Consider the following 461883-nt stretch of genomic DNA (forward strand, 5'->3'; position numbering starts at 1 on the left):
ATAGGAATATCATTTATTTGGGGACAGAGACTGTATCTATGTGTTTGTATGGTGTAGCAGGCCCCTGAGCTTCATTGGGGCCTCTAGGAGAAAGTTGGTGAAAATTGAGAAAAAACCCTCTTTGCTATTGCCTATAGTGCTACTGGTATCTGTTCAGTTTGCAGAAGGGCTGCTGGTGTTTTAACCACTGTTCTCTCTTCCTGCTCAGAGCATCAGCACTTCACACACCAGTGCAGCTGGTGGCCTGTTTACCCTCAGGTTCCTGAGGCTAGCAATGGTGTAGCTGGACAAATGGTAGTCATAGTAGGTAGTGTTTGAGCAATTTCATTGCGGTTTTCTGCATTTCTTTATAATTGATCAATCATCAAGAAATGAAGAAAGCTATATTAGTGTTCCAAACCTAAACCTAATGGAGATAAGGTCACTGGGTTTTCTTCTCACTGAGTTTCAATTTGTAACAGCACTGTAGGTTTCTGCACTGGTTTGCAAATCATTGAGCTGTGGTCAAGTGAAAAATTCTCTAAATTGTATTATATATAGTAGGATCACAATTTAAAGGATGTTTATTAAGAGATCAGAGCTAGAAAGATGAACAGACATTTATAAAAGTAATTCCTGTCCAGACCACTACTCCTTATTCCTTGGAGCTGATGTAGTTTTCATACCAGGAAGAGCTACATCTGTGAGGGTCAAGCCGCAGGAAATGAGCCAGACAGCAGTTATTAGAGTCTGGCAACATCTAGCACAAGAGTGAGAAAATTATGTATGTATTAAAATAAAGAAAACTTCTTCATTAGTTCAAGCTGCAATGGAAACTTTTGCCTGTCAGACAAATCATTATAGTTGTTGAGGCAGACCCAGTGGGGTAAATTCCGTGAACTACTTTAAAGAAAGGGGGGGGGGGAAAAGGTGAGGGGTGAGGCGGGGGGGGGAAGAAATATGAAAAGTGCTGGCTTTTCTTTTAAAGGTCCCCTCTGTCCTAAAGTAACTTTGACTTGTCCGACACAGCAGAACAGGAAAGCAGTATGAAGTGAACAAGGAGCCACAAATTGGGTATTTTGATAGCATGAACAGCCGCTCCCACCTGTTAACTACTCTGATTAGGCTTCCAGGGAACACTGTGCTCCATCTGAACAGACTACACTTGTTGCTTTCCCATTGCTTAGACTCAGTGAAATGCATTGCAGAATCTGTTCCCATGCAACTGGCCCAACAGAGCAACAGAGCAGGATGCCAATGAAGTGAATAGTAAGCCTGCATGCTTCAACTGGAGAAGATACACTCACCAAGGTATTTAAAATAGCTAAATATCCCAACTACTTCTGAAACAAGGTATCTGTCATCAGACTGACAGGTGAACATTTCAAATAGTGGTGAATGACCTTATTTGGGCAAAGAACAGCCTCCAAAGCTGTAGTCATTTTGTAAATCAGTCCTTTTGGTACTTCATAATCAATTCAGATAAAATCTCCTAGGCACCTGCACCCCTTTGTACATTGCTGGACCCAGAATGTTGCTCCGGAGCTTGTTTTGTGTTGATCCAGAATGAACTGCCACTTCATGTGGCAATCCCAGATCAGCACTCAATTAAAGATGGCTTTAGCAGTATCTAGAAGAGTAGTGACTAAGCAAGGGCCAGGAAGTAGGGGCACAGATGCCGTATCTACATTACAAACAAGTTTAACAATGGTTATTAAACTAAACTCAATTGTTGCTCTACCACAGCACATTTCAGACTGACCTGATAACTGAGAGGCAAGATAGTCCTGCAGTTAGCATGTAAACCTAGACTGTGGGAGAGCTGGGTTCAACTCCTGCTCCACCACAGACTAATTGTCTGAACTCTGGCAAGTCAATCTCTCTGCACCTCAGTTCCCCCTCTGGAAAATGTGATAATAGCATTACCCTAACCTTATGACAAGGGTGTTGAGAGAATAAACACATCAGAGACTGTGAGAGGCTCAGATACTGTTATAATTAGCACCATAAGTACATAGAATAGATTGAAGAGGCTTAAGTGATGTCAGAACTGGCATCAAAATCTTACAGATTTAAAAGCTATGAGTTGGCTCACCCCCACAGGAGGGACTCTGGGGAGGAAATCTGTGAGTCTCTCTAGTATGTCAGCAAAATAATAGACAAAGAAGTCCCTCAAAATAAGCTATTAAGGAAACTAAGTTCTGGGAGAGATCATGGATTAGTAACTGGCTAAGAGACATATGGAGGAGTATGCATAATAAAACATCCCACTTTAACATGGAAAGAAGTTAACAGCAGGGTACCTTAAGGATGCCAATATCCTTGTTTAGCATTGAAACTGGAAGGAAAAATTAAAGCCAACAAAAGTAAATGCTAATTTAAAACACATGCTCTTAATTTAATCTGTGGAACTCATTGTTACAAGATATTACTAAAGCCAAGAGTAGGACTCAAAAAAGATATTTACATCCAAGATAAGAACGTTGATTGTTATACAAAGCTGGATATCAGTCCTCATGCTTTGGATCACAAACTTGCCATTAAATGTCTGGAAGAATCTTCCCCTAAAAAAGTTAGACAAGTCAGAAAACAGACAGTCAAAGTAGTAAAAAAACCAAACAAACAATAAGAAGCAAAACAAGATCTAAAACTTAAATAGAGAATAATAATTTAAAAGTGAGTATAGGGTCAAATCCTGTTTTCCTTATTCTATAATTGTCCATAACAGGGTTTCTTGCATCACCCTCTGAAGACACTGGTTACTCTCAGAAGACTGGAGTAGAAGTATCACTGATCTGACATGGGATGGCAATTCCTATATTCTGATATTTCTCCCAAGCCATTTGGGGATGGGGTGTGGGACAGAGTTTGCTCTATAGCAGAATGAGCCATAGCTTCCCCATCCCAAACCCAAATGATCTTTCAGGATCTGTCATAGCTACCAAGTCTTTTTCAGTGGCACAGATTGTAGAGTTGCTCTACTAGGGACTTCCTGGACCCTTCATAAAGGGGGATTTCCTAATGCAGAGAATTCAGTGGAAAAGATGTTACAGCTTCATGACACTTTACTTTTACTAGTTATCGCCATAGGGCTGGTAGGAGGATACATGTGCATCACATTAACTTTACTCATCCTTCCACGTACTTTCAGGAAGGGGATGATAGTATCTTGGAGACAGCAGACAATTCTCCTTCCCCATGGGAGATCTGAATGGAGACTGAGGGTGAACATCTTGGCCTAATACTAGCATATGGGATTTGAACCCATTACACCACTACCTCGATATAACATGACCCGACATAACACTAATTCGGATATAACGCAGTGAAGCAATGCTCCCGGGGAGTGGGGCTGCGCACTCCGGTGGATCAAAGCAAGTTCAATATAATGCGGTTTCACCTATAACGCGGTAAGATTTTTTGGCTTCTGAGGACAGCGTTATATTGAGGTGGAGGCGTACTTACAATGTTAGGCTCCATGCACACCAAATAGTGTTAGAATAGGACTAAGCTGCAACCTTAGATTTTTAAGGTTAGAAGGGGCCATTATGATTATCTAGTCTGACTTCCTGTGTTCCACAGGCCATAGAACCTCAGGAAGTAATTTTTGTATCAAGGCCAGAATTTCTGTTTAGCTGCTGTTAAAGTTAGGGTACTTTTGTTTTTATTTAGTTCTGGAGTTTAGATGGATGGGTGAGAGTGATGGAAACAGGTTGCTAAGGTCTAATGCTACGAGACCTTAAAATGTGCAAAGGGCTTATAATGCTCAAATGAGCATCCACTCTTGATGGACTAGATCCTTAACACCAACTATTTGGTGCCTGGTACAGCTAACATGACTAGAGAAGTGATTGTATGCCATTTTTGCAGCTTCCTGCTCCTCCAATCCCAAATAGCAATTTAGAGCCACCTCAGCACTGCTCTAAGTTGCACTAACTGCAATGGTTTCAAAAAGTAGCATTATGCCATCTGCGGCTGGGTCGTGAGCAAAAGCGTTCTGGCCATACCCATATCCCAGTAGCTGAGGGCAAATGGTATAGAGCCAGCATAGGCAGATCTATATCATTTGTGATATCCCAGCGCAAAAGGAATCTTTAGCTGGCCACTTAAAAAGACTTGAAATGTGATTTTCACTAGCACAGTGGCACAACACAGACTTAACAGGGTAGAGGAGCTGGCTCTAGTATCTGAAAAGAACCTTTTCAGGTTCTCCCAACACCGCTCTAGTGTTAAGGGTAAGTTTCCCTACCTCCCCTAAATTTTCTCTCTCCAGGGGCTCATTTGGCTACATAATCCTCATAATTAAATCTAGAACTAGATTAGTATAATTAATGCTAAATTTAAAATTATTCTGGCATCAATGAAACTGAACTACGATTTAAAACTAAGAAACTAGGGCATATTTTTAATGAAACATGAGCCATTTCAGTATTGCCATCATATTTTAAGGTAACACTTAATAAAAAGGCAAATTCAGATTGTTTAGAGTTAGAAGGTTTATATTAACATTGTTGAAGGGTTCTATGCAGTGAACTGTGACATATCGGCATTTCTGTGCTTCTACTTTTAGTTTCTATTCAATGTCAGCTAGGTTACCCGCAACTTTTAGATCTTTCTCAGGTTGCACCTATGAATTTGCCTTCTATGGTATAGAATATCTTGAGTAATGCTCTAAAAGCTGGAACGGCTGCTGAGTGAGAAAGAGGGCACATCCAGAGAATCTAAAGCAGAAGACAAGAAGGTTTCCACATTTTTTTGGCTGCTTGCCTGAAGCCATTTAGGAGATCAAATTTAGAATGCTAGTAGTCACCTAAAATAAACAGCCCTCTAATTTCTAAAATTAAAGTAGCCAGAACTAGTGTTTTTTCATTCTGCTTTATACCCAGCAATCACAGAGCAGTTTAGTTGATAAAATGCAATTATGCTTCATTTGGAAAAGCAAAGTACTGAACAGCAATTATAACTTGACGGAGAATGAAAGAAACCTACAACTGTTGAATGAAACTATTAAATGAAAAGAATGAAACCAACGATTCATCACCTAGGCCTGTGTTCATGGGAAATGTATGAGTTTTTCTGCTGCAGCGTAACTTCACCAGTGGAAACAATAGAGGAAGTTGCAGTGTAGATATACACCTCTACCCTGATAGAACCCTGTCCTCGGGAGTCAAAAAAAATCTTACCGCGTTATAGGTGAAACCGCGTTATAACAAACTTGCTTTGATCCATCGGAGTGCGCAGCCCTGTCCCCCGCAGCACTGCTTTACCGAGTTATATCCAAATTCGTTTTATATCGGGTCGCGTTATATCAGGTAGAGGTGTATACAGTTTAAAATCACATTGATAAACATACCTGTGCCCCATCTTACACTAGCATTTCCATTATTTCTATCCCTAGTGACCTGCACTAGTGCAGAAGAATGCCTAGGAATTTCTACAAAATAGATGCATCCTTAATGAATTAATTCTTGTAGCTTTTTAAAATATGAATATGTAGAAGACAGACACCATGAATTAAAAAGATAAAGGAGAGTCAAGTTGGGAATAATCATTTGGTGATAAGTCACCACAAACAACTAGAGCCTGTTTTCAAACCATTTGGGCAATCAATCAATCCTTCATTAGCTTATACCCATGAGCCAATTAAATCAATACAGACTTGTCAAATTTGCACCAATTTGTAAAAAGCTTCTGCAAAAACAGTGTCACTGAAAGCAAAATTATAGAAAAAAGTTGGACAAGTCAGAAAACAGAGTAGTAATCAAAAGTAATTAAAAATGAATAAGAGTTTGACAATAAGAAGCAAAACAAGATCTAAACTAAAATAGAGAATAATCAAACAAAAGATTATAAAGTCAAATCCTCTTCCCCCCCCAATTCACATGCGACTACAGCTCAAGTTAGTATTTCATAAAGGCCTTATCTTCATACATAAGTGATTCTTTTGTACTCCATATAAACATCAATATATTTTTGGGCTCATCAAATTCAGTGCCTAAGATGCAAAAATTAAAGAGGCTAATTATACTTTAATTCAAGAATGGTCCAAACACCGAAGTGCTGACTATTGGACAAAGACTGACAAGAGTTAGTTTTAACAACTAGATAACATCACCAGATTCTACATTTTCATTATCTCATAACTCTTCAAAGATATGTAGTACTAATAAGCAGTATCCCTATCCCTAACAAGCAGTATCCCTATCCCTGCAAGCTTTTCTTAAAGGGTTCTTGATACCTTGAGGCCATTCCATCCCTCTCATCTTCTAGAATCACAGTATTTTTATTCTGGCCTTCACATCTCACTGATGCAAATTGGCCTAGTCAGTGGATATTTTAAAAATACATAAAAGAAGTGCAAGATAAATCCCTCTTTACTATAGAATTTATAAGAAGGTAATTAAGGAGTCAATTTTACAAATTGTTAAGTGCACTGATTTTAGTGGAAGACATTCAGATAGGTATAAAGTATCTCCTGCACTAACAGGATTTGGCACCAAATAATGGACAGTTTTATATAGGAGTTTTTAGTATCTGATTGCTAAACTCCAGCACTCCAGGCTGTGTTGCATGTCTGCTGGTTAGGAACTCATGACAAGGGAGCCTTCTCTGAAACTCTTTTTCTTCTTTATTCATACCAAATTGCTGATGTCCTTTACCACAGCCCCACATGATTCTTTACTGAGTCTCAGGGCTAAGTCAGGACACACAGAAGAATCAGATGGGTTGGATATAAGAGCCCACTGCTTGGTTGAAAATACTCTTCTCTAAACAGCTTATTAATCAAAAGAAAAGTCGAATGTTCACCCAGGAAATAAGAATACTACTTATTTTTCAGTGTTACCAACCATTTCATTTTTAAAGACAAAATCTGACACTGTTATGGGGTAGTTATTCTTCTACAAACAAAATTTGAAATGCATTTCTTAAAAGTTGAAAACTCAGGAATGGTTTGCAGTTGACCAATAAGACAATTTTTTTTTTTACTGTAAGGGAGCAGGATCTAGTTATCAAAACGCAGGGCTTGGAATTAACAGAACTGGGCTATATTCTCTTTGTCCACTTAGTTATCTGGTGCATCTCAGGCAACCTATTTTACAGATGAGGAAACTCTGGCACAGAAGTTGTCACTTAGCCTTTCTGTGCCTCAGTGTCTCCATACACAGCACAGGAACAATTTATGTAATCCAGAGTGTTTAATCTTAATGGTTGCATTTTATAGCTCCTCCCTTCCAGAAAAAGGAGGTGGGAGGGGGAGGTGGATCATGGGAAACTTAGAAAGTGTTTTAGAAAAAATTAACTTTATTTGTAATCAAGATTTTCCTCAGTATTTCAAATACAGTTCTGGTAAACTGGGTCAAAAGCTTTAGGTTTGGATATATAATATAAGACACCCAACCATTTATCTATTTTTTTTCTCCTGAGGCAATGGGTTAAAAAAATAAACAAAACCAGAAGCAACAACAGATTGTTCAATTTTGTGTTTTACTATCTGCAGTAAAGAAAGCAAAACTTAGGAGTTTGGCTTAAACGGCAATTTTTTAATAGACAGCTTCCCTTTTAATTAGGACGGCTGAAGCAACGTTTTAGAGTCAGAATTCCATGACTAATTCTCTGTGATGTATGTCAGCTCAAATGATCTCCATTTCCTGAGTTCAGTCAAACATGCACAAACAGAAAGCTCTGATTGAAGACACAGAAATAGTGTTTTAAAACTATGCACCTAAACAGGCAAGAACTCTAAAACCCTCCTTATATGAGGCTTCTGTACCTCCAGAAGACAAGTTCTCCTTTTGAAAGAATTAGACTTTTCAAAATAAATTTAGAGCTCATGTAATTTAAGCAATTGACAGCTATAGATACTAATTGGTATTTTTTCCACTGAGCAGATACATGATGGGTAGTGTCAGTTCAAGTGATGTGCATTGCTCTGCAAATATGCTTTAACCCCAGAGGTGATCACCTCCAAGAGGATGTGTGTGGGGGGAAAAGGGTGGTCCAGCCACCATAGCCACTCATTTCATGAGGTCTCACCTGAGCTTGTCAACAAAAATGCTGAATAGTAAAACATGATGTTCTTATATTTATATTAGTCATTAATCTTTAGATATAAAGAGCAACATGTGTGTGTCTCTGGAATCACTCAGTATAACTAATAGTAATGAATTCAAACTCGATAGTATGAGGATTTAGTGAAATAGGTACTGTACTTTTTGTCAGAATAGTATCAGCAAGATACATTGTTACAAATGTGACAAGTGACTTTCACCTTTGAAAAAGGTGGACAGAGTTTCCCACCCCATCATACAGAGAACTGCAACCCAAAAACGGATTAGGATTTTAAGATGAAGCCTGTCCAGAAGGATATGAACATGAAACCCATCTATTATCAAAATCCAGAAAGTTCAACATTAAAGGCAGCTTCAGTGGGGAAGTAGCAGAGACCAGAAGAGAAATGAGGCTGATGATAATGGAAAATAAGATAAATTAGCAGGGACAATACAATCATAAAGCTCAACTACACAGGTTAAAATTATTTTAAACAAAATTTGATCAAGTACAAACTTTGATTTTAGTCAACATCCTCTAACTAGAAGGATTGCGGATGGCAGATTCTATTTTAACTGTCTTTTCACGTGCACATTCACTTTTTGCTTTGGTATTTTCCGTACACCTCTACTTCGATATAACACGAATTCGGATATAACGCAGTAAAGCAGTGCTCCAGGGGGGCGGGGCTGCGCACTCCGGTAGATCAAAGCAAGTTCGATATAACCTATATCGCAGTAAGATTTTTGGCTCCAGAGGACAGCGTTATATTGAGGTAGAGGTGTACTTAATTTATGCCTGAAGGTAAAATTATTTAGGAAAGTTAGAATAAAATAGTTGAGTTTTGGGGATGTGAGTGGAAGAATTCTAACCATCCCTTCTTTAGACAGGCCTACAAGAAAAATGGCTGAAGTTTGAATATTTTCATGGATAAAGAATATGCACTTTGCTAGATTTGATAGGGAGAAGTCACTTCTGGGTATGCTCCATGGACATGTTAAGATTTTGACTGGAGTGTAATAAAGCTTCGTTGCATTTGACATCGCTGCAAATTCTCCCTATCCAGCAAAAACAGTTTGTTGCTAGAAGGAGGGAGAGCATAAAGGTGTGTATGAAATATAAAATCTTCCATTAAGAATATTAAATCTGCATTGACATCGGGACAGCCAAAAAAAAATTGAAGTTTATCACAACCTTCATAATTTTGGCAGCATTCTTTCCATTCTGAACTTTCATTTTAAGACATTTTTGGATCATTTTCTATTGTGAAAATACATAGTAACCCACTAAAATCTAGCCCAAGCACCACTGGCTTCTTAGTTTGACCTTGCACAAAGCTGTCCCCAGTCAAACAAGAGCAACCACCAAGATGGGAACTCACTTTTCCTTCATTGCATTTAAGTAAGTGGAGCGGGAACTTGAAAGTGTAACTGGGAACACTGAAATGTGAACATAAAGAGTAGATTTCTCCTGTTTTTAACCTCTGCTCAAAAAACTAAATATAAAAGACTGAATCAATGGAAAACTGAGGCTATATACCTACAAACTACTGGAGCTGATCTACATGGGGAAATTGATCAGCTTAACTATTATTCCAGAGTAAAGTCAACATGATGGAGTTATACCAACATAGTTACAAAAATAAATAATACCTAGCTCTATACTGCTTTTTACCAGATCTCAAAGAGCTTTACAAAAAGGAGGTATTATTCCCATTTTAAGGGAAATTGAGGCACAGAGAGATTAAGTGACTTGTCCGAGGTCACTTAGCAGGCCAGTGGCACAGCCTGGAATTGAAACCAGATCTGAAGAATCCCAGTCTCTACCTACTAGATCACTCTTCTCCCCTATAGTGGAATAATCACTTTGTAATAGCTATGCCAATCAATTTCCCTATGTAACCAAGTTGTAAAAAGTCACCAAGTGTAGAAGTTAATGATCAAGATCTTCCAAAATAGGATCCTAACTTCAGGGTCCTAAAATCCTGAGTTAGCCTCCTGAATAAGAGCAATTGTCTGGTGCTGAAAATCATGGCCAAGATTCCAACAAGAATGTTGTTAATTTCACTACATTGTAGGTGATCCTTCAGGGATCTCTCCAGCACGCCTCTGGCTCCGGGGGTGACGACGATGTTGTGTTTAATATTCCCATTTTTCTTATCTGTCACAGTGTGCAGCTTAATATTTCACTGGGCTGTCAGTGTGAATCATAAAATATACAGGATTAGTAGCAGCCAATTAATACTGCAGTTGGAATGCTTTTGCATTTTCTAGATTTAGAATTTTAACTGTATAGACTTAATAGTATATTGATGCAGGTTTTGTTTCAGTTTGGTTATTTTGCTCATAAGACAATTACACTTGCAAATAGCCTATTTATCCTGTTGGTTCTGCTGCTGTGTCAGTTAAGGATCTGTCCATGCCAGAACTAACTTTTTCACAATATCTTTAACATACCCATTAGTATTAATGCAGTAAAATAGTATTTTGAGATATGTTCACAGCACTGTATGGACACTAATTAATTAGTCCCCACAATACCTCCAAAAGGTACATGGGTAAGTATCATCTCCTCCATTTTGGAGGTAGGGAAACATAGCAAAATGAAGTGACTTGCCAAAGTCTACACAGCAAAGCAGTGGCAGAGTCAGGACTGGCACTCAGTACTCGGATTTATCCCTCCAGAGCATGCTGCCTTCCCCTGGATCAATCACTGAGCATAAAAGTAGCTTGTGTGTGTGTAGATTTTTTGTTTGCTTGACAAACTGAACCCATGTAGGATGTACTAACAAAACTCCTACACACCTGGAAAAGTTTAATTTGGGTGTGGGGGGGGACACGATCCACAGTAATTTAAAGGGCCGAGGAACAAAGATTTATCATCACACGTATAAAGTTCAATCAGCTTAATTTACAGCAGCCTAGTTTGGGCCAGTCAAAATCCAAGGTGCTTGTGGCTTCTATAGATCCCTTTATGAGCAATGATAGCCACATTGGGAAAACTGAGTCCCAGGTGAAAGGAAATAATGCTGAAACTCCATTCTTAACCCACCCCAGTAGGGCAAGCCAGCAGTTTGAAGCTACTATACATACAATATGAGGGCTAGGTCACTTGCTATGTAACTGGGTATGCTCTGACCCAGACTAGCATTTGGTTTTTAACTCAGGGTTATTTTTAAATTCATATTTGTATTAGTGTCTGCATTTGGCAATCTGTGCAGTATTGATTCAGGGGCAATGCCTAAAGATATTTTAAAGCTGATTCTTCTAGAACAGAAAAGCAGAATCCATTACAGAGATTACAGCAGTTAGCAGCAGCTTTTCAGGGAGCCATGCCAAAGACAGAAGACTGCAGTCCATTGTTGGAAATGATCTCTTTAAAATGCAGTGTCAGAGGCAGAGCTGGCTAGAAAAGAAATTTTCCATCCTTTGGAAAAATTGAGATTTTGAAATGTGTTCATCCCACCTCAGGCCAAAATGAAATTGTCAGAAATTTGTGTTGCAATCAAAACATTTTGTTTGATTTCAAATATTTTGTTTAGATTTCAACCCTTTTTAATTTTTATATAAAATCATTTTTGGAATAAAACCATTTTGCAATGAAAAATTGAAAAACTTTGTTCTGAAAATGGCAATATGGGACACGTCAACATTTTCAAAAGCTTTTTCCAATTTTTTCCTAACCAAAACCTGTACAATTTTGCTAAAAAGTTTGGTTTCGTTTCGTTGAAACGTCACATTCTGACAGAAAACCATTTCAGCTAAAATTTTCCAGCCAGCTCTGATCAGAGGTTTACCATTATTAATCTGGCTAGCAGTAAAGTTAAGGAAAGCCACAGTACACTGAGCATGAACACTGCCTAGAACCAAGTCACTGCTGCAGGGCTAGGGAAAAGTGCTTGTAAAAAAAAAAAAAAAAAAACAAAATACATTGTCCGTGTCTTATTTTACTACATCATGGTATAAATCTGCTACAAGAAGCATTGCTGTAATGGGCTGCTTGTGTCACTGGTTTCCAAGCTTCGCTTTCAAGCAAACTGTTGCACATCCACATGGGACAGTCAGACAGTACGATTTTAAGGGATTGTCCTGGATTTCAGGGCAGCACTGTTGTTCCCACGTTTTAGCAAAACCTGACCTTGTCTGGGATAGCTGGTCAAACTAGGGGCTCATGAGCCCCGGTCCCAGTATATTGTTGCGCGAGCTTCACAAAGCTGTGTCTGCAGCAGCCATCTCGCAGCAGATCAGCATGGGAGCGTCACCTCTGTCTCCATCAGCAGCTGAGATATGCAACAATGCTGCTCCCATCCATAGGTCAAAAGGAAGGGGTCCTTAGGCCTTCTGTCCAAGCCCTGCCAGTCAGTGAGCTAAAATGGGGATGTTGGTGGGGATAAAGGAGACTGAGAGGGGGGTCAGGAAAAGAGAACAGCACAGAGAAGGAAGATGATTGCAGAGAAAGAGGAGTAAGCAGCACTCAGACTTGAAGCTGGGGAAATAAACAAGAAGGGAACATCGGTAGGGAAAGTTGTCCAGGCAGGAGAAAACGGTCAACAAAGACATTGCATGCCCAGATGACGCAGAAGAAATACCTCTGGGGAACAGCGTAGGTTGTTAGGGAAAAATAGGGGCACTGGCATTATGGCAGTACCTTCATTATCCTATGTTGATCCTGTTTTTATTTCAATCAACACCAATTATCAGTGTTTGCTGAAACGTAGCACAAGGTATAAAACGACAGTACAACTGGGCCCCCGTACTATTTGATTCAGTTAAACAATTAGAACAGCAGAAAGATTTCAGTGAAATTGCTGTGACATAATACAACTAGAAAGGTATTTCCCAAGTGTTAAACAATGTCCTTTTGGCACCGACAGAGGAGACTTCAGGGTGACAGAAAACAGAAGCGCTATACTTAAATCCTGTCTGTTATCATCTGCTTTTTGCTTGTAATTCAGCAGTGTCATATTTTCCTAGACAGTTGCGCAGCAAGTGTTTCAGTTGAAATCATTACCAAGAGTGCTTTTGTAGAGTCGAATATGTGAAAGCTCAGAGTTCCGTAAGATCCACTGATCTTAATGACACCAGTGTAAATCTGCAGTAGACGGACCCTGGATTTATTTATTAATATAATAGATCAGAATCTGGCCAGTGCTTTAGAGTTATCTACGGAGCCAAAAGTATTGGTTTTATTTATTGTAAAGGAAACAGTGGAGGAAGATTTCAGAGGGGCCCTGTTAGTCTGTATCAGCAAAAACAACGAGAAGTCCTTGTGGCACCTTACAGACTAACAAATTTCGTGGGCTAAAACCCACTTCATCAGTGTAGGAAGAGAATTTTTTTTTTTTTTAAATCTTGTTAAGGGGATCAAAGTGATCCCACTAGTAGTCAATAGCTTGTTATTAGGTGCTGGGGTTGCAAAATGCAGAATGCCATTTATTTAATCAAGCTCAGCCTGCAAAACAGTCTGCCTTCTTAACCACCACTTGACACATAGGAGCTATGCTGAAGCTTTTCACCAAGTACGGCCTTGTATGATGGTCCTTTTGATCTCATCGACACTGTTCATGTGACAACATTAACAGGAAGAGCATCATCACACACAATTTATATGCGGCAGAAGTAATTTCCTAGCAATGCTACTAAATGACAACAGTCCACATTGACTTTTGGGACATGCCTGTTAAAATCAAAATAACCACAGCAATCCCCATGTATAAACTGTCTGTTACTTCAGCTCTTACTGTACTTCATACTAATGGATTATGATTAAGGCTATGTTTATGTCACGGAGGTCATGGAATCTCTGATTTCCAGGGACCTTCGTGACATTCTCTGCTTCAGCCCCAGGGACTGCAACTCTGGAGCTGACAGCCAGTGGGGCCCTGGCAGGGTTCTAGCGACAGGAGCAACAGCAGTGACAAGCAAGGGGGGCCCCCTGCAAAGGAGCGAGCGGCTGGGGGTGTCCTGTTTTCTCTTTGGGAAATATGGTCACCCTGCAACTCCCAGCTGCCGTGGGTGGAGGTTTAACCTCACAGCTCCCAAACACCACAGTGGTGGGGGAAACCATGGAGCCGCAGCAGCAAAAGTCAGACAGGTCACGGCTTCCGTGAATTTTTGTTTGTTGTCCATGACCTGTCCATGGCTTTTACTAAAAATAACCATAAATTAAGGTTAAGATTTTTGTCATGATCCACTACTGGACGTATGCATAGGGCAAGGTTTAACAGTAATTATGGAATAAATTGCACCATCTCATCATATTCGTTTTACTTAGCAAAGTCAGTGTAAAGTTCTAATTGAAGAATAGAATTTGGTAGCTCCACACAACCTGCCATTCAGTCCAACAGCTCTATTAACCCAGGGATTACACTGATCTACGTAAACATGCTAATTATGGGTTACATTGTAACTCCTCCCCCAATCCACTTAGAAGGATTTGCCATGCAGAGGGGGACTTAGGTGCCTCTATGGCATCGTCCCCTACCCTCTTCCCAGACCCTGTAGAGATCTCTCCTCAAGCTGGGGTCTGCAGGGAAGGGAGTGGAGGAGCAAGAAGGGGCTGGAGTATCCATCATTCTGCATTCTCACAGCTGTATGGAATTTACTGAAGAAGGTAATACAGGCTCAGGCTTATGACCTTGTATATGGATTCCCCAACCCCCTTGGAGGCCTCAACGGCAGGGCAGTCACAGCCTGGTTGGGTTACTGACAACAGATCCAGTGCAGTCATGGTGTCAGAAATCCAGGAAGGGCCGGGGCACAGATTAGAAGGCTTTTGCTCAAAGAAGGAAAACTCTGCCACTCCAGACAGTATTTTTGTAAAATTAACTCTGGCTAAAAGTATCATAAATTATCCAAATTAATTGGTTTCAATTTCTGGACAAACCCACTAAACACTCAGATAAATTACTATCTTCTAAATTACCACTCTGTTCCCAGATTAGCATTTGTAACACTGTCACATGTCCCGTAGCCCACAATTTACACAAAGTGAAACCAACTTTCACCCCCTGCTTCCATTTCAAAATTGAAGGGAGGTAACAAAGCTGTGGCAGACAGACATGTTGCTGCAGTACCACACTGTACCTTTTTATGAGCCGTGCTACATTTCATGCAGAGATTCAACAGACTTTTTAAAAGTTAAGCCACCTACACCGCTGATTTCTTTTAAAGAATCTAGTGAGTTAATATAGGTGGGAAGAAAAAAAAAAAAAAAAAAAAACCACCCATCTGCTGTTATTTTTGGGCTGCAGCAAGTTTGCTTAGTATCTGACCTATTAAAATAAAAAAATCCATCGACCTAAAGGGAACTTGAGAATTATACAAGATACATTACACACAGTCTTAACACTCAGATGTAAACAAATCCCACTTAGTCTTGGAATGTCCACTCACTATTTGAGGCAAAAGGAATCTGGATTTTGTGTATTAGATGTTTTAACTTCAAAGTCTAAATTTAGACAAATGCTTTTTGAAAAGTTAGTTTTTAAAAGATTTAGCCTTTACCTGAATGAAGTCAGAGTAACTTCAAATAGTCAAGATTTATTCAAATTGAGTCAACAGGTCTGTTCAGTTTAAGGCTTACAGAAGTAGGGCTGAGACTCTTAGACCTGGTTTATGACTTTAATTCGGATTTAGCAATGTTAATCGAATTAACCCTGCACCCGTCCACACAACGAAGCCACTTATTTCGAAATAAAGGGCTCTGAAAATAGATTTCTGTACTCCACCCCGATGAGCGGAGTAGCGCCAAAATCGATTTTGTCATTTCGAATTAGGGTTAGTGTGGCCGCAATTCGATGGTATTGGCCTCCGGGAGCTATCCCACAGTGCACCATTGTGACCGCTCTGGACAGCAATCTGAACTCGAATGCACTGGCCAGATAGACAGGAAAAGCCCCGCGAACATTTGAATTTCATTTCCTGTTTGCCCAGCATGGAGAGCACAGGTGACCACAGATAGCTCATCAGCACAGGTAGCTATGCAGTCCGAGAATCGAAAAAAGAGTACCAGCATGGACCGTACGGGAGGTACTGGACCTGATCGCTATATGGGGAGAGGATTCAGTGCTAGCAGAATTTCGTTCGAAAAGACGAAATGGCAAAACTTTTGAAAAAAATCTCCAAGGGCATGATGGAGAGAGGCCACAATAGGGACTCAGATCAGTGCCGCATGAAAGTCAAGGAGCTCAGACAAGCCTATCAAAAAACAAAGGAGGCAAACGGTCGCTCCATGTCAGAGCCACGGACATGCCGCTTCTACGCCGAGCTGCATGCAGTTCTAGGGGGGGCCGCCACCACTACCCCACCTCTGACCGTCGATTCCGAGGCGGGGATAATCTCATCAGCTACACCTGAGGATTCTGCGGACAGGGAAGAGGAGGAGGAGGAGGAGGAGGTCGAGCTTGCAGAGCACCCAGCACTCCGTTCTCCCCAACAGCCAGGATCTTTTTCTCAGCCTGACTGAAGTACCCTCCCAACCCAGTATCCAAGACCACGACCCCATGGAAGGGACCTCAGGTGAGTTTACCTTTTAAAATATAAAACTTGTTTTAAAAGCAAGGGTTTTTAATGATTACTTTGCTCTGAGGACTTGGGATGCATTCGCAGCCAGTACAGCTACTGGAAAAGTCTGTTAACGTGTCTGGGGATGGAGCGGAAATCCTCCAGGGACATCTCCATGAAGCTCTCCTGGAGGTACTACAAAAGCCTTGCCACAAGGTTTCTGGGCAGTGCAGCCTTATTCTGTCCTCCATGGTAGGACACTTGACCGCGCCATGCTTGCAGCAAGTAATCTGGTATCATTGCATGACAAAGCCTGGCAGCGTATGGTCCTGGTGTTTGCTGGCATTCAAGCAACATCCGTTCTTTATCTTGCTGTGTAATCCTCAGGAGAGTGATATCGCTGATGGTAACCTGGTTGAAATATGGGAATTTAATTAAGGGGATAGAGGTGGCCGTTCCTAGTGGGCTGTTTGCCTGTGGCTGAAAAGAAATCCTTCCCTGCAGTTAGCCAAGCGCAGGGGGTGGGAATTGGCCCAGAGCTTTTCGCGTTTGGCTAGCAGGGATCTTCCCTGATACCAGCCACATGGTGGGGGGAGGGGTAAAGCGATCATTCAGAGAATTGGATGGCGGGGGTGGTTAGTTTGTTTTCTGCTGCTGAAGGTTAACAGGAAAACCGCAGCACTCAACGGGCTTTGCTTGGTATGTGGGAAAGGAGGGCGCAGAAGCCAAAAGACAATGGCTTACCATGGCCGCATGCAAGCCGAATTCTGTTGCCCGGACCTGCGTCCGTGATCTCTAGCAGCAAAGCCACAGGCACTCAATATTAAGAAGCAAAATGCGACCTTGCACAGAAATCACATGTGCTATGTAATGTGAATAGTGTTGGTCACCGTGAAAGATTATAAGCATTGTTCTGCAAAATGTGTCTTTTAAAAAAATTCTCCCCTTTTTTCCCTCCCTCCAGCAGCTGCAAATTCTTCAAGCCTCCCTCCTCCGTCCCGAAGGCTATCACAGATAAGGTGTCGGAAAAAGATGACGCGAGACGATATGTTCGCAGAAATCATGGAATCCACCCGCAGTGACAGAGCTCATCTGAATGAGTGGAAGGACACTGTTTCAAAGTATAGGAAAGAAGCCAGTGAACGTGAGGACAGGAGGGACCAACGTGAGGACATGAGGGACGCTCGAGATGAGAGGTGGCGGCAGGAAGATCAGAGGAGGCAGGATGCAACGCTGGGGCTGCTGCGTGAGCAAACAGACATGCTCCGGCGTCTGGTGGAGCTTCAGGAACGGCAGCAGGATAACAGAGTGCCGCTACAGCCCCTCTATAACCCCCTTCTCCCCTCACCATGTTCCATAGCCTCCTCACCCAGACATGTAAGAACATGTGGGGTGGGGGGAGCACTGGGGCCCGCGGTTTGACAGAATTCTGTGTCCGTGTCCTCATCACGCTTGTCGCTGCGCTGCCGCCGCTGCCTCCTCGCCTCGTTTTTCTAGTCCTGGCTCAGCATAAACTCCACGAGAACGCGCGAGGTGTTTACAATGTTCATGTTCATCAGGTGGGGGGGGGAGGGGAGGAGGTGCCGTACACCTTCCCATTCCACCCCAGTGGACAGCCCAAGCAAAAGGCTGTCATTTTTTTAACCTTTTTTTTTAGTGGCCTTTTCCTTCCCGTCGATCCTCCTCCCAAACCCCACCCAGGTTCCCTCCCTCTTTTTATAATCTATTAATAAAGAATAAATGATTTTTAAACGATAGTGACTTTATTTGGTTTGAAAGCAAGCTGGGGGAAGGGGGAGGGTGGGTTCCCTACAGAGAATGAGTCAATAAAGGGAGCAGGTTTTCATGAAGGAGAAACAAACAGATATTTCACACTGTAGCCTGGCCAGTCATGAAACTGGTTTTCAAAGCTTCTCTGATGCACAGCGCTTCCTAGTGTGCTCTTCTAATCACCCTGGTGACTGGCTGCGCATAATCAGCAGCCAGGCGATTTGCCTCAGCCTCCCACCCCGCCATAAAGGTCTCCCCCTTACTTTCACAGAGATTGTGGAGCACACAGCAAGCAGAAATAACAATGGGGAGATTTCTTTGGCTGAGGTCTGAGCGAGTCAATAGCGATCTCCAGCGACCTTTTAAACGGCCAAATGCACATTCTACCACCATTCTGCACTTGCTCAGCCTGTAGTTGAACAGCTCCTGACTCCTGTCCAGGCTGCCTGTGTATGGTTTCATGAGCCATGGCATTAAGGGGTAGGCTGGGTCCCCAAGAATAACTATAGGCATTTCAACATCCCCAACGGTTATTTTCTGGTCTGGAAAGTAAGTCCCTTGCTGCAGCCCTTTAAACAGAGTAGTGTTCCTGAAGACGCGAGCGTCATGAACCCTTCCCGGCCAGCCCACGTTGATGTTGGTGAAACTTCCCTTCTGATCCACAAGTGCTTGCAGCACCATTGAAAAGTACGCCTTGCGGTTTATGTACTGGGTACCCTGGTGCTCCGGTGCCAAGATAGGGATATGGGTTCCATCTATCGCCCCACCACAGTTAGGAAATCCCATTGCAGCAAAGCCATCCACTATGACCTGCACATTTCCCAGAGTCACTACCTTTCGTAGCAGCACTTGAGTGATTGCTTTGGCTACTTGCATCACAGCAGCCCCCACAGTAGATTTGCCCACTCCAAATTGATTCCCGACTGACCGGTAGCTGTCTGGCGTTGCAAGCTTCCACAGGGCTATCGCCACTCGCTTCTCAACTGTGAGGGCTGCTCTCATCTTGGTATTCTGGCATTTCAGGGCAGGGGACAGCAAGTCAAAGTTCCATGAAAGTGCCCTTACGCATGCGAAAGTTCCACAGCCACTGGGAATCATCCCACACCTGCAACACTATGCGGTCCCACCAGTCTGTGCTTGTTTCCCTTGCCCAGAATCGGCGTTTCACGGATAGAACCTGCCCCATTAACAACATGATCTCCAAAGCACTGGGGCCCGCGGTTTGACAGAATTCTGTGTCCGTGTCCATGTCCTCATCACGCTTGTCGCTGCGCTGCCGCCGCTGCCTCCTCACCTCGTTTTTCTAGTCCTGGCTCAGCATAAACTCCACGAGAACGCGCGAGGTGTTTACAATGTTCATGACTGCTGTCTTGAGCTGAGCGGGCTCCATGCTTGTCGTGGTATGGAGTCTGCAGTGTTCACCCAGGAAAAAAGGGCGAAACGGTTGTCTGCCGTCCATTGCTTTCATGCAGGGAGGGAGGGAGGGTTGAGGTTGTACCCAGAACCACCTGCGACAATGTTTTTTGTCCCATCAGGCACTGGGATCTCAACCCAGAATTCCAATGGGTGGGGGAGACTGCGGGAACTATGGGATAGCTATGAGATAGCTACCCACAGTGCAACGCTCCAGAAATCGACGCTAGCCCCGGTACATGGACGCACACCGCCGAATTAATGTGCTTAGTGTGGCCGCATACATTCGACTTTATACAATCTGTTTCCCAAATTCGAATTATATAAATTCGGATTAATCCCGTAGTGTAGACATACCCTTAAGAAAAACAACAACAGAGAATTGATGTGTCTATAGTATTGATTAGACAAGACAATATTAAAGAAACGTAAGAAAAATATTGAATCCAATTACTAGAAAAAAAAGCACCAAAAAAAAAAAAAAAATCTGTTCAGACTGTTTTTAGAGAAGTCACTAGTTTACTTGGGATATACATTTAACCTTTTTTTTAATTATAAAATTTTAAATTAAAGGGGCTTTTTTAAAAATGGAGCAAAATATGGAATTTCACAGAACACAATTGCATAAGCACACGTCAGTGGCTAGCATTAAAAATATTTTATGAAAAGGATAGTAAATATTTGATATATCTGGAGAATTTCCATTCAGCTTTTAGCCTAATGGGGCTTTATCTTAAAAATCCAAGACCCAAATGCTAAGCTACATATTACTTTTTTAAAATTCATTGAAATTTGTTTCAGTGCTCAGTAACTTCTACTGCAGGACAATTTTTGTTCAGGTGAGTAAACTTCACCTCAGCATCATATAGAGTGTTACATTCTCTGGGTTTATGCGTCTGCATCTGTCACTTAGCCTACTGTGAACAGCATTATTCAACACTTGCACAGTGGGCTAGCAAAAAAAAAAAAAAAAATCCAGATTTGGTAAATCTTGCACTAGATTTCAGCACCAGGCCGCACGGAAATTGCAGGATGGATCTTTTCAGTCAGGCCAACTGAGCCAGCTTCTTCAGTTTCCCCACATGTAGATTCCAAGTTGAGCTTTGGCGGGAATATTGTTAGCAAAGGCTGGTATGCTAGAATACATCTGATCTCTTCTAGTATCACTGTAGCAAGCCTTGAAAGGTTTAAACACCAAGCTCTGCTTCCTGGAATTGTGCATTTGGCAAATGAAATGACTTTTCTGCTTGATGTAGTCATGCAACTCTAAACACAACTTGCCAGGGGTTGGGTTGTTGTTGGTGTGGGGGTGTGAGTGTGTAAACACTTAATGGCTAAATTAAATATAAAGTTGCAAAATTCAAGTACCATCATGCACAATGTTGAGCTTTCACCTGCTCTGCTTTATTCATGGAGCATTTGCATTATTGCGGGTATGTCAGGCTACCTCTTTAATGTCACATGGGCAAAAGCTACAATATGCAAAAATCAATAATCAAAGAGATATAGCCCTTCATGTGTGGCATGTGGAGGATGACAGTAAGAAACCAAGCCTTCCACCTGGAGCGGGAACCAATACTGAGGATTTACCAGAAGACTGGAAGGACTGCTAATTACATCTACCTTTACTTACAGAAGGAAATGGGAATGCTACAAGGCCATCTTAATTTAAAAATGGCCCAACAATTTCAGAAGTGCTGTGTAAGTTACATGCACTCAACTCTGTGTGAAGATTGGTGCCTCACCCAGGCCAGGCAGAAGACACACAGGTTACCATTAAATGGCGCACACGTCAGGCTTTTTGGGAGGTAGTGTGCACATACACTGTTCCTGGAGATGCATTGCAATGCTAGGTCATTGCATGGGGGCAGAGGAAGAGGGGAAAGGAAATAGAGCAGGCTCCTACTCCACGCCCCAGTTTCAAAATTCTACTTAATTTAGGCCCTCTACCCAGGGACTATTTCAGATGTTGAGGAATAACAGATACTATATTTATCTTAAATCACTTCTCAAACTTTTGGCTATTTCAGGTTCTCTGTATTCATACACAGCACTATCGCAAATCCAAAGCAAAACACTGGTTCAAGTATCACTTCTTTCCCCTCAGTGGAGATTGACTATCTGCTGGGGGGGGGGGGGGGAAGAAGGGGAGAGAGAGAGAGAGAGAGAGAGAATCACATTTTGAGTGAAATCTATGAAAATAGTACCAGCCTTAGTTAGCATGCTTCTACCTGTGTATTCTGGTCTCATGTGCTTTCATGAGAAGTTTAGCAGACAGCAAGAATTACTCACCTATTCTTGGCATCACTCATAGCAAGTGAGTGCTCCCTTTACATTTCCAGAAAGGCAGGTAGAAACAGCCCTTAACATACTATTACAGACTGGAAAAGACATTTCATTTGAACATGTTTTTATGAACTGACAAGTTATTTTAAAAAACTTCCCTATAGTTAACTGCTGGAATGCTACAGGCCAAAAGCTTTATGCCACATTCTGGCTGGTGTGCAATAGGAACTGTGTAAGCAGACAGATGACCACTACACAAAGCACACAGCCAGCCTTAAATGTAGCACTAGAAAACACTGAAAAACTCCATGCACACAAGCCCGTGAAGAAGAAAAGGGGTAAGGAGAGGAGAAGAGGGTTTAACCTAGAAGCCAAGCAGCCTACCTCATCTCCCAAGATGGGGACATTAAATGAACAGATAAGCACAACTGCTTTGACATGCGGTTATACAATGTGCAGAAACACTTTCCTTTCTTCATAAGCAGCTATCCTCTTGCACTATTTTGGGGTAGCCAGAATTGGACCTTGCAAGAGTCTCCGTTCAGTGTTGCGACTTAGTTTGCATATTAAGATTCTATGGCTCATGGCCACAACAGTTTGTTGGGAAAGATTTCTTTGGAATATTAAGTATTTCATAAACTCAGCAAAAAATACACAAAGTGTCTCTGCTCAAAAATTAATGTAAGGTAAGAGGAAGCAGCTTTAATCTCTCACCCATACCCCACCCTCTTTGCTAATAGGCGATTCTAGCTTTGTAAAAGCCAATCCCATAAATTTGCACCTAATGTAGTTATCTGTGGATGAAACAAGTACTAGAATTCCAAACTAAATGGAGGTTGGGACACATTGAGAGAGTAATCTAAAATAGGTTGGAAAGATCTGCACTTAGCTATTTACCCATTAAAATATCTCTATTTAAAACAATGCTACTTTAAAGTTATTCTTTACTACACTTTTTGTCATTAAGAATTTGTTAATGGGAAGTGTTTGAGTCTATAAATGACTAACTGATTTCAGTTTGGAAAAAAACTGACTCTTGGCATCATATTTAAGTCTAGCTGAAGTTTTTAAAAACAATTTAAAAAAAACCCACATACTTTCCTTAAAAATAAATAAAAAACCCCTGCCACTCTCTTACAAAACAGTATTTGGTTAAGGGAAACAGTTAAATTAGAAACTGACCACACTAGTACAAATGACTAGTTCACTTTCACTGTCTGAATAAGTGAAATTCAGAGTAACAGCATAAACAAAAGTAAAACTAACTTTTTACATTTTCAGACGTGTGTGGCTACCTCACTATATCTATGGTGCTCATAATGTTTATGTACAATGGATTTCTTTTTTAAAAGGTTTTAAAATTTAGTCCCTTTAATACTGGCCATTGGAAACATCACATTGTTAAAGAATCAATGGGAGCCAAGAAAAACCATGAGCTTTTATTTGTCTCTTTCCACTAATATTTCTGGGTTAGCAAACTTAACTGTATTTTTTTATTTTTGGCAAGGGGACATGGATTAAGGTTTAAGTAAAAAAAAAACAAAATAGCATATGTTGTAATGACACTTCATTTAGTTCATTCTAGTACATACAAGCCACATTAACTGTATTAGGCAATTTTGAACTCTCCTCCCCATTACTAAAATGAGTATCACAGATATATGTTACTAGATACTGGAGCTATCGGGGTTTTTTTAAGTTACATAAAAGAAAGATCAGATCCAAGCTATTTTTAAAGTGATACTGAAAATCTCCCAAACTTCACTGTAATTCAGTTTGTTTTTAAATTGGCTTTCATTTTTAATATTTTAAACATTTCAAAAAAGAGCATTAGTAACTATCTGCAATGTTAAGTGTGGAAAAATCCTTTCCCTATCAATCAGCATGTATTCTCAATGGGCCACAGGCTACACTGGTTGAACAGAAAAGTCTGAATGCAAGATTAAGTTCATTAATGAACTGCAATAGGTTAATATCCACCTCAGTGCATTTAAGATGAATGCATCTAGGGCCTTGTCTACACTACGAGAGTAGTTCGATTTTACTTGCATCGAATTTTTGTAATCGATATTGCAAAGTCGAGCGTGTGTGTCCACACTAAGGACAGTAATTCGACTTTGTGCGTCCACACTAACGGTGATAGCGTCGACATTCGAAGCGGTGCACTGTGGTCAGCTATCCCACAGTTCCCGCAGTCCCCTCTGCCCATTGGAATTCTGGGTGTAGCCGGCAATGCCTTCTGGGTAACAAAATGAGTCGAGGGTGCTTTTGGGAAACTGTCGTCATCCGTCCATCACTCCCGCCCTCCCTCCCTGAAAGCGCCGGCGGGAAAACAGTTCGCGCGCTTTTCCAGTCATTGACAGCGCGGACGCCACTGTACTCCGAGCATGGAGCCCGCTGCGACCATCGCTGCAGTTGTGGCCGCTCTCAACGTCTCGCAGCTTATCATAAAGGTTTCCCTGAGGCAGATGCAGAAAAGTCAGGCAAGGAGGCTACGGCACCGCGGTGATGTCCTGAAGTCTGAGAGTAGCACAGACCTGTCAGAAAGCAGGCGACCCAGCGCCGAGGACATCACAGTGGCAATGGGTCATGTTGATGCCGTGGAACGGCGATTCTGGGCACGGGAGACAAGCACTGAGTGGTGGGACCGCATAGTGCTGCAGGTCTGGGATGAATCCCAGTGGCTGCGAAACTTTCGCATGCGGAAGGGAACTTTCCTGGAACTTTGTGAGTTGCTGTCCCCTGCCCTGAAGCGCAGTGACACCCGGTTGCGAGCTGCACTGAGTGTACAGAAGCGAGTGGCCATAGCCCTGTGGAAGCTTGCAACGCCAGACAGCTACCGGTCAGTCGCGAACCAGTTTGGGGTGGGCAAATCTACCGTGGGGGTTGTTGTGATGCAAGTAGCCAAGGCAATCGTTGATGTACTGCTGCCAAAGGTAGTGACCCTGGGAAACGTGGAGGCGATCATAGATGGTTTCGCAGCGATGGGATTCCCAAACTGCGGTGGGGCCATAGATGGAACTCACATCCCTATCCTGGCACCGGACCACCAGGCCACCCAGTACATTAACCGAAAGGGCTACTTTTCCATGGTGCTGCAAGCACTGGTGGACCACAGGGGACGTTTTACCAACATCTACGTGGGATGGCCGGGCAAGGTTCATGACGCTCGTGTTTTCAGGAACTCTGGTCTGTTTAGACGGCTGCAACAAGGTATTTACTTCCCGGACCACAAAATAACTGTTGGGGATGTGGAGATGCCTATAGTCATCCTCGGGGACCCAGCCTACCCGCTAATGCCCTGGCTCATGAAGCCCTATACTGGCGCCCTGGACACTGAAAAAGAACTCTTCAACTACCGGCTGAGCAAGTGCAGAATGGTGGTGGAGTGTGCTTTTGGCCGTCTCAAGGGGAGATGGAGAAGCTTACTGACTCGCTGTGATCTCAGCGAAACCAATATCCCCATTGTTATAGCAGCTTGCTGTGTGCTCCACAATCTCTGTGAGAGCAAGGGGGAGACCTTTCTGGCGGGGTGGGAGGTTGAGGAAAATAGCCTGGCTGGTGATTACTCACAGCCAGACAGCCGGGCGATTAGAAGAGACCAGCGGGAAGCGCTGTGCATCCGGGAGGCTTTGAAAGCAAAGTTCCTGAGTGAGCAGGGTAACCTGTGATTTTATAGTTTGTGTACTGAGAAGCTAAACCTGCCCCCGTTTCTTTACCCAGGTAATGTTGACTATCCTATCCAGTTACATACCCCCTTCACCCCCCCTCCAACACACGTGTCGAAATAAAAATAGTTCTACTTTGTTAAAGCACACCGTTTTCTTTAATACTGTTTTAGCGGGAATTTTTTAAAACTGGGACGCAGACTGTGGTGCGGGGCGGGTCTAGTGTTGTGATGCGAATGCAGCTTCTAAACTCAAGGATTGACAGGCTCCGCTGCGGTGGGATGCTTGTTTCAACGGAGCCTGTCACCCCTCCTGATCGGGACTGTGTGTATGGGAGGTCTATTTGACTTTGTGGCAGGGGGAGGACGGTTACAGATCCCATGCTGTGTGGCTCTGTGATCCTGTCTAAGGACCGGCGCTTAAGATCTGTAACTGCCCTCCCCCGCCACAAAGTCACAGAGCAACCCACCCCCCCCAACATTACATCAAAACAACCTCCCAGACTAACCGGGGCAACTAGTCACTGCATCACTGCACTGTGTATGTGCCCTGCTGCTGTGCCTGCCCCCGACTATGTACCCTGCCAAAGGAGACTGTCCTGTCCAATTTCCAACCCCCTTTCCCCTCCTCCTCCAAAAGAACATGATTGAAACAGTAGTTAACAGAAACGAATTTTTTATTATCAACTACACATGGCATTGGGAGGTGAAACTTGGACGTGGGCTTGTGTCAGGCGGGAAGGAAAGAACTTTTCAAATTTTGGGAAATGAGAGCCTTCTGCTACTAGAGCTCTCTGCAGGGGTGGAGTGAGAGTTAGCAGGGACTCTGCCGCCTCTCCTTCTTTGCACTTTGGGTGAGGTGGGTATGGGACTTGGTGGCGGGGGAGGGCGGTTAGAGATGGACTGCAGCGGGGCTCTGTCCTCCTGCCTCCGTTCCTGCAGAACATCCACAAGGCGCCGGAGCGTGTCCGTTTGCTCCCTCAGTAGTCCAAGCAGCGTTTGAGTCGCCTGCTGGTCTTCCTGCCGCCACCTCTCCTCCCGATCCATGTTGGCTTGGTGCATTCGGGTCAAGTTCTCCCGCCACTGGGTCTGCTGTGCTGCCTGGGCTTGGGAAGAGGCCATAAGCTCAGAGAACATGTCCTCCCGTGTCCTCTTCTTCCTACGCCTAATCCGCGCTAGCCTCTGGGAGTGTGATTCCAGGCTAGGTTGTGAGACAGTCGCAGACGGGGCTGTGGAAATGGGAAAAAGGGAGTGAATTCCTCTGAAAGATAAATGTAGTTGTGAACAAAGAACATAGTCTTTCTCTGTGAACAAGACCATGCACAGCACCTTTCACATGCGCACTCAGCACAAGGTCGAATTCTCGGCCTTCGCATTCTGTGCCTGGGGTCTTGAACAGCACATTTGAGAAGCGAGGCAGCACAACGGAATTTCTGTTGCAGGCAGACATGGTAAGCCGTACACTTGTGGCAGTTTAAAACTTTTATATTACCACTGGCCTCATTTCACATTTAAATCAATGTCAGTCCCTGCTGCCAGCAATCCGGCAAGCGGGAACTCTGCCCCTGTCCCACCCCCTCGCGGCTGTCCCCGGGAATGATCCCTTTCGGCTGCCCCTCTCCCGCCTCCACCGCGTGGCTGCAAACCAGCGGTGACAGTTCTGTAAAGGAACGGGAAAGCAGTCCCAACACTAACATTCCCCTACCTAATTAAAAGCAGGTCACCATGGCCGACATCACCCTGATGAGGATCTCCGAGAGCGACAAAGAGAGAATGCTCCGGGAAAGCCTCCAAAGACCAGGGCCGTATGCCGCCCTGCTGTGCAGAGCAATGATCCCCGAGTACCTGATAATCTCGTGGCGCGGCAACGTGTCGTACTTCGGAGGACCCAATAAGGCCGCTCTCCCCAAGAACCTCATGCAACGGCTTTCAAGTTACCTCCAGGAGAGCTTCATCGAGATGTCCCAGGAGGATTACTGCTCTATCCCCGCACATATAGACCGCATTTTACTGTAGCTGCAGTAGCAGGGAATACACAGTAGAGCGGCTTGTGCAGGACAATCACTGAAAACCGGACATTGCTAGATTTCTTTTCAAAACTTGCACTGCCCCTTACTAAACCGTTAAGCGCCTAGGGCACACTAATCATGAACAACCCATTCTTTTAATTGTTAATATTCCTGTTTTGTTAAAAATAAATGTTTAGATGTTTACAACACTTACTGGCTGATCCTTCACCAGATTCTGTGTCCGGGGTAATGGCTGGGGACGCTTCGTAGGGGATCTCTGTAAGGGTGATGAAGAGATCCTGGCTGTCGGGGAAATCAGCGTTGTGAGAGCTGCCAACTGCCTCGCCCTCCTCATCTCCTTCCTCATCTTCCCCGTCCCCTAACATGTCTGAGGAACCGGCCGTGGACAGTATCCCATCCTCAGAGTCCACGGTCACTGGTGGGGTAGTGGTGGCGGCAGCACCGAGGATGGAATGCAGTGCCTCGTAGAAACGGGATGTCTGGGGATGGGATCCGGAGCGTCCGTTTGCCTCTTTGGTCTTCTGGTAGCCTTGTCTCAGCTCCTTGATTTTCACGCGGCACTGCGTTGCATCCCGGCTGTATCCTCTCTCTGCCATGTCTTTAGAGATCTTCTCGTAGATCTTTGCATTCCTTCTTTTGGATCGCAGCTCGGAAAGCACGGACTCATCGCCCCACACAGCGATGAGATCCAAGACTTCACGATCAGTCCATGCTGGGGCTCTCTTTCTATTCCCAGACTGCACGGCCATCACTGCTGGAGAGCTCTGCATCGTTGCCAGTGCTGCTGTGCTCGCCACGATGTCCAGACAGGAAATGAGATTCAAACTGGCCAGACAGGAAAAGGAATTCAAATTCAAATTTTCCCGGGGCTTTTCCTGTGTGGCTGGTCAGAGCATCCGAGCTCGCACTGCTGTCCAGAGCGTCAACAGAGTGGTGCACTGTGGGATAGCTCCCGGAGCTATTAGCGTCGATTTCCATCCACACCTAGCCTAATTCGACATGGCCATGTCGAATTTAGCGCTACTCCCCTCGTCGGGGAGGAGTACAGAAGTCGAATTAAAGAGACCTCTATGTCGAACTAAATAGCATCGCAGTGTGGACGGGTGCAGGGTTAATTCGATTTAACGGCGCTAACTTCGACATAAACGCCTAGTGTAGACCAGGCCTAGGATGTACAGAATATGGGTAGAGATGACTGAAAGAAGCAGAGATTAATTTAGAAAACCTCACAATCTGAATTACTACTTGATTGCTTGTTTGTGTGCTTGAAATCAGTTTTCTTAATTGATTATCTCAGCCCTGCAGTAAACATCTTTGAAAAGCTTTAAAGTGTGCACAATAATGGCCACATAATTGTGTTGCACATTTTCCAAGTTTTAATTGACACAAAAGTGAGTCCATTGTACTTAAGACACTACACTGATTTCATTCTATTGCATGTCCTGCTCCAATTACATTTCTTAGAATACAGTATATAGTAAAAGTTTTGTAGCTTTAAAATTAACAAGTGTGTGAAATCTGTAAGTAAAATAAGCAGCAGCAATAATTTTTGGGATTTTATCAAGAGTAGCTAGTTTTAAGTAATAAATACATTCCAAGTTGTGGTATTCACTATTCTCCTAGTTCACTGCTTTACTTGTCAATTCCCTTGTTTTCGGTTAGATATCCTTAAGACTTTCCTGTCAGCCTCACACCAAAAGAGTCTCCTAACTCCAGTCCAGGTGCCCGTCACCCTTCACAGATAAGCAGTGCAATCTGACAAGGAAACTCATCCTGCTGTCATCTGCATGGCAACCTCAAGATTCTCCTGGGGAGCATGTCAGGATGTTTACAGACTTCATGAAACTCTAGGAGAACAGCTGTGCTCTTATCTTCTGTTACCTTGAAGAAAGTGAAAGAGGGAGAGAGGTTATTGCAAGTGGCACAGAAATGACCAATATTAGCTGTGAGAGGCTCATTCTCCTTTACTTCATCCAAATATAACCTGCAACTCTTGCGGTCTAAATTTGCATGGCAAACTGAAGACATAGCAGCTACAGTTTAATAAGAGCCTCACTGAATTAACAGATTTTAATTAAAGTTGGAAGTAAGCAACAATACCACTGAAATATTTTTTGAAGAATGGAGTTGTCATTTTAATGATGAAGAACAGAATGTGATAGCTGGCTAGCTTAGTATTTAAATCTCAAACAATTCACTTTTTGGTGTAGGGATATTTAAAGTTAACCAGAGTCCAGTATAGGAAAAGACCTACCAGGAATTTTTAAGATTCTTATAGTCCATTTTTTCCCCCCTTCTGACCTGTACTTCGCAAAAAAAAAAAAAAAAAAAAAAAAAAATTCTAAATAGGAAAAAAGGTTCTTCATGCAATCCAACCCCTTTAACTCTTTGTAAGCATGGGAGTAAGGAATTGCAGCTGTTTAAATTAGCTGATGCATGTTTAACATCTGAGTTTTCAGGTAGAAATGTACATTTCTGATTTGAAAAAAAAAAAAAAAGCAAAAAGCAAGAGATGTTTCCTTCCAGCCAATCATACACTGCTCAGAATGGAAATCATAATATATTTAAAAAAAAAAAAAAAAAAAAAAAAAAAAAAAAAAAAAACAGAAATGAGTACATTTCATTTCAACTTAAGGGTTAAAACAGAGAGACCCGAGAGGATTGTGAGATACTGCTGTCAAACCAGATTGGCACAGAGTATTCCTCCCACACCATTCTTGCAGGATACCAAAGAGAGTCATTAACACTCCCGATAGTCCAATCCATACCTCTAAGCAGAGGAAGTTATTCATATCCAACTATAGTAATCTAATAGTTGTGATATGTACCTATTTTATTGGCCTTTTAAAGTTAAACTGAGAGCCCCAGAAGCTCTTATTAACAGGTTACCTCAAAGACCATACTGGAACACTTGATTTGCATTTAAAGAGAAACTGTCAATATAATAAGATTCCAGGACTGTTTGTGTGTTTCGCTCTGAAGCCTAGAACGTCTGTGGAATCAGTGTGAAGTATCAAACAGCTACGAACATGGCTGAGAGTTCTTTTTGTTCAGAATATCACGAAGTTCAATCATCACTGGGATTCATAGTCTGTTACCAACCTATTTTTCAATTCTTAGCCATTTCTACTTTACAAATTACACATGTGACAGCAAGGCATGTATTTATGTCATGCCACGAATCCTAGATCATCATCATCACATTAGAGGTAACAACCAATCACCACCCTTACTCAGATAATTTGCACGTAGTAGTTTCATTGGCTGTATGAGGAAGACTGAACAGATGGATTATTTGGCCCAAGTACCACACTTATGCAACAGCATGCGCTTTCCGCTACTAATATGGAATGAAGTCACAACATTCAAAATGCTGCATTCCTCCCACTCTGACATGAACAGCATGTGCTAAGATTATTAGGCAGAAAGTAAGATTGTGGACCCTGTCATCTGGCCTGCAGTAGTCTTGGGCAGAAGGCTGCATCACTGGGAGGGTTTGTTTGTTTAAAGAAAGAGGCAACATTTAACAAAGTTAAGATTTTACTTAGAAGTCCTTGCAACTTATGCCTGCCATTCTGTTAATTAACTCTGCTGTGAAAAATGTACTGAAATTGTCTTGGCGTGATCAATGGCCTTAAACATTTGCATATCTATTTAACACACACCCTTCCGTTTATCTTGAAGACTGACTGGAGTAAAACTGGTTAAGAATAGGACTGAGCAGTGCAAGTCAGGACATCCTGTTGACAGAAGAGTGGCTGAAAACATTGAGGTCATCCACAAGTTTTTAAACATTTTCCCCTAGAGAAAACAGGTCATCACAAATGGACTTCAGAAGCAATTCAGTCAGGGCCTAGCACTAAAATCCATGATCAGTCCTAACTCACAAACTAATACTGTCAGCATACGGAGTCAGGATCTAGGATTTTAGGGCCTCACATTTACCTTTCTGATGAATAATAGAAAGATATAGAAATAATACTATGATTAAGGGTAAAAGACCTTTTTTATAAAACCCTCAGAGTTTAAGTCTAAAAATTGAATTATGAGAAGAAAAATCCACTATAATGATTTAAATAAGTCAATGCTAACATTATCACATTTCCCTGCACTGCTAAAAATGCACCAAAGCCTCCTTCCTGTCAGCATGAGAAACTAAGGGTAGGTCTACACTTACCGCCGGACTCGGAGGTAAGCAATCGATCTTCTGGGATCGATTTATCGCATCTTGTCTAGACGCAATAAATCGATCCTGGAAGTGCTTGCCGTCGACGCCGGTACTCCAGCTCGGCGAGAGGAGTACACGGCATCGACAGGGGAGCCTGCCTGCTGCATCTGGACTCGCGGTAAGTTCGAACTAAGGTACTTCGAATTCAGCTATGTTATTAATGTAGCTGAATTTGCGTACCTTAGTTCGAAATGGGGGGTTAGTGTGGATCAGGCCTAAAAGTGAAACTGACCTGCCTGTCCTTGTCCAAGGTGACTGAAAAACAAAAACACAAAAAACCCCACAGCCCTTAAACATGATAAAAAGCTAGAAATTCAGTATTTTAATAATTTACAATCTTATTAGTGACAGGAAATTTGTTTTTAAGTCACTTCCTTTGACATTCCTATGAAACTCTTATGCTAAAGCACCTTTATACTGAAGCAAAGTCTGTATTCAGAAATTTCTTGTAAACTTTCAAAACTCAGCTACTTCAAAGAAGAGCCTCAAAAAAAAAAAAAAAAAACACCCAAAACACAAACTGACTGAAAACAATTATTTTATCAAGCATATTGGGGCCTGGAAGTTATCTGCAATGTGTGATTTGCGCCTTTGAAACAAACAAACAAAAAATAGGTGGAATTTTGAAAGATACCTACATCATTTCAGCATTTACTGTTTGCCTTAAAGAAATAATTCTGCAAACTTGTTCAGATTGTACATTCCCAAGCTATGCTCATAAAGAAACTTAATATTTCTTCCCATACCACAAAATAACTAAGTACATAGCAACTGACCATTTCTGGTTTGAATTTTTGAAGCATTACTAACAAAAACCCACAAAAACCTAGATAGTTTTGTTGGAAGATTTAACCTTATGACAACAACCGTTTCCCCTCATCCCACCTTTTCTTTTCACTGAATATGTACATAACTCAGCCTGCCCTGTGTGTTCTTTAATGAAATTGCTTCAAGACCAAGATCAAAGACAATCTTCTCACAACAGAAATTTGATAGGACTGCACAACTGCAAGTTGGCTTTTACAACAGCTTTGATAAAAACACTGTGTCCCTAAAGGTGAATGCTTATAACTTCTCTTCACATTAACCTACAGTTCTGGTGCCACTACAAACCAGCACCTAATAACCTTGAATATAGGAGCTCATGGCTCAAATAGAAAGATGAAGCTTCTTAAAAGTAAGAGAGCACAAACAGCTATTTTAATAGACTACCAGATAGATTCAGCAGTTTTCAAGTGCAGTTCATTTGACTAGTGAAGGAATATTTATCAGATGAATGAAGAGAGGCTTACCTGGTTACTCTCAAGCTTCAGATGGCTAGTACCATAAAATACCTCAAAATAAAACGAAGTTTGAGATTCTGTAAATTGCTAAGTCCCCGATGATTTATTGATTCAAGTCAACAGCATGAGAGGCAGCATGGTCAGTGGCTAGGGCTACAGCTAGAGATGTTTGGAACAATCCAGGTGGCAGAGGAAGAGGAGCCCCACTGCTGGAACAATTGGTACAGTGGGGGTGCTGAGAGCCATTCAACCAAACTGTAAATGTAAACCCTGTATATGATGGGAACCACTTCAAGCCAGGAGTGTTGTAGCACCTCAGGTTCCAGCCCCTATGCCCACTTAATGCAGCTGGTGAATCCTGTTGCAGGCTTGTTGTATATGACTAGCCATTTTGTATCTGCTGCAACTATATAAGTCCCCTTGATAAAAATAAAACACACACCCATGATTTAAATGTGCCACTCTGTCTTCTGCTTAGTCTGGTCCTGCCTTGCGTCTGGGTGGTGGATGTTATACCACTGTGTTATTAAACCTGCTTAAGACATTTCTCCCCAGGGAAAAAGTCAAACACAGTAGTTGGGTCAGCATTATGTTCTCAGAAGTCATTTGGCATTTTAATATATTATATACTTTGATGCCTTAAGAAAAGACACCATTCCCCACACTAATTCTATTTCACAAAGAAATATCAGGTACCACATAGCTGGATGGAATCCAAAAGTTAAAACTAGCACTAATATTTAAAGGCCAAGATTTTTATTTTATTTATTTTTGAAGCAACAAGTTGGGCACTCAGAATCACTAAAGACAATTTCAGATGATCTGATTTTCAGGAAGTGATGAACTATCAGGCCCCTTTGATAGAGCAGGGAAACCTTAAAAAAAAAAATCACTAGTGTGGGTCACTCTTTTCCTCTTTTGATTCATCAAGTGTGCATTGGAAAATATCAATAGGTTATAAAGCAGAATAATAAAACAAACCAAGTAAAAGAGGAAAGATTTTTCAGACTTCAACCAAACACAAAGTAGCAATAAATTTGCGTTTCATGCCAATTTAGACATCGTGGATCATTATCTGAGAAAAGTTCAGTGTTGCCAACCTCAAGCACTGAAAAACTCATTCTTCAATCCTTAAAATAAAATAATTAGATTTGCTTAAAAATAGAGATTTTTTTTTTAAAAAAAAAAAGCTCATTGGATTCTTTATGTTCACTGGATTTTTAGCCTTTAGGGTACACACTGTTCACATTTTCAAGATTTTCTCCATAATCACGAGGGCTATTTTTTTTTTAAATAAATTGAAGCAGAGATCCTCCCCAGTCACTTGATTTTAGGAGCCGGAGCTTTGAGACGGACAACAAATATCACAAGAGTTGGAAACATTGAGTTACACTTTATGTAAAGGCTGTTCAATTTACACCTAAAATTTGTACTTCTCACAAGTCAATCCCTGCAGAGACAAACTTCAATCTGATAATCAGACCTGCATGGGCATGTCTCTGTAGGCATGAGCAGAGGGGCTGCTTGCATGGATCCAATCACAGGATCTGAGCCCAAGATAACAAGAGGTTCATGTGACTGTTCTTGAGGCATCCAGGACTGGAAATCATTGTGTTAGCCCCCTGCCTCTCATGATAGGTAGTCTTGCTCACAATGCTGGGTGTAAACTCCCTAATGCCACCAGCCTGTTACCTCAAGCACTCTCCTGTGGGCTATGCCAGCCTTGTCTTTGTCTTACAGGTTAACAATAGGTCCCTGAGCCCCTTTGAATCATTCCCCTGTGATGTCTAGGCGGTCATTGGTTACTCTCACTAATCCCAGCTCCTCTGTCCTTAAAAATAAAAAAGCAGTGTTCCCCAGTTTACTAATGTTATCTTAAATCACTGCTCCAGTAAAAATCACAGCACTCGTGAGCATATCTAATTTTTTTTAAATGTGTTTATGTAAGAAACAATGGAGAATTAACTAGAAACAAAATAGTGGAAAAAGACGGTTACTCACCGTTGTAACTGTTGTTCTTCGAGAGGTGTTGCTCATATCCATTCCATTAGGTGTGCGCGCGCCGCGTGCACGATCGTCTTACCGACGATCGTGCACGCGGCGCGCGCACACCTAATGGAATGGATATGAGCAAGCACTCGAAGAAGAACAAATGGTTACAATACAAAACAAAATCATAAAACACAAACCTGGGTCTACACTTAATAGTTACCTCTATCTAATAAAGTAGGTCTCTCCCACCCCAAAGTTCAGTCTGTTGAGGAGCTGGCTGGCTTCACAGGAACAAGGATCCAATTTTTCATAAATCCCCACTCCCAAAGATGTCTCCTCAGTGAAAGAATGCAGAGGATCTTTCTTCCCCCTCTCATATACTGAACTGTCTTTATTAACAGGCAGGGCAAACATAGGTTATTGTGTTCCTTTTTTTTTTTAACCTCCAAGTAGTTTCCACTGTTGCAGTTATCGGTGATGATTTTCAATTGGTAGTCTTGGAGCAAGGCTAGACATGATCTTTGCAGAGGACAACTCCCTCTGCCTGAATGGACCATCACCAAGACATTTTATAGTAGAACCTCAGTTACGAACCCCTCAGGAATGGAGGTTGTTCGTAACTCTGAACAGTGACTTAATATTGCTTTGAAACTTTACTATGCAGAAGGAAAATGCGGCTTTCCCTTAACTTTTTTAGTTTACATTTAACACAGTAATGTACTGTATTTGCTTTGGGGGGGAGGACGAGGGGGTCTCTGCTGCTGCCTGATTTGTACTTCCAGTTCCAAATGAGGTGTAGGGTTAATTGGTCAGTTCATAAGTCCATCAAGCATATTTTCAATACAAATACAGTAGAACCTCAGGAGTTAGGGACACCTCAGGAAAGGAGGTTGTCCATAACGCGGGAAGAGGCTGCAGCTGTCAGTGTCAGTGTGTGTGTGTAGAGGCTCTGGCTTCAGACCCTCAGGGCACCAGGCTGGGGGCTCAGGACTTCAGCCTTACGGGACCACCAGGGCTCAGTGCTTTAGACCTGAGGGGAGCAATGGGGCTTGGGGCTCCCCACAGCTCTGCTCCCAGCTTCAGCAGGGGGCAGGCATGCCAGGGCTTGGGGCTTTAGCTACGGGGGGAAGCACTGGGGCTGAAACTAGCACTTCCCTCATAGCTAAAGCCTGCCCCCCCTCCCCAGGGCTGAAGCTGTGAGCGAAGCCACAGAACTGAAGCCCTAAGCCCCAGCGCCCCTTGTGAGGCTGAAACTGAGAGAAGAGCCTCAGGGCTGAAGCCCCAGGTCTAAAGTCCTGAGCCCCCCACTACCCTGCAGCTGCAACCCCAACCCCCCATGGCTGAAGCCCTCAGTCCCGAGGTGGTAGTTTTTTTTTTCCCTCTCTCTCTCTATATCTATATATTTTGGTCTGCGCTGCTGCCTGATTGATGATTTCCGGTTCCATGGGGTGTCCGCAACTCCGGTGTTCCTATCTTTGAGGCCTTCTGTACATTATTTCTTAAATATTACCTGTATGTGCATCTCACATTGATTATGAATCTTGACAAGTTGAGAGCTTTCTGTAGCTACCTTACGTTACCCTTTATGGATAAATATTGTGTAAGGTATGTATTTAGTGTAGTGAGTTTGTCAGGTCTGAAGTGAGGTTTAAAAAGAACAGGGGATGCTTTGCTAAGAAATCTGTGTATCACAATACATTTCACTCAAGATATATCTGGGAAGTCATCCCCTTAGAGATCTGACAAAGAGTAAGTAAACTGTAAATATCACCTGTGAGCTAGGAATACACATTCTATATGGGTAAGTCAGCTCTCTCTCCTTTTTTGCAGGGGAAGGCGGAGAGGGAGAAGGAGGATGGGTGGAGTATGGTTTTAAGGTGAGAGATTACATATGGAGATACATGGTGAAGTACTGTAATTGAATCTTAATGCTTGATTACTAGCCCTGATGGTTTGCCAGGTACCCTAACCCTAAGCCACTACTGAGAGCAGTGGCAGAAGTACTGCTATCTGAGGCCTTGGCTACACTGGTGCTGTACAGCGCTGCAACTTGCTGCACTCAGGGGTGTGAAAACCCCACCCCACCCCCGAGCGCAGAGCTGTAAAGCTCCAGTGTGATCAGAGCCTGCAGCGCTGCACGCTCACTTGCAGCGCTGCAAGCTACTCCCCTCGGAGAGGTGGAGTACATACAGCGCTGAGAGCTCTCTTGCAGCGCTGGCGGCGCGACTACACTCGCAGCCGCGGCAGTGCTGTGAATTCCCAAGTGTAGCCAAGGTCTCTGATACATTAATGAGCAGACTGTAGGTGAGGCAGGCAAATGGGAGCCCCAAGTGCTAGAGAGTCTTCATTTAGGCAGGTTGGCATGAGGGAGAGAAACCACCACTTCCCTTTCCAAACCCACCACTGGTCTTGGCCACACTGATATATGGAAGGCTCAAACATAGTGCCCCAGAGGGGTAGTGATCAGGGCCAGTGGAGAAAGCAGAGGGAGCAGTTAGGAGTTGTTGAGGTGATCACAAGACCAGTTGCATAAATGTGATGAGAAGGAAGAAGAGAGTCCTGGGAACAGGGCATTTTCATAGGCCCCCTTGATTTATTCCCCCTCTGACCCCCTTTTTAAGGGGCTTTTCTCTTCACCCTGAGCCACCATCTGGCAACATTGCTTTGTCTACACTATAGGAAACTGTGTAAAATTTCCCACTTCTGCCCACACTGGTTTAACTCCAATGGCTTTAGAAACACTGGAAGCCCCAATATAGGCAGCCTGTTGCCAGCATTTCAAATGCTAATAAGGCCCATTTCAAGCATGATTGGAAGACCTGATGCCTGGGGAGGAGCGACAACACCCAGGCCAGTCTACACTAGAGCGTCCACTATGGCCAACAATGCGGGAGTATTAATTTTCACTCATGTCGATAGGACTTGTGCCTGTGGAGGCCCAGGCTCAACATTTCTCCAGAGAAAAAAGTTCTCTCTGCCCATAATGGAGCAGTTATGTGGCTAGAAGTGGGGGAGTAGTCCTTTTAGAGGGATTTACTGAGGTATAGAATTAGCACAGTTACTGCTGAATCTGCTTTTAGTCCTTTATCTAGATCATGGGGTATTTCCCCTCCCACTGAAACCTACAGAATTTCATATACCCGCTATTTAGCCTCCACTTTGTTGTTAGGGAAGGCAATTGTTATAGCACATCACCTAGAGCACAGATCAAAAGGATTAATCCCTCTGGCCCAGAAGGAAGATATTTTCTAGAGATATTCTTGATTTATTCCTAGTCAGGCTGGAGGCTGAGAGGCTTAATTGTTTTAAAATCAGTGCAAAACGGTCAAATGAGAATATTGTATCCCTAAGATTCATTCTGAAACCTCTGAACTGAAGTTTTAGGATTCTCCCTTTCCTGGAGAAGGGCAAGCTGAAGATGCTTCCTGGATTATTAGCATTAAAGGGGTGCTGAAGTGCATACTCATCACTGGGACCAGATAGAAAAGTTACTGAGTGGTTTCTTCTCTCTTGTGCTTGCTCCCAATATCTTCCTAATTGGGAACAGAATACCAAAGGGATCACCTGTTCGGTTGGAAGTTAAAGCAAGTTTTAAAAATTAAAGGCAATGTTAAGATTGCCTGCTCCTTTCCCCCAGTAGTTTACTTCAGAGGGATATTTTCCATCCATCATCCAGTTGATGAACAACTACTGGGTAAACTCACTTAGCCTTGCCAAATCCATTTACTCCAGATCTCCATCCTCCTCGTAAGGGAGGGGAAGGAGGCCCCAGCAGAAAGCTCAGAGACGTATTCAATTCTTGCTTCTTCCTATAACTCTGACTGGGGTGAAGTAAAACCACCCAACCATTTCCTGCAAGTCCCAGCTGAAATCAAAGAAAGAGCATCCTGCTCACCTAGAGACCAGAAGAGAGTGAGAAGTTTTCCCTCCACGCAGAGCTCAGATGTGAAGTTTCTCTCTCTCCCCTTCAGCAACAAGATTCCCTAGACTCAGCTTCTCAAACAAATAAAAAAGGGTGGGGGAAGGAAATATCCTTGTCAAAGGAAAACTTCGGAGGGGGGGGCGGGGAGAAACAGGTGTGTAGAAAGAGCAAATAATTCAAGAGTCATTGTTAGAAGTGGCCAGAGGAAGATCTAAACAGAGGATGGAAGCATCATGAGTTTATTGCATTGCCCCAGCAGGCTTACCAGCCATGAACACCAGGTTTTTGGAACAGTCCCCGAATCCCAGTGCAGCAATATGCAGCCTGCTTGGAAGGGCTGGTAGACATGCCTTCATAAGCATTAACTCATCATCTTGACTAGGTATTTATGAAATAAAATAGCTTCACAGGGTTTTTTATTCCGTGAAAAAGGTTCACTTTACAATAAAAAGCAAACAGGAATTGAGGCTTCTCAGACCCCCATGCTTGCACCCCAGCACATCATGTGGTTTTGGGCCTAGATGAAGGCACACTTCCCAGTAAATTGGCCAGGTATGTAGATGTAACAGGTTATCTTACTCACGAGTCAAACACCGCATCACTACACTTGATTCCCCTCAACTAGATAGTTTACATAGGAAACTGACTTAGTATTTAGCACAATCCAACATGCACTAAGGGAACTGTTAAACCACTTGAAAGTGTCCTTTCCTTCAGGATATTAATGAACTTCTTGAAAAGTTCAGTAAAAAGATACTGGTCCCCCATTCTGGAAAAATACATGAGTGACTAGCGACCGGACAATTACTAGACTAATTCAAGGCAGCTGACAGCATTTGTGCCAGAAAGGCTCAGGGCTACGCTGCCAGAGAATTTATTACCCATTTGCCCTAGTGACAATGACCCATTATGTTCACTTACATAGGCCACATATCATACCAGACGAAGAAACTGCATGGGGGACTTCAGTATCTTCCCATGTTTGTCATCTAATTCAGAACTTTCAGAGTTTTTCCTTACACAAGCCTACTTGTCACAGGGTAGCACTGGCCCTTTAAACAGGAAAGAAGCCAGTGCACCTGTGACTGCCAACTGAGCTCCAGCTGGCATATACAGCAGTACCTGGGCCCTGTGGGCGGGGCTGGGCAAGTTAGGCCTGAGAATCAGTTAGGAGAGGGGGAAAGAACACAGACAGGAGGCTCTCACTGCCTGTTCCCTGGGAACAGGGAGACCGGCAGAAGTCAGGAGGCCTAGATAGTGGAGAAAGACTCCAGAGCAAGAGGAAGGCCCAGGGAGGACCCCTATGGCCTGCACAAAGGGCAGGGTGCCAGGAAGAATGTAAGACCTTCATAAAGTGGATTTTGTTTACGTTCTTGCTTTGTTTGAGCTTTTGAACTCTAATAGGAGACTCCAGGAGGAAGCCGGAGAGCCCCCCCCCATCTGAAGGAAACAACCGAGGATGATGAATAGCCTAGAGTCATAGAAGATGGCAGAGCCAGAACCTTTAGTGTTATGGTATTGAACTTTATTGTGTTATTTGAGGGGGTCCATCTTAATAATTTAACCCACTGCATATCCCACTCCGTGTTGGAAAAGTATTCTTGAGAAATCCTGAGAAGGGTGGGGTGTCTGCAGGGTCCCAGGATGGGGCATGCTAAGATGCCAACCTACGACACTACTATTCAGAACAGACTAATGGCCTGACAAGCGCATCACAGAGGAGTTCAGCAGCAGTGTGAGAGTGATAGGATTCTTTGATGTTTCATTGCTGCCAGAGCAAAATTCCATACTACTGCTGGCTAAGCCCTCTAAAGACGTGGAAAGAATTTCCATTGGTTAAAGGGCTAATTATTTGTGTTTTATTTTATTTTGTGAAAGCATATATTCTCCAAAAATTGATAGCTGAAGCTCCACTCTGACTCACTCGGGAAAGAGTCTTACGACCTGATTGTGGGAATAATTTTTCAGTCACCAAGAATGTGAACAATAGAGATCTATGTAACAAGTTAATGTAACAATAGATTCAGTATGTTTTCTTAGGAAAAAACACACACACACACACACACACACTTAAAACGAAAAGGTGCAAAATGAAGGCACATGTTGAAGGTCGAACTATAAATGGCACATTCTAATCTACTTTCTATTGCTGGCTTCGTTTATTTATTTATTTATTTTACACAAACAAAAACAGGCACCAGATCAAGTCACTCTGGTTTTAGGGATTGATGCAGGCAGGCATTGTCCCTCAACGATATTAGTAATCCTGTCACAATGTCAGTAACGGGCACTTGTGTGGAAAAGACAAAGAAGGGGATTAGGAGACTTGCAAACAGCCATTGCCTAATGAAACACAAATCTTTAAATCATTCTGTTCCAATTCATGCCAAATTAAAAACTGACAATTAAAGAAATCTTGCATCAATGTTAAAAAAAAAAAACAGACTACTAACAATGTGCCACGCAAGTAAAAGTGTGGAAATTATCTATGCATTTCTATACTAAACTTCATCCCTTCACAATCAAGTCCCATGTGACAGCACCTGGAGTAGGCTTAACATTTCTGTTTTTACTACCACATATCCAAATCTCTTCTCTCCTTCCCCAACAGGTAGCAAGCAAAGTATCCACAGAGTTGGTTCTAGAATCTTCCAAAAAACAAAACACAAACAAAAAACCCACCAAAGTTATTTATATTGCTCACTTGTACAGCATTCAGTTTGAGGCGTGACTTGACAACAAGTGTTTTTAGTGCAATATTTAAGCAGACACCTGGAAAGTAAGAGGCATAAAAATGAGCATTTGACCCTTACTGGAGGACATCCACAGATAACAGGACTCCTTTTGGAATGGCCTCATCTCTCTTATTTTCCAAGGCCCTCAACACAAGTCCCATCTCAAAACATAGTTCTGCAGCAATTTCTGTACCTGGGATCCTATAATCCAGCTCACTTCACTTGCTGCAATGATTACACAAGTGAAAACAGAAACCCAATTAAATGATTTTTTTCTCTCCATCTTGCATATCTGGTGTCTGCACTTCGATTTTAATGTAAATGTTTAGAAGAAAGTCTGCAGAAATTTGACTTGTGCAATTTACAGCTGTCACAAAAACTTTGCCAACTGAGTTTATAAATTCCTTGAACTGCAGTCAAACTGATCACCAGAAGCCTCATTAAACAAAACTCTTGGTTATCTGGAGAATGGATACATTTGCCCTCACTCCCTGCTGCAACATTTGCAGGATCTGAGTGACAGAGTATCAGAACTCAACAGAAGAGTTGTAGAGCATTTTGGTCCTGCAGAACTGATCACATTCTTAAGCATCAAGCTCATCTGCTGACTCAGTTTACAAACTGCACTGGCCAACTATGCAGTTAATTCCTATTCCGCACTCATTGGCTTGCTCAGCAAGCCATGGTCTCTGACAGCTTCTCCAGCAGACCTGGTCAGCACCCTTATCCAGACCAAACTGGCTAAAGCTCCCAAGGTATAGGAGTTCTTGCACAGCTAGCTAGCCTGTAGTTGACAAACTTTGCTGGCAACGCTTTGCCAGCTCTTTTCTCTGTAGCTTTGCAAGTTCGCTAGCGCCAAATGGTGCCATAATCTGCTTAGTCTGGAGTTAAAACAGCTTGCTGCATGTCCTAGGAGCATCATTAAGCCTTTCAATTTTATAATCTCCTTCAGCAGCTGAACTTGTAAATTCTTGTAAGCAGATAGCTCCAGTTTGCTAACAGTGCCCCCCTGAGCACTTGGAGCATGCAGCCCACTTGAATATTCTACAGCAGGGGCTCAAAACTTTTCCACAGCATGAGCCACAAGTTAGGAGGGCAGGTGGTCCATAGACAGGACCATCTCAATTTTTGCTATCACAGAGCCAATGTCCTGTCCATCTGCGCTCTCTCTCTCTCAGCTGGAAACACGAGAGCCAACAAGCACTCTGCAACTAGCCAGCTCTGCAGACCACAGTCTGGAAACCCACAGCACATGGGCAGCCCTGCAATCTCAGACATTTGTAATGTATTTTGAGGCTCTCCCCGCCTCAAATTTAGCTACATACATATGCTGACTAAACTGTTCACATATGAAGTTTGAGGTTTCAGATCAGCTGTTGGAGTTGGTCAGAGAGGAAGCATAGCAAGGTTCAGCCCAGAAAAGGTAAATGTTTCAGAAAGTCATTTCACATGAAAACAGCAAGTATTTTTACCTTAACTACACAGTTATCCTCACCTCTAGTCACATAGCAGGGCTCTGTATGTCCCTGTCATAGGATGGCTGGCCCTAGTAAGTGAAGTAGATTCAGGGCCTCTGCCCCAGAACAGGTGCTACCAATTAAGAGGGTGGGGCAGCACCTGGAGGCTTTACAAGGTCAGGGAGAATCGGAAGGAGGAACTGACTAGGAAACTATGTTTGGGAGCAGGGAGAAAGCAGGAGAGCAGCAAGAGGGATTTGCTGTCTGCGCCGTCAAGCCAAAGAGCCAGGGCTGAAATTAGGATCAGCAGCAGAGGGAATTGCCTGCTAGCTGTAAGCGAGAGAGACGGAGCCAAGGGCCAGAGAAGGCCAAAGGCAGGATAGCTGCTAAGGCGCTTACCCCCTGATAGCTCCAGGGCCAGAGAGCTGGATCCAGAGGAAATGTGTGAGGCCCAGGGAGAGTGAGGGACGCTCCCAGCAGAGAGGCTGCAGGGCTTCCCTGGGGAAGACCAGGCTTGCACTCCAGTTGGAAGGGCTGGGGTGGCTGCCTTCCTACAAGGAAAAAAAAAGGAGTGCACTGGAGGGGGCATGAAGGAGCTGTATGTTGCATGTGCTGTTTGGACTATGCTAGGGGAATTCTGGACTATGGTATTGGGACTTGTTTTGTTATGATTTATGTGCACAAGACTTTGGCCATAAATGAACTACACAAGGCCTATATTTATCTTGGGAAGAGGCTTTGGACTATTTCTGGGGTATCTAAAGGAGGGAAACTAAAACAGGTGTGCTACAGAAGGGAGCTTCAGTCAAGGTGGCCCTAGGACTGTCCCTCTTCCAGCCCTTTTTCTTATTCTGCCAGGAATGCAGAGAATATGCACACAAAGCTGGAAAACCTCTTTTGAAAATGAAATTGTAACCCAGTTTTACATTATTAGAACTTACTACATGGAGTCTATGTAATGTGGTTCAATTTTGCTATACATAGATCCAGTCATCACAAAAAAGGTTCTATTAAGCGAATAGCAATAGAGTTAACTTACAAAATGCCACAGTAGGTTTTAAAAGTTTAGTAGCATCATGGCCATACAAAATATTACCAGTAGAAAGAGATATAGGCGAGAATAAGGTCAAGGTAAGAGCTGTATTTCTTGGTTTGAAATGCCAAAGGAACATCAGTACTATAAAGCCATTTAATGCAGACATTTAGAGGTACTGTATGTGAAAGTGTCTTTCTTGCCCCCCCCCCAAAAGCTCTAGGATACAAGCAAAAAAAAAAAGTGGTAAAGTGCGGCTCTGATCAATTTGGAGCAGGATTTTCCTAAAGTGTATCCACAATCAGTGAGCAAGGCCCTCACTGCTCTGAGCTCTTGCTGCGTACGAGGCCAGAGTTTAGGAGGGGCTCTAAAATCCCCTTCTATAGCTGGGGGTGGTTGCTGTGGCACAGACATGGAGTACGGCAGCCATAATGCTGCCTCCTGAGGATCCCCTTATACACCCTGGCACAGGTGAGGCAACAGCATATAGTGCTGCTGAGTTTCTGTGCATCACTGAAGGAGATAGAGCAGACTTCTAGGGTTGCTCTAACTTAGCCAGGCCCCCGGGGTTGTCTACAGTACACCAAGGACCTTTCCAGACCCCAGGACCATATGAGTGCCAAGGTAGCTGAGTTTTGATTTCCATACTGCACCTGTAAGAAGCACGAAGAACCTCACCCAATGCTTTTGGGCAGCCTTTTACCACAGAAATTTGCCTAATATGGGCTATATCGTGCACAGGTTTGGCAGTTAACATTTAAAAACAAACCTGGATATGCTAACAAACCCATTTATGGTATGAAAGCTGTAGAAAGCTCTTGGGGTACTTGGCATTAGGGAGGAGTATAGAAGAGAAGCCATTCTGCTCAGGGAGTTCCAGGTTTATGAAACTTCCAACCTAAACTCTCTATATTAATCATAAAAGCCAAGCAGAGAGCAAAGAGTGCAAGAAGAATATTTCCTTATGTTTAAGAAACAGTTCACAGCTATAGACCAGAGTTCAACACATACTGCCTCAGTCACTGCAACTAGAACACGCATCTATATTTGCCTCTCGATCAATCCCAATTCTAGTTTACACTGCTAAAGCTTGCAACATAGGATAACTCCCCTCCATAGGCCTCAGTAAATGTTTCTCATGAACGTGTGGTCAGCATGTCAGAACCGCTCAAACAGCATGCATTTTCCACAAAAACATTTTTGTGTAAAGCATACTTTTCACCAAAAAATTCAAGATTTGAAATTTTTTTGGACTAGCTCTAGCCCATCATGAATCAGTCAAGGCAGCAAAGAAAAAACACACACACAAAACCTCAGACAGTTTCAAAAGAACACTACTGAAATCAGACTAAAACCAATCTCATCCTCAAATCATAAGTGACTCATAGGTAGGTCAACCCAGATGAGATTTTGATACGAATGTTTGCTATTCCTCACTCTGAACTGTAGAGTTGACCCGAGCAGCCTCTGGCCTTCATGTTTCCAGATGACTATTGAATTGTAATTATCACACTCACTTGTTTAGCTGGCCACCCATTTCATAACCCATAGAGTTGATCTCTAAGGCAGCTTGTTCTAAAATTTTTGGCCTCTTCTGGGTATATGCTCCTACAATCCTACTGTAGGTGCACTGCTAGACTCGCCAAGTGTCCGGTGTTTGAATCCAAAGCTGAGTGTCTGTAGTCCTTGGCAACTAGCAGAGCTGTTTAGATAGAGAGAGTTGGACACCCCGCTATTAGGGGGCCACTGAGCAGAGTACGAGGCAGACTGCTGCTTCCTCCCCTCTCATGGGCTCTGCTACTCTGTTACCCACTGCTCTACAGTCAGGAGCTGTGCTCCCATGAGCACTGACCCCACCTCCTTTAAAAACAGGCATGAGCTATCAGTGGAGGGGAACTAGGAATAGGTAGGATTCCTCTTCTTCAGGGATAGCTACCCTGCAGCTGGGAGTGTGGCCCCCAGCGTGGGCAGACAGACCCTAGCTAGTATGCTAAAAGACAGCAGTGTAGCTGGGGACAGCACGGGTGGCAGTGCAAGCTAACCGCCTACGTACAACTAGGGGGTCTGCGCTAGTTTTTTTACTCAGGTGGCTAGCCTGAGCTACCACCTGTGCTACTCCCAGTTACACTAGTGTTAATATGCTAGCGCATGTCTGTTAATCCGAGCTGGGAAGCACACTCCCAGCTGAAATGCAGATATACTCTAGGAGAGAATGGGCAAATCCTAAAATTTAAAATCCCCCTGAATACACTGAGAATGCAGAGAGGAAGGAGGGGCATAGCATCTCCCCTCAAAGACAGTGGGAGGACAATGCACTTCCTCTTTGCAGCTTCCACTCTTGGGGAGAGGCAGTTAGGCTGAAGCCTTTTCCAGGCAAGAAGCGGAGGACAGAGAAAGGCAAGAAGGGATTTGAATAAGCATCAGAACGTTTGGATGTTATGTCAAATCCAAAAAAATTCAGGTTCTAATATTAAAGTGGTCACACTACCTAAAATTCATTGTAATTCACAGAGGATAACAGCAAGAAAGAAAGATAATGAGGAGACCCATGTACCACAAGATCTTAAAGAAATATTGCAACTTTTTACTGTGGTGATAAACATGTTGTTTACTGTTCAATGGATCGATATTCCATGAATTTGCTTGATGTGTAAAATCTGAGTTAATAAAGAGAAAGATGCTACATGCATTTGTAAAATTACCTAGATAGAAACATGTTTCATGTAACTTACATATAGGCTGCACCCCCCTCCCTCAATCACTGATCCATCTTCAGTGGTTTGGTTTCTGATGTTAAAGGAAGCCAGTCTTGCTGAAGACCCATTTCCCCATTAATATCTACTATAGGTGATTTCATAAGTGCCTTCCACACCAGTGATAAACTCCTACAAGAGGGCTGGGGGAGAATACAGAATGATTTTCATAAGCCAAGTCAATAAATATAACTTGGTTACATCCTTGGAACCCGATCTGGTTTTGCTCAAATAATCTGAAAGTGTCAGAACCAACAATTTCTGTAAGCTATGCCAAAAGTAATAGCAGTACAACTTCTGCCCCATTTGGGACTTCAGCAAGTGAATACAGGCTTGCCTTTGCTCAAGACAAATCCAGATCCATATTGTGTGTCTTTCACAGACTACAGTTAGAGGTAACCATCTTCCCCCACTTTTCTTCCCACCCTACCGCAAGGAGGTCTGCCTTTGAAAGCAATCCCGACAGAAGACTTGACTGCATTTTGGCTTCCACCCCCCATTAAGCATTCCATTTACACATGACCCTTGCTAAAATGCCCTACACAGGCCTTCAAGCAGGCCTACTGTAAATAGGGATTTAGATTTAAGGTTAAATATCATCCACTATTCTGACACTTCCATTATTTTCAGGACTTGTCTAACTAACTTACAGTCGCAACTACAAAGACCTTTAATCTTAAAAGCAAAATCAGCAAAGTTGGTCTGAGTTTTAATGCTTACCAAAACAAACATACCATTGAAATAAGAGTCTGTATATTACAAGCATTTAGTTACCGTGCAACAGACATTTATGAAGCCACCAGTTCTCAAACAGCAAGTTATGCTTATATATCAAAGACAGCTGCAAAGAGACATGGGAACATGTTTAGTGGGAGATTTTTTCCTAACTATCTGCTGAATCAAGAGTGTCTTATGAAATTGGATTTTACAGGTTACTACTCTGCCTTGACCTGTTGCCATATTTTTATTGGTGATTTAATGACAAGGTTTTAACTCTCCACCCACAAAGTACATTTTGCAGGGAAAGCAAAAAATAGTGCTAATTAACCTTGCCAACTGGAAGTTTTGTTTTGTAATAGTTGGTCAAATAATGTATTCAGATATGGTTAGCATTATTTGATCAGCTCTAGTTTTAAGTGAATCCACATGTATTCAGCTTATTTTGCATTTATAGACTATATTGTGGTCTCCAGTAACTGCCCCACGTGTTCTCCATCCCCTATAGGCCAGAAGCCACCCAAGGTATTTGAGAAGGTTAATAGAAGAACACTTCTGACAGGTGAGTGACTGTTTTACTTATTGATCTAGTTTGATCATACCAATTACTTTAATTGTAAACATAAATGTTATGTGCCAAGTATCAGAGGGGTACCCATGTGTTAGTAAGTATCCACAAAAACAACGAGGAGTCCAGTGGCACCTTAAAGACTAACAGATTTATTTGGGCATAAGCTTTCATGGGTAAAAAACCCCATCTGAAGAAGTGGGGTTTTTTACCCACAAAAGCTTATGCCTAAATAAATCTGTTAGTCTTTAAGGTGCCACCAGACTCCTCGTTATAAAGGTTATGTGGTTCTATTGGATTTTGTTGGACTTTGTTTGTAAACAGATCTCCCCTCACTCAACTATTAATGAGCCCATTTTTGCAATGGCACAAAGTATGTTATTACAAGTATGGCTACGTAATCTTGTTAATTACTGTATCAGAGACATAAAAAATACTGTCACCTCTGAACTTCCTAAAAAAAGGACACACTTTGATTTACAACACAAACAAGTTGTTCCTGGCATGACTGATTGCCACTGTGACCTATAGCAAGGAAAAGGAAAAAAGTAGTCAGTTACCAAAAACTTCAGTTCTGTCTCACGAAAATTCACAGAAAGCAATGAAACTCTGTCCCACTGAAGGGACAGAAAGCTAGTTTTAGACAAGGTATTCAAATAAGGTATCATCGACGAGTTAATCTTATGATATGCATTAATATGTAAAAGCAAGACAGTGGGGAAAAAAGGAGCCACAAACAAGAAAAATCCAGTGTAGGAGCAGTACAGTGTATTAGTAGACATGTTTGTCACACTGAAGATCCAAGTGATAATGACCTTTGATCTCCTGCCCCTTTCCCTCCTGACAAGTCATCAGACGTGATGGCTGCCTCCTGGTTGGTACAGAATTATGTTATGGCACAGCTAGCAGATAGTTATTGACAACTGTTAATATTTTCTCATGGAGACTGACAGATAATTTTAGCAGAGGACTGAAAAGGTGAGTCAGATAAGGCAATTGGGTAGAGAAACGGTAAAGAAAGTTTCCAAGAATGCCTTAAGGCCTTTCTAAGCTCAATTAGAGTTTTTACCTAGGAGAAGTGAGAATTTGGCACAATGGTACAAAGAAAAAGGGAGAATTCTGGGTCTCTCTCACATTCAGGTAAATAAGCTGGGCACATTTGATGGAGAATGAAAGAACGACCAGTGCTTCTCATTAGTGCAGTTTTTGGAGATTTAACTATCCAGAATAAGTTTGCAAAAGCAAACTGTCAGTGGAATTTCCCTTCATTTTCCTCTAGATCAAACCTGCCTGCCTCAGGATTATACCAACATTTACCATCTTAGTCCCAATAGCTGAAGTCAGCTGAAGTGTGTAGTCAAATATTGCTATAATCATGAGTAAGTGTCCTCATGCTAGAAACTTGGGAAAAAAAATATCATTGGCTTGTGTACGCATTTCTTAAACTAGGCAAATGAGGGAAATAAGGGACAAAGTGATGAATCAATACTGAGTTCTATGGGAGCCAGAACACAAAACTAGAGAGGAAAATTTCTTCTAACAGAATTGTTATTTCGGGGAGGGGGGTTAGTTTCTATCCTGGTTTAAACATCTTTCACTGAGGTCCCAATCTGTAAGTGTCATGGATGTGGTCATGTTTAGCATGATAGCCACCATCAGCAGGATGCAAGAGACAAATCTTGATCTTATTCAATATCACCAGGAGTTTTGCCATGGACTTCAATTGGAGCAGGGACAGGGCCTATAAAATGCAAATTGCAATTAAAATAATAAAGCTATTTGAATTTCTGCTACATTTTGTAATTTTAAACACTGAAGACTGATCACAGACATGCATATTACAACTTAGCAGTGAGAGAAAAAGTCTCTCTTCTTCAGTCACATAGGAGAACCAATATTATGCTTTCAGCTGTTCCCAAGAACGGATTACTATGTAGATGCCCTTCCACCTTCTCTTAGTAGTACCCAGGGTATTGTACTTTTAGGAAATTGCCAGAGAAAAAGGAACCAAGTGTTTTGTTCTTAGCTTTAGGACAAATAATGTGATTATTGTAGTTTAAAGTGAGACACAAAGAAGAGAATATCTTTTGCAGAAGGAAGCAAACCCAAGTGGACTGTCAGACTTCGAGAAGAATGAAGGGGGTAGAGAGAGGGCCATTGTGAGCATCTTTGATTATTAAAGCCAACTGCTTGTACTAATGTCTACGCATGAAGTGTTTTTTCAAGGGACAGCTCACCAAAGCAGCTAAGGGCCTAGGGGCCACTAGGTCTTCAGCCATAGCAGGATGAATTTTAGCATATATAAGTACAGTCAGTCAATAGCCATTACACCTTTGTTAGGTAGGCAAGTATTATTACACCCATCTGTACTTAGATGGCAAAACAAAGACAGTCAAGTCACTTACCTACAATGTCACTGTCAGAGTCAAAACAAGACTGCATGAGTCTGTTTCTCACATACCCACATTTAGAATCCCATGTTATTACATGTCTGTGCCCTCATCTGTCCAGATGGTACAGTAGCTGTTCACTAGCATAGCTGGTTGGGAGGTAGCATGTGGCCACCCTGAGCAACAATGCTCCATTCCCCACAGCAATAAATTGGCCCATAGTCCCCTACTATTATTAAGGGGCTGCTTCCTGAGTCTCACTGAAGTCCGTGAGAGCTGCAGGTTCACAGCCCTCTGAAAGGTCACTTAAACATGGGTTTCTAGACCTCTGAATAAGAAGTTTGAGTTGCCTAAAAGATTAGGGTTAAAGACAAAACAAAGTGAAATAAGAACAGACATGACAATAAGACAAATGCAAGCTGTACAAGAACGTTAGTTCAGGAAGCATCAGTCCAGTATGCACTCACCTGGTACTGGAGGCAAAGTTATGTTTCAAACTGTGTTAAGAGATCTCTTATTTCTGGGGTCAGATGCTCTACTGCCTTTGCAGCTTCTGTAATAGCTTTCCGATACATCCCTTTCTTCTTACGATTAAATCTCAGTTTGAAAGATTCAGAGAAAGGAGAGAGTTTTGAAACAGATAAGAATGAGGTTGTTGGAGAACCAAACCATGATACTTTAGCTTCTCGCCAGGAAGGTTCTCCATTTTCCTTCTGGCTAAGGTTTATGTCAAGAACACGTGCCGGCCACCATGGGAAACCATGAATTTTACCCCAAACAATATCCCCCACTGAAACAGTTCTTCCATCTTCAGTGACACATTTAGAGACACTCTGTGTATGTAGTCTAACTGTTAATGGTGGCACAATTTTACGCTCATCTTTTGAAGATGAAGAGACAGACGCATCATCACCAGGTAAAAAGTCACACATTTCTGGTGATGTTACTTCTGAACTAGAGGATTTGGATTCATCTAGACTGTCATTGCTACACACCGATAAACTAGAAGAATCTGCCTTCCTTTTACGATAATTCATAAGAAAAGCCAAGTTATCATGTCCATCTTTACCTTGGGGAAATCTTTTGAAGTCATCATCGTCACCTGAACTCCCTGAAGACATCTCTGCTAAACTTCTATCTGCAGATTCATCAGTGTAAAATACAGAAGGATTGGACTCCCTGCTACTCTGAAGGTCATTTATCTCATCAATAAGTTCTGCTTTATAAATGGAAACACTCTGACCATCATTTATTCGATGAGGTTTCAGTCTGATTTTGGGAGGTGGAACATCTGCACTGGAATGCACAGGCCTAGTTAATTTCAGTTTTGGAATGGAAGCAAGTTGGCTGCTTGCCGACTTATCCATAAAACATTTGGTTTCCTGATATCGTTCAGAGTCTCTGTTCTCCTCTTGGTCCTCCCCTCCATTCTGCAATATCCGCTGTGGACAAAACGGTTTAACCGAGCCATGAATCCGGGAGGGAATTTTCACAACTTCGCCTTTACCTTGTGGCGTGCTGTAGGATATTTTTATAACTGGAGTTCGATGCACTAATTCCCCAGAAAATTTGTCTTCCTCCCTCTTTTCTCTTTTATTCCTTTTCTCCACATAATCAGAATCACTGTGCTTTTTTTGCTCCTTGTCCTGAATACTTAGCTTCCTCCTTGTTTTAGCATTTTGCCTGGCTTTGTTCGCTTCCTCTGGGTTCAGAGTGTTTTTACATTTTTCACAGAGCACTTGCCTGGGCCTCAGTCTAATAGTACTCATGATGAGCCTTCCTGGGTCTCTATTTCGTGACAACCGTCTTTTTGTCCTCTTTATAGTCCTTGGTGGTGGCTGAGGAACCCATTGGTTATATGTGTGTCTTAACCATAAGGGAGGAGGAAAAGGAGCTCCCTCAAAATAGGGAGGGTAAGGAGGAACATTGCCTGGTGATGGAGGTGGCAAAAGAGGAGGAACCTGTTCATCATGGTTTCCTTTGGGAGGTTTTTCACTAGAAAACTGTGACTCAGTCTCACCCTTCACAGGCTGTCTGTCTTCAGGAACCCAGTTAGTGCAAGCATCAGCAGGAGGTTCCTCTTGCTTTGGCAATGAAGGTGGTGGAAGACAGAACAACCCAGACCTATAGCAGTGTGGAAAAAAAATACACAAATCAGAACTGTTTGAAAAAGGTTTCTTTGACAAAAATTAAACTTACAAAAAAATGCCATTTTCTGAAAGAATATTTGCCCAATGCACTAAGAAGTCAACATTTTCCCTTCATTTTGAAACAGCAGCGGATTTTATCCTGTTAAGTGCCATCTCAAAACATACAGAGCGTATAATCTACTTTTTGGGTGGAAAGTCCAACGTGACTTCTGCACTGAATTCTCAGCCTTACCATTGTATTAGTGACGTGTGTGCATGTTTTGTTTCTAGTCTAACACCAGTCACACAACCCAGAACAAGTACTTTACTCCTATGACAGCCACACTCAACAGGCTAGTAATACCATGGAAAAGATGATGTATAGAAGAGTAGAACACTGCAAGTCTTTGGGACACTATTAACGAATCTTTCAGTATGCTAGACTTTTGAGACTAAGTTTTCAGATTACTATGCAACAGTTGAGCCACATGCACGTGCAATCCAGGTCACTGAATGAGTAATTTCCCAGCCTGTACATTCAAGCATGGGGTTTTTATAGTAGCAAGCACGTTCACCCTGAGCCATTATTCATCTACTTCTCTGAAGAAAAAAGAAAAAAAACAAAAACAAAAAAAAAAGGAACTTGCAGGGGCGGCTCTAGCTTTTTTGCCACCCCAAGCACGGCAGGCAGGCTGCCTTCGGCGGCTTGCCTGCGGGAGGTCCGCCGGTCCTGCAGCTTCGGCGTACCCGCTGCCGAATTGCCGCTGAAGCTGCGAGACCTCCCGCAGGCAAGCTGCTGAAGGCTGCCTGACCGCCACCCTCGCAGGGACTGGCAGGGCGACCCCCGCAGCTTCCCGCCCTAGGCATGCACTTGGAGCGCTGGTGCCTGGAGCCGCCGCTGAGTACTTCCTATTTCTCCAAGCTAGCCAAATCAAGCAGAAAATGTCATTTATGCAATGCCAAATTTTATCATTGAATATTACACTATTGCACACACTGAGTATGTAACATTTTATTTCCATAGATTTCTTCTGAATAGTGACAGCCAATTGCGCCAACAGATATGTTGCTGGACCAGACATTGTATCTGTGCTAATCTCTGAAGTCTTAGCCAAGCAAGGCCCAGTGTCACATCTGTGGGGAATGGAAAGCCAAGACAATGAGTGGAAACACTGCTTCATCACACCACCAGCTCTTTGTAGATTTTCCCCTCCCTTTCCCTACCCACATGTTTGGGATATACTTTGCTGCAGTGGTTCATTTCTGTTCCTTGGCCTGGCCTTCAGGATTTTCTTGCTTGTTCAGGATCAGGGTTAACAATTACATGCCAAGGACTGTGCTTTGCACACTAAACTATCAGTTTATCATTCTGAAGGTTTACAGCTTCAGTATGAAAAATGCTGTCTAAAGAAGGAATTCACCTTTCTCTGCAGAACAGCAGCAAAGGATTAATGGGAGACAGATTTTCCATGAACACGAGTCTGACAAAATGACTCTTTGCAATATGAAATTCTACTTTGTGCTTAGGTTTTATTAAGCCAGGAGAGCATTATGTTCCACTGACCTATTAATGCCCAGGCTGTTCTTGACAGACTGAAGAATAAGTAAGTTGCAAGTTCTTTGTAAAATAGTCACTTCTTAAAAAAGGCCATCATGAGGTTCCATGTTTATTGTCTCAATGGTTCCATATATGAAACGACATGTATTCCTTTAACAAGGAATACAATAGTTTTTCTGTGGGCCTGAAAACTCAAGAGCCAAGCTGTGTTTTTTCTGGATCAAATTTCAGCAGCAAGACATCCCAAAAACAAATTTTTGTTTTTAATAACTCCAATTCAGCCCTTTTCTCCAATATTTTGACTCCAACAAGAAATATAGCATGAAACGTGTAGCCATATTTTTAAGCTCTAAAATGTACTTCACCAAGTACTTTGAGACAAGCCAGGCCTTGGCATAAATACTGGAACTTGGGGTGCTGCCACATCCCCTGGCTTAAAGTGGTTTCCATCATAGAGAGGGCTGACAGTTTGGTTCAATGGCTCTCAGCACCACTGGGACTTGGGGGAAGATTCCCTATTGCACTTTATATTAAAAGATCAGTTTTAGCAGCAATGACCTTCTTTAAAACAACTGTCCTTTACTAATAGAAAGCCCTTCCATTCTTAAGTGATTGGAAGCAGGCAACATTCTCCTTGTAATGGTGATCATCCTCTCTAACAAAGACCTAGATGAGCTATTTTTATCCTATGCAGGGCCGGCTCCAGGCACAAGCTTGGCAAGCAGGCACTTGGGACAGCCACTCCGGAGCGGGGCGGCAGGTCCAGCTATTCGGCGGCAATTCAGCGGACGGTCCCTCACTCCCACTGGGAGCGAAGGACCTCCCGCCAAATTGCCACCGCAGATCGCGATCATGATTGTGGCCTTGGGGGGGGTGGGAGGGGGGGGTGGGGTGGGAGGGAAGAGCTGCTTGGGGCGGCCAAAACCCTGGAGGCGGCCCTGATCCTACGAGTTGCTACAAGACATTTGTCATATCCCACAATTCTCTTTGAGGCTTTGGCATCCCCAGCTCAGAGAATAATTGAGAAGTACGGAAACTCCCTCAACCTCATGTCCAATCCCTTCCAGACAGCAGCACAAAGAACCCAAGGGGATAGGAGTATAGTTGGCTGCGAGGAGTTGGAATAGGCAAGCTGATTCAGTTTGACTGCACGTGCTGCTGATCACCCAGGAGCATCTCCTGCTTTGCCTCCAGTAGGTGCCTTCAGACCTGACTGGTAAGGTTGCGGTATTTCTTTCTCAGCACCATATCCCCAGGGTGGAACTTTTCGCTGGAAGGGTAAACCTCACACTCTCACTGCAGATCTTTTTAGGCTACTGCTGTTTCAGATGACAGTTGCACACCAAAGTAATGAAACACTTCTTCCTAGAGGAGCATTAGCAGAGGTCGCATACAATCAGATATTAAAGAAGAGAGATGGTGGCTTTCTTCCCAAGACTGGACTAGCCTTATAAACTCACTGACACTCCCCCACTTCCTAACACTAACCAGCATGCACATACTCCTCCAATTTATTATGGAAACTGTACACTGGTTTCAGTTTTGTTTTTGCAGACATTGTTAATTACAGGCCAAACCCTTCTTACCTGATTGGTGAGAGAAAACCCACCAGGGAAAAAAAAAGAAATTGCTTCCATAAGTCACGAAAGCAGGAATTGGCCCTTAATTTTGGCACCGACTCATCGCTATTCTTTGTTCTTTAAGAATTCAAATAATTTAGTAACTGGATGACTATAAAGTTTTAATTTGCCTTTTCTAGAAAGAACATTTCCTTTCCATTTACTTGCAGAGAGATTATGACATCTTGACCATTTTTATATTTAGATACCTTGTCTAGGTGACATTTACTTTCCAAATTAGAAGAAAATTAGCTTAGTCTACAGGAAAAAGAACTAAACTGCCTGCAAAATATAATTTAAAACTAAGCTATTTTGTTTTGAGAGCTTTACGAAAAAAGAAAAGTCAAACCTGAGAATTAAAAGTTTTAAAGTGACAGACTCTGCTAACATATTTGCTATAAAGCAACTATAAGTTGCACATCGAACCTGAGGTATTAGTGGAGCTTATAATGGAAACCAATATAGTGCTATTATTCACGCAGCTTTGGTCGGAACTGTGTGATACTTTATTTATTCAGTTAAGTGGAACGGTTCTGGCTTGACCAAATAAAACTATGCAATGGAGGAATTTTCCTCTATTCCACTCCATTAGAAGGTAAATTCTGTTTACCTTACTCTTACAAGTAGGCCCAAGGGTTTAAACAGAACTACCAGAGTCATTAAAGCAAGCAAGTTCAGGCCTTGTCGATTCTCTAAAGGCTTGATCCTACTAGCCTAACTCACATGAGCAATCCCACTGAAATCACCAGAGCGTATGAGTAAATTTACTATGATCCAGTCCTTTATAAGGTCAGTGACTTTGCTATGGCATGTTTTGCAAGAGTAATGAAGTTTTAGTAGACCATGGCCTAGCACTCAGGTATTAAACTTCTCCTGAGAAGTGGGACGACAACAGTTTCTGGGGAGAATCATCAGAATTGTGGATTACAATTAGTACATTTGGCACTGATTAGATGAGCCTCAGTACCCTAATCTGCATCCCAAAGTTGACAATCATAGTAAAGTAAAAAACATTTTAAAAAAAGAGTAATTAAGATCCATAAACAGTGCTAACGGTAAAGGTCAGCCAGCTATAGCAGATGGAGACTGATATATGGCCAGATTGCAATGCCGGAGAGTGTGAGTGCGCGTAATCAAATCAGGTCCCTGATTTGAGAAAGTTTAGTGAAGTCACTGAACTAGTATGAACGAATGGGGGTCTGCCTGGGCTTACCCTCTGTGCTTTACCCATTCCTTAAACCAATCAAGGGATAGCTCTGCAATAAGGGTTGAGCTGACAATTAGTTAACATTTATATTGTTGTAGTGCCCAGAAGGCTCAACCAGGCTGGGGCCTCACTGCGCTAGGCTCTATACAAAATTGTAGTAAAGTGATAGTCCCTAATGTCAGCTCTGTGCAATCCAGAAGTAGTCACATTGCTGCCATATGTCCAGCCCCCACGCAGCAGTTCAATCCTTTGACTGGCTGAGGTCCAGCCTTGCCCAGCCTCAAATAATGCTGGTGGTTTGGGAGAAACTACAAGCCTCTGACTGAGGGACTGCCCAGACTGTTAATTACTCAGATTTGCAATTCAGGGGCTATTTTAGATCCCTGGTTGCTCCAGCATTCTCAGGTAGCAGCTGCCATGGCCCAGACAGCTTTTGGGGGAAAGGGTTTGTATAGCCAGGTTCATAGTTGTCCCCGGCTGTGTCACATGGAGATTAGAGTATTGGCGATGCACTCTCTGCAAGGCTACACAAAGCCTTGGGAAACTTAAGGTGGGGTAGCACCACAGTGTACCTTGGCTTTCAGGTTTGTTTCCAGATGGGAGTTTAAATTGATCATTTTGGTTTTGGATCTGCCTACATAAAGCTGCCACCACAATCATAATTGCATTGAAATGAGCTAAGTACAGACTGGCAACATCTTTCTAGTCTACTGACTGAGCTTATTCCCATCCCAAAGATTTGTTTGAGGATTATAGCACAAAACAAAGCAAGTGGAAGTTGAACTCTATATCTTAAATAACTTCAGATTGGTGGTGAAGGCAATGGCAGTGAAATTGAGGCCCTCAAGAGAAGACATTTTTCTCTATTTACTCCTGGGGGAATTCTGCACTACTGAATATGTGCAGAATTCATGTGCCATGCATTTCCCTCCCCCGTTCCCTGCAGAAAATACATTCCCCTGGAAAGGTGCTGCAGTTATGCCTGTCTCCCACTAGGGGCCACTGTGGCACCAGAACAGAGAGCAGCCACTACTGGGCCAGCCCCAGCTGCTGACTGATTGAGAGAGGCTGGGGTCAACTAGGGAATGCATGGTGGAAGCTCCCTAACAATCCCTCCCTGCCCAAAAACCACCCTGTTCCATACTTCTCCCACCACCCACACTCAACAACCCTCCAAGTTCATCCCCAGGCTCCTCCCCACCAATAACTTCCTTCTCCCTCAGCTCCTCTGTTACTCCTGACTCCCCCAAGCCTTTGCACTGCTTCTGAGGGGGTGCGGGAAATATGTTTCTATATTGTAGTTTAAGTGAATTATTACTCAGAGTTCTGTATTTATAGGCCTAGTAAGGAATCTATTTGTCCAAAAAACATTTCCTGAATCTTTTTTTTGTCATCTGTATTGTTTCAGACAGTTGCTGGCAGGTATTTTGATATAAATTATCAACATGAAACTGGCATGATTAAATTGTGTTACTTTGACAAATAAAATATGCAGAATTATTAAAATATTTTGTGCAGAATTTTTATTTTTTTGGTGCAGAATTCCCTTAGTATTTATTGTGTCTCGTAGCTTTGGACAAGATACCATAGTACTGCAGACTACTGGGCAAGTAATACTCAGTACTGTAGTATATGGTCTGAATCCAAGAGAGACAACTGAGGGGACTATTTTATCCTGAGGAGCCATTTTTTGCTGCTTTTACCCACAAAGTCAGCCTACATTTGCTTTGTTCATGTTGGGGATTTTTAAATTAGTTTTGAGGAAAAAAAATTTCCTTTCAAATCTCCCTACCAGTTTACCTTTGGGATGAGAGGGCAAGTCCAAAGATTGTGTTGCCTTTGCCACCAACTCCCCAGTTTGTGAAGTTCTGACCATCTACCAGCCCCATCACTCATCCAAAGGAGCTAGGGAGGATGAGTTCATAGTGACTAGTCCTTACATTTGTCTAGATACTTATACGGCCCTCATCACCATACGCTACTCCCCTCTGTTCAATCACAAATGTAAAAAGGCCATGTGACCAATAGGCTAATGTGATTTAATAGAGGCACTCAATGAGTAGAACTTACATTATTTTATACCTTCTTATTTCTTTTGGAAAACTGCTACAAATGTAAGTTACTCTAGACAAGTGTAGCTGCAGAACGATTAAAAATAACCCCACACAGAAAATAAAGTAATTCTGATCAGCCTGCAACTGAACAAATTTCTGGACTGGCATTTCTGGACAAATTTCTGGACTCTTCAAATAAACTGCATAATTAAAACCTATCACCTACTACATGATATTAAGTACATTTCATGAAACATACTTCCATTACCACACTTCAGTTTTTAATAAAGTCTTACACAGAGTAACACAAACTTAGCTAAACCTAGTTTTTTCTCCTGACCTGCACAAATTACTTAACAACGTGCAGATATATAAAATGTCATTATTGATGCAGCATATTCAAATCTGCTCAGTAACAGACTCTGCATTTTCATTTTCTTGAGCTTAGGGGCATGTGAAAGTGTCTGGGTATTACAGGCACCAGCCTGGGTCTGGGTATTATAGGCACCAGTACTACAGGACATGAATTCAGTTTTTAGTCTTAGCCTTCTGGGACATGCACAGCCAAAATGGAACTATAATTTCCTCAATCCCCTCTCTCCCTGGAGACAGGCAACACCATCCTCTGTTTTGGAAATGTTTAAACCCACACATAATTAAGATTCAGCTCTATAATTTAGATTACATCAAAACTGGCCAGTCTTGCTAGCAAGAACATTGTAAATGCAGTCAACCAGGTTATAGTCCTTCATTAATGTAAATACTAAGCTAGGATGTGAACTTGGGTTTCACATTTATTAAACTCAAGATGACAAACCAAAATCCACACAGAAATCAGTGTTTTGAACTGATAAGAGTTCTAGTCAGTCCCAGTAAAGTCTGAGTGCATGTTGTTTAAAAAAGTGTCCCCATATGCAGGCAAGCGCAGGCATTTCTTGGAAGATTATTCTATACCTATACATGATTACCATTTTTTGTTTTGTTTTTATGCCCTCCTCTCAGTGCATGAGTTAAAGGATACAGGGGGTGTATGGTTAGAGGGTGGGGGAAGCAGCAGCAGCTCATGCTTCCTACATAAGCTTAGGTCCAGAAGCTGTGATCTTGAAATGGTATTTTCCTTTGAAGAGAAACATCTGTTCCTTCACTGTCAGAAAAATATGGATTGTATGTGCAAATTCCTGTGATGCTGATGGCCACAGGCAAGGCTTAGAAAAAAGGTGTCTGGGTAAATCCTACTAGCCAGGGTGAAAGATTCCTGTGCCACCAGACTTCCCAAAGCCACACACCACATACTGAAAGAAATAAACAGTTCTGTACTGTTTTTAGTTATAGCACTAACAGTCAGCTTTCTACGGGGCTTTTTTTTTTTTAAACATACTACACCTCCCTAGATTTTTCAGTTTTTAAAAACACCACCTTTCCCTTCCTTGTTTTACCCTACTCTCTTTATTCCTACAATAGATCATGAGGTCTCTTTTCTCCATGTTGTTTTCACTGCCCTTCACTTCTCCCTCCCAGAACTACATTTCTTTCATATTGCATCAATCTCCCTCTTTCCCCCTCAGCCCCACATATACCCCCAAAGGACTGTGTTTATTAGCCAAAGACATGAGATGCAGGCCTTTATTCATCAGACACACACACACACACCCTGCCCACCCCTCCAATGCTGGGAAAGGGAAGGGTGCTAGGCTTGCTAGCAGAGTTCCATCCTGGACCCAGCTGGGAGGCTTTAGTTTTAATCTCAGCCTCCAGAGAGTAGATTTCTGATACATGTGGAGTGCTAACCTACCATCCCCACCACAAAAAGAACCCCTCTAATTAGTAGAGGAGAGAAATGAATGCAACATTTCTTGGCTGATGCAAGGTGGGGTGAGATCTCTTCTGTTCTCCCTTTCCTCCAACTTTTGGCTGCGGCATCTACTCTATTCCCATCATCTCTCCACCCCACCCTCACCCCACTCCAAACTTTCTTCTGGAAGAATAGCTCCTGTTGCTCAACTAAACCTCCCAAACAGCAACATGGAACTGCCTGAATCTTGTCAGTTTCACTGCTGCCAGCAGGCTTCTGAGGCCTTGGCTACACTTGGCAATTCACAGCGCTGCGGCAGCTGTACAGCGCCAGTGGCAGCGCTGTACAGCGCCAGTTTAGCCAAGGCCTGAGTAGTAGCACAAAAAGTTTGACAGGACTCTGGCCAGCTTTCACTCTGCTGTTCTTTATTAAAGCTCTAAGCAGCAGCAGAAAAGACCCACCCCCTTGATAGGGCTGAATCATAGACTCTCAGAACTGGAAGGGACCTCAAGAGATCATCTAGTCCAGTCTCCTGCACTCAAGGCAGGACTACGTATTATCTAGACCATCCCTGACAGGTGTTTGTCCAACCTGCTCTTAAAAATCCCCAATGATGGATATTCCACAGCCTCCCTAGGCAATTTATTCTAGTGCTTAACCACCCTGACAGTTAGGAAGTTTTTCCTAATGTCCAACCTAAACCTCCCTTGCTGCAATTTAAGCCCATTGCTTCTTATCGTACCCTCAGAGGTTAAGAACAATAATTTTTCTCCCTCCTCCTTCTAACAACCTTTTATGTACTTGAAAACTGTCATGTCCTCTCTGTCCGCTCTTCTCCAGACTAAACAAACCCAATTTTTTTTTCAATCTTCCCTCATAGTCATGTTTTCTAGACCTTTAATCATTTTTGTTGCTCTTCTCTGAACTCTCTCCAGTTTGTCCATATCTTTCCCAAAATGTGGTACCCAGAACTGGACACAATACTCCAGTTGAGGCCTAATCAGCGCGGGAACCTAAGCATTAGAAATTTCATACCCAAAATAAAAGAGAAAAGTAAAAAGTTTAGGTTCTGCAGAACTCAGTGGCATTTACCCAAGGAAACTTCCAAGCAAGTTTATTTTTCAAGCTTTGGCCATAGAGACACAATACGTAAAGGGTTTCAGATGCAGTCTTGCTCTAGCCCCTTGTTCTCAACAGGACATTAAGTGGCTTTACAATCCTAGGAATTTTCTTGCTTTTTGTGGGACCAACAGTATTGCTTGAGTTTGAACTTTTCTTATGGAAGCAAAATCTAGTACTTCAATGTTACATTAGGCATCTGCTTTGTAAATAGATCCATCTTCCACTGCAACAGAATAAGTGCAGATTCTTCACTGGCATGTTCTAGCTCTACTTTCAGTAGCCAAATCAACAGATAAGCAAGATTAGTGTCCATTATTTTGTGCTATTGAAAGCTACCATGAGAATCTTGACCTTAAAGTTTTTGGGCAACTAGTGATTTCGGGTGCCTAAACTGAGACACTGTAAAGCAGCCTGATTTTCAGAAGTTACTGAGTGCCCAGCTTCTTTAAGCTGTCTAAATTGGCACTCAGAAATGAGATCCCACAAGTCGCCCTTGAAAATCTTGGCCAAAGTTTTCATGGCAGTAGGGCCCCAATCCTCCAGTCTGATCCACACAAGAGAATCCTTATATCTGTGTAAAAACAACAAGGAGTCTGGTGGCACCTTAAAGACTAACAGATTTATTTGGGCATAAGTGGAGGCCCAATGAAGTAATTGGGGCTCCACAAGGAGCTAGGAGTCTACCTGTATAGATTATTGCAAGGTCAGCACCTAAATAAGGGTATGAGATGGTTACTGGACACCTACTAACAAGAGAACTAGCCCCATTGGTACCTAGATACTCCAGTATATGGCACAATATTCATTCACCTATAGCTAGGTAGACTGACTGGAATATTAAGCAGGGGCCTGCAAGAAGGGAGACTCACCAACCAACAAGATCCGTGATCCAAACCCTGTTGAAAAGGTCTAACTGCCATGTACTGTAGCCAAGTACTGTACATGGCTCAGGGATTCCCTCTTCCATATCAGCCTCCAGCTAGAGTGATTAAAAGTTTCTCATTCCTACTAGATGCTGGAAGGGGAAAAAAAAAAAAAAAAAGAGCTATCTTCCACCCCTTAACACAACCTCACTTAAAGGAAAGGGTTAGGCTCCCAATTGTTTTACTGAATCTCCTTGCAAGATGGCTTAAGCATAGCCAATATTATTGAATCAACAGAACATCACAAGGGTCATCTCAAAGATCTTCAGCAGTATTTCTGTTTTTAAAAGAGACTAAAGATGGACATCAGAAGTACCTCTGTTTAGCTTTGTGATAGCAGGTAAACACCAAGATGGGACCAATCATCACAAAGAAATAGAAAGTTCTACAAGAAATGGGGGTCCATTTTTTGGGGTCCATGTTACCCTATTTCTAATTAACATCAGGAAAGAGAACCCAATTTTTTGCCTTAAATCCATTTTGGATTCCTTAGTCCTCTCCCTATCAGAAAGAGACTTTAATACATCCATTTTTGCTATGTGATTATATAGTTAAATATCATCAGGATGTGGGTATCTGATTTGTCAGATAATTGGAGGTTTTTTACCCTCTTTAAGAGAGGACTCCACAAGTTCAGATTATTTTTAAGGTAACTGATTTTGCCAGGAACTTGTGGACTGGTGATAGTGTGAACATACATTAACATTCCACTGACTTCCCCTCTGCCATTTCTAAGGTTAATTCTGAAAGTATCCTAAGGGCTCATCTACATTACACAGCCTTTGCTGATACAGCTATACTGGCATAGCCCCAGTGTACGCACAGCATATGCCATAGAATGGTTTTTCTGCAGGCATAGTAAAAACACCTCCCCGAATGACATTAACTACACCAACAGAAGCATTTACGCTGGGGGGTTTACAATCACAACTATGTTGGTTAGGGGGTGTGGGTTTTTTCCCCCCACCTCCCTGACAGACAGCTACGCCAACAAATTTTTTTAGCATACACCTAGCTTAAGTGCCTTAAAGGAGGCATATTAGAAATGGAGAAGTAGCTTATTGTTCCCACTGAAGAGGAAAACCACCACAAAAGGTTAAAGGGAGGGGGGAAAAAAAAATAAAAAAAAGGGCTAGGCACCAAAAGTAAAATTTTGAAGAGTGCCAAAACGACTTAGAAGCATAAGTCCCATTTTCAAAAGTGATTTAGGACCAAGGGTCATATTTTTAAAGACATTTAAGTGCCCAAAAATGCAAATAGGTTTCTAATGGGATTTTCAAAAATGTTTTAAATGGGTTAGGTGCGTAGCAGTCATTAAAAACAATAGAAGTTAGACACCTAATCCATTTTGGAATTTAAAAACTCCTACCTGCATGTCAAGGCACCAAAATACATTTGCAAATCTTGCCCCAAACATTATGGAAAATCTGAAGTGGTCTGGGGGAAGTGATAACTATTCAGCATTTTGTAAAAATGGAGAATAAAAAGTCTCATTTCACATGTCCCTTGTCCAGGGAGTCACTGGCAAATTTTGCCAGAGTGAAAATGACTACCCAATAAATGTATAATCAGTCTGCCCTAGCTCAGAATGTAAATACAAATGAACAAATAGAAATGAAATCCTGCCCATCTTTTTTTTTTTTTTTGTAGTTTTAAAGTTAATAGTACAACAAGCATTATTGTCTGGAAGAATATTTTATTATTAATTGTCTTACCATTCTTTAAGATCATTGTAATGAAATAAAGCATCCTGTGTGTGAACATCACCCCTACTCTCAATTAAATTAGCACACGAGTTTCAGGGGCAACTACTATCAATGTCAGAAGAGGTCTTGACCACTTCAAGGTGGGTACAATATATTCATGATGGCACTGTGGCAGAAGACATGGCCATGGTACCCTGCTGCTGCAGTAGAATCCACAACCAAAATTAAAGAAAAGAAGAACATCAGAAGGCCATCCAATAAATAAATAAATAAATAAATCAAAACAAAACACCAAAGAAACAAACCCCCAAAAACACCACCTTGAGGATTTAAGATGAGCAACAAAAACTGAAAAGCATTGGCATTTTAATAGGGCAAGCTTCTGAGGGAAGGCAGAAGAATGGTAACAAGATCACTGTAGAAATTCCAGAATGGAAAGCTTCAAATGTTGGAATTGAACCTACATTATTGGCTTCAGAGTCCTCAGTGACAGAGAGAAATCAATAAAGCTGCAGTCCTTCTCCAATGGCTGACTACATAACGTGAGGATTTCTAGGGAGATTTGATATTAGTAATGCTAGCAGGCTACTTGGACAATGAGAAGGAAAACACGTGAACACCCATTTAGCTGCATCTTAGTTTAAAATGTTTGAGTTGAGCGCTTTCACATACTGTAGACAATGAGGTAGATAGATAAAATTAACATGAAGCCATATGTTAACTCACATGACTTTAGTATTAATGTTTTCTGGCACATGTAATTAAGAGATAATACCGGTAGGATAATTGTCAAAGGATAATGGTTTTGCACTGCTGGGTGGGGAGGGGGAAAGCCTGTAGCAAAGTCTAGGAATGTATTAAGGAAAAAATTGAGGCCTTCAAAAAGCAGGACACATTTACAGTGCCCACTCAGAAAATAAAACACTAAAGGAAAGCCAAGACATGTTTGATTAATGCCTCCACTTTCTCTTCTCATGCCATTCATCTAGTAAAAGGATCCCATTATCTTGCAGTGATGTATTCCAGGGACTTTACACCAGAGGATTAAATAAAGACATAATATAGATAATTGGCTAAAACATAGCATATATGCCACATATGAAACTTTAAAAATAACAAACCTTTATATTTGTGTGTGATTAAATTGATTTCTAACTAGGTTAAAAACCCCTCCACTAACAATAAATAAGAATCAGCTAACCAGCAATCTAAATGGCTATTACACATTTCATTATGTCTAACAGATCATTTGTTACAGTTTTGTGATTACATGGCAAATGCTGAGCACATGTTAACTTGATGCACATAAAAAGTATTCCACCATTGTATGCTTATATACTAATCAAAGACTTGCTACCACACTAATAATTTTTAGTGAGCATATTGGCTCCAAATACATGGCAAATAAAGTGTTTTACTTAACTGATCCTTTTTGTATAGTGTTCTAGAAAACCCATGACTAATATGCCCATACCCTTTTTATTTTTGCATTATTAAAAGTAACTGGTCAGTTTCCTCAGAAGATAAAGCTGTTGAAGCATATGGTATTCCTGAACAAAGAAAGTAAGTCTATAATTATGGCAGTCTCTGACATCATAAGCGTATCATACCACTACCCAGCACACCCAGACTTACTGCACAGTTGTAACATCATTAAGAAGAACTTTGTCAAGTTCTAATAATTTTATTCAACCAAACCTTTTTCTTGACAAATGTGCAGTTTCTGCTCCAAAACAAAACGTTAACTCTAGCAGCCTCTGCGACAGTGATAGTACTTAAACAGATGTAGTCAATTCCCCTGCTTGATGGGGGCCACACTTTTTCTAGTAACCTATGCCCATAAAAAGAGTTACTTTAAAATACTTTCACAGTGGGTTTTTCTTCTTTTCAAAGCCTCTAAAATGGTCACTTGGAAGTATTTTCAGATTTATTTTGCAGTGTAACTGGATAACCACCCTCTGAAAATCTCCTTCCAAATTGGATTTTTGAAAAGAAAATGAAACCAAATCCAGAGCTTGCTTTTTTAGAAGAACGCCCCCCCTCTTTTCCCCTTTCCTCCCCTCCCCCACCTGCAATGTGCAATGCAACCTTAACTCTTTAATCTGATTATGGCCTAATCCCTCCTCCTCCCCAGCTGCTCTGATCTCTCTGTGCAGCAGCAGGCCATACTCTATAGAGAAAAACTTCACAGTTGCAATTATCACCCTTGGAAATATTTTGGGTAACAATCAAAGCATTGAGGGCTCCTACTTTTTAGTGCAGTCTAGGAGGATTCCAGTGAAGCGCCTCTCCCCGCAGCTCAAGGTGACCACCAACGTGTCGTTCACCATCTGCTCCACCAGCACGGGTAGCCAGGAGCCGACCTGCAGCTCCTTCGCCTCAGCCTCCTCCATGCTTGCAGGAGCTCGGCGTCCGCCTCAGTACAGCTGGAGCGCGGCGGCAGGCTCCCAGTCGGCCTCGCTTGGGCCCGCTGCCCGTTCTGCTCCGCTCTCTGCTCTCCCCTCCCCCGCCGCTGCCGCCGCCCGGATGGCTACACTGGCCGCTGCGATGACCTCATGGCTCCAGGCTCCCCCTCAATTGGGAGGATTAGTAGGTGCGCTGACGTCACAATGCTTCCCTCCCGGGAACGTTCCACGGCCGAATCCTGCAACAATTGGCTACAGTTCAGGGTGATTATTGGAGAAGAGCATGCCAGTAAGACACTACGGCGGCTACTGCCGCTCACGGCGGGGCCTGGTAGGGGGTCTCCTGTCTGCCCCCACAATTCAACATCAGTAACATAAGTGTCCAGGGGGTCTCCGCTCTGCCCTCACAGCACCATATTCAGCAGCATGTTAAAGGGTCAGTGCGTATCCCCTCTGCGCTACATTGGGCTGCAGGAGAATCAGATTCATAGCACGTTGAAAGCGGGGAGTCACCCTCTCTTCCCTAACCTGGGTTCCAGGAGGATGAATACTCCATATGCAATAATATGTTAATAGCCTAGATTAAGGATGTTCCACTTCTGCCCCAACCTTTCCTGTAGGGCATAATTATATCATCCTCACTAGGCTATTTAGATATGTTAAAGAATTTTCCTGGCCCAAGTTGTTCTTTAGGAAGATAATTTACACCATCATTTACTCCTAATCCATACGTGTTGACTGTCCCTATGTAAATGTGGGAGGGAAAGAAGCAGTCTTTGTTTTTTTAAAGCTCAATAAGATGTTCCCATACAGCTGCTCTAAAAAAAGATATCCTAGCTCAAATGTATTACAATGGTGTTTAAAGGCTGTCTGAATGGCATTCAAATGCTGACAAGTATGCAAATATAGCAAGTCACTTTTATCCATTTAAAGGGTTAACTGCAACCTTAAATTTGCTTTCCTAGGACACTGAGAACAGCTCACTTTTCTCAGCACCTGTCAATCAGTAAATTTTTATAACTCAAAAGCTTGCTCCTACAGAGTTGCAGCCTGCAGGAGTGTCAAATTGTAAGTGAATGAGTGAAATTTCAACAAATTATGTGTGAGATTTCAAATGCCTCACCGATACACAATGCAAAATGCTTCATCATGCGTAAAAGATATAGTAAAAACTGCTTTACAATTAATCCCAAATGAGGTGTCTGATTCCAAATGAGCAAAACTGCCTTTAGAAACCTGGATTTATTATTTTAGTTTAATTTCCAGTGATATAAATTCCATTTTCCAGAATGCCTTTTTCTAAATGATATATTGTGGTACTGGAAAAACTAAATCCGTTCTTATTCATTTAAATAAGAAAGAGGTACCTTTAGAAAAGGGGAATTTTTAGCAGACAGTAGAGCAAAAATCTGTTGCATTAGAAGGTGGCTACTATAAATCATGTGAAAAAAAACTCTTCTATATATAGCACTGAATTTGCAAGTAAATACGTTTTCTTTCCTGGGGGAGTCCTCACATCAACACTGACAGGCTCCTTTAAAATATATTTAAAGAGAAATGTATTTCATTATTGTTTCAAGTAGCAATTCAACAATGTTATTTTCAATAATCAAACAAAAGCTCAATGGGCAAGTGGTCAGGTTCCTTTTTAGGCCTGTCAAGGCAAAGCAACAAGGAAGTAAAAAACAGTTTCATCTGGAAGCACATTAAATTAAAAGTAAGAAGGTTAAAGCTACTTTTTTCCCCTTCATATTCAGTCAAAGGCTACCAGTTGTGGGTCCTGAGTGAATCTCATTGGTTGTAAATCTTACTCTAGACTTAACATATACCAAACTGTTCCAGAAGTGTTACTCTAGTGGGCCTATACACTGTGTAACTATGAAAACACAACTACTAACTGCTTCTTACTGAGCAATGCTGCATTCAGAAAGGGTCCAAGGTCAATCAGCCCTTCCTGTCCATCCGAGATCCCACCATCACATGACTTCTTTAAATATATGCCTACAACAATCTCTTTTCTTCAATAATCATTGTGGTTTATATAAAATTCAACAGTACAAGAAATAGTTCAGTTAAATAAAGCTGTGAAATAGAAACCAGTCTTTTACTCACATTCACAGGAAAGAATTTGTGATTACATATATATTCCAAGAGACCTTTGAAGGCCATGATTATTACCAATTACATCTTCATATTTAAAAAAAAAATAAGTTGCACTTCCTGTTTGCAAAGTAAACAATAGCTTTTCTTTTTAATGAGAAACTACAGGATGGATAGCAAGATGGTAGTGAAGATAATTAAAGTAATAAATGAGACACATTCTACAATATATTAGGTCAAAGAAAAAATGACAAGATGTAGGCTCTTTTTATTTGGACCCATCTATTCATTGCTGATATTTTAAAATCTGTGTTTTACTGATCAGTTTGACTAAAGTATTATAAAATCGTGATAGAAAAATATATTTTCCTACTATATTTAGTTTAACAGATTAAAACAAGTTATTTTTAAAACTCATTGAAAAATGTTATTGAAAAATAGTTTCCTCTCCAATTGTCTTTTTTTATAGTAACAAAGGTAATTAAAAACAACAACACTGTCCAGTTCAATCAAAACTAATTCTAAACCAGAATAACTGGATTATCTGCGGGATTCAAAAGGAACAGCTTCAGCTCACCTCAGCTAAATACTGCAGTTCTTTAATACCTTTAAAACCATTTTTGGTGTGAGCCACCAATGCATAGAACACATTCATAAAACTGTATTGTGGGCTCACTGAACTTACAGTGTTGTTGCTGTTGTTTACTCGATTACTTCAATCTCGATTAAGTTTGTTTGGTCAATGTTTGACCATGAGAAACAGGAGAGGGTTGCTTTGCTTATTCGTTTGAAGTTAGTCGCACTGGAGTCGCCTGTAATAAGGATCTAAACGGAAAGGAGCAGCCAAAAGCTATGGGGGTGGGGGAAGAACAAACACACACACAAAACCGAAGCAAAACAAAAATCCCAAACAGTATTAAAACTTAACAAATGACAATCGTTGCAAAGGCACTGAAAATAAGAGAAAAGTCCAGGGCTCACGTTACCTGGGCGATCGGTCTCCAGCCCTTTAACAATTACAGTGTTTGACAATTTAGAGAGGTTACTATGTGGCATTTACTTTCCAAAACGCACCCTCTAGCGGCCAAATGCTGCATTCGCTCCCCAGGACTGACCGCTCCGGCCGCTCCGGGCGGGGAAGCGCCTCCCCTGCTTTAGAGACGGTGACTGCTGAGTCTGACAAGCTTTAGTGGCGCGTCAGGATTGGCGCTGCAGCAGCCACCTTGACTAAACCACATTCCTCCGTTCTGCCTCCTCTAGAGCGCACGCCTAAAAGATGGCAGGCAGCCCCACTGGTCACAGCAAAGCAACAGCCCTCTCCCTGCGGAGGAGAAGGCTTGGCAGCTAAATTCTGCTGAAACAGAGGGGGAGATATTAGAAGGAGTCTAGGGAATTAGACTGTGGTTCGCTTTTGGCAGGCATCCTCCCAATGAAAAGCATTAAACTGCTGGTCTTGGAAGCATTTGAAACGATTTTGAAGTTGGTGGTGGTGGGAGGGAGTGCTTAACCCGTGCTAGAAAACCATCAAAACACGTTTTGAGCGGAGAGGTTACAGCTTTCCCACCGGTTAAAAATAAGGCTCCAATTTTCATATTATATTTCTGCCACAAGCAGGTACTGAAGATGTTTTTGAAAATTCTATTTATTGCAGTCCTCAGATCTGCGCAGAAGTAAGAGTGAAACAGTAGGCAAATGGATACAAAGAATATAAAACTATACAGTTTACTTGCTAGGTTAAAAATGGACCATAATAGCTGTTCAATAAATACATACTGCTTCATCAGATTTAGCCCCCAGTTTATGCATTGTAAAACTAAAACTTGAAGAAACGTTTCTATGATTTTTCTTTAAATTCCAATCTAAGCTGCCTTTTTAAACAAACGATTCTCCTGCACTGCAGCATTGTTCCACTGCAAGAAAATCAGAAAGTGAAACTAATACTTTATTTTCATTGCCCAAGCTGAGAAATGAAAAAATAGAGAGCAAAAATAGTGAAACAAATTAGACTTTTAAATGCCACCAGTTTAATATTCCAAGACTTTATTAGTAACATACAGCATGCACAGGTTATTTATTTAAATATTACTTTTAACATTATAGTTTTCTTTTAACCAAAGAATTCTTCAGTTATTCTGGCAAGAAGTTGATTAGACATGTAAACTCCTCTAGTATTGTTCCTTTTTTTTTTCAGTGTAGTTGATAAAAAGGTAACCAGAGTCTTGTTAAAAGTGTTGCCATTTGATACAGAAATAAAGAAGTTTAGGCTCCATTCCTATGCAAATCCTTATGCACATACTTAAATGTACACATAGGAAGAGTCCCTTGGGCTGAGTCATCTGGGTTATTTAGAGTTTTTTTTACTGTCACTTTTGTTTTCTACACAATAATTTCTCATTTGCATACATCTGATTTACATGCTTGTGTTTCACAGTAAATAGTATGAATGAGAAAGATGGCTTTGTGGTTAGGGCACAGGAGTGGGAGTCAGAAGACGTGGGTTCTTTAGCTCTGCCAGAGGCCTCCTCTATGACCTTGGTTAAAGCACTTTACATCTCAGTGTTTCAGCTTCCTCATCTGTAAAATGGGGAGAATACTTATCTATCTCATCTAATTTATTAACATTTGTAAAGTGCTCTGAGATCTTTGTATAGTCAGTGCCATAGGAATGAAAATTATTATTGTTCCTGTTTAATCATTCTGTTTTTATAATACACACAAAAAAGTCACTTTCCTGGAGCGGAGCAGAGCGGGGCCAGAGGCCAGGGCAGGCAGGCAGGGAGCCTGCCCTGGCCACGGTGCGCAGTGCTGCCACCCTGGAGCCACTCTAGGTAAGCAGCACCAGGCCAGAGCCCGCACCCCGCACCCCAACCCCCTGTCCGGAGCCCCCTGCCATATCCCACACCCTCCTGCACCCCAACTCCCTGCTGCACCTCTCACCCCTCCTGCACCCCAACTCCCTGCCCTGAGCCTCCTGCTGCACCCTGCACCCCGACCCCCTGCCGCACCCCTCACCCCTCCTGCACCCTACACCCCAATTCACTGCCCTGAGCCCCCTGCCATACCCTGCACACCTCCTGCACCTCAACTCCCTGCCCTGAGCCCCCATTACAGTCCGCACCCCTCCTGCTCCCCCTGGGGGCAGGGAGGGGGCAGAGTTGGGGTGAGGACTTCGGGGAAGGGGTTGGGATGGGGGCAGGGAAGGGGCGGGAAGAGGCGGGGCCTCATGGAAGGGGTGGAGTGGGGGTGGGGCTGGGGGCAGCAAGGGGTAAGTATCAGTGATGCGGCCCTCAGGCCAATGCACTAGTCCTCATGCGGCCCTCGTGGTCATTTGAATTTGAGACCCCTGATCTATGATATCAACCGCCCCTGCTTGAGTCTGTGAACCTGGCTTCTGAGCCTCGCTGCCATAGGATCTGTGCAGAAGTACCCGCAGAGTCTGAGTTTAAGCTGTTAAGAAGTACTTCACTGCAGTACTTTGCACTGATCGACAGGAGGCACTGTATGATCACTTGAATTGCTTCAGCAATGTTACATCTCAGTGGGGCAAGAGATATCCAGATGGTATTTCAGTGAGGGCTAGTAAGAAGGTAGCCCTCAAGTCTGTGTCAACTAATGGAAAGTAGGGGAATTTGGCCCTAAGACAAAGCCCAAAATGCATTGGAAAGACTACATATCAAAGTATGTGTGGGAGGAGAGGACCAGATATATGCAACCTGAAAAGGGTAGTCGGCAACTTCCTGTGTGATGTAGAGCCCTGCTCTGAAATGGCTCCCAATATAGGAATGCAGAGAAGGGCACTATGGGCAGACTGGGAAGTGGCAAGGTTATGGCTAATAAGTCTATGCTCAGTATGGATTCCAAAACTCCACAATGACAGGAGGAGAGAGGCAGTGGGCCACTTCTTTCAACCTTCTGTAGGCACTTCAGAATAAAGAATCTCGTTGGCAACAATGTCTGGAGAAAAATTTACTGATAAAGAACCTGGGTTCTATTCCCAGGTTTGCTACTAGCCCGCTAGGTGCTTGGATAAATCATTTCCCCTGTCTGTGCCACAGTTCCCCCTCTGTAAAATGTGGATAATGATACTGAGCTACCAAGTAAAGTGCTGTGAAAAGCATTATATAAGAGTTGGGTAGCATTGTTATTATTTCTAAGAGGAAAGATGGTGAAGTTTGCTCTGAGGGTATGTCTACATTGCAATTAGACACCCATGGCTAACCTGTGCCAGGTGATTCGGGCTTGTGGGGCTCGAGCTAAGGGGTTGTTTAACTGTGGGGTAGATGTTCCGGCTTGGGGTGCAGGCTCCGAGACCCTCCCACTGTGCAGGGTCCTAGAGCCCCAGGCTCCAGCCTGAACCCAAATGGCTACACCGCAGTTAAACAGCCCCTTAAACCCAACCCCTGTGAGCCTGAGTCAGTTGGCATGGCGCAGCTGCCGGTGTCTAATGGCAGTGTAGACATACCCTTAGAGTCATTTCTTCCTTTGCACTTTGACTGGACAAACACCACAGAACAAATAAGACTGGCAACATTATTGGCAAAATCTTATGACTTTAAAAGATATCAGTGTCCTCTAGGTGCACAGATGCAAATTACAGCATATTGGTATTATTGCAGTGTCTATATCTACATGGTCCCTAGCATTTGGCACTATAAAAGCACCTTAGCACATGCGTTTCATCTCTAGCTAATCCATTCCTGGGTTTGCTTTTCTCCAGACTGCAGCTTCTTGAGAGAAATACATAATGTACACTGATAATTCATCATCAGAACAAGCTGTCACTTTAATGATGTATTCATGTGATATATCATCATATATAGTGAAGCATACTGATGTAATCCAAAGCCAGTGCTAGGGAAGGAAAAATGGCGGAGCAGATTTAATAACCTGACCTAAATAGGAGTCAGTTATATTCAGCATCTGGAAAGTTACCTTTGCAGCATCCAACAGTGTAGAAATGTTGGCACATAATGAGAGTAGCTTCTTGTAATATTTCTGGCATTTCATCACCAAATATTCAAACCAGTGCAGATTAATTCTACAGTCCAAAGCAGAAGCAAACAGTTAACTGGACAATAGACTTGAGAATTAGAGGAATAAGTTTTATGTCCAAGTTCATCTTTAGCAGTGTTCCAACTTTAAGCTGTTTAAAATGGACAAACCTAGCAAAATGTTTGTCACGTTGGACATTAAAATGATTATAAAGTTATATATTAAAATTATTAGACAGATATTATTAATAATAATACTTAAGAAAGTATCTTCAAAGTATTCAGCATAAACTTATTCAACTGATCTAAAAAAGGTACTTTGCCAAATATAAGAAAAAGTAGATGCGGGCAAGTATATAGGCTCCTCGGTTGATAGATGTCTAAATAAATGTGGCCTGATGGGAGCTGCAGGTGTCCAGCATCCCTTAAAAATCAGGCTTTTTATTTAGATGCTTAAATATGGATTTTAGAAGCCCAACTTTAGGCACCCACATTTGAAATTTCTGGAATTGACTATGTTTACAAATCTATGTCAGGGAATTCTTGCTGTTGAGGCCTGATCCTGGGAGTTAGGCCACCAGGATTAAAAATGTTGGTCTATGAGTGATATTGAGTATATTTTATTTACTTGACTTTCACATACACCACTGTGCTGTATGTACATTTGGTTTGTGTATTTCAGTCTGCAGTTGCACAGATACACAGGAAAAGACTGCTGGGACCTTCTCCCAACCAGCTATTGAGATCCTAGAAACATTCAAAGGAAAGGTGGTTTATGCGATAATGAAATGGATTAAGCATCATAGTAATCACATTTGTGATCCAAAAAACACAATCAGAGGACAGCCATGAAAATATGCTTATTGTTTATGAGGACATTTCTCTTTCAGCTGTTAAATTAAATATGGACATGAATCACTCCATGTTGTTTCCAGTTCTGGAATCCTGTAGAGATAATTATCACCAAAGTAGTGTACGGCAGTTTAATCCTTGGCCCTTTAAATTCCAGGGATTCAAACAAAATGTCCAGGCTCAATGATGATAATTCCTCTGGATGCATCAAAACCAGCTGTTGCCAAAAGTTCAGATGTCACAGAGGGGAAATCATGCTTCCACAATGTGGGAACACCACATGTCTGTGTGCAAGAGCTCACTGCACAAGCTCTCCAGTTTGTTTTATTAAAGCCTTATTCTTTTCTCATTCACTAGTTTGTTATTTAATGAACCCCAAGACTGTTATATCTTCTACTTCATCTTTCACAGTGAAAGTAGATTAGTCAATTTCATCTTTGTTTCCATTTAGTTTCACTTTCTGCGCTCCTGCACTACACATTCTTCCAATGACTGATTGCAAACAAACCATGTGGGGAACATTTATATCCCAAACAAACCGTGTGATGTACGTTAAATAAGGCCTGGACTATAAACTGAATGTTGAAGAAATAAGAAATCTTAAATAACCAACTACAAAGTTACTGAATGAGGAGAGATCCTGTGTAAAAATAGCATGTGAACATGTAATTAAAGCCTGCATCATAATGCATATGTACAAGGGGACTGAATTAACCTTGCACAGAGAAGCTTAAATCTGGCATTTCCTAACTTTTGAATGTTTTACTTTGCAACCTTAACATTCTTTTAACAGTTTTTCCAGATGTAATTATATTTGTTAAGAGACAGAACAATACCTGAAACGTACACAGAAATTACAGTGGAAATACCACAGGTAAGATTAAATATGGTAAAAAAAGAAGAAGAAGAGAGGTTTAATGAATGGATCAGAGCTTGTTTTACCCACGGTCATAAAAGACCTTGAAAGTGAAAGTGTAGTGTACTCTGGTTCCTTAAGTACTTGTTTATCTGTGTGAGAGGTCAGGGATGCTGGAACAATTTGTATCGTGGGGATGCTGAGAGCCATTGAACCAAACTGTAAACCCTGTATATGATGCAAGCACTTCAAACCCGGGGGTGCGACAGCATCTCTAGTTCCAGCACTTACGTCAGAGGTGCTACTTCTGTTCTACCATATCCCCAGAAATGAGTATTTTTCAATTTGTAGGAATGAATGACAAGGCAAAAATGGTTATTAGTGCACCAAACTGCATCTCTGCTAACCATCATCACTGCCTGAACTGACCACTCTTTGCTGCCAGTACAATGACAGAACATTATTCATTTTTGTGCTAGCACATCTTTCCCACAATCCCCCTTGGAGATTTGGTACTCCTGAAAAGGGAATAAGAGAATATGAATTCACTTCAGCACTTCTGTTTAAGCAGAAAATGTCAGAGAAGATACAAATAGAACCCACACAGTAATAAATAATCTCATTTATATTTGTTCAAAATCAAATGAAAAACACTGCTGAGTCTCTACCTCCCATTAATCAGAGTTATTGATCCAGAAGAGAACTATGCAAGACAAACCTCTCTTTGATAACTTTTAAAGCCCTTTAAGCTGCAAATCACATACACGGCAAGAACGCCTAAAGTCCACCTACACCAGTCCACCTGCAAATGTAAGAAATAAATCATGTGATATTTTGCATGTGTGACCCTGGCTCAGTGCTTCGAAGAAGGGGGAGGAGAAACTACCAAACAGAAGACAAAGCTAGGTTCCCTTCTTAAATGTGCCCTAAAGAGAAGCTTTTTTCCCCCCAATCAGGGCCGGCTCCAGGCACCAGCTGAGCAAGCTGGTGCTTGGGGCGGCAGATTGTTGGAGGCGGCATTCTGCCCAATCCTAGGGCGGCACAGCCGCTTTCCCCCCCCCCTCCCGCTCTGGCCACCCTGTAGGGGGCGGCGGCGCGGAGAACCAGAGCGCCCTGCAGGGCAGTCCTCTTCCTTCCCTCCCCGCCGACCGGAGCGGAGCCCTCGCAGCAGGCGGCAGCGCAGCGGGAGGGGCGCGTGGCAGTGCCCCTGCTGTATCCCTGGCCACCCCCTTCTCTCTCTCTCCCGCCCGCTCCCTTCTCCACCCCACCCCCAGCCGGTCCCCCTGCACCTGCGTGCCAGCCGCACCGCAGATTTTTTTTGTTTTTTTGTTTTTTGTTTTTTTGCTTTGCTATTCTGGCCGCCCCGTTTTTGTTTGTTTGTTTTTTGGTTTTTTTTGCTTGGGGCGGCCAAAAAGCCAGAGCCGGCCCTGCCCCTAATCCAAATTTGTCAATCATTCTAACCCTGTACAATCTACTGGTAATCAATTCTATAGGGTATTATATATTGAAAGAATAATAGAAACATTTGTTTATCCTCACCACACCCTTGTGGTAGATAAGTACAGATATCTCCATTTACATTGAGAAGTGGCTGCAAAGTAACACATAGCAAGTTGGTAACAGAGCCAGAATTAGACTCAGGACTTCCTAACTCCCATGATGGCTTGCATATGCATGTTGCATATGAGCAAGAACTTTTCAAAAGGCAGTTCACCCCCACATTTGTCTTTAATCAAACTCTACACTTTCATAATTCTGTTATTTTCAATTCTATATTTACCTTAAATTTTTCTAAATCTTGAAGAGTACTCATTGAAGTAAGACTTGTCTGAACTATTGATCGCCCTTTACAAATATTGGGATACTTTTAATAAGCTCATACCAGTTTTATTCAGGATCACATTTGGACCTAATCTACACAGTTGGAAGTGTGCTAATAATAAAGTTTCTTTGAAGGCGGTGAGAATTTTGCTTCACTGAGGACTGCAGGACAGGGCTCCGACTGTTCACTTTTTAAAGATTAAGGTCGGTTTCACGTAGAGACTTGCCCAAATAAAGTAGTAAAAGTTTACCTTCACTGCTCAAGGTGCTGACCCTGATTCTTCTCTGTTAATTTAAACAGCAAAAAATAAAGTTGAAAAAAATTGCATTGACCTGGTACTTATTTAGTGTGGAAACCACTTTATGTGGTAACCCTAGTAGCTAGAGGCCAGTTTATAGATTTCAGACAATCAGCCTTGACTTTCCTGTTGATCTTCAGAACCTTGAAAATATATTGAAAGCAATGTGAAAACATAAAGAAGAATATTGACACTATCAAGGACAGAGAAATCCAGAGTGAGCTGCAGAAGGAAAACAACCTTCTGAAGTATCATTGAAAGCAGGATGTTCCACATTCACTGGAAGTCTACTTACAAGACTTGACATTTACATAATTCCTTGGACAACAAAAGTAAGAAACTATAAATTAAACAATGCTGATGTTATCTCACTGAAATTTGATGCAGAGGAAACATAAGGTTCAAGTATCAAGATATTTTATTCTTATGTCCCCTTTTCATAGAATCCAAGCTTTCAAACAAAAGACAAATTCTACTCTCAATTCCACTCATGTCCATTCAAAGCAACTCTATGAACCTGATTTACACTGAATCTACATCAATGCAGCTGACAGTAGATTGAGTGACATTTCTATTAAAAAGATGGACAAACAAGAGGCAAATTTGGCCCATAACGTTGGAGCAAATTAAGACTGTGCAGAGTGGAAAGAGGGCACAAGGAGTTTCCCCCGTTTGCACGTGTGTGTAGGGGCCAGACACAGTGTGGCAGGGGAGTGCTGGTATTGTGCTAGGCGGCAGCCAGTGTCACAACTGGTGCTAGCATCTTCAGAGAAGGCAGGGAAAGGCGGAATGATGGTGGAGCTGTGGCCTTTTCCCATCTTTGCACCCGCTAAAATAGTGACTGGGTGCAGAGGCAAGTGTATGCTGCACTGAGCAAAATAGCTTACAATGCAGATTTTACAACAACGCTAAACAAGCCATTTAAATAATCTGGCCAGACCCAAACTCTTTATACATCTTTACATACTAATGCAATTTATTTAGGCAACATTATTTAGAATTACAGTATGAACGATAAGTGTATTTAGAAGAACAAATTATTTTAATAATATTATTGAATTTAAAAATAACTAGTGCTCAGGTAAAAATAATTTTGTTGACTATATGATCACTTTATATTTAAGTGATTAATATACAAGTGCTTTGTATTTTCTCTTCAATGTTAGCATTTTTAATGGCTAAATGTACATTGCTACACATTTAGTATATATGGAAACAGTGAACAGAATGCTTAAACAACATTTTACAGTGTTAGCAGTCATACAAAAAAATGGGCCAAATTGTAATCTCATTTTCAACAGCGTCAATCCAGAGACATTCCATTGAAACCAATGGAGTTACTTTGGACTGTACACTTGTGTGAGAGCAGAACTTGACTCAGTAGGTATTGAATCATTATTAATCAGTATTTGATTCCAAAATATGAACATGTAAAACTGTATGTATCCAGGAGCAGATTAAGACATGATCAAACTGGGCCACATATTCTGAAGGACCAGCAATACCAGCCACTCCTGGATTCTGTTTGCTAGCCACCCTTTCCTCTCTGTCCTCTCCATCCTCTTCCTCAAAAAAAAATTTCCTCTACAGAACACTCCATAGGTTTGCACCTCACTTTCTGCACAGGAACCCCTCCTCCCCCCAACCGTGAATTCAACTCTTTCCCATCCAGCACAGCTTCCTGCCACCAGAGAGCTGTTTTATGACCCTCATTTTGTGCCCCAGTAGCAGGCCATATTTCAATCAAACTGTAATCAAGACATTTGGAGTTCAGGTAAGTTTTAAATTTACATCATCAAGCTGGAGAAAGGTGAAAAACCCCAGCGAGGCATGGAGTGCAGCAGAAAGACAAATGACTCCAGAAACAAGGAGAGGAGGCTGAGAGGGGAGACTACAAAGATCAGACAGGGAGGGAAGACTTGTATTTCAATATATAAAATGAAATAATAGACATAATGTTCAAAAATTATCCACTGTTTCCTTCTGAGGCTCTCGTGATATTAAAGGGTCATTAGCACCGTTTTAAATACTAAAGACTTTTAGATTTAGGAGACTCCTGGGCATTAGTACAATAAATAATGGGGATTTTGCTTTGAAAAGAAAGGCAAAAGGTCTTCAGACACCATTGCATTACTCCAGTTTTACATCTAGATAACTCCACATATTTCAAAGGAGTAACACTCCTATAAAATTGGTGTCACACTGTGGTGATTCAGGCTCAAGTGTTTTATTTTTACCTTTTCTCTTTCTCTCCTTTGGGAGGCCCCACTTTCTGGCTGCAGCCTGATATTGAAGGGATTAGATTTCAGAGCATGACAGCTCTGAAGGCATTTAGCAGCAGCCTGAGATAATCTGTTACCTGCTTCCCCTTCACCAGCAGGGTGATTCAGACCCTGACAAAGCAAGGCAGCTAATTAGAGGAATTTGCTGGGGTACTACAGATACAACTGCTGGGAGATTGGGGAAGGAATTGATTGATAATACATCCCTTCAAAAGGGCTGACTCTAGCCCTACGCCCTTCTTCCTCACCTCCCTACAGCTGGCTTGTATAGTTGTCCCATGTCATCCCTATCCCAATCACTATCCCACCTATCCCCTACTCTTGCTATGCTCTTGGCTTCCTGCGTAGCTGCTTCCTATTCCTGGCTCCAATGCTTTTAGATGCCTTTCCTCCAGTCCTTTCCTGTCTCCTTTCCACTCATTCAAATTGGGGGTAGGGGAATGTCACTAGCTATAGCAGAATATCCCCAACACTTCTCCTGCTTCCTTCAGTGGTTCCCTTGCCTTGCCAGCATCTGTATCTCCCTCCTGGACTAGAGGGCAGCAGGCAGCACATTCCCTCCAGCTGCAGCTGACTTTTGGAGCTGTCAGCTCCCACTGTCTGTAAACAGGATCCAAGCCCTACATCATAGTGCTGGAGACAGAAAGTGATGCCACCTAGGGGAAAGAAAGTTGAAAATAAAATACTTAAATATTTTATTCATTGAAGAAAAATACACAATTATATTTCTAGTGCCCAGGATCTTCCTGCATTTGAAAAGTATCCTTAGATAGCAGAGCTGCACTTTAACAATTACTAACGTTGTGGCTATGACACCAGAATCCCCTGATGCAACTGCAACCCTAAGATACAGTGCATGGTTGGGGATACATTATTCTTTACATTATTAATTTATATAGCACTGTAGGTGATCATGTTATTTTAAATTAATAAACATACAAATAAAAAATAGTTTCTTGCCCCAAATAATGTACATTGTAAAGGATACATTCTGCAATTCTTACCTAGGCAAAACTTCAACTGAAGCATATTTCAATAGGGGGTTTGTGTGAGTAAAATTGCAGAATGGGATCTTAAGAAGGTCAGAAAGAAACAGTAAAAGAAACACAATATAACATCAAAAACACTTTATAACCATGTAACTATAAATCTACTGAAATTATGTTAGTTGAATGGACAAGATAGAATGATTTATTATCATTCTAATTTAAAAACTTTGTTAAAACACAATCAACAAGAATAGGTAACAAAAGGAGCACTTTTAAAGCCTGCTGAAAAGCAGCTTTCCAATACAGATGTATACTGTAAGACAAATGTTCTTTTAAGAATTTCAGGCAATTAAAATTTCATGGTAGAAAAGATATTATGAGGCTGCATTCTCGGTGAATCGGGAACAGGCTCGCCTGTGAAGGCAGTAAACCGATACTCCTGCTGAAGTTCTTGTTTTACTTGTGCTAGCTCAGCCTGAAGCTTTTCAGCCTACGATAAAAAATAAAATAAAATCACCAGAAAAAGTTTTTTAAAAGTCTAATTTATTATCTGATTAATATTATATAATTAACCAAAGAAGGAACTGCAGAGATTTATTGGGCCAGGTTTTCAGCAGGGTGTCTAAACATCTTCTATTTGTGTGCATGCAAAACTGCCTACACACATCCATGCACCTACACTTCACAGGTAGAACACCTGTGTATACACTTAAAACATGGCTTGTGTGCCAATGTTAAGAGTTTGCAACCACAAAAGTCAAACAAGGATTTGCAGGAGCACACACAGGTTTTTGCATCTGCGAAGGGTGGGTGCAAGTATGTGCAAAGGCAATTTTGCATGCACACAAATAGAGGCTATGACTGAAAATCAGGCTTATGACGATATACATGATGCCTGTTAACAATAAATGTATTTCTAGGTATTCTAATCCTCACACTGATACATACATTTACTCCTTTACCAGTATAAGAAAAAGCAGGATTCATATTCCTACATATATATTAGGCCTGGTCTACACTAACCCCCCAAATCGAACTAAGGTACGCAACTTCAGCTACGTGAATAATGTAGCTGAAGTCGATGTACCTTAGTTCAAACTTACCGCGGTCCAGATGCGGCAGGCAGGCTCCCCCGTCGACTCTGTGTACTCCTCGCGGCGAGCAGGATTACCGGAGTCGACGGGGAGCACTTCTGGGTTCAATTTATCGCGTCCAGACAAGACGTGATAAATCGAACCCAGAAGTTCGATTGCCAGCTGCCAAACCAGCGCGTAAGTATAGACAAGCCTAGTCTTTAAATTGTAGTAAATCCTGAATTTTGGAGGAAATTCATGGTAGATATTATAAATCTTCATAAAGTTTTTCATTCTTTAAAGATAGTACTTCACTTTTCGATAACATTTTCTTCCCTTTTGCTGTTAAGCACATCTTGAATTTTGTAAAGTGTAATGAAATGGATGGTTTTAATATGCCAGTGTAATACATCTATGGGTTTCACAAATTCTTAGACTCTCATCTTGCAAAGAATTATGCACACACTTACTCTACAAAGCTTATAGTGAAGTACATGTGTAAATCTTTGCAGGATTGGGACCTTGGTACTTATTCCAAAATAGACTTTTAAAAAACCTTATAAAAACCTTTAAAAAATTAAACTAAATATTTCTAGAAACTTGGAAAATGAACTATTTGATTTAAATCAACATATAGCAATCCCTTATATAAATGAACAAACAGACAGTCTGGGTTCGCCTAGCCTGCAGTTGCAGAATCGGTCACTGGTTAAAGAATTGATTTGGAATTGCTGGATTTTACTGAATACAGAGAACAAATTTAAAAATACAATAGTCTAAATGAAAAATAGAGGCCTATTTTATCAAGATGCATCTCATTTTGATTTTGGCTAAAATGTGATATTACCTATTACTTTGTTTCATTGTTAGAGAGTAGTGGTAGGAAGAAAAAAAAATCAAAATATTTTTTCTGCCAAGTTGGTCTGTACAACATTTTAAAATGTATAGATTGAAATAAAATTTAATGATGTTGAAACAATGGAATTTCACAACTAAATTGACTTTAATGGGACTGCTGCATACTTATCATTTTTGACAATCAAGCTACTTATTTAGCAAAAAGAACAGGAGTACTTGTGGCACCTTAGAGACTAACAAATTTATTAGAGCATAAGCTTTCGTGCATCTGCATCCGAAGAAGTGGGCTGTAGTCCACGAATGCTTATGCTCTAATAAATTTGTTAGTCTCTAAGGTGCCACAAGTACTCCTGTTCTTTTTGCGGATACAGACTAACACGGCTGCTACTCTGGAACCTACTTATTTAGATGTCTAAATATGGACTTCTAAATCCATATTTTAACTGTAGGTTCCCATTTCTGAAAATTTTGGATTTCACCTTTATATCTACATTACAATCACAGAGCAGCTTGCACAGCACATGGTAGTTCTTACAATATCAAATTTCTACATCACTTGTAGTTGCATTCACCTTTTACCACCTATTATGTCTTCCTTGTTCAAGATTTTAGCTTCGGTCTTAATGAAACTGCAACTTTCTATACACAATCATTGAACTATTCAATAATAATCTTAATGTAAAGTGACCAAAGTCAAATGTGAAATTAGTATTTTTAATACAAAGTGTTTGGTGCCTGAGGCTTTGATAAAATTAATGAAAGATCAAATTAAACCAATGACTGAATTAAGTGGAGGGCACTGTATGTCAAAGGGAAGCTATGATACTTACCGTTTCAAGGTCTTGTTTTGCTCTCTGCATTTCCTCTTGGGGTGTCCCTTTTGACTTTTTTCTTCTTTCTTTCATCATTTGTGTATGTTGTTTGATGCGTTGTTCCAATTCCTTTTCCCTGGAGGCACTGAATAAACAGGATAAAAATAGTTTTCCAGTTCTTTTATATTCATTGAACCTTTCACTTCCAATCTAGTTTTAAACCTTTGCTGCGTATAAACATAATCAAGGGGAACAAAAACAAAAGTTCAGTTCTCTTTGCATTGGTTAATATGGAGTTGTGCGAATGCATTATATTATACTCTTCAATTACATAATCACATACTATTTTATTCCACAGGGCCACAGCTCATTCAGCACACAGGATGGATGGTGCTCTGAGGATGAATCAGGATTATGTAGGCTGTTGTCTGTAGAAGCCCTGTCTCCTTGTTGCAGAAGTTGGAAAGCGTGCAGTGAAAGGCAAGGGACTGCAGGAATAGAAAGGGTGGTTTCATAGTTCAAGCAGCTGAATGCCGCTCTAGAGAAATGAATTTGCCTCTGCCATAGAGTTCCTACGTAATGCTGGTCAAATCACTTAAACCAAAACTTTTTAAAGGTGGCCTATAACTTTGTGTTTGTCATTTTCTGGGTGCCCAGCTTGAGGCCTTGGGGTCTGATTGGCTAAGTGCTGACAGCTGCAACTGAAGTCATTAGGAGCTGTGCTTTGAACGTATAAAGTACTATGAAATGCTAAGTACTCTGAAAATTCAGGCTGTAGGTGCCTCAGATTGGACTCTCAAAATTAGTGGGTATTTTGATTTTAATCTCTCTGTGGCTCAGTTTTCTATCTGTAAAATGGAACTAATAATACCACCTCACCTCACAGTGGTGTTATGAAAACAAATTCATTACGGGTTTGTGAAGCACTGAAATACTATAGTGATGAGCACCGAATAGCAGCCCATGAGGAAATTAATAATTCTATCTTCAGAGCAGGGTTTGAATAGTGTGCAGTAAATAAGACCCAGTAGATTAGTGAGCACTGTCCATTCTGTGCACCAAAAGAGGGAGGGTAATGTGTGTGTGTGGGGGAAGTGTGTGATTATGTAGTTGAAGGCTGTCATGATGCATATGCATAAGAGGGACAATTAAGGTTGCAAAGGCAATCTTAATTCTGCCATTTCCTAATTTTTGAGGGCTTGACTTTGCAATGCAGTTTTTGGTACGTAACTATATATAATTAAAATTAGTTTGAAGAACTTTTAAATAAAGATAAAAGAACTGAAGGCTTTAGAACTCAGAGGACCTTAATGCTATAGGAGGTTAGTTTCATAGCAGACTTAAAAATGACACTGGTTTCATTGTTTTATTGTTTCTTTGTTTTATTATACAGGAGCATTAAAATATATGTGTACGTGGCTCAATCCTCTCCTGGAAGTTAATTATCATTTCATTAGATGCTGCTGCAAGAGAGGGCAGCATAAACTGCCTGAACACAAAGGCCTGAGTGCCCAAGGTAAAGTGGTGAATAATAGGAGAAATTGAATCTTCTTGGAGACTTCCAGTAGTGAGGGAGGGAACTGAGAAGAAACACCCATGTTCCCAAAACATATGTATGTGAAGACGGGCTGTGAAGAAAGTGCAGAAGTAGCTGGCCTGAAAGGCAGAAGTTCAGGGGAGCACTGCTAGGCAGGTCAGAGCAGCAAGCAAATGAAGTTTAATGAAGCATTGCAGGAGGAATGCTAAAGAAACATTGGAAGCTGCTACTGCACTCTGACCAGTCTGAGCAGTTGAGCAATGTACAGCATGCACAGACTGCATTCCAAATCCAAAGTATTGCCCACAACTGCCAAAGAAAGTTGTGACAGACTGAATGTGAGAGGAATATTACAACTCAGTCCCACAGAAGGAAAATACCAGTAATTATTTACAAAGACCTGTCAAAGTTTAGTACCAACAGCATACAATACAAGAATAGGATTTAAATATAATAATTATTGAGTAAACCTATTTGTTGTAGTTTTCCTTACTTTCTCCACTCCTTACACTTGATTGAATGAAAGATGGGCCAGGCTGTAAATGTAGTAACTATAACCATACTCATTACTCCAGGGTTCAGCAGTGTCCTTGTAATTAAGGCTGGTAACAATAGTTCTTGATTTAGGTAAATCTGTAAAGTAGTTTCCCCCTGGAATAGTATCTATCAGTAAGGATGGCAAACTGCACATTAGTCATAATATAGTTGAACATTTCAGGTCAGTTAATCCTCATATTTCACTGCATACCAGAAGCTTACATACTAACTGCTAAATGTACAAACCTGGAGTGTGCCAGCATGCTTTATTTAAAAAAAAATGGATACAAAAAAAATAAAAGTCAATAAAATAAAATCCCCTGAAGTTTTTCCAAAACTGGAACCTGATTTTTTTTTAGATTAAAAAATATGGCTTATTTTTGGGGTTTGTTCTCATTCTCACACTCTTCAATGGCTTGGGGCTGGACTAGAACTAGAAAGTTCTGTTACTCCCATAAGAAGGCTGTGTTTTTAAGAGATTTTCCAGTCTGATTTACAGACCAAAGTAATTCAGATAAGCATGCAAAATTTTGTCCCAGTTGAACCTTTTGAGATTTGGCTATCAATTAGTTGGGATTCTTTCAACCCTGATGACAGACAACAAGGACCACTTACATTCAATTCCTGCCCAGTTCTCTGGCCCACATTCATTGCCTTAACATGTACAAAGATAGGTGCATTAAGCTTGGTCTACACTAGGAACTTATGTCGATATAACCATGTTGCTCAGGGGTGTGGATTTTCCACGACATAGTTATACCAACCTAACCCTCAGTGTAGACAGTGCTATGTTGACAGGAGGCCTTCTCCAGTGATCCTCGCTATCGCATCTTGGGGAGGTGGAGTACCTATGGTGACTGGAGAAGCTCTCCCATTGGCATAGTAGTGTCTTCACTAAGTGCTATAGCAGCACAGCTGCGCCAGTGCAGTTGCGCTGCTGCAGCACTGTAAATGTACACAAGCCCTTAGTACAATATGATTATTATTATGACAACATGCTATTGCAGTTGCACTATACATGAAGGATTCTGAAATGGATGCAGTTCAGATGCAGATCCAGTCGAGAAGAGAGAATAACTGTTCTTTTCATGAACCATTTTTAGCCGTTAAGAACCAGTTTTTATTTTTTTACTAGGCGGGTTTATTTTGTTCTATAAAGGTGAGGGATGTTTCTGTTATGTGGAACAGCAAAGCAATCTATTTATATCTTCACACTAATAAAACAGAAGGATTTTTTAAGAACAAATTTTAAAGTTTCTGGTATTTGTTACTAACCTTGCAGCTTCAGCATCTCTTATAGAATTGACTTTCAACATTCTTCTCACATGTTCACTTTTTTCAGGAGTGCGTTTCTTTAGGTTTTCACATCCTTCTCTTGTGTTGTGATAATTGATGTTATCAGTAGCATATGGTGCACTTTTTGATATCTATAAAAAAGTGCAACATAATATGGGACTGACACATTTTATGGAACAGCATCATCAATTAAAAACTATTTCAGTACTGAGATTAAGCGTCTGTGGAAAGCTTTTTTTTTTTAAATCATGCCTAATGATCACCACTGCAAAATGGATAAGCTTTTTTTGTTGAGTGGTTGGTGATTATTTGAGATACCAGAAATGCAACAAAGTCTTTCCTACAAACAATATGCTTGATAGGAAGGGTTTCTATAAAAATTCTTAGGTTTGATTTAATATTGAGGAGACATTTTCCATATTTTCACTCCTCTTTTAATTTATTATGAAAATTATTCCATTACTACAAGAAGAGGATTATCTACAGTGTTCAGTGCACCAAGAATCAAGACTGTGAGAAGAAAGGTTTGATTTAAACAACATCTCTTATAGATTATTTTGTGTATGATAAGGAAATTAAATAATTGCAGGGGAAATTTTCAAAGGCACAAAAGGCAGTTAGATACCCAACTCCCATTGTAAAGCAATTTCATGATACACCCAAGTCTAGGGTGACCAGATGTCCCAATTTTACCGGGACAGTCCTGATATTTGGGGCTTTTTCTTATTTAGGCTCCTATTGCCCCCCACCCCCGTCCCGATTTTTCACACTTGCTATTTGGTCAGCCTACCCAAGTCCCGGGTGTGCACTGAAAATCTTCCTCTACCCGTGGAGTATACAGTATACATATATCCATAAAGGAAAGCTCTTTCAGTCTCTAAAAATATAGGAAAGTTACTTACCATGTACAGTAACTGTACTTCTTTGAGATGTATTGTCCACATGCAAATTCCACTGCTAGTGCGCAGGTGCCTTATGTGCTAGTGATCTGAGTTATTTTGGCCAGCAGCAGCTATAGGGTGTGCATACACTCTTTATCCTCTATGAGGACATTCAGTTCTTCTCACTGTAGCATCTCTTATAATAGGACTCCAAGGAAGAGGGGATGGAAGGGCAGGTTGCGGAACGTGCATATGGAGAACATATCTCAAAGAACTACAGTTACTGCACACAGTAAGGCCATATTTACACTAGCACTTATGTCGGCAAAACTTTTGTCGCTCAGGGGTGTGAAAAAAACACAATGACCAACACATGATGGCAGCCATTTTCATTGATCTGGCAGCCATTTCTGCTGTACCAGTACTGCTTGGAGGCTCATTCTGGCTATGAGCTGGCCCTAATTAACAAGTGACATGAAGTCCTCATAATTGTTGTGGGAAAAGTTGTTGACAAAGGAAAGCTGCCTTTTATGTATGCAAAAGTCATATCCAGCTAATATGGCCTGATAACTGGCTACACAGAATTGTACGTTTGCTGAGGAGTAGGCTTTCCAGCCAAATAAATCTGGTCTCTTTAGCTCTTTTTCCTGTGGTGTGGATCTGAATTGTTTTGCCTATTCATTTGCTACTGTGACTACAAAGGAGGATGGGATAGGATGCGTGTAAAAGAATTTTTCACCCATAGAAGGCACTTGATATTTCTTGTCTGGATGCCTGTGGGAGGTAGGTGGTGCCAAAGCAGGTGTCTGCCACAAAGTTCTGGTTGGATGTATAATGTCCTCGTTAACTGGGAGGGCCATCTTCCCTACTGCAGAGCCTTAAAATATGTCTACCAGTTTATATGTCTGTTCTTCCACTGCCTCAACAGGGATTTGGAGGATCTTGGCCAGCCTTTTAATGGGTCTTGGAAACCCTTATAGTTGTTCATTTGTGAGGCCAGTATCTCCTCCTCTACCTGTGGTTGTGCAGATACTGGAAAAGGGTGGTGGGGTATCTGAATGTGCGGTGCTCTGGAGGTGGCCGCCTTCTGGTGGCATGGTTGCTCTCTGGGGTTGAAGTTGCTCTGAGCTGACTAGGGTCCCCAGCAAGGCCACATGGGCTTTGGTGGGTAAGACCCTGGTGGCGAGGGGATAAGGAACCATGAGCCTGGATTCTGTGGGTCCCAAAATCTTTCCTGTGAAGTGTGTCTGGATCCTCTATAAGAGGGCAACAGTCTGGGTAAATATGTTGTGGGGTGGAATTTCTCATCCCCCAGTTCTGAAGATGAATCTGGGGAGAATGCATAGCTCGGATCCAGGGTGCAATTTCTCATCCCCCAGTTCTGAAGATGAATCTGAGGAGAATGCATAGCTCGGATCCATGATGGTGCTGTGGCCTTCAGAGTATTAGGGACTGATGGTGCCACACTACTAGATAGAGTCGGGGCTGACTGTAGTGCAGAAGTCAACAGCAGGGAAGATTGTGGTTTTTGGTGAATCTGCAGGTCCATTGATGCCAAGCATGGCAGTGTGGATGGCTGCATGAGAACCAGGTTTTGTCAAGGTGGTGTAGGAATCTCTGCAACAGTGACAGTGCATTGTCCTGACTGGCTTGGTTCCAGAAGAGTTGGTGCGGGGCCATTGAGGTAGACTGTGTTGGGGTTAGTGCCATTCTTTTTCCCAAGGTTCCATTTTCAAGTACCAGATGCTTTGGTGCTGTATGGTTGGAACAGGCTCAAGGCTGAGCTTCAGTGGGAACCATTCTGAACAGCGAAATCTCAATGTTCAGTGCTATAGGGAGGTTTTCCTATTAGAGGACACCTTGGTAGGTGACCTGCCCCTTGGACTTCTAGCTCCCTGTGATCTATCTGGGGATTATGCCATCACCGTAGTCACAATTTGAGTCAGAGCTCTTGAAGGCAAAGAGCCCACACTCTGATTCAAGAGGTCCCTGTACATGGGGGTCTAGTGAGCCCAGTTCAGAAGCAGATCTCATTGACTTCGTCATTAGAAAGACCTGAAGGTGGGCCGCTCTGTCCTTTCTAGCTCAGTAGCTGAAGGACTTGCAAATCACACATTTACTGGGAATGTGCGATTCTCCCAGACAACAGAGGCACTTTGAGTTTCTGTCTGTATCTGGGATGCTCCCTTACATGAGAAGCAATGTTTAAACCCAGACAAACCAGATGGTGCTTTACTGAATGGGTAAATTCTCACAACTAAAGGTTTCAAAAGACAACCAAACTACTAAAAACTACTAAAAAGACTAACTATACTATAAAACTAACTGTAAAACTATTAGCTAAAGCTATAAGGAGGGGATAGGCTCCATCTTTAACCCATGAGGCAGGAAGAGGAACTGAATGGTAGTTGGCATGCCTTGTCCTTCTATGCCCTTGCAGAGGAGCATGAAGACTGAAGAGCACATGTACACACTAAGGGTACTGCTGGTCAAAAAGCCTCCTACCACTAATGCACAAGGTGACTGTGCACCATCAGTGAAATGTGCATCTGGACAGTTACTCAAAGGAGAAAGTAAGATTATTTCTTCCTTAGATTTGACCTGTATTAAATATAAATATTAATTTTCCACTTAAAGTTAATCCAGGCTATAGATAAACCTCGTAAAGCAAATCGTGAACAGAACTTTTTTTTTTTAATCTTAATCTGTTCATAAAGAGAGAAGCAAATCCTGGCTCCACTTAAGTCAAGGACAAAACCCCCACTGACTTCAGTCAGACCAGAATTTCACCCCTTATTCTCTTAACATCACTGACAATATACAAACATTTTTCAAATATTGCTTCTTTTTGAAAAACCGTGTGTGAATTTAAGATTTATGAAGGTGGTATCTTGCCTCAATAGGAGACTGATGTACTCTTTGGATTCATAACAGGTACAAAACAAGCAGTTGTAGTACAAGCCGTCTCACACAACAGTCATATTCCTCAAATCATGATTTGAAGTGTTCGTATTTTACTAAGGAAGAATCCCTTCTCCTCTATTTTAGACAAATGATACTCAGGCAGAGGCTCAAGAGCTGCAAGTGGCTCTTGAATGTGTCTCCTGCAGTTCTTTGCAGTACATGATATTAAAACACTGTGAACTAGTTATTAACCAATCAGGATACTATGTTATTAATCAATTGTAGTTGATAAAATAATAATACCTGGTTAGTCATTTTGCTGTGAGAATAATATATATAGATATAAAGAGATAGATGTATATAAAAATAGTAAATGAAACTATGAATTCACACTACTGTGGCTCTTTTGGATAATGTTGATTGCTAATTGGACTCCTGAACCACTGAGGTCTGAGTATCACTGTTTTAGAGGTTCAGGGTGAAATTCTGGTCCCACTGAAGTCAATAGGAACTTTTGCCATTAACTTAAATGGGGCCAAACTCCTCTTGACTTCAGTGGGACCCAGATTGTTGAGAAACTGTTAAGAGCTTACATCTCCTATAACAGTTAATCCCAGATAGGTAGTAATGTTAGTACATGTTCCTCATGTAAAATCCTCTCCAGAGAAAAATACACGCTACTTCTGGAATATGCAAGTTGCCCAAAGAGAGTGTTTGTTGGCTGCACAGAAAGTGTAGAAGGCAAAAGTTCTGCCTACTCAAAAAAAGTAAGAAAAAAAAATTGTCTCAAGGTGTTGTAGAGAGCAGAGCTCATATAAATGAGCTTCCAGCCTCCCTTGCACTGCAGCTCTTTGTCTTTGGTTCAGCCTTCTGTCTGCTGGGGCCACACAGCTTGTGGGACCTTCTGCCGCCAAATGACTGGAGTAAAAACATGACATGGGAGGTGACAGGGAGAGTACTTGGTTACTGTTATGTGGAAATCGGGAGAGTTGCATGGGAAATGATGTCTCTCCCACTGGAGCTGGATATGCCTCTGAGCATTGACTTCCTTCCTGATGTCTATGGGAGCACGCCAGCCCCCGCTTTCCCTGCCTCAACTGACTGTATTACTCATTGAGCTAGGAAAGAATTTGCCCCTGCATTAGGGTACCAGAGAATGCACTGAGCATGGTCAGTGAGTCCTCCAAAGTTATTTGCATTATCCCGACTGGCATATAGGAAAAGGCTGGTTTGGGTGGTTGCATAATGTAAAAACTGGCATTACAAAATCTTCCAAGAGAGAAATAACCACTAGAGAGAGTACAGTGTCAGAGGCACACATGGGTCAGCATCTAGAAGCTATTTTGGACTAGTTAGAGAGCCTTTACTCATATCTATGAATATCTGTATGACACAATGACTTAGAGAATAACCTTCAAATATGACATTAGCTTATGCTTTTAAAAAAGTCCTTGCCCCTTATAAAGCAAACAGATAATATAAAATAAATCTCCATCAGCTTGTGAGTAATTGCCTTAAAGAACAAAAACAGTGACATTCGGAGTGAAGGTCTGAGATAAAACCAGATTTATTGCAAACATATCTGCCGATGAAGGCCTCTCAGATCATCCAGGTTGTTTCTTTATTTTCATAAAAACGTGTTGTGCAATAAACTTGGTCTGAGCACATTGCAACATAGGAATAGAAAATAGCTCCAATTTTAAAAGGTTCTTTTGCATTTTCCAAAGAAAGCAGTTTCTCTATTTTAATAATAGGCATTCTGACAAGGACTAAGTGCTTTAATAACAGAAAAATAAAGTGGGAAATGTTAAACAATCTTTTTGTTGTAAAACTGAAAGGCTGATAAACATTTTATACATATAGTATAAACACATCTGTTTTTGTATTATACATGTAGGTTTTGACTTGGCTAGATTACAAACATAAATTTAGAAAACTAGTAAGCCATCCTTTAATACTATATTTCCAGAAAAGGTTCACTGCAGCTACATAATGACTCTGCTCATCCATTTCGCTAAGCTTACTGTGGCTAAAATCATGGCACTGTACTTGAAATTTAATATAGCTTAAGCATAGATTTTTCTTTTTCTAAAATTAAGGGTTGGGTTCTGCATCTTGCACTTTTACATTTTTGTTGCATTTAGTTAAGCCATCGCATTTACAGATAAAAACCATTAGAAAGTCCAAACTTTAAAAACTGGAAGTACCAACTTTAACTCTGCCACTGTAACCCTACCCACACTATAACCTGGGCCAGGAGACCTTTGCTAATGGGCAGAGGAAAGTTAAGTCTGTCCAACAGAAGGCTACCTAGTGTCTGATGATATAGCTCATTCCTCCCCCTTCACTCCCCGCCACCCCACACTCTTTCAGTCTATATCGATGAAAGGACAGTCTCTGCTATATATCTGGTATCAGAGTAACAGCCGTGTTAGTCTGTATCCGCAAAAAGAAGAACAGGAGTACTTGTGGCGTATGTCCCTGTGACTCAACCCTTGTAATGAAGAGAGCACCCAAATCTGTGAGGAAACAGTAAACAGTTGATTGCTGATGGCCAAATACCTGCTGCTAAGGCAAGATACAGAACCCAGCCCAACTATGCAGATGAGCAGGAGGTGCATGTGATGCATCTCAACCGTCTTACGTTTTTTTCACATGAAATGGTAACTGACCTGAAGGATGAGAGAGGCAGAAGGAATCTGGTGGTTGCATTGCTAGTGGTGCAAAGATGCTGCCAAGCAAGGTCTCTGTGCTTACTGACTCCTGCTCCCCTCCCCTTTCCAAGGTAGAAGTAAACCTACATATATATTAGTATTCCAGTCATTAGATGTACAGTGGACTACAGCTGTGTGAATAACCAATTTCTTGGTTTGCTGGCAATTCTGAAAAAAAAGTTGCAACCAACATTTTTCAAAATTTTCAGCAAATCAAAAATTCAAATTTGTTTTTGGTTTGTATCAAACAAAATGTTTTAACAAAATCAAAACATTTGAATTTGACCACTTCTAAACTTCGGATCTTTTAGGTAAAATTATAGGAAATTTCAAAACCAAGTCACTTCAAAATGAAAAATCAAAATGGTTCATTTCAAATTTATCAAAATGTTTTGATTTTTTCTGTTTTGTTTTTTCCCCCTGACTGAAACAATTTGGTGAAACCAACTTGAATTGGGGAAATGTTGCTGAATTTGCATTTTTTCCTGAAAAAGATTCAGACTAAAAATTTCACTGAGCTCTAGAGCAGACAGACTAAAGTTGGATTTTTTAGAATGCATTAGGTGGTTTGGATTTTTTTAAACTCTTGGAAAGACTATGAATCACATAAGTAGTGAATTTTCAATATATTGAAATGAATTTTTTTGGACTTCCTAGCCCGTAGTGGTATGGGTGATGCAATTCTGGACTATATGGACTGTTTTATTATGGAGAAATTTCTTAAAACATTCTTACCATAATTAAAATAATTTAGAGCCATAGTATAGTCCAGCACGTTTTGAAACCAGGTTAGTAAAAAACAGTTCAGAATGCCTAGAGTATGGTGTATAGTTCCTAAGTTTTTAGTATATGTTATTGATGTTTTAAAAATCTATTACATTTCATTAATATTATTTTAAAGGGCTGAATATTTTGTATATTTTCAACTTTAATGCTAGCTTCAAGTTTTCTATTTGAGTATTCTTTTAATTTTTACTAAAGTTGAAAAAGTATTTGCTTATACTCATATTAGTCAAGAAGAGTGAAATAAATTTTTGCTTGTAACTTCAGTACAACTTGTATTTAGTTAGTGGTGCTCATAAGAATGCCATACGTGCATTCGAGAGAGAGAGAGTTCATAAGAGTTACAAGCACCTCTGACTGTACTAGTAGAATTTACAACTATCAGAAAGCTGCAAAAATGTAGGCTATGTCTACACTACAGCTTATGTTGGCATAATTTATGTCACTCGCCCACGGACATAAGCTTTCTCCCACCAGTTTAGAGCAGCTACATTAAAGAGTTTACAGCTGCACTGATGCAGTTGCACTGCTGCAAACTCTTTAGCATAGCCATGCCCTTAGTTCTCGGCAGCAGAATTGTACCTGAGACCTCAAAGAAGTTATAAATTTCACCAGCATAACCAGTAGAGCTTGTTACTGCCATGGTCCCATTTTCAGATTCACTAAAAGTTAAAAGCTGCATAAACCCAATCCAGGGGACTCGTGGAAATTACAAGTAGAGCTGGTCAAAAAGTTGTCATTTTTCATTGAAAAAAGTTGAATTGACAAATGACATTTCATCAAAATGAAAATGATTTGTGGAAATGTTCAGTTTTTATGAAGATTTCTCAGTTCCAGGATGGAATGTCTGATAAGGGTGAGACACACACATGTACACAGAGCCCTGCCCCACCCCAGGATAGCTAATAGCATGGCAGTCATGGCACTCAATTGGGATGTGAAAGGCCCAGGTTCAAATCCCTGCTCCAAATCATAAAGAGTAGGGATTGGTATCTGTCTCTCTCTCTCTCTGGAAAAAAATTTAAAATCTCGTTTTCATTCCACAACACAATTATAACAAATTTTGAAATCTTAAATCTTTTGTTAAATGAAATTTGTTTTCCAGCCACCCATACTTCCATGCTTTGCTGGCATTATGCTCATGAAGCTTATGACTTTCCAGCAAAGCTCAGAGTTTAAAAAAAAACCATAAACATATTTCACATGTTGAGAACTAGAGATGGTCAAGTTATTTGTTCTGATCAGTTTATTTGGTGATTTTGGCTTACTTTCTGTTCATCAATTGTCTGTTAACAGATTATTATGCATTTACTAATCATCTGACAATTTGTCAGTTTTTTGCTATTCGTGACTGACCCCCTTATGATTCTTACAAGACTTGGCCTGTGGTCCTTGCAAAAGCTCATACTTACGGATCCTGTAAACTTCCTTAGCAAGCAAACATCACTTAAGTTATATATTTAGGATGTAGGGCAAATACTTTACATTAACAACATTGTATGCTTTTTCTTATTGTTAAATTTTACAAAGTTTTCATTTTTTGGTTAATCCAAGTGTTTTCTTATGGGAAAAGGGATGAACCATCAACTAAATCAGTCTTTAGCTAGAATAATTTGAAAGTAAATAAATTCCCATGGTCACTTAAATTGGTCCTCATGCCATGTATAACAGCATTCACTGGTTCATTAGGGGAGAGAAAAAGTTTCATTAGAGAGTCTGCACTCTCTTGTGGTTCTCCCCAAAAGGCTTTAGTATGTTTGGTAAAAATCAGTTTCTACACAATGGCCAGCTTTCTGTTGAACAGATCCGTAAGGTATAATGGAAACATATTTCACAGACTTCCACAAACAAATATGTACATGCACAGGCTGATAAATAAACACATGAAACAATCTTAAAAGCTGATCAACATAGCAAGAAATGACTATGTGGTTATTTGAGGACTTCACTTGAATTTGGGCAGACTGCAATTATTAAACCTTTATTTGTTCATTACTTAGCAAGCAATAATCTCTGCAATATGCAAGAAATGTGAAACCTCTTTCCACCCTACCTGCAAAACCAGGATAGGATAGAATAAGGACATACAGTTCATATGTGACAAAGTAAAAGACAAACAGTTTAAAAATGAGTATGAAAGGGTTCTCCACCCAACCTTTTATATGCTTTGAATTTTGCTAGATATTGCTAATATAATCTATTTACTCTGTCACTCAGTAACAAGGGAGTTTAGCAACCTCATCACTATGGAATACATATATGATACTACAGTGCCCTCTTGTGCTTCATATATACATTCAACAATGCCTAAACAGAGGCTTTAAAATATACAGTATTAAATACAGTATTTACTTACAAATGACATAGAAAAATGTGGAATTCAAGAACTGTGCTCTCAGACTGAACACATTCTCTTTTTTGTATTCATAAAACTTGGAAACATGGGCAAGCAAAACAGGGGCCCTCCTTGGCAAGTAAAGATACTGTCCTATTATCACATCGTCAGATTTATTACTATCACACATGATCCGCCTAATTCTCAACTATTTTAACGAAAGCTACACATTCTAAAAAATACCTTAGTCAGGTTAACTAAAACAGAGACATTCCTACACAGAGAAAGCATGCTGCAACTACTCTCAGAGGGATAATATAAACAACATGGGTGAAATCCAGATATTCCTTATCATTTTTTAAATAGGAAAATACATATTGCTAAATAACAGGTGTGTATGCACTTTACAATTTGAGTCCCTATTACTCACAGCAGCAAGAAAAATTACTTCTGACGCATTCTGCTCATGCTGATGCTGCCACTTTGGAATTACTCTTGCTGCTGAAAACCCTAGAGCCTTGGCGTGAAATCCTGGCCCTGCTGAAGTCAGGGGGAGTTTATCCATAGACTTCAATGGAGCCAGGATTTGATCCTTGGTATTGATTATCCCGCCTGTAAATAAGTCTCCTGTGGCAAGCAGTTGTGTTTGCTGTGCTTCCCAACCTCCCCTATGGAATGGGAGTCATACTGTAAATCTACTGCTGCAATGTGAGCAGTTTTGGTGCTGGAGTTGTTGTTTTTTTAAATTGGCAAAATAATTTGGCCGTACCTACTTCCACAAGTATCAGATTTGTCACATAATTGTTTTCAACCAGTCACAGAGCCAGGAATTTTCACTTATTTGTAAAATTGCTTCAAGTTCCTTTATACATTTCAAGTGTTACTTTTACTTTCCATTTCCGAAACCAAAAGCTATTAATAAGGGTCTGAGATCTGTTCAGCCTCTCTGAGATGGTAATACTTTTCCTTACAAGTTAAACTGCAATCAGCAGAGAGTAGAGGCAGGGAATACTGCCCAATTCCAATGTTGTCCTTGTATTATTTTATTTGATGAAGAACATCATGCTATGTTATCAGTTTAATGATAGCAGACTTTCCTGGTATCACTGACACATTTGGCATCATAACTTGGCTTATTTTCAGAAGTATCAGTTTGCACAAGTGAATAATTTAAAGACATACAGAATAGGGGATAATGTTTCAAATAACCACCCCCCCAACATATATACTATACATTTAACAATTATTAATTGTTATTATTTTATTATTTATTTATTATTTTAGTGCCTTGAGGTTGGGGCCTTATTGTGTTAAGCACTGTACAAACACATAATAAAGGACAGTCTTTGCCCCCAAGAACTTATAATCTAAATAGACATGACCAAGGATGTAAGGTGAAACAGAGGCACAGAGAAATGAAGTGACTTGCTCATGATTACAAAGCAGGTTATTGGCAGAACTAAGAATTGAACCCTTGCGTGAAATCTTAGCACCACTGAAAAATAGTGGATTTTGCTCCAGGGGTCCTGACTCCCATCCTATGGTACCATCATTTTAGTAACTAACTGACTTACAAAGTACTGTTTTTTAAAGTAGGTTGTGCCCTCATTTGCTTCTGTACGACTTACAATGAAGGCCTAAATAGACATTGTTTGGGTTTTTTTAAACCTTCACATTATTTTAGAAATATCAGCAAAGCAAAGCCTGCTCTTTCAGGGGACGTCAGAGATGTGTATTGTGAGCCCTCATGTGTTATCGGAAGGAGTGAGAGTTTTTATTCTTTAATGAAGATATCCTTTTTACCAGATGTTTATTAGACATTGCTAGACAGTTGTCAATAAAACAAAAACATATTAAACAACCAGATTAAATTCCTTCCCTTTTAATTGTACCTCATTTTGAGAGTTGTCATTTGTTTTAATTCAAAGCTTATCTATGTTCCATACACGTTTGTTGTCCCCTGATTTTTGATGTTAACCATTTTTTTACATCAAAAATAAAGAATCATGAAACGGAGATTAAAGAAAGAGTTATGGACACTAACAGAATGAATCCCTCAGCATTTGAAGTTTTCTGAATGGATACTTTTTTTATGTTCCTTATTTTGTGTCATGGTCACAATGAGTTCCACAAGGGAGCATTTGAGAGGTCTGATTGTTCAGCTTTCAATATCCACTTCCTTGCAATGTCATACTTAAACGAGGCCAGAATTTCTATTATAAAGAAACAACAAGAATTTTGGTTTTTTTATTTGTGTCATTGGGAAACACTTTTCAGGCCTTCTTTCTACTTCAGAAAAAGCAAATATGGGCAAAAACCCAATTTTTCTTACACATCTGAGTCTTTTTTAAAAAGGTGCCACCTTTTAGAGTGCCAGAGTTTACAGACTCCTGTAGCAACCATAAGATCCAGCCCACATCAATTTCAGTTTGGCAGAGGCAATATCACAAATTGGAGGCGTTCAATAATTAAAAAAAAATATTTAAATATAAGTACTTCTGTTTTAACGTCTCCAATAGCCTGATATTGGAACTACTACAGATAGTGAATAACTGTTTGCAGGGTCTCGCAACTCCTACATTGCACATTGATCCACATCAATTCACACGGGATCCATGTTCAATATAGATATTTCATGTGGGGGCTGTAGGTCCACATAGCTTCTCAAAGTGATAGTATTTTAAGTATTCATTTTTCTATTTAACTGTATTATCATCATTAGAAGTCTAACCTAAATATACAGTTCACAGAGAAAAAGGGTAAAAGCGTCTTGTTAATGGATTATTTACCTGATCCAATACTGCCTTGCTATTCTCTATTACATACCATGTCTGCTCTTGTAGGTGAATACCTGAACAATACTTCTTTCTTCTCCTTCATCATCTTGGAACGCTGTCTCCATTCCCGAAGCACTTCTTTATCTCTGAAAAAATTTAATTTATATTTAACTTTTAAAACCACATTTTAAAAAGTGAATGTTATTACTTCTTTTTACCCAGTCAACCATTTTAATAACGTGCCAGATATGTGGCAAAAAAATGCATGTACTATGGACATCTTTGTGAAGCACTAACATTCAAATGGAAGATCAGCACTTCAAGGAACACCACTGCATTAAAATGCAGAGAGAAAAAATATAGCAGCAAAAGAATTCACACAAAAATTGAAATGGTTACAGGACTGATTCCTCAAAGGTTTGTTAGGCTACAGAGCTTTCATCTCTACATGGCTAATCTGGCTAGGTCAGATTACTTGAGTAGGGATGGAGGTGCCTGTATATGCAGAAGTAGACAGTTGGACCAGAAAAAGATCACTTAGGTCATTTAATCTGACCCTCCTCCCTCCAATATTTTGTAGGGATGCTCACTAAATAATTCTCACTAATATATTTTATTTTATTTGATCTTGACTATCTGCAGAGATGGTATTTCAGTTGCCTGTGTTGCTAATCCATTCAACTGCCCAACTTCTCTGTTAAGAACTTTTCCCTAGTATCTAACCCAGGGGTCGGCAATGTTCGGCACGCGGCTCGCCAGGGTAAGCACCCTGGTGGGTCGGGCCAATTTTATTTACCTGCTGACGCGGCAGGTTCGGCTGATCGCAGCCCCCACTGGCCGCGGTTCACCGTCCCGGGCCAATGGGGGCGGCGAGAAGCTGCGGCCAGCACATCGCTCGCCTGCGCCGCTTCTCGACGCCCTCATTGGCCCGGGACGGCGAACCACGGCCAGTGGGGGCCACGATCGGCCGAACCTGCCACGTCAGCAGGTAAATAAAACTGGCCCGGCCCGCCAGGGTGCTTACCCTGGCGAGCTGCGTGCCGAACATTGCCAACCCCTGATCTAACCTAAGCTTTTCCTTCCTAGCAGGGCCGGCTCTCAATCCCCAACTGGGCTGAAGTGCCGGGGGGAGGGCGGCGAGCCCGCCGCGGCTCCGCTCTCCCCAGCAGCCAGAGCGCCGGGAGCAGGGCGGAGAACCCGGCCGGGGCTCTCTGCTCTCCCCGGCGGCCAGAGCGCCGGGAGCAGGGCGGAGAGCCTCCGGCGGCCAGAGCGCCTGGAGGAGGGCGGAGAGCCCGGCCGGGGCTCTCCGCTCTCCCCGGCGGCCAGAGTGCCGGGAGCAGGGCGGCGAGCCCCTGGCGGCCAGAGCGCCGGGAGGAGGGCGGAGAGCCTGGCCAGAGCTCTCCGCTCTCCCCGGCGGCCAGAGTGCTGGGGGGAGGGCGGCGAGCCCGCCGCGGCTCTCCGCTCTCCCTGACCGGCCGGAGTGCTGGGGGGAGGGCGACGATCCCAGTCACGGCCCCGCTCTCGGGCCGGAGCGCCCCGCCACACCGCCCCCCTCCAGGCACCGCCCCAAGCACATGCTTGGTGGTAGGGTGACCAGACAGCAAGTGTGAAAAATCGGGACAGGGGTGGGGGGTAATAGGAGCCTATATAAGAAAAAGACCCAAAAATCGGGACTGTCCCTATAAAATCGGGACATCTGGTCACCCTACTTGGTGGGCTGGTGCCTGGAGCCGGCCCTGCTTCCTAGCCTAGTTACAGGTTATATCTCCTTGTCCTATGATTGCCTGATATCATAAATACAATAATCCTCTTCCTTCATTTACACTATCTCCTTGAAGGTATTTATCAACTGTGATAAAGTCTGCTGAGTGTATTCTTTTAAAAACTATATAGACATAGTTCCCCTTGTCTCTTCTCCTAAATTCTTCCTGTGCACAGATAGAGCAGCTTAAGGACTATTCTGATCTACATTGGCTGCTAATGGCTCCAAGAGACTGAAATTGCAGCTGGAGATTATCATGGTGTTGAGGTGTCCTAGCCATGCATATTTCCTCTAGTCTTTTCTTTGCTACACCAAATACCAGGATGTAGAGTCGTGTAAGAGCTACCTTGACAATTCAAACAGAGAATCCCCCTTGCACTGAGTTGATCTTCCTAGGATTAGATGTGCCGGTTTTATGCTTGTGCTGGTGGCATAATGCACACCAGCCACATCAGTCTGAACTGGGTTTCTTGGAATCTGAACCAAAGTTTTTACCTGAAAAGCTCAAAAGTGATCAAAGAGAGAAGAACTATAATGAAAAGCTGTGTGAATTAGTGGAGAAGTTTAGCAGGTGTTATGTTAGTTCCACAATTTTTGTTTGGATTTTTTTTTTAATTATCATCCATTCAGGTACTTAATTTGTTAATGCTTCACTGTGGGGGGAATTTATGGGCTTCAAGGATGACGACTGTAGTAACTCCCTAGTTTTACATAAGATTCATGTACATATACATGAATAACATCGTCACACAGCAAGTCATTTTTTACACCAGTGCACACCAATGCTATGCTAGTGGTATGCACTGGTGCATCTCCATCATTGTTGTTAGACCACTGCAAAAAACCCAGTATAGATAAGCCCCTGGTCCGCCATGGAGGTAAGTTAATTAAGGGAGAAACAAGAACTAGGGGATTAATATCTACAAAGGGAAAAACAAGTATTATGGTTAATTAATTATTAAACGAACTGAAGAGCTTATTTTACTAACATTGGCCCAAATCAGTATCTAGGCTAGGTCCCTCAGGAAGGGAAGGGTGCACAATGATTGCAGTAGCCCTCCACAACCTCAACATCGCTATGCAGGCAGGAAGGAAAGGTAGCAACAAGAGGATCCACACAGTGGCAGAACCTCTGCTCCCATCCTTACTCTGCCCAGTCCCCCTCTGTGGACTGATGTGAAGGCAACCCCAAAGAAGCTGGGCTCTGCAACATATGGAAGTATACCTTCTGCGCACTCCTCCAAATCCTGCTAACTGCAAGATGTGCAAGATCTTGTGCTGCCAGGCATACCTCTGCAGAGAGAGGATTGCATTTGTCCCACTATGCAAAAACATGAACTACATTTCAGACATATGTTGGAAAATTTAAGACAGTGTTATAAAGTAGACCTAACAATCTATATGCTTTTTTTTGGATAAGTTCCATGGCTAGTGTGTTGGCTTCTGAATATGATTCAAAATGCATGCATCTGGTAGGACAAAAGGCAGAATTTTAAACAATTTACAATTCTTAGAACAAAATTTGTTAAATATACATACTCTTTATAATGAAAAAATGTCAACATGTTTTATGACACAAATTATTGCCTCTAGCAGATTCAGTGGCGGATTAGCCACTGGACCAACGGGGCCCCCGGCAGGAGCACCAGGCGAACAGGGGAAGCTGTTGTCTGATTTTAGGAGGTTAATATTATTAATTTGGATAGTATGGGTTATAGGCTCGCCAATTATTCTGATCAGAAGATAATAAGGTGAAAGGTCCCAGACATATGTATGTTAACTTTGCTGTCTGGGTGAAAAGTCCCAAACATATATGTGCTAACTTTGCCTTAGCTAAGCTCAACATACAGGATGTGGCCTGTAGGTCCCTTGCATTACAGCTAACATATACTCTATTATAAACCTATAATCCTATTATAACCTATTATAATAAAACATAGGCAAGCAAGCAGGCTAGCCCTATAGGCTACAAAGCCCGCATGCTGACCTAGCTCTCCAGCAGAAGCACTGGGCGGGGGGGCAGGGTGGGGCAAGCCCCCGTGCCCCAACCCCATTTCCCTGGCAGGAGCATGGGGGAGAATGACAAGGGGGGGAGGGACTGCAGGCAGAAGGGGTGGCAAGGGGCTACCACAAATCCCTAATCCGCATCTGAGTACATTGCTGTTAGTAAAGATTAAAAAAGGTTATTTAAATACTTCTATAATATATTATATGACGTAAGGAATAGTGAAAGGGAACATTTTCTCCACTAGTTGGGAACAGAAACTCATGTTTCCCCAGTGAAGTCAATGAGAAATTCAATAGTTCACACTCCTGTCCCCTAGGAGCACTGTGCTTTGTGAAGGAAAGTACCCCTTACATTTCTATTCATAATCCAGATCATTTGTAATGATTTTCTTTCCTTACAAATGGTAAAATGGTGATTTGTGAAGGGAAAAAAGTTACAATTTGTTAAGAACAGCTGAACAACAACTTAAAAATACAGCATTGTCATTAAGCAACATAACCATAAAACTTACTTTCTGTGCTGTTCAATTAAAGCCTGGGTCTCTTTTAGTTCCTTTTGCACAGCCAATCTGAACTCTTCAGCTCGCTTTGCTTGAATCATCTTATCATATGATTGAAACTCAGAAAATGTATTTTTCTGTGAGAACTTCTTCCTTTTAAAATAGGCAGTTTGATACAGTTAATTCAATACTGCATTAAAGGGCAAGCAGGTGAAAAAATTAATTAATGATAGTGAGGGCTGGCCTTAAGGAAAATGGCACCCTGGGCAAACTTGTATTTTGGCCCCAGGCAGACACCCTCATTGCCCCCAGCACCTGTAGGCTCCTCTGTGTGCTTAATTTGTAATGAAAGAGATGCCAGGGCTCAGCACCAGGAGGCACTGGCACAAATTAAGTGATGGCTGGACGGCCAGACAGTGGTGGCTGCTGGCCGGGTACCCAGCTCTGAAGGCAGCACTGTGACCAGCAACAGTGCAAAAGTAAGGGTGGCATGGTCTGGTGTATTGTCACCCTTATGTCTGTGCTACTGCTGGCAGCAGCACTGCCTTCAGAGCTGGGTAGCTGGAGAGCGGCGGCTGCTGGCCCAGCAATACACCCCATGACCACTGAGCCCATGGAAAAGGGGGACCCAAGATCTGACTCGCTGGCTCTGCAGAGGTGAACACTGATGCCTGTGCCTCCCTGCCAGGCTGGCTCGCCACGCTTGCCGGCACTCACCCCTACTGACCATCGTGCCCCACTAACCACAGCGTCCTGGGCGGTCACCCAGGTCACATGCTCCTAAGGCCGGCCCTTAGGGATAACTAAATTCACAAGGCAGATTTATGTGTGGGTTTGATCCTTGGCCAATCAGAGAATAAGAAAACACAGAAATCAAACCAATTTGGCTTTCTTCCTTCTAAGCTTTTTTTATAGGCACAATAGATCATTGATATTCCAACAACATTTAGGCCCTGATTCAGCAAAGTGTCTAACTAAGCATATAAGTAGTCCAACTGGTTTCAATAGCTTGCTAAATCAAGGATTTAAGGCAGTGGCTCTCAACCTTTCTAGACTACTGTACCCCTTTCAGGAGTCTGATTTGTCTTGAATACCCCCAAGTTTCACCTCACTTAAAAATTACTTCCTTACAAAATCAGACATAAAAATACAAAAGTGTTATAGCACATTATTACTGAAAAATTGCTTACTTTCTTATTTTTACCACATAATTATAAATCAATTGGAATATAAATATTGTACTTACATTTCAGTGTATAGTATATAGAGCAGTATAAGTCACTGATATGAAATTTTAGTTTGTACTGACTTCACTAGTGCTTTTTATGTAGCCTGTTGTAAAACTAATCAAATATCTAAATAAGTTGATGTACCCTCTGGAAGACTTCTGTGTACCCCCAGGTGTATGTGTACCCCTGGTTGAAAACCACTGATTTAGGGTATGTCTACCCAGCAACTAGACACCCGTGGCTGGCCCATGCCAGGCGACTCAGGCTTGCGGGGCGCGGGCTGTGAAGCTGTTTCATTGCTGTGTAGACTTCCAGGCTCGGGCTGGAGCCTGGACTCTAGGACCCTGCAAGGTGGGACGGTCCCAAAGCCCGGACTCCAGCCCAAGCCTGGAAGTGTACACAACAATGAAACAGCCCCAACTGCTGAGTCGGCTGGCATGGGCCAGCCGCAGGTGTCTAGTTGCTATGTAGACATACTCATAATCAAAAATACAGTTACATGGGATCATATTATGGGGAAAAGAACAGAAACAGCCTGAATCGGCAAGCCCTCTCTTTGCTTTCAGTAGAGAAGGGATTTGTAGAGCAGAACCTGGAATATAAGAATATATATAATGAAGATGATAAATATGATGCAGAATGTGATGAGAAGAAACTGTTCAAGTAAAAGATTTCAGAGTAAAAGCAGTTTATAAACTTAAAGTATATTCATTTAAAGAGAAAATGATTACAGAGTGCCACCTTCAGGTTCTTTTCATAAAATGAAAAACTGTAAGCATACTGTACAGGAAATCTAGTGAACTACCTACATAAAGTAGTAGGTGATTCTCTGAGTGCTGGAACTTTCCTTTGTTCTTCCCATCCAAGTTAAGTGCACTTTTTGTTGGAATAGGTTTTCATTAGCTCTGAATTACAGAAACTCCTGTATATTTTTTACTTTTTCATGAATGATTCCTACTGTTTCCCTCCCCAACCTCATACCCAATAGTGCAATGGAGCAGTCCCTTGGATGCTCTTATACATGAGATTATGTTTCTTAACCAACAGAGTTATAGGAATGTTCAGCCAATCAAGTAATTTATAGCAAACAACAATAAAAAAGAAAGTATAATTTGATGAATGTTGACCCACTATATAATATTTTTTAAATTAGGCTGAGTGTATACATTGCATCTTCACATCCTATAGTTTGTTTTCCCTGGTGGGGAAAAAAGGGAAAACTTTCACCAAAAAATGCTGTGAAAATTTCTCTCCATTTTTCTTTGAAATGTGAAATTTCATTCAAAGACTAGATTAAAAATAACCTAGTTCTATGTTTGCTCAAAAACGGATGGTGGGGAATAAATGTAAAACTTTAGTCAAAAATGTTCCTGATTTTATTTTTAATTTCAAAATTTCAACAAAACTTTGAAATTCAAAAAATTTTCACTATTCCTAATTCTTAGACTTGAATGTATATTAGCGGTTCCATAACACTGTACATTGACAAAACACTACAGTGACTCAAGAGAAAATATATATTGGAGAAATTTGCTAATTCACACACTTAATAATGTGAACATAAAAAATACTTCCCCTTTTCAGCATAGAATCAATAGCAGGTCCTCTAGTGAGGGTTTATTACCTAAACTTCATTACTTTTACAAAAATCCCACCATATTTTACATTCACTAGCATACTATGTAGTTTCATAAACATCAGTTAGCAAAATACATGAAGTAATTACACTGTATCATGCAATAGCCTTATTTGCTAAAAGTGCAAAATTAAGTAATCTGAAATGGGTCTTCTAGTCACTAGTATGCATTAACAGATTTTACTTCTTTCAGCTAAGCATGTTCCAAAAGTATTTCCAAAAGTGTAATTATTAAAATATGAATTGATAAAGTTTTATATCTGCATGGGGATGGCAGTTTCAACCAGTTGTCTTTCCTTTCTAATGTTTACAAAGTTGATAGTGCTTGTTGTTTCCTAGTTTTAGAGAAAATTTAGAGTTATTTAGGGCCTTTTTGTTTTCTTTATTATTTATTTGTTCTAACCATAACTAATGCATCATCTGGGCACAGATGGAGGGTTTTTAATCATGCTGTATGTTAAAATGCTTTTAAATCTTTTCACTTAGAAGTTTGGCTATTCATCACCTGCCCAACACACATAGTCTGCCATACTGTACCTCATGATATGAAATTAAAATATATATAATACTTTCTTTCACCTGGAAAGAGTCGCTGATTTGTGGTAGAGCCTCTCTTTCTTTCTGCCGTTTTTTCTGAACTCAGCAAACTCCTGCATTGTGGCTTTAGGATTTAAATCCTGGTTAGCAAGAAATTCTTCCTTTTCATCTTTTACCATTTCCTCCCTCAGCTTCTGAAATCGTAGCATTTCTCCTTCATTAGGCCACTCATCTGACAAATCCAAACTGGATTTCATCAACTCAGTTAAATTTAACTTTTCAACAGGTGGCATTTCTATTGGAGTAAAAAGGAGATTACTCAATACTCATCTATCAGACCAATGAAGTTACTAGATTTTGTTTGGCAAATTTCTATTTTTTTCTTCAGGAATGTGACTATACATATGAAAGACTAGTTTGTTATTCACATACTCTGACTTTTCCCCTTCATTAGTAAACTACAACCATCATCTGAACAAGGAGCAGTAGACAATGCATTAAAATTTTCTATAATGGTAAAGTTAACACAGCATGACAAAAAGAAATGTGAGGTCTATGTTATTTTGAGATTGTCTCTTCACTCTGCCACTAAAGAGTTATATAGTTACTCTAAAATAATAAAAAATCTAAACTTTTCACCATGGTGCATTCTCTGTACTGTGTATGTAGTATATGTAGCTGCTCAACTGCTAGGTGAAGTCAACCTACAGGAACATGTTTATCAACAGCAGCACTGACTTCCCATTCACTTCTGGATACAATTCAAAATTAATCTTGGCCTATAAAGCTGTATCTGACTTGCTGTCTAAGGCCCAATGAACCAGGCACGGAAACATGTGTTTAACTTCAATGTGAGTGACTTCACCCTAGTCAGCAAAGCATTTAAGTGCATGGTTAACTTTAAGCACATGTTTAAATCCCATTGAAGGCAATGAAATTTAAATATATGCACAAGTGCTCTGCTTAATCAGAGCCTAAGACACCTCTTTCCTCATAGTTTGCTATAGTTGAGACCAGCTGGGACATCAGAGCTAATAACCATGAGGTTGGTGGATGGATGTTCTCAGACTATGCCACAGGATTTTGAAATTTGCCCCTGGAGCTGACTGGAACCGGTGCCAAAGTCTTCTGGCCATTAGGGTGCAGTGGTGGGCCCATCTTGCTTAACTTAAGCAATACATTTGTCATTTACTTAGTTTTTCGTGGTTAACCATGCAATATTTATATTTTCTTGATGTAGTTTTTTGGCTAGTGTAAATGTATACTACATAAACTATGCATGAATAATGAGTAAATGAATGTGTGAAGATGCTATGCATGATGACCAGCAAGTAAGATATTTGTACCAGAGAAATAAATATCAGAAGAAAGTAAAAATGCTAAGCGCTAAGATACCATAGCATGGAATAAATGCCTAGGTGCAGATCTGTTAGTTCAATTGGGAAAAACCTTTTAACATAGCCAACATGAACTTGAAATCTTTATGAAATACAACATCAAGGAAAAAAAAAAAAAACAAGTTATGCACAAAGTTTTATCTCTGAAGACCTGGGTTTCAAATCTATTTGGTATCCCAGTAAAAAAAAAACTGTCTCAAATTATTCTATTATGTGCATTTGTCTATACATACACAACTTGAATATTTTTTATATTTACATGTCAGGACTAAGATGCATTAAGATTTGGTTCGGCAGAAGCTGCAGAGTTGGAGGTTCCCCAAATCCCAGAGAAGTAAACAGCTATATTTCATCTCTCTCTTTTCCTCAAGTTTTAGAGGAAATGCATTCTCCCATAGCACATTCTGTTATATTCACTGCATGAAGTGTGTATATACCACCTCTTACATACTGCTCATCCAGCATGAACAGATGGGCCACGTGGGAGGGCGCAGAAAACTCTTGAATATTACAGAAGGTTCCCAAATGTGGCATGTCCACAAATTCTGAAAATCAAAGTCTATGGGGAGTATTTTTCCTTAATTATAAGAGTATCTAAACTAAAGTAGAATAGTATGATATTGCAGTAGCATGAGTTATGAAGCTGTTCCAATATACATTTTATAATTATTTTGTAGTTAAAATATGCTGTCTTTGAATGAAATAGAAAATAAATAGCATGCAAGGCTACCTTTTTATATAGTTATATAGTGGCAGAAAGAAACAAAATCCATAAGATTTTCAAAATCATGTATGTATCAAAGAAAGAAATTAGACAAGAAAAGAAAAACACTGTAGTGTTTTAAAAATATAATTTATTTGGCTTACATTTTAATGTATAACAAATATTTACAGGGATCTCAGGAAAAAATAGGCATTCTAGTCCATAATGCAACAGAAACAAAACACAATAATAAATGATTGTGGGAAATAATTGTGATAATTTCTAAACTAAACATTTACTTACATGTTACTAGATATATATCAAAATTATCTCATGGAGTGAATTTAGATAAAATCTGATATAATTCATTGATTTTATTCTATTTGTTATAGCTGATTATGCAAAAGTGATCATCAGAAACATTACAAGTTCTTCTGCATAGGGTAAAGCCAAGGATTCTCTCTCTATCTACAGTCTATGCACATTTTACAAACAAAAGATCAGTCCTTTATTTAATTCTTAATAGTGATATCAAAAATTAAATTTTAACAGATACTGAACAAGATTTACCAAATAGTTCTCTCTAAGGGATATATTATCAAGGATTTAGGAGTTTTATTCCTTCTACTTAACAGAAAAGATGATTCCATGGCTATTTTAAACTTCTTATTCAAGATAATGCAAATAATTCTCAAAGGCAAATGTACTTTTCAGAATAAATAATAAGAGTTCATTATTAGAAAAATTGTTCTATCCTCTTGAACAAAGATTGTTTTGCTTCTATTTTTCATGTTCAAATTTATTTATTTCTTATTATAAGATCTGCTGAAAACTGTAAAAAGCCCAATTCCATTTAAACAAAGGCTTTCTAATATATTTCAGAAATGGAAAGGACTTATTACCCAATTACTTCCAAAATCTATAACAGGCGTCATTTTGAATATCTTACATGGACATAAATTCTGGTTCAAAATTAAGGGTAAGTATTTGGTTTTTCTTTCCTGCACCCAAACTTTCTTCCCCCATTTCAGCTCTACAAAGGATCACGCTGTTGACGGAAATGCTAAGTACACACCCATCTACAAGATAGCCATAGGTCTCAGGTATATTAAGCACAAATGTAATCTATACAAACTATTTTTTTCAGTTTGATTTCAGAAATTTAAATATGAAATTATTTGATATGCTATATTTTTAAACTTTAATAGCAAGATACAATAATACATTTTGAGATTACACGTTCTGCGGACACCGCAATGTATGCATACAAATGTATGCAATTGTTAGTATGTTCCTATAAAACATAAAAAGTTATCTTCCTCTAACTAACATTCTACTAAACTCACTAATGAAGCTCATCTGTTTCCATGGACCAGTGAATGCTTTCCTAAGAGCAGGGTATCTCTTTGACTTTCTCTTGTACTCTTTAACAATGGCCTTTGCATCTTCTTGTAGCATAGAAGGCAATTCTGTGAAATATACAACTTTAAAGTATGTGCATGTCTACTATATTAAAGTCTAAACTAAGACTAGACTGGACAAAAGACTATAGTATATATTATAAGGAGCAATCTTGCATCCTAAATGTTCTTCTCTATTTGTAATCTAGAATACTGACATATGGTAAATAGTATGGGTAGTAGTATAGAAGACTGTGTTAATTTTCAAAAATGATCAGAACAGAGTAACAGTCTGAGGCAGGCATAAGGAGCACATTGTGCAGGCAGGTGCTGGGCTCACTTCTTCAAACAGACTTTTGAATTAATCTCATCCTTGACCTACCATAACTCTTTTATTCTAGTATAATCCTTTCTTGAGTAGATACTGAAAAATATGCCAGATTGTGGATTGGGTTTGTGATGTAGATAAATAGGATGAGGCTACCAAAACTCATTGACTCAAGGCCTAATCCAAGATTTGAGAACTCAGCCGTCCAGACAAGTCCGTTTAATTCACTAATCCACTATGCTACTTAGTCTCTCTAATAAGGTATTTGCATCTGTCTGCAGTCAGCACAAAAATAACTACCTGTTGCTAGTGAATTAGCTAGTTGTTACAGAATAGCATAATACTGATGATAATATCTAACCCAAATCTCTTCTTAGTCTTGATAAGATAAAAATATAAGTAAATGTATTTTGTGTATTTTACACTAAAATGTACACTAATGTGGAAAGAATTTAGTCAAAGGGTTCGAATAATAAAGTATGCACAGTATCATATAAAACAATATGGTCCCTTTACTTGAAAGAACACTAGTTTATTTTGGCCTTTTAATGTAATGAAATAATCTTCAGAAAAGTTTGCTTCAAATAGATCTACAATGTTTTTTGAAAAAAAAATAGTTTAAATTTTTGTTGATATAGGAATCTTTATACAAACACTGTATGGATTCTTGAATACACTTAGATTAGCTATTATTCTATAATCCAGTCACCAAGAGATTTCCTTTTTGACCATTGTCAGCAGGGTTAGGCAGAGGTATTGCATGCAGAAAGTGGTGCTGGCAATTCAGTAATGATACTTTCTTTCCTGGTCAGCGCTGAACTAGCTCCACAGCAAATTGATATAGAACACAGTGCTGCTAGAGATATAGTCTACTACCTGAGATGGAAAACATAGATCCTGAACACTTGTGGTCATTAAAACACACATGGTAATTCTTCACACTCTCTGCTCCCCTTGGTGTCTTTCAGATTTCTGTCCCTTTGTCTCCTTATTCTTGCTGACTTCATCTATTCCCAGAGTTTCAACCATCACCTCTATGTGAATGATTCCCAAATCTACCTCTCTATCCCTGATCCCTCTCCCTATGTCCATTCCACATCTCTTAATGCATCTCAGACATCTCTTTTTGGATGTTCAATCACCATTTTGAACTCAACATTTCTAAAATTCAACTTTTTATTGTTTCTACTGATAGGAACATCCAGTTACATTAATAGGATAAATGTTTATAAGCAATATAATTCCTTATGCTTTAGGACATATACTAATCACTAATTGCCTGGGGTTAAAGAAATTTCTCCTATGAGCAAGTTATTCCATAATTGTTTATTATGGGGTTTCTCAGACCATTCTCAGATGCACCTGGCCACTATCAGAGACAGGACAGTAAACCACTTGCTGGATTTGTTATGACAATTCCTATATTTCCTCTTCTCTGTCTCTTGGAAATTTCACTATCCTTCCCATCTCTGAGGGTCTCAACCTTAGTATAATCTCCTTCCTAACAGTCAGTTTCTCACCAAGGCCTATTACTACTTCTTTTTAAATATCATCACAATCTGGCTTTTCCTTTCTAAAAAATCTTGTATATGTTAGTCATATTTCATGTTGATTATTGCATGTGTCCAGCCTTTCCTGTTCTCATATCTCCTCCTCTATTATCAGAACTGCCTTTTTTGAAAACATATTCCACTCCTGTTGCTCCAGCCACATCACAGACATCCTTAAGTCCCTTCCCTAGATTTCTCTCTTACCACATAAAAGTCAAACTCCTTCAAGACCCTAAAATATGTTTTAAAAACATAATAATACATTTCTTTTTCTATTTATATATCAGGACTTGTCCAATTTTGCATTCAAGAGTTGATGGTACTACTGACACAAACCTATACAGGGAATGCATCACTTCATTCACATTGTTTTTCAAAAACAACTAATTACAATTTTAATAAATATTCATGAATAATTGTCCTACATACCTTGAGTATCTGGCTCTAAATTGACAAGTTTTCCATTGCCGACATTCCGGAGAAAGCACAGAATGGACCGCAGTCCCCTCTGTACAACATCTTTAGGTGGAAACTCCAGAGGGCAATGCCTTAGATTCAGTGCTGTCAATGAAGTTAAATTACCTGCAAAAATAGTTTAATCTGTAAACATTTTGGAAGAAAGAGCTATCTGCAGATTCAGGACTCAGATATGACTAAGCTGTAGAAATTTATTTCCCATCACAATTTGTTTTATTTATAGCTATTTCTATGGGACCTTAATACATCTATTGATATTGTATACTGTCTAAAAAAAAATATTGGGTCAATTCTGGTTGCAGAGGTAGAAAATGACTGACAATTTATTTTATATACTCATTTTATAGTACTATAAATTCTAAAATATCTAATATTACATATGTAGTTCTTAAAGGCAGACATCTCATTTCTAAGCTTTTTGATATTCACCAATGAACTTAGGCTATCTGAGGCTCAGGTACATCAAACTTTCTGCCTCTCACATGAAAAGAAATTAGGTGTCTCTAGAACACAGCCTTTTTATCAGGGACTACCATGCCACACAAGATCACTAAGTGAGGCAAAGATATATCAAAGATAAAAAACCTTCAAACATACTTGTACTGTTCCATCAGACTCACTTGCACAGATATAAACATGCAAAAAGACAGCGTCACTAATGATGTATAAAAATATTTTATTCCAAACCAAAATTATTTCTTTCCCTATCAAGGTAGTTCTATGCCCTCTCCCATATTTAGGAACACAGCTCTTATGCTCATCTTGCAACTAAGACAGATATATCAGATCATCCTCACATACTTATGTCCCTTGATGATTCCTGACAACAAATTTTTTTTTTTGACATAATATTTTGGCACCAACGGTTATATAAGATAAAAACATTTACTCTCTATTTTGCCTTTGTTGCTCCCTCCCTTTGCCATCTCTTCCCCTTTTCTATTCTACTGCTTAATATCTTGATGATTCTCATTTTCGTGTAATCAGTGAATAGACTTTGGGTTGTGGGCAGAGCACTACCACCTTTTCTTTTTATTCCTTGTCTCCCATTCATCTAATTTCATCCATCAAAATTTTTTTGGTACTTTGCTCTGCATTTCTTCTCTCCCAATCTTTGTCTCTCCACTTCTTTCCATTTACCACCCTATCACTCCTAAAATGCTTGGCACTATTCTTGCAAAGGAGATAGATGCCACATACAGCTTTACCTCCTGAGAGGGTCCAGTAAATGTATGCATCCTGCTTGCATGCCTAAGTCTTCTACCTTGCTTTTAAGCAACAGTGCAGGCAGCACATGACAGCCAGCCAGGGCCGGCTCCAGGCACCAGCCAACCAAGCACGTGTTTGGGGCAGCACCTGGTAAGGGGCGGCCAGTCTTGGGCTGGCGGGGGGCAACGCAGCGCGGTGCTCGGCCAGGGGGGTGGGTTCCGGCGGCGCAGCGCAGCGCTCGGCGGAGGGTGTTCGGCGGCGCAGCACTTGGCGGGGAGGGGTTTGGCAGCGCGGCGCTCAGTGGGGGGGTGTTTGGCGGTGCTCCGCCGGGGGGGGGGCTTCAGCAGTGCGGCGCTCCGCGGGGGGTGGAGGTGTTCGGCGGCGTGACGGGGGACGGGGGTGTTCGGCAGCGCGGCGCTCCACGGGGGTGTTCGGCGGGGGGGCGGGGGCTGTTCGGCGGCGCGGCGCTCGGCAGGGGTTTCGGCGGGGAGGGCGGGGGGGTTCAGCAGCGCGGCGCTCGGCGGGGGGTGTTCGGCAGCGCGGCGGGGGTGCGGGGGCTGTTTGGCGGCGCGCCGCGCGGGGGGGTTCAGCAGCGCAGCACTCGGCGGGGGGTGTTCGGTAGCGCGGCGGGGGCGGGGGCTGTTCGGTGGCACGGCGCTCGGCGGGGGGGTTTCGGCGGTGCGGCACTCGGGGGGGGGGTTCGGCGGGGCAGCGCTGGGGGGGTATTACGGTGGGGCAGCGCTTTTTTTTGCTGCTTGGCGAGGCAAAAAAGTTAGAGCCGGCCCTGCAACCAGCCATGGAAAGAACCACTGTGTTAGAGCTGCAATTAGCGGTGCATCATACATTGCCAGCTGTGCACTACCCTGCTTCCTGACAAGTGTCCTTAATGCTGTGCTTGAGCTGGGGACAGCTGCCAAATATGCAATGTAGGCTGCAGGGATATTTGACCTATATCTATCCCCACTCCACTACAAGGCCTGAATTAGTAAAAGCAAAATAAGTGATCAGAACAAATATTTCCCTATTAATTGGACCTGCAGAATGAAATCATATTCTAAGCCAGGTCATTAATAATAGTGGAATTTATATTTTTTATGGATTAAAAACAAACCTCAGAGTTAAAATCTAGGATGTAAATATTTTATAAAACAAAAAGTTTATTCAATTTCTAAAAGAAATTTTACTTATGACAACAAATATTTTGGCATGGCATGATTGATTTTAGGTTAATAGTTAAAATATTTGGAAGCACAATGTGAAAAATGAGATCTTGAGTCTAGTCACTGAGAACAGATTTTTCACACCGCCTTGAGAGAATGGCACTTTAAAAACTTCATTCACGGCTTGACTGAACATCAATTTATTTTGTCTTGATTTGTAAAGGCATAGTACTTAATATTCTGTGTGAGCTTATTTTATTCTTTACTCATTACTCTATTAAGTAGTACTTTAAAAATGTTTTCAGTCAAACCTTACTTACAGGAATGACAACCATATTATTTATAGCACAATTATTTGATTCCAAATTATTAGTAATTAAAAGTTGAAAGGAATATTGCAAAACAAACTTTGTAACATGATTAACAATTGTACTGACATCACTCCCCTAGAAATGCCAAATACAGCAATATTGACAATGGCTCACATACAGGAAAAAGAAAAATACAAAAAAAAAAGGATGAAAATAACAGGATAAAAAATGAGAAACTGGGCTAAGCACTGGGATTCTCCATGAGCATAGGGTGTGGTGAGGAATCCTTCCTTCCAGAACTCAGGATGGAGTAGACTATGGGATGCTTATGTCCCCACTGCTGTGGAAACAAGCAGTGATGACTCTTCCAACTCAAGGAGGACCCCTACAGAGCCAGGGCCTTTGGTGCACAGGATATACTCATGCTCTGTGTGGGCTCTCAATATTCTGTCCCTCCCCTGTGGAATAGACTTGTCTTGGTTCCACTGTTATTTTGGACCCACTGCATCCAGAGAAGGACCAAGATATATTATTTATTTTCAACTAAAAGAATCTCTTAGCCATTAGGTTATTTGTCAGATATCTAATCTTTTGATGATCTGTCATGGGCTTATGTCTGTCCTCTGTCAACTACCAAGGTCTCCTCTTAAAGTTTTAAACAAAATGAACCAAATTCAGTCCAGGTGTAAGTGGGTCCAACCCCACTGATATCAACAGAACTGAACCTACTTACATCAAGTCATATCTATTATTACAATATATACTGAGGTAACATCTTACAGCCTATATTATTTATTACAGATATAATGTCTTAGGTGTGCATGACACACAAAAATAAAGAGACATGGATACTGACCTTACAATTTAAAACTATGCCAAAAATAACACAATAACATGAAGATAAAACAGTGGACACAAGAGAAGGTGGAAAAACATACCTTGACATAGATTTACCTGCATTGCGTGAGAGGCAGAAGTTGTTTGCAAGTTTAATATCTCACTGGTTACCTTATTTTTTAAAATAAAATGTGAGGAAACAATGTAAGATTAGAATTGATAGGTCTCCTGAAAGGAGTAAAGTTCTTAGGTAAGATTTGAATGAAGAGAGAGAGAGTAATCAATTGGTACATGGAGGTTGTTCCAAGCACAATGGTTGTCATGAAGAAAGTTTTCTTCTTCCACCCTCTTCAAACCTAAGCAAGCAATTCAGCCGCTCTTCTTGGTGTTGAGAAGTACTTTACTTTGAGAGCAGGTCCACTGAACTCAACAGCACTACTTGCAGAATAAAATGCCACTCAAATTGAGAAAGATTAACAGTATTGGGCCCTAAGTGAATGTCAGGCTGGGGAACTGCAAAGGGGCTTTGAGGGGAAGTAGCTGGAAACAAGACTAAAGATACAAGTGTAGGGTGAAGTTATGCATGGCCATGAAGATGAGGTTCAGGAGTGAAATTAATAAGAAAAATGAGGAGTAGTCAGTAAAGGGATCTGAAAAGAGAAATGACTTGATCCAAGTGGTAGGCAAGAAAAAATCTTTTGGCAGCTGTGTTTTCTATGGAAGTGGAATTTAATCAGGAAGTGCTTTACATACTAATTACAATAGGGTCATAAAAGCAACAAGAGGGAAATGAGTGGGTGAATCCGCTCAACGCTGGAAATGTCTATACACTAATACAAGGATAATGGGGAATAAACAGGAAGAACTGGAAGTATTAGTACATATAACCCCTTTAGAGATGGTGCTCCTGAAAGACCACACTGAATTTCTAGGGGACTCCCCCATGACTACAGCAACAACAACTAGAGAGGTTCAGGACTTAATTTCACAGACTACCTACTGCCAAAGGCAGAGACAGAACTAGCTTGCAACACTACCAGAAGCAATCATAAACCAGAACTCAAGAGACAAAGAGTGTGGTTTTACTTTCAGTTTTCATTGTGTTTGGAGTGTAGCAGAGACAGAAGCATCACAGCCAGGGAGGACATTCCTACCCAAGTGAAAATTTTGAGCCCTTTGGGGATTTCTGGGACATTGGACAGTGTCATCTCTGCAAAGACCGGAAACCTAGGAGGCTGAAGAGAGAGCCACAGTCAGGCGACCCAAGAGCCAGCCTAATTGCACATTTGAATCCAGACCAAAGAGCTGCAGAGATGATCTTCCCAACATTGGTGTGGAGACTTTGTTAGAACACCCCTGTTTATGTACAGTTTTTGTATTGGTTTTGTCTTTTATTCTCTTAATCTGCTTTTCCATTCTTTCCTATCCTGAGTTCCCCATACTTAATAAAACCCAAGTTATTGTTTTATTACTCTGGGAATTGTAATAACTATTTTATTTTACTGTGCTCTGGCTGACACAGCTCTGTGTGAGATTGGGTGATGAATATTTTCCCAGTTCACAGGCTGTTCTCTGCAAAAGGAGGGGTTTCCTAGGGTGGAGGCCTGAGGCACCTTCATAGGTGAACCCAGGACCCATACCCTTGAGGAGGAAAAGGGAAAAGGCTGCAGCCATACCTCAAGACTGGGTTACATATATCAGTTAAATAATGACTTAATCGGCACCAGACATTTGGTCGGATAAGTCTCATGACTGGAATATTGGCATAGAAGGGTATAACTTGTTCAGGAAGGATAGACAGGGTAAAAAGGGAAGAGGTGTTGCATTATGCATCAATATATACATTTGTTCTGAGGTCCAGAAGGAGGTGAGAGACAGAACAGTTGAGAGTCTCTGGATAAAGATTAAAGGGGTGAAAAATAGGGGTGATGTCATAAGAGGTCTACTATAGACCACCAGGACCCGTAGTAATGGGAGATTAATTATCCAGACATTTCTTGGAAAAGTAACATGGCCAAACACAAAATTTCCAACAAGTTCTTGGAATGTACTGGGGACAACTTTTTGTTTCAGAAGACGGAGGAAGTAACCCAGGGGACAGCCATTTTAGACTTGATTCCGATCAACAGGGAGGAATTGGTAGTGAATATGAAGGTGGAAAGCAATTTGAATGAAAGTGATCATGAAATGATAGATTTCATGATTCTAAGGAAATGAAGGAGTAAGAGCAGCAGAAAGGACAATGGACTTAAAAAAAAGCAGACTTCAATAAACTCAAAGAACTAGGTTCCATGGGAAGAAAATCGAAGGGAAAAAGGAGCTCAAGAAAGCTGTCAGTTTCTCAAGGAGACAAATATCAAAGGCAAAACTGCAAATGAGCCCAATGTGAAGAAACGATAGGAAGAATAGTAAGAGGCCAATATGGCTGTATCAGGAGCTCTTTAATGACCTGAAAATCAAAAAGGAATCCTACAAAATTTGGAAACATGGACAAATTGCTAAAGAGGAGTACAAAAGAACCGCACAAGCATATAGGGACAAAATCAGAATGGTCACAAAATGAGTTACACCTAGCAAGGAACATAAAAGGCAATAAAAAGAAGTTCTTTAAATACATTAGGAATGGGAAAGATACAGGAAAGTGTAGATCTTTTACTTAGCAAGGAAAGCAAGCTAATAACTGATGACATCAAGAAGGCAGAGGTGTTTAATGCCTATTTTACTTCAGTCTTCACTAAAAAGGTTAATGGTGACCAAATACACAAAACAAATAATATTAAACTATAAGGGGAAAGAAATGCAAGCCAAAATAGGGAAAGAACAGGTTAAAGAATATTTAGATAAATTAGATATCTTGCAGTTAGCAGGGGTTGACAAAATTCATCCTAGGGAACTTAATGAACTAGTTGAAGTAATCTCAGAAGTGTTAGCAATTATCTTTGAGAATTCATGGAGGACAGGTGAGGTCACAGAGGACTGGAGAAGGGCAAACATAATGCCTATCTTTAAAAAGGGGAACAAAGAGGATCCAGAGAATTACAGACCAGTCCGCCTAACTTTGATATCTTGAAAGATACTGGAACAAATTATGAAGCAATCAATTTGTAAGAGGATAATAAGAACACAAGAATGGTCATACTGATCAAATCAATGGTCTAGCTAGCTCAATATCCTACTTGTGAGGAGATGAACAGAATAGGGTAATTATCAAGTGATCCATCCCGTCGTCCAGTCCCAGCTTCAGGCAGTCAGAGGTTAACGGACACCCAGAGCATGGGGGTGCCTCCCTGACCATCTTGACTAATAGCCATTGATGGACCTATCTTCCATAAACTTATCTAATTCTTTTTTTAACCCAGTTGTACTTTTAGCCTTCACAACACCCCCTGGCAATTAGTTCCACAGGTTAACTGTGTGTTGTGTGAAGAAGTACTTCTTTATGTTTGTTTTAAATCTGCTATCTATTCATTTCATTTGGTAATCCCTGGTTATTGTGTTAAGTGAAGGGGTAAATAACACTTTCTTATTCACTTTCTCCACACCATTCATGATTTTATAAACCTCCATCATATTCCCCCTTAATTATCTCTTTTCTAAGTTGAACAGTCCCAATCTTTTTAATCTCTCCTCATAGGAAGCTGTTCCACACCCCCTAATCATTTTTGTTGCCTTTCTTCGTGCCTTTTCCAATCCTAATATATCTTTTTAGAGATGGGGTAACCAGAACCACACGCAGTATTCAAGGTGTGAGCCTACCATTGATTTATACAGTGGAATTATGATATTTTCTGTCTTACTATCTATCCCTTTCCTAATGGTTCCCAACTTTCTGTTAGCTTTTTTGACTGCCACTGCACATTGAGCAGATGTTTGCAGAGAATTATCCATGATAACTCCAATAGGGTAATAAGGAATAACCAGCAAGGATTTGTCAAGAACACATCATGCCAAATCAATCTAATTTCCTTCTTTGACAGGGGTACTGGATAGCGGGGAAGCAGAAGATGTAAAATATCTTGATTTTAAAAAGATTTCTGACACAGCACCAGATGACATTCTCATAAGCAAACTAAGGAAATGTGGTCTAGAAGAAATTATAATAAGGACACAGTGCACAACTGGTGCACAACTTGTTGAAAGACTGTACTCAAAGAGTGGGTTATCAACAGTTTGCTGTCAAACTGGGAAGGTGTATGTAGTAGGATCTCATAAGGATCAGTCCTGGGTTTGGTACTGTTCAATATTTTCATTAGTGACATGGATAATGGAGTGAAGAGTACGCTTATTAAATCTGTAGATGACACCAAGCTGGGAGGGGCTGCAAGCACTTTGGAGGACAGGATTAGAATTCAAAACTACCTTGACAAACTGGAGAATTGGTCTGAAGTCAACAAGATGAAATTCAATAAAGGTCTCTCCCTCCACGCAATTGCTAGAAATAATGAAGTATCATAAGAACATAAGAATGGCCATACTGGGTCAGACGAATGGTCCATCTAGCCCAGTACCATGTCTTCCAACAGTGGCCAATTCCAGGTGCCCCAGGGAGAATGAACAGAACAGGTACTCATCAAGTGATCCATCCACTGTTGCTCATTCAGAGCTTCTGGCAAACAGAGGCTAGGGACACCAATCCTGGCTAATAGCCATTGATGGACCTATCCTCTATGAACTTACCTAGTTCTTTTTTGAACCCTGTTAGTGTCTTGACTTTCACAACATCCTCTGGCAAGGAGTTCCACAGGTTGATTGTGCCTTGTGTGAAGAAATACTTCCTTTTGTTTGTTTTAAACTTGCTGCTTATTAATGTAATGTGGTGACCCCCTAGTTCTTGTATTATGAGAAGGAGTAAATAATACTTCCTTTTTTCACTTTCTCCACACCAGTCATGATTTTATAGACCTATCATATCCCGCCTTAGTCATCTCTTTTCCAAGATGAAAAATCCCATTCTTATTAATCTCTCCACATATGGAAGCTGTTCCATACCCTTAATCATTTTTGTTGCCCTTTTCTGTACCTTTTCCAATTCCAATATATCTTTTTTGAGATGAGGCGACCACATCTGCATGCAGTATGCAAGATGTGGGCGTACCAGGGATTTATATAGAGGCAATATGATATTTTTTGTCTTATTATTTATCCATTTCCTAATGACTCCCAACATTCTGTTAGCTTTTTTGACACATTTTTAAAGTAAGAGAAAATGGCACATAACTGTCTCCTGCTGCTACGTAAATATCATCCAAAACTGAGTTGTTCACTGTATCCTTATTTACCTGCTGCATTCTAATGATTTTGAGAAGAGACATACTGTTTACATCAGCCTAAAGCTACAGTTACATAAGTATTCTATCTATTCTAGCTTGAAACAGACTGTATAAAATGACTAGTGATACCCATTTAGCAGCAGAAAAAAACAAAACAAAAAAAGATTTAATGCACCATCTCCGAATACAGTTTTCACCAGATGGTACCTGGTGTCTGTTGTCATCAATGCATAAGATAAACAACATTATCTAGGCAGAATCCATCCATATTCATATTTGTCAAGGAATATTTCCATAATAAAATATTTGTAGTTATCAAAAAGACACCATAACATTCAGTACTAGTAGGAAATTAGAATTTTATAACACACAGGTTTATCAAAAACTATATTTTTATACTAGAGTTGCCTGCCATCTAATAAATGCAAGTCTTTAATGTTGTAGTAGGGCTCTCTATGAGCTGAGGGGTGAAAACATTATTTACAATGAATACTACAAATCAGTATACTGTAATGTAAATTAAAATACAAATATTCAGTGGTATGTCATAAGTGTGAGATATTATTAACAAAAGTGTATAAAACATTTAGTGCACAAAAACTAAACACTGTGTTGTGCTGTTGGCTTTATGAAAAAATATATCCCAAACAGCTGAAATATCTGCATTTCTGTTTCTCTAACAAACAAGCATTCCCAAAGCCCTAAGCAACCATGCCCACTGCCTTCAATACTGCACTGATAAGTAATACTGAGATTTAAAGAATACAAAACATTTTATATATCTGTTTGCAGTGTTGTTGTAGCTGTTTTGGTCCCAGAATATGAGTGAGACAAGGTGGGTGAGATAGTAACTTTTATTGGACTTTCTTTGGCTGATGGAAAGGACAAGCTTTCAAGCTTCACAGAGCTCATTCTCAGGTCTGGGGAAGGTAACCAGAGTGTCCAAGCTAAATACAAGATGGGACAGATTGTTAAGCATGGTTAACACATTATAGGAGACCACTTAAAATGAAGTGGGCAATTAACACCTCTGCAGTCACAGGACAATGGAGAGTTAGTAGGCAGCAGGGTGTGTTACAAATTGTTGTAATGGGCCATGTGACAAAGTGGGACTCATCACCACGGCGCCTCCTGCTGGCTGTCCTGGGAATTAGCTCTCACCCCTTCCAGTCCACCTTCAGCTAGTGGTGTCACGCCTGCCCTCACTGCTGTCTCCACGCTTTGGACCCGCGTCACTCCCTAGACTGCAGTGTCCTCTTCTGGGTAGGGGCAAACTGCAGTCTGGATACTAGCCACTCTCTTCATTGGCAAGTGGGGTGCAGGGGGGGGACGCTCCCAGGCCTGCCCGCTACTCTGGGTCCTGACCCAGGGACCCTATAGCCGGCAGTCACCTACTGCCCTCCTCCAACCTGCTTCCTTTATTCCCTGGGCCACTTCCCCTGTAGCCCTAGCACCCTCTCAGCCCCTGTAGCAAGGCCCCAGCCTGACAGTGGCCTGCCAGCAGCTTACACGCACCTGACCAGCACTGCTCTATGGCACTTCTTCAGGCAGCCAGTCCTCCTCCCTTGCTTTCCAGGGAGAGTCTCCCTACTGTCTTCCTCCACTGCTCAGCAGCCCCTTTTTATATGGGCCAGCCTGGCCCTGATTGGATGTTCCAATAAAGCTTCTCCTGATTGGCTGGCACTATAAGCCTTTTCCTCATTGGCTGCCTCCAGCAGCCTCCCCAGGGTGGCTTTACCCCTTATCTACAAGTGGGCAGCCACCCCACCGCAGGCCATAAAACCAATGTCTCTGGTACTTGGTTTTTAGTGTCTTTTGAAGGGGTTGTGCTGGTTTCCTTTGAGGACAATGACTGAGAGCTCAGATATGGAGCGATCACTTTGTGAAAACTGTTTGCCCATGGGTGATAAGGTCTTTGATTACTATTCTGTGACAGTTCATTCCATAGCATACAAGATACACAAATAAGATAACTCAGGCAGACCCAGCATATCTGGCCATGATACTCTTACTGAAAGAATACACCTCTACCCCGATATAACGTGGCCCGATATAACACGAATTCGGATATAACACAGTAAAGCAGCACTCCAGGGGGGTGGGGCTGCGCGCTCCGGCAGATCAAAGCAAGTTCGATATAACGCGGTTTCACCTATAACGCGGTCAGATTTTTTGGCTCCCGAGGATAGCATTATATTGGGGTAGAGGTGTATTAGGACTCATACTCAAACCAGTCACCACCCAAAAGGCCAGTTTCCTCCAGGACACAACCAACTTCTTCCAGAAACTCTGCACCATTAACAACCTCCCTCAGAACACCATCAATATCACCTCCATATACACCATGACAGCATCGTTGCCTGCCTTCAACACCCCAAACACGTTGCCAAACTCATCCATTTCATCCTCATCCATAACAACTTTACATTTAATAGTAAACACTTTGTCCAAACCATGGTGCCGTCAGATGTTGGCTGTGTATGTGTTCCCTCTGTGTACTGCACTGGCTCTGGCCAGACAGCCCGGACAACAGGCTTCAATCAAATCGCCCAAAAGACCCAAGACTCAGTTTCAGTACTGAAGGCACACGGCCAGGTTTATTGTCAGCAAAGCACAGTTACTCGTATCCTGTAGACTTTACAGGACCAGTAACACATGTATGCCTGTTACAATGGACCAGCTCAATCAGTGGCAGGACTTTCCACTGCCCCCTAGGCTAGACAAAGACACTCTCTCTGAGACTTTATTTTATACACCAATACAAACAAATTACGTATTGCCCCTCTGACGTAGTTAGTTACTGCCCCCTGACATGGTTTGTTATCACACATTACCTTGTACATGTTGGCTCGATCAAAACATCTTTATCCATTACATTGGCATCCTGACCTTATCTTTAAGAGAGGTCAACGTGTTCCTGTTATCTTTGGGGAATGTGTGTGTACCATACTTGGTATCGGGGTGTTCTGGTACCACCCTTCTGGAATGTGTCTGCGTGAGTGTCCTGTACCTAGCACTTCTCAGGAATGTGTAGGTTTTTGCAATACCAGCCCTGTTCTTGCCAGATTTGGTGAGCCTGCACGCAGGCAGAGCCTGACTTCTGCTCACAATTTGAATTTTGCTAACTTTGCTTTATATTAGCAGGGCTTGACCACTACTTTAGTTCAGGCCTCAGGCCTCATACCGGGCCTCTGATCCAAGGCGTCATGTCTCAGGCTCTCTTTCTACTACACATGGGAACAGTCATTGGCACTAGGATGACTCCCCAATATGCCACTCTCTTTATGAGTCATCTCAAAGAAGAATTTCTGGAAGAACTTTCGTTCTCTGGACAAATGACCTAAACTCCCTCATAAATTTACACCATAATTTCAACCACCAGCCATCCATCAAACTCTAGAACTCCCACACCAGAATCAAATTCCTGGACACCACAATCAGTTTGAATCATGGGACCCTACAGATAACGAATGACAAGAATCATGGATCACCACCACCACGGATCACCACACTTATCTTCACAGATCCAATAATCACCCCAAACATACTAAGAAATCTGTTACCATCAGATACCACAGAACACATTCCAAGGAGATAGTCCAGAATACACATTTTAACACACTTAAAACTGTGTTCAGTAAACCAGGACACTCCACCAAAGATGTAGAACACATCATGGAATGGGCCACCCAATACCCCAGGAGAAGGTGCTTCAATACAGGGGTAGGGAAAAGCCCTCAAGGACCACACACAACTAGTTGTCCCCTACTACTTCACATGGGGTATCGTCAAACAACTACAAACCATTCTTTATGGGGACCACATCCTAAAAGAAATCTTTCCTGAACCCCACTTCTGGCCTTCAGAACAATCCCCTATCCTCACCAAGCTCATCATTAGAAGCAAGATCCCCACAGACCAGGATACACCAACTCAAAGTGGCACCAGGCTCTGCCAGAACAATAGATGCAAAACCTGAAGACATAGCTCCACAGCTACGATGAATACCCCCTGCAACATACCTTTCAAAAACCAGGGGTCCTACACATGCCTTTCAGAACATGTGTACCTCATCCAGTGCATCAAATGTCCCAATAACGACTATGTGGGTGAAACCACATAATCACTACTCTTTCAAATGAACTCACAGAGAAAAATGATAAAAGACAAAAATACCCTATCACTCTTGGGCAAACACCTTTCACAAAGCGATCACTCCATATCTGATCTCTCAGTTCTCATCCTCAACAGAAAACTGTACCACACTTTCAAAAGACAAGCCAGGAAACTTAAATTCAAAACTCTGCTAGACACTACAAACAATGGACTTAAGAGATACTGGTTTTATGGCCTATTACAACAATTTATAACACACCTTGCCGCCTACTAATCCTCCATTGCCCTACAACTGCAGAGGTGCTAATTGCTCACATCATTTTAAGTGGTCTTCTACAACAACCTGTCTCACCTTGTATTTAGCTTGGACACTCTGATTACCTTCCCCAAACCTGAGGAAGAGCTCTGTGAAGCTCGAAAGCATGTCCTTTCCACCACCCAAAGGTGGTCCAATAAAAGATACTACCTCACCCACCTTGTCTCTCTCATTTTATATATCTAACTATCTAAAAAAAAAATCAAAATTTGCTGAATGAACTACAATTACCAAAATGCCTTTACATATAGTTATGATTTACAGATTAGAAAATTACTTAAAATAATCATAATATAGAATGTAGAAGTGAAGCAACAATATTGTCATCAAAAAGAAAGTGTTGAAAATGTAATTGATGAAGTTCTATTTGGGTTAGTTTCGTACTGAGAAATCAAATCTATTTTTAAGCAGAAGTGATTAGAATGATTCATAAGAATTGATATCTTCTGTACCAGAAGAATGGAATCTACTTTTTTTATTTTGTTGGAGACCACTGTAACTTGATGATGCTTGTCTCTATATATACACAGGAGAAACAGAATTATAAAGGTTAGAGCTAGAAAAGACCTATTAGATCATCTAATCTACCCCCATGCCAAAGCAAAATTAAAAGAGAAAAAATGTTAAAAAGTGGGTTAACAAATGTGTTTCTCTAAAACTAGGAATATTCACTGACATGCAGTTTCACAGATCCCAAGGCCAGAAGGGACCATTGTGATCATCTTGACATCTGGTATAACACAGGCTATAGGACTTCCCCAAAATAATTCTTAGCGCATATCTTTTAGAAAAACATCCAATTTTGATTTAAAAATGGTCAGTGTGACATTACACTCCATATTCTTTATTGAAATATGCTTATGATATGGCTTTGACATAACTGAGATGTACTTTATGCAAGATGGCTCATGTAAGGTATCATTAGAAAGGTTGTGATTTGTGGAATGTGTTTATCCAATTTGTATGCATATATCATTTTTGTATCTAAGCTGGGAATATTGACCATGTCTCTGTATTTCAAATGTGCTACGTTGGATGAGGCCAAACAATGTTAGTGCCTTACTGAGGAAATGCACACAAGCATAAGGATTATCCAGGAACTGTGTGCAATAGAAACCTCTCAGAGATAGCTTGACACAATGGGAACTGTTTGACCCAGGTCAGATAGCTCTATATAGTGGGAACTGTTTGACCCAGGTCACAGCAAAAAAAGCTTTCCAGCAAGTGGGGGGAAGGTATTAGAGGGAGAATGACAACATGAGAGGGCCTCCCTCTCCCTATAACAACACACTTGAAAACACCTGAGGAACAAAGACTGAACTGTGGGAAGTGATGGTCCCAGACTGGAAGGCATTTTAGCCTGTGTAAGAAAACCTGAGAAAGCCAAGGCAACTTGTACCTTAAGAATCTGCCAGCCTGTTTATCACTCAGGGTGAGAACTTGCTAATTTGTATCCTACCTATCTAGTGTGTTAAGCGCAGTCTGTGGCTTTTGTTTATTTCCTAATTTATTTACTATTTACTGCTTTGTTCTGTTTGCTATCCCTTTAAACACGTTAAATCTACCTTTTGTAGTTAATAAACTTATTTTGTTTATTATTAAACCCAGTTTATGTAATTTCTAATGGGGGGGGGAAAGTCATGCATATCTCTCTTCACATTGAGGAAAAAGGCAGATTTTTTATGGGCTCGCGCTGTGCAGATTTTCTGTACAGCGCAAGACAGTATTATTTTGGGTTTATCTCCCAAAAGGGGTGTGCGCGTGAGTGCTGGAGGAGTCCTCTCACACAGAGCCACTGCAGTCTATGGCTGCAGCTGGGTATGGCCCTACCTGTGTGTGTGTGCTGCAAGAGAGCCTAATTCAGCAAAACAGGAAGTGGGAACCCAGGCTGGTGGAGCAGGAGAGGCTCAATGAAATCCCAGAACATCAGGTAGCATCCCAGAAGGGGGTCCAACCCATCACAGTCAGTGACAAAAAATCCACCACAATATTGTTCCAATGGTTAACTACTCTCTGTTAAAAATGTACACCTTATATGCAGGTACTGGGGTAGGGCAGAAAGGGTTGGAGGAAGTAGATAAGTGAGCCACTAATCATAGACTCATAGACTTTAGAAGATCATAATGGTCCCTTCTGACCTTAATCTGACCTCCTGCACAACACAGGCCACAGAATCTCACACACCCACTCCTATAACAAACCCCTGACCTATGTCTGAGCTATTGAAGTTCTCAATTTGTGGTTTAAAGACTTCAAGGTGCAGAGAATCCTCCAGCAAGTGACCCGTTCCCCACGCTGCAAAAGAAGGCGAACCCCCCCCCCCACACACACACACTGCACTGATCATTATTTCCAGAACTTCTTTCTTGGATACAGTAGTTATACAAATTGCATGTCATCTACAAAAGTGATGATTTGCTAATGTAGAAATAGCATTTAAACTAACATATTCAAGAGACAACATATCTTGAAATGACCTTTCAACATGGCTGCTAAGCAAGTACTAATGGAAGTGGAATACTTGAGGTGAGATATGGGCCTACTATTATCTGCATAGCCAAAATATTCCCACCAAAGAAATGCTATTGCATACAAATCACATTAGCTAGACAGTGGAAGCCAATACATTTGTCATGCATATGTAAGCAGAGTCAGAATGAGCTCTCCCCTGACATCTGGTGGTGGGCTGTGGAAAAGGACTTCAGGGGCTGATTTCGTTTGCATGGGCACGCCCACCCTGCCTAGCTGATGGGACTGCTTGCCCAAATGGTCACTTTGGCTGCTGTGGAATCCCCAGTCTCTTTGTTATTGGGGCAGGAGTAATAAAGTGTTGTTATACTGGTTATGTGACTCAAGGACAGTAGAACTGTACTTAGCATTTTATGACTGAGAGACTCACCCTCAACTAAGCAGCACTCACTAGGCAAGGGACCTGGGTTCCAAAGCTCAGTGAATTGAGAGGGGTTGGGGACAGGTATTTGTAGAGCCTTTTGAGGGCCCTAAACACCCCTTTGAACCCTTCTCTTCCCCTCTTCCTCCACTGTGTAATACCAGAACTAAGTTTGACTCAATTAGGAGTCTTGTTACATGCTACAGAGCTGAAATCACTAATACTTAGGACTAAGCATTAGAACTACTGTGGGCTAGTGGTTCTGATGCAAGAAGACTATCCAGGTGCACCAGCAGTGAGGCTCCTCTAACAACAGCTGAAATCACTGAGAGCTGTGTTAAGTAGGGGAGGCCTGAAGACATATTGGTGAGTGGCTAGCAGGACAGCTGGTGGAGAGGCATGGCTAGTGGAGAGGCTAGCAGAGTGGTGTGGCCAGCTGGTGGAGAGGCGAGGCTAGCAGAACCCCACAGAGAGGCATGGCAATCAGCAGTCGAGGAGCTGAGCAGCGGAGAGTGTAAAGTACCTCTATACCTCCCCCCGCTTCCACTCGGGCTGTGAGGTGAACTCTGCAGATGAACTTCTGAACTCTGGGGCTGCACTGACCAAGGACAGCAACTGTGGGTTGGGTGACTTTTGGATTGCTGGACTTAAGACCCTGAGGGGAAAAGGACACTGCCAAACTTACTTGGGGGTGGGTCTTTTGCTCATGGTTTGTGTTATGAATCCTGTTTGTGGTGTTTCCCCAACATAATGCCGCATTGTTTCCCTCCTTTATTAAAAGGCTTTTGCTACACTCAGACTCTGTGCTTGCGAGAGGGGAAGTATTGCCTCTTAGAGGCACCCAGGCATAGGTGGCGAGTTATATTCCCACGTGGTGCTTGGGCACCAGCAATATTCAGAGCCCAGGAGTCCAGCTCCACCAATATTTGGGGCCAGGTGTCCCCCCTGACCCCCTCTTGCTGCCCCCGCCCCCTGCTCGCCTTTCCGGGGCCCCAGAGCAGAGAGTCACTGTCTCTTCCGTACAGCTCTATGCTGCCTCCCTGCAGCAACTGCTGCAACAGGTAGGGTGACCAGACGTCCCAATTTTATTGGGACTATCCCGATATTTACTTGTTTGTCCCGCATCCCGACCGATGTTCCGAATTGTCCCGATATTTTGTGCTCCAGCGCACAGGCAGAGGGGGTTCACGCCCCACCTGCCCCAACTCCGCCCCCTCCTTCCCCCATTGGATCCCTCCCCAAATTCCCACCCTTGCCCCGCCCCAGCCCCGCCCCCTCACTGCCCCATTGAATCCCTCCCCAAATCCCCGCCCTGGCCCTGCCTCTTCCCCAAGCACGCCACATTCCTCCTCCTCACCCCTTCCTCCCAGGCTTGTGCTAATCAGCTATATGGCGGCGCAAGCACTGGAGGAGGGGGGAGAAGCAGGATGTGGCAGCCAGCTCAGGGGAGGTGGAGGCGGAGCAGAGGTGAGCTGGGGGGGGGGGTGGACGGGGCATGGAGCTGTCGGTGAGTGCTCAGCCACCACCAATTTTTCCTATGCTCCGGCTTTTCTTTCTTTTTTTTTTTTTCCCCCGCCGCCACCAGCTCTTGGTTTTTGTTTTGTTTTTTCTCTGCCGGCATCCCCCTCCACCCATTTCCCGATATTTCACATCTCTCATCTGGTCACCCTAGTCACAGGGTCCTAGTGCCCCCCAGCTCAACTGCCAGGGCAGACTGACTGAGACTGCCCTTCCACCTCAGACCCTTCCCTTTTCCGGCGGGATCCTCCAGCAGCACAGCCCCCCTCCCCCTGCAGTCACCGCTCCTGCCCCATACTGGGCAAGGAGGCAGCCCCATCCCTCACCCCCACTGAGGCTACAGTCAGGGGCAACAGCAGGGGAGGAGGCGCACGCAGCGCCCCCCGGCACCCGCCACGGGGGGAGGCGAGGGAGATTCCTGGACCTGAGAGGGGCCCTAGGAGCACATGCAGTGACAGTGGTGGGGGTGAGTGTGCTGCTGGGAGGGGTGGGAAAGGGGGGCTCCTCCCCCAGAGCTTGCTGCTGCCGGCAGAGAAAGGGCTGGAGGAGTCCCCATCTCTGGTGCCTGTCCTGGAGCACCTCAAACTCATCCCCAGCCCTGCCCCACCCCAGAGCCCACACCCCTGGCCAGAGCTTTCACCCCCCCACTGCACCTTCAACCCTCTACCCTAGCCCTAAGCCCCTCCAACACCCCAAACACCTTATCCCCAGCCCCAGTCAGAGCCCTTATCCCCCTGCACTCCAACCCTCTGCTCCAGCCCTGAGCTTCTCTAACACCCCAAACCCCCCAGCCCCAGACAGAGCCCTCACCCCCAACACCCCTACTCTCGCCCTGAGCCCCTCCCACACCCCACAGCCCTCACCTGTAGCCACACCCCACAGCCCTCACCCCTGCACCCCCTCCCATCCCCAAACTCCCTCCCAGAGCCTGCACCCTGCATCCCAATCCCATGCCCCAGCCTAGGGCCTGCACCCCAGACCTCCTCCCCCACCCAAACTCCCTCCCAGAGCCTTGGGCAGGTGGGGGGCGGAGTTTGGGGGGGGGTTCTGGGCACCACCAAAATTTCTACAAACCTGCCACCCCTGCACCCAGGGGGGTGGTATGTAATTGTCCTAGGTCAGTGGGTGGGGGCTTGAGCTGGTTTTGCATTGTGTTATTGAAAAGGACCCCCAGATACTGAATCCGGACCTTGTTGCTGCCAACTCTGGCGGGCAGAAGGGTTATACATATAATACATATTTTACATGGTTTACTGTTTTTGGTTTGTGTATGTTAAGTCACGCTAAATTACTGAATCCATATATACAGAAATATTTCATATGTGATAAATGTAGCCTTCAAAGAATACACTTGCTTAAATTTCAAACTCTCTCATTCTGTTCAGATTCTTCAGTCCAACTGTTCTTCTAAAAGCATTCCAGGTCACTTTCCCCCTTTTTTTGATGATGCAAGTTAGGTAGATATATAATTACTCAGTTTGTATAGGATCTTTGGACATGCAATTTTGTGGGTACAATTTTAGAGGTCACTTTTGAAAATGTATTTGTCATCATTAAATTTCTGTGCAACAAATATTCGCTATAAAACAAGAAGCTATCTTTGGTTATATTTAGCTACTTTGCTATACAGTATTAATCCTGACTAGAGCATTACATGGAAAAAGTCAAAGTCTGCTAGGATTTCTGGGGGAAAAAATTAAGTACTTACCAAGCTCCACTGGCAGCCTTTTTATAGGATTTCTTTCTAAAAGTAAAGTTTTCAGTTGCCTTTGTAATAAAACAAAAATAGTAACAATTGTAAAAGCAAAATTAAAGTGCATTGTTAAAACACAAAAACAGGTCACTTTTTTTTGTTCGTTAATTTTTCTTGCCTTTGTTTCCTACCATGCTAATGATATCTGAAGGAAATGGGATGCTTCCCCACAGCTACCATCAACGCTCAACTATGGCTTGTGTATCTCAGTGATTCAAGGTCTCATGGCCTGATGTCTGCTTTCAAATGTAAGCTATTGTTGCATACCATTTCAATATTTTATGTTTCCTGCTTTTTAAAAAAAAAACTGATTATTTTTGGTAGCGCCACCTACTATTAAGGTTGTCAGACACTTCCATTATAAGATGTGGTTTTCAATTGGATTATAACTTTGTCAAAATTTAAACATACATGTACAGGCAACCTTAATTCTGGCATTTCCTAACATCTGATCACTTGACTTTGTAACCTTAATAACATTCTTTTAACATAGATATTATATGCAAACAAAACTAACAGTTTCTTAGACTACATTTTTTCCAAATAGACAAGGCATTATCAGTACTCTATTTTCAATGGGTTTTCCCTTACAAAATTGACACCAAGTTTGATGAATGAAAATGATAGAACTAACTTATATTGTTAAGATACGACAAAACAAAAAGAAGTTTGGTGGTTTCAACACCACCTTTGTTTATCTCTTTTTAAAAGTTTTAATTTATCATATGCATTTTCACAGCCACTTAATTTTAAAGAAAAATAAATTAAATTAAAACTTTTACATATCATACCCTTTTACATATTATTTTGTTTAATCGGACTATTCAGTTCAGTGAAAGACAATCACGTACTGTACTCCTAATTGATCCATGATTCCCTATGATTATTCACTCAGGGCCTAATCCAAAACCCACTAAAGACAATGTAAAGACTCCTATTGGCATCAGTTTGCTTTGGATCAGGCCTCAGGATCAGAAATAGACTTCGTTAATATGTCTGAATCCATTAAAATGATTAGAACAGAACAGAATACAATTACATGGATATAGTTGTTTTCCATATTTCCCATCAAATATGGAAAACAATGAGCTCGTGATATGGCATCCAGAATCATTGGCAGTATTTGACCCAACCTCAGTTTAACCATGCAAGATGCTCCCACTTTTGAAAATAAAAATAATAAATTTCTTAAAACAACATCAAAAGGTCAATGTTACAACTTAATCCAGGAAACATAATGAAATCAATTAAACAAACAGAAAAATCAAAACTCTTACACCAGAAGACAATACGGTGTGTAATGAAATGCTAAACTGTATTATATTGTTCAGCCACTAATAACTGTATTATACCATTCAGCATTAAGTGGTGCTATGTGTAACATACCTCACCTGAGAATACAACAGCTATACCTTGCCTTGCATTAAAGTATCTTAAAGAGAACACATCTTCATATCTCTCTCTAGGATGGAAGGTCTGTTACCAGTCCATAGCTGGCACATGAAAGGGGGCACCCTGAATCCATCCATATGTAACATCTGTTTGATTCTGGTATGCACTTCCATGTTTGTTAGCTTAAACTAGAAGCCTAATTTTTTTATATGTGTAAATTCCTCAATGTTACCATCAAAAGTTGTTATATAACAGGTTAGAGACAAAATTCTCTTTGAAATTAAAAGGGCTGCCAAGTCTTAAGGATTTACTATAAGGCCTGGTTTTGTGACGCATGGTCACAAGGATAACTAGTATCCCTTTTGGTTTATACTTTGTTTAATTGATTTCTGAGGTTCTCTGCTCCTTGTGAGATGAAAAAAATTGAACTTCCCTCACAACATAAGGCCAGATTTTGTGAGTTGAGAAGATCCTGGACCCAATGGAAGGGCTGAATACATCTGTAAAGTGTTGATGAATTTATTAGGTTTTACACTGTGAAAACTAAAAACTAAATCTAAAATTGGTTTTGGTCACACAGATTTTTAGTGAAATGGTAGTAAATGAACTGCTTGGTGTTAATATTTATAAACTGAAATCATTATAATTTTTAATCCTCCCCTTTATTGTTCATACTACATGCAATATTATCTCCCTCTAAACCATTACCTTTCAGTGACTGATCTGCCTCACTGACATATGCAACATACAAAGTAATATGAGAAACTGTCATACTTGCTTTACATTTTACCAGTTTTTTTAAGTCATTCAGTATGATAATCTAAAAGCTACAGTATGCAGCTGTTTCATTGTATTTATTCTTTTTAAAGTGCTGTATTATTTCTTAAACTCAAACACTAGCTACTGCACATAGCCCTGAATAAATGGACTGTGAGCATGGGAAGCCCAAAGGGTTAGTGAAGGATAAAATCTTTCATCCTGCTCCTACAGTGGCCTTTCCTGCAGCTACTCTTCCCAAAGACAGAGTTTCACTTACTGAATCCACTCAGCATACCCTCTCCTCTCAATTGGGGCACACAGAGCAACAGCTGAGATTACAGTCTCATGTGACTTCACTATTCATGTCATCCAAATAACCTCCAATAAATAATCGTCCAACAAAAATAGTAAGTCAAAGCCTGATATTCTTGAAAAATGAGGGGGGAAAAAAGCAGCAAAAATTGTGAAAGCAAACTTTAAAGCCATCTTTGTAAATCACAGAGAAAACGTATTGGGAAATGGGAATCTTTGCAAGTTTCCAGTAAAATAACCTGTCCCTTAACCATGTGTCTCAGTGATTATTGTGACCTGCCAGGACTATCTGCTGAAGCCCCTACAGTGCTTGCCTCCATGTCATGGTACATCTGGCACACTACTGACACCCTAAGGGTTTGGTGTACTCTGGCACCGATTAGCAACAATAATTACAACAAATTCTACTATAATATGGGGTAAGGATTAAATGAAACTCTACTAATGCAGTGGAATGCACAGTAATATCTCTCAATGTTTTATGCTGGGAGTTTTCAAAAAGTTAGCACTAGTGAGTGGTATATTACTTATATGAAGATACATGCACATACAGAGAGTTTACTAATCTCAAGACTCAAACAGAGATGTGTACACTGATGCATGGCAAATTTACATGACAGAAAATACTATTAATCCTGTCTTCCTTTTAAAAAAGTTATAATTTTAAAAAGGTACAAAACTTGACAATTTTCAGATTCATCGACTCATTTTTCTGATAATAAATTGATGATATAATGCTATACAAATCACATACAATAAATTGTGTTAAAATACCATTAAGCATCTTGTTTAAATAAAAAAGCCATGAAACTGTATTTTCCCTTTGGAAAATTATCCAACATCTCACTATTTTCAGAAGTTGCCTCTTCCCCTATAACTACAGTGTGGAAGCTAGGATTCCTTTTTGATCATAATAAGCAAACTCTTATTTAGCTCAATATTTCTTTTAATACAGAGATGAATTTAGTTTTTTTGTTCATGCCAATTTCATTGGTTTAATATTGCCAAAACTGTGGTCTTTGGCCTTTTCCATCACTAATACCTCAGAAAGTGACAAGGTATCACACTAGTTATCTCATACATGGAACTACTACACTAGTCTTCTCACTGCACTCATGACTTCCTGCCACTGTAATCATCATTCATTTCAGTATCTAGCTGTCAGGTTTATTTTTGTGTCCCTGCTCCACAGTACTCTTATGTCTCACCATGATTTACTCAGTTTATTTGATTGCTAATCCATTTTCACATGACCCAAGTTAGGATTTGAAACTATGAGCTTGGTTTATCTCTCAATTTTCTACTCCTCACAGCAGCGTAAACCAAACTCAATGGAAGTCAATAGAATTAAAATGGTGTAAAATTGAAATGAAAGGGGAATCAGGCCATACGCCTTGGGAGGTAAAAGGGTTTGTGTACAAATCTACTGCACTAGTTAGTTGTACTTGCTCATTTAGTTGAGCGTTATTAAATATAATTCTTGCTTACTGTTCTTCAGTTCTGACGTCAATATAGAACTAACCTGCATAAAAGCCTGAGAATAAGAAAATTACATTAGAGACAAATAGAGGAAGAATAATTTTTTGTTATATTATCAATACAATAAATGCCTTACTTGTGACATCCAATTCCAGGGGGAAGAGTTTTAATTTTGTTATACCGGAGATCCAGCCAAACAAGATTTGGCAGCTGCTGAAATAAATCCTTAGGAATTATGGCTAAAGCATTTCCTTCCAGATGCAAATGCTAATGTAGGAAAAATAAATATGTTTTAAAACCAGAATTAAAGTAGAATGCCTGTTACCTTAGCACGAAGATCATTACTGTGAAAACCCGAGTAAACTGAACTATAAACTATTCTAAAAATTACATTTTCATAAAACCATGAAGGAGATGATTGGTACAATCAGTTATATAAATTACACAAATGAATCATTTATTTAATTAAGTACTAGTTTTTAGAAAGCAGAGGGGAAAGAATCATAGCTAAGAATCTGTAGATTTTCCACTAACTCTAATGAGGGCAGTACTGGGCCCTTAATTGGTGCCTACAAAATTTAAGTCAAGTGTGTAATTAACAGAGTTACTCACAGCAATTTACTCACTTTAAGGTTGGGTAATTTGTATATTTCCTCAGTAAGATGCTGAAGTTTTTTCCTACTCAAATCTAGAGAATTTGAAGGAGTAGACAGTGTATCTTCAACTGTCTTCCTAATATCTTTTGATGAACTGGAACCAGATAGGTGTCTCCTTTTCTGATCTTCATTCTCTAAGTAATCACCACCACCACAAGACTCTTCAGAAAAGCTTTCATCCATTTGTTAGCAAACCTAAAATACTGACCCCATAATGCAAACTGATCATCTGAAGGTAAGTAATAAGCTGAGAACAAATAATAATAATAAAGAACACACGTAAGACAGGTTTCTTTTTTTGTGATATTTATTTCCCACATCCTCACTAGTGCTATGTGATACTTTAGAAGATCAGAAAATAATGAAATTATTCTATATTTTTACATACATTTAAAGGTAACAAAGGGAAAAAAGCATTGGGTTCATGCCTCTCTCATATCTGCACTCCTTATATCCTTCTCCCATACCTTTCCTTATATTTTGAATGTGTTCACATTTCTCATGTGCCACATGATCTCCATCTCCTCCAATGCACCTTAGTAAGTATATAGTAGCTGTTTCCCAGTGCCCTCTGTCCCCTCCAACTTTCCCTCCTCCCTCTGCCAACACCCACTTCTCCCTTTCTTACTAGTTCTAACTACCACAAAGTCATAAGCATTATAGGGTGCTCAAAATCCCTAAATGCCTGAAGTGCACCTATTTCTCTCTTTTAGGTGGTGGAGGGTACTTCCTAGTCCATCTCAAATAGACCCAGAACTCAGTGGACTTCTCTGCTTAAATTACCTCATCTGTAAATTGGGAATAATAATGCTCACTCATCTTTGTACAGATATTCAAGGGCCGTGAATGAAAAAATATTATATAAGTGCAATGTGATGTTATATAAAATCGTTTCTAACATCCTATGTCTAACTGCAGGAACATCTTAAGTATTTCTCTTTAACTTCTTTAATAATCTGTGGATATACAAGGCCTGATCCAATCCTGTTCATTTTAAAAGGAGAAACATGATCCAGTGACTAGACTGCTAGCCTGAGACTTAGTAGACTAGGGTACAATTCTCTGGTCTGTCACAGAAGTCCTCTGTGACCTTGGGCAAGTCACTTTGGCAATTTTTCAAAGGTGTTCAGCCACCAAAAAAAGCAGATAGACACCTACTGGAATTTTCAAAAGTGCCTAGCGAGGTTAGGTCCCTCCTTTTGAAAATCCCCTTAGTGCCTATCTGCATCTTTAGGCACCTAAGCACCTTTGAAAATCTGTGCCTTAGTTCCTCAACTGTAAAATAGGGATAATAATACTTCCCTACCTCACAGGGTCTGTGTCAGGGGTGGGGATGATAATAATGCTTTAAATGACTGGGAAGTGCTTATATACTATAGTGATGGCAGCAAAATAAGTACCCAAGACAATGAGAGCTGGGTTGACCCTCTAGTAAAAGTCCAGCAAAGGGATACAACTTAACTCTGTGTATATACAGTTCTTTGTAGAGAACTGACATTATATGTTGGTAATAATAGAATTATTTTATGAGAACAACTTTAACAACATTTTTGTGATAAAATTGTTCCTGTATTTTTTTCCTGAAGCCACAGTTACATTATACACTGCAGTTTGGTTTAGGGTAATTTAAATAATTTTGTTTGCCTAAAACAGGTTTTAAATATTCATGCATAAATTCCTGGGATTTTTATAATTGTTAACAATTGATCATTTAGAACATTTGTTTACAACATTATGTAGCCTCAAAGTTGAGTGTTTTGATTTAAAGAAAAACAAACAAGCTTAAAAAAATCTGAAAGCTTTTCCTTGTGCCTCTCCTGTTCCTCAAATGTCTGTGGCAACATTACATCATCTCCCATTTCTTATTTTGTTTGCTTGTCTGTTATTTTGTTTATGCATTCTTATTGCCATTGCAAAGTTGCTTGTATGTAGTTGTAATGCAATACTAACTGACAATTACAACAATACAAACCAAAAACCAGATCCTGCAAAACACGTATGTGTTTAACTTTATTGATTTGAGTAGTCCCATTGAAAGGAAATTAGTTAAGCATGTACATGTTTTAAGGACTGAGGCCTACGTATCTGAACTGTTTAACTTTTTTCCAACTTCCACTTCTTAGAAAAAAAATATGAAAAAGGCAAGATAACAATTATAATGCCCCTTACCTAAAAATGCCACAAGCCTCACTCACAGATTCATCTGAAAGTTTCCATTTCTTGTAATGAAGGATTTTGCGATGAAATTTAATAGCTCATTTACTCCTTACTCCAAATACAGGCACAGAAACACAGATGAACGTATTCTCCTCCCACACTGGTAAAAAGCAGGACTAACTCCACTGGAGTCAGCAGAAGCACACAGCTGTAAAACTGGTGTAAAGTGAGACCAAACAAGAATCAGGACCAGAGAGTTATAAGCCATACTGGCCTTTAAAATCACAAAAATCCTGACACTGTGGCAGTTTAAGCTGACCAACACCAGGACAATATTACTTCTGAGGTTTTAATACTTCATTTGTTAAACTGTGACCCTGAACTCAGCCCCAGCCAGTAAGGAGTCTCCCCTTCAGTTCAGGGTCAGGATTTGCTCCATTAGGACTGGTTTGCTCCTTGGGTTCCCACCTTTTAAATTACCCGCTGCAGGGCAGACCCACTCGCATAGGGACACAAGTGTCACCCTATAAATAGCATCACCTTGGGAAGCAGAAGTCGCCAAACAAATTCCTCAGGGATGTTTCGTTGGCCTGACATTATTTTGGGGGACAGGCAGCACAGCGTCCCAGGAGACTCTGTTCGCCCTATAGAAGATCCGGGGACGGGGAGAGGCATGGGGGGGGGGGGGAGACAGGGGGGCACCTTACCGGCATGACTGCAACCGGGCTGCAAGCCACCAAACGGCCCTGCAGGCTCCCCATCGGAGGAGTGGGGCAGATTCCCCACCAGCAGGCTCCTCCCCCGCCAGCTCCCCTCACCCCGCAGAGCATCTACCTGTCCCCTTCTCCCCAGAGCGCCCCCTCCCCCGATTCCAGCCCGGGGAGCTCTTACCTGCCGCCGCCCCCGGCTGCGAGCGGTCCCGGCTCCCTCGCTCCTTCTTTGTGCCGGGACCCAAGTGCAACAAACAGGCCCGGGCGGCAGCCGCAGTCTCCATAGCAACAGCCAAGCGGCTACCACCGGCCTAGGGCCCCGGAGCTGGGCTCAGGCGCACAATGGGGACTCGCATCCCACCCCCCACAACCCTCCTCCCCATCCAAAGCCCGCACAGCCACCGCCAACCCTCCCCGCGTGCCCCACAAACCATCTCCCCTGCCCAAACCCCACAAATCCACCCCTCCCCCAGACCCCACACAGCCACCCCAACCCTCCCTGTGCCCCACAAATCCCCCCTCCACCCAGACCCCACCCTCCCTGCACCCTCACAAACCCCACACAGCCACCCCAGCCCTCCCTGTGCCCCACAAATCCCCCCTCCACCCAGACCCTACCCTCCCTGCACCCTCACAAACCCCACACAGCCACCCCAGCCCTCCCTGTGCCCCACAAATCCCCCCTCCACCCAGACCCCACCCTCCCTGCACCCTCACAAACCCCACACAGCCACCCCAGCCCTCCCTGTGCCCCACAAATCCCCCCTCCACCCAGACCCCACCCTCCCTGCACCCTCACAAACCCCACACAGCCACCCCAGCCCTCCCTGTGCCCCACAAATCCCACCTCCACCCAGACCCCACCCTCCCTGCACCCTCACAAACCCCACACAGCCACCCCAGCCCTCCCTGTACCCCACAAATCCCACCTCCACCCAGACCCCACCCTCCCTGCACCCTCACAAACCCCACACAGCCACCCCAGCCCTCCCTGTGCCCCACAAATCCCACCTCCACCCAGACCCCACCCTCCCTGCACTCTCACAAACCCCACACAGCCACCCCAGCCCTCCCTGTGCCCCACAAATCCCACCTCCACCCAGACCCCACCCTCCCTGCACCCTCACAAACCCCACATAGCCACCCCAGCCCTCCCTGTGCCCCACAAATCCCACCTCCACCCAGACCCCACCCTCCCTGCACCCTCACAAATCCCACATAGCCACCCCAGCCCTCCCTGTGCCCCACAAATCCCACCTCCACCCAGACCCCACCCTCCCTGCACCCTCACAAACCCCACACAGCCACCCCAGCCCTCCCTGTGCCCCACAAATCCCACCTCCACCCAGACCCCACCCTCCCTGCACCCTCACAAATCCCACACAGCCACCCCAGCCCTCCCTGTGCCCCACAAACCCTCTCCCCCCACCCAAACAGGGCCACCAGGGTGTGTGTGTGTGTGTGTGTGTGTGTGTGTGTGTGTGTGTGTGTGTGTGTGAAGTGGGGCAATTTGCCCCGGGCCCCACAGGGGCCCCCATGAGAATATAGTATTCTATAGTATTGCAACTTTTTTTTTATGGAAGGAGCCCCCAAAATTGCTTTGCCCCAGGACCCCTGAATCCTCTGGGTGGCCCTGTACCCAAACCCTGCACAGCCACCCCCAATCCTTTCTGCAGACTTTTAATTCTCCCTTCCCCACATACAGACCCTCCACAGCCACACCTCCAGTCTTTGCCCTACAGACCGTTCATTCTCCCCTCCCTGAGCCCTGCAAACCTCAGCCTTATAAGCACAGCCATACTGGATCAGCCCAATCGTCCATCTAGCCCAGCATCCTGTCTTCTGACAGCAGCCAGTGCCAGATGCTTCAGAGGGAATGAACAGAACAGGGCAATTAATGAGTGATCCAGTCCCAGTTTTTGGCAGTCAGAGGTTTAGGGACACCCAGAGCATAGGGTTGCATTCTTGACCATCATGACTAATAACAATTGTTGGCGCTATTCTCCATTAATTTAGCTAATTCTTTTTTGAACCTAGTTATACTTCTGGCCTTCACAACATCCCGTGGCAACGAGTTCCACAGGTTGACTGCACTGTGTGAAGAACTTCCTATTGTTTATTTTAAACATTCTTCCTCCCCCTCTACCTCCAGCTTCTCCTTCTCTAACCTCTCTTTCCCCTCCTTAATCCCCCTCAGCCTTCAAGGTGCAAGAGTCAGATCAGAAGACTCCCAATGAACCTTTTTAACTGGGATTTTTGGAGCATATAGTTAACAATTTCACCATGAAATAAGCCACTGTCACTGACGAAATTTATTTGTTTTTATCCTTCATGAACTTGCAAATAATAATTAAAAAAAAATCAATATTTGTATGCAATTAGTCATTACATGAAAAGTTTTACACAGTAGGCTATAGAATAATGATCTGTGTCCCAATCCTGCAAACATTTTACTCAGTACTTAGTTCTGTTGATTTAAGTGAATCTACTTGCATGATTAAGGGTAAGCATGTGCTTAAATGTTTTCAGTATTAAACCCATAGTGGTGGTAGAGTTTTCCAGATAGGCAAGTCAGGTCTTGCACATTTTTTATTAATTTGGAATGGCTTAATGTTAGTCATTGTTTTCTCTCTGGGGGAAAGTTATGGAGTTGTGTTAAACTCACAAAAATGAAGTGTAATTTCACCATGATATATTGTATATAAAACTACACACAATTTTTTCTAGTTCCCTGCTTTTATGCTACAATTGGGCCCTTGTTTAGATAGCAATATCCTATAGTTCCTCTATCAAACTGCAGTGAATAACTCCACTGGAGATTTAGTGAGGGATTGTGTCAATCTGAAATAAAAGATATACTTTAAAGAGGATTTGTAGGGATTGATAGAAATCTGTCATGGGGCCATAAATAGGCAAAAAAGCCCCAACATAACAAACCTAATTTAATTCCAGAAATGCAACCAGACATCTAAAAGCTCTGTAACCTGCCCGATAATTTCATATGTGCCATCTGTACAAAAAGTATGAAGAATTTTGAAAGCGGGACAATGAATTTGCAATATTATGCACGTGATTTTTTTTGCTGACAAATACTGTATCAAACTAGCTCAAGAAAAATAAAATATTTCTTCAGAAGATATTTCTTTCAAAAATATGTGTATCTTTTTACATTTTGTAATAGTACATAAGCCAAATTATTCGCAAAACTTTCTGATGCACAATCTTTGTAATCTAATCTATCTATCTATCTATCTATATATGTAATACACTCACTTGGGGTACAATACCTCATATCAGCATCAAGAATTTACACTTAAATAAATAAATTATGAAATCTATAATACACAGGCTTTGTTATTATAGAGCTTGAGTCAAAAAAGTGGTAACAGTACTATGCATAGTCTATCTTGTTTTCCTTCCCCTACAAGCCATTCTTTCATATGTTTATGATTTTACAACCCATTTTTGGCTGCTGCTCAGTTATTTTTTGCAGATTTTTGCCTTGTCTGGGATTTCATGGTCACCTACATCAAAGTCAAATGAAGAACAAATAATAAAATAAAAATATTCAGAAAACCATGGCATACATACCTTTAATTCCAAGACAATTAAACAACTTTATATGTGTGTTGCTCAGAATATTAAAAAAGTATGAAGAATTTTGAATTTAATTCCTCCCTCCCCCAAAATCCCTGAACACTAGGTTTGATTGTTGTGGAGAAGGGGGATGGCTGCATTTTTGGCAAATTGCAGCACTGTTACATTTTAAGTTGTCTCCAAAGATGACTCCAGGAATTAAGCAAGTTGAGCAACCACTTGCCCACTGGGAAGAGGATGGAGAAAAACTATATGGAAGGGATTTCTCCTCTGTGCTTAGACTATATGGAAGCTGGGGAGTGGATGGAGAAAAACTATATGGAAGGGATTTCTCCTCTGTGCTTAGACTCACAGAAGCAACACTCTGGAGTAGCAGAACTGTCTAACACCATGGTGCCATAAAGTATTTCACAAAGTAAAATGTAGCAATGTTTCCTAATACGTTTGCCATTCCCCATCCCCCAAATATTTTTTAAAATAATTAATAATAATGTCTGGTCTTATTATTTATCCAACATATGCATTGACTAGTCCTTATTGCAGACTAGCAAAAAGTTGTGAAGTTCAGTTGCTTTGAGTTACTTTTAAGAATTTATTTTCCAATGGAAAATTGTACATATTAAATTAAGAAATGGCTGAACGGTTTTGACTCAAATCTTCCAATAATATTCACTTTTGGGCTAAGTGTCCAGGATGGTCTAGATCTGAGGTTCTCAAACTTAATTGCACCATGACTCCCTTCTGACAACAAAAGTTACTACACGACCCCAGGAGGGAAGACTGAGCCTGCCTGAGCCCCACCATCCCAGGTGGAGGGGCGGGGGGCAAAGCCGAAGCCTGAGCCTCACTGCCCTGGGGCCAAAGCCAAAGGGCTTCAGCCCCAGGCAGGGAGCCTGTAACCTGAGCCCCACAACCTGGAGCTGATGCCCTTGGGCTTTGACTTTGGCCCTGGGCGGTGGGGCTTGGGCCCCGGGTGGTGGGGCTTGGGCTTTGGCCCTGAACCCCAGCAAATCTAAGCCAGCTCAAGTGAGCCCATTAAAATGGGCTCATGACCCACAGTTTGAGAACTGCTGGTCTAGAGTGTACTTAATTTTGCCTCGGTGCAAGGGGGTGGACTAAATGACCTCATGAAGTTCCTTCCAGCCCTCCATTTCTATGATTGTGTGTGTCTCAATATCTTCTACTGGCACCACTGTAAACAGAGACAGTGCAAAAGCTATAACTTTCCTTGCAGAATTTATATAAAACAAAAAGCAAATATGGTACTTTTGGGGATTGGGAAGAGAGAGAAAAGAATTTAAAGCTGTATGAAAGAAAAAAAATAGCGTAGAGAGACAAAAAAGAAAAACAAACAAATATTGGACGCTTCTGGAACATCTATGGAAAATTTATCTTTCTTAATATTCCAGGAATAATGAGATGGGATGGGTTTTTGTTTCACTAGTGCTTGTTGCAGTGAATTAGCAGTTTACCCATACCTAGTCAACTTACATTGACTTGGAAATCATTTGACTGCCATGGTAATGGAATGAAAAACTGACCTGAAAATATTAATGATCACGGATTTGGGGCCTGAATTAAAGCCCACTGAAGTCATAGTTGTAGAATGAATCTACCTGCATTTGTATCACATGCTCTTCACAATGGAATAGGATCACCATAAAGCTCACACATTTGTGTGAATTATAACACAGCATCTTTGTGGAAAGTGGACTGTGGATAATTTTATCTGATATTTACTTTGCAAAGGAAACTATTATAATCTTCATTTATGCCTTAGCGACGGAATTCTTCCCTCATATATACCGATGCAGTTGCTATTGGCTTCAGTGGAAGTGGCACATGAATATAATCAGGCAGATATTCCTCTGTTTTTAATAGTTTACTAGCTCATGCATAAATCTTATTTGCCCATCCTCACCATGAAGTTGGGAAAGCTATTATATTTAGCTGTAAAATCTAAAAAATATAAAAACTGCTTAAACTTGTACATCACATGTTCTGTGCTCTTTTTCCTGTTTTAGTCACAAGGACCTCTGCATTATAATAGCAGTTTTGTTTCAGAGGAGCTAGAATCACTGCTATTTTTTTCCTCAACTGAAGTCAAACTTCTCTGCCTGTAAGTTCACAATTGATTGCTGTGGAAATTATTGTGATGACTCAGAAAGAAAATTGTGACTTCAGATGCTGAATAAGCAGCAGGAGAAGATGAGATCTTAAAAGGGTCCTATTTTCTTATAGATATCTTTAGTAATAAAAAACAGGAAAGACAGAAAATGTATTGTGAACAGGAATAATTATTTCTAAAGTGAATGTTCTATAAAGTTTTCCACAAAGCATCATCAGTTCTTTATCCATTTGATTGCACTGAAGTTTCTGGGTATACACAGATAGAACACACTTGCTGTCCTTCTGAATGATCTGTACCAAGTAGATCCTATTTTTGGAAATTTAGTATGTTCTGATTTCAGTGGAATGTTAATGGACAGTAACACCTCAGCACTGATTACTAAAAGCAAGTTGAAAACAAAAATGGTTACTTAAGTAATATCCTTAATCTTCATTTTTTCCTCAGTGTTGCAGTTTTTATGTCTTCATTTCTCAAGAACTATTAATTTGGTGCCAGAAGTATGGCTGAGAGGATTAATAGCTATTTGTGATATGCTGGAGACATAGGTTTGGAAAGACTACAAAACTTTTGGTCTTGCGTCAGTGCTGAGAACATGCTAGAAGTCAAGCTTGATGTCTCTGAGGAGAGGATATGGCTTTCAACTTGACCCTGAACTCCTAACTGCACCTTATGAAGGGAAACCTCTTACCCTTGTACCACATGCGTGGGTATGGTGTGTGTGTAAAAATGATATGGAGTTTAAAAAATCCAGTGAAAGAGGAGGGGTGGGAGAAAACCCTGACTAAATAGGCCCAAATTCTCACTTTCATTGCCTTACAGGGATGAAAGTCTCTACAAAATCTCCTTATCTAGGGTAAGTAGGGTGAAGAACAAATGCCCAGCAGTTTGAAGACCTCTCTACTTCAAAAATGTAAACACAAAGTACTAATTAGGCTGATATTGCTAAGTGTAAGACACATCATAGGTCTGATTAGCAGTATTTTAAAATCCTTTTCACTTAATATATATTTTTAAGCAAGTTGCATGACTAAATTATAATTATAAACACTATTTATAAAACAAGAAGAGAAGGAAGGAGAATAAAGACATATGTAAGAGGAACTGCATACAGAGAAACAGTGAGGTCCCCAAACAGCTGTTTTAATTTAAATTTAATAAAATATTAAATATATTTCTATTAACATTGTTATAAAATAACCCCCCTTCCCCTGAAAATAGTTTTGGAGTCTAAACTACTTGACAGGACCCCTTTAATAAAAACAATATGCATTTCAAGAACATAAAATGAATCCGGAATGCTTTCTGAATTAACTGAACCACAACCTTTAATAATTCTAAAATATTATAGCAACATGATTTTCCATGCTGATTGTTCAAATCCATATTTTAATTACCCAGTTGGGTCTTTTCAGAGACATAAATCGTATATGAAGCATGAACATGATATCACAATATCATTTTTTACATAATGAGTATTTAGATGGTTATTACAGAAATGAGAGGAGGGAAGAAGGGAAAATAGAAGAAAAAGCAATACACATATCCCTTCCTAGTTGGGGGATTTCCAGCAAATCCATGTTTTAGGCTTTAGCAGCAAAGGCAGCCAAGTATGTCTAATATTTCCTTCCACAACTCTTCCGACATCCTGCTGGCCACCACTCTTTGCAGGTGACTGAGCTGCTTTTAAATTTTACCTTTGATGTAAATAATTTGTTGGCAACTTACCACCCCAGTGGAACCCTTACAGGGTATCAAAAAACTACAACCATTACTTGATGGAAACCCCATCCTGAAAGAAATCTTTCTTGAACCTCCTCTCTGGCCTTCAAAACAACCCTCCAATCTCATCATCAGAAGCTAGCTCCCCACTGACCAGAGCACACCAACTCAAAGTGGCACCAGATGCTGCCAGAACAAATGCAAAACCTGCAGACATATCTCCACTGCTCCAGTGATCAGCACCCTCCACAACACACCTTTCAAGATCCATGGGTCCTAAACATGTTTATCACAACATGCAATGTACTTCATCCAGTGCACTAAATGCCCCAATAGCAACTATGTGGGTGAAACTAGACAATCACTATGTTCTTGAATGAACTCACACAGGAAAATGATAAAAGACAAAAACATTCCATCACCTGTGGGTGAACACTTTTTACAAAACAATCAGACTACATCTGACCTATCAATCCTCATCCCCAAAAGAAACCTGCACACCTTCAAAAGATGAGCCTGGGAGTGTAAATTTATAACTTTGCTAGACACTAAAAATCATAGACTGAATAAAGACACTGGATTTATGGCTTATTACAACAATCAATAACACACTAACAATGCCCCGCTCCCAGCTGCCTTCTCCCCCCTATGACTGGAGGGGTAGTAATTGGCCACTTCACCTTGAATGGTTCCTTGAAATGTGAGTTAACTATTTACGCTAAACAGTCTCTTCCACCTTGTATTTAGTTCTGACACTCTGAGTATGTTTCCCAGACCTGAAGAAGAGCTCTGTGTAAGCTTGAAAGCTTGTGTCTCTCACCAACAGAAGTTGATCCAATAAAAGATATCGGCTCACCCACCTTATCTATCTGCCTACCTGTCTGTCTGCCTGTCTGTCTGTAGACTGTGAAATTCCTGAGCCAGGGAGCATGACATTTTGAATGTCTGGAAAGCACCAAGTACATTGCAAATGCTACCATAAAAACAATAATAATAATTTTCAGGTCTGCCGAGACAGATAGCAAATAGGGAAGATTCCACGTAAAAAAATTGCCCACCTGAAGATAAGAGATACTCCAGAGGGATAACCCAGTAGGGTTTGTCTTCTCCTACCTTGGAAAAAAAGTTCTCAAGCATGGAAAGTCCAATCAGGGGATTCCCTCCTGGAATCTAAATCCAAGCAATTGTGTTTTGGGAATGTGTAGAGAGAAGAGTATGCAGTTGCTTTGCAGGTGTCTGTGATGAAAACATCCCTGAAGCAGGCAGTGATGGCAGCCTTGTCTATAATCAAGTGAGCTTTGACATAGCATATGTAAAATGCAATCAGACATCCATTTAGACATGGTCTTAGTACAGCACAGCTCAAAGAACTGGTGTCAAAAAAGCAAGAAGTTAGGTGGATTTTTAAGGACTTAAATTTGCTTCCAATTAAACTCCAATGATATTTTGACATTGGACCTATGAAGATGGGCCTCCCGGATAAGGATGGGAAGAATGGATAAGCATGAGAAGAATAAGATAATATGCTCATTAGGATAGAACTGCCACACCACATTGAAGAGGAATTTCGGATGAATCTAGAAGACCCCCTTACCCTTGTAAAATCGAATGTAAATTGAACAAGTTACCAGGACTTGAAGCTCACTTACTATATGGGCTGAAGTCACAACCACCTGGAAAATGACCTATCAAGTAAGAAACATAATCTTATAGAAAATTAATGGCATAAAGGGAGATTTCATCAGCTTTGTCAAGACCATGTTATCATCACTTGACACAGGGCCATTTTTATGGGTGGGGGAGGGGGTGTATTGAAAGCCTCAAGCCCCAAAGGAACCAGAAAAAAAAAGTCTGAAGAGACAGTAATCCAGTTTATAATACCTCAAAATAACTGTCAAACATACCAGGATTGAGTTATTCTTTAAATTACACTCACAGGTGAAGGAGGTAATCAAGCAGATTTTGTAGGGCAAGAAAATGGTCTTGGAATTATAAATCCTTCTAAATGGTTCTGAGATGCTGGAATATAAACCACAAATTTGGAGACACCATGTCTACAGATGTCTACCTTCTCAGGAGCTAAGCTGTCAGAAGAAGGTTCCTGGCTTGGCCTGGAGTGAGGAATCTACATTCTGAGTAATGAGCTGAGGCCAGACTCCCAGTCCTGCAGAAGATCAGGCCCGATAACTGAGCATATATTCATACCTAGACTCACTGTCCTAGTCTCTGCTTCTAGCACGTGAATGCATGAGGGGTAAATCTGGAAGCCTCAACACAGAGCTGTCCACAGTCAAAGGCTTTGACAGAGGCAAGAGGGAGCTCCTGGCTCTAAGTGCCTCCTGCCTCAACTACTGACTTCAAGCACTGAATCCCAAGTGCATCAGTAAGTCAGTCCTTGGTGGAACAGGGGTGCAGGTCTGAGATCCCAGCACTCAGCTGTCTTGACTGAATCAAACTTTAGTTTTGAGGGGTTTCCTTCAAAACAGTGAGTTTGCCTTATACCAGACTTACAGGAGTCTCTCTGGAATACCTCAAAGAGGGGTTGGAATGCCCTACATTTTCTTCACTGCTGTAGAGAATGTCTGCAGAGATATCTGACATATCTGCACATTGTGGTTGGCTGAGACAGTTGACACAACAAACAAGGCAGGAGAGATCGGCATGAAGTAGACTCCTCTCATAGCTCTCTACTATATGTTCTGGCCTATGGTATTTATCCAACTATCTGAGAAACAATGGCAACCAAACTTCAAAGAGAATCTTCCCTTTCCCCACTCTCCCCACCAGCTTCGCTGTCCAGTTTTACAGGGCTTAGGTCACAGAGAAATTTTACTGAAAAATACATTTCAGGGGGGAGGGATAGCTCAGTGGTTTGAGCATTGGGCTGCTAAACTCAGGGTTGTGAGTTCAATCCTTGAGGGGGCTACTTAGGGATCTAGGGCAAAAATCAGTACTTGGTCCTGCTAGTGAAGGCAGGAGGCTGGACTCAATGACCTTCCAGTTCTAGGAGATAGGATATCTCTATTAATTTATTTAATTTTAAATTAACTCTTCATTTAGGACAAATAGGGCAAGATTGTTTTTCTCCAATTTCCAAAGCAAAGTTAGTTAAATTAAGCTAAAAAATAAAATACCTCAAACCAGCTTTATACAGATTTCCATATAAATGAATAAATGAACAAAATGAATGAGCAGGATTTAAGAATGAGTCTGACTAAAGACTGGTAACATATGTCCTCACTTTCCTAATGAGACATTTGGATAACAACCTATATAAATAGATAACTATAAGCAGAAAAAAAGTTGACAGACATGTAAACAAAAAACAAACAAGAGAACAAAAGGCTGGTGAAAAGAACAAGAAGTTAAAGGCGTGAGTTAATCTTGCACAGCACAGGAAACTATAGAACTGGTAAAATTAAACATGATGGTAGATTTGCCAGTATTGTATCCTGAAAAATAAAAGTCAAATGTGTAATTCACAACTGGTGTAGCTCCATCAATGGTAAAAATGGTGTAAGCAGTAGTGTAGAGAGGGCACAGACTTTTTTTTACCATTCAGTAGGATTCAATAACTGTGGTAAAAATACATGTACCCCATCTACACTACATTTTCCACTGTGCTACCACCAGTAGAACTGCACTGACACTGAAATATGCATTCAATTTTTTTACAACCTAGGCAAGACCTTAGATTTAAGGATGTGTGGCAGCTGTTGGCAAATGCTAATTTTTTATGCTGATTGTTGCAGATGACCATAACAGAAAGATATTATTAGTTAACTGTGCTGATGTAAAAATACTGGAAAACAGCTGGAGAAGAGCTAATACTATTAGCATCTTTTAAAATAGAGTTGGCACTATTTACAGACACACTAATGATAGGAACATGGAGTGGGAAATGCCCCCTTTTAAGTAATATTATCAAAGGAATTACATGTTCTTTTAAAAGATTCTTTGAAATAAATTTAGGCTTATCTCAGCAAACTATCCTATGGACAAAAAGCACATGAAAAGATAATATGCACATTTATTTCATAATTCCCTAAACATTTATTTCAAAATTCCCTAATCCATTCATATTCAGTATAGGTTTTTCTAATGGGAATCACAACATCAGAATGTGCTATCCTTATGGTGTTATCCCCAAATTAAGAGTGTTTTACAATATTTGTGTTCTTTGCAGTTTTATGATATTATTAGCATTTATGTTATGAAGTAGTTTTCATCAGCTAAGTGAAATAGATAATCCTGTGCTGCTTCAAGCATCATAAAATGGTCAAGAGTTTACTATCACACTAATATAATGTGAGCAATAAATAACTTTCAACTGAAGCTACAGGGTCTAATTGCTTAACTAACATGTTGATCATAGGAAACAAAGTATTTGCTTCAAACTCTCTTATACTAATCAATACTTCTGTTATAAAAAGAGATGGTACTATATAGAGATTTACAAGGTGCTTGAATATCAGGGCGTGTTGAGGATGTTCATCACCTTGAAGGATTTGCTCAGCAGTTTGCAGGACTAGGCCCTTTGTGAGTAATTAGACAAAATCTTCCCTAGTTTAAATCAGTGGAATTATACACAGGGATTAATATGGCCCAGTCTATGTTGCAGAATTTGGCTATAGGGATTACAGCATTTTGTTACATGTGGCATGGCTCTTAGAGAAGTGAAAGGCAAGTGACAAGTCATCTCTTTGACTGTACGGTGTCACCAGGATTTTTGACAAGACACAGCCTAGATGGTATGAAACAGATGGAAAGCTGGTGTGTGACACAGACTTCACTTTAGGATGGCTACGCCTGTAAACCACTAGGCAGACTCACCAGCTGGGGTAGTCAAAGTAAAGTCCACACTCTCAAGTTAATTTACACACTCCTTTCCTCAGGGCCAGTTTTATTAATAAACAGAAGATGCAAGAGTCTTAAAATATCATAAAACATTAAGTAACAGAGTGCACTGCTTGCAAGCTGGGAAGGAAAAGGACACACACTTCCAGCTAAGTAACTCTTTGTGCTTGTCCCCTAAGGTTATAAAACACCTTCCCACACAACCATTCCCCAGCCCTCATATTCCCAAGACTACACTAGGAGCCTTCTTTTACAGAGTCTCCTGCAGGCAGTCACATGTCATTTGATCAGGTGACCCCTCACTATCATATGCCCTGTCCAGAGACCATAACTTTCAGCCACGCTACTACTCCTCATTCAGTCACCAAGCATGCACAGCTCACCCATCTCTGAGCAGTATATTCAGAGTTGTCTTAAAAATGACCTGTAGAGTTGAGTCCCTCCTCCCAATTGGTTTTTAAACTCCTATATTTAAAAAACAAGGTATATTCCAGTTTCCTTGGAGACCAGACTACCAGAAGGCAGGTCACCTCAGAATTCTAAGCAGCTTTTAGGCATACTTCCATTCTGATTATAATAATCACTATAATACACATTTTCATATTATTATCCTTTGTTATATGACTGTTATTTATGGTAAGTTGAGGAGCAATTGAGCTGTTTCATTTACATTATTATACTAGTTGTAAATTTTAGTATTATGCATGGGTATCCAGCACATAGGAAAGTCACCTATCTGCAGTTTTTAGAAATAGAAACAAAGAATGAATATTGTTCCACTATAAAGATAACAAAGATCTATACCAGAAGTGGGCAAACTATGGCTCGCAGGCCACATCCAGCCCGCGGGACCATCCTGCCTGGCCCCTGAGCTCTCAGTCAGAGAGGCTAACCCCCGGCCCCTCGCCTGCTGTCCTCCCTCCCCCGCAGCCACGCTGCCGTGCGGGGAGCACTCTAGCCCACCACTTGTGCCAGGCTGCGTGGCTTACGCCTGCCCACCTCCCAGGCTTTCCAATAAGCCAGTCCTGCCACTCTGAGCGGCATGGTAAAGGGGCTGGGAGCAGAGGGGCTGGATAAGGGGTAGGGAGTCCTGGGGGGGGCAGTTAGGGGACAGGGAGCAGGGGGCGGTTGGATAGGGGGTGGGGTCCTGAGGGGCGGTCAGGGGACAGGGAACAGGGGGCTGTTGGAGGGGGCGGAGGTTCTGGGGGGGGCAGTCAGGGGACGGGGGGGTTGGATAGGCGTGGGAGTCCCAGGGGGCCTGTCAGGGGGCAGGGATGTGGATAGGGGTTAGGGCACTCAGGGGACAGGGAGCAGAGGGGAGGGGTTGGATAGGGGGCGGTACCAGGAGGGGGCGGTCAGGGGACAAGGAGCGGGGGGGGGGGGTTGGATGGGTCAGGGATTCTGAGGGGGGCAGTCAGGGGGCGGGAAGTGGGAGGGGGTGAATAGGGGGTGGGGGCTAGGCTGTTTGGGGAGGCACCGCCTTCCCTACCTGGCCCTCCATACCATTTTGCAACCCCGCTGTGGCCCTCGGGCCAAAAAGTTTGTCCACCCCTGATCTATAAGGTCATGGTTCATGGCACAGGTCTCACTGAAGTTAATTGACATATTTGCATATATGATCTGAGAGCAATATGTGGCCACAAAGCTGCAAAAACCAGAGATAAATTAGAACGCATTGCATTTTGCATCGAGTTTGCACAGGTGTAAATGACCAAGCTGTATACAGTGGAGAATCAAGCTAACTATCCTCTGTTTGACAAGTGAGAAAACTGAGGCAAAAGATTGAGAGCTGGATTGTCTTCTCACTTATACTAGGGTAAAAATCAGGAGCAACTCCACAGAAGTCAATAGAGCTACACTGGTGTAAAACCAGAGGTTAATAAGAATCAGCATCTAACAGTTGCTCAAGACCACAGAGGGAGTCACTATAATTTTATATGACACTATTGATCCCAAAGTGCTTTACATGTACATAGGCATCATTTCACCTGTTAGTGAAATATAGTCACCTGTTAGTGGTAGAACTCACCTGTAAGTGGAACTTGTGTCTAAAAGAAAACAGCAATACTACAGAACAGTTTAAAGTGTAGTGTCAACTGCTTTATTTAGGTGGTACTGTTACTGTAGCAAAACCTGACATTTTTCTACTCTGTCCCTCCCAATTGCTGTCTAAATCCAATATATCTCAATGGAGCTTTAAAAAAAAAAATCCCATCTCTACTCTCCAAGTAATGCTCTCAAATGGTTTAGGGCAGGAAGCACAGAATATTGTTTTGCGATTTGAAACTGCAGCAGGAATTTTGATAAGCAAAACATAATTATCAAGCTGGAATATGGCAAGGATAATGGGCCAAATTCTGCTCTCTGCTGCATTAATGTCAATTTGGAGTAACTCTTCTAAACTCAGTTCCTCCTACTCTTATCTCATGGCACATTTTTATCTTTAATAACACAGTCATCAGGACAATGGTCTGATTTGAAAGATGGCACTGCCATGGCACAGCACTACTTCTGGGGTAGAAGTACAAAGAGCGAAGAATGCCATGTTCCAAATACAAATTAAAGAAAAAACAAAAACAATCTCCCTCTCCCCTCCAACAACCATTCAGAGCATGGATAATCTTATTCCAGGTAAGAGATTGAATTGTTTTCCTGAAAGCACCAATAAAGCAATTAAAATAGTGGTTGGAACCCAACCCGGAACATCTTGTTCAAGTAAAACTCCCAGTAGAAAATCCATGGATGTTTTGGTTGAGTAAAGAGTGCAGGACTGAGGCCCTGATTTGTAACACTTATAGCAATGTCTATTTCACTCCACGGAAAGAAAAACCTCTATAATTTTGCTGGCAGATCTTACACATATGGGATCTGATCCTGCTCCATTTAAAGACAATAGCAAAACTCCCATTATCTTAAATAAGAGTCAGATCAGGCCCCCTGTGAGTTGAAATTCTGGCATGACAGGCTGATAGCCTTCTTTGAATCTCTCTGTGTTTATGAGCTGGAGTCATACATGCATATGTATAGCTGATTTCTTGAGAGCAGGAGTGAACCCATAATATAATTTTAATGAGGATTTATTGTTCCCCAGAATTCTGAATGGTACCGAACAAACGTACAAGCATTGCTTACTTCTTGCGTAGAAGGTTTGCTTTTCTTTGTAAGACTGAAAGCACTCATTAGTCTTGCAATGAAGTGTAAGATGAAAATGGTTGTTGAAAACGTGCTCCATGAAGGTGGCAGAAAGTCTTAAATCTTCCAGGAGAAAGAACTAACAAAGTTGTTGGGGAAAAAATGAGCCAGCTTTCGCAATATGATCACAGTTTCATTCTAAACATGTTTTTGAGAAGAATGTGAGGGTCACTGAGGTAGAAAAAGGGTTGGGAATCATGGAATCAATTCAAAGAACATTTGAAGTCCTGGTTGCCTAAAAAGCAGCGTAGAGAAAGAGAAAAATGGCAAGTAAATGAGACATGGATTGAACCCCAAAATGACATTTCCCCCCTGAGAATGTAATAGTAAGAGAGTGAAAGCAAGAACTGAGCGCTCAGATATATAATTTACTGTAAAACAAAACTAACCAAAATAGTTGTCTTGTACAAAGAGGGGAGTATCCTATTCTTTGAGAAGACATTCCTGTCAATTGGAAACCATTTGGTCAAAAGGCAAACAAATTTACAACCTACCATTTGCAGTATATTTACAACTTACAATTAAAGATGCCTATCAAATATTTTGTACAAAGCATGAATCACAATAACTAACAATTATATATAACGTCCATAACATAGCATGAAAGAAAATAATACAGAATGTTAAAGCAAAATAGATATTATAAAGCTGCATCCTAGAATCAGTGTAAACACACTTGGAGGTAATAAATATGGTTTTACAGCTAAGGTGGTGTCGTCTTCTCTGATACTTTGGATACATGTTATTGGTTGACAGAAAGCAAGGATTTCCTAGGAATTTCCTTAATTAGCATGAACATTTATTTTCATATAACAAAAACAGACAAAAACAAATACCCTTTAAACACATGAGCTATCATATTCTACAAGCATCATGTGTATGGAAATATATGTATCTCCTAAAATTCAGTAAAGGTGCAGGCAATTTTGTAATAACTTAAAATTAGAATAATTCTTTGAATAACAATGTTTGCATCAATATTGAGGTCTATCCCCTACAAAACAAAAACAACAACCCCCTGGAATCCACAGAACAAAAAGCAGCGGGACTCGGGCAGGCTCAGGCTTCGGTCCCCCCTTCTGGGGTCGTGTAGTAATTTTTGTTGTCAGAAGGGGGTTGTGGTGCAACGAAGTTTGGGAACCCCTGAATCTTGTGGACCTTGGAACAATGAATAACAATAAAAACAATAAACCCTGTAGGCATTTCAAAAGTGGGTGGTATCCAGGAATAATCTGAGATAAACTCTTACTGTGTATTCCTTACATGGCAACTGTGCTCCCTCTCATGCAACTCCAAAACCTGCAGAACATGCAGGTGAGAGAGGAGTACTCCCAAGCTACTACTCTCAGTTCTCTATCTCACAATGGTTTGTGCAGGATACCCAGTAGAACCAATCAATACAGCACTTGCATTTGGTTGGCTGTGAATTATGTGCATGGAGAATGGCCTCTTACTCTAGCATAGCGTTTCTCAAACTGGGGTCTGCAAGGGTACTCCGGGGGTCCTCGGGCTGCACTGATCAACTCCTCCCGCTCCCTCCCAGTGCTTCCTGCACACCAGGGAACAGCTGTTCAGCAACATGCAGGAGGCGCTGGGATGGAGGGGAAGGAGTGGGGACGGGGGGGCACTTGGGGGAGGGGGCAGAAAGAGGTGGGGAAGAGGAGGGGCAGAGGTGGAGCAGAGGCAGGAAGAGGTTGGGTGGTGGCCAGGCCTTGGGGGAAGGGGTGGAGTGGGGGCGGGGCCTTGGGCTGAGCAGAGGGCTTGGGGGTCTACAGCAAAATTTTAAATCAAAAGGGGAGTCCTTGGGTTACTAAAGTTTGAGAACCACGGCTCTGGCAGAAAGACTCTCCCATAGTGTTCTCATACTAGTTTAAGCAACAGCATGCTGCTTATCACATATGCCTGGAATGCACAAACCCCATTTTTCTCTTCAATATGTATCTACATACGTGTACAGTGGCGTAACTCCCCTCTTTACACAACCAAAGTGAATTGGGGATTTTACCACTAAGTAGCAGCCTATTCTATTCAGGTTCTTGTACTGCACCATGATATCTGAGTGACAGTGCTTCAAACCTATACCTCTAACTTCAGCCTGCATTTTTTTCTCTTTGTTCAAACTTACCATATAATACCTTCAGACCCAATTCAATAAATATGTCCTTACAAAAGAAATCTGTAAGAGGCTGTGGAAGCCACATAAAACAAAACATTGATTTTCTGAGATATACAAAGGTTTAAATCAAGCCCCTAGTTTATCACAAAATTTGAAGAAAAAAATCAATGTCTCTGTCTTTGCCTTAATAGGGTGGAAAAAATCAGTTGTGACTAATATAAGATATTCTACTTTTGAGCTTTCATAAATAACTGTACATTGGCAACAAACTTATTAATAACGTAGTCCAATTGCCTTTCATATTTGTTGTAATGTTTATGTATGAGTTTAAAAATAATGAAATAGTGCCATATCTGCTAATAATGAAGTTGGTCCTGGCACAACTGATAATACTAGAGCAGGACCAAGCCCTTCATCCTATAGTCATATTCAAGAAATAGTCCACTGAAACCAGTAGTATTTTGGGTGCATAAGAAATGCTTGATCAGGTCCAGAGAGAGCTTTGTGTGAGTAAGAAGTGCAAAAAAGACTCAGTCCTCCTCCCATTGAAATCAAAGGCAGAACTTACATTGATGTTAATGCGGGAGCTGGCCTAAACAAAGTAAATGAGAATATACATCTAAAGTACACTATGGCATGGGAGACATTCACTATAAACCTGATCCTGTACTTCTGACCCATGAAGCAAAACTCTCCTGGACGTCAGTAGATGATGGGTCTGTATAAGTAGAAAGAATTAGACTCTGCGGTCCCAATCCAGCATGAGTAGTCCCACTGACTTCAGTGGAGCTACTCACATGTTTAAAATTAAAGGTGTTTAAAAGCTGTGCTGGATTAGGGCTTAGATGAACATTACTCAATGCAGGAAAGAACAAATGGATATGATTGTTCAAAGAGTTATCTGAGTTCAGAACATGCACATCAAATCACAAGTATAGGGTAAAGAAAGAAAGAAATAGACAAAGAGGAAATCTGAGTGTTCCTAAAGGTCCAGAAAATATTAATTTTTGTTTTCAGTCATCTAACAATATCTTTATATTCCGAAAATCAATGATGACATTTAAACTTGTCTACCATACATGACGAGTATAATTTCCCCCATAATATTGTGAACAAATTTTTGCTATGCAGAGTTCAACCTAAATGTACAGTTAAACAAGAGACTAGAAAACCACTGTGAATTAATTAGCAATGCAAATTAAGAACAATGCAGCCTTTAAAAATTGTATCTACATATTATACTGGGGGAATTATTGCAATGTGAGCACTACATTAAGTATTTAAATTGCTTGAAATACACAATTATCTGATAGTAATGTACCACTAAAATTAGCCTGTTAAATAGTGATTAAACATTGTTCTTCCTATTAAAGGACCTTTTGCTGCATTTCTGAGCAGACTGTAGCTTCTGACAGTAAAGTAGTATGATACTATGTTGCAGGGAAGAAAAGTCCATACTGAATTTGTGTGTATTTTTCACTTCTTTTCTCATAAAAAGAGAGTGGAGTCATTGACGGGTGTGAAAGCTAGATAAGCAAATTACCAAAATACCCAATGACTTTATTCCACCAGTTATTACTGTAAAAAGCAACAGAGGGTCCTGTGGCACCTTTAAGACTAACAGAAGTATTGGGAGCATAAGCTTTCGATGCATCTGAAGAAGTGAGGTTCTTACCCACGAAAGCTTATGCTCCCAATACTTCTGTTAGTCTTAAAGGTGCCACAGGACCTTCTGTTGCTTTTTACAGATTCAGACTCACACGGCTATCCCTCTGATACTTGACAGTTATTACTGGTAAGTCTGAAGGTGTGTGTGTGTGTGCTCATGTTTGTATTACCATTACTCGTTTTTCCTTGTTAACACACATGCTGGAGAAAAATGTTGCTTCTTAGCTGTTATTCGCACCCCCATGGAACACGTGACTAGTAAAACAGCTGTATCGATCACAATCGATCATTAATTCAAAACAAGTCAGATACATCTTTTACCATTCAAATCGCAAGGGGGAGGGTGGGAAATGTGCTCAGCTCCCATTAAATTCTCCCTACATCCAAGCCACCCACAGAAGTCAGCATCTCGATGAGCTCAAAAGGTTAAAGGTAATTCCTCGTTCGCACAGCTTGGGCGCCACCTAGCCGTAATTAGGGCCCTGCACATTCACATAGGGCACCGGCCCCACACGCTCCGGCTGCCCATGGGCTGGGGCTGCGTTGCCCTTGCTGAGCGGTAGGAGGAGAGGGGTTCGCTTGATTCTGTTGCCGCTGTTCGCATCCCCTGGCTCCAGCGGGCTCCTTCGGCTGCAGTAGCGCCGATAGGGCAGGACCCAGCGGGGAGCAGAGGCGGCAGTTCCCCTCGGCGCCTGGGCGTGTGCAGCCAGCGGCTGGTTCTTTGGCCAGGGCCATGCGTGCCGGACAGACAAAAGCCTGGGCGAGCGAGGCGTGAGGAAAGGCGCCCAGAGGAGGAGAGGGAGGCGCGTACGCACAGATCCATCTTGAAGGGGTTTTGCCTGCTGCTGCCGCTGCCGCCGCCGCCGCGCCAGGCTCGCCGAGATCACCGGGCGCCAGGGGATGCCAGCTCGCCTCCTCTTCCAATGTTTCACTGGGGCAAGTGGAAGAAAAGGATGGGAGCGACCACTTCTTCTTCCAAGAGACCCGTGTTCGATGAGAAGGAGGATGGTGAGTACTGTGCGGTCCCGCACCCGGCTGCCCCCGCCAGCCCTTTCCCGGGCGATCAGAACCTAGCGAGGTGCACACCCAGAGCCCCCCGGCTCGGCCCGCACCCAGGGGCCGAGGGTGATTGCAAGTCACAGCGGGAGTTGAGAAAGGCAACTTTTATTTCACAGGGATCGGCTTTGCTTTGGGAGTGAAGAGAGCTAGGACGGATCCTTTCTGACGGGAAATTCTTTAGTCAATTGCAGGCACCTATCTGGGGGAGAGACAGGCTCCAGGAACTTGGAGAAAGAGTTGTGAGGTGTGTGTGTGTGTGTGTGTGTGTGTGTCAATGAAACAATTTTAAATTCTATTGAGGTGGTGTTTGTGTAAAGCAAACTTATGCTTATGGTTTGACAGTAAGTGCACAATGGACAACAGGGAAGGCAAACACACTAAAATAAGGTCTACCGTTGAAAGTGTCACAACCCCCCACTTTATTTCTCTGGGCTGAGAGACGCTCAAAAGATGTATGCAGCTGATATGGCAGAATCCCTAGCGTGCACACACGTGGTGGGTCATCTGTTGAATTTCCAGTTGCCTGACTGGTGCTGGAGAGAGCAGTTCTGCTTTAGCGATAATTGGATTTGTCATTTATAATGTGTAAACCTATAATTTATACAATATCTTGCAGCAGACCCATGAATACGGGGAGAAAGTTAACCTGTGTGGATCATAGACTGCTCCCCAACCCGAATTCTCACCTTTGCCGCTGTCTGAGCCTTCTGTCCATAGATTGTGAAAGTCTCATATTGGTGCTGTGCTTTTTCCTCTTGCATCGTTAGCACGCAGAACATGTTTACCTGTCTGAGGAGAGGGGAGGTGGTACAGTGATTTTAAGATTTAAATGGAAAAATCAAAAGTTAAAAGGAAGTGTGCATGTAATAGACAACACACTAAAGAGATGTTGGAACTATATTTGTTGCCTTTCAGGTTGATGAAGCATATGCAGGGTTTCTAAGACAGCATTTTGACTCAGTTTTAGTGTCATGAACTTGGATGTTAGAATATTAGGAAATATTTTCTTGGAGTTATTGGCCATGTGAGAGAAGGGCTTTCACAAAACCATCAACATGAATGTTTCCTTTGTTAAACCAATGCCTCCAGTACATACATATGCACTATATGTGGCAGAATGGGGTGTGCTTTGTTCGCCTCATCTGAGTAGTTTTCTTATCTAGATAGCACCCCCCACCCCCTATCTTACAGTGATTTGCTTTGGGGGCAGGCTCTAACTGAAAAGCTATTTTGGCAGTATTGAATCACAGAGTGTAATGTGGTCTTCCTTCACCCCCATCACAAGAGGAGCTCTCCTAGTGGGAGATTCACAGTCAGGAAGGTCTTGCACAGAGATTGCTGGAACTCTGGTTGGGTAGAATGAGGGGGCCAGCACTACCTTGTCATTTCAATCTAGGACCAAAGTGTGAACAAGTTTGACTTCCAATTTACAGGATCTAGGAGTACTGTGTAATTTCAGTCTTGTCATCTCAGCTTTCACAGATAAAAGGATGGATTAAGTACTCAAAGCTGACACATCTGATAAACACATATTCTGTTAAGTAGCTGGGCAATGTGATTTTCACCATTGCTATTTGCATGCAGTGTGATAAGCAAGAATGAGCATAATTAGAACCCAATCCGGCATGGTCATTCAAATATGGAAATCCTATTGATTTCAATTGGAGTGACTGACACAGAGGGTTTGCAGGCCCTCTGTAAAGATAGGGTAGTTGTTAAGAAAGAATGCCTAATTTAAAAGAACAGAGAAGAAAAACAGAAGTTAATGATGAGGCTTCTTTGCTATAACTAAAAATATGAAGCTTCAGCTTCTGGTGACACATGACATTCTGTGACTACCATGAATAAGAGCAAAGCTCAGAAGATTGGACAATGGTGAGTATAAGTTAGAGTGCAATATCATAAAATTACATTCACTTCTGTTAAGATGATCGTACATTACTTCTTTACCTTGAGGGACAATAAGTTGGAATGTTAAGTCATCTTGAAGTACTGTGTGCTTGTCTTCATCACTAATATCTGTTTAAAATTGTTCCAGATCTTAATACTGTTGATCTCAAAGAATTTTTAGCGGCCAAATTCTTCACCCATTTTACACCTCATGGAGTTCCAATGAAGTTTAATAGGTTTAAGGCAGCACAAAGGTCCTGATTCAGAAAGGTACTTAAGTGCATGACTAACTTTGAGCACATGAGCGCTCATGCTCATACATGTTTAAGTATCTTGATGAATCAGGACCAGAATATGACCCTAATTTTCTTTTACTCCCTGAATAACTATTTTCAAGCACACCAGCAAGGGTTGTTTTCCTTGTATGTGACAATGTTTTACATCTTTATAAACTCGTTAATAACTGCTAAAGTTGTCAGGGTGAAATAGTGGCTCATTGAAGTCAATGGCAAAACTCCTTCTGATGTCAGCAGGGCTAGAATTTCACACTAAATACATTAGGTTCAGATTATTAATTATTATTATTATATATTGCCTTTATTTACGTGAGTTGTTACAAGGAGGAGGGAGAAAAAAATATTGTTCTTAACCTCTGAGGATAGGACAAGAAGCAATGGGCTTACATTGCAGCAAAGGAGGTTTAGGTTAGGCATTAGGAGAAGCTTCCTAACTGTCAGGGTGGTTAAGCACTGGAATAAATTGCCTAGGGTGGTTGTGGAATCTCCATCATTGGGGATTTTTAAGAGCAGGTTAGACAAACACCTGTCAGGGATGGTGTAGATAATACTTGGTCCTGCCATGAGTGCATGGGACTGGACTGGATGACCTCTCAAGGTCCCTTCCAGTCCTATGATTCTATGAATTTCTATTGATGTCACCTGTGTAAGTGAGGTCAAAATTGAGGCTCTACTTTTGGACTAAAACAGTGGTTTTTAATCTTTTTTCAATTTGCATACCGCTTGCAAATTTCAAATGGAGGTGCAGACCCCTTTGGAAATCTTAGACAGTCTGCAGAGCCCCAGGGGTCCATGGTTCACAGGTTGAAAACCACTGCTCTGTAAGATATACTAAGTATGAGAAAATTATATTAAAAAAGTAGCTAGTGGTTATTGGCTAACAAGCCTTTACTAGCCATTCAAAGTAATTAGCATTGAAGAATTATTAACACTGGCATCTCTTTCATATTATTAAGGAGTACAGAATGTAACTATTAGAATGCTACAGATACAACATAAGGGCAGGGGACTGGACTTGATGATCTCTCAAGGACCCTTCCAGCCCTAGAATCTACGAATCTATGAACATTACAACTAGTTACTAAGCAGTGTTGTGATGTGACTGGAATGTAAAGTAAGAGTGGTGTTGGGACTGATATTGCAAAATCCAGTAAAACCTAGTACATTCAACTGATTAGCTGTGTATGGGCCTGCCTATGTGGCTGCTGTGTCCATGGAACTCCCATGAACTCTATTAGAATTTTTTGATTTAGGTAGCTGCAGGATTGGAACCTAGAAACACACTGTGCCCCATTTTGAATGTTCAGAGGTAACAAAAGCAATGAGTAAGACAATTGTAAAATGCTTTAGAAAGTCAGCCTCACAATATGGTTTAGAAGGCATTTTTTCTGAACAGACTCTATACCTTTAAAGAGAAAAGTAATCTTTCCAAGTGAGGAAACATTGCCAAAGAATGATTATAAATAAAAAGGGTACTTACAAGCAGTGTTTTTATAATAGAATAGATGTATAAACATTTAAAGGGTTTTTTTTTTTTTTTTTTTTTTTTTAAGTATTGCCTGTTTTTTCCATCATTGCTTGTTAGTATATTCAGAGCAATTACAGTGTTGATCTGGTGCACTCATATTTACTGGCACAGCATGGTTGCTATGGAGATCTCTTAAGACATTCCGATTACTTCCTGAAATAAAGAGCCAATTAATATTTCAATTTGATGTGAGATGTCGTCAGTAATTCTCCATATATTATCACAATTGTCAGGGTTTTTTTTTTTAAAAAGGGCAAAAAGTAGACTGGTATATGTTTCTAATGACAAAATTATATATATGACAAGCATAATGAATTAAAGACATAATTGTCTAAAAATCAAAGATGAAAGCTTACTATAAATACAAAAACATCGTATGTATTCTGCCAGTTAATACAAAGTTCAAATTTTTCCTCCAATGAAACCTGAATATTAGATTTTAAGGCCAGAAGGGACCATTGTGATCATCTAGTCTGACCGCCTGCATAACACTGGTCATAGGACTTACTTGAATTAATTATTGCTTCAGGTCCAATAGCTGTGATTGAACCAGAGCATCTCTTTTAGAAAAGAGATATTCTTAATTTTAAAAAGTATCCACTGATGGAGAATCCAGCACAACACTTAATAATTTGTTCCAGTGCTTAATCACACTCCCTGTTAAAAAAATAGTATGCAGTATTGAAAGTCTGGCTAGCTTCAGATTCCAGTCACTAGATCTTGTGATTCTTTTGTCTGCTAGACTGAAGAACCCTTGACTGTCAGATTTGTTTCCCACATAGGTACTTATAGACTGATCAATTATTCTTTAACTTTCTTTTTGATACACTAAATAGATTGAAGCTCCTTGAGTTTTTCACTAGAAAGCATATTTTCCAATCCTTTAATTATTCTTGTGGTTCTTCTCAAAACTCTCTCCAATTTTTCCAACATTTCCCCTTAATTGTTGATACCAGAACTAGATGCTGTATTCCAGTAGCAGTCACACCAGTGACAAATACAGAGGTCATATAAGCTCCCTACTCCTACTTGAGATTTTCCTGTTCATACATCCAAAGATTGCATTAGCCCTTTTAGCCACAGCATCACATGGGGAGCTCATATTTGGCTAATTATCCACTACGACCACAAAAATCTTTTTCCAGGATACTGTCCCCCAAATAGGAAAATCAGCTAATATTACTTAATAAATTTGTGTGTAGCCCAAGAAAAAACATGTTGTTGAATTTAATCCAAACTGATATAGAAGTGATAAGGCAACTGCTTTTGATAAATCCACATCTTAGTCTTGCCCTTGATTACAACACGCATGTATCCCTGTTCATGTTTACTGGTCTAACCTTTGAAATGCTTCACAGCATTTCAATGTTATGCTCCAGCTATCTGTAAAGTTGGTCTTGAAAAGAAAGAAGTGTTCCTCATGCTTTGTGATTATTTACAAAAGCCAACAGACAGAACACATCCATGGAGCAGTTTTCCCCACTGCTCTGCAATTGTTAGATTTAAGAGCTATTATTTGTATAGAAAACTGGTTTGGCATCTACGATGTTTTCTAAAAATGTAGCAGCTTTAGCTACTTGTTACAGCTTTCCATCTGGAGATGCTTTTCAATGATAATTTTCTGACAAGAAACAAGGTCTTTCCCAAATTGAACTGCACCATATATAGTATATTTTAGATTAATCAGAGGTTATTAATTGGCATAGTCCTATCTGACACGAACTCAACATTGTCAGGATTTCTAACTAATCTGATGCAAACGCTCCTTCCCCCTCGAAATTGTTTTAAAAAATGAGGTGTGGGAGACATTATCCAGAGTACAATCTGGACTGATGAACAGCTGTGTCCCCTCAATTCTCTAATCTGGGATGCCTTTTACATTACTTTGCCATGAGAACAACCACTCCTGGCCTGCTTACACACAGCCTCCTCCCACTTATACTTTATAAATGCTATAACCAGCCACTCATGAATTGTACAGCAGGGCAACACAAACAAACTCCCAGTCCCAGACTTCCTCCATAAATGTTGCATCCTGTACAGTCCAGAACCCTCCTTACAATACAGGCTCATATCAAGTCCATCATTTCATTAATAGAAACTCATATGCACACATCCTGTTATCCCAAATGAAGTTTCCCAAATGCTTCATCCAAGCACACTGGTTTAGATAAAACAATGAAAAAAGTTTATTAACTACAGAAAGGTAGTTTTTAAGTCATTACAAATAATGAGGCATAAAAGTCAGAATTGGTTACAAAGAAATAAAAGGTAAAACACAACTAATACCTAATTTAACAAGCTAAGTGAATTCAAAGCAAAGGTTTTTCTCACCACAAGTTCCAACAGTCTTACTGGCTGAATCTTTTAGTCAGGGTTCCTCCCCAGTCCAGTGCTGCTTCCTTTGTTCTTCAAGTGTTGTTGATTCTGTGGGTAGAGAGAAAGGGAGAGATGGTTTGGGACATCTGCTCTCCCCCCTTATAGTCATTTCTCTTGCCCAAGAATCTCCAGGTGAGGCTCAGGAGACAAAGTCTGTGTGGATAGGAACCTCAAGCTGCTTTTTTGTCAAAATGTAGATTTTTTTTTTTTTTGTCCAACACCATCTCTCCTGCCAAAGAGTGGTCACTTAATCAGGTGGTGGTCCATTTGATCTCATTGACACTAGACTGAGGCATTAGTTAGCCTTTTGTCTCTGGGGAACAGGCTTGTGATTGCCCACCAGACAGGGGTGCTGAGAGCCATTGAAACAAACTGTAAACCCTGTATATAATGGAAACCACTTCAGGCCCGGGGTTGCAGCAACATCCCCCGCTTCCCAAGTTCTGGAGGCATAAGTGCTGGAACATGCCTCAGTAATATCACACAGTGGAATCTTATAACTTTACATACAATGTTGCCACATATATTTTACCAAGACAATAATGATTAGCAAATCATGGGTTTTCAAATGACACCTCATAAGGCATACTTTGTACAAGTTTTACCACAATCCTATAAAAGGGGTGAGCATAGGGGTACAGGCTGTCACAATATGAGTCTTCCATCCTTTACAGTGAATCCAATTGTTTTTGAAGTAAAGAAAATTACAAGAAAATACATGGGACTCCACATTCCCTAGCATGCACAAACAGGAAAAAATATAACACTTAAGTGTTTAAAAAAAAATTGCGGGTTGCAAAATGAAGCACACAAAGGTTGGGAAATGTCAGGATTAAGGTTGTCTGTACAACCTTCATTCAGTCTCCCTGTGCTCATGCATTATGATACAGTCTTAAAATTACATGATCACGTTTTTCTACAGGACCTCTGGCTTCAACCTTAACCTCTCTGTGCTTCTGATTCCTATCTGTACCTATCAGAAGTTTTCAAAGGCTTATAACTTGACCAAATTTGGGAAGTTTTTCCATAGGAAAAACAATATGCACATCTTGACATCGGGACCACTCGCTGCTCGCCCACCAAGTTTGGAGTCCTTACTCCAAAACATGGAGGAGCTAGCGCTTTTCAATGAAACAGTTGTAAGAATTTTTAATATGGACAAAACATCATAATTTCCCCTAATGATGTTCTTAGAAATGCTGAACCAATTGCATAAATTAATTTTTATATATGGCTGAGACTGACACGAAAATTTTAGCTTGAATGTTTAAAGTTTGGCAAAGTTATAAGCAACTAAAGACAGGTTTTTCTAAGTAGTAGTGTTGGGCAACCTTAACTATAGGAGGTGCTGCCTGCAGTACCTATAACAGAATGAGATATAAAAATTAACAGTATTTATTGTGTTTAACAGGGCACACTCCACCTCCATTCTCAGATGCTGTAGGAACTCTCAGACTCACTGTGTAGAGTAGCAACTGTGTGTGATTTAGTTACATTCCCATTCTCGGTATAGTCCCATTCAGCAACATTGTTACCATGTTTCTCTACCTTCAGCCCCTTCCCACAAGGCCAGGGAAGAACAGAGATATCCTTTCCTTGAGTTTCTTGTTCGCACTGAGCTCAGTCGGCTTTACTTGCTCCCTTCCTATGTTCTTTATACCCCTCAGTTGATGGCCTAATTGGCTCACCCAGTCTCCCACCCTAATTAGCCAGTTAGCTTACACATCCCTGTCCGCTTTCTCCAGGGGTGCTGACTGAAGCCTGAGTGCTAGCTCCCTACACTGTCACAGTGTTTTAATATGAAATTATCTAAAAATGAACTGAAGAAGAACCGTAAAGTGAATTTCCAGTTTGGCTTCTCTAACAGCATCAAAATGGCTAGCTGAAAGAAAGTCAGGGACATATCAATACATTTGGTGTAATCGATTTAGCTGTCCATTCCTTTGTTTAAATTGAAATTATTAGGTATGAAGGCTTTTGTCTTTTGGGTACCACATCTGAGGAATACAAACTGAAATTAGAAATTGTAACTCTGGTCTAAGGGCTTTTAAAGCTAACATCTAATTTTTGCTGTTACACTTAGGAATTTCCTTGCTCTTGGGTCTGATCCCAGATCCACTGAAATCCCTAGGACCTTTATAGTTGAATGGGGGGCAAGATCAGGTTTGTCTCCAGCTCATCTTATTAATACCAAAATTAACCTGTCTAATAAAGAGCCCAGTCATGCACTCCACAGGCACAACTCTTATTGTCTACTCAGAAAAGCTTTCACTGTAGTCAATACTACAGGAATAATCCTCAAATTAGGTTATATATAATATAGGGCTTTTTTACCCTCAAAGGACAATCAGTATTTTAATTCCTTAAGCCAGGAAGTTCTGGTAGAATCCACCTTACTGGAATAATTAAAAAAAAATGACCAAGGATTGTCTATTAGGATAAGAAGCTAGAAATGTCAGGCCGGTGAGCATATCCCATAAATTTGATTTCCTGCCTTTGTAGTTGGAGGAAGAAGTGGCAGGCAGCAGTGCTTCTAGGCCTGTTTCATCTCCTTAGAGGCTAGCTCACCTTCTGAACATTATAGATCTTTGCTGTCTACCACAATTGTACAGATTTTTTTTTAATAAATATATGGGGACGGGGATACTGAGAATGAGCCTTTTCTCCTTATAACAGAAATAGCTAAACCATTTTTAAATATTGAAAAATATAGGTTTGGATTTTGAAAGAAGACCAAGGGAGTTAGATTCCCAAATCTCACTGAATTGCAATGGAAGTTGGGTGCCTGGCTCCTTTGAAAATCTCAGCCTTAGTCCCTTTACTTAGATTTAACTTCTTAATGCAACATTTAAATATGGTTTTCTCCTCTCCTGAGGAAGGCAGCCATTTGAAACTTCTGGCAGTCAAACCTTTATACCACACCATGTATCCTCTCTCCTGTATCCATCATATCTATATAGAAATATAAAATTGCAATAAAAATCTAATTTGTGAAAAGTCTAGCTGCATGGATGACTGCTATCAGTGCTCTGGTTGAGAAATATCATTATTCTACAATAATTATTCCTATGTAAAGGGAAGCAGCATTAAGCATCTTGATGGCGTTTTCCTGACTCTTTGTCTAGTAAAAGTTAAAACACTTGGGAGTCTACAGGACCCTAAAGGTGCTTAAAGTCTGTAAAGTAGTGTTTGAAAAAAATGGCATTTACTTTTCTCACTGGCAGTCACAGCTGAAATTTACAATAGTTTTAACAGCCATGCTGCCAGCTGCTACAGTGCTGCTCCAATCCCCATGGAAACAGACCTGAAATTGCAAAACATGGGGTAAGGTGCTTAAAATAATCTCCATTTTAACTTTGAACAAGGTACTGATGATCTATAGGTTTGTATACGCATCAGCATATTCTTATTATATCTTTGTAGTAATCTTGGGAGAAAAACTCAAGTGGTTTGAGAAGTCATCAGGGGGTGTATGTAGATTTAATATTTGCAAGTGTTTTACCTTTATCTCCACTCTTCTTTCTTACACACCTCCATATGCTCTAACTCCTCCTCTGGATCTGATCCTGTCTGCTCCAGCCAGGTGTTGAGAAACTGAAGCCACTGGAGGTGAAGCTTTAAATCCTTGTGGAGCTTGTGGATCCACAATGAAATCAGGCTTTGTTCCTGGACTCCTTCAACAGCTGTGTCCCGAGAGCAGCTACATCATGCTGTGTTGCCAACTGACAGTTTTATCATGAGTATTGTGATATTTGGTGTTTTTCATAAAGCCCCAGCTCTTGGACTCAATTGATCATGGCATTTTAAAGTAAGTTTCTGGTCCTCACAGTTGTGGAGAAAAGCTGGAAAATGTAATCCAAGTGCATCCTAATTGCTCAGGAACCAGAAGGCAAAGAAACTTAGCACCTTGCAGGATCAGGTCCTTAGATAGTAAGCCTTTTGGAGATAGACCTTGCCTTTTTACATTGTGTGAAAAGCACTGTTTGCTTACAGCTCTAACTACTACCACCAACGCTGATGTGGCTGAAGGATATTTTAGGAATTTTTAATGAAAGTGTCATATAAAGGGCCAGATTTTCAGCCTGCAGATTCTATTTCAGTATGTGCAAAATAGCATGTGCTCAAATTTCCGCCCACACTTTGCACTACACCTGTATGTGTAAATCCTTACATGTTAGCATTTGCACTGAGTCCAGTTGGTGTTGTGGGTGCAGTGCTACCACTCGCACATGCACATATAGATGTTAGATTATGTAAAGATTGTGTGTGTTAGAATTTTGGACAGATGTTTTAGCTTGCAAAGTGCAGGCTCAGCTTTCTGTTTGCCGGTTTTGCATGCTCAGAAATAAGTGGAGGGCAGTTATCAGGTAGATGCCTAGATGCAATATCATTCTTTGCTTCTGCTTACTAATGAAACACAAAAGTGACAGCAAAAGAGGAGAAACACTTCAGAGGTGTTTTTCAAAACTATGGTTTGATTTCAGGACAGTTTTGAACAATATTTGGTGGAGGACTATGGGACTAGGTGGAGAGATTGTGACAGATGTAATTCATCATGCGGTTTTTAGTGTGTTTAATGTATTTGATTTATCAACATGAAATATAAAGCATAACATACATAATTTTTAAAAATTTGTACTTCAAAACTTCAATAATTGTGAAATATGCTTGCTACATGACTACAGCCAAGACTAGAGTAGACAATGGGGTTTTTGCAATGTTCATTTTACATACATATTTAATAGATATATTCATTTAAAAAAAATCAGTGTTAAAGGAGCTGGTTGAGATCAACAAAATCCAGTTAAGGATGACCTAGCACAAAAATGATTTTACTTTACTTACCTAGCCTTGACATGACATTTTAAATTGTTAAGCTGCCTCAGCTATAACATCTAGCTTGCTGTTTATATGACAGGCAGGAGATAAGTCTGATTCACTAGATGACAGAGTACAGGGAAAAATCCAAAAGGATGTTTACCACATTTTTACCAATAAGATTGTAGTATGCAGATGAACTAAAGTGAATTGTCTGATAATTGACTGAGTTACCCCGTATGTTCTAATCTTACCCATGGAACCAGAGCCGAGCTGTTCATAACTGACTTGCAATCAGAATCAAGTTTGAAGCAACGAAGGATATATCTACATTTAAACTGTTGCAGCTGTAGTGCTTCAGTGTTGACACTACTTACACGGACAGCAGGGGTTCTCCCTGCGGCGTAGGTAATCCACCTCACCGAGAGGTAGTAGCTATGATGATGGAAGAATTCTTCCATCAACTTAGTGCTGTCTACACTGGGGGATATGTCGGCATAACTACATCTCTCAGGGGCGTAGATTTTTCACACCCCTGAAACATGTAGCTATGCCTGATGTAAGTTCCCAGTGTATACCAGCCCTAAATATATTTACTTCAGTTTTTTCCAGACTTTGTCACTTCTATATTGCTCAAAAATATATTTTGGAAAAATTCAGGAATAAGGTGGAGAAAGGAACATTTTGGAGAAGGTTTCCATGAAAACGAGATCTTTTTCTTTTTAAAACATTGTGATATTTGGAGCACAGCTAAGGAAAACTGAGAATAAAAGCAATTCACACAATCAGAAGGGTCTGAAAACACCACAAAGCACTTTAAAATGTATGTTAATAGTGCTAGTTCTACACCTCTTATTCTGCAATATAGCTGCTCTTGGGGAACAGCTGTTAAAGGGGTCTAGGAACAAAGCCTCATTTCTCTGTGGACCCTTGGGCTTCACAAGGATTTAAAGCCATAACTCTTATATTCTCTGTAAGACTCTGACCCCTACCCTGTTGGGAACATGAATCAAGAACTCTGCAACAGGAACGTGATAGAGTTTCTTAACTATTTTTTCCCCTTATGTAGGAGACCGTATAGGGACATGAATATTATTAGGATTGCCTGAGGCCAGTAGAAGCACCCAAATCATAGCCACTGTACACCATTCTCCCATTCTTTTCTCCATGCTTCCTTCTATGCATCCCCCTGTGCCTAGAATTCTCTCCTGACATGGTCTGCCATCTCTCCATCCTCACCTCTTTGCTCTTTCAAACCTCACCTCCTTCAAATTTCTACTTAAAATGTGCTTCTTCTAGTAGGCACATTCATCCTAGCCCTCCTTCTGTCCCCATCCTCGCCTGTATGAAGTCATCATGATGAGAAAGACAGAGAAGGGAAGGAAAAATGAAGGTGGACCTACAAGTCCCATACGGAGTATCTCCACTCAGTTACTTGCTTTTATTGTCTTCCACCTCCATATCTCACCTAGATGGGTTGTAATGTCACTTGGGCAGGGGGAATGTCTCCTTATTTGTTTGGAAAACTCCTAGCCCATATTGGTAAGTAAATTAATAAGTTATTATTACACTTGTAATGCAACCTTTCAGCTCATCACTGCCATGCAGTAGTTCTCTCTTTTTCCCCATCATTTAAGTTGTTAAGTTTTGTTAAGAGCCAGATGCTTTTATTTTTTAAAGTGTAATCAGAGTGAAATATTAAAGCAATGCACCCGTCACAAAGAAAGGTTAGGGCATATGTAATGAGTAATTATTTTTTCTTTTACAGGCAGGGAATTCTGATACAGTTTAATACAATGACTAATTGGGCAACTACAGAAACAGAACCAGCTCAGATATGCGAGAAGCCAGGCTATTTTATTGGCTTTTCATTTTAGAAATATCTGCCTACATTCTTTGCTGACTTACACTTTGCTCAACCCCAGTATATTCAGTGAACCTGGCTTTTAGTATATTTTGTAGAGTACGATTCACATATCGACACTGGGAAAAAAAAATCTGAATTTTACTTACACACACACACACGCGCACACACACACACAAAATCCACAGGAATCAGTTAATGCTTTCACTGTATCAGTTACCCAGATTGATTAATTTGCTGCATATGTGTTCCTCCCATTGAATAAACCAAGAAGGATCTGATACTCCACTCATTTACAGCAGTGTAATTCCACTGGTCTCCATAACAGGGGGGAAATGACGACAATAACACTGCAAGCTGAACTCCTACCAACTTTAAAAGCACTGTTTCCACTGCTGGGAAACTTTTGCCCTATAACAATACCTATGGGTATACTGTCTACCTCCTTCTCTCAGCCTACTGATGCCCACTTTCATTTACCCTTCCAGCCAGTCTCTGCCAAATAAGGAACAGACATGATGCAAGTAAAAAGTGAAGAAAACATGAATTGCCTTTCAAATGTGGTTGTAATGCAAAGGAAACATTTTGGGATGTTGTACTTTCTTGTTGTGAAAGTATATATAATGTACATTCATTAACAAGGCTTGGTCTACACTACCCCCCTAATTCGAACTAAGGTACGCAACTTCAGCTACGTGAATAACGTAGCTGAAGTTCGAAGTACCTTATTTCGAATTAGTTCAAACTTACCTTGGTCCACACTCGGCAGGCAGGCTCCCCCGTCGACTCCGCGGTACTCCTCTCGGCGAGCTGGAGTACCGCAGTCGACGGCGAGCACTTCCGGGTTCGACTTATCGCGTCCAGACTAGACGCGATAAGTCGAACCCAGAAGTTCGATTTCCAGCCGTCGAACTTGCCGGTAAGTGTAGCCAAGGCCCAAGAAAAAATATGCACTCTCAATATGCACTTAAAAGGGACACTTTAAATGTTAACTGGCACAAAAATGTTCACCCCGCTCCCCGCAAAATAAGCACTTCAGCAACATGAGTTTTATTTGAGTGGCTAGACACCAATAAACCCAGCCTTAAGATCTGCTGCCAATGTGGAGTCCCTGTGTGACCATCATGTTATTCTGCTGCTCTGTCTGTCAGTTCTACTGTTGTGATGCATGTGGAGAGCAGGAATCACATTTTCAATCTTCTCCCATCCCACCAACATGGATGTAGCAGAGAGTCAGGGGCATATATTCCGAGTTTTATCCTAGTAATCGTACCGTGATTGGGTTGCCCATCAGTTGTAGCCCTCATTTTGGAGGGTTTGGCATTGATTCAGCATCAGAGGTTTTTTTAACAACCTAATTTTTTTAAGGGAGAGGATCAATCTATCTGTTTTGTCAGTGTTGTTCATGTCCTTTTCAAGGTAAGCCTAAGGTAAAATGTGAAATATTTAGAAATATATTTAAAAACAAAAGTGAGTTAGGAGCCTAAGTCTCATTGAAAGTCAGTGACACTTAGGCTTCATGTCCCTTAGTCACTTTTGAAATTGGGGCATAAGCGACTTATGAGCCGATGTGCTTTTGAACATGTTAGTCCTAGTCCCAAAATTTGTATGCACATTTAACTCCCAGCTAAGTCCCAGTGGGCATTTTGCATGCAGGGATGGGCCCTAATGTAATGTAGCAAATGAAGTATCAGTACTTCTGAAAGTTATATTCTGCTAACTTGCAAGAGGTTGCATTTTCCCTCCCTTTAGGATGATCAGCTGGCTTTTGAAGGAGCCGCATGAAGCTTTTATTAGGTAGCAATATAGTTTCTCTTGGTTGGGAAAATCTTTTTACATAATTTAGTTGACAGGTTTATTACCTGGAAACCTGCCAAATGGTTTATTTTGTAGATGTTTGGATCAAATTGAAAATCCCCCACTAGTACTGTAGATTCACAGAAATATCATCTAGGGCAGATGGGACCAAGTTCATCCCTGTGCAATTCCATTGACTTCAATGGTGCTACACAAAGTCTAGATTTAACCCCTCATTTGCAGACTGTAATAAGCAATGGCCAATTGAATAAAAGAAAAACAGGTGCAGAAGGATGATCATCTTCGGCTCTGCCTCATCATTACTGAGTTCAAGTGAACTGTATCAAAATCATTATTACATTTCCAATTGCAAAATTAAATTGTCAGAGGCAAGAAGTTATTGAAGGTGTACCAGAGCAGCAACAGCAGGCTTTGAAGAAAAAAAAAAGTAGTTTATAATTATAAAATTATAAGCATCATGTATAGAAATGTGCTCTTTTATGGGTCTGATTCTGAAATTCCTTACTCACATAGGTCGTTCCACTGATCTCAGTTGGGACTACTCCCTTGACTGAAGATTACTCACCAGAACAAGGCTTTATAGATTTGAGTCTTATTCTTTTCCTGGTGTCTCCATACAGTGTGAGAGCTCCATATCTTGTGGATCTGATGGCACTTACACTGAGTTAACATTTGTATAACTCCACTGAAATCAATGGAGTTACTCTTGATTTACTCCAGCTTGAGAGCAGAATCAGACTTTATGTGCAGAGATCAAATAGCATTGATATTCTATTATTGTAATTCACTATTTGGTAAGTTCTTATACAAGATTACGTACACATCAAGAGTCCTTTTCAAAGATTTGTGTGTCATTAAATCTGGTGATACAATGACCTCTTGATTTTCAATTTCTTTACTTCCCCTTAGCCATCCAGCATCAGGCCTTGCTGTGGCCTCAGTTTCCCTTTCTTTCCTACAGAATCAGACTTCATATTGTGTGTATTTTCTGAACAGTCTCCCCTTTTAGAAGTCTGCAGTATTGACAAAGGCCCAGATCCACCCAGGTATTTAGGCTCCATTGATTTCAGTGGAAATTAGGAGCCTAAATACCTGAGTGGATCTGGGCCAAAGTTCAAAACACAAATCATCTACTCAGGCTGCATTAGTCCTTTCAGTTTATAATAGGTTTCTCTAGCCTTCCAGTCTAGGGTTTCTCCCCAAGCAGGCTCTTTCTCCCTACAGGTCAGGAATCTCACCAGAGGCTTATCCCTTAATATACTCCTACTTCTTGCAGGTGTCTCTTTCTCCTTCCTGGGACCTCTATCACTTTCTCAGCTACCCTTTTCCGCGCAGACTCCCTTCCTAAACTCTCTCAGACTAGGTTTAGGTTGCCCATATACTCCCTATGAAGCCTAGCTTCTAGTCACATACTCCCATCATGTGATCCCTGATTTCATTCTCTTCAGCTGGGGAGGTGAGCTAAACCCAGGGCCGCCCGGGCAGGGGCGGGGCAATTTGCCCCGGACCCCGCAGGGGCCCCCATGAGAATATAGTATTCTATAGTATTGCAACTTTTTTTTATGGAAGGGGTCCCAGGCCCCCTGAATCCTCTGGGCGGCCCTGGCTAAACCTGGCCCAGCTGAGGCTGAGCCCCAACACGCTTAAAGGGACAGCTCACCCTGTGACAGAGTCAAAGAATGATTCCTTTTGACCTCAGCTTAGCAGGAATTGCCAGCTCTGTTGAACTATGTTGAATGAAATATTGTGGGTTTTGATTAGAAAACTATGGACTGGTGCCCAGTAAGGCTGCCATAAAATCCACAATCCTATTTATTAAGGTCAAAGATGAATTCACTAAGCTTCCATGTGCTGTAAATTACTTGTTAAAAGATTTGTTTAAAAAGAGGAGGGGAAAAAATAAGCCTGCTGCTCTAATCAGCAGAGCTGCATCTCCAGGTCCAGATAGTTACTAATCTTTAGAAATATTTATCAGTTTGGTTTACAATCTATTTTTCTGACCATGACTTTCTTGAATGGCTGTGGGTTGGGAGTACAGGTGCCTTTTCTTATTTCAAAGCAGAACAACAACCCTGGCTGTACTGGAATGGCAATTCCATAAATATTGCAGAGGGGTAAGAAGTGGGGATTGTGAGGAGAGGTCATAGGCATTAAAATAACATAGGTAAAATACTAAAGTTAAAACTTCATATTCTTTCCTGGCTGACTACTCTTTTCTGGAACTTATCCAGAGAGCCTTTTATAACATCTGTTGCCTGCTACCCTCTGAACTGCTTAGAAGAGGCAAAGGCCAATAGGTGGGACTAATAATTTAAAGGTTTCAGAGTAGCAGCCGTGTTAGTCTGTATCCGCAAAAAGAAGAACAGGAGTACTTGTGGCACCTTAGAGACTAACAAATTTATTAGAGCATAAGCTTTCGTGGACTACAGCCCACTTCTTCGGATGCATATCTTATGTCCACGAAAGCTTATGCTCTAATAAATTTGTTAGTCTCTAAGGTGCCACAAGTACTCCTGTTCTTCTTTTTAATAATTTAAAGTCTTTGAGTGGTAGCTTTTAAAACTGATGTCTAGACAAACATTGGAGGACTCTCTCCAGTTCCCTCGATATAATACCTCAACACCATTCACATAGGCTTGGTATGATGGTGAAGTTAGCTGTAGGCAGAGGTAATGGTGTGGAATGCCAAGAATTCCCACAACTGTGAAGCAGCCCAAAAAGGTAATTTCTGGTGGGCTAGGCTTGTGTTTAACTGTGCAGCTTGATGTATTTTTCAGTCTAATTTAAAGACCATCAGAAAAAATATTTAAGTGAAAACAACACAGGTATGTAAAGATAAGGCATAATCCAGAAAAATCAAACTATATTACTTATCAAGGAAAGGACAATGTGTCTTGATTTGCCTTAACTTAAAAGTGAAAGGGAAGGTATGTTCTCTTAAGCTCCCAGTAGTATTCATATACTTATGAGGGTATCAAATGGTGTGTGCTAAGCCCTTCCCCTCTGATAGAGGGAGAAAGAGAGATGCTCAAGTTCAGGATACAGGAAGGTCCCTATCTCTGCTAGTGATCCAAGAAAGTGAACCCCTCTCCTGGAGTCAGGCAGCTTAGGTGCCTAAATCATTTCTTGTGAGAATGAGTGAACACCTGATTGAAATAGTGGGACTAGATCCTGGGTCGCCTATCTTGCAGATGTGTTTCCTAACCACTAGGCTACAGAGTCAGTCACTCTCACTCACTTTCTGGCCCTAAGTATTTATCCACAGTGGAACAGCTTCAACAGGAGAGACAGAGGGAGCCGCACATCAGAATATTCCATAGATTAGTGGTTAGAGCACTCAGAGGTGGGAGACCCTCTGTTCAAATCCTCTCTCCCTGCCCTCTGGCAGATAGGCGAGAATTAAACCAGCCTCTCACACGTCCCAGCTGAGTGGTCTCACCACTGTGCTAAAAGTTTGTATAAGGTGGGTGGCGGCACCACTCCCTCCTCCTAGATTTTGAATGGGAGCCAATCCAGTAAATGGCCACTGAGCACATCTACTGGATCAGGCCCTAGATGCAATATAGGTGGGCAAATGCTTCCTGGTTTGTGGATAGCTCTGAGGCTTAGATGGGAGATAGGCATTTAGATTCCCAGAAGTGGCAGAAACTTAGGTGCCAAGTGAGGTGAAGAGCCTACAGGGTTCAGCAGGAGTTTTGTGGATCACAGTGGAGCCTACAACTGGAATTTAGGCTCTGAGATGTGCAGTTTAGGTGCCAAGTACCTTTGTGAATGGAGGCCTATACCCCTTGGAGTCAGCTGATGGGCTTATGAAATGGCTACAGCTCTCTGAGAAAAGAATATTTTTAAAATGAACAGTTCTACTCCTTTTCAGCATTATCTTTTATCAATTAAAAATAATAGGGAGTTCTTTTGAGTGATTTGTATAATGCAGAAATATTTTACATGCAGATGGTTTGGTAATTGAAAATCATTCTGGCATAGCGCAAACATGTTTTAAACTCTGATTAGTGGTATCTCTCTTTTTTTCTTCCAGGAAAAAAATCAGTCATTTTGGTTGACTTAAAATATACACATTGTAGGCTATAATCTATCTCAGTCAGACCAACATAAATATGGGGAAATACCAGTCTGGATTTACATTGATATAACAGAGCCAAATCTGGCCTTTTGAGCATAAGAGTAGAATTAACTAAAGTTATCAATTTGTAAACATGACTAGGACCTAGGCATGAGAATAGACACTATTCTTTTTCTAGGGCCATGCTTTGGTTATTCTATGCTTGTCTAACTTCAGTTTAGGTACATACATATACATTTTCCAGTGCCTATGGTGCTTACTGTATGATTCATTTAAAAGACAATCTACTTCAATACTTTTGTAAAGGATTTCACTGAAAATATATGTTTTTTAAATGTATTGCAAAATATCTTATATTCAAATATATTTTTCACATTTTTGGGTATGCTATTTCTCTCTCTCTCAGTTAATACTATCTAATGATTTTCAGAATTCTGGAGAGTCCATTTGACTGCACATATGGTTTATTAATTGACCAACAATGTATCCAGATACCTCTATTAAGCAATTGTACTCCCACAATGATCCAAATTGTGCTTTTTGGATGCACATGCAAGGCTCTCAGGCAATACTGTTGCTGATTTCATTGGCAACCTTCTGGATATCTCTGGGATCAGAACTTGGCCCACTCACTAATTATCCTTTTCTTCCAAACACTTATATAACCCTTACAAAAAGTATTTCTAACTCTGCATATTAGCTACTCTCTACCTTGAAATTCTTCTCAGTCCAATCCGGCATCAGCATTGGTTTCCTAGCCCTTTGCTCTTTAAATCTGACCTTTAATCAAATGCCTTTAGCGCATCTATCCTCTGTTATCTGTCATGTCATTTGCTGCGTGTGCTTGTCAAACTGTGTGTGCAAATCTCAGTATTTCTATTTTTAATTACTAGATCTAGGTGCAAATAAAGTAGCTAGATATGTAATCACTGATACTCTGAATTCATCTTTGGGGACAAAAAAGGCAAATGCATTCTTTTGTGGGCACTAAATGTATGCAGATACTGGGAGGCTGAAGTTTATCCATTTATCCTTTAAAAAAAATCCAATGTAAGTTGTGTACAATGCACACAGAATGTACACTTAAAAATAGTGTTCAGCTGTTTAAAAACACCCCCCCCTCACTCCCAAGACTAAGAAAGTTGTGAGTTTTCACATCTGCCTTTCCCTAAGGTAGAGAAGGATTGAGCTACTAGTAAATATTACATGACAGACTTAGTGCTCCTTTTCTAAGGAGGTTAAAAGGTTCATTTCTGGAACTTCAAGCCATTTCAACATTGAAGTAATTCTCTTATCTTTTAGAAGTGAGGTAAAGATACTTTCCCACTGTGAACAATTAGATAGGAAATGTTCTCATGATACTAATTTTCTCAGATGAATGATTCCAAGGTGCTATTTGTTTGAAACAGAGTTTGTATCGTTAGGACCTTTAAAATAAGTGTTCCATACAATGTGCCTGGTGCTGGAGTCATTACTCAGTGCCTAGTGCAAGGATGTGTAAACTGTTTCTGTAAATCTGTGAAAGGAAGCCCGGCAGGAGAAGTCTGGGAAGAGCTCTAAGCAGAAGATCTACTTTAAGGTAGAGAGAGAAGTTTTATGGATAATACTGGTTTCCTTATTTTAACCCCTTTCTTCTTGAGAATTAGAAGAAACTGACTGATTCATTACCAGGATCAGAAATTACCTTCTTTTGAATCTAAATAAGAGGAAGATAAGATACAAATGTTGAACCCTCCACACTATTTTCAGTTTGATATGTCCATTGAATAGACTGAGTGGAAGCAAAACTTAACCAAGTATCAGAGGGGTAGCCGTGTTAGTCTGAATCTGTAAAAAGCAACAGAGGGTCCTGTGGGACCTTTGAGACTAACAGAAGTACTGGGAGCATAAGCTTTCGTGGGTAAGAACCTCACTTCTTCAGATGCAAGCAAAACTTAACCAGACTCTGAACTGCAATGAAGCTTAAAAGATAGAGAGCACTGAAGTATGTACAGGTCAGTTCATTAATTTATGCAATGGAGAGTGAAGTTGAAAGTGTTTTATAACTCACTTACCCTCATTGGAGGAGTTAAGAATAACTGTGCCATCAGTCTTATGAAGTTTGATAAGCATTCCATTCCACTCCAAAAAGGAATGTACTATATGAACAGGGAGCTTTTACCAAAGGGCACAAAATCCATTGGCAATAAAGAAGCATTTATAAGAGTCATTTATAAGATTTATAAGAGCATTTATAAGGAAAGCATTGTGACTTTATCAGTAAGAAGATCATCATCATCATTTGGGATTTTAACCAGGAACTTTCTGAAAAATTATGGAGCTACTCTGGAACAGCAACAGCAGTATGAACTAGTGAAATTGCAAGCCATCCAGCAAGGAAGCATAATTAAAGTAATAGCAAAGAAAAATTCCCCATGGGAAATGGGCAGCCCCATAAAAATGCTGCTTTAGTGCATTTAGGCTCTGATCCTCCATCATAGAAGTCAATAGGAAAGTTGCCAGTGATTTCAGTGGGAGTAGGAGCAGGCCCTAAATTCTCTGGGGAAAATTGTGGCAGGTGTGGGATGGGAAAAGGACAGAAGAAGTCTGCTCAGCCAGTGGAATCATGTGCTGCAAATGTAAGGAAAAAGGACATCGGGTAACCATCTAGACTGACCTGCATCCATTGTGATGGGCCTCATAAATGCACAGAGGAAGTTGGGATGGTGTTCAGCTAAAGTGGATTGCTGACGAGGAGAACCAGTGTGGATACCGTTACAGGCTGATCCTGCTGCTTCCCAGAGTGAAGGAAGAGCTGGAAAGGATGAAAAAAGGGTGCAGTAGTATGTTACTGAACTAATATGCAGGAGGGGGTTGCCCCTACGATATCTAAAGACTGAAGCAGTAAAGAGGGTAAATACAGGATTAGATTCACTGGTTTACTCAGGCTGTTTTGTGCCACTCTAGTGACTAGCCATTTAAATCAGGTGTATGGTTGTTTTGTTTCACTGTAGCAGAACAAAGCAGCCAGAGCATAGTGGTGAATCTGGCCCATAGGTTAACTGAGCAACAATATTCTGCTCACTAAATTCAGTTAGTGGATTCTGGCAATTGCTGCTTCATCCTGACAACTTATATAATGTCATTCAGCTGATATTGGTTTTGTCACTTCCTTTAATCATATCACAAACACCCCAGACATCTTCTGAAGGAAAAGGAGAGAGATTTTGCAAGGCCTAGAGGGACAATTGAGTTTAAGGGTAGTCTAAGAAAGAACATAAGGTTAAAACAAATCCTGAAGGCAGCAGAGACTGCTTGCCTAAAATTAAATAGAGAAAATATATGCTACAATCCTTGAGGCACTTCATTGATAAAGAGGGGTGAGGGCACACCCAGAAAAGTCAGAAATAGAGTTGAAATGTCACTTTAAATATTTCAGGACTGATGGGCTTCCTTGATAAAATTTGTTAGGACAAATTCCTACCTGATCTGTTCTCCAAAGGCCACTCTACAAGCTGTTGAGAACAGAAGGTCTATAGATCTGGAATAAAATACAGAGCATGCTTTTAAAGTTCTAAATAATCACATCCCCAGTTCTGGCATTCTAGAGTTTCCAAATTTGCCACCATTTGAGCAGATGCCTGCAGTGACTGTCTCAGTGGAACGAAATGTAAATGTTTGGAATGCCACAACATATTGTTTCAGATGGCTTTCAGACGCCAAACCCAGGTATTCCCAAACAGAAAACATGTTTGGTGAGTATATGGGCATATGAAAGCTTCAGAAGATAGTTGCAGCGTCTTGATAATTTTAAGCTTGTGACTGAGTACAAACCAGCTCATATCATTTTATAAATGGCAGAGCCCTAGAAAAGACGAAAAGTGATTTCTTTTTGTGATTTGATCTCATGGTCACATAAAACCTAGGTGCCACGGCAATAGGTTGAACAATTGCAGATAGATTATTTGTTTGTTTAGTGCAGACAATGTGGTCAGAGGCATACAGTTTACATTCTAAGAGACAGACATGATATGGACCTCACTAGGAAATACACTGCATCTTTCCCATGTATGGATTTCTTTTAAAATATAAACTCCTTGTGGCATCACTGATTAGAAATGATTTTTTTAAGAAGGTCTCGAATGAGGAGAGAGTAATGCCTGCCAAATTGGAATGGAGAGGGCATTCTGTACACTGGGGCAGTGGGGGTGGCGGGAGGCTGGATACTTTTGAGGCTCTGAGATTTAGTTGCTTAACTTCCCTTTGTGCCTTTGAAAATCTCTTGCAGCAAGACTTGCTTTTGTCTGTTTAGTTTACAGTCAACTCAGTGAAACATTTTGTGATCCTATGTATTATGCTGTGTTTTCCAACATATTTTAGAATACTACTAATAAAACAGATACAGATCAGTAATACGTGTTTTTAGTAATCTCATGAGCACAAAGACAGACATTTAAACAAAGCCAGTTTAAAAAAAAAAGAGGGATGCTATGCAAAAATAAAATGTACTGTGTGCCTATATATAGACAGAGAGGAAAGAGAGAGAGATGGGGAGAAAAGAACAAATACAAGCTAGTTTGTATTTATCTTCTCAAGTATGGGGAGGGGGTAACTTGAGCATCTTAGCTTCTAGCAAAGAAAGATAAATATCAAGGTTCTTTTTTCCCCTCCCCCACTGTTTTAGGTGACAGTTATGGAAAATTAAAAGTGCTTCGAATGTGTGTGGGAACAGGCAGTTCTGAACACTGTTTAAGCAATAAGATATGAGTGTGAATTCTGATGTGTTCTAGTGTGTTGCTCAGCGGATAGGTGCACACGTGGAATGGTATCTTTTAACTCAACATTTTGTTGCTTTGAGTGTGCATGTATAATCTTTAGGGGTAGTTGTTTGGCCCTGCTGTTTAATTGAATTAAATAATTTATTTAGAGCTCATGAAAAGTGTCAGATTGACAGCCCTGGAGGCCAAAGTTTTTTTTGTTTATTATTCACACAAGGGGTGTATGTAACACCATGATAAAGGGTTAATTTGCTTTCAAGAGAAATATAAAATATGGGCTGTTGGCTGAGGAGCTTCCAGTTCAAGCTACTCTATATGAAAAAGAATTATTTCAGTATAACTAGGGTTACCATTCGTCCGGATTCCCCGGACATGTCCGGCTTTTTCGGGTTAAAAATAGCGTCCGGGGGGAATTTGTCAATGTCCAGACTTCCCCTCCTCCCCCGCCCCCATGCAGAGCGTGCGCGCGGCTTACAAAGCAGCCGGTGCTCCAACAGCCAGAGCCAGAGCCCTGCTTGCACTTCCCCCTCCTCCCTCCTGAAACTTGACACCCCCCCTCCTCTCCCTCCCTCCCCCGCCCTGCACTCACAGATCGCTGTCCCTTCGCCTGGAGCTCCGAGCCTGCTGCCCTCCCCCGCTGTCGAGCACGGGGCTCTGCAGCACAGTAAGGGGGCTGGGGGTCAGAGAAGCGGCAGGGAGGTTCTGGGGGAGGGGGTAATCAAGAGACAGGGAGCAGGGGGGAGGGTTGGATGGGTCAGGGAGTTTGGGGTGGGGGCTGTCTGGGGGTTGGGGGTGTAAGGTTTTGGGTAGTCAGGGTACAGGTGGGGGGGGTCTCAGGAGGGTTCAGTTAGGGGACAAGGAGCGGGGGGGGTGTTTGGGAGTTCTGGGGGGGCTGTCTGGGGGTTGGGGGTGTAAGGTTTTGGGCAGTCAGGGTACAGGTGGGGGGGTCTCAGGAGGGGGCAGTTAGGGGACAAGAAACAGGGATGCTTAGGTAGGGGGTGGGGTTCTGGAGGGCAGTTAGGAGCACGGGTCCCAGGAGGGGGCAGTCAGGGGACAAGGAGCGGGGGGGGGGGTCAGGAGTTCGGGGCGGGCTTTCTGGGGAGGGTGGATAAGGTTTTGGGCAGTCAGGGTACAGGTAGGAGGTAGGGTCCTGGGGGACAGTTGGGGGGGGTCTTAGGAGGGGGCAGTTAGGGGACAAGGAACAGGGAGTCTTAGATAGGGGGTGGGGTTCTGGAGGGCAGTTAGGAGCAGGGGTCCCAGGAGGGGGCAGTCAGGGGACAGGGAGCAGAGGGGTTTAGATGGGTCAGGAGTTCTGGGGGGGGGCTGTCAGGGGACAAGAGGCAGGGAGGCTTAGGGAGGGGGTGGAGTCCTGGGGGGCAGTCAGGGGACAAGGAGTGGGGGGGAGGGTTGGGGGTTCTGAGGGGGCAGGAAGTGGGAGGGAGTGGAAGGGGCAGGGGCGGGGCTAGGACAGGACAGGGGCGGGGCTATGACAGGGGCGGGGCTAGGGTGGGGCTCCTCCCGTCCTCTTTTTTGATTGTTGAAATATGGTAACCCTAGTATAACAGGTTACCTTATAGCCTGGTCAGTGCCCCTGCAAGGTTTTCTTTTCCTTATGGACCAGCTAGCACAAGGGCAAAATGGGGTCATATTATACTAGCAATTATACTCTAGTTACAGGACACATCACAGAAGTCCACCGAGTAATTCTGAAATAAGTAGACTGTAACACATTGGGATAAGAGTAAAGAAATCAAAGGGCCAAATTGTGCCTCACCCTACTCATTTGCACAAGAGAGGAGAGCACATATGAGGCCTTCCTCATCCCTGCATAGTCTGTGAAAGCAGAAGCCACAATCGCAGCCCCTATGCTCAGGGTTGGGCCTTACAGGCACAATGTTTATTTTTTTAAGATATGAGGTCAGATTAATTCCTGGTGTAACTCCACTGACCAGAGATGTATGTAATTTATTAAATCTTACCAGGTCACTGAACTGATCCTGAAGGAATTTACTGAAGCTAGAGAATGAATGCTATTAACTGTTAATATTATTAAATTGCAAGCCTATGGTGTGTGTGCAGGAGGAAGGAGGGGTTAAAACTTTAGTAAAACTTTGAACTCAACTGGGATTTTCAGGGCTAAGTTTTAAAAGCATTGCTCCTAAACAAGGTTTAAAAAACTGGGCATGTTTAGACTGGACAAGAGATGATTGAGGGAGGACCTGACAGCAGTCTTCAGATATGTTAAGGGCTGTTATAGAGAAAACAATCAGCAGTTGTTCTCCATGTCCACTGAAGGTAGGACAAGTAGTAATGGGCTTACTCTGCAGAAAGAGAGATTTTGGTTACAAATCTGGAAACATTTCCAAACGATAGGGATCATCTATACTGGAATGGCTTCCCAAGGGAAGTTGTGGAATCCCAGTCACTGGAAGTTTTAAGAACAGGTTAGACAAATACCTGTCAGGTTAGAGAAACAAGTGAGTGAGGTAATATCTTTTATTGGACCAACTTCTGTTGGTGAGAGAGAAGCTTTTAAGACACTCACACACAGCTCTTTTTCTGACATGGTGTAGATATACTTGGTCTTGCCTCAGCAGGGTGGGTGGACTAACTGACCTCTTGAGGTCCCTTCCAGCCCTATATTTCTATGATTGTATTTTGACCCTACTTTACCTGTAATCTTGGCTCATGATGCATCTCCTGTTTGAGGGGGCAACTATGATTTTCAAGAGTTTGCCAGAAAAGGCCATTGTGTAAATGTCACACACCTGCAGAAAGACAAAGGAATTATGCATAAACTGAAAAAAGAGGTTCTAGGTGTAGTACTTGGAACAGTAAAACTGTAAAAAAGAATTTACATTGATAATGCGATAATGCACTATTATGGTATTTAAGAATTTAGCACCCAAGACATCTCACATCTGCAGGACTTTGTTGATAGTGTATTAACAGGATATTCAATATAAAGCCATTTGGAAAATATGAATGTAGACCTCTTTTCAAGATTGTTTGGAGAACTCCAAGTTTTAGTGTCATGCAGTACAGTGAGGATCCAATCAAATGCCAGGTGAAGTCACAAGCAACCCCCTCATGTAATCCAATTAATAAATTTATCAAGCTCCTGAGTAAGCAGTTCTCAATAAGGATTACAAAGAAGGAGACAATAGTAGAATTTGGTTAAGATTGAGGGTAACTGCAGTTTTCAATGAAGTAATAGATAGGAAAGTTATCAAGACACGTATTGATTACATGCTAATTAGTCATCTGGAGTACTTTGAGGGTCTGACAGGACACACAGTTCCCAAAGACTTATAAGTGTCTTTTAAATAGTCAGTGCAAAGAACTCTGGACATGTACATTTTCTTTCCTTCTCTTTACAAATAGCTTTTTACTATTAGTACTCTTTCTGTACTGCTTCAAGTACAGCATGAACACGTTCAAAGCATTGTATGACAAACACATTACAAAAGTTTCACACTCCCCATCAGCACATATTGCAAACACCCACAAACTAATACTATGACAACTGAACAACACTGAAATCTGTCCAAGTGTATTCATGGGGATACATTGGGTGTATATTAATGTTCAACCTTTTGGCTGAGGTAGGCATAGTTGTCTCTTGAAAACAATCATCAGCCAATAATGGCAACCATCCAATAAAGAGCCATTTAAATGTTTATTCCAGACATGACATTACTTTTCTGAATCATCTCCTTGCATTTGTACTGTGCAGTGTAACATTATATTAGTTGTGACAATGGAATTTAACAAATTCTCGTTATGACAGCAGGCTAAATTACCGTGTAAAGAGAACATAATGTAATTAGTTAGAAACTATATACTGTACATTGTTGTATTGTATTTGTTCTTTAGTCTATAAGGAAATGGGCAGAAAGCAGTAAGTAGTAAAGATACAAATTAGATACCTTAGACTTTTATTATTTATACAGTGTCAAAATGTTCATGGCGCTTTATAGAAAATAAGTCTGTGTCCTGGTTCCAAAGAGCTTATAATTTAAAGGTTTGATGCTGCAGGTTTTAAATCACATGAATAATCCTTACTCATTCAGATAGTTCCAAAACAATCATTTCACATTTAAAGACCAATGTTAACTGATAACTTTCAGCAAATCTATCAAAGTCAATCACTGCTCCAGCACAAGCGATCAGGAGACATCCCAAACTTAAAACTAAATGGAGAGCTCTTGATACAGTGTATGTCATCTGTATACTTAGCAGTCATTGCATTCCTCATTAGCCACTGAGGTGTTAATTAAGATGGAATACATGGGACAAAGTTGTTAATATAACCCAGTCACTGTCCAACATTAAACATTTTTAAACAAGGTTTGGGATCTGGTATACAGAATGCTCAGGCTGCTTAGTACCCAGGCAAACACACGATTAAAAATCCTTTTAAACTTATATTAAAGATACAGAAAAGGGAAAAGAAAGTTAGATTTGAAATGTAAACTTAGTAAGGCTTTCATTTTAACATCACCCCTTTTTCCCTTTTCCTTTAGTGGGATAAAAATTTTTGAAGGAAAAAACCTCTTGACAGTCTCTTAAATTGTGATAACTGTCCTTTTTGGGAAATAGAGAAGTTAACAGAGATGGGCTGGACCTGTTTTGTTGTTGTTATTGTTAAAGTTGATCCTGTTTCCTTTAAGAAATATCAAGACAAACCCACACAAAAGGGAAGAGAAAAGAACAGCAAAGATAGAAAAAGCAGCTTGAATCTCTGGTATTGACAGTCACGTGCAATCTCACTAGTGGAAAAACACAGGCATAGCACAGGGTCTTGTCAGACACTTCAAAACGTGGCAAACTTGTACTAGAATCAGGTTGTTTAGGGCACTGCTTTTAGTTGCCTCTTTCTGGTCACAGGCTTACATCAGAGTTGCAGACTATACAGTCTTGGCTGGCTAAGCCAGACTCTTATTAGACAGAAGGAAAAAGGGAGAGGAATGGGAAAGAGGAAATTGGGTGAGGAAGGAATCTCAGAATCATAGGATTAGAAAGGACCACAAGGGTCATCTAGTCTAACCCCAGACAAGATGAAGGATTTGTTGTGTCTAAACCATCCAAGACAGGTGGCTAATCACCTCCTTTTGAAAACCACCAGTGAAGAAGCTTCCACAGCCTCGTTAGACAGTCTGTTCCATTGTCCTACTGTTGCTAAAGTTACAAAGTTTTTCCTGAGATTTAATCTAAATCTTCTATGCTGTAGTTTGAACCCATTGACTCTTGTCCTCCCTTCTGTGGCAAAAAGAAAAACTTTTCTCCATCGTTTTTGTGGCAGGCTTTCAAGTATCTGAAGACCACTATCATATCCCCCCGTAATCTCCTCTTTTACAAACTAAACATACCCAGTTCCTTCAGCCTTTGCTCATATGGCTTGCACTACATCCCCTTGATCATCTTTGTTGCTCACCTCTGGATCCTTTCCAGTTTCTCTACATCATCTCTATACCTTGGTGACTAAAATTGGACACAATACTCCAGCTGAGCCTAATCAATGCCAAGTAGAGCAGTACTATCACCTCCCTTGATTTGCATGATTTACCGCTATTAATGCAACCTAAAATGGCATTTGCTTTTTTTTGCAATAGCATCGCATTGCTGACTCATGTTGAGGCTGTGATCCACCACAACTCCCAGATCCTTCTCAGCAGTGCAGCTGCCAAGCCAGTTTTCTTCCATTCTGTATTTGTGCATTTGTTTTTTCTTCCCTAATTGTAGCACCTTATGTTTGTCTTTGTTGAATTTCATATTGTTGTCGATAGCCCAGTTCTCCAATTTATCAAGATCCCTCTGAATTTTAGCTCTATCCTCCAATGTATTGGCAGCCTCCTGTAGCTTTGTGTCATCTGCAAACTTGATCAGTATTTTCTCTATACCTACATCCAGGTCATTAATAAAATGTTAAACAATACTGGCTCCAGAACAGATCTCCATAGAACTCCACTTGAGACCTCCCTCCAATCTGACATCATTCCATTAATAGTTATTCTTTGTTTGCAGTTATTTAACCAGTTATGTATCCACTTAAAGGTAGTTCTGTCGACCCTGCATTTCTCCAGCTTACTTATCAGAATGTCATGTGGAACTGTGTCAAAAGCTTTGCTGAAGTCCAGGTATATGTCCACCATGTTCCCCCTATCCACCAAATCCAGAAAAGGAAACATGGGAGAGAGGGGAAATAGTCTCACATTCCAGGTTATATTCAGGCTTTAGCTGGAGCCAGGTGGTGATATCATCTGGGTCCCTCTCTCCAGCACAGTCTAGTCAGGATCTCTCTCAGGATTAGGACAAAGATGATTCAGGGTCCCAGATGGTGGGGGTGGCACCCATGATGGTGAAGCTTGCTCCACTAGCCAGTCTCTTTCTCCAAAGTCTCTTTTGAGAGTGATGGGTAGAATAGCCCATCCCAAAGGGGAGTGATGGGTAGAATAGCCCATCCCCTCATTATTTTGTCCATCAGTTAGCCCTAATTTCCAACATCAGTTTTGGTTCATTGATTTTCAGTCTCACACTATTCTTGTTTATCAGGTAGGTCTTAACACAGTTCTTAGAATCATAGAATCATAGATTATCAGGGTTGGAAGGGACCTCAGGAGGTCATCTAGTCCAACCCCCTGCTCAAAGCAGGACCAATTCCCAACTAAATCATCCCAGCCAGGGCTTTGTCAAGCCGGGCCTTAAAAACCTCTAAGGAAGGAGATTCCACCACCTCCCTAGGTAATGCATTCCAGTGCATCACCACCCTCCTAGTGAAATAGTATTTCCTAATATCCAACTGCAACTTGAGACCATTGCTCCTTGTTCTGTCATCTGCCACCACTGAGAATAGCTGAGCTCCATCCTCTTTGGAACCCCCCCTCAGGTAATTGAAAGCAGCTATCAAATCCCCCCTCATTCTTCTCTTCTGGAGACTAAACAATCCCAGTTCCCTCAGCCTCTCTTCATAAGTCATGTGCTCCAGACCCCTAATCATTTTGAATTATAATAGCAGGCCTTTTCTATTCAGTCTGTCTCCCTTTCGACCTTTCCCTCCCTCCCCCCTCCCACCGTCAACATTTGTTTTTATAGGTTGTGACATTTATAAACTTTCATTCACTTTTTACGGTTGGACTCATAATTAGGGTAAATTTGTAGGCCCAATTATCACAACACCACTTCAGGATTAATTTTACCTGCTTGCTCTGAAAACGTCAGTAGCACAGTAATTAAACTTCCTGGAGTTTTTGTCCTTGACCTGTTTTCCTTTACTTTCATACATCACTGCATTTTTAACTGACGATAAACCCTGCCAGAAAAGTCAACATGAGTTTGTGCTGTTACTACTAGCTTAGCGGAAGCCTTTGCAGTTACAAAAGAAAAGAAAAAGTGGTAGTGAAATAATTACACTTATACAAGGATATTAAATTCATACTATCGTGAACACTGGAGATACACTGTATATTGAATTATTTTGATAGCAGTGATGTGATCAAAATCAACTTGGCATCCTCATCGTTAGTCCGATAAATGGTGTGCTTAGCTTACCTTGCCAGCACAAATACAGCCAATCCTCTTTATTTCCAAGTTTCCTTTTATTGGTTGTGGTATGCTGTCATACCACAGCTTTGCTTTATTCTCATTAGGCCTGATCATACAGTGCAACTTGCATATATCCTATCTTGGGATTGCCTCATCTTTTCCAAAAGTAGTGGGCCTGATTCTCATTTGCACTACTCTGCTACTGCAAAGAGGCCTTTAAAAAGCAGTGTAAATGGGTGTTAGTGTAAATGAGGCACAGTATGTGTAAACCAAAATAAAAGCACAAGTACTTGCTATACAGCTATTTACTAATGCTATCCAAGCCCTTAATTATGTAAATTAAGCCTGACAACACTCCTGTGATGTAGGTATAGGGAGCATTACTCTTCCCATTTTGCACATAAGAAAATGGAGGCACAGAAAAGTTAAGTGACTAGGACAAAAATTCACACAGAGGCTAATTCAAAGCCCATTGAAATGATTGGGCATCTTTCCACTGACTTTTAATGGCTTTTGGTTTGTATGCCTAGTAAGTCAATGGAAGAGCCAGGAATCCTGAGCCAACATACAGAGCACAGTTTTTCCTAAATTATAATGCCTAATACATAGTCTATATCATGGTTGCCAACTTTCACACAATAAATAAGCACCCCAACTTTCACTATAAGCCAAAAATGAAGCTAATCCCATTTCAAAACAAGGCCAAAACAAGCCAATCCCTAAGAACCTCAACACTCTATGTGACTAGATCCCTCCGGCGTGCAGTCCAGGACTGTGGTGGGCCCGCTGTGCACCTCTGACTCTCTCCACCCCTCGCCCCGGCTTGTCCCCCCTTGCCCCTCTTTGCTGGGAGCCGATCAAAAAGAGAAGCTACAAGCCAAACAAGCAACAAGCCAAAAACTAGCCAACAAGCAACTGTAAGCCAATTAAGCCAAAAACAAGTCCAATTTCTGCATTTTCCCCCCCCACAGGTTTGGCATGTCTGGTCTATATGTAGGTATTTTTAAAAGTGCCTAATCACCATAGCATTTATGGGAAAATGGGTTGGTACAGTAAGTATTTTCAATGGCAGCCATATAATATATGAGTGTGTGGCTTAATGGTGGGTATTAGGCCCCCAAATGTGTATGTGAAATGTACTCTTCATGTGCAGATTTCCCCTCCTGAGTGGAAGGGTGTGTATGATGGCCATTCTCTGTGGCACTCCATTAGGGTTACCATACGTCCGGATTTTCCTAGACATGACCGGCTTTTTGGTCCTCAAATCCCCGTCCAGGAGGAAATTCCAAAAAGCCGGACATGTCCGGGAAAATAGGGAGGGGTCGTGGGGCTTGGGTCTGGGCTGGAGCTGCTGGGGCCAGCCATGCTTAGCCGCCGGCCGGCGCCACTCGGCCAGGGCCGGGGCTGGGCCGGAGCTGCTCGACCGGAACCGGGGCCCGAGCCGCTGGGACCGGGGCTGGGGTGCTCGGCTGGCGCCATTCACCCGGGGCCGGGCCGGACCCGCTCGTCTGGAACCGGGGCCTGAGCCGAGCCGGGCCGGAGCCACTGGGACCGGGGCTGGGGGTGCTTGGCCGGGGCCCCGGGGCCCGAGCCGAGCTGGAGTCGCTAGGGCCGGAGCCGCTCGGCCCCGTGGAGTGTCCTCCTTTTAAAATATTAAAATATGGTAACCCTACACTCCATGGGCAATGATTGGGGGAGTGTACAGGATCTGGGCAGGAGTAGCCAGAGTGAGGGGTGGTGCTGATGCACATTGTCTCCCTTCTAGCCCCATAGCATTTAACTGGAAGATAATACAGCATAGGGCAGTACTGTTATCTTTTCTGTGGAGCCTGTTCTGCATTGAGAATATCCCTTCAAGGACATAAGAACATAAGAATGGCCATACTGGGTCAGACTAAAGGTCCATCTAGCCCAGTATTCTGTCTTCCGACAGTGGCCAATGCCAGGTGCCCCAGAGGGAATGAATAGAACGGGTAATAAAGTGATTCATCCCATTGTCCATTCCCAGCTACTTGCAAACAGAGGCTAAGGACACCATCCCTGTCCATTCTGGCTAATAGCCATTGATGGACCTATTCTCCATGAACTTATCTAGTTCTTTTTTGAATCCTGTTATAGTCTTGGCCTTCACAACATCCTCTGGCAAGGAGTTCCACAGGTTGACTGTGTGTTGTGTGAAAAAATACTTCCTTTTGTTTGTTTTGAAATCAATGGGCAGCAGATTTATTTGGTGACACCTAGTTCTTATGTTATGAGAAGGAGTAAATAACACTTCCTTATTTACTTTCTCCACACCAGTCATGATTTTATAAACCTCTATCATATCCCCCCAGTCATCTTTGTTCCAAGCTGAAAAGTCCCAGTTTTATTAATCTTTCCTCATATGGCAGCCATTTCATACCCTTAATCATTTCTGTTGCCCTTTTCTGAACCTTTTTCAATTCCAATACATCATTTTGGAATGGGGCGACCACATCTGCACGCAGTATTCAAGATGTGGGTGTACCATGGATTTATATAGAGGCAATAAGATATTTTCTGTCTTATTATCTATCCCTTTCTTAATGATTCCCAACATTCTGTTTGCTTTTTTGACTGCCTCTGCACATTGAGTGGATGTTTTCAGAGAACTATCCACTATGACTCCAAGATCTCTTTTTTTGAGTGGTAACAGCAAATTTAGACCCCATCATTTTATATGTATACTTGGGATGATGTTTTCCAATGTGCATTCCTTTGCATTTATCAACATTGAATTTCATCTGCCATTTTGTTGCCCCATCACCCAGTGTTGAGAGATCCTTTTGTAACTCTTCACGGTCTGCTCTAGACTTAACTATCTTCAGTAGTTTTGTATCATCTGCAAATTTTGCCACCTCGCTGTTTACCCCCTTTTCCAGATCATTTTATGAATATGTTGAATAGGACTGGGCCAAGTACAGACCACTGGGGGACATCCTATTTACCTCTCTACATTCTGAAAACTGACCATTTATTCCTACCCTTTGTTTCCTATCTTTTAACCAGTTACCAGTCCATAAGAGGACCTTCCCTTTTATCACATGACAGCTTACCTTGCTTAAGAGCCTTTGGTGAGGGACCTTGTGAAAAGCTTTCTGAAAATCTAAGTACCCTATATCCACTGGATCCCCATTGTCCACATGCTTGTTGACCCCCTCAAAGAATTCTAGTAGACTGGTGAGGCATGATTTCCCTTTACAAAAACCATGTTAACTCTTCCCCAACAAATTATGTTTGTCTATATGCTTGACAATTTTGTTCTTTACTATAGTTTCAACCAGTTTGCCCGGTAATGAAATCAGGCTTACCAGCCTGTAATTGCCAGGATCACCTCTGGAGCACTTTTAAAAAATTGGCGTCACATTAGCTATCCTCCAGTCATTTGGTACAGAAGCTGATTTAAATGATAGGTTACAGACTACAGTTAGTAATTGTGCAATTTCACATTTGAGTTCCTTCAGAACTCTTGGGTGAATACTTAATTACTATTTTAGTTTATCAATTTGTTCCAAAACCTCTTCCAAAGGAGAGGGTCCCCTGGAGCCTGGCTAACAGAGAGCAGAGCTAATAAGGTCATAGGCCCTTCATAGATGGCCCTGGCCTCCCACAGACTAGGATATGCAGGGTAGGCCCCATGTTGTCTTCCATAGGGTTAAGGCAGCCTCCCGCCCCAACAGAACAATAGGGAAGGAACACCACAAAAGGCTGATCAGAGAAAGATCCTCCTTGCTCCTCTGTTGAGTTTTAATGCTGGTGAGGACAACCTGGCTCATTGATTTTTACATAGGCATAGAAAATTGATGAAAATTCCATGATGGCATTGAGACTTGTGCACATTAATTATTTGTAGGGTGTTAATATATTAGAAGGCAATTAATTAAAAAATGGATCCTTCAGCAATACTTTAAAGACAACGATAGAATTTTTTTTAGCTTTCATCAGTTCTAGTGTAGTATTTGCTGTAAGGGGCTAAAAACCAGGGTTTTGCTTTCTCTATTCACATTGTTCAATTAATCTTGACTTCATACTGAATGTCACAGCAAGAGTATTGTGTACAAGTGTTAGCTATGGATTGTGTCAAAACAAGTACATTTATTAGGCAAATTTAGGGATTTATTAGTGAACATTTTCAACATATTGATTTTTCCATCAAAACCCTCTGCATAAAAATACTGCTCTTGTGACATTACACTAAAGCAACAAGTTTATTTTTGATCAAGATCAATTGCTTCTGTTTCTCAGAAAGTGCTGAGTAAGATCAACAGTCAACCGAGATATTACTAGCCCCTGTTATAGGTATAAAAATGGTTGTTGAGCATTTGTGAGTGACTTAGTGAACTGACTGCATGGAAAAACTTACCTGTTAAGATTGTCTCTTTTCTCCCCCATAAAGGGCTTTGGACTTTATAAAGAAAGAAATCCAATGACTGAAGATTTCTCTCATTCTCTTTATTAAGGTTGTGTATGCAGATTTTATTTGTGTGAGAGTGTGAATTAATGCTGGTGGAAAAAGAGCAGATTAACAGCTCTGGAGACTGAAGTTCTCAGGCACTGGTTGTGTGAGCATTATTTCTTTTAGTAAATGCACGCCCCAGCTTGATTGCTAGGTGAGGCCCATGTCTTAAAGCTCTAATCAGCTGAAAATATCAAGGTCCTTCTGGCATGTGCAAGTTTGAGAAGTCAGGGAATACCATCTAGGAATTGGGCTGACCTCCAATAGTAATGAGGAATGCCTCTACCTCTACTTCAAGAAGCTATAAAGCTCCCCAGGGAGGAAAACTCATGTGAATGTGAGCTGATTTCCACACACCATAATTATCTATGAAATACTGATGGATCCATTACCTATCCATTTCCCTTCACTGAGGGAGTGTAGCTGTACAGGCAGTGGAAATTACTACAGAGGCTGCACAAATCCCTTAGCTCTTGCAGGCTAGAGAGGGAACAGATGGACCCTGTCAGACATCTCTCTATTTTCAAAATCCCTTTGAAGGGGAGAGTCCCAATCCCCCAACAATCAGAGCACAGGGCATTCTGTGGGATTCCTTATCCCTGGTAGGTGCAGAGAGATTGTGGAGTAAAGCTGCTGTTCCAGTCATTGGTGATGGTGGGAGCCCCTACTCATGGTGTTGTGGAGGCCCCAGTTGAAGGGGGGCAACTTGAGTCAAGGGAGGAGGCTTCCACTTTTTTTTTCTATAAATTGCTATATTTGAGAATGGGGAGGAATTCTTAATCTAATGGGCTCATAGCCCAGGTTGAGTACAAAAAACGTTTGAGAAGCCTACTCTTTTTGCCCCCCATTTCTGCTCGAGTATGGGTGTGCTTTTACATGTTCTCTCTGATTGTTATTTAATATAAGGATGAAGATTTCTAAACAAAAGGAAATACCAAGTTAAGGCTACAACTTTGCTGTTAACCCATTGCCATTGCAGTTGTAATTCACTCAGTTTTTCATCCCCCTGCCCCCAAGCAAATAGTGATCAGATAAGCTTGTTTCCACTAGGATTGTTTGCCCCCTTATTTAAAGTTGAGCTATTTGTCAGAGCCTCCATTGAATCTATAGTGGGATTTTAAACTCTAGTGAGACAGGTCCTATTTTCATCCTCATGCTTCAAGGTTTATGCCGACCTTTAACTGTTGGGAGTTTAGAGGAAATTTCCCCTCAAAGCAGTTTATTCCACACCCTATTGCAGAGTTTCCTGCCTCTAACTCTTGAAAAACCTGGTATGGGCCACTGTCCGTGACAGGACACTGGACTAGACAGGCTTTGGTCTGATCCAGTCTTGCAATTCCTATGTTCCTAAATCCAAAAAGTACCTAACATTAATAGGGAATTTCTTAAAAGTAAATCTCTACGTAAATTGGTGAACTTACTTCTGGTGCCTGCTTGTGGGTGGCTGGATGTGGTGTGGCAGCTCTCTGCCCACTGTGGTCTGCTGCAGATGGTTGCTCCACCACTGCGGTGGTCTGCATCTTCTTGTGACTTGACCCTCCATCCAAGAAACTTCAAAAGTCTCTCCCCTTCCAGGGTAGTCCATAAACAAAAAGCAAGGGAAGCTAACACAAATAAACTGAGTTGGTAAGCAAGAGCAAGGAATGCCTCCCTCCCATATCTATGGGTACATTTACACAGCCTGCGGCAACAAGTTTTAGAGCCTATGCCAACACATGTGTGCTTGCACAAGGACTCTGAAAACAGCCATGTAGACACTGTGGCTCAGGTTTTGAAGTCCAAGTCCTTCCCTAAGCTTCAGAGCCCTAACCTGACCACCTACACTGCTATTTGTAGTGCCCCAGTGCAAGCCTGGGTCTTTTGATGTGGTCTCTGAGACTCGCTGTTGCAGGCTGATAGATATACCCTATAAGACCTGATCTTGCTCCCTTTGAAGTCAATGGGAATTTTGCCATTGATGTCAAGGGGAGTTGGATTGGGCCATTGCTCTTATCCAAGATCGTATCTGTACTATTCAAAGGACCTCCTTCAAGTGCATAGTAATCACTGAGTCCTTGTTTTGTCTTTCCTGTTCCAGGATTAGCCACATTAAGGGAAAGTTGAGTGCATAACCATTAATATTTACACTCTCAAATCTGGCTTACATCAGCTTACTCGTTTCTTTGAAGGAAAGTGAGTTGGTCATATTAATGGTCAGAATTAAATAAATTAGATCAAGTGACACCATCACTTACAATCCTATAATTTTATTGACAGAGGGCAGAGTATGGTGCAATATAGATGCCAGAGATGCCTCAGAGATTTAAAAAAACCCCACCTTATTACTACTGTTGATTTCGCACTCCATACTTTCTGATAAAGCCTTCATGGTTTACTTTAGTTGAAATGTTTTCTCTTTAACCTAAACTGTTTTGTTTCATTCCACTAAGAAAGAATTAGTGTGGCTGAACTGATCAAGATAGTCATGCAGATGTCTGATTATTATGATTTGTCTTCCTTTCAAAACCTTTGAAAGCAATGGACACTGCACAGACTCCAGTTTGTGTAACATCCATTAAATTGTACATGTCAAAAAAATTGTAAGTTGGTTGAATAGCAGCATTCCCCAGGGGCATTAAAATATTGAGCCACCTCTGTCAGAACAGCACATTCATTTATGCAAGCTACAACTATTTTAAGAGTTCATGTCTGTTTTCACATGAATTAAAGGATCAAGAAATCACTGTGCTTAAAATAGCATGTTAGAGCCACCTATTAGCAATGCAAATTGCACCAATGGCACCTGAATTAAATAAAAAAATGAATTAGTGTTTGTTTTCCAGATATCATATTTGTGTTGATATGGTTGTCACACAAAAAAGCTGTGTTAACTCAGTTGCATAAAAATTGACTACAAGTTAATTAACAGGATAAACACATACACACCCCTCCACACTAGTTATATCAAAGAGAAGGTAGGTAAATCAAGGATTCGTTAGTTTTTTAGAGAGTTGTCCACCCTTTGAAATAGAATGTAAGAGAGTGGGCCCTCCTAAGCACCCCCTTTTGACCCAATATGTCACTTCAAGTGAGCCCCACCTTTCCGTCCCCCAATTGTGTGCCAACGAATCCACTTGCACAAATCAAGGCAATGAGAAACCAAACCAAGCTACTCATAAGAAGAGGGTCTCCTTTAATGAAGCCCCAAGAAATGATCAAATGTAATAAATCAAAGGCCCTTGCCTCAGGACCCAGGTTCTGATTTGCCAAACTAGAAGTCCCAAATAAAGTCTCTGTGCCTGGTACACCTAGCCTTCTGCAGCTGGAGAGAGAGCATCTCCTTCTACAGACTGTTCAACTTTTAGCCTTTTCCCCACTGCTCAACTTCCTCTTTCTGTTTAACTAGGTCAGCAGGGCAGAGCAGGGAGTCTCCTTAATTGTACCCAGGCTGATCTGTTTGTGAGCCCCAAGCTAACCCTTAAAAGGGGAGTACACTCCTTCACAAAAAGCTTATTTGATTTTAGTTCAGTGTGTGTCTTGCTTTTACAATATCTTTTGAGGGATAATATTGTATCATGAGCATATAGAATATATCTTGCTATATTTATGTACAATGGCCAGTACCATGAGTTCCTCATCTCTGGGCATAGCCATAATATAAATCATAACAACAACAACAAATTCCTTTTCGGTTTTTATCCCCCCGCCCCCATCATGGTAGTAGCTCCAGAAGATTAGCATGTTAAGATAATCTTTATTTTTGGGGGTCTAGAAACTATGCCTAACCCTCTGAAGTCAATAGTAGTTTTGCAGTTGACTTCAGTGGGTGCAGAACAGAGCTCCTTCTGTTAAACATACAGCCATTTTACAAACACAATGTAAGTAACCTTCTAGATAACTCAAAATTGTCCTGTATGATCTACAGACATATGAATCTACCTCGCTGTCAGTGTTTGGCAGCACTGTGGTAATTGTTATTACTGCAACCCAGTTTGTTCATGAGATATTTGTTCCAATTTTCTTCAGGGTTCTGTATGTTGCAACTTGCCACTGCAGAGATGGTTGGTTTTTATTAGAGAGAGTTCCTGAAATATTGCAGTTATTTTATTCACCACTTTACTGAATTTATAGTGAATACCTAAAGAAATGGGAATCAAACAAATCAAATTTAGTTTTTAAATTCAGAAAAAAAAACTTCCTTCATTGCATTCCTTTTGGCTCAAAGAAAATGTCTCAAAAGGTTGCTCACAGTCAGAAAAGTAACCATATAAAATGGCATCTCTATTCTGTGTATCATTTTTATACTATACACTGTTTGATTAATTTAATATAAACCCAAAACATTTTGCACTCTTAGCTCTGCAGATTCAACAGAGCAATGGCAGAGAAAGGTGGATTCTAATCTTACTTGTACATGATTGACAACATTTTTATCTAAATGCTGATATTTATTATTACTTGCAACAGTGAAAGTGGCAGAAAGAACCCAGGCTGATTTTCACATCCCAGGATTTGCCATGATGGCAAGTATTAAAAACATCTTTTGACTTACAGACTGAGCCAGCTGGATCTGAAGTTACTGAAAGCATAAATTTGGAACTTGAGGCAGCCTTTTCAACAGTTATTTTCTCACTAGTTTCACACTTAAAACCCTTAGCTAACTTATAATTAAGGATACTGAACTTGTTTGGAAAAACATAATAAAGATCCTAATTCATAGGCTAAATCTCATACTAAACACAAACTATATTCAGTAGACCAATTTATTAATGTAAATATTTTAGCAAGAGAAATTGTGCTCCAACCCCAAGCAGGAGTCCTTTCTTTTTTTATGCTCAATAGCTCTGGCAATCTCTATAGGATCAACTGTTCTCACTAAACCTCAAGTGTTCCAGCCGTTCACACAGGACTGTTAGACCCCAGCAGAAAGAATGTTGGATGCAAGAACCTCAGGCTGACTAGATTGCCACGAATGTAACTTTGTTGTTATTAATTTGCATTGTGGTATCCTAACTGATATCAAGGCCCCATTGTGTTAGGTGCTGTACAAACATATACCAAGAGGCAATCCCTACCCCAAAACACTTAGAGTGGGATCTACAAAAGGATTTAGATGTTGCAGTCCTGAGTATCGTGACACCTAACTTGGAAAAATCACTCACTGGAACAACATTGCGCTCCACAAATCTGTTGTGCACCTAAACTCCCTATACAACACATGGGGTGACTTAGCATGATGGGTTTTATGGATTGCATTTTAGGGAGAGAGCTGCCTAAGCTAGCCAATGGGAGATAAGAAGAGAGGGGTGGTGTGCTAAGCCCTGCCCCTTTCTTGGGATAGATGCCTCAGTCTGAGCTGCTGGGAGGTGCCTAGCTCTGCTTAGTGATCCACAAATGGGAACCTGTCTTCTGGAGTCAGGTGGCTTCAGTGCCTAAGGCATTTCTTGTGGGAATGAGTTAGGCACCTGCTTTGTGCCACATAAAACAGTTGCTGGCAGGGATAACCTTATAGCTTTTAGTCAAGTGCTTACAGCACTCACCTTGGATGTGGGAGATGCAGGTTCAATTCCCCCCTCTCTGCCAGAGAGGGGGAAAGAATTTAAATAGGGGGTCTTCAACCTCGCAAAGTACTCTAACCACTGAGCTATGGGATATTCTGATATGCATCTCCCTCAGTCTTTCTTGTTGAAGCTGTTTCACGGTGGATAAATAATGAAAGAGTGATTGGAGCAGGGGTACTGGGTGCTGGGTCTCCTCTTGTGGAAAGGAGTATTGCCTAATGCTCCTAAGTAGTAAGGCCAGGAGCCGTGAAGCAGAGGGAAGGAGTAAAGAGGGGACTCTCTGGGTCTTAGAAGATCATGCAAAATATTGTTCAAAATGCTTTTTTTATAAATGTAGAGCTGCTGAAAGTTATTTTTAAACCAACTTCAGCTGTGCTATTATTCTCCACCCTGCTATTACTGTTGTGGTTGCCTACTTTCCTGCCCTCCCCCATGCCAGAGCATCTTGGAAGACTTCCCTTTCTGTTATGCAACATGAACTGCCAGTCATGTTGCACTATGTTATGCACTACCACCTTTCAATCATGATGTCCCACTAGTTGTCAATTAGCTGTGATGTTTCACTATCTGTGTGCTGTTCTGCCCACAGGAAGGGGGTGGTAGGAGTATTTTTACTTCACAGTTCCCATATGATGAATGTATTAGGCTACAGGTGGTCATGTGACAGACTTTAACACTGCTCAATGTTACTAGGCAGTCAGAGCCAAGCAATTGCTGGTTTCTAACTAGAAGTGCATGCCTTTGAGCTCAGCTGTTGGAGTGCTCACCTAGGGACTCAAGTTGTTGTCTCACTAGCTGTTAATTGATGCATTAATTGGTATCCATGCTTGTTTATTTAGAAAGATATGTCTGGCAATGGCTCTTCTTCATACAAAGTATATGCTACAGAAGAAATGCAAAGCTGAAGAGCTTTGTTGATGAAGTTGTGGAGTCAAGAGAGGCAGATATTGGTAGACTCTCACTTCACTCATCAGTTCCATCTGTAAAAGATATCTATAGAAATGTGATGTACACACAAAAATCTTCCAACCACACAGCAAATTCAGCCAAGGGGTGCAGTGTTCCTCTAACTAGTGAGATACACTTAGAGTTTAGAGCCACAACATGGCAGACACCATCAACTGAAAGCCAAATTAGACCATACATTTTCAGGAAATACACTTTTCAATTAGTTGAAAGATCTGCCAAAAAATAGATGACATCACATTGCTCATGTTCATTCAGGTCTAAATCCTCAAAGGCATTTACACACAAACTGCTTTTTGGGATAAATTCTGCTTTCAGTTATATTAGTATAAATGCACAGTGACTCCACTGACTTCAAGCTCCCTGCCTTTCCTCATTTTGACCTCATTGGAGTTAGCTGCAGGTTTGTCAATACACCAATATAAATATGTTTAGACCTGCATGTATTGTTTATAACCACATTAGTGAAACTTGTGCAAGTCACAAGACTAAGGGTAAAATTCTGCCCTTGGATGATCCCATGTAATACTTTAATCTGTGAGAGTGTATACATGTATCGGAGTTCAAAGTTTTGCCCTTTAAATTTAATACAGAATATATGTATTTAATAAGTATTAAAAAAAACAGTGGTTTTGGCTATTTTTGTTCTCTACCTCGTTTGGGTGCTCAGCAAATCTTCACATCTGGACGGCACAGACTTCTATTTTAAAGCTAACAAATGATATGTTGGCCTTATTAGATATTCCACCCTCGTCTGCAGCAGTGAAGATATTTATAGAAGCACATCTTCATGGGCTGAGAAGATGAATGAAAGAACAGTCTGATTTTTCTCAAATAACAATAGAGCACAGATAAAAAAATAGCACATGGTTGATTTCTTTAGTGGTCCATTTATTTTTAACATGTATATCAGCAGTGCCCTTTTGCCATTGCCAACTTCTGACATTTTATACAGCAATAGGGGATGAGTTTTTAAAGTAAACACTTATGATCCTAAAATAGACTATAACTGGATGGATTGTCTAATCTATATATCAAATCTTACAATTTACGTTTATAAAGTGCAATACAATGTTAATGTCTTCTGATCACAGAATATTTCCAGATCATGTAGCTAGGTACATTTTTTTAAACAGTGTCAGAATCATCTAGAAATGGTTGCTCTAATTGCCAGTTCAAGCACCAAGTTAAGGTCACAGGACAATCATCTACTTTCCTAGAGTTGTTGAGCTTCCCTGGGAGAAGATTTGGGAAATTTAGGCCATTCCTCTGATAAGTTCCAAGTAAGCAGATCCCTGCATTTCTGTAGAGCCCTACTGAAGTCAGTGAAGTTCCATGCAAGAATGGGAAATGACCTGTGCCTCCAGTTTGGATCACCAGGGTCTTAATTATCACCAGCCCTGATCTGGATAATTAACCTCCCAGAGCTGTATACTGGCTACAGATTATTTTACCCATAGGGTTCAAACCATAGTACAGCACTTTAAAGAAAGATCAGTGGAAAATCAATGGAAGTGAGAAGTCTAAATACCTCTGTGAATCTGAGCCCCAGTGTTAACAGATGAAGGGCTAGCTATTTTAAAAATAAGGGATATTTTCCCCCTTTTAAATATGATCAATCACAATATCATCATTGTAAGACTAGTTACCTTATTTCTTCACAATACCGCAGCACTAATTTTCTAAATTAAATATTCAGTTAACAAGACAGATTATAAGAACATAAGAACGGCCATACTGGGTCAGACTGAAGGTCCATCTAGCCCAGTATCCTGTCTTCTGACAAGGGCCAATGCCAGGGGCCCCAGAGGGAATGGACAGAACAGGTAATCATCAGTGATCCCTGTCGCTCATTCCTAGCTTCTGGCAAACAGAGGCTAGGGACACCATCCCTGCCCATCCTGGCTAATAGCCATTGATGGACCTTAAGAAATTAGTATCCCTCTATTTTTGTTCTGTACCTGTTTGCAAGAATAAGAACAAAGCTACTTCCAGATCTCTAACAATTACAGTCAGTACATTGTCTCTCTTGTCACTGGATTTAATGTAACCAATTCAGATTATTCTCAGAAAAGAGTTCTTCACTATTAACGTTGCTAATTCGCCTCTCTCTTAATTAGCATGGAAGTTCCCCTGGGTATCCTTAGATAATCAGATACTGTGTCAGTGCCCTTCCAAAAAGTAAACAGCACTGACTTTAACAATGGTTTCTTCTACTCTGAGAGCTTAATGTAAATCACTTATTTTTTTTAGAATTAATAAAAATATGGAGTTCTAAGTCTTGTGCTCCACTTTGCTGACCTGTTTCAAAGGTTGTGGTTAGCAGTAATCCCTAAACATGAAGGGAGGGTAGACTCCAAATCACTTTTCTTTTTTCACATTGCAAGGTGCTCCAAGGGAAATGTAAGACAGCAGTGAGGTTTGCTGGTGTGTAGAATCTAAACTCTATGTACAAAGCAGGTGTACAAAATAAAATGTCAAAACTATACCTGCTCCATTCATTTCCCTGACCTCTCATGCCAGACTGCAATCTTCTCATTCTTTAAAGTGGCTGCTGATAGCCCTCTCAACCATGAAAAAATGTAAAAATATTTATTATAGCATCTCTAGAGATACAGGCAGCCAAACCCACCCAGACACACTACTCAAAATTTGTCATTGTGTATTCCTTTCCTTAATAATCAATCCAATATATCTTTCCCCTTGCTAGGGTGTAATAGTCCAGGTAAACACCAAATATTTCTGGTATTCAAACTATCTTCACTCCCTCTCTGTCTGATCTTTCCTCTACCAGGCTATCAAAGCTCTCTTTTCTTCTTTTACACCCAGCAACTAGGCCTGATGAGCTACAGAGCCCAGAAGCATGTTCTTCACACTCTTTAATCCTTCTATGGCCCTCCACAATTGAGAAGGAAACTGAAGGTTGAACTGGGGCCACCCAGGTCTCTCACAGGCGCTTGTTGGGTATCTGATAGGTCACAGACATATAAGCAGAAATGTTCCTATGAGATTGTTTTTGATTTTCAAAGTTTTGCATGGTACTTCAACACTTCAAGAGTTTTGTTTCCTAAAATGCAATATGCACCATGTTTAAGCTTATACAAAAGTAAACCTATAAGCAGCAACTTTATGTAGGCTCAAAACTCCAGCTAAACATGGCTAAAACAGAGCTCCAAAACTTCCCCACTTCAAGCCCTTCCTGCGGCTACTTTTCTCAATCTCCATGGATAAAACCACCATTCTGTGTGTCACCGTGACAGTCTGTACCCTTGTATTCACCCCTTGCACACTAATGTAGTAATCTTTGTACAAAGTATGCCTTGTGAGGTATCATTTGAAAACTCCTAATTTGCTGGTCCTGATAAAATGTGCATGGCAACTCTGCATATAAAGTTATAGGATTCCATGGTATGGTATTCTAAGACATGTTCCAAGTCTGGGGAGTGGCCCAACCAGTTCCTCAGAGATAAAGGGCAAGCTGACACCTCAGTCAGGTGTAAACAAGGCCAAATGGGCTATCACCTGCTAAGTGGCTATTTATTGGCAGGAAAAGGTACATGGGTGAAAAATTGACATTTTAGCAAAGAAACAGCATAGAGTTCCTCTCCCGGGAGACTGCCAGGAGCTCTGCTCCCAGCTGGAGAAGCTTTTCAAAGGAGGGAGAGGACTACAAAAAGAAAGCGGAGAGACCCCAAAGGATCCCTCCCTTTCTTTCTGCCCATGGCATTCATGACACCTGAAGAATAAAGGAAGCACTGTTGAACTGGGGGTAGATCCTAACTGAAAGAAGTTCAGCCAGTAGAACTGCTGAAACATGTGGTGAGAGGAACTTTGCTTTGAACTTACCCTAGTTTATTAAGTTAGGCATTAGTTGTGTTTTACCTTTATTTTTCTTGTAACCAATTCTGACTTTTATGCCTCATTAATTGTATTCACTTGAAATCTTTCTTTGTAGTTAATAAACGTGTTTTATTTGATCTAATCCAATGTGCTTGAATTGGAGTATTTGGGAAACTCCATTTGGGATAACAGGATTTGTGCATATAATTTCTATTAAAATGACAGACTTTTATGAGCAGGAGAAGATTGGGTAGTACAAGTCACACATTTCTGGGGGGAAAATCTGGCATGGGAATATGCTGGTGTTACCATGCAGTGTGATTCAAGAGGGGCTGGCTTGCACCACTCATATAATATAGCTGGGAGTGAGTTACATGCTGGAGACTGTGTGTGAGCAGACTAGAAGTGGTGGCTCCAGCAGCAAAGCAGTGTAAAGGACGTTCCAGGTGAGATAGCTGATGTGACACAACTGTTCATCAGTCTAGATTGTACTCTGGGTATGTCACAGTCACTGTAAGCCGTAACCTGGGCATCAACTTGGACCTCTATGTCCTCATATCTAGGTTATATCTAAATCTTGCTGATTTTTCTGAATATCATCTCTGAGATCCTGCTTTTCTTATCCACACAACTAAAACTCTCATCTAGACTCTAATCCTCTCGTGTATCAATTACTGCAACATTTTTCTGTATGGTCTTAACAAATGCAGTTGGGCCTCACTCATATCCATTCAGAATGCTGCTGTAAAGAGCATTCCCCTAGAATGTTGCTTTGATCATGTCACCCATCACTGGCTCCCCCATCTCTGTTGCATCAAATATAAGCTGCTAGTATTCACTTTCAAGGCCTTCACAGCCAATTCTCACCCTACCTATTGTCTCTCATTCTCTATCTGGCTGTCAATGCTCACGTCAGATTGGCCCATTATACAATCTCTACAGTCCACTTGTTAAATTTTCAAACAAGCACCTTTGTGTTGTCTCTCATGCTTCTGCTCACATTGGGAGGCATTCACCATAAACATCCACCAGGCTACCTCATGATCCACATTCAAATCCTTTCACAAAACTCTTCTTTGCCATGAGGCTACAAAAAAAAACTTGACAACATTTAGATTACTGATGTGCAGAGACCACAGCCTATCATGCTGACCAATATTGTCTTACTGTTTCCTTGTTCTCCCCCATCTATCTATAGCCATCTGTTGTCTATTTTCTTACACTGTAAGCTCCTTGAGGCTGGGATTGTCTTTTTCTTCTGTTGTACAGTGCCTAGCACAATACGGTCCTCATCTGTGATTAGGTGCTGTAGTAATACACATAATAAAATAATAGTAATGCTATCCAGCCCCCTATAATAAGGGTAGTCAATTATTTTGTATCAAGGTCCACATTTCTTGGTCAAGGTATAGTCAAGGTCCAGACTCCAGAAAATAATTAAAATAACAATGATGATGATAATAAAGTAAATAACAATATTTCAGGGTCCATTCAAAAGCAGTCCACATTTGGCCCTTGGTCTGCCTATTGACTACCCCTGCCCTTTAACATGTATCTGACCAATGTAAATCTCTTCTTCCTACAAATGCCTCTCAGAAAGATAATGCTAGACTGAAACAGCACAAGCAGAAGGATACACCCATTGGAAGGTGAATTAAACTAGATCATTTCCCCTGGCTATCTGAACACATCACAAATTTGCATTACAGATTCTGGCATCCATGTCCAGTCACATTCTTAAACGGTATTTTGATCTGCAATATTTCCTGACATTGTTTAATATGGTAAGGCCAGTGTCAGTTGTGTACTTATACAACAGCGTACGTGTATTCCACAGAGCATCTCTTTAACAATTCTGTATTCATCTGCTCTGCCTTGCTTCCGTTCTCTTTTTCTATAGTGACATGTAGCTCCCTTTGATGCAGCAGGGTTATTTGATCCCCCTGGAAGACATCATGCTATTGGTATTTTCAGTGAAATATCTTCATGTGATATTTCAGATGAGGGACACTGCGGAAAAGAGGAGGAGAAAGGTGAGGATTTGGGAATAGGGAAATGGAAGGAAACTATGGACATGATTCTGATCTTATCCCAATGTATATGAGGAGTCTACATATCTGGCTCCTATCAGCATAATATCAGAGTGCCTTCCAGTTAGTCACAAAGTTCTCTTCCCACTAGCTGTGTGGGTTAGGGAAGCATTACCACCATCACCATTTCACACACTGAGAACTGAGTCAGAGAGATTAAGGCCCAACCCCTCAAAGGATTATGCAGAAAAATTGGGAAGGGAAAAGGGAGGGGGGGAACTAGGAGAGAAGGGTGGTGAGCGAGATGGGATTCCCCTCCTTCTGTGGTCTGTGGACTGGCTTTCCATTCATTTCTGACATCAGATCTCATTTAATTTACCTTCATCCTCCCCTATTCTCTTCTGTTTCATCATTCTTTCTTCCCATTCCTGTAAAAGAGCTGCAGGCAGGAAGGCAAGTGCATGTTGCTTTGGATCCAGTCCCGCTGTTGCTATTTAAGTTGGCATGTAGAGGAAAGCTCTCTAAGTAATGCAATCAGGTCAAGTGCATCTTTTCTTTGATGTACACATCCTCTGCCAACTTGTATAGTGTACTGCATGAGTTTGCTCTTGAAGCTCTCTCCTGCATGGCAGAGATGTGCTGCGAGATCCAAAGCATTAACCTAGGAAAACTGCTGCTTGGCTCAAATATACCAGTCTACGAGTCTGCAACTTTAATTCTGGAGTCTTAAGGGATATTCATTTTTGTGATTAAATATGTGAGGACATTGTCCAAAATGTATATAGCTTTTAACAGGAACAGCTACCTAAGCTTTTGAAGCAACTTCTGTGAAAACATGTTTGTTCGTGCATTATCAGCACTTCTCTGGAAACAGTATTTGTTAGTTAACCAGTTAGATCCAGAACAAAATATTGGTTTATATGGGTTCCACAAAAATGACTATTTTCAATTTTAAGGTAAACCAAAAGAGTCCAGTATTTTAAGTTCTTCTCTGTAATACTGTTGGATGTGCAATCATACAAAGGGTGCATCTTGAATGTTTTCTGGTATGCTCATTTTGCCTTGGGTCTCTGTGTGGCAGCTGGAGAGATGAAGTTAGACCTGCTGAGAGTCCTGGTTTATACTACAACATGGTTGGGAGGCAAAGCGTTCTCTTTCAAGCAAGTTCTGGCTCGCTCTTCCATAACTATTTGACAGCATATATCTGACACACCTTTAGGGTGAGACTGTTGTTCTGTGACAGAGTCCGGACACCCCAAAGGGAGAGTAGGGGGTTTGAACCCCAACAAATAAGCAACTGAATCAACTGGTTGTATAGAATGTTGTTGTGTATAAATATGTCTGGTAAAGTCTTTTCTGAAAGCTTGTAATGTTCTGAACTTGATGGTCATTAGGAGATATATAGCGTCCTACCAAATTCACAGCCATGAAAAACGCGTCATGGGCCGTGAAATCTGGACTTTTGTGTCCTTTTACCCTATACTATACAGATTTCACAAGGGAGACCAGTGTTTCTCAAATTGGGGATTCTGACCCAAAAGGGAGTTGCAGGGGGGCGCAAGGTTATTTTAGGGGGGTCATGGTATTGCCACCCTCACTTCTGTGCTGCCTTCAGAGGTGAGTGGCTGTAGAGAGATGGATGTTGGCTGGGCACCCTGCCAGCAGCAGTGCAGAAGTAAGAGTGGCAATACCATACCGTGCCTCCCTTACTTCTGTGCTGCTGCTGGCATGGCTCTGCCTTCAGAGTTGGGCTCCCAGCCAGAAGCCACCACTCTGCAGCTGCCCAGTTCTGAAGGCAGCACCACCACCAGCAGCGACCCCCCCACATAACTTCTTTTGGGTCAGGACCCCTACAGTTACAACACTCAGAAATTTCAGATTTAAATAGCTGGAATCATTAAATTTACGATTTTTAAAATCCTAAGACCATGAAATTGACCAAAATGGACTGAATTTGGTAGGGCACTAAACATATATATACAGGTTATGAATGTATGAATGTGTATATGTGTAGAACATTATAACTGTATTTATCACCTCACAACTGGGGGGTGAAGTAATCAGGTAGGGAGGGGCACCTTTACATGAAACTAAATGCACCTAGCATTGCACAATCTAGTGAAAGACAATGGTGGACCATTAAAATGAATGGAAAAAAATGGAAACTCAAAAGAGAACCCCACTCTTGGAAAAATAAGGAAGGAAGGAGTCGTCCGTTTCCCCCCCACACCCCCTGTTCTGTGTAACCATGACTTACCAGAGTCTGAGAGAAAGTGTGTGTGTGTGTGGGGGGGAGGAACACCAAACCCTATTTAAAAGGGAAGAGGGTTTGAAGTGAAGGCTATCCCAAAACTGAGGACAGTGTTTAAGCAGGGTGCTGTCCATGAAACACTGGATCCCCTCTCGGGCAGAGGGCATGCTGGGAAACTGTTCAGAGACCATAGATAACTTGTATTAGAAAAGAGAATTTAGCTAGTATAGAAGTGTAAACCCTGAGATTGTATCTTTAGTTTTATTTGCTGTGTAACATCTATGCATTTGCTTTCCCTTACTATTTCATCTTTGAATCTGATTTTTTTAAATAAAATGTTTTGTTTGTTTTTACCCCACGCAGGTCTTTGGTGTGCAAATTGTGTGGAATGTATATGCCAAAATGAACTGTCAATTGGGGTAGCTTTCACTCCTTCGCAGTGATGAACCAGAGGGGAAAAAGCCCAAGTATCTGGTAGTTAAGAACTCAGAGAGACAGATTTGTGGGGACTTGTGATCAAAAGGGCTAGTGAGGTCACCCTGCAAGCAGTAACTAGGGAGGTGGAACCCAGGGTTGAGACCTTTATGCTTATAGGCTGGCTACTTTTGTCAGAGCTCTGAGCCATAGCAGCATATCATTAAGGCACCCAGAGTTACAAGGAAGGCAGTGACAGAATCCCTCACTGGTTTGGGTGATCCCCAAAACATCAGTTTCCTTTTCAGTTTGTCTTTATTATTGGATTGTTTATTGTGCTCTTGCTCTTGGATTTAGTTGGGCTGGTTCTTCTAGCTGTGATAAATTATGCTGTTGTTCATTTCAGTCAAGATCCTAGATACCTTAGTCACATATTTCTAAAAATTCAACAAGCCTGATTATCAGTTATTCTATTTCCCTTGATGCAGGAATAGAGTACAGGTGGGGGTGGAGCAAAGGTAGCTTTAAGCAACATTTGTATTGCCTGTATTCTGGGGCAGCAGGAGATCTGCCCAGCCCCCAGTGCAAGTTATAGTGTCAAGGCTGCTGTAATTTATGCTCTAATGCCCATGGGAAGCAGGAAATAGCGGTGTTTCCTCACTGCCCCCAATGCAACTGGAAAGGAGCAGGGCTTACTCCTCTACCTCTAGCTGTGCACTGACTGGGGATGCCCCCTGCTCATGGAGCATTCTCAGGTGGCCATTTCTGACCCCTTTAAAAAACCCCTTTACACTGGCAGAGTGGCCCTACAGGTTTTAGTTTAACTGAAAATTAGGCCAAATATAATATTTTGATTCTCTTTTCCCCACTCTTCTTTCAGCCGCTCTTCTTCTTTCTCCTCATCTCTTCCATCCCTGTTGCTGTCCATAGTCTAATTCATCGTTCCAACATTAGTAATAGGGCTGAATCTGCAAGTGTTCCCTTGGGCAACCCTTTTACCAAGTTTGAATAGGAGTTTTGTATGAATATGGCAAATTCTCTGAAAGCACCACTTAGTCTGTGCTGCTTCTCCTGTTGGCTGCTGTTGATGTGTCACCTCTCTTGCTGAGCTGAATGAAGGCATATAAAAGCCTTGGCCTGGACCTGGCAGCTGGTATCAAGCAGAGTGCCCCAGGGGTTTGTTCTGGGGCCGGTTTTGTTCAATATCTTCATTAATGATCTGGCTGATGGGATGGATTGCACCCTCAGCAAGTTTGCGGATGACACTAAGCTGGGGGCGGAAGGGAAGGGGGGAGGGAGAGAGGTAGATATGCTGGAGGGTAGGGATATGGTCCAGAGTGACCGAGACAAATTGGACGATTGGTCTAAAAGAAATCTGATGGGGTTCAACAAGGACAAGTGCAGAGTCCTGCACTGAGGATGGAAGAATCCCATGCACTGCTACAGGCTGGGGACCGACTGGCTAAGCGGCAGTTCTGCAGATAAGGACTTGAGGATTACAGTGGACAAGAAGCTGGATATGAGTCAACAGTGTGCCCTTGTTGCCAAGAAGGCTAACGGCATATTGGGTTGCATTAGTAGGAGTTTTGCCAGCAGATTGAGGGAAGTGATTATTCCCCTCTATTCTGCACTGGAGAGGCCACATCTGGAGTATTGCGTCCGGTTTTGGGCTCCCCACTACAGAAAGGATGTGGACAAATTGGAGAGACTCCAGTGGAGGGCAACGAAAATGATTAGGGGGCTGGGGCACATGACTTATGAGGAGAGGCTGAGGGAACTGGGCTTATTTAGTTTGCAGAAAAAAAGAGTGAGGGGGGATTTGATAGCAGCCTTCAACTACCTGAAGGGCAGTTCCAACGAGGATGGATTAGGCCAAGGGTCGGCAATCTCTGGCATGCGGCTTGCCAGGGTAAGCGCCATTGCGGGCCGGGCCAGTTTGTTTACCTGCTGCATCGGTAGGTTTGGCCGATTGCGGCTCCCACTGGCTGCGGTTCGTGGTCCGAAGTCAATCGGGGCAGCAGGAAGCCGCAACCAGCACATCCCTCGCCTGCTCCACTTCCTGCAGCCCCCATTGGCCTGGAACAGTGAACCGTGGCCAGTGGGAGCCGCGATCGGCCGAACCTGACGACTCGGCAGGTAAACAAACTGGCCCGGCCCGTACCCTGGTGAGCCACGTGTCAGAGGTTGCCGACCCCTGGTTTAGGCTGTTCTCAGTGGTGGCAGATGACAGAACAAGGAGCAATGGTCTCAAGTTGCAATGAGGGAGGTGTAGGTTGGATATTAGGAAACACTATTTCACTAGAAGGGTGGTGAAGCACTGGAATGGGTTACCTAGGGAGGTGGTAGAATTTCCTTCCTTACAGGTTTTTAAGGCCTGGCTTGACAAAGCCCTGGCTGGGATGATTTAGTTGGGGTTGGTTCTACTTTGAGCAGGGGGTTGGACTAGATGATCTCCTGAGGTCCCTTCCAAACCTAATATTCTATGATTCTATAATATGTGTGTCAATTAGGAAGAGCAACTTTAACAGTAGGGGCATGAGAGTTGGACTAATACTACGTAGCAAGTTTTAATAAGAAAATGCATCTGTGTTTCACCTGTGGGTCAAAGCCAGAGTTCAGGTTGGAGTCAGACCTACATCTGAACTTCCCTAACATTCAGAGGGGGTTTAGTCCCAGTGTTCCATCATGGGTCAGTCTGTAAATAAAACAGAGTCTACTATGGTCAGAGGTTGGTAAGAGGTCTTTAAGAAATGATTCTGTCTGCTGAGGTTAATTGATACTAATTAGCCAGTGGCTGGATAAAAGGATTCCACAACTAAGAAAGTTCTCCCAGGCACTTCAATAAAGGTGCTTTTTTATTTCCACTAAAATTCTTCAGCTGTAACCACAGGCACACCATTTTGAGTTTCTGTTCAGTCTCACATGAGTTCTCACATTTATGGAGCTCCTTGCCAAAAAATGTCCTGGGACAATATAACACAATGGACTCCGGTTCAGCTGAAGCGGCATCAGGTTTTAGTTCGGTGGCTCCCCCCTTGCCAGTAATGGAATCTGTCCATGCCCCTCCCCCCATTACTGCACAGCCAAGGCTTCTTCAGCAGCGGTTCTTGTGCTGAAGGTGGAACTGGGGATGGGAAAGGAACTGGTGCTAGGGTTACCATATTTGAACATTGAAAAAAGAGGACACTCCATGGGGCCCCGGCCCCGCCCCAACTCCGCCCCTTCCCCTCCCCCGGTCCCACCCCTTTCCCCACCCCCGGCCCCGCCCAACTCCGCCCCTTCCCTGCCCCCATTCCAACCCCTTCCCCAAAGTCTCCGCCCCCTCCCCTGAGCACCCCACATTCCCCCTCCTCCCTCCCAGCCACACGAAACAGCTGCACCAATTCTAAAGTCAGGCACTCCACTAGTATAGACTCCCATGACTTTAATGAAGCTGCTCAGTGGAGGATCTGCCCCGGCGCTCAGTTTTTGGGAGCGGTCAGGACACGCAGCTCACACTGTTCTGTTTCCCAGCTCCCCAGATGCCTTGGAGCACCCAGTTCTCCTCCCTGCCCGGTAAAATCCCGGACATTTTGAGCTATTTAATTCTTTAATTCTAAAACGTAATTCTTTATATGTAGTGAACTTTGTATTTTCGTTTTGGCATTGTGTTTGCTCCTAGGATCAGGGGCAGCCAGGGTCTCCACGTGCTGGGCCCGCCACAAGCCAAGCTCAGAGGCTCCCATTGGCTGGGAAAAGTTCCAATGGGAGCTGTCGGAGCCAGCCCCTGCAAGCCCTGCCCCCGCAGCTCTGATTGGGCAGGTATTTCGCAGTGATCCACCACACTGCTGTGTCTCATCACAAATGGGGAGCTGAGTGCCATACTGCACACCCCAGCCCCAGGAGCTCTGATCCACTTGCAGGCAAGGCAGCCCGATGCCCATCGCAGCCAGAGCTCTGATCCCTCTGCACTCCTGCCTTTTTCACACTGCCCTCCCCTCCTCCCCCACCAGTCAGTGCTTTTTGGCGACTCCCCGGAGCAGCTCCCCCAGCGCTGCCCCCCACCTGTGCAATCAGCGGCGCATGGTACTCCCAGCTTTGCTGGCATCCCTGGCTTACCTTAGAGCAGGCTCTGGCGACTGCTGCTGCTCCCTGACTCTTCGGCTCTGTTTAAGAGCCAAGCTGCCCTAGTGCTACCGGCTTCAGGCACTTCTCCTACCTGGGCTCCAGCTGAGCTGCTCCTGCCAGCTCAGACTGTAAGAGCCCAGCTGCTGGCTTCTGGCAGCCCTCCCCTACCTCAGGACCCAGAGCTGGCTGGACACGTCCCTTCCCCAGCTCCAGCCGAGCTGCTCGGCTCCGCCCCCTCAGACTTACAGAGCAGAGCTGCAGGAGCCAGCGTTACCGGCTTCAGGCAGCCTCCCCCCTGCCTCCGGACCCTGCACCATGGGAGCAGCTCAGCTGGAGCCGGGTAGGAGAAGTGCCTGGCTGGGGGCTCGGGGTCCGGAGGCGGGGGGGGTGCTGCCTGAAGCCAGTAGCGCTTGCTCGGGCAGCTTGGCTCTGTAAATCTGAGAGAGGAGAAGTGGAGCAGAGCCACAGGGGGAGAGGAAGTGCCGGCCATTTTCCCGGACATGTGTGGCTTTTCAGCAATTCCCCCCGGACGGGGGTTTGATTGCTGAAAAGCCGGACATGTCCGGGAAAAAGAGGACGTATGGTAACCCTAACTGGTGCTAGAGACTGAGCTGGCCTGGGGGCAGAGAGGGACTGGGTGGCATTCTCCCCCCTTTCATGAGGGCTGGTCCAGACTCCTCCACGTGCCTCCTGAATGTTCCTCTGCACTCCCAAGGGGGGGGGGGAGCACGCCCCACAGTTTGGGGACCACTGCATTAGTCCTAAAACAGTACCTAGCAGTTAAGGAGCTAAGTAACCATTGCATTGGGTAGGTACTGACTGGCACAGGTTGAGTTCATATATAGCCAGTGTGGGCGGTCTCTGGTAAGCAATAGCCAATTGGGGGTAAGCTGTACTAATTTAATTACAATTAATGCATAGGCTGCTTGAGCTCCTTACAAACAGAATAAATTACAAAGCCTGCATGAGTTTCTTACAGAAAACTTCTTTAAAAACCAGTTAAGGTTGCTCGAGTGCAAATACCACCATCAAAGCCAGAAAATCACTGAATCAGCCATCACCCAACCCTTGCAATCCACAACTCTAACTTTGCCTTCTCCACAACACTTCAGTCACATCTACCAACCAAATAACAACAGATCCCTTCCTTCTCTGTTGCAAATTTCCAGCAGTGAGTGAACAAACTCAATCAGTGTGTGTGTATATATATATATATATATATATATATATATATGTTTGACAATTGTTTTAATTATTTATGAAATAACTTTCTAATGTGCTGGAGAATGTTTTGTAGTATATTTTGCGTAAACAAGGATGTTTAGTAATGTGGGAGATTGATAGTAAAGGGGCACTGTCCAATTGAAATATAGGCATTACAAAGTAAGTTAAAAGTAGTTTCAGGTATTCAAAAGCCCCCCTGCTAATTTGTGATTTTGCAATAAATTTTTCCTATTAAAACAACAACAACAAGAAGTTTGTTTCTCCCTGAATTCAGATACCAGGGGAAATTTAGTGTCTGATTTATCATACAGGGACAAAAATGAAACTCACTATTCACAAAGTGTTGGGAAATGCACAAAGTAAACCAAAAACAAACAAACAAACAATGCTCTTTCAATTATAGTAACTTCAGATGTTCAAGAAGAAATACAATATTTATGTTGAATTTAAAGCTCAGAATGAGCTGTCTTAAAATAGTGGGGTTTGCCACATATCACTATCTTCCAAAACAGAGGCTTGGTTTTTGGCTGTCAGTCAGTCCCTGGCTTTATAAGTACCTACTCTCAAGATTTAATTGGTGGGAAAAAGAGTAAATCTGCTGTTCTAACATGAAAACAATGATGGTGTTCTCTTGTAATGTTATACTGGTGATGACATTGCATTTAATAATTAGTGTGTAATTAGTATATTTTTACTATGTAAATAGCCTTTAAATATATAATTAAAATCAAGAGAATTTATACAGATATTTTGATATTTTTTCCTATTCATTGGATTTGGATTTTGAAAAGGGCTCCGTGCTAGCCTAAATTTGCTCCCATTGAGTTGTGCAATTGATATCAATGGGAGCAAAGTTAAGCCAACGCTAAGGGCTTTTGAAAATCCCACTCTAAAAGACTTTAGGAACCACACATTCATTTAATGGAGGGGCTGATGTGGCCAGCTGGGTACACATTGAGTAGCCTTGGTTCAGACACAGGTGTGTAGTACTTTTATTTTCATTCTGACAGTGAGGAACCTTTTCATTAGCCTCCTGAATGCACACTCATGAGAAATCACAGGCCTAGAGTTTGTTATAGGATCTTATTCCTAACTCTATATTTGAGGTGCATTCAGTCAATTTGCATTTTTCCTGATTTAATAGCATGTTGGGCTTATTTTCATTTTTGGTAGTATTTTTCTTGCCATTTAAAATATGCTTTCCGCAATTTTCTATTGACCGTTATCAGTATTAAAAAAGGGAAATAAGTAGAACTATTGTATTAGAATAATGATGAAGAGATGCAAATGAAATGAAAGGAAGAAAATCCAGAGATAAAGCTGTCTACCTATCCCTCTCACACTGTTGTGACAGGATATTTGCACCCCATATGGTATAGCTGGCATCCTGCATATATACACGGTATGAGGAGTAGCATGTGTTTGTTTCTCTGAGCATCTTTGTACTTCATCCCTAATGTTGTTTATATATAGTTTTTAGTATTCAGTTAAGCAGCAAAGAAGAAGATGATCAGGGCTAATTTCTCTGGTTTAGAAGCAAATTAATGTTTTGAAACTTGCTTTGTATTGCCAAAATGTTTTGGCTTCCACCACATTTTGATCATGCCTCTGTTGAGACTTCAATCTGTAATCTAGATTTTTATTCTTTTCTGTGCCCTCTCAAAATCAGGGCCTCATATTTACTATACCTCTACCTGCTATGTTTACTCAAATAGGACCTAATTCAGTGCCCAATGAAGTCAATGGAAAGACTACCAATGATTCCAATCGGCATTGGCTCAGACCTTTTGAGAAATACCTTATCCTTCAATTGGCTTTAGAATTCAATGTGGCTGTTCATGCAGTAACATACTACTCACTAGGAACAAGGACAACAGATTCAATATCACTTGTATTAATGACTTCACTTTCTTTATTCAATGGTTGTAAAACAGAGTAGTGGCATTTTTTTTTAAACGGGATAACGAGACCGATTTGGAATTTTTATTTACTACAATTAGCACTTACTTATCTTAGTAGTTTCATTGACTACAATAGTGCTACTCACAAAACTACTAACGTGAATTGTTTGCATGATCGTGATTTGGATTTCTGTATGTAACCCCCAAGGAGATTACCTAGATTCCTGGGGCTCTGTCTGCTGGAAGCTCAGGGAGAGGCACATTGTCCCTGGTAGGGAGGGGGAGCCAAGGCAGACTCAGAGTCTCCCCGACAACCAATAGGGCGTGAGATGCCCTTGCCAGGGAGCTCAGGAAAGGGGAGAAGCCATTTTTGAGTCAGTCTGGAGCCAGCCAGGGCAAGAGCAGGACTGGCTGTGTGGGGAGCTGGTGAGTCCCAGGCTTGCATGCAGGGTTCCCCCTGAGAACTGGCCTCTAGGGACCTGAAAGCAAGATCCCTCAGCTGGGCTTTTCCTTCTCCACTGATGACTCCCAGTTTGTAGAGTTTTGCTGGGAAACTTCCCCAGCCAGGCTAAGTTAGCCCTCCAGCTCCCTAGGTGAGACCAGTCACCATGTGGTCAGCTCTGCTCTGGCTGCTAGTCCAGAGCTGCTGCCTGCTGTGAGTGTGTCTGGACGCTGGGCTAGGAGACTACAGTTTGGATTTTAGTGTAGTTGTGTAATCTGCACTTTGAGCCCTGCACCGCTTTGTGGTGAGGGGAAATCCTGGGACCAGATGCAGCCTGACTCTTGCCTGAAGAGGATCCCTGCCAGTAGAGATCAGCCCCTCTGCAGTGACTGAGGAGTCCAGAGTCATCTCTGAACCTGAGGATCATTCATGGAGTTTGTGAGTGCAGCATCTTTTAGTTAGTCAGGAAACTTGTTTTGGGGACCCCCCACTCCCTGAACGGTGTGTCCTCGAGCCAGGGAGTTAGGGTTTGGGGATTTTATAACCTGCTACAGGGACTTACCACCTCCTCCCACTTGTGAGTCTTTTGGTCTGTACTGAACCCAGTCAGCCACACTGCTAAACCACTGCAAAGAAGTTTTCGTGGTCATCCGTCATCAAGGCCCCCAAAAAAGTACACGTACCAATGGGACACTAATCTTACATTTGCTACATCTGGTCCCGTGACTGGGGAAAGTCATGGGTATTATCAGCATGGGCACCGATCCTAAGAATAGTGTTTTACCCTGTTATGTTATATTTGTCTCCTGTTTAATATAATTATTGTGTTGAATACATTGTATATATTTGTGTTTATTTCTTAGGAGTCTCTGTCTATCTGGCAAGTAAGTGGGGGTTAATAATGTGGTTAGAATTTTCCTCCCAAGCTGCCCTGGTGACCCTGCGGAAGGAGCAAGGGAGGTGGAGGCACCACCAAATAAATTCATAGGGAAAAATAAAGAAGATATACCCTGCTGAGTGGGTGGCGGGATCCAGAAGAACCCAGACCTGTCCACCAAAATCTGTAAGCAGATTGGCATTAAAGAAGGTAACTGGGTTGAGAGGGGGCGCTTCTTGTATAGTGCAACAATCCTGAAGTCTGTCTTTACCAGGCTTTAGCAAGAGCATGCAGGACATCTTGTTACATATTCCCCTTCTACCTTTTTCTGGATTTTGAACTCTTATAATCGATTTAAAAAAAAACACCCCACTCATAGTAGTAGCAAGGGACAGCTGTAGTGATATTTCCATTCCAAATAATCAATATGGTATTTGTGGTAGAAAGATTTATTTAGCTCTATCTATCATCCATTGTTAAACCGTTCACTTCATAGAAAAGAAGATGTTAGCTTGTGCTCTGTGATGTACCTTCAGCACAGACATGTAGATGTCCATTGGAACTTGGCATCTTATGGATAATTTTCTAACTCATGTGTAGAAAAGTCTATGGCAGATTGCACAAGATGAGCAAGTCTTGTTGAATTATTTTATTTCAGTACAGACCCTTTATTAAGATGATCACACTTTTTATAGCAGGTTGTACAAGGCAAAGTTGGAATAAAATGCTGCATCAGGAAATACTCAAAAGTATTAAAAATAAATAAAGATCTTAAGGTCCTGAAAAAGAGCAGCTTCTATCACCAGTCATTTGTGGAACAAAGTTCGGATCTAAGCATGGAATCCTGTACTTCTAAATACACCTCTACCACGATATAACACGACCTGATATAACATGGGTTCGCATACAACGCGGTAAAGCTCTGACACACTGCTCTGAGCAGCATGTTAAGGGTGCCAGGCCGGGGCTGAGGGGTTGGATAAGGGGCGGAGAGTCTCAGGGGCGGTCAGGGGCTCCCCCTCAGGGTCTAGGAGGCAGGAGCTGGGGGGGGGGAAATTTTGGGGGCCCTGCAGTCCCGTGGGGGCCGGGAGCAGCCCGCTCCTCTTCCCTCGCCCCGGCACCAGCCATGTCGCTCGAGGGAGGGGGTTTGGGGGAAGGGATCCTCCCTCCCCCCCGCACTCACCAGCAGCGGCGGAAGCGGAGCAGCGCGGTCCCAGCCTGCTCCACTCTGCCAGCTCCCAGCTGCAGCGCTCCGCTTCCCGCTGCAGGTGAGTGCGGGACCTTTCCCCAACACCCCCAGCGACATGGCTGGGGCCGGGGCAAGGAAAGCGGAGAGGGCTGGGGCCGCATCGCTCTGCTTCCTGCTGCCGGTGAGTGTGGGGGGCGTCCTTTCCCCAACCTCCCCGCACCCACCAGCGGCGGGAAGTGGAGCACCACGGCTGGGAGGTGGCAGAATGGAGTGGGCTGGGACCACATTGCTCCGCTTCCTGCCGCTGCCAGTGAGCGCCTGTCAGGGGGCAGGGAGTGTGGATAGGGGTCGGAGCATTCAGGGGACAGGGAGCAGGGGGTTTGGGTAGGGGGTGGGGTCTTGGGGGTGATTAGGGACAGGGGTCTCTGGAGGGGGTGGTCAGGGAACAAGGAATGGGGGGCCAAAGCAAGTTTGATACAATGCGGTCTCACCTATAATGTGGTGAGATTTTTTGTCTCCCGAGAACCGCGGTATATCGGGGTAGAGGTGTATTGAAATCTAATGGATGACAGACTGTGTGATTCCTAATGGAGGTAACCAAGGTTCTTTAAAAACACACAGTTCCAAGTGTCCTGTACAATTTAAAATAAAAACTGGGCTGCATAGCAACATTAATTCACTAACTGGACACTGATGAGCACAGCAAGTCATCACCATTGAGCACAGTGGAAGAGGTAATTTCTCTCTCCAAAACTGATTCCCTCCCCCCAATCCTCCTCACTTGGCAGTCATTGAACCTAATTCATAGTTGGAATAACTGGATGAAAATTCCATGACAGACAGTCAATTCTATGGAGACATAAATAGTGGTAGAAATTACACACCTGTTGTAAATTGGTAAGGAAACAAGTGTACAGGAAGTGGCTGTATATGGTAAAGTAGTGAAACTTTCACCATGCAGTGGCCCTGCCAAATTTAATACATTCCAAGGGAGCTAAGACAGAGTGGGGGCAGCAAGAAAACTAACAGGAGAAAGTGAGATAAAGCAAGCCCTCCATTGTATATTACACTTTCCTTTTGGCTGATTTTCCTTATGCATTCTCCCCTGGGGATATATGTTACTCTTTTTGCATACTCATAATATGCCAAATCAGTTCAAGTAAGTAACTCTGCATCACTTTGTACACAAACTTGCATCTGTTTCTAATCAGCTAATACGCAATGTTTAACTTCTACCACATTTACTTCTCAGCATAATTCAGTACATTGAAGCAGACCTCCGCATGAAGAGTCCCAGAAAATAATTACCAAAAACTCAATTAACAAGTGCTGGGAGAAAAATGTTAGGCCAATTTTTGTTCTGTTAATGGGGTTGCACCAGTGTATGTCCTGGAGGGTAGAATATGGCTCAGTAATGCTGTTTTACGAAAGGTCACAGTTGTTAAGGCACTTCTATAGCAATGAAATCTGTTTTAGTATTGTAGTTAGTAAGCAATAGTATGCTTCATTTCCACAGGGCTGATGTTAGTATTCATGACAATCTCTTCTATTTCCTGATAAAGCATCTAGCCTCTCTGGGACAATAACAACTTTAGACACCTCTTTTCTCTATCATATCCCAAGCTTACCAGGTATATTGAAATCTTATACATATCACAATCTTTGGAATCTACATTTGGGTTTACCCAAATGTCCTCTAATACTTACTAATGGCTAGATTCTTGGAGCCCTTCGTGGACTGAGTAAGGGTTGCTCAGACATACAACAACTTTGCCCATAATAGAGAAAGCAGGGATTTCTTGCTTGATGCTCCTCCCTGCCAACAAGTGGGTGGGAAGGGTATGGACTGGCAGGCGCCCTGGCTCCATCTCCCACCAGCCCACTCTCTAGCTGGAATAACTGTCCGGGTCTAGAGGAGGAAAAGAAGTAAATTTCTGTTTGAAAAAGGGGTGAAGTGACTCACCCTCTTTCTCTCCCACCCCCAGCAAAATGGGTGGAGGAAATGAATTGCAGAGTTGCAAGAATGGATTGTAAAGTTACAATACAGCCAAGAGTCTGAGGCATTGTCAGGATAAAAAAAACCTAATGCTTATTCCTTCTAGTGTTGTTTCTTCAGCTTATCTTGCTGCCCTTTAAATTGTATTGCAATTGCTGTCACTTGTGCAGGAGTGAGGATGATGAATAGTGGTTGTTGGCCTGTGACTTGATTAGGATATGTCTACACTTGCAGAGTTTTTGTGCTGTCAGTTTCAACAGTGATAGGGAACCAGTGAAAGTAAAACACTGGTTTGTGTACTCACTTCCTCCGGCATTAGAGAGTATTTACATTTGCAGCACTTCCATCGCGGATGAGAGCAGCGCACTGAGGGCAGCTATCCCACAGTGCAGCTCTCTCCATTTTGACGATAGGTCTTGTGGGAAGAGGGGGGAGGTGATCACGGGGCATTCTGGGTCTCTGCACAGCCTCCTCTCCCCAAACACTGATAAGCTCCAGTAGTTCAGCATTGCTCCAAGCAGGGGCTCTGCGGAGCAGGCATTGTCACCTGGCCAGATGATACCTGAGCACTTGCCAAGAAAACAGGAAGGGGAGTTTCAAAGTTTCTGGGGCTTTACAGGGGGAGGGGTGGATGTCTGTTTATTTGGCAGCAGAGCTGCTGGCCAGAGTGGTCACCTAGGCACTGCGGGATATCCTGCGGAGGCTAAAAGTTCTGTAAACAGGAAGAACATGTCTTCACTTGCACATCACTGCAAAAGCATCACCGATAAGAGCTGTATGCTTCTCGCAGAGGTGATTTTCTTTTTGCGGTGAAACTTCTGAGTTTCACTGCAAAAAGTCATTGGCAAGTGCAGACGTTCCCATGTTTTTTGCGCAAAAAAGGGACTTTTTCCGTTTTAAATGGCAAGTGTAGACTTGCTCTAGATATGACACAAAAAAAAGCCTTCTTCAGAGGCAAAGAAGAAATTTGTTTCCAGATGGAGGATTTCAGGCTTATAGTACCGGGAGAGCAAAGTCAAAGTAATCATGCAGAGGTTGGGAGTAGAAAGATAGGAGCTAAAGAGCCCAATCCTCCTGTTAAAATCAATAGGAGTTTTACAATGGCCTTCAGCAGGACTGGGTCCAAAGTGAAGGAAAATTGCAGAGGAGTTTGAGATATTTAGGTGAAATATGTGATCTTCGAAGTAAGTGGGCAAACTGATAGACTGTTGGTGCCCAAGATTATAGAGCACATCAGAAAGTGAGAGTTAAGATAAATTGGATGGGCACTGATGTCTAACCTGATGAGACTACAAGAGATGAGACCAACAGTGATTTCTTTGAACAAAGATTCCCCTGTGGAAAGCACATGCATGTGTTAAAATCTATTTAATTGTGTGTGTGTGTGTGTGTGTGTGTGTGTGTTTGAAGAGTTATCCTTTGTCATAGGCCAAGAAAACAAGTTTTTGCTAGTATTAAACTCTTACATTCAATAGAGTCTCATTTGCATTGGTTTCATTGGCTAGGGATTGGAATATTTTCTCTAGAGAGTACAATTGCCTGAACTATTAAGAAGGAAATGGCCGACTGGACTGGGAGGCAGCAAACCTGGTGCCTTTTCCCGGTTTTGCTACTGACCTGCTATGTAACTTAGGCAAGCCATTTCGCCTCCATATGCCTTTGTTTGTACTCCACCATTCATTTGTCTTGCCTATTTAGATCCTAAAACTTTTAGGGCCGGGACTGTCTCTTATGTGCTTGTACAACATCTAGCATATTATGGGCCCCAATCTCTTTTTGAGCCTTTAGCTACTCTAATATAAAATAGTAATAATAATTCACGATTTGGTATGCAACCTTCCTTAAAACAGTCAATATATGAACAAATGTTTGCGGGACAGTTATCATATCACACATGCATTTTCAGTTAATGTGAAAACCTATGAATATTTTAAAGCATCTAAGCTGAAAGTAAACACATAGCACTTCACAATCTGCAAATCTCCCATTGCTGGGTTGTGTGTTAAAAGAAAGTAGGATGATTTATGAGAAGAAAATTACTTTAAGGCCGAGATGCTCCAAGTTATTTAGGCACCTAATTCCCATTGAAAGCAATGGGAGTTAGGCACCTAAATAATTCTGAGGATCTGGATCTTTGACTTTCTAAGCCAGAGGTGGGCAAACTACAACCTGCGGGTCACATCCGGCCCACGGGACCTTTCTGCCCGGCCCCTGAGCTCCTGTCCCAGGAGGCTAGCCCCCGGCCCCTCCTCTGCTGTCCCCCCTCCCCTGCAGCCCTCCACTGGCACAATGCTCTGGGCAGCAGGGCTGCAAGCTCCTGGGGTAGCGCAGCTGCAGAGCCCGGCCTGACCCAGTGCTCTGTGCTGCGCGGTGCGTGGCTGGCTCCAGCTGGGCGGTGCGGCTGCCTGTCCTGGTGCAGCTGTGCTGCCAGCCACCGGTGCTCCAGGCAGAGCGGTAAGGGGGCAGGGACCGGGGGGTTGGATAGAGGGCAGGGGAGTTCGGGGGGTGGTCAGGGGCCGGGGTATGGATAGGGCTGGGGGCAGTCAGAGGGCGGGGAACAAGGGGGTTGGATGGGGGCAGAGGTCCCCGGGGGGCAGTCAGGAAGGAGAGGCGGGGTTGGATGGGGTGGCGGGGGGCAGATAGGGGCATGGGTCCGGGGGTGTTCAGGAACAGACAGCGGGGTTTGTGGATTGGGGCAGGGGTCCCGGGGAGGGGGGGGGGGTTGTCAGGGGGCAAGAAGCAGGGGTGGTCGGATAGGGGGCAGGGCTCCAGCCATGCCTGGCTGTCTGGGGAGGCACAGCCTCCCCTAACCGGCCCTCCATACAATTTATGAACTCTGATGTGGCCCTCAGGCCAAAACGTTTGCCCACCCCTGTTCTAAGCCAATAGTGGAGGATTTTGTTAGCACTTTGAGGACTCAGTCCCACAGGGTGCTGAGCAGTCTGACCCCACAACAGTAGAGCACTTAAGCACATGCTTACGTGTAAACACATGAGGATTCCCACTTCAAGTCATGGCGACTACTCAGCTGCTTAAAGTTCAGCACATGCTTAAAGAGTTTTGTTGGAGTGGGGCCAGAGTGCTCAACATTGTACAGCTGAGCCTTGGGAGCCCAGACATAGCTGAAGGAATACAAATACTTATTGTTGGACATAACTCCAGCTATCGAGAGGAATCCCACTGAAGTCAGTGGGGCTACTTATAGTGTGTATGCGGTGTCCTGGAGTGTTTGCAGAAGGGAGTCCAGAGGTACTATTAGGTTGATTGTGGGACATGCTACCATCTTTATTAATGATTTCACGGATTAGTTTATTTTTCTTATTTATCACCTAGGGATCCAATTGTAATATATTGTTAGGATGCTCATTTTCACAGTTAGTGACACTGATGTGTCTAAAGCCTGGAGCTGGAAGCTATTGTGGAGGGTGTTGGAGAATACCCTAAAAGCTATCACTCATAGTTACTATAGCAACACAACCCACTGCACTCGCCGTGATGGAATGAGCTGGGAAAAGGGAAATGCTGTCTATGACAAGGTCCTTACTGTTTCAGAGATGATGGCTGATAAATTCACTTTATCCAATATCAGAGGGATTTGTGCCCATTATTTTATCCCCAAGACCTAGAGGAGTAAAAGTGACTCTTGTTGCATGTAGCAGTTGTGCAGTTCTGATCTGCTTTCCAAATGGGTTCCCTTGCTCTCAGCCATATATCCTTACGTTTGTGTGTTTAACCCTTTTTTCCCTCTATAAAACACAGATGGGGAGATCAGCAGGGGGCCAGAATAACATGGGTGCCTGCAGCCTGAGGGGATAGCAGAATAATCTGCCTCTGTCAAAAAACCTATTAAACTCCCCCCCCATCCCCAAACAAAAAAAGTCAGCACAGGGTATTTCACTTGTAAGGAGAGAGCTTGGGTACAGGTTATGCTGAACAAGTGGAACTTAATTAAACCCTATGCACTGCTCTGTCTATGTGGCTGAGTTGCTTCCAGCCTAACTCCCCGTGTTCCAAGTTCCCATGGTGTCCAGTCAATAACAGTCACTCCAGGATCCATGGGCCTTCTGACTCCATGCGCTACTCGCGAAATATGGAGGATGGATTCTCCAGGGGGAAAAAAATATATATTAAAAAAATAATCATGTTTCTGGCTCACAATATGGAGAGACCTCTCAGACTCCAAGGGAGAAATGCCAGGGCTGAAAAAGACCACCTGGGAATAGGATGACCAGACAGCAAATGTGAAAAATCGGGACAGGAGTGTGTGTGTGTGGGGTAATAGGAGCGTATAAGAAAAAGACCCCAAAATAGGGACTGTCCCTATAAAATTGGGACATCTGGTCACCCTACCTGGCTACCAAAGTGGATATCTTGGAGTTATTTCTGTAGTCAAGACCATGAGAGATGATCAAGCTTCTAGTAGTAAAGAAAGAAGTTCCTGACTTGGAAGAGGGAATCACTGTGCTAGAGACTGGCCTAAGAGAAGCAAGTGAGAGAGACAGCTGCAGAGTCCCAAGGCACTGATGGAGAACAGATAGCAGTGCAGTTTATATCAGATGACATAGAACGCAGTGAGAAGAAACATCAGAATTAACGGAATGCCTGAAAACGCTGCAGGAGGAGGCTCAATCCAGTATGTAAAAAATTCAGTTGTGGACTTGTTACACCTGAGCTCGCTGGCAGAGGTAAAAGTGGAGAAAGTGCTGTTCGCCCTGCTAGGGCCTTGACAGAGAGCCAGAGATCTAATTTTGAAATTTTATGATCAGCAGAAAAATTTAATTATGAATAAAGCCAGAGAACATTCAGCGCTCATACTCAAAGGCCAGAAGCAGTAATATTTCCATGACCTCTCTGCCCTAACTTAGGAAAAAATAGGGCTGGGAGAAATTACAGCCACACTCAGGAGGGAGGATTCCGCTATAGAAGCAGATTCCCATTCCAACTCTCATTCAGCTTCTAAAATAAGTATTGTACAGTAAGAGACTTTAAACAAGGAAAAAATACACTCCTGTCGCTTGGGATAGAATGCCCAAATCAGAGATGCAAGAGGATATTCCAGAGGTAATAACGAAGGATAAGCAGCTGGAAAACTACTGGCAGATAGAGAAACCCAGAAAAAGGAAGATAAGACAAGACAAATGCCTCTAGAGACCACACTGATAATAGCAGAGGTGAAGCTGAACAAAGTGGAGGTGTAACCTAAAGATTAATCGGAAGGGATTTCTGGGGAGTCACCAAGAATGAACAGTAATTATGTTAGTGTTATAAAGAAAATAGTATGACCTGTGCTTTAAGTGGGGTGATAGCTGTATTCTGTATCTTAAGAAATAGTGACTATTCTGTATCTTAAGAAATAGTGACAATAAAAGAAGTAAGGGGAGGGAGTGGGTTGTGGAGGTGGGGGAGGGGAAAGGCTGTATCAGATTGGAGAAAATACAGAGAGGTTGAGAGGAGCTTGTATGGGTTTTGTGTAAATCCTCCCCATGTAACTCAAATGATCAGATGGTAATCTATCCCTATGGGTGAGGGTAAAGGTCCAATAAGTGGAGAACGTACCTTCTTTGGGTTGCAAGATATGTAATTCAATTGCTCTTGAGAGGCAAGGGGAAGTACTTGGGTTTAGGGTTAAACAAAGCATAGTCATTTGGGGACTGATTTATATGCTATGTTAGTTTAAATGCAAAAATAAAACACCAAGAGGAAAGCAGGACTGGGGAGGGAACTGGTGAGAATTAAAACCAGAAGTAGCTATGGAAGTTTACAAACAGAAAATTAAGTCATATTCAAGTACACAGTTGTGCATACAACATAATTAGAAACAAGAGACATTGACCATACAAGGGTTCATGCCATCAAACAGCCAAAGAATCACAATAATTTCAAGTTTTTCAATAAGCTAAGTAGCTATTCTCTATGCCTCTTCCTTTTCAAGTAACATCTTTGAATGTCAAAAGGCTAAATAAATGCCATTTAAAAAGGGGGAAAAACACCTTTAAACCCACTCTGATTTTTCTTCAAGAAACTGATTTTCAGGAGGGGCAAATTGTAGACTTGATGGGTAATTGGTTTCAGATGACTTTTTCAGACACAGTAAAGAAAAGAGGAGAGGGCACACATAAATTTGCTAAACACATAACTTTTCAGGTTAATGATCAGCTTAAGGATAAGGAGCCATGTTTTATCTTATTGAAGGGCAAAAATGCGGAGTTATTAACAGTGGACTTGGTGTATACCCTCAACCAAAAGCAAAAGAAAAAAAACCACAATTACATTAGTAAGGACTTCTTTAAAATACTGCAACACTTTTGGAAAGTGGAACTTATATTTGGGTGAGACTTCCAGTTGCACTCTTATTCCTTACTGGTACAAACTGGATTAAAAATAAGGTGGCTAGGGAAGCAGGTGAAGCATTATTTTTTCTGTGCCAACAATTCAGGCTCAGATTGCTGGAGAGAATTGCACCCAGGAGAACAGACTTACACATTTTATTTACACCATCATCAGTTACATACTAGAAAAGATTGAATGTTAATCTCTAAATCCTTAATGAAGCAGACAAAGATCTGCAGAAATTGACACCATTACATGCACTTTTGGAAGTAATATTGACAGTTGGGATGTGTCCTAAAAAACTCTTTTGGAAAATGAACTGCATACTTCTTTCTCTAAGACAGAGACCGGACTGCAGCAATTCAAGAGGACATCATTTTTTAAAAGATTGAACAAACACAATATAAAAAGAGAGTTTCTCTGGGAGGCAGATAATGCAATATTTAGAGGGGCCAATTGATAAATAGAGCATCTCAACTGAAAAAAGACAAAGCTCAAGAATAAAATAAAACTGGAAAGGGGAGAAAAAGGTTAAGACACTTATAAAAACAGGTTAAAAAAGTATAACAATTCCCTAATATTAGGGGGAAGTTGAATAAGTTGATAACAAATGCCACCGAAAAAGCCCTTAGGTTTACAATGTAGACCTTATATGAAAACAGGAAATAAATGTGATAAATGTTTAGCTCAAAAGCTTAAAGGGATTCAAGAGCAATATATTATTCCACCAAATAGAAACAAGCTGCAAAAACTAGTTATGCACCCCTATGGAGGCGTGCTACTTTTGGTACATATTATTAAAAGTTCTATACCTCAGATGCTCCAAGCACTAAAATTATTCTAAAATATCTGGAAGAAGCAGGCTTGCCAAAGATAAAAATGGATAAAGAATTTTTTAGATAAAGAAATCTTAGAAGTAATAGCAAGTATGAAAAGTGGTAAAACTCCAGCTAAAAATTCTAGTTGAATTTTACAAGATATTAAAGGGAAGTTATTGCAAACTTGTTCTGTTAGGGGAGGAACTTCCACAACCTATGAAAGAAGCTACTGTGGTTGTTCTCCCTAAAGCTGGGAAAAGACTTTACCTTATGCAGCTCTTGTAGGCCAGTATCACTGTAAAATCATAAAACATTTTTTAGGACAGGTACTAGCCAGCTGATTGCAGTCCCTACTCTCAGTTTATATAAATCCATATGAAACTGGTTTAGTTAAGAATCAATAGATGTTAGACAATATTTGGAAAGTACTTGGAATCATCCATAATGCCAGATCCAGAAAAGATCAATTTTTAAAAAAGAACAGGAGTACTTGTGGCACCTTAGAGACTAACAAATTTATTAGAGCATAAGCTTTCGTGGACTACAGCCCACTTCTTCGGATGCATACCTGTAGTCCACGAAAGCTTATGCTCTAATAAATTTGTTAGTCTCTAAGGTGCCACAAGTACTCCTGTTCTTTTTGCGGATACAGACTAACACGGCTGCTACTCTGAAACCTGTCAATTTTTTAAAGTCACCTGATGTGGAAAAAGCTTTTATAGAGTGGCACTTTCTGTTCCATGTCCTGTCCCATATGGACCTTGGCCCCCGGTTTCTTAAATGGGTAACTACTCTTTACACCAACACAAAAGCAGCTGTGTGAGTTAATGGGGTTAAGTCTCCCCTGTCTGAATTACATAGAAGGACTAGACAGGGATGTTCACTGTCTCCTTTATTTTTTACACTGGCCATGAGACTTTTGCACTGAGAATATGGAACAATGACTCTATCTCAGAATAAAACTTGCAGGAACACATCAAAATAGCTTTACATGCAGATGATATAATATTTTAATCTAAACTCAATATTTCCCAAAAGTTAGTTTCTAAAGAAATGCATGACTTTGGGACAGTGTCTGGATTTAAAGTACACCTCTACCTCGATATAACGCTGTCCTTGGGAGCCAAAAAATCTTACCGCATTATAGGTGAAACCGCATTATATCGCACTTGTTTTGATCCACCGGAGTGCGCAGCCCCGCCCCTCCAGAGCACTGCTTTACCGCGTTATATCCGAATTCATGTTATATCGGGTCACGTTATATCGGGGTATAGGTGTACGTTATGCTAAGTTATGAGACCTGTGAATTCTAATCTCAAACAACCTAGAAGAGTTTTGTAATTTAAATATCAAACAAACAGATCTGTTTTTCCTCTGGTTCTTCCTCCCCATCCCTTCAGTTGTTTAGTTTGTGCTTTGGCCAGATCTTTGCATCTCGTCAGTGTCACCATTACCACGCATATCTAGGCATAGACAAGTTTCCCCTTTACTGTGAGTGTTTTTCCATGTAGCTATGTGGAAGACATGTGTAAAAAGTGGAAAATTTGATTGTAAAAAAAACCAAAACAGTAATTGGCAAAGGGACTCTTTAGCAAGCATAGGACCTGAAAATGACTTTTAATCTAGTTTTTAAAAATTGACTAGATTTCAAATTGATTGCACCCTTTTAATATCAGAGTGCTTCAGATTACTGAAACTTCCTTGGTTACACAAAATATAACAGAACGTTCCCTAATACATTAGGAAGTATTATTAATTAAAACTGTACAATTATTTTGCCAATTGTAGAACATTATGATATTGGTGATGCATTATCCTTTATTATATCTTTATTAAATTGTTCACTTGTGACTGCAAACTCAGTAATTTATAATGGATGAAACACACCTTCCCACCCGGAGCAAGGCTATATCTACACTGCAGAATTAATCCACAAGGTCAGCATCTGGGTTAGCCTAGCTTGAGTGCAAGAATCCATACTGCCAAGCCCTACCTGAGTGACTGTGTCCTCAATGGTTCTGCACTCACCTGTGTGTCTGGGGGCATATCCCATGGTTCCTTGTGCTAAAATGCTCTAGAATTCTTTCCCAGTCAATTTTGTCAATTGTAGGAGAACTTGTCTCTCTTTTGTAAAGAATTGTGGGAAGGGCATTGGAGGACTATCAGCACTTGAGTGATTTAACCTGGGTCCTCACTGCAGTGTGGGCACGTTCCATTGCAAGTTAAAACAGAGACTGTTCTAACCCACATCCCCAGTTGAGCCAGCTAACCTGGGCTTAAGCACCTCCAAACCCAGGTCAGAGGTTCCTTTGTGAATGGGAGGGCTGCTAAGACTAAAACTCAGATAAGAGCCTGGGTTAACTGTGCAGTGTCGATATATCCTACCTGGGTTTTGTTCAAGAAATTAAGTGGAGTTTGGGTGAAAAGAAATTGACCACACCCAGTCAGGGATAGATGTACAGGTTAATATTAATAGATTTTAAGGCCAGAAGAGGCCACTATGATTATCTTGTCTGACCTTCTGCATATGTAACACAGGCCAAAGAACCTCACCCAATAATTTCTGCATGAAACCCACAACTTCTGTTTGAACTATACCATATCTTTTAGGAAGACAGCCAGTCTTGATTGAAAGGTTTCAAGTGATGGAGAATCTACCACCTACATAGGTAAATTGTTCCAATGGTTAGTTATCCTCACTATTAAAAATGTTCACCTTATTTCTTGTCTGAATTTGTCTAGCTTCAGCTTCCAAGCATTGAACCATGTTATGCTTTTCCCCACTAGATTAAAGTGCCATCTGCTATCAGAAATCTCTTCTCCATGTAAGTAATTGTAGACCTTGTATTGTGGCGTCTCTCCCACCAAACTCTAAATGTTGGGTTTCCTGACCTTTTGTAGACACACTCAGTGCCTAATTCCATATTTACACCCAAGAGTTCAGTTTGAAGCTCCCTGTACAGCCACTCTGCTGAAGTCCCCAACCCCCATGCATAAATTGTGTGATGCAGGCGACTAACCCATCCTTCTGCCAATGTCATTAACATGAATTAAAGAGTTTTTAGTATATATCAGGGTTGCTTTTTAAAAAGAAACATCAAGAAACTCTGTAAAAGGTGTGATCTGGGTGTGGGTCAAGTCATGACCTCTGGTCCTAAAAGACTGGACTTAAAAACAAACATTTGTAGTATGGTTTCTCTCTTGCTTGCTTTGTTTTTTTTTTTTAAGAAAGCTGTGCACATTGAAATGGTAATCACAGGCTTTCAATGCATTGTAAATGAAAATGAGATGAAAGCTCACTTCCTTAAATAGAAGATTTAAGCAGAAATTATGCAATTCTGGTACACATCTTTTATGCAAGAGTCAAGGTACATATTGTATGTGTGATTTTTTTTTTAAAGAGAAATTCTTGACTTGTACCAATTTAGATAATTTACCCTTGTCATCAATCTCTCTTGAAAATTGTAGGGATGTTGTCTGTGTCCATGTTTCCCACTTATCAATTAGTCCATCAACAGATGCTTTAGAGTAGGTGTGGGAAAAATGGGCATAAACTTGAAGACAATATTTTTCCATGGTGAATTGTAATTAAAGGCTTTAAGCCCAAGAGGCCTGATCTTCCATTGCCCTGCACCTTGTGTAGTAATTTATACAAATGCAAAATGAGTGCAAAGAACAGAAAGAAGAATGGTCTAGTTGATAGTGCACTAGACTGGGACTAACCCAACTCCCATCCATATACAAAAATCTCTAGGTTAAGTGGTGCTTTAAATTCAAGCTAGCTGGGATATTAGGGGGATATCAACATAAGAATGGCCATACTGGGTTAGACCAAAGGTCCATCTAGCCAGTATCCTGTCTTCCAACAGTGGCCAATGCCAGGTGCCCCAGAGGGAATGAACAGAACAGGTAATCATCAAGCGATCCATCCCCTGTTGCCCAGTCTCAGCTTCTGGCAAACAGAGGCTAGGGACACCATCACTGCACATCCTGGCTAATAGCCATTGATAGACCTATCCTCCATGAATGTATCTAGTTCTTCTTTGAACCCTGTTGAAGTCTTGGCCTTCACAACATCCTCTGGCAAAGAATTCCACAGGTTGACTGTGCATTGTGTGAAGAAATACTTCCTTATGTTCTGATGTATTTCCTTTTGTTTGTATTAAACTTGCTGCCTATTAATTTCATTTGGTGACCCCTAGTTCTTGTGTTCTGAGAAGGAGTAAATAACACTTCCTTATTACTTTCTCCACACCAGTCATGATTTTATAGACCTCTATCATATCCCCCCTTAATCGTCTCTTTTCCAAGCTGAAAAGTCCCAATCTTATTAATCTCTCCTACATACGGAAGCTGTTCCATACCCTTAATCATTTTGTTGCCCTTTTCTGAAACTTTTCCAATTCCAATATATCTTTTTTGAGATGGGGCGGTCACATCAGCATGCAGTATTCAAGATGTGGTCATACCGTGGATTTATATACAGGCAATGATATTTTTTGTCTTATCATCTATCCCTTTCTTAATGATTCCCAACATTATGTTTGCTTTTTTGACTGCCACTGCACATTGAGTGAATGTTTTCAGAGAACTATCCATAATGGCTCCAAGATCTCTTTTTTGTGTGGTAACAGCTAATTTAGACCCCATCATTGTATCTGTATAGTTGGGATTATGTTTTCCAATGTGCATTACTTTGCATTTATCAACGTTGAATTTCTTCTGCCATTTTGTTGCCCAGTCACCCAGTTTTGTGAGATCCTTTTGTAGCTCTTCACGTCTGAGTAGTTTTATATCGTCTGCAAATGTTGCCACTTCACTGTTTACCCCTTTTCCCAGATAATTTGTAAATATGTTGAATAGTACAGACCCCTGGAGGACACCACTATTTACCTCTCTCCATTCTGAGAACTGACCATTTATTCTTACCCATTGTTTCCTATATTTTAACCAGTTACAAGTCTATGAGAAGACCTCCCCTCTTATCCCATGACAGTTTACTTTGCTTCAGAGCCTTTGGTGAGGGATGTTGTCAAAGGCTTTCTGAAAATCTAAGTACACTATATCCACTGGATCTCCCTTGTCCACATGTTTGTTAACCCCCTCAAGGAATTCTAGTAGATTGGTGAGGCATGATTTCCCTTTACAAAAATCATGTTGACTCTTCCCCCCAAAATTATGTTCATCTATGTGTCTGACAAAATAGATTGCAGTTCAAGTGATACTTACTCTTGAGCTAGTAATGCAGTGGGGATGTAACTACAAGTTACAGTCTAAGTTAGCACAAGTCAGCTGTGAAAGCAAACACTTTGTGTTGCTTATCCTATCATTTTGTTTAGCTTAAGTGTTTCATCATGTGGCCTCTCTGACTTGGCTAAATTAGCTCAATGGAGTAACTCAAGCTCATTGTTGCATTGAAGACAAACCCATAGATTTCCTTCGTGACTGTGGACATGTCACTTCATCTACTCTTTGACTCAATTCCCACCTTAAAATATATTACTTACACATACTCTTCCCCACCTCACACAGATATTGTACATCACTCAGATAATAAATGGAGTGGAGTGTGGGATGCTACTTTTCTGATTTGGTAGCATTTTCCCATTTTGTGGCTACAGTAAATGACTATACCACGTGCAGAGCAACAGAGAATCAGTCCTACAAGTCAAATCCTGGTCCTTATAAAAGTCTATAGCAAAACTCCCATTGAGTTAAATGAAATCAGGAGAAGTTGGCATCAAGTGTCCTTCACCACCACTGGTACAAAGTAATGCTCAATACAGTCCCTGTTCCAATTCACAGATTTTCCAAAAGGAGAAAATTCAGAACTAGAAAGCGATGTTACATGCATTTATATAGGATATTAAAAGACTCCCCACAATAATGAGGCTCATGAAATTAACGCCTTTTAAAGTAATACAAACCAAAAAAAAAGGACCAGCCTCTTCTTTCTGAAGAAAAAGTACTATTTAAAAATAAACTTTAAAGAAAGTTGTCAGATCAACAGCCTTGCACATTGAAAACTAGCAATGCTAATCCACAAGTTACATGCCACAATTCTCCACGCTGTCCAAGGTTCCTTCTCACAGACTTGCAGGGACCACCTTCAGAGCTATAAGGGAGGACAGTCTCCATTTCATTTGATCAGACTTCTCTGCTGAGGAAGTCAATAAGAGAGCCAGTTTTGATAATGGTTGTTATGGTGTGTGTATCATTCCAATGGGAACCACCAACTTCTTTCACATAGTCCACTGAACAGACTTCTAGCAGGGAGTGGTTTATGCAAACATGGAGCATAGTTTTAAAGGCTCTCTTTAGTGTTTGGATGTTACCAGATAACAGCCAGTAGCTGACTGAGCAAGCAGCCACAAATGTAACAAACTGGCTACTAGAGAAAGTTAATCAAGAAGAGGATATTTATTACTAAAGATTTTATAGCTCAGCATAAGATGCTTATAAATCAATACAGTGCTGGCCTGGGAGGCAAGGAGATTAGGATGGTATTACAAAAACATTACTCAATGAAGAAGTATGGAGATCTACAAAATATTAACACTAGTCTCAATGGAAAACCTGCATCTCATGTTCAGGTGTCCAACATCTCTAAGGGACACCCAGAAAGTATCTACTTCAATTTTAGAAAAAATTGAAGTAGATACTTTCAAGTAACATTTTTTTCAAAAAGTTACATGGTAGTAATCACTGATAATTTTGTTAAGTTATTCTTTGCAATTATTGGAGCATTAAAGCCTTGAGCCACCAAGGAGCAGGCACATCAGCCAGGTAAATATTTGTATTGGGAGCTCTTTCTAAAGCAGTGGTTTTCAACCTTTTTTCATTTGCGGACCCCTAAAATATTTTGAATGGAGGTGGCACCCCATTGACTTAGTTGGGCAGAATCAAATCAGTAAAAGGAGATAATTTTCAGCACAGCTGTGATGAAAATTTCGATGGGCAACTCTGTAGCAGGAGAGGTGTGATTACCACATGAGTTCAGTCCCCCAAACTGCAAGATGGCTGAAGTGCATCTTGTACTTTAGGAAAGGAAGTTTTTATGTATAAACATTGGTATGCTGTAGTCAAAATAAATTATGGCAGGGTTCTTTTGATCAAACTAAGCTATTTCTCAAGCAAATGCCAATCTTTAGGACATTTTCACAAGTTATGACATACAGGGACATTGTGCCTTCAATCCTCCAAAGACATGATTAGCTCTTGAACATCATAGCCTTTATAACTGTTTTAGGGTATTGCTGTGCAGTTTTTCTTGAATGAATGAGGCTGATTGTTTATAACTGAATAGCACTTCAAGCCATGTTGTTTTCTTTCATAAAGAAGTTCACTAACCACTCCTTCAGCTAAACAACTTTTGTGATCCACGGGGAAATTTCTCTGCAGCATTGAAGACCCGTATTAGCAGTCTTGTCAACACTTGCCTAAATATGCTACACATTTCTCAGGATTAACACTCAACTAGTTCTACAGAGTGTAGGTTCCACCATGGCTTATTTCAACATCCATATTTCTGTTTTAAACAAAGCAATACTTCTTAAGAAAGACAAGCCTTCTTGGAAATATGTTGTACCCAGATGGAAAGCTGGCTTTTGCCTATTACTTTTAACAAGTGCAAGTCAACATTTTTAAGCATAAATTATTTCTTCATGTCTCTTTGGGCAAGTAGTAGTGTAAATGCATTAAGATTTGGCTTCTGTGGCAATGTACACATAGCTGCAAATAGAATTAGTGAAGTTGGGATTAATAGTTAATAAGCAGCCAGATGACGTCTGACTGATCTACTTAGACCTGTTTGGAACGGCCTATTAGAACTTAATGTCCCAGAAAGTTTTAAAATGGTTAGCATTAAACAGTCTTACTTTTAGTTGATTTGCCACTAATAAAACCAATTTAAATGTAGCCTGGAGTTGAGAGAAAACTGGCCAGACTATGCCTGTGTTTCAAAGTAAAACTACTTTGGTAGATATTTTACACCCTTTCTAAAGAAAGAATCTTCACGATTTCATAATTGTGACTGGCAGTGTAATGAAACATGTGTGTGGTAACAATGAAATAGTAAAAGTAACCCACAAAATGTAATAATTACACTGTAAATTAGAGTATACACCTAGACAGAATTACAATGCACTTGCAAAATCAATTTAGTGGCAACATATTTGAAATATACATTTAAAGATTGTAGAGCTGGTTAAAATTTCTCATCAAAACTGAAAACTAGCTTGTTGACTGTAACAAAATTTTCACAGAATATTATTTTGTTAGAAATTTTCAATTTTCTTGATTAAAAAGGGAACAGAAAATAGTTTTCAAAAGCGGGAGTATTTAAGAACTATCTCCCCTGCCCCTTTGCTCCCTTCTTCCCTGTTTACCCTGAGACAAAATAATTTCAAGTTTTTGTTTAACTGAAAATCTGCATGAGTCCATGAAAAACTAGCATCTTTTGACCAGCTGTAGTCCCAGTTCTGTTCCCAGTAAAGCCAGTGACACTGACTCCAATGAGAGTAATATTGGGCCCATTATGTTCTAATCTTTATACCTTTAGATGGATATTCTATGTTAATGAGACATGAATGGGAACATATAGTCCTATGGGTTCACCTTAAGCCCAGATAAAAGGAAAGACTTTGATAATTGAAACTAATTGTTGGGGTTTGTGCCATCCCCCACTAATGAACCTCAAGTTGGAAAATAAGTACAATGGCATAAACTAAGTAGAGAGGTAAATGACTCCCCATGCTCCTTTTCTTTTTGGTTTCTTTTGTGAAACAGAATGTCAGTTAGTGTGAGAATTACTGGGATGGGGTCAGATCCTCGGTTGATGTCAGTTGGCATAGTTCCATTGAAGTCAATCAAGGTACATCACATGATACCAGCTGAGGATTTAGACCCTATTCTCTGAGAACTGGACAGAGATCATCATCTAATTTCACACAGGAATGGACAGAGATTATTCACTAAATTCACATATGCCATAAATGAACAAGATAGAGATTTTTGATCACTGTGAGGGATGTGATCAAATTCAAGAAGCAGATTTGTTTAGCACCCAAATATAGCCTCTGGGGCAAATCAGTTACTATGATCCTGAGCTCCAAAATGTATGAATTTCAGATGGTAGTTTGATTGTCACCTGTTCCAATACCCAGTCCACTGCTCAGGCTGCACTATGTTCTGACTGGCCAGTCTTTGATTTAATATCCGGGTAAACTAGAACTTGTGATGTAGCTGTGATATGAAATGTGTAATATGAAAAGCGTAATTAATCTGTAATGGTTTTGCTATCATGGCTGTTCTGTATTTGATTATTGAGCTTTTCAAACAATGTTATTTTCTCCATAATTAAAATATGCATGAGGAAGGGTAGACTCACCCCTGGTTTACCTCCTCCTAGTATAGCAGCTCTCTCCTCTCAAGCACCCCCTGCTCAGAGTCACTCCGGACTTGTGGTGGTTCCCCTCTTCCCATGACTTAGCCAGATCATGTTTCGTCCCACCCCTTCAGTGTTAACAGACAGTCCAACAATAAGTGTCCAACAAATATTTTCAAGACCTGGTGTCAGGACTCCAGGCCCAATGATCATCATATCCATCTCTCCTGGCTCTGAGTTGTCCTTATTGCCTTATGTCAGGGGGTTTTACTTTACCTTACCAGTGGTGGATAGAGGAACCCAGGTCCACCCATCACACTGGGTTCTAGTCCAGAGACCCTAGGATTATCACCTAATCCTGCTCCATCAGACATCTTGTTTCTGCCTCCCTGGATTCTTTCCTATCATTTGCCTTTCTTCACACCTTTCCCCAGCCACTTCCCTGGGCTCTTTGTAATGAGTAACTAGTTCTAGGGCTTCTCGCCAGAGGTCCAGTTCCTATCCCTGTGGCAGGGATTTACAGGATTTACTCGAATCCTATATCTTCCCTTGTCAGGCTTCCTCCTTGCCCTGCAGGACCTCCTGTTCCTCACAAGTGTCTCCACTTTCTTGCTCCCCAGAGAGTCTCTGTGGACTCCCCACCCCCCCTCTCTCTGCAGCCCTTCAAACTTCTGTCCCAAACACCCCGTAGGCTATACTGTCACTTCCTCTTGGCCTTTTCTGCCTCCTGCTTCCTCCTGGCTTTGACGTACCCACCTTCATTCCCAGGCTTCATCCTGTCTCAGCCCTCTGGCTCTAGCTTCTGGACTCCCAGGTTTATCTCTGCTTTTAGCCCAAGAGATGAAACTCCCAGCTACCCCTCTCCTGCAATCCCTCCCAGGCCTCTTTCCCAAGAGCCTGTGCTCCCTCCTTTATGAAGATCCAGCTCCTCTCCAGCTAGATTTGACTATCTCATATGCCTAACACCTCTCCATGTGCCCCACAGTGCACATCCCACCACAGTGCAATTCCAGCTTTATTTTCAAATAATGTGATTTAGTTGCTGCTCTTTTAGAACCATAATGAACTGTGATAAATATCTATTTAAAATGTGTATAGGCTTGCATTGTGTAATGGTGTGCAAGGGTGGAGGGAGTATGAGAATCTGTTCTCCTCCCTGACGTATGCAATCAAAGGCTAGTCAAAAGAACAGTGTTTGACCTCCCAGGGACTTCTCCAGCCCGGCGCCCGTAAGGAAACTCACCTTCCAAAAGGAAGCCTTCCCAGAGGAAACCCCATTCACACCTGCCAATGGAATTGACCATGTGAGCAGGGCTGGCAGAGTGCATGCTGTAGTTAATGCCACAGCTGATCCTTATCTGCCTATGTTTTGGATTATCTGTTGCACTGTTTATGGACTCTGGCAGATTATAAAATTATGAAAAGATTTAAAGCTTCTAATTTACTTCCCACAGTTTATGCTGTTTGCCTACATTCTGCACTTTCCTCAGCTTGGACAGTACTCTGTACCATAGGGATATTGCAGAGGGCTCCCTCACTGCACCCAGCTGTCTCTCCTGCTTCACTTTCCCCATTCCCAATGGATGATGAACCTTCCCTGGTACATGGACAGTGATCACCACAGACCAGGATGAGCAAGTAAGGGGTTGCTCCTTGAACAATCTCTGTGAATCCACACCAATAGCAATGTGGCCTTCAATGTTGGAAATTTCATTGTGTGTATTACCAGTAATGTGTTCCATAGGAGGAAGTCTGTCTCCCCCCCAGTGAATAAGGTTTAACCCCAGTTCCAGGTCATCAGTTTGATTTCTCAGGGGTTTTTAATAGTCTCAATTAAAATAAGTGTGCTTTGTCTTCTTACTTAAACATATGTAAAGCAGGGATAATTCCATTTAAGGCAGTGGAGTAACACTGATGTAAGAAGCCCAGGTTTTCTTGCTGTTATGGTGGTGTAAATCTGGAAGAACCCCACCAGCATCTGTTAAGTTCCCCTGGTATAGCAGAGAATAATTTGGCCCAGAGAGATGAGAATCAGATTCACTGTGTCTGCTGATAGCTGTCTGCACATATTTAACATTTTCCTCTGAACATTTTATGCAGTCTTGAACCAAACACTTCATGTTCACTTGTTTCAGCCACTGTGGCCGGAACACATCCAACTTCTTGTAGCTACATGAGGAATTCTTATAGATTAAAAAAAATACATGACTGGTATGACCTGATACCATCAGTGGATAGTCATTTGATGTAAGACACGACAGGGTATGTCTATACTTCAGCTGTGGTTCCCACAGAGGGCAGACAGACTCATGCTAGTGCACTAACAGTAGCAGTGTGGATGTTGTGGCATAGACAGTGGTTCACCTGAGCTTGGACCTAGAGGCTGCAGTGGGCTTGAGCTGCTGCCAATGCCACAATGTCCACACTAGTATTTTTAGTGTGCTAGCTTGAGCAGAGCTAGCACAAGTCCATCTATCTATGCTGGGAATCACACCTCCCAGCTGCAGTCAAGTCCCTTTAAGTCAGCCTGGCCTGTGACAGTCACAGTCCATGTACCACGGGAGTGCTCATCATACCCTTAGGTCAACAAGCTTGGCTGTGAGTTAGTGGGATCATGGAAGCCAATGATTTTAAGTGTTTAGCAGATCCTGGTTTACCTTTAGGTTTCATAGAATTCTTTTAACTTTCTAATAACTGATAGGTTACTAGATTTTAAAAATTACAACCAAAGACACCAAATTATAAACATAAAATAATGGAAAGAGTAACAAACTGCCGCCTTTCAGAAGCATTTTCTATTCATGTCCAGATTGCTGTTGCTCCTGTCTAATTTGCGTGGTAGGATCAGGTGCTAAGACAAGAAAAAAATCAAGTGACTTCAAATCTGTTTGAGGCTTTTGTCAGGTCAGCCTATTTGATGTAGATCTATTCCAGCCAGTACATGAAAGAAGCTTCTCTTAGGTTGTCTTGAACCATAAAACAAGGCGATGCAAAGTCATTGAAATCAAATGAAGTAAAAATCTTAAATGAATCCACATATTTCATAGAATCTCTATGGATAGTAATTCCATGCTCTAATAAGAATAGAACAGTAGGGATCTATTATCAACCACCTGACCAGGACAGTGATAGTGATGATGAAATGCTAAGGGAGATTAGAGAGGCTATCAAAATAAAGAACTCAATAATAGTGGGGGATTTCAATGATTCCCATATTGACTGGGTACATGTCACTTCAGGACGAGATGCAGAGACAAAATTTCTTGATACTTAAACAACAAGGAGTCCGGTGGCACCTTAAAGACTAACAGATTTATTTGGGCATAAGCTTTCATGGGTGTAAAAAAAACCCACTTCTTCAGATGCATCAAGAAGTGAGGGGTTTTTACCCACAAAAGCTTATGGCCAAATATATCTGTTAGTCTTTAAGGTGCCACTGGACTCCTTCTTGTTTTTGTGGATACAGACTAACACGGCTACCCCCTGATACTCGATATTTTAAATGACTGCTTCTTGGAGCAGCTGGTATAGGAACCCACAAGGGGAGGGACAATTCTCGATTTAGTCCTGAGTGGAGCACAGGATCTGGTCCAAGAGGTAACTATAACAGGACCGCTTGGAAATAGTGACCATAATATAACAACATTTAACATTCCTGTAGTGGGAAGAACACCGCAATAGCCCAATATTGTGGCATTTAATTTCAGAAAGGGGAACTATGCAAAAATGAGGAGGTAAGTTAAACAGAAATTAAAAGGTACAGTGACTAGAGTGAAATCCCTGCAAGCTGCATGGACACTTTTCAAAGACAATTTACAAGTGGCCTATACCAACAGTAAATCACTATCCTACTCTGCTCTGGCACAGCTACTTTGGCCAGGGAGTGGTGAGATGGAACCAAGGCTCTACCCCTTCCCTACCCATACTCGCCCATTCCCTGCCCACCTGAACCTGGGAGGGAGTAAGCAGCTGATTAACTTTATTTACTCTTACACTGCCAGACCTAAGGTGTGGGCAGCCCATGTAAGATGTATAGTCCAAGTCACAATCAAGCTCCAAACCTTTTAAGGCTTAGCCCTCCTATTTAAGGTAGGTCAAATTTTGGATATAAGAAGTGTCAGATGGGAGAATAGTTTGGAAGTGATCCACCCTACTGCAGTTCAAAGGACCAAATCCTGCTTACTTTTCAAGAGTAACATGAACTGAATTTGGCCTGGACTTATTTAGGGATATGTTCATGGGGGATTTACAAGGTTATAAATTAAATGCTTAACTGAACCTTAGGTATTTAATAGCTATTTATTGCATATTTTGCTTAATATTGTAAATTTTCTTATTTTATGACGAGACAAAAATACTTAGACACAGGCCTGAACCAAAACTCTATCCCTGAATTCCCAGGAACTTTGGGAAAATTTGGGTTCGTGATACAAACGTTGGGGTTTTTTTTTTTTTTTTTTTAAACAGAAGAGCATCAGCAGCAAAAGACAAATTTCCGCTCACCCAAACAGAACACACACAACCAAATCAAACTACCACAGTTTTTTTGAAAAAGGAAACAAATGTCTTTCTTGATATGGGAGGGTTTGAAAGTTCTATGCTGAGAATTTCCCCCTCATGTCATGTAGGTGGTTTGACTTGAGAAAATGGTTTGGGGAGAACATAACCTGTAAGAAAATGAGGTTGTGCCATCAGTACTTAGATACCACAGTGAGAGGCACTAAGTAAGGTAGATAAGACAACTATATTGTCAGTAGGGACTTTAATGTTATTTGTAAGATAACATTTAAATTTCTTGCATTGTGGTGACAATATCCTGTGTTGAATAGTCATGCATTCAAGCAGAGAATAAAAGTCTAATTATTTCCTATTGCTTGATTGGGAACAGTATTTGAATCCATATTCAACATTCAAGTGATTAGTAACACAAGTCACGTGACAGATTTATTCCACGACTGGACAACTTTAACTGTTAAATTGAGTGGACGGCCTAAAGGACTTATCAGGCTTTGAATTTTTCAAGGAGAGGCAGCAGGTTAGGGAGAGGCAGAAGATAAGTAGGATTAGGGAATTTTAGAAATGTCTAAGCCTTTTCTTTCTGGGTCAGAGGCATCATTCCTATGAAAATTAGGCTTCTGTAAGATTCATAGATTTTTAAACCTAGAGGGACCATTATGGCCATCTGTGACCTCTTGCATAACATAGGCCATAACATTTCACCAGGTGTTTCCTGCATAAAACCCATAATGTCTGTTTGAGCTGTAGCATATCCTTAAGAAAAACATCCCATCTTAATGACTTAAAACTATGGAGAATCCTCTGCATCTCTCTGTAAGTTGTTTCAATGGTTAATTATTCTCATAGTGAAAAAAGTGCACCTTATTTCTTCTCTGGGTTTATCTAGCTTCAGCTTCTTCATCTTGTTACACTTCCATCTGCTATATTAAGGAGTTCGTTATGTCAAATCTACTCTCCACATAGATACTTATCAGTCACCTCTTAAACAGCTCTTGGATAAATTAACTAGATTGACCTTCTTTAGTCTCTCTCCTCAGTATAATGGAGTTCTTCTAAGAGAATTGTAGAAGTGAATTACCATAATTATGTCATCTTTTTTTCCTTCTAATTTCTGTGACTGAGTTATCACCACTGAAGCTGGTAACTAAAGTTATGGTTCCAATAACCAGCTCTCCTATATTTAATTCATTATTTGTTTGTATATCTCTGTTCATTTAGGGAGGTTTGTATTTTTGCAATGGTCCCAACATATTGCTGTTATAAAGACTGTCAAACAATGGCTCACCATTCATGCCAGAATAGGAGATGTAACCCCCCTCAGCGGGAGAAAGCAATAAATTACTACTTTCCATTTATTAAAGTTGTTGGAAAGTATTCAAAATGTCAATTAAAAAAACCAAGGGGGATGGGGGAGTTTTTGTTGATGAAAAATGAATGGAAATCTGCAAAAATTTCTATGGAAATTGGTTATTTTTCCATCCAGTCCTATTATTCATCTGGTCACATGTCTGCCGCAGAGTAATAGGCACAAGAAACATAAAAGAAGGCAAAATCATGCCCTCAGAGGGCTTACACTCTTAAAAAATAAACAGAGAGCCCAAGAGAAATTGAGAGGGGGCAGTAGGGAAAAGGGGGTAGCAAACAAGTAAGAGGACCATGTGATAACTGTCTACATCCTGATAACACAAAGCTCAATAAACCTATAACCTTGCCATTGTCAGCTGCTGAAGTCAATGGGAGTTTTACCATCAACTTCAATGGGGCCAGGACTTCACTAGATCTTTGAGATGTATTTCAGGGCAATGTTTAGGACATTCCACAAGGAATGATTTCTTCATCTGTGAAAACTGATGCCATTTAAGTAAATTATCTGTTGGTTTATCCATTTCTCAGTTTCTGTGTGCTATATTTTCTTCTACAGAAGAAAATATAAAGTTTCTGAACCCAGGGCTTGGAGTGGGATTGGTCATAACAGGAAGCAGAGAGTTTATCAAATGTATCTTTTGTAATTAATTGAGCCATAATAAAATTCAGATATTATATTTTTGCTCATATAGTTGAGTAAAGTCAGTTACTAGCCATTTAAACACAGCCCAGCACTGCCTATTTTCCTTTCTTATTTTCAGTTTCCTCTATGAATCTTTTTAAAATTTACACTTTTTAATGTGTAGCTGCTATATGAAAACATCCTAATTTTAAAACAGTTACTTTAAATCCAATACACCCACAAACCAGATTATCTGGAAAATAAAATGCAGTAATGAATAAATGGAAAATCCAACAGACTCCAGATGGCATGATTTTCTCTTGGATATGCTTGTTACATTGATTGTTTTTTCTTAATATAACTGCATTTTGGCTTGTTGTTTCATCTTATAATTCAGGCTTCTAGATATCTTGGTTATCTATATCTCTAAGGTTGAGATGTAAGGGAGAGAACAGTTCTGACTGGGAGCAAAATGCAGTATTTGTACATATCCCTATTCAAATACCAAGTGTGTTTGGTAATCTTGTCCCTCTTGCTAAGGTAATGGAGGGTCAGCAGCAGCAGCTCTGAGATAGTGGTGTTGAACACTGCAGTCCTATCGGAGGATTCCAGATATGGCCCAAATGTACCCCTTATTAGAATTCCCACATAGCCCCAAGCACCCCCTTGTGGTTGGACACAGTAATTATGGTTTTCATTTCTCCTCTCAGGCTCCTTAAACCTGCAGCACAAGTTCTCTTAGGTCCGATATTACCCCCGAGCTGGGGCTGGCACATTATCCCACATAGTATAAATAGGCCCTGGAAGCCCCAAATGCAGTCTATTTACACACACAGTCTATAAAAGTCCCAAACACAGCATCAATACACCTCATACCCCCAGCTCCAGCAATTTCTGTACACATGGTCTCTCCTTCCATCCCTACCTGTTCTTTTAGCAAAACAGCTGTCCCTGCCTCTCTACCTAGGATCTTTCTCAGGCTTCTTTCTGGATGCTAAGCCTCTTCCTGGGAAAGGTCAGCAAGTTAGTCCCTCCCCTGATTTCCTAGTCCTCAACAGCACTTTGGCTCTACCTCCTCTGTTGGTCTTCAGCTTTCTGAATAGAAGGCCTTCTAAACACCTTCTCCTCAACTACATCTCTCTTCCTCTAATTTATTAGTTCCAGATGGTGCTCCACCTCTGCATCAGGTCAACCTGAGACACACTTGTGCTGGCACAGGGGCACTGTTCCCAAATAACTTAAAGGGGCCAGTCAGCCTGTGACATCCAATGCTTAATTTGTGCCAGGGCTTGCTAGGGCTGATCCCCAGTACTTCTAGGCTTGGCAGTTCATATCCTTGGCACCTCTGGACTTGCTGCATCAGTTATGAATGTAAGAAAAATTGCTTGAGCCCCAGCACCTCTCATTACAAATTAAGTACTCTTGACACCCCATTGCCCTAATTGAAGTGTGTGTGTGTGTGTGTGTGTGTTTGTGTTTCTACCTGGGCAGCATCCTGGTTTAGAGAGCTGGTACCATGAGAGACAGGGTTCTTGCAAACATAGTCATTGCCTTATTCATAACTCATTGGTGTCCAGGTAGTTTAAATTGTTCCTTGCAGTGTGCAACTTTTATACTGCACTCATTGAGGCTGAATATCTTGTTCCTGTGTGCAGTCCTAGTCCCTTGTTTTGTTAGATTCTTGTTGAGTTCCTTACACCCCTCCCTAGTCTGGACTAACCTAAATTATTTTGTTTGACCAGCAAATGTTGCCTCTGTTTTTCTCCCCAAATTCCAGAGCATATGGTGCAGAGTGGTATATACGAGTCATTGGACGCTTTATTCCTTATTGAATATGCTTATTTTCACTTCCTCAATCCATGAAGACTTGTTTTGCTACTCTTGTGTTGGCAATAATTCCTGTGAGTGTTTGATCTCGCTTTCACGATAGGAGGTCGTTATTTCATGGACAGTAGGGATTATTTAATTTGCTTCTGCTTTCCCTGATAATGAGATTCACTTTCCTGATTCTTGTTAAGATTGGGGAACACAGTTAAGTGTATTTGTTGAAAATCCATTAAACAAGGAAGTAGAGAAGATGTAAGGGACGATCATGAATTGGAAAAAAGCATTGAAAATTATTATATGTTAACGTCAAAGAAACTTCTAGGATAAAACCAAACAGAAACAAATGTACCAAATGTATAAAGTCTGCTCTAAACTACAGATGAATGGCAGCACATCTAAAGTAAAGGTCTAAAATGAACATACAGGGTCTCATTTTCATTTACATTGTACCCTGCCATCCCCTGCTTTATGCTACAGCTGAGCAAATAATTGTTTATTCAGTTTGATGGCTGCTGAACTGAAGGGAAAAAAAAAACAACCTGAATTTTTGGGTTTCTTTTGCCAAAACAAAAATAAAAATGTTGGATTGAAAAAAAAAAACCCACACCCAAAACAAAATGAAAAAACCCAAAACAAAGTTTGTGTAGTGTTTTTGTTTTTCATCCCTTTTTTTAAAAAAAAAGTAGATGTTTTGAAATGATCAGCTGAAACTATTCATCAAATTTGACCCAAATTCTCAAGTTTTGGTGCCCTGAAAATACATTTTTTGGCAAATTTACTGTTTGCTGAAAAAGTTCACCCAGCTCTGTTTTTTAACATCAGAGCAGTGTAAAGGGGCATTGGTGTACATAAGAATCGGGACCATATCCATTTTCAGAGGACTATTTATGTGTTTGTAGCTATACAACAACTCATATCCAAACCCAACATATAGTAGTCAGTGTGTGAAAGATTAATATAAATGCACAGGGTTAATGATGACTTCAAAATCCAAAACAATGTTATTGTTATATTGCAGAGTGCAGACAGGGAAATAAATAATTAAAATGTAGCCACATGGTAGCATTTAATGAATCACAATTTGAAGTTGCTTTCTAGTGTTCTCTAATTATTGTAGGTTTAAAACAAAACAAAAAACAAACAACCCTGCCACACATTGGCATACGCATAATAAAAAACAACCTATTCTGAAGGATTTATAGTCAGAGAATCTGTAAGCACTATTGGAGAGAAATGCTTTTCAGAGGTACAATATATGTTGGTACCTTTCTCCATGCTAAATCTTTGAAGAAAAACATACAGTGGCTAGGGAAACTGTCAGAATGAATCCCTTATGTTTAGAACCATCATTGTATATAAGAAATAATTACAAAGTTCTCCTAGTGCCAAGAATGTCCATGATCCTGTAATGCATCTCCTACTCTTCCCTAAAAAGGCCCAGTACTGTACAACAGACCTGGTTATAAATATTTTCACAACAGAAAGCAGAGTTCAATTTGGTGGGTCACATTATTTAGGAGTACACAGATGACCATTGGCATTCATGCACATTTTTGCAACCCTAGAAGGTTTGTCCATTAACCAATAGGCTGAAAATTATTCATTTAAACTTTTTGGTGGATACTTGTGAATGCATTTGTAGAAATCAGGAATGGGTCTTATACAATTCATTAGCCATGAAAACAGCTAAATTTGTAATGAAAAGTTTGACCAGCTGTCTTTTCCAATAATGGTGGAGAGGACAATGTTACTGCAGTTTGAGGGCCATTACTGTAGAATACTATAGTTATTTATTACAAGCTTCAATGCTATTTTTGCTTCTGCCTTTGTTCTTTCAATAAATGAAAAGGACCCCAGAGGAAGGGTCATTGACACGTGCATGTGGTGGATCAGGGGAAAGATGCTGGCTCTTCACTTGAATTGAACACATCTGAGCAGTAGGAGCTCTAGCGAGCTGAGTTTGTTGCTGGTTTCCTAGCAAGACTTAAGTACCAGTTTCTCTTGTAGTTGGGAACAAGGAAAGAGGTGAAAAGGATGAAAATAAACTGAAATAAGGTTAAAGTAAATAAAGAGAGGAATGATAAATGACAGGAGAGAGAACAATTCAGTATCAGGCTCTGGTTGGACCTGTTCTGTAGTACCGACTCATCCTCCTTTCCTATATTTTTCTTTCCTTTTATGATGTGCTTCCCCCTTGATCCTCACCTTGTATGCGCTCCTCCGCATTTTTTCTTCCCATTGTGAGTACTACACATGACATGAGCCTCACATATCCTAACCAAGTGCCTATTGTCATCCTACTTCACAACCCCCTCTCCCGAAAGTAGGCTTGTCCATGTGCCGCAAAGGTCAACAGATACATGTTCATTATCATAGTTGTAATGTTGTGACCTCCCCATTAGATGGTGCTGCTGGGATAGTCAAATCCAGCTTTGAAAAGGACAACTGGGACTTGTGTTTATTAATTACAGGCTGTGCTAATAGGGAATTCTTTTCTATTAAGTATTATCAAAAGATTTTTTCATAAGTTATAAAATGCTGAAGGACTTAATTTTCCTGTTGGCAAAAAGTGCTGGAAGTCAGGGAAGGCAGCAATGGCCCTCAGACACTGCTGGTTCAACAGCAGGAGTGAGACTCAATTGCCTCTGCACAGCCACAAAGAAAAATATAACAGTTTAAATCTGTGTGATGTGGAGCCCAAAGATTTTACACAGTTTACTTTAAATAGTGCCTGTTCCACTTCCATTGGCGCCTGTGCCAAAACTCCCATTGACTTCACTGGGAGCAGAACAGGAGCTTAGGGTGTACTCATCCTCCAGGTTCTAAAAGAAATAATGGGAGCACAGAGGTGTCTTGCCTCACTAGTCATACCTCTCACTCCCTTCTGTCTAATCTCCTTCAAGGAATTAAAAGGAACCCTCCAGTCCCGAGCAGACCAGCAGTTTGGCATGAAGCGGGGACATCTCAGCCCTGCCACCCTCCTGCATTTCAGCATTGAGCGGCTGTCAGCTCTGTGCCTGAGTATCTCTGCCCAAAACCTCTCCTGCTTTTGGGCACCATCTGCCTCTAGTTACTTTTGGACTTGGGGCAGGGCCCAGCAGAAGGAGTGGGTGTCCTTTTGTGCTGTGCATACAGCATTGGCTGTGGGGAGAGTTTCCAGGCTGCCCCTAGCATAGCAGAGGTAGAACAGGATTCAGTTTTCCCATGAGTCCTGATCCACCCCTTCCGCCAGAAGCCAAAGGCTTTCCCAGTCTAGTGCCTCACAGTGGCCTCCCAAAGTCTCAGAAAATCAATTAGTCCTTATGGCATATACACGTCAAGATTAAACCATTTCTGTAAGGCTTAGAACCTTATGTTCATATTATTTATTAAATTTTATTGAATAAGCCCTCTGCAGCATAGCCGTGTGCTTAAGAAGCTATTTAATAGGGCTTGGTTTATTTGCATGAACCTAGTCAATTTCACTATCTTTATTGTTCACTCCCATTTTTTTTTAAAAAAGCCTTCTGTTCTGTAGTGCCCATGCATAAATCCTGTAAAAAACAATTTGTTAATTTTCTTTTTTTAATACATAGTTTTGTGTAAAATGTAATTGTTATATGTCCTGACCTCAGGTCAGCTCATTTATTTCCATAATGTATTTTGCACATAACATTGTTGATTCTTTTTAGGACTATAGCATTATTCACTGGAAATTATAGTTTTTTTGTTTACTTTGATCACTTTGTGGTTTAAGGAACTCCCTTAAATACCATGTCACTTGCTACATTCCTGAAGCAATTCTTTTGTAAAATGTTATGTCCTGTGCTGCATAACCTTTCGTGTGTCAACTTTCATTAAGCTTCCAGGCACTAAACTTGGAAGATAGCACTTTAATGCAGGCTTAATTGACAGGGTCTGGTATGACTCTTTGCCAAGCTCCTCAAAACAAGAGGGGCATGAATTCTGGTAATTTTAAAATGTTATCTAGTTGAAAGAAAAAAATGCTCTCAAAGTTTGGGTTTGGTGTACTGACTCTCTTGTTCCAGTTTCAATTCGTGTGTCTTACAGTTCAGATTGTAATAAAGTTATAGTAGTGAGCAAAATGAATAAAAATATTTAAGGAGTTGAGCTGATAAAATCCATATGATGGCAATTGTAAACTTTTATCTGAGGAGATTGTTGTCTAATTATATCCTTTCTTTAAAACAATGTATAATAAAGAAAGATATACACCTCTACCCCGATATAATGCAACCCCATATAATACGAATTCAGATATAACATGGTAGTAACCTGCTACTGGGATGGGCCAATGGAAGATTACTAAGGCTATGTCTGCACTTAAAATGCTACAGTGACACTTCAGTGTAGACACTCACTACAGTGATGGGAGGGGTTCTCCCCTTGCTGTAGTTAATCCACCTTCCCGAGAGGTGGTTGCTAGGTCAACGGAAGAATTAAGTTATGTTGGGATAGCTGTCTCTCTCAGGTGTGTGGATTTTTTCACACCCCTGAGAGACGGTAGCTATGCTGATGTAAATTTTCAGTATAGACCAGCCATTAGTCCCAGTCCCCACCCCTGGGAGCAAGGAAAGAAACGATTCTGTACCTGGAGTGCACCTGGGGCATTGCAGCAACAAATTACCTTTTACCTAAGACTACTTATAAAAGCACAATGTGTCTCTAGGGGAGTTAGAAACAAATGAATTTAGTTCTCTGTCTGCCTGAGGCATGACCGCAAGCAGGAGAGAGTGTTCATAAATTGGGCTTTAGTTTCTTTAAACATTTCCTTGGTTGACTTCAATTCCTAAATCTAGACTACAATTCGGCCCATTTTTAATTTTTAAAGGATTGAAAAATCCTGTTAAGATGGAGGTTAACTCAGCTGCGTTAACATGCAGTTCTTTTCACCCATTCAAGACAGGGCCATAGACAGAGACAGTTGTTTCCAGCATGTAATTTTAAATTGACCTTTTATTTCATTCAGTCTTTTGCATAATCCATTTCAATACATGCAGGTAAGGTTTTGAGTGTGTTCCCAATTTGATCTGATCGGCTTCACATCTGAGTCCTTTGTGAGACCGTTAGAAAGGGTCCATGGTAATTAGAGCATTTAATGTCTACTTTGTCTTTTGAGATGATGATAAAACTGTTTTTTTCCTTATAAACATTAGGCTGAGTTATTGCAGATGCACAGAAATGAGCTGTCTGTACAGAAACTGAACCACACAATATGACTTCCAGAACATTGTGTTTTCAGTTTAGACAAGACTGAAAAAAAGTTGAGATCAGCACTATGGGAGCCCTAATTCGCTCCATCAACATATGTACACTGAAGTCATTAGAAGTGTATTGTTAGCTTTAACTAAGCAAGAAGTAACATCAAGTGCTATCTGACTACACATAATAAAGTTTAGAGGAAGAAGAGTTAATCCCTCTGATTATAAGAATGTGCCATTTCAATATGAATTCTGTATTTCCCTTTCTCCAAAAGGTAAGCCAGAGGAGGAATTAATGTAAGCTCTTGGCTATTGAGCTAAACAATTGGTTTGGAATTTAATGCTAGACTCTGGTAGTAAGTGATACTATTTTGCATCCTTGTGGTATTTTGTACTAAGATGATAATGATCATTGTTGACCTGCTGCAAAAAAACAAGTCGGTGATCATCTGCATACATTTGTGCAACTTCCACTTCAGTGATCAGCATCACCTGTGTTTGGTATGAAGCACAAGTCAGCAAGACACACAGTCACATTTTAAGCTCGAGGGGCCTAATTCATCACTGCCTTTACACCAGTTTTCTACCAATGTAACTCCATTTAAAAATCAGTCAGTCAATGGAGTTACACACCCAAGTAAGGTCTTGTCTATGTGAACATTCAGGGCATATCTACACTTAATGGGGAGCGACACTGTGGCGATCAATGCACCAGGGGTCAATTTAGTGGGTGTAGTGAAGACCAACTAAATCGACCGCAGATCACTCTTCTGTCGACTCTGGTACTCCACCTGAACGAGAAGCGTAAGGTAAGTTGATAGGAGAGTGCCTCCCATTGACCCAGCGCGGTGTAGACGCCGCAGTAAGTCGACCTAAGCTACATCGATTCCAGAATGTAGCTGGAGTTGCGTAACTTAGGTCGACTTACCCCTGTAGTCTAGACGAGGACTTAGTTTGTGGCAAGCTGGGGTGTAAATCTAGCCTGCTGCTCACTGACTGTCCATGTGGGCCCTGCTGCCATGCTCTAAAAGTTTGCTAGTGTCCTTTTTAATCTACTCCTCTTTCAAAGCGGGGTCAATTAAAGTGCACTAGGGAACTTGTAGAGCCGAGCAGCAGGGTCCATGCAGACAGTTAGTGTGCAGCAGGCTAGCCGGCAGCAGATTTACACTCCAGCTTGCCACAAACTAAGATTGGAGTGAACCAGTTGTGAGTCCAATCCAAGATGTTTTGTGGAACTAAAATTGGAAGTTTGTGTGTGTGTGTGTGTGTGTGTGTGTTAAAACAAAAACAAAAAAACCTCAATGAGCGTGGTAATCCCTTAAAGGCTTTGTAGTCATCAACATTGTACATCTCAAATGTTTTTAAAAGTTGTCCTAAAGAAATGCTTCTTGGCTCTTTGACACTTATTGATTTTAGCAGTTAATACTAATAGCCATTCATCTGCTAACTCTTTTTGTGTGCAAAAGCATTAAGAAAATGCAAATTACCTTATGCTTACTGTGCTGAAATGTTGAGCAAACCAGAACCCAAGCTACACATGCATTATCTTCCATGCTTTCAGGTGAAAACCTTCTATGGATATAGCCACACAGTAAAGAAAAACCCACGGCTTGCCCATGCCAGCTGACTCGGGCTTGCAGGGCTTCGGCTGCAGGGTTGCTTCATTGCTGGGCTCAGGTTGGAGCCCAAGCTCTGGGACCCTCCCACTTTGCAGTGTCCTAGAGCCGGGACTTCAGCCCAAGCCCAGCAATGAAACAGGCCCATTGCTCTAGCCCTGCGACTCCGAGTCAGCTGGCCCAGGCCAACCGCAGGTGTTTAGTTGTTGTGCAGACACACCCTAAAAGGGTGAAATCCTGATGTGATGGGAGTCAATGTCAAAACTCCTGTTGACTTCAGCCGGGCCAGGATTTCACCATCACCTTCAAAGTTTACAAATGCCCTTTTAAAATAGGGTTGGTCAATGAAGTTGGGCCTTCTTAGATTTTGGAAATAATTTATGAAGCATTCCTGATTTATTGGAATGTGTCTGCTATTCACCAAATATTCTGGATGAATTTCATGCAATGTGTTATTCATGCACTGCTGACTACACCTCTACCCTGCTATAACGCTGTCCTCGGGAGCCAAAAAATCTTACCACCTTATAGGTGAAACTGTGTTATATTGAACTTGCTTTGATCTGCCGGAGTGCGCAGCCTCGCCCCCGCAGAGCACTGCTTTACCACGTTATATCCGAATTCGTGTTATATCGGGTCGCGTTATATCGGGGTAGAGGTGTACATCTATTTAAGGTTCTATGCAGCATGTGATTTGTTCACATAGTAGTTCTACTCCTTGACTGGATGGCTGAAAATTTTAACAGGAGAATAACACACAGTGACCAACACATAATAAATGCTGCACTTTTGGGACATGCACATTCTTTTTCATGCATATTGGCAATTTTCAAAAAATGCAAGTCCTGTGTAGCATTGGAGCCAATTGATTTCATTGGGACTGCTTGTTCAACTACGAGTTTGCAACGGTGGCCTCCAGTACTGAAATGTCGATAGTAATAATTGAATGCGTAATTGCTAATTCTAAAATTATTGGATCAAGTCTATATTTACTCTTAAACGACTTTTATCCTTGCTTGCCTTCTGTTGCTATTATTTTTCATTGGTAAAAACTTGTCACAGTTTCAGGGATGACTGCACCTGTTTCCTCCTCCTTCCCTTCCCTCCATGGTCCATAATAGGAGTGCCCAGTCAGGGCTTGGGCTTCTAGCCATCATTTGTCTCTCAGCAGGGATGCTTGTCTCACTTCCTTCCATTCCCCAGCAAGCCAGTCTGCCTAAAGGCCTGCGCCTGTGCATTGCTTTCTCTCCAAGGGCTATATGACCACTGTGTGCCAGCACTCATACGTTCCCTCACAGCTTTTTCTCAGCTGAATACATTTATTTTCAGGGTAAAAGCATCAGAGAGAAAAGAAATAAACAATACAAATTCCTACATGCTTATTAAACACACCAGAAATCTCCTGTCTTTTACATGGGGAGTCTGACAGGCCAATGTCTCTTCCAACCCTTCAGCAAATATGGGAATCCTCCTAGGGGTAAAGGTCCTGTCCTTTTGCTGAATCAAAAGGAAGACCCCTTGAGTCTGTTTAAACTCAAACTGGAAAACCCAGTTTGAACCAATATACACAAGCCACCTCTCTGGAGTTGTTTACAGTCTTAGCGACTTACTTGCCTTAATCACCCCATACTGTTTTAAGTTTTATTTTATGTATTTATTTATTTAACTAACCACCCTTGGCTGGCCTGTGTCAACTGGCTTGGGCTGCGAGGCTATAAAACTGCAGGGTAGATTTCTGGGTTCGGGACCGGCTCTACCATTTTTGCTGCCCCAAGCAAAAAAAAAAAAAAAAAAAAAGCCGCTTGGCCTACTGCCCAAACTGCTGAAGCAAAAACAAAAAAAAGCTGCCCGGACTGTGCCGCCCCAAGAATGGACGTAATGCCGCCCCTTAGCATGTGCTACCCCAGGCACATCCTTCCTCCGCTGGTGCCTGGAGCCGGCCCTGTCTGGGTTCCGCGGGGGGGGGAGGGTCCTAGAGTCTGAGCTCCAGCCCAAGTCTGGATGTCTACAGTGCAGTTTTACAGCCCTGCAGCCCAAGCCCGTCAGCAGCCAGCCCCAGGTGTAACTGCAGCATAGACATACAGTAAGAGAGTGATTCCTATACTCTGGACCACACCGCCATCCCTAACTGGTGCATCATTCACCACATCTGTCAGATTAGTTTTTTCTCCGTTAATTACATGGAATGCTTTTTGAGCATGATTTTGAACTTTCCCATTGATTTCAGTGACAGCTGGTTAGGGCTCTTTGTTTTGTGTTGAAAGCACTTTTATTTCATTGGCTATAGTTTCCTCTGAATTGTATTCAGTTCCTGGAGGAATATGCCAATAGGATCTCCATATAACAGAGCATTTACAAATGCTACCTACAACTATACAAAGCATTAAAATAACAAAAGGACTACCTAGCTCTACTCTGGGCCCAGTCCTGCTCAGTTGAAATCCAAAGGAAAATTTTACATTAACTTCAATAGGAGCTGGCACAGGGCCATTATTACTAATGATTGCTGAAGGATAGCCTTTAAAATGTAAAGCTATATATGATTTATAGAAGTACAAAAAGAGCAGCACAAATGAGACTAGCAAATCTTAATTTTTTAGACTAATATAATGAAAAGATTTTATGTTACAAACTTATAAGCAAATAAAAAGGCTTCTTGATTGCATCTTTGCTTGCCAGATTCCAACTCAGAGTGAATTTTTGGGGCTGAGTTAGAAACTTCAGAAAACCAGGGTCATGATATAGATGCTGTTAACGTAGGTAGCTTTGCTAACAGGTCCCACTCTAATATAAGACGGGAGCAGGTCTATTAATTTTGTTGCTGGTACAGCTTATTAAAATGTATCAAACCAAAGGCAAAGTGTGAGGACATGGATTTGGCGCATTGGAACTCTATGAAGAATGCAGGAGGTTTTATTTTAGTCCCTCATCTCATGAAACAGAGTATAAAAATAATATCTATAGTGGAAAAAAAGCCACTGATAATTCATATAGGGGGTAAGGATGACCTATTTTTGTAGGAGCAAAGATTTTCAGTTGCCAACTCAATAAGTGAAAGTATGCTCTCTGAACAATGAATAATTTAGTAACTTAAAAGTGATTAACATATCCAACGAGCCCCAGTGTGTGAAGTGCTGTGGGTCTTCTGTCTGAAATGCACCCCAGTGCAGAAAATGAAGCACACAACCTATGCATCATTGCAGTTCTATCTTAAGCCCTCAAGGTAGAGTTTAATAGAACTTAAGTGTTAGAACTTAGGCATAGTGATGAGTGTATGTAACTCTATCGAACACTCTATGTTGTCTCCTTGTGTTCATTTCTTGGGTGCAGCAGGAAATAGGTGAAGTACAGAGCTAACTAACGAAGATAAACAGAATTTACTTCTTAAAAAACTACTTGATCTCTTATGCAGAATATTTCAAGTTAAAGGCCGTTATACAGGGATTTACTACAGCATAACAATGCAAAATGCAGTCCCGGTTATATTAAAAAATACTGAAAATTAATGAATGCTTTGGAAATTGTACTGCAAGAAAACAAAATATAACAACACTGTATTGGGGACACTCACTTTATTATTTATAAGGAGAGGCCAGTTCTGGTACCAGTGCAGTTGGCTCCAAGCAGGCTTTCCTCAGAATTTCTGACCTACTTCTGCAATGAATATAATTTTCCAAAGGTATTTTTAGTCATTTTCCACATTTACCTGCTTCGGGAATACATTTAGCAGCTGCTAGTTTGATGAATCAGAAAACTAAGAGCACAGTTTGCCCATAGTCTATACTGAATGTGAGGATCTGCCGGGATATTGTGAGGCTTAATTCATTAATATATGTAATGGACTTTGCAGTCCTCAAATGGAGGATGTACTGCAAATGCCAATTATGTGAAAACAGCAAAAAACATAACCAGCCCTGCCAACCCCAAATTAAGAGCACAAATACCCTTGTCTAGCTGAGTCAATGGAAAAGGTGACTAATCCAATATTAAAATATAGCAAGTATGCTTGGATAAGAATGCATGCAATGACTGTTTTACCAAACATAACTTCTTACAAATAATAAATAATAATTCCAGACTGAAAAATATTACTGTAGCAGGGACAAACACCCCATTCCGCAGTCCCTGCCCAAATCAAAGACAAGAGACAACAGATGGGGGAATACAAGAAAACAATAAAACAATATTGGTCAGCACAATAGGCTATGGTCTCAGCTAGTTTTTTTACAGGCTTCATGGCAGAGGAGAGATTTCAGGAGGGTTTTGAAGGTGGGTAATGAGGTAGCTTTGTGGATGGTCCTGGGAAACTTCTCCCAAGCATAAGAAGCAGCACAGGAGAAAGAACAAAGGTGCTTGTTTAAATTTAATCAGTGGGTGATGGAAGCTGGCATCATGGGCCAGTCAAAGGCAGGAGTCAACCTTTCAATACTGACTGAAGACTCTGGGTAGGTCTTTTTAAATGGGTGTGGTACATTCCCACATTGATATTGTGACGTTCAAATGGAGCTCACACCCACTGTTTCTGGGAAATCCAGCCTGAGGAGCCAAAAAGGCAGCAGACATCCTAGTCTGAGCCATGAGAGCTGCCTGCTTCCCTGAACCACTTCCTACAGCTCCCGTTAGGCCCAGAGACTTTGAGGCCTGTGTCTGGCAGTACAGATGAACTAAACCAACTCTGCTGAATGTACCGTCTGTCCAGCCCAATAAATGCAAGAGTTTAGATAACTTACCCTCCATGGCATCATCCCAATCCTTCTTAAAGGTTTGAGGCACTCCGCAAACACACTGCAGAGAGCCACATAAGCCTGAACAACCCAACACAAACATCCCCTTCCTAATATGTTTTCCTAGTCTTCCAGCTCTCTTCTTCAAGGCTCCTTCCAAAGCCCTGGAATGAAGAGATTGTCAGCAGCACTCTCTCCTTCCCAAGCAATCTGGGTCCCCTAAACAGGCTAGGGCGGGGAGTCTCTTGGCTTTGTGGTTTCCTAGACTAGGAGAAGCATTGAAAGCTGCTTACTGCTTCCCTCTGAGCAGCTCCAAAAATTGGAAGTTAAAGCCTACTGAGGAAAATAGAAAGAAGCATCAACTCTGGAAAGTCAAGTATGAAAAAGTAAAATTAGGGAGGTCAAAAAAGAATTTGAAGAGCCAACTAGCCAAAAACTCAAAAACTAACAGCAAACATTTTTTAAGTACCTCAGAAGCAGGAAGCCTGCCAAACAATCAGTGGAGCCACTAGACGATGGAGATGCTAAAGGACAAGGTCAATGTGGACAAGCTAAATGAATTCTTTGCATCAGTCTTCACTGCAGAGGATGTGAGGGAGATTCACACACCTGAGCCATTCTTTTAGGTGACAGATCTGAGGATCTGTCCCAGATTGAGGTGTCATTAGAGGAGGCTTTGGAGCAAATTGATAAATTAAACAGTAATAAGTCACCAGGACCAGATGGTATTCACCCAAGTGTTCTGAAGGAACTCAAATATGAAATTGCAGAACTAATAAGTGTGGTATGTAACCGATCATTTAAATCAGCTTCTGTACCAGTTGACTGGAGGACAGCTATGTGACAGGTTCTCCCGAAGGTGCCACTTGGAACTGGGGTACCACTGAGTCCCCCTGACCTACCAGCCTGGCTTCCCTTTATACTGTACTTCTATGCAGCCTGTCAAACCCTTCTCCAGGCTTCAGACTGCACTTAACCAGCACACATACAGGTATGGACACACCCAGCTGCAGCTATACACACAGATGCTGAGATCAGCTCTGGATGAGAAGGCTCAACTAAGGCACCTCCCGGATGCCAAGGCACGCACCCCCTTCGGGAGTGTAAACCCAAAATTATACCTTCTTGCACTGCACAGGGAACTGTACAGTGTAAGCTCATTAAATTCACCCCCTCCCTCAATGTGGAGGAAGATATGCAACAGCTTTGTGCCCCAGGTTATAATTCACACACACACACACACACACACACACACACTGGTTTTAGACAAAACAAAACAAATTTATTAAATATAAAAGCTAGATTTTAAGTGATTATAAGTGATAGCAAACAGATCAAAGCAGACTACCTTAGTAAATAAACAAAACCACAAACTGAGCTTAACATACTAAATAGATAGGATATGAATTAGCAAATTCTCATCCTGCGTGATAAATAGGCTGGCAGATTCTTAAGACACAAGCTGCCTTGGCTTTCTCAGGTTTTCATACACAAGCTAAAAATCCCTCTAGACTGGGATCATCACTTCCCACAATTCAGTCCTTGCCCCTTAGGTGTTTCCAGGTGTGTTGTTGTAGGGACCATGAGAAATCATCATGATATCATTATCCCCCTTTTATATCTTCTTCCCAGCTGCTGGAAAGTTCTTTTGCTGTGACCTGCGTCAAACAGTTCCCATTATGTAGTGCTATCCCTGAGAGAGTTCAATTGTACCCAGTTTCTGGGGTAATCCTTGTGCTTATATAATATAATATAATTGTAATGGAGATATACCTATCTCATAGAGCTGGAAGGGACCTTGAAAGGTCATTGAGTCCAGCCCCCTGCCTTCACTAGTAGGACCAAGTACTGATTTTGCCCCAGATCCCTAAATGGCCCCCTCAAGGATTGAACTCACAATTCTGGCAGGCCAATTAGCAGGCCAATGCTCAAACCACTGAGCTATTCCTCCCCTCCTCAATAAGCCATTAACATTGTTTGACCTTTTTACTGTTGAACCTGAAAGGCTGCTTGTGGGTGTTTTCAACCTCACAACATGTTTCAGTAACACATACATAGATGAACTTCATAACTTCACATACCAATAGCACATATAATCCAATGAGATATTACTTTATAGCAGATCAAAACTTTTAGAATGATACCTCACAAGGCATACACATATCCTAATTACATGACAGTGGTGAAAATTGAGGTGCCAGGGTGTCACAAGCTAATGTGACATCAATTTTTATAAAAGGCTTCAGACGCTATCTTGGCAATTACAGGCCGGTAAGCCTAACTTCAGTACCAGGCAAATTGGTTGAAACTGTAGCAAAAAACCAAAATTAACAGACACATAAATGAACACAATATATTGGGGAAGAGTCAATATGGCTTTTCTAAAGGGAAATCATGCCTCACCAATCTATTAAAATTTTTGTGGGGGTCAACAAACACATGGACAAGGGTGATTTAGTGGATATTGCATACCTGGACTTTCAGAAAGCCTGTGACAAGGTCTCTCATCAAAGGCTCTTAAGCAAAGTAAGCAGCCATGGGCTAAGAGGGAAGGTCCTCATCGTGGATCAGTAACGGGTTAAAAGATAGGAAACTGCAAACAGTGTTGCTCACCCCTCACATTCAAAAATCATAAGTCAGGCCCCCCAAAATCAGGGGACTCGATTAAAAATATCAAAGGATTAAAATATACATTTTGGGTTCTTTCTGTTTGCCTCTGGTTTTTGAGCCTTCAGAGTTCAGTTGAGTTACATTTTCAAGCTTTCCTCCTCAATCATTAGAGCTAAAAATTATTTTTTAAATTAAAGGTGAAATCTCATGTAATCACCTGGCTCCAGGAGCTAAGGCTTTAAATAAAAGACCAGATATTGCAAGACATGATAAAATTGTGAGAGTTGCCTACACTGCAAACACGCCCGTTACATGGCAGGTTCTGAAGGCATGACCTTTGTGTGGCTCCTTTCCTTGGGAATTAACCCTTTCTCTGCATGTCCACCCCATCACAGATGGGAAATGGCAGGGATTGTTTCTCTCAGGGATTTGTATCATGGTGTTTGCCAAGTTCCTCTGCATCATTGCAAAATTGATTTGCTTTGGGAAGTTGTCAGCAGCTATCATTTCATGTGGTTTCAGGCTATTTGCATTCCTGCTTGCTCAGAACACCTGGGGCCATCCCCATTAATTGTTTCAATATTATAATTTGCCTCCTCCTCCTCTTCTATAATCCTCATTTGTGTATATGATGTCACTTGGGCTGTCTTATCCTACTTGTTCTTTTTGAAAGAGATGGGAAGCCTGAGGAAGTAGTTCAGGAAAAGCACAAATTGAAGAATGTACATGTTTACACATGAAAGCAAAAGTAGGAGTGGGAAATTAAAGCAAAGGAGAAAGTCTGATAGATTAAAATCAGAAGGACTTTTCACCCAGAAGGAGCCTCTTTTCTCCCCTTCCCCCACCCCAACCCCGCGGCTATTACTGCTGTGGGCCTGATTCTACATGGGCCTTATCTATCCCCTGTAACTGACCAGTTATGCACCACATCCAGTATACAAGCAGGCCGCCATATATTGGGTGGTCTGCAGGCCTACTGGGTAAGCAGGGTCCTAGATGGAGGCTGCAGTCCATTTTCCCTGGTTCAGTTTTCCCTTCTTTGCTATGCTCACCACTGCAGCAGAGAAAACACCACTTCTGAACGTTTGCACAAGCAGCACATCACAGAACACAGCTCAGTCACCTGGCTTTTTAATGGCTATTGTACACTCCTTTTTGACAGGGGTTTTTCTCTGACGGAGCCATTATACTTCCCAGTCCATCACCTATAAGTTTGCATATATGGGTGTTTTTCTTATGTGTATTGCAATTTTTGCCAAGACAGTTGTTAGGAAGTGTTAGCAGCATTATTACTTATTGAGCCCACTTCACTGCCTAGCATCCTGAATAGTTTAATAGGCTAATGTGTCCATTCTGTAGCGCATGGGAGTGATCACATGGTGCAAAGAAGTAGTCAACATTATGGGCACGTTTATACTCCAGCTGGGACCATGCTTCCCAGCTTGGGTAGACAGATGTGTGATAAATAAATAAAAACACTAAATAAAGCAGTGTAGGTGGGGGTAGCACAGGTGGCAGCTTGGGTTAGCTACCCACGTATGTACCCAGGGGGTTGGATGAGTTTGCACTCAGGTGGCTAGCTTGAGCTGCCACCCATGCTACCCCCCCCCCCCCCCGGGTATACTGCTATTTTTAGCACTGAGGCTCAAGCAGAGCTAGTGCATGTCTGTTTATCAGCGCTGGAAAGCATGCTCCCAGCTACAATGCAGTTATACCCTTAATGTAATATATTCCCCAGAAACTAATTCAAATGTATTTCAGTTACAGAAAATAAAATTGGATTTAAATATAAAAGAGAACTTTTCATAAAAGCTTTGATGGCATTTTAATTGCATTTTTGAACATCCTTGCTGCGCTCAAGTTATTTCCTGTTTCACTTTAATCAATATACATTTTAGACTGGGTACAGATATGGGCTCCAATCATGCAAACAATTATGCATAATGAGCATATTTATCCATATGAGTCAGGGGGTAAAATCCTGGCCTCGTTGAATTCAACAGAGCCAAGATTTCACCTCTGACCTCTGGATTTTGCCCATTGTGCAACTCCTATTGGAGTCATTCTTAGGATTTGGCTCAGTAAAACTAAAAGACTGGCAGAAGTGAAGTGCAATTCTGCTGTGTGGGATGTGCAAATGCCCAGAATCTCTCAAGATTATATGTAAAGAATACTGCCTTTGAGATTTTGGATTTAAGATTAAGCTGAGATGGCAGATGTATTAATGTGATAAACAAAATTAAGAGAACTAGGACAGATTAAAACAGCAAGAACTGGAAAATGTAGGGCCACTGAACAGCAAGTACCTAGTATTGTTGGATAGTTAAAACTGAACCACAGCAACAAGCTGCAGGAAAAAATTTTGAGTGGGTGGCCTCTGCATCCTTCTCGACAAGTAGTAAGGCTAAACAATTATCTGGGGAGTTTGAAGAACATGCAATATTGCTGCCTTGCTGTTTGTAACCTAACAGTCTTCTGGGGGAAGAGGTGGATTAGACAAGCAATCTGCATACTGCTTTGACAAAGGTCAGACCTTTGTAGTATAATTCAGAATAGGAGATTACAAATTCTGGAGTAACCCATACTTATGATAATGATTGCAATTACAACAGAAATGGTCTGTGGAACCTTGCCCTGGACGTAACTTTAAGGCTATAATTCCCCCCCTTAATGCAACGGGAGATTTTTTAAAATAAATATATATTATTAATTTTGCTTACAAAGAAACAGATTTCCTAGAACGACGATGAAATATTTACAGCCCATAGCACAAAAAGAGTAGGAATAATAATCCTTAAAAATGATCATTAATTGGCCAGCCTTTCTTACCTGGCTTACTCAAGGAGCTCCACTGAGCTAAATTTGGTAGTGAAGTAAACAGTGGTATAAGTAACATGCTAAGGCAACATTCTTCTCTCATTTACATGGGGATAAACACAGTGTAAATCTACTGATGTTAGTGGAATTACGTCAGATTTATATTGATGTGAGTGAGAGCAGAATTGTGTGTGAATTGCTCAGAAAATGAGTATAAATAGGATAAGTAATGAGTTGTGATTATTGCTATTGATGGGCTAAGAATTGCACTTACAGCAATAGTTTGTAACCTTGCCTTAGCTCTCACCAACTTGTTCACTCATCCCTTTGTTATGTTTTGTCTACTATGAATACAGACGGTCATTTACAATATGATTGTATAGCACCTAGCAAAATAGGGTTTGCATCTGTTTGAGGCCTGTAGGCACTACCATAATATAAATGTGAAATAATAACAGCAACTTGCAACTGGGTAATTGGTGGGCCTGATTCTGCTTTCACACCACTTTTACACCCACAGAACTCCATGAATGTCAATGCATTTCTTTCTGATTTACACACAGTTGAGTCCTAAAACATTTAGCTTCACAGCACTCTGTGAGGTAAGTAGGTAGATATTATTACTCCCTCATTGACAGATAAGGAAACTAAGGTACAGAAGTTAAAGGCTTCTTTTAAAAAAATGGCCTCTAATTTTGGATACTTCCATTCTGGGAGTACATCTTCATAAACCTAGGGCCTGATTTTCAGAGGTGCTGAGCACCCACAATTCCCATTAGCTTCAAATGGATATGTGAGTGTTACACCGGTACACCCATCACCTGAGAATTCCCCAATAAAGTTTAAGCTGTTTTTCTGCTGTTTCTGTGGTTCCTTAGTGCCAACAGGCCAGCACAAAGAGGCTTCAACTGGGACCAGGTTTTGGTGCAAGAAATGTGTGTGAGAGCCCGTATATTCATACATGTTTTTTTAGTTCAAGTTGTTAACCTGTTAATCCCATATAAAGAAAATGTAAATTAATCTATTTTTATTGATTGGTCTCTTGCCTCTCTAATAAGCATGACCTAGAATCTGTATTTCAGGGAAAGAGTTGGCCAGATTGACATATCTCCAATGCTTTGTCAAATAGATATATGTCCTGTACTCTGTACCAAAGTACTTGGGGAAGGATTTTCATAAGTGACTAATGGCTTTGAGTGCCTCATGTTTTGGGTACCCAACATGAGACACATCAAGTGTTCACCATTCTTAAAATCAAACACTATTAAGGTGTCCCTGGTTCAGCAACCAAAGATGGAAGCACTCAAAATCACTAAAAAGAGACAAAGAGTCCTGTGGCACTTTATAGACTAACAGAAGTATTGGAGCACAAGCTTTTGTGGGTGAATAGTATTTTGTATTCACCCACGAAAGCTTATGCTCCAATACTGTTAGTCTATAAGGTGCCACAGGACTCTTTGTCACTTTTTACAGATCCAGACTAACACAGCTACCCGTCTGATACTCAAAATCACTAGGCAATTTTGAAAACCTTGGCTTTGTACTCTGCTATTAATTGATTAATGAATTTGTTTATTTAGTGATGCCAAATAGAGTAAATGATACCACAGACAACAGAGTCAAAACTATGGGATAAAACTGAAGGTTTGTTGTATGGCTTGTATATCCGATTCGGATGACTTTTAGAAAGTTGGTTGAGGAAAGTTTTCTTTGAAGAGATGGTAGTAACATGAAAATTTTTGGCCATGACTGCCCAGCATGCTATTTAGCTGATCCCTATCTTAAAGTATGTTTACTGGCACCTAGCAGTTCAGTTAGGACTCAGTCCTGTAAACTTACACTCAGATGAGTAGTAGTTAAATGGGGCTAGAATGTGGCTTGTAGCCACAGCCCTGAATAGGGGTGGGACGGTCCCATATTGTCCTAAGGGTAGTTCTACGACGGGATTACGCACCAGCAGCCAAAAAAAAGTGGGAGGAAAAGCCTCTGGCCCCATCCACTCTCTGCCTGTTCAGAGGAAGTGATATGTTACATAAAATATATGCAGACAGCATCAACCTATATTTATGCCACCTGCTCCCGTTCAGTAACCACCTGGGAAGAAGTTTCCTTCCTCTCCCATAACAAATCCCCCCATATTCAGCAGTCGCCTGTGAAATGCACTCCTGGTCAGATGGGGTCACACTGACAATGACTGCTCCTTCCTTTTGTTCTTAGCAGGCAAGGGAATTGAAGGAAAGTTGTAGTTTCCTTCTTTCCCTGTATTTCTGCAAAATGGCCAGCACCAAAGTGGCCCGTGAATAGTTCCATTGAAATCCATGTAATAAAGGATTTCAGGGCTGGGCTTGTATGGCTTGATCCACAGCTCATTAAAGTCAGTGGAAGGGCTCCTATTTGGATCAAGGCCTTAAAGTAGCTTAGCACTGGGCCTCAGGCTCTGGATTCAGGATGAGCTGCTTCTCGCACAGCCACTGTGAAAACCTGTGGCCAGGAGTGCATTTTCATAGGGACTGCTTAATTTGAGGTGGTAGGAGGTTATTATAAGAGAGCAAGGAAATTTCTTCCAAACTGGTTACTGAAGGGTAGCAGGTGGCATAAATATAGGCTTATGTTGTATGCATATATTTTAATATATATCCCTTGAGCAGAGCCTTCAAAATATGCAATCTTTATGCACTATATTATAACTATCCTAAGAACATGAACTAGATAGATTTCTGCAGAATCCTGGAGAGAGACAAGTCTGTTTCTTTATATGATCAGGTCAAATAACATTTTAAAAAATATTTGAAAATCCAAAATATCAAAAATATTTATGGGGTCAGGCTGGTAAGATATTTTCCTATCATATCTGAATAACGATGTTCCACAGATGGCTAGCATCTCCTGGCTCAGGGAAGATGAAATGGGCCATACTTAGGCAAAGCATATGAGATGATTTACATCTCTCATGAACAAAGTTGCTCAAAGGAGAATAATGAGTGGGGCAGGAGGAAGTGAGAGTGGTGGGAAACTGCAGAAGAAGCCTGCTAATCTCCACTGCATTCCTTTGGGGATGATTTGGGACAGGGGATATGAAAGTAGGGGAGACCACCATGAGAGAAACTTGGAGCAGAAGCCCTCTCTCCAGTTTTACACTACTGTAACTCCTTCGTCTTTGATGAAATTACTGTGATTTACAGCAATGTTGAAAGAAAATCATGCTGCTTCTTTCCCTGAAACAGAAAAAATATGAAAAATAGGTTCAATTTCAAACTATTTTTCAATGCACTATATAAAAATGTGCCAGTCTCAAATTCATCTGCCATCTGTCAGCCTCCTTCATTTATTCCGTTCATTTTTCTTGTATTCCATACACAAGGACAAAGTCAGAAAGGTATAACCATGCCAACATGTTTCTGAAAATATAAAAGCCACATAGATATTGTTTACCTTCAAAAAATGCTTTTAGATGCACAGGTACGATATCAGGCAAGAATATACTTTAGCTAAAGAGCAGAGTTAGTTAGTGGCTACTTTAAAAATCAATAGTGAATTCTGCCTACTGAAGAAAGCATAATTGACTACTGAAGTCTGTTTTCCTAGAATCTAAATCAATTTGGCAATGCTGTTTCCTGAGGTGTCTGTTTTTCTTTCTGCAGTATGTTGTGATGCCAGTGGCCAGGAACTTGGTAATGAATAACCACAGTGACACAACATACTGGACAAGCCACATGATCAAGTACTTCATATTTGTAGAATTTCATGCCTGCCCTCCACAAAAGGGATCAGAACCTCTGTACTGGTGGGCTTATCTGGACTCTAGACTAATCTGTTATGCAGACAGCCAATCAAAGGAGAGAATCTGGAATCCCAAAAGTGGAGCTGCTCTGAGTTTGGTATTCCTCCCCCAACCTGGAGTAGCCTGTGTGTTGCTTCTGCATCCCCTGTGCAGGTGACAGTGGCTGGCGGATGTCTTATCTCTCAATGACCCCCTGTGGAGCTGGACACTTATCCAATCTATCTGTGAGTCTATATGGCTCCAATCACGGTAATAGCTGACCATCTTCACATCAGCACACTACATATGTGCACTCCCTGCTTGGTCTCCTTAAATCATGACCTGTTGTGCAGAGGAGCTGCACTGGTTCCATTGCAAAGAGGACCCTACATACCTGAGGAGGAAGAAGAGGCAGGACTCGACCCTGAGGGGGAAATCCTGCTCCCAATGAAGTCAATGGGAATCTTGCCATTAGTTTCAGTGAAGCCATGATTTCACCCTGACTGAGCTGGCTATTGTTAGTTTCCTCTGGACCAGTTCCATGTTATTTAAAAGCAGTTTTTAAGATCTAGTTTATTTTTAGTTGAAATGTTTTACATGTCATAACATCTCAGATTCCAGTGCGGTATCATATTCTAAGGGATGTTGTTGATCTGTCAATTGCATAACTTAGTATTGCATTTAATATCTTTTTCATATTCATTTTTAAATATACTCCCACATACAATGCCTAATGGAAGCACAAGTGCAATAGATACTTTCCAGAGTGATACAGCTTAGTGCCTTGATTTTACATTTTCAAAATACTTAAACAATTAAGCAACACTATGGACTAATTATTTGCCAAGTTTTGTTTTAAAATGTCTCTGTTTTTGTATTTTGCAGGCAGAAAAATGTACAGACAAACTTCTGGTTTTATTCTTTCAAACTCTTACACACACTGACACCCACCCACCAGAAAAACTGGTTCTGCCTCAAAGAGTTTATAATCTGTGCTGTATATTTAATGAAAGCTTTAAAAAAGTCACCCTTGTGGTATATGTAACTGAGTAGTGTGTTCTTGAATCAATACCCGCCCCCCCACATTTTAGTTATGAAACTTTTATTGTTCCCCATGCTTTTTGCTGGTAGCACCACAGTACATCATAGACTAGCCATTCCAGAGTTACTAGCCATCTTCTCTTAAAACTTTGAGCATTGGAACAGGTTTATTGCAGCACTACGTTTCTGCCAATAATCTAGGAATTTTTTCACTGGTTAAATCATACTCCTGATTACTACAGGTTTCAAATATCTGTTAGAAAGCTATCAAGTCCATTATTCCCTGCAAAGTGTTAAACAGACCTTACCAACTGCAATGACAAGACATAAAATACTTACATAAAAAATTTGAATTGTGCTTAGCTGTCAAAGATGAACTGAGGCTGATGCAACTGGTTCCTAGACTCTAGGCATATCCTTTTGATTTGATTTGCTCCACTTAGCGAATGGATTTGTTCCAAGTAATATGTTAAAAATAGAGCTGTCTTAAATTCCCCCTGCACCTCCCTGCAAATTTTTGTTGAAAAAAAGTTAATTTTTTGTCTAAGTTTTCTACAGAAATTTTCATTTCTCACTACAAACTGAATGATTTTGGCCAAAATAGTTTGTGTTTTGGCTGAAAACTGTTGAGTTTGGGCCAAAATATTTAAATGAAAAGACAAAATTTTCCATGGAAAGCAGACACTTTTTGCAAAAAATGTTTAGTCAAAATCCCAAGTTTCCATATTAAAAAATAGCTTAGATGGAAAATATTTGACCAGCTCCAATTAAAAAGTCAAGAGCTAGATTCGAACTGGTATTATGCAGCTGGTTTTGCAGCCTAATCTGAAAAACCTACAAATGGAAGCATTATAAGAAAACACCTTGTTAACTGTTGATGTACAAATGCTGGCCAGAAATTGGAATCTAGTCCAAAAATATTTGAAGTAAAAATGGCAGGTTGGCATATGTGAAGTTACTATACTCTGTATTGTATGTGATATGTGATGAATGGCTTATTGAACAGTTACTACAATTTGCTGAGTGTTGCTCTTTCATTGTAAGTGATTTAGGGTGAAATCCTTACTGTATTTAAGTCAATGAGAATTTTGCCATTGTTTTCAACGTAGTCAGGATTTCAACCTTATTATGCATAGTTGAATATATCTACAATTTTTACTTTTCCATTCACATTATTTTCAATGAATTCTGTAACAGTTGTAGCACAGCACTAACCACGATGCATCCTGCATATTTTATCAGGCACCTATAGTCATCTATTTATCACTTGTAACATATGTTGCAAAAACATTAGGAAACATGTAGTAGATGTTTATTGCTAATTTTATACTACCTCGACGATGTGCCATAAATACATTAATCAATCTCTGGGAAGTCATTTGTAGTGACTTAAAATAAAGTTTTCTAAGCAAGGAAAATATTGCCTTTTTTTTTTTTAAATGGCTGGCCATCAAGAAAGTTCAACTTCAGTTTAAAGGCCTGATGAAAGGTCACATAACTCTGTTACTTCAATGAAACTCATTTTCTGTAACAAAATACCATGCGATGGGGAATGGATAGCTTTCAGCACTGTATCGGAATATCAAACCCTTTACCTTTAAGTTACCAATTCAAAATTGACTCAGATTGATAAGTAAGCAAGAAAGTACACCCCAAAAGTGCATTTGGATGGCTGACAGTTGCCGATAAGAAAGGAGTTGGGGATGTTGGTTGCTAGACAACAAACATCTACATTCCCAAACCACCTTCACAATCTCTTATAGACAGACAGATAGGTAGTCTGAGCAGTATCTCCAAGAAGTGAAACTTGCACTGTCTCTGCTTGTGCTGTGTGTATTTACATGGATACGCTGATTACGTCACTCTCCGAGGCAGTCTGGCATTTTTCACAAGGATTAAAGTTCACTTAAAGTACTTCTCAGCTTGCTGATTTCTTCATAAATTCATTTTGTAAATAGTGTACCCTGTTGATGATGCTAAGGTGCTTGCATCAAATGAACAGCATTGTGAAACAGTCTCAGAAATATGGAAATAGTCTCCAGTGATCTAATGAGGTTTTGGATCAGGCCTCAGGAAGGGGGATATGATGGTGGAATAAGCCAAATACATTTTTATTGCCAGTATAATTGCTAGCAGAGTGCTGTTGAATTGGTGAAAGCCGTTGGGTCTAAGTTTGATCTCACTCACACCTGTTTTGTTCTTGTGTAACCTCATTGATTTTAACTGCTTTATTCCTGATTTACACCAATGTAAATACGATCAGAGCCAGGAGTGCTGACTTCTGTATAAAATCATAGAAATGTAAGGCTGGAAGAGACCTTGAAAGGTCATCTAGTCCATCCCCTGCACTGTGGCAAGATGAAGTATACCTAGACCATCCCTGACAGGCATTTGTCTAACCAGGTCTTAAAACCTCCAATGATGGGGATTCCACAACCCCCCTTTGGAAGCCTCTTCCAGTGCTTAACTATCATTTTAGTAAGAATGTTTTTTCCTAATATCTAACTTAAATCTCTCTTGCTGCAGATTAAGCCCATTATTACTTATCCTACCTTCAGTGGACATAAAGATCAGTTGATCACTGTCCTCTTTATAACAGCCCTTACCATGCTCGAAGACTTCTGAAGGAGACTTCTTTTTTCAAGACTAAACATGCCTAGCTTTTTTAACCTTTCCTCATAGGCCAAGTTTTCTAAACCATTGATCACTTTTGTTCATCTTCTCTGGTCTCTCTCTCCAATTTATCTACATCTTTCCTAAAGTGTGGCATCCAGAACTGGACACAGTGCTCCAGCTGAGACTTCACCAGTACCAAACAGAGCAGAACAATTACCTCCTATGCCTTACACATAATGCCTGTGAATACCTCCCAGAATGATATTTGTCTTTTTTCACTGCATCACATTCTTGGTTTTCATTCTATTTGTGATCCATAGTAACCCCCAGATCCTTTTCAGCAGTACTGCCTAGACAGTTATTTCCCATTTTGTATTTGTGCATTTGTTTTTTCATTCCTAAATGTAGCACTTTTCATTTGTCTTCATTGAATTTCACTTGTTGATTTCAGACCAATTCTCCAGTTTGTCACAATAATTTTGAATTCCAATCCTAACCTCCAACATGCTTGCGACCGCTCCCAGCTTGGTGTCATCTGCCAATTTTATAATGATACTCTCCATCCCATTATCTAAGTCATTAATGAAAAATTGAATAGTACCAGACCCAGGACAGACTCTTGTGGGATCCCACTAGATGAGTCCTCCCAGTTTGACAGTGAACCACTGATAACTACTCTTTGAATACAATCTTTCAATCAGTTGTGCACCCATCCTATAGTAGTTTCATCTATGCCACATTTCGAAGTTTGATTATGAGAATGTCATGTGGGATATGCTCAGTCTGAAGGCAGCGTATAAAGGGTAGCACTGCAGCCCAACTCAATGGGGAGAGGCTGCTGATGGGAAACGATGCAGGCTGCAAGCTCCCTGCAGGGACTTGCTACAAGCCCCGACTACGGGATTATGGCCCAGAAAAGGGATGGCACCGGTGGGAGCCCGGCCATTTGAGGACCCCAGAACCCCAGGGAAACCAGGGAGTTTCAACAAGGGGAAAGTGTAAGAAGCAGCCCAAGGGACTTGAACTCTTCGTCGGTCAGTGAACCGGGGAACCAGCCAGCATGCTTCGGGAGGATCCCCACTGACTCAGTAGTGAGCACCCCACCACCGCCAGGACCCTAGGATGGGGCTCGGAGGAGCAGGGAGGGCCCGAGTCCCTTTACCACTCACTGACTCCGGCTATTGGGCCATGCTACCCTGATGGGAAGGGCCGTTTATTGTCTCTAGTCACTAGGCAATACTACCCTATGTTACAGTAAGGGTCATCAACGTAGGATCTAACCGGCTGCAGAATCGCCTCTGTCCTTTTAACCCTACATGACTCGACACCCCACAACAGGGCATACCTACCCAGCGACAACTTGGTGGAGAATGCTGGCATTGACTGGGACTTACTGAGAGGTCCAGACAAGGGGAATTAGAAAGGGGAATCCCTGCAACAACCCAACATGGATACCGAAAAGCTCCTTAAGTGGATGTTGGAAAGTCAGCAGCAGCACGCGGTGCAGGAGGAGCAACAACAGCAGGCTCAACTGATGTAGCAGCTTGCCAATCAACAGCAGCTGCAGATGATCCAGCAACAGGAGCAACAACAGCAGCTGCTCCAAGAGTTGGCGGCCCAGCACCAGACCCAGCAGGAATGCCTGGTCCAGCAGGTGGTGATGCGCTACAGCCGGCAGGACCTACAACATCTCACCCTGGTCCTACAGGCTCTGAAGGAAGCAGGACTCACAGCAAACCCCGCCAAGTGTCACCTTGGGCAGAAAGAAGTGCCCCACTTGGGATACATGGTGGGGGCAGGCCAACTCCGTCCCCGGTGGACAAGGTACAGACCCTGAGGGACTATTCTGCCCTTACAACGAAAAGGAAGGTAAGACAATTCCTGGGCTTGGCCCAGTACTACAGGTGGTTTATGCCAGACTTTGCCATGATAGCCACCCCCCTCTCTGACCTCACAAAGAATTCCTGACCATGGAACGTCCGGTGGTTGGAGGATTGTGAAAAGGCCTTCTGGACCTTGAAAGAGCGACTTACCCAGGAACTCATCCTGTTCCATCCAGATTTCTCAAAACCCTTTATTTTACAAACGGACGCCTCAGAAGTGAGGCATGGGGCGGTGCTATCACAGAAATGAGATGGGGAGGAACACCTGGTACTGTACCTAAGCCAGAAGATATTTCCCTGAGAAGTCAAGTACTCCACCATCGAGAAGAAAGCCCTAGCGGTAAAATGGGCGATAGCGACTCTATGATATTACTTACTGGGGAGCCCCTTTCATTTTATTACAGACCATGCACCCCTACGATGGATCAACACCATGAAGGATTCAAACGCATGGATTATAAGATGGTACCTATGAGTTCAGCATGTTATACCGCCCAGGTAGGGCCCATGCTAATGCAGACTTTTACTCCTGGGTGGGAGGAGAGGACAAAGGGGACGGACCACCTCTGGGTCCTGTCTTGAGGAGTAGGGTGTGTGATGGGGTGTACTTACCCTGCCCCAGCCCCGAAAGGGTTAACTCTGCTTTGCAGGCTGAGGAAGCCTGCCCCTCCGACCCTGCTGGATATGCTCCTACCCTGTGACAGACTGTTTTAAAAGCCTTACTAAAATCAAGACATATCAAGTTTGCAGCTTCCCCCATCCACCAGGCTAGTAACCCTCTCAAAGTAGGAAATTAGGTTAGTTTGGCATGATTTGTTCTTGATAAAGCCATACTAGCTATAACTTGTAACCCTGTTGTCCTCTGTTTGCTTACAAATTGATTGTTTAAAAATTTGGTCCAGGTATTGAAGTTAGGTTAGCTGGTCTATGATTCCCTGATTACTCTTTGTTCCCCTTTTGAAAGATAGGTACTATGCTTGCTCTTCTCCAGCCCTCTGGGACCTCATCTACCTTTCATGATTTCTCAAAGGTGATCGCTAGGAGTTCCGAGATTGCGTCATCTAGTTCTGTAAGTACTGTAGGGTGAATATTCTTGGACCTGTTCTTTCTTTATTCCGGCTTGAGTTCCTTCCTCCTTTTTGTAAACATTAATTGTGTTGAGTATCTGGTCACAATTAACTTTTTAAAGAAAAGAGTGAAGCAAAATAGGCATTAAACATATCACCCTCCTTTGTGACATCTGTTATTAGCTCTCCTTCCTCAGTAAGGAGAGGGCCTACACTTTCGTTTGTCTTTCTCTTGCTCCTACCATATTAAAAAGCCACCTCTTATTGCCTTATATGCCCCTCGCTGGGGGTAACTCATTCCATGCCTTAGCCTTTCTGATTTTGTCCCTACAGACTTACACTGTTCTTTTGTATTCGTCCTTAGCAATGTTTCCACTTTTTGTAGGATTCTTTTTTGATTTTCAGATCATTAAAGAGCTTCTGCTGTAGCCATATTGGCCTCTTCCCATTTTCCCTATCTTTCCTTTGCATGGGGATAATTTGCTGTATTGCCACTTTGAGACCATTGTCCTTATTGTTTATTTGAGTCCAGTCCATTGTCCTTATTCCGCTGTTCTCACTCCTTCCTTTCTGTAGAATCATGATATCTATCATTTCATGATCACGTTCACCAAAATTGCCTTCTACCTTCGGATTCACAACCAATTCCCCTGTGTTAGTCAGAATCAAGTCTAAATTAGCTGTTCCTCTGGTTACTTCCTCCACTTCTGAAACAAGAAGTTGTCCCCAATCCATTCCAAGAACCTACTGGATATTGTGTTTCACCATATTACTCTTCCACCAGATGTCTGGATAGTTAAAGTCCCCCATCACTACCAGGTCATGTTTTTGTTTTTGTTCTAGAAATGTCTCATTCACTTCTTCTGCCTGAATAGGTGGTCTAAAGTAGATCCTACCATGACATCACCCCCGTTTTTCTTCACCCAGAGACTTTCAGCTGGTCTGCCTTTCCTCTTCTTCTGGATCTTAGAACAAATGTATATACTCCTGGTGTACAATGCAACCTCTCCTCCCTTTTTCCTCCTGCCTGTCCATTTTGAACAAGCATGTTTACACTATTATGTATGCTATATATACGATGGGAAGGCCTCAGCTGGTTAAACCAACATAGCTCCATTGAAATCAACAGGGATTCATCAATGTACATCAAATGAGGCCCATATGAAAGTTATAAAAGCCCTGTTTAAAACAGCTATTATTCTTCAGTGAATAGACCTTCATGCACGGTTGCCGATGGTCTCTAATTTTCTCTGTGTGCTTACACTGCCACTTAGGTAACCTATTTGAGTGCTCACTGCTATCTGCATGCTTTCTCTGTACTCCTTAGGGCCACTGTGATCCTTTTCAAGTGCTCCATCCTACAATTCCTGACCTCCCGGCTCCTGCTGACCAGTCTGATTCATTCTCCGTTTTGCCTCTGATGGTTTTGATCTTTTCTCCATGCACTTCTTGACAGTTTCCTTTCTCACACTGTGCTCAGCGTGACAGTTCCCATCTTCTCTGCACTTTCCAAACTGATCAAATCCTTTTTCCCCCAACTCCCTCATTGCTCTTTCTTAGGTTGCTAGCAACTCTAGGTGCTCTAATCTGTTTTTCACATAATCTACAGTGTGGTTTGTCCGCCCCTCACTATCCCTATGTCTGACAAACAGGTGTTTTGCCCCACTGCCTGGCAGGGTTGAACTTAAAAGATGACACAGCTTCTTTTTTTGTTTTTGTTTTGTTTTGTTTTTTAAGTAAAAACAAAATGACAGGCTAAGATTAAAAATGAAAAGTGAAGAAGAAAAGACTCTTTTGTCTATGCTATTTACTGCTTGAGGTGGACATAGTAAGAAGCTTCACAATGTTCTAAAGCTCTTTTCTGCAAATATTTGCCATTGAAAATAGCAAGTGTACCAGTTATTGCAAATTAGCATTAAGAGTATTGTGACAGACTGACAATATCCTGAACAAACCATATGGAATTAAGATTAACTTTATTGAATTAAATTAACCTCTATTGAATTAGGGTTAATACCTTTGGGGTAACATTGTATTAAAAAGGCAATTGTGTGTGCATTATTGTGGCACTGTATGTGCCTTCTCTAGTAGGGAGAGGGGATGCTAATGATCTTCCTCTCTAATCAACCCTTTGAGGCCACACCCTAGAGAAGTGTGCATATTAAAAGTATGTATTTACATAATGGCATAGAGAGTACACTTATAAAGTTTGTGGATGCTACTAACCTGGGAGAGTTGCAAGTGCTTTGGAGGATAGGGTTAAAATTCAAAATGATTTGGACAAACTGGAGTACTCCTCTGAAATAAATACGATGAAATTCAATAAGGACAAATGCAAAGTACTCCACTTTGGAAAGAACAATCAGTTGCACACATACAAAATGGGAAATGACTGCTTAGGAAGTACTGCAAAAAGGGATCTGGGGCGTATAGTGGATTACGAGCTTAAATATGAGTCAACACTGTAACACTGTTGCAAAAAAAGCGAACAGCATTCTGGGGTGTATTAGCAGGAGTGTTGTAAGCAAGACCGGAGTACTACTTCTTCCATTCTACTTCGTGCTGATAAGGCCTCAGCTGGAGTATTGTGTCCAGTTCTGGGCTCCACATTTCAGGAAGGATGTGGACAAATTGTAGAAAGTCCAGAGGAGAGCAACAAAAATGATTAAAGGTCTAGAAAACGTGACCTATGAGGAAAGATTGAAAAAACTGGGTTTGTTTAGTGTGGGGAAGATAAGATTGCAGGGTGGGGGCATGATAACAGTTTTCAAGAGGTTGTTACAAGGAGGAGGGAGAAAAATTGTTCTCCTTAATCTTTGAGGGTAGGACACGAAGCAATAGACTTAAATTGCAGCAAGGGCGGTTTAGGTTGGACATTAGGAAAAACTTCCTAACTGTCAGGGTGATTAAGCATTGAAACAAATTGCCTGGGGAGGTTGGAGGTTTTTAAGAATAGGTTAGAGAAACACCTGTCATGAATGGTCTAGTTATTACCTAATCCTGCCTTGAGTGCAGGGGATTGGACTAGATGACCTATTGAGGTCCCTTCCAGTCCTACACTTCCGTGATTCTATGATTCTGTGACATACTAGTTCAGACTGGATTCTCCGGGGACCAAGAGACAATTAAAGGGTTTTTGAATAAATAGCCTTGTTTTAAAGTGGCTTGTGGCCATCTTCCTGATTCAGCAAATAGGCAGGAGCCTTGGTCCATGGCAGGCCCCAATCCTTTGAGAAAGGTTGGAAGGACTGGGCTTACTTAGGTCTCATCAGACTGTGTGCTTGTTCTTAACTAAAGCTGTGAAGAACTTGCAACCACAAGGAATCCCCCTTGGGGTTTGAAAGACTGCTCCTGCCAGAATCCATGTTAGGGTTGGGATTAACTCAGGTAAGCTTGTTAGCAGGCATGTCAGGCTCTTTTCTTTTTTTAAAATGTGTTTTCTCTGTAATGCCTTTTATCTTAGGAATAAAGTAGGCTTGCGTAGGAAGTGCTGTGTAATAACATAGCTGTAGCAATTATACCTGCTAACCAATTCTGAAGCACACGTTCTTGGCCAGCCTCTCTGTGCTGGGGATAAAACCATATGGGCAGGGAACAGTGCAGACTGGAAATACCCCAGGCAGAAGAGAAAGAGACACGAGTTTCCCATAGATGCTGGAACTAGGGGTGCTGCTGCACCCCGTGGCTTGAAGTGGTTTCCATCATATACAGGGTCTATAGTTTGATTCAATGGCTCTCGGCACCCCTACTATACTAATTGTTCCAGCACCCCTGGAGTCTCCTCCAGAAAGGCAATGGCTGAGGAGCTGGAAGCCTGAGAGTGCCTGCCCTTGCTGGACCACTAATGGGAAATACAGAGGCAGATGCCCTGAACTGTAATAGGTATATCTACACTCCCAGCTGGGTAGACAGACTCATGTTAGTTCTGCTTAAGCTATCGTGCTAAAAATAGCAGTGGGGACACTGTGGTATGGGCAGCAGCTCAGACTAACTGCCCAAACACACATCCAGCTGACTCCCTGAGTCTGAGCTTCCGCCACCACCCATGGCACAACATCCACAGTGCTATTTTCATCATGCTAGCTTGAGCGGAGCTAGATCTCATCTGTCTAGCCAGGCTGGGAGCAGGGCCGCCCAGAGGATTCAGGGGGCCTGGGGCAAAGTGGGGGAGCTGTGGCGCTTGTACTGACCCGGCGGCGGTCCGGGTCTTTGGCGGCATTTTGGCGGCGGAGGGCCCTTTAGTCGCTCCACATCTTTGGCAGCACTGAAGGGTCCCCTGTCGCCGAAATGCCGCCGAAGACCCGGACCGCTGCCAGGCCAGGGCTCGCGGAGCCCCTGCGGGGCCCGGGGCAAATTGCCCCATTTGCCCCCCTGGGCGGCCCTAGCTGGGAGGCATGTTCTCAGCTGCTATGTAGACAGACCCTTAGATCCTAAGGGCTTGATCCTGGCTTAAATAGTGCAGGATCAGACATTGGAGGCACTGTTGTGCCTAAAGATGCAGCAACAATGGTACCTCTACCCATTGAAAATGTAGCCTTCCTCCTATATAACATGGTTATAGGGTTGGCAAGGAACAGCTGCAGAATATCATTCATTCAGGGTGATGAGCTGCCAAGCTGGGCTTTGTGAACTCAAGGAAAGAGGGGTGGGAATGTAAATTTTGTTGCCTCTTTTTCCTATAAAAGTTTTCTTGTGCCGCTGGGGTAAAAAAATCAAGAGTTGTAATTATGATGGCACAATTGCAGAATTAAATGGTTTAAGTAACCTTCCTGTTCCTTTTGTTTCATTCTGGGGTAAAGAGCATGAGGACATAAAGAAATAATAACTAGTGCCTTGTAAAGAAAAGTGGTGATTAAAATGTAAAAGAAGCCAGGTGGTTGAGCTAACAATGAGTGTGAGAGAAGAGCAGCAAAATGGCAAAACTCAGACCCAATGGGCCTGATTCTCAGTGTCACATAGTGTAATTTCATTGACTTCAGAGGTGTAATTGCTGATTTACTCCAATGTAAGGAAGAGGAGGATCTGGCTCATTGACTTCTGCAGAGTGACTGCACCAGTGTAACTCAGCAGAATCATGTCCAGAGGTTATTTCCAGTCTTAATTTCTGTATCTTAAACTGTTGCAGAGACTGGGCCTCTTACAAATGGAATTATTTCAACATAAAACTGGCATGTGTCTGCTTAGGCACTGAAACAAAGTTTAAATAATTCAGCATGAAAGATTTGCTCGAGGCTTTTGCTGCACCCAGTTGGCATCATCTGCCCTTCAATGGACAGAGGCCCCTAAACAGATGTCAGACTGACTCAGGAAAGTCTGCTTAAATATAGTAGAAGAGTTTTTAGAAGATAATGTAAAACACCCATCATCCTGGAAGGGAATACACAGATAATATTGCCATGCATGTAATTTAATACTTAGCACTCCATTCATTTATATAAAGGATGCAAGATTAATTCCCTTGGGTTTGATAAGGATTAAAATAACTACTCCTTCTAGTAACGATTCTTTTAGTTGTTGTTCTTTTAAGTTTGCACTTCCCACCTGTAGGGGAAAGGTGAGGAAAAGGTTTGAAGAATGAAAAACCTTCAGCCTTTCTTCAATTTCGAATCCACAATATTAATGATCGCCAATAGTACACAGGCTGTGATGTGCCCAGCTGGCATCCCCCAGAATGATGTGCTTGGTGCTTGACTAGGGTGACCAGATAGCAACTGTGAAAAAATGGGACGGGGGGAGGAGGTAATAGGTGCCTATATAAGAAAACGTCCCAAAAAACAGGACTGTCCCTATAAAAATGGGACATCTGGTCACCCTATGCCTGACTATGCCATAGAGTACTTACTTAGGGCTAGATTGAGCCTTTTGGGTCAGCTAAGAGTAAGGGGCCAGCCAAGAGAGCCCTCAGAAAAGCATAGCTCCTTCCTGCTCCACTTTTGCCCTACCGGTAGGGGGCATTTCCTTTACTGACTGGCACGTGAGGATTGGTGGACAGCCACAGTTCTGCTCATCTCCCACCCACTTGCTCTCAATGGGGAGTATAGGGTGTATACTCCCTGCTTCCTCCCCATGCCCAGAGTCACAATCAGCAGAGGCAAGGATAGAGGGGATTACTCTCCTGCAAGGCCACATTAGAGCAGGTCACAAACAAGCCCTTAGTTTACAAGCAATACAATATTTTTATAGTCCTTGACTTTTAAGAGTCACATTCAGCAATATTAACACAGCATAACAATTTTGCAACACAAAACTCTGGCAAAATACTTAAAGTTCTTTTCTTTACACCAGGCTTCTAATGTTAGCAGGACATAGGAAGATTCTGGCAGGCACCATTTCTCTCTCCTCCTCCTCCCTGCCCCAGTTACATGCTATAAAGCAAGGTATTCTTGAACACGTCATCAGCTGACAGCGTTTGCTCTATTAGTGAAAACTATACATGAGTGCATTTTGGGCCAGATCCTCAACTGGTATAAATCAACATAACTCCATTAACTTCAGTGGAGCTAGGCTGATTTACACCAGATGAGGATCTGGCCTCTACATCCATTTAAGAAATTTTACATTATGAAAATTGTTTTATTCTAGCTGGAAAACTACTAGCAGAGTTACAGCTGCAGAGGCATATTACAAAATGTGTCAAATGTTTAGTTGAAGCTGGGATTTACTTTGTGCATTTAACAGGCAAATACACTCACACACTCTCCCTTAACTTTAACTGATTCAACAGCAGGAGTTGAAAAAATATTATTTCACAAACAAATCTGTGCCAAACCTTCAGCTTCATTCCCCATCCTCCTCTTTGTGTGCATGTTACTTTCTAATCCCATTGTTCCATGAAGACTTGGTCAGCTCTGCACAGCTGGAGCACTTGTCTCACAAGCCCTACTTCTTGGCTGCAGGTTGAATCATGGTGCTCCTACTCCACATCTGTATCCATTGTCATCTTGATTTTGTGTGATTGGATATAATGGAATGGTTGTGTAGACATGGTCATGCACATGTGGATACAGTGCTGCAGTAAGTAACTTAGGTTCCTTTTCTGGCTTTTCTTCCATCTACCTTTCCATGGCCCTCTCTTAGATCTGGTTAATTTGGTCTCTCAAAGTGTTTTGCTTCAGTATCCAGTTCCTCTCAAACATTGGTTCTTACTCTCTGTACCACAACATAATCTCTGCCATGCATGAGGGACTGCCCAATGTCTCGGTTCTTCTGAAACATGCATCTGCACCAGTCATAGAGCATTAGGTTTGTCTCAAATGCAAAGAAACTTTCAAGGAGGTGTAAGAGTGCCATGCTTTCCTCTCTGCATCCCTTCTTCCCGCTTCCAAAGTGGTGCTGTTACAGATTGGGTCGCTTACACTTTTAACTTGGTGTACTTGCCGAGTATGATTAGACAGTCCCCCAACCTGAAGCAAATACTCACCAGCAACCACACACCACACAACAAAAACACCAACCCAGGAACCAAACCCTGCAACAAACCCCGATGCCAACTCTGTCCACATATCTATTCAAGGGACACCATCATAGGACCTAACCACGTCAGCCACACCATCAGGGGCTCGTTCACCTGCACATCTACCAATGTGATATATCATGTGCCAGCAATGCCCCTCTGCCATGTACATTGGCCAAACCGGACAGTCTCTACGCAAAAGAATAAATGGACACAAATCTGACATCAGGAATAATAACATTCAAAAACCAGTAGGAGAACACTTCAACCTCCCTGGACACTCAAGCAGACCTGAGTGTGGCAATTCTTCAACAAAAAAACTTCAAAATCAGACTCCAACGTGAAACTGCAGAACTGGAATTAATTTGCAAACTGGACACCATCCTATTAGGCTTGAATAAAGACTGGGAGTAGTTGGGTCATTACAAAACCTAAACCTAATTTCCCCAACACTAATTTCCCCCTACTGTTACTCACAGCTTCTTGTCAACTGTCTGAAATGGGCCACTCTCATTACCACTTCAGAAGTTATTTTTCCTCCCTTGGTATCCTGCTGTCAATTGAATTGTCTCATTAGACTGGCCTCACACTTGGTAAGGCAAATCTCATCTTTTCATGTATTTATACCAGCTCCTGTATTTTCCATTCCATGCATCTGATGAAGTGAGTTCTAAGCCCACGAAAGCTTATGCCCAAATAAATTTGTTAGTCTCTAAGGTGGCACAAGGACTCCTCGTTGTTTTTGCTGATACAGACTAACATGGCTACCACTCTGAAACCTTTCCCCTTACAGTTTCAATTTGATTCCCCTGCCCTTTAAAGTTGGAGGTGTTCTTAAGAACAAGTGGACTCATATCCAGAACAGATTCTGTTTTACTCTGAATAGCAGACTGTAAACACTCTTTTCCAGAGACCCCCTCTTTAGAGAGATTGCAGCCAACTGTCCTATCTCTTGCTGATGGGGCTCTGCTCCTTGTCAGCAGAGATTGAAGTGTTCTTCCTTTGGTGGATCAGTCATAAAGTGAGGATGTGAGTCAGCAGATGGGACATGTGGGCTGGGTTCCTGGAAGTTCAGAGTGGGTGCCTTTTACCTCTTCCAAATAACCACTGCAGAATTCAAGGTCACTCCTCACATTGTGTTAAGCTATTTCTATCTTCATGTTTGCTGACCATAGGTAGGAGGGACTGAGGGATGACCTATTTTACCTTTAACTTCTCCCCATCCTATCAGAAGTATTTCTTAGAGGTGTTTTATTGCCACGTGTGCCAGGAAAGAATATCTGAACAGCTGAGGAAAGAAACCCATGCAGATCAAAGGTACCTGTGTCTGCCAACAAGCCAGGTTGCATTGTAGCAGGTGTTTAGGAAAGCCATTAAGACCACTCCGGGTGGCAGAAAGCATGTAGCAGATAAGTGCTGCCCATCGGCAGTTGGTATGCAGGGAGGCCCATATAGAACAATGACACCAGCAGGGGACTGAAGGCATTACCACAGTCAATGCAAAGAAGCTCTCAGCACACCCTCCCTGAAAAGCATAAACCATCATCAAATGAAAAGGCATTAGTTGAATGGTTATCAGCTGGTGTACCTCACTGATTTCAGGGGAGCTACATTGATTTATACTAGCTGAGGATCTCTGCATGCCCTGAATCCCTTGTATAGTGGCTCCATACTAGTTGCACTGCTGAAGAACACTCCTTGGCCACAAAGGCAGGTCAGGATTTGCTCCTTAGTGCTAATAATTCCAGTTCCCAGCCACCCCTATTTCCTCAGATAAACAGTAAGAGCCTGATTCCAAGTTACTCTATTCCTTGTAGCTGGAGTTGAGGGGTGGGGGTGCTAAGGTGGCTTTATACCATCTTTGTGCTCCCCAAATTCTGGGCCCAGGAGGGGCCTACCAAACCCCAGTGTAAGTTAGACCCTCAGGACTGCTTTAACTTTTGCTGTGCTTTTTTGTGGCTCCTGTAGGCCCTAGGAAGCAGAGAACAGCCATAGGGCAGAGCACTCAGGCCACATCACGTGCTAGGATACACAGGCAGGAATTATTTATTTATATTACCGTAGCATCTTGAAGCACTAGTCATGGACCAGGACCCCATTGTGCTAGGTGCTGTACAAACACAAAACAAAGAGACAACCCTTGCCCTAAGGGATGATGTAGAGCCAAAACACCAGCTGTGCCTGAGATAGGAAGGGCCCACACAGCAGTATTAATGGGACCATTTCTGCCTGTTTGTGCTGTCTGAGCACAGTAAAGGATCCTTAGTGTAAATAAAAATCAGGCCCTATTTTTCTTCTTTTAAAATAAATCCTGACAGTGAAAGGATGATATTCAGTTTAGCACTGAGGGTTAGGTGCTCACCTGGTATAAATCAGTACAACTCCATTGAAGTAAGTGGGGGCCATGTCACACCAGTTGAGGATATGGCCTGAGTCTCCCAGTGTCCCTATTCCATCCCACGTTGTCTTGGTTTAATCTTATAAATTACATTTTATAGAAAACTGTATAAAACATTAAGCCTCATAAAACTTACTACTTGACAGAAGTAAAGCTCTAAGCATAGTACCTAGCCGTAGCTATAGAATACATTTTACTTAACTGTAACACAGAGTGTGGGATACTCAAAGCTCCAATCTTAATCCTTACCTATCACATGCAATAAAACCTCAGACCTGGTAAGGCTTAACACAGAATGAAAGAGAAAACTAAAGCTCAAGCCTTAATACCCAACTGCAGAAAAGTGGGCATAGTTTAATGCTACTTTTACGTTTATAAAACATTTACAGATGGTTGATGGGGATCAGATTCTCAGCTGGTGTTAATAAGTGTCACAGTGCACCAATTGACACCAACTGAAAATCTGGATCAAATATCAGTTTCTGCTCTCATTACTTGGCATTTGTGCCCATGTAACTGGTACTGGTATCAGTGGTGTTAGTTCAGCTCTCCTACTTTCAGCCTTCTCCCAGGAACCAACCACAGCTTCCCTCAGGGACCTTCCATAGTGCCATGGTTTCTGGAAGCTCCCACTTGCCTCTTTTCCTGAGTGACCCGGGCAGGTCCCACCTACCCTCTTTTCCTGCTCTCTCTGTCTCACCAGATCTTCTCTCCCACTAAGGCCAGATGCCCTCTTTTAAACTCAGGGTACGTCTATACCCAGCCGCTAGTTCGGCGGCTGGCAATCGAACTTCTGGGTTCGACTTATTGCGTCTTGTCTGGACGCGATAAGTCGAACCCGGAAGTGCTCGCCGTCGACTGCGGTACTCCAGCTCGGCGAGAGGAGTACCGCGGAGTCGACGGGGGAGCCTGCCTGCCGTGTGTGGACCGAGGTAAGTTCGAACTAAGGTACTTCGAACTTCAGCTACGTTATTCACGTAGCTGAAGTTGCGTACCTTAGTTCGATTTGGGGGTTTAGTGTAGACCAAGCCCCAGAGTGAGCTGATGAGTTACAGCTACACTGGCCCGGCTCCCTCTAAAAGGGCCAGTGCCACCCTGTGAGAGTCCCCTTGCTCTCTTTCTTCTCACTTATGCCTCTAAGCTGTTGTTTCATGCCTTCCTTCTCGCTCATCTCCTACCCTCTTGTTCTCTTTTCCTGTATAGTCTCCCTTCCTTGGCCCAGTGTTCTCTTGAGCCTCAAATTTCTCCCTGTGGTCAGTTGTCTCCCCACATATTTCTTTATTAACAAGAAAAGGGTCATCACTAGCTACTATTTTGTACAAGGCCTCTTATCTCCTCTGCTCCCATGTCTTGCATAATGCCATGGTAAGCAAATGCCATGGTCTTTTTCCTGTGGCCCTATGCAGCATGTAGTTTGAAGGAGGTGTTGTTGTGCCTAAGATCTGCTGTGGCTTTTGTTTAAGTACAGAACCTAACTCTCAGTGTGACACACAGTCACAATTAAGGAGCATTTTATAAAGTACAAACCACATTCTGACAGTATTGCATTTTAACAATGAAATTCTAACATAAAACATTATTATTTGCTTTACTGTAATAATTATTATTAGGAATAGTAACCTCCATGTGTAGATTGAGAATAGTGTATTTAAAATAAAGCAAAATACATGCATTCAGCTGCATTCTACAGAATAAACACTCTAGATACAAGCCATAGAACTATAACCAAATAATACTAACAAGCCATCACATCTTCATCAGAGTATCATGCCAGTTTGGAGAAAAAAATGTCTCCAAAACCCTTCTTTGTACTGATCATACTGCGGAACAGATTCTTCCAAGTAATATCATAGAAAGCCCCCAAATGCCATAGTTTTAAACCAATAACCTCTTCTAGAAAGGGGTTCTTTAAGGAAAAGGAATAAAGTGTCACATACTAAAAGTTCTAAGTGCTAATAGTTCCAGTTCCAAAAGCAACCCATGCTTGGGCCAAAAGCTCAGCTATATTCCTGAACTCATTGGAAATCAGGCTAGGTCACCATGAAGTTGCCTTCTGCAAACTTCAACCTAGGTTGTAGACCTAGACTGATGAAATTCACACTGGTAGACAGGACTAATTTCTAACCCACTATTTTTATACATTTGCAGGTGTCCTTTAAATTAATACTACTAACTATATAATCTGGACACCAAAGTTACATGTGTTGAGCTCTATTCACTATTTGTTGGCATCTAAGTTGTTAACTATCATTAGAACTGATTTATTTCCTTTCCTGGGGAAGTGCTAACATGTCTCTGCTGTGAACACTACATGACCATTGCATGGTGTGAAATCACCCACCTTCTTTGGGAAGGAGGGAACCTTTTCTTTTTTCCTTGCCTGTGATCTGGGGGAGTTTGGGACTCCAAACTGAGGATCTGTTCAACTCTGTGGTTTATCACTTGTGTGGAGAAGATGGCTAATCATTCAGGAAACTGACCAGTGGAGTGATCTATTCATCTACTGTAGTAAAAGTAGGAAAATTCTCCTAGCAAAGTATAAAGACAAGTCAGTCTAATGGCTATTCAGCAAGTGGTACTGACATAAAATGTATCATTTCCTGAAAAAGATTTGCAGAGAAGCTGACCCAACATTCTTCTAAACAAAATTTAGCGCAGCATCTAAGAGCATTCAAAATCCAAAATATCCTGAATGCTGATCTTTGACCTTTATTCCGTCATTTCATTACAGCTCCCCTCAAGTGGCATTGGTGAGTACTTTGCATTCTGGCTACCCCACAGAACTGGTCATGAATAAATCCTAGGTGCTTGGTCGCTGCTAGGCTATTATCACATCCTTACATCATCACAGTTAGCCTGACAAAAGGTGTAAGACTGACTCTGACCAAAACCCTCCCACTTTCAGCTTCTTGTGTGATATGTTCTTTTTTGTGATTGTTGTGAAAGTTGCATGGCATATATAAATTGCATTGTGTAATTTTGACTTCTCGTTTAATGCTTTCAAAAACTGCACCTATTGGGAGCTCAACTGAGTTGCTAATGAATAGCTAATTTGCCTCTTTGGGATGCTAACACAAATAAGCTTAATTTTTCTCACATAAATAGCACTTGCAAAATTTGTAAAACAGAATTTGTGTGGAAAAGGTATTTGTTCTTTTCATCCAATTTAGTAGCGCTCCAACTTTCATTCACTGAAAAAACAGATGATTTTAATAGCAATGCACTACTTGGGAATGGTCATGGGCCAATGCAAACATTATCTAGTACCAATAACTTACTCCTTTTAAGATGACTTCACAGCTGTATTGTTAATAGTATGTGTGATTCCTTAGTGCTTAAAGTGGTTCATATTATATCTTTAATTTCTTTTATTATCTGCCAGCATTCCCTGAATTCCTGGGCAGCTAATACTCATTCACATTGCCAGTCAGTCGGACTACAGTGTACTTCCATTAGTCTCACCTATCTCTTTTTCTTTGTGGATGCAAATGGGCAAAACAGAACAGCATTAGATAGTGTGGACTAAAACCCAATGTGCATTTCTAATACATTTTTTTTTTCGGTAGAAATAAAAGGAAAGTGAAATGAAAAAAGCAAGGGGATTCTTACACAATGTGGAGCCACCCTGTTACACAAAAATGAAGGCCGTATATTAGACAGTTTCCAGCCTATAAGAAGGGGAGAGGAGAACAAAAGTCTGATAATTAGAGAGTGTAGTAGGAAGAGAGCCTGAGATACAAGCTCTTGTGTATTAGAGGCCTGGTATGAGGCAGGACCTGCTTGCAGAATTTGGCAAGAAAAGGGCTGATAATGCAGAAATACACATTTTTAAGAAGTGCTAAGCACAAAGTACTTACGCAAACACATTCTGATATTAAGTGGTACCAGAACATTCTGATATTAAGGATGGTACAAAAACTTTCCCCCAGGGTAACAGGAACACACTGACCCCTCCTAAAAGATAAGGGCAGGATGACAGTACGTAATAGAGATGTTTTGATTGAACTAACATGTCAAGGAGATGGGTAATAACTAGCCACGTCAGGGGGCAGTAATTAACTATGTCAGAGGCAGTACTAACTTGTTTGTATCAGGGTATAAAAATGTATCTCAAAGGGAGTATCTTTGTCCAGCTGAGGATGGAATGGAAAGTTCCACCATTTACTGAGCTGCGTCCATTGTTATGGGCATACATCCTCATAGAGTTGTCAGGTGCTATTACCGTGCTTTGTCAACAATAAACCTGGCCTGGTACCTTCATACGTTAACAGATCTTGTGGTAATTGGGCGGTTCGCTCAAGGTCTGCTGTGCCGACTGTCTGTGCAAAGCACACACACGCAGCCGAACATGTAACCACAGGGTGTATGTTGTTATTTTCAGAGTGGCCTCTCCAGATGGTGCTCCATTGCTGGCCCTCTTCTTCTCCACCTCTGTTGGATGCTTCCAAAACCCTTCTCCTTTCAGGTCACCTCCAATCTCCCCTCTCTCTCCACAACTTAAGGTGTTTTCTAGCTCTTCTGTTCTAGGCATGCTCACTCTTCATTCCTGCCAGGCTTTTACTTGATCCTTTTGTCTTCCCAGGCTCCTCCCTTTGAAATCCTTATACTCTGCTCACTAACATACTTTCCTGATCCTTTTGTAGCCCCTCCCTCAGTCTTTCACTAGTTTTTTAGTGGGCCCACTACTTTCTTTTGTAACATTTCTGCAGATCTCGAATGTCTCTCTCTCTCTCCTTCCACAGAAGTCCACATTTTCCTCCAGTCTCTCCACATGCATCCCTTGCCAATTCTCCATTTCTCCTAACATCCCTGCTCACACCATCCTCATTCCTCTCAGTCTTATCTCAACCTTTCAGCATCCATTGTGGCTGCCATTGTCTCTTTCCATTATCTCTGAGTTATTTTGTAAGTTCTTCCATTAGCCATCCACCATCTGGGTTCATTCTTGGTCTTCTCTCTGTGTTCTTCCACTGGCATGGGTCAAAACTTTGGAGAAACAGCCCCCCTTTTGAGATCCAGATAGAAGCAGGTAATTGCTCCTAAGTTGTAGCTGTAAATTTTCTATCAATGAATAGAAACTGTTAACATTTTTGGCAGCACCTATGCATTTATTGTGGCCATATAGTAATGTTTCTGTATCAATAATTACAATGTTGGGTTTGTTATACCAATGATTTTTTTACTATGTTAGCAAACAGTAATAATATAATATAATCCTAGGTTGAAAAGAATTATTAATTTACCTTTTTTTACCAGATACAGAACTCTCTGTAAAAAAGAAACTTTGATGGTGTCACGCTGGTCAGTCATATTTTCTATTATAAAATAATAATACCTTAATTTTTTATTGAGTGCTTTTCAGCCAGAAGAATTATCTAACTCTTTACAAACTTTCTGTATACAGGAATCAATTTGCATCCTAGTATAATGCAGAGCATTGGTGGAGTGGAACTAAGCAGCTGTTTAACATTATAGTAGAATATGTCAAAAATATTGTATCTAATTGCAACTGTTGGACGAATATACTGTAAGTACTGCCGGCTAAGTGCAATTATCCAAATAGGAATTTAGCCATAATACAGTTTTGAAGAGGCACTGTCAGGTCAAATTTGGTTCAGCACTTAGATTTTGTAAAGATAAGTTTTTACAAAAACTAATAGATTGTTCCCATTTCTTTAATAGAGCAGGAATGAGTCATTTTGTAAACAATGATGAACCTCACCCTATGTTATTTACAGCCCAATCATTGCAGCTTTGTGCTGGCAAAGTAGACAGAACATGATATTGACTACGGTATAGGCGGTCCCCCAAAATTAATCCAACTAGCTTGTTTTCATTGTTCAAACTGAGAGACATGCTTACAGTTAATAATACAAACAGTGAAATGTATATATGATCTTTCAAATTTTGCCATTTTTAATTTTCAGTAGTGTTATCTGTAACGTAGATTGGAAACTGATAGATTTTTTTTCAATATGGTTTTTAATTTGACTGTGTGAAAATTGGGATGAGATATTTAGGCCTAGTCTTCACTTACCGGCTGGTCCGGAGGCACGCCATCGATGTTCTGGGATCGGTTTATCGCGTCTGGTTAAGACGCGATAAATCGATCCCGGATCGATCCCGGAAGTGCTCACAGTCGGCGCCGGTACTCCAGCTCGCCGAGAGGAGTACGCGGCGTCGACGGGGGGAGACTTCCGGCCGCGTCTGGACCGCGGTAAGTCCGGACTAAGGTACTTCGAATTCAGCTACGTTATTAACGTAGCTGAATTTGCGTACCTTAGTCCGAAGTCCGGACTAAGTGGGGACCAGCCCTTAGAGACAAATTTCCAAATGACTCTCATCCTGGCTTCCATTTGTGTGCACGCAGCTTTATTCATGAAAACATTTGCACACATGTATTTGAGCACTGGCAGCTGTTGGCACAAAGTAAGATTTTTTTTACAGTGAGATATATTTTAATTATTTTATTTGTGAGTGGAGAAAAATGTATACTTAGCAGCGTTTCTTATCTTTCTAGATAGCATAATTGGTTTGAGAAAGTACCAAACATTATGTTAGATCATTTAAAGTGCATTTTTAAGTGCTTTGTGCATATAATGACTCATTACCTACAAAGCATACATTGAGATATACCAAAATATTGACAAAAATTAATCCATATTTAAGATCTGAGTTTTCTTAGAATCATAGAATCATAGAATATCAGGATTGGAAGGGACATCAGGAGGTCATCTAGTCCAACCCCCTGCTCAAAGAAGGACCAATCCCCAACTAAATCTTTTTCCTCATTTCCTTTCACTCTTCCCAGAGCCTTCCAGATGATGTTCACTGGATATTGCATCACGAAAGATTCATCACATTCTAATTATGTATGGGTGCGAGCTGCCAAGTTCAAATCTGATCCTAGCGTGAATGTTTCCAAAATTCTAGGGCCTTTGGAAATGGTAGCAAGGCTCAGCCCAGTGTCATAGATTGTAACTGATCCATTGGGCAAGTGCATGGATGGGTTATGGTAAATGCACCAAGCTACTCTTTCCCTCTTTGTGCATCCTACTCAAAGACCAATCATGACTGCAGTCACTGAACTCAGGGAGGAGCAGAGAAGCCATAGCTCTGTCCCCTTCCTTCACAGGGGAAGCAGGCTGCACTATTCTAACGTATGCAGCACACTCATTTTACCAGAACACCAGACTGCTTAGGAAGGGATTCTACGTCTCTGAGGCACAATCCTTTAAGTAAACTCGTCCCTATCCTCAAAAAGAAGAACAGGAGTACTTGTGGCACCTTAGAGACTAACAAATTTATTAGAGCATAAGCTTTACATGCATCCGAAGAAGTGGGCTGTAGTCCACGAAAGCTTATGCTCTAATAAATTTGTTAGTCTCTAAGGTGCCACAAGTACTCCTGTTCTTCTTTTTGCGGATACAGACTAACACGGCTGCTACTCTGAAACTCGTCCCTATCCTGTGATGCAAGCAGTGGACAGCTGTCCTAGGTTGACCCAGACATAAAAACTACCTGTAGTGTCCAGACCCAGATATGGGCTGGAACTTTTCCCAAGAGTCCGGGCTTTGTAGTCAGGGCTGAAGCTCATCTCTATCTAGACACTTGAGGCCCAATCCTGTTCCCGATGAAGCCTTCAGATCAGACCCTTGTATTTTTATATGTCCATTAGTAGGACCATGGTGGCAATGCTTTATTTTTACCTTGCCACATTTTCAGCTGTTGTATTGTATAACTGCGGAATAAAACAGAGAAATAAAAATTATGGAGAAACACAGTTCTGAAATATCTGGCGTAGGGACTAAAAAGAGCGCACATTGTAACTTGACGCATAATAATCCTGCATACAAATTATGTGCAAAAAAACAAAGAAGAAAGAAATGGTATAAAATGAATTTTAGCTGCTGGCAAAGTGGAGCTGTAAATCCACTGTACTTGACAATATATTGTAGTACATTTTATAAAACAATGAAATCTTAGTTAATAGAGAGCTCACTGCAGCATCTACTCTTACATCTTTGTGGGGGTGGGGGGAGAACATCAATTTTTCAGGTGGATTGTGAAGTGAGAGTTTTAATGAAGTTCTACAGCAGCATAAAAACTGCCGTTCTGCTTTTCATGCATTCCTTGAAATTTAAAGCAAACAATCTGAACCAAACAAATCAAAATCATGGCATGTTATCCTCAGTTATGAATCATACTTAGTTATTTGATGCCAGGAAGACTCCCAGGGGAGGATATTTGTCTCTCCTGACAAAAGGGACTGCTTTCTGCCCAGCAATCCCCCACCCACCATCCGCTCACTAAAAGGGACATACTGAAAATGAGCTTTCAGAAAGTCAGTAGGAATAATTAACTTAGTTGTTTCATAAGAATCTGACAAAGGACCCCTTGGAGCATTTCAACCAAACAAGATGGCAATTTTATTAACAATTGAATGTCATTAGATTATTTTGCTACATTCCATTTTATTTATAATTTATAAAAGTTTTCAGGTTCCCCCTCCTCCCCCTTTAGGTTCCTTCAGTGAAACCTCAAGCCAAACCATTATTGTACTTACAGATTGTGATTGTCAAAACTATGCCACACTGAAGTCAACGTAGTGGGTGAATATGGTCCTGTGAATAGGCAACAGCTGTCATCTTCCTGCTTGTTGGGAGTATGTGTCATGGAATTCTTCACTAGCATTTATATATGACTCAGGCTAGTACAAATCATCCAAAAATAATAAGATATTCGAGTGGTTAGGGAAAGACAGCTTTCTCTTGTCACTTGCAAAAAAGTGAAATCTCCAGAGCATATATAATTGTACTAGGCAAGTTTAGGATTTCTATTTCAGAGATAATCACATATTCTGTAGAACTGTGTTGTCATTTTTAGAAATACTGTGCATTGTGCACAAAAAAAGTGCATTAAAAAAAAAGTTGCAACTTGCTTTTACCTTATTAGAACCTCAGCTGCCTAGCTCGTTCTAAAAGAAGTTGGTGGAACTGAAGAAAAATAAGCAGCCACTCATATAACTTCAGTTGTACCTGAAGTAAATGGATACTGCATATTTAATTTATTAAATGCAACATTTCTTTACAGATTAGCTCAAGGGCATATGTAGTTGATGTGCATATTTGAAGTTATATCTTGACTATGGACTAAAATGTGCTTTTAGCTCATTTGTAGTCATGGAGACCAAAAAAAAAAAAAAGACTTTTTATGTAACAATGCCGTTTCAGACATATGAATTTTGGTCTTTGTAATAAATAACCATAATATTGCTTTAGGAATAAAACTTCCTAGGAATTCCCCAGATCATGAAACCATGTCCTGTAGTTTAATTGCCAAGAAAACAAATTTACTGTGCTTAAAATGTGCTCACTTTAATCTAATCTTGTGTATGTATTTCTCATAGACAGAGGTTCATATAATAGTTTTGTCTGTATGTGAAAAATGTAGATCGGTTGTCAAAAACATGTCAGAAATATATGCTAGCTCTTAGAGCTGTAGTCTAGCTGTGTGTTGCAACTCGAATATTTATTAAATGTTACTATTTAATACTAAATCAAATCATTGGGTCCTTACTCAGGGCCAGACTGTTCCCTCTAAGTCTAATGGGAAGGGAGCAGGAAAGGAGGTAACTCAGCAATATTCTCCTCTTGTGGCTCCAAATTCCCTCCTGCAAAAGTTAGGGTTTGTCACACTGCAGAAGGAGCAAGGTTCTAGACTTCATATTCTGCTGCTCTCATGGATCCACAAGGCCATCTTCATAGTGGCTCTGGGCATGTCCATTGGTACTGAGCCTTCCCCAGCTCCCTGGAAGCATGGCCAGAGCTTCCGCTAGCTGAGAAACCCTGGATCCTTGCTTACAAAAGGGGTTCACAGCATGAAGGGAAGGGAGGGATAGCTCAGTGGTTTGAGTGTTGGCCTACTAAACCCAGGGTTGTGAGTTCAATCCTTGAGGGGCCCACTTAGGGATCTGGGGCAAAATCAGTACTATATCCTGCTAGTGAAGGCAGGGGGCTGGACTTGACTCAATGTCCCTTCCAGTTCTGGGAGATAGGATATCTCTATTTATTTATTATTTAATTTAAGAACTTAGTGAACATTCCCATAGAATCCCAGCAGGTTGCCAGGAAGGATGATACTCCATGGACTTTCAGAGAGCCTGCTGCAGGCTCCCACAAAGAGGAGATGCTGCTATAGGGGAGACTGATTCCCTCTCTCTCTCAGTACTTCCCTGAGGCCAGGGCTAATCAGCGTCTGGCCCAGAATATGTATCCATTTTCATTTGTCAAAATCCTACTGAAGTCAATGGGTATTTTTCTGAGAAAGAACTGAGTGAGGACCTCAGGATTGGGCCCTGTAACAATATTTTGTATTTTGGTCCTAATCCAAGAATCTTTTGCAGCCACTGGGCTTTGGATCAGGACCCCAGAAAGGAAAGATGTTTATTTGGTTTAAAGAACTGGCCAGGGACTCAAGAGATCTGGGTTCAATTCCTGGCTCTTCCGTAGTCTTCCTGAGTGACCTTGGGCTCTCAGTTCCCCGTTGGTAAAATGAGGATAGTAATACCTCTCCATCTCCCAGGCATGTAGTGATGATACATTTATTAATATCCAGTGATCAGTGATGACATATCTGCCGAATGGGTATCCCCATGGGACACAATCTTTAACATCTTTGTAGATAGTGTTGGGTATATGAAATGCTGTCATGCAGGCTGGTTCCATTATAATGGCCCTGAAATATTGAATCTCCTTGATGTCAAGTGATAAGAGAATGCTGCACTCTTAGCTGACCTGCACTCTGGGTCAAAAAAGGCCAGATATAGGGCAGCTTGCAGAACGCTCTAACGCAGACTCCAGCAAATGCAAAATATGTGGTTTGACTGTAGAGCAGAGGAACTACAGGCGCTTGCTGATAATCATGACTTGAAAGGTTTCTATGAGGTGGTCAAAGCCGTGTATGGGTCTAATCAATCTGCCTTAGTACCACTAACAAATGCTGATGATGAATCTCTCATCACAGATCGTATTGCCATCCACCAATGGTGGTGTGAACATTTTAGCGAACTACTTAATCATTCATCTACTGTTAGGAGTCGCTGGATAATGTCCATAAACTGCCTACATCTACTGCACTTGCCTATCCACCGACACAAGCTGAGGTGTTGATGGCTGTTCAAGTAATGAAAAATAATAAATCCCCTGGTTCCAATGCCATTCCAGCTGAGGTTTTCAAACATGGAGGAAATTGTCTCAATTGACAAGCTCTCTGAATTTTTTTACATGAAGTTATACTGTCACAACTGAAAGATATCAACATTGTCACTATTTATTAGTGTAAAGGCTCAAAGAGTGACTATGGTAACTACCATGGTACCTTTTTGCTCTCCATGGCTGGCAAGATTCTTGCACAGATCCTCTTGAACTGATTTGTGACCCAAATAATCGACAATGTTCTATCTGAGTCATAGTGTGGCTTTCATGCTCAGCAACCATGATTTTCATCATTCAACAATTACAGGAAAATTCATGACATGCTTTTCATCATTCGACAATTACAGGAAAAATGTTGTGAATAGCACCTTGTTTCTCAATCTAACTAAGGCATTTGATATGGTCAGCTGCACTTCCCTCTGGAAATTGCTGAGTAAATTTGGATGTCCAGACAAATTTATTAAAATCATTCAGCAATTCCATGAAGGCATGGCTGGAAGAGCTAGTGCAAACATAGCTATTTCCAATCATGAATGGGGTGAAGCAGGGATGTGTCCTTGCTGCTAGCTATTTTGGTCTTTTCTTTGCTGCATTGCTAGAGGAAGCCCTTTGTGATGCTTCACATGGTGTCTTTATACACTTCTGCACTGGTAGGCTTTTCAGTCTTTCCCATTTACATGCAAACACCAAGATGATAGGAACATTGATCCAGGAACTACTCTATGCCGATGATTGTGCCTTGATGGCGCACTCTGTATCTTGCAAACTGCTTTGCTGCGGCACCTCATAACTTGGGCCCCACTATCAGCTGAATGAAAACTGAGGTTATATACCAGCCAGCTCCTAAACAACCTTACCAAGACCTGTCAATAAGACTGGAAGGTACCATGCTCTACGCTGTCAGTTTACTTATTTCAACAGTATGTTGAACAATGAAGCAACAATTGACCATGAATTAAGAAAGCCAGTGCCACATGTAGTCGCTTCTATCACTTAATCTGGAAGCAACATGGAATCTGTATCCAGACAAAAAACAAAGTCTATGATGTCTTCACGACATTGCTCTACTGGTGTACAACATGGACCTGTTTTCAATGACACATTAAAAAGCTTGAGAGGTTCTATTTGCAACACCTACAACGATTGCTGGACATCAAATGGCAGGTCCAGGTTTCCAACACTGAAGTTCTGGTGAAAGCTGGTTTGGTCAGCATCGAGGCTCATTTGGTCTGTACCCAGTTGAGATGGACTAGCCATGTAATTCGAATGCCTGAGACCCATCTATAAAAATAAGTCTTATATTCTGAATTAAGCTTTAGCCATCGTAAGCATGGACGTCAGATGAAATACTTCAAATACACCCCGAAAGAAAATCTGTGCAAGATGAACATTTCCTATTCAACCTTTGAGCAACTGTCGATTGATCATATTGTGTGGCAGCACGCCATAAGGGTGGGTATCCACAACTTTGAGAAAAATCACGTGGAGCAGCAGGAAGCACAGCACAGAAACAATGTGCAAGGCAATCAACACAACTAGGCAAATGGCTCCGTGGCCAGTGGAGTAATGTTGTTCTTCCCGAATTGGTCTATGGAGTCATGCAAAGACCCATTTGTACAAAACTATGATTGACAACATTGCCCTTGAAATTGAGGTGACCATCATCATCATCATCATCATCAGAGATAATATGTCTGTTAATGTCATTGAAGTATTCAAAATCTATGGTACTGGGAGATATATCATTACTTAAGTAGACAGAAGGACTACATAGCACCTTTCATTTGAGATTAATTTTTGGAGAGATTAGATCACAGCAGTAATTTAATAATCATAATTTTATAGTTGCTATGGCTGCTGACATAGCAACATTGCACTTAATTAAAGTATTAGATTAACACTCTCACCACTCCCCATTACTTTTCGTTATGTCTCTGGAATCACTAGCAGCTAAAGTATGGATGGATACAGAAATCCAGAGAATAGAAATCAGTGGCCCATCCTTAATGTGTTGGCTTCTTGATAGAGCAAGTAATAGCCAAACTGGCTGCAGCACTTGCATGCACAGTAATAAACTCTTCATGTACAAGAACAGCAGCCATCTATAACTATGGATTACAAAAGCATTGTGATATTTTTAGCAGTGGGACTTGTTTGTATTGTGTCCTTGAGCCCTCCCTCCATACAACCTTTAATACATGAATGCATTCATTCACTGTCCCCTTTTTGTAATAGGTTAAGTTTTTGTGTTTTGTGGGTATTTTTTTTTACTTGTGTTACACCAGTTTAATATTGGTATGTGACTTAACAAACTGTTATTTATATATTACTATTCATGTCTATAAGTGCCTATCCTCATACTCTATGGACATTATCCTGAAATCAATTGAGTTTTAGTTGTTTTTTAAAATCTCTATATACATTTACAATTTTTTAAAAATTAGGCACACTGCTAACTATACTAGAGAGCATTTTCAGTGCAATTTGTGGGTGAAAGTCAAACAACATCAGCTGAGAAAGAAGACTTGGTAAAGGACTGTTCAGAGGCCAGTCAGAGTCTCTATGGTCCAACACATTCTGTGATACCAACACAGAATACCATACCATACCATACTGTTGCCTGCCCAGAACTGGGCCCCAAGATGGCAAACAGGGGTTCGTTGCCCGGTGTGCTTGGCACCAATAAAGACACCGAGGGGAGAAAGCAAGCCAAGTTTATTTCAGAGCTCTGAAATGGCACTAGGAGACCAGCATGTCTCAAATCAAGTGCAGCACATACAAATAAAATTTTCCCTTTTATATTCCAAGCTGTTTCTGTGCAAGCCTTTGTCTGTTACTCCCTTACCCCTCCCTTCCAGACAACAGTTACAGCAGGTACACAGTGTGCATGTTAGAAACTTTCCCTTTGCCTGCTTATCTCTTGGCCTTGCAGGGCCTGTTCACAGCAGTCTGAGCAAAACAGCAGCTGTATGCTAGAGAAAAGCTGACCCTTACATTTCTGCTTCAACATGTAAGCAGTTAGCACAGAAGTATGTGAGAGTTCACAAGATGGAGTTTTGTGGTTCAGGTAGGCCCAGAGCAGAAGAGCTTCATCGGCACTTTTGGCCTTCCACTCTCCCGAGTTACCTGGTAGCTATGCCTAGTGACACCAACAATACCATACTCCACATGTAGTGTCACTGAAATCAACTCCTCATGGAGTGAGGCATTGCTCACTATCAGAGTATCAGAGTTGGGTTCTAGCTGGATCCTTTTATTTTTGTAGATAGAGGGTATGAGACATCCAGGGACCATGATTAAAAGGAACTTCAGGAGTCAGAAACTAGAAGATTCTGGCCATAAGCAGGCTAAGGGGGACTGAGTCCCTATAAAGCAATTAATGTTAAAGCTGATACAAAGGGCCCACCCCACTGTTTTTTTTTAAACAAAAATCTTCTCTGGAACATACTGATCTTTTGGCAACAACTTGTCCAACTGGCAAAATGTACTTTTTTTTATCAATTACTCATCTCTTTTCCTTTTTTTTTCAAGAAGTTGGTAGGAAAATATGTGGAAATGAGAAACTAAAACTCTTTTGTTTTTACTTTGTAGTGAATTTTGACCACTTCCAGATACTCCGAGCAATCGGGAAGGGAAGCTTTGGCAAGGTAAGTTAGAAGTTGAATTTATTCATGAGCTCAATACGGTGCATTGTAACTAAAAACAAATTATTCACAAACTATTTATTGTAGCAAGAATAATAATCCTGAAAGCAATTTTTTCTTGTATGATGGGTGGTAAGAAGAGGTGGGCAAATTTTTAGTCAAGAAAATATTTCACTGACATTGGCACATCTGTAAACTTGCAGCATTTTTGAGATGCTAAGTTTCAAATTTCACACAATTCATTTTTAACTACTAGAATAACTGAAAATGTCATGGCAAAACTATGTATTGTATTTTTTGTTTCCAAGCTGGGTTTGTTGGTTGTGATTAGTCATTATAATCTAGGTATACTTGGTCCTGCCTCAGTACAGGAGGCTGGAGTAGATAACTTCTCAAGGTACCTTCCAGCCCTACATTTCTATGATAAGTTCCATGGTACGAGATCTGGTTTCTTAATTGGGTGAGCTGACATCATGTGATCAGGAGGGTTCTCAGAAGCCATTTGGTCTCCATTTCTCTGAGCAACTAGTTCTAGTTAAGGGGGCTGTTTGTTTGTTTTTTTGAGAAATAATAAATATGTGTGGGGTATGTTTAAAAATCAGAACGGCACTAATATTTGATCCTTGCTTTGTTTCCTAATTTATATATCTTTGTCATCAAAATAGATGAAAAAGATATATAAATTAATTATAAAATAATATTGTGTGTGTGTTCATTCTTTCCTGAACAATTATTACAATTCTGGTGTTGCCTGAATTACATGCGTTTCGGCCACTGTGCTTCTGTCTTTGATATTTATGTTCTGCGCAGTTTATTTTTCACCACATCTATGAAGTACACCATATGTGTGTCCTTGCATTAAGGGCATCCACCCTCTAACTTTGAGCTGACAGGAGCTTGTTGCAGTGCTTCTGTTTCATATTTCTTCTGCTGCTTACATCACATTTAGTTTACCGTATTCTAAGGGCAACTGCCCTCTGAAATCTCTGATCAACTGAAGCATTTGCGAACAATTAGGAGAAAAAGTAGCAGTAATAGCAGTGGTTTTAACACGTTGGAAAAATTGCCAAATATGGCTACCACAGCACCACTACATGACAGTTTGCAAGTGTGAAGCTTTGTGCCAAAGGTGAATTTCACAAACTGGTGTCTTATGAGTGAGGGCAGGGAAATGGGTCCTTGAAGTTTTGCAAAATATGAAATGTTAAAGTTGTTGCAAAGCACATAACAGATGAGCAAAGAATGCTGCAACACAGTTTTCACCAACTTCACCTGCTCCTAGTAATAACCTAGGAAACAATCAGAGTACTGGCAAGGAAGCTGTTATTTTTTTCTTTTTGTTTTTATCAAATACTGAGGGCCAGATTCTGACTGTCTCATTTTGGTTAGCACCTTACTCCGTGAATATCTCCATTGAACTCACTGGGACTATTTGGAATAGAATTAAGTTTTATTCAGTTTGAATAAAGGGATCAGAATATGGCCCTTTAAGATGAAACCTGCTCGGCAATCAATGTTGTTCTCCCATTATTTGTACCCACCTATTACCATGGTATCTGAGCTCTGTAATATAGGGCAAGTACTATATGTGGATAACCAGAACTATAATGCTCAATGTGTACCAAGCGCTATCCTCCTTGCTAAGCTTCAGTAATGTGGTTGGGTGTTAGGGAACTCTACAGAAGCAAAGCTGGGAGGGATTCTCTCCCCGAAGCCCCGTGGGTCTCATTTGCCAATCTGACCATGTTTTCATACAGTTTTTTAAAACTGTACTTTAAAATAGTTAAAATCTACAGAGTGACAAGACAGAGGAAGCAATTGGGAATGAAAAAGAACAGCCCTTGCCTTGATGAGACATGACATAACTTGCAAAAAATTACAGAAGTTATATCGACCCAACAAAACAAAACAGCCACTATTTTAATGTCTCCCAACAAAAATATTATCTTGTATTTCCTCTGTGGATACACAGCAACAGGCCATTGACCAACACTGAGAGCTATCAAATCCATCATTCTGGCACACTAAGGACTGGATCCATTCACATGGACTCCGGCTGGATTCATTGTGAGTCTACATGGGATGGGGGCTCGTAATGATGTAGCATCATAGTGAATTATTATGTAAGTCAGAGAGGAGGTTGTTCTAAAATGAAAACAGCCATGTTTTCAATCGTAGGTTAAAAAATAATTAATGTATCAAGCAGAAAAGAATAAACGTGAAGAGGTAAAATGTCATGTTTCTAAGATGGTGTTACAAACATTGGAGAATGAATAAAAAACTGTAGAGGGAAGAACCTCGGATGGTGTAAGTTGTCATAACTCCTTTGAAGTAAATGGACCTATGTCAATTTACACCAGTTGAGGATCTGTCCCTAGATTTGTACAAATATTAAGGGAAAGTCCTCTGAAATTTTCAGTGGTTAGGCAGCTGAAGTGCTGTGACTGCTGCTTATGACATTGATCATACTTGACTTACTGTTACCTTGTGTTTCCTGCAGTCTGCCTGTTGCATCCGCCTGTTGTATCCACCTGTTGTCTCTTGTCTTATTTTGTAAACTCTTCAGGGAAGGGACCATCTTTTTGTTACAGTGTTTAGCACAGCAGGGCTGGGACCTTTAGGTGATTTTTCAATACAAATAAAGAACTAAATAAATTAACCAAGGTTTTATGTAAAGTATGTCTTGCTCTCACATACAGTGGGAAAATTAGTGTCCAGAAGGTTAAGAGTGCCTATTAATGTTACAACCAAGGCATTTTAATCTTGTTAATTAGCTTCCATTTCTCAATCTTGAAAAAATATACTTTATTATGGTTGTTTAAGCTTTTGGGTGATTATAGCTGAAATTTAATTATGGTCTTTGAGAATATATGAAGTTACTTTGTGTTAAGTAAAATAGATTTAATATTTTAAAAATCTCCCCTGTCAGACTTAACCTGATACACTTTATATATCCTTAAATAATTAAGAAAATTACATTAAGTGAAAAAAGCCTGTTATTAGCCATATAAAATTGTGCCAGAGAAGTTTAAGCATAAATGTTTTATTGTTGTATCTATAACCCTCCTTCACTATTTAATTACTATAGACATAGCGACAATAGAATTTCCATCAAGGCAAAATGACTGAGATAAAGAGATTTATTTTTTTAGTGAGACAGGAGAGGCCTACAATTTACTTTGGCCATAAAGGTCTGAATTTCTTGAACAACATCCTGTAATTTTAAGATGTGTTTAGGGTGCATTGCTAAATAGATAGATTTTATATTTAGATTTCACTTAGTACGTGATAGTAACAAGTGCAAAATTAAGCAATGTAGCCCCTCAATTTGTTACCAAAGATCAGAGATATGAAGGTGCTGAAATACTTATACCTGCTTGATCATAAAAGGTATTATAAATGTCCTCTGATGACTCTGTCATGTTATCTTGCGTAGAGAACTAGGCAGAACAAAATGTCTGCCTTGCAGCCTATAAGATGCACAGTGATTTAGATCTGTAGGCTCTGGCAGTATCTTCAGTTCTGCCCCTAAAGAGCACATCAAGTAATGTTGCTAACAGATATTTTTCCTTTTAGAGCAATTTACTGATTCTGGAGGCTGTGACCAGCTTAACATCAGTGCCTGCTGCCGTGGTAAATGATGCATTGTGTCCTTAGCTTTCAAATTTAGTTTGCTTTTGTGAAAGCAGTATATATAGCCCACAATGGGCAATGGAAGTATTCCCCGATGGAAAAGCACCAAAGAGCTGATGTAATTGGCCCTACTCTGCCCCCTCTAGTAGGTCCCAGCATAGCAGTTTTGCCAGGGCTAGGTACAGTAAGACTGCAATTCATGCTGGCCTTAATGTCCACAGAATGTGACATAGAAACATCCTGATCACATTCACCCCTTTTCTGTAGCCACCCTCTGCTTTACTTAGACTGTAAGCTCTTCTGGGCAGAGGCTGGTTTTCTTTGTTCTGTGTTTGTTCAGCGCTTAGCACAGTGAGGTCCTGGTCCATGACTGGGGCTCCTAGCTGCTATGGTAATACAATATAATAATAATTATAATTATAACAACAAGCTGGTAACAGGGAGGAAGTATGGCACACAAACACCTATTATTACTGTATACCATTGCAGGTTCATTTCTGTACTGGGATGACTCTCCTGGAGCCAGGTTTACCGCCACATGACATTAGCAGTTTGCTGCAAGCAGCCATGCTACACCCAATAATCTGGCCCAATGTTGTTTACCAGATAGTGTTACTAAAACTATCTTTAAGAACTACACAGGCAGGAATTTTCACAGCTAGGTGACTCTGGATTTTCACTTTCAGGTCATGACACAAATTTTAGACATGGTTTGAATCTCAGATGTGAGGCCATGCTTCACTGTGTGGTTGCATTCCTTAGGGAATTTTTCAGTGATGTGTGTCCTTGTATCTGAAATGAGAATGGAGCTGTTTCTCTCCATTCAGTGCTTTTTTCATGGGCAATGTGTTCTGGGCAGGGAGCACCCAGACTTTGCCAGTAAAGGGTTGCATTGAAAACTTGCCTAGAGCATGAGGGCTGCACCGTTAGTAATTTGCATTAAATGGAGCAGATCATTTTTGAAGGTGTGACCCATGCAGATTATGAGTTCCAACATACAACATGACCCTCAGAGGCTAGAGGCCAAATTCTGATCTCAGCTATCCCAGTGGAAATCTGGATCACTCCTCCCACTATAGTGTAGTTAACTCCATAATTATACTGGTGTAACTGAGATCGAAGTCTGGCCCTACAAGTACCAACACACAGTGGTCTATCTTGATCTAAGCATCTCTGCACTTGTATCAAGAGAGAGCACCATGTTGAATGGTGGCTGTGAGGTGCTTTGTAGAACTCTAGAGGTCTCACTTACCCAATAGGACCATGCTTTGGCTAGACCAGCTCTGAGCAGCTAATAGAATGAACGCATTTGTTTATTGAGTTGGTTGTAAATATACTGGGTACTGTAGAAAATCAAGGAGCCAGGCTGCAGTTCAGAGGCTCCAAAAGGCTATTATTCAGTTCAGAAAACTGAAGAAAAGGTTTGGGATCTTGTAGCAATGAGACAAAAATGAGTGGGTAAAATACAATTAGACATCAGTTCTCTGAGCAGCAGTGAAAAGAAGATGTACTAAATAATATATGTTGGAAATGCAGCTATAATACTCTTCACCAAGAAACCAGGCGAAGCAGGAAGGAAGAGCGTTGTCTATTTCGAAAACATAATTAGGTCACAGCTGATGGGTTTTTTAAAGTGTTTTTGATAAGCATGCATCTAGTCCTGGACATTAATTAGTGGATTTAAAATTAAAAACATGATTGCTCTGCTAATCCAAAAATAATCCAAAAGATGAAAGTAAAAGCTCCAAATATCTTGGAATGTTAGGATCCCAACATATAATCTATTTGTGAGTCATGGAATGGGCTTTGGCTTAATTGTATGACTTCTGTTTCCAGTAGGACTGTGTAACCTTTCAATTCAACATCCCAAAATGTGGGATAGTGAAACAAAATCTGCAGGGACAGGCAGCAGTATATGCCAGCATTGGTTCCCACCAGCAAAGTGTGGGCCAGTCTGTTATTAGTAAAAGTTGATTTTTACTGACTAGAGAAGTTAAAGGAACTAATGAAAAATGTTAAGAAGTACTGTGTATTCAAGGTACTTATTAATGCAGTCAAGGCAGAAAATAGGGGAGGGAAAAACACTCAAGCTACAAAATTACATAACAATCATTTTAAAGTGGAGGGGAGGGTCAGTATCACAGAGAGAAAAGAAATTGGGGAGGGAGGTCAATCTGTTATTTCAAGGTCAGTTTCCTATCCTGTGATTTGCAATCAACTTATATGAGAACTAACATGAATTCTTAACCCAAGTGATACATACATACAGGAGCAGCATGGGGAAAAAGGCAAAAGATTTAGTTATTGTTGGTGGGAGGAAGAAAAGGGCTTAATTTAAAATAATTAAAGAGTTTACGGGTGACGCGGAGTGGAAAAAGACTTGGGGATACTGGGAAGCATGAATCTTCCATCTGTTTTGGGATGGGAAGCCATCAGTGCAACATTAACCTTTGTTACTGTGTGTTTCCTTATTACACACATGATTCGTCATGCACCAGGCTTGCATGACCACATACTCGCTACACTCTTTCATGTACATTGTAACTGCCCTAGTGGGGGGAAAGAATCATGTCTAGCTCTTAGGCACAGTTCACATGAGGAGACCTCATCCTCTGTTCTGAATCTAGCCCCCTCCAAAGAAACAGAGTTTGATTCTGACATGCAGTGACACTAAACATTGTAAAAGTAATTAATCATACTTAAAATGTAATAAAATAAAATAAAAATGTTATCCCCAGACGATACCACTTTAACTTTTGTGGAGCGACTCATAGGAGCTTCCTTTTTTAGCTTTCCTTGTTGAAAGAAAAAATAAGTCAAACCTAGAGTAGCATATCAGTCACCAGAGTTTTATATGTATTTTTAACAACATGCGGTGTTGATTCATATGTCATCTTTCGTAATAATTATTTCAATATGCTGAATTGCCCAAGGTACAGAGCAAAGCTATTTTACATGAAAATATCTTTCAGTACTAATATGTATTTATGTACCTTGCAGAACTACCCACCCCCTAGATCTGATATTTAAAAAGTGATCTCATTATACTTATTTTTTTTAACTATGTCTGTATTTTATGCAATCCACGTGCTAATATGTGAACTGTGCTTCAGTTCATGAGACATCATGTGAGGCAGTATTGTCTAGTGATAGGACCTTGAGCTGGGCATCTGATGACCAGTGCTCTGTTTCCAGTTCTGTTACTAACCTGTGCAACTTTGGGCAAGTTACTTCACCCCTCAGTGCCTCTGCTTCTCCTCTCAGCCTTTGTCTCTTTCTCTGGAGACTGTGAGCTCTTCAGTGCAAGGGCTGTTTGTACTGGGCGAAGCACATGGGGGCCCAAAAATGTCCCTTCTTTTGAAGAGTGGAGGACCTGATATACCTGGGTCAAATGTGTTCATTCTTGTGACCTTTGTGATATTTGCTGAGGATGAGTTTTGTTGTACTGTGGTACTATGAGTTGATCCGTGATCATGCATAAGGTCATATTTACTGAAATAGGCATATTTAAATTTACAATGTGTCTTGTCATAGATTTTTAAATAACAAAAATAGCCTAAATTACATTCTTTTAAAATATGCATAATACTTTTTACGTAGCAGATGTATACCAAATCGATTTCTTTCTCACAGACTCTCCTCTGAGCAGATTGGCGTTCAGACACCACCTTCAGAGTAAGTAAATACACTGGTACCAATGAAAGGATTGTTAGAATTGAATATGAGACAGTGAGCCCTTGCAGGAATGGGAAACTACTAATATCCGTATTACATGTAAATACACCACTCCATGCCATAACCCCTAGCATAACCATTAGTGGAGTCCAACTAAAGCAAATTGACAATTTTACCTGTCTCGGCAACAACATCTCCAATGATGGCTCTCTTGACAAAGAGATCACGAACGGGATACAGAAAGCTTTTCAGTCACAGAAAGCTACACAGAAAAGTCCTGAAATCCCACAACATAACCCTCTCAACAAAAACAAAACTTTACAATGCTTTTATGCTCACATCTCTCAGTGAGACCTGGACACCATACAAATGGCGTATCAAACAGCTAGAGGCCTTCCATATGCGGACTTTGTGCATCATTATTGGGATCTGCTGGCAAAACAAAATTACCAACCTGGAGGTTCTCCAAAAGTCAAATGCCACAAGCATTGAGGCCATGCTGCTGGGTTGGACACATCATTAGGATGTCTGAACATCGACTCCCCAGAAAAACTTTATACAGAGAATTGGCACAAGGACACCGGAATTAAAGATGCCCCAGAAAGCGCTACAAGGACAGCATCAAGAGTAGCACACACTTTGGTACAATAAAACTGGATGATCTTGAGAAGGCTGCATCAAATAGATTAGCCTGGCAACATACAACACTCAGAACTTTCCAAGCCTTTGAAGAGGACAGAAATAATCGACCGTTAGCCGCAAAGGAAAAGTGTCATCCCACTGCTATAGCTACCAAGACGCTCACCAATGACTTTGTCTGCCCAATCTGCTCATGACCAGGCGCATCATGCTTTGGACTCAGGGTCACTCCAGAATCCACAAAAAGAGATAGTATGGAAATGTCATCGTCGTACTGATGGACTACGCGAGAAATAGAATTGTGTATGGTGCAACATGGGCTGTTATGGCAGCCACTGCCCCTGCATTCATACTTTCTGTAGATTTGGTTTTGGGGGAGAAGTTGCAGATCCATGAGCCATGTCATTCCCTGGCTTGCCTGTGATCCAGTACCAATTATCCATCCATACTGCTTTGAAGAGAGGCATAACAGAGCACTGCTGTGCAGTGCCAAAAGGTTCAGAGCCTCTCCGCATAGCCTCTCCAAAACTGGAAATCAAGCTACTCCCCAGATGATGTCCACCTGGGAAGTGGTGAGTTTCCTAAGATTTGTAGAGATATTTAGGTGCCTTGAGATGCAGATGGCACCTGGTGGGATTTTCCGAAGCACCTAGGCACCCAAGTCTCATTGGGAGCTAGGCATCTGGGTGCTTTTGAAAAGCCCATTAGGTGCCTCTCTGCATCATATGGCACCTGAATACTTTTAAAAATCTGGCTCTGTTTTATATTCCCTAATACCAGACCAGTGGGGAAAACATTACTGAAGATTAATTTATTCTTTCCTCTGCATTCCCTTTATGCAAGCTCCCTTAGCCAGTCAGAACCAGCCTATGCCTCTTCCTTTATTTTAAATGGAAAAAGAGTGGCCGAGGCTCTGGGAAATTTATCTTTTTTTACTTTGAATTTACTGCTATGGAAGAAAGGAAAATGTATCAGGAGTTCCTCAACACACATTGAAGTCTCGCCCTGTCGGCTGCTGGAAGCATGAGGCTAAATCACATGGAATGAGGAACAGTATTGAAATGAAATATTTACAGAGAGAACAAACATATCTTTATAATAGAGGACCATTCATGGACAGTCTTCACATGGATGTGGGAACATTTCTTTCTTTCGTTCCCCTTTTTTTTAAATCCAGATGGTTATTTCTATAATTTTTAGCCTACATTATGATACAATGGAAATTGTCACAGTAAAAAGATTTTTATAATGGACAGGGTCCCTTGAGAGGGAGTTTGAAAAAAAAAATCCTGCTTTTTAATGCACTAAGTTTAGCAGTTGGAGAAGTGTTATCTATAGGGAAACTGAGAGGAGTTATCCAGGATGACAAATACAAATAGAAGCAATTATGTGAGAGTTGTGACAGAGAAGATAGTTACATTGCTATAAATACAGGCATGAAATTAAATTCATTAATATCTGGAGAGCAGCTTGCCCATTTCACTTAGTTTAAGTGCTGTCTTTGGGAAAAGGCATTTTGGGACATTTTATAACCCACACACCTCTGTGAGTTAGAGCAACCATATTTACAATTGTAGAATACCATGTACTTGAAAACTTCCCTCACCTGTAGGCTGTTGAAACTATCTGATCCCCTTTGTCATTCTAAGAAATCAAGCGCATACGTTTCATTTTGAGATGCAGATCAAAATTTGCACCTCGGTCCCCTTCCTAGTCTTTCTAAGAGCACCTCCTCAGGAATTAGGTCTCTTTCCCTCATCTGCCGCAAGGTGGAATCTTGCAATTCTTTCACTCTTAGACTGGTATCCAAGTCCACTACCCTGTGTCAACCAACCATTATCACCTTGCACTCCCAGGTGCTTTCAGGCCCCTGCGTTTCCTCCCCTTGGGAATCTGTGACCAGTGACAGTGAACAACAGGTATTTTTATTTAGCAATTAGAACAAAGCATGAGAGAAAAAAGAATTTTAAAACAACAAACAGCATACATGAATAACCCTATACTTTGCCACAAGCTAAGTTATATAGGCTTCTCGCTTAAGTTACAGGAACAGTACAGAACCAACTTACATTCTTCTAATAAATCCAGATGCTCCTCTATGTTAGTCTGTGTTCTCCCCTCTTGGTGGAAAAGAGGGTTTTAAAAAGTCCTTGCCTTCCCTTGTGGGTGTTAGGGTCCAATTACCTTATTGCTCACTAGTTTCTTTATTTCAGGCACCGGGTGTGAAGTATCACTTTATGTCACACCCCTGAGCGGCACAGTTATACCGACCTAACCCCCGGTATAGACAGTGCTAGGTTGACAGGAGGGCTTCTCCCATCGACATTACTACCGCCTCTGGGGGAGGTGGAGTACATATGCCGACGGGAGACGCCCTCCTGGCTGCCTAGGTAGCATCTTCACTAAGCACTACAGAGGCACAGCTGTGCCGCTGCAGTGCCATAAGTGTAGACAGGCCCCGAGACTGGATTTTTCCCAATCAGTTGGAGCATCCAACAGGGCCTATCCTGGAGAATACCTCCAAGATGGCTGCTCCACTGGTCCGGTAGTTAGACCCATTCGGTCTCAGTGGGTTGTAATCACTGGCCTTATGGTTGTGCCTCCCCTGTAGGGTGCTGAAACTGTCTGATCCTCTTTGTCATTCTAAGAAGTCAAGCATATAAATTGCATTTTGAGATGCAGATCAAAATATTTAATTAATACAGACACTTATGGTCACACAGACATTTATGGTCATATATCACAAAAATATTTTCTATACTTTTTATAAAGTAATTTCTGACTAAGTTCACTGAAATGCTTAATAAATAGAAACAATACTGACTACAAACAGGTCAGGGACTTAATGCAGAGATGGTATTAATATTCCCTACAGATTTGTGGGCCTGCTTTTGCCTCATTTACAATGGTATAAAGCAGGCGTGTCTTTCATAAAATGATCCAGAATTTGCCTTGCTATCACTCATGCTGGACTTTTATAGTTCAAAACACCAAGAGCCTCATTCTGCCATCCTTACTTGAGTATAAACACTAGTGGCTTCACTGGACATTATGCCTGTTTAAGGATTGCAGGATTCTAATTTAGCCATCTGTACATTAGCCTTCTTGGATCATTTCAGAGCAAGCTGGGAGTTTTAAAATTAATTCACAATAATTTTGAATGTATCATTTCCTTGAGTAAATTTTTTCACCTGCCCTAAACTGTTCCAATTACAATCAAAGGTCACACTAAAATGTCAGTATTTGCCAACAGATTCCACACAGTTACTGCAATTATTTCCTGTAGAATATGGTATCTCCAACACTGCTGTGTGATCTAATGCCCACTTGTTAATGGCAACCACTCTAATAGTACTTTGCATTTATGCAGCACCTTTCGTCCAAAATGTCACCGGGTTTCACTAATATTAATAAGCCTCACAATACCATTGAGAGGGTGTCATTACAGTAACTATTTCACAAACAGGAAAACTGAAGCACCAAGAGGGTAGGTGTCTTGTCCAGTACCTCTCGGAGTTAGTGGCAGAGCTGGGAAGTGGCTGATTCACAGACTCCTATTCTAATCAGTAGAGGAAACTACCTTATTTATGATGAGCTACAGATATTGGAACAAATTCTAGTCTTAGTACCGTCACCCAGCCTTATAGATTGTAGTGGGATTCCACATATGTGCCTGTGCATAATTTGGCCTACAGTGCATATATTTATATACTGAATGTTTGTTAGACAGACTTTTCTAACTCCTTCACAAAGCCTGATAAGAATAGGCGCTGATGTCACTTCGGAAAATTCTCCTTCTCAGAATGAAAGTTTAGTGATATTTTAAAACTGCAGTTATTAAAAAGCCTATTTTACGGTTAAAACCAAGACTGGATAAAAGAAATCCCAATGTTTTCAAAAAGAGATGGGCATTTATGAAGCGGCCGCCATGCCGCCAAGTACCATTCAATACTTGGATATGATGGTGAGGCTCTGATATTATGGGTATACGCACTATAGAAAAAATTTAGCTAGGTAGGTATATAGCTAGATTAGATATTGTGGAACAGACAGAAATACATATTTTGTCTATTAAATAAAATTGTGGCCTCTACTCAACAGGAAAGATACAATTGCATCTCCTATACATGCATGGTGAACAGTTCATATTTCCCTCTGATTCACTACATGTATTTTTTAATATATGGATTTACTACATGTACTTTTTTTCAGTTGCATTATTATTATTACTACTACTACTGCAATAATAGTAATATTGTGGTAGCATCCAGAGGTCCAAATTCTGCTAAGAACTGTGCAAATGAGACAGTCACTTCCCTGGAAAGGTCACAGACTAGGTTTATCATCATCTACACAAGAGGTAAAGTGGAAATGGGAGCCAAGGTAACAATAAAAATGGATGTATTTGCATAAAATATTACTCTGAGTGGTCACAGTAGTCACAGGTGGCTGTCAGCCAAACCAACCAGTGCAGGAAAAGGAAATGATCTTAGCTAAGGATGAGATGGTTAAAAATAGATGTGAACTTTTCCCCAGTATGTTGACAACCAAAATAAACAAACAGAAACCATCTTATTAAGCAATGCAAACAGAAAGAGAAAGGAACTCTGCTATTTTTTTCTACTCACATTTGTACTGATGAAGCTAAGTTCAGATATCTAGAGTTTATTGAAGGTTCATAGAACACAGTTATCCAAGTTTATAATTAATTGTTGGCATATTCGGAATTGCTTTTACTCCAAATATATTTCCCCCCATGGGTGAATAGCTTCTTGTAGAATGGCATTCCATTTTTATCCCCCCTGCCATCCTCTCACCTCTCCTCTCCTACCCCAAAAAACATCACATTTAAAATTAGTCCTAAACAAAAGAAGAAAACACATTTTGATGTCAAAGAGTGACTTAGATGAGAATAAATGTAAAGTTATTTTAAAGGAATTGTACTTGTAGCACATATACAATGTAGGCCTTTGTGACTTTTACAAAGTGGATTAAAGGTTCACCATACACAGATGCAGGCCATATGAATTATTAAAACAATGAAATAATAAAGGTTAAACTACTTCTGCAAAGCAAATAATGTTAAAGGTGAGCCTTCCTGAGGAGGAACACTCAGAAGCCATCTTCCATTGAGCTGGCATGAAATCTACTGCAGCTACACTGAGGTTAGGCTCTCTTCAGTAGTTTCATACAATATGTGAAAGTGGAAAATATGAGTTCAGAAGTTTCTGAATGCAGCAGAACCTATGTGGGGGCAAGCTGAAAGGAGCCCATTCAAGTGTCTGCATTCCTTCCATGTCCATGAGCTATATTAAGCGGAGACTTTCTCTATCCTTGCAGTGAGTTTGAGGGACTGGTCAATCACTGAATATGTATCCACTGGAGAGACCCCCCCCCCCCCCAGTCCCAAGTGGGTGAGGGCACAGCAACAGTGGAGACTACTAGCATCCCAAGGCTGAAATACTGGTCATGGAATGGTGCCACTGTAGGTTCTTCAACCCAGGGGACAGAATCCCAGAGGCTCAACCCCCCACTGTGCCAAATTCTTTTACTAGGGTTTGACATAGAGACCAAAATTAGGACCTAAATGCAGAGTTTCACCCAGCCATAGTTACTGGTGTTATTACTTTTCTGCTTTTGCTTCACTAGAAGCTGTTAAAGGACAAAGCCCCAAAGTATGGAGCTCTCCTGTAAGTATGGGACAGATGAATACCAAAAGAGAAGAGAATCGAAAAGAATTTCAGGCGAAACAAAGGAGTGTGGAGCTTGTCTAGCACTGACTTGCTATTGAGCGCTGTAGTTTTGAGAGGAGCTGGAGTAAAATTATAGAGCAGAAAATGCTGTTAAATTATTCACAGTGAAAAAGCGAAGAGAAGCTTCAACTAAAGAGGATCCAACTGCTCAGCAGGCAGCGGAACTGTTCCTACAAGAAAATGGTGTTTCAAAGTGTCTGAGATCTCAGGTGGTCTTTAAAGGTCAGTGATTTACAGCAAGAGCTAATCATCTTCTCATTATCCAGTGCCAAATTTACATTTCTATTGGAATGGGCCTGATTCTCCCGTCCTCGCTCACTTTGGGCTGGATAGTGGACGTCATGTCCTCAGTAGGTGTGGTGCAGATTCTCACTACGCACTGGAGACTGCGCAGCAGGCAGGCCCTCTCCGGGGGTACACAGTCTGCTGCATCTTATTCACATGGTTGAACTCTTACTCACATGAATAGTTCCCTAGAGTCCGCCTGTGAGAAAGGGCTCACCAATGTACTGGCTAGTTCAGAATCATATTAAGGAACAGACATGCCAGAGTTTGGCTTTTGAGTAGTCTCGTTTCATGTTCTTTATAGGCCAGGTTCTGGCACCCTTACTCATGTCATATCTTACTCCTCAAATAGGGTCTCATCCAAAGCCCAGTAAAGTCCATGCAAGTCTTTCCGTTGACTTCAGTGGGCTATGGATCAGGCTGACATTCCTATTGATTTCAGTGAAGCTACGCCTGGAGTAAGTCTGCCCTGGTATTTCTGTTGCTCTCTCTACTTATCACACATATGCTCCTTTGTTTACCTGCCTCCCTCCTCTACCACTTATTGATAATAGAAAATGGAAACAAAAGACAAAAGCTGAGCATGGATGTAGCATGTGTGGAAAGCACACACTGTAGCTCAATTTTCTCACTAGCTTGATTTGTGTAGCTAAAAAATCCATTTAAATTCTGAAAAACAACAGAATAATAGGCATAAACGATTACAAGATTTGGGTGTGTCAAGCTCTGTTATTTATTACAAAATAATCAATATGATATTTTCATTCAGTTGATTCCCCCATAATTAAGAAGTGTGCCCTTTTCACAATATTATTGGCAGAGCTGGTAGGGGAAGCTCTTCTTTACTCCTCTGCTGAAACTCTGTCATTTTCCTTTGTCAAGTTGCCATTCACCATCAAAGCTCTCCAACACTGGAATAGATATGGTGTTTTGTAGCTAGAAGAAAACCAGTCAGTATTAGTTATTAAAATACAGACATTATGAATCCAGAAGTCAGTCCAGCACACTGATCCATAATGCCCTGCACTTGCATTGTAATATAGTCCAATGTATATTACAATAGACAACTCTTTTCTTAAAAACTATTTCTTTAACCCTTGGGCAGAACAGTGACTGTGAGTGATTTTATAGCTCTGTCCCTAATGCTGTCCTCTCTTATCTCAGCAGCCAGTCATTTGCACTGATCAAGGAGCAAAGCAGCAACATCAATGTGGTTTTTAAAACAGACTATGCCTCCTGTTGGAACAGGATGGCAGCCTTAGGGACTATGAGTCAGGATTTCCTGATAGGATGCACTAATTCAAAATGTCATAGTATTAACAATGGTATCTCGGGATGTGCTGGCTTCAGTATCCTAATACTATTTATATATCATATGTTGGTGGCATTATAAACTGTCACTAGTATGTGTAACATTATTAACTGACAGAAAAATGAAGAACAAGTATATATATTTGGATGATCCCGTGTCTTATTTCTCCATTCTTTTCTCGTCACCATCCTGTTTCTTATTGTTCATGTCAGGGAAGAAAGGTTTGGCTGCTGGCTAACTTTACAACCAATGCTCATGTTTGCCATTCGGTAATAAAACCAGCTGCTTCCTCTGGGAGCCATTTCAAAACAAGCTTTCTTTTTCTGGCAGCCTTAGAACAGCTATGAAACATGAACTACTGCATGGAATATAAAATTGTTTTCATTTTTAAATGGCTAAAGAAAGAGAAAAGAATCTCTTTAGCCCTAGAGACATTTTGAAAACAAGTAATATATGAAATTTAAATTGTTTTTTGGGGGAAGGGATGACTCATGGGGTTGGTAATGGGATAAGGAGCCTTTCACCTTTAGACCACTGGGTCAGGGGTCTCATTGCAAATCCTAGGAGACAGGTGTAAACTGTCATATGGTTGACTTATTCAAAAGCCTCGTAGGCAGTCTCAGCAGAAAGCAGAATGAACATAGAAACTGAATTATTTTCCTGCTCCTACAAGTGCTTCCTCCAGTATCTTGAGGGTTGAAGCACATTAGGGGCTTAATCTGAGAAAGCCTGCATTGCTGCTGATTGTCTGAGCTTGTTCCATCTGCACTACCACTTTTCTCATGGTTGGCTTAGCATTGGTGCAGCTAGCTTAGACTGGGCACACGTGCTTTTATTACCATGTTATCTAACTCTGGTCTGAGCCTTTCCCCTAGAATCCATTTCAAAACAAGACTTCAGCAGGATAAGTCAACAAAGTGGTAAAACTCCTGTGCCCTCTGAATACTCATGCTTCCACCGTTGCTACCACGTGTGGAGTAGCATTAGTACAATACCAGCAGTGACAGAAGCACTGAAAATTCTCAGTGGAGATGCAGCCTTGGGGCTGTCAATGTATCACATATCACCTCCCTGGCCCTAACACTAAAACTCACTTTACTAACAAGTTGTTCCTCTCCTGTCCCGTGAAATAGCTGTTCAGTCACTGGAGGGCTAGAGAAGTGTTATAGCAACACATCAAAATATTCCCACTAGGAGAGGACTGTAAAAGGTTGTACATTATTAAAAAATGGCTTTGGGAAATAGTTTTACAATTTTGACACTGATGTTTAAAAAAATCCTTCATATTCCAAAGGGTTTAGAAGCAGCAGATATGGTGCTACCAGTCCCTCTCTTTAGGAACCCAAGGCTTTATCCTGCTCCCTCTTGAAGTCAATAAGAAAGTCAATAAGAAAGAAGGCTTCAGTGGTGCATGATCAATGTTTCTTTAGGAACTAAATATTGATCATTCTACACTGAAGTGTGCATTAGTAAGTGGAAGATTAAAGTAGACTTCAATGGAATTTGGAACCAAAGAAAAGCTTACTGGAAATTTAGAGTACACCTCTACCCTGATATAATGTGACCCGATATAACACGAATTCTGATATAACATGGTAAAGCAGTGCTCCGGGGGGTCGTGGGGGGCTGCGCACTCCGGCGGATCAAAGCAAGTTCGATATAACGCGTTTTCACCTATAACGTGGTAAGATTTTTTGGCTCCCGAGGACAGCATAATATCGGGGTAGAGGTGTATATTCAAGGGGCCTCCTGCTTGAGGAGTGTACTAAAACTCCAGAGAGATGTGTTGTCCATGCATACCACTGCTTAAATCCTAAAAAATGGGTAAGCACTGACAACAAAATGTCTTTGGGAACGCCACAAGTACCAGCCTATGAGTATGTTGGATTCCTTCGGCCACCGTCTTGAGTGATCAATGCAGAACATTCCCTGCTGAAGAAATAGTGACATAGTTCCTGGCACCATGAAGCAGTTTGGAGAACAGTTTGGGTAATCAGAGAGCTGGCCTACCCTGAAACGTCTGTTGTACAGCACTTGAACTTTCGGGAATCAGACTTTTCTTTGTCAAATAATGTTTGTTCCCCCCAAAACTAAGTTTCTGTAGGTCTATAGTTTCCCTTTAACAACAAATTCAGTTTGTCTCTAACATAATCTAACTGCAGAACATATAATTAATAGTTTTGTAAGTTGGATGTAAATTAGGAAGATGAGTTTGACATTTTACCTGTTAGACCTTTGGTGTTACAGAGAATTAATGGCTGGCATATAAATTCCTAATATTTACACCTTGTGCCTGTGCAGAGCAAGAACATAGAAATTTCTATGGCAACAGGGTTATATAATCTCAAACAACTGAACTGGTTAAACAGCCTTGCTGTGACTCTCTGGCTAAATACACTACTTAGCTTATATAAATAAAGCATAAAAATAGGCCCCATACACCAATGGAGACAGGAGAGGCAGCACAGTTTAGTGGGTAGAGAACGGGACTGTGAGTCTGGACTGTTTCTTACACACATGTAACCCTGCTGCCTACATGGGCGTTGCATGCCAGGAGCTTTGGCCATTAGTTGTTTAAAATATGTTTTGTTGTACAACATTCAGCATCTGGCGTAACTTAAGAACAGGATATTTTAAATTATTTTACTATTGTCAATCATATTTTTATTTAAAATTATTAATACTTAAAGAATCTGTTAAAGAACCTGGAAGATTTTTTCCTCTATATTTGACCTATCCTGCAAAAATTCTCTAAAACAATTTTTAGCTAGCAATTCTGGAAAGGCTAAAAGGGAAGACTTCAGAATACTGTTTCTTTTGACCTTTGCCCATGGATTCAGGAAGGCCCAAGTAGCCCCTCTCAATGCCACAAACCCTGAAATTGAAGGCATCCTGTACCTGGTAGTTTCATACAGTGAAATCTATAAAAAGGTCACATCAAGTTTGCATAAGTGGGTAGGATGTCTAGACAGTCACAGTCAGCAATGCCTCTTCCGCAGTGGTTAGTGTTTGTAACAAGAAAGTAAAATAATTTAACATGATCAGAAAGTAAACAAGAGAAAGTCTCCAATGCGGGATCCAACTCAGTCCTCTGATGTGATGGGTCCTGGATGTGAAGCCAGACTTTCCTAAAGCATTCTCTGTTCCCTCCCACAAAGCCACTATTATAGCCTGCTCCCCCACCTCTGCACCCGTGTAAAGGGGTAATGACTGAGTAGGTATTACCCCCTTGTGCACTGGGAGTCAGTAGTGCCCTGCACCCTGTCACAGCACCTTATAAAGCAAAGAATACTCTTTAATACATATAGATGGTTTTCATAAATAAATGTATCCATAGTTGTTATATGTACTACTGCGCCACATTTCAGATAATTAATTGGGCTTTGAATGCAGTGTGAAAACTTAGGATTTGAATAAGCATTTGTGATATTTTTAGGTGTATAACTTATACTAGCGAGTCCATTAAGAAATACATATCTGGAAATAATTTCCATCATATTCTCTGATTGTTTTCCTCACCCTACCCACATTACCTCTATCTTATCTGGATTGACCCTCACTAGCTCTCATCCATGCTCTGATCCAAGACAGCCATTGGGAACCCATCAACTGTACTGTCTGGGTCTGAAAGTGGTGTATGCTGGAGTCAGTGCTGCTCAAACTGCCTACTTATTTCCCTAACAGCCTTGTACATACTGAAGAAGAGAGATGACAAAATAGACCCCGGTGATACTCCACATGAGAGAATCTACTGCAGGGCCTATGAGCAATTGCCTTTTACCGGTTTCTTAGAGAGAAAGAACGGAGCCACTAATGCAGACTTAACCAATTAACACTATCTCCCAAATGGTAGCTGGATTTGCTGTGTGTGCGCGTGCATTCTGGAGAGAACTGCAGCTGGGACTTGAATCAGGACCCCCTTGGCCTGGGGCAGAAGCTGCATTAGCAGGTGAATCAGCCGGCTGCTTTTGTCTATCTATGCAGTAAGAGATTTGCTAAGCTTGTCTCATCTAGAATTCTTTTTGCATATATTACAAAATATACATCAAAGCAAACTGGCTACCAGACTGTCTGATTTTTCCTGGCCTCAGACAGTAACTTTTTCAATATTAAGTTCTCGCAACATCTTTCTTACATGCAGTCTGCAGTGGGCACTTTTATTACCTCCATTCCAGCCCTTTGATGGGGGCCTGTTGTGGATTTAGCAATGTGTTATCTGTTGGATGGCAGATAGCTTTGAAGCAAACATAAATGTTTGGGATCAAAAGGGCTGAGCAAGAATCTGAGACAGTGAAAGGAAGAACTAAAGATTCAGAGGGAGACAACTCTTGGATGAACTGTAAAAGTCAATTTGGAAAGTTTCACACGAAAATCAGTGAGAATAGGGCAGGATATAACCAAGCTGAGTGGCAGGACTACTAGGGTTACCATTCGTCCGGATTCCCCCGGACATGTCCAGCTTTTTAAGCTAAAAATAGCGTCCGGGGGGAATTTGTAAATGTCTGGACTTCCCCCCCATGCAGAGCACGCGGGGCTAACAGTGCTGCCGGCCGGACGGTGTCACTTACATGGGGCTCCGACACTCAGCCAGAGAGGGCTCCTCCTCCTCCCCCCCCGCAGCAGAAATCCCTCCCTCCCTCCCTGCATCCCAGATCGGCTCCGGCAGTCTGGAGCTCCTCCCCCGCTGCTGCCCAGCGGCTCAGGCCATTCCTGAGCAAGTTCACCTAGACATTAGGTGAAGAAAGGCCAACAACAAGGGGGCCAGGGGGTCGGAGAAGGGGCAGGGAGATTTTGGAGGGGGCAGTCAAGAGACGGGGGGGGGTCGGGAGTTCGGGGGGGGGCTTTCTGGGGGTGTGGATAAGGTTTTGGGCAGTCAGGGTACAGGTAGGGGGTAGGGTCCTGGGGGGCATTTGGGGGGGGTCTTAGGAGGGGGCAGTTAGGGGACAAGGAACAGGGAGGCTTAGGTAGGGGGTGGGGTTCTGGAGGGCAGTTAGGAGCAGGGGTCCCAGGAGGGGGCAGTCAGGGGACAAGGGGGGGTTGGGAGTTCGGGGGGGGCTGTCAGGGGGTGGGGAGTGGTTGGATGGGGCGTGGGAGTCCCAGGGGGCTGTCTGGGGGTGGGGGTGTGGATAAGGGTTGGGGCAGTCAGGGTACAGGTAGGGGATAGAGTCCTAGGGGGCCAGTTAGGATGGGGGGGAGGGTCTCAGGAGGGGGCAGTCAGGGGACAAGAGGCAGGGAGGCTTAGGTAGGGGGTGGAGTCCTGGGGGGCAGTTAGGGGCAGGGGTCCCAAGAGGGGGCAGTCAGGGGACAAGGAGCAGGGGGAGGGTTAGGGGTTCTGAGGGGGGGGGAGTGGGAGGGGCAGGGGCGGGGCTAGGGCAGGATGGGGTGGGGCTAGGGCAGGACAGGGGCGGGGCTCCTCCCGTCCTCTTTTTTGCTTGCTGGATTATGGTAACCCTAAGGACTACAAAGAAAGCAGGTCTAAAGGCATCACTGAATTTAATAAGATACTTTCCAGCTGTGAGGAGCAGAGAGCAGGGCATTTTGTCCCTGTAACAACTTTTCATTGAGAACCACAATTATTGTTGTTTTGATTTCCTCCTGCATTTCTTTTACTCTTTGACAATTAAGAAGACTAGCATAAAGTGAATCCTCCAACTCCAGCCCTTTTCTCCTACCTCAGTCACAGCATGTAACATTAGAACAGCTGCTGTTGTTGCCAGTGCTCTGATCCTGTATGTACTAGGAATTTGTTCTTTGTTCAGCAAAGAACAAAATGTATTAATTGCAAGATGCTCCTTTGCATTTTCAGGACAGGCGATTGAAAGCAGTGAGCTCCACAGAAGGCACAGAAATGTAATGTGGTACACCGGCTAAGAGGGTCCCTTTCTAATCACTCCCAGTGCAAGAAAAACCCATCAGTCAACAATAACAGAGGGAAAAAATCCTTAGCCAGAAAATTCCTAAATTGTTGCATTAATAGGAATGTCCAGTTCAACTATATCATCGATAAAAGGTTAAATGTATATTTATTGGAATCAAAATACTCAAAAACCAGTGGGAGAACACTTTAACCTGTCTGGTCATTCAGTGACAGACCTGCGGGTGGCTATATTACAACAGAAAAACTTCAAAAACAGACTCCAACGAGAAACTGCTGAGCTAGAATTGATATGCAAACTAGACACAATCAACTCCGGTTTGAATAAAGACTGGGAATGGCTGAGCCATTACAAACATTGAATCTATCTCCCCTTGTAAGTATTCTCACACTTGTTATCTAACTGTCTGTACTGAGCTAGCTTGATTATCACTTCAAAAGTTTGTTTTCTCTTAATTAATTGGCCTCTCAGAGGTGGTAAGACAACTCCCACCTGTTTATGCTCTCTGTCTGTGTGTATATATATCTCCTCAATATATGTTCCATTCTATATGCATCCGAAGAAGTGGGCTGTAGTCCACGAAAGCTTATGCTCTAATAAATTTGTTAGTCTCTAAGGTGCCACAAGTCCTCCTGTTCTTCTTATTATTCCTTATGTGATAGTTTTAACACCTGTGCTAACTGAAGGCCTGCACATGGATGTAGACTTGTGCTCACAATGCTTACTCATGCAAGCAGCTCCACTGAGGTTAGTTGGATCAAGACTCTGAGTAAGGATTATGGGTGGGATTTTTGAAGCTACATAGGGGATTCAGTGCCCCATAACAAGAATCAGGTCTCCAAATCCTGTAGGTGATTGTGGAAATCTGAGCCTGTGAGTTTGCAGGATTGTGCCTTTTGCATATGTTCTTAAAGTCTGCAACAGGATGCTCCAGTTACAAATTGCAATATGTGACATTGTCATCTGTTTGAGATTTTAAGTATCTTTAACAGCATAGCAAGGATACTCTAGGCTCTAGTCAACCCTCAAAACAACTCTAGCCTGGATTTCCCTGGGTAAATATAGGGTTCACCCTTCCTACTACTATAGATAGCACCACAGTTTCAAAATAATCAAATGGCATCTGCAGCATCCATTAAGACAACATTCTTCCTCTCTCATGATTTCTTTTCATAGAGTCTGGTCTCAGCCTTCAAAGAAGACCAGGATGCATGGCTTCCTGTCACTGGATTCTATTTTCATTTATGCCAGAGTTAATCCAGAGTAGCTCTGTTGGTTTCATCAGAGTTTCTTCAGATTTGTTATGGAATAAGCAGATCAGAATCTGGCCCCACATGCAGAAGCAACTCATACTGAGTAGATAGTGGAATTTCCAGTACATTGATGATAAAAATACATTGACTCAGAAAAAATAAAAGAATACATTCAAATCAACATATAGGAGATGCTGTTCATAAAGCAGCTGTTGTTCTGATAATATTATTTATGTAATTCTGCCATAGTCAGGGAGACTTTCAGTTTGTTCTGTGTACTAGAAATGTCAGCTACAGTATGTGAGTTAGACTTGCCTAAGAGGAAGAAGCTACTCACAATTGAGGCTTCTCAGAAAACATCTCTTCCACTGAAAAACACATCATGTGCATTTGTTCCCCATTTTCCTTGCTCTTTTTCTCCTTTGAACTTGCCCCCTTTCCTGTTTTCTAGCAATTTTGTAGATGAATGACCCATTGTGTGTCAAGTGAGCCACGTTTATGTATTTTGAACTTTCACAAAAAGAGAATATTATTAACATGGGGTAAACCTTAAAAAGATGGTTCAGAGGGATCATTCAAAGGTTTGGACTTTTAACCAACTCCTTCACCTAGAAATAGTTCTTGAAATATCTTATAAGAATAGGTTATTTTATGAAATATCTAGCACTCCTTGGTGCTTGACCAGGAATATACTGAGGATAACTTTTTGTGGGGTATTTTTTGTATTTCTGCTTCAAGGCTTACAAGAAATTAGCAATATAGGAAATGTAGCTGTTATATAACTTCAAAACATTACATTAAACGAATATTAAGGATGTAAAGCCAAACATCCAAAAGTTAGGAAATGTCAGAATTAAGATTATGTGTGCAACCTTAATTCCTCCCCCTTGTGCTTATGCATTATGATATAGTTCTTAATTATATTATCACATACTATTTTTTTCACTGGTCCTCTGCCTCATTCAGCAAGTGAGTAGTTGTTCAACACTTAGTTTTACGTTGCTTGTGTGGCCCCATGCCTTTTTAAATGTACACCATCCAAACTGCACTGAATAGACAATTATTAATTTACTCATGGACGTTTCTTTGGTACTGTCATCAGAGTACCTGAGTTCTTCAAAAGCATTAATGGATTTATCGCCACAACACTCCTGTGAGATTGGGTGGTATTATTATTCCCATTTCAACCAGGAAACTGAGGCACAGTGAGATGAAGGCCAAAAGTGTCAAAAGTGTCTACTAATTTTGGGTGCCCAACTTGAAAATACTATGGGCTGATTGTTTTCAGAGTGCTTAGCATTTTTATAGTACTTTCTGTGTTCAAAGCACTGCTCCAAACAATTTCAGTTGCAGTTGTTACTGTTTTAGTTAGTCTTCACAAAGATTCAGCCTGAGGCAGACATCCAGCATAGAGAATTTCAACCCAAATGGTTAGAGTTTGGCAAAGTTATAAGACTGAAAACAGGATCTGATAATAGGAAGTATTGGGCAAACTTAACTGTAGGCAGTGTTACAATATCAGCTTATTTCAACCTCCAAAATAATATTTGGGCTTGTTTATTTAATTTATTTTAATTTTATCCTAGCTGGTACACCCATAGCACCAGGCAGCCTTTTCTACGAAAATCACTGAAAATCCTCTGGAAAAGGTTTTCTTTGAAAAGAACCTTAACGAGGTCAATACGATTTTCACTCATAACTGCAATATCCTTATTATCTGAGCGCTGGGGATCTCCTCAGTATATACTACCAGTATTGTAGGGTGGCTTTGTAATATAGACTAGTGTCTTCTAAAGTTTTATGCAGAAACCATTCAATCCACTTTCCCTCTTGATCTAAACCAGAACTTGAACATGTGGACCCTAATTTAGCCCAGGCACGAGGAAATGCATCACGGTTGGAGTTAGTTGAGTTATGCCTGCTTACACTGTCTATTTTTATATTAATATGGCTCTCATCATTGTAATAGCTGAGTTTGGACAATGGTCTCTACAGATGAAAAGCAAATGCAATAACTCACTGTAGGGCTGCCATAAACCCTCAATGACTACTTTCTGCTGTGGTGTTTCACTGTTAAAATTTTGCTCCTTTCCTGCTTCTATAAAAAGGAAATGTAAGTGATGCTCAGTGAAGCAGCCCCAACTTAAAAGGGCAAAGCGATAGCATACATCAAAGAAAATGAAATTAATTTCTGAGCCTGGCATTTCTGTGGAAAATTCTAGCCACCGGGGGTAGGCACAGAACCTATCACTGCTTGGAATAGGCTGGTCCTCTACCCCCAAACAGCTAGAGGGGACGGAGAGGATAAATGCACAAGTATATTACTGGACAGGGTCCAGGAAACTTCAATGAGATCCCCTTTGCAAAGTTTTCAGTGAAATCTTCAGTGAAGGTTCAACATTTGTAGGTCTGGTTCTCTGCATCAACTTTTGGATTCTTCCCCTGTGCTATTTGGCAGCACGACCCTTTGGAGCCAGGCTACCAGGGCTTCCCCAACTGGCAGCTGCCATAGCATCACATGAAAGGGGCGATTCCTTAGCAGAAGGGAGGTGGCTCAGTGGAGTGCTATCATCTCTACCTCTACTACCTTAACCTGGGAAAATTTGTGCAGCTGTTAGTTATTGATATGCCCTTCACCCTTCCTCTGTACCGATCCCTGAGCTGAGGACGTCCAGGGGAAGTGAGTAATGCTGCCACAGAGGTGGCTGACTTCCATCCAGAACCAGGGCCCTAAATAGCCCTAAATATGTCTTCTCTTCTATAAATACCTTCTTCCTTCTCAACCAGTGATTTGTAACTCATTCTGCTCCTCTGCCAGATGAACATGTTAGCCACTGTGGCATTTCAGGATATTGAGGGACTAGAATTCGTTTAAGAAATGGTGTTGATTTTATGAAACTAGGATGGCTAGTCCCCTCTCATTCAGTTGCCATTTCACTGCAGAGATAGCAGCAGCATGAACGGCACACCCTGAACTATAGGGTTATTTCTTAACCATATAATTTGCCATATTCCCTTGAACTGGTACATTTATTTTAAAAATAGCTGCATGTGTAGTGCTGGCATAAGGTGACCTCTTGTAGCAGGTCTGTGCATTTCCAGGCAGTCTTTATTTGTACCTCTGCTTCCCTGAGAAACAACTGAGGACAACTAACGTCAAACTCAGTACCTATTTTTACTCTTTGATTCATGTTGTTTTATTTGGTTCACATATGTATCTATGTCTCTGTCTAGCTAGCGTTTTTTAGCATGTTGCCCTTTACCATGGTTTATGAGCACAGCCCTAGCAAAGGTTTTGGGATCCTGGAGGCTTGTAAGGTAAATGTTGTTAAATGCATTTGATAACACATATGATAGCCTTTTATGCAGAGTCTGTGTACACGTGAAAGTCGGCTTTCAGAGGCTGTTATCTGCTCCTGAGTGCTGCTGAGCTGCGCATGCTGCAGTATGACTCATCAACCTGTTGACATTTGGGGCACATGCACTGTGGTCAAAAGTTGAATTTATTTTTCAAAACTTAACATATTTTGGCTAACTACAAAACCCCTGGTACATTTAGAGCAATATGTTCCCCACTAAGGGTATGACAAAAATCTGCAGAATTCCACAATGTAAATTATGATGCCATTGATTCATGAGAAAAACATATTTGTGGTAACCAACTGTAGGCCTGGTTAGAAACATATTTTGCTACGCAAAGGTGGCATTTTGCCAGTAGCAAATGAATGCTGCTTTGGCATAACTTACAGAAACTTGACATTTATTTTACTGCGTCTGGATAATAAATTAATTTAGCAAAGGTCAGTGTGGTTCTCGACTATCTATACAGAGACTCACCGCATAACACAATGGATTCTCAGCAGCATCTACTGCAATGGACATGCTAGTCAGGTCACTTTGTTTTAACACATGACGAACATAGGTTCTGAGGCAATAAAGAATTCACAAAGGGACAATCTGATGATTTGGAACAAATCAGAACATATATTGCAAAACATTCAATACAAAACACTGCCCTTTAACAGAGTAAAACCACAAATACTCCAGCAAAAATTGCATACGTGCCTGTCCACATAAAAAGTAGGCTTCCTTGTTCTCTCATTTAGTTCTCTAGCAAAGATTGCCTTTGTTGAAGGAGAGAGAAGTGATGAATTCTTGGTCTTTGACTGTATTCAGTCCTATGGTTGATGTGCCTGGCCTTTCTTTATCTCTATTATTCACCTTGTATAAGATTATAAGATGATGTTGTCTCTCTCTGCTCAATGCTCCTTTCAGCCATTGAGTCTTTTACATGGATTTCTCTTTACCTTCTCACACAGGTGAGGTAGAGAACAGGAAGAGAGATAGGTCATAGGTTCTCAACCTGGGAGTTTTGAACAGGTCCAGAGGGGTTGTGGCCAACTACTCTTTTTTTATGGCTAGATGGGATTGGCGTTTCCAAACATTTTTCTCTTATACTATGGAGTCATGGGGTGGAAAAGTCTGAGAAACACTGAGATAAGTAAAGAAAAGTGGGCAAGTTCTACCATCTGTCATGTATATGCAACTCCCACTGAGTTCATTGAGAATCTGTGCAAATATTGGCCCAAATGCTGTAAAAGATATACAGATAGCAAGGTCTGAGGGATAAGACTAGTGTTTAAGGTGCCTGAGTCCTGCTTTGAGGCTACGAGGCGCAAGCTATAGATCAGGGGTCGGCAACGTTCGGCACGCGGATCGCCAGGGTAAGCACCCTAGCGGGCCAGGCCAGTTTATTTACCTGCTGACGCGGCAGGTTCGGCCGATCGCGGCCCCCACTGGCTGCGGTTCACCGTCCCGGGCCAATGGGGGTGGCGGGAAGCGGCCCGGGCCGAGGGATGTGCTGGCCGCGGCTTCCCACCGCCCCCATTGGCCCGGGACGGCAAACAGCGGCCAGTGGGGGCCGCGATCGGCCGAACCTGCTGCGTCAGCAGGTAAATAAACTGGCCCGGCCCGCCAGGGTGCTTACCCTGGCAAGCCGCGTGCCGAACGTTGCCGACCCCCGCTATAGACTCAAAGGTATAGGTTACAGCTGTTTCTCGAAAAACTGAAGCCTTCCTGGATTTTATCCTCAGGCTTCTTCCTCCTCAAGCTTTCCTACTTTACTGCTGGGAATTAAGGCTACTTACTGAACGTCTGTTTGAATTTATCTGTTTAATTGACTTAAGGTTTTTTTTCCATATGAAGCAGTGTCCCTGATGGTAGATAGTGGTGCTTATCAAAAATAAAACATCTATCCTAAGTTGCATTTTTTATTAAACCAGACTTCTCTTTCTTTTTCCCCAAGGTAGTGTCACATTGTCGTATCAGGTCTGCAATTAAATTAGAGACCTTATGCCCCAAGTCTTCTAAACGTCAAATAAGTTACATGTTATGCGTCAGCGGTTCACTGAAGCAGTACTTTAGGAGGACAAAAGATCAAAGAGTCTGTGTCATTTTAGCAGTGTAAACCAGAGCTTCTCAGTTTAAAATATGCATCAAGTAACTGGATAATATTATACACTTTGAGGATAGTCTTGGGCAGGGGGGTCTTTCTACTCCAGCCAAACTCTGGGAAAGTACCTGCTGTCAGGCAGATTTCCATGATTGATTCGTATCTGATGGGCTGGTACATGTTTTCTGAGAAGTCAGTGTTTCTAGCAGTGTTGAAGAAACTACTTTCTAAGAGTTCTGAATCCAACATTTGAGTCTGTATCACACTGCCTTTTTAGAAAATAAGGAAACCCTAGTTTTTTTAATATCTGCCTGTACTACATTTTAAATAATGGAGTAATAAAAGAAAAACATTCATTTTAACTGAAACTAATGCTCACCCTTTCCTACAGAAAGGTTCTACTGTGCAAGTTAAAAATATAATAATGATGGCCCTGGTACAGTAAGGATTTAGAGGTTAAGCACTTAAAAGCAGAAAGACTGCCAGAAGTACCAGCACACACAATCCTCCTATAATCATTTTCACTGAACAATTTCAGTTTCACTTGGAGTCACCTACAAACAAAGAACAAAAGACATGGAAAATTAAATGAAGAGTTTTATGCCTGCAGTACTTCTTGGAGTACATACAGTGTGATGCAGTCTTAATCAAACACTGAAGCATATTTATAGTGTAACTGTAATGGGTCATTGATTCCAATAGCTTTGCACCAGTGTGAGAGACGAATTTGTCCTTGTAGATCAAATTCTGTCCTCAGACACACTAACATAAGATCTAATCCAACACCCATTTAAGTCAATGGGAGTTTTCCCATTGGCTTCAGTAGGCATTAGAAGTGGCCCATACTGCCAAATACAGATCATAGAATATTAGTACCATTTAAAATCAGTGAATTGGGATGTATTTTTATTCCAAAATGTAATGTTATTCATTTATATCAACTAAAAACAATGCTTTCTGCAAAATAGGAGCTCTTAAAATCATATTGGTAAATAAAAGCAGTCTTCAAAGCCATATTCAACAAGAGGATTTGAACAGCTTTAAAAATGCTTTTAAAATGTCAGATATTATAGTCATAATGAGAAGGGAGAACAAATAATTTGTACACACTAAAGTAGTCAGCAGGTGGTAGCTTAATTTTATTTTATTTTAGTTGGTGAACTCCTAACATTCTGTAAGTATTTCATCTACCCTTGGTTTCTCAGAAAAGTAGAATGTTATGTAAACCAAACTCCAGGTGAATCTGTTGATAAGATGCAGCCATGTTTCTAGTGTGGCTTGCCAGTCCAATGAAAATGGCAAAGATATTAAATGTTTAGATGGTGTTGGGGGAGCATATTAAGAATTAAAAATACAAATAATGTTGAATTTTAACATTGTAAAATTTAGTTATTTTTATTTCTACTCTAACATTGAATTTTATTCTCTGAAACGGAATACAAAATACAGTTCCTTTTAATTTGAAACTTAGACAAATATTAACATATCTTTCTGCCATATTGACATTTTTTATTTTGATTGTCCCTTGACAATAGAAATTGGCTGATTTTTTTCCCTGAAGGCAGCAAACCTACCTCTTCTGGAAACATCATAAGACTGTAAATCTCTTGAGTTATGAAAAGTTTCTTATATTTAGTAAGGCAGAAATAAATAGATCTGAATTATATTGTATTTCCCCTCTAATAATACTAACTGGATATTAAATCCATTAAGAATCTTTTAGTTAGTGTTGTCATTCCCCCAAACTCCCTCACACTACCTTGGTAGAAGTGAAATTACTGTTTACCTTTGATCCCTAAAAACAGCCTTAAGGAGAAAGTAAGAATTGTAAGATTCATTTAAACAAAAAGGTAATACAGAATAGAAATTAAAAAAGGCGGGATATACATCTGCTCAGAATGAGCAAATGAAAATAAAACATCACATTAAAGCTTAGAAAAGCAAACTAACTACCCATTCTTAATAGATATAACATTTTTATTCAGCTGGTGAAGTATTTCCCCATTTTCCTGTTTAAATGTAGCACAACAGCTGCTTTGAGTCAAGAGACTACAGAAATGTACTAAAGGTGAAATCCTGGCCCATGGAAATCAGTGACAAATCTCCCATTGATTTCAGCGAAGCCAGAATTTCACCTGGGGTGGTGATGTGGATGTGTGCGTGTACACAGGCATATGTATCTGTCTATACACCCACCATTCTGTGCTGATAGAGATGATATAGATAGATAGTACCTATCACCATACTAGAAACACAGTATGAGCACTGTATAACATTAAACAAAAAGTAGTCAGAGTGGCTCAGTTAGCAATCCATTCAGTTGGTCATTCCATATCACATTAAAGAGGTTTACCATTCTAACCCCCTAGAATTTATGCCTTCCCGGAGGAGTGCTCCAACTGGGCTATCTGGGTTCCAAGAACCATTTAGACTAGATTTTTTTCAGCAGGCATAAGAATCAGATTAGTTTTAAAATGTTTCTCAGACCTGTTTTAATGCCAGGGTTAAACAGATTAGTTTTCCTACTAATCTGACACAGTGCACTAATGGTCTTTTGAAATCTTCCAGAATCTACTCCCCTTTATGATCTGTGCCAGGAACTGTAGGACAGAAACCCAGAAATCATTGCAGTTGAAATAGTTTAGAACCGTGCTGGAGGGGAAGCGAGACAAAAGTGTAAGTGTTTTTAAACTGCATCAGCGTGCCTAGTGTGCTTAACCACTGAACCTTTTGTGCTTAAACTGGTTCTCTCCAACTAATTCCATTACAAATGGTTCAATTCTCTAGTGTTGACACAGCCTACGGCCTGATTCTGAGAATAATTTTAGTTCTCTATATATCACTGTATCGGTATAATTTGCCATAAACTAACATATACTTCTTATCCATTAGGAGGATGTTAAACAGGAGCTACTAAAGTTAGCTCTTTTAAAACTCTTGGACATATGTTATATGGGTCTGCTTATTTAGAAATGTCTAACTGAGGAGCCCACTGGGTCATGAATGCAGATTTTCAGTAAGTCTTGAAACAATGGGGAAGTTCCAAAAGACTGGAAAAAAGCTAATGTTGTGCCCGTGTATAAAAAAGGGTAAACAGGATGACCTGGATAATTATAGGCCTGTCAGTCTGCCATCAATTCCAGGCAAGATAATGGAGTGGCTGATACAGAACTCAGTTAATAAAGAATTAAAGAAGGATAATATAATTAATGCCAATCAACATGGGTTTATGGAAAATAGATCTTGTCAGATTAACTTGGTATCTTTTTTTGATGAGATTACAAGTTTGGTTGATAAAGGTGATAGCGTTGATGTAATATACTTAAGACATCTGTAAGGCATTTGACTTGGTACTACATGACATTTTCATTTAAAAATCTAGAATATAAATTTAATGTGGTTCTACTGAATGGATTAAAACTGGCTATGTAACAGGTCTCAAAATGTAACTGTAAACACGGAATCATCATTGAGAGAGTGTGCTTCTAGCGGGGTCCTGCAGATCTCTATTGTTAGCCCTATGCTATTTAACATTTTTTATCAATGACCTGGAAGAAAACACCAAATCATCACTGATAAAATTTGCAGATGACGTACAAATTGAAGGAGTGGTAAATTACGAAGAGAGCAGGTCACTGACTCAGAGAGATCTGGATCACTTGGTAAGCTAGGTCCAAGCAAATATTCATTTTAATACAGCTAAATGTAAATGTATACATCTAGGAACAAAGAATGTGGGCCATACTTACAGGATAGGGGAAGCAGTGACTTTATCCTGGGAAGCAGTGACTCCAAAAAAGATTGGTAGAGGGGGTGGATAATCAGCTGAACATGAGCTGCCAGGATGAAACTGTAGCCAAAAGGGCTAATGTGATCCTTGGATGCATGAACAGAAGAATCTTGAGGAGGAGTAGAGAGGTTATTTTACTTCTGTATTTTGGCACTGGTGCCACCGCTGTTGGAATACTAGGTCCAGTTTTGGTGTCCACAATTCAAGAATGATGTTGATAAATTGGACAGGGTTCAAAGAAAAGCCACAAGAATTATTAAAGGCTTAGAAAACATGTTTTATAGTGATAAAGCTCCTTGAGTCTATCTATGTAGCTCAACAAAGAGAAGAAAAAGTGGTGACGTTATTACTGTCTATACATACCTACATGGGGAACAAATATATGACAATGGGCTCTTCAATCTGGCCTTGGAATATATGAATCTAAATGCCCATTTATTGGTGAGGCAGTTCTTTCTCAGTTGATGATTACTTCTTTTCTCTGGGAGAAAATCTGCTAATGAATAAAAAGGAATGTTCTTCCCCATCAATAATCTCATTCAATACTGCTCTCCCCCCCGGCCTAATTCTGTAGCATTGTTTTGCCGTATAAACAGAAACGGGAAAGCTGGGCAGTGTAGTATAAATGCAGAGCACAAATATCGCCTCTAACCATGAATAGGTTTGGTCACATTCCTTAGATCAAGTCACCTCACTTTTTGACGATTTCCTTGGATGGTTAGTGAAAGGGACATCTGTATTTGGGAAGTCAGGTATAAACCTCAAGGATCAATATAACTTCATTTTGTTTGCTCCTTCTGAGTCCTTGAACAGTGAGCGTGAAAATCCCTTCATTTTTCTTCTCTGATTTAATTTCTCCATTCCTCATCCTCAAGGCCTTTCATCACAGCTACTATCCTTTCAGCTGGACTGGGCTGAATGGTACTCCGCTAAAGGACTACTTCAGCAGCTGGGCTAATGTTAATAAATGCCATTAATAAAGAAATTTGGGGATTGGTTTTGCCATCCCTGTTCATTCTGAGGGGAACTTACTCATGCAAGTAGACCCATTAAAGGAGTCAATGTATTAGAAAGTTAGGTAGCATAACAGTACTATCAGGCCTGAAGCTTGCTGAATAGTACTTAATTTTAAATTATTGCTATAGCTGTAGCGAATAAATGAGATTGCAAAGTCAATGGGAGTGTTTGTATGAGTAAGTCCTACTCAGCATAAACAAAGGGGACAGTATTGGTTCCTATAGTAATACCTCTTGGTTTATCACAAGAAGTACAGTACTCAAGCTTGTTCTTCTAGCAAGTATTCAAATGAATGAAGATCATACTTAATAGAAGCAACAGAGTCCTGTGGCACCTTATAGCCTAATAGACGTATTGGAGCATGAGCTTTTGTGGGTGAATTCCCTCTTTGTCAGATGAATGAAAGCTTATGCTCCAATACGTCTGTTAGTCTATAAGGTGCCACAGGACTCTTTGTCACTTTTTACAGATCCAGACTAACACAGCTACCCCTCTGATACTTAATAGAAAAATCTCTCCTTTCAAAATGCCTAATACGATAAATTTAATTTTAATTCACCTGCTTAGTGTTTTACATCACATGCACTCATTAGAAGTTAAACCTTCATCAAATTCCATCATTCAGTGACAGCAGTCAACTTAGTTATTGATATACTCCATCCCAGGACCCTGAAGACCACCCAAGGAGAGTTATTTGCTAAAAAAATTGGTCATTGTCATATAGATGGCTGTTACTCACAGGGCTAGATTCTGCAACCCTTACTCACACTGAGTAGTCTCATGGAAGTATATAGGTTGCTCAAGTTAGTGCTATTCAACGTGCGTAAGAGTTGCAGAGTCTATCCCACAGCACTAAACTGCTTAGTCGTTATGGGCACTCAGGAAAGTTAATTAATGAAAGCATAAAGCTGGATTGCTGCATAATGGGATGGCACCAGTGGGGAGTGCTCCTTTCCATTTCCTGAGTATTCAAGATATTTTTTTAAGCATTGAAAAGCTAATTTACACATTCTCCTTTACTGCTGCAGTAATAAAGTATAATTAAATACTATTTGGCAGATTTGGTGTGGCAGTCATTTTATGCAACTTTCTGCATTAACTTCGCACAAAAATGAATTTGTGCTGGAAGGAATACATCCGTCCTTCATCTATTCCTGAGTGTGGATACACCAATGTTCAGAACGACCCATGTGCAGAAACAGCCTGCACAATTTATGAAAACATTAGGGATTGTTAGCAGGAGCATCCTAGTGGATTGAGAAAAGGGCCAGAACCAAGTAGGAGGAGCTTCAGAAAAGGAGGGGAATGGAAAGGTTAAAAGGGTTTCCTAGGAGCACCAGAGGCTGATGAGAATCAGAAGATGAGCTAGGACTAACCAGAGGGATAACAGTGAAGATAAGGCGATCAGTATGAGCAAAGGACTGAACAGGTCTGGAGATTGAATTACCTTCTTCTCTATAAATGAGGTCCCTTCAGGTCAAGAATGAGGCACATTTGTAGGATGCTATAGGGACACTTGTATGGCCACTACTATGCTGTGCCTTTCTGCGAATAAAAATACTTCAGTTTGCATCTTTCATGGGAACTAACTTCACTATAATAAACAATGACAAAAATATATTCTTGGGTACCAGGTTCAGGAGATATTACATAGATTATGAACTCAGATTTCTCCATGGAGTCATTATGTGTGTATGTACTGGAGTTGGGTAGAACATCACCTAGGTCAGGGGTCGGCAACCTCTGGCACATGGCTTGCCAGGGTAAGCACCCTAGCGGGCCAGGCCAGTTTGTTTACTTGCCGCGTCCGCAGGTTCCGCCGATTGCGGCTCCCACAGGCCGCAGTTCGCCGCTCCAGGCCAATGGGGGCTGCTGGAAGCGGCGCGGGCTGAGGGATGTGCTGGCTGCAGCTTCCCGCTGCCCCCATTGGCCCGGAGCGGCAAATCGTGGCCAGTGGGAGCCGCGATCGGCCAAACCTGCGGACGCGGCAGGTAAACAAACCGGCCTGGCCCGCCAGGATGCTTACCCTGGCGAGCCACATGCCAGAGGTTGCTGACCCCTGACTTAGGGTATTGTCCCAATGCTGACCCCAGAGAATTTTATTTTCTATTTTCTATAATCATGGTAAACAATTATTAAAAATTATAATTCTACTACAGCTAGTAAGATGATATTATGTATGTTAAATGATCCCTAACCAAAGAACCCAGTTCACTCCCCATCCCCAGTGTGTGACTTTCTTATTGGTTTTACACTGGGATACTTTCTCAATCTGTTCTTCTGTGTTGGTATTTTCCATTCTCAGTGATGCAAATATTGGCATAGGATAAAGCTGAGAAATTACTTCTATGTTTGGTCCAACTCTATAAGGTCTGGATATACAGTAAATTTTCCACCAGGGAAGGAGAAGCTGGGAATTATAATGCAGTAATTGTAAAGAGAAAATTTGAGCAGACAGCACTGTAGTCTGGCCAGAATCCCTCTTGATTTGGAACAAGAAGGTGTCTGTAGAATTCCCAAATGCAGTAGCATTACTGGATGTGCACAGAAAATTCAGCGACTGACTAGAGGACTCCAGTAATAATTGTTTACACTTGTTCTAATTTCTGACCATCAGTTGGCAGACACAATAGTTGGTGATAAAGTTTGGATTGTCCTCATGGTCTGCAGACAGCAGCTCTTGCTGGTGAGCCAAAAAGGGAGCTGCTTCTAAGCTTGTCTGAACTTGAAGCCACTCTGCATAATTTACTGGCATTATATGTGCAACCTTCTGTAGCATGATAGTTGTTCTGGGTACTCTGCACTACCCGGAGGACCTGATGCTGGAAAGCACAGACTGTTACTGACACAGGGAGACTGACTGATTACAACAAGCCTCTGGGATGGAGTTCATGTCCCAGATTCCTTTGCAGGATCAGGGTATATAGTATGTAGGTTGGTATAACATAGTAAGCTTCTGTTGCTGAAGGATATTGCATTTGGTGTAGATTGCATTTCATTCCTGCTAAGGTTTACATTAAAAAGCCAAGGTTCCCCAGCCTTATTTTCCCTTCTTGTTGAATAGTTTATCTATTACTTTTATTTCAGTCTAAAAATGCAACCTTCACAATGTCTTCAGGGCCCATTACAGCTGCAATGCAAAAACCAGGGCTCTAGACTAAGAGCTCTCAAGGCCATTGCCTGGCAACATCCTTTCAAGATGAGATAGTGTAGCGAGTCTTATTGCCTTGGGATCATGGAAAACTTCAACATTAATTCATGTTCAAAGAAAAAGAACCCCTTCATTCTTCATTGAAAATAATTAGATTTCTCTCTGTTCCACAGGTTTTATTGTACATGTAACTAGGAAATGGCTTGGCTAATCTCTTTCATAAGCATATACAATAGTGCAGAAGCTAATTATCAGTATAATGAAAGATTACCCTGAATATAAGACTTTCCAAAACCTTCTGGAACACTGTGTACTGATGCTATGAAAAACAGCAATGAGATAATGTAGTTACGGATAGCTTCCTGTGTGCACCTGAGAAAAACTCACTAATAATTTTTGTACTATGTATGTTGGGGGGCAGATCCTGGTGTAAATCAGCATATCTCCACTGAATCAGAGCTGGTAGGCTGGGAGATAAAAGAGCAGAGTTTTGGCTGCACCTGTGTTTGCTGGCCAGTTCAACAGAACTGGAGCAGGGGGTGTGTCATAATTTGACACTTGTATAGACCAGCATCAAATTACTACCCTGTGGGAGCCAGGAAGAAGGGGAGGAACTAACTCTGACTCACGGTGCATTTTGGGGCTACTTCAGGCTTATTTATTTACTTCTATTTAAATAATAATAAAAGAGGTGCCTATCCAAGTCTCTGGGTGCTCTAACTCATAATTAATAGTTACAAAACTCCTGCAGCATTAAAGTAATGATTCCAGCCTGCCAGCTACAAAAAAAACCCTGCTTTCCACTTGATCTTTGTGGGAAATACACCCTCAACCCCCTCCAAAATCCCTATCGAACAGATGCAGCATGTCCTGAGGGTCACCAAATTTAGGCAATTTCAGATGAAAGATGGTTGCTCAAGGTTGTGTCTAAAGGGACAGTCTAGCCCTAAACTTATATAAAGACTGCCTTAATGATGATATGTCTCCAGGAATCCTGATTGCTTCCAATTTTTATGAAATGAAAAAATTAAATATGGAAGGCAGGTGAAGAGGGGAGGGTGTGAGAGAAAATATTAGGAAAATCCAAGGAAGGACTTTCTTTTGTATTCAGCTTTCACAGATGTAGATGCAGACACAGCCTTCATTTCCTCTCGGTGTATTTGGCTATAAACGTCTTTCATGCGCTGAAGAAGTCAGTATATTTGTTGGAGCCATTTGTTGCCTGGCAAGTGAAATCATCACCTAAAACCAGGTATGGACTATAGCAACCTCTGCTTAATATCTGATTAAACATTCATAGCTCACTATAACAAAACTTCTTGTGATATTATACGTTATGTTGAGCAATGAATGTTTAATCAGTAACTAGAGAGTATTACTCTAAATCATATAGAGGAATATGATTTAGAGTCAGATTCTCTGGTTTCTTCCCCTCAAGCATCCTTGCTGGAAAATTGAAATCAATTTTGTTATAGGTGCCAAGGAGAAGAATTGGACTCCCAACTCACTGCATGCAGATGATGTTAGAGGTTTTTTGAGCTGACTTTAGCTTGCAGGTTAGGTCATGTCTTAGGTGGTATTTTATTAAACAGCAGGAAATTAGTAAGATTCGTTTTGGAAAAAAATATGTATCAAGTTAGTTTTTATAGGATTGGAAACTGAACACACACATTCATTGTGTATGCTTTGCATTCAATAATGTAAAAACATAGGGCTATTGCTGTTCAACACAATGAAGTCCAGGCTTGAATGACAGTTTTATTCTAGGTCAGAAGAGATTTTTATGGCTGGTAAAAACCATTGGAAAAAAATTGAATTCTAATGGAATACTGACAACATTAACAATACACATCACTGACTTGCTATAATAAAAGTTCTACAGCTGCTGTTATGATTTCACTGCAACAGATGCCAACAGTGAGTGGTTAACAAGACTAATGATTTCATCATTCTGATGAACCACTCCTTCAATTTTGTGTGAAAGCATAACTTTCAGCAAAGTTATAGCTTTAATATTTGTTGCAAGAAAAATAGAAGTCATAAGACTTCTTGAGAAATACTTCAGAAGAAACATGGTGAAATGTTTGAAATAAATTGTGTATTGAACTTTTGTATTACAGTGATTTTTGGAAGATGATTTGTTATGCTGCTAACCTGAATATTTCCCCAGCTGGAACTGATAGTAGACTTTTAAAGGCTACGCTCTTCCCATTTATCCCAGTTTTACACATTCGTAACTTCCATGACTCCAGTGGAGTTAGTCCTGATTTTCACATGTGTAATTAAGTGGAACATCAGGTTCTTGACATTCTATTGGTGTAATTGGCTGAGACTAATCTATAATGTAGGTCTAAGTGATGCGGCACTGGAATCCAGATAAGGTTTTCAAAGCTCTGGTAACCTGCTCACAACACTAGTGTAGAGGAGATTGCTGACATAAGAACAAACAGTTAGGGATGTGTGTTAGGAAGTATGAAAAGATACTGCACCTTTAAGAGTGAGAGGCATTCGGAGGAATTGAGACCTTTAAACATCACAGGAAGCTGGAACATTTAGGAAGTCAGCTGGAAAACTGCTTGTGATGTTAGAATACTCTGGGGCAGGTCTGCAGACCCATTTTGTCTACTTAGTGCCACTTCAGTAGTGCGAAACAGTTGCAAAAGCCCAGCAGATCTGCATAGCCTGGTGGAGGATAATTACCAGATGGTGCAGAGCTGCTGTACTTGGATCTACATAGCTTCCATCTAGGGCCCTGGATGGAGGTATTCCCAGGGAAAAGGAGGTGTATCCAAAGCAATAGTGATCACTGACTCTCAGACTGGTAGCTTGGGGCTGTGGGCCTCTGAACCTAATTTAGAGCTGTTCTGAGAATGTTTTACGCTACACCAAGGACTGGGAAAGATCCCTGACTGGATCTCTCTCCAAGACCGAGGTGCAGCAAAAGCCAATGAAAGCTAACTTTACATTCCCCTCTGCCGCCTCAGCTGTATCAAGAGTAGATCTTGTCCCCAGCAAGACATCCAGCTCTGTGTCTGTGGGCATCTCATCTTGAAATACACCTATGTCCAGTATTAGGGTTACCATACGTCCAGATTTTCCCGGACATGTCCGGCTTTTGGGGGCTCAAATCCCCGTCCGGGGGGAAATCCCCAAAAGCCGGGCATGTCCGGGAAAATCGGGAGGGCTCGGTGGTGCTCGGCCGGGGCCGGCGGTGCGGGGCTGGGGGCATGGTGCTGGGCCGGGAACCAGGGGCGCAGTGCCGGGCCGGGCGCGGGGCCGGACGGGGAGCTGGGGGCGCGGGGCCGGGGAGCCGGTCAGCCGGGCCCGCGGGGAGCCGGTCAGTCGGGGAGCCGAGCCCGCGGGGAGCCGGGCCGGCGGGGAGCCGGTCAGCCGGGCCGGCGGGGAGCCGGTCAGCCGGGCCGGTGGGGAGCCGGGCCGGCGGGGCGGGGAGCCGAGGGGTGCGCCGGGCCGCCGGGGGCCGGCAGTGCTGGGCGGGCCGGGGGTGATCGGCCAGGGCTGGCACCCCAGGGCCCGAGCCGACCCAGGCTGGAAACGCCGGGGGGCCAGCCTGGGCCGCGCCTCCTCCCCCCACACCCACCTTACCTGCTTCAGGCTTCCCGCGAATCAAATATTCGCGGGAAGCAGGGGAGGGGGCGGAGACTTTGGGGAGGGGGCGGGGCGGGGGGCGGGGCCGGGGCCGTGGAGTGTCCTCCATTTGGAGGCACAAAATATGGTAACCCTATCCAGTATAAGAAAAATCTTTGGGTATGGAATTTTGAGGGTATAGAACATTACTAAATGATCAGCCCCATAGTAAATGTATGATCCTTTAAATGTCCTGCAAGCAAAGAATGGGCAGGCTGAAAGCTTGTTTGGGAAGCAACCCTATCCTAGTCCCTAGTGCAGTGGTGGGCAACATGCGGCCCATCAGGGTAAGCCGCTGGTGGGCTGCGAGACAGTGTTTACATTGACTGTCTGCAGGAACAGCCGCCCGCAGCTCTCAGCGGCCGCGGTTCACCGTTCTCGGCCAGTGGAAGCTGTGGGAAATGGGATGGGCCGCAGGGACATGCTGGCCGCCGCTTCCCGCAGCTCCCATTGGCTGGGAACAGCAAACTGCAGACACTGGGAGCTGCGGGCAGCCGTGCCTGCAGACAGTCAATGTAAACGCTATCTTGCGGACCGCCAGCGACTCACCCTGATGGGCTGCGTGTGGCCCGTGGCCCGCAGGTTGCCCACCACTGCCCTAGGAGTTATCTGCCAATCACAGAACCACCACATAACATGCCATTGCCTATTTCAGACTTGAATTGCAAACCTCTGAAACTAGCTCTATTTTCTAATTACACTCTGGCTTTTGAGACCACCTATAAGCTCCCTCCTACTACATTCCTTTGACGGGCAAAGTGGATAAATAGCAGCAGCTTAAGAATTAACTACAGAACTACAGTGAATTGTATCACTACAATATTTACATCCTTTGAAAACATTTAATCATGTGCAAGTAGTGAATGATTTCCAGTGAATACATACACACATAGATTAATAAACATTAACAATCTGACTTCAACCCACAGAAGCCTGGAAATTGCAGCTACCAGGGCAGTTTTGTCCTTGAGTCACCCTTTTGCACGGCTCATATACCCTAGTACTCTGTAAAGAGGTCTCACAGGAGAGGGTCATCTTACATACCATATGAGCTACAACATAAGGCACACTTAGTTAAGAGAAGAGTGGCAACCTCAGCTTTTAATTTCCTTGCTGCTTTGGTCTGAAGGCCATTAATGCTATTTTAAAACTGGCCTCACACTTCATTCTCTCTTTTTTTAAAAATAGGGAATATACAAAGATGCAGGCCTGTAGAATTACACCGAATGCTGCACCAACTGCTGTAATGTTATCACTATGCCTAATGTGAAACAGATTCACTATTGCAGTGTGAATTCCATCTCTGAGGATAATCACGCTCTGGGAGGGGAAATGGGATACCGCTGCCACTTTCCCTCTAAAGGGCTGGGGACAACTCATTTATGGCCAAGGTCCCACAGACAGAGGCTGTGGAGGAGCTACATTGATTCATTTAATCCCCTGGTCCTCTGCACATAATGACAGTCAGTTGTCTCTTTCCTGACCAGCATCTCTCCATTTGGAGCAGTGCGGGCTGCCTACCCTATCCCAAAGCCCAACTGAGATTGCAACCACTTTGCTTCATTGCAGACTCTCCCCTCAATAGCTTTTCTGCCAATGAGAGCCTGTACCAGAGTCTATGCCAGTTTGTGCCACACTAGGTTCCATGCTGAAATCTAGCTCTGTGCCTGCCTCATACTCCTCTATTGTGATTCTGCAAAGTCCAATTCGGTGGCTTATGGTCCAGTGTGTTCCAAAAGTACTCTGCAAATTAAAAATAACATGGACTGAAACAAAGTTCTTATCACATCCGCCAGTCACGGAAGTTTTTTTTACTACCATGTCTTGCTCCACCACATTGCACAATATAAGGTATTGTTATGCAGATTGCCATTGAAATCAATGCTGCAGATGTCCCATCCATTTCAATGGATCTTTGTGTACTAAAGATAATACTTGGCAAAAACACTGCCAGTGACACTATTGTCAAAACTACTCACAGAACAAAGCTCTGACTAGATAAGATGCACAAGCACAGTAAGTAGGATCTTTTGTTATTGCTCTGATGTATGTTTCTATACAGCCTCGCACACTATTACAGTACCGTGCCCTTTCTGAATGTGCAGGGGAAAGATATTGGGTACATTTTGCACAATAACTCTCAATCCTGCTTCCCAATGAGTTTTGCCTTTGACTGCAGTGGAAACTGGGTCAGACCTGTACTGTTGAAACCCCTCCCCCTCCACTCTTCATGCTCAGGTGGCCTGGGTGGGGAGGGGACATATTTATTGTTCACTGACTCTGGGACCAGTGGGCACTGATCAGGTTCCAAGATGCAAGTTAGCGTAACAACAAAGCTGCTACAAATTATGCCAGCTGCCAACAGATCTTTTTCTTGGACATGCTCACTGTACTGGTGGATGGGAGGGGTTATTGTGTAGAGCTGCTATGCTTAGGGTTACCATATTCAAACATTTAAAAAAGAGGACACTCCACGGGGCCCCAGTCCCGCCCCCGGCCCTGCCCCAACTCTGCCCCTTCCCCGCCCCAACCCCACCCCTTCTCCGCCCCCATTCCAACCCCTTCCCCAAAGTCCCTGCCCCAACTCTGCCCCCTCCTCTGAGCACCCCGCATTCCCCCTCGTCCCTCCCGCTCTGATCTTGGTTGGGGGTTGCTAAGTGCTTCCCTGCTCCCCACTCGCCCCGCAGCCTCTATGCCCCGCCTGCCCGCCCTGCTCCGCCTCACCCTGCAGCCTCTGCGCCCCCCGCCCCTGTAGCCTCTGTGCCCCCTGCTCCCCACTCACCCTGCAGCCTCTGCGCCCCCTGCCTGCCCTGCCCCTGCAGCCTCTGTGCCCCCTGCTCCCCACTCGCCCTGCAGCCTCTGCGCCCCCTGCCTGCCCTGCTCCTTCTCGCCCTGCAGCCTCTGCACCCCCCCGCCCCTGCAACCTCTGTGCCCCCTGCTCCCCACTCGCCCTGCAGCCTCTGCGCCCCCGCCCCTGCAGCCTCTGCACCCCCTGCCCTGCCACTGCACCCCCCTGCCCCTGCAGCCTCTATGCCCTTGCCTGCCCTGCTCCTCCTCGCCCTGAAGCCTCTGCACCCCTCTGCCCCTGCAGCCTTTATGCCCCTGCCTGCCCTGCTCCTCCTCACCCTACTGCCTCTGCACCCCCTGCCCCTGCAGCCTCTGCGCCCCCTGCCCCTGCAGCCTCTACACCCCCCCGCCGCCTGCCCTGCTTCCCCCGCTCACCAGGCAGAGGGAGAGCTACAGGCTCCACCTGGACTCAAACACTGCCGCGCTGCTCTGTGGGGGAGGAGGGAGTGGGGGAGGGGGAAGGACTCTGGCTGCTAGAGGCCCTAGTGGCTGCGAGCGACTTTCAGTCAGGCCAGGCGTCCAATCAGCCACGCCGTACTCTGCCTGAGGGGAAGGGGAAAATCCCGGAAATTTCTACTTGATTAGAAATCTCCCCCCGGACGGCCATTTAAAGCTGAAAAACCCGGACATGTCCGGGGAAACCTGGACGGATGGTAACCCTAGCTATGCTGGCTCTATACCCCTCAGGAAGCCTCATGGCTGGTTAAGCTGCCTTTACAGCTGCTTTGTGATGTCAGTACAAAGTAATCATAGTGAAGCTGAGAATCTGGCCCAAAGAATTCATTTTCCTCCAATCCAACCACAATTTATTCCTAAATATCCTTGCACCAAATTTAACCTTCCCATTCCTTTCTGCGCATGGAATACACAGGAGTGTATGTCACTGTATAAGCCACAGCATGGCTGATGGGAGAGAGTGGAGTCCAGAGGGCCTCCACACCACCAAGAGTCCCCAGCGGTGCAGGCACACAAAATGTTTCCAGGGACTGATGAGGTTCCATGCTAGAAAGCAGCTCCTGCAGCCACACTTGGGCAGTGCAATGTGTGTATCATGTGCTGCTCTACCTTGCACCAGTTCCAGCCATCACCCTGTCCCCTTTGGATCATCTTGCACTTTGAGGTGACACTAACCCTGCCCTCTCTTGCACTCATAGGCAGGATTGTGGCTACCTACTGCTCAGGTGGGCAGTGGAGCAGTGTAACCCTTCTGCCAGGTGGTTAATGGCAGCAACAAGTGTCACATTCAATATATCTAGGTTCCCTCTTGACAATAACTAGATTGGCTCAAGCCCCCACCCAGAAACCTGGGAACACTAAACACACCTTCCCTGGGTTCCTTCTCACGCAGAACTTCTCCACTCACAAGCACTCCAAGACTGTGAACAAACAAGGGAATCCTTCTTAGGGGAAAGGGAACACACTCAAACTTGGAAAAACCCACCATCAGAATATATACACCAATAAGGAGTAAAATACCCCCCCTCCAGTAACTTTGGCAGTAGTCCATCTTACTACCTTCCCATATGCCAGTGAGAATGTCCCACAGGCAATAATCCTTTGGCCATACCTCAGATCACCCATCCACCAAACCCAACCCATGGTTGGGATCAATGAGTAACAGTCGTTCAAGTGTCTCTTTGCTGGTCTCGCTCCAGTCCCAAGCAAGCTGCTTGCCTGCTCCTGTCTGGAGGTGCCGCCACCTAACCCAGCTTAGTGATTCAGCTTGAATAAATGCTGGGTAGGCAGGGCCTCAGCAGAGTCCACTCAGCTCTACTGCCGTTTTTTGCATCATCTCTCGACGCAAAGGCCTCCGTTTGTCGAGCTGAGGTACTTTCTTGACCTCCAGCACCACAGTATCTGAGCGCCTCACAGTCTTTAATGTATTTATTTTTACAGTGCCATGGTAAGGTAAGGAAGAGCCATTATACCTATTTTACAGCAGGGGAACTGAGGCAAAGAGAGGCTAAGTGATTTGTTCAAGGTCACATAGAAAGTCTGTAACAGAGCAGAGAACTGAACCCAAGTCTCTGGCTAATGTCCTAATCATTTGGACTATCCTGCATTGTCTCTTGCCACAGTCTATGTTGTCTCTCATAGCAAAGGCCGCATGGGAGGGGAACCAAGAGCACTTGGGACCCTGGAGCAGAGTCCTAGCTGATTGGAAATGTGCTCTGACACAGGTAAGAGCTTTTTCCTCTCTTTGAGCCTCTCTGGGAGCCTACTACCTCCAAAAATCCAAATTAGGGTGTACTTATACTGACCTCCCAAGAGTCACTAGAGGAATTGTTGGCAGCATTGTTCTCAGTTCATCAATAGAGGGAGTAGAAAGTTCATTCACCTCTGGAGCTTCTGGCCTTAGGGCATACAGCAGCATCTCCTTGAGTTCCCTCCCCAGTCTCCCCACCCCTTTTCACATGTGCACAGGGCCAGTCATAATGTGGCCTGTATATTGTTAAGGAATTGTTATACAAATTTACAATTCCATGCACAATTCTCAGTCTTGCAATGAAATGGGAGTGCAGCTCATCAGCAACAGTATCTGAGCTTCATCTCCTGGCAGGAAAACATTCTTCCAGATTAGCTCAAGTACATAAAAGTGAAATGAAAGAGTTGTCATATCTTGCAATAGATTTCTTATGTTTAGATTGTTTTGAAAGTGATCTTATATTTCATTAGCCCATGCTTTATGCATCTAGTGAGTCTAACATGTTTCTAAGCGTGTTGAAAGTGTAAGCCATTAAAACCAGAAAAGTATGCTATTTCACAACCAGCACTTCATTCAGCCCAATTATATCTTCACTGGAATCTGCTTTGATTTACAGGACTTTAGAGCTTCTATGCAGTCACACATTATCACCACCATTTCTCCCTTTGAATTTGCCTGGTACTGAAGTTAGGTTTACAGACCTGTAATTGCCATTATCACCTCTTGAGTCGTTTTTACTAAAGTCGGCTTTACATTAGCTATCCTCCAGTCATCTGGTTCTGAGGGTTATTTAAGCAATAGGGTACATACCACAGTAGTAGTTCTGCAATTTCATATTTGAGTTCCTTCAGAATTCTTGGATGAATACCATCTGGTCCAGGTGGCTTATTACTGTTTAATTTATCAATTTGTTCCAAAACCTCCTCCTTTGACACCTCAATCTAGGTCAGTTCCTCAGATCTGTCACCAAAAAAATGGCTCAGGTGGGGAATCTCCCTCACCTCCTGTGCAATGAAGATGGATTCCAAAAATGTATTTAGCATCTCCACAATGGACTTGTCTTCCTTGAGTGCTCCTTTAGCATCGCAATCATCTAGTGGCTCCCACTGATTGTTTGGCAGGCATCCAGCTTCTGATGTAGTTAAAACATTTTTTGCTGTTAGTTTGTCACTCCTTTGCTAGTCACTCTTTTTTGGCCTGCCTATTTATCTGTTTCTACTTGACTTGCCAGAGTTTATGCTCCTGTCTAGTTTCCTCAGTAGGAGTTGACTTCCAGTTTTTAAAGGGTGTTTTTTTCTCTCTAACCACTTCTTTTACTCTGATGTTTAACCATGGGGGGGGGGGGGTTGGTCCTCTTTCTGTTTTTTTATTTGGGTTATACATTTCCTTTGAATATTGATTATGGAGATTTTAAAATGTTTCCATGCAGCCTGCAGGCATTTCACTTTTGTGAATGTTCATTTTAATTTCCATTTAACCACCTTCCTCATTTTTGTATAATTCCCTTTTTTGAACTTAAATGCTACTGTGGTAGGTTTCTTTAGTATTCCTCCCCTGCTGCCAAGGTTATTACATTATCGTCACTGTTACCAAGCAGTTCAGCTAAATGCACCTGCTGGACCAGATCCTGTGCACCACTTAGGACTAAACCTAGAATTGTCTCTCTGCTTGTGGGCTTCAGACTAGCTGCTCCAAGAAGCAATTATTATTATTATTGGTGCCTAGAAATTTTCTCTCTGCATCCCATCTTGAGAAGACATGTATCCAATCAATATGGGGGTAGTTGAAATTCCCTATTATTATGCGGTTTTCTGTTTTTGTAGCCTCTCTAACCTCTCTGAGCATTTCACAGTCACCGTCATCATCCTGCTCCGATGGTTGGTAGTACATTCCTACTGTTATACTCTTATTATTCAAGCATGGAATTTCTATCCATAGAAATTTTATGGATAGACTTCCTAGCAACTCACATCTCCCAGAGCCCTGGCCTTCTGGAATGTCAGTCACCTCTGCCACCTCTCTTCTTGCTTCTTTGTGGGCCACAACAGCCCTCTGCTCCAGCCCAGTTCCTAGAGTCCACCATCAACTGACTTTACTGCCATCTGCTTCACTGAAAGTGTTTTTAGCAATACCCTTTGTTTTTCCCTGCCTTCCTGCCCCACTCAGGCACCTGATCGTCATACCCTCCCTTCTCCCTCCTCTGCTCTGCTCCTGTCACCATGCCGCCATTCTTTACTATTTCTTTGTCCTTTCTCTCCATTCCATTTCCTCCCCTCTTTCGTCACCTCTAAAAAATAAATCTCAGGGTACATCTACACTACAGGGGGGAGTCGATTTAAGATACGCAAATTCAGCTACGTGAATAGCGTAGCTGAATTCGACGTATCGCAGCCGACTTACCCCGTTGTGAGGATGGCGGCAAAATCGACTTCTGCGGCTTTCTGTCGGCGGCACTTACTACCACCTCCGCTGGTGGAGTAAGAGCGCCGATTCGGGGATCGATTGTCGCCTCCCGATGGGACGCGATAAATCGATCCCTGAGAGGTCGATTTCTACCCGCCGATTCAGGCGGGTAGTATAGACCTAGCCTAAGTAGCTATAAACAGTCGTAAGAAAGAGAAGAGAAAACTCAACGTCATTTTAGTACCCAAATTGATGTGCACATAGCTGAGTATCCTCCTTTGTGCAGTTCTTCAATACAATTGTTACCTTTAGGGTTTTTAATTTGGGATGATCTACAATAGGAGAATCTCACTTTTTTCAAACCTGACACAAGTCCTCCTCAGAAAACCTATAACTCTTTGCATTGGTTCTCGTGTCCTTTCATAGGAGGTGTTGGTTTCCATCACCTTTTAGAAAAAGACACCTTGGGGATAAGCACAATGATTAATGGGAGCTCAGAGTGACTGAGCAAATCCCATCAGTGGAGGACTGGAGACATGAATTTGGAGCAAGCTATCAACCCATCCAGACAATTACTGCTGACCCCTGTGGGGGATGACCCACAGATTGAGCAAGGCTGACCTAGACAATTAAGTTTCCTGGTTCCAGAAGAAGCACATTATTTATAGACTGAATATCATGTCCTTCACCACACTAGTCCATTGGGAACTGTTAGCTGGCAGTAATTGATAAGCATTCTAACTATAGCATAAACAAGGGAATGCAATGCTGTTTCAAGTGGAAACATTTACAACCTTGGCAGAATTGACATCTCTTACATGTCAGCTGGAGTAGGAGTTAACTTTATTCAAAATGTTGCAGGAAACAACTTCAGCCATTCATACAGCTTCCCTGTGAGGTACTAAAATAATAGCCAGTTCTATGGAAAAACATGCATGAATTTTTAACAGAGCTGCTTCCGATTTCTGACCATAACAGTTCAATCTTGGTGTAATTGTTGAAAGTTTGATATTTTTAATTAGTTCTTTGGAAAGATAAACTGCCTCGTATGTATCTTCATTATCTTGGCTTTGCTTAATAAAGGTTCTGATCAGCTATTTTTTCCATAATATTTATTGAGCAGTAGAACAGTTTAAGGTTATCTTTTTAATTACAAACTTAACACAGCCATTTATCACCAAGAAAGTAGTGGCTATCAATTACAACTAATGCAATCATAAAACAAAGTGGATATAGATTGCTTTAAAATAACAGTGTAGCTGATACTGCATATAATAACATCAACTGTTGCGTTAAGATAGGTAATGGCCAATTTGTTTCAATACTAATCACTTTGATTTTACCTTAGACTTGGTAATAAGAACCCATTCATTACATTTCTAATAACAGCTAGTGATTGCTTTTAATTTATGGTTTTGACATAATTGGCAAAATTATCCTCTGGGCTTTTGGTGCAACCCTGCAGAAGCCAGAGGGGTGTCCCCAGTGTTACTGAGGGGACACTTGAACCTATGGTTTTTGAAAATTGTAGTACAAGTGCAGTAAAGTAAGTAAAAGGTTTGGGCTCCATTGTGGACTTGCTACAAGCCCCATTTATGGTACAGCCAGTGCTTAATTTATGCCAGGGCTTCCCAGGGCAGAGCCCTGGCACCTCTAGGCTTGGCAGTTCATAGGCCTGGTACCTCTGGACTTGCTGCATCAATTATGAACATAAAAAATTGTTTGAGCCCTGGCACCTCTTTCATTACTTAATTAATTGCAGTATGTTGTTGCTCTGACCAAGGAGCAGCCCAGGACGGAGATTTTGACATAGATCATCCCAGTCTGCCTCCCAGTTCCCCACACCCTGTTTGGGAGTAGGGATATTGTATACCAGCCTATCTCTGCAGCGGTGTACTTCTCCTGGCATGCTGAAATAGCTGTGCTGGCTGGTGCATGAAGGAGATGGAGTCAAGGCTCCTTCTACTATTACCAGCATGCACAGTGGAGGCAGGGGAATGTAGCTGCCCCACAGAAGCTGCTATCCCACCTAAACAGCTACCCGTGGTATGGGTAGCCACTGCAGGAGGGACCACAATCTGGCTATTTGTTTTTAGCTGCTAAAATCAAATGAGTGAAGGTTTCTATCTGTGAGGTACAAAAACCTGGGACATCCGGGATAATCCTGAGCCCATAAAACTGGACAGTTGGCTGTGTGTACTGAGCACCCTTACAGATTTTCCAGGACAACTACCTCAAAAAAGGGCCATCTTGGGAAAACCTGAACAGGTGGCAACTCAACATAGTTAATTTCCTGAGCTTGCAGGAGCAGGCCTAGGTGGATTCCATGCTTTGATCTTCTCCTTTATCCGTATGTTAACATCATGACCTTTTCCACTTTCTCTCAAAGACAGAGACAACAGTTTACTTACTGGTCATCATCTTTTGATAATGTTCATACATAATATTCAGTGAGTCATTTGAAGTATAGAAGGTGTGGATGCTTGTATTAGCTATACTATTGCATTGAAAATAAAATTATGTGTAAATATAATTATTATCAGAAACTTTTTGGATGGAATGTTTTGGTTTGTCTGGCTAAAATGCTCCCTATTTTACTGATATCTTTGTCAATATTGGTCTATGTACTTATTTATTTAGCCCCCCTCTTCCTGATGATGCCAATGTAAGCACAGTGTAAATCTGAAACAGTACTGTATACGATGTTTGATGAGACAAAATCGCCCCTAAACAGTCCCCAGAAATGCATGGGTTTTTTCAAGTGACAGTTTTCTTGTTATCAAATGGAGCCAGCGTCCAGCAAATGATATCTAAGGACTGTTGTTCATTAGCCTTTGGTTCTGCCAGAAATTGCCTGAACAAGCGTTCTTAACTGGACTCCTGGCTTCCTGTTGGTCAGTGTCTCCTCCTGGCCTTTCTAGACATCTGGAGGACTAAGTCTTGTTGGTGGCCTGAGCAGTGGTTGTCAGGGTGCTAACACCTCCAACAGGGGGCAGAGAAGGTCAGATCCGCTCACAATCTCACATTATATTAGATTGTGGCAAAGTAATAATCTTCTTGAAGGACTGGTTTCTTAACAATGAAATGAAAATAGAACACCAATTGAAATTTATTAAATATTTTTGGATGTTTTTCTACATTTTCAAATATATTGATTTCAATTACAATACACAATACAAAGTGTACAGTGCTCACTTTATATTATTTTTATTACAAATATCTGCACTGTAAAAATGATAAACAAAAGAAATAGTATTTTTCAATTCACCTCATACGAGTACTGTAGTGCAATCTCTTGATCATGAAAGTGCAACTTATAAATGTAGTTTTTTTGTTACATAACTGCACTCAAAAACAAAACAATGTAAAACTTTAGAGTCTACAGGACCACTCAGTCCTACTTCTTGTTCAGCCAATCGCTAAGAGAAATAAGTTTGTTTACATTTATGGAAGATAATGCTGCCCACTTCTTAATTACAATGTCACCTGAAAGTGAGAACAGGCATTCACATGGCACTGTTGTAGCTGGCATTACAAGATATTTCTGTGCCAGATTTGCTAAGATTCAAATGCCTCTTCTTGCTTTGGTCATTGTTCCAGAGGACATGCTTCCATGCTGACGACGCTTGTTAAAAAAATATTGCATTAATTAAATTTGTGACTGAACTCCTTGGGGGAGAATTGTATGTCTCCTGCTCTGTTTTACCCGCATTCGCTCACATATTTCATGTTATAGCAGTCTCGGCTGATGACTCAGCACTCGTTGTTCGTTTTAAGAACACTTTCACTGCAAATTTGACAAAACGCAAAGAAGGTACCAATGTGAAATTTCTAAAGATAGCTATAGCACTTGACCCAAGTTTTAAGAACCTGAAGTGCCTTCCAAAATCTGAGAGGAACGAGGTGTGAACCATGCTTTTAGAAATCTTAAAAGAGCAACACTCCAATGCAGAAACTACAGAACCCAAACCACCAAAAAAGAAAATCAACCTTCTGCTGGTGGCATCTGACTCAGATGATGAAAATGAACATGTGTCGGTCCGCACTGCTTTGGATCACTGTCGAGCAGAACCCATCATCAGCATGGACATGTCTTCTGGAATGGTGGTTGACGCATCGAGGAACATATGAATCTTTAGCACATCTCGCATGTAAATATCTTGTGACGCCGGCTACAGCAGTGCCATGCAAACATCTGTTCTCACTTTCAGATGACATTGTAAAGAAGCAGGCAGCATTATCTTCTGCAAATGTAAAAAAAACTTGTTTGTCTGAGCGATTGGCTGAACAAGAAGTAGGGCTGATTGGACCTGAAGGCTCTAAAGTTTTCCACTGTTTTATTTTTGAATGCAGGGGTTTTTTTGTACCTAATTCTACATTTGTAAGTTCAATTTTCATGATAAAGAAATTGCATTACAGTACTTGTATGAGGTGAATTGAAAAATACTATTTCTTTTGTCTTTTACAGTGCAAATATTTGTAATAAAAATAAATATAAAGTGAGCACTGTACACTTTTTATTCTGTGTTGTAATTGAAATCAGTATATTTGAAAATGTAGAAAACATCCAAAAATATTTAAATAAATGGCATTCTATTATTGTTTAACAGTGCAATTAATCAGAATTACATTTTTTAATCGCTTGACAGCCCTACTATGAATCTATGAAACACCTTGGGCTAGGTCCTCTGCTGGTGTAAATTCACATAGCAGCGACAGTCAAAAAAGCTAACAGAATGTTGGGAATCATTAAGAAAGGTATAGATAATAAAACAGAAAATATCATATTGCCTTTATATAAATCCATGGTATGCCCACATCTTGAATACTGCTTGTAGACGTGGTCGCCCCATCTCAAAAAAGATATAGGAGCCTGATGCCCCTATTTTCCCCTATATGCCCAGACTCCCTGGCTAGACTACTTCTCCCATGATGCACCTGTAGTTATATGACTTCCATGATATACTACTGAGCCGGGGACGACATCCTAGTTGCATCATGAAAGATACAGTCCAGCTAAGGGAGCCTGGCCAATAGGAGAGAATGGAGAAAAACAACAGCTCCCATGATGCATTGCACCACAATGGAGAAATGCAGTTTAATGTTGAAATGATTCATAATTAAATGTTTTGGGTTAGTTAAACAAACGGAAGTATTCTGATTCAGATCAAGCAGACCCAAAACCTAATATATTGTTTCAAATTTTCCACTGGAAAAATAAAAAGCTTTCCCAGTGGAAAATAGGAATTTTCTTTGAAAAATTGAAGGTTACCCATTGAAGTTTTTGATTGAAAAACTGCATTTGCCATTGAAAAACCATTTTGACAGAAAAATCCTGGCCAGCTCTAATAGTGAGAGGATAAGTATTTTCCCATCATTTGTTCCGCATTTGTGAACCCTTGGTGTTGTATCTTTCATTATTATGCTGTCTTATTATACATTTCCATTCCAACTTTCATAATCTTAATTACCTCAATCAAGTCCTTTCCAACTCTTCTCCTTTGCAGGCTGCATAATCCTGATTTAATTCCAGTCAATCAGATAGAAATGTGTGTGACAAGAATGCATTCGGAGAAATGGAACAATTTGCTGCTTGGTTTAGTTTAACAGCTGAACTGTTAAAGATGGACCAAGTGGGAAGAACTAGTCAAAAATCTGATTGGTTTTATAACAGCATGTGTAATGCATAATTTATAGTAACCTATATCAAATCTGCTACTCATTTATGCAACACCTTGTAATTTCAGCTTTTACTATTGCTCGTCATAGGCCCTGATTCAGAAAAGCATCCCTGTTCAGGACAGCCCTTAAGTATGTCCTTAAATCCCAATGGGATTGAAAGTAAACACATGTTGAAGTTAACCATAGACATAAGTATTATGCTGAGTAGAAATGGATTTAAGCACATGCTTAAGTGCTTTCTTGAATCAGGGCCATATTACTCACTAAATATTCTCCCTTCCCAGACTTTCAACTGTATCTTTCTAAAGGTTTCATGAACAAAACCAGACACAGTTCTCCAAGGAAGCATGCACTGGTTTGCTAGAATACATTCTAAAAACCTCTATATTATTTTCTATCTTTAAGCACTGGGGGCTTGATCCTACATTTATTTAAGTCAATGGAAAAGTGCACATTGACTTTAATGATGCAGGATCAGTGCCCTGGCACATCTCTTTTATTGAGATTTCCAAGGATGACTCACTCCTCCAGTATGCACTCTTTTTCTGGGTTGATCTCAAGTCCAGAGCCCATCAATACATGAGAAGTTTGGGGCTAGATTTTTCAAGTCAATAATGAGGCTTATTGTTATGAAGGGGAGACCACAACTCACCCGGGAGAGTCAGCAAAGAATTTAACCTTAACACAGAGAAATAGAAGAAAATTAATTAAATACTATTCTATTGTATAGAGGTCCAATATCTGAGCATCTTCCAGTAGTGCATTAAGCAATGTGAGTAACATCTGTCTCATCTGGTTTGTTCTTTCTCTCCTCCTTTCCTCGGGGGGAGAATTGTGTGGTGTTCTGTTTTGGTGGTTTTTTTTTAAAATGTACATACTACTGTGCATTTATATTAGAGCAGGTGAGGTTGAAGTGTGCTTTGCCTTGCACTTAGTACAGAAGGTGATGAGGTTTTTGACAGTCTTTAGTTTCTGGGGAGTTCATTTCATACTCTCAGACCTGCCTCCAAGAAAGCTCTGTCCTTGCACAGATAAGCTTTACCCTTATTGTAGAAAGTTCCATTGTCCCTGAAGAGTAGAGATGTTGACCATGATATGACTATCTGAAATTGACTCTCTGAAATCATATGAAAATTATTCTTAAATATAGAGAAAATAGGAAAATAAGCTTAATGAAATTCAGGAATAGTAGAATTTGAAAGCATATTTTCCTAATCATCCACGTTAACTTGAGTCAGACTTTTTATGCAATTGAGCAGTTAAAAGTAGGATGATTATTTAGGCCTTATTCTGAGAAATGGTTGAAACATTTTTCCTGAAATTTTTCAAAAAATTCAGTTTGAGACAGACATGTGGTATGGAAATTTCAGCCCAAATGGTTAAAGTATGGCATCATTATAAGCAACTTGAAAATAGAATCTGTGACAGAGTCCTGTGCTAGCAGGTGAGCCAGCCCTGCATCACTTAGGGTATGTCTACAGAGCAACTAGATACCTACGGCTGGCCCGTGCCAGCCGACTTGGCTCATGCGGCTCAGGCTGATCATTGCTATGTTGACTTCTGGGCTCGGGCTGGAGCCTGGGATCTAGGACCCTCTCACCTTGCAGGGTCCTAGAGCCTGGCAGTCTACACAGCAATGAAACAGCCCCAGGGCCCAAGAACCCCTTGAGCCCAAGTTGGCTGGCACAGGCCAGCTGTGGGTATCTGATTGCTATGTAGACACACCCTTAGGTAACAGATCCCCTGGAGAAAGATTATTGGTGAATATGTGGCTAATGAACTGATCAATCCAGGAGCTGATGAACCAATAAGCCATCAGCTGAGGGCTATAAAAGAAGGCACAGGAAGGAAGTGAAGGAGAGGACTGAGTTAGCTGAGCCCAGTATGCTTTGAGATCCTCATCACAGGGTGGGGTGGAGCATGCCCTATTACACATTCTTATCATGGAAAGTGTTGGGCAACCATAGCTATGTGAGCCATTACCTGTGCTGTCTGTAATAATGTAAAGAAAACCTCACCAGGTGTACATTTTAAAGATGGAAAGATATTCTATAAAGATATTTGACTATAACAGGGTTCAAAAAAGAACTAGACAAGTTCATGGAGGATAGGTCCATCATTGGCTATTAGCCAGGATGGGCAGGGATGGTGTCCCTAGTCTCCGTTTGCCAGAAACTGGGAATGGGTGGATGGATGGATCACTTGATGATTATCTGTTCTGTTCATTCCCTCTGGGGCACCTGGCATTGACCACTGTCAGAAGACAGGATACTGGGCTAGATGGACCTTTGATCTGACCAAGTATGGCTGTTCTTATGTTCTAGAATGAACCTGATTGGTATGGTGATAAATGAGTATCAAACCTGGTGCTTCCTTATATCTTGAGAACACAAGGCAACTTCTTGAAGTTCATTTACTCTACTGTTGAATAAATCTTAAGGTAGCATAGACCCAAACTATTGATGATAATTACACTTAGGTAAACAGACTATAGTAGAGTCAGCATTTATTCACCACTGCTCAGCTAATAGTCAGGATTCAATAACTTGATAGAAAAATAATTTCCCAAAATATATCAAGGTCAGTATTAATCAGGAGAGAATACTTTGTGATATTGACCCAAACCAGAATTCAGTATAGGGAAAATCTAGCCCCTATCTTTGTGGAGAGGGGTTGGGCTCCCCAGGTAATATGGTTTCACTGTTCAAACTGGTGGACCTGAGATATAGGGATGCTGTGCAGTTGGAGGGAGTGGGGCCTGTATAGGCTTGGGCAGGAGAAGAGAAAGTGCAGAAGAATCCACTGCTGTGTGAATCCTCCTTTTCTTCCCACCACTGGCCATTTTGAGAAGAGGATTGTTCTTTCCTATTTCCCATGCCTGATCCAACTTCTAGACTCAGGTGCTGAGCTCTGTATTTTGGCCTATCTAGAAGGTTCCATATGTTCCATTAGAAAAAATAAGCAACTATGACATTTCAGGCTGAATTCTGGGGCACTCAAAAGCAATAGTATAGACTGTGCTGTAGAGAACAGAGTACATTCTGTTCCATTGTAGTGGTTTATTTGCACATGTTATCTGTTGGATAATCTATTAATTCAAAAAACAACTGATATCAAAGGTGACTTTGGCATCACATTAAATGGACAGAAGGTCAAGGGACAAATCAGTTTTATCCTGGTAAAGGCAAAAACTGAGAGTAACCTCACTGGGCTTGATTCAACCTTGATAGATGAAAATTGCTGCCCCCTGGGCAGCTGTGCCTCCTGGGGGATTCACCCTCATGGAAGGACAGAAATGTTAGCACTGATGCTCCCTCCTGGGGTTCTAGGTGGAGAGAACAGTTTTAAAGTATCATTAGGTACCATCTAAGATCTGTCAGTGGAATCAGTGCATTATCAAGCATCCTAGCCATTGCCTTATATAGCCAGCATCCCCCACATTCAATGCAGCTCCAGTCCTGCAGTAGAATGGCAATGTGACCTCGATGCTGCTGTGGCATCCCCCCTGGTCTGGGTAGGTTTTACACATCTAGAGGTCCACAGTCTGGAGTCTGCCAGTAGAAATCCAAGAGTGAATCAGTTTCCTTGACCTAAGTGTCAAGGATTTACACCACTGTAAGCTAGAACCGAATTTGGCTCTGGTTCATCATCATGTAGCTTTGAGATGTTTGATGTCAGAGGTGAACAGTTGCTAATGCTAGCTATTGACCTCTGCTTTAAGAGCAAAATAAGTGAAATCCAAGTTTGAATATTGAATGTTGCTGGTGGATCTCAGCCGCAGTCAATAAAACTGTGATAAATGAAGGAGTAGGGGGAGCAGCTCTCTTTTATAGACACCCAGCCAGCATCTATAAAGTCCCTCTTAGAAACTGTTCCCTAATTGCTCTACCTGTAAAGGGTTAAAAAGATTCTCTGCTATGCATAGGTAAAAGGAAGTGAGTGGGCACCTGGCCAAAAGAGCCAATGGGAAGGCTAGAACTTTTTACAATTGAAACAAGACCCCCATTTTGTCTGTCTGTGGTTGTTCTCCCAGAGAGAAGGGAGAGAAGAGTTATGCTGTGAGAAGCTTGGGCCAGGTATGGAAAAAAATCAGTATCATACCTAGAAACTACTTATTTAAAACCCCACATATTTAAGTAGATCAGGAAATGGCTAGGAAGATGCAATTAGGTTTAATTCTTTTATTTCTTTATGGCCTGTGAATTCCTTTGTGCTAACCCCAGGTGCTTTTTGTTTTGCTTGTAACCTTTAAGCTGGATCTCAAGAAAGCTATTCTTGATGCTTAATCCTTGTATTTTTTCTTTTTAAATCTAGCAACTGCCTAAGTTCCCAGATGTATTTTCTCTTTTTTATTAATAAAATTTACCTTTTTAAAGAACAGAATTGGATTTTTGGGTCTTGAGAGGTTTGTGCATATGTTTAATTAGCTGGTGGCAACAGCTGGTTTCTTTTTTTTCTTTCTCAGCTCTTCCCTGGAGTGGGGTGGGAGGGTGTGTGAAAGGCTTGAGGGTACCTCTCAGGAAGGAATTCCCACATGCGCCTTCCTGTGTTCTCAAAGGGGTTTTGCACTTGGGTGGTGGCAGCATCTACCCATCCAAGGTCAGAGAAAAGCTGTAACCTTGGGAGTTTAATACAAGCCTGGAGTGGCCAGTGTTAATTTTTAGAACCCTTGCAGGCCCCCACCTTCTGCACTCAAGTGCCAGAGTGGGGGATCAGCCTTGACAAAAACTTGTGTATAAGGACTGCAGCGCATTTATGTAGCCTTTCAAAAGTAGAAGCCATTAAGAAATTTAAAAAAAAAAATCCACTCAGATTTCAGAAACAAAAGGAAGATCCCTTGAGCAGAATGATATTTCTGCATTGAATGTGACAATAATATCCAAGAGAAGTACAGGATCACGAGTGCCTTAATTTGGAATGACATCTGAATTTGCAGAAGAAAAAAAGAAGTCTTTATACAGCAGAGATAAGCAATTAATCTCAAATATTTGATCTGCCTCATGGACATTGTCTGGAATATAAAATACTTGGTTTTGTTTCAGCCCATCGACAAATTGTGCTGTCCAGTATAATTAGTTTGAGATAACTCAGGACATGTTATTAAATGATTAGATGACCTTTAATCTAAATGGGAATTTTAGCACATTTCAGTCATTCAAAACCATCAAGGAAAAAGAATTATTACATTTCTAGAGGAAAAAAGTCAAAGTCTACTTTATATAAGGAGGTGGCTGGTAAACTGGACCAAAAAAAAAAAATGCAGGTATCTGCATAAGCACTGAGGAAAAGAAAAGATACAAAACACTGAGTTAATAAAAGAAAAACAAACAAAACCAAACCTCCAAAAATCTCCACAAAAAGAGCACACCAAAGAGGCAAGGGCAGGACAATCAAATAACTCATCATGCATTTTGGGGCACCTGATGGCCCTTTGCCCCTAATCCCAAGAAGCCTTCATGAGAGGGAAGGCTGGATCTGCATCTGGATTCCAATATTCCATTTCCATCCTCACTCATGCCAGGATTTTGGCAGGAGTTGGAAAACATTCTTGTACCCATTACAGTAGCGGTTTGAGTAACCTGTGCACAAAAAAGGCAAGTTTCACCAACAGACAGTTTGCAGGACTAGGTTTATGTACATCACTAGAGGTTGAATCAGTCAAAGATCCATGTTTATCAAACATAGTCCATTCATCTGCTCCTAATATTAGTTTTCTTTTTATTTTGAATTTCAGGTGTCACAGACTTTGTCAAGGTGCCCCTGCTGGACACTCACCAGGCAGATGCATTTGGGCCCTACATACTGGACCTGTGTGCTTTTGCAGCTTTCCTGAGTCTAAGCAGAGGCCATGCATTGCTTCTGGCTATGAGTTTCTAGGCCCCCTCAGGATGTAGATTCTTTTTCTGCCTCCCTTTCTGAGAGCTGGGACTCCATGGCCCAGCTGTATAGGGCCTGAAACTAGCACCAGCTCCCTAGACTTCCCAGTTGCTTAAGCACACACACCCCAGGCTCCAACCTTGTGGGCACTCTGTTTTATAGTTTACCTCTTCAGGGACACATGACAGTTGAAACAAAAAGACACAGACTTTGCACAAGGTTTCTAGCCCAATCACCCTTCACTTTAGATATCACAAGAGATAAATACCTGTATGCTGTCCCCTGCCTTAGTTTTCTCATCTCTCTTGAGCATTCTTTGCAATCTAGACAGAATCCTCAATGGTATCTATGCTCATGGCAACTCATGACTTCTTCTCCAAAACATGGAGTCTGATTTCACTCCTGCTTCTGGTCTCTTCTTCCTTTCGAAGGCAACTGGTAAGAGAACCTTCCTTTTATAACTTCCAGTCCTCTTTGTCAGGTGACTCCTTAAGTCAGGCTCAGTGCCTCCCCACCATCCAGTGATCAGTTGCCTGATTACCAACCCACCTGCAAGGACTTGTTCTTTTGGATGGTAGCCAAATCATTGACCTAGGGTGCCTCCATTCTAATAAACAATCACCAAGGTTTAATGACCTTCTGTTGTTAGCCCTAGGTCAAGGAATTTCAAACCAAGGTGGAGGTAAAAAGACAGCAGAGAAGGCAGAACAGCCTTACAATCAAAATGGAATTTGTAGTTTGATATAGATACATATAGAGAGTTCATAATCTCAAACAGAATTAGTACACCATGCTATGATCTGGTGTTTGAAATTCTGTATGTTGTCCATGAATCAGTCATCAGCTGGCAAAAATAAATAATAATGAGCTCATTTCACTAACAATGGACTCATAATTATGCCAGCTGTTCAGTCTGTAAAGGCTTTTCTTTTTCTTCCACAATAGAAAAGGTAAAGCTGTCCTTCTTGTTTGTCTTTTTGATTTCCAGATATTAAAAGAAAACTAAGTGAACTTGATTTGCATTTCAGGATGGCAAAACCTCTGCTTGATTTCTAGGATCTCTTTGGCAAGTCTCTGTATACGGGGGCAATATGGAGCTTCACTACTGCAGCAGGAACTACATAAAGTGTTGGGGTTCACTGGCATGTAGGGGGAGTGGATTTTTAGGAAAGTGGAGCATGTACTCTCACCCTGGTCACCCGGCAATGCTTTTTGGGGATGAGAAGAGCCATAATCCTGCCTCCTCCCTGCATACTCTGGGGTGTCTAGTGCCCCAAGGGGATGCCAGTAGGCAGCCTCCCCCTTATAGCTATTATCTCATTGTTTCCTTGTTCTCTCCTGTCTGTCTGCCTGCCTATCTCCATCTGCAGTTTCCTGTTGTTTGCTTAGATGGTAAACTCTTTAGGGAAGAGGTCATCTTTTGGGTTCTGTGTTTCTACAATGCCTAGCACAATGGGGTCCTGTTCCTTGACTAGCGCTGCTAAGTACTATGGTAATAAAAGCTACAAGAGAAAATGAAAGCCTTCCACTGTGCTTTCTGTCTGGGGTTCTAAGAGTTCCCTTATTCATGCACTAATTTTGAATTATTTTTGGAGATTACTATACAGGAGTCAAACAGGACTAAATTGTTCCTCTGAGGCAGAGCCCTGCAATAGGTAGTGTAAAAATAGGCACATTGCGGTGGGACTGCCAGGAGAAATTCTGGCTGATTCAGCATCTGTTCCTTCTCTTGGTGTCCAGGGAGTGCATGCTGGAGTGGCAGCTCACCTTAAATGGGTGCAATGTCCGTTCCTCTCCATTCTCAGCCACCTCTTTTGGCGAGTGGAGTGAGGATCATGGCCTTTGGCCCCCCACTCATCAGGAAAGTCTATTGTGGCTGAGGGCCCTAGTATGGGGAGAGGGATAGCTCAGTGGTTTGAGCATTGGCCTGCTAAACCCAGGGTTGTAAGTTCAATCATTGAGGGGGCCATTTAGGGATCTGGGGCAAAAATCTGTCTGGGGATTGGTCCTGCTTTGTTGAGCAGGAGGTTGGACCAGATGCCTCCTAAGATCCCTTCCACCTCTGATATTCTATGATGATCTGTGCTCCCTAGGCATAGTGCAGGGACACATGGTAGGGGAGACTCCTTGAGCTCTCTCTTCCCTTGTGCTCCCTCTTAGGGACAAAAACACAATCTGGACCATGGCATTGACTTAACATTTTCCTCATAATTCTGGAGTCTCCACCATAAAGCCTTTCCCTGCAAGTTCAATAGCTTCATCTGCAATTTAAAGTATATCCAGATTGCTGTTCCAGCTACATCAGTTCATGTACCCATTTCCTTGACATTTGGACACTTTGCTGATTATCTCAGAAGCTTTAAATGGATGTATTTGCCATCTGCACTACAGAGAGTGGAAACTTCTGACAGTGGAAACCAGGGGGACAGCGTCACAGCAAATAGTCAGCAAAATTAGCCCTGTTCTGTTGTGTAAAACATCAAAGGTGGCAAAGAGAAGCAATGCAATGTCTTTCTTGGACTAGAGAAATAAAATCATATTAATGGCTAAAATCTCTTGGGCATAAAATAAATATCATACATTAGATATTGCTCTTTGACTGCTTCCGCAGATAAAGGCAAACCCAATACACAGTGGTTAGGGGCTGTTTAGTGAGCAGGCCCATTGGTGTCAGTGGTGACTCACTAGAGTATGGTCTGAGGATTTTGGACAAAAAAGATTCAAACACTTTGCAAACATTAGCTAATTAATTATAACACTAGTCTCCAAGCTAAGTGTTATCCCTATTTTATAGACAGGGAAACTGAGTAAAAGAGTTTGCACGACTTGCCCAGGACTACACAGAGTTCTGATGTTCTCATTTCACAGTCTGCTGCTCAGAATTACTTGTCTATCAACTTTCCTAGAAGATTGGTATTAGACATACTAGAATATAATTTTCTATTGGACCCAAAATAAACCAGCAAAAACGAACAAACCATATAACTTACTAGCCAATTTAGTTAAAAATCACACCAAACATCTGTGAAAAGTTTTACACAATGTAAATACTCAGCTATTACAAAATATGTTTGCAACCAATGTTAGTTCTGTTTTCTCAAAATCATAGCATCTCCTGGTTCTCAGGAGCATAGATGCCAATGGTACCGTATGCTCACCAAGTTTTATTTTCCTTCCATATGATCCCTTATTTCTTTTAAGAAGTTTCCTTCTCAAGTCGGTATTTTAAATTTAGTATTTAAGAGCTACATGGCAAATAATTACTGCATTCTAGTCCTACTATGATAAGATGCATAAAGGACTCTGGAAACATTTTGACAAACTTTAGTAGCAGCTGTTTAAAGAAACAATTACATTTCTTTGTGGCTCTACCAAGTGTTGTTTGGCTTTTCATTCAGAAGGCAGAGGTGAGTTTCATGACTTTAGAACTACTATCCACAAGTTTAGGTTTCCATGTATTCTGACCTTCTCAAATTTAAAAGTAACTTGCCTGAAGAAATAGAATCATTTGCAAAGAGAAGTCAGCCCACTTTTGTAAACACTACATGGCTCACTGATCCCTGTTTCTGCCCATATATCAGTAAACTTAAATATGTTTTGGAATAGAGACCTATACTGCCCCAGATTCAGCTGAAAATGGAGTGTCCGCTGTGGATGGGAATACAAGACATTGCCATTATCCAGGGTCTCAAAGTGAGATAGATTTGGGAGATGTGAATTCATATATTCTTTCCTAAATAGTAAATGTAATTTCATTTCTAAACCCTTTATGCTTTTAATGCAATAAAAGAGAAGGCAGCTGTATACAAACCATTTGGTAGCAGCTGAATGTTCGGGTTATTTGGGACTCTGTTAAATCTTTTATACGAAATGTCTTAAGCAAACTACTACCAGCTGATCCCTGTCTTCTGCATCCCGAATCTGGCAGAACTGCATACAGTTTTTCTAATGACCATATTTAACTGCTGAAAATTTTCTTCTATGCAATAAGGGACTACATTTTGGAGAAATTAGGACAATACCCCCCTTCTTTCTGCAGTCTACCATGCTATGCAGTATAATAGAACCAAGATAGTCTTGAATAATGGATCTCAGATTAATTTAAAGATAAGGTAACTTTTATACTTTAACTTTTTACCAAGTAAATACTGTGCATTCTGGTACTATAGATAGGACTCTGGCAAGCAGAGAAATAGAAAAAAAAAGATAAATGTGTGTGTGTGTATATATATATATTCTACATGTCTGTGTGATCAGAGAAATCTTGCAACAAATTCATGTGGGGACATAGATGGCAATCCTAGGAGCGTCCAGTGATTAAATTAGTTGTTGGCATAAATTAGAGCAGTGTCAAGGCCTCCCTATTAGCCATAAAAGCAATTATAATAATAAAAACAGTACATACAGTGCTGGAGAAAACTTTGTCCTCTTGCTTCTTAGGGGCCCAATCCAACACCCCCACCCCACCCCCAAAAAAGTCAATGGAAAGACTCCTATTGACTTTAATGCCAGTTGGATTAGGTCCCACAAGATCAGACCCCAAAGTAGTAGCCATACTCCAGGCAAAGCATGAAACAAGGATTAAATCAACACTTCTAGGTGTCAGAATTCAAGTGTCCCCCTCTTTTTGCACACACATCCCCCAACCACGTGCTGAAATTCTTGGCTAACTGAAGATAATTCCCATGTACTCTCATTAACATTTTCAAGAAGCCTGAGAACAAAGATTTCTAGAGAGCTTGAATAAATTGGAATGATTTTGTATTTTCTTGGTGCAATTACATTTCATAAAACTTATTTATTATGATTACAGGGTACAAGTAGCTTTCATCCTTTTCTCACTCATTACACTGTTTCTGGTTTCCCGCATGTAAACAAGAAGCAAAGGAAATTAATATACTACAAAGTACATGGTAGGCTATTACAAATCAAAACCATTAATGTAAAGTTGTCCATGACACTTGGAATACATTTCCTGCTCTTTAAAAATGCACACTGAGAAATCCATGGTCTTCAAACCTTAATATGAGATGAACTGAAATCAAAGAGTTTTTTGGGTTTTAGGGTGGGTGTTCAATTTTCATGGCTAACCCCCAGCTGAACTACATAATATAACACAACATTGCCATTTTTAGGGATGCTTTAGACCAGTGGCTCTTAACCTGGGGTGCACGCACCCTCTGGGGGTGCAAGATGCCCTTTTGCGAGACATGCCAGATTTTTTAGAAGGTAAATCATCGAAAACACAAATTAAGCACAGGCGTATTAAGTACAACTACTTTGTTTCATCAAACCTATATATTTATTAACATTATACTTTTTTTTTAACAATTGCTGTAATATACAAACAAAAATATATCTAGGTTTAAAGAACTGACCTACTTCAACGATTTTTGATAAGGGGTGCGAGAACATATTTTGATTTTTGATAAGGGGTGCGAGAACATATTTTGATTTTTGATAAGGGGTGCGAGAACATATTTTGAGAACCAGAGGGGTGTAGGCTGCAGTAAAAGGTTTAGAACCTGGCTTTAGCGCAATGACCATTTCTGGTTAGAGTGGTATAGGCAGTGAGGAAATGGTAAGACTAGAGTTGTTTTCTTATAGTCTGTAAAATATATTTTTGCAAGGTTTGTGTATTAGGTTGTTTTAGACAGAATCAAATGTTACTTGTGCCTACAAATTTTTAATTATTTTTTTATCCACTAAGTATTATCTTTAAAATGTTCTATGGTAGTTTGAGCTGGCTGTTTTTCCATTCTAGAAGATATTATGGGTGATGGTACAGTTCACTAGGTCCTGTAGCCTAGAAATCACAGGTGGCTTTAACAGGGGTTCACAGGTTCAGTTGCACACACAGAAATCATGAAACCATGGGTGTAAAAACAGGCAAACATACATGTCTCCTCGCCAGGTGCAGATGGAAAGCCCCTGGGGTGGGTGATGGAAAGTGAGTTTGCCCGGCTCTCATCCTGCAGTGGCAGCTCCTGTCCCACAGTACTGGACCTGACTCCCCATTGCAGGCATTGAGACCTGATTCATGGAGTTGCAGCCCCACTCAGGTTTGGCCAGGCTGCCTCTCTGTCAGTGCCCCCTTCTGCAATTTAGTACAGTGCATCCATTGAATCAGGAGGCTACATCTGCCTCTGCTAGAAACCCATTCTTATAGGATTAATTCAAATTGGAAATAACAATGCAAATAATCACCTTCTGGAATAGATTACTAAGGCTTGTGGTAAATTCTCCATTGTGTGTTACATAGGAGGTCAGATTAGATTATCATAATGGCCCCTTCTGGATTTAGTCTGAAATTAGAGGGGCTGTTGAAAACTCATGAGTTTGGATAGGCCGGAGAGAGGTTTGTGATAACCACTTACAAAGAATTTTGCAAAAGAGTTTATTTTCTCTCCCCAAAAGGGTATATAATCAATAAAGATCAAGGATCAGATTCTCTATTGAGAATCTCACTCCAGTTCGTGATTTTCATGGATAGGATATCAAGGCACAGCTGAGCTGTGGAGTGCATCCAGTACAGGGACTCAGAGGTGGTATCTCTGCTGTTTGCAGATGATATTGTCTTTCTTGCTTCTTCAGATTGTGATCTCCGATGTGCATTCAAATGTTTCTCTGCTGGCTGGGATGAGAATCAGCACCTCCAAATCAGAGGTCATGGTCCTCTCCTGGAAGGAAGTGGACTGCTCTCTCCGGGTGAGGGGGGAGCAGCTGCCTTTAGTGGAAGAGTTCAAATATCTAGGGGTCTTGTTCACGAGTGATGGTAAGCAGGAGCGTGAGATTGACTGTTAGATTGGTGCGGCAGGCATGCGGCGATGTACCAATCCATGGTGGTGAAGCGGGAGCTGAGTTCTCGGACAAAGCTCACAATTTACAGGTCGATCTACATCCCCATCCTCACCTATGGTCATGAACTTTGGCAATGACCGAAAGGATAAGATCACGGGTACAAGCGGCAGAAATGAGGTTTCTCCGCAAGGTGGCTGGGCTTACTCTCCAAGACAGGGTGAGGGGCTCGGCTATTCGGGAGAGCCTCAGCGTAGAGCTGCTACTCCTGCAGATTGAGAGGAGCCAGCTGAGGTTGTTTGGGTACCTGATAAGGATGCCTCCTGGGAGGTTTCCTTTGGAACTCTACCAGGCACTTCCCACTGGGAGGAGGCCCCAAGGCTGACCCAGAACATGCTGGAGGGATTATATCTTCTGTCCGGCCTGGGAACGCTGAGGAATCCCCCAGGAGGAGCTGAAACCTGTTAAGGAGGTCTGGTCCTCCCTATTCTCCATGCTGTCGCCACGACCCTCATCAGGAAGAGCAGCATAAAGGAAAAAGAATAAGTTTATTTTCTCCCCCCAAAAGGGTATATAATCAATAAGGATCAGATTCTCTATTGAGATCTATCCCTTTTGTATCACTCAGGCAGCACAAAGGTGTCAGCAACTGGCTACAAATGGCCAGCAGAAAATTCCCCTTGCATAGAAAAATTCCCTGTCTGGGTCTCTGCCCTTCTTCTCATCGGTTGCAGCTTAGGGGATGTACCAGGAAAGAGAGTGGCATACCAGGCAAGGAAGGGGACATGTCAGAGGGGCTCTGCTGTACCAACTCTTCACGGACATGGGATCCATTAAGGATCTCATATTAATGGCATATGTTAGAATAGCCCAGCAGCTCCTCTAAGCATCACTGAGACTGACCAGGGTTGGCATATACCAGCCACCAGGAACAGAGAGCCATAACTAGCTGCCTCAGTATCCCCCTCTTCTGTGCTGAATGGTGCTCAGGCACAGGATAGGACCTGGCGTGATGTGTATGTCAACTACAATGGAGTTAATGTGAATAGCAGAGAGGAGGGTTTATTGCGCAAGTAGAGTGCTTTTTATATTCTCAACATTTTTGTTTTCAAGATGAATTATTGTTTTTGCATCACACACTCAAACAGCATGCACTAAACTGTTTTGTATCAGAATCACAAGAGTAGCAAACATCTGGATCCATGAGGCCAACCCTATTCATTTCCACTAGAGCAGAGGTTCTCAATATTTTTCTTTATGAGCCCTCCCCCCTCCCCCGCCCACACACACACATGCTATAAAAACTCCATGGCCCACCTGTGCCACAACATCTGGTCTTCTGCATATAAAAGCCAGGGCTGGTGGTAGGGATAGCAAGCAGGGCAATTGCCCAGGGCCCAAGCCCACAGGGGGCACCGAGAAGCTAAGTTTCTCAGGCTTCTGCTTCAGCCCCAGATGGCAGGGCTCAGGGCTCTGTGCTTCAGCCCCATGCTGTGGGGCTTCGGCTTTCTGCCCTGGGCCCCAGTGAGTCTAATGCTAGTCCTGTTTGGCGGCCCCCCTGAAAACTGCTTGCGGCCCCGGACCCCTGGTTGAGAATCACTGCATTAGAGTTCATAGTACCCTAATGCAGTATGAAGCACAAGGTTTGTGTTGTTGCAGACATCTTAAAACCCTTACAAGATTACTTCCCATTTTTCTCCCCATCCACCACCTCTATACTAATAAACAAGTCATTTGCCCATCATTTTTCAAAGGCTGAAATCTTGATGCATGAGTTCTAACTCCCACTCTTAGTTAGCTGCCTGCTGGCAGGTTTTCTGACTCTGTTTCAAGGAATTGTGATTTCCAGGAGCAACAATAAGCTATTAGTGTGTGCTTGCTTGCTTATAATTGTTTTTTAAATCCTTAATCTTTTATCGACAAGTATATTTCAGTTTAAAAAGTGCTATATGGAGATGTAAGATAGAAGGGAGTTCCAGAAGTAGCATAAAAATGAGCCATGTTAGAGGATATCATTACAAAATTCCCCCCCAGTTTTAATACCAACCCATCTTGTGAAAACAGAGAAGGAAAAAGAATAGCACCAAAGAAAATAAGATGATAAAGAAAAGAAAGATGGATGATAAAGCAGACAAAGAGGAAACCAAAGAAACATTATCAGAATTTACCAGCCTGCATCGATAATCATTATGATATTTAGTGAATCAGTGCTGTGATGCAATTATTAAGCCCTATAACTATTCAATGATACATGTAATATAGAATAAATGTTGACATTATCTAAAATATAGTGCCTAATTCACCGTTGTGTTATTCCAGATTAACATCAGAGTTGCTATAGTTTAATCAGTATTCATTCTCAATAATGGACATGATGCCAACAAGTGCTGGCACCAAGAGGTTAATGTGTCACCTTTTTCCTCTCTTCAGTTCTGATCTTAATGGCCTTACTGCAGTGTAAAGATGGAATAACACAGCGGTGAGTGAGGCCTATAATCTCTTTCATATCTTTTGCCAACATGACCTCTATTTCTAAAGAGATGGAAAAGAGGAACAGCTATCAGTAACTGAGTGTCAGTTGCAGCTGTTAGCTACTCGATTTTCCACTTCAGTTTCCTTTAATAACAGCAGATATCATATTGCGGAAAATAAGATTAGAGTTAATAGAGAGATTTCATCATGCAGCCATATGTGTCCAGGTTTAGGAAATATTTGTTACCATTATGCATATAACCAGTAACTGTGGTAGTAGCAAGTGAAAGAAATAATCAGAGAAAATAATGTGATGATAACCTTGAACATCTACCAGCTGCTATAGGAAGCAGATGGGATCTTGGTTTAACATCTCTTTTCATAGTAAACCTTTCAACAGCTAGGTATGTGTATAAATATTTAAATCCATAACATTCTTGTTCAATAAGAATCATATTGGTAACTGCAAGATTATACCCATAATTTCAATTTGTATCTTTAAATCAGATGTTTTTACCAAGCTAATAGTAACTACCCATTATGCTGTCTCTTTCTAGCTGTAATATATCCATGATAATTTTATATTATCTGCCATTAGTACTTGCAAATTGTTATTAATGGAAGTATTCTGGAAGTTTGGAATAGTTTAATGGGTTAGTTTGTTTTTTTCCCCTCCATGTATAAAACTCATCTTGTTTGATTTTGATATCATATAAGTATTGTCTAACAATATTACTTCACCCACCCTCCAATATCCTGGGACCAACATGGCTACAACAACACTGCATACAACAATGGAAGATATTGATTCTTTCTAATGAGTCATGAGAAGTCACTTTGAGGTGAGTCTTAGTCTGCTGTTCCAGATGAGGAGCTATGTGAATGAGCTGCCAAATTATTTTTTTAGAAAATGTGTGCACTGCATTGTAATCATAAGTATGTCTGATAATTAAAAGAGAACAGACATAATTATACCATGTGTAGAATTTTCATTAGCTTGTTTAAAAATAGTTACCTTGATCATTAGAGTTTCATTAGTACACAGAAGAATCACAGAAAGACATTCCAAAGGAAAAATTAGCCAGTATCCACAATCAAGCTGACTGATTTTGCAATATTCCATAGTGCTTGAGAGTGATGGTGGGGAAATAACAGATTAACTTTTTGATACCAACAATTGCCTCCATCATGTCTGCTGCTGAATAAACATATCAAGGACAAGACATTTTGACTCTTGATGTCCAAGGCAGTGATGGATTTAATTGGTTAATTGGAAACTGACATTTTCACTGATGGAATCCAGAGGTTATGCACTATTGTAGTCTGATGTGTGAAAGGTGATATATGTGTGAAGCTTTCTGAGGTAAAATCACTCCCAAATTCTGCTTCAGAAATCTTCTGATCCTAGTGCGTTCAAGTCACTGAGGATACTCCATGTAGAGTGCTGAAAAATAAGGCCGTTTGCAGCTTACAAACACATTTTGGGTCTCATTTAACTTGATATTTCTGTTTGTGTATCTTTGGGTATGTCTACACTGCGAAGTTGTCGACAAAACTTTTGTCTTTCATGGGTACTTTAAAAAGCGCCCCCACGAAAGACAAAAGTTTTGCCGAAGCAAGTGGCAGCGCTCTCCTGCCGACAAAGTTAATGCCGCTCGCGGGGCTGGAAGTATTTTGTCGGCAAACGAGCTGACAAAGTACCGACCAAGAGCGTTTACACATGCTGACTTTTAGCGACAAGGCTGTATCGACACAGTCTTGTCACTAAAAGCTGTGTGGTGTAGACAATCCCTCATCAGTGTCTTTCTGTACTTTCCTTTAGATCAGTGTTTGAAAGTAAAAAAAATCGACTTCTTTTGTAACTTTTGTTATATTTGTAAGAGGCTTTTTGTTTTTAAAAAAGTTTCAACTAAATCCAACACCTTAGAACTCTAAAGAGAGATATTATTGCAGCCAATTGCTATTATACATCATTTACTGTTTATTCACATCCAGTCTGATGCAAGGCCTAATAAAGTCAATTGAAAGACTCCCATTGATTTCAATGGGCTCTGGGGATCAGACACTATTCTTTGTGATATTTAATACTTGAATGCATTAGCACACATTGTAAATTATCAGTGGTAGACAGGGAAAACACAAAAAAACTACCCTGAACCATAAGAATGTTTGACAACAAAGATGTAGTTCCATTCTGAAAGTAGCCTGAGAATTACAACTGTGATCCAAGTAAATTAAAAATTATACCTGGAACTTATTTTATACCTTTAAAATGTGGTAGTGTGAATTGAGTGTACAAAATATTTAGTCAAACAAGAGTGGCAAACAACTCATTTAGACTGAATTTCTGTCTAATGGAGGAACTCACTTCTGAAGGGAGGGATTGATATAAATAATATGGGGTTTCAGTATATATGTAGTATTTTAACAGTTAAGCCTTTGTTTTTCATTACATCATAAATATAATGCAAATAAATTGTTTAATCACTTTCTCTGATATGAACTAAATGATTATGCCTTTTCAGAATATAAGGAACAGAATGCTCATAATAAACTATGTGACAGATTGGTTTTAGTCTGTCAACAATTCACATTTGATACAGAGTAGAGCTAATGTCAAGAGGAAAATCTAAGAATTCTATAAGCCACGTCTATTTAAAGTCAAAGACAGTGCAGACAATGAGCTGTCTATAAATTGACATCTTCAGACAAGGAGGTTAATCATACTCAAAAAATATCTTCTAACAACAGACAGTCAGCCAAAGAGTGGGGTGAGGGAGTTGCAAATGTGGCCAGAAAGTCCATAGTTGTGTGGCTCTACCTTCAACAGCATATTTAAGGTAAAAAGTGACCCAGGAAAACCGATCCTGAAACTGTTTAGGCACAGAACTGAATACAACCCTCTGTGAATTTGGAGACAGGAAACACCACTTTGGCTCTATGTCTACACTACAAAGTTTGGTCAATATATGTTATGTTGGCTTACAGCTGCCAGCTTCTATATGTCATTCAGGCATGTGCACAGTTGGTTGCTTGCGTCGGTGCTGCATGTTCTGATCACAAGTAGTTGCATCGATAGAAAATGTAATACACCATGGATAGATATTCCCTCTGGTACAAAGCCTTGTGGGACATTTTAGCAGTGCTTTGTGGGATACCAGCAATTCCCTCAGGGATTTTTGGGGAATTAGGGGTCAAGTTCCCACAATCCCACATTCTCCATCCCATAATGCTTATTCCATGCTATAATTTCATGCCATTTTAAACATTTCCACTGCTTTTCAGTCTCTGACATCTCTCTGGCAGAAGTATGGCTCCTGTACAGCTCAGCTCAATTCTTATGACTATTGCTAAGACACGACACACAATTCTCCTGTATCTGTGAAATTTCAGTGACTACTACAACCAGCAGTGCAATGAGGATGATGAATGGATGAAAGAATAAAAATGCCAGGTTGCTGCTGGCATTCATACAACCATTCCACTTGTTAAATTAGCATTTCAGGGCCCAAGAAATGAGCACTGAGTAGTGGGATCGCATTGTAATGCAGATAGAAGATGATGAGCAGTTGCTGTAGAACTTTTGGATGCGAAAGGCCACATTCCTGGATCTGTGTGCTGAGCTCTCTGGCACAAAGATGCCAGAGTAAGGGCAGCACTGACACTGCTAAAGGGAGTGGCAGTGATGCTCTGGATTGCTGTTGGTCAGTTGGGAATCAGTTCGGAGTTGGAAAATCCACAGTGGGGGCCATTGTGGTCTGAGCGTGCAAAGTCATTAAGCATATCCTTCTGCACGGGACTGTGACTCTCAGCAATGTGCAGGGAATAGTAGATGGATTTGAAGCAATGGGGTTCCCGAACTGTGGTAGGGCAATAGACGGGATGCATAGCCCTATTCTGGCACCAATTCCACCTTGCAAGTGAGCACATAAACTGAAAGGGGAACTTTTCCAGGGTTCTGCAACCACTAGTGGATCACTGGGGATGCTTCACTGATCATAACAGTGTGGGCTGGGCAGGAAAGGTGTATGATGCTTGCATCTTTAAGAACACAGGACTTTTCCAAAAGCTGCAAGTAGGGATATTCTTCCTTGACTGGCACATTCACTTTGGCAACGTTGACATGCCAGTAGTAAATCTGGAGGACCCAGCCGATCTCTTGCTCCTGTGGCCCAAGAAGCTATACACTGGCTACCTTGACAGAACCAAGAAAAGATCTACGGGCTGAGCAGGTTCCGGGTGCCTGCTGAATGTGCATTTGGTAGACTCAAAGCGTGATGGTGATATTTAATAACTACACTGGATCTCAGGAAGGCACATTCCTATCGTTATTGCTACGTGTTGTCTATTAGGTAATATTTGTGAAACAAAATGGAAAAGGACACTGGATGAGTTGAGGGCTGAGGTGGGCCTGCTGTTTGCTGAATTTTAACAGCCAGACACAAAGGCTATTAGAAGAGCCAGCAGTGGAGCTATAAAGTTGATGGAGTCCTTAAAAAAATCATTTGAAGTCAGCTATCGTCGTGTTATACAGTGCTTTTGGGAACTTGTGTGCCTGTTATGGATTCGTAATGTGGCAAATCTGCTTGGTGCAAACTGGTAAATATACTCTGCATTTCAAAAAAAATAAAACTTTATTGTGTGCAAATAATGGGAAACAAAGCTAAAGTGCAAATAAACAAGTTAAAAACATTTTAGCAGCACTGTAAGAGTGCGATGCATCCTTATAAAAACTGAGTAAAACATGCATGTTTACATATTCAAAAACGTATTACAATGTTTCATTCATGGTAAAAACAAGTAGGGGACTGTGCTTTCTGGTTTATCCTGTAGTTATCACAAATCAGAATAAGTGTAGTCATGGTTCTATTTGTTTGCCCCTGCCATGGAGTGGTAGGGGTAAGGGTTCATGTTCTGCTGCCACCTGGTATGCTGTGGGGTACAGGGATCAGTGATCATAGAGTTTTCCATGGAATGGCAAGGCAGCTGTGTATTCGGTCTTCGGGCATTTAGCTCAATAATGTTCTGCAACATCTGTGTTTGTTGCCTGAGCAAACCCACTTCCTGCCTTACTTCTCAGTCCTTTGCCTCTCCTCCAACAACCAGTCTTTCCATTCCTGGTACTTCACCCTGATTTTAGCCATTTGGCCCCTCCAATCTCCATGTTCACAGTCAGCAGCTGTGGAGCACTGGAGGATAGCACAAAACATGTCCTCCCTGGTCTGCTTCCTTCTTCTCCGATCTGGGTCAGGCATTCAGTGGACATGGAGGGGGCACCTCTGAAGGCCCCCATGCTAGAGGCTGCTGATTAAAACATACAGATACAGCATTATATTTACAGTCAAAAGGGAAAGGGAAGTCTCACAACTCCGTTACATTATTCCCATAAAAACCTTTAATAAAAAATGCTATTGTCACTTTAGCTTTGAAGCACCTTGTTACAGCATCACTCTTCAGCTTAAGCCATGGTTAGTACAGAGTATATGGGGCATGGAAACCGTTGCATAGGAGGTTTAGATGCTGGCTGCTCCTTGGTATGAGTATAGGGAAAGCGGAGTAAATATTGCTAATATTTTCACATGCAGTGGTGATTTTGATTAACATCTCACTCCTGAGGATGACAAAGGTCCAGAGAACACTGCTGCTACTGGCATCCCAAAGCCCCTTGGTCCATATGTTGCTAGCCTGCTTATTGTAATGGTGCCAGCAGAACGCATCACAGAGTGGCATGGGCCTGTCTCTTATCGCCTGGGAAAACACAAGGTTGCCATCCCTAGAAATGTTTGGGAGAGGGTTGCAGAGCATTTTCCATGAAAGTTTTGAGATTGTTCAAAAAGATAATAGAGACGTCCTCTTCAGATAAGCCAAGTACTCCCCATGGGGAGAATTTTGGGCACCCTGTCTAGCCCAACAAGCCAAAGAATGGAAAAGCGAACACCAGCTGTACCTCTTCATTCTACCTCTATCCAGAGGAGGGCAGTGATCTGTTGTGGATTGTGTAAGTCGGACTGCTACACTATATTTTTTTGAATTAATTTTCTAACATGTCATAGTTGATTGAAGTGTCAACTAAGTATGCATTCTAAAGCATTAACTTTAATTGTATTTCCAGTGCTGGTTTTAAAAGTAAAGCGAAGAAGCAAAAGTTGATGAATTTGTTCTCTAACTGGGCAGATGGGTTAGGTGCTATTTTTAAACAGGGAAGAAGGGCAGAGGGAGGCAGTAAGGAGAGGTTTTTGGCATCGAAAAGGGAAACAAACTGCTTGTAAGGAATAATTCATCTGTGCATGTACCTGGGCTCCCGTCCCCTTCATCTCCAGGCTATGTGTGCTTGCCTGGTGGGACTGGCTCAACTACAATGGAGTTTTGAAGAGCTCCTGGCTCGCTGCAGGCTTTGAATCACCCTCCACTTCCCCCATCCCCTCTTCATCCTCTTCCCTGCAGGAGTTATCATGCCTGGGTCTAATGCAGCATCCAAAGTCACATTCTGGGTGCTGGTGGGGTTCCCACCAAGTCTGACATACGGTTTGCAGTAGAAGTGGCAGGCCTTCTGGGTAGCCCCAAATTTGTTGTTGTTCTCCCTCACTTTCTGATAGGCTTGCCAAAGTTCCTTGGCTTTCACCCAGCATTGATTCTCATCCCTGTCATGCTCAAAGTTTAGCATCCCCGATGCAATCTATGTGTAGATATCTATATTCCTTCAGCTGCTCCTTAGTTAGGCTTGCACAGCCTCTTTTTCCCATAGGCCAAGGAGATCCTGGACTTCTGCTCTATTCCAGGCAGGAGCATGTCGAAGTACAGCGCTCTGTCAGTGCAGAGCTGGCATGGTCAGATGCTCGCAAAGGTGGGCTAGAAGGTTTGATCACCAAGGTGGCCAACCAGGAAAAGGCATTTCAAAAACATGTTGAGGTTTTTAAAGAGGACGGGGTGGGGCAGGCTTCCAGGATCGATGACCCCTGGGCAGTAGAGTTCAAAATTGTGACCGGAGTGACCACTGTCATGGGAGATGGTGCATTGTGGGATAACTGCTAGAGGACAGTTAGGGCTGACACAGGTGATGCAGTGTCTACATTAGCACTATGCTGATAAAAATAGTCAACTTTGGCTGTGCATCATTTGGCAGGGGTCCTGGGGGGGGGGCTGTAATTGTGCTTAAGTTGATGGGAGACATATTTAGGTTTGGATAATACAAACCAAAGTTGAAACAAGTCGACTTAGGTCAACCCATCTTTGTAGTGTAGACCAGGCCGGGGGAAGGAGATGTTTGGTGTGATTATAAGCCAGTCATATCAAAGGAGCCAGAAATGCATAAGAGGACTGTGAAAGAGACCTAATACTATAAGCTACATGGGACTGATAGGCTTGGTGGCCAAATGGATCACAAGGGAGAAAAGGAAAAAAATGCTCCCTAGAAAAATAAGTTACTTTACTGTAACTAAGCATAAATATGTACCTGCCTAGCTTAACTCTTTCCAAGTATGAGACTAGATCTGTTATACAGTCTATTTCTTTTGTCTTAATCTCGTTTTTAATTTATTCTTAAAGAACTTTCTTTTTAAATAGACCATTTGAATCTTTGTCAGTTGTCTGCAATTTCATGAAGCCCATCCCTGAGCGGTGAAAAAAACTAAGCAACAGCAGCGAAGGAAGGGTGGCTGGAGTGGAGCACTCTAGGGCCCTGATCCCTGGTGGAAGCTTTTAGGAGCTATGGCATAAAATAACAAATACTGCTATGAATAAAAGGGCATACCTGACCCATTAGGTGTGCCACCCACAGGGCTGCAGTCACATGGGTGCACAGGGAGTGCCTAGTGATTATAGATGGGAATGGAGTTTAAAGGATGTCAACAAAATTCAGATCTAGATTTTGATAACTTCAGAGTTCAGAGATGTTTGGATGTGGGATTCTGATTTGGCCTATTATAAAGATAAAGGGTCAGTTCTAAAATTCTGATTCAGATCCAGTTCAGAATTCAAACATCTTCTACAGTCCACAAGTATTTGAACTGATAACTTTGTACAGGCCCATGTCTAAAGAGCACCGAATTAAAATGGGCCTGATTTTGCCAAGTGTTCCTTTCACCCCCTCCCCATTAGTTTAATTGGCACTGTACTGAATACCACACATATTTGAGCCCCAAGATACCAAATGAACAGCTACAGTCAGATAAAACATCAAGTAAAGGTATATCACTGTCATCTACTATTTTTTTTTTTTGTTCTAGGTGTGTATTGTACAAAAGAGAGATACGGAGAAGATGTATGCCATGAAGTACATGAACAAACAACAATGCATCGAAAGAGATGAGGTTCGAAACGTGTTTAGAGAATTAGAGATCCTGCAGGAAATTGAGCATGTATTCTTGGTGAATCTCTGGTGAATATCTTCTTTTCTGATGTACACTTCTGGTGACTGCATGCATTCACAAACACCTTGCAGTAACACTCATAGTCATTCAGTTTGCTCTTGACAAGGGGCAATGAAAGAAATCTATTGAGTTGTTTCCATGTCATCAATGGATTTCTTGCTTATGTGAAAACTCAGGGAACCTGTCTTGACACTAAGATGTCTACATTTTAAGGCACATTTTGAAATGCATTTGATAAATTATCTTACATGATTTCTTTGGAATATTTTGTTTTTTTTAATAGGTAAACAAGTTCTCTTTCAAATCTGAAAATCAAATAACTGTTCCGCTAATATTTTTCAAGTTAAATTTAAAATAATTTTGCAATTCAACATGTTAAAGGGAAGTTTGGCAAAGGAACCTTGATGCAGTCAAACAACTTAGTCACGGTAATTTATGTATGGAGATACTGATCACTGTGATTCTGTCCACGTTCTTTACTGTTTCATCGTGAATTGTGTGCTATAATTCGTGCATCAGGCACAAACTTGAACTTAAAGAATTAAAAGAAACTGGTAGCTCTCCATGATGTAGATTATGTTTACCATCTTAATAATAAATAACAATAAATAATAATAATAATACCAGCAACATTTGTACATGGTACAAATGTGCTAAAAGTGTATGGGGATTTACACATGGTTCCTGTCTCTCAGGAATCTTTCATTCTAAAGGACTTGATCTTGCAAACACTTGCTACTGGACTAGGTAAATGGAGTGCTCTGGGTCATAAGCATTAGAAGTAAGATTTTGCTAGGTAGGGCCTATTAGAGGGGCCCCAGGTCATCAAGGCACTTTAAATATGCACTTTAAGTTAGGCACATGTTTAAGTACCTTGCTAAATGGAAGCCAGGATGACAAAGAGAGGCCTAAGAGGAGGGTGGCCAGACTACATAAAATATGGTCGTAGGGATGCTCCAGTGGCACCGTACATCTCACGCTATACAGTGAGCATCCAAAGATACATTTCAAAAGCTTTTTATGGGTCAAAACAATTTTTAGACTTTAGTTGTGATATAAGGAAATAATTGCAATAATTTCATTGGTATTTGTTGCAGTGAACCAGTCATTGCATAGTCTTTACCAGTGGACACATGATCAAGTTTGAACTGCAATTAATAATGAGCAATTTCAAATGTAATCACTTTAGCTAGTGTTCTCCTTTTGAGACAATTTGAAGAGACTACTTAAATATATCAGCCATATGGCAATTATTGAAAGCCTTGTTGTAAACAAAATGCTTTATAATAAATTAAACTGGTCAATTAAAAGTGCATTCCTTTATAATTCAGATTTATTTTCGCTATTAACTTGTGCACAACCCAAATCTATTTGCTGAAGATAGAAAATGATCCAATAAGCCCCAAAGAATCATAAGTTCGTTTTTGATGAGCGTGCAATAGTTCAGACCTTTATCTGAAGTTTATCAAAAATTTTGATGTTCCTTCTACCACCATCTTCACGACCCTCTAATGGGTCCTACTCCAAGTTATCCCTGCTGCAATTGCCCATCGCAAATGTTCTTTTGCAGGGATCAGCAAATCTCAGTAAGTCTATCATCTTCCTTGGAAGCTGGATTCAAATTGTGCATGCTCAGAGATGCTGTGCCCAGAGAGCATTTTATGCATGAGTGCTCATAAGATTCATTGGCAGCCAGGTCCAACAAACAGGTTTTCAGAACTACTGAGTTCCATGATGGAATCTTCAAAGAAAGCATTAGGAAAGAGGTAATATTGGAAGATACAGGAATGAATCCATGACCCATATTTATAGACAGTGGGGAAGGTCAAATCTCTATAGCTTGGTGGAAGGATGCTGGGGACAGGTAAGAAGATTACAAGAAGGGAGCGTGATGTGGCCATACTGGGACAGAGGATGAAAGTGAGAAAGAGAGGGAGAGAGATGGGCCATCCTTATCCAACCTGAAAATTGGCATTGGGCTGCTTAAAATTTTGAGTTGCTTTTATATTTTTCAAATGGCTTCACGCATCCTTTGTTACAGTTTATAATATATTATTTCAAAAGATAAAGTAGCTTTTTGTAAAACCCCAATTCCTCATTTGGAATCTGGAGAATATAATGGAATCAGGTAGCCAATATTTCCAATCCAGCAGTTTTTCAAATTACCTAAAGACTCATGCAATCACATCTTCTCTACTGTTACGAAAAGTGTGTTGTAATGATAAAATAAAGAATTTGTTCATAAAAGAACTGGTAAATAAAGTGATATTTTAAAATAAAAAATGCAGTGAAGTGTATTGATAGTGCCATAGTTTTCTCTAATAGAGTCCAAATTTGCTGTTGGATTCCAAAGTTTATATCACAAATGAAATGTGTTGGTTAGTCTAAAATTAATCCCTGTTGCATATTGTTTGACCTCACAAAGACACATCAGGAATTACTGGCACTTTTTCTCAGGAAGGATCCACAAATCTGATAGCAGGACAGGCTGAATTTGCATTGATAGAGTTGGCAGGGATGTTTGCTTCAAGGAGTCAGTCTCTATTGCCAGTGCTAATCCTCCAGCCATGTTAATGTGCAGTGAAATTTCCTGAAGACTGAAAAAACCCCAATAGCACTAAAATAAAATGATGAAATAAAGTCAATGCATGATGCCTTAGGATTAGATTCAATAAGTCACTTCAGTATAGTCAAGACAATCGCCTGAGTTTGTCAAACCATTTTAACAATTGCTCTACTGAGGTCGTTAAGAAAGTGTTTTCTTTTAGCACTATCAGATAATAGAATTGTACATTCATTTCTAGCACACATTCAGTATAAGAACAGAAATTTATGATGCACAATCCCACATGTAATTCACTAAGTAGTACTGTTGCCACAAACGACTACTGGAAATTCTTTTGAGGTATGTCCAGAGTGCAGTGGGGTTTCTTACAAAAGCCAATTGTTTCAGATTTTAAAAAGACCTTTCTATTTTGTAACTGATATAAGGCTCCTGCTCTGACATTCTATGAGTTAAATTAGCCCTTGTGTTCTCTTACTTCATTTTCAAAAAAGAGAAAAAATCAGTTTATGAAAAATACAGAAAATCTGCATTTAGAATGAGTCTGAAGTTAAAATGAAATGGGTCTTTAGTAGAGTCCCAAACTTTACCTGTTAATGAGGTGAGTGATTCATAAAAGATAATAGGGAACTATGTAGCTCTGGGTGAATGGTTAGCAGGGACTGACAATGTTTCTCACAGTGAAAATCATTAGTGCAAAGTGTTGAAACTCGAGGCCAAATTTTCATAGCTTAGCCTCCCCGTAGCTGCAATTCAGGCCATTTTCCTGATAGTGCCACAAATCAGGTAACTGGGTCTCTAATGGTCTGATTTTTCAGAGCTAAGCACTCAACTCCACTGGAAAACAATGGGAACTGTGGACCTCAGCCTTAGGCTAAAACTGAACTAAATTGCACTCTCAAAGAAGTGAGAGTGCCAAATTTCACCTGTAATTATTTCTGCTGACAAAACTGTGGTTACAAAAACTGTAGGCCTGGTTAAGGTCAGGCTGAATCTGAAGCCCTAGAAATCTCAGATAACTATTTTCAACTAAATAATTTAGGGCCTAATCCTCTGAGTTGCTTAGCCCCTCCCATAAAGTGCTAAATGCACTCAAAGGGCCCTTTATTCCCACTGAACACCACACGGGATGGGACCTTTAATTTTGTTTGGCTGATACCATATATAATGAGGGTTTTTTTTAAACAATACATAAGCAATAAACTTTTGTAACGTATGATCCCGTTGACACGCAGGCTGCCATGATGCATGCTGTGTGCAATTCCACTGACCTCAAAGGATTTGCACATGGCGTTAGAGAAGAATTTGGCTCACTGAGTAAATGGTGCAGATCCTGTACTGGCTTTCTGGGTGTTCATTGGAGCAGGGACTGGAACCCAGGTGTCACCTCAACCCAGGTGAGTCACCTAACCTAACCACCAGGTTCTCACTCTCCCTTCCTAAGGCTCAGCTGGGAGGTGAGAAATCCAAGTTCAAATTCCTGCTCCAATGACTATTTAAGTATTTTATACAAAGAGGAACAGCTTCAATAGGCGAGACTGAGCCCCACCTAGAATATCCCATATCTTAGTGGTTAAGGCGCTCATCTAAAATGTGGGAAACTGAAGTTCAACTCCCTACTCTGAATCAGACAGAATGGGGACTTGACCCTGGGTCTCCCCCTCCCAGCTCAGTGCTCTAGCCACAGGGCCATTGGGTAAACAAGAGGGTCCTCCTTTGGTTTTATGAATCTATCCAAAAACCTTTTTGGGGAGCCAAAAGTATTTAGCAAATTGGTGTCAAATCTGTGAACAGTTTTAGTTAGCCTGAAACTGCATTTTTCAGCAGCTAAACTATTTATCCAAAAATTCTCGCCCAGCTCAACTAAGAATTATAGGTATGCCCCCCACAATGGGGCCTTTGAGAGAGTGCAGCATAGCACCCCACACATTGACCTCATGCTACTGCTGAAGCAAGGACAGTCTCCCCTGGCCCATCATAGGTCCTTCACACTAGATGTCAGAGAAGTGGATAGAGGCTCAGTCAGGGGGCTAGAATCAGCACCAACATTTTAATTGTAATGGAGATTGGCTAACAGTAGCTCTGGGTAGCATATTCTTTGTTGGTGACTCATTAGAGCTGATAGCAGGGAGGTTTATCAGATAATTACATTTGGTTTGCTGCTCATTATTCCAGCACAGTATTGATTATATCAGGAAGAATAAGTGTGTTAAGAATATAGGAGTTAAACGACAGTGCCCTGGATATAAAAATGGACTGTGCAAGTAGGGTAAAATTAATGAGCATTGCTGCCCCTCCACAGAAATTTTGCATGGGATAGCCTGTGTAAGTTACAAAATGAGAAAGGCAGCAAGCAAATTAATTCATCCAGACAGAACATAGCAGTAACGAGTTAAAAAATACGAGACAGTATATTGAATCATGCATGCACAATTAAAATGATGTAAATATTGAAGCCAGGATATTCCTGTAACTTTACTTGGGCAAATGGGGAGCATATGGTTGTTATCATTTAACATGTAGAGTATAATTAGGATAAAAAAAAAGCTCCTTCATTTTGTAGCACCTGCGAAATTTGCAAGGTGCCATGCTGTTTACTCACCTGTGTTTGTTTTCTGTAGGTACTCTTTTCAGGATGAAGAAGACATGTTTATGGTAGTGGATTTACTCCTAGGTGGTGATCTACGGTATCATCTACAGCAAAATGTTCAATTCACAGAGGAAACAGTGAAGCTTTATATTTGTGAGATGGCACTAGCTCTAGACTATTTACGAAGTCAGCATATTATTCACAGGTAACAGCAAAATCTGTTAGTCTCAGCTGTTGAAAACTGGTGCAGCTAAATAAACCAACAAGGATAAATGAGACGATCAGGCTCATTAGAGAATAAGGGGCCAGATCATCAGCTGGTGCCAACTGGCATAGGTCCATTGCAGTCTATGTTTGAATTTAAGGTGCAGTTGTCCCCATTGTGTTGTACGCTAATGAGTATCCCAACGTCATTAACAGTTGGTATTCAGTAAACAGCTCCTATTTTAACTGCACTTGGCCATATGACCCCTTGGTTAAACTTCTGCCCTCATTTATACTGGAGCTGGTCTTTTGCCATCTGTGGACTTACTCTAAATTTACCCCAGCGTAAATTTGGCCCAGTATTTAATTCAAAGTTATAAAGTTCTTCATAATAAATACCAAATCTTGCAGTATTAATTTCAATGGGGGTTTTTCAAGGGCAAGATCTGGGAGTTTTGTTCCCTTTTTTTTTTTTTTTTGGAATGGTTGCGCAGGAAAAACATTTATCTATTACATATATAAGAGATGGCAGATGCATGAATAATTTCTCTCAGACTAGGGTACTTTGTTTCTTTGTTTTATATTTTCTACCCTAATTATTGGGTCACAAGAAATAGTTTTGCTTTTCTTTTGAGTTGCTTTTTCCATTTGCATAACTTCTTACATACATCTTCATTTCTTTTCCCAGAGATGTAAAACCAGACAACATTCTCCTAGATGAGCAAGGTAAGAAAAAAACAAAACCTGTCTGTCTATGCAGCTCCTTCTAGCCTAGGTCCTGATTCTCCACTACCATGCATCTTGTGTGCATATTTACCCCTGGGCAAGGTGGGAGCAAGACACTACTGCTCTGGTTTGGAAATATTTTATATTAATTTTGCACACAGGTTATGCAAGGCAAGGGAGAATGAAGTCTCAAGTACGTTCGTCATAAACCAAAGCTTATTTTTACTAGCTCTTATATTTTTAGGACAAATAATATTTCTGGTTGAGATTTTAAAAAGTGTTATTTTGTCTTCAAAGATATTAATATGATAGCTTCCAATCAAATTAACTATTAGAAAATAACTTTGTTTCCTACCAATCTGCTAGTTGATAAACAATGTTGGGGACCTGTTTCCACAAATACCTTAGGCCAAGGTATCATAATCATTTGTCATCTTTAGTACTTGGAGTCAAGAAAAGAGGTATTTATATATTTACTTTGAGCTTTAAAAATACAATTGTAGTCACCTACCTTGTGCTTTGGGAACTTGGGCTATACATTAAAAATCACAACATGAACATAAAGGACTGCCCATAAACATCTTCTCCTCAGCTTATACTCTCTTCAGCAACCTTACAGAAGGGGAAGGGCGTGGTGGGGGGAATGGGTTTTACAACTTGCCTGGAAGATTAACAAATCTGGGCTCTGATGGAACAAAGTGGAAAACTAGATCAGGACTCTTCACTGAGGACGTACTACTAGCAGCTCTCTGTTTTAAATGGAAGGCGTTCCAGCTTGCGCACCTCTGCTAATCTTAGCTGTTGCAGTATATCATTGGGAAAGACAGGCAATCTCTCAGGCAACCAAGTTCTAATCCTTTCCAGTTTTTATAGGTTCAAACCAACAGCTTGAATTCAACCTGAAAGCTTACTGGAAGCTGGTGCAGATCGCAGAGCACTGAAAAACTATTGCGCATAAGATAGAAGAATGAGAGGAGAGGAGAAAACAGGAGGAGAAAGGGGGCTATTCTGCCTTGATTCAGATACGAAACATCCAAAGATGTCAACTGGGGAGCCACATGCAGATATAGGGCAGAAAATAGCCTTACAGAAGAGAGAGAGTGGTTTGCTTTGGACTAGATTTCTAGCTTGGCTTGAAAGTAACTATCCCTCAGGCAAGTTTTGGAATAATTGGTTGACCTGCTGCAACTCACATTGGATTTCTTTCTTGTTTGCCTTGACAGAGTAGATGAATTGGCCACAGATTTTATATGCTTCACCTAATGTAGTTTTATTGTTATGTGTCTGTTACACAAGTAATCTATGAACAGTCACCTTAACAGTATGAAAAACAAAATTGGCATGTAGCCAGCTTCTTTTAAAGAGCAGACTTGGCTATATTGGAAGCATGATCAGAGTTAAAGAATTAAGGAATACTGGAGTTAACTACAACCCAGATTCTCCTCCTTCAGTGCTATACTTAACTGTAGTGATGTCTCTTTTCTTGCTGTTTTGAAATCAAGGACCTAAGAGAGAGTGCTGCATCTTCCTTCATTCAAAATATGTTTTTGCTCTGGAGAAGACACTTGAATGCAAACAGACCAGTGAGCTTTTGATGATTTATAAGCAACTTCTTGACAGTTTGTCCACATATCCCTCTGTCTTCATCTCTTTTCAGATCAGGCAGCATTGGTCTCATATGCATAATTCATATAGCTATCAGGCAGCTTCTCACAAGAAGGAAGAAATGGCAGGGATATGGTACTGCCAGCTTACTCTGACCACAAGCTGTTTGGAAGACTTGCTATACATACTCATGGATAAACCAGTTTATACTTAAGCCAGGCTGGTTTATACATGGGTTCATGCAGTAAAGAAAGAAAAAAAAGAGAGCCAGATCTGCCTGAGAAAGCTGTTTTTCTCCAACCAGAAGATGAGAGATTTATTACCCATTGCTTGAGAGCCACAAGTCCAAACTGGGATGCACATCCCCTATAATGGGGGAAAGACAAAATTGTCACAGCAGCTGGGGAACAACCAGGTTCCTAAGTGCACGTTAGCATCTTTGGACTTGTGGCTATTACACAGTGAGCATATTATAAAACTTGTGGAGATCATAAAACACACATGCTGCAAGTTCTTTATTTGCAGTAAGAGCTGCTAGCTGGGGGGGGGGGGGGGGGGGGTTAGTGTCTCTTCTACCACCTGGGCAATGCAGGGGCAGCAGGTTTGTATCATTTTTGGTGGTGCCCAGAATAGGTCCTAGTCCCACCCCCCACCTGCCTTGTAAGCCGATATATATTTTTTAAAATAATGTAAAAGTGGACTGGAAACAGTAAGCAATTAACAGTTTCCCTATATTGCACAATGTGATTGTGGGGGGGGGGGGATGAGGGCTCTGGCTGGGGGTGCGGGCTCTGGGGTGGGGATGAGGGGTTTGGGATGTGGGAGGATGAGGGCTCTGGGGTGTGGGAGGGGCTCAAGGCTAGGTCAGAAGGTTGAGGTGTGGGGATGAGGGCTGTGGGGTGGGGCCAAAGATGAGGGGTTCATGGTGCAGGAGGGGGCTCAGGGTGGGGCAGAGGATTGAGGTGTGGGGGGGTGAGGGCTCTGGCTGTGGGTTGTACGGTAGGGCCGGGGATGAGGGGTTTGAGGTATGGGAGGGGCTCGGGGCTAGGACAGAGGGTTGGGGTGTGGGGGATGGGGGCTCTAGCTGGGGATGCGGGGTCTGGGGTGGGGCTTGGGAGGAGGGTTCAGAATGTGGGAGGGGGCTCAGGGCTGGGGCAGAGGGTTGGGGTGCGGAGGAGTGAGGGCTCTGGCTGGGGGAGTGGGCTCCGGGATGGGGCTGGGGGTGAGGGGTTTGGGATGTGGGAGGGGCTCAGGGCTCCAGCAGGGGGTGAGGGCTCTGGGGTGTGGCTGGGGATGAGGGTTTTGGTGTGTGGGAGGGGGCTCAGGGCTGGGGCACGGGATGAGGGGGGGTTCGGAGTGTCGGAAGGGGCTCTGGGCTGGAGCAGAGGGTTGGGGTGCAGAGGGGTGAGGGCTCTGGCTGGGGGGTACAGGCTCTGGGGTGTGGCTGGGGATGAGGAGTTTGGGGTGTAGGAGGGGCTCAGGGCTAGGACAGAGAGTTGAGGTGTGGGGGTGAGGGCTGCAGGATGGGGCCATGAATGAGGGGTTCATGGTGCAGTAGTGGGCTCAAGGCTGGGGCAGAGGGTTGGGGTGTGGGGGGATGAGGGCTCTGGCTGGGGCTGGGTATGAGGTCTCAGGGCTAGGGCAAAGGGTTGTGGTGCGCAGGGGTGGGCTGCGGGGTGGGGCCAGGGAAGAGAGGCTCATGGTGCAGTAGGGGGCTCAGGGTGGGGCAGAGGGTTGGGGTGCCTCATGGGGTTGCCTGCCTCACGTTCACTTGTACACATAACTCAAACTGGAGCTTGGGTTGCTCCACACCTCAGGACACCTGAGGAATTAAGTGAAAACACAAACCAGTGCTTTATTTTCACCAGTTCCCTATCAATGGTGAAACTTAAAGTGCAAAAACTCTGCAAGTGTAGACATAGCCTAAGGTACTTACATGGTACCCATCACTGTAGTATCTGAGGGTCTCGCAATCTTTAATGTATTTATCCTCACCACACCCTTGTGAGAAAGCGAAGTACTCATCTTCATTTTACTAATGAGGAATTGAGGCATAAAGAGACTAAGGGATGGATTTTTAATGGTATTTAGGCACCTAAAGATGCAGAAATCAATGGCAACTAGGTGCCTAGGCACTTCTGAAAATCCCACTAGGTGCCTATTGGAGGCCACTTCTTCAGAGTCACATGGGAAATCTGTGGCAGAACAGGGAGTTGAACGTGGATCTCCTAATGTCCAAGCTCTCACCCTAACTACTGGACCACTCTTCCTCAAAACAACTACAGAGTGAAAAATGTTGTCTAAATATTTGAAAAACTGAATTTGTTTGACCACTGTTTCTCTTGTCCTCTTGCTTTCCAACCAGGAATGCAGTTCCTTTCTTTTAATTTTGACTTTACATTTTGGAAAAATGACTGGGTTGCAGAAAATGATGAAAAATTGGCAAACAAATATTCACCAAATTTTCCAATTTATTTTGTGAAAGTTTCTGGTTCAGAATCCTACAGTGGTAAGGAAATAGGCTTTTAGATCCAAAGAGTCTTTTCCCTCACAATCATCTTTGATTCTTGGTCTGTCAAACCAACACTCCACACAAGCATAAAAGACATTTTAGAAAGGGGTAATTCATTGCAGACATAAAGGACACCAGGTTTTATGAATGCAAGTGTAATTGTAATGGCTGCCTTATGTGGAGTTAATTTATATACTGTAGAAATCAAAAAGGCATCTTCTTGTCCTTTGAAAAGCCACTAAGTTACAGTTGATAACTATGCGTCTATTGCTGTGTGGGCAGAAAGCAGTCTATCCATTTGCCCATATGTAACTCATTTTAGCTCTGATCAGATGCTTGTATGAGCTGGAATAAATTGGTCATTTTTATTGACTACAAAACAGCACCTCAAGTTTGGCATTGAATAAGGCAGAAAAATAACGATTTTTTTCCATCTGAAAAGACTGGGATCTTAAGAATACCTCCATGATCTATTATGACCATTTAATGAGAGCCAGGTGCCACATTGCCTGCTCCTTTAGTAAACAAGCATCAAATGTTTTCTGAATAATTTAATGTGTGTCTAGGTTACACAATGTTCCATTTATGACTATTTTATTAATACCTCTTTAAAAATGTGTCTTTATTTCTAAGGTCATGCACACCTAACAGATTTTAATATTGCAACAATAATCAGAGATGGTGAAAAAGCAACTGCGTTAGCTGGAACCAAACCATATATGGGTAAGAAATACTATTTGTTAATTGTCTCTACAATTTACTTTGAAAGGATACTTACAGCATACCATTTTATAATTTGTGTCTAACACAATGTAATTGAACTAATTTAACACATTAATGCAAGCAACTTAGTCATTCTGAAAAGTTAATTAATCAAGCAGTCTATCCCTCAAGATGTGTGAATTATTCCCCCCAAAACACCTCATAACCCTATTGTGTTTGCTCTCATCAGCCTCCCAATGTCATCATCAGTTCCTGTTGTTCCTGCACTAACTTAGGACCTGTTCCTGGAAGGTGCAGTTCCCATTGACTTGGGTGGGAACTGAGGGCACTCAGCACCTTGCATGGCTAAGCTCTTAGACAGTAAGCTGTTTGGGACAGGAACTCAGTTTTTTGTTTGTCTTGTAGGAGCCCATCTAGGGTGACCAAATGTCCCGATTTTATAGGGACAGTCCCGATTTTGGGGGCTTTTTCTTATATAGGCACCTGTTACCTGCCCCCCCCCCCCAATCCCAATTTTTTACGCTTGCTATCTGGTCACCCTAATCCCATCGATAGCACTAAATAAAAGTAATTATGGCATCCATAAACTGACGCTTAATCCAAATCTGCAGCGGGATGTAAACATACTACAGCCAGAGTAAATACATTGTTTTCTTTTCTGTTTTTATTTAGCTCCAGAGATTTTTCACTCTTTTCTGAATGGTGGGACAGGCTACTCCTTTGAAGTTGATTGGTGGTCTTTAGGAGTGATGGCTTACGAACTTCTTCGTGGATGGGTCTGGTGTCCTTTACTGTCTTATATGATGGTGTTTTCAGATATTTTTCTTAATAATCTTCAAAGGGAAGAATTGTATTTTTTTCATATTTCCATTTATTTTCCTCAGAGACCCTATGACATCCACTCCAGTAACCCGGTAGAGTCTTTAATTCAGCTGTTTAGTACTGTAAGTGTGCAGTATTCATCAGTATGGTCAAAAGAAATTGTTGCTTTATTGAGAAAGGTAAATACTGTTTCTTCAGTACAATTTCAATTGTGTGGTCACAAATTCCATACTGGCTACAATATGTACAGGGCTAATTAGAAACTAGTCTTCTGTTCAGCTTCAAGATATTACTCCTTTATGTCTTTATACAATGGTTAACACAATTTAATTGCTCCAAAATATAATTTGAGTAGTCATTTGCTGCTTTATCCACCTTCTCTTCTGTTAGTTAGCAAGTGAGGTGTGTTACGTGATTGGTTTAAGTGATATAATCATATACTTGCTCAAGTTAAGATACTGTAGTGTTAACATAACTGCCTGTATGGAAATGTATTACCTCCAATACTCTGAAATTCATAGCTGACTGTTGAAATAACTACCTTTCACCATAGAATGATTGCAGCATAAAATACATAGGTGTTTGGATATCCTGCTGTGATAATGTTTTTTTTCCCTTTCTCCAATTCTGCAGTCAGTGAATCTGATTCTGATTTGTCTAGTAATTAGAAATGTGTTTGTTTTCTTTTTTCCGGGGAATGGGTCCTTTGTCACTTACATTTTATTATTTATATCTAAGAAAGTCTGTTGATTTTAAGCTGATGTTGGTTTCCTGGCTTCTATTTATTAAAGGATTCAGAAAAGTGGCTGATCAAGAGAGTATAAAAGAGATAAACACTCCACTGACAGCAAATAAGTGACTCCAATATAAGTTAGAGTTGGGTGGACAATTTACATAATTAGATTTTATTTTAGAAAGAAGCAGAGTTGTTAGTTATTTTTGCAATAAAAATTACTCAGCAAGATCACATACGCCATCTACTGGATTAACTCAGAGAATGCATGTTTTTAAAGAGAATATTATATATGGAAATTAATAATACATATCCATAATCCAAAAGGTATCAGTCATCACCCCCAAACAAGGAAGTCCCCCATGCCTCCAAGAATCCCACCAGTTTTCTTGTTCTAAAACATTGTCCAGCTGAGAACTGCATGAGAAATTCTTCGGAGCCCAGTATCACTTTTCCTGAGGGTTTGTCTACACTGGCACTTTACAGCACTGCAACTTTCTCACTCAGGGGTGTGAAAAAACACCCCCTTGAGCTCAGCAAGTTTCAGCGCTGTAAAGCGCCAGTGTAGCCGCGCACCCAGTGCTGGCACCTACACCCCTCATGGAGATGGGTTTTTTTAGAGCTCTGGGAGAGCTCTCTGCATGTGCTCTGCCACGACTACACGAGCCACGTAGACTAGCCCTTAATCAGCTGGCTGAGGAATTGCTGAATAATGTGGGGCATTTCTTTCCCAACATAGGCTGAGCATGTTACCTACACAGCACTTCCTGATCTTCCCAGGCAACAAGAGATCAGGACTACTAATCAAATGTTTCCTCCTTTGGGCCCAAATGAGGAATTTTCCCATCAACTAACCCAGGCATAATTAATTATGGTATTTCCTAATGTTTGAGTGCTTGAGTTTGCAGCCTTAATAATTTTTCTTTTAACATAGGTTTTTTTGGTTTTGACACAGATAATAAGTTACATATCATTTCCCTCAAAGGGTTTTTTCTCTCTTAGTTAATTATAAGAGCATAATTAAAGACAGAATGATTCCGTATGCCTGTTCTTTCTCAGGCCAGACCATGCCTTACTGCAGTGCTTGTCATTTTAGCTATTGACAGTGAACCCTGAGCATCGATTTTCCAGCCTCACTGACGTTCAAACTTCAGCTTACTTATCAAATGTCATCTGGGATGATGTCTGTGAGAAGAAGGTGGAGCCAGGCTTTGTTCCTAATGTAAGCAAAAGTGATGACTTAATCAGTTTCCCCTTATTGAACAATGATCACTGTTTACTTAATAAGACAAAGGATTTCTTTGGCTGAAATAACTCCTAAATGTATTAGCAGAAATATATTCTCATAAATCACAGAACTAAGCTTTCAGTCAGTACCTTTGTACCATTCTAACAGAAAGGCCGTCTGCATTGCGATCCCACCTTTGAGCTAGAAGAAATGATCCTGGAGTCAAGACCCTTGCATAAAAAGAAGAAAAGACTCGCAAAAAACAAGTCCAGGGACAACAGCAAGGACAGCTCACAGTCAGTAAGTCCGTCCTTGAATAGCTCAAACAATCCAGGGGACAAAAAGCTGAGGTGTTGAAATCTGTTTGTTATAAAAGCAGTTACTTTGCATGGTGGCTTTCCATTCATACGTATTGTAATAAAAATGTTCAGCCAAGAGGACAGTCAGACTGACTCTGCCCGAGAGCTAAATTCTCCTCTTCCATCTGCATGGCAGATCTCTTCCACATTCTTCTGTTGTCCCTAAAGGGAGTGGGGGAATCTATGCACATTAATCAAGAAACTATAAACATCAGAAGATTCACTATGCAGATAGGGAAGAAAGATTTTTCACATCAGATGTGGTATCATTTACACAGCTAGGTCCTGAGTCTTCTGTTACACTGGTTTACACCTGTGTAACTCCTGTGAATTCTATGGATTTACTCGTAATTGACCCTCATGTTAGTGAAAGGAGAACCAAATTATTAGTAAAATGAGATGTGTGGCAAGTTAGAAATATTGATGACACTAATATTAGTAAAAAGCAACAGAGGGTCCTGTGGCACCTTTGAGACTAACAGAAGTACTGGGAGCATAAGCTTTCGTGGGTAAGAACCTCACTTCTTCAGATGCAAGAAGTGAGGTTCTTACCCACGAAAGCTTATGCTCCCAGTACTTCTGTTAGTCTCAAAGGTGCCACAGGACCCTCTGTTGCTTTTTACAGATTCAGACTAACACGGCTACCCCTCTGATACTAATATTAGTGATTCAAAGCTTTAAGTCCACCACTTGAAAGAATAATAAAATTCTGCAGTATTACCAGGCTGGCTTCTCACAGCTTGTTTCAAATATTGCATGTTCAGTTCTCAAGAGCTATCCTCAACTGAATTTTGCAACTCTACTAACCAAAACACTAGGATATCCTGTGCAGTCCTGATTTAGAATATTCCCAATATTGCATGGGAATCACTCTTTTCATGTAGATCCCTCCTGGACGTTCATGATGACCCTTGGTAGGCCATACAGTGCCCTTCCTTTGAGAGGTAGCAGGAGGCTTTGGAAACAATCAAGTTAAAAAGCAGATTCTAGGTGTCTCACATGAATTCCCGCTAATATCCCATGAGATTGTGCTATGATTATTTTCATTGTCTGCAATAGTTTTGTTGTTGGTAAGAAAAAATATTTAGGAAACACCCATTCTTTTAGAAACTAGGTTATATAAGTGTTTATCATCGTGGGAGCCAGGGTTCAGGCTAGACTCAGGTCACTGGTAAAATTAATACAGGAATCTCAATCTTCTCCATGATGGACATGTCCCCATAAAATAACAATTACATCATTTGGCATAGTACGTAGCTTCATCTCAGGGAAAGCCCAGTATTCATAAGGGGTGTTGCAGGCTATAACTGATGTATATGGGTAGATCTATGTGAAAAAGCAATCACAACACCTAACCACTTATTTCTGGACTCAGGGCAGTGCTCTTTGCCTCTCAATTTCATGAGCACTACAATTATCCCGCAAATAAAAATAAACAGATTTTTTAAGAATGCCATTTATCTTATAAACAGCAGGAAGTATCTGTTCGAATTCTCCCTGATTTGTGGGCTGAGTCTATTAACAGCAGTAGATCATTTCTTCCTTCAGCAATAGTTAACATTACAATCAATGAAGGTTACTGTAAAAGATTGGAAGAATAATTCAGGAAGCCAAAAACCAGAACAAGCAAACTTAACAATAACTTGCAGAGGCACTCACTGACAAGTGAGTTAAAGGCACTGCTACATTTTTCTCCAGCCTCTATATGTCCTGCCAATCTCCTTGATGGTGCTGTATGCCTGTAGCTCTTAAGGCACTGTGGGATCCTTCAGGATGATAGTCAATATAGATGAAATTCACCCCTGGACATAGGACTAGTTAAAGGCCTATATACCGCTTAAATCCTGCATGAGACCTGTTTTGAGGATTTAAGTGAATGAGTAGTATATAGGCCTTATGCTTCTTGCTCTCTGCACCAGGGTGAATTTCACTATTTATAAACTGATTATTCATATAGTAAACGATTGTGTGTATTAACATGTTATCTGTGTAGTAGGGAAATTATTGCACCAGAAGTGAAAAGAGAACACAGTGATTTAAAAATGTGAAAGAAATGAGGGTGTTCTTTTTCCATCATCAATTTAGGCTGAAAATCATACTACCTGATTAGATTATATTCATGTGCATCTAGATACAACAATACAGTAACTCCTCACTTAAAGTAGTCCCAGTGAACGTTGTTATGTTGCTGATCAATTAGGGAACATGCTCGTTTAAAGTTGTGCAATGCTCCCTTCTAACGTCATTTGGCAGCCACCTGCTTTGTCCACTGCTTGCAGAAAGAGCAGCCCATTGCAGGTAGCTGGTGGGGGCTTGGAACCAGGTGGACCGGCAGCCCCCCTATCAGCTCCCCGCTCCCCTAAGTTCCCTGTGCAGCAGCTGCCCAGCAGGCTAGCAATTGCAGCTGTCCCTCCCCCCACTGCCATGTGCTGTTCCTGCCCTCTGCCTTGGAGCTGCTCCCTGAGACTCCTGCTTGCTGTGCGGGGGTGGGGGGAAGAGAAGGAAGAGGGGGACTAATGTCAGGGTGTCCTCCTCCCCCTGCTCCTGCACCCCGCTTACCCCATCTTCCATACACCAGGGGGGACACATGACAGGGCTCAGGAAGGAGGGAGCTTGCTGGCAGCAGCTGCGGGCTCAGCAAGCTGATCTAATTAACAAGGCAGTGTACTTAAAGGGGAAATGCGCATCTCTCTCTCTCTCTCTCTCTCACACACACACACACACACACACACACACACACACACACACACACACACACACACAGTGTGTGTCTCTGTTTCTGTCTGCGATGCTGTCTCCCCTCCCTCCATTCCTGCTGCCTTATAGTGTGTGAGAGTTAACCCTTGAGGGCTCAGCCAATTGCTAGTTCATAATTTAGCAGTAAGGCATTCCCTGGGAAATATCCCACCCTCTAACTCCTCCACCTCAACCAAGCTTCACAATCATCATCGCTGTGTACCAGTATTCAATTGTTTGTTTAAAACCTATACTGTGTGTGTGTGTGTGTGTGTGTGTGTATAGTCTTTTGTCTGGTGAAAAAAAATTCCTTGGAACCTAACCCCCTCATTTAAATTAATTCTTATGGGGAAATTGGATTCGCTTAACATCATTTTGCTTAAAGTCACATTTTTCAGGAACATAACTACAGTGTTAAGTGAGGAGTTACTGTAGTCACATATATAGTCTGTTGTTTTCTCTATTGACTTCTCATGCACGTGATGTTTTTCTTTTTTCAAAACAGGAAAATGACTATCTCCAGGAATGCCTCGAAACAATCCAGCAAGACTTTGTCATTTTTAACAGAGAGAAGTGAGTGCGGGGGGTATGTTTTCATAAGGAAAAGGGGCTTCTTTTTACTTAGCAGAACTGGGATTCACAAAAACAGATTGTTGGGAGCCATAAATATGAGAATCAAAGCAATAACCCAGTTCTGCATTATTGACTTCAATGGAGCAGACCCAGGCCCTATTTTTTTTAAAGCTTATCTAAAATATGGAACTGAAAAACAGCTCCAAAAGCCTCAACGATTATTAAACTCTGTAGTTAAATCAAATATGCTACAGAATCATGTAGATTTTAAAATACTTATGATTTTGAGTCTTGAGTACACCCATAATACCCACCCATCCACTGTATTTTTGACGATATGGCAAATGAAAGAAATATGGTAAAATGCCCTCCATGCACCACAATGGTTGAATGAAAGCACTGCAATCAAAATATCTGCTTTCCCCCGTTGCTTGAAGATATTCATGACATTTTTGCTATTAAATTAAAACAATATGATAGGAGGCAATTCCTCCCAAGCTAGGAAATAAATAAGGAAACCGCCTCTAAACAAACCATGCTCCTTAATAAGCTCATCACAGTAGGTTACTAGATATCCTCTTACAGCATGTACAGCACTCAATAAGCCATTGAGTTTAAAATATAAAAATACACCTGCAGCTGTTTGGGTTCTGGTACCCTATAGTCAAAAAGACTTTAAAGCACAGGGGCTTATACAAAAAATTATGAAAACGTTAGGATATGGGTTAGGTGGATCTCAAATATGGAAGAAACACTCAGGTGTTTGTTTCATATATTACATTTGTTCATGCATTTGTTTCATGTATTACAATTGATACTTAGCGCATAAAAAGAGAGAAGCAACAGAGGGTCCTGTGGCACCTTTGAACTAACAGAAGTATTGGGAGCATAAGCAAGATGCAAGGCATCTGAAGAAGTGAGGTTCTTACCCATGAAAGCGTATGCTCCCAATACTTCTGTTAGTCTCAAAGGTGCCACAGGACCCTCTGTTGCCTTTTACAGATTCAGACTAACACGGCTACCCCTCTGATACATAAAAAGAGAGAATTCACTGCAATGGCTAAGTCATTGGTTGTCAAACTTTTCCAAAACTGGGATTTCCCTCCCATTTAGGAAGAATCTATTCTGGGCCCCTTTATCTTTCCGAGAACTACAAGCTGGTTGTGATCCCCTGATGCCTGACTGTGACCCCTAAGTTAGTACATGTGGATGGTAGGGGCACCTTAGGACTCATTTTCCATTTCAGTTTTTTCAATCATAGTTTCTACAAAATTTTAAGTCTAGAGAAAGCATGTAACATGTTACTCATATGTTCTGCACAGGTTGAAGAGGAGTCAAGATCAAATGAACGAATCTATTTCTCCTCCTGAAACTACAGATGAAGCCGAGACAGAAGCCGAATCTGAGAATTCCAATTTAAATATGTGTAGCTCCGTATGTTCTTCTACAGGTAGCAGCTAGGACTACAGTTTCAAGGCAAGGGGCCAAAAGCCTACATGCCTCTTGAATAAATCATTCTCAGGTTGCACTGATGAATATATACTGTACACTGCGTACTATAATTGAAAAAAAAGTCACAAAATCAATATTGTAAAGCTGTAGCAGAGGTAGATAGTTCTTAAAGAACTGAATTCGTGGATTTAAATGATGGCCAGTTCTGAACACTGGATTACCTACTATGAGGAAAAATACTTGCTATGCAACACCTTGGAGAAAATAGTTCAGTTTCTTTCTTTGCTCTTTTTTAATGGCAGATTGCTGACTCAGGCACATGTGAACATGGTAAGTGGAACAGGTCAGATCCTTACATATGAGCAAGGAGCACGCAGCACAAGTGTGTGTTTGGGAAAGATTGAGAAGATGATGTAAAGCTCACCTTTGCACTCCGGAAAACTAAGATTGCTGTTTGCAGAATTGGCCCCTTGTGTAAATTAGAGAAGCCCTCAGGCTGCTCTAATTAATGACAGGTGCTAACAGCCTCAAGGGACTAAATAGCTGAGGAGCATGCAGTTTAAGAGCACTTCAGCCACACCCTCTTTCTTCTGGCTGCACGCTACATGTAGGACCCTCTCTGTCAACTCAATGCAACTGGATGCTTCTCCTTGCACTGGGTCAATCCCTGAGGGGCTGGATATACTGGCTTTACAAAGAGAATCTGTTAGTGGAGCGGCACAAAGTGGTTGCATTGCATCAAAGGATCTGGTTTAAAATATTTAATCTCCTTATATGGCTATGCTTAGCTGTAAGGAGCTGTGCAAATTACAAGCAAATGAATCAGAAATTATTCTATTTTTTCAACTCGTTTAATTAATAGGACATAAGTTCTATTGGATTTAGGTTTTACTGGAAACGTACACTGTGGGTAGCCATAAAATGCTGCTCAATATTAGAAGAAAGGCGGTGTCAGTTTTACCCTTCTGTTACTTTATTCTAAGTGTAAAATAAAGTACTGTACATAATCTACTGGTACCTGTCTTAACTTTTCATTAGGACAGGAGATCTCTTGACTTTGCTCCAGCTGTGGATATTGCCTAATTGTTTCAGAAGCCTTTTCTATGTTAGGCTTAGTGGCTTATTCTACTGTATAGTGGGTTTCAGTTACTATTACTGAAATCAAGCCATCAGTTCTACTACACCATTCAATTATTGTGCAGTGCATATATCTCATTATAATTACATCCACACAAAAGCTATCAAAATCTGTTTGTTACCAGACCTTAAGAAATTTGCCGTGTTTGCATCCTTACTGTATGTTCCTGAAGCATAATGGATAGAGAATGTTTTCAACAAATGCAAACTCTTTCAAGGCAATTTCTGCTGTGTTGATATATAGTTTTCAGTGTCCATGAATGAAACAAAAGGAATAACCAGTGTAAAACAATTTTGTATGTAAAACAAGACATGCTTACCTTTCCACAGTTTTATGTGGAAACTATTAAGTGGTGAAAATTGTGCAGAACCAAATTTTCATAAAAAATATTCAAGTGTGCAGGCACAACTTGTGGGGGTGGGGGGAAAAAGACGCCAAAGCTTTTATACCAGTTGCACAGTTATTTTTAGGACACTGCCAAGTAAATGGTATGTCCTGTTAGTAATTAAACTGTAGAAGACCATGGTTCTTGCTAGAGCATGACCATCCACATCTTATCATTCATAGTATAATCAGAGCTGTGTGAGCTTGAATAGGTCCTAACATGGGGAGCCAACTCTTTTCAGAGAATAAATACCATTCAACTATGTTAATGTTCCTAGATATTACTATAAACTATCCCTGCTCTAATGATAGGTTGAAGTAAGGAATGTCTTATTTTAATAAAACAGATCTAAAATAAATATTCCCCTCCCTTTCCCCCCTTCCTTACCAACTACAGAAGAAAATTTACCTCCCCAGCTCTGAGTCACAAACAAACTTAAGGGAGATTTTTTTTTTCCTTTTCCTTCTGCCCTGCAGTAACATTCCAGCTGATTATCAGTTAGCAAAAGAATTCACACAGCCATCCTCCTTTGCTGTTCCCTCCAAAGGCATGTTAAAGCATGTTTGAATAGAATGTATGATCTGGGCCCTATACTTTGAAAAAGTTCAGTGAACATTTTTCTAGGAACACATTGCCCCCTAGTCATGCATTTTGTTGTCAGATTCCACCCTCCTCCACTTACATTTTATTTTTGTAAAGGTAATGGAGCTAAAGCCTCACATTTTTGTCTTGATCCAAGACATATCTTGCTTTGCTCTCTCTCTCTTCCCCTTTCTGTTGCAGATTCCCAACCAGCCCACTGTCCCGTGGCAGGGAAATTACCTTTTTAAAAGAATCAAAATTAATAATAAGTGCCAGAGGCACCTTCCAAAATAACAGCTATTTACTCTCATTCCCCATTCCAATGGCCATATCAGAGCACTCAATATTTGCATCAGGAATTGTCTCTTTTTTGTGTTTGATAGAAAAAAAGCTCTGAGATAAGTAGGTGCAAACATACCTCAACTTGCCAAGCTTCAAATATGGGTTGCAGTGTGTGGCACAGATGCAAAGTGAAGGGAACAAAAAATTATTAATGCAGGAAACTTAAATGTTGTGAGCCTCAGTCTGTTGGTATAAATGGCTCTATCATGTCCGTTTCATTATTCTTTATTTCTCATGTGAATAATTTTCACCAATAAAATGATGGCACACCAAAATTGTGAGGAATGTAGATAGCAATGGGAATGAAATGAGCAACGTTTGGCAAGAGTGGATGCACTCCTAACAAGTTAATGTCAGAAACTCCCTCTGTTTAAAGGGGCTCTCTGCAGCTCCATTAAAATATACTGTAATAGCAAAAGCAATAGAACCCATTCACTGCTGTATTTAGCACATGGTGTAAGTGGTTTCTGAAGCTGAAGTAACCGTGTATAGGAATGAACTGACTTTTTTCAGTTCAGGCTTTGTTTATTGCTCATTACTTCCACTTTTTGTCACTTATCTTTTCCATATAAACCAAGCAGAAATGTCTTCAGTAGTACCAAGCACTAAACAGCAACGCTTCAATGAGGACACTGCTTCTAGGTCATTGGGGCCAAAGTCTGGTCGCCCAGAAGGCACTGTTGAAGTGCAACATATTGTTTCCTAAGGAAACAAGATCTGGAAAATGCTTGTGCACACACTATTTCTGCCTCGCTTAAATGCATTTCTAAATCTTGATCTCTGAGAAGCAAATTACATGACAAAGAGAGACTTTTAGAATTATTGTCCCATGTATTTGAATCACCCCGAGTACAATATAATTTTAGTACTCGTTTTCTCTCTTATATAATGCATGCAAATATACCACTCTAATACCCATCTGGGAAATAGTTTTCTGATGCCTATTTACATATATTCCCTAGAGAAGAGATTACATGCATATAGTAATTGTAAAAAGAAGACAAATTGTAAGACATGGATACATATTTGCTTTATTGTTTTAAACCAAAAAGTGAGGTGTAATATGATGGGCCAAATTCATCCCTGGTATAACTCCGCTGAATGTTTTATAGCATTTATGTTTGTATGTTCTGAACATAAAATGTATATTTTGCTTTAGAAAAAATTATGTGAAAGGATTCTGGACTATGCACTCCAGCATATTTTACCAGTTCTCCTTCTCTTTGCTGTCTATGGGGTATGTGTTGTTTGCGGTGTGGTAGAATCTATAATGATGATATTGTGATAATTTTAATGCTGGTTCTTTACTTGACTGGGTGGCATTGTCCTGATTTCTATGTTCCTTTTAGGAGTCTTTGATTAAAACTGTATAATCTTTTGGACAAATTGGGCCTGATCCAATGGTCTTTAAAGTCCATGGTCATCCTTTATTGACTTCAGCAGACATTTGATTGGGCCATTTTTGTCTATTTCAAATAATGCTCTGTGTAAAACTTCATTTGATATGTATAAAACTTTTGAGGGCAATAGGATTTTTTTCTTTGTTCACCTATTTCATCAATACCATGTACACAGACACACACAGTTAGACCTCTTTAGAAATCAAGAGTTTAATGCATAGTCTTTCTGCTATACAGTAAATTAATGTATTTTCTTGTCTGTACTTATGTCCCTTATTTATGACTAAGGCCCTTGGTGAGCAGGACTAAGTGGAGTAAGATCACAGAGTCCCTAGCTTTCTAGTTCTTCTACCCTTGCAGCCAAGAATATTAAACAAACATTTACCTTGAGTGCCAAGGTTGTCAACACTAATCCTTGACTGAGGAAAGGAATCATTCTTTTCTGATGTTGTTTATATTATTTATATTCATAGCTAAACAAATCCATTTTCTAATATAATTCAAATAGTGCTTTTCACATTCCATAGGGCTTGCCCTAGGTAAAGATTTTAGTATTTGATCATTTAAACAATTCTAAAAGGTTAGTAGAAGCAATTCTTCGATCCTCTGGAGTTCTGGAAAATGGAGATCACATGTTTTACTCTGGCTTTTATGTTTACATGCCAGGCCCTTTAGTGTAAGTTATTTAAGAACACTTGTGACTGTGTAGTGTTGTGGCCCAATTCCAATTTCTTACACCCCTCAAAAACACAGTGGGAATTTTGGGAGTACATAATGGCATGATGGGCAGTAGGTGAAGAGTAAATCCTACTGCCAGAAATGCTCTTGACAGTAGTGGCATGGGAACTTTATTTTAAATAAAATCTGAATCATGTGCCACTTATGTCTGACTGTACCAGTGGCAAAAACGAGATTAAAGATGTGCATTGCTCATTGCATTGTATGTAATGAATGACATTAAGTTATTGTAGGGCTCTATTTTATTTATGAATGGGCTGGTTCCTATTAATAATATATTTTTGGTTTGAATCTCTCTGCACCATTTATCTTTTTACTGTATCTCTTATTTTAGCGCCTGATGCTGCACTAGGTACAGAAGCAAAACTATCGGTGTAATTCATGGAATACAGCTATCATTTGCAATTGTTTCCACAGCTGATCACTAACACTGGTTGCCATCTCTAGCTCTCCTACCAGAACCACAATACTAAATTGAATCTGCATAAGCTATTCAAATACTCTGTGTATTAATCATTCTTCATGATGCATCTATAAAACCTTTGTTGTTTTCCACGACCCGTTGTACTATCCATATGCCATTTGTAATAGTATTATCATCAATTCATTGCTGTAAATAAGTAATGTCCTTTTCTCAGTTTGTTGCATTGGAAATTTCTGAAAATATTTTAAAAACCTTCCAATGAACTCCAGCTGACTTTCCTGGGAATTTTGCATGACAAAGGCATGCAGGAATTGTCCCTTAAGGGTTAATTTTTTTTTTGCCAACTATTGGTCTATTCCTTGCCCAAAAAAGTAAAAGTAATAACAACTATTTTTCAAAAACAGTAGAAATGTCTAAAACAGCATAAACTTGGCTTAGAACAGCGCTGAAATACTGATGCCTTGCAGGCTCCTTTTTTTTTTTTTTAGTTATTTCAGTGCAAATCACATATGTAAGTATAGCTTTGTATTTTATGATAATACAATTCTGTAATTTTTATTGCATGAAAATAACACCATATTATACAAGGACATTTAAGTTATGGCAATATATTTGTGGTTTTGCAGATACTGCAGAGAAGCCATTGCATTTGTGGAGTAATAAATGTGTATTTTTAAGATATCTGGACATTTGCAATCATTTCTAGGTTTATTGTTAAATAGAAATAAATTAAGTATTGTAAGGAGGGCATATAGTGGTCACATTCCTTATTTACATATTCACAGGCTAGATATTTTTACAGTTAGGTATAATAGCCAAAACATATAACAAATCTATTTTATATCTGCCATTATGGTCATGGGTATTCTAAAGACATGCCGAGTAGTATTTTTAGACCCAATTAATCTGCCAATCAATAATCCATGTAAAAGTATTTGTAATTTGCATGCAAGATAAAAAATACAATTATATTCTCCTTTCCGGTGTTTTGGTCATTGACCCAGAAATTAAGTATACTGATCTTTAGGGGCAGTGCACACCTAATTTAGCCAGGTTAACACAATTGTGTTTACAGTACATCCAGAATATTAAAAGAATGCTCCCAGGGTGCACTTCTCTTACATGAGCACTTGCAGCATCCAGCAACATGCAGAATGTATTGTATTCCTCCAAGATAGTATGTACTGGTAAAGTAGAGACTCTCTAGTCCTGGGGAAATGGGTAATAAATTGCTCCAGGAAAGATACAATATTAGGCCTCTTAAAGCCAATGCATATAATATGGGTAATGCTTGTCCACCATAACCATCTCCATTTGTTCCCACATATCTATAGTCTGGAGGCCTGGATTTTCCTCTCAATCTGGCTTTCCTGATTTTCACCAAAATCAATAAGATTTTGACCTGTGATGCCTAGAACATTCCCAGAAATTTGGAAGTGATCGGACGTAGTGTTTCAAAGTTATCAGATTACAAGCAGACACAGAAATGCCATGAAGTTGAGTGTAGGACCTCACTTCACTCACCCAGTTATTTATTTGAATTGTGGTAGCAGCTAGCAGCCCCAGTCCTGGACCAGGAGCCCACTGTGCTAGGCACTTACAAACACAGAACAAGAAGATGGTCCCTGCCTCACGAAGATTACAGTCTAAAACAAAGAACAAGAGGTGGATATAGTCAGACAGATGAAGGACCACAAAAAAGCAATGAGAATACCAGGAGTCATCTCAGCACACTAGTTGCCTGTTGTCAGATTCTTTGTAGGTACCACAGCAGAGGATGGTTAAAAGGAGGGATTTGAAGAAAGAATGATATACAGATGCTCACCGACTTATGCAAGCGTTCCGTTCCAGAACGCCTTGCGTAACTCGAATTTTATGTACGTCAGATACGTATACCCGACCATTACACCAAAAAAAAAAAAAAAAAAAAAAAAAAACCCTCCTATTTCTAGCTTATCGAACTTTTTCCGTAAGTGCAGATTTGTGTAAGTCGGGTTTGCGTAACCTGGGGGGCATCTGTAGCTTTGTGGATGTTATGGGAAAACTTTTCCTATGAAGGAGGGCAGCATGAAGATGCTTTGTTGAAAATGTAACAAGTAGGTGATGAACACTGGCATCATTGACAGTGCAGAGCCAGGAGTAGACATCTCAAATAGCATATGAGAAATAAAAGTATCTATTATCTAGCTTTTATACTTCCACCCAACACTGTAAACCCAACACTGTAATATCTGAGTGCCTTCCATGTAATCTCAGTAGCAAAATCCCTAATAGACTTCATAGAGTCTCTGGCACTTCTCCATTTACAGGATCCAGAACTCTGCTTGAGGAAATTTTTTGTGTTTGTTTTTTCCTCATACTTAATCATTACATGATGTTTTAGCTTTATTTATTTCAATTTACAGAATATTAACACAAGGTCTCTCATGACTCTCCCTGTCTTTGACAAAGGGCACAGATGCAAATAAACATCTAATTCTTACTAATTTCTTCTCATTAAAAATCATTTTATAGATAGTGACCCTGCTGAGGCTGTAGGTTTGCAGATCCAATACTCATCTACTTCCCCTGCCCAGTTCTCAGCGCTGTCAAATCCCAATCCAGTAACTTGGCCCATTTGGTTCCTGAAAAAGGTGACATTCAGTAGTTTAGTTACTTAAAAAATATAATTTCTTCTTTGGACCAATTAATGTCCAGCAGCAAAAGCACAAAGTGTGAAAAGCGCCACAAGCAGAAAAGGTAAAGATAGCAGGGAGAAGGGGAAATGGCCTCTTACTAATGGTTTTCATTCCTCCCTCCCATGTCAGGCCACTAGTACACAGCACATTCTGCAGATGGCACACACATAACTGTGGTCTTATCAGACACAATGCCGCAAACCAAACTGCTCAGATAGTATTTATTGGCTAGCCAGGATCAACTTGATCTGTAGGGGTCAGAAGGGAGGAGTTCTTCATGCGGTGCACACAGAGTTGGATTTGTCCACATTTACTGGCATTAATTCTAATACAAATCTTCCTCTCACACAGATTAAGGAGTTTAGCCATTTTCCAGAGTTACCCCTTCCTGGATCGTTAGCCTACCTCACCCTTCTCTTTTTTCCCAATGCAGACTATCTAGGTGGGATTAAGATTGGCACAGGTAATACAGCCTGTGTCAGGTCTAAGACATATTTTAGAAGTCTCTTCGGTCTCTTCTACTGGAGTAAGTCATTAGCTACACCTGTGTTCATTAGTTGGCTTTAATACCTCTAAGATCTCTGTTGTGACTATTAGACAGTTAGAATGTGGTGCAGGGGTCCTGCCTGAAATTCTGATTCTTGCAATGTGAAAATGCTGGGGCACTAGAACAGCTGCCTCTGTCTGGGCCCTTCATTCTGAAGGTGGAAGCACTAGGGCTTTTCAATTAACAGCCATGAATGGTATATTGAACTAAAGCTCAGGCAATTATAATTTAGTTTGATTTTCTCCAACCAGTGCCATGTATCTGAGTGGCAGATACAAAGCCAATTGCCTATTCTTTAGTTTCTGTAGCGCTGCTGCAGATTTTGCTCCTGTTCCACCCCCCTCGGTTTAGTCAGTGAAACAGAAGGATGGGTCATTCACTGAGCCAATGGTTGTGCAGGACAGTGTCACTGTTTTATTGAGTTTGCAACCAATAGCACACTGGCTTAGCACATACATGTGGCCTATAAACAGAACAAGTGCATATATATGCTCTATACATGTCTGTAATAGAACTTCACTTTGTGGCATTACATGGGGTCATGTTACAAAAGACCCTTCCTGATGATTACACACATGAAAATAGAAGTAAGCCTTTTGCATGGACCTTAAACTCTTCATTTCCTACCTTTTGTGCAGGTAAATTTTTAAAAAGTAAATGTGTGTTGTATTGAATGCTATGAAGAAAATCAGAAAGGGAGAGAAGCTAGGAGAGTGAAGTCATACTGCAGCCTGGTTAAGTCTTTATCAAAGACAGTGAAAAATCCTCTGAGGAGTTTACAGACATATTGCTGTGCTTTGTGTCAGAAAGCAAGGGAGGCTCAAACCACTCTAGCCACCTTGGGTGGCCAGCAAACAACACAAACATAAGAACAAAGCCTAGATGAAAATACTAGCCAGGGATAAGGCAGATTCAGCCTAACTGTTATTCCTAATCTGAGGCAAACCCTTTCTCCATCTCCCTCTCTCCTTTCCCCTCCCTCCAGCAATCTCTCATTCAGAATGTTTGTTACTCCTCTTTATAAACTCCTGATTGGGTGATGCCGCTCACCTGTGCTGAGCAAAACAGGCTGGGCAAGGCCCTCAGCTTAGTTTCACTCTCCAGGGCTGGCCATGTCTAAGCAGGAGCTAAGATTCAGACTAGGCTGGCATTTATCAGGAGGCCACTTCTAGCTTTGAAGTTCCTAGAGTCAGAGACAGTCTTCTTTATACAAAGCAAAGCACACTGTTAATGCTTAAGAATTAAGAGTAAGCAAACCAGGATATTCTGATGTATACATCCATAGCATAGCTGCTCATTGCTGTATATAGAGGAGTGGGGTTATTCCCAAATCAGCCATAACACAGGCAACAGCTGTTTTCCAAACAAACACAGCATTTAATTTAAGAGCAGAAGGACTTGAATTCTTCTTAACAAAATAAGAATATTGCATATTCCTTTATTCTCTCAATTTCACAGGCATTCTGATTTCCCTTTTTTCCGTGTAATGCTTTTAATACTCACTATCATATCACTAATATTCTCATATTTAGCAAAAATACCAGCCAGAACTAAAACTAAATCATCAGCCTTTAATCCATCTCCAGGATGGGTGCCACTAATCTGATATGAACAGGAGTACTTGTGGCACCTTAGAGACTAACAAATTTATTAGAGCATAAGCTTTCGTGGACTACAGCCCACTTCTTCGGATGCATATCTGTAATCTGATATGAAGCATCGCTAATAGTTGTCCTATTATATAAATAGGTTGAGTACGGTATTCTTATCTCCTTAACACTGTCAGGCCTCAAAGATAAACCCACTTGTCCAGCTTTGTCTGCTATGATTTATTGTACCATATTCTTGGTTGGTGAGATCTGATTGAGTGGTAGCTGCTAAGAATGCATAATGATGGTTTTAAACATGGAGAGAAAGAGATAAATTACCCTCTTCATCCACTAGAGGGTAGTTCAAGGCCAGGTTTGGGATGAACTGGAAAAAAGAAGCAAAAATGCAGAAATGCAGCAATGGCTTCATATTTGATTGCTGTCCAATGCAGCAGATCTGCACACTCTTCTGTAAAGAACCAGGCATTTTTTTCATACCATCAAATGTCTGAGATAGATAGGCTAGTGAATGCAGACAGAAAAATACAAAATGCATTTTTAATATAGAATCATAGAAGATTAGGGTTGAAAGAGACCTCAGGAGGTCATCTAGTCCAATCCCCTGCTCAAAGCAGGACCAACCCCAACTAAATCATCCCAGTCAGGGCCTTGTCAAGGCAGGCCTGAAAAATCTCTAAAGATGGAGATTGCACCACCTCCCTAGGTAACTCATTCCAGTGCTTCACTACCCTCCTCGTGAAATAGTTTTTCCTAATAGCCAATCTAGACCTCCCCCACTGCTCCTCATTCTGTCATCTGCTAGCACTGAGAACAGCCGAGCTACATCCTCTTTGGAACCCCTCTTCAGGTAGTTGAAGGTTGCTATCATGACTGCTGAGCAACACAGCTGCTTTGTGTACTGCAGTGAGCACACTCTGTTTGAGAACCAGGAAAAGAAAACAGTAACAAGGAACGTTCATGGAAAGTCAAAATATCAGAGTACCCCACGCTATTTTTTAAGTACATTGGAAGCAGGAAGCCTGCCTGCCAACCGATCAGTGGGGCTCCTTGATGATCTAACTGCTACAGGAGCATTCAAAGAAGACCAGGCCATTGCAGCGAAGCAAAATTAATTATTTGCATCAGTTTTCATTGAAGAGGGTGTGAGGGAGATTCCCACACCTGAGGCATTCTTTTTAGGTAACAAATCTGAGGAACTGTCCAAAGAGTGAGATGTCAATAGAGGAGGTTTTGGAACAAATTGATAAATTAAAAAATAATGCAATCCCCAGGACTAGATGGTATTCACCCAAGATTTCTGAAGGAATGCAAATATGAAATTGCAGAAGTACTAATTGTCGTATGTAACCTATTGCTAAACTCAGCCTCTGTTCCAGATAACTCGTATATAACTAATGTGATACCAATTTTTTAAAAAGATTCCAGAGGCGATCCTGGCAATTACAGGCTGATAAGCCTAACTTTAGTACCAGGCAAATTGGTTCAAATTATAGTAAAGGACAGAATTATCAGACATATAGATGAACATAATTTGTTGAGGAAGATTCAATATGGTTTTTATAAAGGGAAATCATGCCTTACCAATATATTAGAATTCTTTGATGGAGTGAACAAGCATATGGTCAAGGATGAGCCAGTGGATATAGTGTACAGAAACCTTTGGAATAAATTGTCAGTTTGCATAATGTAGACAGGTAAATAGTGGGGTCCCTCAAGAATCTGTATTGGGATCTATCCTATTCAACATATTAATAAATGATCAGGAAAACGGGGTGAACACTGAGGTGGCAAAATTTGTAAATGATACAGAATTACTCAGATTGGTTAAATCCAAAGAGTTACAAAGGGATCTCACAAAACTGGGTGACTTGGCAACAAAATTGCAAATGAAATCAATGTTGATAAATGCAAAATAGTGCACATTAGAAAATATAATCCTATCTATACTGACAAAATGATGGGGTCTAAATTTGCTGTTACCACTCAGGAAAGATCTTGGAGTCATTGCGGTTAGTTCTTTGAAAACACCCACTCAATGTGAAGCAGCAGTAAAAAAAAATAACAACATGTAGGAAAGGGATAAATAATCAGACAGAAAATATCATAATGCCATTATATAAATCCAATGTAGATCCACACCTTGAATACTGCATGCCGCTCATTGGCCCTAGCTAAAAAAAGATAGAATTGGAAAAGGTACAGAGAAGGACAATAAAAATGATTAGGAGTAAGGAACAGTTTTCATATGAGGTGAGAGTAATCCGATGGGACAGTTCAGCTTAGGAAAGAGACAATTAAGGGGTAATATTATAGAAGTCTATAAAATCATGAATGGTGAGGAGAAAATGAATTGGGAAGTTTAATTTATCCCTTCACATAACACAAGAACTAGGAGTCACCCAATCAAATTAACAGGCAGCACGTTTAAAACAAACAAAATGATGTTACTTCTTCATACAATGCAGTCAACTTGTGGAACTCATTGTCCTGGGACAACCAGGTTTAAAAAAGAATCAGTTAAGTTCATGGAGGATGGGTCCATCAGTGGCTACTAACCAAGATGGTCGGGGTCGCAATCACATGCTGCAGATGTCTTTAAACTTTCAGCTGCCAGAAGTTGGGACTGGATGACAGCGGATGGATCACTCAGAATTGCCCTGTTCTGTTCATTCCCTCTGAAGCACCTGACACTGGCCCAAGTCCAAAGACAAGATACTGGACTAGCTGGACCATTGGTCTGACCCAGTATAGCTGTTTTTACGTTCTTATATTCCCACTATTATACTCTGAGAAAGTCAAGGGTTCCATGAATTGTTATGCTAGAGACTAAGGTATACAATCAGCGAGGGCAGCCGATGCTACATTAAGGGGGAAAGTGTTCTTGCTGTGTAATGTCAATAAAATACAAGCCAACAATCTCATTTTGCAGATCTTGTTTTTTATTTTGGTTGGTGTGGTTGAAAAGTAATTCTAAATAACCCTGTTCACATACAAAGGTAATATACCAAAATGCCAACATCTTTACCATGCTTACTTATCTACAGAGACTCAAAGAAAACATGAGAACATGAGAACATTTTAAACATTGAATTTTAATCTCAGAAGTCCCCTCATAAGGCCCATCTAAGTCCCACTTATGCCCTTAACATAGGGCTTATATGGCACACAGGGGTGAATGTCACTTTAATTGTAACAGAAAAATGATGGGCTGGATCCCAGATGTTCTGAAGCAGAATAGACAACAGAGCTACACCAACTTACACAAGTTGGGGATCTGGCTAGTGCCTTATTCTTACAACTCTGCCACCTCTATAAGCCATAACCTTCATTTTTTTTCTGCCCAGAAACAGCCTCTGAGGCATCTGTTGACCTCCCTGATAGCTAGGTAGCTGTGAATCTTTCTAAACAAATCATCAGATGGGCTTGCACGCAGCTTTCTCTTTGGTTGACACTTAGTGATGTCGTGGGGCTGAGAGTCTTTGTAAAAATCAGATTTCTTTCCTGAACATTCATTGCAGCTGTCCAATTACAGGTTAGGGGAAAGTCTCTTTCTAATTCTTGCCTGTCTCCCCTGCTGCCTGAATTGTCACATATTAAGTCCTCTCTGTAGCTAACCTTTCGGATGAGTGCCTAATAATGCCACCTCCTGACTGGGCAGCAGGATACATCACTATGCATCATAACTTGAACAGGTTGCCTTTTTTTTTTAAAAAAAGTGACTAGCTTTAGACCTATAGCAGTTAGGGATGAAGTCCACTGCCCTGGGCATGCAGGATGCAGTTTCAGGATAGAAGATATATCCTGTTTCCAGTGTTACTATAAAACATAGTGATGGGTACTGTATAAGAAGCCAAATTGAGTAGACCAGAATTAGAAAGCAATTGTAGAGAAAAAGCTTGCAGTGACTTGGGGGGTGGATTAATTTACCCACTACTTATTTTCCATCTCTAGTTTCTATTACTCTATGATATTAAATTAATTATGCATTTGACATTAGCCAAAAAAGACCAAGATTTTGCATAATGTGCTATATAGTGACCTATAATTGAGCATATATTTCAAGAATATCATAGCATAGTCTCATAACGTGCTCTTTGGTATTGATATATTGGCCTACACTATTGTTGTTGGTGTGTCCACTTTAATTTTAACAAAGAAGATGCTACCAGCACTTCAGATAAGAAAAGAGTCATATTGTATTTGTTCCTATTTCAGCCTCCTCCTCCTTCCCTCATTTTTCTGCTGCCTTTGCATTTAATGCCAAAGTCCTGTTGATTTCAGTGGCCCTTATAGAGCAGCCTCCTGACTTCTGAATTGCCCACTTTATAAGACAGCACCTGTGCTAGTAATTATACACACAGAATGTCCAAACACTGAAATATAAACCCTTCATTCAGAGTATTCATTATGTCTCTGTGTACAAAGAATGTTCACAGAATCTCATATTTTAAACCACAATCAAGATTTATCTGATCAGAAGCATGCAGAAAATGTGTCAAAAGAAATTAGGGACAAACTGATAGTTGCCTTAGAAAGAAAAAGACAGAGAGGGTAGGGGACTGTCTGTAGCCTCATTTCCTTGGGCACCAAACACATTTACAAATGACCAAGTATTCTGAGTTTTCTTGTTAATATTCCATTATACAACGAGGCCTGCAGAAATATTTACAGATCCTGTGTACTTGTATGTCGGGAAGCAGACAAAGACTATATGCTACCATATGTGGATACTTCCACCAATGACCCTTAAGGATGTTGATTACCCCATTTCTCCCTTCAAATGGCCTTTTAAGGCATGCGACAAGTAAAATGTAAATGTGAAAAGCTCTCTGAGAAATGATCAATGGTAAGGGATGTAGGGCTACATCCTCAGCTGTTATAAATCAATGTTGCTTTATAACCACCTGAGAATCTGGCCCCTAATGTTTAGTGAATCCCACGTCCTTGTCCTGAGATAGGACTTTTAACAATTGTACATTAATATATGTTTGATTATCCTGAACATATATTAGACTGCACCATCCACCATGTCTGGTCTGCTCTGCAGGTGTAGATGGGGGTTAGGACACATCTCCTCCCTCTTTGTGGTGATGGATGCTCAGGGGGAAACCGGAGGGAGCAGGGACTGCAAATGTAATTAATAATAGGCCTGTCACAGAGGGGAATGCAATGGAGAGGAAGGCTCCCTGCAGCTTCCACTGACAACCAGCCTCCTTCCTTCCCTCCCACCTCCCTTGCAGGAGCCAGGCACAATTTGGCATGAATGTTTCTAAAAGCTGCTCATCAATTGGAAGACCTCTGAGGGTCACACAAATGATACAAGAGGCCAGACATCTTGGAAAGGACAACAAGGCCCACTAACCAAATAAATTACCTGATCCAGCATAGAAAATGCTAGTGACCCATCAACTAATGGAAAGAAACTAACATCACCAAAAAACACGTTGACGGGGAAAGGGAACGGTTTCAGTTTCTCCTGCTAGGATTTGACTAATGGGCTTCGCTGCACCATGAGTACATTCCACAATCACAGGCCCTTATGGGGAAAAACCTGACTTTGTGATTATGCTGGGGTATAGCCAGCAAATGTAAGCAGGATGCTCTCAAGTGCTGTAATGAGAGGTCAGGTAGGGAAGCAGGCAGGCCCTGCAATCAAAGTTTTGCATCAAGTTTTTGTATATGTTTTTCCAAGTTTTTTGAGGGCCTGTGAAGTGCTTTCACCCTTCTGCTTTCAAACTTAGGGACAGAGCAGTTACTGTAGTCTTTGCTCTTTCATCCACACAGGGACCTGCCTCCTGTGAGTAGGAGAGAAGGTCATAGTATGAGGCTTTCTAGGAAATGTGCCAAGACTGCAGAGTATAACAGTTTGAAGACATGCGTGGGAGGAATCCTCAACAAGAGTGTTATTTGATAAGAAGATTTGTGCATCTTCAGTGCCAATTATATTTTAGGAGCTGAGTTTCCACATTTTGTTGCTTTAGAATAAGGGATATCATTTTTACAATTGGGCCCATTCCTGATAAAGACTAGCTTCTTGCGCAGCTACATTTTTCAGCCTATGCCTCTCTGTGTGTCAGCGTGTAGGGCAGGTTAGCAGTGTGTGTCTGAGATGCAATGACATACTGTATCATGATGATGACTTTTGTGCTTTTGAAAATTTCTGTACTAGACAAACTGATTTGTTAGCAACTCATAAATAACGTCTTTCAAGAAGAGTAATATATAGATTATCAGGTCAGCAGGACTGCTGGCAAAACAGAGGTACTTGAAGGTTGATTTTGGGGGCACCTACATTTTCACAAGTGAGGGCTTCTGTCCAAAGGCTTTTAGAACCCAGACAACCTGTCATCCTTCATTAGTCTGCACTCCCTCATATAAGATATGTTCATTGTGACAGAATATTTATTAGTGCCCTCAGATGGCAAAAATGACCTAATTTCTCAGTGGGATTCTCTTACCCTCAGCCTGTTATCATACCAGCACTCAGCTTTGTTCAAATCTCTCATCATGATATTCTTGTTCTTTTGCTAGCCCCAAAGTTTCATCCACTGTACAGTAAATGGTGAGGTATGATAGATTTGCATAAATCAAAACATGTTTCTTCAGAAGCTAAAACCCCCAAAATGTATTTGCTGCTTTTCCTCCTGTGACAAATGTAACGTCATGCCCCTCTCTCTACACGTGAGTAGTTGCATGGATCTTACATGATTGGAGATCCTTACAACTTTTCAGAGTACCTCAGATACTTTTCTATTTCCAGTAATCTCATTGTGTACTGGGTCTTGACTCATCCACTTCAGTGGGACTGAAACACATGCTTGAAGTTAAGTGCTTGCTGAATCATGACCAAACTTTCACAATTCACCAAAACTCCAATTGCCTTTTTTGATACTGGCACAATAGTTTAGATAAACAGGGCGGTACTCTAGTACATAGATTCATCATGTTGAAGCCTGAGGCCTTGGCTACACTTACCCGCTAGTTCGACGGCTGGAAATCGAACTTCTGGGTTCGACTTATCGCGTCTAGTCTGGACGCGATAAGTCGAACCCGGAAGTGCTCGCCGTCGACTGCGGTACTCCAGCTCGGCGAGAGGAGTACCGCGGAGTCGACGGGGGAGCCTGCCTGCCGAGTGTGGACCAAGGTAAGTTCGAACTAAGGTACTTCGACTTCAGCTACGTTATTCACGTAGCTGAAGTTGCGTACCTTAGTTCGAATTAGGGGGGTAGTGTAGACCAAGCCTGAGTTATGGCAAAAGTATATTAAGATGCAAGAGCATCACTGTTTTTTTGGGGAGGGGGATTTACAAGAATTTGGGGAACAAGGCATTCAAAACGTTCATCATCAGAACAGAATATTTACTTGAGCAATTCTTCCTACAAAGTCTTAGACACCAGGGAAATGACATTTACATCAATAATATATAGCTATTCTTTCCATTTGCCTTGTAATTAGCACCAGATTGTTCACAGCTCAGGTCAAGTAAACATCAGTAGACAAAGAGAAGAGAGAAATGCAGCATTTCAAGTTAACTGTACCATCTGAACACCTTACCTTGAGGATCGAGGCCCAAGAAAAGAAAGTTATGCCCTGGATATGTAGCAGTTAATGGTTAGCTGTTATGCTTGTCATTCCCTATTGAATCTGTGGTTGATTCTGGCATGGGATGTCCTTTTGAAATTCATTCTGGTGATCTCCTAATGTTTTCCTTCTGAGTGGGTTTTATGGCTCATTTACTCTTTAGAATGCCATGTAAAATCTTGGCACAACATTTAGCGTGTCGTGCTGGTACATAATAGCAGCCATGGTCCACTACAAAGATGGTTCTGCTTCGGTTATTGCACATCTACTCATTTGTATGGTGATTGTGAAGATTTCTGAGTTTCTGTGATGAAAAGCTATATTTAAATAGAAAGAAGGTAATAATGTATGGGACACATTACCCCATTTAACAATCATTACACATAGAACCCAATTCTGATGTTCGTCATACTGGTGTAAATTCAAACATGGCCTCCTGGGTGGGGGCAAAAGGGGCAGCTTGCCCCTGTTTGAGAGGGCCCCCAAACTAGTGGAGCTGAAACCAGGTCATGATGGAGAGGTGGCTGGGCCAAACCTGAGTGGCACTGCAACCCTGTGCACCAAGTCACAATGCCCAGAGCAGGGAGCCAGTCCCAGTCCGCCCCCCTGTGGGGGGGACTGGGTGTATATGGGGTGGGCTCACTCGCCAACCCCTTACTGTAGGCCTCCTCTCAGTGGTAATTGGGGGGGCAGTTTAAAATTTTGCCCCAGACCCCGTAAAATCTCTGTGTGGCCCTGAATTAATGGGAAAGCCATTGATTTCAGGAGAGTTGCAATAGATTTACACTAGCAGAATTTAGCTTTGTGTCTTTCATATTCCATCACAGGTGTCCAATGCCATAACTTCATAAATTTTGTTGGAAAACAGGTAAATACATTTTAAAATCTAGCCTTGGCACAGGTGCACCACTATAATATTGAAATATAATATAAAATAAAATTGAAGGTTGACCTGAATGGAGTATAATTTCATGTGGGCTTGATGCTGAAATTACTGAGTGAGCTTCTGTGGCCTCTGTTATGCAGGAAGACAGACTAGATCAGAATGGTCCCCTTCTGGCTTTAAAAATCTATACTTCAATCCAATTAACACATTTTAGCCATATTTAAACACTGGGTTACATAAGGTTAGTAGAATACTTATTAGACGGGAAGGCCTCTTCATGTGGAGTTTTCTGCTAAACGCCCTCCAAATTGCCTGGTCTGGGAAGTGGTCCATGCTTTCATGGTTTATTAGTTCCTTCCTTCCAGCTAGGTTTTATAAGGGCACCCCATCACGGGGTATTTAAGCACTTTGACTGACTCAATCTTCTAAGTTTTCTATGGACAGAACTGGGCAGCCAGTCTCTTCTCTGTCCTTTTTACTCCTTTACTTGCAATACCCAGCCTCCTGTGTTTTCCCACAAAATTGATACCCCAGCAATATTCCAGGACCAGATTTTAAAAGTCAGCTATTCCTCGAAAGCCCGAGCTATCGCGCGCATCTAAGCATAGCACTGTGAATTATCTTTTGGCACAGGTTGCTTTTTCAGGCCATAGCAAATGTTGTATAGCTTTTATACAGTTTGAAACAGAGAGGCCCATGCTACCTTTTTAACAGAGTGAAGAGCGAAGGGTTTAGTTGCTGCTGTGTGTGTTTTCTTTCTCTTAGGTCTTGTCTAGGTAGAGGATTAGTATGCAGCAATCTGGGGTGTTTATAGGATTAGGTCAGTGTGCAGTTGGGGAATTTTAGAGCACAGCAGCAGGATCCACACAGCCAGCTAGTGTACTGCCTGGTGTACACTATTAATTTACACCCCAGCGTGCCTCACACTAACACTCAAGCCCTTATTTGTTGTTGCAAGCAGAGAGTGGCTGTGGGTTGAGACACCTCCCTTGTGTGTTACCCAATCCTCCAATATCAGGGATAGCCGTTGCAGGAGGGGGGAAATGTTAGGATTAGTTTTCCACAGCTGCCTAGGGGATTTGGAGGCCCATTTCCCATTCATTTTAATAGAAATAGGGCATCCACACCAGAACCCCTAGATGGCATTGAAAATGTCAGCCTTAGCATATACTTGAGAGTAACTGGAGTTACAGAATGTTGAACCACTACTCACCACAATTTGTTTAATGTCATGGCTCTACTGAGGCCAATGGCAAAACTCCCATTTACTTCAATAGAACTGAGTCAGAAGAATTTCACCCCATTTCTTTCCTTAGCTGTGTTGTGTTACTGTGAGCCATTCTTACTTGCAGCAGGTACCTGCATTGAATGCCCCTCTCTCCTCTGGAATTGGAATTTAGCAAAACGAGGAAATAGGTGGCTTTCTTAATGTAATACAGTGGCTCTCAAACTTCTTTACTGGTGACCCCTTTCACATAGCAAGCCTCCGAGTGCAACCCCCCTCCCCTTATAAATTAAAAACACTTTTTAGCATATTTAACACCATTATAAATGCTGGAGGCAAAGCAGGGTTTGGGGTGGAGGCTGACAGCTCACAACCCCATGTAATAACCTTCCAACCCCCAGTTTGAGAACCCCTGATGTAATGGTTTTATATTGCCACAAGGGAGGGGCAGGAGCTGTTTCACCTGACCAGCAGAATTTCTCAATTGCAATAGTGCTGTATAATGTGACCCTCCAGCTTCATGTGGAAGCAGTTAAGGGCCCTCATTCAGCACATGCCTAACTTTAAACACATGGGTAGTCCACTGACTTTGATGGTGCTTAAGTACCTTTCTGAATCAGGGCCATTGTTAGGAAGATGTAGTGGTTTGGTTCGTTCTCTGGCCTTTCTCATGCATATTGTGGCTAAAGTAACTTAGAAAATAATTTTGCTACTACAAAAAATAAAATAAATTAACATTTTCAGACTTGCTCTGTTTTTTCCTGCAAACATTCAATATTTGTTTGATAAAATCAGCAGCCTAGATTTTAAAAAAATGACTTGTATTATTGAGTGCCTCAATTACCGGGTACCCAATTTGAGACAGCTTAAAGAGGGATGGTCATCACATCTGTAAATAAGGCAAAACTATTGTATATGTTTTGACAATGTCTGGGGTTTTTAGAAACGATTAATGCAATTAAAGGAATGTGTCCCCCGACTGACATGCTATCCATCGCTCAAGACACTTTACAAGAGCAACAAAAATTCTCAATTATTCCAAATGCTGAATTATTGAAAGGAACTCACTCTGTTACTACCACTTGTATCTATCTTAGGGTTTTATACTGCAACTCATCACTATTGTATCTGAGCATAAGGACGGGTAAAATAGTCCATTACGAATAAGTATTGGCCTCAGTCATTGCCCAAAACCTACAGGCCCAAAATCTATTGTGAAGTTAAAAAAAAATGCAGAAACTTCAGAATTTTTGGATTCTGGCAAGACATTGAAATACAGGCAATACACTGAAATACGGGAACAGCAGCTCTACCAAAGCTAAGAATTACTAGCAATTTCACAAGCCATTCTTTTGAGATTTGTTTATTGTGAATCAATGGAGTATGAATGTATGGTACAGAAAACCCACCTGGAAATGAAAAAGGTACAGTTACAGCAACATCTTATAACTTCATCACTTATCTGTGTGGCAGGTGGAGGTTTCAAAGCTCTGATCTTTTTCATGCTCTAATGAAGTTTGGCATTCTAGCCAATGTGTTTGAGAAAGGTTGTCTAGAAGGCTGTGAGCTGAGGTAATTACACCCCTGGGAAAGATCATTTTGTTTTTTCAAGTACTTGGTGTGTATAGTTTCTGAAGACTTAGTCATTTTTCTGAAGAAGAAGGAAAAAAAAAAGTAGGGCTTTATTCTGGCCCAGCTTCATCCCCTGTACACTCAAACCCAAGGCAGTTTTTATATTTACTGCACATTTTTTACTCTTACATTTTAGGAAAGTGAAAAATGTTATCACCTAGGGAGGAAAGAATAGCCCCACAAAAGATTTACTAGCTCAAGAGTTTCTTTCAGCTGAACTAGTGAAATAACAATAGGGCCATAAATAGAAGAAATAATTCCAAACAATGAAACACTCCATTCAAAGACTATAATTTTGCTCCATCCAGATGAAATTTTTATTAAAACACAAATCTAAAATGAAAGTATGGGAAGATTTCATGTGTCTTTGCCACTGTAGCAAATCCTGAACTGTTGTCGTTCCATAATTTTTATGTGTATCTTTACTTCCTAGTTTCAGATGGGGCTAAAAATGGAAGTACGGAAATAGTCCAAGAAAATTCATTCTCAAGGCTTTCACTAGTCTAGGAGAAACCAGGAAGTATTGGAAATCTAATGGAGAAGGCTGACTGAGCTTATAGTATTTCAGCCTGATTTACAGCTCAAAGAGTTTCAGGTAAGCACTCAAACTAGTTTGGGAACTATGAACAGTCTAGTTATAGAGCTCTTGGTAAGCCTTGGTATACAAGACCTGATCCAACGTCTCTGAAGTCAATAGGCCTCTTTCCCTTGATAAAGGGAATCAGATCAAACTCAAAGTGTATAAGTGAGTTTTATGATTCGCTATGGATAAGAGCCCATAGTAGGAGACAGTAGACAAAGATTAATCAAATGGCCTTATAATTTTGGTGATTTCCAACAAACTTTATTGAAAGCAATGAACAAAAAACAAAATAGTGATTTTGTTGACATTACATGCATAGTTTTATGGAATGATACTGCATATAAGATCACCTTTACTGTACATAGCTTTAAATATAATAAACCTGTTGTATTAAGCTTTATAAAAGAGTCCATCAGATGCAACTGGCCTTCAAATGTGCCTCTGCTTGGTACTTGGAAAATTGTATAAATAATCTTTAAAAAACAAGTCTAACAAAAAGACTAAAATACACTGGAACGTCCACTGTCATCTCTGTGTTCCAGAAATACAACTATGGAAAAAAAACCCAAAAAACTCAATGCATTAGTATGCCTATATCGACACTATGACAACTAACTCCATGAACATTCAGACCACACTTCGATTTCTTATATTCATGCTGTCACATTGGTACAGAGTGACAATGATTCCCAAGGCATGTTCAAGGCCTGCGCAATGAGATAGTATAAATAGATGATTATTGATCATTTCAACCACAAGATATATATAACTAACTGTATTAAAAACATACAGAGTTGAGTGTTTACCAGTTAAAATTCCTTAGAGTACAAAGGGCAGTAGTTGTTATCGGAAAGGAAACAAAGAACCTATTAAACACAAAACATGTCTACAGCTTTGTCCTGATTACAAGACAGCCAGCAGCACTGCTGAACACATTTTTAAATGAACTTCATATTGTTTACATGCATGTGTTAAAGATCTGCTGAATATCTATTTGAGAGAGAAACATATTTAAAATACTTGATGGTTGTTCTATTATCTTGGGTATTTTTAGCCTATTTTCCACTCAGAGAAAGATGGGGGGGGGGGGGGTAAACTGATGCATGGTTAATTTCATCCTGAGCTTGATGGCAGATCAATTTTATATTTCCATGGTGTCCACTCCACCCAAGCCCCTTGCACATGATAATTAATTGTTAAGGTTGCTACTTAGAGCTGCACTTCTGTTGCTTACAGCTCATAAAATCATAGAGTAACAGGGTTGGAAGGGACTCAGAAAGTCATCTAGTCCAACCCCCTACTCAAAGCAGGACCAATCCCCAATTTTTGGCCCAGATCTCTAAATGGTTCCCTCAAGGATTGAACTCACAACCCTAGGTTTAGCAGGCCAATGCTCAAACCACTGAGCTATCCCTCCCCCCTCATAAAGCAAGGTGTTCTGGGTGAGTGTAAACAAGGCAATCTTTTAAGATACATTTTCTGTAACTGTGAAACTGATGTTGAAAAATGCAGTTCTCCAGATCACCTGCTCCAGTGGAAACCAAGACTGATTGGCAAGGAATACAATACATCACATTTGGAATCATTATGACAAAGATGTAATATTGGAACGTCCACCAGGGGGTGCGATGATTTTTTGAGCAGGACGTCTTGCAATATGGTCATCTGTTTGAGATCCTAGAAGAGAAGGCATAGAACTTGAAGAGCTACAAACAAGTGACAGCCCCATTGATTTAAATACAGGAATTATTAAATGAAATGTTTTTGTTCATAACAATATATATGTACATGGGTAATCAATAGCAATTTATTTGTCTTTAATGCATATTGATTTGGAAACTGAACAATAAAATTCAAACAAAAATAAATACCTACACTTTTTATACTTTGGGACAACTTTATAAATAAGGTATGTAGCATGACATGACCAATGAACTGTATAATCTGTAGAATCTTGTAATTTTTAGTTAAAATGCTTTTGAATTTTAGCAACCCTTCTAATCACCACTGAAGCTACAAACTATACTGATAATTTGAAGATCAAATAATATTATTATGTTTTCATGCTCAGACTGAGATAGAACCAAAGCATATTTCAAGCTTAGTAGTGGGGAAACTAAACATGCTACTATACATAATGAGAATAAATTAAAAGGGTTAATTATAGGAAATGCTGTCAAATGCAATGAAAGACTGTATTCTAATTGGAAGGAACTGGAAAATTCTAACTGCTTTCCTGGAAAGATCTTTTGCATATTCATTCTAGGACTTTTTTGTAATGATTTGTTTCTCCATGAATAAATAGTTTCCAGATAATAACATTTTGGGACTTCATTTCATGTAGAGCTGTCAAGGATCCATGTGATCTCAGCCAAGTAAGCGAAGAGTTTTATCAGTAACTGTATAATGTGGCATTTGCTTTCAAAATTCTTCTTAGCTATGGTACACATGTTCATGCACCAAGTACAGTGTGACACAAAGCTGAGCAGCACATGCATGATGTCCATATATGCCAAATGACTGAAGAACGTATGTGTGGTACTCCCATGATTCAAATAAGACTCAAAATTGCATCACTGTGGATAAAATAGCAGAAACTACACCTTTCATGGTATGATTTTTTTTATGTAGAAGTCAAATTTCAACTTTATTTACACCAGGATTTATATCAAAATTAACATGAAATAAATTTAAACCTACTATTGTACAAGTAGATATGCAGTACTCTTCCCATTCCTAATGGCTGTCATAACAACTAGTTTGAATCTTCAATTCAGGAAACTCACAAGCAGTAAATCATTTATGTGAGTGTATGATGCCTTTATAGAGATGTGACAGTCTCCACGCCATTGGTTGAAGCGCTGCTGTTCTGAGCATTTGTCATAAGATCTGGGTGACCATTCCCCCTTATATCCACTTCCACTATTAGCTACTAGTTTAGTTGTGATTCTCCCCTTTTTAAATAAAATCTTGAGACAATCTTTTCATCTAGCCATTGACCTCCCCTAAAACAAGCTACTGTACATGAGCATTTGTCATCTCACCTCCACTCTAGCCATAGTACTGAATTCGTCCATAGCTGTATCTGTGCTTAGTAATTTTCTCTTCTGTAACTATGATTCCTTCTCACTCCCTCTCTCCCCATCTGCCTTGACCTTTGCGCTTTAACCATATAATACTACTTGATGCCTTTTCTTAGTTTGTTTGCATCTCAGCCATCTTCCTCTCATAGGTTTCCTATATATCCAACCACTTATTTTATGGAATTGGAAAAGGACACAACTCAGGCTGATTTCCTGGCCTCAGTGAAGTTAATAAGAATTTTGCCATCAATTTCAATGGGGCCAAGATTTCAACCTCTGTTGTCAGACCTCATCAGTCTGATGCCTGTCCTTGGCTCTTTTGTCTTCTCTGTTTCATACCCATTGGCCACCTCAATTTTTAATTCAAACTTGACATGCATCCTCTCTGGTATCTTGTGACCTACATACTTTAATGTATTTGCATGGATAGCTTTCAACCACCTGGAAGAATTTTGTGTTGCTTTTGTATGTAAGATACTATAGCTCTGCAAATTGTACTGTAGCGGGAAAAGTGATTTCTCAAAAGCAGCAAGGCAATCATCACATAAACTTAGTTGTTAATACATTTTGTCTTTTACATTAGCAGAAATTACTAATGCAATTCTATACCTCTATCATTTTCTTCTACTTGAGTAACATAACATAAGCTCTGACCCTGCTATTGAACTCAATTTGAATGTACCCCTGCATCCGTTTGGAGTTGCATTAACTTCAGCAGGGTTCCTCCTGGGTGCACAAGTCTGCCTGCAGGGAGCTCACTGCAAGACTGGGGTATGGTTTGTAAACAATATTTGCACTTCTCAGTCAGTCTAAGCTACCCATGTTCATCTCTACCTGCAAATGCTACTGTACCCACTGAGCAAACTTACCAGACAAGCTGAATCCTGACAGATGCAGATTACGGACAGGAAAAGTTGGTATTTTGCCTGAGCAGGGAGCTATCCTTGAAGTAGGAGTGGGGGCTGCAGCTTTAGCAGTCACTATGACATCATGAACTGGCCCATCATAAAGCCCCCTTGGAACACCATGAATTTCAGCAAGCTGTAGCGAGATAGAGGATAAACATGTGAGCTGATTCTGAATGAAATGATGAGAAATTTGAAGCTGAAATCTGTTCCCTTACTGATTTTTCTTCTCTCCGTCATACATATCCTGAGTTATTATTGTGGGGGGGGGGGGGGGCGGGTTGCACATAAGTTCAGGTTATTTGTTTGAGAAGAACGAACATTAAACATTTGCTCTGGAAAATTATTTTACAAGGAGTTACGTAGATTTTGGCCGGCATAAAAAAGAAAATGGCAGGTCAGTTTTGGGCTCTATCATCCATGTCAGTCTCCCGTAGAAAGGTCCCTTTCCATTAAATTGGCCACCTGGTGATGATATGGTAGCCTGGCTCCCGCAAAATATAATACCGAGAGATGAAATAGGAAGTGTTTGCTGTCAGTGTATCTTGGACACAGTGAACATGGTTCTCATTTACATGAAGGCCCCATTACACTGCTCTCACCTTAAATTACAATAACACCCAGTTTCAGGCCCCTTTACACTGCCAGAACTGTGTAAAGGGGTCTTAGGGAAAATCAGAATCAAGCCCAGTGTGTCTTCAGGGTTCGATCATTAATTTTATTACTATTAATACTGTTAATGTCTTTATTTTTACAGTGCCTCGGTGCATGCTGAGCACTGTACACTACCACAGAAAGATATTGGCCCTTCCCTCAACAGCTTGCAATCCAGTTGATTCTTCAAACCAGTATTCTTCACCTCCTAACACTGAGATCAATATTTTCATCTCCAGGGCTAGATTGGCACTTTGCAGTGGCCATGAGAAAAGAGCAGTGCATAATTTTGGCTTATTGGCAAAAGGCTTACTGTATTTTTATTTTTTGTTACAGAGAACACACAAAAATGGCATTTTTCCACCTCACATTCCATTCTGTTTTTCCTTTGGTATGTTGTGAGTTCTGATGTGACAACTCAACGGAACCTGACACGGCATGATTACAATGTCCTATTGCATCAGGTGCTACTTTAAATCATCCATCTTCTTGACTGGTAGAAAGATCTGAAGCTAGTGCAGAGAAATAGCTACATTACCAGTACTCCATTCACATTATTACCTGCGGCTAGCTAGTTCTCATCCCAAGCCACTTTATGTACCAGTCATTTTATGATCAAAAATTAGTACAGAGCATTTAGAAAATAGAAAAAGGTTTGGGTTTGAGCATAATGAAGTCAGGACAGATACAAATTGTAAAGAATAACTATTCTGCATTTTAAAATAGCATTTCAGTTTCACTGCTAACCTGTCATGCCATCTGATCTTCATCTCTGTAATACTGAAAACTGTGTAAAGTTGATATCCAATGCAATATTTTCCAACACCATTTTGGACCCTTTTCTCTCTCTCCAAAAAGCCATTGCTAGACAAGGGACCAAAAAATGTAATGCAGACAACCAGACTAACTGCCCATAATATCAAATGTGACTGCCCAAATGAATTAACTTCACAAGCAATCAACGACCACCTGATCTGATGCCCAATTATTATTTAACTCGGAGTCTAGGAACCTCCAGCTTCATGTGAGCAAAAAGTTTATATTTAGCAAAGTGCCTTCCTTGGATGATGAAAAATGACACAATGTTTTTACTTTCAAACATAACATAGATGGAGTTTGATTGGTAGCAAATAGCCTGGAGGCCTTTTGTCACATCGAGTGGGATCAACCAGACTTAGCAATCGTTTATCTGCAAGTTAAAGAAGGGTGCAAAATATGAGGGGAAAATGCAGGTAGGAGAGCATACAGGAGCAATTCTTCATATTTCAGGATAAGTGTCATTTTCATGGCCATACCAGAAAGTTAGGAAGGAGTGCAGGTGGGTGAGAGGGCAGGTAATATGGTCACTGCACTGATCATTGCTTCCACTCTAGTTTTAAATGACCATAGGTGGCCGCTTTAAAAGCTAAGGCTAGCTACTATGAACAGGATTTATAGTTTTTACAAGGCTCTGTCAGTTTCTTTTACTTATTCTGCCTTCCACTGGTGTGCCTCTATTACAGCAATGAATTCACAGAGAAAAGAAAAGCTACAGTAAATCATGTCATGTGGTTATTGCTGTAGTTGCCGATGTGCGTTGGTGTATTTGGGAGAAATGAAGTGGTTACTGATACTTGCCCTCCATACATCAAATAATGAAAACATCCACAAAACACATGGAAAAATGGAGGCGTGGTGCAGCTAAGAGATGATATAAAGATCCACCAAAGGAAGCTAGTGTAGAATAAGTCTTATTGGCCCTATAAAATGAAGGAACTACAGAAAATATTTCTGAGCTCCTTGTATTGACACCTTATCTATTAACTATTTACTTACAAACAGAAATAGATAATTCCTGTGACAGAATTGCCATACCAGTTCCTATATTATCCCTTCTCCCAGTTGCCAGCATAGGGGATATGGCTAGCAGGAAGGGAACAATCCAGGGCACAAATGAGCAACCTAAAGAATAAGTCAAATCCGGAGAGGTATTGGGAACTCCCTGTTCCCCTGAAATCCCTATTGACTGACATTTTTTAGAATTTTCTCCAGTCTAAATATTCTTAGATGAGTACATACTTGCTACAATCACATACATGTAACAGATTTAAAGTATTTGGCCAGAACATACTAATGACCAATTTGCACAATTGGAGGCAATAAGAGTGCCAACAATGGCTGAAAAGACCTGTGAGAAGAAATTAATTAATTTCATTATGGGATATATCACCAAGTGTGGTTTCCTACATTGGCTATTTGAAATAAAAATATCAGAGACCCACTAAGCCCGGGACATCTCTAATGAGAAATATCTACAGTTAAATTGTAAAAATGTTGCCATCATTTCATTATAATGTATCATGTCATTGAGATTAAATATATTATTTTAACATCTTTTACCTTTCAAACTGAATTTAGAAGGACCATGTAATTAGATACATAATGCATCTTACGTCTTTGTACTTTTCCTGTATTGGATGATAAGGTACTCTCCTGTAATTAGTAGTAGATTAGTTTACCTTTGAATCTCCTTGAAGACATTCTATTTGTCCAGGAAAACACACCATACCTTATCATCCAATACAAAATATTTGATGGAACTGTATATAAAAATTCAATACAGTTTTCTTTTAGTTTCAGATGCATGTGAATTAATAAGTGGTATCAGGTGTAAGAATTGTCATTTGAACAGCAACACCGTTTATGCATAAGCCAGGCAATGCACAAGAGCAGTTATTTGATAGTTTTACACCTTTTCAAGGCCTACAAGCAGATAACATCAATAATATTTTTGCTCCTGTAAAGGGCCCCCTTTCCCTTCTCTGTCCTACCAGGAGGCTCTGGGATGCTGTAACACAACATTAATAGCAATAGGAGAACAGGGATAAATTAGAACAGAGATTGTTTTCTTGCAAATAAAAATTCTCCTTACCCTGTTTCTTGCCTTTATTCTTTTATAAACAAAATCAGGGAATGTCTTTCTAGGAACGAAGCGACCAGACCCTTGGATGACAAAGAGGTTTCCATCTTCCAGCACAACTTTTCCTTGACTTATAACAACAGTAGGTGAACCACGACACTCTGTTCCTTCAAATATATTATATTCCACATTCTGACAAATCCAAACCAGGATATTCAGAGTTAGTTTAGGGTTAAAAACAAAAATGCCATAAACCCACAGCCTACCCAATTATATATACACACACATTTTTGTAATACTTTCTTCATGTATAATTAATCATTCCTTAAATAATCCTTTAGATTAGATTTGAAAAAATAAGGATCTCTATCAATTTGGTGAGCTAAAGCAAACTGGAATGAACAAACAAAATTCATGAACATTTAGCACTAGCTTAAACCACACACTACACTACTTGCAGGGGCGGCTCTATGTTTTTTGCCGCCCCAAGCAAGGCAGTCAGGTGCCCTTCGGCGGCATGCCTGCGGGTGGTACGCTGGTCACGTGGATTCGGCGGCATTTCTGCAGGTGATCTGCTGGTCCCGCGCCTTCGGAGTACCCGCCACCGAATTGCCACCGATGCTGCGGGACTGGCGGACCTCCCGCAGGCATGCCGCCGAAGACTACCTGACTGCCACCCTCACGGCAACCGGCACGCCGTCCCCCGCGGCTCACCGCCCCAGGCATGAGCTTGCTGCGCTGGTGCCTGGAGCCACCCCTGGCTACTTGTGAAGCAAACCAGAGCCCAATTATAGGTATGGATAAGTTCCAATTGCTTAACCTAGGTCCCCAGATCCAATTGCTTAACCTAGATCCCCAGCAGGCTTCTGCTGAAACTCACCTTGGACTGACAGAATCTTTTTGCTATGTTTGTCAGGAAACCGCAAGTTCTCTAGCAGAACTGGTTGAAAAATTCCAGTTATATTTTGTGGGAAATTTGAAAACATTTCATTTTTCAAAACTTCCCATGGAGTTTTTTTCTCTTTTTAAAAATATTCTCCCCATCTCTAAATGAAAAATCTTCTTCAGCTTTCAAAAACAATTTTTGATACAAAGGTAATAATTTTTGGTTTCTGAAGAGCAAAAGCAAATTTTTCTTTATTGAAAATCAAACTGAAAACCATTTTTTAACTGAAAAACATCTGCTTCTGTTCAAACAAAATACCATAAAATTTCATTTTCAGAAAAATATTTCATTTTGGTCAAAAATAATTTTTTTGTCAAAAATATTTCAACAAAATAATTTAAAACAGTTCTACCCTCTACATTTTACTAATGTTACATGTAGTTTTACCACTAACCCTTCAAATGTTACTGTGCTTCTCAAGTTCCAGGTAGGAGTTCATTTTGGGATACCTATGAACTGGGAAACTCTAGAGAAGGTACAGTTTGAACAGACACTGAGGCTTTCCCCAGTGGAATATTACCAAAGAGAGAGTGACAAGCCTATTTGGGACCAGGGAAGGGGTAGGAAAGCTGGGTTTGGATCTCCACTAAGACTCGTGTTGTTGAAAGATTCCCTTTGGCAAATGGCTTTTGAGAGTGGGGGTAGTTTCTCAGCTGGTGAATCATTTGCAGAGATAAGGATAAGGAGATGTTCCTAAGTAGCTGATATTCATTCCCATGAGTTAGCCTAAAGTTCCAGTTGGTGAAATGGGAATTTACCTGAGAAAGGGCTGAGTAAACACTGAGTAAGGACCCCAGGGTTTGTTCCAGTATGAATGGCCCCTACACAGCTGTGCGAAATGGAATCAATCTTGCTTCCTCTTTTTAGTTTTACATTTGAAAGAGTACAGCCCTTGCATTTATCCAACCCTCGGGGAATATATCAACAGTCCCAGTAATTTGCTAACTAAAACAAACTTTTATCTCAATAGTTCTGTTAAATCTTAATTACAGTCATAGCCCTTTAAAATTCCATGTTCAGCAATTCAAGGTTATTCAGTGGAATTCAGGAGAAATGCTGGGACAGGAAAATGTTCAGGTTAGGATTGTACATTTTTTTCTATGCCTATACAGTACATACTAATAGTATCACATTTACAGCAAAAGAATGGTCATCATGTATTGTTTTGCTACTGCATATTCTATAGCATTACTCTACATATTTTTGGTGCCATTGCAGTAAATGCCAATAACAAAAGGGATTTATTTCCCTTCCCCCACTCAGATTTAATAAACAACTATACTAATATTTTACCCAAATTCTCTGTTTCAATTTCTCTCTGATTAAAGGGAATACATTATTTCACTAATACACCCTGGTTGCAAAATCCTATAAAGAAAAAAAAATTAAATCTCACAAAATGATTTTACCAGATGGTGGGTTTTTGCTGAAACAATTTTTGTAGCCTTGGGATTCCATATAACTAGGTCAGCATCAGAACCTACAGCAATTCGTCCCTTTCTGGGATAAAAATTAAAGATTTTGGCTGCATTTGTACTGGTCACTGCTACAAAATCATTCTCATCCATCTTCCCTGAGGCCTGGAAATTAGAAAGAAAGGAGACTGAGAAAGGAAACCTATTACCAGAAAATGAGGTCTTATCAAAAAATGAATTTGCAATTTCATCTAGAATTAATGATATTTGTACACAGAGAAGATCACACAATCTTGGGCCTCACATTTAATTCAAAAATTGGCTGTCCCTGCAGGACTAGTCATTAAAGACTGTTATAATGTCATACGTTTGAAAACTGATTACAGCTCCCATTTTATAGTCACTATGTAGGTACTCCTATGACATGAATACAGCTCAACACTACAGACACTGCATCCCACAACACTGAATAATAAGTGTACAGGGTGAAGTGAGGCTACAGAGAGGTCTGTGGCAACTATTGTGTATCATCATCATTCATTTGGCAGCACTTTCATCTACAGGACTCATTTCTCTCAGCAATTACTGGGCTCACACCCAGAACTTTCTTTAATTGATACTGAAGTGAGTCAGTCTTTAGATTATATAATTTCTTCTCTTAGATAGAAAAATACCATGTTTATTGGAACCAGAGCTTTCTAAGTGTTATTGATCCTCAACATGCTACTAGGAGAAGGATACAAGAAACTGGAGGTACCAGAAGAAAGGGGTCAGATAGTATAATGATGGGTGAGGTATAAGAACCTAGACAGAGAAACAGAGCTCCAGTGAAGATGAAGATGAATATTTTCAAAGGTGAACATTGTTAGTATAGGCTAAACAATTAGTGCATCGTAAAAAGCACAGCTGACATAACAAACCTGAAGAGCTCTGTGTAGCTCGAAAGCTTGTCTTTCCCCAACTGAAGTTGGTCCAATAAAAGATATTACCTCACCCACCTTGTCTCTCGAATAACAAACTACACTCAAGATTCACTGTGGACCTGATCCAAAGCTCATTGAAGTCAACACAGAGACTCACAACTTATTTTGAGGGTACTATAATGTTGCAGAAATTACAAATGAACAAATTCCATATAGTTTGCCCAGTCCTACAGGAAAAGAATACAAATGGAAACTCCATTTCTTGCCTTTCCAAAAATCTTCTGGATAGACTTATTTCTGATCACAGTTCAGACTGGGATAGAATATTCTTCTAATAAGGAGCTCTTTCAAGACATTTATATTCAAATGTTACATTTTCTCTCATTAGGAAAGCTTTTTTAAGTAGCAGCCTAGATAATGTCACACAATGAGGCATTCAGCAATGTAAGATGATAATGTATCTCTTTCCCTTCCATTAAAATTTTTTTTGCTATTGTCTAAATCCTCATATCTGACAAAATGCCATTTGCATGCACTTGCATTGATAATTCAGCAAACATTTACACTTATTTAGTTACTTACCACACACTTCTCCCAAATTATTGACATTCTTTCTTCAATGCCATTTGTTCCCTCTGGAATAAGGGTAAAGTTATCCTTTCCTACTGCCTTCTGCGCGGTGGTAAATGTGCAGTGGGCACTGCCTGCAACCTGAAGATCCCCACTGAGTTAAAACAAACCAAAATGCAGTTAATGGACAAAATTGATTGCTCAGTTTGTATTGTTCAGCGTAATAATTCAGGGGCCTTTTCTTTGCAACAATGTACTCTTTAAGAGTGAAATTATCTCCTGTGTAGCAGGTTAAGTGTGACATAAATGGCTCATAGGTCTTGTGCTTAGCCCTCTGTGCAGCGGTGAATTTCATCCTTAGGGTAATATTTTCAAAGGTGCCTAGTTGATTTAAGTTCTTAGGTCCCATTGGATTTAAGTGCCTAGATGCTTTTGAAAATGTTACCTTAAATGCCCAGTAATTGCACTCCTTAAATCAACATCCCAGTCTTGATCCATCCTTTTGGCCCTGACAGCCTTTCAAGAAATGATTCTAAAGGACCTTTTATATCAGGGGTATTCCTGGCTATGGCCAGACCCAAGACAAAACCAGATTCTATATACCAGAATCTATTATAACTCAACAAATCTGAGCCAGGCTGATAGGGATAGGAGAAGGAAAGGAGGGAGCTGAGGTGGTTCTCTAGAATGAGGCTCTCTAGGGACATCTGCTCATGGAGCCCTGAAACACCCTTCCTGATTTATATCCAGGCTGTAATTCAAGATTGAATTATATGCATATTTTATTGTCTGTTTGTGGACATTATTCCACAGGACAAAGATTAATCAAATCAAATCAAATCTGTTTGCTTCCCTAGAGTCTAGAGAGAAGAATTTTGTGAAATCTCAGAGAATGCAAAATAATTCTCATCAGGAGACCTATTAGGGCAGAATATTTACTACTGTAGGTGCCCTTCTACAGGTCAATAGTCTCACCCTACACAGTCTTCAGGTGTTACTTTGGGGCCTGATTTTTCCATCCCTACTCAGACTGAATAGTAATTTACTCAACAAGGAGTCCTATTGAATGGTTCTACTCAGTGAGCTTTTTGGTGATGACTAGCAAAGACCCTAAGCCAAAACCCCAGATCCAGACAGTGTGGAAATTTAAGGAGATTGAATCAAAACTCCACTCTGCTCTTTGGGCCCATCTCTGAGGTTGAATAATAATAACCCCAGGGACTGGGTTTTGTTCCGCATGCCACTGTCATTTACTCTCCTTGCCAACTCACCAGGATAACAGAGAAGTGAGATAATCGGACGTAGTAGGGTCAGGGCTAATTGGTGGGGATGTAACAAAAGCTGCAGCTTTAGCCCAATTCTTACTCCAGTGGTGTGATCCATCCGTACCAAGGCTCGCTGTAATTGGCTCTCCATACACAACTGTGCCTAAAGAATAATAATGCTAATACATAATCTGAAAATATGTAACATGCTCCTGATGGTGAACTCTCTTTTCCCACAGTGTAGACAAATGCTAAGTAAAAGATCATTTGAGCCAGTTTCTCTGTGTTTCAGTTTTCTGAATTTCTGTCAGCCAATCAGATTGCTACAAAGTTGAACAGTATTCCTTGTAAAAGTACAAAGTACCAATCAGGAAACAGCCTTGGCCAAACCCCAGAGTCCTATTCGGTACTATTTTTGGCTGAGAAAGACCAAAGAAAGCAGAACACACACTTCAGGACATGGCTCCTTATTTGTAATGGCAGGGAATGTGTCTAAAAATCCCTCTCAGTGGGATACCAAAAATTACACAAAAACTTTGGGCAAAATGCATGCTTCTGATGTAACTCCATTTAAATCAGTTGATTTACACCTGGGATAGACTCAGTATTGTATGTTTATGACTGGATATTTCTGTCTCTCACCCTTGTCACCCACGTCCACACACAGTGGGCCAGATCCCCACCCCAGTTGATGTAAATCAACACAGCTCCATTGGCTTCAATGGAGATACACCAGCTGAGGATCTGTCCGAATTACTATATTCTAGGTATTGTGTTACCTTGTTTCCTTGGAGGAATATTTCTATTTCTTCCCAGTGTGTCAGCAGTTTGAGTTCTCAGGCATTCCCAGGTTCATTTTTTTTCATTCAAAGCATGACAATAGGTTGGAAATGAATTCTTGATTTTTCCAACTCCACCTAATGAGACTTGTGTAGCAAAGTCTTCAGCCAATCTCTTTGACTCTTTTGAGTTCACTTCAGTGCAATTAAACTCAGGACACTTTGAAAACTGAAGCTAACATCAAGTGTTGTGCTTTTCAGATGTACCAGAAATTGCCTAATTATGCACTCTTAACTCCTTTTATTGCAGTGATACTCATGGAGACAAGTAAATAGTTTTAATTAGTGTGTAAATGTGAAGTGGTGTTTTACCTTTTCGCTTTGCTTGAGCTATCACATCTGCGGCACCTTTGCTCATTACTTTTGTGACATACAAGGGGCAGTTGGCTTGTTTTGCTATTGTAATTGCACGGTACACTGCCTCTGCTTCAACCTTGGGAAACAAGAACACAACCAGGCGACGTCTTACAACATCTCTTTTAGTTGAATGGACATGAATGGAGACTTCTTTAAAGCTCTAAACATGTTCATTTTACGAACTTAAGATATTACCTCCTCTGGGTGGCTAAGAACATGCCCCTCTGGCCCAGTAATTCCAAGTTCCAACAGTCTCTTTTGCTCCTAAGTGAATGTAGAAAAATGAGAAAAACAGTAAGTGATGGGAACAATCTAAAATAATGTGGGAATGGAACATCATGTCTAGAGGTACTTGAGGGTTATGGAAATTCCTAAATAATATCCTGGAATACCATTTATATCCATGAAAATTAGAGCATCTTAACAGAGACTATGACAATAATAAACAAGACATTCTAGTGGGATTGGTCATACTACTCAACATACTACACTCTGGCGATTTGACAACATGTTGGTGGGGTTCACTTGCTCACAAACAATTAAGCAATCTGCAGTGATAACTATGTGCTTTTCCTGGGCTATTCATTCAGGCACTTCAAGCTCAGTGTGGAACAGGAGGGTGAAGGCTGGATAGCTCCATCACACAAGGCATTCCTATCCTTTTAGAAGTGCAGTCATCTTGAGGGGCTTGTGAAGTCCCACACATATTCCTAGTGGCAATGATTTATGGAGGTCATCCCAAATGAGCATCGGAAAAGACTTTATACCACACTGCACTGTCCAGCATTCTGTGTATCCCCTCCCACACACACTTTCAGGGGAATGTTATCATCTTTATTAGTATTATTTTTTCATAGCCCTCAACCTATGGAGCCAGTTTTCTCTGTGACCTTATCCAGTGCTTAATTTGTAATTAAAGAGGTACCAGGGCTCAAGCAATGTTTCTACTTTCATAACTGATACAGCAAGTCCAGAGGTGCCGGGGCTATGAACTGCCAAGCCAATGGGTGCTGGGGCTTGGCACTGGAAAGCCCTGGCACAAATTAAACACTGGCCTGATCCGATCCATGAGGTACTGAGCACATCCATAGCTGCCCTCAACTACTACTGAAGCCAATAGAGGTAGAGGGAGTTCAGCTCCTTTCTCTTAGCATTAGGCCAAAGCATGGGCCTGAGAGAGAGAGAAAATTGTAAGTAACACCGGAGAAACATCTCTAGGGCTAGGAACAAATGCTGTGTGTTCCATCAGTGAGCTGGGAATCTTGCCATCCACCAATGATATAGAGCTCCCTTTGCCAGTTCTGCAGAGGCCACTAAAGATAATCTGCCACATTAGGAAAAACTTCAGTGTGCTGCTCACCTCTTCATAGGCTTAGGGTGGCAGATTTGGCCCAGCCACCTCTTTGTCATGATGGGGGCAGCCAGGCCAAATCTGCGGCCATAAGCAGCTGCCCAGAAAACTGCCACCCTAGGCAGCTGCCTAGTTTACCTATTGGTAGAGAAGCCCCGGCAGCTCTGAAAGAGAGCAAGATATACGATCCTAAACCTGTCATTGCTGAAGGGCTGACTACTGCCTGTCCTGACCCTCAGGCCACTGTAATGTTTGTCACGAAAATCCCATGTTGCGGGGAGTGGGGAAAGATGAAGGAAATGTTTCTTTAATAGCCTGTTCAGGGGCAGGAGGGAATGTGGCTGTTTGAAGCTGCTCACAGCATGGAATGTTGGAGGCATTCCCAGCAAAGATGGACTGGTGGGCAGAGTGCAGGTGCATGTTAAATGCCATTTTTCCACAACTAATCAAACAGATATAACCATGTATATTTTACACCTCCTTGTTCCATCTTGGCCCTCTGCATCATATGAGGAGCCACCCAAGAGTATTTCCATTGTTTGCCCTCTCTCAGGGTTTTTGCTGGGGAAGGACAGCTTTAAATTGCACAATTGCAATAATTGCTGTTGCTAATTATTCCCATCAGCAGAAGCTGTTCTGGGGATATGCTGAATCAGCACATTCTTTGACTTCTCCTGGCCCCACCCCTTCTTAGCTAGCATCCACATTTTGTGCAGTGCTGACTCCTATCCATCATCAGTGGAGGGATGGATTCTGTAATTTTCTGCTGCCCTCTGTGGACAGTCTGCTGCCAAATTTATGGATTTTTTATTTCTGTACCATCCATGCTCCTTTTGCAGATATCCTGGAAGTTCACCTCCAGGGCTCTAATGTTATCACTTGCAGCTTAAATAAATACTTGTAAAGATATTAAACTGCTTGGGATCACATTATGTTTAACAGCCAGCTAAGGAGAATGAAAAATCCTAGTGGGGAAAACTGGTATTAAGTTCAGGCCTGTTCGGTACAAAAAGGCCACTTGAAGTGTTGAGAAATGGCATTTAATTATAAAGTCCTCTCTTATATAATACTGTGCATTCAGTTACCTGATTCTCATTTGGAATGAATGACAGGTTTATTTCTATTCTGCATTGTATATTCCTAACATCTATTTCACATTTTTCTATGCTAGACTAGAGATAGGTAGAATGAAAATCAATACAAATTTTGAATGCAAAATACTCCCTTGTTACTATTTGCCCCTACATTTGGAACTATATATCCAGCTGAAATTACGCTACTGTGAAAGCCTCAAATCTATTGAATGTTCAGGGCTAGAGCCTTCGATTTTTAAATAAAATGAGAATAAAACATCTCCAAAAGCGGGCACAGTTTAGAGAAGTAAGAAGCCCTAATTTTCTGCAGGTAGCTGTTATAAATGTACCTGTGATGATAACCAACTGGATGCAAACAGTCAGCATGATGCCTCTGCTTTTAGTAAGGACTCCAGAGATCCTTCCAAGCTCTTCTGCCAATATATGATGTCACAACAGGCTTTGCTGCCAGTCCACTCCCTCCAAAGCTCAGGTAATCAGATTATCCTAAAGGCCACATCCTGCCTAGTTGTGTGGGTGGGTGGACTAGGCAGGGAAGAAGATGTAGAGAGCACCCTCCCTCTACTCACCACATGCCTTAGCAGGGCAGAATACCGACCTAACACTGCAGGGAATACTGAGGAGAGAGACCAGCTTCTGCGCTGGCCACTACACTGCAGACCCAAGAAGGTTTGCTCTACAGGCAAATGTATGGAATTTTTATTTCTGTACCATCTATATTCCCTTTTGCAAATATCCTTGAAGTTCATTTCCAGGGCTCTCATGTTTCCTTAACTCAGCCACTGAAGTCAATGAAAGTTTTGCCAATAATTTCAATAGGAGCATGAGCTGGGTGATACTATGACTGGCAGCATGCACTAGTGGAACATAGGATGATTCTTTTCACAGAAATAGCCAGGGGTCCCCAGCAATGTATGCCTCCTGGCCAGCTTTGTATCACTTGTTCCTGAGTTGGCAGGATGACTCAAATGCTGGAAATGTGTCTGGCACTGCTCTGCCCCCTACTGCCTGTTGTGCAGCCACTTCATTTCAGGGCAGCATTTTGGCCTAAATTAATATTGTGGCCAGTTTTTTATTTAAATGGATACTGTGACAAAGTTCCTCCTCTAGCTTGGTGGGTCCTGCGCTTACTGGCAGATTTTCTTGCCTCAGAAATTCACCATGTGGATTGGGGAACAGCCCAGAGACCTTCCCCTCTGGAAGAACCCACAGTCCAGGTCAATTCAGAGGTTTGGGGGGAACCCAGGCCCACCCTCTACTCCAGGTTCCAGCCCAGGGCCCTGTGGACTGCAGCTGTCTATAGTGCCTCCTGTAACAGCTGCATGACAGCTACAACTCCGTGGGCTACTTCCCCATGGCCTCCTCCAAACACCTTCCTTATTCTCACCACAGGACCTTCCTCCTGGTGTCTGATAACGCTTTGCACCTCAGTCCTCCAGCAGCACACCCTCACCCTCTCAGTTCCTTGCACCTCTTGCTCCCAGCTCCTCACACTCACACCACAAACTGAAGTGAGCTCCTTTTAAAACCCAGGTGCCCTGATTAGCCTGCCTTAATTGATTCTAGCAGCTTCTTCTTAATTGGCTCCAGGTGTCCTAATTAGCCTACCTGCCTTAACTGGTTCTAGCAGGTTCCTGATTACTCTAGTGCAGCCCCTGCTCTGGTCACTCAGGGAACAGAAAACTACTCATCCAGTGACCAGTATATTTGCCCTCTACCAGACTCCTGTACCCCACTGGTCTGGGTCTGTCACAATACATTTACTATACCTCGTCAATGATGTCTCCATTTTCAGCATGCACTTGGGCAATGGCACCCAGGTCGCGAATAATGCTGAATATTTCATACATCTGTCAGGAAGGAAGGAAAGAATTTCCTAATGTCAGACTGGTCACAGTTTATAAAAAGTGTAGTTGATTACTTTTATTGCATTTCAGTTATTCTGTGTTACCTGGGCATCAGTGCACTGGAGCTTGTCTTTATAAGCCATGAAAACTAGAAAGGAGTTCACACCTTTAAAAAAATAAATTACATGTGTATTTATTGTCACAGCTGAAAACAAATCACTCATGTCTACTAGAGAGGGACGGAAAGAGTGGTATTCAGATCTAGGTAAGGTTTTTAGACTAGTGTTGAGGATTGAGATTGAAGCAAGGCTAGGGTTCAGATTTGGACTAAAGGGCATGAAAACTTGTTCTTATGAGATTTGGGCCCCAAATGTTGTAGTTCATGAAAGATGCTGTACCGTCATTGGTTTTTGGATGCATTTAAACCAGAACCAATAAACAACCCATTTTTTAGTTTTAGATCCAACTTGGAACCAAAACCACACAGGTGAGTTCAGTTTCATGGATCTGAATCTTAACCCTTTCCACAAACAGGTTTGAATTCTAAGCTGCAATGCTGGCTCATTTCTAGGTGCTATATTTGAATCATTTTATTAATGCTGAAAGTACAAATTAAAGCCAAAAGCACTACATTCAAAACAATGTCCTTTAGTTATAGAACTACATATACAACACTTATGTATACTGCATTGCATAACAAAATGCATAACTCGTTTCTATCTAATGTGTACTCTGATTCACTTAGTGTTGGGGCCTAGCATGTTAATTTCTATTGTATTGCTTTATACTGTTTTTATGTAGATAAAAACCACAATGGTTTTTAAATTATAGTCACACTATGAAATTCTCTCCATTTTATTACTATATATGGGTAAGTATGAAAAATGTCTGGTTTCAGCTTTGAATAGCTGCTTCCTTGACTACCACTGAGAATTTTAATGGAAGATTAATTAACAATTTCTGTGTTAACTGACAAATTCTGTCCCTGAATGTATGACTGCAATTGCCATTGAAGCCAATTAGATTTGTGTAGGCACTTCTGAGCGCAAAAAAACCAGCCCCAAATATGTGACTAACGCGACATATTAGTGAAATGCATAATCCTGTGGTGGGTGAGTTCTTCAGTAGACAATGTCTACTGGGTAGATAGCCACGGGTTCTTATATACAAGAACTACAGGTGTAAGTTTTTGTGAAGGGACTGTCAGTGCACAAGAAATACACTTTATATTCAGTACTGCAGGCTGGGAATGGGCTGCTTTATTCCTATTATATTACAGAGTGGCTGGGAATGGGGAAGCACCCACTAACTAAACAAGAAGCGAAGCAGGTATGGAGCATGGCGCCAACCCATAATACTCTGAGTAACCCAGTTAATCCCTTGATGTCCACTTTATTACGCAAGTGAAGTAATGTTGCACAATTTGGCCCTGTGGGCCCAATCCTGAAATTCCGTACACAGATAAATCTCCAGTATAGTCAGTGGGAGTCTTAACAGTGTAAGGACTTCAGAACTGGGCCCAAGAATTTTGTCTTGCACTACCAACGGCGATTTCTTGATGTTAGAGGCATGCATATTGCCCTAAAAAGTAGCTGATCTTTTTTCTTGTGTCAGCTTTCATTCTTGCTGGTAACTAGGTTAGTAGAACACTGGTCTTTTTGTCCTTACCTTTGTCTTTCACTAGAGCTTCCAGTTCCTCTTTTATGCTCTCATGCCAGCGTGTGATGTCAATATGCAGTGAATAATCACAACAGGCTTTGTTATCAGCACACTCTCTCCATTGGTCATATGCAGCAAGCAGATTCATTCCAGAGTCAGGGAATACATGGTCAACTGAAGAAATAGAGCAGAGTGTCAGCAGCCTTTATATGATGGAGTAACACAGGGACATTATTATAATGCCCATAAATATGCATTTGTCTAACAGTTTTCTATGGTAGGAAGGAGACATTTTAATGCAAATTATTCTATAATTAAAAATGAGGAATATGAAAGCTTCCGAACTGTGTTTAACTACCATTAAGACTGAGACAAAAAACAGCAAAACAAGTCAATTCCAAGTTGTGGCTAACAGTACAACCTGAATTCATCCCCTTGTGTATAGATAATATGGTGATGTGAGACAGGTATGTGCTATCATATACATGCAAGGGGCCAAATTCTGCTCTTAGATATTTGTGCACAGCTTCCTTTGACTTTAGCAATGGCAGTCATGCATAGGTATTGTATTTCCCACTACACCTACCTATGCTCATCAGTATTAACCTGTGAGACCATTTATAGTTCAGTTCTGTGCCTCCAGTGAGCAAACACTGGACTGAACTGTGTGTTGGTTTTGTAAAGTCTACTTGGGATCAGATTGAGTAAATCAAAATCATTTTTACTTTGAACCTCAAAAGTATTTGCTCTCACAACCCCAGAGCTGGAAACTAGTGCAATATTTGATTTCATAACCAAGTCACTTTTCTTTCTCCACCTACAAAAAGCACGGTATATAAAGATTAATTTTCTGTGACCATCTGTTTAAAAAGGCCCAGGTAAAAAGGTGCCCTGTATTGCTTACAACGATAAAGGTGAAAGGGCCTCATAATAAGTAGAATCTTTATCTTTTAAAAAGGAACATATAACAAAACAGAGTTTATTAAAGGAAACTTAATACATGGTACAATTGTAACTAACCTGGTCAGAACTAAAGTCTCACTCCTGTGTTAACTGACACTGAGCAATCTTTTCGATGGTGGGACACCGCGTTTGCTTTTTGAAAGATGTACTTCTTAGAGTCATTGCAATAATGCTACTTACGTATCATGGTGGTTCCTCCTGCTAGGGCTGCTTTTGTGCCTTGATAGAAGTCATCAGCAGAGGTCATTCCCATCACAGGCATTTGTAGTCTAGTGTGGACATCTATTCCTCCTGGCATAACTAACTGGCCATAGGCATCAAGAGTTTTGACGCCACCAGGAACTATCAGGTTTTCTCCAATTTGCCTAAAAACAGCATTAAGAAGTTCTATTAGCTGCAAATAACATTTGAACAAAAATGTATTAACTTCCTGTTAAAAGTGAGTATGTGTGTGTGCTCATGTCCGTTTCTGTAAGCTTTTCCACACTGTGCTGCCAATGCACATCAGTTATGCTCTCCTTTGGGAAATGGGGGATAGTTGGGGTCCTCAGAACCCTAATGGAGCTCTAAGTTTCTCCCATTTTCTCCTTACTTAGATGCCCCTTCTCTTGTGAGGCCTCATATCACAGTCACCATCCTTCTGGCAATGGAAGATTGGATGAAATTTCATTGAGACCCATAGCTGTTGCTCTTGAGAATTGTGAGCCAGTCTCTCATCTCCACTTGCAAAGCACTGCCCCCAAAACTTTCTCAGCTCTAGGATGGGATTGAGCAGATCGACGTCTCCTGGATGGCAGTGCAGACCACCAATACCAGCCCCACAGGCCAGCCCATTTCAGGGCATCAAATGTGACCCCAACCTCTCTTCATTCATGTAGTCTTAGACCACTCAATTAGTACTAACAGTGACCATAAATTTGATAGTAACTACTAAGGAAGTAAGATCAATAGGGACTAAGATCATTTTACTTGTTGCCTTCAAGAACACAGCTAGAACTCAAGAAAGGAAATATTCCTTTCAGCTTTTTCTTCCAATGCCCTATGAACTATTGATTTTTTTCCAAAAGGATATTTTGAACATATTTCTGAGAAAATTAAAGGGGTCTCTGGAAATGATTATTCATATTAAATTGCACCAACAATGTTAAGTATGGAAATTGTAATACAAAATATTTCTTAAGTAACTTACTTTATCAAACCGTCTTCCACATAGATATCAGCATAAAATGATTGATCATCATTGACGATCTTTCCTCCTTTGATTAGAAGCCGGTCACTCTAATGGAAAAAAATATGTTTCCCAAAATTATTTTATTTAGAAGTTGTTTTACTCATTACAGGCCTTCATGCATAATAATCTATAATTGCCTGCTGCAGTTAAAGTCTGAGACAAATTATTTTGCACGTCTATTAGTCCAATTTAGTTTAAAAAATACACCCAAACTATTTTATAGCAAAGCCTGACTGTATTCCACATACAGAAGTATAAAAAGTATTAAAACTAAAATAACATATATTTTACATACAAATAGAGAATGTTTTAACATCTTTAAATCAACCAGAAAGGGGATTTAATCTATATTTTTCACAGCACAAGCCTAGAGAACTGTATGCCACACAGAAGATGTAAGGAGTAATTTAAAAATAATATATTAAGGCAAAGTTACAATAAAACATTCACATACTACAGTGCACATTACTTATTACTCATTTTTTTTCATTAATTGCACATGCACAATTCCCTTCACAGCTTTAAGTAGCTCTGCAAAACATTTTGTTCTCCACCTTCCAATATAAATGACTCCTGCCCAACATTAACAAGCAGAAGGCCATCTTGCTGGTTTTGGAGAGGGTTGATGTAATGACCCTTTTGGTAAACTTACACTTAACTGACTCATTTTATATAAGTAAGAGACAAAGGGCCACTACCAGCCTCCTTCTGCAGATGTGGAGACCAGTTATTTAAACTGCAGTCTGTGCATATTTGCCAACATTTTTAAAAGGGTTTGCAAGGGATAGTTGTGCACCTAAGCCATGGATGTGGGGCTGCTTGGCCTCCCCCAAATGCTGGTACTGGCAGATTTTCTGTGCATTCGGATGAATTTTAGCACTTATATAAGTGACTTGAAAACATCAATTCAATAAGTTATCATAACCTCTTTCTGAGGAAGGTAACTATTACTCTTCCTATTTCACTGATGGGAAGACTGAAGCAGAAAGTTTAAGTAGCTGACTGAGGCCACAGATGAAGTCAGTGTCAGAACTGGGATTGGAATGCAAGTGTTACTTGCTCTCAGTGCTGTGTTAGCCCACTACACCATGCTGTTTCTCATGACATTGAGGTGCCTCATTGTGGCCAGTCTCCACTTTGACTGCTAAGCTGAGGAGCATCATATTTGCAGACAGCAGGCTGGGAGGCAGCTTGCACCTGGCCTAGCAATATTAGGGGCATCCAAAGTGGTACTGCCCTTCTACACATGGCAACTGGTCTGAGGTTCTCACAGAAACTGAGGAATCAATGTGAGTGTCACAGATCTTAAAGGCCAGCTTTAGAGGAGCTAATGGAGTGGCTGTGATCTTTTGGAAATCAATGAGAAATTTTCAACTCTAGCAACTGATTTGTAGCAGTTTACATTTTCTAGGTTCTCTTTGCAAGGAAAAGGACTAGGCGCCCACTGTTATAAAAGGAAGTGGAGATTAACTATAACATTTCCAGGTTCTCAAAATCAGATTTTCCTGCAGCCACGGGCTTCACAGATCCCAAAGGATTCTGACATTAGTCAAAGAATTCTTCACTAGTCACCATCATTTTCCACACTGGGCATTTTAGATGCATAAGAAAATATAGGATCAGGCTCATATTTTTAAATGTGAAACTGGAGCATAGTTGATAACATTTTTTTCTCCAACTGTGACCTCTACAGTGACTCTAGAGAATTTACTCCCAGCCTACAATGGCCACTGCTAAGGATTCTGATGCACATTTAAAAATAATTGCTGGATGCAACAACATGTGACAATACAGTCTGGGAGAGTGGATTACAGGACTGGAGAAATGTGTAATTATAAAATTAATCACAGAACACCACTTCTGGGCCTTGATTTTTTACTGTGGGCCAAAGGGGTATGAATAAAGCTATGAAGCAATTTTGCTGTGTTTATGAAAACTCCAAAACATATTTCATTTATATTTCACAGCCCTTAGTCTTTTTTTCAACTATTTTTCTTGCTTCCCAGTCAAAAAGAGCCACCACATTCACTGACCCTGGGGAGCGCTATTGGCCTCCTCCACTATGCAAATATACAGGCCACTCCCTGCTCTGAGAGCACATCCACTCTGTAACAACTACAGAATGCCAGATGTTCTTAACGAGCTTTTACTGAACTCACCAAGTCCCTTACAACCTGTCACATATACAGGCTGATTCTCTCTGGCTTACTCAATGTCACTTACTCAATGGACACTTTTAAAGGGGACTCAGGGTTATTTCGCTCTCCCTTTGAGTGGCTTTATTTTAGAGCCCACCAGCCAAGAAGAAGAAGAAATCATGCTGCCCAAAGGTATCTTCTCACCTCCACAAAAGTCCTGACAATCAGGGTAAGGAGGCTCCTATTACAACAGTGATAGGGATCTGAGGGGTAGCATATTCCTCCACAACACAACAGTGATGAGAGATGGAGGATGGAGTGAGGCCCACTGTAATGAATGAGCATGAGATCCCATAGCTACAGTATTCTCGCTTTTTAGTATTTTGGGTTTACAGGCTGGACCAGAGGATATGGGTTTATGAACCAGGAGTAAGAAGACTCTTGGGATCAGGGCTGATGGGGAAAGAAGACAGTAAACATTAAAAAAAGAACAGGAGTACTTGTGGCACCTTACAGACTAACAAATTAAGAAGTGAGCTGTAGTCCACGAAAGCTTATGCTCTAATAAATTTGTTAGTCTCTAAGGTGCCACAAGTACTCCTGTTCTTTTTGCGGATACAGACTAACACGGCTGCTACTCCGAAAAGTAAACATTAAGTCCCCATTAAATATATCAAATCATATGTTGTTTAATTTTATTTCTGTTAATTTTCAAATACTGTATAAGCTGGCAATCCTGCAGAATAGACCCTCCAGACTCAAAGATGTGTGTGTTTGCCTTTCTTTTAAAAAGCAATATTTGTAGTCTTTTAGGTAACATGGCTGCCCTGGTGTGTGAAAGAGAATAAGCAGGTGTACACAAGAACTGAAAAGCAGATGCCTAATGTTGTACAAGGGCCTCTTCCTGAGAATATAATGCTGCATAAACCTCTCTGAGTTCAAGCCAGGTTATGTTCAACAAAGGACCATGCTAATTCTCCAAAGGGCTTTCATAGGAAGCTTGTAGTAACAAAGGCCTAATGTCAACCCCAAGAATACTCTTTCAAACTCCTCCTGTTTTGCTCTACCCGGTCTGATTTCATTTCAGAACTAAAACCCACATCCCGTCTTGTTTAAGGAATAATGTATCTATAAATGATGCTTTAGAACTATATTTCAAAAATACTAATTATTAATAATAATTATTCTTTTCCCAATCACCCTCAAATGTTATAGAACCAGGCAAAAATATGGCCCGGCAACCTAAACTGAGGGAATAAATACATGAAATTCGAATAGACACTTCATCTTAGGCACATAAGCAAGTCCAAAGTTATCAAAGTCCATGCTTAGTCAATCATGTTATTTTTTATTTTCTGAACTCCTAGGCTGGGAGAAAAGATGTTGCTCTCTAACGACAGGCCATTCAAACTGCTGTGTCCTTCGGGCCCATCAACCCTTTATGAGAAATTAGGGCCTGAAAAGGCATGAGCTAGGAAACAAGGGAGTGCCAGCTTCTTAGCAGAAATAAAGCAGCTTCAATGGCCTGAATGATTTGCAAAGCTGCTGATCAACACACATTCTCCTCTTCCTCCCGGAGTCGGGAAAAGCCCCTACTCTCAGGCTTCTCTGGGACTTGGCAGGTATCTGCAACCTCACCATGCGCATTGTTTTCCTAACGTGTTTGCTGACTGTCCGAGCTCCTTGCCAGGGACCCTTCTACTGGGGCATGATTGTCTCCGCTGAGATCTGGGGAATGCAGCAGAGAAATATTTGATACGGCCAGGCCAGCCCTCCTCCCCCCGCCGCCCAGACCCAGCGCCTGGATTACAGGGCACGCAGCACCGCCATGGCTGAGACGCAGTCACAGGACTCGCTAGAGAGCTGCTCCGCTAGCATCTCCTGCCGTCCCCAATCTTAAACGGAGCATGAACTAACCCCACCGCCCGCGTCTCCTTCTCCGCGCTGCCCGGGTGCCGCACGTTTGTCCTTTACTGCCCCTGTCCTCTGACCGCTGCCAGGGTGCTGGATAAGTTATTACGGCTCCATCACCCTCCCGCCTCCTGCCATGAAGCAAACCCAGCAGCTCCCGGCCGATGGTTGCTCGCAGCCCCCGGGCTGCTGCGAATCAAAAGGCCGCTCGGGGGGCTCGGCACAGAGAAATGCCCTTCTAAAAGGAAAGGGGAGCAGCTCCAGCCGCCACCCCGCCAGGCCCCGGGCTGCCTGGGCCTCCCTCTCACCGTGATCCGGGGGATGTTCTTCTTGCCTTGGTACGACATCTTCCCGCAACTGCCTCCTTTCCGAGCGAGCGCAAGGGGCAGGAATCCACCCTCGGCAGGTGCGCTGCGGGGCCGGGGGTCCCTCCTGGCTCTGGGGCTGGCAGGCCGACACCTCTCCGCGGCGGAGTGGCCGGAGCGGGCGGCTTTTCGTGGCGTCTGCGTGCGTCCCTCCCTGGCTGCCTGTTGTTCTTGGAGAGCTCGGTGGCTCCCCCTGCTCTGGCCGCCCCGCAGCCTCGCTTAGCAGCTGCCTGATTAGCATTCCAGGCTCATGCTTCCCCGACAGCAGCCGCCAGAGAGGCAGCCATGCAGACAGCCCGCCGGGGCCTTTCCCCAGGCACCGGCCACTTCCCTGCTCTCCTGGCACCGCGAACAAAAGCCGGCTTTCCCCACCCCGCCACCAGCCTGCCTGCCAAGAAAGAGCCCGCCCGCCAGGGCCTGGGCCAGCAATGGCTGGGCTCTGTGTGCAGGGGCCCCAGGAGCCAGGGAGGGTGGGTGTCAGACAGAGCCTTGCCAGTGGCTCATTGTTTCCATCCTGCAACTCCCTTTTAGCCCCATATATTTCTGTGAATCTTTTTCTTAAGTCTGAAGATTGATGCTCTGCAGATTTCTAAACTGCTTGATTTCATTTACTTCCCTGACATCTGACATCACGGAGTGGGGGGGGGGGGGGGTCACCCGGTAAACCAAGTTTAGGCTTTACACTTATTTGGTACAAATCACTTGTCAGCACAAATAGGCCTTTCTTTCCTCTTCAAAGCCGCCTTCCAGCAATTCCCATCAGAGTCATAGGGAGTCGGGGCTTGTCCGCATCAGCACCCTGAGCTTCTACCCCGTTAGTGGCCTGATCGAGGGCTCCACCCTGCTGCCATTGAAGCACTCAGACTCGTTCATCAACTCCTTTCCAGACTCTTAGGGCGTCTTTCCCAGTGCTCCCATTGACTTTACTGGAACTGGTTTGGTCTCCAGTGCAGCAGGGACATGAAGACAGGTTTCAGAGTAGCAGCCGTGTTAGTCTGTATCCGCAAAAAGAAGAACAGGAGTACTTGTGGCACCTTAGAGACTAACAAATTTATTAGAGCATAAGCTTTCGTGGACTACAGCCCACTTCTTCGGATGCATATAGAATGGAACATATATTGAGGAGATATATATACACACATACAGAGAGCATATATATATATATGAGAGTGTATATATATCTCCTCAATATATGTTCCATTCTATATGCATCCGAAGAAGTGGGCTGTAGTCCACGAAAGCTTATGCTCTAATAAATTTGTTAGTCTCTAAGGTGCCACAAGTACTCCTGTTCTTCTTTTTTCAGGGACATGAAGTGGAACATGGACCCCTCCGCTTGGAAAGCCTCCCTGGCCTTTGGACAACAGGGGACGGGGCACTCCATAAATTGCCCTTTTCTGTTTACTCCCTCTGAAGCATCTGGCATGGCCACTATTGGAAGTCAGGAAACTGGACTAGATGGACCATTGGTCTGACGGAGCATGGCCAGACTGATGTTCTTGTGACCGGGTAGCAGGCAAATGGCTCATTTGGTCGGTCTGTCTCTCTCTGTATAAAGCCTGGTGTGAACCCCTGCATGCCCCACCGGTGGCAGTTCAGCTGTGGGCTGGTTTTCTGGGCCAAGGGGCCATGGATGGGAATACATTTGGGCTGCACTTAAAAGTCAGAGGCCAATTGGTCGCCTGACAAACCCATTAATCCTTTTGTAGTGAGGGAAAAAATCCATCTGCACCTGGCACCCGCTCCTCTGCTGAGGCTGCTATTGATTCAGGGGAATGAAATGGAGCCGCGCAGCAGACCCCAGAGCCACCCCAGCCTGGCGTGGCCTCGGAAAAGCAGCTGCCTCTGCCTGGATCCCCGTTTCCTGTAACATCACAGGCCAGGCTGGGCAGCGGCTTGCAGCTGGGATGTCCCAACCTGCAGCTGGTCCCGGCCAGTAGGGCAGCGGGCTTTGCCCAGCGCACGCCGAAGCCAGTGGTAACGCTCCCATTGACTTTGAGCGTTTTGTCAGAGTCCCATTTGACTCTGTAGGGGCTCCCACGCTGAGCCCCCTACAGACTCCCCCCACCATGGCTGAATTGCTGGCGCGCGGGGTAACGCTGACTATAAAGTTTTGCAAACTAAAGTGCTGCTTCCCCGTGCAATGTGCTCGCTGCGCGGGCCGCCGCCTCTGCGCACAGCGCGCAGCCGCTTCCCGGTTACCTGAGCGTAGCCATCGGGCGCGTCTCCTGCTGCCCCAGCAGCGGGCGGGGAAGGCTCCGCTCCGGCTGGGGTGAGGGCAGGGGCGCTGCGGCTCCCCGGCGCCTCGCCGCTCTCGCTCTGCCCTTGGGAGTCGCTGGGGCGCTGGCGGAGCGCCCCTCGCTCCGGGGTCTGGGCGCCTCTCCTGCCGCCGCTCAGCGCGTCCAAGTCCAGCGTTTTGTTTTCAAAGGCTCCTTCCACGCTGCAGAACATGCCACCGAATTTCTGTCTGGGCTTGGGGCTGCCCGAGCCCAGGGCCGCGAAGTAGGCGGGCAGGTCGGGCTCCCTCCGCTCCTGCTGCTGCTGCCTCTGCTCTGCCATGGCTGCGGGCGAAGGAGCCCGCCTGGGACGGCCGGGGACCGGGCAGTGGAGCGGTGCCCGCGGGAGGGCGGCTCACACAGCGCTGGGGGAGGAATGGCAGAGAGAGCAGGGGCTCAGCCTGGTCCCCTTGGCTCCAACGTGTCGCGTGTGGAAGCCCGGCCGGTGATTCGTTAGCCAGATAACGCCTTTGGGCTCTCCTGTGAGCCCGACAGACAAGGAGCTGTCCAAGGCGGTGGTGCTGAAAGCATCCGCGCCACTGGAGTTCATGAGGACGACATCCCAGGGGGAGGCCACCTAGGACTTTGATCTGCTAGGGAAAGAGCCGCTAGAAAGCACCTTTGTGGCAACTTGCTGATAGAGTGGCTTTACTAAAAGCTGAATCTTTCACAATCACCTCCCCTTTCCATAACCGTGTCCACAGTGTCACCGCTTCCCTTAGCCTCTGCCTGCCACGTTTCAGCCGATTAAATCTACCTTCAGTGTGATTTTTCCCTCCCTCGAAGGAAACCAACTGGCCTTTGGTAAATGTATGCAGAGCGTTTAGTGTCACCCCAATCCACACCACAGTGCAGCAAATGTGTCTTTGGGCTGCACTGAAAGTGAAGCGGAGTACAGTATAAGCTTCTTTAAGTAATAACGAGGAGGGTGGACAGTGCCTGTAGTTTTCTAACGCTGGGAGTCAATAGCTGAAAGGCCTTTTCACCTTTTTTTGGTTCTAGAAATCTGCGAACAGCAATGCAATGGTGAATCTATCATGCCCGTTAAACATTCAACATGATTCTTTTACAGTGATAAACACTAAATGCCACTTCTGAAACTTAGTATTTCCTGATGTAAACTATCAACTGTGAAGAAGCCACCAACTTTTAATGGAGTGAAATTTACAGGCTTCTCTAGGTACTGAGCTTTTAATTTTCAGTCTCTTTATTCTTTCCAGTGAATAGTTCTGTTTTTCCTCAATAAAAAAACCCTCTCCTCTTTTGCATTATTATTCCAGCCAAAAGAATAATATTTACATATGCCGGGATAGAGTTTGTGTTGGTAATTTATTTCAACGTTCTTTCCTAATTGGAATAATATTTAAATTTGGGGAAAATTTATGAATAATTTCTAAACCATTAAGGATTTCAGAAAGCCAAGCACTAAATTATCTCTAGATGTCATCGGATCTCAGCCATATGGCAATACCAAATTTCATAGAATATTCTCTAGCTTATATGAGTTGAGGTAGGTTTGTAGTTTCTGAAAGGCATTGTCCTTTCTAAGGTTGAATAGAATTAAGTCATCATATAGAACTGCAAGCTTAGGACCTGATCCAACACTCATTGAATTCAGTGGAAAGACTCCCACTGATTTCAATGGGCTTTGGATCAGGCTTTTAGGGCCCAATCCTGCAAACATGTAAGCATGTGTTTAACTTTTACCCATGTGAGCAGTCTTATGGAAGTCAATGGGAGTAAGGTTATTCACATACTTATGGATTTGTAGAATCATTCTTTATGTATGATGTAGCCATGGGGGAGACTCAGGTAATAATTTCACAATATTGCAGTAGAGTAAGTATTGCTATAGTTAATACAACAGATTCAAAGTCTTCCTTCTCACCACCACAAGAATAACAAAACACATTTTCTATTTTGAAGGTTTAAAACAGACTTTTTTATTAAAAGTTTACAATAATTTATGTATTTTACAAATGAATAGAAAGTCTTTCGATATATATCATATGAATCACAATACAAAAATATGTGTAAAATTTTGTAGTTGATCAACATACAGTCCTATTTTAGGCCTGTCAATTACCATTTCAGCACTGAACCAAACATTACATATTTAGGATATGGTTATTAAGAGATTACATTAGAGAACACAAATAACTCACGGCATGTTTGCCATAGGAGAAAACATTTTATATAATTTATATTTTCCATAAATTTACAATAGATCTTTTTATAAAATGTACAATAAATAAATACATGGTTTAATACACATATTCACAATATGATTTCCTGAGTCTAAACTAAATCCATTACTGTGCTAAAACACACTACCTATTGTAAGGTTTTAATGGTAACATTATAGATGCAAAGCAATTTGGCATCAATCCACCAAGAATGACTCTCAGGTATATTGTTTGTCTTAACTACAAGTGTTTGTGTTAACAAGCTGTGTAAGGCACTCAAGGATATACTGAAGGCTACAGATATTACTAGAGTTGAACACTTTAAATAACAGCCACAGTCCTTCAACAGCTTGAACAATAGGTATAGGCCTGAAATACACAAAATACAGGTGTCAACAAATTAAGCTGCAATTCAAATGGATTTTAGTTTAGACAATCAAAAACATTTGTGTTGCTATGCGCATGCTGTCTAATCAATCAATATAATTAGTGTTATCTAGACAGTGAACATTTATGACTACTTCAGTGTCTCTTCAGAATCTCTGCTATTATGAGTCAATGCATTTACACATAATTTTCAAATTCTCATAGGCAAAACTTACCTATCATAATATATTAATAACCAACCTAATGTTATACTTCTTTTTATCTGGCCCTCAATCTTGTAATAATTTGAAAGTAACATGCAAGATTTGGGGTATGCTAAGAAAACACGTAGAAATGATGGTTTAGATTGTTCAACCCTTACTAACATTGGTGAAAACTTATTCACTGGAATAGCCCAATGAGACTTACTTGTGTGAGTAGTAAGTGCTCACCAGTGTAAGTAATGGTTGTGCAAACTAGCCTTATCTTTTAATTTCCAAGTTTTTCATTTTTATATTAAATCTATATGAAAAAAAAAACTTTATTACAAAAACTTAGATTTAGGCTAATGCCCCACCCTGTAATCCTATATTTTTAGGATCAGATTTTAAAAAGGTGCACAAGACCCATAAAAGAAAAAGATAGCAACAATCACAGGATCTGATACTGCCATCCTTACATAATGGCTTCAATGACACTGCAATTGGAACAAAGTGTTATTCAACATATGTTAAGTTGGTAGAATCAGGCCCAAAATGATTTAAAGTTGACAGTGAAATAAAATCTGTGTTTAAAATATGTAGCACATATGTGAATGCAACATCTGTGTAAAAGAAATATTTTAAAAACATTCATTGAGCCATTTTTTCTTTTCTATGTACACAACATTTTTTTTTACATATAAACATTAACATCTCCATAAGTATCATCACTTATTTACATGCTTCTTTGTCCTGTACATTTAGCTTTTTTTAAAGTGGGGTTTAAGAATATTTAATTTGGGGATGGAGAGAAGGGGAACTGAATTCTAGACATATATACAACATGCAAAACCATGGCCCAAGTAAACAAAAAATAAATGTATTCAAGCCAGTTTCAAATATGCCTGCCTTTACATTCTAAACTCCTAACCAGTGCATCAAATATTACCATGCATATCCACACCAGTAGCAGCATTTGAATTCCTAAGCTTACCTGGAACATTAGGTCTGTATAGTCAGGCATTTAATTTAAGGCATTTTTATAGATGCCTGCATAGTACATTCCATTAAACTTTAATCCAACAATTTCTTATTTAGAGTTCAGTAACATCTCAGATAGAAAGCGGTTATATTATTATGTGTCATTCTAAGTAAATAAAATATTTAAAGACAACATATGTTTAAGTAGAATTAAATTGTACATTTAGGATTAAACAATATTGTAAGCATGAAATGCAAAGGTAAAACAATTAAATCAGCTATACAAATCCCAATATTGGCATCTGTATCTTATCCAACTGGAATTAGTTGAATTACTTCTATAAATTGGTCATATTTTCATATCAAAACTCACACTTCTTGATTTAAAAGGTCTTGACACACTAACAAATGCAAATATAACATTTTGATGAGAAACACATTTCCTCTTCTTTCTTATTTCCCCTTCTTTTTGTATGGTTGCTTAAAATACATGTATCCAGTTCAGTTTGGCACTAGATGTGCCAGCTTCTGGAGGACTTTCTAGAATTTAAATTCTGAAGATTTTCTTCTTAGCTTCAGTTATAGAATAAATGTATGGAAGCAGTGTAGAAAACAAACACAAAAAGAGATGCTCTTTCCAGCATGTAATGATAGTCCAAACTGTTTGGGTGTTTCTATTTCATGAGATTTAGTAGGTTGTATTAGATAGCTATCAGTTAAAACCAGTTAGAAATGGCTGCATCCACTTGCTGTTTTCTCACTGGAAGAAAATTGAAAGATAATGTAATGTAAAATTTTGAAGCTATATTGTGGACTTCTTCATGCAGTATACAATCAATTTTTTTATCCACAAAAGTAATTAACAAAATAACTAAAGCAAAAGGAAAATATTAAAGTGACTGTAAAAATGGCACACTTTATTTGACAGATCTAGTACCTGTTTTTATGTGGAGACCTATAAACTTGCTGTAGCAACAAAAATAAGTTTTTACTACTTTAAATCTATCAGCACTGCAGAACCAGTAAACTATGGGAGAATTAATTAGATTCTTCTCTGGTTTGTGCTTCATCAAAGGAAAGGTTAACTAAGTTCCAATTATCAACCCAAATTGTGCCTTGACATTACATCTGTGCAGTCCCATTTAAAACAATGTAAAGATGTAAAAAAAAAAAAAAAAAAAAAAGTCAGTCGGATTGCACAGGTGTAACCCAGGGCAGATTTGCGACAGTGGAATATTTATTACTGGAGATAATGTACAAGCCAGAAAGAACATAATTCAGCTGCCAGTTTGAGTCTGATGGTCTGGCATCAAGAAAAAAGTCTTCTATACTAAGCATATTTTAGTGTGGAAATCACTGTTTGATTCTGCAAACACTTATACATGTGCTTAACTCTACACACCATAATACCATTAACTTCAATGGGATTACTCACAATGTGTAAAATTAAGCATGTGCATAAGTGTTTGCAATTCTAACATACTTCCTTTATTTTCTTTTAACCTTTTCAAATGTTGACAAGTGTAAGTCGGGATTGGCAGTGGTACAAGTGTAGTGGAATTTTCATGAAAAATAAGAGGGAAACGGGGTGATATAAAAATGGGAAACATGAGATGATGTAAGGTAAAGACTCAGGAGAAGGAGCCAATTATTGTTGAGAAGATCAGCCCTATGTTGAGTGGATGGTTGTCAGACAACCATTTGGAGAAAGGGATGGAATGGAAATGTTAACAAAATCTTAGATAAGTTGAGGATGAAGTGCCAAACATTTTATGGCTTATTTAAACCTTTCAAAATTTCAGAATTTGAGATAGGATAACTTTTTAATGTACAGTAGCTCCTATGATGTAGAACCACTAGTGATATATAAATATAGCTACACATTTGCTACTGTACAGCCATTGAGAACATCCAGTGGCTACTTCGTGGAGGATATATTTTCCTTCACCCATCAAGTTCATGCTAAACCATTGAAAAATACATCCTTGCATCCTAAGTAAAAAAGCCATTGCCAAGCACGAACACATTCAAAAATACACACTAAAATGTATTTAGTATATCATTCCTTGAAAATGCAAACATTGCTGAGCAGTCATATTAGCCTAAAAGGCTGTTAACCATGTCAAACATTGTGTATGACACTTTCCTGTCTCAAATATTAGATGTTCTTTCCTGAATCTGGCATGTGTGGCGGTATGGTTAAGACAATGACAGTTGGAGGAACTATGAGTCTGACTGATTGCAATGATGATCCACCCTTAGGTCACTATTATAGTGTGTTTGGTTTTGGTTTTTTGTTACCCATTGGATGTTAGAATAATAAAGCTTGTAAGTTGATGAAACAGCATTGTATAAGTGGATTACAGGCAAGTCTTCTTTCTCTTGTATACATATTATGCTGTATATGTGTTGCTTAGGCCTAGTATCCATCTCTGTCTTTGATATAAGCTGTGTGATGCTTTGGGAGATGTCATGAGTGGTCAGCTTAGAGAGCACATTGGTAAAGGGTGAAGCATTGTGAGTGAGGTGAATATTTCCTTAGAGATGTTGACGTGGCACAATTGGCTGAACTTCCTAATAGTATATGGGCGCTAGATGGCCCCCTTATCAGAGACTAAAGGAGCAAAAACTCACTGAGATGAATCTAGCAGAATTTTCTAGAACTCATCTCCACTAGGTTTTGTAACCTTGCAGATCAGGAAGCGAGCAGAGGCCTCCTAACTCTGTGGTTCAAGGCTATTTGTGGGGAAGTGATGCATAAGCAATTAATATAAATACACAGTACTGTAGGGATCCCTGAAGAGATAAGATTTTGAGAAGGATTTAACTGAGGAGACAGTAGTGACTTGGTGGCCAAAGTAGGGAGTGGGGCTCCATCTGTAATGGATGGCACAGAAAAACACATTGAGAGATTGGTAAAAAAACAAAAACAAATACAGCTGGCATCAAGGCTAACATACTTTTGGAGCAGAAGGGGTGGGAGGGTGACATGCTATGGGAAATTACGTCTGCACATTCGTTTCCTTTCTGTTAATAGCATTTTTTGCAACAAAGCATGGGGTATGATTAAGGATGTGCTGTAAAACAGATCCTTTCCTTAGGTTTGCCAATGCATTTTGTGACTGATGTTTAATTTGTTTGATTGTAAGCTACTCAGGGAAGGGATCATATCTTGTACAATAACAAGCACAATATTCAGGATTAACACATAATAAGTAAGCTCGAGATTCGAATTTCAATGAAGCTAGTACTCAACAGGAGTGAGAGGGGCTGAACTGAGACCTAAATAAATGAATAATAGTAAAATGCAACAGAAAATTGTGAAATGTTTGTAAGTGCTGTAGAGGCTAAACAACTAACTATATATTAAACTTGAAAAAATAAAGATATTACAAATTGATTGAACCGTAATCATATTTTTATGAAAACGTAGAGATACATGACTATGTCCATAGTAGTTACTATGACCCCCGCTATGATTGCTGGGATCTCAGTAACTGTACCTATTTTGAAAGTACAGTCAGTGAGCACTATCTCAATTGCTGGCCAGCACCTACACCATGAAAAAAGCAGTAGTACAGTATCATGTTGACTTCCAGTTACTCCAGGGCATAAAGGAGATGGAATTCTTGTTGTCTGTTGTGGCACCAGGAATTATTATGGTTGTATATTAGATCAAGAGATGGTGAGCTTTATCTGCTCTTGCAGCATGTTCTAAAGGCTTTCATTCTTTAAGTTCTGTGAGTTGTAAGGGTTGTTTTTTGGGGGGTTTCTTTTATTGGTCAGTTTCAGGAAAGACATTAAAATTGAAAACTTTTTGTGGTATGTCAGCTAGAGCAGGCAATATCTCTGCACCCCGAGGTGGATTTTAAACACATTTGTGGTGCGATTTATTTTAAAACAAAAGCAATTTGTGAAAAATGTCCTGACCCTTTAAAGGCCAAACATGAATTCAACACAGCTTCTCTCACCAAAGGCCAGGAAAGGTACAAGGCATGGTTTGCTTTAGCCAAGTCAAATACATATGTGTGGCTAAGTTCAACAAAGCTCCAGAGAGAGAGAGGAATTCCCCCTTTTCCCCCTCAGCCCCGCTCCAGCCAATTTTCCATTCCTCCTTGTAAAGATCCTTCCTCCAGGATTCTCACCAGCAGACTAAATCCCCAGCTCCCCAGAGCTGCCCTAGTCCTGCTATCCTGCAGCCATTGTAGGCAACTTCATTTCTGTAGAGGGAAAGGGTAACTAACCCCTTCCTAGCCAGTCTCTGGACAGGATTTATATAGCATATGACATGGTAAAAAAACAAAAAGAAAAATAAGCAATCCCTAAAAAGATACAGAACTCAGAGAAATACAAAATGAATAAAGGTGGCTATTAATCATCACTTTCCTGTCTAAACTACTGGCACTCTAATCCAAACACCACCATGCTACTTAGAGCAGTGGCTTTCAAACCGACCAGGCCTTTAAAAGTCCCGTTGGCGGTGCTGCCTGGTTAAGGCAGGCTAGTTCCTACCTGTTCTGACACCGCGCTGCATCCCAGAAGCGGCCAGCAGCAGATCCGACTCCTAGGCAGGGGTGCCACGGGGCTCCACGCACTGCCCCCCGGCCTGAGCAGCCAATGGGAGCTGGCAGGGTCAATGCTTGCAGGCAACCGACACGCGGAGCCGCTTGCGCACCTCTGCCTAGGAACTGGACCTGCTGCTGGCCTCTTCCTGGGCACAGCACTGTCCATGGTGCCAGGAGAGGTGCCTGCCTTAGCCCCCCACTGTGCCACTGACTGGGAGCCACCTGAGGTAACCCCGTGCCCCATCCCCATGCCCGAATCCGCTGCCCCAGCCCTGAGCCCCTTCCTGCACCACAAACCCCTCATCCCTGGCCCCACCCCAGTGCCTGCATCCCCAGCCCAGAGCCCTGACCCCCTCCTGCACCCCAACCCCCTGCCCCAGCCCAGAGCATCCTTCCACACCCTGAACTCTTCATTCCCAGCCCCACCCCACAGCCCTCATCCCGCACCCCAACCCTCTGCCCCAGCCATGAGATCCTCCAACACCCGAAAACCCTCATCCCCAGGTCCGTTGGGTCGCGGGCATCAACAATTTTCTTCAAATGGGTTGTCAGAAAAAAAGTTTGAAAACCACTGACTTAGAGGACCTAATAACAAAGAGAAGCAGGAAGCGCCAGAGGTGGAGTCAAGATAATTGAAGTAATTCTACATAAAGCCAAATGATATAATTAACTGTGTTCACTGAGGACCATGTCCATACCAATTGAAGTGTCATCCTTCTGCTGTTTTGTGCTAACTTTTCTATGGAAGTGACTAGAGGATTTTTTGTTTATTCATTTTAAATGTTATTGTTTTCATCCCCGTTCAATTCAAAAACAGCTGAGGGGATTTTTGCTAAAATTTAATACACACACAAAAATCACCTTCCAAGCATGGAAAAATTCACCTGAAGAGGTGATTTTTTCAGAAGGTTCTAATTATACGAAAAAAGAATTTATCATGGAAAGTTTTTCAAAAATGAGGATAGTAGCAGAACAATGACAACTCTGTAAATGAGCTCTTGTTATTGATGACTCATTACGATATCATTTAAAAATCAACCTTAAAATGGGAGTGATCAAAGATTATGGATAATAATTCACATTGAAAATGAACCATTGACTTAAATCGGTCAGTTATCATATTACTGCATATCCCACTACGAATACTGTAATTCAAGGGCATATATAGGATAGCTAAAGGGATTTACTAGCAGTTTGCTTAAACACATCTCCCTGAGCTGAAAATCACATTTCACATGATCATGCCTTTAGTATTCTTCTAGTAGAAGGACAGGAGGATAATGGTTAATGGATAAGACCATTCCCAATTGACACTCAGCAGATGGTCCATCTGTCCTTACAGCCAACGTTGAACCAGGCATTAGTAGCATAAGCCACCATATGGCTTAGAGAAACAGACACTGTTAGCACTGCAAGTGGGTTATTTTATTATTCTTTGGGGAAAATAGGATGAAGTTTATATTGAAGACTGTAATGTCATTAAAACTTACATTGAGCAGCTGAATTAATGCTTTCCAGTACTTTATTCTGCTTCTTTAGATATATAATTTTCATTTGGTTAGTTTTTCAAAGGAAGAAATGATTTGCACCAACTCAATTGTGTGATGCTGTTATCCTAGGCTAACAAAGAAAGTTAAAGAAAGGTAAAAACAAGTAATAGGAATGCTAGGTGAAATGTTGGAAACAGTGGAAATAAGCAATCACAGGGTAGTTTATTGATGGGAATTACAACTGCAAAATAATGTCATCTTCTCTCTGATCTAAGTGGAAGGTATGAGACAGCTGCCAGAAACAGACATACTTTTCTCAGGGGAGGAAGAAAAAAAATTCAGAATGAAGTTAGGATGATGTCCCAACAGATAATTAAAAAACTGCTGTCATCAGCTGACTAAAAAACAAAAAACAAATCCCCTCAGTGACTAGACAGGATCTATCCTGTGTGAAAGCCATAAGATAAATTCTTTCAGATATACTGAAAACCTCACTGGAGACAGGACAGGAGGGAAGGACTTATTGAATTAGTAAGAAATTCACCTAAAGAAGGGTTCTAAAGGACTATGAAGCTGGAGTGCAAGTATGAAAAATACATCAGGGAGAGAATAAAGTTACACCTAGAACATTTTGATTTAATTATAGTTAGTATGGATTCACATTAAGGCATCACAAAGTAAGAAAAATATTTTGAAGAAATAACTAAGAGATAACCAGGTGAAATCCATGTATGGACTTAATTTAGCTGGATAGCTGGATAACATTTTGATATACTGCCATACCAAATATTACTCTATCTGGTGAGTTAGCAAGAGAGTGAACTCCTTAAAAGGCTAGACACCCCAAAACAAACCCAGTATCATAACTGGCATTAACTAGCAATTTTAACAGCGGTCTCAGCAAAGAGACAAAGGATGGAATAAGCACAGAGATTAAACAACCTTTTAACAGCTGGAGGTAATCTATCCAGAACTGGATCGAGGCTTATTTCTGGACAGTGAGCAAAATAAGTGACTTCTGGCTCCAGAACCTGTCAATCTAATACTTTTCATGAGCTGAATTCACTTAAATACTGTTTCAAACCCAATGTCACATGACATAACAGCTATTGTGTAGGACTGGAAGAGCCTACACAGAATTCATGACCCCTTTCACCATGAATGTTTGTTCCTATTGCTACCGCTTGGCCTCACATTTGGTATCACCCAGTGTAGCTTTCTTCGGCTTTGTTCATGAAATGTCTTTGAAATTAAAATGCTAATTGAAAGCCTGAGAAAAGACCCTCAGCTGTATAGCAACTACTAATCAATTTCACTGTTAATCACTGACTATAAACTATTCATCACAATGTTTGCTGTGAATTAAGTAATTCTAACAATGAGACATTCAGCCCAAGCAGGGTTCATCCTTCCTGAGAGAAAAGCAACGGACTACGAAGATTATAAGAGTATGAAACATAAAAAGAGATGGAACCCAGTAGCTGCCTTATCCCTAGATACAGAAGAGGCAATCAATCAATGAGAGGGGGATTATTTATTATATACAATTGGAAACTATGGCTTTAGAGAAATATTATAGAAATAATACAAACACCATGGTTTCAGTTCTACTCCTTTTGACGTAAGTAGGACTTTTGCTGTTAACTTCAATAGAAAAAGTCTCAGGTCCTATCTTCCCAATCTTCAGTCCTGGCAAGAACGAAGACACTGAATTCCATTATAAAGGAAAACCAGACAAGGCTGCCTATTTATAACCCTCCTAATTGCCCTATCGCTAGCAACTTATACAGTGTCGTTGAAAACCAAAAAGTGAAAGGAGTCAATTTATAACATGTATGACTCACATTTTATCACATGTAGATAAGCTATTGCTCATTTTACATAGGGGAGGAGTCATCAACAACATGAGAAGAGGAAGAATTATGTGGGGAGAGGAATATGTCCATTTACACCACTTGAAAATCTGGCCACATAGTTATGTGTGTTTTAAAGCTTGTAGAAGCTATGACCACAGCCCATCCACAGGAGGCATTTCCCTTATCCTCTTTTTGAGGCTTTGCTATTACTAATATCTGTCTATTTGAGCCTTCTGAGCACCAGAAGACTATTCACACGCTTAAAGTTAAGCCCATAATTAAATGCTTTGCTGGATTGGTGCCCAATTAAACAAACCAAAGCTATAGAAAATTAAGAAACTGCCCTGGGGCATCATCCTGTTCAGGTCTAAAACACAATTGATTACTAATGGCAAATATTTTTCAGATTTAAGAGCTCTGAGCTACATTCCATCCCTTGATGTTTACGTGTGACCTGATGAAATTAGTGTCTGTGCATGCATTCTCAAGAGCAGAATTTGGTTCACTTTTTCTTTTTTATTAAAAACTTTAATTTGCCCATTACTTAATCTTATGGTGAAATAAGGGGCCAGACAAGGTGAAGTAAATGGGCCCAGCTATTGCGGATTTGGTCTAAGATTTTTCTAGAGAAAATAAATCTTTCACACCTTTATAAACACTAATGAGTAGAGCACTTTCTGCATCTCAGGCATACGAGCTGGACCACAGAAAATCTAGGGAGAGGAACTGAAAGACTGAAACACTATTATATGGATATTCTACAGAGGGCATCTATAGTCAGGGAAAAAAAATATTCCTCTGATATTTACACAAAATGAGTATTGGATAGCTCTGATGTCAGAGAGGTTTAACTATATTCCATTTTTGAAATATAGCTAATGGCATCATAGAAAAAATATATAGGTCATTGGCAGTAGAACTTCTTTGAGATAGGAATGGGCTGCGCCGAAAGCAAGCGATTTTCAGGGGGATATTTTTTACAATAGAAAACTATTTGGACTGTGTTGTAGCCCCATCCTTTCATGATCCCACCCTCTAGAGAGGTTTTTTCTTTTGATCATATACATTAAGGGATAGATTGACCTTCAGAGCTCAGCCCCGAGCACAGAGTGGGGTATACCTGTGTCACCCAGGAGGTGATCTGGAGCTTCTCCTGTTTCCTGTTGCTCTTTGGGGGAAGAGGAGGGCACTTAGTAGGTTACTACAACCTCTTCTGAGGTGCAACTTACTCCCTCCTATCTTTGACTGCCAGCTCTGCTGGATGACACATGGGGAGTAGAGCCATGGAACTACTTGTTCCCCACTCACTCATGGGTGGGGGGATGAGTACTGGACACATCACTCTTGCTCTTCCCCTTGGACTCCAGCCACAGTTGGAGAAAATCCTACATGGACATGCAGTGGGTAAGGTTCATGGCCTTACTCCCTTGCACTGCTATGTAGGACCAGGGCACAATCTTGTTCTAAATATTGCACATTTAAACTAACATAAGTATATGCTTGTAGTAGCAGGGGCCAGATATGATATGGCTGCAGACTGTCTTGTATATTTTGGCCAATGCTGCACTAAAGTAAATAAATGAATAACTAAGCCAGAGTTATGTATCTTCTAAATAGTGTCTGTTAATATTTACTCTCATAAATAAGGTGTTTAGGATGAAATTGTCAAAAGCACCTACACTTGGCCTAACTGCTCTCATTAAAGACAATGATGAAACTCCCAATAACTTCAGTGGGTGCAAAATTAGTCCAATGAGGAGCATTTTTGAATTTATTTAGTTTATAACAAAATCAGATACTGATCCTGTAGATTATAATGATAACGTTCCCATTGCCTTCAGTCAGAGGTTTGTATAGTCTAAATCAGATGGAGAGGGGAGAGTTTGCATATCTGTAAATGAGAGCAGAATTTGGTCCTATGGAAGTCGGAAATCAAAGATTATGGATAGACCAAAATATAGCACATCAAACCAAACCAACTCTGCAGATACTGAAAATGATTTTGTCATGAAAATTTCTGCAATTCAGAGCTTGCAGATTGACATATGTGGAGATTGAAATCCTCTGCTAATTCCCAAAACAAAAATAGTTTAAAAAAGCAGTTAAGGATGCTATGTGATAATATCAGTTACAAAACCCAAACAGCTAAGAGCAAGGCAATCAGTAATTAAGGACATAATAGATCTTATGTTACCCACATAATGAACTAACATTATTCTTCTCAAATATAAAGAAAGGTATCATCACAACACAACTCTCTTAAATCTCCACTGAATTGGTGTTTGGAATGTATTTTTATTATCTTGACTTTGGTATTTAAATATTTTCTTTTAAGGGATACTGTTACATGAAAAATATCAGTGAATATGTTTATCAATTTATAGTGTTTTTTTGGTAAATTACTTATAATTGTTGCTGCTTGAAAATATTTTTATATTTCTTTCAATAGGAAAATACTATTACATTATCAATTAATCTCGTAAATACTTTCACACATGGCTACTGACATTGAAGTCAATGAGACAACTTGTGCATAAAAGTTTACCATTCACATGCATACCTGTAGGACCAGAGTTTAAATGTCAAATGCAAGCTCCGAACCCCATTGAAGTCAGTCTATTTTTCTCATATATAGTTGGCACACTAATTTAAAAAGGAGATTTAATACTAATGGAGTGCCATCAAATTCAACAGGGCTCTACATGGGGACAAGTTTCTGCCACTCACATTAGATTGCAGAATCGGGGGTATGGAGCTTTATAATGAAAGCCACTTGCCTCTCTGTAATCCACAGATGAGATACTGATGTAGATGAGAGGGCAGTTTTGTCTCCAGGTTCAATCACTGTGCACTTTGCCGAGATTACTAATAAGGGTGATCATGAAGATATCTGCTTTTTGACTATTGTTATTCAGTCAGCCTTAAGGCTTTATACCATAAATGGACCCATCTATAAATGAAGACAATAAATTTCAACTCCTTTGGGTTTCTGAAATGAGCAAAACCATCAGGAAAAGTATAGCTGCAAAATGACATAGGTCCTTGCAGCATCGTTAAACCTACCTGCCTCTTTTTAATAGTGTCTTGAGAAAATCTAATGCAGACATGCTATAAAAATACTTTCAGTAAGATGACATAATGCTGATTCATTGATGCTCATCAGTAGCATTTTTAACAGCGATTTTTGTTCTATTAACATTGATTTAAAAAAAAAGTTAAAATCGTTCAGTAATTAACACTGCATATCATTAATTTTTTTTAGAAAGGGAGCATGTAACATTTTCTTTTAAAGAATATTTTTAGCAGTCATACTACTTATAATCCTGTCTTGCAGTGATGCAAGATGGAACAGAAAAAAGAATTGTGGCTAAAACTGTTGGAGGATCATACATCATCAAAACAGCAGCAATATAACAATATGGTTTTGGATTGTTATGCTTGTACCAAAGCATGAGTCACTGGATCTGTTCATCTTCATCATGTTTCATTCCAAGAATAATGGCTAATTCTGTATTGAGACAGCAATTTTGCAGCTTAGAAAACACTGGCCCAAATTCATCCCTGTTGTAACTCCCCTGAAGTCAGTGGTATTATATCAGGGGTAAATCTGGACTACTATGTATGCTTAACAGGAATACTCAGAAAGTCTGTGTCAAACCACAGTCACGGTTAACAATCCTAAAGTAGGGTTATGGTGAGAAAAGAACTGGAACTTTCAGCAATCATTATAATCACTTTGCTAATTATGCTTGGGTTTCTCGTCCCTCCTTTGCCATCAGTCTGCATCTGATCTGGCTCCTTGTTGAGCTGGCCCCTTATAGCTAAAGGCCATATTTGCAGTTCAAAGAAGGAGATGGCTCAATTTCAGGTAGCTAGCTGATACCTAGCAGGCTTGTGATTTACTAGATGATATGAGGTCCCACACAGACACAAACTGGTCAAGGATCCCACCCACTCAAACTGGGGAATCTATGGCTATGAGCTTCATGAATACTCAAGAAGTGGCCATCAGGGCTTAATGAGAATAACTCAGCCTTTCTAGGAAAAAAATCAGGGGCAAGGTCTTTCTATTCAGTCTGGTTTATCTTTCACCTTCCTTTTTCTCACCAGCTGCTCATCTTCAGCTTTCTTCCATATTTTGCTCAATTTTGAGACAATTCCCCACCACCCCAGGTATTGGACTCAAAATTTCATTGAATTTTGTTGAGACATTTCACAGTATCTCAGATGCCATTACCCCATAACCAAAATTCCATGGTGATGGATCAATTGAAATACTCTACATATGGACTGCAAAAATGATAAATGGAAGCTTATTATGCAATATTTTTAAATCAAAATGAATAACCAACACAATATTTTTGAACATTTTTATGGGTGCTGATTGTTATGATGTGGTGAGTCATTATAATGGGGGCTTCATTCCTTTTTGGAATGAAATCAGTTTGGAATGAATTATAGATTTTTTAGAAGAAAAAAAATCTGCTAGGAAACAAAGATATTGGCTTTGTAATGGTATTTGGGAAAGGTAATGGTATTGTGTATAGAAAGCAATTTATGATGTTACTTCACAATTTATTGTATATTTCTGGTAATATGTAGAATACATTACATTAGTCTGTTTCCTCAGCAAAGAAAAAGTAGTTTAAATGTTTATCTATTATAATTATTGAGGTTGTGGGGCTTTTATGAGTCTCTATAATCAATTCTTAACTTCTCTGCTCTACAGAAACATCCATTTTTAATGTATGTGCAATATGTACCTGTAGCACACATGGCTGCCTATGCGGCCCCAATCCAAAGGGCATTCAAGTCTAACTGCACAGAGTTTTGACAGATAGCACAAAATGAATATTACATTTTGACATGCTAAAAATTCATGGGTTAGGAAACCACATTATGGAAACTCTGTGAAAACTCTGGATAGGGAATCCCCGAGGTCAAGCCTGCTTAGATATGTAGCATTGGATCAGTGTAAAAAGTGTGATTTCTGGTATATT

General features: G+C 41.3%; 5 protein-coding genes across 15 annotated transcripts; 1 reads left to right on the plus strand and 4 right to left on the minus strand.

Annotated features, from left to right (window-relative positions):
• Positions 1–2353: 2353 nt before the first annotated feature.
• Positions 2354–70635, minus strand: PWWP2B (PWWP domain containing 2B). Of its 4 annotated transcripts, none has more exons than XM_065552142.1 (4): positions 70378–70514; positions 67137–67530; positions 51244–52900; positions 2354–2543 (listed from the first exon to the last, which is right to left on the minus strand). In XM_065552142.1, the coding sequence occupies exons 2-3, from the start codon at positions 67277–67279 to the stop codon at positions 51262–51264; spliced, it is 1782 nt and encodes a 593-aa protein (XP_065408214.1). In that variant the 5' UTR covers positions 67280–67530; positions 70378–70514; the 3' UTR covers positions 2354–2543; positions 51244–51261. The 4 variants fall into 4 exon arrangements, with proteins under 4 accessions (XP_065408214.1, XP_005305378.1, XP_005305377.1 ...); XM_005305321.5 differs by lacking the exon at positions 2354–2543 and adding an exon at positions 29052–29579 and having other exon boundaries at positions 70378–70635; XM_005305320.4 differs by lacking the exon at positions 2354–2543 and adding an exon at positions 29052–29579 and having other exon boundaries at positions 70077–70414.
• LOC135972776 (uncharacterized) lies at positions 26331–28605 on the minus strand. The gene is made up of 2 exons (XM_065552144.1): positions 27892–28605; positions 26331–26897 (listed from the first exon to the last, which is right to left on the minus strand). Exons 1-2 carry the CDS (start codon positions 28466–28468, stop codon positions 26422–26424), a joined length of 1053 nt encoding a protein of 350 aa, XP_065408216.1. The 5' UTR covers positions 28469–28605; the 3' UTR covers positions 26331–26421.
• An 8523-nt stretch (positions 70636–79158) lies between the features above and the next one.
• On the minus strand, positions 79159–140678 carry LRRC27 (leucine rich repeat containing 27). Of its 4 annotated transcripts, none has more exons than XM_005305317.3 (12): positions 140541–140678; positions 139662–139865; positions 137463–137695; positions 136973–137103; positions 132850–132908; positions 113467–113619; positions 107702–107954; positions 104270–104410; positions 100038–100134; positions 87574–87725; positions 84243–84369; positions 79159–81971 (listed from the first exon to the last, which is right to left on the minus strand). In XM_005305317.3, exons 3-12 carry the CDS (start codon positions 137673–137675, stop codon positions 81831–81833), a joined length of 1467 nt encoding a protein of 488 aa, XP_005305374.2. In that variant the 5' UTR covers positions 137676–137695; positions 139662–139865; positions 140541–140678; the 3' UTR covers positions 79159–81830. The 4 variants fall into 4 exon arrangements, with proteins under 4 accessions (XP_005305374.2, XP_005305373.2, XP_005305375.2 ...); XM_005305316.3 differs by having other exon boundaries at positions 137463–137739; XM_005305318.3 differs by lacking the exon at positions 139662–139865 and having other exon boundaries at positions 140541–140674.
• Positions 140679–160060: 19382 nt separating this feature from the next.
• Positions 160061–400487, plus strand: STK32C (serine/threonine kinase 32C). 4 transcript variants are annotated; one of them, XM_065552147.1, is made up of 14 exons: positions 160079–160647; positions 232684–232742; positions 232861–232898; positions 299784–299839; positions 375828–375979; positions 381156–381329; positions 382017–382054; positions 386805–386894; positions 387567–387670; positions 387779–387895; positions 389546–389671; positions 389846–389977; positions 393278–393345; positions 394668–400487. In XM_065552147.1, exons 5-14 carry the CDS (start codon positions 375861–375863, stop codon positions 394804–394806), a joined length of 1107 nt encoding a protein of 368 aa, XP_065408219.1. In that variant the 5' UTR covers positions 160079–160647; positions 232684–232742; positions 232861–232898; positions 299784–299839; positions 375828–375860; the 3' UTR covers positions 394807–400487. The 4 variants fall into 4 exon arrangements, with proteins under 4 accessions (XP_042712693.1, XP_065408218.1, XP_065408219.1 ...); XM_065552146.1 differs by lacking the exons at positions 232684–232742; positions 232861–232898 and having other exon boundaries at positions 160075–160647; positions 394668–394795; positions 395100–400487; XM_005305315.5 differs by lacking the exons at positions 232684–232742; positions 232861–232898 and having other exon boundaries at positions 160080–160647.
• Positions 400488–416787: 16300 nt separating this feature from the next.
• DPYSL4 (dihydropyrimidinase like 4) lies at positions 416788–445602 on the minus strand. Of its 2 annotated transcripts, none has more exons than XM_042856758.2 (14): positions 445166–445602; positions 438508–438596; positions 437499–437683; positions 436365–436529; positions 434801–434862; positions 434619–434699; positions 430600–430668; positions 430360–430480; positions 429215–429371; positions 427956–428097; positions 426445–426615; positions 424102–424281; positions 420501–420672; positions 416788–418225 (listed from the first exon to the last, which is right to left on the minus strand). In XM_042856758.2, exons 1-14 carry the CDS (start codon positions 445520–445522, stop codon positions 418134–418136), a joined length of 2043 nt encoding a protein of 680 aa, XP_042712692.2. In that variant the 5' UTR covers positions 445523–445602; the 3' UTR covers positions 416788–418133. The 2 variants fall into 2 exon arrangements, with proteins under 2 accessions (XP_042712692.2, XP_005305371.2); XM_005305314.5 differs by lacking the exon at positions 445166–445602 and adding an exon at positions 442907–443488.
• Positions 445603–461883: the final 16281 nt, after the last annotated feature.

This window comes from Chrysemys picta, chromosome 7 (assembly GCF_011386835.1).
Source record: "Chrysemys picta bellii isolate R12L10 chromosome 7, ASM1138683v2, whole genome shotgun sequence".
NCBI lineage: Eukaryota > Metazoa > Chordata > Testudines > Emydidae > Chrysemys > Chrysemys picta.

Coding starts and splice junctions, on each gene's coding strand:
- LOC135972776 (XM_065552144.1), bottom strand. CDS start 28,468: ATGCAGAGCTCTCCAGCAGTGATGGCCGTGCAGTCTGGGAATAGAAAG. Junction 26,898..27,891: donor ATCTGGTGAAGGATCAGCCA/GTAAGTGTTGTA, acceptor CCATTTCCACAG/CCCCGTCTGCGACTGTCTCA.
- PWWP2B (XM_065552142.1), bottom strand. CDS start 67,279: ATGGAGGAGGCTGAGGCGAAGGAGCTGCAGGTCGGCTCCTGGCTACCC. Junction 52,901..67,136: donor CTCCTAGACTGCACTAAAAA/GTAGGAGCCCTC, acceptor ACACTGCTATAG/GTCTGGGTTGTTCTGTCTTC.
- LRRC27 (XM_005305317.3), bottom strand. CDS start 137,675: ATGGATGAAAGCTTTTCTGAAGAGTCTTGTGGTGGTGGTGATTACTTA. Junction 107,955..113,466: donor TTTAGAGCCAGATACTCAAG/GTATGTAGGACA, acceptor TTACTCCAATAG/AAATGCCACCTGTTGAAAAG. Junction 84,370..87,573: donor AGAGATGCTGAAGCTGCAAG/GTTAGTAACAAA, acceptor CTGTTTATTCAG/TGCCTCCAGGGAAAAGGAAT.
- STK32C (XM_042856759.2), top strand. CDS start 160,563: ATGTTTCACTGGGGCAAGTGGAAGAAAAGGATGGGAGCGACCACTTCT. Junction 299,840..375,827: donor GGAAGGGAAGCTTTGGCAAG/GTAAGTTAGAAG, acceptor TTTTTGTTCTAG/GTGTGTATTGTACAAAAGAG. Junction 381,330..382,016: donor AGTCAGCATATTATTCACAG/GTAACAGCAAAA, acceptor TTCTTTTCCCAG/AGATGTAAAACCAGACAACA.
- DPYSL4 (XM_042856758.2), bottom strand. CDS start 445,522: ATGGCAGAGCAGAGGCAGCAGCAGCAGGAGCGGAGGGAGCCCGACCTG. Junction 430,481..430,599: donor TTCTTAGCCACCCAGAGGAG/GTAATATCTTAA, acceptor TTGTTTCCCAAG/GTTGAAGCAGAGGCAGTGTA. Junction 424,282..426,444: donor CAGCAAAAACCCACCATCTG/GTAAAATCATTT, acceptor TGGATTTGTCAG/AATGTGGAATATAATATATT.